Source organism: Colias philodice, chromosome 2 (genome assembly GCF_061535455.1).
Source record: "Colias philodice isolate Cphi_HAF_F1 chromosome 2, ilColPhil1 Martin Lab GWU primary, whole genome shotgun sequence".
Classification (NCBI taxonomy): domain Eukaryota; kingdom Metazoa; phylum Arthropoda; class Insecta; order Lepidoptera; family Pieridae; genus Colias; species Colias philodice.
The window spans coordinates 781637-1358352 of NC_143087.1; the positions used below are offsets into that span (position 1 = coordinate 781637).

The 576716-nt window shown below is 34.8% G+C and overlaps 19 protein-coding genes, 4 long non-coding RNA genes and 1 pseudogene across 31 annotated transcripts; 12 read left to right on the forward strand and 12 right to left on the reverse strand.

Annotated features, from left to right (window-relative positions):
- Positions 1-95144: 95144 nt before the first annotated feature.
- On the reverse strand, positions 95145-96501 carry LOC149490132 (SOX domain-containing protein dichaete-like). Its single transcript, XM_089710508.1, has one exon. The coding sequence runs from the start codon at positions 96431-96433 to the stop codon at positions 95699-95701; it is 735 nt and encodes a 244-aa protein (XP_089566634.1). The 5' UTR covers positions 96434-96501; the 3' UTR covers positions 95145-95698.
- A 27493-nt stretch (positions 96502-123994) lies between these two features.
- On the reverse strand, positions 123995-137175 carry LOC149490133 (transcription factor SOX-14-like). Its single transcript, XM_089700949.1, has 2 exons — positions 136330-137175; positions 123995-124144 (listed from the first exon to the last, which is right to left on the reverse strand). Exon 1 carries the CDS (start codon positions 136975-136977, stop codon positions 136348-136350), a length of 630 nt encoding a protein of 209 aa, XP_089557075.1. The 5' UTR covers positions 136978-137175; the 3' UTR covers positions 123995-124144; positions 136330-136347.
- On the forward strand, positions 124155-133990 carry LOC149490134 (uncharacterized). The gene is made up of 3 exons (XM_089709699.1): positions 124155-125925; positions 131908-133703; positions 133934-133990. Exons 1-3 carry the CDS (start codon positions 124533-124535, stop codon positions 133988-133990), a joined length of 3246 nt encoding a protein of 1081 aa, XP_089565825.1. The 5' UTR covers positions 124155-124532.
- A 10097-nt stretch (positions 137176-147272) lies between the features above and the next one.
- On the forward strand, positions 147273-156929 carry LOC149490135 (transcription factor SOX-14-like). Its single transcript, XM_089701772.1, has 3 exons — positions 147273-147528; positions 156317-156611; positions 156768-156929. The coding sequence occupies exons 1-3, from the start codon at positions 147275-147277 to the stop codon at positions 156927-156929; spliced, it is 711 nt and encodes a 236-aa protein (XP_089557898.1). The 5' UTR covers positions 147273-147274.
- Positions 156930-166220: 9291 nt separating this feature from the next.
- LOC149490136 (uncharacterized) lies at positions 166221-167079 on the reverse strand. Its single transcript, XR_016316294.1, has 2 exons — positions 166715-167079; positions 166221-166461 (listed from the first exon to the last, which is right to left on the reverse strand). It is a non-coding gene; the product is annotated as an uncharacterized LOC149490136 (long non-coding RNA).
- A 10944-nt stretch (positions 167080-178023) lies between these two features.
- Positions 178024-178693, forward strand: LOC149490137 (uncharacterized). Its single transcript, XR_016317597.1, has 2 exons — positions 178024-178184; positions 178539-178693. It is a non-coding gene; the product is annotated as an uncharacterized LOC149490137 (long non-coding RNA).
- Positions 178694-188241: 9548 nt separating this feature from the next.
- Positions 188242-234138, forward strand: LOC149490138 (uncharacterized). The gene is made up of 2 exons (XR_016316424.1): positions 188242-188576; positions 233973-234138. It is a non-coding gene; the product is annotated as an uncharacterized LOC149490138 (long non-coding RNA).
- Positions 188578-199731, reverse strand: Pex1 (peroxisomal biogenesis factor 1). The gene is made up of 13 exons (XM_089701313.1): positions 199519-199731; positions 198123-198341; positions 196126-197221; positions 195584-195824; positions 195033-195186; positions 194465-194630; positions 194001-194143; positions 192977-193161; positions 192355-192414; positions 191503-191689; positions 190743-190901; positions 190266-190384; positions 188578-189501 (listed from the first exon to the last, which is right to left on the reverse strand). Exons 1-13 carry the CDS (start codon positions 199609-199611, stop codon positions 189414-189416), a joined length of 2910 nt encoding a protein of 969 aa, XP_089557439.1. The 5' UTR covers positions 199612-199731; the 3' UTR covers positions 188578-189413.
- On the forward strand, positions 200157-207032 carry CycB3 (cyclin B3). Of its 2 annotated transcripts, XM_089701582.1 has the most exons (8): positions 200157-200316; positions 200517-200822; positions 201324-201592; positions 202576-202792; positions 204146-204400; positions 204772-204927; positions 205296-205470; positions 206596-207032. In XM_089701582.1, the coding sequence occupies exons 2-8, from the start codon at positions 200523-200525 to the stop codon at positions 206757-206759; spliced, it is 1536 nt and encodes a 511-aa protein (XP_089557708.1). In that variant the 5' UTR covers positions 200157-200316; positions 200517-200522; the 3' UTR covers positions 206760-207032. The 2 variants fall into 2 exon arrangements, with proteins under 2 accessions (XP_089557708.1, XP_089557699.1); XM_089701573.1 differs by lacking the exon at positions 206596-207032 and having other exon boundaries at positions 202579-202798; positions 205296-205618.
- LOC149490141 (uncharacterized) lies at positions 213163-219655 on the reverse strand. The gene is made up of 4 exons (XM_089701747.1): positions 219260-219655; positions 216036-216135; positions 214400-214593; positions 213163-213488 (listed from the first exon to the last, which is right to left on the reverse strand). Exons 1-4 carry the CDS (start codon positions 219385-219387, stop codon positions 213176-213178), a joined length of 735 nt encoding a protein of 244 aa, XP_089557873.1. The 5' UTR covers positions 219388-219655; the 3' UTR covers positions 213163-213175.
- Positions 220030-223056, forward strand: LOC149490142 (uncharacterized; annotated as a pseudogene). Its single transcript, XR_016316405.1, has 6 exons — positions 220030-220061; positions 220163-220375; positions 220565-220727; positions 220903-221145; positions 221416-221644; positions 221891-223056. The product of XR_016316405.1 is annotated as an uncharacterized LOC149490142 (transcript).
- On the forward strand, positions 225883-231817 carry LOC149490143 (metallophosphoesterase 1-like). 2 transcript variants are annotated; one of them, XM_089701670.1, is made up of 7 exons: positions 226329-226408; positions 226524-226532; positions 229117-229320; positions 229736-229898; positions 230229-230468; positions 230953-231181; positions 231581-231817. In XM_089701670.1, the coding sequence occupies exons 1-7, from the start codon at positions 226344-226346 to the stop codon at positions 231772-231774; spliced, it is 1104 nt and encodes a 367-aa protein (XP_089557796.1). In that variant the 5' UTR covers positions 226329-226343; the 3' UTR covers positions 231775-231817. The 2 variants fall into 2 exon arrangements, with proteins under 2 accessions (XP_089557806.1, XP_089557796.1); XM_089701680.1 differs by lacking the exon at positions 230953-231181 and having other exon boundaries at positions 225883-226408; positions 231581-231727.
- LOC149490144 (glucosaminyl-phosphatidylinositol-acyltransferase PIGW-like) lies at positions 231971-233404 on the reverse strand. The gene has a single exon (XM_089701639.1). It carries the CDS (start codon positions 233291-233293, stop codon positions 231986-231988), a length of 1308 nt encoding a protein of 435 aa, XP_089557765.1. The 5' UTR covers positions 233294-233404; the 3' UTR covers positions 231971-231985.
- A 2950-nt stretch (positions 234139-237088) lies between the features above and the next one.
- On the reverse strand, positions 237089-257330 carry LOC149490145 (uncharacterized). 2 transcript variants are annotated; one of them, XM_089701709.1, is made up of 6 exons: positions 257172-257330; positions 243482-243599; positions 238917-239126; positions 238195-238428; positions 237781-237984; positions 237089-237561 (listed from the first exon to the last, which is right to left on the reverse strand). In XM_089701709.1, the coding sequence occupies exons 1-6, from the start codon at positions 257180-257182 to the stop codon at positions 237403-237405; spliced, it is 936 nt and encodes a 311-aa protein (XP_089557835.1). In that variant the 5' UTR covers positions 257183-257330; the 3' UTR covers positions 237089-237402. The 2 variants fall into 2 exon arrangements, with proteins under 2 accessions (XP_089557835.1, XP_089557828.1); XM_089701702.1 differs by having other exon boundaries at positions 238195-238437.
- Positions 257331-259771: 2441 nt separating this feature from the next.
- Positions 259772-261358, reverse strand: LOC149490146 (uncharacterized). Its single transcript, XM_089701760.1, has one exon. It carries the CDS (start codon positions 261272-261274, stop codon positions 260552-260554), a length of 723 nt encoding a protein of 240 aa, XP_089557886.1. The 5' UTR covers positions 261275-261358; the 3' UTR covers positions 259772-260551.
- A 308-nt stretch (positions 261359-261666) lies between these two features.
- Positions 261667-272107, forward strand: LOC149490147 (TBC1 domain family member 20). Its single transcript, XM_089700965.1, has 8 exons — positions 261667-261914; positions 262086-262214; positions 262361-262467; positions 267411-267548; positions 268860-269062; positions 269381-269597; positions 270072-270181; positions 271052-272107. Exons 1-8 carry the CDS (start codon positions 261764-261766, stop codon positions 271242-271244), a joined length of 1248 nt encoding a protein of 415 aa, XP_089557091.1. The 5' UTR covers positions 261667-261763; the 3' UTR covers positions 271245-272107.
- Positions 272108-276876: 4769 nt separating this feature from the next.
- Positions 276877-283707, reverse strand: LOC149490148 (lysosomal phospholipase A and acyltransferase-like). Its single transcript, XM_089700976.1, has 6 exons — positions 283304-283707; positions 282793-283167; positions 282235-282462; positions 280338-280509; positions 279714-279836; positions 276877-279084 (listed from the first exon to the last, which is right to left on the reverse strand). Exons 1-6 carry the CDS (start codon positions 283389-283391, stop codon positions 278793-278795), a joined length of 1278 nt encoding a protein of 425 aa, XP_089557102.1. The 5' UTR covers positions 283392-283707; the 3' UTR covers positions 276877-278792.
- Positions 283708-284172: 465 nt separating this feature from the next.
- On the forward strand, positions 284173-287468 carry LOC149490149 (uncharacterized). Its single transcript, XM_089710524.1, has 6 exons — positions 284173-284383; positions 284459-284573; positions 284650-284735; positions 284934-285081; positions 285663-285787; positions 286980-287468. Exons 1-6 carry the CDS (start codon positions 284372-284374, stop codon positions 287109-287111), a joined length of 618 nt encoding a protein of 205 aa, XP_089566650.1. The 5' UTR covers positions 284173-284371; the 3' UTR covers positions 287112-287468.
- A 3698-nt stretch (positions 287469-291166) lies between these two features.
- LOC149490150 (cilia- and flagella-associated protein 43) lies at positions 291167-305653 on the reverse strand. 3 transcript variants are annotated; one of them, XM_089700988.1, is made up of 32 exons: positions 305620-305653; positions 305408-305505; positions 305122-305285; positions 304608-304706; positions 304185-304347; positions 303190-303400; positions 302836-302964; positions 302492-302676; positions 302167-302269; positions 301446-301694; positions 300976-301111; positions 300487-300650; positions 300139-300292; positions 299458-299682; positions 299030-299241; positions 298669-298815; positions 298397-298554; positions 297768-297987; positions 297432-297552; positions 297227-297345; positions 296919-297086; positions 296503-296676; positions 296192-296319; positions 295784-295978; positions 295389-295514; positions 294994-295099; positions 294546-294704; positions 293969-294082; positions 293306-293449; positions 292536-292688; positions 292075-292211; positions 291167-291650 (listed from the first exon to the last, which is right to left on the reverse strand). In XM_089700988.1, exons 2-32 carry the CDS (start codon positions 305470-305472, stop codon positions 291509-291511), a joined length of 4770 nt encoding a protein of 1589 aa, XP_089557114.1. In that variant the 5' UTR covers positions 305473-305505; positions 305620-305653; the 3' UTR covers positions 291167-291508. The 3 variants fall into 3 exon arrangements, with proteins under 3 accessions (XP_089557114.1, XP_089557123.1, XP_089557133.1); XM_089700997.1 differs by lacking the exon at positions 305620-305653 and having other exon boundaries at positions 305408-305616; XM_089701007.1 differs by lacking the exons at positions 304185-304347; positions 304608-304706; positions 305122-305285; positions 305408-305505; positions 305620-305653 and having other exon boundaries at positions 303169-303236.
- A 437-nt stretch (positions 305654-306090) lies between these two features.
- Positions 306091-362796, forward strand: tweek (transmembrane protein KIAA1109 homolog tweek). Its single transcript, XM_089701871.1, has 56 exons — positions 306091-306241; positions 306343-306566; positions 307614-307757; positions 308028-313169; positions 313243-313388; positions 313469-313953; positions 314583-314763; positions 315270-315431; positions 315654-315779; positions 316195-316300; positions 316976-317029; positions 317822-317914; positions 318340-318482; positions 318746-318932; positions 319650-319796; positions 320114-320325; positions 321117-321252; positions 321847-322050; positions 322453-322669; positions 322940-323071; positions 323921-324088; positions 324254-324431; positions 324502-324672; positions 325622-325768; positions 326279-326444; positions 330662-330792; positions 331117-331239; positions 331641-331784; positions 339018-339117; positions 339407-339624; positions 339931-340035; positions 340559-340850; positions 341351-341467; positions 341742-341821; positions 342195-342418; positions 342659-342769; positions 343180-343379; positions 343996-344128; positions 344471-344629; positions 344972-345245; positions 345504-345744; positions 349264-349492; positions 349797-350056; positions 350406-350547; positions 350864-350943; positions 351181-351286; positions 352155-352312; positions 352987-353161; positions 353618-353817; positions 355248-355373; positions 355831-355989; positions 356520-356759; positions 357446-357652; positions 357924-358054; positions 359989-360095; positions 360402-362796. Coding segments are annotated over exons 1-56 (14229 nt in total). The 5' UTR covers positions 306091-306239; the 3' UTR covers positions 360586-362796.
- Positions 362797-364410: 1614 nt separating this feature from the next.
- Atg3 (Autophagy-related protein 3) lies at positions 364411-400257 on the reverse strand. The gene is made up of 7 exons (XM_089701020.1): positions 400027-400257; positions 399563-399751; positions 398117-398230; positions 397333-397482; positions 393866-394018; positions 393162-393289; positions 364411-366112 (listed from the first exon to the last, which is right to left on the reverse strand). The coding sequence occupies exons 1-7, from the start codon at positions 400096-400098 to the stop codon at positions 365959-365961; spliced, it is 960 nt and encodes a 319-aa protein (XP_089557146.1). The 5' UTR covers positions 400099-400257; the 3' UTR covers positions 364411-365958.
- A 307-nt stretch (positions 400258-400564) lies between these two features.
- Fis1 (Mitochondrial fission 1 protein) lies at positions 400565-403894 on the forward strand. 3 transcript variants are annotated; one of them, XM_089701842.1, is made up of 5 exons: positions 400565-400789; positions 400865-400978; positions 401269-401439; positions 403108-403262; positions 403552-403894. In XM_089701842.1, the coding sequence occupies exons 1-4, from the start codon at positions 400745-400747 to the stop codon at positions 403225-403227; spliced, it is 450 nt and encodes a 149-aa protein (XP_089557968.1). In that variant the 5' UTR covers positions 400565-400744; the 3' UTR covers positions 403228-403262; positions 403552-403894. The 3 variants fall into 3 exon arrangements, with proteins under 3 accessions (XP_089557968.1, XP_089557961.1, XP_089557977.1); XM_089701835.1 differs by having other exon boundaries at positions 403108-403241; XM_089701851.1 differs by having other exon boundaries at positions 403108-403216.
- Positions 403895-403951: 57 nt separating this feature from the next.
- ab (BTB/POZ-zinc finger protein abrupt) lies at positions 403952-424954 on the reverse strand. The gene is made up of 14 exons (XM_089701397.1): positions 424864-424954; positions 424134-424332; positions 416505-416656; positions 415313-415428; positions 414794-414935; positions 413961-414121; positions 412235-412364; positions 411788-411947; positions 411612-411656; positions 408060-408201; positions 407783-407920; positions 407466-407662; positions 407196-407381; positions 403952-407113 (listed from the first exon to the last, which is right to left on the reverse strand). Exons 2-14 carry the CDS (start codon positions 424147-424149, stop codon positions 406695-406697), a joined length of 2004 nt encoding a protein of 667 aa, XP_089557523.1. The 5' UTR covers positions 424150-424332; positions 424864-424954; the 3' UTR covers positions 403952-406694.
- A 26325-nt stretch (positions 424955-451279) lies between these two features.
- Positions 451280-569358, forward strand: LOC149490155 (uncharacterized). Its single transcript, XR_016316420.1, has 3 exons — positions 451280-451587; positions 451915-452456; positions 569345-569358. It is a non-coding gene; the product is annotated as an uncharacterized LOC149490155 (long non-coding RNA).
- Positions 569359-576716: the final 7358 nt, after the last annotated feature.

Below are 576716 nucleotides of genomic sequence, written 5' to 3' on the forward strand. Positions count from 1 at the left end.
GTTTCTAGGGTTGTCATGACAACGGAGAGAAAGCGTGATCTTTTCCGGATCACCTTACCGGAGGGGGAAGGAGGAGTATTGATATGTATCCATGGTATGTATCCTTTTAAATGAAAATTATGGATATTATAGATGATTTCGCAATGACAACTTATTTTCGTTAAGAAACATCATAGCGGGTCTCTTTTAAAGACGGTGTTTTCATGATGAATGTTATTAAGGCAATTACACGGTTCAACGACCTTAATGATTCTGTCACTACATTTGAATTTGTTTTTTTAACCGCCCTCTATAAATATACATCGTTGTTGAAGTAAAAGTGACCAAAGATTATGGAATTGTATACTGTATCGTATTGTATCGTAATGTGTTAGTGGTTTCTACCTAATTTATGTTTTCTCTGAGAGGCAGTAACATATTACATTTATGAATAGTAAATATTGTGTACTATGTATGTTGTAAATGTAATGTAGGAAGACTCATCTTTCAACATTAACCGTTATAAGCAAAGTCTCTACTACATGACCCATTCTGGAGACCTTAAAATGACTAAGCAAGTAATTATAAGTTCTAGAGTGGGGAACAGTTAAGAAAACACCGATTTAGAAATTAATTTTATTCAACACGGACTCTACTATATTCTGGAGACCTGATGATGGCTAGGGTGGAGAACATCTCACCTACAGAGATATAAAAGATGGAGTACATTATTTGACGTAATTCTATAGAACGGCCTCTACCATGTCATGGTGTATCGAATGGTAATGGTGACCAGGCAAATGTATTTAGCGTTCTCTGTATATCTCTTCATACCTAGTAGGAATATATGCATGCAACCTACACACACCGAAAAAAATAGGGGAACGGACAAGAAATCACGTTTTTTTCGACTTGTTATGTATTTTGTAGTTAGTTCGGGGTTAATTTTTTAAATCCCTTACGTCTTTGAAATGATGACGAGAAATAAAATGTGTTTCGATTTTTAAACATTAAAATATTATACCCCTTTAAGAGTTTGGTGCCTATTTATCGACTATATAGCAGCTTCAAATCAAAAATATTATAACGTGTTTTAAACTGAGTTTTTTTTTCTACTGTTTATCTTTGAACACATTACAAAATGAGTGATTTTCCTGCGACTGAAGTTACCAGAGCCTATGACTATGACTGATATGGGTCATACCTTCCGTACAAAGAATACAGTGTTAGTTGTGTCGGTATCTATAAAAACTCGCATAGTTCCCGTTCCCGTGGAATTTCCGGGATAAAACCTATCCTATATTACTCGTGGATAATGTAGCTTTTGAATGGTGAACGGAATTTTTAAAATCGGTCCAGTAGTTTATGAGCCTATTCATTACAATCAAACAAACAAACAAACAAAGTTTTCCTCTTTATAATATTAGTGTAGAAGAAATCATCGGTTCACCCAGTTAAAAGTGCGGAGGTAACGGAACCAACAAAAAATTCAGTTGAATTGAGAATTTCGTCCTATAATGGCGTCGGCTAAAAATGTTGCTATACGTTTATGTCAGTTTTGACTTTCCTACGATTTTATACAATAATATAAAATTAAATGATTTTATACAATATAAAAAAAAATTGCTGATTTTCGGCGGTATGGCGACCATTTGGAACTGTCTGAAAAGTATGGCATGGCGATTTTCGTACATGGCTACTGGACGATGATTACCTGTGCAAAAATTAGCCTGGTACAAATGGTTGAATTTTTTTTTAAATCAACGCATTCACGTCGGTATTGTGGGCTGTAAATTACACCGGAAAAGTATGGCATGACACTACCGCCTACTTCTTTTTTATGGGCTATCGGTAAATCCTAAAATTTTTGTGTTACAAATCGTTTGCCTTCCGTAATTTATCCAACGAGTTCGACTAACGCGACTAGTATGCCGGTACCACTGTTCTGACCATGATTTTTCTTTTTGTCATTGCGTACTAAGACCACTGTAGAACCGCCATCCGGTTACAAATGACCCAAAATTTTGTGTCAGTATCTCCCGGCTTTGGATTGTTTTGGACCCTTAAAATATACGATAGAACAGCAATTAATCTTTTTTAAAAAATATTCAAGGCACAGGGAAAGTCTGGTTACTGTTTTATAGGTACCGTCATATCCTCCAACATTGCCCGCTTTTCACAGTGTTTTGATCATATACAAGAAAAAAACAAAATATGGACAGACTTGATGCTGTTATTTGAGTAGGGAATTGAATTTAGAATGAATAGATATACTTATAAATAATAGTTTCTCTAAAAATAAGGAAGAAAGAGGTGGGCGAAATAAGGTGGAAAAGTATACAACTTTGCCCACCTTTAATATTTCAGCCATTTTAAGACTTACGTAGCTGTTTTTAAGAGACAAATTACAAGACAAGGCGAAGATGCCGAATCTCTTACAAAATATGATCCAAAATAAGTAGATCTTCATTAAATTGTATGGGCAAAGTTAGGTGTAATTTTCTCACAATCTTCATACAAAAATCTTTAGGGTTTAGGGTTGTCACAAAAAAATAAACTAGGTAAAGGATGAAATAATTAAGTTTAATAAAATATGTAGGTGGGTAGCAAGTAATAGGTAGGTACACATGCAATAATATTGCGTTCGTACTGTTTCTAGGTATATCTTTAAAATGAAACTGAAATTATGAATATTTATGTTCATATACGTAACTTCTACTAAACATTTAAAAAGTACCTAGCTAGGCATACATACTCGTACAATCCTACCTAGGTACCTAAAAGAAAAAACATGCTGTGTACTTAATTTACACCTAAAAAAAATTACCTTGCTACCTATTTGAGAAGTCTGTTAAAAATGTGTCAGCCCTAGCACCTCAAAACGGTTGGGCAATGTTGGGATAGGTCATACTACGTTTATTAACCTAACATTGCCCAGCGACAAAACTCCTATAATACTACGTATTTTTGCTTGGAAATAACAAATAACCTCCTTTTTTATATTCTAGTTTAATAAATAATAAGAAATATTCACGTATTCTAATTGATTCCCAGTGATCGGAGACAAGTTTTTTTAGAAAAATTTGGCACCACCAAAACATCTCCTTCTTTGTCGACATGTAGCAGCAGACTGATTGACGTTATACATGTGCTATCTAATCAGTATTGCGAGAAAAGACTTTAATTTTCTACCAAAAAACAAAACAAGTCTTAAATGTCATGCTACTCCACATAAACACTCGGGAAAGTTAAAATTTCTATTTGGGCAAAGATAGGCTGGAAAGGCAATGTTGGAGGATATGACGGTATGTGTTTTCTGATAATATTTTACTGTCAAAAATTATCAACACTGGATATTATTCAATGACGCCTTTCAAAAACAAAACTAATTTACAAACAGATTTTTATATCTTTACATACCTATTTTTAACTTTCATTTCATGAACTGCTCATGTAAATACCTATTACAATCTGGTTTAATTTAACAAAACATTCAATTCGGTGAATTTTAGCGTTATTTTGCAAAAAAAACCGCACGTACAGTCCCCCGTCCGAGTCGAACTGACACCGTCAAATTTCGTCGAAAATATGCAATAGAGGTGAGGTTTTATGTGGGTTTTATTATAAATTCGATAATTTGATAATTTAACGATAATAATGAAAATTGAAAAAACAATCAATACAAATTGTTACAAATATCATAACATATTTTTTGGTATAAATTTCATGTATAAATATGTAGCCGTTTTCCTAACAAAATGCGTTTTATGTTCAAAAAGGGGTTGATTTGTATGTATTTTTTTTATGTTTAGGCCGTTCTAAACTGAAAAGTAAACAATACACTTTGTTAATCATATCCTTGAGTATCACATATATTTTTTTTAAGACAATCGTACCAACAGTTTCCTCAACAAAATTCAATATGTATAAGGTGTTTTCCGGTTTTGACCATAGTAATCCCCATATCGAACGCACAGTTTATGATTAAAAAATATTAATAACTGTTGGACCTTGGACCTTGGACCTTGAACCTTGAATTGGACCTTGTGCAGCTCATGCAGGTATTATTATAATTATAATGTATGAAGATATGAGGGTGGAAGAACAAAACAAAACAAAAAATAATTTGTCATAAAAAGCGAGCCCTTAGAGAAAAAGGACAGACAGACAAAGTTACTTTCTGCATAAAATTAGCAATAACCCAATTACTTTCCCCGCGCCATTTTGTCACTATAGTTCTTCATATTTCCTGTACAATACATAATCGCTAATTTCAACAATAACATAAAAACCATTCTCTGGCTATTGTCTGTAAAACGTTTAAAAAGCCATGTGCATAGCTTCAGGGCAAGTCAATAAGTCATAAGTCAAAGGTGATAGCGATATTGCAATTATGTACTATGTAGAGTGTAGACTAGATTGAAAGATTAGCTTATTATTGATAAACTTAGAATATTAACAAATATTTAAGTATAATATATATTCAGGAGGTTTCAAGTAAATGATAATGTTATTACACCATGATGTAGGTACCTACAATAAAATTTATGTACCACTTATTTAGGTGGGTCGAGTTTGGTACAGTATACTATTACTGGTAGATGATGTTTTACAACTATTAATTTATCCAGTGGTCAATAATAAGTCTCAGAAAGCAGAGGCACAAACATCTAGTTACTTTCACTGACTAAAAATTGCACAGTGAAATAGAACTCGAACATCTATCCGACAATGAAAACCGAGTGTAAACTTATTATTATGAAACACTCGTAGCAAGCTATAATTATTAGAAGCTATACAGAATTATAAGCTTACTCGGTTTCGACTAATTGACCTTTACTTACTAAAAACATTATACACAATCACTACACGCTTATAACTTAACTATAATTCAGTTTTACTGATTGTAATTTGCGAAGAATAATAAACAATAAATGTTTTGTTACTATTTGTTACGCCATATGTTTTCTTTGTGGACTTAATTTTCCCTTCAGGCTGCAACGCTTTTCAATCTCTAAAATTGCATTTTAATAATAAATTGTTAAATATAAACACTAGTTGCTTTGCGACTTCAGTTTTTAAAATATATCGTTTATTCGCATGATTGTTTGCGAAAATTGTTGAACGTCAAAAACGGCTCGACCAGTTTGAACCTAAAAAATGAAAGAGCAGAAATAAAGAAAATATTGAATTAGGGATTTCATTTTAAACATAAGTAATAATATGTACCTAATAGATACTCTCACTTTAAACGATTCTAACAGTAGGTGTAAGAAAAAAACAGTAGGTACTCATCATGAAAGTGTAAGAAAAATGTGTGCGTAAGAAGTGAAACTTCTTTATGACCTTATTTTTCAAAAAAAAAAATTACTACATATATGCAACTTTACAGAAATACGTCTAATCAGGCGTGGTAGGGATAAGAAAAAGATGGTGCGTAACGGAAAAATGTCACGCGTAACGAAAAAATGTTACACTAAATTTTTTTCCAACCCCGATAAAGAAGTTTCACTTCAAAAAAAGCTTTGCTAAAATGATTGCAAATCTAGGTAATACTTACTTACGAAAACTGGTACCAACACTATCAAGAAATAAATGTTTGACATTACCAAGTTTCCCCAATTAGGCACATTCCACGCGAAGCCGCGGGAGGCGCGTAAATCAGGATTATACTGGACCCATTTATGCGTTATTTATACAAGTATGCACGAAGGCTTTCATTTTATTGTACTTCTTGTGATATCGGCTATTTTTACACCATTATAGCTACGTTTTATTGAGTACGATAAATATGCCATCGTTATTTGTAAATAATTTGCAAAAAGTGAATTTATTGTGGGTAACTATTATACCAGATTTTTTTATAAAACTTGCTAATAAGATTTAGGAGGATTTTGAGTGTTTGATGAAACTTACTTTGAATCTTGGAGATTTCTATTCTAATTTTAATTAGCAACTTACTTGTAGTTTTATTTAGTAAGTACCTACAATTATTTTCTTTAGATACAAGTTACAACTTTTATCTTATTACTAGCTATTCCGCGCGGTTTCACTCGCATTGCTCCGCTCCTGTCGGTCTTAGCGTGATGATATATAGCCTATAGCCTTCCTCGATAAATGGGCTATCTAACACCGAAATAATTTTTCAAATCGGACCAATACTTTCTGAGATTAGCGCGTTCTAACAAACAAACTCTTCAGCTTTATAATATTAGTATAGATGATAGTGGTTTTATTGCCGTTGCATTTTTGGCTAGCTGTTTAGATTCTCTCTTAAACTTAGGTATATACAACACTCAAGATACAAAAGTATAAATTATGCTTCTTTACCTCTAGTTCTTATAAAGAGTATTTATAAAGAGTTCCTAAGCGCTAACTCATAAATTAAAAGCTGTGTAATTTAATTTTTCGCTCGACCAAATACATCGTGGACAACAAATCAACATCCATAATATACTCAAATTGTTATTGATTACGCATTGTGATGTTATTTAAGAGCTTGTGAATTATATATTTGTGATTTTATACATCGACTATTAATAATCCTGTATTGCCTTCATTGTAATTTAGTTAATTTATTTTGATTTGATTAGATTTTGGAGATTCCAAACTAAATTAAAGGGACTGTACGTACTAAAACAAGCAGATTTTGTAATTATTTTTATGAATGCAAATAGCAAACGCATCGCCTCTTTAACCTAACCTAACCTACTGGGTCGAATTTGACCTTTCTGTAATGGGCAAGTAAAACTCAAAGTTACACTATTGCCAAATAACTATCACCTAAAATCGACATTTACCATTAGTCCTAGATCTTTCCTTAAAAATGTACAAGTTTAAACCTTGATGCCTAAATTTCAACTTATTTTCCATAACCTAGCTCTTGGACTAAGACCATAAGTCAGTATTTCGAGTCGCTGGTTCTAAGCCGAGAGGCGTAAAGCCTAACATTGTTACACTAACTTGTTACCGCGACTTCGTTACCATTCAATATGTATTATAATATATAATATGGAGGATAAACAGCTGTTTGGGTATTTTTCAGACGAATAAATATCGTCTTATAACGTTGAACTATGTTATATTTTATGTACGTGTCTTAATCCTATCCTACTACTTATATTATAAATGCGAAAGTTTGTAATGATATAGATGATTAGATGGTAGGATTGATGGATGTCTGTTACTCTTTTACGTAAATATACTACTGAACCGATTACAACGAAATTTGGTAAGTAGGTAGGTGAAGACCTAGAATAAGACATATAAGTAGGTTACTTTTTTATCTATATTATTAGTATATTACTTTTTTTCTGAGAACCGATGTCGCAGTAGGTTTATCGTAAATTAAATTAAATGTAAATAATTAAAGAAATACCCACCACCATTCGACAGCTTTAATCTTTCAGGCGCTACATTTCAAATTCCGATAAAAGATAATAAACAACTAAGAACATTTTAAATATCTTTTATTATGGTCTTTAACACCAACTTTTATAAACATGGAAGCTATCATCCAGGAAGTAGGCGGCATTGGAACTCCCCCGTGCGTCTGAGCGTCAAGCACTCCAAGCGCATGATCTTGTTTTGCCGGTTTCTTCCTATCGGTGTATAATAATGAAATGGATGATACACTTGTATTATTGTGAAAAGATCAAAAGTTTATTATATTTGTAAGTACTCTGTAAAAATATCTCAATCATTCGTTTTATAACATAATATTTAAACAAATTACTGAACAATATCAAACCTTTTAACTTTTGCAGATAGCAAACAAATCCTTTATTTTTACCACTTTTATTAAAAGAAGAGTTTCTCTTAACATATCCTGTATTTTGTGTATCAATACTGATTATTCAAAATATGACAATTCAAAATGCTCTATAAAGTTTTCGACCAAATTATCAACAAACTGACCACAGACCATTCTAACGTATATTCCTCTTTAAATTTTCCCAAAAGCGCAATCATTGACCAAACCCACTTCAATGTTTACACAACACTTCCTCAAACAAATTGAATATAGAGAACTACAGAAGCCCTTTGAAGATATTCAAAAACGCGGTGGACACAAATTATACCCTTCAAGGATCACATCAAATCTCCATATCGCATAATTAGCTGGACAAATGTGGGATAAAGCCCTGTTTACATTGGCCATGAATGCATAAATAATTAAGATACATTGCATGAGAATTTTACGATCTAAACACTGCTTTATTACCTTCCGTTTGTTAGACACGCATTCGATTTGAATATCTTTAGAATGTGCATTTTATGACGTGAAATTAAAAAAGTCATTTTGAATTACATATTATTATTCTACGTGAATGGTATAAAGTAATGTGACCCTCTTCCTTTTTCTTACCTAAAAATATTAAAACTTAACTTTATCAAACATTGGTTCATGGGAAAACATTCGATCTTTCTTTCTGTTGTAGGTACTTATTCAGAAATCATGTCAAAAGACAATAACGTAGAAATCTCTGTATTTTCCTTACTTTTCATCCTCATTTCATCGGCATAAGTATTCACTTATAAAACATTATGTAAAGTAACACTCAAAATCGCATTTCTACATTTAAAAACTTCTTCGCCAAAATTTCCCACAAAATTCGAAACGCCTATTTTCTCAAACTTTCTTGTCTCCAATCATCTCAGCATGTAGGGCCCGGCCCATCGGGGCCCCGTGGCCTCCCGCTGTTACGTAAGACATTGTTACCCGTTACATGAATGGGTGTTTAATTTATTGATAAAGCGTGTTGTGTGAATATTTTATACACGAGTTTAGAGTTAAACGATTGCTACTAGAGAAGCTTATCTTATCCGTATGATTTCTACTCTTCTGCGAGCTCTTAAACGGTTAGTTACAGCTTTTTTTAATGTGTAAGGATACGCTTTATTATCTATGTGTATAGTGCTTATTAGAAACGTTTAAAATATAGCACCACTTAATAGTAATTTCACTTTCCTTTGCCTCCTTTGCCTGCTTTAAATTCAATAATTTTTTAGAACCACATTGTCTTTATCAATGTAAATTTAAATAGATGTTGATTTTGCTTAAATGTTAAAGATCAAATAATGAAATAAAGAATATGTATAGCAGAAGTAAATCTGTCAGTCAGTTACGTTGTCACAAGCTTTTTTATCACTACTTTCTGTGTCCCTACGTTTGTTTAAATCTTTAAAACTATAAGCAAAAGGTTTTGATGCGTTTTTTTAAATAGATAGAGAGATTCAAGAGGAAGGTTTTTATATACCTATCTATAATTTGTAAGGTTATTAGACAAAGCGGACAAAGCCAAGCGGTGCGGAAAGCTTTTTATTCAAATAAATATTAGAAATAAATATTCTTTATTATCCAGCTCATTTAAATAGTACGTCAACCACTATAATTAAACACTTCTATGACGTGAGAATACTTGAAAGTTGCGAATTCCTTCCTAAAGGGCGGGTTCACAGCGAGAGGCCCGCCCAGTCCTGCCCTGGCGAAAAAAGAGTGAACTAGTCAATGTTAATCGTGTTACAATATCGTTCATTTGTTTATTATTGTGAAATACCTGCTGTTTGAAGGTGTGATTCATTTAAATATTTGGTAGAGCAATAATAATAATTATTGTAACTGCTGAGCTTTTCTAATTTTTCTGGTGATTTTGCATCTGATTATTCTTCGTTTTAGATGTCAATTTTTCTTACATTAATAAATTATTTAAGTCTTAATTTAGGTAATAAGTAGGTATCTTTTATAATGCAGTAAGTATTTTTAGTCCATAATTGCAACATATTATGTTTACAAAACGAACATATCCATTAGCCATTTTAATACCCAGATTAATAAAAGTAAGGAAAACACACTAATCATAATTTTAACCATCATTCACATTTTAACACTTCCTTTTTAATCCATAAAACAAATGCAACATTACAAAATTATTTAAACAATTTCTTGTGAATTCTCCAAGTCGCACATTCCCTTACAGAGAGGGCGGGGCCTCACAGCAAGCAATCCGCCCAGCCGGCCCTGGAGGCCCTGCGGAGAAAGAGGGACATACTAACAAAACTGTGTTTAATTTTAATGTAACTATCGGTGTATGAGAAAATTAAAAAGGTGTGATTCCCATTGATGGAACGGCGTAATTTATTTTATTTGTAACTACTAATTCTTAGTTACTAGTTAGCAATATAAAAATTAAATTCATACAGTAAATACTACCTAAGTACATTTTAGTATTATGAATAAATCGATAATATTACCAAGATAAATAATTTAAGGCGTTACCCGGCAATTCCCGGCAATTTCGACTATGTTCAACCTCTATAAAGTCTGGTACAACATAAAGCACAATACCGAAAAAAATATATAAAATAGGATGGTCTTTGATCTTTAATTGCTCGCGAGGACTTTTTTCCAAAGTTAATAGATTTCTAGAAAAAAAATGTGCCGTGGTCATCGATTTTTCCGCAAATACTCTATAAACTTCGTAACCTGCTGACTTAGAGCTCTGAAAATTTTATGTTTAATAAATTATCAGTTACACAACAGTCCCTGACGAGGATTTTTTGTTTCACTGATTAGTATCTTTTTAAATACAAAATGCGAGGAAAAAAAAAGGTGCAGAGGGAGAGGTTTGAGATCCGTCCATATGCTCAAGGTTATTAGCGCATATAAAAGCCTTAATGCTAGACATTCGACTATTGTTTCTTTGAGAATTTTTTGAACACAGAAGCACCTACCGTCGAGTCGATTCAGCTCTACTCCATTTTAGCATAACGCTCGCCGAAGATTTTTATATGTAGATACTCAATGCACCTATTGATTATGTGTAGGTATATCTAATGCGAACACTTTCAATATTTTCTTAATGAAAAATCACACGACCCCTTTGCATGAGATAACTCGATGGGTTAGAAATGATATAAAAACACGCAACCGATTCCAACAAAGAAGCTTCCTGCGGAATTTATCTTCACAATAGGCCAAAATTGATCAGCCACTACTCCGTTCTTAGATTCAGGTGTCAAAAAATATATAAAAAATCAACAAAAGAGATCCGTCAGCGTATCAAATCACACAAAAAATGTATAAAAGTCAACAAAAAGTGTCACAAAGGAGCGCATACGCAATCGAATCCAATATCTTGGCACAAAAGCGGTGTTATTTTAGGCGCAGTGAGCTAAAGTCGATTAATTTTCTTTGAAATTGTATTAAGATTAGGTATTGTTATTTTAGCAAGCTTTGCATATTCTCGTGAACTAAAATCTCATTTTAATTTGGTATAAAAGCAAAATGTTTAAAGCCGATACAAGACGAATAAATGTAGGTTAACTATTTAGGTTCTCAGAATATACCGGAGAAGATATTATTTAAAATTTACAAACTGCTATTCACTCTTTTATTTATTAATCGATATATTTGTGTATTTATCTAATTTAAACAGATAAACTTAGGTATGGAAATATGTACTTTTATTTCAGGTAAAGAACTTACGAAAGATTCGATAAGGCGATGCTTTACTCGTTCAAAAATAAGCTGTAGAAATAAACATAAAGTAATAGATAGGTATATAAAATAATAAAATTACCCACCCAAAGCGAATAGCGAACATTTTTATTCCTTTTTCCCGATCGCCATTGGCCTGGTATAGCTGGCTGTGACACGGCTTTGTTCAGACAAAACAATCTTTTTCTTTCTTTTATCTTTCGTTCTTTATTCGAGATCACAATGGCCGACTGTGGTATTTAGTATTCGTTCAATTATTTTTATTGTATCAACTCTGCTTTACGAAATATTGATGAGATTTTTGAGGGCAATTTGTATCATGGATTTAGGTTATTTTTGTAAATCGTTTCTATTCCATAAATGAATCATCTTGTTTTATTAAAATCTACCAAATGAATTTTTACATTTGAGAAGTTTGTGAAATGCAGCAATGTCGAGTTGATTTAATAGACCGGGAGATACTGACACAAAATTTCGAGTCATTTGTAACAGGATGGCGGTTCCACAGGGGTCTTAGTACGCAATGACAAAAAGAAAAACGATGGTGTGAACACTGGTACTGGCGGCTTAGTCGCGTGGGCGTTAGTCGAACTCGTCGGAAAAATAGCGAAGTCAAACGATTTGTAACACAAAAATTTTAGAATTTACCGATAGCCCATAAAAAAGAAGTAGGCGGTAGTGTCATGCCATACTTTTCCGGTGTGACTTACAGCCCGCCATACCGACGCGAATGTGTTGATTAAAAAAAAACAATTCAACCATTTGTACCAGGCTAACTTTTGCACAGGTAACCATCGTTGTGCAGCCATTTACGAAAATCGCCATGCCATACTTTTCGGACGATTCCAAATGGTCGCCATACCGCCGAAAATCTGCAAATTTTTTTTTTCGCCGAACCATTTGTAACACCCTAAATTTTTTTTCAACAACTCCTGAATGATTATAAATAGAAGTGTGATAATGCCATACCTGTGGGAGGTGGCGAATGTGTATAAGATTTTTTTTTATTGTATGATTTTATTCGTATTTTGAACGATTTGTAACAGTATGGCATTAATCTTTCCTATAAGTTTGAGGTTCAACAAATATAAATACAAAATTTCAAAGATCTAGGTGGTAGAAATCTTCACTTCTATAAATTAATAATAAATTTATTTATGAAGTATGGCAGCACTTTTTCCCCCTACTAGAAGTATGGCAAATATAATAATGGTCACATTTTATCAAATACTCTCCAAAAATCCAAATGCAATACTGGTACAAAAAGTTTGGCGAAAAAAAAAATTTTTGCAGATTTTCGGCGGTATGGCGACCATTTGGAATCGTCCGAAAAGTATGGTATGGTGATTTTCGTAAATGGCTACACGACGATGGTTACCTGTGCAAAAGTTAGCCTGGTACAAATGGTTGAATTGTTTTTTTTTAAATCAACACATTTGCGTCGGTATGGCGGGCTGTAAGTCACACCGGAAAAGTATGGCATGACACTACCGCCTACTTCTTTTTTATGGGCTATCGGTAAATTCTAAAATTTTTGTGTTACAAATCGTTTGACTTTCGCTATTTTTACGACGAGTTCGACTAACGCCCACGCGACTAAGCCGCCGGTACCAGTGTTCACACCATCGTTTTTCTTTTTGTTATTGCGTACTAAGACCCCTGTGGAACCGCCATCCTGTTACAAATGACTCGAAATTTTGTGTCAGTATCTCCCGGTCTATAAGTTTTTCTTACCATTCCTTAAAATATTACATTTTAATATGGGCTTTATAAAATTAAAAGTATCATAGGCAAAGTAAATCTGTTCTAAAATATTTCGATTTTAAGTCGCATTATGACTAAAAATTGTAAAAATAAATACCTTATGTATCTGTTTCTTTAAACTTTCATGTTAAATCAAAGAATAACATACTAATTCCCAAATTGTACAAGCCCAAGGTTATGATTTGCGCACATTGTGCGTACACAATCGAATCTCGTATTATCCATTCATATCATAACGTTTATAAAAACGTTTCACGGTGGCATTGTTGGATCATTCCCCGAGGATGATAACAAAGGCAAATAATAGTCAGCTAAGCACAAAGATAACCCGTCATTTTGGCTATTGGCTATTTTTGACAATACCCCTTTGTTACCGAATTGTAAGGATGTGAATTCGCAAAACGGGAATTGTCTCAAGGCGCACGCTAACGAGGTGTCCCTCAAGGATCTGTACACGGTCAGCTGTCCGGTGTGGAATTATTATTCGGATAATAACTTTGATAATATCATCTGTAGATTACCAATTATCATGCAAAATGAATATGACTCGCTAAATTTGTTATTATCTGTAATTAGGGTCTGTTTTATATTGAAAAAATGTAAAGACACGTCCAAAAATTTGTTGATGAGTTTTGTCTTATAGTCAGTTATAATTAAGTTTCTTTGTGCACTCCATCTATTGTTGTAGGTATGTACGTACAATCGATTCATGAGAACTGTCCACGAGGTGACCAATATTTCATTCACTTCCATGAATGTTTGCGCCACAGTTAGTCAGACGGTGTGCGTGATAATATTTGGTTTCCTCGCAACCAGGTCTTTGTCATATCTGGTCGGTTCGCCCACTTGAAAGGCAACGCTTTTGTTTGCGGAGACAAGTAAAGATGCATTTCTAAGGTTTGTATTTTTAAATCTCTTTTCGGCTTCTGTGTGTTGAATGGCTCCTGTTATACAAACATCACCAATTATGAGCGTATCTGTTGTTGGACCATTTCTTAGTTCATGTGTACAATTGCTTTTAGCTTTACATAAATGATTTCCATGTTCACCGTTGTGCTGCCGAGTGCTGTTCTGTTCTCTCGCCGTACATTGTTGTTATTAAAAGGTTAATTTAGATATACTGGATAGTAAATAAAGATGGTGTCACAAAAACGTGAGAAGTCTGTATCAGATTGTCGCCCTTACAATTAAAACATATTCAATAAAGGCATTAGAATGGAAAAATTAACTCATGCGATATCTTGGATTTATTTCCCGACAAATATACGTACCTTTGTTTATAATACTTATGGAGCTTATTATAAGCTGATAAGAGTTATAATTGTTTGAATTTTTGTTAGTCAAAATTGGGTTGGTTGGCAAGATTATAAATACCACCCTTTGCTTTTTTAATATTATTGCCCCTTGTCTTTCGCGATTGTGGTCAGATAACAAAGAGAGATGAATTGGATTTTAATTCCTTTTAGAATACTTACTGTATTATATACGGTTACTGTTTTGAAAACAAAACAACTCTTTTAACATTTTTATCAATCAAATAGTACCTAGTTGAGACATTCCTTCATTTTAGGTAGTGGTATTGTTTCCTATGTAAACGCATTATTTTTTAGTCATGTTAATGCATTTTTAGAGAATGTTATTTAAAACATCTGTGTGACTTCTATACTGTAAGAGATATCAATTTCCTTCTGTGTTTAGGTACTTATTAATGTACGTACGTACTGTATTGATCATTCGCGTGCTTGGTTTCCTAGTTTATACAAGTAAGGACCCGTTAATTGGACACATTGCGCAATCATTTCATTCAATCTAAAATCAAATGCTTTTAAAAATGTTAGAACAATTTACCGCAATTATATTATTAAAATGGTTGTATTCAACGTTTTGTTAACAGCCATCCTTGACTTATTGAAGAAGCAATTAGAAAACCATGATTTCTTAAAGAATCTTGACTTCCAATTACTCGACTGTTTCAAGTGCCATTACACTAAGATTTGAGACATTAATTGTACAATTATTTCTTCGTCTTTTGTTACATTCGTACGGTAGTTTGTTTCTTTGTGCCCACATTTGGTCTGGCACGTGGTTGTATAAAGGACCACTTGATCGGTCACTCATTACGTTTTAATGGTCTCACTTTTGACTTGACGTTTTTCTTCATTTGTATCTACGATCTCATGGTGCTCGATTTTATCTTCTATGGCTTTGATTTTAAGGTCTATTAGGTTGGTTTTTTGTAAGTTTGTTATGGAGATGATGAAATAATCGTTATTTAAATTTGACGGTTGGAGTTTGTCAGATAAATTGTCGACCTCGAAGCATTTGTTCGGATTCATGCCAAGTAATTACATGGAAGATGTTTGTTTGCCTTTTATCTGTTTTAATTGGTCTGTTGTACTAGAAACGTGTTATTTAAATACATTTTTTTTAGTAATAAAATTGATGGAAAATTTTATACGAACTGTGCTCATAAATCATGCCAATGTAAAAATTTTGACACACAATTTTACATAAAACAATTGCATAGATACTTTTCTGTCCCCTTTCCTTATTATGCTAAAAAACTCAAAAAGTCTAATAAGCATCGTATACCTAATAACATTACAAGTATTGTTATTATAATGATCTCTGCATTGTCTAAGATGGAGATGAAAAAACAACACATGCTGTGAACAAGGGTTTATGGGATCCGGTTTTTATCTGTCCCGACCAGACAGACAGACGCCAAGCCCTTTTATTATTATAACTTTTATTCAGTAAGTATTGCGGGGATGTTTCTATGATTATCTTAATTAAAATTATTTATCTTTGGTGATATTTAATAAGTTTGAAATATTTATTTCAAAAGAGATCAATTAAAGCTTAGATATTGTAACTTTATTCAAAACTAAGGTTATATAATTTACTCCTAATCGTTTACTTGGAAAAAAACAGTGTAAAAAATAATAATGACAGAAAAATAGAGATACTACTCTATCTTAAGGTAAATTAATTTTTTAATTGGTAAAATTAACAAAAAAATAAGCTCTTCACAATTTTTTAAAGGTTTGAAAGGTATGCATTGACATAACTTTAACGGTTTTCTAAGAGTCAATTCCTACAATAATCTTCGTAATTTCTATGCAAATATAGAGGTTTTAGTTTCCTATTGACCTTACCTTTTAAAACATTATAATCGCTTTTCGACTATCAAACTATGGAATGCATTTAAGCATATAACAGGTGTATTCCTGTTTTTGAACGAAAAACAACTCTATCACTTTAGCATAGAGTTTAAATTACATTGTTTTCAAGATTCGGAATAGATTCGTTCGTGTCTACTTTTATAGTATTTTGTTTTTATTTTTCCAACTCTTTGATACACCGAATGATTAATAAGATAGATAATATTGTATCGATAAGAATGTTTAGGAATCTGTATGGACGATATTTATAACTAATTGAATCGTTTTGGAGTGTTTGTAAAATATGTTAATTGAAATTTTTAATATTTCATTCATGTAGACTATTTTAACTACATATTATGTTTTATCTCAAGTAGTATTTTCACTTTACTCCGAATTGTTTTTTATTAAAAAATAGTTCCTTAATTTAAATAAGCCCTTATCTAAATAAAATCGTTTTAATTCTTAAATCTTAGATAAAAACTTCTTCTGTGGTATGATTCCTTCTTCCCAGCAATCGGTATCTGCAACAAAATAATAATTATTAGTTTTAAGCGCTAATAATTTTTTAAGCTATTGCATAGCTTCTATCGCGGGCCTTACCAGACCGAATCCAGAAATTGCGTAACGAAAAACCTCACGCTCCCCACTCCGACGGGCGCGGAGGTGTGGCTTGAAGGCAAAAGCTTTACCGCGGCAGTCCCCGAGTGCCACACGTCTTTTTTTATAAAGTTTTGGTAATATTTTTCACCCAAAAATCAATATCAATTAATAATTATACCTACTTTGTGTTGTATTTGATCATTAATAAAATAAGTGAATCCATAAATTCACCTTAAATAACAAATGGAAAACAGTACCTAATGATATATCGCAAAAGTGCCGCTCTTTATTGTACTGAATTATTAAAATAAAAAATAGGAAGTATAATAAATTAAAAGATGCCGAAACGGAAATCCCATATCATATCCATAAACTATTATAAAATTCAATAACTCTAAATTATGCCACTTATGTGCGCATGATTTCAAGAGATCTATAGATCCGCCATATTTGGCAAAAAATCTAAAAATATGAAACGAGGTAAACGATTATAACAATATCGACATTGTCGTATGTGCCACTTAAAAAATAATCTAAATTGATTCTTATCATACAAGCTGTAGGGTTCAAATTCGTTTGTTGTTGTTTCTTCTAAGTCATTAGGCAGTGTTCACATGGGCATTTAATTCCGCCCCATTTGCCGTGTCCGATCGCAAGTTTGCACAACAATCGGCATTTACTCCAAACGATGGCTTTTCATATTATTATTTTTAACACCATTTATCTCTTTGTACGTATAATGTACCGTGTGTAATGTTTTTGTGCTCGTTCGCTCGGAAATTTCATTAGTTTTGTTAATAAATGTTTATAAATCATACGTTATGAACTCAGCTTTATTTTTTGTGACGTGAGCTTTAGACAATATGTGACTGACTGAAATCGGTTTAACGGTTACATAGGTATGTAAGAATAAACAAATTCATGTTGACACCCAGATTACCTACCGAGAATCTGTTATAGCATAATATTTCTGTTTAATTTTGACCCCCGATATTAGAAATCGTCGGTTAAAAATTAAAATTATAACTCTGCAGAGAATTATAACCTACAGTTATAATCGAAACCTAATTATTTACCGTAACATAAAACACAAACTAACCGAATGATGATATTATTATCATTGGAACATTATTTTCAAATACATCATTTAGTGAAGTCGGTTAAACCACACGGTAGCGGCTCACAATGTGTCATTAGAGATAGAGATCGCTTCAATTAAAATACCAGATCTTTGACGCGGCTGCTTGTATCTGATCGTGGTGGGAAAGCGATGGGATAGCCTACTATCCCACTTTTGAAAATATAAGTGGGATATCATACTATCCTACTTTTGATGTATGCTGATAAAATAGTATATAGACGATCATCCCACTTTTTAATCTTATTGACATATGGGGCAGCTAACTATCCCACTTTTAAAAAAATATGGGATTTGGGACTTCAATATTTATAGGAATGTAGTTATATTGGCAAATTAAAAATACTAATTCCGATAAACAGAAGAGAATCCGGATTGTAACGCACTATTGTACCTAGACCACCAATATTTAATTGAATACATGAGACACAAATAAAAAAATCTTACATCGAAATGAATTCAAAGGCTACATTTTTGACATAATTAATGAAATCATAAATAAATCCCGACACCTCTCCTATTTGCTAATAAATAATGAGTATTGCGGTTTCTTTACGAATCAAAATAAAATGAACAAATTAAATTAAAGAATTGCCGATAAAATTCGCCACTGGATTGGAAAAATAAATTTATTTTTATTTACCGATTTTCTAAAACCTACTTTATTTACATATAAATAAAGTTTATTGTACACTGACGTGGAAAATAAATAACTCAGAGTGTCATCGAAAGTCTTGTTTCTTAATTTTTTAAGGTAACAAGAAAATCTCCCGCGTATTTTATACAGTCATTTATCTATTTCGTGTGATATTCAAAGGATATTTAATTAGAAATAATATTATTTATTTTATTATATCAAATGAAAGGTTTAATAAAAAACAATACCTGACTCGTAATAAGCTACTAGTCGTATACCTACTTGTGATTGAAATGTAGTTAAAAAGAAAGTGAATGACTAATCTCTCGCACGTTTTCTGACTCTAATCTTGATAGAAATTGCTCTAATAATAATCCAGCTAACATAGACTAGAACAAAATAGATATCATAAGGACGATATTGGACAATTTAGGGACAGGGAAGGGTCCCTGACCAGCCTATGGCCCATACATAGGAGTCTGATAGCCTTGCAAATTGAAGAAAAAAGAGATGAAGATTGTTATGACAATATGTATCAAAAACAAGCTCCCTGCGGTTTTACCAGCGTAGCTCCACTCCTGTTGGTCGTAGCGTGATGAAATGTAACCTATAGCACAGTATTACCATCCTACAGTATGGCGACGAATGTACTTGTGCAGAGAAACGGAGGGGAACTGGCGGGGGGTCGGGCGACGCGGGCCGCTTAATGCAATCACGCTGAGTTTGCATTAACTATCGCGAAAGGATGACGCAGTCGTATTTTTTGTGTAATAATTTTATTATACATAGGTACTTACATATTCTATTATGACGCGCAAAAACTGTTCCGTTTACGGATGTAAATCTACATTGAAATCCCAGAAGGAAACAATATTTCAGAAAGATTGTATTAATTGTATCTGTTGAATTAAAATCAAAACTATGTATATGTTGTCCTCATTATTTTCTAATCAGATTGTACATCCCAATGCGAATGCATTACTTAGTTAAATGGTATAATATACAATTAAGAACATCCAAAAATAAAGTGTCCACGTAAATAATATTTAGCAGTGCAATATCTGTAATTATATATTTATGAACAAATAATTACATCAGATTTAATAATCGCAATTATTTTGAATGTACATATGAATAAATGATTTCATCATAATATTCATAATCAAAATTGTTTTATTTCCCATTTGTTGCAACCCTAGCGTATTTTCGTGTGGCAGCGTAAGTACCTACGCTGGCGGCGGCATCGCGCGACATCAAAGGCGATTCCTTACTGTAGGAAATAATATTGTAATACTGTGCCTATAGCCTTCCTCGATAAATGGGCTATCTAACACCGAAATAATTTTTCAAATAGGTACCAGTAGTTCCTGAGATTAGCGCGTTCAAACAAACAAACTCTTCAGCTTTATAATATCAATATATATATCAAAAATAGGAACAACTACGAGATCCTTAGTCTGTACTCTGTACCCATAAAACCGCAATTTTTCCTTCCAAACTAAAACAACATTAGAGCTTTTGAAAGGTCAGCCCGTCACAGCGGGGGCCTGATGCTGCAGTCCGAATAAATTCTACATTTGTCACGGCATTAACACTCAAAAAGGGTTCACGTATCCGGTAAGATATGGATTCTCTTTTGTTGGCCGCCGGTCACTTTAACGTGGTAAATAATCGATAAAAATAACAAAAAATCGATATTTTTACAAGGACAGATTGGAAACAAAACGATGTGCGTTGTAGGCAGCGGTAGCTTGTGTTGTGTAGCGACTGCAAAAAAGGTATAGGTAGTTTAGTTTTTTTGTAATGTGGTCGATTATGAAAAACATTTTATATTATATATCTACCATATCTACATATTAGCTTCACAGACACAAATGTTGAGAGAAAAACAATTTGCACAAAAAGGAATAATTTGCTAGTCACGTAATTTGAAACTGTATAAAAAATATCTACATTCCTAAAATATGTAGCTTTGGTAGATATTTTGGTACATATGTTGAACCTACGTTTTTAACGACATCTATTCAAGATATTGTACACTTTATATTTCGACATTCGCCCACTCCAATCAAACGGAAATCAATCTAATAAAACCAATATACGAAAAAATACTAAATACGATACAGAATTACATTTCCAAGTTTATAGCAGCTACCGCACTAAAGGATTGATATATAGCGGCCAATTATGTAGTGTCGTAAGTTTGCGCTCCCTAATGACGGGCTACTGGCTCGGTGGTGAAGAGTTATGGAGAATAGACGCGGCAATGATTTGAATTGACTCTGTCTGTTGTCTGATTGGCTTTTGAAAGGAGTCACTTGGTTTTATATTACACCTTAAAACCGTGAAATTTGTTTTAGGGAAAAATCTCTGTGAGACTCGTAGAGTGGACTATTTTAATCGAAAAAGGGAATAACATAAACTTACATTTGAGTACCTACTAGCTATCGAGAACAAAATAAAAAAAATCAGGTGTAAAATTTTCAATTTAACTAATTTTAACAAAAATGACAGTTAACTACGTTCTTCTAAAAAAATGATTTTATAGGTATTAATTTCATTAATTCATCAAACCATTATTGAGTAATAATATATAATTAAATGCGCTACAAACTTAGATCATTAAGTAACGATAAATAAAGTAAATAAAAGAATAAAAAAATAAATGTCTCTGTCTAAACATCCCTAGCTCTATACTCTCTTAGACACGTTTACAACATCATAAACGGTTTTTAATTAAGGCTCGAATCACATCATCGAATCGCCGCGAGAAATTTACGGCTGCCTTTCTTGTTCCAATTAGCACAAAGCGCTGTTAGACGCTGCATGCGGTTGTGGCCCTTATTTTCAGCGTTTATTGATACAAGTGTAAATTATGTATAATTGTTTTATTGCCTGAATGGTGCTACAGCGATTTATTGTGTGAAATTTGTTGGAAATAATGGCTGTACATCCTAATTTCAGTGCGATATTAAACCCATATTATTATAAATTGTATAGACATTATATTATAGAGAATTTTGTATTTAAATTATTCATTAAATAATTATTAGCTCGACTATTTATTTTTTAAGATTAAGGTCTTTTTTCACCGCTTGCAAAGACATTGATTTCACAGACATTTTTTTTACTTTTTTGATGTAAATTTTCATTACTTTTTTGTCATGTGTAGCTTACACAGAACATATTATTATCAGGAAGCTGTAAAACCAATACTATGATATTTTAATAATCATATTTTTGGCACTGGACAGCAAAAAATAAAAAGCATAGAAATTTTTGCATTTGAACTCACTGCGCACAGATACAAAAAGATAACATCCAGATCTATTACAGAGGCATTTAAATATTATCGTATATATCATCTACAGATGACTAATCTAAAGTTAAGAACAAAAAACGGATGCCCGAGCATTCCGGAGTGACACCTCGTCTTTAATATGCGTGTAAATATAATTTTTTGTGCCCCAAATGTTGCTACATTGTAAAATTTTGTGGCTTTTCGTGTTAGAAATAAAAATGGATGAATGTTTGGTATTTGACCGCATCCTTGATAAGATATATTATGTCATGTAATTAGGAGACACTTAATTATTTACAAAAAGGTTTGGATGTTGTGCATCTATTTGCATGCAGAAAATTTATAAGAAGTTGTACCTTCCCCATGTTATCCCAAGTCTAGGAGCCTTGGCTATACCTAATTAAAAAAACGACTTTGAATTTATTTTAGTTAAACGGTTTAAGGTAAAAGTTAGTAAATAAGGTAGGTATTTTATAAATGAAAATGCATAAATAGCTAGATAAAAACTGTAAGGGAATGCAATAGAATGACCTTAAGTTAATTTTCTCGAGATATTTTAGGTATGCAAATAAACCAAACTCAACTACGTTACACGCAAAAAAACATAAAAAATTACCCAATCATAATTTTACATCGCAATCTTGTGATTCATAAAAAATATTAAAGTTAAACTCCGAGAGGCGGTTTGTTTTCGTAACGGATTAACTGTGAAAAGGGTTCGTTAATGACACGCTTATTAATGTGGACTTAACCTTGCTTGCTTAAAATTAAGGGTTTAATAAATGTTGTTGTTTTTCTTCTTGTAGTCGGCTGACGTTTAGTTTTCTGGTCCGACTGGAAGGTTATGAGACGTAAGATAGTTTAATACTGAAGGAGGATATATTTTTTAAAATTTAAACTGTTTGTTATCTTGAGTATCTCTTCGTCTTTATAGAATGATTTCAAGTGAATATCATAAGGGGTATCAGAATTATTTTAAGAGGTGATTCTAATTAATATTTGGTTCTTTCAAGTCTGGATTTTCACTTTTTGTTTACACCATTTTTTTTCAATTCCTGCCTTAAAGTAATTTAAATTTTAACAATTATTATTGAAATTAAAGTTCACTCCCTTACGTAGAGACGTAACTTATCTAGAGAGTTAAGATGAAATTCATTTCATTATTCCCGTAACCCAAAAACACATCTCAATTGGAACCGCGTAATAAATAGCCCCTCCAATAATAACAAACATAATGCTACAACAATATTAATCGTATGATCTCCAAAACATGACGGCGGTCGCAGCCTCTTTTGTCAACATCAGTCTTATCAGCCTCATCTAAAGAGCTGGCTCGAACAATAAGTGATTCTTAAGTTATTCTTATCATTGGTTAAGGCGCAGTTGATACTTTTTGGTTGTGGGTTGTTGGGGATAGTAATATTTAGGGCCGATTTTTCAATCCTTGGTTAAAATTTATCCGTCCAATAAAGGATTACACGAAAATTTTAAAATGTCACCTGTAAACTGTCATATACGGACAATTAGAATACATTTTTGAAATGGAAGTTTAATACGTTATTCGATGAATAAGTTTTAACCAAGGATTGAAAAATCAGCCCTTAGGATAATTTTCGTTTGTGAGTTTAGGTATATGTTTTATGTAGGTTGCTTTTGCGGCAGTGATGGTCTTTACTCTCTTGTAAATAAAAAAAAACAAACACATTATTAAAAAACATAATTCAATTGATTTATTTAAGTAGTACAAAGAACTAATTTTCTACAAGAAATAAATACGTATCTGTAAATATTCCGTCAATTAAATTAAATCTAGTAATCAAAGTAAACTCGATAAATATTTTTAAAATATACGTTTGAGAGTTAAACCATTACACCATTTTTTTCCCTCAGTCGAGCAAGAACCATCGCCTTAACAACATCAAAAGCCGGCCCGCGGCCGCGGTGCGAGCCAGCACACCTTTGTAATAACTCTTGTAAATATTTCACGAATCGTGAGATGCGAGATAATGGACACAAAACAATGAGCACTAAGCTTTATTGACAAACTCGCGATAGTGAATAGATATCGAAATTTTAGTGCAATTTACTATTATCTGATGAATAAAAATATGACATTTTGATTATCCGTATTGTTATAAATCATCTGTTTTCTCGGTTTATTCTTTGTGTGTTCTTATACGGTTTTTTGTTTATATCGTTTTGATCGGGCGTTGTTAAATTAATACGCAAATCATTTATTTTAAATGCCATAGACTAAAAAATGGAAGATAATTTGTATAATGTATACTTTAATATCTTAGATAATAATATGTGGTACCTGCTATCCACTGTTTAAATAATTATTGCATGCATACCTATAGGTACATGAAATCTTGACATGTTGATAATGCCTTGTTAATTTCGTCTTCAGTGTCTGCATTTCCTTTAAATATTTGATAGTTTAATTATTATCTGAAAAGGTAGAGCTATCGAATAATTTGCTTTAAACAATACAATACAATAATAAATACAATACAATACAAAATTCTTTATTTAACACACACATACAGAAGAAAAGCGATTTCAAGCGATCTCTGCCTCCTGATCCTGCTTTAAAATCAATAATTACTTGCTATTTTATCTAATAAAAGACGCATTCATGAATATTCACGAGAGCAAATTGACAAATTATTATTATATCTACATGTTCAAATATAATCCTGAAAACCTTGTACCTAACAGTCATCACCGAAATATGTATTACAAAATGAAAACAAGAACACAATGTTCCAAATCACGCAAACAATTTATCAAAATCACAAAATTATCGTTTCCCTTTTTTCCCGTCTTACATTTTCAGTACCCTTGTGCGCATGTCACAATACTGTATGACTCACAATCAGAGCCGAAGAATATAATTGGAACCATTTCTCCTGTGACAGGATGTTATATAAATCTAAGGTGTTATAAGCGTTCGGTGCCTCATTGTACCCCTTTGAATGCTGATCAAACGACAAAGAACTTAAAAATATATTTTAATACACAACCTTATTGGTACTAACAGTATGAAAATGTGTCATATTTATTGTAGTGTACATAAGGGTTATATTCGCTTGTAGGGTCATTGATAATAGGTTGGAGGAAGGTTGTAAAAATGGACTCTATAATAATGTTATTGGAACCCAATGTGTGGGATGATCACAGCCTATTTTGTGTAAAGAAGTAAGCATAAAATTGTTTTCTTAGTTATATAAACTGTCAGGACCGAACTGTGTCTAATATGAAGTAATGTGTTTACATTAGTGTATGTGTGCGTAATCAATAAATGTTCAAATAGGTGATATTTTTTAATTCTTATGGTTCATGTATGTACAGCATTCTAGAAAGTTCTTACTTTGTATAAAAACGAAATCGATTCTATTAGAAATGAAACTGTATCATAAAATGTAAATAAATAAGACTTAAAAAAGCAGCTTTCGAAAAACCAAATAAAGTATTAAAACTATATTATACAGGTAAACAAAACCTTTAATATTAATAATGTATCTCTAATTAATCAAGCAATAATCAACTCACAAAATAGACGACTTATGCATAATATAACAACTTATTTGCAATGCTAGAAAAAAGCTTGGTGTCAGATACTCCATCTTGGATATTGCTCACAGCGAAAGATATGAGCTCTACATTTTCCAAGTGCGCAGCAAGATTGGTTACTGTTGAATTTCCTCCGATTCTTCCTTTCCGTTGTTATCGATGACATGATTCCTAAGATCATTTCATTTTTGTGTGCATTGTACAATAAAGTGTTTTTACTTTTTAACCGACTTCAAAAAATAGGATATATATATACAGGGTGTACCAAAAAGTAGTGATGAACGGAAGCTGAGAGGTAGAGGACCTAGAGGGCTATCCGAATCACCCCCATGTATGTTATGCGATTTTTCGTATTTTCGGAGTTATGACGATTTTTTCAATTTTTCACCTATCGCCGAGTACGATGATATTTTCACTCATGCTGACGTCAATGATTGCGGAAGATGCTTGATTTTTTTTGTGTGCTAAGCTGAAAGATAGGCCAATTCAGTATGGTAACATTTACTATCGTTAGATCTTTGAATGGAATAAAAAAAATAATTAAATGGCAAGAAAGATAAAATTACCCAGTATGTTCACCACTTCAAGGGCCCGTAAAAAAATAAAATCACATAAAAAAATTTTTCCGTTTGACTTTTAAAAACTTGCTCTATCTATCAGATAGCTACCCTGAAAATTTCATTTTATTATTCAGAAGGCTTCAATCGAATAATTTAAATCTAAATGTGGTAAGTGCAAAAATTGAATTAACATGATGATCATTAAAACCAATAAATAGGTGTTTAATTACCAGAAATTTTTAAAATAACCCCGCTGTTGCTCAATGCAAGTGCGACATCACCGTAAAAAGTAGTCTTTTAAATGTCTGAATGCCCTTTTATCATTTTTAATGGTTTCTTCTGTTACTATGAATTTCCGGGTTATTTCGTCTAAATTGTGGCATTCTCTCAAGTAGCCGAAGTCTTTTTAATATTCCCATTGAAACAAATCAATGGGGTTTAGGTCGAGGGACCGTGGAGGCCAGGCTTTAAGGCAGGCTTCACCGGCGCATGCGCAGGCTGCAACGACCAATCCATCTTTCAGGGTATCTTGGCCCTTTAGCCTGGCCTGCACGGTCCCCGGACATAAACCCTATTGATTATTTTCCGTGGGGATACTACAAAGACGAGAGACTGCCACAATTTGGACGAAATAACCCGGAAATTCATAGTAGCAGAAGAAACCATTAAAAATGATAAAAGGGCATTCAGACATTTAAAAGACTACTTTTTACGGTGATGTCGCACTTGCATTGAGCAACAGCGGGGTTATTTTAAAAATTTCTGGTAATTAAACACCTATTTATTGGTTTTAATGATCATCATGTTAATTCAATTTTTGCACTTACCACATTTAGATTCAAATTTTTCGATTGAAGCCTTCTGAATAATAAAATGAAATTTTCAGGGTAGCTATCTGATAGATAGAGCAAGTTTTTAAAAGTCAAACGGAAAACTTTTTTTATGTGATTTTATTTTTTTACGGACCCTTGAAGTGGTGAACATACTGGGTAATTTTTCTTTCTTGCCATTTCATTCTTTTTTTTATTCCATTCAAAGATCTAACGATAGTAAATGTTACCATACTGAATTGGCCTATCTTTCAGCTTAGCACACAAAAAAAATCAAGCATCTTCCGCAATCATTGACGTCAGCATGAGTGAAAATATCATCGTACTCGGCGATAGGTGAAAAATTGAAAAAATCGTCATAACTCCGAAAATACGAAAAATCGCATTACATACATGGGGGTGATTCGGATAGCCCTCTAGGTCCTCTACCTCTCAGCTTCCGTTCATCACTACTTTTTGGTACACCCTGTATATACTTTTATATCAATTCGACCGTATATATTTACTTACTTATTTTCAGTCTTTCCAATCGGTTATTATTATTTTAGGATTAAAATTTTAATGTTAAATAGAAAATACCCTTTAAAGTAGTCAAACATGCTAAATAAATATTAATAAAATCTTAGTAGTACATATCGTTTTTATTTGACCTTCATACCGAAATATTCTGCGTTTAAAATAGTTCTAAAGACATGAATTATTGTTATTCAATTATTGTTTATTCGTTTAGTCTTAATAAAAGTGATGAGATTGCGAAGCGATTGCTAAACTATGAATATTAATCTATTATAATTTGACAATAAATTATCGATCGCATATAAATTAATATTTGATTTTGAATCAGAAATATTATAATTATGTTATGATGTTTGAATAAATAATTCTCAAGTTGAAATTATACCGTTATTTGTTAATTTAATTGTAATCGGAATGAAACATAATTTACATTTCAACAATAAAAACTGTATTGGATAATGAATATTGTATCTCAAATTAAAATTGTAAATTCAAAATGTATTTTATTGCACTTTGAACGTCTATATTAAGGCTTTTAAAAATTTAAATACAAATTATCTAGGTTAGAATAATCTTATTTTATCTTATCTTATGAATATGTGTTTACACATTTTTCTTTTAAATAAGGAAGTAATTTAAAGTGTAGCAAAAACATCTGAATTCTGAACAGATCTATAGATCCATGTTTTTGCGTGAAAGAAAAGCATTCATACAACAAACTTTCCCTTTTATGATATTATTAATATAGGATAAAATAGAACTGTACAATTTTACGCATATTATTTAACAATAAGAAATACTCCTTAAACAATATAGTTCAATGATACAATTGATCCTAAATTCAAACAGGTATACATACCCCGTTCAAATACTTCACTTTCTTTTACGATTTCGTCTATAACGCTATTCATTGCGTACTCCCATTTATAGCTTTTGTTCTGATCCTATACAATGTCAGTAATGGATGTATTACTGGGTGAGCGGTATTTTAAAATGGTGCAATCAGGAGTGTATTGGTACCTGCCTGGACCGCATTCCACGCCGTTCGGAGCAGACGGGATGTCGCCGGGGATCGTCTTGTAACTTTATCGATTAACATTTAGAAACTTTATATTTTATTTATAACGTGAACTGAAAAGTCATGCAACTTCAAATTTATCAAAATTATTCCATAATTTGGAGTTAAATACACATACGCTTCCTGGTAATTATTTTGATTTATGAATACACGAAGATAAACTTTTTGTCTTAATCCTTTGAAGCGATAACTCATATCTATTCCATGGGAGTGGGAGTACATCAAAAGTTGTTTAACCAGAACATAAATATGCATTTACGTGCATAATTCGAATCTCAACACGACGACATTAAGCCCGCGATATGCATGCGATTCTGTTTAAAATAGATGCTTGAATTTATGCTTACGTATAAATCATACCTCGTATACCACAGACGCAAAAAGAAATAAGATTTCACGCTATAAATAAAAACATTAAACGTCTTTTATTTCTATTGAAACATTTCTTTTCTCTACTTATTAGACAAAAGTGTGAACAATATAAGAAAGAAACAATGTGTGACCAAAAATTGCGCCCGCAGGCACGCCCGCACTTTTCCGCTTTTTACCTCAATACAAAGACTTGTAACTTAGCAGAAGCCAACCATTTGTGTGTGACAATAGTTGAAAATGTGTTTCTACAAACTACAATGTACGAATTTAACCATATCCCAAAAGAGCCGTGAAACAATCAGTCGAAAGCCCCCCACGGATCGAGTAAAGGTGTTTTCTTTGCATCTACTGCCGCATAGCTGATTTTATTCGAACATCGTTTTATTTTAACTCTTATATCTCTGTCACAACTCATAAAAAATATTTACCGACTGGTAAAACAAGTTTGTTACTCGACAATTTGATTGCTGCATTTTTGATATCCGACTTCAGTTCACGCTTGTTTAGGTTCAGCTATAAGGTTCACAATCGTGTGGCAGAGGTGGAAATAACTTTGCATTATAATGTTTCACGTATTTATTTTTATTTTTGAACCGTGAAGGATCATTACTGTGTATTGTTGGATAATTTCACGCATTTGATGACACTGCGGGCGCTTCGGGAGAATTTAGCAGGAATTCAGGCTTGTAAAGGCGTCATGAATAAGGGTATGTATTGTTGGAAATTTTAGTGTTTTAAATGCATTGTGCGAGGAACATTTGTGGTGGACAATAAATTCACGTCTTTGTGGCTGTCCACTGTGCCTAATTGCGGTTCTTGGAATGTCTTGTTTTTTAATATTTGTGAATAGACAGATTATTACGGGGCCTGTTAAATCAATAAGACAGTTATGGTGAGTGCGCGTCTTTGTTTTAAGTAATTACCTTCGTTAATAATCCCACGACCTATTATAATTATTATACATACGGTCTACATTTTTCTTACAACATATCCATTACTTTGTTACAAAACATTGTAATGCCTACTTATTCATAAAGAATTTCTAACGGCAGGTGCGTGTTATGCCTCCCCTCGTAACATATTATCGACAATCAAAGCACTATGATTGCGCGGGCGCATGTCTAAGCCCGACTGAATAATGTATCGGTTACAAATAGTGTCGAGGAATGTATTTATCATCCATTCTATAAGTAAGGATTATTAAAATCGAACATATTTTGATCGTTTCAACTTACGATACTTATACTGTTTTTGTTTCTTTTATATTCTAATAATTGATATTGATCAGATGGAGAGATACATAAAATTATCGTCATTATTTTATAGTTCATTAGCTGTTGTTTTACATCTTAGCTTACTATCAGAAGAGATTACGGAAAAAAATTGTTCCTCCAAGTTCCGACTAAATACTTACTGAAAGATTTTTACAAATATCTATTGGATACTCATTCGTGAATATAAAGTAAACATTTTACCTTCTCTTTCATCTCACTTAGATAGTTTTACACATCGTAGAGCAAAACCTTCGGATATTCTTCTTCTATCTAAACTACATTTCAGTTATTTAACTTGTCTACAAGATCTACCATATTTAAACAAACGGTTCTCCATCAACGTCGTAAGTTAATACGACCTTTAATATTCTATTAAGTTCTAGTAGATGTAAATGTCCACCGAATCTAACTTCCAATATATCTGCATAAAAAATATTCACCACAATACCGACCTGAGACCTGACCTTTTCGGAACCGCGTAGGGCTTGAGTAAGGTTATTCTTATTTCTGACAATGTATTACATATTTTTGGGTGTGTTTTCTTAGGTTGGCTAAATTATATAATTTGAGTATGAAGTTTGAAAGGTCCGATGTGGAATTAATTGAGGTAGGATTAACAGTTTCACTTGAAGATTAAAGCGAAGTTATATTGTCTACATATGAGTAATGAGTAGATACTAATACTTCAATCCGAATTAATTTTGATGTCCTGCTTGAAACCGTATTTATGATATGTATAATGTAGTAACTTAACTTTTGTATAGCAAAACAAATATTAGTTCAAACAATGTCTACTGCACAAATCTTACCCTAAGTGCCGTTTTTCGAGTAGATTTTTGATAGAATCAACACGCGGCCTCCACGGAGTGCTGTCGCGATTTCGATAATGTTTTCCCCTCTTATAATAGACCGCATTTGAATACGAAGTAAAATTTAGTTTACCGAACTTCCCGACATCCATTCAACGTGGAAAAGTTATATATTGTTATTCCTTGAAAGGTTAGCTTTTCGATTCGTTCTATTGTGTCCTGGGTTTTATTTATTGAATTTATATTAAAACGAGATTTCGCTGAACTACAGAAATGTAATCCATCGGTCAGATTCGGGAAATTTATTTCTTGGCGGACGAACTTTGTTGTGTTTGTTGACTATTGTAGAGACTGTGTAGTTTTTAAATTAGAAATTTCTCAGAATAGGGGCCAGTTTTAGAAATAGCCAAAGTCTTTGATGGCCATCTGATTCGACGCATTTGGCCAGAAATGTTCATACATTATTGGCCATAGTGCTAAAAAGAACATAATATACAGAACTTTGAGAAACTGGTTGTATTTCTTTCCACTATGTGGTAGAAGTCCTTTTTCATGGAACCATAAAGAATAGATAAACGTTACAATATTTATTGTCCTCGCAACATTGTCTATATGCGCAAGATTCCCATTACATTAAATCATTTCTAATTGAACAAAACAGGTTCTCATTGTCTCATTACAACCTTTAACAGTACATAAAAATTTATTACATGAAGCACTTGACTTCGACCATTTTAAACAGTCTATGTTACCTTGATTTTATAAGACTCAAAAGTTCAAGATACGCTGGATGGTTGAAAATGTTATTTATAAGACAGTAATTGTTATCACGTAGGCCGAGACGTCGTTACGAATAATAAAATTATTTTTACGATAGCAACCCTTTTAGTTAATAAATTAGAAAGTTGAATGGGGTTAAACAATGCCACTTCACCCTATACTTTGATTTTTGACACCCCTACATGACTCTTAGGGTTGACGTTACTTACGATTTTACAGTTGAGCTATGCGGCTTCTATTTTCTCCAGTCTTTAATGTGTAATACGAATCACAGGATGGTAGAAGTAAGGATTTAAAGAAAGAAATCAATATCTATAGAATATACTTAATATTTCAAAACTCTTCATTTGAGCCCTTTTTGCCTTTTGCTTACGTAGGTTGCATTTTCTTACTTGGATTACCTTTGTTTTACGATTTATTTTTGTGACATTTTTGTAGACTGATTGGGATTCAAAAGTAGCTATTTTTCAATTATAAAGAAAGGTAAAGTGAAACCGTGAAACAGGCGTGACATCATAATATGAAAATTTAAAGCAATTTAAATGAATATATTAAAAATCAATTCAAGTCAAGCCAATAGTTTATTGGCTTATTTTAAGCCTCCAACATTAATTCAGATCATTCTCAACGCTTATACGCAAATAAATGTAATCTTAAATATTATTCACTCATTAAAAATACAATGTTCATCCCTATCGTTAGGGTTGCGTTATTGGGTGCGTACAGTTTTGTCGAGTACCCCAAATTAATTTTTGAGAACAAAATCCATTAGCGAATGAAGCTTTTTTCTATTGTCTAGGGTTGTCCCATAATTTACGCTAAACCAGACCAACTGAACGACGGGGCGGTGTTGTGACAACCTTATTTATAACATTTGATACCACGAATATCGACCTTATGGCTATTGTAATTAGAATCATGTTAGTACAGAATTGGCAGTATAGTGCTAGGGTTGTAAAAAATCAGTTTCTTGTCATCTATGATTTATCGGTTACAATTGTCTATACTTCAATGCGTGTAAAGTATTTTTTATTTATTTGATGTGCGGGTTTAACATTTAATTTGGTATTGTCCGCTTTTATGGCTGTGAGAGAAAGGGTGTAATTTTGTGGCGTTATGGGTTAACAAATATGAGAAAATTACAAATATTTGTATCAAACTAGACAAACTATAAATTAAAATTATCTCTAAATAAAAGCAATAAAACAAATCAATTTTTTTTTGGATTTAAAGAGAAAGAGTTATTTAAAAATATAAAATGATATTAATTTTATTTCAAGTTTAAAATTTTGAATTCTTAACCAGTAGATAACTATTATTTACCAACAAGCAACAAAGCTTAGGTACTAAAACAGAGGTCCACTAACATTTCCTACATCTAGACACCAAAATTATTCATCACCATCCCGTCAACTCATAAATCAAAACAAATGAACGAACAATGAACAAATAACAAAAGCCCATCAATTCCGCGATTTACAAGTTATAAATAAAAGCGTTCAGCGTTTTGCAATTCAGAACAATTGTTTGAATACAGCTGTACATAATACCTATTTTGTATTCATGTCGGATAATCTCCACAATGAACGTGTGTGCGATCAAAATAACTATAAAAATACAATAAGCAGCTTATTCGTGTGTGAGAGAGATGGCATGTGTATTGGATTCGGAAATTGCCCTTGAAACAAATATGTTATTTTATACCTTGTATGTTTTTAGAAAAAATGACTTATCGACTTATTAAGCTATGGAGCCGTAAGTAGTAAGAAGTAAAAAAAGTATTTTGGGAAAATTCTCTCCTAAAATGCCCGGGAAAAATAGTTTGACAACTACCTTTTTAAAAACAACTACCATCGAAGACATGGCTTACGTCTTGTCAAAATCGAATTTGGAACAAATCATTGCCAAAACAAGCGGTAAAAAAAGTAAAGGTGGATCTCTTAATTGCTCCGAGAGGTGGATACTTCCATCATCTGTATCCACAGACAATAAATATTCCACGTGTAAATTTTAAATATCGAACATTATAATCCAAAATGGCCGCCCTTTGTTACCAATTAAGCGACGAAGGTACAGCGGTTAATCCTCCACGTATTGTTAAACTTTTATAATAAAACGTTTGAATTTATTGTCCGGACATTATGAAATAAATTGGGTCATTTTTTTGTTCACTGAACACACGGCTTATAAATTTTAAAGGACTAAAAAATGAGTATTTTTCTTATGAATATAGGTACTTATGGGGCACGGGCGTAATATTTAATGTATAGGTACTTATCACGTTTTGGAAAATGGATAAAAGGAAACATGAAGCACATTTCTTTTAGTAGGTATAACATCTTCAATGTATTTGGAATTAAATACAATAATAAAAAAATATACATTGATTACCCCTTTCCGCTACCAAAACAGTTAGAAATGCTTTCTCTTATATTATATTCTACAATTATGTAACTATTTTAAGAATAAAGAGAAATATACCAACTAAGAAGTTCACGTTCATTTTGGGAATTTATTATACGAAGAAACAAACATATCTACAATCCCTGTGGGAAGATCTAAAACCTCAAATCTCGTTAAATTAACAAATTCGATTTTCCCTAAGAAACAAGAAATCGATGCGGCGGGTAAAAGATAGGCAATGAGACCTAAAACTTTCAATCACCACCGAGGGGATCTCACAAAAACTCAAATAAACCGGGATTACCTTCATATCAATGACGTCACTACAGCTGCCCCTTATCACTCGATCTAAAGCCGCCGTACACTTAGCAAAAATACTTATTTATCTTAAATACGATCAGAATCTTCCCTAATCTGTCCTTTGTGTTTGTATGTTTGTTTTGTAACAAACCGAGGGAGCTTTTTGTGCAATTAGTTCGACGAGATTAGGGTGTGAATCCAGATTGTTGGATGGGTTTTTTGATTTGATGACGATTCTGGTTAAATTATTTGGTGCAGAGCAACAATGGGTAGTCCAATTGCATAATATGCTTGTTAAGATTTGCAATTAATGGTACTCTTGTATGTACTTAAGCTTTTGGACAGTTAATTTTTTTTCTATACCGCACAGTTAAAAATGCCTTAATATTTTTCATTTCGAGACTAAAATCCACAAATTGTAGCGAAAGAAACACATTTTGTCTCACAACTTAATTCACAATGATTCACCCACTGCATTGCGTATCTTCATTACAGTGTAGACAATCATAAAAATCCAATTCAATATACTTGGCGCTAACAATTCACTTAATATTGACAATCGCTTCAAATAAAACTCCAACTTTATCCTGATTCCTTAAATAATCATTTCCTTGATGTTCCAGCTAATAGTTTACCATTGTCCGCATTGACCTATTATGAGTTTCATCGACACGGAGATGCCACATTTTCTTTTACATCTGTAAATGAGTCCAATGTACTACATGCTATCCAGGAACTTAAGTCGCAAGCAGTTGGAATTGATGATATTTCGTTGGAAATGTTCAAGCTTACAATCCCATCGACGCTATCAACTCTAACGTATATCATTAATCAATCATTTGCAACTGATACATTTCCCAGTTTGTGGCGAAACGCGCTTGTGCGTCCCATACCCAAAGTTAATAATCCACAAAATTTTAAAGATCTTAGACCGATTAGCATACTACCGTGTCTTTCAAAGGTAATAGAGAAGTTGGCGCACAAGCAGTTGATGAATTTTATTGAAAATCATAACATCCTACCCGATCGTCAGTCTGGTTTCAGAAAACGCAAAAGTACAACAACAGCTGTGGCCGATGTGCTGGATGACATTCTTAGTGCGCAAGATGAAGGAAAAGGGACAATCCTTGTGCTTTTGGATTATTCGAGAGCTTTTGATACATTAAATACATCACTACTATTATCTAAACTCGCATACTATGGTCTCAGTCATTCTACTATAAAATGGTTCAACAGTTATTTAAGTAATCGAACACAAAGGGTGTCAGTAGCAATGGAAGACGGTAGTAATAAGATGTCAGAGCGCAAACCTGTTACACAAGGAGTTCCTCAAGGCTCTATTTTAGGCCCTCTTTTATTTATATTATATACTGCTGATATTGTAAAACATATAAAATCGTGCCGATATCATATTTATGCTGACGATGTTCAGTTATTTATATCATTTCACCCGAATGAAGCACATTCTGCGATAGATAAGTTAAACTCAGATTTAGCTTCCATACTCGAATGGTCAAACCGTAACTCACTAGTTCTTAATCCAACTAAGTCCAAGTATATGGTTCTAGGCACACCGAAAGTAGTAAACTCAATTCAATGTCATCTTATTCCTGTATGTATAGGTAGTAAAGTTCTGGACCGTGTTGGTGAAGCAAAAAATTTGGGAATAATCTTTGATGAACACCTAAGATTTGAAAAATATATCGGTATTACTGCAGCTAACTGCTTCTATCGCATCAAAATCCTGTACCGTATTAGAAAGTACCTAAATCCGGAACTACGTGTTAGGCTTTGCGACAGTCTCGTATTATCAAAATTTAATTACATGGACGTGGTATACGGGAGGCGGATACTTGCTCGTACGAAACAGCTAATACAACGGGTACAAAATGCATGTGCCCGTTTCTGTTGGAACATTCCTCCACGGGAGCATATAACACCATTTATAAATAAAGCCTGTTGTTTAAATATGGAGAACCGTAGACGGCTCCACTTTGCCTCGTTCCTTTTTCAAATTATTAAGTCCGAAACTCCTCAGTACCTCTTTGAAAAGCTTGTCTGGATGGGTGACCAAAATCCAGTATATAAAACTAGACAAGCTGCAACTAAACTCACCATTCCCAAGCACCACTCTGCTAGTTTTCGAGGAAGTTTCAAATACAGTGCCACTAAGTGTTGGAACAACTTACCACCACCACTTCCCAGCCTTAGAACAGTTGAGAATTTTAGGAAAAAATACAAAATTGTATTACTAATGCAACAAATCCAACCTTAGTGGCAATATGTACACTTAAATATAGTATGTATGTAAATATATCTAATATTTTTACTTATTATTATTTATTTCTTTTAATATACCTAACTATTTTATGAAAATATTTTTGTCTGCCCATCTCTTCTATATGTATCGTGGTTATATTTATTCTATTTTTATTTCGTATTTTAATATTACTCACATATTGTTTCTCTAATCGTTACAATGTCTAGGGGCCACTGAAAACCAGCTCTGTGTATGCATAATATTGCAGCATAGATTACGCTGAGTTGGCTTCCCTTTTTCAAGGACACTGTTTTACAATTGTTTTTCTTTATTTTTAATTCTTTTACTTTTTCTCTTGTGTGTAATTTTTACGTAATTTTTTTTTTGTTGTTTAGTTAAGTTTTGTTTATTTTTTTTTTTTGTATTGTATTGATGTTCTTTATTGATGTCCTTGAAATAAATGTTTTTTCTTTCTTTCTTTCTTCTTTCAACCGCCCTAATCATTGCTTCCAAGATAATAAGGTAACTCTCCACTGCAAAGACGAGCTAAAGCTTTTAAAATTCGCCAATTATATTCTCCTTTTCAAGGAAATCAGTTCAAAGCAAATGACCCTACTTTCTCCCGGGTATATACAGGGTGTAATCGTTAAGTGTGCACAGGCGATTTTTCCGTAAGTATTACAGATAACAAAAAACTTTAAACTGATATCGAAAGTACTTAACCTAATGAGTAAAATGGCGGTAATAAATTTTTAAAAATAAATCGAGAAATATCAAAAAAATTATCTTTAAATCCTCCCATACATAAGTATGAAATATGAATATCCCATATACCTACATTTAATATGAAAGATTTTAGCTTTCTTTTTCTTTTTTTGGTTTTCTGCTTTAATTACTTCGCAAATTTGAAGTGAAATTTTCCACGTTTTTCTGGACATTTTCACGCATTTTCCGGATATTTTCCGCGTATTTTCCTGGCATTTTCCGGACATTTCCCTGACATAGCCTGTAAATGTCTGGAAAATCCCCGGGAAATGCTCGGAAAATCCCCGGAAAATGCCAGGGAAATGTCCGGAAAATGTCTGGAAAACATCCGGAAAATCCCCGGGAAATGCTCGGAAAATCCCCGGGAAATGCTCGGAAAATCCCCGGAAAAAGCCTGGGAAATTCCCGGAAAATAACCGGGAAATGCCTGGGAAATGCTCGGAAAATGCGTGGAAATTTCCGGAAAAACCGTGAAAAATCCCTGGAAAATACCCGAAAAATGCGTGAAAATGTCCGGAAAATATCCGGAAAATCCCCGGGAAATGCTCGGAAAATCCCCGGAAAAAGCCTGGAAAATATCCGGAAAATGCGTGAAAATGTCCGGAAAATATCCGGAAAATGCCCGGAAAATGCCTGGGAAATGCGTGGAAATTTCCGGAAAAACCGTGGAAAATGTCCGGAAAATATCCGGAAAATCCCCGGACAATGCCTGAGAAATGTCCGGAAAATGTCTGGGAAATGCGTGGAAAATCCCCGGAAAGTGCCAGGGAAATGTCCGGAAAATGTCTGGGAAACATCCGGAAAATCCCCGGAAAATGCCAGGGAAATGTCAGGAAAATATCCGGAAAATCCCCGGAAAATGCCTGGGAAAATGCGTGGAAATTTCCGGAAAAACCGTGGAAAATCCCTGGAAAATGCCTAGAAAATATCCGGAAAATGCGTGAAAATGTCCGGAAAATATCCGGAAAATCCCCGGGAAATGCTCGGAAAATCCCCGGAAAATGTCTGGAAAATATCCCGAAAATGCGTGGAAATGTCCGGAAAATGTCTGGAAAATATCCCGAAAATGCGTGGAAATGTCCGGAAAAAGCCTGGAAAATGACTGGAAAATGCTCGGAACATCCCCGGAAAATATCCGGAAAATGCGTGAAAATGTCCGGAAAAAGCGTGGAAAATGCCACTTCAAATTTGCGAAGTAATTAAAGCAGAAAACCAAAAAAGAAAAAGAAAGCTAAAATCTTTCATATTAAATGTATATATGGGATATTCATATTTCATACTTAATGTATGGGAGGGTTTAAAGATAATTTTTTTGATATTTCTCGATTTATTTTTAAAAATTTATTACCGCCATTTTACTCATTAGGTTAAGTACTTTCGATATCAGTTTAAAGTTTTTTGTTATCTGTAATACTTACGGAAAAATCGCCTGTGCACACTTAACGATTACACCCTGTATATGTTTTGATATCCTTAAACCTTAGCTTCCTTCATTGGAAAGAAACCCTTAGCGCATTTCGCCTGTCGTTGACAGCTCGTCTAATTGATTGTTTTTTATATTTCTCGGTTTAAAATCAACTCATCGAAGTTTCCCGAAGTTTTGATTGGTATCAACTGCTTCCATTGGGGCGACTCAATGCTAATTGAAGTTTTATTATAGTTCTGTAGTCTAGCTCTGCGGTTGTGAATTATACTTGGTCTGACGCTTCTAATTTGCTTATGAATTATGATGTTCAAGATTATTTTGATCGGTTATAGCAAATAAAGGGAATTGTAGAATTTTATAATGTTTTGCGAATGATTTTGTAACACCTTATATGTTCTTAAATACTTGAATTTTAATAAAGTCCTTGGAAATGATGTCGTATATCTGTTTTCTAGCTATACACTATAATAGAGAAAAACAAAAACAAAGAAATCATAGTATCATGTTAAACATAACAATAGAATAATTGAACGTTCCAAAAAGTTCTGTTATTCGAAACTGACAGTTTCTCGCTAAATAGCAATAATTATATTGATTTATTTCAAACAATACACTAAATAACATCTTTATTTCAAAACAATCCGCCTTTAACGGCTCTCATTAGTGCGGTTCCGAAACAGCAAGACACTTTAACATTAGTTAACAGAAAATCAATCTTGGAACAAAGAGCCCAAGATTTGAAATGAATCAGCAATTTCACACTCGATACCAACCTTGTGGTGTTCCCAACTGTTTCGCGTAAACAATTAAAATAACAGTTAAATAGCAAATCCAAAGAACTGTCTCCAAACACGCTTTGTGATGGAACAATGGAGGAAATAATATAGTTATAGCTCCGCCATAAAATCAAGCATGACCGTAAGAGATGGTGCACAATAGTGATTTTAACTGAAGGTCCTTAAAACAACAGTTAAGGAGGCACGCACAATAATAGAAGAAATAGAAACTATGGAATGTCTTTTCTTTATACTGCCTTTCTATTGTTGTTGAGATGTCATAAAAATTAACTTTGGACGCGCGGCGAAAGCTTTGATGGTAAGAGATATGACTTACACTACGACGGTACGACTACCAATGGTCTTTATAACCACTGATTTGTATTCAATTCGAAGCTCTATGCCCTTGGCTTAAGAGACAATATCGCAATTGTCATCCTTGACAGAGTGTATATCATTGTCAAATATAGAACCTTTAAACAATTAGAAGTATTGTAACACATTCATTTATGTGCCTTGTTCTATTCATCCAGGTTTTTGTTGCTGGGTGTTCGCGCCACATCATAAATCAAACTTGTCCATAATGATGTATGAAATTGAACCTTAAACGCGGCAAGTTCGGTTGAAAGGAATTGGCGATGGCTTGGTAGCTCACTCACGCTGCGCGTACGCAGCCAAATGACGCTCTTTACTATTGACGTGTCTATTGAATCGGTGATGTTTTTATAAACGATAAATTTCCTATTGTCAGTTGTTATTGTGAATTGGCGCGATTTTACTGTATCATTACGCTTCGCATTCACGTATTCAAGTTTCTGATCAATGCGAGGCTGAGTTGCCAACTCTGGACAATCAATTTGCATGCAACTTTACTCTATTTATAAGAGGAAATAACCACTGAAATGTTTAACAAATATTACTGATTTAACTATATATTATATACTATTCGAATATCTTAAAAGCAAAATAGATAATATATATTTCCGAAAAAATATATTTTGAATATACGTAGGTACATTCTGAACAAGGCTTGCGTCAAATGAACATGTAAAATGAAAATTATTTTAAAATTTAGAACTAGCAAACAACAAACTCAGAGATGTTTCAACAACATAAATTTTCAAGTTTTAAATTTTTCAAGAAACTATATTACATGACTTGGCTAAGTATAGGTAAAATTCAGATGTGTGAACCAAGAATTTAGCTGCGTCATCATCATACAGCTTCTTAAATTTCCCATTCTTTAATGTTTAACTCCATTGACAGACGGTATGATGTGATAAACAGTGGTTAATCAGCTATTATACTAAATTGACCACTTATTCATAAATATATACATTTACCGTCTATTGTATCATTATAAAGAGTGACCAAGCAAAGTGTGTAAAAATGGCGCAATGTTGTACAGAAAAACATGATAAAAAACGTTATTGTGATTATTAATCAACTCGCGACTTTCCAAACGATATAGGTTGAGAATCAAAGATAGTTTCGTTTTCCTACCTCTAAAATAAATCTAGAGAGATTCATCTTATATTTCAAAATTACGTACGAATTAAAAGAATCGATACACTTCTGATTCCGGTATTGAGATTATCAGGGACAAAACACTAGTTGCAGTAAAGTTATCTATACTAATATTATAAAGCTGAAGAGTTTGTTTGTTTGAACGCGCTAATCTCGGGAACTACTGGTCCGATTTGAAAAATTATTTCGCTATTAGATAGCCCATTTATCGAGGAAGGCTATGTATATATATCATCACGCTAATACCAACAGGAGCGGAGCAATGCGGGTGAAACCGCGGGGAACAGCTAGTTAGCAATATATCCAATTACTGTTTCATTCCTGTTGAGTGAGTTTATTAATTACGACTGCAATATTTCACCATCTGTTGTAATATCAAAGTTCAAACATTCTTTGTCCTAAACATTTCCAAGTGTGACAACAATGTTAAGTAATACTGAACTTTAGGCTTTCGCCTGTTTCTTGTTTTCACTTCTTTCGGTTATGTAACCGCCCTGGACATCCCGGAGTTTCCCAAGTTACGTATAATTTGTTTTCTTTTGTTCGTGTTTATTGTTTTATGCGTTATAATCTCTAATTGTAACAACTTTCCTGTCCATTGTTCAATTGAAATGGAAATTTCGTGTTATCAAAGTTTTCTCTTGTATTCGGACTTCTGCCAGGTTTTGTTTATTACAAAATATATCAGTAACTTCGCACAATAGAGTTACAAAATGTTTTAATTCTTACAAGAATGGTAAGTTTTAGGTTTCTTTTTTGTTGATAATACAAAGTATATCCTAGAAGTAATTAATAATATCTATAACGTTCTTTTCTATTAAATATGATTTGCAGTCTGATTTGGAAATGATATAATACTGAAGCCTATAAAGAAAAGTTTTAATTTTGCAACCATAAAATCCAAGGCATTTTCCCTAAACACATAACGCGACATTTATGGTGCTTACAGGCTTATTATTTTTCCTCTTGGCCCTCCGTTTCCTCCTTAACGCCTTAGCCGCTAATCGTCTTTGAGATCAATTGCCTTTTTGAGTTCCCATTGTTCCTCACTGACGATGCACTTGAGTTCAAAGTCCCTTGATGGGGTATCCATGATGTAGACGACTTTGTTACAAAATGGGAATCTAAGTTTTTGAAGTTGGTTAAAAGATATAAGCTTTTTCATGTTTGTTATAGAATGATTAAGTGTTTAATAGAAATTTTGCTAAGTGATATTGAAGCCAAGAAATTTTAGTTTTTCCAAACATTGAAAGGTGTGGAGATATAGGGCCATATTATGCTATGATCACGAATCACGTATAGAATCTATAGGAAATATTATACGCATATTTGAAAAATTACTAAGATGAGCAATAAAAATATATAAAGACTATGGAAACTACAATCAACGAAAACATAAATACACAAAACACTATCTGTATCAAAAACTCCGAACATTAGGTACCCCTAGTCAAAGGATCTCGCACCCACATAGTCTTACAATTATACCGATTCGTGCACACAATAATGCCTCTTATACCAAACGCAAACGCACCAGAATCCCGTGAGAGCCTTTGAGATAAACCGACGAAATGAGAAGTGCACAGTTTAATTAGAAGTTCTTCAATTGAAAGGTCTGTTTTAACTGTATAGGATGCTTTGCCAATTGGTTCATGGTAGTTTATACGATTTTAATGAGATCTCTCTTTTGAGGTGTTTTTGCGATGTAAGTGTTAGGGCTTTCATAATGTATTCCCGAGTTTTAATTAATGAAAAAAGAATGCTTCTGTTTACAGACAATTTCTTTTTGCGTCTCGTGTTATGGGTGCGGTATTTTTGTGGTACTTAACTACCACGGAAGAGTGTTTTCGTTCATTGTACAAACTACAAAGTTACCTATATGGAGAATATATATTTAAAAAAACGAATAGCCAAAAGATGCTGCCGTTGCTTACTGCAGCACTCAAAATCGAGATGTTAAATTCTATGAGTTGTGATAAAATCAATAGACAAAAAGATAAATTCAATGTTATTAGGAATATTTTTAAATCTTCTCTTATATATAAAAATGAATCGCAAAATGTGTTGGTAAGCGCATAACTCGAGAACGGCTGAACCGATTTCGATAATTCTTTTTTTATTATATTTCTTGAAGTACGAGGATGGTTCTTATGTAGAGAAAACGTAAACATGTACCACGGGCGAAGCCGGGGCGGACCGCTAGTTATTAATAAATATGTACTTATTATAATATCTGATCAATTTATAAAAGGTCAACAGTCACAAAGTTTGAATGGGAAAACTTAAAAAGTATCCACAGAAAGCGGACTTAAAATAACCGTTCATAAAACTGCAAGATGATTGTAATTATATTTTTAACTAGCTGTGCCCCGCAGATTCACTCGCGTGGCTCTTTTCCTGTTGGTCTTAGTGTGATGATATATAACCTATAGCTTTCCTCGATGAATTGGCTATCTAACACCAAAAGAATTTTTCAAATCAGACCAGCCCCCCTAGACAAGTGGCTTTCTATTAGCGTAAAGTTCAATAGAATAGATTATGAATGTATGAGATTGACGTTTGATTACGACGACGACGACGATTGCTTACGTCAATCTCATACATTCATATTCTATTCTATTGAACTTTAAGCTAATAGAAAGCCACTTGTCTAGGGGGGCTGTAGTTCCTGAGATTAGCGCGTTCAAACAAACAAACTCTTCAGCTTTATAATATTAATTAAGTATAGATAAACAATTCCCAATAAACTATAATTTCTGTATTTTGTAAAGTTAAATATAGTGTATTAATATTCACTCGTGTATCTATACTAATATTATAAAGAGGAAAGGTTTGTATGTATGTATGGTTTTCACGCATAAACTACTGGACCGATTTTGATGAAATTTGGCAGAGATAATCTTTAGACCCTGAGAAAGAACATAGGCTAACTTTTATTGCGTAATATGTACCACGGGCGAAGCCGGGGCGGACCGCTAGTTCATTATAATTTAATGCGATATAAAAAATTAGCGCGTATTTTCAGTAAACAAAATTTAATAAAACGTCAATACACTGCTTAATTAAAATATTTCACATACAAAATTTATTATAAAAGGCGCCAATTATAAATTTTAACTGTGTTAAGTGTATATTTTTGAAGTTAAATTATTGCGAAAGCCTGTGCGATTTAATACATGCTTTTTCACGTTACTTCGTTCGAAATTGTTCTTGTTATTCTTTCTCTTGTAAAATAATATAGAAATGTTTTTATGGGTTGGAAATATTCATTAATCTAATATTTGTTTTACAGGTCAAATTAATGGCTACCATAAGATAATAATATCATACTTGGTCATGCAGCTTATAGTGGAGAAAAGGAAAATCAATCAATGATAATAAATTTCATTTTCATTTGAAAGTTTATTAAAATCTGTGTTGTTGTTGGGCTTTCATAAGAATTTGAAAAAAGTTTTAATTTTATAAACAACCTTTACATAAATTTAAATTTCAATAATTTGTTATAAATTTTGTGTTTAATTGTGTAAACAGCTATAATTTATAATTTGTGTATAAATCTGTAGTTTACGAAATACAATGTTTTTATTTTTTTAATTGGTCTAAAAATAATATTTAAGTAATAAATATTTTAATGGAACCAATACAATGGCGATCACGGTCCAGCGATCAAAACGATTGCTAATTAATAATTAAATAAATTGCCACTAACCAAAGGTTAAACTCAACTGAGTAAAAAATTAAACGAGTGAAAAGCTTAATTAACACGAGCTTTATATCAATATTTAGTTTGAGTTAAGACACCCTCTAGTTACATGGATGTGGGAAGAATCGGCAGATTGGATGTGGCAAAAAATTATATGATTGTAGGAGAAATAAGGTTGAAGTTTTACAACATGTTTTATATTTCCCATGGTGGTCACAGGTGAAATGTTTTAAGACAATTGTTTAGGATTCTATATAGTAAACATTAAGAATTAATTACAGTTGAATACACTCATCTACAATGATATTTCAATACACTATTCATGTAGTTTATTTGCCGGTAACATAATTTATTATGATAATTAACGATTTTTTGCACAATCATTCACTATAATTTAAAGTTTACAATTAAAAGTAATGATACTATACAACAATTACCAGACATTTCATTTTATATCATAATCATAACATACTAACCAAGACCTATTGAGACTTAACCTCATAAACATAGTTTTTAACGTAATTAAACTACATATTATGTGCCCACTATATTTACTACATGGTAGCAACTCTATCACATCCAAATTTCGCACATCGCCCAACGAACTACTCGACGGCATAATTGCATAACGCGTAAGAGCAGGCGTCGGCGGAAACGTTAACTAATTGCCATTGAAAAAAGGCGAAAGCCCGGCTGAAAACATTTTCCTACAACCTTTGAAGTTTTTCAAAAACCCCAGCTTTGGCTTGATAAGCCACACTACATAGAAAGCTGTTAATAAGGCACTTTTCAGGTGTGACTTTGTACAGCAAGTGCCGCTTTGTGAGGTCGCTCCAAGGGTGAGAGATTGCTGCGTATTGATCTCTTGCATATGTTGTCATGTGTTTACTTGTGTTGGAGAGATGTTTTCTAAAAGAAACTTAAAAATTAGGTAAGCAGTATAATTAATGTGATTACTCATAAATTATTTTGAAGTAAAAAAAAATTGTTACACGTAGGAATAATAATCTACGCTTAAAATAAAAACGAAATGCCATATTAATAAATCTCTTTCAATCCATACTAATATTATAAATGCGAAAGTAACTCTGTCTGTCTGTCTGTTACTCAATCACGCCTTAACTACTGAACCAATTTGCATGAAATTTGGTATGGACTATGGAGATATTTTGATACCCGAGAAAGGACATAGGCTACCTTTTATTGCGAAATATGTACCACGGGCGAAGCCGGGGCGGACCTCTAGTATTAGATAATTTAGTCGTTTTATACCTATTTAAATAAATAAATAAATAAATACTCAAATTTTTGATGTTTTAAACTGTATACGAATACGTACTTTTGTTCTAGGAAACAGTAGCTGTCCAGTTTAAAAGAAAAAAAAAATTATTGAGAACTATAATATTACCCAGCTCTCCACAGTCTATGACAAAATTTTAAATTCAGTTAAAAACTTTTTAATTTTATATCTACATTTTTAGTAAAGATATTGAAGAAGTACATTCATGTAGATGTCATATGACACAGTTCATTACAATACATTGATGATTGAAGTGACCAAAAAACGTACGAACAATGTTCCTAACACCTGAGCACGGGGACGGATGCTGCGTCCCCGCCCCCCGATTGTCTGGTCACAATGATAAGTCGCCCACGGGATAATTACATATGCTTTGCTACCGATTCGTTTTTAGAGGGTGCGATTTGTCGTGTCGTGAAGAGATCGGAAGGTAGAACAGTTTGGTGTAAATTGTATCAATAAAAGAGTGTATTAAAGTGGAAAATATACCTACAGAAACAATTTCTGTATGAATCAATCTATCTACACACCAAATTTCATACAAATTACTTCTGTACTTTCAATAACAATTTAATCAACTCATATATTTTGTTCCTTAATTTTCCATAACTTCAACATGATAAAATACTCTAAAGTGAATAATATATGTATCTAGGTATCTAATTTCATCAGAATAGATAGATGCTCTACATGATATAAAAGTCTACAGATGTATTAAAAAATTGGTTGTCTGTAAAGTCGGTTTACTGACGATAGTTGAACGTGACAACGTCCGATTGTGCTTCTTTGTCGCTCGTTCCGCGCTCTCGCTTGCACTTCAAAGCCTTACCATGGAACGCCTCAGATGAGTCAGAGCGAGGTAACGCCGCATGAGTCATGTTTTTTCGTGCGTGCAGCCGGCTCAATCGAATTATAAGACGTTGTCACATCAAAAAATGTGTGCGTGTACTAGTGTACACACGTAAGAAGTGAAACTTCTTTATGACCTTATTTTTCAAAAAATAATTTACTTTAAGCAACTTTACAGAAATAGGTACGTCGAATCACGCGTGGTAGGTATAAGAAAAAGATGGCGCGTAACGGAAAAATGTCACGCGTAACGAAAAAATGTTACACTAAATTTTTTCCAACCCCGATAAACAAGTTTCACTTCAAAAATCTAATAACTTTAAATTATTTATGTAACAACACTATGCAAAGTTACTTCTGTTGAGTATTTATTGAAAACACATTAAAATATTATTATCGTCCAGTCGTATGATGTAAAGAAGCTTCCATACTTGTTCCATACAATAACTCATTGTCTTCAATACCGATTGTGTAACAGTAACGGTATAGTTATTTTATCGTTTTTTATAACAAATAACGAGAGTAGTTTAAATGAAAAAAAAAAATATTATAAAAGCCTTGGAAATATAAATAAAACAATCGCATTGTGACCTTTTTAATTTTGTATGAAGATTGCGCGAGTAAATGTTGTTTATTTATTTGCATAAAAGTATGGTTCATTCAATGAATTAAGCTTCATGAATAAAATAAAATGTTAATTTACTAATGGCAAGTTAAAACATGTTAGAAATAGAATTCGAAATAGGGATTATTACAAGAAATGAAAATAAGATTTATAAAAAACCACCAAAATGTAATAAACTTACGTATTAATTTTTCAGAACGAAGAAACAATATTGGAAAAGCGGCATTGGTTAGATTTCACGAGTAAATAATCAAAAGATTATACAATTAAACTCCGTTAAACATAAAATCAAAAACATTAACAGCAATAAAAATCATTCCAAATTTTAAATACAATCAATCACTGCCATTTGAAAGGAACATTAAAGCGAAGCCATTCTGAAAAAAAAGCAATGAGTTGCGTTCTGAAACCGCTTTGAGCGGCCGACGCGTTCCTATACTGGTATCATTGTTTTCAAACACCTTCCGCCACCGGAGCGGCGCATTAATTACACCTAATTGAATTTCGAATTGGAACGATGACATTTGAATTTTGGCGCGTTCGGTAGTGATGCGCCGCTACAATCGAGACCGCCCGTCGCTCGCCATAATGCCGCAGAATCGATCGACTACAACGAATAGAAGTGTGTGTAATTAGAATTATCTCGATTGCTCCTGTAGTAACGGCAGGCTATACCCTATTATTGTACCGTTAATAGCATTCTTAGCCCCCTCCATTCTTGATTATTTTGTATTGTGTCGATGAAAATAGTAATCAGTTAGTTTAATAAGTGCGTTACTTGCAAATACTTTTGTTCTACTCTAGACGTGAATGCTCACTGTTCGTGATTAAGCATTATGTTGTCTATGGTGTTTTAATGTTCAAAACAAAAGGCCCTTGATATGAAAGCGTCATGATTAATAATAAATGATACTAGTGAATGTTATTACTTATTAGGAGTAAGGAGACTATCACTGTCTTAAATTTATGCCTATTTATCCTAATTCTTGTGTAATTTCAATATTAATTATACAACGATTCGATCAGAAATGTTAAATAAAATGAAAACATTTCACATCCGTTATCTGTCAGTACAATAATTTGCATAACAGTTATCAAGTGTCAAATATACTCAATCCAAAAGGCGCGTTCATTAATTTCAAAGCTCCATTGTATGGAGGATCATAATTCATAACGATTTGTTGGTATTCGAAGTCTTGCGAGATGAGCCTCTTAAATTAAAAATTCAGTGAGCGTGCGCAATGAAACCGTATTAGCATCATAATTAGCGGAAAACTCGGGATCTCAGTTCGTTCATGCTCAAAACATTTACCATTTGAGAAGCTAAATGCAGCTTTATAGCTAGGGGTTAAGGTTGGTTTTAGTTTGGCGGTGTATTTGTTGTCAATCATTCGATTTTCTCGCGTCGCTGCTCGCCCCGGTAGTCACCGGCCACGTGGGACATCCCGCGGAGACAGTGATTGTCGACGAGCGCCGTTTCACGCTTGTACGGACATCACTAGTTCGATAATTCCATATTTAAAACTTGAAATTGATATTTTTAATTACGCGCCAGCACGTCTGGTTGTTTTGTTTGCAATGATTTGATTAATTTAATGTTTGAGTTTATTAACAATAAAAATATTATTTTTGCAGTTTGTAGATTTTTTTGTATTGTTTTAAAAAGTGTGATTATATAATGCAGTTTAAAAAAAATATATGTACCTACTTTCAAATGTCATAGTAGCGACTAATTACAATTTTAAAAAATGAAAAAAATAATAAAAACTATTTTCTAGGTAGGTGGTACCTTGGTAGTGGTACCTTGGTACTAACCTGTGATTCGTCCATATTAGTAGCATTAGCTAATATAAGTATTCTGTGATGTTAGTAAACTATATTAGATTTGAAATTTTCAACTGAAAGATACAGACACTTAGTTACCTAAACCCTTAATAAACGAACTACAAAAGCTCTTACTCTCCAAAAAATCTTCTACCCAATTCTTCTAACAATAATGTTCTTCTTTTTTACAGGTACCTTTCTCATGAAGAAACATCGATCAAAACCATTGAGATAATATTAATAATGGAGTCGATACCGCCTACATCACTTATGTTCCACTCAACATACGTCATCTGACGTAACTGCACTCAGTCGCTTGCTCGCTCATTGGCGCGAACGTCACGCTCATTTTTTATTTGTTTTAAAGTGAAACGCATCAAATATGCCTACGTGTGTGTTAAGATATTGCACAAATAATTCTAAGAATACGGAAAAGTGCAAAGGAATAACTTTTCATCAGTAAGTAACTAGATAATAATTTTTAAAACTTAGTTAGAGCAAAATTTTTGGCGGGCGACATTTTGTCATAGATTAAAAATTTAAGATATGACATTGGGCATGAAATAAGTGTTGTTAGAATGGTTGTTAGTAATATTTGCTGGCGTATATTTTTATAGTATAAAATAATAATTTTACATATTTAGAAAAGCATAGACTGGTTGTTAATTGAAAAAAGGTGAAATCATGAAATATGAAAATCAATTACTTAATCACCAATTTTTTTTTGTTAATTGATTTTAATCAAGTTTTTAATTGATATTGTATAAGCTACTGACTTGAACGTATAATTTAATTATTATTTATTAATCTGCACTAATATTATAAAGAGGAAAACTTTGTTTGTTTGTTTGATTGTAATGAATAGGCTCATAAACTACTGGACCGATTTTGATGAAATTTGGCACAGACAATCTTTAGACCCTGAGAAAGAACATAGGCTACTTTTTATTGCGAAATATGTACCACGGGCGAAGCCGGGGCGGATAAGTAATTAATATTTTTTCTATTCAAGGTTTCCATGTCTGGGCCGTGAAGAAAGGGAAAAGTGGATAAAATTTGTCCAAAACAACCGCAGTGAAGAAACCTGGTTACCATCCGATAGAACTTGCGTCTGTTCATTGCATTTTCGCGATGAGGATAAATATACCACAAAAACGGGAAGGCGTTTTCTAAAGAAGTCTGCTGTTCCTTGTATTGATGTTAGTAATCATAATAAAATTTTACGGATTTGAATAACAAATAAAATGTTATTTTAGCCATCACTAACATTATGTTATATTTATTTTAGCCGAAGGTGTGCTACAATAGTACTGGAACAATGCAAGCAATTTCTGAGTCTGTTAGCGAGTCTGAATCTATTTTCGATACACCAAGAAAAATTGTTCTGAAAAGAAAAATACATGATATAACTCTGGCAAAAAAAAAGTTGACAAATAAATTTAAGAAAGTTCAACGTCAAAACAGACATTTAAAGATGAAATGCGAATCTCTGACCCTTCTTGTTAAATCTCTTAAAGCTAAATTTTCACTCGATGGAATAGCCGAAAACAATTTGATGGATAAAGCAGAATTGGTGGAAATACAAAAAAAACTAATTGGAACAAATAAACAGAATAGAAATTCTTTAAAATATACACCTGCACTACGTAAGTTTGCATTGACTCTAAATTACTATTCGCCAGCGGCTTACAAATATGTGAGAAATGTTTACAATAACGTCCTTCCACATCCAAGGACTCTCTGTCGATGGTATGGTACGTTTGATGCTGAGCCAGGATTTACTAATGAAGCGTTCGAAGCTCTTAAACTGAAATTTAAATCAGGTGACAAATCTCTTGTGTGTAATTTAGTCTTCGACGAAATGGCTATCCGTAAACAAAAATTGTTTCACAACCAACAGACACTCGGTGCCGTCAATTTTGGAGCAGGCCCTCAAGAAGGTGACGTTGACGATAACGTAGCATCGCAGGCCTTAATATTTATGTTGGTATCGCTGACTGAAAATTGGAAGCTCCCTGTGGGCTACTTTTTAATAGCAGGCATAACTGCTGAAACAAAGGCAAATTTAATTACAACCTGCTTACGGAAATGTCATGACGCTGGAGTTACAGTACTAAGCGTTACATTTGATGGATGCTCCACAAATCTATCGACTGCTAACATTCTAGGTTGTGACTTAACCGACCCAAATAATTTTGTGACCCATTTTCCGCACCCGAGTACTCAAGAGAAGGTATGTATATTTCTTGATGCATGCCATGTTATTAAATTGATAAGAAATACTTTTGAAAGGAAGAGACTATTTATTGATGAAGATGGCAAGAAAATTAGATGGCAGCTATTGATCAATTTGAATAAACTTCAAACAAAAGAGGGTCTCAGATTTGGTAACAAACTAACACAACGCCACCTCCACTTTCGCAACCAGATAATGAAGGTTAAGCTTGCTACGCAATTATTGAGTATCAGTGTAGCAAAAGCGTTGCTACTATGCGATCAGGTATTGAAATCGTCGCAGTTCTTTGACTCGTCAGCAACTGTAAATTTTTTAGAAATAATGAATAACTTTTTTGACACAATGAATTCGAGAAAGTTTCACTTTTATGGATTCAAACGGCCAATTGATACACAAAATAAATCGGCAGTATTTGAATTTCTGGACATAGTAAAGAAGTACATCCTGAATTTGGAATTTCACATAAAATATAGAAGAGTGATTAAAAGAAAAAATTTTGCGCCTCGTATCACACTATCAATTTCAAAACAGAAAATTGTGGAATCAGCAAATAAAACAGGGTTTATTGGCGCCATCATTTGCATAGAATCTCTGAAAACATTGTATCAAAATGCAGTCGAGGACAAACAAATTATGAGTTATATTTCGACGTATCGACTCAGCCAGGACCACTTAGAATTGTATTTTGGTGTCATCAGACAACATGGTGGATACAACAATAACCCCAATATTTTGCAATTGCGAGCTGCTTATAAAAAGACATTAAATCACTTAGAACTTCGCTCATCTTTTACAGGCAATTGTATTCCATTAGACAATTTCAGTATTTTGCACAACTCTTCAACTGACGTAATAAATAGCACCACACACATGAACAGACACGATGACGAGGAATACGAAATTTTATCGGCTACTCGCTGCTTAGAGTCTGATATAGAAGCCGAGAACAACTGTAAAATTTTTGCAGATATACTCGATTGCCAACAAATTTCATTTAGTTCCCAATTGATAGTCGGATACATATCTGGCTACATTTCCAGGATTTTGACAAAGTCATTAAAATGCGAAGTTTGTGTGGATAGTTTGAGCACAACAGCAAGGTTGCCGCATCATAAGCTAATAAGTATCAAAGATATGGGTGGCTTGACATACTCAACAGATGACGTGTATAAAATATGTATCGCCACAGAAACAGTCATACGAAAAATTTCAAAGCAACAAATCAAACTCGCTTCTAAACACTATTTTAGCTATATTACTGTCAATACTTTAGAATATTTTATTGATAAGGAGGTATTTACATCTTTGGTACAACATTCGTTTCATCAACCAAGCACTTTAAACCACCGAGTGCATTTGATGCGGGCCATTATAAATAGATACACCATGATTCGCTTGAAACACGAAGCAACTCAGACTAATAATCATATAACAAAGCGACAAAAGTTAACAAAACTTATATTGTTTCAAGGTAACTAAATAAATAAATAAATATTTCAGAACAATTTTCATACGATCTTATCCCATACTAAGATTTCGCTTGTGTTATGGAAACCAGATGGCTGAAAAACTTACATATTATATAATTTTAAATAAATACTTATATACATAATTAACACCCAGACACAGACAAACATCTATGTTCATCACACAAATATAAATAACAACAGCAGGGATGGCTCAGTGGTGAGAATCTCGGACTCGATAAGTCGAGGGTTCGAGACCAGGCGAGCGCGCAGGAAATAAATAGATTTTTCAATTTATCTGCGCATGTTATAACATCATTACTGCTCGAAACGGTGAAGCAGAACATCGTGAGGAAACCGACATGTGAAAGAATCAAAGTTCCACGACATGTGGCATCCACCAACCCGCACTTGGCCAGCGTGGCGGATTATGGCCTGATTCCAGCAGTGGGAACATGTTCTAAGGATGATGAACTAAATAAACATTTTGTACAAAATTACACGACTTTTATTTTTTTTCTAAAAAAGGCTCAATTTGTAAGGAATGAAACTTCCCAAAGCCCTGACTGAACCTCCTCATCCTATATTATATGCCAGATATTGTTAGCCCCGCGTAGTAAAGTCAGTTTATATCTAAAATAAATATTTATTTAATTATTTATTTATTTATTTATTTAGAATTTCCAACAAAGGATACAGATTACATTTGTTACATCTAATTATTTAAGTACATGGTCTTCCGCACCTTTAATTACAGGAAATTACAGCGTTCAAAATATTTATTACAATTACAATTCGTCAATTTATTAAAAAATATTAGTTAAAAAAATTAAAAGAACTTAATAACATTGATTATATACCACGAAAAGTATTACAATAAATTACAAATTTAAAATTACAATTATATTCGTCAAATTATTAAAAATATAATAAAAATAAAATATAAAAATAAAATATAATATTAAAAATAAAATATAATATTAAGCAAGTACAAAGAAAATTTCAAGTCAACGTGCATGTAAGGAGTGGCACCCAATAAAATAGACAGAATGAAACAAAGTGTCGCCTCTAGAGCGGTGAGTCAGTGACATCGCATAATCTATGACTGTCTAGCCGTCATTCGCGCGCCCCGCGCCACCATCTTGGCGCACAGATTTTGTTCGTGGTGTCTACTCCATTATTAATATTATCTCAATGATCAAAGCCAAATGGTTGTATAATCTGCGTGAAATTATAAAATCGTTTAGCGCCTCCCAATTATGTTGAGTAACATGTCAAGACAATATCCTTGCTGACTCATTAGATACAAAGGTCTGCCGAAAGATGAAAATTAAAAATTTGCCTTAATTTTTTTAATTCGCAATTAGTTTGGATTGACTTTTCAAACGGTTTTTGACTGGATGTTTTTCTGTAACTTGTAATATTTTATTTACTTATGTACATTAAACGTTTATGTTTTTTATGTTAAACAGATTCTTTAAAGCGCGTCACACACGGTGAAGATACTATAATAGATTCTCTAATATAAAATATTACAGTATCTAAGGTATCCGGTATCAGCGTTCTGACCATCATTTTTCTTTTTGTCACTGCGTAATATTAGAGAATCGTAATATGCATTTTATTTTAGAGAATCTTAACATAAAATATTATAGTATCTTCACCGTGTGTGTGTCATGCGATTTTGACTTAATTAAAACTTTGTACACTCAACAAGATAATTATTATTTCAAGAGTTAAAGCGTATTTTTAACTAAGTAGGTGTCTTAATTATTTTATTGTAAATTTCTTGTAAATGTAGGAACATGAAGGTCTTTGAGGCAACACTGGTAATTTTAAAAGCCTAAAGCTTGAAAATTTCAGAAATAATTTATCCAACAAATAAGAAAAATCTACGTTCCGCTAGGTTGTATATATTTGTATTACTATCTGTAATAGAAAAATCTCTTCCAAATTTCAGCCTTGACGACTCTACATAGGTAAAGCTGGCCTCAGTTCACTTGTTCCTTTGAGTTACAACTATCACGACCGTAAAGTAATAACGCATACGAACTCATAAATCTCAGTCATAATTTTCTGCATATCATAAGAACTTCTCTTGTTATTATAAAAATATCAGCTGCAACTAAAACAAACATCTACGAAAACGACGCATAAATCCTGAAAACATCTATCGTAATTGTAAACGCATAGCCACAGTATAAAATACATACAGTATATAAACCGTAACATCTCAGTCCACATTTCAATCAATCAATCGAATGCGACTTCACGTGGCTCTGTTCATCTGTACGTTTATCGCAAAGCCCATGTGAAAAGACGATGGCCGAATATGGGATTGGAGGACGGTTTTATGTAGAAGTGTGACATTTATATTTTTAATTTGAAAAATGGTGTTTACTTTTAATATTTACTTAAACTTCTTGCCTAAATGTATTGTAATATCTTTAAAATTGTATAATTGTATAAAATTTAAACGCTCATTGCAAAATAATAGAGACTACCTACTATATTAAAAAATGTAAGAAATACGGACGAATACCTCCACACTGTGTTCGCAATGCTAAATAAATTGTATTATGTACATTTTGAATGTGTTTTACTTTCTTTATTGTTAAAGTATCCCATAGTTTAAGAATTCCTTCGGAATGTAGTACCTACATTTCTCGGAGTCCTACTTAAGGTAAGGTGAGTTTATTGCAATTACAATTCAAAAAAAATTAATGTTATCATTATTTCAACAAAACTATTCGCCTATTGAAAAAAATAGCATTCAACATAATTTATTTATTTATTTATTTATTTTGAAAACTACACAGCTTACAGTTTGACTTACTCTACTTATATCTATGATACAATACGCCAATTACGAGTTTTACAATTATTATCAACTAGCGGTCCGCCCCGGCTTCGCCCGTGGTACTCGAGTTATGCGCTTACCAACACATTTTGCGATTCATTTTTATATATAAGATATATATATATATATATATATATATATATATATATATATATATATATATATATATATATATATATATATATATAATATTATAATATCGATTTTCATTTTCACCACCACACATTTTGCATAACACCATCCAGCAGATACGAGGTACGCCATATTCAAACAGCCAAACCTAATTTCCTGTCTCAGATACGTCCATACTGGGCCTAAAGACAAATACATTGAACCTAGACCAGTCGCTTTGAGCCCTCCATTCGTCTATCGCTAGTATTCGAACAATACTATTAGAGAAATTCCATATATTTCAATGGGTCACATTAAATTGGTTGACCATAGTCGGTTTCAGAGTGATTTTGTGGAGACTGATATATAAGTATGTGGAGATATTGTGTAGTAAGATTTATTTTATAGGAGTGCAATATGCACATCTTCATGTAGTTTTCTAGACAGTATAGACAAATTAAATTGTATATATTCGAAAAGGTGTTCTTTGTTTTAGGACTGATGTTTTCGCATAGGTTTTGGTTTAGTTCTATCTAGTTTAAGTCAGTTTTTAAGGTTAAGTATTTAATCATGCTAATCTAACTAATCGCAAGTTCAGTTCAATAAAATAGTCTTGAAGCCCAATTAACTTTGAAAATATTAACAAGATTTACATTAAAGAAATACTGTACTGTATTACTAAGTTCTTACACAGTTTCAACAAAAAGTCAACGAATAAAATAATGTCCTCATGCAGTATTCCGGACCCCAACAGAAACTGTTAGCAACAGCCGTTTAGCTATCAAGACTTGGAAAAAAGCTAAAAAACGATAATCCTTAATTCACGTGCAAAACTTCAGTGCTAAAGTTTCGTACCTAGGACCGCAACGAGTTCGCAAAGTTTTTTCATCCGTTTCTCGTTTTGTTTCAGAATCTTTTTCTGTTAATTTTACCGAGCAAACATTGGCGCATTGGTTTCGCTTGATGAAGTTTGCTTCGTAATCTACAGTTGGAAGAAATACGTTACCTTTAAGAAGTGGAGTTGTTTGGCAATGTTTTACTTTTTCAGAATAAAATAGCTCATTCTAGAACGGGGTAAATGTTAGTTTTCTGTTTATTCTTATTTACATTTTAACTTCATTTTAATAAAAGACTCCTCGAATTAGAATCTATGATTGTAAAGTCACGTTAACGTGAAAGTCAGAAAATCTCTTAAAAAGTTTCATATCTGATGTTTCTAAAAATAATTATACCAAAGATAGTAATTATAGTATTAGGTATATACATTCCTATTCCTGCAGCGTACGAAATACTAATACCGAACTTACCTTTAAACCGTACAGTCCCATATCAACATACGAAATAATAATATCATCCAAATATACACATACTGAAACAAAGGTCAAAGTCCAAACAATATAGCAATTGAGAACAAAGGGCGAGCCCTAAAAAAAGCGATGCAATTTTTTGCACATCATGTAAATTAAAACTGCAATACAAGATCTCTGTTGAGAAATCGGGACAGTATCAAAGACGACAAAAGGCGAACTGACAAAGGTGCTTTTGTTTAGTCTTCAAGACTTGACATCGCCTATTCATGTCACAATGAAGATAGCGCAGACGGACCGACCTATGAACTGCGCTTTTCGCAACAATACCTAAATCTCTGTCAATCAACGTACCGCGTTTTTTGTATAACGGATTCTGGGAAAATTTTGAATCGCTATGATATGGTATCATGACTGCAGTATGTGCAAAATTTAGTTTTGTTTAACTGTATCAAAAGCTGAATGTGTTTTGAAAAATTTTAAATGCAATTCCAAATCTCAAATTTTTGTAGCCTCCACGTTCAGAAGCATCTGTTTCCACAATTTCTATAACGGATGCAATAAAATTATGCTTGACCAACGGTTTATCCTTGAGAATATGTCATGCCATAAATTTAATCCTTTTTCATGTACTTATTAAATCATTACGCGTCATAAATCTATTGCTATGGGTGTGACCCACAAATTTGGTGTTACAATGGGCCACTCCAAGTAGCATTAGCGTATGGTCACCATCTTTTCACCATTATAAAGTACCACAACGGAGCTTTGCATATAAATCTTCTAATTACAGCTATTCAAAGAGAGCTAATCTCGCCTAGGCTAGCCTATTTACATGCGCTGTGATTTTTCTATGACAATTAAATTTGATTTAGGGGACAGGTATGAGAGTTTAATGTGATGAGAGTACGGTCGGAAAAAACGGGAGCAGTTTTTTAAGACAGTTGTTTATGTAATATTATTTTTGTGTCTTGTAAGTAAAAAAATAGTTTAAGGAAATTGAGAAGTTAGAAAATGATAAGCTGTTTAAGACGAGATGATAATTTATATTTTTTTTATTTTAAAATACACAGAAAAGTATATTTCTAAATCTAGTAAATGAATATATTTTAGACTATCTGTATTTTATTGCCATATAAAATTTTTCCGTCTAAACAGACTATGTTGAAGCAACTTCAGACTATTAATAAAATGAACTTTTTTAACAACTGTACTTTATCGTGCCACAAAAAGCTACTCGTGACATGCAATAAAATGGATTAAAGCAATTGAAGGTTGCTTAAACATTGTATTCCAACGACAATATCTCTTGTCCCCGGACATTCCCTATTCACTCACGAATTTATTATATTAAATATAAATTAACATATTACAAGTTATAACTGAGGTGAGAGCGTTTGTTCTCATTGTTATTGTTCAAAGATTTATATGTATATGTAAACACGGGGTTACCCTAAGACCAATCCTTGGACCATCTTTATATATTATTCACACAATTGACGGTCTTAAGATCTAAGGTGTAGGGGCTGCTATTCCGTGCACAGTTTTACTTAAACTGTGATTGTGTCATTGTGCTCGTGTGTCTGTAAGTCAACGGAGAGTTAACGAAGTATTGTCATAGATGACTGATATTACGCAATTTTTTAAGTCCGAACTAGATGAACCGTTGATGAGAAGACATTTTCTGTTAATGCACAGCAATAATAGACTACTTGTGTGCGGTTACTCCATTGTCACCTGCTCGTTTGTTAAAAGTTCACACGTGACCCCATAAACTGTCGACGAAGTAAATTTCACAACGAAAACATCTCTAACAAATGCAAAAGAATATCAGTAAACAAAATTAATTAAAGCGATTTTCACAAAAAACAATCTCAACACTTACGTAATGAAAACAGAATTGCGAATCGTAAATCGAAATCTCATAATTTCGTATTCCAGTCATGCCAACATTATAATTTAATTAAACAAAGCTCTCTAGACCCTAACGCGAATCTCCCTGCAGATGACACTTGAGCATAAACCGGTCTATTTGAGCTGCAGTTTATTTGCTATACTCTACAGCACTGGACAATTAATTCACCAATAAAATTAAACAAGCACTTAGAGAGGGCGGATATCTCTTTCGTACGGGATTAGAGTCTACAATAGAATTTAAACGCAATATGTTTGGTACGGTTCAGTAATTTTACATAAGCTTTTCGATGAATGGAATTAGATGCGTGGAAACGATCTGTTGGGAATAATGGTGATAAATCTATTGGAGTGTGAATAAAGTAGTTTAAAGTTGTATTATTTCTACCTCTGTTTGTGGTTAAATTAAACGTTAGCGGCATTTATTGGCGGAGAAGTTTTGAGTTTCAATGATTGTTCTGGAAAAGTTTTACACTTTTTGAGTTCGTATTCATGAAATATTTGGAACTTTTTTATTACTTCCACAACATAATGTACTATTTGTGTAATAAAACGAAAGTCTCGCAATTTTGTTCGACCTAATGAATTTTTTCTTCTTCGAAGTATGCTAAGTTACTACTTTTAACTACGTCTACGTCTAAGTACGTATTTTAACGTCTAGTGAAAGTTTTATCTAGAGAAAATGTAGCTAAATTGCTCCATCCTAATAAGTTGTATGATTATGAGTAGCATCTTAACATTCTTCTGTATTTTTTTTAAACTAATTATATTCACAAATGGAACACTTAACCCAATATCATTTATATATTCAAGAAAATTATTAGCCTAAACAATCACAACATCAGCATCCTAAAGTTAACTTCAATTCATTATGCCCGTCTATCCAAACGAAATATAAACCAGTCATGAAATTAAAACGAGTGTTTCATCCCCATGGACTGTTAAACAAATACATGACCTAACAAATAAAAATCACTGAAGGGCCATCGAGACATCGGATTGAATTTTCACCCCCAAAATGGATTAGGTCCCACATGGGTTGAGTGTAATCGTCCCCGTACCGAGATAATATCTGTATTCCATCTTATTTATGTCAAAAATCGCTTTCCTATTTTTCCCTTTGTTGACTTTCTAGGGTTTCTTGTAAGTGATTATGTTAGAAGTATAATATTTTGAAGCCTTTGTGTGTGTTTCTTTCATTGAATTGTTGTAAAACTTTTTCAGTAAACCAATCACATTGGTAAGTTTACATTAAAAACACAGAGGTGAGTATTACAAACCTTTTGCAATATTTACTTCATAAAGTACCGCATACAATTTAATGAGAACGTCTGATAAAAGCTCTACAACCTACACTGTTACTGCGACAGTTTCAAAAGACAATTGCATGCCCACAAAATCGAACCGTCCATTACTAAACTGTCGTAAAGCGCGTATAATGATGTGTTTTAAACCGACAGCACGAGGGTTGGCATACATAGCAACTTGTATAAACAATACGGTTCAAGCTTCGTTAGGCCGCGCCGGGACGTCGAGGGTACGCGCTTGATTATTGCACCACTTTGCTTCGATTCATTGACATTTTTAAACACAGTTCGATGTTTGGAACGTTTTTGATTGATTCATTTAATACTTTTGGTTGCTAAATATGATTAACACAGATTGGTTTCATGAACAAGGGGTAAATATGACTTAAACAATAACTGTCTTACCACAAAAAACTATAGACATTTTAGGGTTTATCTTCTCTTTAATCAGGTTTTGTCGTTTCACATAGATAACTATTAAAGTGACAGATCCCTGGTTTAAAGTTATACTGTGTTCAAATTGTTTTGTGGTAATACCATAAATTTGTATTCATCCAAATAGATGTAAAATCATCGTTATTATTAACGGAAGCGTAACAGAACTGTTATTGAAACTTTTCATTTGAGCATGACAAATGATGATATCATAATATACTTACCTACCGAATATGATAAGACATGATTTTTCAATTAACTTAAATACCTTTATTAAAGCAGTAGTAGATAATGATAAACATAGCAATGACTTAGTAGAAATCTATGAAAACCTACTAAGTATATCAAGACCAACCGAACATGTGCGACGTTACTCCGCAAGAACCGGTACGGTACGGTTCTTCTCTGTAGATACTGCTTTCCCAATCGGTGGTAAATGTTAAAATATGTAATGACGATTCAAAAGTGCTTCTAGAAGAAGTCTAATTGAATAAATAAATGTTTGAGTTTGAGTTAGAGAAACCCAATCAAGCAGTAAACACCGCATAATACATAACCAATTATTCACTCGCGCCATTTCAATACATTTGTTGGAAGTCATTTCATAATAATTACCACCGTTTTAAAAAATCACGGCGTATTACTATTTTGTTCTAGCGTTCACAATAAGTGACAAATAGAAGTGGTCACGCATTTCGTCTCTTTGTGAACTGAAGTTTGGAACTACCGTGGCAGTAGTCTAACGTGTTTTGTTTTTGACAATGCGTCAGTATAATTGACATAAATGGGACATAAGATGGTTTAAATGTAAATTATTGTAGAACTAAAGAACGTAAATGGGAAAACCATGCAGTGATGTAGAGAATGGTAATGTAAATCATTTTGATGTGCGAACTAAACAACTTGTATGTGAAATTACCATATGTAGATGAAATCAAGAATCATTCAATTATATCAAATATGCGACGCGATACGCAGGAGTACAACATATTGTACAACCTATTGTACAACTTATTGCTTAACATGTGCAATAAGTTGTACAATAGGTAACTAAAAATAAGAAAATTCGAGATACACTCCACTTGCACTTATTTTTGAGTAGAAGTTAGTACAAAAAGATTAATATTAATAGGTTGAGTAATGACCTCTTTAGTGACAGTTATTAAAAATCAAACTTTCTTTCATCAAATTAACTAACTTTATGTCTTCATTCAAATATTTTGTTTTAAAATTTACATTTATATGATGTTCTTATAATACATGCAGAATAAGGTCAAGAGGTCGCCATTAGCCGCTATAAGAATTCTCTGAGAATCGTCATTTCAAATGTTATGATTTAGTCACTAAATTTGTTATTTATGAACCATTAAAATATTGACGAAGAAAGATCTTTATAGAAATAAACAGATATTAAAAAGTACAACGTTTATGCTCATTACTTTTTGGCAGTAGCAAAATTCATACCAAAATTACACTAACCGATTTTATTGACATTACAGTATTTTACCAGACGTTTCTTAAATTTACTATGTGACGTAAACATAGTATCTATCCACGCAAAATCAAACACATTTCCTACAAACTAATTCCAACAATTCAACAAAATAAAACAAATAACGCAACAAACAGTCAAAGGCTGTCTTTCAGTCGTCGCATTTCTTGACATACCGTGTCGATACAATTTGTATGACAATATAAGTGACATGGTGGTGACCATTGTGAACGCAAGAACTGGCCAGCCTTTGGAATCTTCTTTGTGAAAGAACACAAACAGAAAATTAATGAGAGTCTTTGTTCTAACGTCTTACTCCCGGCCGGAGCGTCTATTGTGTTGATGTCTTGGTTATATGAATTACCTTGCAACATTGTGGTGTTATTGTTTATATAGATAACAAGGTTATTATCATAATTAAAACGTTTTGTATATCCTACTAAATTTACTCACACGAAAGGTACCTATTTCCAATAATAGTTCATATTTCATGATACTAATTTTGACATATTTTGTGTAAAATTTCTACTGGAACTCTGATCGACATTTGGATTCCAAAGTTTCCCTTTTAGTCAGAAATACACTTATGATTCTCTATATCTTGTCTTCTTCTTCTTCTTATACAGGGTGTCCCAAAAAGTAGTGATGAACGGAAGCTGGGAGGTAGAGGACCAAGAGGGCTATCCGAATCACCCCCATGTGTGTTATGCGATTTTTCGTATTTTCGGAGTTATTACATTTTTTCAATTTTTCATCTATCGCCGAGTACGATGAGATTTTTATTTATGGTGACGTGAATTATTGCGCTAGATGCTTGTTTTTTTTGTGTGCTAAGCTGAAAGATAGGCCAATTCAGTATGGTAACATTTACTATCGTTAGATCTTCGAATGGAATAAAAAAAAGAATTAAATGCCAAGAAAGATAAAATTACCCAGTATGTTCATAACTTCAAGGGCCCATAAAAAAATAAAATCACATAAAAAAGGTTTTCCATTTGGCTTTTAAAAACTTGCTCTATCGATCAGGTAGCCACCATAAAAATTTCATTTTATTATTCTGAAGGCTTCAATCGAAAAATTGAAATCTAAATGTGGTAAGTGCAAAATTTTTATTAACATGATGATCATTAAAACCAATAAATAGGTGTTTAATTACCAGAATTTTTTTAAATAGCCCCGCTGTTGCTCAGTGCAAGTGCGACATCACCGTAAAAAGTTGTCTTTTAAATGTCTGAATGCTTTTTTATCATTTTTAATGGTTTCTTCTGCTACTATGAATTTCCGGGTTATTTCGTCCAAATTGGGGCATTCTCTCAAGTAGCCGAGGTCTTTTTAGTATCCCCATTGAAAAAAAATCAATGGGGTTTATTCGAGGGACCGTGGAGGCCAGGCTTTAAAGCAGGCGTCACCGGCGCATGCGCAGGCTGCAACGACCAATCCATCTTTCAGGGTATTTTTGCCCTTTAGCCTGGCCTCCACGGTCTCCGGACATAAACCCTAGGTATTGAATTTTTTCCGTGGGGATACTACAAAGACGAGAGACTGCCACAATTTGGACGAAATAACCCGGAAATTCATAGTAGCAGAAGAAACCATTAAAAATGATAAAAGAGCATTCAGACATTAAAAAGACAACTTTTTACGATGATGTCGCACTTGCATTGAGCAACAGCGGGGCTATTTAAAAAAAATTCATTTTTAAACACCTATTTATTGGTTTTAATAATCATCATGTTAATAAAAATTTTGCACTTACCACATTTAGATTTCAATTTTTCGATTGAAGCCTTCAGAATAATAAAATGAAATTTTTAAGGTAGCTACCTGATCGATAGAGCAAGTTTTTAAAAGCCAAATGGAAAACCTTTTTTATGTGATTTTATTTTTTTATGGGCCCTTGAAGTTATGAACATACTGGGTAATTTTATCTTTCATAGCATTTAATTCTTTTTTTTATTCCATTCGAAGATCTAACGATAGTAAATGTTACCATACTGAATTGGCCTATCTTTCAGCTTAGCACACAAAAAAAAACAAGCATCTAGCGCAATAATTCACGTCACCATAAATAAAAATCTCATCGTACTCGGCGATAGATGAAAAATTGAAAAAAATGTAATAACTCCGAAAATACGAAAAATCGCATAACACACATGGGGGTGATTCGGATAGCCCTCTAAGTCCTCTACCTCCCAGCTTCAGTATATCACTACTTTTTGGGACACCCTGTATATAAAAATGAATCGCAAAATGTGTTGGTAAGCGCATAACTCGAGAACGGCTGAACCGATTTCGATAATTCTTTTTTTATTATATTCCTTGAAGTACGAGGAAGGTTCTTATGTAGAGAAAACGTAAACATGTACCACGGGCGAAGCCGGGGCGGACCGCTAGTGTTTGAATATATTTAATTTTAATAAGGTATAGTTTTAAAATTGTCATTGTTTTACACAATGTTACTTGGTCCTTCGATAAATGAAATAAAACAAACTCCCTCACATTATTCGACCAGTTCTCTAGAGACATACCATATGCTTCAATTAACACTTTTAAACATCCATCGGAATTACGGCCCCTTTCCAATTACAGTATCTACTTACTCTTACTGAGATGTCACTCAAAGTTAGCAAGCACAAAGGAGATGGGTGGTGTTACAATAGCATATGAATAGCTTGGAGATAAGATAGCGTCAGAGTACTGTTGGCAAAATAGGAGCCAGTTCAGTAATTAATACACAATACACATAATAGAGTGTATATTCTATGACAGTAGTACGTTATTGTGCAGTTCTATATATTAGAATTTTTGTTATGTACATATAACATAATATATGAATTGCTGTATTTTGATGGACATATATGTTTTGTGTATCTTAGATTAAGGTTATCTTGAATTTTGGTGAGATAATAAATAAGTCAGATTTTTTATGAACGAAAAATTGAAAATAATGTGATAATACTATAGTCACTCAGTATTACCACATTATTTAAAAAAAATCTCCGTACATGTTCTATATGTTTTATAGCAAGCAAATCTCACTAAAACTAAAATTTATTTCAAACAAAATATGTAAATTACTTACAAAGAAAAAAGTTTGTGCATTTGTCCCAGCTGACCTCAGGAACGTTTTTGCGAACCATACATCAATGGAGAGGATTAGCGTGTGTGACGTCATGAATGTAAAATTAAATCCTTTTGAGACACTAACGCGGACCGACAGGCCAATTGTTGGGAACATATTAACTGAGACACAGAGTAGGGAAGCACAGAGGTTTTTATTATTTTCAAGAAGTTTTAACGAGTGTTTTGCTAATTTTTACGATGTAAGTTGTAAAAATAACTTGCATATCTTATGTTTCAGTTAATGCTTTTTAGTACTCAATCAAAAAAAAAATTGTTTTAATCTAAAATAAAAAAAAAGGATTATAACATGAGAAGATGGGCTGGCAAGGCTGTTAGTTAAAAATGCGTTCCACTCTGTGGTTCAACTGAACATAGCGCAACGAAACGAATCTACATTTTAATAAGAAAAAAACGTCGTTATCACAAAACTTAGCGAGAACACTCTACATACGTAATTAAAGATGACAATCGCCTTCTAATAAACTGCTACGATATACATATACACAGTACTGAAATGAAAAAATCGAAATCTATTCAAATTTTTATTTTAAACAGTCTCTACACCTCGCTTACTCTATGCATAATCAAAACTGACGGGCGTGTACAAAACGATTGTGTTTATTGTATTATTTTATACTGTGAAACAATTGTTAGCCCGTCCAGATTCCATGACCCCTGCTGGCTATAGTTTTGTACCAGCTTTGTTCGACTGGTCTGATACTAAGGGGTCAGGGATTGTGGTCGGTCTGATAAGCCAGAACATATCTGTTTTTGGATATTTTGGGGTGAGATTTGATAGGGATGAAGTGCTAATAATTTAGGGTTGGTGTCGTGTTTTTATGTGTCGCGTAGTTTAAAAATAATGAAGGCGATTTGATTGCAAAATAATTGTGGTTTATTTATTATTATGAGTAAAGGCTTATTATGATCCGTGTTAAATGGGTAAATAATAATTACTAATTAGGATTCATCTAGAATTTTGAACTATTGTAATAATATTATCAAAAGTGCATTTTTCGAAAAAATAACTAGGTACACCATACAATTTTTCATACACTCTACGCAGCTTTCTTAAAACTAAACTAAAAACTTGTAATCTGAATTTGAAATATCATCTTATACTTCACTCATCAAGACATGTAGAAAACGCATCCATTTCTAACAAAATAGAACAACAATAATTTTGACTAACATCTAAAAATATACTAACATGCCTAAGCAAACCCGTCGCATTCACCTAGTGAATCACATCACATTAAGCACAGCAGGTGTGTAGCTTGCAGCGGTGGCAAATTTACGTGTTTCTTGCGATATCTGCGATTTGCATGTGTTATAAATGTGTTTGGGACACGCATGTGCATTGTGCAAGGTTAAGCAACGCTGCCCTATTATACGTTGTGATGGGTTTTCAACGAATTATATACTCACAATGTTTTGTTGTTTATCTATTACTAGCTTTCCGCCCGCGGCTTCGCCCGCTTTGTCTAAATGATATACTAAAACCTTCCTCTTGAATCACTCTATCTATTAAAAAAAACCGCATCAAAATCCGTTGCGTAGTTTTAAAGATTTAAGCATGCATAGGGACAGAGAAAGCGACTTTGTTTTATGCTATGTAGTGATAATGTGTCGTTATTTTTAGGTAATTGATTTTTGTGAAATCACGATCTCTGTTTTGTTTAAACCAATAAGAAAAGGTTGCTCTTAAAATACATAGGTACCTACTCCTTTAGTTTAAGAAACAGTGAACATAATTATGTACGGTTTTGTGTGTGTGTGTGTAACACTTCTAAATGAACATTAATATAAAAAAAATCCATCTCCACCTTCTATATTCCAAGCTTCAAAATATTCCAATAATCTCGTGAAAAGCCCAATTAAGAAAGAAATATCGACAGTATTGAATTCTCAAAAAACAATGATTACTTTAATTAACGAGTGAAACTTCACTAGCACTTGTTTTCACAAAAGCCGAACAAAAATGCAATCCCGTGGTCTGTCGGTATAAATCCTGCGAAAAATACTAAGTTTAAGCTTTTACGAGCTTTACTTAACGTGCCTAAACGTCGTACAAACCAACATCACATCAAGCGAATTTTAATTCAACACCTTAGAGATAAGGTTTATATTTCCATGCAAGAATAATGCATTGTGAATTCACGATAAAAGTTTTAATAAATTCATAATTAATCACTAAAACGGTACGGCTGAATGTGTATCAAAGTTATGAAGCAAATAAATGCACAAAAGAGTTATTTAGAAACCGTTTGAATTTTAAATACTTGTCAAATTACAGCCAGAACAAGACATGCGGAGTATGGAAATATTCATGGGACATTCCCTTTCACAGTGTTTTCAGAGAGACCGATATTTAGTAACTTTCACTCCAAAGCGATACGGTACTAGTAAAACTCGATATTAAAAATAGGCCCACGTCAAGGGATCCTGCTTGGGTTCAAAAGTTAATAATTTTAATAACTTCTAAAATTTCCAATACAAATAAATATAACACTCCCACCATGACGCGCCAAACCACCTGATCCAGTAAATCATGGACACACCTATAAACCGAATCTTTGTTTTGCAGAACTGAGCGATCTCATTGCCTTGCGGTCGAAACGCTTTCAAAATCATCTCCCACAACAACTTATACTCTCTAACTTTTCAATCCAATCTCAGCATTTTAAACCTTATCTTGTTCGTTATAAGGATTGGAATACAGTTCCTGGATTGTAGGTGAAACTTTGCAAAACTATATCGAAGTCCGATAAATGAAGTCATACGTCAAACGTCGGTCGGTTAAGTTGAACGATTTGGCTCCAAGAAGATTTTTACGAGACAATATTTCAATATCCTTACGAGGTACCGTCCCGTTCCTCGTTTGTTTCGACATCACAATGGCAAAACGCGGTTTTCTCGTAAAAAGTCAAAAACAAGAAGACAATTAGTTGTGGCTCTCAGAGTGTTCTTTGTTGCATTGAAGTCCCTTCTTTTGTCAACGTCAAACTTGCTCCAAGCTATAACTTAGGATGTAAGGAACGTGAAGCTGAGGTTTCTCACGCGTGTCTTTTATCTCGGCATTACCTCAACATGCATGGATCGACTAAAAATTTATCATTTTACGAACTTAAATGGCAACTTCACGCATTGCTGTATGAACTTCCAGTTCCAATATTCAAAACAGACGTCTCAAACGGTTGGTGTTTAAGAAAAGATTTAGTTCCTGATTAACCGATTCAGTTGATCTATTATTCTCTCTAACTATATAAAAGCATTGAAGAAAATAATTCATACAAATACCCTAACCCGTAATTACCCAGAAACAGAATCATTACCAACGTCTACCAATACTTTTCCACTATTACTCTATTACCAATGGTTGATCTGTACCAACACGCCAAGTCCAAAGCAAAAGGACCAATAAAACTGACAATGAGGAGTGAAACCACTATTATATCTTCAAACAATCCCAGTATTCCAAACCGCATGGATATATTTTGTCGAACCTTCTAGATTTACGGCTGAGAAGATTATGAAATGTTTTAGCATTTGTATATAGTTTGCGGTAAACTACGGGTATTGGAAATGCGCTGTCTGTACTATCCAGACTACATTCGACATCTATTTAAGTATCTGAAAATATCTTTGTAGCAGTGAACTTGATTTACATATATAAATTGTGTAACACTAAACACAATGAGTAGTGAAACTGGTGCATTAATACTTGAGTGATAAATATATTGATGCGAATTAAAAAACTGAAATTTTATTGAATCTTGTCATCGACTACCTATTCATCCCAATATTTATCGAAACATTTATATATATGTATAGTATTACATTATCTGTGGTAACAACTGCATGCTGTTTGAATTGTCTTAAGCTTCTCAGACTGCACCTATATTGTGACGAAATCCACCCAACATAAAATATTGAGCCCTACAACCGTGCAAAGCCGCGGCAAAAGCCTAGCCAATTGTGCTCTCAGCTTTGCGAAAGCGTGCAAATTTCTATAAGATGTATTATTTATTCGCCATTGTCTTGGAATCGTAAAGATTGTGTGTTTATGGGAGAGGTATGTTTCCAAACAACTCTTTAGTGCTCAATAAATGTTAGGGATTTGGATATTAAGTTTTTTAAGTTTGCGGTTTTGTGAAGGGCCCGGTGATCTGTTATTTAATGTTCTATAGATGGTATGACAGTTATTTTTTTGAAATGTAGGAATAAATCTTTTAAGTTTTAACATTAAGGGCCGATTTTTCAATCCTTGGTTAAAATTTATCCGTCCAATAAAGTATTACACGAACATATTAAAATGTCACCTGTAAACTGTCAAATACGGACAATTAGAATACATTTTTGGTAGTTTAATACGTTATTCGATGAATAAGTTTTAACCAAGGATTGAAAAATCAGCTCTAAATGCAGAGAGATATGTATGAGGTAATGTACTTTCTGACGTAGGTAATATTTGTGTATTTCAAACTCAAACATTTATCCATGCAACTCGACTTCCTTCAGAAGCGAAGTTTTACAGAGGATAGCCTCTACAGGGATTTATATGAAAAATACTTAGGTAAGTCCGGTGGTAAATAATATTTACTTCAATATCTACAATAAACTTAACCTACAAAAGGTCCTACTGTAGGTATACTTAAATATAATTTTCTCAAAATATTATGATCCAATGTAACCATAAAATACACAATCCATATCTGTAGCTGTTAAACAGCTTGTTATATTTAACTGTTACGTTAATAGTAAGAATGACATAATATGTGACAGAAAAACATCGTGATTTCCTTTTTGAGAGCTAATACACAGAGATGAATACTCATTCACACTGTGGGGTAAAGGTGTGTTCATAAAGTAATAATACGCTACATTTTATTAAGTTTTCAGAGAGCTATTATAACCAAAATTTTATTTTGACAGTTTAAACCACTATTGAAGCCAAACGCTGGAGAAAATGAGTTTTACTTATGTGTTATTTTATGGACTATTTTAGACATATAAACATTACTTAAATCCTACTAACATAGATACACAATAATGCTGCTCGAGATTGCTCGAACTACTGCAGATTGAAGAATCTGGGGGAATTTCTAATGTTAAATTATTGTTTAAGATCTTTGTATTGTTTATTATCACGTATCAGTTTAAACTAATTGTGTTTTATATGATTTTTTCTCCACTGTATTTTGTATATTATTAAGTTTTGTAACCTTCTAATGTTGTGAGAAAGCCACAGAGTAGTAAGCCACATTATAAACACACCTTTACGCAATCGTTAAGAATGTAGCCACAGAATATCACAAGCACACGCGATGTGATCATACAATCATCTGGTTAGCTTCAAAGCCTTCCTGTCGAAATGCTCCCCATCATATATCATCTAGATTCTAATAAAAATAAGTAATAATGTTTATTTACTTCAATAACATAGTAATATACTAGCGGTCCGCCCCGGCTTCACCCGTGGTACCTACATGTTTAAACTATCCTATCTCTCAAGTTGGATCGAACTGCACATGGTGTGCGAATTTTATTATAATCGGTTAAGTGGTTTAGGAGTCCATTGAGGACAAACATTGTGACACGAGATTTATATATACATAATATTAAGATAAACAAAGATATAGGTAATACGATCTAAGGGCTAAGGATAATAAGGAAGATAGGAAAAGTTGAAATTAGATTATTCACGTTTGAAAAATATATTTATAAGCTGTTGAAATTAATATTTTTAAAACCAAATCGGGTTTCAATGTGTTTAATTGGTATATATTATAGCCTGTTCCTTATTTTTCTTATTTACACTATATCAGAATTATTATAATATGGAGTTTCTTGTCGGTTCCTCTCCAGCTACTGGCTTTTTGAATCAAAAATTGTAAAACTGACGACAGGTGCTTCTCGAGAAGAAGTGTAATTGAATAATTAAATATTTGAATTTCTTATTATTAAAAATCAGACACAAAAACGAATTAATGAATAATACAAAAGCTGTTTCATCATTGTAACAATAAGTTGTATATAATCATTCTAACGACAAATAATATAGCGACATACAAGTTCGTCCCGTGGGTTGCGCCCTCCGTGGGACGTGGGTGTAAAGTGGACGATGTACACACACCGGGATTTGTTTAAGTAATGGACTGTGCCAGGAACATTTCTTTGCGAACAGGGGATGGGGTGGAGGCGATTTTCAATTGTTAAAAAAAATCAGGTCTATTTTAGAATTGAAATAAATAGATAATATTCCATAGTGTGTTTAGTTTCTACTAAAATAAAGGTTTTACGAACGAATACGATACGAATCTTGATTTAGACCCAAATAGGTAATATTGATGATATTTATGATAAGAAGAAACATAGAACCAGATTATTATTCTATCAGTTATCAAATTACACTTCTAAGCTACACTTTTGCCTTTATATGATCGATGCATTGAAAATATTTTACAAATGAAATACCTACTTTTACAAATTTACTTTCCTAATCGTTTTATCCTTTAAAAAAGCTGCAATAAAATACAAATACAACTCCACCCCACTCCTGTTCCATGAGCGCGTACTACAGAAGTTCTATATTTTCATAAACAGAGCCCTTCTAAGAAGCGTCCCTCGCCCACTAAGTAGGTCCATGATCATTATTTGAGCAAATTAACACTTTTAACCGAAGCCCTCACAAATTCTTCGTATATACATGATTTTCTTAACAACCTTGTATGAAATGTCAAGTTTTTTCAATAAGATTTAATCTCTCTACAAATGCTCTACAACAGAAGTACCGCCATGTTTTTGATATAAAATCGACATTGTGCTGAATTTAATGTCTAAAATAGATAATAGTAATGTTATTTTTATTCTTTTCGTGTTTTTTTACCGACACTTAGTTTTTCATTGAACATTTTCATAAAAAGCTCTCCTTTTATGTATATTTTGTAGAAACTTATAGATATAGGTACATTCAGTTTATTTAATTGTTTACTTTAAAAGCAATATAGCAACAATTTTATAAATTAAATAATTTATATTAAGAATTTATTCTTTTTTTTTATTTAAATGTATACGTTGCCAAGATAACAAAATAAAAATAATTTATAAGCTATATATTTGTATCTAACTAACTAACCAACTAATAATCTACATTTGTAACTAACAAAGAATCCCATCAAACACGCTTTATCCCACCAATTATCACCAATCCCATCCTCGTTTACAGAAACCGCTAAACGAATCTCCAAGTAAACCATAACTTTGTCTTCCTAGAAACCACTGAACAAACAACGATGTTGTTTTGGGTAATTAAGTAGCTACGGAATTGTGTAGCGGACTTTTTTTGGAAATTAGTACGATTATCGAGTTCGGTTGAACTATTGGGAATTAACACATTCAAACTGACTGTAATTTACACTATAATTATGTATTGGATCATTTACAAATAATGTATGAATTTTCATTTCATCGTTTTAATATTTATTGGTGCTACGAAATTACGTCACCAATTTTGATAGAATTTTTGTATTATTTTGTTCATTTTATGGCAAAAGTGAGAAATAAGTTATAGTGTATAAAAAATAGGCTACTCATTTAGTAGCAAAAACTTCCATCGTTTTTCCTTTTATGTGGCAAGAGGTTCAGCTAAAATGTAGAGCTTTATATATATACTAGCCACGTCGCGCGGTTTCACCCGCGTGGCACCCCTCCTGTTGGTCAGCGTGATTATATATAGCCTATAGCCTTCCTCGATAAATGGGCTATCTAACACCGAAAGAATTTTCCAAATCGGACCAGTAGTTCCTGAGATTAGCGCGTTCAAACAAACAAACTAACTCTTCAGCTTTATAATATTAGTATAGATGATCATCATATAAAAGAGTTCAACACTAACTTAAATGATTCAAAAGCTTTTCCCTTTATTACACTTATTGAAGGCTATATAAGTGTAACCTAATGTTGTGTTTCAGTTTAATACAAATATAGAAGCATACATGAGTATGTTTATGTCCATAAGCTTACTTCGACCATACAATTAATAGTATAAGCTGATCTACCCAAACCGCTGTGAAAAATAAAACCTGCACTCATTATTCCCCAACAATACGTTAAATAAACATCGAGACAGACTAAACTTGTCAATCAACTGTAACAACACATGACGGGCTTGTCAAAAGTTGTCCCAAATCGCATCCCGAGCGATGACCCGAACTAACGACTGCAACCAAAATCCTTAGAACGCTTTGTGACGTCAACCCTTCCGCGATAAACCGAAAGAATGCCTTCTAAGACACAATGTCCAAAATAAACTATCATATAATATCAATAATGTGTATGGACACATGTATTTTAAATACGTATTATGTGAAACCAGTTAACGTCTCGAAGGGGAGGGTATTGTTGTAAGTTTCGGCTGATTGTAATTCCCATGGTTGGACAATATGTATCGATTTGTAGGGTTACTCCGATATTAAACAGTTATGACGTGTTTTTGATGTTTTTGACGGCACCGTGACATGTTGTATCATTGGGTTCTTTAAATAGATTTAAATTATCCAACTATGACTTAACATTACGTGAAATAAAGGAATGGAGAGTCATTTTGTCCATTACGTTATTCTCGTTTATAGTAAAACTTGAATTTATTGTTCTTCGAAGCACATAAAATAGTGTAAACGCATGGCTTCTAGGCATTAGAAGGTATGCGTAATTGAAATGTAGCGCACTATAGTAGTATAGTTTTTTTAATACAATGTTTTTATTATCCCAAAAATAATTTCCCCAAGTATTTCCTTAATGTAAACCACCTTTATTAGGCTTAAATCATAATAAAGTACACCCATAACACGTTTAGGGGCTAATAATATATTCCATTGTCGCAAAGTTATCAAACTGGACTTCAATCAACTTTTACGAGCGATCTGCCGTAAAAATATTTAACTGTTTGTTTGCACATAATATTAACGATATCCCATTATAGTTACAAGGATATTTGCGATAACCGCCTTTATCCCTTTAAAAATAAGATTCAAAAATATTGTCTGGTCATCATGGTCCCCTGCAGCATTATAAGTGTTAAATTAATTAAAGTGTTATGGCGAATTTTGTTCAATTTTTATTTGGGGTTTTTGGTGATTAAAATACAAAATAATGTAGATCCTTGGCTACTATAATAATTCTTCAAAGTTTAAGGTACCTAACTAAAAGTCAGGGTAATGTATCTGTTTATTTTTGAAAGAATGTTGTTAATCCATATCTACTAATATTATAAATGCGAAAGTAACTCTCTCTGTCCGTCTGTTACTCAATCACGCCTTAACTACTGAACCAATTTGCATAAAATTCGGTATAGAGATATTTTGATACCCGAGAAAGGACATAGGATAGGTTTTATCCCGGACATCCTACGGGAACGGGTTTTTCTTTGAAAACGCGGGCGAAGCCGCGGGCGGAAAGCTAGTGGAAAATAAAATTTAGACGTACACACATCTTTTTAGTGCTATATCCAAAAGCTTTCGCAACTTAGATGCCTTTGAAGAGCCGTAATAGGACATTTAATTTGTAATATTTTAATTGAAAAATAAACTATACTTACAGAAAATAATTATATAATAATCTGAATAATTCGGTCATGAGGCAGGATTCGAACCTGCGTCTTCGCCTTGCCGCGGCCGGACCGACGACTTAGTTCTTAGACTATACAATATTCATACTTTTATTTTCTAATACTATAATCATGTCTGTCTGTTTGTTCAAACTCCGACACGTCTAAAATTACTAACTCTATTGTAATAGATTTAAAACCTACACTCATAGTAACAACTTGAAACCTAATTTACAGCCTGTCCACTTTGAGACGTGTGAAAAATGTTTGAAACGGCTGTAATTATTCTTCACAATACACTTCAGGATTTCTTTTGAAATGTTTTGTTTGTTTTGAGAGGATTTGTTGCGAATAATTTACTGGTCGACATAGACTGAACATTTATTAGAAAGCTGACTGTGCCCCGCGGTTTTACCCGCGTTGTTCCGCTCCTGTTGGTCTTAGCGTGATAATATATTATAGCCTACAGATTTCCTCGATAAATGGGCTATCTAACACCGAAATAATTTTTCAAATCTGACCAAAGTATAGATGACACGTCACATAACACATAATTAAAGTATATTTTATTCATTAAACTTTTTATTTATATGCATATTATCTTGATCTACTTATAATAAATCCCTTTATATATTACTCGCTTTCCGCCCGCGGCTTCGCCCGCGTTTTCAAAGAAATCCCGTTTCCGTGGGATTTCCGGGATAAAACCTATTTCTCGGGTATCAAAATATCTCTATATACCAAATTTCATGCAAATTGGTTCAGTAGAGGCGTGATTGAGTAACAGACAGACAGACAGAGTTACTTTCGCATTTATAATATTAGTATGGATATGTGTTATGTGATTATACCATGTATTCAGGCAAATACTGAGTAGTTTATTTGATCAAGACAGGGCGAGGTTTATCTGAGTCGCTTGGTTGTTGAATTACTCTGTATGTTATTACCTTATCGACAACGCAAAAATTAGATTTTGCAAAAATTCATTGAACTTTTCAAAAATATTGAAGCTTTTTGTATATCGCATTATAAATCCAATTTATTATGTAAAGACGTTGCTTTTTCATGCAAAAAGTACGGAATGCATTTGGCTAAAATTTGGTTTGCGGTTAAATTATTAGATTTGTGAATTGCATAACATATTTTTCCCTTTATATCCTTATAACATGCTAACAATTCTGCAGACTTAAATTCATAAATTGTATGTAAATCTGAATACTTTTTTTTATATACTACTATTTATAAATACAGTTACGAGGTAGAGCTATCAAATATTGAATAGTATGGAATTGTTTGCACAGTATTCACAAATGGCGCCGGTTCTAGGCGCATAATGAGAAGAATTAACATCCTTGTGATGTATTTGCTAATCTCCTTAGATTATCTAGACTCGTCATATCCTCCTGTTTTTATAGAATGAAGTTTTCCTAATCTTCTCCTATTATTATTCGTATTCTAATCTTGAAATATAAAAAAAATGAGCAGCACACCTTTAAAACAATCTTGATTGTAGATACTTATTAAGCAAATAAAATATGATGCTTTGTTTATGAATCATATAGTAATATCCAAGTAATATCATAAATTATGATATTACATACTTGGATATTACTATATCAACTATCATTAATACCTTCATTATACGCCTAAACCTTGGCTTAAACAGTAAGTGATAGTCCGTCGATGTGATAGACTAAAAATACTTTGGAAACTGATAAGCAAAAAATACATAAGTACATTCAACTCAATTACAATTGAAATTCATTGAGGTTTTCGAATGCTAATCAAAGACATTGATAAAACCTTCTTTACAGAGAATCTCTATAAATTATGGTTAACAATGTTATTGTAAAATATAAAGAAGAAGCCGACAGACATACTAATCCATTATTTGCTTAATATTTAACGCGGAAAAATATGAGTTTTTAGTGTCATCATTTGCAATTAGACACATTGATGTTTTGGCTGGTGGGTAGTTGGGAAATGATAATCATGTGATAATAGATTGTTTTCAGCTTTTTGACAACCGTTACAAGTCATAGAAGGGTGCGAATTGTGTAAATTTTATGGAGCGTGTAAAACGTGCGTGTATTTGACTTTTTAATATAATTTAATCATAATGATTGTTTGAATGTTTTACTTTATTGTTAACTAGCTTTCCGCCCGCGGCTTCGCCCGCTTTGTCTAAAACATAATAAATTATATACCTTCCTCTTGAATCACTCTATCTATTAAAAAAACCGCATCAAAATCCGTTGCGTAGTTTTAAATAGGGACATAGGGATAGAGAAAGCGACTTTGTTTTATACTATGTACCTATAGTGATGAAGTTTATTGAGTAGTTAGAAATGATGAAAATGTCACTGCTTTAATATTTACGTTTCATTTTGCCTTGCACATGTTTTATTTTAAAGAACTGTTAATTACTTGTAATTATTAATTTTAGTCCTTTTTTTTCTAGGTTCTAGATTATATAGAGGAAATATTTGCACTAAACTATTTTTTTAACGAATAAACTCTTTGATCATGTTCAAAAATTATTTCATCAAGAAAAAGCTACAATATTGATGCGTGGCATATATGATTATTTACCTAGTTAAGTGATTTTTTTAAGCTATTGCATAGCTTCTATCACGGGCCTTGAGCGCGGGGACCGAATCCAGAAATTGCGTAACGAAAAACCTCACGCTCCCCACTCCGACGGGCACGGAGGTGTGGCTTGAAGGCATAGCATACAATAGCTTTACCGCGGCAGTCCCCGAGTGCCACACGTCTTTTTAGGGTTCCGTAGCCAAAATGGCAAAAACGGAACCCTTATAGTTTCGTCATGTCCGTCTGTCCGTCTGTCCGTCTGTCCGTCTGTCACAGCCGATTTACTCGGAAACTATAAGTACTACAGTGATGAAATTTGATGGGAATATGTGTTGTATGAACCGCTACAAAAATATGACACTAAATAGTAAAAAAAAGAATTGGGGGTGGGGCCCCCCATACATGTAACTGAGGGATGAAATTTTTTTTTTCGATGTACATACCCGTGTGGGGTATCAATGGAAAGGTCTTTTAAAATGATATAAAGTTTTCTAAAAAACATTTTTCTTAAAGTGAACGGTTTTTGAGATATCAGCTCTCAAAGTCGTAAAAAGTATGTCCCCCCCCCTCTATTTTTATAACTACGGGGTATAAAATTCTAAAAAAAATAGAGGTGATGCATGCTAATTAACTCTTTCAACGATTTTTGGTTTGATCAAAGTATCTCTTATAGTTTTTGAGATAGGTTGATTTAACTGTAATTTATTATATTTGCTGCTACGGAACCCTTTGTGCGCGAGCCCGACTCGCACTTGGCCGGTTTTATTTAATATCATGTCAACAGGAGCACAACCGGAACGCACCTATGCAGCAAGAATTAATCGCTAATCGCTTATAACTTCCAATCCCGCTCCGCTCATCCCTTACACCAGCCACATTTCGTGTCCACAACAGCCTTTACAGGCAATTTGTATTTGTTTGTCACAATGTTAGCAGACATGATTCTCAATGTCTATTACTTATATAACATGCAATTGACGTGCTTTTGTCGTATTGTGCGTGATTGTCGAATTGAATGATATTTGTGTCTGTAGTTTTTGGTATAGTGTCATCTAATGGCAAGTTAAGTTACAGATATGAGATTTAAAATCATTAGAAATCAGCTTTGACTCTTTCCAAACCAACAGAGATATGCCCATAACTGCCATGGATGTAAAATCAACATACTGATGAATTGAATAAAAAACAATGTGTGCGTACTAGAGTACACACGTAAGAAGTGAAACTTCTTTATGATCTTATTTTTCAAAAAATAATTTACTATATGCAACTTTACAGAAATACGTCGAATCATGCGTGGTAGGGATAAGAAAAAGATGGCGCGTAACGGAAAAATGTCACGCGTAATGAAAAAAATTTTTAATTTAATTTATTATTTATAATATTATTTATTTTTAATTTTTAAAATTTTTTTCCTACCCCGATAAAGAAGTTTCACTTCAAAATTATTTATTCTAAAAAAGTACCTATATTTTTAAACTTTCTGTTAAAATAAATCTTAAAGTTTGCTTTTAGAGTTATCTGGATGATTTTATCAATGAAATGACGTATGAAGCTTCTTTGTTTGTACATATTATTGTATCGAGTTGGCCTTTTGATAGTAAAGCTACTGTAAGTTGTAACTTAAAGTAAGATAGGCACAAAACATATCAATCCTCAATCAATTTAAAACATTCCACTGCCATTGTCCAAAAGTTTTATCAGATTGGGCACAGTCGTTACAGTGATACGAATAATGACCACCATTTACCATACACACATACAAACTCAAATTAATATGACATAGTTCCAACTTAACACATGTGAGAGCAAGTTAAAAATATGTGGAACCATGTCAAAATGAATGCTTTTGATACAATCTTGATTTTGATAAGAAAATGACGCTGACCATAAAGAGTGGCTCTTTGTCTGTCTGTCAATCATTTATCGGGACCGACACGACTCGAATGGATAATATTTTATGCTGGACAATAAGATAAAATTCTCGGTATGTCGCGGTTTGATGTTTATAAATGCGAAAGTTTACGTGTTTGTCACTCAATATTATCAAAACAGCTTTAAAGATTTAATTAAAACTAGTAAATCCTAATCGACGTTGAAGAAGATAATTTTTATGTAAATTTTTTGAGTACCTAGGTAATATTATGTATTTAGTATTTACCGTGAAAAAGAAAAATCTGTTCATTATATACCTATCTAGGTACAGCAAATATCACTCAAACAATAACTAACAGAGAAGTAATGTAATTAGTAAAAACAGACAGCTTTAAATCAATAGGTAATTATGTCAATAAAATAAAAATCAAACACCACACTACTAGGTGCATTAAAAACCAAAACACACATTTGTAATTTAATACAAAATTGGTTTTGATCGAATCAAACCCAGGCCCTCTCCCTTCGCTATTGTTGTCAACAACATACAGGAACGTATTATATTCCATCATCCATGTACCTATATGCTCAGTGGTTAATGCTTTTTGCTTTAGAATTTACCCGACTGCACGAAAGAGGTAATGTATTTCAACTTTGATTCTTGGACACGTTATAAATAGGCCATAGGTTCTATTAACTATTCTGAATTGTGAATGCTTTTCGAGAATCAATTTACCTGAATTCAACAATAGAGAGTAATGTTTTTAAAAAGTTGTTTTTGTTTGATGTTTTCAAATCCGACCAGTATCCTAAGATTAGCGCGTTCAAACAAATTCTTCAGCTTTATTATATTAGTATAGATATCGACCAAGGTAAGACAAGAAAAACTACACATATCTGCACATATGGTCAAGGAAAACATCGTTGTAAAGAACCAAAAAGATAAACCAACCTAGCAGTGGGAACAAAACATGATGATGAAATTTCCTTTATGATAAAAACTAGGTACTCATCCCTTTTAAAAAGAAAATAACTGGCCAAAGGCTACAGAATGTAGGTATGCTTTTACTAAATTTGCAAGGCGTGATACTTAAATAGCTCTTAAGTTATTCATAGCACACTGCGTAGTCAGTTAATCTTATGGATGGCCCTTTGCTTGAGGGTTGACTCATATAATATGGCTCAAGAGATTCATTTGCATGTATGTTTCTGTATCTCTGAAGACATAATTTCTTAACCTATAAATTTAGTTTAGATTTTATTATATATTATTTTAAAGTAAAATAGGTTTTCATTATTTCAACTTTACGTGGAACATGAAATTTTTCTTCTTTCAAAGCGTATTTTTGAGGGTTTTAATGTTGATATAATAATGGCATTTGAGTTAAAAAAGTAACATGTATTAATGCAAAGATACTTATCGTCTCTACTGCTAAAATTAGGTGTAAGAAAGCTCTATTTTTACTCGAGTTTTGAACCCAAGAACATGGCTTTTTCTCAAAATTATAAATTTTCTGTATTTTTACGTTTAAAAACCCCTTCTAAGGAAGTCCAGTTCAATAAATATACCTTTTAGTTTATGTGAAACATCCCTGAGGGTGTAAGAAGCAAGTCACTGGTCCAGTCTCAAGGGATGGAAGCGTTTAATGTATATTTAGGGGTTGTCGATTACGATGTATTGATGTGTTATACTGATGAATCACTGTAAATTGATTTATTTTCATGTAGAGCTTTTTAGTTTTTTTTTATCAAAAAGAAAAATACGATTTTTATATCTGTTTGCATTCATCCTGTTTGAAAATTATTATTAAAAAGTTAATTAATAATTATTTATACACAATATGTGTATAAAATAAAAAAAATCTCAACACAAAATAAAACATATTTTGAACACTACAGCGGAAATTATCAAAGGCAGTGCGTAACAATTCAATTGTATCAATATCTATTGCATCATTTTGGTAGGTCAAAAATATAACAACACTGAAACACCACTTATCCCTATTAATTTCATTATAAAATAAGATTACACAATGAATTATATTTAAAATACGTCCGCACTTCGGTATATCATTACCAAAACGGATACAGCCACTTATAACGTAAAAGACCTTTACAAAACAAACTATAATCATAATCAACTCTCTGTACTAAACATAAGGTCTAATTTCCCTTGGCTGGTCAGCACAAAGAAATGAATAGAGCACTTGAGAACCGGAACGCACCGCCAGTTTTCGCGCGAACGACTCCAATAAATAGCTCTTAATGTGCTCGGTATATCTTTTTAATATCATAACAATATGGATACCTGGGAACAATGGTATATGATACAAGGATAATTTTCAAGAGGACTGTAAGAGAGGAAGGGAAGCAAAGGAATCGTTGAAAAGGTGAGAGGGCTTGGACGTGAGGTTAAGTAAATTGCAATCAATGTATTTAAAAAATTGTTATTGTACATAAGAAGTAAGTACCCTCGCTTAGCTAACTACGACTTATCACGAAATCAATTGGCATGCATCTTCCAACTATGAGATGTTAGGTACTTGAAAATACAGTCTTCGTACAGCATCATATTGATCGGGAAAGCTCCTGAAATACAGCGAAAGCTGTATTAGGCATTAGCGGTCCATATATTTTATGTACCTAATGTATTCCTTGTTCCATAAAATATTTTTTATTAACAAATTCATTCTTCTTTTAAGTTTCTGGCACTTCCAAATTCCAATCAGTGAGATCACAAAGCAGCAAATCCTATATTTTTGAATATTGAGTTTTTACAGAGTAGAAGAAAACTACTTCCAAATAACAATTCCTATCATATAAAGTAGTGCAGGAATATAATATCCCAATACTGATCCATGTTTTAATCACCAATATCGCAAAGGAGCACGTCTCAAATCTCCCCATTTAATGAATGTTTCAGTGGCCCTCGGCGGCAAACCGCACGGAACAATTTGTCGTCGTTAAGCACAAACCAGTAAGAAAGAAAGAAAGAAAGAAAATACATTTATTTTAATGTCTTGCCACACAGGAAAAAAACAGAGAATAGTAAAATACAATAAAGTTTGGAGTGCGAAGAAAACAGAAAATTATATTCAATACTGATTTTAACATTAACACATAGGGTCTGTGCAGCATCAAACATTAAAAAAGGGAACCACTCGGTGATATTCTGTGATGCAGAGGCATCGCAGCACCGGTTTTCAGTGGGCCCTCCTCGACAGTCAAAGGAACAGTGTAAATTTTTAAATAATATATTTATATAGTTAAGAGAAAGCAATAGGTATACATAAATAATTAATATATTAAAAAAGAAAAACATATTACATAAATATATAATATACATAATTACATTATAATTTGTATGTTATAGAATTATAGAAACTTTACTACATATATATTGACTAGGTTGTAAGGGGAGCAAACAATGTGAAACATTTAGTTACGATGCAACTAAAGCTGGCCTACCTGCCTTATGATTAGATAATTTTTATATTTATTTTTAAAATTAGTCACAGATTGAATGTTACGATAAGGAGGAGGCAGGTTATTCCAACATTTAGTTGCATTGTACTTAAAACTGCCTCTGAATGCGTTTGTATGAAATTTTTGAAAATACATTATATACGGAGTTGCCCTAGTATTATACCTGCTGTTTATATTACGCCCCCATGTTATTTTATTATGGAGATACTCAGGTTTAGTAGACTTTACTATTCCAAATAGTAAGGTGGCAAAATGCATGTGCCTTCGATTTTCCATATTTAATATTACGTTTTATTTTATTTTATTTATTTTTATTATTTAAGTACACATTCGTCAATTAATATCGAACATTGCTGATAATGAGTGTTAGGTAAACGTTTAGGTTAAGGTGAATTGAACTATCATGACTTAAATCTCCACTGTTCTTCTAGGAAGAATAAGAAGCGACTTTTAAAATGCTTTTAAACAGGTACTTTTTTGTTTTATGTGTCAATGTACCTAAAACCTACAGTAAGGTGTATGAACATTTTTTCATTGAATTATGATGTCTTCGGTATATAATATAATATTATACAATAGTTGTAACATTTATACATACCTACATAAGTGATAGGGCCTAAAATCATGAGAATTATGAAGTAGAGAATATAGATTTGTTAGCGCGCATACTTCTCTTCTATAAAAATATATATCATATGCAGTTGCTTAGTCTCAATAACTAATTAGTAACTGCGAATAATAATAGCACAGGTGACAAGACATCTTTTATTAAACACACAGAACAACGAATTATAAAATTGCACATATTTATTAATAACTTAACTCAAAAACAATAAAACACAATTATTCTATAGAGACACAAGCCAATCCCCAGCGCAGAACCATATTGTAATGTTAAGCTTAAACCAAACGCAATTTGACAAATAAACAACAATTTACATATGGCTGAGGGTTCCAAATAATAGCTATGCAAATTAATATCTCAAACGGAGGGTGTTTTCTATAGAGTCGCGTTAAAATTGCAATAAATTTAACGATTATGCTATAAACGAGCACGTGGTCGGATTGTGATGTACAGATTAGGAGATGGTAAGTATTAAGTGATTGAGATGGACCCAAGCTCTTTCTTAGGTCTTATTAATAGCTGTTGTTTCTAAACGGAGTGATGGAAGTATGAACCCTGGGTAATCTTGATTAAATAGAGTACATAGTTTTTTATTTGTAGAGGTAGTATGGGTAGTCTTGATTGTAGAGCCAAGAAGGTTTTTTAATGCAGCAATCTTCGTATTGATATTCAAGTATTAGGTAGTCATTTTCGGTTATAGACATTGGACACAGATAATCTAAATAATAATCTTTAGTGAAAAATCACTTGGATATTACCTACTACAAAATATGAACAAGCGAACACAAAAAATATCGTTGTATACAATTAAAAATCATTAATGTTATTTAACCGCAGTTACATACAAAGGCGATCGGAACACGAGTGGTTTCATACATTACATCCATTGTAACCGATATCACAATAACTCCGTAAAAATATAATACATATTTCGCACACAAATGAAATAATACGAGCACTCGAAACACTTACATTGAAAAGAAAAACAAAATTAATGATTGCGACTAATTCGTAATAAAAATGCCACATGCGAGCAAATACGGGGGACAATTATAACAAATTAATAACGCATACTACCCTCAAAACTCCAGTTGAGATTTGCATTCAATGGTACTCACGCTTTTGTATGGCATTCTTGCACAATGCATTTGAATATGACCTTTATTTTTGCAACAAATTGGGGTGAGTATTCTCTAAAGACGCCTCTGTTACATACGTCTTTTTCACATGCACACCACATCAAGGGTCATCTTAAACAATCAAAACAATATAGACGTTACCCCGCACGACATAGAATCGCAATTGCTATATAAACGGAATCACTTGAATATTAAAAGTCTTCGTAATTATTCAGGAATCTATCCATCATTAATCACAGAGGGGAAACGCTGTAAAAATGATTGTTGTTAAGATAAATTGCCCAAGACACGGTTGACATTTATACGCGAAACCACGTGTGATGTTTTTTATTACGAAAACATTATTGTTACGCAAATTTATTGGATTGTAACATAATTGTAATGCGCGGGTGACTCTAAATAATTCGCTAATCCCCTTATTAGCGGTACTTTGAGTTAAAATAGTTCACACGTATAATAGGTATCATGGTAGGATTAGGGTGCTAAAATTAGGTAATAATGATCGAGCTGATAAACACCGCTGTTTAATTTACATGGTAAAAAAATTAACATTCTTAGTAAGTAACTAGAACAGTAACTTATTTCGTTATCTCAAGGGAATTGACTGTTCAATACTTTTATTTAATACGTAAATGTTTGTCTATCTACAAGGCATTAACGGCAACCATATTGGAATGTTCAACCACAGCTTCCTGATGATTACTGCTTGAGTTATGTGTGATTAAAAGTGTCAGTACTCAGTAGTCTATTAGGTACCATTATAGTAAGCAGTTCCACAGTAGGCTGCATTGGGCGAGTAGAGGCAATCACGATAGTGTAAAAGGCCTAAATGTCTATGATGGGCCGTCATTATGGATATTTTTTCATAACCGCCGTAACAGCGCAACCATCAACGATCATTTGTTGGGCCAACGCTGCCCGTTGTGAAGAGGCCCCAGTAGTATATTACAAGTCAAATTCACAAGTCCACTCTTAGATGGCACATGATCATTTATACCACAAAGCTATTGTTTCCCATCTCTATGAACTATCAAAGAACTTCGAGCAGTGTATTACAGTTCCATACAATCTGAAACACATTGAAACATTTCATCCTAAAAGGGTAAATAACCATTGAAACGCCGGAACACCATTAACCCAATGTTACTGACAGAACTTTAACAATTACGCGACATAATAATAGAAACAGTACAATGCTCGCCACTGCAAATTAATATATTCATACTTTGTTGAGGTCAGTACCTACCCGAAAAACTGATGATACGAACGAGATTGAAGCCAAAATAGATAGAGATAAGGTTTAATTTTGCTCTAGTGGTAAATTTAATGGAGTGGATGAAACTTGATTGAATTTAGATCGTAATTGGAATGCATATGGTCCGAATTTGCATGCTAGAACTATAGCGCTAATGCATACATTCGCGATTTTTATTGCCAGCTCTACAGATAATAGCAATAGCCTAATAGTTCTTTGTTGTTTGTCGGAATAACGGCTTTGTTGGCGTGAATTACCTTTTAATTATTCTAGTGTATCGGCTCGTTCATATATCTCTGTCAAAATTAATGGTCACGAAGTTTTTAAGACAACAATGTAGCGGATTAACATTATACGTGCTCATAAAGATATTATTATTCGAGTTAATTTTGTCTAATTCTTATTTGTAAGAACACTAATTTATTAATTTATACATCGATTTAAAAAAAATCATTTAAAAGTTAGACGTGAGGATTTAATACAAAGTTTGTCTAAGTTTTACTATAGCGACCTCCGTGCAAAAATGAAGCATACGATATTTACGTAAGTAGGTACCTACATCCCTACTAATATTATAAATGCGAAAGTAACTCTGTCTGTCTGTCTGTTACGCTTTCCCGCTTAAACCTCTCAACCGATTTTGATGAAATTTGGCACAGACAATCTTTAGAACCAGAAAGAACATAGGCAACCTTTTATCAAAACACCACGCGGGCGAAGCCGCGGGCGGAAGCTAGTTATTTATAATTATATTTTTTACATCCTACATTTTTTCCACAATTTAAATCAGTGCTACTTTTCTAATTGGTCTAAATCCAATTCTTTCTTTCAAGCTTTATATCTTTAAACTCGACTCTACCAATATTATTCACATTAAATAACATTCACATATCACCCACGCAAGTTTCAGCAACACAAAGTGCTTATAAAATCAATAGTATTACGTCGTAAGGGTATCCAATGCGAGAAAATACACAATAAAATGAATAAAACGTTATTTGTATATGTGTATAATAGATATGCCTTTCTTGTTACTGAAGGGTAGTAATCCCTCGTACAAAATAAATTACAATATGTTTTGCATTTGGAAATCTTTGAGGCTTATAGCGACTTCAATTTTTTAGATTGATGGTGACTGGTGACCTGGGAGTGGGATCGATTATATTATATCTGATCTCAGTATTTCTCGGTCAAATAGTTCCACAATTTGGGTCAGTATAGTAAGTTTGGAATCGAGTTTTGTGAATCACTAGGTATACATGGTTTATAACAAAGTTGTTTTCTCTGTCCCTATGTAGGTACCTGCTTGGTAATGCTTAAATCTTTAAAACTACGTAACAGATTTTGATGCGGATTTTTTAAATAGGTAGAGTGATTCAAGAGAATTGTTTTAGTATATAATTTATTAGGTTTTATACAAAGTGGGCGATGCCGAAATTTTTAAGAATATTTGAATGTTTGTTTCAGAGTGTTGTAGTTTGTTTTGTGTGTTCTTGTATGTATGTGAGTCTGGGTCTATTTCAGGAACCTATCACCGCGCTTCTCTCTATACAATATGAATTGTCTTTGATAAATTGTTTATGTTTGTAACCGCTAAGTTTTGATGTTAAAACAATGACTTCTATCTTTTTATCTTGCTTAACGTAATAGAATATCACAGCAAATGTTATTTTTAGCATACATTGATATGGATTTTAATGTATATCATGACTCTATTAAAGAATAAAATGTTAAAACTTGAAATATAAACAAGCGTGGGAGTTTGTGTGCAGTCGAGTTTTGCTTTTTCTCAAAACACCCACCTCTGCTACCGACATTAAATTGACAAACATCTCCTTTATGTCATTGTATTGAATGTTTGTAAATAGACTCCTCCGAAACGAATTGACAGATTTTTGTGTATGTATTAGCTGTTCTGTACATATAAAACTAGATGAACAATAATTATCCGATTTAGGTAGGGAATGTACGCACTTGGCCAGCGTGGTAGTCTTACGGGAGGCCCGTGTCCCAGCAGTGGGAACATAATGGACTGATGATGATGATGATGATGGTAGGTGATGAGCCGGTTTAAATATAAGAACCATAGTAGTTATCATTTTATATGTATTTATCATATCCAATGATGATATTTTTATTTGAAAGGTTAGATAAAGCAATGAATGGAGCTTATAATTTGAATACAACAAACAAAGGCTGAATTAGCGAATCAATAGTTTTGTAAGATGTCAATAGGTTTTACGTCTTTTGAAGGCTTCTGTGGCTAACTAACTATTTAGGGAACAGTGGTTTTAATTAATCTTGACAGGGTCTTTGTGGTCATTTTCTATCATTAATCATTGGGCTGGTATTGAGGCGGTAAATTGGAGGGGGGGTTGTTGATGTTGTGTTTTATTTTTGGTGTTTATGTGGAAATTGTATGATGTTGATTGTTATTGTAGTAATATACATGCTTACATGTTGATCATTGAGTTTTTATGTACATTGTTCACTGTTTGAAGAGCAAATCATATTCTCTTTTAAAAAATCTAAGGGCTTGAACTGAATTATAATAAATATACTTATAAGTTATACTGCCTCTAATTTATAAGGTACATGTAGTTATCTTTTAATTTTCTTCCACAAAGATCTTCAAGATTTATTTATCCAAATTCATCAAAAACCGTGACATGAATGAAGCGTAAAACAATCAAAAAGAGTTACTTACATTAAGAACAGTACATTACTAAATGGGGCCGTTCAAGTATTACGTAAGCACCAAGGGGGGGTGGGGGGGTCTCTGTTTTGCTTATTTTGGATGACATGGGGGGTGGGGGGGTCTAGATGATGATTACGTCATCGTTAGTTATTTAAGTTTTTTCGGGGATTCCTGCAAATAATACATATAATGCGTAGGCACTCGCTTTGAGAACTGGTTAGGGGAATTACCGCGCATTAGGGAAATTACCGTGCGCTATTCACTTGTCAAATCCAATTTATACCAAAAACTGTTCGAAAGTTTTAAAAAATCTCATACTGGGACGAAAGTGCAAAATGTACAAAAGTTAGTTAACGAAGTTTGGCGAAATTATAAATTACAAGCAAAGTCAGATAAGGAACTTTATATTATTGTATCTAAGAAGAATTGCAAGGGGCAACTAAAAATAAATCCAATCTGCTTCATTTTTTTTTCCAAGGTGAGTAAATATAAGTAGGTACAAAGTTTCTCTTTACGTTCCGTAACAATTAAAACGACTTATGAGAAAAAATATGATGGCCTATCTCAAAGTAAAAAGGTAAATGATTGATATTTTATTTCTTAAGATTGACTCCGGCAATTAGTCACAAAATACATTTGTAACAGGATGGCGGATCTACAGGGGTCTTAGTACGCAATGACAAAAAGAAAAATGATGGTCAGAACGCTGATACCGGATACCTTAAGATACTATAATATAAAATATTACCGTATCTTAAGATAAAATATTATAGTATCTTCACCGTGTGTGACGCGCTTTAGTTATGTTCTTTATTTATGACTAGCAATGCCCTGCGGTTTCACCCGCATAGATAGCGATATCGTTACAGTGAAAAGTCTACTATAGGTCGGACTATAGGTTTAATTTTTAATCACATGAAAATCACCTTTACCCCGTCCCGAACTACGGCCTTTTTTTTTTTTTTGTTTTAGTGGGGAAATCTTTCATAGATACCCACGGCCTCCGGGGGAGGGGCCGTGGGTTATGTCGGATTCCTACCGACCAAAACCCCACTGTGTTTTGAATGGAATATCCAATTCTTTTCATTTAAAAAGTATTTTGCTGGTATTGAAACAGTCTATAATAAAACATCATTTAATGGCATTAGGATTAATATATGTGTATGGATAACATGGTTTGATTACTGTCGGCACTTCTATTTACTTTGAAAACGTAAAAAAGTTGTTGTAGTAACATAACTACTGAAGATGGACATATGGTATCGCGGACTTTCTTGTAGATATTGATCCATTCTATAATACCGTAGAACATTTTTTTGTTCTATCTTCAATAGATTCCGCAGCGCACGCGATGACAGAAGTTTTATTGAGGATTTTTTTACACCTTGGGTTACATTATTGCATTTTTGCCTTTTGGTAAGGATCTCTAATTTTTTTGAAAATGCAATATAGCCTATGTTGCTCAGTAAAGATGCAGCTTTCTAATGGTGAAAGAATTTTTGAAATCGGTCCAGTAGTTTTTGCGTGAAAACCATACATACATACATACATACATACTTACAAACTTTTCCTCTTTATAATATTAGTACCTATAGATTATACTTTTTTGTCATTTACCTACTCTATGTGTATCAGTTAAACCTAATATTTTCATGTATTTTCCTATTTTAAAAATAACAATATAAAAAAACATTTATTACTAAAAAATAAAAATGTTTACGTAAGCATAGGGGGAGGGGGTAAGGGCTTTGCTTACTTTTGATGACAAGGGGGGCGGGGGGGTAAAAAATGGTAAGAAATCTGCTTACGTAATACTTGAACGGCCCCAATTAACTCGTCTTGAGTTACGTCTATTCTTTTAAATTCATACCGCGACCTCAAATGAATAAATATTAATGTTATTTACAACTTATCCCCAACTTTGCAGTCTCGTTGCAAGAACAATAGCTTAATTTTCAAAACAGACAAATCCACTCGGCAAATTGAAGAAATCGCCGAAAACCTTTCAAAGTCTAATTCCTAACAATGACCTAACGAACTAATGATTAATTCAAAAGTTGAGTTCCTTGGTGGGGCCACGAAATGAGCGTCCTACTTTCTATTTTTTTTTTTTCACTTATTTGTAAGGATTGTATTGCTTCCAAAACCAACATAATTTTTAGATATAAAGAAATAAAACTTATGTAGGTTGAATACGTCTTTAAGTAGAACAGTTTATGCAAAAAAATAAGGTAAAAATCAACATTGAAAAAATATTAAATAAGTAGGTAATACCTTCCTACGTGTTTATTCAGTATCAACCTTTATATTTATCATGAAAAAATCATCGTATTACGTAGGAAGACAATATAAGGAAGTAACAAAATTTAGAAATTAAAGACTTTTTAACGGATTTTAAACGCGATTTATTCATTCTATTATTTTCCCGACGTTTCGAACACTTTACAGCGAGCGTGGTCACGGGGAGACACGGTCTCCTAAATGTATAATACTCGCGTAAAATCAAACATCAGAAAATACTAAGTAACAAAATGTTTAATTAGGTAAGGTAATTATAGGTAAGGTAACAAATACAAAAGCAAAGTCCCATGTCCCCTAGTGGGTAAGAGCAAATGCATTATACATCTGTTTCACTGATCGATTTTCTTTAGATACAAGTAGCTGATCAGCCTTCTGTGTCCTGACCGAAACTTTTTTTCTTCGCCTCCACCGGGAATCGAACCCAGGAGTCAGGACCCCTCGGTTCTACGCTCATTCGTCAACCACTGTACCTAGGCGGTCAAATACAAATAGGTAGGTAATGGTTTGTTTAATTTTGTGAACCTGGCAGGCAGTTTGATTTTGTAGATACGGACGAAGGACATTTAAATAAAAGACAATAGTTTAAACAGTAGCTTGTAATTGAAAATTACCTTCTTAGATTAAATAAGATAAATACCTACTTATATTAATATTATCTTAAAGTAATCTGGTTTGTGTGTATTAAAGCTAAACGATTATTATAAAGATGTGTTATTATGATAACGAAAACAATAGAATTGAACATAAACAGCGTTATTATTAATTTTGTGTTTAGCATTTCACTCTAACCCGAACCTTGTGTTACTTATACGCTATTTTAAAGTGAAACTTTTATTACATCGTCTCAAACTTTTTGGTCTGTGAAGCGCATGTCGCGTGTATCGCGGCTGCCGACCGTCACGCGACATGCGCTACACAAAGCAGTGTTCGGAACCGTTCGAACAGTTTCACTTTTACCGTGGTTTCATAAAACCACACAACATTTTTTTTATTCGTTCCTGTTTTTTTTATATTCTTTACAAATTTCCGAATAAATATATAATTGCGCAATTTTTTAGATCAATTCTACGATAAACTATAAACTTTTTTTTTTGTAAACCTGGTAAGTAATTAATTTTTTTTTAAAGTGATATTGTTGTTTGGTATTTATTGTTTTATGGCATTCAAATTCTTTATGGTGAAGGTCGCGGGTAGGTACGAATCCTGCCTCGTGATCGAATTTTTCTATTCTTTATAAATTGATATTATATGACTTCGTAAAAAGCAAAATCGCGTATTCCCTAGCCACCAGTTTGAAGTACTAAAATAAAAGGCAACCCCCACCGGAAGAAAGGGGTCGTAATTATTAAATTGAATCCCGTGTCATGGCAGAGCCCCCGGCGACCGTCAACTAATCGACAGGGACCAGCTTTAGGTACCTATAGGTACTTTATGTTATAAATTTAATAATTATTATTAAACTGACTTTATCTGTACAGAGTAACTTGACTGGTTTATCATTTAAGTCCTACTAATATTATAAATGCGAAAATGTGAGGATGTGTGTGTGTTTGTTACTCTTTCACGCAAATACTTCTGAACCGATTACAATGAAATTTAGATTGAATTAGGATAGGTTTTATCCCGGAAATTCCACGGGAATGGGAACTATGCGGGTTTTCCTTTGAAAACGCGGGCGAAGCAGCGGGCGGAAAGCTAGTAATAAATAAGTTAGGTACCGTAGGTATATTGTTTGTTTGAACGCGTATATTTCAAGCTACTGCTCCGAATTGATTTTTTGTGTTGAATAAAAAATAATTTGACAAAATAAATGGTTGTTAGATTAGGTATGTAGGTATTTATAGTAGGTATACCTACATATTTTTGGGGGAAATATTTTTGTTTGTTGGCATTAAGCTATAAAACACTAGAACAATTTATGACATATCTTTACCGAATACCTACTCGAATAACTTTGGTAAAGCCAATTGTTATGTTTATTGTTTACTAGCTTACCGCCCGCGGCTTCGCTTTGTCTCAAACCTAATAAATTATATACTAAAGCCAAAATAGGAAATTGAATCACTACTACAAATCACAAATCACACATCCATCAAAAAAACCGCATCAAAATCCGTTGCGTAGTTTTAAAGATTGAAGCATACCTACAAAGGTTTTATACCTACTATGTAGGTACCTAGTGATAGTGCTTAGCCTATAAACAAAAAATACCAGATAAAAAAATGTATTTAACCGAGAATTTATTATTTTGACTGCAAACAAAAAAAAATAAATCATAAGAATAACTTTGTTAAAAGTTCATCATAAAATAAAAAGCTCCTGTATTTTATTCAGTCTTTCGCTACCTGTTTATTATCAATTTCTACATACAGTTACATACATAAAGGATGAGTCTCAATTAATAATAATAACTACATATATATGATTGTATAGCTAAAAAGAAATTACATAAATATATGAACTAGGTATATACCTAATGTTCAAAATATCTAAAGAAAAAGAATTTTTGTAGCAGCGCGTATTACAAGTAGGTATTTTGGCTTCACATCGCCCTCTACCAGTGAAATAAAACAAACAGCTATATAGATACATTACATTTTTTTAGTAAAATAATAATAAAATTATATACGTCCATGAGAATAATTTAAAAGAACCTTTATTATCTCGTATAATTTCAAGCAGCCAACTAAAAAATAAATGAAAATCTATGTCAAAATGTTATTACATTTCACTAGTTATTCTATACTTTGTTCAATTAGGTAATTTATCAGTAGAAGTAATTCATAATCATTCAATGAAGAAGTAGTAACTAATTTTGTTGAATAGGCGGCAAGTTCTCAATTTTATAATATAAAATAATGATCAGCTCTACTTAAGCTCTACTTAATAATAACTGATTAACTGAAGTAGTGAAAATTAATAAAAAGTTGTTGCTGGTCCGTCGGTCCTATTATAAAATAATTATAATTTAAACTAGTAGTAAAATCCATAATACCTACCTACTAGGTACCTATCATAAATTTATGAAAATATAAGACTAGCGTCTTGTCTCTAGGTATGAAAGAGTTAAATATCCTTAAATTACCTTTTAATTCCAAAGTTTTGCAAATGTTTCAAAATTATTTTGTTATTTAAATATACCTACAAATACACCTCATTGTATCTATTAAATTATTACCATTGTGTTGAAATGCAATTTATTTGCATCGGATAATCTGTATTTGATTAATTCCAACGAAAGAAAAATAACTCTTTTATTAGGAAGGTATTGAAATATTCTAAAATAAGTAAACCATGTTGTTCTATTACATGCTTCTGTTAATATTTTTAATAGATAAATAGTCTAGACTTTTATTATGGACATTAAAAATTAGATATTTATGCCTAGGTAGGTACTAACCCTTATTTTAAAACGTTTGGTTCATTAAACTAATTCAAAGATCTGTTTCATTCAATTATCATAAAGGCTTGTATGTTTAAGGTACCTATGTTGTTTTTCTAACTAGGTAGGTAGGTACAAACATTTCATTGTACCTATTACAGGTAGAGTATTGGCCCTAATTAAAGGCAACTCTCTCAAAAATAAATTGAATAAAAAGTGTAAAACAATTTCAAAAGTCCCAAATACTTTAAACACAATAGAACCTTTTTACGGTCGGGGAAAGAAAACAAAATGTGTAAAATAAAAACAATTTAGTTTATTTTATGGCGTTAACAAAGTTTTTTACTCTATAATACATCGTTGGTAATGACATCGATTTAGATTTAACACTAATATTTACAGACGGTATTCACTTATACAATCAACTATTATACAAATAAATTCTTCACAATTAAACTGGTCGCAATAAATAATGTACAGCTTATCCATTAGACCCCACTGAAGATCTTAAAACAATAAAACTTAACAAAGGAATGCTAGAGTGACAAGAAACTCCGTCGTCAGTCTTAAGGCTCACTATAGACACCTACAAGATTAATCTCTTTTTGGTACCGATCTCACTGAGCTGACGAAACTGTTACTAATCTAAGTACGAATGCGTCGAAACAAAAATCACAGCTACATAAATAAAACCGTTACCTCTAACGGGGCTACGATTCCAACGTATTTACAACACTTGATATGAGTCGCACTTGAACTAAGCTTAACTAGAAAACAATAAATAGTGTTCTCGAAAAGTCTATCGCGCTTCACTGATGACACTCGGTTCAGGGAAGATGCACCGGCCTTCAATAGATCACGGACACGGGCCGCCGCAGCTGGTCGTCGTGAGGGCTGTGCTGCGTCGGCGTGGCGGGCGACACGGGCGATCCCGGCGCGCCGTACTGCGGGAACAGCGGTGACGAGAACGGCTTCGGCGGGCCCGTCGGCGTCGTGTACAGCGACGAGTAGAACGAAGACACCACAGCCGCCGCTGACGACGCCGTCGGCATCTTCTCGGCGGACGGTGCCATCAATTTTGAGAACTGGAGGTGGTCCAATTGATGTGGGAAGTACGGTGGCACGGCGGAGTAAGATAGTGCATCGAGATGGCCCACGGACGGAGCTGGTCCCGCGAAGTAAGGCAAAGGAAAGCTCGGGAATGCGCCCGCGCCGGGTGCTCCGCCGGGTGTTGGCGGTTTTGGCTTCCTGCGCGGCCTGTATTTGTAGTCGGGGTGCTCCTTCATGTGCAGAGCGCGGAGACGTTTCGCTTCATCGATAAACGGTCTCTTCTGCATCTCTGTCAACAGCTTCCACTCGGCTCCTAGCCGTTTAGAAATTTCTGAGTTATGCATCTTGGGATTATCCTTTGCGATCTGCCGGCGCTGCAGTCTAGACCAGACCATGAAAGCGTTCATCGGTCGCTTGATGTGGCCTTCCGACTGTGGCGACGAAGCCGGCAGCGGCTGTGGAGCACTCGGGTACTCCGGGAGCATGCCCGGGTGCATCGAGAATGCGTACGGGTGATGGCTGAGTGTGGACATGTTGAGCACTATAGCATGGGCTGTATGGCACAAAGGTGAATGGGCACTGAGAAGGCGATTGTTTCGCGTCGAAGTCGAACGGTAGACTGACGAGAGAGCGCGGCGGCCGCGCGGGTATCGGCCGGCGGGCGCGGCCGGGGGCGGCACGCGGCCAATGGCGGCGGCGCCCCACCTCGCGCGCCGTCCCTCTCGCACGGGCCTCTCGCTCGCCGCCAGCTGGCGAGGTACATCGACGCGACTTTATGCATGAATATAACCGCTGGAATACAGCGAGCTTTGCTTCACACTTCTCGCCCGAAGTTTCTTTAGTGCTTCAATCGAAGACCTTTTTATTGCTACTTATTGAAGTTTATGAAACGCAATGGATGTTTTTAATGTAATACTTTATTTTTGGATTTGCTTTGCTCGTCGATAAATGGCGGCGTCTAACATGTTTACCTATTGTTGTATGGATTGCATTACGTATTATAATAATATAATGTTACGGGTGATTAAATGAGACTATTTATAGAGCTTTGGTTTACTCAACGATTGTATACAATAAAGCTTTAAAGTAAATGCTTTCAATTTATAGATAATAGCGAGATTATAAAACAAATATTTATATTGAATACTTCTAATTTATATATTTTTATTGCACCAATACTTGTTACCTAGCAACAACACAGTAGATAGGTAGATATTATTAAATTAAACAAACAGAAACATCAAACAATATTTTACAAGTTTGGCTTTATGTAAATAAGAAAGCTCGCAGAAGTCTTGAGAATTAAATTTGTTACGTTATCTTATCATTCACATATATTTTAATAATCGTAAATGAAATATAATGTTATTTCCCACTTCCCAACATATTTAAAAATGATTTTAAACAAATATTTTAATAATTTAAGGAATTTAAGTATAATTGAGATTGATTGTGCATTGACACAGAAACTCTACATTAATAACTTACGTCTTTTGATTAGAGGAGTTGATATAAGGTTTTAGGTTCATATGCCTAGGTACCTAGATATCTATTAATTAAAGAAAATGTATTTATGAAATAGTTAATAATTCTTCAGAGTTGTAGTGGCTGATTGGTTAAGGCTCCCGTACCTACTTAAGAAATTTCACGGATTCGAAACCAGTATGAAAATATCGATACCTAAATAATATTTTCTACATACCTATATATTTAGGAAAGTCACTACTATCCATTCCAGTTAGAAATTAATCTAATAAGACATTTTAAATATATTTCATCCGCGTAAAACATTGGACAAAAACTTTCATCCTCTTTTTCAACCCTTTAGGGATAAAACGGTAAGTAGGTAGGTAAAACCTGCATTTGTGATTTCTCCAAACTCAACTTATATTTACACCAAATAACAAATAATTTAGTTTAGTTCTTTAGGTGTGACAGACATAGGCAGACAGAATTTCATTCGCATTGTTGTAGAGCTTTTCTTTATAAAAGTAACGTTGTTACGTTACGTTACGTAAACTTACTTCTATAAGGGCTGATTTTTCAATGCCTGGTTAAAAATTATCCGTCCAATAAAGTATTACATGATAATATTAAAATGTCACGTAAACTGTCAAATACGGGAAATTAGAATACGTTTTTAAAATGGTCGTTTTATACATTATTCGACGAATAAGTTTTAACCAAGGAAAAATCAGCCCTAAGAAAATATTATAGAAGTAAGTATTGTATTCCAATCATTATTATGAGGCGCCTATCATACCTAACCTAACTGAAACTCAACTTTCTAAAACATACCTTCCAAATTCACGGTTCCAAAAAAGCTTTATAAAATAACTAGCGGTCCGCCCCGGCTTCGCCCGTGGTACATATGAAAAATAGATGTTGGCCGATTCTCAGACTTACCCGATATGCACAGAAAATTTCATGAGAATCGGTCCACCCGTTTCGGAGGAGTATGCAGACTAACATTGTGACACGAGAATTTTATATATAAGATATAGAGCCAGCACATACACAAAATCTATTAAATATAATTGAAATATGTACCTTCTTGAAAAGTAACAAATCCCGTTTAAAAGCTAACAGTGCTGTTATTTCTGCTGTTAAAACAATAACGGATCCAGGACCATAAAAATATTCGAAACTGTTTCCAAATCAAAACGTCGTAACTACCATGTCTTAAATATAGAACACTACATCTCTAAAAGGACTTAAGTACCACATCTTGTTATTTAAAATTGAGCTTTATGTGGTGGAAATAAGGTTTAAAAGGTAAGGGTTTTGCGAAACAGCATCCTAATCTATTGTTCGCTAAGCGTTCCACGAAGCGTGCTTTTAATAGTGCAATAAAATAATTATAAATCTAAGTTATATTTCTCATTCCATTTTATGGTACCTTTGTGCTAGCGTTCTTTGAATTATTTGACGCTCTCAAAGATTTTACCGTCTTATTTATATGGGAAATGGTAAATTGATATCATTTGTAGACATTTTCCTTGTGAGGCTTTATATTATTAATTTAAATATCCCTATCTACTAATATTATAAATGCGAAAGTAACTCTGTCTATCTGTCTGCCTGTTACGCGTTCCCGCTTAAACCTCACAACCGATTTAGATGAAATTTGGCACAGACAATCTTTAGACCTTGAGAAACAACATAGGCTACCTTTTATCAAAACACCACGCGGGCGAAGCCGCGCGCGGAAGCTAGTGGTAATAATTGTTGAACAGCTGATATTATTGCAAGTCGTAGAGAAATAAAACCGGCCAAGTGCGAGTCGGGCTCGCGCACAAAGGGTTCCGTAGCAGCAAATATAATAAATTACAGTTAAATCAACCTATCTCAAAAACTATAAGAGATACTTTGATCAAACCAAAAATCGTTGAAAGAGTTAATTAGCATGCATCACCTCTATTTTTTTTAGAATTTTATACCCCGTAGTTATAAAAATAGAGGGGGGGGGACATACTTTTTACGACTTTGAGAGCTGATATCTCAAAAACCGTTCACTTTAAGAAAAATGTTTTTTAGAAAACTTTATATCATTTTAAAAGACCTTTCCATTGATACCCCACACGGGTATGTACATCGAAAAAAAAAATTTCATCCCTCAGTTACATGTATGGGGGGCCCCACCCCCAATTCTTTTTTTTACTATTTAGTGTCATATTTTTGTAGCGGTTCATACAACACATATTCCCATCAAATTTCATCACTGTAGTACTTATAGTTTCCGAGTAAATCGGCTGTGACAGACGGACAGACGGACAGACGGACAGACGGACATGACGAAACTATAAGGGTTCCGTTTTTGCCATTTTGGCTACGGAACCCTAATAAAAATGGACCTCCGGTAATATACCTACACAGTCAACAGTCATGGGTAACCCGTAACATACGAGTTAAAAAATATGTTTCTTTAGGTACCTATTTCGCATTTTAATTTAAAAATAATATTTAGTCCATTTAAAACGCTATAATATTTTTAACACAATTTTTAACATGAAGGAAAGTACTTACTTTTAATACATCATGTTAAGATTATAAGAAGTAATCGGAACACAATTACATATAGGTACCTATTATACAGGGTGTCCCAAAAAGTAGTGATGAACGGAAGCTGGGAGGTAGAGGACCTTAAGGGCTATCCGAATCACCCCCATGTATGTTATGCGATTTTTCGTATTTTCGGAGTTATGACATTTTTTTCAATTTTTCACCTATCGCTGAGTACGATGAGATTTTTATTTATGGTGACGTGATTATTGATTATTGAGCTAGATGCTTGATTTTTGATGCATAATAATATGTAGGTATCTTATTTTTCATTTATAATACTAGTAGCGCCATCTAGAAATAAATTTATGTATTAAATATCAATGCTTTCTTTGGTAGAGTGAATTTAATAAAAGCGTTATTTATTTATTTTAAAGCGAAAATTGTTATTTTTTTTATTAAAAAAAAATTCCGACCAGTACGTCACGTATGAGCTTGATATTTTTTTTCTTTTTATTGTATTGGCGGGAAATATTGTAATCTACAATAACATTTGAAATTGGAATAAAAGCTTTTGGCATGTCAAATGTTTACAGATAAAAAATTTGAAACTCGAATTCTTTTCCACAGATTACAAAAAGTGTAAATCATTACGTGTAACAATTACGAAAGTTACAAAAAGTATCCTTGCCTAATAAGTTTCGTTGTATTGTCTAAAATGGCGGCACACGACAAAGCAATTTAAAGGTATTGTGATAATTGTTTTTGATTGTGCAAAATTTTTATGTTATGCAATAAAAAACTCATTGCTTGTTAGGTGTCATTTTGTTTTTCTTGTGAATAAAGTTAAATAGTCGTATTATTCCTCTTGTACAAAAAAGAGCGTGTGTGTCGAGCACACGTGTCAGAAGTGAAATTTCTTTAGATTTCAAGATACCTAAATCGTTGCCTCCATGACGTGACGGAAGGGCCATGACGCGACCTTGAAATTTTACTCTCAACGCGCCTAAAGAAGTTTCACTTCAAAAAATCCGTAAGCTTAGATAGGTACCTACTTAGTTGCTCTATTGAGAATATTTATTGAGCAGTTTTCTCTAAATTTTGCTATGCCGATAGATTATTATTGATTATTACATTATTATGATTCTTTTAAATAAATTTTTTATCATTACATTTCACGTGTTATTTTTGCCTCCGTCAAAAAAGTCGACAAATCTTGTACCTTAGTAGGTAACTAGTAACACAACTCCGTGAATTACAAACGAAATTTTATCAAATGAGCAAACCATAGGTTGCTTCAGAAAAAGTTTTCAAGGAAAAGAAGGAAAATTATTCATTAACATTTTTATTTAGGTTACCTATACCTAGTAGGTATACCTTACGAAAAAATAATCATATATCTACTATAGGTATAGGTACCTACCTATACTCACTCTACCAGTCATAATTATGTCATCGATCGATAATATTTTATTTTATTTTTCGTTCGATCTAATGATACATTAAAAATTAAATGACATTAAAAAAAACATTATTGAAACAAATATCTCTCAACCTAAAATAATAAAAAGCCATTTAAAAACTTTATAAAAGTCTTCAATACCTGAATGTCGCAAGCTCTTTGTGTGAAAAAATGAAAAAAAAAACAATAAAACATAATCACATAATTACTGAGTCGTGTGCCGCTAACTACAAATATCATAAAAATATTAATTTTATTTCAGTCTTAAATGAACAAAGAGCTTTAAAAGTATTATAAAAAGCTTTTGTTACTCTAGAAACAGTTAAATAGTAACTTTTAAGAAATATTCAAAGCAATTTTAACTCGATCAAAAAAACTTTTTCAAAAGTACTGAATAGTATAATTACACTATTATACCTAATATTAAATAATCATACGTACCAACAGCAACAATAATTTAAGTAACGTCTAAAAAATGATACAGCTTACGCCATCTACCGGAGTGCTTTGGAACTAGATCTTATGGATCGAGTATCTCTCGATCATTTTGAAAGCTACTCATAATCGGATTAATCTATTAATCATTTAATGGATCCTTTTTCTTTACGCAAGGATAAATTAATAATATGCTGTTTGTTTATATCCATCCAACATTCATGTAAATTCTAATTTTAAATAATACGAATTGGGAAATTTAGAAGAGACGATTCCAATGGATCAAATTAAATCACTATTCTCTTTTTATATTTACAATGAAATTAAAATATTATATTCAAATTAAATAGCCGTAAGACACAACTTATTTTCTAAAGCATATAAGTTTCAATTCACAGTACCTAGTCGCTAGTGTAGGTACTTTTTAATGTCTGAAGGTTTGTGGAGCTCTACCGGTGACACCGCGCCACCTGAGCCAAAACTTTTATCAGACGCTGTAAAGCTCTAATAAATGAACTTAATTTATTTTTAAATGTTTGATTTTTTGATATGTTATTAAAATAACTATTACAATGTTATATTTAATCAGTCAGACAAATTGCAATGACCAAACATCCCCTAAACACAAATGCTATGCCTATGCTCTCGCGCTCATAGGTACCTACTCATGGTTGAGTATGCTAAAACCACGCTTGAGTATGCTAGTATAGTACTATACCTAGAACGTCTGTGCTAGAACTAACAATATTCTAATATTAAAGGAATATCTGGTGCACTAATCACCTAAATATAATACCTATACCTACCTCTTTTTAAGGAATGAATATTTGCCTGTATGTCCTTTAGACCTCCTTATAATCGTAAACAAAGCATTTGTTCAAGTGACTTCATCAAAGTCTACGGATTCTGAGTTGGTACTATACCACAAGCGAAGCCATGATGCACTGCTAGTAGCTATAATATGAATGATTATAAGCATATACTATTCTATATACTCTAGAAGCCGCCCAGACCACTACAGCACATTTCCCACATCTGCATTAAGATAATTGGATAATATAAAAAATGCAGCGCAGACAATGCGACATTATTGAGATTACCCTACGACGTGTTATCATTGGAGCCACTGGAGCCATTCTAGCTGAAAAATAATGCGTGGGGCTGTTTGTGCTAAATGAAGGTTAGGTTGAGGTTTAACGGTCGTTTAAATTAAAAAATTCTTCAAGAATAATATGCTTTTTTTAAACTATACATGACGGGTTTTATCATTTTTAGCTTTAGGTAATAGGCAGCAACTAACACATATTGCGCAGAGCTTCCAATTATTAATATAAGAAAGTTTGTATGTAGTAGAGATAATTGTGTCTTGCGTCAGCGAAATCTAACGTGTGGCGATATATTGCTAACTTGATAAAAACATAGAAAAAGAGAAAAACTAAATAGGTTATTGAATATAGTATATAGGACATTGAATCGAGTTGGCTCTACCAAGTTAAAGAGTCTGTAGTACATCTGTATTTGATCTTCCTTGAACCTAATTTTTTTTTATCCTTAGTATAAATCGTAAGTACCAATAATCATTTAAAACCTACCTATCACTAAACTTGACTTTTATTTAAACCGCCAGTTAAACTGCAGTTACCGTCATGCCACTGTACCTACGCCGCGGCCGGGGGCTTGAAAAATACTTTAATGATATGTCGACTGAGGTGTCAAGGGAAATTTGAATAAATTAAAATAGGAAGATAGAGCGAATAAGGCTGCGACTTGCATTGTTCTCAACGCGAACTGAGCGAAAAACTAACTAGCTTTTCATTTTGCCTCTCGCTCACACACCATATAGTTGGAAAGAGAGGGGAATACATAATTGTGGTTCATAGACGCCCTCCAGCATTGTAGTGTAAGTAATTAGGTGCGGTGCTCATTTATATGAGATATAATGTTATTTTGTACGTTATGCTTTTACTATATTACTTGGGGGAACATTGTTTATGTTGTGGTTGATATTGGCTTTTAATTAATTTAAAAGTAAGTGTTAGAAGAACGAATGACAGACGGACATAAAGCTAAGTCGTAAGCATATTTTCTTAAGCTAAATGTAAATGTAAATGTAAATTTATTGACATTATTTTTAAAGAGCAACTATGGAGTTTCTTGCCGATTCTTCTCCATAGATACTGCTTTCCGAATCGGTGGTAAATGTTAAAAATACCTACTATGTAATGACGATTCGAAAGTGCTACTAAATAGTAGTCTAATTGAATAAATGAATGTTTGAGTTTGAGTTTGAGTTTGAGTATGGTAGTTCGCAGTCAGTAGCTTATATTGAATAACAGTTGAAGGAATATAAAAACCATTATTTCCTCCGATGACGTGTTTGGAGGCAATGTTTGAATGTCTATTTCGTGTAATAGGTGTAGGTAATCTATACCACAGATAACATATTATCTAATAATACCACACGCTCTTATTATTTTGCCAAAAGGTTTTTTTTAATTGTCCCAATGATAATAGGTAAATACGTAAAAGCATTTTCCTAAAAAAGTGACGTTTAAAACTGCGTAGGTAGGTATTTGAGCTTCGTCAAAAAACACCCTCATCAGAAAAATCCATAAAACTAAACAAATTACCAGAAACAATAGACGCTAGATGATTGTCCTTATAGAAACGTTCTATATTCAAAAACAATAGACGCTTATAACCGCAATAAATAATTGTTTGTGCGCCAAAAATAACGGTAACTATCAAAATGACAGTTCAGATTATTACTATTGTTTAAACCAAGTTTAAACAATTGGAAAGGTATTGTTTGTTAAAATCGATATTATAATCTGTTCTTTTAATTCATCTTGCCGCCTTTTTTTGGGATCTGTAAAATAATTGTTGTAAGTAATCGTAATAAATAGCATCTGAAGACAAATTAATGCAGGTAAGATTTTACCAGGCATTGTTATTAATATTGACTGAAAAACATGAATTATGCAGATTTGATTAGTGTTTATTTTCGAATGTTGGTCGCAAAAAATTGGAATAGAATCTATTGTGATAACATTTTTTAACCGAATTCAAAAAAGGAGGAGGTTCTCAATTCGGCCGGTGTTTTTCAGATACAATAATTGTCCTTATTATATCTATTTTAAACAAAAATTTAAATATTATCAAATATCTATGATTAAATCTGTTAAACATTCAAAATTGTCCTCGTTTAAATCCATACTAATATTATAAATGCGAAAGTAACTCTGTCTGTCTGTCTGTTACTCAATCACGCCTTAACTACTGAACCAATTTGCATGAAATTTGGTATAGAGATATTTTGATACCCGAGAAAGGACATAGGCCACTTTTTATTGCGAAATATGTACAATAATATTATGTAGTAGTTAATAATATCAAATATTTTTAATTTCTTACTTTTCCGTTTTTGAAGTCGGTTGTTTTTAACGCAGTTATTTTTATTTAATACTTTTTAGTGTATTTTTCAACACGAATCAAACGAGCCCAAACTCGATAAAGTTGAGTCAATATATTACTGAGTTCCTATGGCCACCTTCCAATTCCATCATCAAATCAGCTTCATGTCATGATAATGTTTCATCGCTATCAAATTTACATACGTATACAAAATTTCAGCTCAATCGGTTACCGGGAAGTGAATCAAAGTTACTTGCTACATATCAACTTAGTCATCGAGTACAGACAAAAAGGCTCATAAAATAAAAACTACTGGGCCTATCCGAAAAAAAAAATTTATGGGACCAATTCGACACCATCCCGCATCGAACAAAAAAAGAATCACGTAAATCGGTTCAGAAACCTCGGAGTAATCGGTGTTTAATAGCTTAATTTTCATTAAAGGCTCTAATCGCACGGAAAGCTAAATTTTCACAAAAAAGCTCTAATCGCATGGAGAGCTTAATTTTCATAAAAAGCTCTAATCGCACGGAAAGCTTTATATTCACAAAAAGCTCTATTCGCACGGAAAGCTTAATTTTCACAAAAAGCTCTAATCGCACGGAGAGCTTAATTTTCACAAAAAAGCTCTAATCGCATGGAGAGCTTAATTTTCACAAGAAGCTCTAATCACACGGAGAGCTTAATTTTCACAAGAAGCTCTAATCACACGGAGAGCTTAATTTTCATAAAAAGCTCTAATCGCACGGAAAGCTTAATATTCACTAAAAACTAATCGCATGGCGAGCTTAATTTTCATTAAAGGCTCTAATCGCACGGAGCTTAATTTTCACAAAAAGCTCTAATCGCACGGAGAGCTTAATTTTCACAAAAAGCTCTAATCGCACGGAAAGCTTTATATTCACAAAAAGCTCTATTCGCACGGAAAGCTTAATTTTCACAAAAAGCTCTAATCGCACGGAGAGCTTAATTTTCACAAAAAAGCTCTAATCGCATGGAGAGCTTAATTTTCACAAGAAGCTCTAATCACACGGAGAGCTTAATTTTCACAAGAAGCTCTAATCACACGGAGAGCTTAATTTTCATAAAAAGCTCTAATCGCACGGAAAGCTTAATATTCACTAAAAACTAATCGCATGGCGAGCTTAATTTTCATTAAAGGCTCTAATCGCACGGAGCTTAATTTTCACAAAAAGCTCTAATCGCACGGAGAGCTTAATTTTCACAAAAAGCTCTTATCGCATGGAGAGCTTACTTTTCACAAAAAGCTCTATTCGCACGGAAAGCTTAATTTTCACAAAAAAACGCTTATCGCACGGAGCTTTATTTTCACAAAAAACTCTCATCGCACGGAGAGCTTAATTTTTCTCATTAAGCTCTAATCGCATGGAGAGCTTAATTTTCACAAAAAGCTCAATTCGCACGGAAAGCTTAATTTTCACAAAAAAACGCTTATCGCACGGAGCTTTATTGACACAAAAAACTCTCATCGCACGGAGAGCTTAATTTTTCTCATTAAGCTCTAATCGCATGGAGAGCTTAATTTTCACAAAAAGCTCTTATCGCATGGAGAGCTTAATTTTCACAAAAAGCTCTAATCGCATGGAGAGCTTAATTTTCACAAAAACTCATCGCACGGAGAGCTTAATTTTCACAAAAAGCTCTCATCGCACGGAGAGCTTAATTAACACAAAAAACTAATCGCATGGAAAGCTTAATTTTCATAAAAAGCTCTAATCGCACGGAGAGCTTAATTTTCATAAAAAGCTCTAAACGCATGGAGAGCTTAATTTTCACAAAAAGCTCTAAACGCATGGAGAGCTTAATTTTAACAAAAAGCTCTAATCGCACGGAGAGCTTAATTTTCATTAAAAGCTCTAATCGAACGGAAAGCTTAATTTTCACAAAAAGCTGTAATCGCACGGAGAGCTTAATTTTCACAAAAATCTCTAATCGCACGCAGAGCTTAATTTTCATTAAAGGCTCTTATCGCACGGAGAGCTTAATTTTCACAAAAAGCTCTAATCGCACGGAAAGCTTAATATCCACTAATAAAAATAACTGCGTTAAAAACAACCGACTACAAAAACGGAAAAGTAAGAAATAAAAAAGATTTGACATTATTATTTACTACATATTATTTATATGTGCTATTTATTAAAAAGGTTTGATGTCGGTGCACGGGCTTAATACTAAGTGCTTAATGTTCGGCACCAACTTAAAACCTATTTAATAAATAGCATATCCATACTAATATTATAAATGCGAAAGTAACTCTGTCTGTCTGTCTGTTACTCAATCACGCCTTAACTACTGAACCAATTTGCATGAAATTTGGTATAGAGATATTTTGATACCCGAGAAAGGACATAGGCCACTTTTTATTGCGAAATATGTACCACGGGCGAAGCCGGGGCGGACCGCTAGTATACATATATGTATAGTATGATTCAGATGGTATCAATATTCTACGTCAAGGTATAGGTAGGTAAAAAACCAAGAATCTGCCTCGTGTGACGGCCAATAAAATTAAAAAGATCGCCACAGAAACAGCATAGAGAAAATACTCCGTCTATGGAATATAAGTCGTGAAACTACATTACCTCATTACAACTTATAAAAGTTCATTACAAACTTCACGCGAACTTGTGATTTTTGCAAACTAACTTTCTAATTAACTCGACTTTAAAACATACACATGTGGAGGGTGGCAAGATGACATTTCACCAATAAATAATGTATGCAAATTGCAACTTTAAAGTAACGAATTTACAACCCTAATTTGCGTAACTGCCTCTTATAAAACATAGTTTTGCATGTCCACGATACAAGTAACATTCGACCTTATCTCAATTCGAATAAGGTTCAATTTCAGTTGTACACTGTACAAGATAGGGTTGTCACAAACAAGTTCATTATGCACTTAGACAATTAGTGTACGCCCGCGGCCAGTTCAGTCATTGTCAGCCCTGAGCCCTTCCGTTCTCGCGCCTTCCTTGTCCCTTTTGATTATGCTCATTAGACACCAAGATTTTGTATACTTTTAAGTTTATTCTAGTTGGCGATACATTTCAGCCTTTTGAATTTCTCTCATTACTGCCATTTATATTGTGAAATATTATATCATCAAAGAAATGTTCTTTTTTTACGCATCTATATGCACATGGCCTGATTTCTAGTAACTCTATGTTTTATAAAATAACGAAAGTTTTAATAACAAAATAAAAAAAAGTAATAACAATGACAACTATAAACTATTCTGCTTTGGCTTCAATTTCTACACATTTTTTCCATCTGTGGTAAAGGCAGTTTTGAGCTTTCAAATTTTGTTTATTATTTAAAACGATCATTCAACCTAGTATCCATCACTTCTAAATTTAATAGTTTTTATGTCATTGCCAAATAAAATACATTTTCAATCTTCAAAACCCTTCCATTTGTTATGGTACTTAGCAAAGCATATATCAAATACATTATAGATCATAATATATCTGTTAAACAAAAACAAACAATAACCCAAAAACTAACCATTCTCTACAAAAAAGCTCAAACCATCACAACATTCACAACCCAGTAATTACAACGTGTGAAAATGGCCAATTTCGAGCCCCAAATACTTCCTAATAATACCTCATTGCTGTAGGCGTAAGCGAAAACATTTTCGGGAATAATGATTACTATAAACACCATTATTAGTTGTGGTTTTACAATTGGCCTGTCATAAACAGTGTACCTAGTTGGGATCAATTGGTTGGTGACCATTGCTTAATGGTCGTGGGATCAATTCCTTTTTTGTAGTGTAAAATAATTAAAAAAATTTTGCAAGGCGGTACAGGACGCTATCTATGTACTTCCAAACAAGCCGAAAAGCCCGGCTTGACCTAGTAAATCAAAATAATATAATTAAAAATCCATAATTTGTACATTGACAAATACGGAACCCTCGTGTGCGAGTCCAACTTAAACTTGGCCAGTTTTTCTAGTAGGAAAAAAACTATAATCATAGCTAGCTATTAGTTATTAATCTGTGCCCATGTGAAATACGGTTTCCTTAACTAGATTATTTATAGGTATATGTAGTTAGATATATAAATAATTATTTAGTTCTAAATTCTAAATCTATCTTGTGCACACAGATCACAGAAACTAAAGGCTTGTGCACATTTTTGAACTAAATTTATAAACCAAATTTTCATGTATTTTATTAGCGTTTGTTTAAATAAATCGAAATACATACTCGACACAGGCTTTTAACATAAACTAAGTTTCCAATTTAATTTCTAAGATAAATCAAACATATTCCAACATGGCGGATTTCGGGTATCCGGGTGTCAACTGACCGCATGGATAGATACGTCGCGGTCACAAATATGTCACCGTGAATTTCTGTTGCAAATTTCTGAATTTGGTCTTCGAGTCCAGAGGTCGTAATTGGTTTGCTAAACACGCTAATGTATTGATTAGTTTAATTTTGGTAGAATTGTAATACAGGATGAATATTGCTTTAAGGCATAAATGGAATGGAAAATATTCTATTCGCTTCTACCTTATTATATTGTACTTGTTTTCCTATATTGTTTTGTACAATAAAGTATTATAAATAAATAAATAATCTATCGATCGAGTTTTCAATCTTTGGAAACTAATTTAAAAGTAGTTACATTTTAAGAAGAGAAATAAAGATCTAACGTGTTTACTTATAATAGTTTAATTATTTCATGTATAAATATTGGATAGTGTAGAAGAAAAACAGTGCAACCTAACATAGTTGATGACTTTTGTAAAAAAATACTACGATTTCACTCACGACCATCAGCTTGCAATAAAATCGTATCAAAACTACCAAACTAAAACTACACTCTATTCCCCAAACAATAAGGCTCACATTCGTTCACTTACACAAAACAAAAGCTACCCTCAACGTCAAATAAAAATAACTTCATTTCACGATACTTGAAACAATAAAATTCGCTTATCTCGATCTTGAAGTTCAAGTCAAATGTTATCAGATGCGAACAGGGAACAACAAAAGGTAAGGAAACAAAGCCCTCAGCCCTTGAATCGAGTGAGCACTCGAGTAATCGTGTAATCGATATTATTATCGATTTTGTGATTCGCACTTTGTAGAGGCAAGAGGTATGCTTAGACAGATAAATGTTTTTGACGTTTATGATGTACATATTGTATAATACTGAAAGTAAAACTTATATGCTACGATGGCTACGGCGTAGCTTTAAAGATAATCTTCTTTGTTTTCAGTAGAGGTTGTAAGTTTGCCTCATTATGAGAATTATTGACGAAAACAAAAATGATAATTCCTAAAAAAATATTTCCCCATTGAATACAAAGGGGGACATAAAGTTTGTGCAAATTAATCTTTAATTATGTTGATAACTTCTGCTCATACCTAATTCTATTAACAAATTACCTATTAGTTTGTATCTAAATTAGGAGAGACCGACGTTTTAACTTTTAATTTATAGAAACTGTGTCCAACTTGATTTCCAACCAGCTATAGTCACTGTACCAAAGATAAATTGAGCAAAAATAGCACAGGCCAAATACTTTATTTGATATTTCCTAAAAACCTTTAAAGAATTAGACCTTAAAATTAGAAAGACCTAAATACAGAATCTCAAGTATAAAAAAAATCAAAGAACCACAAGTCCTTTTAAGAAGTTTTAGTAAGGTTAGGGTCAGTCGGGGTGCAAATCGAATTATTTCGGGCAATTGAACGATAATCAGCCATCACTAGCGCCGTGGGAGCGACGCCGCGGGCACAACACTAGTGGGGTGAGCATGATGTTTGAAGGATATAAATATTTTTAAATTGTTAATGAATTTGCGACTACACAAGTCATTGTTAGTAAGATATCATTGTTGCTAAATAAAAATGTGAAGAGAATTTAACGTTGTTTTAAAATGAAAAACTTTTAACAAAAAAAGAAAGACTAAGTACCTAACAACTATTTTATTTTGCGAAATGAATTCCTCCTCCAACAATATTTTATGGCTATCAGTATCAAATACCCTTATAACAGTGAATACATAATATTATCTTTGCAAAAATCACTCTTGTGAAAACTGTCTTAATTAACAAGATACTACAATCACCACAAAATTAACCACACCCAACTAAAAATCTAAAACATCACCTCAGAAATTCCCAAGCCCGCAACCTCTACCACCGGCTCCCTCCGGAGCGCGTACCAAAACAACACCCCATGAGAAACCACGACCACTCGACTCATCGAGATGCAATCACACCACTTTCGTTCAATACCTTCCATTGAGACCACAGCCCGCGTTTCGAGTGCCACCGATACTCGAATTGTAATCAAAACCAATTATGAACGTGACTTTACAAATCGTGTGAGTTTCGCTTTCGAGGTTCAATGGTAATTCATATTTTGAGACGTTATTAAATATGAAATAATGGACGTTTGGTAATAAGGTATACTTCGTGTATGTAAATGAAACAACGGTTTGAAGTAAATGCAATAATTATGACGTTTTTGAGAACGTATGTTTAACGTCCTTGATGTTATGAATGTGAAAGTGAATCTATTGAGTTGTGTTTAACCCCTTAACCGAAAAAGAAAGAAAGAAAAACCGATTCAGAAGATATTTTGATTACCTATGGATTAATAGAACAAAGGAGAAGATTTAAGACACTTTTTGGCTAACAAAAAGAAATAAGTTCTAAGCTATCTCAAAAGTCCTCTCTCATACATGATGTAATAAAAAACGTTTTCGTTCAAAAACAGAACATTAAAATTCATTAATTAAGTCGCAGACGGTGAAAATAAACAATTATTTTTGCCGTAAAATCGGATACAGGGTTTGACGTGACGCGTCGAAATGATCTGATGCGGATAAGCCCAACTTCGAAAAACTATCGCACGTTATGCAGACAGACGTTATCGCTATTGAGTTTTCATTATCCTTTAAAAGGTATAACAACGCTTTGCTAGTCCTGTGTTATGTGTAGTGTCTGTGTAGTTCCAACTTCCATAAATAAATTGTCCATTTGATATTATTTTTTTATAATGTCTATGGTAAAATGAAGCTGTTTTAAAGTTTTGTCCTGGTGTCCTTTTGTTTATTAAACTCAATATTCACTGATATAAATTTCTTGTTCGACATAAAGATAATAATTATAAATACTAACCAATTTGTTGTAAAAATAATCAAGTGAATGATTGTAGTTTTAACATCTGATGCTTTCTGATGTTAATCAAAAAATGGAAAACGATTACTAGTTATTCTATTACGCCTTAGATAAAAATTAGAGCAATGACGTATAAGAGCGTCTTGGAAACACAATAGATGCTAGAAAAATCTTAAAACTATTTACATACGATGCATATGTATGTTTAGTTTACTTTATATTTAATTGATAAAAGTACGAAAAAGATCACCAATATGTTCTTATGTGTTTCGAATTATTAAATATCTATTGTTTCCCCAGGTTTCCCCTATTACTTAGCATAGATAAGTCTATATTGTAATCTATCCTATGACATTTAATATATTTAAAACCACTATATCAATATAACATATTACATTGTTTTCGTTATATAATACAATTTATTCCAATGTACATAACGCGCAGTGAAACACGATGTCGTCAAGTTGTAAATTTTTTATCACTAAGCTATGCTCATTTTCTTAAAAATACTATAATATGATGAAAAGCTACCTGCAAATACCCGCTGTATGTTTTTATTTATCCCACAACAAATACGAAACAAAATGACAAAGAACCGCACCCGTATCCATATTTTAGCAACAAAACTTAAAAAGCCTTTCATCCATTATCTCATACAATATTTGTTTTACATCCACTTTATGCTATATTAACCCTTAGTCCAATGTAATAAGGGTGGTGGGTAAATAAAAAAATGTGGCAAATTCCACAAAGCCGTGTTCAGTAACGGATGCAGGTTTTTTGACAAATGACCAGCTATGATTTGTCTCGTGAAGGGCGGATTTGGCAAAGAGTAGTGAAATAGATACTCATTAAATGTTGCATTTGTTGTTTTATTAGGTACTTAATTATTTTATTTTCTAGAAATGTAAAACGATTGATATTTCTTTACAGTTTGCAAAAAAGATTAGGCAACCAAACAACATGGGCTTACAACTTACAAATTATTACCTAATACGAATAAATAATAGGAAGGTACTTATAACAATTATAAATTAATCAGTTTACATAGTAGAGTTTTAACCACATACCTATACCTAGACTGGTAAGTTTTCTCATTTTTAAATGCTTTGCGATGTAAACATGAATTACATATTAACCAATATCATTAAACTCCAAAAAAAGATTTGTATAAGTACATGCAAACGAATTCTATTAATATTCTGTAAATTATTTTTATAATTATATTAGATTTTACTCATTCCTTTCAATAATAATAGGTATCAGTCTTCCATAAACTGTAACCACTAGTTAAGTACCAGAGACAACTCTACAGTTACATAGTCTATGACAGCAGGGCGGGCCGGCCCTCTAGCGGTCATAAAGGATGTTATGACATTACGTCATTTTTCCCGCCACAATGCTGTGTACCATTTCCTGTCTCTAATGCCTTCCCCGATCCATTATGACTGCTGAAATAATCCCCAATTCCCATTATGGGTTTTCTTTTTCGCAACTAATTTATTAAGTTTTTTTGGTAGTTTATTTCCACCTAAAGAGAGAAATCTTAATTCAATTTGGGTTTTCAATTCGTTGTAGAGTTTAGTAAAATTATTTTTCAAGTTTTGTTTAAACTCTCATTTTTCCTAAGGGGTGATTTTTATCTTTTAAAAATCTCCGTTTAATATATTATTTTGCATAATATTACGAAGAACTGAAGCTTATAACCTCACTTTGGAAGTTGGAACGTTATATAGAACAAAAGCTTCACCCTTCTTAAATAGGTACTAATTTTAAGCAAAAAAACAACAAATTACAAAGAAAGACCGTGAAAGGTCGCTTGCGTAAGAATTCTGAATTTGGTTACAAAACTCAATACTTAAACACTGGATAATGGTCCAAGTAATTATGTCATAAGTTTTAAGTAAAGTTTGTTTGCAAAAACAATTAAGTATATATCGAAAAACATGATTTTGTTAACAATTTATAAAATGACACTTTGACATTAATATTTTAATCTGAATTTGAAGGTAAGGTAAGGTAATAAAGGTTAATTTTAATGGGTTGTTGCGCAAAATTATGGATTGAAAGTAAATAGTTAAGTCAACGCTAAATTTGATGTTTGATCTCTTTTATTAAGTAGGTAAACAAATTGTAGAGTAAAATTACATTTTTTGTTACTTTAGAGTTTAGACTCATAAAAATGTAAACATAAAAAGCCGTGTGCATCATATTGTACATATTTTACATGTCACAAAACGATGTATTCAATGCGTTTTGAATGTGAAAACTGAAAAGCTTTAGGCGGGAATATTTTTTAAACTGTGCTGTCTCTATGCTCTATACTCTATAGTCTATAGCTGTTAAGCTTGGATAGTCTGTGGTATAATTGAGATTTGTAAGAGTTGAAATGTTTGTTGAATAAGGATTTTCTATTCCTATATAATTTTTTTTTTATTTTTAAATCCTACTAATATTATAACTGCGAAAGTTTGAGAGGATGGATGGATGTTCGTTATTCTTTCACGCACCTACTGAACCGATTATAATGAAATTTGGTATGTAGGTAGCTGAAGAACCAGAATAAGACATAGGCTACATTTTATCCCGGAAATACCACAGGAACGGGAACTATGCGGGCTTTTCTCTGAAAACGCGGGTAAAGTCGCGGGCGGACATCTAGTAATGAAAATAAAGAGGCATAATATAGTTAATAGTCTGTAGGTAAGGAGTACACATTGAAAATAACATTTATGTATAACCTTCCAATAAAGAATCTAACTTCAAAATATACTCAAGATAAACATAATAAATTTCTATTCAGTTGTGAAATAAGTTCTAAAAGAAATTACGAATAAGATTGCAGAAAGTTGTGAATTGTTTCAAGTATTTCACAATTTGTTTCTATAAAGTAAAGTAAAAGAATTGTTGCATATTATGCTACCTATACATTTGAATTAATGTTTATTAGGGCTGATTTTTCAATCCTTGGTTAAAACTTATTCGTCGAATAATGTATAAAACTACCATTTTAAAAACGTATTCTGATTGCCCGTATTTGACAGTTTACGTGACATTTTAATATTATCGTGTAATACTTTATTGGACGGATAAGTTTTATCCAAGCATTGAAAAATCGGCCCTTAGATAAATTACGTCTGATACTGTGACAATGCTACCACCACGCTACTGTTTTCCTTATATAGGTAACTAGCTTTCCGCCCGCGGCTTCGCCCGCTTTGTCTAAAACATAATAAATTATACACTTACTAAAACCTTCCTCTTGAATCACTCTATCTATTAAAAAAACCGCATCAAAATCCGTTGCATACATAGGGACAGAGAAAGCGACTTTGTTTTATACTATGTAGTGATTAGGCATGTGCTCTTTGAGTCCGATTTTGAATATTACTTTTTAATTTTGACTTAGCTTTTTATCCTCTCAACCACCGAGAGGCCAGATCCGACCGCGACACAATAGATTTTCTATTGTGTCTGTGATTCCGGGGCCTGATGGATTATTTAGCTTGATAGAAGGATTTCAGGTGCGTAATTTTAAGTAAGCATCAGAGTTCAACTCTACAAATGTCGATAAAATATAGGTCAGTACATTTTGACCATATATCATCAAAGGCCAAAGGTAACACAGTGAAATACATTTTATAGGTACTTAACATGACTCCGTGTTTAGAGTTTAGATATTCAGTTCCAAATAGACTGTACTTACTATTTGTACTAACCCTACTAAAGTAATATTTTGTGTTTGAATTATAACATAAATTGACTAAAGCATTCATCTTATTTTGACCAAATCATTCCTATTTATGACCACTATTAGTGTATTTGTCAACAGCTTATGTACAAAATCCACTCGAAGCAAACAACAATAAATCCCAGTTTAACAGTCCGTGAAGTTAACGTCAATACGACCCTTATACCCCAGTCCCCAGGCCCTTGCCCCTTGGCCCACGCTAAGTCTAAACATACGTTCCATACCATTTGGTTTGTCAGTGTTGCTAATTCGTATCCGGATTGTAGGCAAAGAGATGGGTAATAAAATAATTATTATCATCATTATCAGCATAATAATAAATAAATAATAATAAATAAATATTATAGGACATTATTACACAAATCGACCTAGTCCCACAGTAAGCTCAATTAAGGCTTGTGTTGTGGGTACTAGGCGACGATAAATATATTATTTAATAAATACATATATAGATAATAACACCCAGACACAAGAACAAATAATTGAGTTCATCACACAAATATTTGCCCTGACCGGGGATCGAACCCGGGACCGTCGGCTCAGTAGGCAGTTACTTGACCACTGCGCCAACCGCGTCGTCAAATAGGTATGTAGGGGAGACCGGGGTTCGACGTTCCGATTTTGGAGTCGGAGGCAATATAAATGTAATAGGAATGTTTAAAATCAACGATTCCTATATAAAATGGTGCATAATTTATCCTTGTTTCAAATTGTAAACTTAAGTTCTTTGAAATAAGCATATATTATTGCTCAGGATATTTTTTCTGAAAAAAGTCGACAAGGAACAACTCGCCCCACAAAGGGGCTGGTTGTTCCTCAGCTGAGGTAAGTTGTTCCGCTTATCAACTCCAGTCCCTAATTATGTAGTATTAGTTGGAAAGGTATTATATAAAATAAATTAGGTGTATAATTGAATATTTATTACAGTTTTATTTAGAAAAGTACAAAATCTTAATGTTTTTTACAAACTTTTCAACAAAATTAAAAAAATGTAATGAACATAATTGCAAACATATAATAATAACAAGTGTAGTTGAACCTTATTAATAGATTTAAGAATAATAAACATTTTTGATATTACTCAACCAACTTTGACAAACGTTTGCTTGTAAAAAAAAAAACAAAATTATTTATTTTAATGAAAACACAAAAATAACAAAGTTTAACATTTCGATTTATAGTTTCTTAATTCAGTCTATAGCATATAGCAATGACTTTACTGAGATCAATAATCTAAACTTATAACCTACTCTGGAAAAACAGATCCATTTCAGTTACTTAACAATAATATTCAGAGTCGTCGTCAGAATTACAATTTTGACAAACATAAGAATGAACATCTTCAGATTTCAGGCATTTTGAATGAGCCCAATTCTTACACATGACGCATTCAATCCATTTTTCACCTGATCGTGAGTTGGAATATAAATTGCAATATATTAGACAATACCATTCCATGGTATCTTGTCTCTTCTTCACTATTACTTCCATGATTATCTTCTTGCAGTAGTTTCCTTTTCACATTTTCTTTAACATTTGCGGATTTACTTGCCACTTTATAATTTAGCTTGTTTTTACCAGTTACTTTATTCTTTCTGACTCTTTTTTCAACTTCGTTCGTCTTTATTTTACTATTGCTCTTTACTTTCTTTTCTTCAGCCAAAGCATTCTTTTCAGGCGTATCTGTCAGTATTGCTGATTTTCTTATTCGTCGCTTAGCACCGCCAAGATCGTGTGTACACACGATCTTGGCGGTGCTTTTGGTAAAGGTTTAATTGCTTCAGGCTCAAAAGCTCAAATTAAACCTTGCCCCGTTCGGTTTTTCGGTTATAGTTTCTCATCCTAAAAGAAAGTTTTAATTTTATTATTAACGTGTTCGTTACGGGGCAGGTTGTTCCGCGGAACAACTAGCCCCCCACCAGAGGAACTTAGAACCCCAAATTTCATTTTCTAAAGTAACATCCAATTATGATAGAATACCTTTGAAAAAGCCAAAAACGATATTAAAAAGTTAATCACTATAGTTTGCTCGACAGATAATAGCAAGTAACACACAAATAGCTAGAAAATTGATTGAAATAGACCAAAAAGTATGATGACGAAAAAATTTACTTACGTGATGTTTGAGTGTCACCAATCGACTACCACGCTAACACGCGTGCAGACCGTCACTAAAATGACTGACGAAAATGCGCGATGATAAGATGTTTCGCGATGCACTTCACACTTATTGCTATCTCTTTTCTTGGCGGAGCTATTTCAATCGGAACAACCTACCCCCGGCACTTTGAACCCCGGCCTCCCCTACATGTGCATATAAGATGAATATAGGAGATATATGAGAAACAAAATAATTATTATCAGCATAATAGGTATGTACGTATGCATATAATTCATCACTAGTTTAAATTTGTTCCCACTGAAGAGTCACAAAAATGATAAAAAACATAGTCGAACTGTTTCCTTCATCGATTGGATAGCTCTATTATTGTACAAAAACCTTCATTGAGCAAAAAATTGTTCACAAATGACGTTGTGGTCCTAGTAAATAATAGCAACTTCGATGGTTAGTTTTTGGATAAAATAAATAAAAGCTGATCTTTAAAACTCACCATAATTATAATGAATAACTGATGAAATAAAAGGGGCATTTAAGGAAAAGTAAAAGTTTTATTTTCTTGAATAACCAACTTCAAGTGCGAGTACAAAAAATGAACGATGATTATGTCATATCAATAACAAAACTCGTCATTCTCATAAGAGTAACAATAACGCAAAAAAAGCGCGTGTGTGCCGAGCACACGTGTCAGAAGTGAAACTTCTTTGGCAAGATTCAAAGATACCAAAATCGTCGCCATACTCCATGCCGCGTCCTTGAAATTCTACTCACAACGCACCTAAAGAAGTTTCACTTCAAAAAAATATCATTTTTACCTGTGATTTTTACAATACAGGGTTGTAAACCGACTCCTAAACTACACATCCGTTTCGCGTACATCGATTGTATAATCCATTAGCCATTATTTAGGGGATTGTCAATAGAACTTTATTTGGCCGTTATTCGCGACAAATTGTCCCCGATTATTGCGTTATGTTAATTTCTTAATGGACCCGACAGCACGAGCGATCTAGTAATGCTTTTATGAACCATAGCAAATTAGATGAGTTACAAATAATAAGCTGTTTATTTTTTAATTTGTTCTAGAGCAGTTTTAAAGTTGTAAAAACTCTATCAATTGGTGAAGAAAGAAGTAGGTATGGAAAATCCTATTAAAACTAAATGTAAAATGAATAACTTAAATTGTGAGCTGCAACATAAGTATTATTTGTCTACTGAGCTGAACTATCCGAAGTCCAGTCGACTTATTTTTCATGAAACAGAAATTAAAACAATCCTAACACACCTTAAACAGACAGCACCTTCTAGATACTAAAAAAAATATTTAATTAGTTTCATCCGATTCAAGTTTAACTCACATTCTCAAACTCAACACTCAGCATTCTATACAATACTTCAGTTGCAACGTCTAAATAAAACCTTATGCGATATTAAAAGTAGGAACATATATCTTGCTCATATTCCTACAATAAAACATTTTTACATTCGCGCCCCTTTCGTGACGTAAAAATACAATCGAATTCATTTTTCAAACCTGAAAACGTTTTATACTGAAACGCATACGATTCATCCATCATTCATTTTACGTGGAAGACGCTTGACGGGTTTAAAACGGTTAAATTATGCAGCTAATAACACCTTTAAGACAATGTGGTAAGGTACATTTTCGTCTGCGTCATGTGTAACGTGTTCCAATTTAAGCATACTTTCTATTCTTGTAAAATGCACCGTATGTTCTTTCACAAAAATAATGTAAAACAAACATTATTTGTCTGCAATAGGATTGAAATTCGCGTACGCTGTCTAGTAAGCTTACATCTCTATAAAACAAGGAAGTGCACCTAAGCTATAAACAATGCTAAGCATTTGATAAAACACTGTAATGAGTTTTTCGACCATATTCCCTTGGAATAGAGCCTAAAGTGGCGTGAAGTGTGTGCGCTTTGTTGGTGCCTGAATGCGAGATGATAACGATATAAGCTGACGCTGTCGTGACGCTCCCGTGACGTGTAAGTTGGATCTCGTCGAATGAAAGCAGTAACTAATGACATTTTGTTACATGTTTTTTGTACCTAAAGCGAAGACATAAGAAAAGCTAAACCAAGAGCTTATCAAATTGTACGAATGTACGGGGCCACGGGTATGGTGGAATTCGTCCGTGACCCCATCAGCGGATTCAAATGAGACCTAGATAATTTATTAAATGTTTGAGTTTGAAAGCTTTTAGTACGAATAATACGCTCATGTTTATGTCGTGGCCATATCGTAGATTTGCTCATTTCATGAAATGGCCAACATAGTTTGATCAGATCGTTAAATCGTCAACGTTTCACGATTTGGTCATCGACATTTGGCCAGATCGTATAAAATATCTTAGAGAGTCCATAAAACATTAAAAAATTCAGAATATTTTAAGAACTTGTTTATTGTCATTTAAGTTAGTGCCGCGGTAGCGCCGGCGAATGCCGAAGCGAATGGTTTTTTCAATAGAAAACAGTTAGGTTAGGTTAGGTTAGACTATAATAAACAACGCACGAGCCGAGCGAGCAAAGCGAGCGTGCCGCGGCAGCGGCCGGCGAGTGCCAGAAGCGAATCGCTTTTTAAAAAAGAAACAAAAATGGTCGCATTTCGTGAAATGGCCATCCACGTTTGGCCAGATCGACGATCTGGCCAAATGTGGATGACCAAATCGTGAAACGTTGACGATTTAACGATCTGGCCAAACTAAATTGGCCATTTCATGAAATGAGCAAATCTACGATATGGCCACGACATTTATATGACCTCGTCTATTATATTGAGAACATCAATCACAGAACAGAAGTCATATTCTTCATATTTATTTTAATAACTTTGGTATTCAAATAACTATTAAAATTTAAAATATAGTAAATACAATATCATTCACACAGTCGTCTAGTTTATAATAATATTATATAATTATATAATTTAAATTGACTTTCTTTAAACAAAATACAAAAATAACCAACCTAACACCAAATAACCTAAATACAAAATTAAAAACGTAAAACCAACAAAACTCAGCAAATAATCAAATCTGTACTTTATATAATATCCAATTTACTAACCCCACTTATAATTATTTACATTGAAGTTCAGAAATTGATATTTCTAATTCAGTCCGTTTACAATAACTTCAAACAAGAAGGGTTAAATTGTTGAACGACTGGCAATTTGCAAGAAACGTGAGGTTTCTTTAATTATAGCCAGCTTTCAGTGGGATATTGCAAGAGCTGTTCTGTCAGAATTCAGGTAATTTCTTTCAATAATTACTTAATTATTAATTATACCCGTATTTTGGAGTCCTCGATTTCATTTCAACGTAAACTACTGTGTCTGATACACAAGTAATTAATAATGTGTAAAAATCATTATAATTATTGTTGTGTGTGTTCGCGTGTAATTTGGGAGTGTGTTTCTGCAATTATTTAAATTTAATCGTATAAGATTTTTATTTAAGAATTTTAAATATCGTTTTATTAATTTTTGACGAGACCTGCAAACAAGCATAATCACATACTTAGTTGATTTTATTATATAGTGGAAAATGTTTTTACATAATAGATATATCCTTGTTGATTCTTCATCAGTTGAAATAAACATCACATTTTCAATTTTAAATTATTTTTTATATCTAATGGTATTAACAGCACCATATAAATATAACAAGCCGCAACGATGTTTACAAAAACGCCTGAATCTAACTGAAAGTAGTTACAAAGTTAATTGAAACCTCTTCGATGGCAATAGTTACTTGATTGATTGTTAATTACTGCTTTATGTAACGGGATTAATTTTAAGGGAGCATTTAGCGAATTTGTCGCTGTGGTACTGTGGTTGGATTTAGTGTATTGAAGATACTCTGTTCGATTCCTAGTGAAGGATTAAAAAATAATTGGAATAGATATTTCAGAATGCTGATGATGAGAGTGATTTCATGGATGGGTAATGTAAAAAAATACCATTTTTTTTGTGCTGCCTGTAATAATTAAAAATATATATATGTATTAATTTTAAAAGCTTTCACAGTTTAAAATTGTATACAAGCTACTACGAGCCACAATCCAATACTATTTTTTTAATTATTTAAGTTCAAGTAAGTCTAGCTGCTTGTCTGTCTATCGACTTATACGTAGCGGAAAATTAATTGAAGAACTAGTAAATATTTAGTGTCTGTTATCTGTATGAGTATTTCTATATTTTATCAAGATTTATCTAACTCTACTTTGGCTTACAATACGTTTGTTACTATAAACTAGCTGTGCCCCGCGGTTTTAACCGCATTGCTTCGCTGAGTTCGCTCCTGTTGGTCTTACCGTGATGATTATATATTATAGCCTATAACCTATAACGAATATATTATAGCCTATAACCTTCCTCGATAAATGGGCTATCTGACACAGAAATAAATTTTCTAATCGGACCAGTAGCTTCCTTCCTGAGTTTTGCTCGTTCAAACAAACAAACTCTTCAACTTTATAATATAAGTATAGATTCTACATAGCTACATTACAACTTTATATAAGACCCTATAGGACCTACCATAGATATAACGAAAGATACCAAATCCCACGCGATCCGCTCCCTAATGTAAACACACAATCAATTACCAGTCTGTCAATCTGTCCGTGCAAACCTTCGCGTCATCGTGATAGCATTATTTCTCAATCATTCGGGAAATGACAGGGTGAGATGTTTTCCAACCGTTCGCGGAAGTAACCATTTTTCTTGTAAACGACTGTTTTTATTCTGATTGATATATCTAGTTTAGGTAGTATACTAGCCAATCACCCGGGCTATGTATGCGTTGATTCAAGAAAATATCTACGACCATTATACATTAAGATTTTTTTGCGCTAAAATTTTGGATTTGGATATTTAAGGTACTCTATAGGGGAAAATTGTATATTACGACTCATTAATATTTACAAAATATTGAAAATTGTTATTATTAAATAGTATAGTCCGGGATCCATCGCCCATTTTTGCAAGTGATTACTATCAAGCTAATTTTTCGTGAGTAGCTTTATTTTGATGAGATGCCCAATAATTTCATGTACGAAACTTTTGATTGTGGTAGCTACCAGAGGAAACAAGGATAAAATATTTTGATTTGATGGTTCTCAAATATTAATTACTAACTGAATGTTTTTTTTTGTTCAATCTCAAGATAATTATCTAAATTATTCGAAAAAATATTTGTCCTACAAAATCTATAGTTTGATCAAAGAGTCCCCCTTTCCAATGTGTATCGATAACGAAGTCATCATAAATGATTACTAACCAGCTGATTTTTTTATTATCACTTATTTAATACTTATATAATTCAACAGACATATTGTCCTACAAATTGCGTAATAAATATTTGAGAACCGTCAAATCAAAAATTTTTATCCTTGTTACCTCTGTAAGCTACCACAATCGAGAGTTTCGTACATGAAATTATTGGGCATCTCATCAAAATAAAGCTACTCACGAAAAATTAGCTTGATAGTAATCACTTGCAAAAATGGGCGATGTATCCCGGACTAGTACCATTTGTACAAACAGTCAGTTTTAAAGAATGTATGATATTCTCATTTGTTTCTCTCAGTTTCCCATAAATATTGTTCATTGATACTGAAAAGGTACGAAATGACAAGCTGTTAATAAATAATAAGCAGTTTTAATGATACAATTTCCTAACGTTATTTCTATTTCTATGAGAATAAATAAGGAAGTAACTAGTTTTAAAACATCACAGAACTAATCAATACGTTAATAAATATACCTAATCTATTTCCTACAAATTATAATGTAGATTTGTCGTATGTATATCTCATAACGTAAGAAACGTCCATTTTCCGATTCTTAGACAAAATATACAGAACTTCTTGTTACAAATCTTAAAATCATACATAGTACATTATTTTCCATAGACAAGGTTTTCTGTTATTTATAATCTACCGCCTGACAACTTAACCTCCCCTCCAGTCGGTTAGTTGTCAGTCGATCGCTCACATTTTTTGAAGAAACGATCAGCTAGCAATTGATCCTGAACAGCCGACCAGTGCGGTCAACAAGTCAGTGCCTTAGCCGTGCCTCATGCTTGTTTTAGGGTTATTTAAATCTATTATTTAAGATTGTGAAAGATTGCGAATATTATAGTAAAAAAGTGAATGTAACAAGGAGGAATATTAAAATATCAATTGTGAAGAAGGCGTTTTATTCCACAACCCAACAGCTTCAGAAGTGGGATAACGATAACAAGATTGGTGATGGGCCGTGATTGGTCAAGGACTCCTTCACGCAGCCGAGACGGCAGTCGTGAGGGCAATGAACAGCGAAGCCGGCGTAGTAGAGAGCGCCGCAGTGAAAAGCGCTCAGACCGCCGCAGTCAGCGCCCAAGCCCGAACCGAAGTGCCAGTCACCGGAGCCGCCCTAACACTGAGCACCACCAAAGGAGTCCCGGTGAGCGACGTTCTAGGCGTAGTATTGAACGTCGCAGCCAACGATCAGGTGAACATCGAAGTCGTAGCCGCAGTCAGCTACGAAATCGCCACGATAGCAGAATTATGAATATTGATCGGGACCGTAGAAGTAGGAAACGTAGTAAGGACTGTTCTATTACAAGACCCCAAAAAGGTGATAAAAGCGATGTAACTAGTACTTTAATAGATTCATTTGTTGATGCGATTAAATCGATGAAATCTAGTTCTAGTGATAAATTTTCGTCTATTCACAATGTAATACCTGATTTTGATCCAATGGCAAAAGAACAGACTGTTAATGCGTGGTTATCGAAGGTTGAGGAATGTAAATTAATTTACGAATGGTCAGAAAAACAAGTCGTGCACTACGCTCTGCCTAAACTCTCGGGAATAGCTAAAACGTGGTACCAAAGTCTCCCCACTTTGCTGTATTCTTGGGAGGAATGGAAAGTTAAATTAATTGAAACTTTTCCATCTACCCAGAATTATGGTGAATTATTAACTGAAATGTTGAATAAAAAACTACGGTTTAGTGAATCTCCCGAATTATATTATTACACTAAAATTAACTTACTAAACCGTTGCAACATATATGGCAAAAATGCAGTTGATTGTCTAATTTATGGAATTGAAGATAGGGGTATTAGACTAGGAGCTCAAGCGGCACAATTTTCTGAACCTGAACAGTTACTCAAATTTTTTAAAACTGTTAAACCAGGCGTTTCTAGGGATACCGAAAGATCAATTCGAGATAGGGATAAACGGCCGGTACCAAATAATTCAAATAGGGTCTTGAATAAGCCGAATAGATTCGAACCGGGTCGGATAACTTGTTTCAATTGTAACGAAGTAGGTCACCCCAGCTATAAATGCAATAAACCGTTATTAAAGTGTAGTCGTTGTAATTTATTAGGTCATTTGTCTAATGCGTGTTCTAAAATGGAACCCGCTCAAAAGCTAGATAAGGAAAAAACCGTGTTGAAAATCTCTAGTCAACAATCGGCGAGTATTTACACTTTTCCTATACGTATTAACGGGGTAAATGTCCAATGTCATTTAGATTTAGGAAGCGAATGTACTCTAATTCGGTTGACGGACGCCCTAAATCTAGGGTTCAATTGGACCACAAATGATTTACCCTTACTAAAAGGCCTAGGCAATATACCGTACCAGCCTATCGGTAAGTCGTTAGTTATTAAACACTTGACCGTAATTTGAAGCTTACTTCATTGAGAAGGTACCTAGCTTTTTCCGCCTATTTTGCCCTCTCTTTCCGTTGTATATATGCTATCTCTCTCGCACACCTCTCCACCAGGTGGCGGGGCGCACGATAATGTGCGGGCGCTGGATGTTTTTTCATTGGCGTCTAGCTTCCGCCGCGAGAAGGTTGTCTACAAGACTACAACCTTGGTGCTATTAAGTATTGCTTAAAGCAAGTGCTAAAAGTGTTAAAAAGTGTATCCCGTCGGATCGGTACAGTGAGTTATTTTTACATCTATTCTAATAATATTTTACTTAAAAATGAGTAAAAATCTTTAAAGTCAACGGTATAATCGTTGGACTTTATTTAAAATGCTGAGGTTTTTAATGAATCCTTCAGCAATAGTTTATTTTTCAATATGCTTAAATACTTAATAGCATGAATAAAGATATTTAAAATTAACGATACAACCGTTACATTTTACTTGAAATAGTAACTTTTCTTTTGAAATATTTCATTATGCAATATGTACTAATTAATATTTGAATTTTTAATACTGTGAGTAAAGCTATTTTAACGGTGTTACCGTTCGGCTTTACTCGAATCGTTAATATTACTTTTGTGATTATTTGATATTACTAGATATATCAAATACCCTCTCTTGTATATAGATATTTTTAATTATTTATTTCATTTTTAATAATGTGTTTTTATTACAAGGTTACAAGTGAATTTTTCTTGGAAAAATTACAATTAATACCTACTTAGTATGGATATGAGCCAACTCAAAGCTTTACAGGCATACAATCCATTGCTACGACTTTATTACATTGTCGTTATCGCTAGGAACGGTTCGGAATTCCTATAATAGTTTATTACTAAAAATTATCGAACGAGATGAGTCAGCTCCAAGAAGTCACGACATGTCAGAACATGTTGTGATATTATTTTATAAATCGTACGGGAGTTACAGCTCAACTGAATAATGATGGAATTCGCTCATGTATAGTAGATACGTACCATGAATGTACCACACATTCAAAACTATCCGTAGTCTATACGTGTCCTTTTATGAGTATTATTCTGATCCGTTTTTATGTGAAAATATACATATTACACACGGCTAATTTGATTGAAAATTACGTTTCCTATGTTTCAAATGATGCAACTTTTTTGTTTAAACGAGTAAGTACCAAAATTTTACAATTAAATTCTTTGGTTTACTGAACTTGTGCTGAAAGGGTTATCGTATAATAATTATCGAGATACCTTAATATAAATTAGATTTAGATACATTTATTTCAAAGGATTTACAATTCACTTCTAACGTTTTAGAATAATATTAGAAACTTGTACACCTTGACAAAAAGTAAAAAATTGCGGGTGAGTGGAGATTATTTTGTTCAATTAAATATAACGTCCTACGACGGTATGGTTGCGTTCGTAAGGAATGTTAACGGATATAAAGCAACTAAATGTTACATCGATTGCATGAACAAAAATAAAAATGAATCGAAGTTCATTTTAAAATTTAGTGAATTGATTTGAATTATGAATTTATTAAATAGTTAGTTCTTTTTTATATAAACATAATAATTAATTACCATTGTCAAATCAATTCTTATTAATTCATCCTGGACAGTTGTCGCTAACATTGGAAAATAAGTTAAAGGACCTTGTTAATTGCTATATTATTTAAATGATTATTTACTGCTAATTTTATATTAGCACTAAGGTGTATTCTTGCTCGAAGCAGAATACATAAATGTGGCCACTACTCCTCGCAGGGGTTAGCCAGGTCAAATCCACCCTCGCAGGGTGTCTCTTAAGCATTTTTTGGCAGGCCCTACTTATTTCTAGTTACAAACATCCCTCGCGCAGCTGTCGCTCGCAGGGAAATGGTGCAAATATATATCGGCCCTCGCGGGGCTTTGATTACAACCGTCCCTCACGGAAAAGATGGTGCAAATATATATCAGCCCTCGCGGGGCTTTGATTACAACCGTCCCTCACGGAGAAATGGTGCAAATATATATCAGCCCTCGCGGGGCTTTGACTACAACAGTACCTCACGGAGACATGGTGCAAATATATATCAGCCCTCGCGGGGCTTTGATGGCGATTGGTGCAAATATACAAAGGATTGATCATTAAAATGATCATAGATATTTGCTTTCGTCAACGAGGACCCACGAAAGAAGTTTTGGATATGACCGTATCGGATCTTCACTCTTCTAAGGTAGGTAGAAAAAGGTTTTGAAATCTTCTTCACAGTGGGCAGTATAGTAATATGACCTAATAAATACAATAAAGGTTAGAGACGTCAAATAATGGGCGCATGAAATTGATACTTCGTATCCTAAAAGTTTACGCTTCAGGAATCAGGAAACCACCATTGGTTTACCAATTATGGAAATTGGAATTGAACAAATCGTATTTACCAATGTAAAGCCTATTCAGAACAAAGGAAGGCGAGTCGGATCAAATATCATCTCGCAGATGATTTGTGGCGGTGGTTTCGAGGATTGTCACCAAGCCTTGTGTCAACGGTATGTGTGGTATCGTCATTCAATGGCACTAGCCGACCAATTTTCATATAAAAACATCGGAAGAGATTTTTTAATCGCAAAGCGATTGAATGTAACAAATGACGATTGATTCAAAATCAAATTTCAAATTTCAAACGATTGATTACGTATATTTGACCTCTCATAGGCCTATTTTAGTTGCCCGGTCTTGTAGGCAATTTATTTGACTCGTTTTTCAACCCATTTGACCTCATTATTGCACCCATGAGATTTTTCTTCAGGGCTCAAACAATAAATCGCTGAGGGATTAGGATAATCGTTTGTTAGACAAGTTTCTTGTCATCCCACCAGGATTATTATATTGTATAATAAAGTTATATACAACTATTTACGTAAAACGTTTAAGTACTCAACGAATACTGAGAATACTGACTGTTGAGTTACATAGGATAGAGGATAAATAACGGAAAGTCAATCTATCCAAACAAAAGCCTCTTATTATTAGATATTACTTGGAACCCCTACCCTAACGAGAAAGCTCTGCCAAATGACTGTTCATTTCTTTGCTTTGAGGGGGGGGGGGCAATAAATGAAATGCAGTAGGTACAGACTATACGGCTTTTAAAATATAAGTCTGGTAAGCGAACTAAACTTTGCTAGTTTAGTTCTTGCTATATCGCTGTCCGTGGCTGCCTCGCGTGTTTACGGATGAATAAAGTAATGTCCTGTCTTCGCATCCACAGCTAACTGTCATATACTGTCATAATCTTAACACAGATTCATTGGACATAGCTCCCCACGAGCTCTGTTCTTCATTTTTGCACTCGCACAACTGTGGACAACACGAGAGCAATGCCTGCATTGGTAGCAGTTACAATCAAGGGCTAGCAAGGTAGGCTAGCCATATTACGGATGTTGGAACAACCGACTATATTTAGGGCAATTTTCTTTGTCCAGTGTAACGTTTAGACTGTCGTAGCATTCCTACGGAACAAAGATGGGATCAGATCTGCATCCTTAATGAAGTTAATCGAAAGGAGATACTTTCAGACGACGATAGTACTCAAAATCCACCATATTCCAGAGCATAATAATGCATAGTTAAGCTTATAATCTCTCTTGCCATTATCCTGCAGCAGAATTCCTTGGCGATAATTTGTTCTCGTAATGCTGGGGCCACACTAACGTCTAACGTCTAATGCCCTTTATCGCGATAATTATTCCGATAATTTTTAAGGCGTTAAGTGGGTGGCTACACTTGAACGGTCAACGTGAATGCCGATTGTTGGCGATAAAAACGGCGTTAATTTTACTAAAATTCTAGCAAGATGGACGTAGTGTGACCGCTTCATTGCGTTAATTCTCGCGATAAAGCTATCGCCTCGCCAAACGGCAATGTTAATGCCGTTGTTAAATCATACTGGCTACACCTAAAGTTAACGTCCATTATCGCGTTAATTAATGGCATTTCCCGTTAGTGTGGCCCCAGCATTAGAACGAGCGAGGTTGTTACGATAATATGAGAAATCCTGTCAGTTAGAGACCTGAACGATGCGATAGAGTACCGCTATTTCAGTAGTAGTAGCACCTAGAAGGGTGAAGGTATTCTGGAAAGCGGAACTGAAGGCCCGGTCAGCAGCACCAGCCACCTAATAGACAGTGTTCAGTGCTGCACCACTATAATCTGCAAAATGACTCTGACGGTATGAAAATGTGGAGTACATTTTCAAAATATCAAATGATATAGTTGGAATAAAAATCCTATTTGCCTCCGTCTACCCAAAAGACGTACGGAGTAGCTAGTAGTAGTTGGTTGAATTATAATAAGTATAGTTAAAATCCTTTATTACTGACTGGATAAATTTGGCTCTTTTCCTATCTGACGTTCATATAGCTGTTGACTGCCTAGTGTTATGCACAAACACTATTATAAATAAGTCACGTTATGTAGTCCCGAGACTTTCGGTATATAAGTTCTGATGTAAATCATAATTATATCTTAAAACTGAATTGATTAAAAGTAACGTACTTAGCTGTAGTAATTGCAGTTTTGGGACACAGATAAGCTCTTTATCATTTTAGTCTCTTGGGTTCAGTATATTTGTTTCCAGTACAGAGTTTATGACCTATCAGTTTTAAATAAATAATTCATGCATTGTACTGAAAGTACCAGCCATGTTTAGATTATGATTGCGACGTTGGCTCTAAACATTAAAAGATACCGCACGGTTTAGTTGGATGTTAAAAATCTGTTTTATAATTTAAACCATTTACCTGTTTTGTTATTTTAATGCCTTATTCAAGGGGTGACCTTTTAAATTTACTTCTGACCCCAAAAGTAAGGACCAAGGTCTCTTCTTGTCCGCTTGTAGCAGGTTGGGTTAAAACTGTGTGAGTTGAGACATTTGGTAATTCTATGTTAAGATGATTCAATGATGCTTCTGCAGAGTTCTAATTGAATAAATAAAGGTTTGAGTTTGAGGTATTTTTGCCTCGTCGGGATCAGCTGTTGCTTCATTTTGTAAGTAACATCTAAATGCGTAATTGAAAGTCGTTACTGGCGCTTTCGCAGATTTACGCTAAAGATAGTGGAAATTGTAGTAACTTTAACTTTTCAAAAAGGTTAACTAAGGTACGCTTGAACCAATCTCATAAGTTCTAATACTTTTAATCATTATGATTAACTTTTTGGTTCTTATTTGATTAACTTTTCATCTGGGATTGTTAATATATTATATAAAATAAAAATTTGTGTGATTTATTAGTAGGTATACTATCTGCACACCTTACTCTTTCAAATAAAGAAATAAGTAATTACTTATGTATTCAAATTCACATTGGCGTCACATTGTACACCAGGTGGGTAACAAACAGGTCTCAATGAAGTAAGCTTCAAATTACGGTCAAGTGTTTAATAGCTGTGTTTTACCTGAAAATAAAACACATATTAAATACTTACCTATATTTGAAGCTTACACTTAACGTCCACCTGTTGTGGATTTCGACTCAATGAAAAAACATCCAGCGCCCGCACATTATCGTGCGCCCCGCCACCTGGTGGAGAGGTGTGCGAGAGAGATAGCATATATACAACGGAAAGAGAGGGCAAAATAGGCGGAAAAAGCTAGGTACCTTCTCAATGAAGTAAGCTTCAAATATAGGTAAGTATTTAATATGTGTTTTATTTTCAGGTAAAACACAGCTAATATTGAGGTACAAGGAATTACTGAAAAGGATATAGAAATATTAGTTATTAATGATAACCTCATTAACTATCCAGTGCTTCTAGGGCATTCATTTTCAGAACGGCCGGGTATTAAAATTACTAAAACCGTAGATAAACTGGAGATTTGTAAGACCCAAAACGCTAAAATACACTTGTTATGTAGGGAGCAAACTTATATTAACCCTGAGGCAATACAAACTGTCGCAGTATTAGCAAAACCTGAACTTTCTTGTACTGTATATGTTAGAGGTGGTATGCGGGGACAAAATGGTTCTGAATTCTATTTGTTTCCGGGAGAATATGAATTAAAAGATGGATTAGGCTGTCTTCTTATCTTAAATCCTAGAACTAAGGGTTTAATTCTAGAACGTGAACAGTTGCTGATACGCAGTATGGTAATGAGTAATGATTGTAAATATGTAAATAACGTTAATTTCACTGACAGGAATGATATATCTGAGCCTGTTATAGGGGATAATCTTAGCGAATTAGAAAAACAAATGGTGAAGGACTTGCTCGCAAGATATAGCAGCTGTTTTTCTTCCTGTCTTAAGGATCTCGGATTTACAACTGTATTAGAAATGGATATACAATTAAAGAATGAAGAACCGGTAGTTTACAGGCCTTATAGACTCTCGTATGCAGAAAGAGAAGATGTCAGGCGCATGGTAGCAGAAATGTTAGATTGTGGCATAGTTAAGGAGTCTTCATCACCTTACGCGAGCCCCATTGTATTGGTAAGAAAGAAAAGTGGTGAGAGGCGAATGTGTGTTGACTACAGAGCCTTAAACAGCAGGACTAAGCGAGACCATTATCCTCTCCCTAGGGTAGAAGACCTTCTTGATCAATTAGCGGGCCATAAGATGTTCATATCGCTGGATTTGGCTTCAGGGTACTATCAGATTCCCATCTCGGAGAAGTCTCAAGAGAAGACCGCGTTTGTCACGCCAGATGGACAATATGAATACACCAGAATGCCATTTGGCTTAGCAAACGCTCCTTCGGTTTTCCAAAGAGCCATGCATAAGATTCTTAATAAAGCACGGTTAAGTTATGTAATTGTGTATATGGATGATGTTTTGATACCCGCGCGTTGCTTTGATGAAGCGCTGCAAAGACTAGAAGAAGTTTTGAACTTATTAAAAGAAGGAGGCTTAACACTGAAAATGCAGAAATGTAAATTTATGTTTGATAAATTAGACTTTTTAGGGTTTGAAATAAGTGGTAATGGTATCCAACCAGGCTCTGCAAAAACTGGAGCAGTCTCAAAATTTCCTACTCCCTTAAATCAGCATGACGTTAGACGATTTTTAGGTCTTGCCAGCTTCTTTAGAAGATTTGTCAAGGATTTTGCTCTGATAGTAAAACCATTGACGGGTCTTCTAAAGAAAAATGCGCCTTGGAAATGGGGGGAAGAAGAAGCAACTGCATTTACAGAGATTAAAAAACGATTGACCAGCAGACCAATTCTCGCACTATACGACAAAAATTTAGAAACTCAGTTACACACGGATGCGTGTAGATTCGGCATCGCGGGTATTCTTCTTCAGAAAGACGAGAAAGGTTTATGGAGAGTTGTAGCATACTACAGTCGTCAAACCACGGTAGAAGAGCAGAAACTTCACTCGTTTGAGTTAGAAACTCTAGCTGTGATAGCGTCATTAAACAAATTTAGGGTCTACTTGTTAGGCCTACGCTTCAAAATACTAACAGATTGTAATTCATTACGCACCACACTTACAAAACGAGATGTGATCCCGAAAATTGCAAGATGGTGGGTGCAGTTACAAGAATATGACTGTGAAATTGAGTATCGACCAGGAGATAAGATGTCACATGTGGATGCCCTGAGTCGAGCTCCATCAGACTCAAAAGTAGACGATTTGCACGTTATTGATATACTTAGTGTTACTGCTGAAGATTGGATTACTACTGTTCAATCTTCAGATGACGATATAAGGCGTATTAAAGAAATATTAAGTGATCCAGAATCCCCCAACATAGTAAGTACATTTCAAAATTACAAATTAAAAAAATGGACGTGTATACAGGATCATAGCTGATGATAATATCAAATGGGTAGTGCCTAGAGGCGCACGCTGGCAAATTGTTAAAGCCAATCACGATGACGTAGGCCATTTTGGGTTAGAAAAGACTTTAGATCGTATTCGGGCATTATATTGGTTTCCTAAAATGAGAACCTTTGTCACCAAATATGTTTCAGCATGTTTAGAATGTGCTCACCATAAGATGCCAGGTGGTGCTCGACAAGGTCACCTACATTCCATAGAAAAAGTAGAAATCCCCTTTCACACGGTCCACGTGGACCATGTTGGGCCTTTCATTAAGAGTAAGAAGGGGAACTCATATATCTTAGTAATCATCGATGCCTTTACTAAATTTGTTTCTTTGGCTGCCGTCAAAAGTACCAAAACGTCGGAAACTATAAAAGTAATTAAAAAAAAATCTTATTGGGTATTTTGGTACTCCAACACGCCTCATTTCTGATAGAGGTAGCTGTTTTACCAGCAAGAGGTTTAGGAAGTTTATACAGGCCTTAGGCATAAAGCATGTTATGAATGCAGTAGCCACGCCGCGAGCAAATGGTCAAGTAGAAAGGTCAAACCGAACTATATTGGCATCATTGGGAACCATGAACCATGGCAAAGATCCTAGAACATGGGATGATAATCTATCGGATATACAGTTAGGCATTAATACGACAATACACGACGTCACAAAAAAAACTCCTAGTGAATTATTATTTGGGCGTAGAGTTACAAATCCTTCGCAAGGTATATTAAGTGAAGTAATTTCGGATGTAGGACATGGAATAGTAGACGGTAAGATTGACGATATTAGATTAGATGCACGCTGCCTGATGCAACAGCAAGCGAAGGTCAGTGAAGAACGGTATAATAGAAAAAGAAAAGCGGCAAAAGTATATAAAGTAGGTGATCTAGTGCGAATTTTGAGAGCAGTTGCATCTGGTAGCGGGCAGTCTAAAAAGTTGGAACCCAAACTACAGGGACCGTACCGCGTAATTAAAGTTTTACCAAACGACCGTTATGTGGTAGAGGATACCCCTTTATCTCGAAAAGGTAGGCGGTACGAAGCTGTCGTGGCAGCCGACAAAATGCACCCTTGGTTAAATTTTAAATCGATGTCTGATAGCGATAATGACGGTGATGATAGTTGTTCTGATGCCATTGAGAATCAAAATAATTAAATTTTATACATACACATTAGGTAGTTTAAAGTTCTTTATGTATGTTGTAATACACATCCTTCTATAAATGACGAGTCAAGTCTACGTGTTTGTTATGAACGAAGAATGATCGACGTTTATAACAAACACATGGAATTTGAAATAGCTTGCATATTGTGGGCATGCCGGGCACAATATGCCGCCCAACGAGAACCAAAATGCAGTATATGTGTGAACAGTGAGTACCGAGTGATTTTGTATGATTATTATGGGTATGCCGGGCACAATGATGTGCCGCCCAAAACGAATAGCTTACATACTGTGGGCATGCCGGGCATGATGTGCCGCCCAAAGAGTAACAATATGCAGTCTATGTGCAAGCAATGAGTACTGAGTGATTTTTATTACTGTTGAGGGCATGCTGGGTACAGTGATGTGCCGCCCAAAGAGTAACAATATGCAGTCTATGTGCAAGCAGTGAGTTCTGAGTGATTTTGATTACTGTTGAGGGCATGCTGGGTACAATGGTGTGCCGCCCATAAGAAAGCAACAATTATTATTGTACATTGTTATTTTTGTGATCTAATTATTGTCAAATTTAAATGTATGAGATAGTATTATGTAATTTAAATATAACATTATGATTGTATTGCAATACCTGCATAAGGTCACTAATATGTAAAAATGTATTGGTGAGCAATAAATTATTTGAATTTGAATTAGTCCTAATCAAACGGATAGAGAAGTGAGTTTTTGTTATACAAATGTTTGTAGCGATTGTCGAAGTAGTTCCAATAGAGATATATATATATTTATTTATTTTCTTTTTTTTTTTTTTTCGAAATTTGTAAATCTTATTCTAGGCTTGTTTCCTTGTGTAATTTTGATTATTTGTAAAAGCTAATCATACCAATTCAAACTTCGGGAACTAGTTGTAAATACATATTATTATAAGTATTTGTTTCAATTTCATGTAAGTATGGTTGCATTTTGTTTTCCATATTTTAACATTTTATTTTTGTTTAAATTTAATTTAAGCCAACGAAGGCACTCGTTGAAGATCGGATGGCCGAGCTGTTACAAATCTTAAAATCATACATAGTACATTATTTTCCATAGACAAGGTTTTCTGTTATTTATAATCTACCGCCTGACAACTTAACCTCCCCTCCAGTCGGTTAGTTGTCAGTCGATCGCTCACATTTTTTGAAGAAACGATCAGCTAGCAATTGATCCTGAACAGCCGACCAGTGCGGTCAACAAGTCAGTGCCTTAGCCGTGCCTCATGCTTGTTTTAGGGTTATTTAAATCTATTATTTAAGATTGTGAAAGATTGCGAATATTATAGTAAAAAGTGAATGTAACAAGGAGGAATATTAAAATATCAATTGTGAAGAAGGCGTTTTATTCCACAACCCAACATTCTAATACCACTAAATCTATTGAACACTAAAGGGATAATACGAAATCCTAGCTACATCATCAGGCACATAATGCAGATTCTGGTACGCCTTCACCATCATCTGCTGGTTCACCACCGCGAAAGGCCTTGGGGAAATGCTCTCAATTGACGGCAGAGGTCGTACATCTATGGGTATTTCTTCCTTCCTCACTGGCACGAAAGATGGCTGGCTGATCGGCGAATAGATCATGTTATTGTACATGTATTGAGGATCTGAATAGCTTATTGGCATCTGGTAATCAGATCTCGGTTCCATCTCAACGAAGGAGTCTCGTGAGTAGATGGTCGTGCTGTACGTTGTCTCCAGTCGATTCTTCCGTCTTGGCCGATATTTATAGTCTGGATAATCGTGCATGTGCTTTAGCCTTAATCGCTTAGCTTCATCTATGTATGGCCGTTTCTCTGCTTCGTCCAGACTCTTCCATTCCAAGCCCAGACGCTTTGAAATCTCTGAGTTGTGAAGCTTCGGGTTCATCATCGATATTTTCTTTCTCTGCAACCTCGACCAGACCATGAAAGCGTTCATCGGTCGCTTGATGTGGTACGGATTGGAATTCTTCGCCAGCTTCTGTATCGGTTTGATCTGAGCGTCCAATGGATATGACATGTTTAACTATTACATGTTTTACATCTTCAAAATACGTACCAATGACTTAATGACCATTGTTTTGCAGATCTTTAATTCACGCCAAGATTTCACCAATTTTAGCTTGAGAGTCTGCATTTAGAAGAATCGAAAGCTATGACTATGTGCAATAACGTTTTATTCTCTCTGTTTGAACTGCCTGATGTTCCGAACCGATCGGATGGGCGTACAAATGTGAACTGATGACCGTTTTCGAAGCAAACTAAATCGGAGCGCAGTCATTAAAGCAACAAAAGCGCGGACACAATGGTCATGACAATTTTCATGTATTATCTGATGTTGAATAAAGAGCGGCGACAATGCCGTGATTGCTCGCAAATTGTCAAATGATACTGGTATGTTTTGTGTAAGGCGCGCCTGCGCAGTGATCTATTAAACAGTTAGCCTTATCAAGCGATTGCTTTCTGCGAGATAATCGGAGGAAGTCTGAATGGCAGGATCAGAGACAGAGGTTAGTAAAGCTGCGGATACATGGTGCTTTTATTTGTTATATTTTTGGTGGCAGTGACCTGGATGGTGCTGTGATACACGACCATTTACCTCACTTTATTACCTAATATCTCTGGGATTCTAAATTATATTGTATGTACTTGTATATTTTTTTTTATAAATAGGATATAAAAGTCAAATAGGTATATTTTTATATAAGCTGAATCAACTTGTTTTAAGAATGCTTGCTTTATTTTTTTTCGTAATTCCACATAAAATTGGAGTAGGTACCTAGGCCGATTCGTTAGCTCGCCGATTTTGATTTTGAAGCATTTTCAATAAATCTTATTGAATTAAATATTATCTTAATGATATCGATTTTATAGCTGTAGATTGTGCAAGTAACACATCCTAAATAAAATGGATAAATCCCAATACATTAGTTTCCATTCATTTCGCATTACAGAATATAGATTTAGATAAGTATTGTGACAGACCAAGGTACTATAGCACAGTATTATATTATCTGTGCAAGGTGTGCCCATAGACCACACCACAATACACCATTCATTCGATTGATCACAATATGTCTAGCTTTGTTGATAGGGATTGATAAATCGGAATAATTAAATTACTCTTTGATGGTATAGTACTGCTTCCTTGTTTGTTAATATTTTCGATGGACGATCGAAGTCTTGGTACAGTCATATGTTTCGTTTTATTGCATTCAGTAAATCAGTAGATATAGGTAAAAGAGATAAGAAGAGGCAAGAGCAACTATAATATATATAATTAATAAAAAACCAATCCAAGTCACAGATTAGATACTAGATATAGTCCAAGTGCATTTTGCATACTCATCCATTCATATATTTCATTCAGATACATTCGAACATAACTAAAAAGAAAAATTAGGAGGTAACATTACTCATGAAATTTAAAGCTAAAAATTTTATTTTATAAAAATGTGTGTTGTGTGTTGCAAATATTTTTTTTTTAATCTAATTCTAAGATTCAGTCTAAAATCTAAATATTCAAATATAATATTATATTTTTTACAGATATATTGCAACAACGGCTTTAAAATATTAAAAAAAAAAAAAAAAAAAAAAATTCAAAAAGACGTCGTCTGCATTTTCATAAAGCTTTGAAGTTTTAAAAAAATTCTTCTCCTTTTTTTATTTCAGCGACATCTATGAAAACATGATAGCATCACGTTTGGGCCTTTAAAGTTTCGGTTTCTAAATTTGAACTGTTGACATTTAGCTATCACTAGATGGCGCAATATATAAAATTGTATTTACACGTTTCTTAGTAGATGGCGCTACAGTGGTTAAAAATCACTAAAAATAAATTACGGAAAGTATTTTGTTTTTATTATGTCCTGATTTTAATTATTCTCATATTCAATAATACACTGGAGTATAAATAGTGTAAAAATATTTAAAAAATATAACACTTATTTTTTATAAATAGTTTTTATGCACAGTTTTTAAGTTTATTGTTAGACAATTACTTTTTTTAGTCTGTGATGATAATAAAATTTAATCATATAATGCGATACCATAATATTATGTGATACTTATACAATAATCTTAAAGCATGTTTAATGTAAATATCCAAAACCTAATCAAAACATAAACTTCCAAAAGTTTACGAAACCATAAGTCGCAACACAATAAAAACGGTATGAAAAACGCGGGAAAAGCTAAAAACCGGCAAATTTATGTGTACAATCGTAAACTCAGCGAGCCTAGCAACACTTTGTAAATCACGGCGGACATAAAGGGGGTATTTAAACCGCTATATTTATGAAAATAAGATCCTATAAAGCTATAATGTGAGATACAAAAAGCTCTCGTTTGGCCTGTCGTCGCGGAGACGATGCTTTTTATACCGTACGACACGACGGCACGACTTTTTGTTACCTTATAAATATTTTCAGACAATTTCACTACCTAAGCTGGTTCTTCATTTGTTTATTTAGCTAATAATAAACAAATGAAGAACCAAATATATATTTAACACAGACTAATAATAAAATGGCATACGTATACTCAGTAAGAATACCTATCAAATATTATTTTTTTAGGATATCACCATAGAAGGTATTTATAAAATAGGCATTCTAGGATATACTCTACATTTTACTTTCACTAATTGTATCTTAAGATATAGTGATTACTAATTATTAGTATCCTTCCATTATTCCTCGCTTGTATACGACTGATCATTGGCGAACTGCATCCTTTCTGGAACAGGAATCTTCTATAGGTACATAATAAATCTGTAGAAGGGTCAATTCTGTACATTGAATATATTGAAAAAATAAATAGCAGGGGGTGTTACTGGATCGATACCAAACCCAAATATGTGATTAAAAAAATTTTTGTCTGTCTGTCTGTCTGTCTGTCTGTCTGTCTGTATGTGAAGACATCACGTGAAAACTAACGGTTCGATTTCGATGAAACTTGGTATAATTATACCTTATTATCCTGGGCGTAAAATAGGATACTTTTTATCCTGAAAAAATACGAAGAAAAAAAATAATCTTAATTTTTCAGTTTTATCCATAGACGTTGTTCTGTAGAACAGCGAACACACGTTGGGTATTATAAAGGCCTACCCGTATTTGAGTCCAATAGATATTTATAAGATGTTATTGTCAGAGTTACTCAAAATGGAGAAATAAACCATCCACGCGAAGACCGACATCCGCGCGGACGGAGTCGCGGGCGGAAGCTAGTTGTATAATATTCAGATATCGCCATAATCATTAGAATTTAGAATCTCAACCGAATTACAATAACATTTTACAGAAATAAGCATAGGTACAATCACAACCTATGTAATTCACATTCCTTTATTAGGTACCTACATAGCATGAAATAAAATAGGTTAAGGTCATTGAGATATACATATGGAGACGACACCGCCTACATCACTTATGTTCCGCTCAACATACGCCATATGGCGTATGTTCAGCGGTTTTTTTTAATGGTTTTAAAGTGAAACGCATCAAATATGCCTTCGTGTGTGTTACGATATTGCACAAATAATACAAATAATACGGAAAAGTGCAAAGGAATAACTTTCATCGGTAAGTACCTAACTAGATAATATTTTTTAAAACTTAGTTAGAGCAAAAAAATGGCGCACAGATTATGTTCATGGTGTCTCCTCCATACGTAGTAATATTATCTCAATGGTTAAGGTACATGTAGGATCTTCAAGTTATAGTATAACGATGAAATAGTATAACCAACAATGTTAACAAAAGTCGTGAACACTAAAAGTCTCAATAAGCCGTAACTTATTGTTATTGCGAATTTTAAGCCTCCGTTTTATGCTTCAAATCGCGGTGAGTCACGACTCCCAACAATCTATGTGTATGTAGATTTATTTACAGGAACTTGCCAAGAAAAAACCTTTCATTTTATCTATAGGTAGGTGTTTTTTAAGAATATAACTGTTAACGAAAAACTGCTGAAGCAAAGTTGATCAATCAGTTTTGTGCATAAGATATTATCAATAATAATTAATTTACGAATCCTATACCTACTCTTGAATATAAAAATAAAACAGTGTGAATTTAAAAATATTTATTCTCATTATGAATGTTACCTAGTAAAGCACATTTCAACATTTGTACAAGAAACTTGTAAATAAATAAACCACTAAATAAATAAATAAAATAAACCTAAATTAAACATTTGCTTCTTGCTCCGGCACTACCGGCTAAATTTCTAGGCCGCGGCTGCTGAAAATCTTCACTTGCTGACAGCAAGCACGTTTTAGTTTGTGTTTTATACTTATTTTGATAGCCTATTTGAATTTAGTCTTCAATTTCTCGTACATAGGCAGGAAATAATATAATAACTAGAATTTAATCAATAAATCTTAATAAATTCCGCAAAACTAAACCCCGCAAATCAAACAACCAAACAAAGAAAAATATAATACTTAATACTTATATTAAATAAAGATATGAAAATAAGCGAACAAACAGCTATCCCTTTGAGTGAATAGAAAAGAATAAGTCCCGGCTCGTATAATAAAACCTCTTGTGTTGGATCCCATCCACGTGTGTACACATGATACGTCGTTGTCGGATATGTCCGGGGATTTTTGATTATTATTTTAAACTAGCTGTGCTCCGCGGTTTTACCCGCAGTGCTCCGCTCCTGTTGGTCTTTATAGCGGGATGATAATATATAGCCTATGGCCTTCCTCAAAAAATGGGCTATCTAACACCGAAAGAATTGTTCAAATCAGACTGGTAGTAAGTAGACCAACAGGAGCGGAGCACAGCTAGTAAAAAATATTTATGGGTAATTATTAACAAAAAAAATAGAAGAATCGAACAATATTTTAACAACATCTTTCAAGCTAAGAAGTAGAGTCCTCGACAGTTAGTAAAGGTTATGAGAAAGTATGTTACATTTTAAACTTATCTTTAGAAAAAAACTGAGAGAGCATGATAATAACTTTATTATACTATTAGATTAAAAAAATAATCATAAATTAATTTAAGTAGGTAAAATCTCCTTGCCCTCCTGAAAACGTCAATCTAAAATGCAATTTTTCAAACTTTAAACTGCGTCTACAAATTATTACATAAATATTTTAAGAACAATCTTCAATCACTTATACCGTGCATTTCGTGCTGTATTGATACAGCATTTTTATTTCCACCCGTTCAATACCGAGACATTGGCGAAGGCGCTTTGTCAAAACTCACTTATGTGAAAGCAACACAATATCTATAAATAGATTCTTAATATTTACTTATTTTCATTTAAAAATGTATTAAATTGTAATTTTATTAATTTTATAATATTTTGTATAAAAACTCTTTGGTCAACAATCTGTTTCTTTAGTTTTAAAAAATGGAAAAAAAAACAAAACGCATCGTTCGATTTTTGAACGCCCGCGCCGCGCCGCGCTAATCTAATTTCGATTAATATTTTTTTTAATAAATAACAAATGAATGTGCAATATTTCACAAAGCTGAATGTGGCTTAAGATACGTAGTTTTGAGTTGAATTTCAATTATTTTAATTCATTAGTTATTGATTCGAGGTGATTCTTCAACCATTCCAGATTTTCATAGAGTTTACAATTAATTACCTACAACATAATAGATATTATAGCGGTGAATATTGATGTAAGTATTTACCTATAGGTGCAATTTTCTATTTAACTACTTTTCCAAATTTGTTAAAGCAGTAAAATTTTGTAGTCACTATAATTATTAATGTATGTCACTTGTCAGTACCTACTTACTAAAACTTATTACTTAGATACTGTGAAAATATTTACCTACTGATTGATTTTATTTATTTATTTTTTTATATACATATTATCTTATATATATAAAATTCTCGTGTCACAATGTTAGTCTGCATACTTCTCCGAAACGGGTGGACCGATTCTCATGAAATTTTCTGTGCATATCGGTAAGTCTGAGAATCGGCCAACATCTATTTTTCATATGTACCACGGGCGAAGCCGGGGCGGGCCGCTAGTAATAATATGTTATTTGACGGACTGATTACCTAATCATTTCATTAGCGGCAAATTAGAGGTAAGTTAAAATATTCATAGAAAGACCTGCAGGAATTTAGGTAGGTTGTGTACAATAGGTACAGTCAGAAAAGTTTTGATAAGTAACTAATAATTGGGTTTGTATTCATATCGAAAAAGTTTTAACTTGACACTTGATACAGCGTATTTTCATATTTTCAGTCAAACTATTATTGCGTCATCCCATGGATTTCATTACAGCCGGCACCAACAACAATAGTGCGACAGAATCGCTGCAGGGCAAGTCAACATGCTACGTCACGTTCTGTGCCCAAGGGGGGAGGTTGGAATGGCCCAAGGTCATTCTAATAACGCTTGCAGTGACCTGCTAAGTCAAAATGGAGTAGACACAATATAGGTAGATGTACAATGATATAGTAAAAAGGCGTAGAAATATTATAAGCGCTAATGGAACGGAACGTTGAAAATGGCCAATTAGCCACAGTCACAATTTAATTAAGTTGACTTTTTTCGCTCACGATAATTGAATCATGCTACCTTACTTTGACGTGTGTCTTATTTATGCTTGTGCAATGGCTATTAATTATTACTTAGTTAGAACTTATTTCAGTTGTCTCTATTTTTCTGACGATGCAGATGGTTGAATTATGCGGCACACGCGGACGAACCTATAGGTATGGCATGATTGAAAATTGAATTATTGTGGCGTATTAGCCACATTTCAATATCCCGGGGCGCTTAAATCTACGATTTTGTCTTATAATGTCATTGTAAAAAGCAAATTAAAAGTGAAATGTGCAGAAATAATATGAACAATATGTCTTGATCATGACAAGAAGAGCATCCTGAATACAAGTTTGGTCGACCACCAATTATTAATATACCTACAAGTATTCTGATTGCCCTTCATTATAATATAATAAATAATTCAAAGACCATTTAAATTAGCATGCAATCATCGGCTTTGCTAACCTTGGTTGAAATATCTCAGTACAAAAAAATAATCAGATCCCTCTACCTAGTTTCTCATCATTTATAATTATTAATTTATTGTTGTAGTAACGAGCGGGAGTTTCACTGATATACTTAGTACTTACCTCATAAATAAGCTGAACCATATTCGAGCCCAATTTTACGTAATTCATAATAAAATCAAAAACACATCAACGAGGCTAACAGACCATTTTACATAACCGTGTAAATATAAAAGATGTATTCAATATACCTACATAATAGTCTACGAACTATTTCATCCATAAGGGTATAACTTCCCTCCGTAACAACGGAAAATCAACCTTATTCTATAGATATAGAGTATGTTTTCGATTGTAAGTGTATAGTAGCTAGGCGATTATTTCGCATTGGCGCGCAAAAACGCCCGCGGCGTGGCAGCGAAGCGCGAAAACGCTCCATAACATGATATTGTGCGGGCGTTGTAGCGACACAGAATTGTTTTACGTACGAACAGACACTGGTAAACCTGTTTGTATGAAACGGGCGGTGTTTACGGTATACACAGATATACATTTATACACTAGTATAATAGTTAGCAATTTGTATAAACCCTGTATAGACACTATATCTACTAATTACAATATACTATGGCTAACAAAAAGTTTGCTCTGTGTGCTGTGTGTCATTTTGCACGCCTCATAAGCGAAGCGTTGAGGTGGGTACTACTGTCACTTCGCGCAAAACATCTGATTTTTCAAACTTAAAATGTCTTTATGTATCATACATTGCACTTGTAAGATAATAAATACACACACATATTAAGAAAAAACACTATTTTTAACGTTCATGATATTTTTGATGTCATTTTTGTTATTTAAACTAGTTAAAAAACAGTTTAAAAATGTTCTGTCTTGGACGTCCGTGTGTCTGTATGTGCGGATCCTTTTTCTTGTTAACACGATAGCGACCGAAATACTTTACTAATCGAGTCTTTTTTTTTCTCTTACGCTTGAGTATGCTCAGGAATAGAACCCTTTCATTTTTCAGGGTCTGATTCGATGTGGTTTAATTGTTATTAAATAAACAAAAATAATAATTAATAAATATTTATTAAAAAAAAATTATGAGGCGTGCACTTTTGGATTTTCCAAATTATTTCTCTATTCCTTTTAATATTTTATAGAGTCAAAAGTTAATCTTTTAAAAAATGTCATATGTTTTTGAAAATTTTAGAGTGGAAATTTTATTAAGATTCATTATTTCATTTCATGAAAAACCGGTTCCGCACAAACCTGTTTTATTTTTTGATTTTGTTTATTTTTTTGGCATAAACCTATTTATTTATGTTTTTCGCAATTTTCCCGTTGCCAGAATATATACCTAGATAATAGTAAGACATACTACGTGACGTTGCTAGGACCCAAGATTCTGTTTTCACGGGAGTAGGTAGCCCATATGTTTTGATTCCCACATGCCGAAATTTGCAAATAATTGCAGCATTATTTTTTTTATTGTGTTGGCTTATAAGTTTGTTTTTCACAGCTTCAATGGACCGTAGACTTGTGGATAAAATATAAATTTCAGCTTGATATCTCCACGCGTTCCTTCGAAAAAGTGTATAATGACAAACAGACAGACAAACGGACAACAAGGTAATAAGGGTTGCGTTTTTTATCCTTTCGGGACACAGAACTCTAAAAATTAGCGATTTCGTTTTCCTTTATGGTTCATAAATCTCTCCTATCACCTGTTAAAATTAAATTAGCTCAGCCTCTTATTTACATTTTAGGTATGTACCTACTCCAAAACCATTAGATAGAGTGATATAGGTATACTTAAGTGAAATAGGTTTTTGAAAGAAAACTGTATCTCCTACTTTGGGATAGAGGATATTTTTTGTCATAAAAATAGAGCAAAAAAAAATGCACACAAGCGAAACCGTGGGCGGAAAACTAATATTTAAATTGATTCCGGGTAGGTACTTACTACTTAGGTACCTACTCATTTAAATGTCATCGTTGTCATAATAAAATACCTATTAAAACATAAGATTAAAACTATTTATTCCTTCCTAACCTATCCTGATTTTTGACCTACATAACGTTAATGAAAAAACAGCTGGTGTCGTTTCCTAACATTTAAATTTTAACTTACCAAAAAATTTATCGTGGTCTCCATTAGGTAGGTACGTATATAAGCTGCCATACATCGCGAAGGTCTAAATAAACTGGTTGTATCTGAGAGTGTAAGGTAAGTGCAGTTTCTTATTTAGTAGGTAGGTACCTACCTATAAGTACCTACTAAAACATAGATTATTATTATTTATTAACGTCTTCCTGTTATAAAATTAGATAACTCTACCTCACTCTACATTTTAAATTAGATTTAGGTACATTAGGTACCTGTTTAACAAAAGAGATAGGTACTAAGCTATGATTTTAATACCTATAAGAATACTTATGTTTATAATTTACAAATTACACTTTTTACATAGGTATACTAGGTACCTACTCATCCCGGTTCCACTCGGAAAGATCCAGGACAAAATGGAAAAAATGAAGTCGATATCATTCAGTTTGTTACGTTGCAGTTGTAAGCATTTTTAAAAACTATAATATTTTAAAGGTTTTGCTTATTTAATATTTCAATTTAATAATTTGTTTGGTCAATTAGCGACCAGATACCTATAGGTGCCTACATTAAATTATTAAGTTGCTATTTAGCTAGGTACCTACATGAAAAATTGGCAAATTATTATAATTTTAATTAGATCATTCCACTTTTAAATAAACTTAACTATTTTCCTTTATTTAATATACCTAGTTGTTATTATTACTTTAAAGTTTAAATCATACAAGTAATAAATCGTAATTTTAAAATTATTATTTTATTATATATATGAGAATTAAAATGTATAGCAGAAAGATACAGTGTGACACGACCCTTACAATAATAGTGTGCAACTATTATCCGCTACTAATGAACGACCTACAAGAATTCGCAACAACCGCAAACATTCAAAAATCGATTCGCCAAGATTAAAAAAAAGATGCGAACTAATAAACATGCTAACAAGCACGTCACCTGTTGCAAGTTGGAGACGGGCAGCGCCTCAGCCAATGCGGCACGAACGTCCGCCCACGACGGCCGCTCATTGGCCACTGCGCGCGGGGAGAGGGGGCACTATCAGCCCGCTAACGACAGCCAAGAAAAGCGCATTGAGCTTTCGGAAGCTTTTCACGAGCGCGCGGGAACCGGCACGTTCTCATTTCGAAAATTCGAATTCCAATTGACATTTAACTTTTTTTTAATTCGATAATGGCAGTGCATGGAATTTAGTTTGAAGTTTTTGCGCAGTTTAAAAAGTTTTTTATCAAACATGTCACTCGGAAAACAGCCCACAGATCATATAAAGAGGCCGATGAACGCTTTCATGGTGTGGTCTAGGGGACAAAGACGTAAGATGGCACAAGATAATCCAAAAATGCATAATTCAGAAATTTCCAAACGTTTGGGGGCGGAGTGGAAACTTCTCACGGAGATGGAGAAGCGGCCGTTCATAGATGAAGCGAAGAGATTAAGGTAAGTCACGTTTGTAATCATTTTCAAACATAACAAAGTACCTATTCAAATATTTTTTTTAAGTGATCCACCAAAATTACTTATAATCTTTTTAAATTAACTATACTTTTGAAAGTGCTTTAAAATAACTTATAAATTTTTAAAATTAGGTACTTATTCGTGATAATTCTCTACATAATTCTCTTTAAAGGTAGGTACCTAAAATAACTTTTACATAATCTAAATTAAATTATGTTTATTCCGTCTATATTTTTAGGTATGTAAGTATTAATGTAAATTTTTTTTAAGTTTTCAAATGAAACTCAAAAATGATAAAGTTATTATAATTTTCCAATTTTTATTTCTGCATACCAAAAGATAATACTAAAATAGATTTTCGTTCATATTGGACGAATTGGAAATTCTTATTTATCGAATTCAAAACGATAGGTAGGTAAATTATTTTTACTATGTCAAACTTAAAAAGAGTTTGAGCTGATGTTAAAAATATTTTCTCATTTGCATGCGGCGGATATTTTAAATAGCATAGGTACCTATTTTAATTATCTACCTATAAATTTCCTTATACATATTCATAAATCAATAATATTATGTAGGTAGACGTATTGTAGGAATTAAGTCAAATTAATATTAAAAAACAATGAAACGCTACATAAAGACGCTAATAGAGCAATCTCTACATTAAATTATTATTGAGTGTTTGGAATCACAAACTAATAAAATACCTCTTGCTACCTCTTTAATATCCTGTACAATGCTTTTTAGGGTTCCGTAGCCAAAATGGCAAAAACGGAACCCTTATAGTTTCGTCATGTCCGTCTGTCCGTCTGTCCGTCTGTCCGTCTGTCACAGCCGATTTACTCGGAAACTATAAGTACTACAGTGATGAAATTTGATGGGAATATGTGTTGTATGAACCGCTACAAAAATATGACACTAAATAGTAAAAAAAAGAATTGGGGGTGGGGCCCCCCATACATGTAACTGAGGGATGAAATTTTTTTTTTCGATGTACATACCCGTGTGGGGTATCAATGGAAAGGTCTTTTAAAATGATATAAAGTTTTCTAAAAAACATTTTTCTTAAAGTGAACGGTTTTTGAGATATCAGCTCTCAAAGTCGTAAAAAGTATGTCCCCCCCCCTCTATTTTTATAACTACGGGGTATAAAATTCTAAAAAAAATAGAGGTGATGCATGCTAATTAACTCTTTCAACGATTTTTGGTTTGATCAAAGTATCTCTTATAGTTTTTGAGATAGGTTGATTTAACTGTAATTTATTATATTTGCTGCTACGGAACCCTTTGTGCGCGAGCCCGACTCGCACTTGGCCGGTTTTATTCCTCTTTAATATTCAGTATACCCTTACTAATATAAGTGTTAGTAAGAACTCTTATTATTTATGATAAATAATAAGAGTTCCTACTAAATATCTTTGGATAATAAATAATTTATCCAAAGATAACTATGTGGAAAACGTTTCTTTGTTTAGTTATTGTCGTTTAGAATGAAATAGATTGATTTCATAAATACCTAACCATATAGCAATAGTATTTATAAATTAGGTAGGTATATTAAATAATTATTATACATAGTAATTATTATGGTATGTGATATTTTGAATTTTTGGTACGAGATGTTATATTTTTGAGTCGCCGCAAATGTTTTATGCATTATTTCAATGATTTCAATTTGTTTGGTTATTACTTATTATTATTTTAAACTAGATTTCCGCCCGCGGCTTCGCCCGCGTTTGCAAAGGAAAACCCGCATAGTTCCCGTTCCCGTGGGATTTCCGGGATAAAAACTATCCTATGTGTTAATCCAAGTTACCCTCTATATGTGTGCTAAATTTCATTGTTATCGGTTCAGTAGTTTTTACGTGAAAGAGTAACAAACATCCATACATCCATACATCCATACATCCTTACAAACTTTCGCCTTTATAATATGTATTAGATTAGATTAGAATTAATATACTCTCTATAGGTACCTTTTAAAAATTCAATGTTTCTAATAAATTTTAAGAAAATATTTCACAGAAACGTTCGTCTTTTAAAAAACTGTACGAAGAAAGGTAGATCTATTATTCAAATAGGTATACCTACCTAAATTTGTTAACAGACGGGATTTTAATACTTTATCAGAAAAGAGAAGAAATATTAAGTGGCGCTCCCCTATTTACTTACTTTTATCAATCATATTTGATATGATTTGACTGTAGGTACTTGTGTTCAACTATAATCTGTATTTAATAATATTAATTAGGTAATGCGTTTTTCACTTAAGTACTTCTTAGTCAATTGATCACGGTCAATAAAGAGATTTTACAAGCTTGCAGCTAGCAATGTTATTTTAAACAAATTGAAATCTATCTTAGAAAATTTTGTTGGTATTTATTTTCCTATGTATTCAATTGAAACAAAAAATTGCTTTATTTTAAGAAATATCCTTTCCTTGGGTTCTTTAAATTCGTTTTGCGAGTTTTGCATACCAATCCATATCTTTTAACACCTAGTAGGTATAATATGACAATAATTTTAGTGTTAAACCAGACATGTTCCCAAATTTTATAAAACTATGAATTCAAGGTCTAATTTTCATCCCTTTACTATGTCTGTTCTATTAACTATTCTGTGACTATGTCTTATGAAAAAATACCGAATCATGGTTATAATTAGGTCTAACATAAATTTTTTTGTCAATCTTTGTGTGCAATAAAGAGTAAATAAATAAATAAATATTCTAAAAAATTATAAACTACCCACAATTAGGTAAACTTTAACTATTCAAGGATCTTCTAAATTAATTTATTTACAAACCTAACAGGGCTATAAAGGTTGAACAAGGTCAACAAACAACGGTTTCCACTATTTAATTTAGGATAATTTTATCACTAGACAAAACGAACACCTGTTAGTTATCAAGGAAGACAAAAAGTGGTAGATAAGCCCTTAAATTAGTTAAACAGAGGGCCGAGGCTTTTGAATTTGTTGCCACTTGACGAACTTTGTTCTTGGATCTTTTTGTGAACAGATATCTATTTATCTATCTAAATTCAAATCATAGAAGTGAAGTCCCTTGTCCACTAGTGGGGTAAGGGGCAGATGTATTATTCATACATCTGTTTCACTGATCGATTATCTTTAGGGACAAGTAGGTGATCAGCCTTCTGTGTCCTGCCAGACCGAGACAATTTTTTTTTCTTCGTCTCCACCGGGAATCGAACCCAGGACCCCTTTACGCTCACGCGTCAACCACTGTACCAAGGAGGCGGTCAAATATTCAAATCATACTGAATATAATTTAGATAAACTGGCAATAATGTAGAGCCAAATTAATTTATCGCGACGTTATGTGACGATCATTAACAATTTTTCAATTAACAATTTTCTTTCGGGTTTAGGCAGTTTAGATTACAATGGAATATACATACTTTAAATGTGATATAAATGTCAGTTCAATTATTATTTTTTTTTAAATCGAAATAAGCCTGGTGCCTCTTATGTTTGTCACAATAATGTTTATTTTAGAGAATATTCAATATCAAATCATATTTTCTTATATATTCAATAGGTAAGTAATAGGTAGGTATGTTTCTTAATGTAGAGTTGTTCGTTTTATAATATTTTTACCCCATCCATGAGTTTAGGTACCTACACGAAATTGTATAGCGGTAAATGAAGCTTTTTTATGAGGTCAGAGATATGCATGATGTATAATTAGACGGTAGGTATATTAGATTTAGAGCTGATTTTTCAATCCTTGTTTAAAAACTTATTCATCGAATAACGTATTAAACTACCATTTCAAAAATGTATTGTAATTGTCCGTAGACCGTAACCAAGGATTGAAAAATCGGCTCTTAGATGTACAACTATTTTATCGAAAACTAGCAGTCCGCCCCGGCTTCGCCCGTGGTACATATTTACGTTTTCTCTACGTAAGAACCATCCTCGTACTTCAAGGAATATAATAAAAAAAGAATTAACGAAATCGGTTCAGCCGTTCTCAAGTTATGCGCTTACCAACACATTTTGGGATTCATTTTTATATTATAGATTTAGATTTTACAATGATAGTTCGAATTATAACCACTTTGTACACCATCATGTAGATCAGCTGAGTAGGTACATATTATCTAAGTTTAAATGAATACATACTTACATTAAAAGTAGATTATGTTGAAGAGTTGTTTCCTACTTGTAGGTACCTTATTGGCTTTTTTTTTCATAAGAAAAATAGAGGGTGTGCTATTGAAATGTAAATATACAGCATTTAATATACAGCATTATAACGATTTCGTGTAATAAGGTACCTACTCGGTTGGAATTCATTTGTAAATGTGAAACATATGCTAAAAAATATTATTTAGTGCACCTATAAGATTGTGTACAAGAGAATATTTATTTGGATACTTAAACTAATCTAGAAGCCACAATCAAAACGTACAAATCACCCATGTTTCTAACAAAAATCGTCCCTCCCAAACATCGCTCAGTTATCAAGGCCGGGCGAAGTCGCGGGCGGTCCCTAGTTAATCATATAAAAATATAAACCCACAATACAGTGGATGAACAAATAAGACACTACTCCGGATGTTTGTGTTCCTTATCCCACTCACTCTGTTTGAATTAGGGCCGATTGATAAATGTATTGTCACTTTTTTGCACTATCTTGGAGTGTTTGGTTTTTATATATACTTTTGATATTAAGAATTGTTATGAGATGTAAGGATGCTTTTTAAAGTTTTGAGATTCATGAAATGTACAGATTTTTATGTAGCCTAGAGCCTGCTCTAAAAAAATTACCCAAATATGACGTAGGTACGTACCTAACGACGATTACGAAACGAACACGAAATAAGAAAAACTTTGATACAGTTTCAATTTAAAACCTAAAACGTACATAAATTTAATTTATCTCTACATCCAAAACAATAGATACAATTACCGTACAAACTGCCACAAGATTTCATAAAAGTTGATTTTCCTAGAATAGGTACATGGCGCAAAGAACCAATTTCATAATATTAATAGTTTTCAAGTTATTATAATTCTCAGAAAATTAACGAGTTCATCTATTAACAGTATACCAGTTTTCAATAGAAGCTTTATTTTCCTTGCCGCCAGTTATACTTAGATACAACTAAGAATAGTCTATCAACTCCCATTCAACAAACGAACCCCACGCAATCTAATTGCATCCAGCTATCTATAGATCATAACAAATCAATTGCAAAAAGCGCCCCAAAGACAATTATCTAGTATTCACGGCTATAATATCTGGCATTGTTAGGGGTGGCACGTTATCACGGGCCGGCAGGGCTATAAAAACAAGCTTATGCTCCCGTCTGCGCTAGGGTTACGCCTTTGTTTTTCTCTACCTATCATATGTCGCGTCTTTTGCTACTAAAGGGTTTTAAAATGGATTTTATGTGCAGTTATAGCTTTGCTTGGATAGTCTGTGTGGATTTGTTCATGGGCGTAATAGCTGGCCTTCTTTGTCGAAGTTTTTTCAGACGTAGCGTTGATACGGAGACTCTATTACAAAAAAAATACAATAAAATACTTCGATATCATGATCATTTTGTGAACGTTCTTATTGGTGATGGTATTTTTTTACGGATACTTATTTATAAAAAAAAACAATAGGTACGTGTTTTTTTTCGGTGGAGTGCTCGTTTTTTTTAGAAAAATCAATCATAGCTGTGCAAAACCAAATTATACTATAAGTAATAGAGTACGTTAAATTATAGCTAAATCGTCATTTTTTAATTAATTGTGTATCAGTATATACTTATTAGTTTTCCATAAAGCTGACTTTTATAAATGAAAATGAGTTCAAATCTATAACATTATGTAATTCTATGATTATATTTATATGAGTGGTAACCCTAGAGTGTGAGTGTTCTGTAACTTCCCATAATGCAACTTTTCAATGAGTTTTGTAAGGAAATTGTACAGTAATTTACTGTCATCATATAAGGACACATAATGAATATGTAAACGATTAAAACATTGCTATTATTATTTAAAAAATAATAATTTTAAAACAATTTTATTAGCGCTTTTCACAACTCTACCTTCGGGTTTATGTAGAAACATAATATGTAAAATAAATTTCCGTTTTCGTTTTTTTTTATGATACCTACCTATTTAAATTTATATTTACTGTTACTCAACACCATTAATACCTAAGTACTTATTTATTAATAAAATAATCATTGAAATGGTGAAATGATAAGTTTGCATCAGAATCAAAATGTGGAAATGTGGCCGTCTGTGTCCGCTTACTGTAAATTGTAAAACGTCGCATGTGATCAAACAAAATAAAAACACATTTTGAGGATGATATAGTAATAGGTTTTTAATACAGATTATTATAACAACATAACAATATTAATGAGCTAAATATTAACTATTGCAACAAACATTTTTACAGAAACTAGAAGATGTCACGCGTCCTTCTTAACTTTACTAACATTTAGGTACCGTTTAAACATCAAGAAATTTTCCTTCTTAATACCCAGTTCTAAGACTCTATTCTTTACCTTTTATACAAATTTAAACACTGAATAACAAATTGGGAACCACGTGTCCCGCTATCGGTCACTATGGTCAAAGGCGCTCCCCTGTTTGCCTGCTTATCGGCCTGTTTGATCAGACACAATTCCAATACAGACAAACAACAATGTCTTAGCTTTTTATGTGTTTCATCGTTTGTCATATCAATTTTATCGCTAGTGTGTGGATATGGATTTACGCGTGAATTTTGTTGTTTAACTAAGACGAATGAGGGATACATGTAAGATTGTATTGAAGGTAGAATTTTATGATTGAACGTGAAATTTTTGAGTAGAGTTAGGTAACTAAGCTTTAATATTCAGTAGGTACTATGCAAAATTAATTACGATTTGTGATTAAAACTATACTTGTGGTACTAAGCTGTTTCTTTATGTATTGTTATTTTGTTGTTTGTGCATTGAAAATTGTTTTCATTATTATTACTGTTTCTCTATAAAATTATTTAAATTGTATATTAAATGCACAAAATAATGGTAGGATCACGGATAGTTATTTAGTTCAAATTCATTTGATGTTTTTGTTGATCAAGAAATTAGCATTATTTTTCTTAAACTGCAGAATTTTTCCATCTCCCATAATAAAACACAGTTCCAAGAAAGCAATAATACGAAGTCATAGCCACCGTGTCCACTGGTCCCAAAACTTGAGGTCAATGCACCGCACTATCAATTCCTTCATTACTTTGTTTGACAAACACGATAGCCAAGAAAAACACACGAATATCGATATAAAAAGAGATATCGTTTATCCGACAGTTTTTTGGCGGAGTTAATCGAATTGTGTAAACATTGATACGATTCTCGATATGAAAGACAATTTTTTCCTTGTGTCGAAATTGATACCACAGTTGTTGATACTGTAGGGCTTGTAGAGGTCAAGATGGAAGGTTATTGGTGACGAAGTATAGCTCTTATAACTTCTTGGTGACGAAGTAGGTATAGCTCTACTTTGGAATTAATGATGATAGATACACTTAAGAATAACTACTGATTAAAATTGCATTAAAATACACTTAGATAAGTCAACAAAATAAAATAAACGAAAAGCATTATTCTATAAAAGTTTTCTGGTACTCTAGGTACATTTCTTAAATTAAATAAATTTTCTGATTCCGTTTCTTTTTTTCAATAAAACTGTCTATAAAAAAAGCGCTTTGTAAAAATCTAAGTAAGTACAATATTTAAACGCTTCCATGAATCTTTTTTGTTTCTTTGATATACAAATGTGACCATGACAGAGCTGCAAAGTGCAAATTGGTACCTATATTATAGATTGAACATTCCCATTACTTTAAAGATCATTAAATTTGATGCGTTCCAAATACCCATGACCTTATAAAATTAGTCCTTTATTATTCAAGCAGTATTCAGCAAACAGTATTCGAAAACCTCAACTATCAACCCTCAGTACTCCATTCGAATAATTACAATCGACTAGCTGACAATCGCGATTCTATCACAAAGCTCGCATAATCGGACACTGTCGGCAATCCGGCCAGCACTAAACGTTCCAACTGCGAAACCATTCATACGAATGTATACTTTATTTCAACTAAATACTGTCGCGTTTACATTATACGCATTGAAGACATAGTGATGGGCGCTGAATAACATAGATTCTGACAGGACAATGCAATAATCCGAGTATTGTTCAATTGACATTGTTGTTTTAAGGGCGGCGGGCGACAATTGTACGCTTTATTGCATAAATAATAATGTTATTCTGCCCGGTGGCGTTTCATTGTGACGTTTTGTAAAACTTATGTATGAGTTATAAAGTTAAAACTCGATTGAATCGAGTTACAGCGTTGAATTGCTACAAATTGGATATGGAATACGCAGATAGGATCGACGGCGTTGCATGCTGATTACGATAAATAATGATTTGTTGTGTCGCTAAATTAGATGCTTATCAGTCAAATAGACTACTAGAAGAAAATCAGAACATTTTGTGCTTATGTTCTCATAATATTTACAAATTTTTGGAAACTGTGTTATTCTTCTCTTATTTTTAGGCCAAATATATTCATTATTCTGCAGCAACATTTCGTTATATTACTTTATATTAACTTATATTTATTTTCTCTTGGGAGTATTTTCGATTTATATGATTAAAGCTCCCATAATTAAATGAATCTCTCAACAAGGTTAATTCGGAAGTTTCATAAAAACAACGATATTTATTAAACCTTCCCTTCCAGAGCACTCCATATGAAAGAGCACCCCGACTACAAGTACCGGCCGAGACGGAAGCCCAAAGCCTTAGTCAAGAAAGAGCCCAAATTCGGCTTCAATATCTCCGGGCTGATGGCGCCAGTACCACGCCTGGTTACACCACTACCACAACCAGTCCCCCAGCTACCTGTACCACACCATTTACTGCAGGATAAACCAGATCTGGGAAGACTCTTTCCACCGTTACCATACCCGTTCTATCCGTTCGCCAAGATACCATCCGATGATGGAAAACTGGCGGCGGAGTTGGCGCATTTACAGGTGAGATCCCATTTTTTGAGACATTATTACAGATTTTATATGTAACTGTAACAAAACCATCCGAAGTACCGTCGCATAGACCTAGTCTTAGACTGTTAAACATTGAAATTCGATGCATGACCACACACAAGAAGACTCCACGGTGTAACCTTGCAGGCTCTATACGGCGGGGCTCTATACAGCAGTGCCCTGTACAACAGCGCGCTGTCCCCCTGCGGCTGTCCCCCGCGCCGCACCCCCTCCCCTCCCCCGGACGTCAAGCGGCCAGTGGCCTACATCCTCATGAAGGACGAAGAGCCCCCGCAGCACGTTATATGAAGGCCGGTCGCCCTCCCGGCGCGGCCCTACTCGCACTGGGAGCGGCCCTCTACATCCACGGAGAGGGATAGCAGCACTCCGGATAGCATTTAGATAGACTAGGTTACCAGGCGTTAGGACCTAGATTATAACCTAGTCTAGGTTACCAGACGTCTAGACAACAGAAGGCCGCGTTTCCACAAGGCAGCATTTGTCGCGATATGTTGCACAACATGACGTCCAAGATGTCGAAAGTTCGCCTGGAACTTTTGTTTAACAACATTCTCTATCTATCTAGTCAATCGTCGACATCCCTAGTCTCTACAGGAATTACTAGTATTTAATGCATCGGCCGCGGCAGTGGTAACAATAACAACAATCTATCATGTTGCGTGAAACTGGCAACGTCGCACTCTGTTGTGCAACGTTGTCGTACATGTTGCGAGCAAATGTTCCCTAGTGGAAACGCGGCTGTACTATGGTCAACAATTATGGCAATGGCAAATAATATTGGCTCATTTTTCCGGTCATCCGATATTATGATGGGACATCACGATAATTTCTAACTGACGCTTGATATGATGACATAGAATTAGATGTATCATGTAGTAAAGATGGCAAGACTTCAGGTTTACGAAGCTGTTTGTTTACAGCTATCATTTTTTTGACTGTTTGAGTGAACTTATAACAATGATTAAGAAATAAGGATGTACAGGATTCAGGAATAAGTAAGAATCGGAGATTTTCTTTTTAACTTCCTATTTTCAACATTATAGTAAATTAAAGCGAAATTTGATTACTTTAAAAGCTCTTTTGAAATATAAATAATTACAAACAAATGTATTTAAAAGAACACAAGATAAAAACGTGTAAAAACTAAAATTGTTAAATGGTTAAATGTGAACCGTAATGTTAAGGCCCAGTTTCATCAAGCTCTGTTAGTTAGTTTAACACGCTGTTAACTCTTTTAACGGGACATCAATGTAAGGGAGTGTCCCACCATGACCTAATCGAGGATTAGTTTCCTTAACACGGCATTATATTTAACCCGTGGCATAGAGGCTCTTTAAATTTTTAACAAGCGATTAGAAAAAATGATTTGAAGTTTTCTTGCTGTCAAGATGGACTCTGCATACTATTTTATTTTTGTAAATGAAGATGTGTTGGATGATTTGTATAATTTGGATTATATAGTGCGACCGCGACGGCCCAGAATTTATAAAGACGTCGTCATTGTTTCGAAGAATATGATGATGTTGATTTTAGTACAAGATTTCGTTTATCAAAACAATCGGTTTTGGAAGTATTGCAATTAATTGAAGATAAACTCGAATAACCGTCGGATCTGTAAGTAAAACTATCTCGTGAGGTAATATTTATATTTATGTGCATAAAAGGTTCCTTCCTACATACTGTATTATTTTCAATTAAACCATAATAATCCTGTGAGTCATGTCAAATCTAGTATTGAATACCAATATAGGTACTTAAAATGTAAACCTCACCACTACTCAGGTAAGGCTCAGGCCTCCTCATGATTATGAAATGTACTTATCTTAATTTTAAATTCTGTTTTAGGAATCTATCAGTTTCACCTACAGACCAACTGCTTATTGTAGTGCAGTGCAGTGATGGCTCAGTGGTGAAAAACATTGTGAGGAAACCGACATATCATAAGATAGCGTGGTGGATAATGACCTGATCCCTTACCGTGTTTAAGTTTAAGTTAGCACTACCAATCCCATGTCCCAGCAGTGAGAAAGTATATGGGCTGACGATGATGATGATCCTAATTTAATTTAAATGTGACATTGTTATAGAAATATGTAATTTTTCATGTTACCTAAATAAATAAAACTTGTGTTTTTATAAAACATTTTTATTGTACCCTTAGATTGTACCTATCAACATCATTCAATAAATAGGTTATAACAACTAGATACTAGGTTATTACAAACAAGAATTTACTATTAATTTACTTTAAATGTATCTTTATTTTTCTTGTTTTAATTGCTCTTCTAGTATGAGATCTCTCGCACTTTCCTTCGGACTCCGAATTTTTTTTCGTAATTTCACCCAGATCCAGTTTACCTTCGACCAAGTGAAATTGAACCGCGATTTTTCTTCAACATTATTGTATTTATTCAACTCAAAATAAAATTAAAATAACACAAGAAAAATCACAACAAAACAATCTCCAAATAACATCAAACATTTGTAACCATGGTAACGACCAAATCGTTTGACATATAAACCAGCAAACGTAAAAGTTTCTACATGATTATTAAATTGTATACTGTGTTAGAACATTTCAATTTAGTCGAATTACCAAACATGACAGTTATTCTTACAGTTATTATACAACTAGAACAAATAGCCCCAACGTGCGAAACTATGGCATTGTCAACTATGACATTTTGTTTCGGGCGGTTTAAAATACGAATGAATGATTCGTGAGTCGCTCAGTTAATGGTCGATTTGATAATCGGCTGTTAGATTTCCTTCTTGGGACCTGTAGAGTTGACAACGATGTTAAAATACATGTTTAATTTGAAGCTCGATTAATAAATGTCTGATTTAGAAAATATTGGTGAAATTGGGTCTAAGTATGTTTAGTAAGACTGAATGATAAATGACGTTTTAGACCCTTCATAAGTAATTTACTCGTATTATTGTTTAAATGTTAATAATTTAAATTTTCTTTTGAGACGTCTTTTGATATGTTTTAAACTTCCATATAATTTATATATTTTAATAAATTTTCAATTTATTTTTGAACGAAATATGTCTTCCCGATTTATATGAATGTTAATTTTAACGTTAAAAGGTTAATAGATATGAAAATGAATCATATATGTATATAGTAGCAAAATAGGTAGGTATCTATATTATTGTAGGTATATTAATTATAAGCATCCCACGCAATATTCATAAATTAGATAAATTAAATAGGTACTATGTACTGAAACTTTTACGATAACGTTTAAAATTAATAAAAATAACAGAGAAATGTTGAAATTTTAAATTTCATTTTGTTTAAAAAAATAAAACGCTTTTGTCTTATTTTTAGAAGGTACCTAATTGATTCCCATTTCATTTAAAAAAAGCTTTTTTTTCAATTGCATACCTTCCTGTTTATAAAATAGAATATTTTCTTTTTAGAAATCTGATAATTGTAATTCTCGAATAGAAAACATATCATGTAAGATAATAATTGTAAAGATTGTATGAATAAAAACATTATATTATTTTGTCCTTTTTTTCTAAGAAGACAAACATTTGTAGAGTCCGTGAATAAAAGGTGAGCACCTTGAATATTTTACTATTGAATATAATTCTTAAGTTTTTTATTTTATTGTAGTGCCACAATACTTTTATTATAATTGAAAATATTGTTTTTCTAAGCTTCCGTTATTTCAGTAGAATGTATTTTTGTAAATAATATGCGCATATAGAGAGCTATAAATGACAATGTAAATATTTAAAATTAATGGATTTCTGAGGTACATTCGAATTGTTATTTGCTTGTATATCGCATTGAATATTGTTTCCTCATCTACAGCGTTATTTTCAAAGAAGTATTAGAATCTTTATACGATGTACGTATATTTGATAAACAATAGTACTGCATAATGTTGCTTTTGAAATACATAGGTCATAGAGCCTCTTTTTTTGAAAAGTATCTTTTTCGCGTTCTTATCAGTTTTTTTTCCGCACAAAAGAGTGACATAGAATTAAAATAATACATCCATCTTCACGTATCTTGACGAATTATTTATGAACATGTAATATATCAGCAAATAGCATTCGATTTATCTTCGGAATCAAAATGAAAAATCAAAATGAATAGCGCCAGTAAATACTAGAATAATTGTTATGTATTAATTAAAGTTGATTTATTGTTGTGTTAAAATACTTCGACTGTTCGTAAACAGTTGTTTTTTAAACTTTTGTTGATTGAATTGTAAAAGATTATGTTTAAGTTTTATACTTTTTGTATCGTCCTTGTTTGAGTTATGAATAAAACTGCAATAATGAACAATTTGTTTAATTTATGCACCTAACCTACATAAATAAAAAAACATATAAATAGTTGCTTTTATTTTCAAGTTTACCAAAAATGTATTGAGTAGTAGAGTCCTACTGAAACCTATATATATAAAAGAAAATATATATCGAGGTTAGAATGAATGATTTATCTATGAGTATATGTCATTTAACTCGATTATTAAACAATATCTCATACATATAAAGTCAAATAAATCGTTTTGTCTAACGAACTCCACATTTGCAAAGTAATGTAGAGTCCGAAACAGAAACTTTTCTCAAAATTTCCTTACTTCATAAATTCTCAATTTTAAACAAAAACATTTTGAAAAATAATTACTGCATACATAGTAACATTAATCCCAACAAGTTTGGTGAAAATTGAAACTAATAGAAAACGACATGTGTGCAAGAAGCTGCGAACCACTCTTCGTGTACTTGAAAGTCATTCAGAAATAGGGTTGACCATTTTACTTTTTTAATTTTTTCCTTTACGATCAGTGAGTATTAATAAAATATGGATGTTACAGTTACGGGCTGTATGAAGTTACATAAATGGGCGGGATATAATGATGACCAAAAATTATGTAGAATATAAATGATTTTAAATTTTATTTTAAGCTATTGCATAGCTTTTATCTCAGACTATGAGCGCGGCGACCGAATTTAAAAATTCCGTAACGATAAATCCTAACACCCCCCCATTCCAACCGGCCGCGGCACAGCGGTGAGCTGCTATGCAATAGCTTTACCGCGGCAGTCCTCGAGTGCCGCACGTATTTTTTTTTCTTGCTAAGTACGTACATAAAAGCAATTTACTGTTCGAAAAGTTATTCTATGTTATCTGCTATGATAATAATCTATAATTAACCCAATAACTATTTAAATTGGAGAAAAAGTTATAGGTAATAGATACGCCCATAAGAATATTTACGTAATAAATAAGGATTTTTTGTTAACGAAAATAGGAAATGGTGTTCACCGTACCACACTTTTCTATAACTACTTGTGTTTTTCCTTGTGAACAACCTTTGACTTCGTTCTTATGAGAATACTATTTTTTCGTTATAAAAATAGTGAGTAATTTAGAAGAGTGACAGCCCTAAGTTAGAGGCACTCCAAAGTCACCCGTCTGAAAACAACAGGGGACTAATCCGATCCTCAATTATAAGCGAATAAATACTGAACAATGAACATGTGTCGGTAACAAAAGATTATTGTCCGACTGTGCGCGGAAAGGGTCGTGTTTTTCACTTTATTTTCACTAAATCCAGATACTGAATCGATTTAAACAGGAATATTTTTACTTTAAAGAAATCTAATGATATTAGAATACACCAACAGATGGATTTTTCACGGATTCATGGATGAACCGAAGGTAAATTGTTATTTAAAATATCTACTTAATTTTTGTCGCTCTAGGTCTAAGTACCATTATAAAAAGTAGTAAGGAGACATAAGTTCATATCTAAGTAATTGTACTAGATAAAAATTACAAGGAACCTATCTTATTTTTAAATAGATTTGTTATTATCTAAAGTTGCTAAGACTGAAGGCTAGTGCCTATTATTGTAAAGAACCTGCGAAACTGATCACCAACCACTTCCCCGTCTAAAGTTAAATCACAAAAAAATATAGAAAAAATGATAAAAGGTTAAGTTGCAGCAAGATTTTCATTGCTGAAAAAGTCTATCTTTAACCATTTCAATACTTGATGAACGTTTACTTCGTGTAAAGATCTACTTTACTGCATTTAAGTCGTTATCTCGATAATAAAGTAATACCAAACAAAATATATATAACGGAACGTCGGAAGGCTCGGCGGTATGATCTCCGTTATCAGACATAGCGGTGGTTTAATAGTGATGGGAACACCGAAATAAACTCACTATTTTCTCAAACGCCAATCAGATAGTTTATTAAAGTTTACAGTACTTCACAATTTTGCGTAACAATCAAGATGGAAACAGATTAAGAGCCAATAGGTTAGTACGCGTGCGCCTCTGTGCACAACTGACAGTAGAATGTCAGCTGTCACCATCGTGCCAACCCACTACCCTATTCGGGACTACCCGCTCTTATTTTTATCAAGTCATGTGTCTACCTTACTTCACAATATTTTCATTACTGGCAACACAACATAATACTTTGACATTGACAATCAAAACAAACAATTTAACTACGTGAAATCAACTATGCTAGATAATTATTATTTAGTACAGTAATTATCGGCGCGCCGTCACGGCCGTCCTGCATATTCACACGTCCTCGTGTGTGGAGTCATTTCGCTCATCTTCATCATCTGTAAACAGGCAAACGAGAATGGTTTACATCAAGCACCGCTTGGGCATCCTGACCAAAGTGGGTCACACTCAAAACTAGGCACACAGTTCAAAAGCGCAATATAAGTCCAATTACGTCACATAAGCTTAATTACAAACTACGCAATATTTTGAGTGTCACACAGACTATAAATCGTCATAAGTTATCACACACAGCCTACAAACTGCCACACAGGCTCCAAGCAGCCACACAGGCTCCTAACTATCACACAGGCTCCTAACTGCCACACAGGCCCCTTACTGCCACACAGGCTCCTAACTGCCACACAGGCTCCTAACTGCCACACAGGCCCCTTACTGCCACACAGGCTCCTAACTGCCACACAGGCCCCTTACTACCACACAGGCTCCTAACTGCCACACAGGCTTCTAACAATGCCACACAGGCTCTTATCTGCCACACAGGCTCCTATTTGCCACACAGGCTTCTAACACTGCCACACAGGCTTTTAAAATACCACACAGGCTCTTAAAATACCACACAGGCTCTTAAAATACCACACAGGCTTGCAACTGCCACACAGGCTACGCATCGCATAATTATGAAAAACCACACGGGCTTGTATTCGCCACTTAGGCTAACTGGTACTACCAAAATAGTAATAAACTCTAAAGATGACTAATTAACTCACCATTGCCGTCACTGGCGCATTCTGACTCGGCCTGGTTGACAGGGACTTCTAGCCCAGCGCTAAACTCCAAGGAAACATAACACTCAGGCATAGCACGAGTAGATCTCTACTTACCATTATGTCATGCGAAATACTACTATCCGGCACTATATGAAACAACAACTTTACCGTATAGGCTTGAATCGAGACCGTTGATAAAATTTGGGTGTTACAATGTATACTAGCGTTACCTAGCCACAGCAATGTCACTGCAACATAATATGATCTTTTACCAGAAAGTCGTTCTGCTAAGCTCTGCCTTATCAAAGAACATTCGACACCAGAATCGAAACAAAATGAAAACTTCTCACCGGTTTCGTCCGAAAGATGATCAGTAGCTGGTTTGATGGCGCAGATATCCACACGACGTTCCACTCGAGTCTCGTTGGATTTCGCCTCCTTGCCGGGGCACCGCGTTGCGATATGGCCCTGTTCACCGCAGTTAAAGCAGGTTGGAGTGATGGTTTTCTTCGGTGCACTGCCCTCCTTTGAAGCATGAGTTACAGAGTTGCTTGAAGTTTCGGTTTGTGCTTTAGTGTCATCACGATTACCAATCCATCGACATTCAGTAGCCACGTGTCCGGACTTGTTGCAATTGTAACACCTACGAGAGTTTTCGGGACGCGGCTTCTTTGCTTCTACAGCTGATGTCGCCTGCTCTTGAGCTGGAGGTCCTCTTTTTCTAAACGTAAATGCCATAAGTTCTTGTTGTAATTTTATACGGTTGTCTATTTCCGTTGTAAAAGCCAATCTCTGCAATCTTGGGTCGATTTTTGCAGCGTGTGCTAGTGTAACAGCAATGGCAATTTGTTCCGTTGATAAAGATTTCCATCTTGCCATTATTGCACTCATAAATCGGCAGGCATAAGAGGATAAGCATTCACCTTCCTTTGGATTTCCATTAAACAATCGCCATAAGTTTGCTGCAGGAGTTTCAACGAAATCGAATCTAGCTAAAAATAGATCCTTTAATTGGGCCCATGTTATTCCAGGATAACTAGACTGTGCTAGCCATGATGCCGCAGTTCCTTTGAGTGCTTTACTCATGGTTATTATCAGGTCTCCACCGGAAAGTGGTTTTTTTTTGCAAGCATAGGTCAACTGTTTCGCACCAAGCACGAGCATCGCTACCCTGAAGGTCAGGATTAAATTCGGGTAAAGCTATTTTTGATACAGATAGCCGAGGTTCTTGAATTGCCCGTATCAAATCTGTCAAACTTCGTTGCTGCAATTCAAACAGTGTTTTCCAACGGTCGCACTCTTTTTCTAAAGAAGGTTGTTCATTCTGACCTGAGTGGGCTGCATGCTGCTCCTGAGATGCACGGAGTAATCCCACTTCTGATAACGGAACGTCGGAAGGCTCGGCGGTATGATCTCCGTTATCAGACATAGCGGTGGTTTAATAGTGATGGGAACACCGAAATAAACTCACTATTTTCTCAAACGCCAATCAGATAGTTTATTAAAGTTTACAGTACTTCACAATTTTGCGTAACAATCAAGATGGAAACAGATTAAGAGCCAATCGTAGACAGAGAATCCAATAGACACCGGCAATGCGTGTCGCAGAAAGAGATAAAAAAGAATACGTCACAATATTTAGGGTAACCATGTGAGGGAAAATTTACCCCGCAATTTGTAAGATACAAATCTCCCAATATCATTATTCACATAACATAAGTGGATAATAATGAGATATCCACATTACATTCTTACATGTTTATACTAATATTATAAAGAGAAAATGTTTGTAATTATGTATGTACATATGTATGTATGGTTTTCGGAGCGCAGCTAGTATATAATAAACATATTACTTTTAGATGGGTAATACATATTATGTATATACACATACCTATATATTATATAATCCATACTATATAATATTATAAATGCGAAAGTAACTCTGTCTGTCTGTCTGTTACTCAATCACGCCTAAACTACTAAAACAATTTGCATGAAATTTGGTATGTAGATATTTTGATACCTGAGAAAGGACATAGGCTACCTTTTATTGCGAAATATGTACCACGGGCGAAGCCGGGGTGGACCACTAGTATGTATAATATATATCATTATCATAATCCCATATAAATATGTGTATGTAATGATAATGTAGATGAAAACTCGATTGTTCATTATTTTTTATAAAATAAAATAAAAAAAATAAAAGAATGTTTATTTTCGTAAGTATTAACAGATACACACGTTAATTATATTGACCGACCCGCGAACGCGCAAAAAAAACGAAATTTACTTAATAATAATTTATTGTAATAAAAAAATTACATTTAAATTATCTCTAACTTAATTAACTACGTCCCTCCGGTTCAATGTTGGAAGTTGGAACCAAGAGTGTCCATTGTCTTCGGCGGGGCAGCGTCGCGGTGGTGGTGATTGCCGTAATACTTTCTAACCTTCGGTTTTGGTTTCCAATCTGTTCATCCTGTAGCTACAATCCAAATTTGTCGTAAATTATCCGGTTCAGGAAAACTGGAACAAGCCATTGAATATTTCAGATATTTAATTAAATACACACTGCAGAATATATATTATTATTTCCCATAATAGTGGGTAACAATTTGTAGAAAAGTTGGCAACACAAAATTTTTTAGGTTAAAATTTATAATTGTTATTTTTGTGGTTTTTAAACAATGTATTCAAGTCAACAGCACGTGATACACAATATATTAACACGCTGAAATATCATGAAGGCCTATAAACTGATAAAGAGTTGTATGCTTACGAGTGAAAAGACAATCCAGGCATTTTCGTTCCACTATCACTTTAACACCCTTTAACGCTACACCGCACCATGGTATTATTTTATAAGGTATTAACAGTAAGTCTAAATCATTAAAAACCAAACATACCATGAATTACGTAACTTAGAACATGTAAAAACTATATTTTTAGGGAAGACGATAGTTAGCTGTCAAACTTTGTTTAGCAAAGTAGGTTTCTTTTCTTGAAAAAAGTGGCACGCTGGGTGAAACAAAAAATTTTATCGTTCTCTCTCATTTCTTTACACAACACCGGCATAAGTTGCTCTTTTTCTTGTGTGAATGCGACATAAACTATCAATTTGTCTATTGGTTTCTCTGTCTACGGAGCCAATAGGTTAGTACGCGTGCGCCTCTGTGCACAACTGACAGTAGAATGTCAGCTGTCACCATCGTGCCAACCCACTACCCTATTCGGGACTACCCGCTCTTATTTTTATCAAGTCATGTGTCTACCTTACTTCACAATATTTTCATTACTGGCAACACAACATAATACTTTGACATTGACAATCAAAACAAACAATTTAACTACGTGAAATCAACTATGCTAGATAATTATTATTTAGTACAGTAATTATCGGCGCGCCGTCATATACTTACTTACTTATACTTCGGGTCAGCCAGTAAACTCAAAGGAATCACAGCAAACCCTCCATAATACAGCGAGTCCCCACAGCGGTTTGGAAAGTGACAATTTTACTGTCTCACAATAAAAAAACAATAATGCGAGTTTATGTACGAAATCGGTTAAACGATTAGGGAGCCTGGGGCTCTTCACACCCTGTGTAGGGTGTATATTGTACAGTGCAGTGGGGAATGTGGGACAAATAAATAATCTTATTAATGCCTTTGCCCAGTGCCCTGATATCCATCGGAATTGATGTACTTTAAAAGCTAACTTTCGTTTTTCGACAATATTTTGACTTTCCTTTTTTCTGTATACCTAGTTTGGTGCATATTATAGAGCTTTGATGTGAAAAAGGTCAACTGATTGAGAAAAAAAATATCAAGATCACAGTTGCTTGCACACTAAACATTGGAATGTAAAATATAAACAATAATTGAAAATAACTGAACCAACAAAAGAGACAATATAATTTTCAAAAGTCCCACAAGTTCCATACAAATGGTGCTCCTACAAAGTTCCCTCTAAATAAACACCCTTTAGCTACTAATTGCGGAGGTGGCAACCGATCGCCGTTTATTGAGCCCATAACTCCGCGGATTTCATCGCTTTATCCGAGAAAATGTTAAAATTATCAATACTTATTTAATACTGTATACTCACATTACGGCGAAATATCAGCCGGACCCATAATAACGACATTATTTCTAAATAATAACTTTACAATAATTACGATTTTCGAAATTTCTGCGACATAAGCATGTCAAAAAGCGCGTACGTCGCGTCGCGTCAGTTCAAAGAAAATAATTATATATGTATTTTGCTATGCGTAACATACGTATACCTAACGCATGTGGGAGGTGACGATCGTCACCTATAATCATGTGCCTGCTCTTTTATTGATATTGTGATAACAAATGCAGAAGAATAATTAATTTTAAATTATCTATTACGTAGGTATCAAAATGGACTTTGAAAATCGTTAATAAATTAGAGATAAGGTATAAAAAATGTTTACTGCTTTTTCACGCAAATCCTTCCGAATTTGGGTGGTTTATTTTTTATTTACATGTGATGGCAATGTCGTAAGGTAGAGCTCTGTGGTAGAGCTAGTTTCGCTTCCTTACAATTCATCACATTAGGTACATTATTCAATTCAATCAAAATTTTAAATTAGTTTTATCGTATAATACGTAAACACGGCAAGTAATTACACAAAGCTCTTACAGTGAAATTGTGAAATAATTTTAAAAACATCTTCAACGACATTATTGCTGTGTAAATTTCAATCTGTCTGTCTGTGACCGCAAGCGAATTTCAATTAGAGCCCGCCTCAGTCAAACGGGTGATGTTTTATTTTTTATTTTTAATCTGTGGCTTAGTGAGATTTGGAATGTCATTATTTTAAGCAGGTTTTTACGCTCGCAATTTCATCAAATATTTATTTTTGTATCTGATTTTGAGGATATTTTGTACCATAAATTCATAAGTTTTAATAATAATTTCAAATGTTTAACTAAATTAAAGAATTTAATACACGTGTTTGACTTTTAAACAAATATCAGAAGTTTTGTACTTACAAGATAATATATTCTGCACTACGATATACCTATTTATCATGCTGACAAATTCTAAAAGTTTTACACGAATAGTTTTTTTAGTAAAACCTCTTTCCAACATAAAGATTTCCAGACCGCTTAAATTTCAAGAACGCAAAAAAAGAATAAAACCTGTGATAAAGCGTCAAAATCGTTCGAATCCTTCTAGAACTTTCGAGAACCAGTATCGAAATCTCAAATCATGAATACGTCAATTTCATGTAAATGTACGAAGACATACGTATCGTACAATTCAGCCTGCAATTTACCGGACCTCTCCTTGATGTAGCGTAACAATTTCATGTCATACATATTTCAGAGGTCTATCAAATACCTTCCTGAAGGCAAAATGGTGCCGTCGAATCTAGAGGCAGGTAGGTTAGATACTTTAAAGATTTTTAAAAATCGATGGTTTTAAAAAAATTATATTCAATTTACATAATTGTAAATTGTATTATCTCTTTATGTATTCATTTATACATAAATAGGTACCTACCTACTTTCCTTAATTTAACAAAAACATATATTTGTAGATTACACGTAAGAACTTACAAAGTATCACGGACTCTTTAGAATTCATAAAGGACAGCATTTTTTGTGAACTCTTAGTGAAAATTATGTTCGTTTCCCTTAGCGAAACGTTTACACTTTAGGCAAAGCATAACATCTCATGCTATATTCTTTGACTTGATTTACATATACATTTCTCGTTATTTTCTGTTCAATAATAATAATTAAATGTAGATAGCCTATGTTAGTCCTGAATAGTGTAACTTACTGTTGGTGAAAGAATTTTCTTAATCAGATTATTACCTACCTACTTCCGAAGATTACCCCCTACAATGAAACATACATACAAAGTACAAACTAAGAAATTATAACTCTTTATACCTAATAAGGATGAAAATTACTTACTTAAACATACATAGGTACATACAAACAATGTTAAAAACTAGGGTTGTAACGGAACTCCGCCTCCGCCTCCGTTACTGCGGAACTTCCGCAAAGAATTTAACCTCCGCCTCCGCATCCGCCTCCGCAAAATTTATGCGGAGTCATATCGGAAGTTCATTTACGATCAAAAACAACGCGCAAGGAGCGACGCGGCCACGGCTGCGTGTTTTCAAGTGAAATGGTCGAGAGTTTGCTTAAGCCGCGGGAACACGGCCAAGCGGGTGGTGGGAGTGTGAATCATATAACATTAAATGTAAAGTTTTTGCTCCCATAGTTCGCATTTATTTTTATTTATCGGCGCCACCAAGTTCAGTGCCAAGCGAACAGTTATTTAGTGCTGCTGGTTTAATTTACGAACCCTTGAGAAACCGCTTAGAAGGCGAAAAAGCCGCAAAGCTTTTGTTCGTAAAATATAATTTGCCTCTTGTCAATTTTGATTACTAAGATGAATCATGAACATGTATGTATAATTGTACACATTATATACAGGGTGCACTAGCAACGGTATACTAAGCCCCAAAGAGGTTATAGTTTTGCATACGCTGAGTACGTAAAAAATACTTATAAAATTCCAGACGAATTTTTTTGACAAATAGACGAATTCTCAAAACTCTATGTGTATACCCCTAACAAGCAACCTGCTCAACTTTTCCACCCACACGTGAGCTATCGTTTAAGATTTTGTTTTCATAGATAAAATGCTCACATTAGCGAAGCGGTATATGCCGGCTGTGCGAAGCTAGAGACGAAAACATGGATTTTAAGGAAAAATTAAGCAAAAAAATTTTGGCGTAATTTTGTCGTTTAAGTATTTTTTACGTGATCAGTGTATGCAAAACTACAAATCCCTTCGCGCTTAGTATACCATTAGTGGGACACCCTGTATACTATAAATAAATGTTGCTGACTCTATTAATCATAAATTTATTTATATTTTCCCAACAAATTTCACCTCCGCCTCCGCTTCCGTTAACCTCCGCATCCGCGGAGGCGAACCTCTTCACCTCCGCATCCGCCTCCGCCTCCGCTAAGTAGGCCTCCGATACAACCCTGTTAAAAACTATCTCTTCATAATGCAACAGTAAAAATAAACTAAAATTGCCAAAATAATCGGCCATAATATTGACGGCAGTGAAAATAACTGGCCATAAAATAGGATAGTACATTGTGGAAGGGTTGGCCATTGATTTCTTGGAAAAGGCAAACAAATAGCGCTCAAAGTGATCACGATCACATGAGTAAATGGAAAAGGGATATATTGGGCTCTATTCTTCTTTCATTCTTCTTAATGTTCTATTTTAGTACAGTTTTTTACCTTAGTGATAATTCTTATGTTTATGTTCTTGTCTGTAGTGTACTTTTTTCTATTTTACTAACATAATTAAAGTTCTGTTTTGGTTTGATTGTATGATGCAAGTCGAGAAATTTGTGTAGAATGAACATCACGCTTTTTGGAATTAACCTAAGCAGTCATAAGGTCTGCCGAATGCCGATAGAAGTTAAACGTAGCTTAATATAACTTAGAATGTCAGTCAATTTAAAATTTCGGTGGTGATGCGAACCCGTAACATTTTCTCCTACCAAAAAGTGCTCAATGTGGCTTAAGAAGTTTTCACTTCTAAAATTAGCTGCTTAATCGACAATTTTACAAATCACACTGCACACATGATAATACTTATTATTTACATGATAATTAAACTTCTCAAGAAGTACTTGCTATTACAACAACCCAACTCAAAACTGGGCCTCAAAACAAACCCATCGATACAGTCTATCAAATATTCACAGTATCCAAATACATAGCCATCAAAGTCCATAATAAGCTACTATCTGATTCGCATCACGTGCGCGCACAAAGGCAGCAAATTTGCAGGACGGGCGCCGTTTACCAGGCATCTCGCATTCAGTGCCGTGTGTATAAAAATTGCCATTATAATCCGCCATGACACCTACGCATTGTTGATTTATTATTGTAATTTCTATTGGAAACTGGAGTTGTTGTTTAGAAAGTTTAGAAATTACTGTACAGGTGGAGCAAAGATAGAGTTTTGAACGTTAGATAAAAGGAAAACATTGAAAAAGAAACAGATTTTCGATTAGGTTATAAACATTTTCATGGACGAAAAACCCCCTTTGAACACTATGTATTATTATAGACAAGGTGAGGCCAGGAGTTAGTTACATATAGATCGAAAAGTAGAGTTTTTGATAGCAGATGTATTTTTCAGCAATTAGCTACAAAACTGCTTTTCATCGAATAAGTTGTTTTGGCGTACTTGTATAACAATCAGTGTAAAACGATAGTAACATTCCTGCTTAATAATAACATGTCCTTATCGATTAACAGAGATCTTTATTTCCAAGAGGAACTCGAAAGATCGAGTTAAATATGTTTGTAAGTGACTGCACAGTGGTATTTGACAAAGTTCTTCTGTACCCGTGATGTGTAGTTATCGCATGCCATGAAACATAAGACTTAAGTCAAATAAAATATTTAGTTGAAAAAAGGCAGGTTCATGATAAACATTTTCATCACACCCAAAATAGTGCATAAATTATATCATACAAGAAGCACCCTTGCAAAACAAGGTAATTGGAGCCACCTCGACCCCACATTAAAACTGATAAAGTCAAGTCATAGTCAGGTCAAAAAGGCGATAGCTTTTATTTGCACTACAATAATCTGTAGAAAGGAAATTCTCGATGATTCGATACGATAGTGTCACAAAGAAGCTTATTTCCGCCCGACTCCGGCATAAAGGACATTATATTTTCTTCACAAACAAAATCGATACAAAACTCGACCTTATGGGCTTAATAGAAAGGCTAAATTGGTTATTTATCAACGAAACGAAATAAAAACTGTACAAATGTCGCGATAAGTTTTTGTAAGGGCGCGAGGTTGCCAATGATGTTTCAATAATTTAATTATGCGGTGTCGCATAGATTAATACAACATTTAATGTAACCTCTGAGAGCTCTTGATAATCTTGACAATCACTAATTGTTTCTTGGTAAATATATGTACCTTATATATCTAATATAAACTTTCGTGAACAAGGTATTTTAAATATCTAGTTTACGAATTGTGAAATAAAACGAATTATCAATTTTTACCTATATTTTTACAAAATGCCGCAAGAGGCATAAAGCTGCCACTCTGAAATTGCAATTTGATTTATTTTACATTTCATTACGTTAATAATTGAATACAACTAAAATATACAACGGTATAGTTATTCCAACGGCACAGTAATTTAAACCATTTAGCATTAGTGGTACAGAATAATTTCTTTAAATGTATTGACACTTTGACAGTGTTTACTTTTTACCTCCCGCCAGTTCTGCGCTGCACATCTTTGCAAAACGAAAGAGTGCGAGCAAAAAGTGAGGTAGGGCGATAACAACAGACAATGGTAGCTAGTGTAGTTAACAATGCTTCGTTTGTGACGATTCTTCGCATAATAGCGGGGCGCAAAACGTCGTAATTCGATAAAGGACGCCTTTATGAGCTGTGGGCGTGACTTACTTACAGATTATCGCTTCTGTTTGGTGCTTTATCTTTGTAATGTTTTTATTTTTTTTTTAAGAAAATGTAAGTGTGAACTTTAATTATTTTTCCAACTTACTTCCCTATTTTTTAAATAATTTTAGTTCCTTAAAAATCACTCAACTCATTTATTTCGCATCACAGTGTTTTAAGTTTTTTACATACATTTTTCTACAAAGAGACAGATTTGTTATTAAAAATAATTTTTATTTAGGCCTCTCAACACTAACAGGTTAGCGTAGCATAATAATATAGAGAATTTGGGAGAAAATATAGTTGCAAGAGACTTGTACTTGAAATAGGTAGACTAAATAGTAAATATTAAGGAATCTGTGGTAGTCTGAGACACCGATCGACCGCCTTCTATCTTCAGTATACTTTTTATAACGATATACTGAAAATATTAACCGATACATTTTCTCCAAAAATTCCCAAACAAAACGCTAACTAAAGTGTCCGCACAAAGAAATCCCGCGATCTCTTTAGACGCTAATATAAAATCGATAGCCACAATGCAAAAGCCAGATTACTGAGAGCCTAGTCGGATAACGTGCTTGTATAAAAGTCGCGCATACTCTTCTACAGATTTAGGGACGAAGATATAGAGAAATGGTACGGTACTAACTTTTAATTTTATAGGCCGAAATGTTATTAAATGAAAAACAAGAATGTATTTCATTTGGAATAGGACGACAAAAATATGATAATAAGAAAAGAAAAAACCGGCCAAGTGCGAGTCGGGCTCGCGCACAAAGGGTTCCGTAGCAGCAAATATAATAAATTACAGTTAAATCAACCTATCTCAAAAACTATAAGAGATACTTTGATCAAACCAAAAATCGTTGAAAGAGTTAATTAGCATGCATCACCTCTATTTTTTTTAGAATTTTATACCCCGTAGTTATAAAAATAGAGGGGGGGGACATACTTTTTACGACTTTGAGAGCTGATATCTCAAAAACCGTTCACTTTAAGAAAAATGTTTTTTAGAAAACTTTATATCATTTTAAAAGACCTTTCCATTGATACCCCACACGGGTATGTACATCGAAAAAAAAAATTTCATCCCTCAGTTACATGTATGGGGGGCCCCACCCCCAATTCTTTTTTTTACTATTTAGTGTCATATTTTTGTAGCGGTTCATACAACACATATTCCCATCAAATTTCATCACTGTAGTACTTATAGTTTCCGAGTAAATCGGCTGTGACAGACGGACAGACGGACAGACGGACAGACGGACATGACGAAACTATAAGGGTTCCGTTTTTGCCATTTTGGCTACGGAACCCTAAAAATCGCAAAGGTTTGCTGCTGAACGCAGATTCGCTCAGTGCTGGTTTGCAGTGCGATCCGGTATTTATAGGGTATTTTTATTAGTGAGTCTGTGGCTAGACACTGACTTTACTGTAGAAAAAGAAGATGCCATTCTTTCTGTTTCTCTTACCTTATAAATTTCGTTTTTTTCAAGTAACATAACATTAGCCAAATTTAACAAAACTGCATTTTTTTTTAAATTATATAATTCTCTAGCTCCCACATATTTTCTTCTCGTTATATTTCTGTATCTGCATTATTTTTAAACACTCCTGTGTACTATCACCAGCTCACTAAAGCCTCATTATGCCCATTTAGCCACAAAACCGCGAAAATCACAGCTCAAACCGCTACCAGTACCCATTCAGACAATACAATAACCGCTAATTCGCACTAAATAATGAACAATTGTCACACTGATTATATGCATTTTGTTGCACTAGGTATATATCTATGGTGAAGTATGTAGGTACCCACTTCTTTAAATAATCCTCCAAAAACAAAAATGTTTGGTTTCTATCTCAACCAATTCATTATTCAACTGAAATGTTTTTAAGTAATTTATATAATTGACTTGTAGAACCTGCCTCTAAGATTTTCAAATACCTTTGGCTGGTTCCAATAGGAGCTGCTGGCTGCTTGCCGGGATCGCAGCCCATATTGTGTGTTAATATTTGTAGGATTTTCTTTTACCTTTTTACTTCCATATAATATCTTAGTAACAAAAACTCTACTAATACGACTAGAGTAAGATACATTTGCATCTCAATGATAATATGTAAAATGTAAAAACTAAATTCAATCGGAAAGTTCTTGAAAGTTTACGGATTTGAAAATTTACCTACAGTCAGAGCCACTTATTACTACCATATACCCATAACAATCTATACTTATTACTTTCTAATACTTTTTGTAAAAGTTAGTTATATGTTATTACTTTTTACCTAGTATTAAATAAATACACAGTATGTCTCATCCAGTCCACTTTCCAGCGAATGATGATTCACAAAGTGACCACTACGGCTTGGTGAACGCGAAAGAGTCGATTTGAATAGCTTCCCGGTTGCCTTTCAAGCTGCATTGTAATGTTATAATCGTCTCTCAAAGCCTGAGTCCAATGCAAATGTCTATAACGCTGTTTGTAAATTTGGAGAAACGTTTTTTTTTTATATTGGTACGTAACTGTTTTGATAAGGGGGCATCTCATATGTGTTTTGGAATGTTGTCTGCACGTATGGCGATGATACGTAGAATGTTGTTTTCACCGGGATCTCATCATCATCTATGTATTTAAATTCTTGTAAGCTTATATTGCGTATACCTACTACCTAGGTAGGTAAGTATATTTTCTTACAAACTAAGTACTTAATTGTCGAAAGTGTGTCGCTATTTCTGATAAAATATGCTTTTAGAATAGTCTCTATTCTAGAGGTACTGCGATGAATTCAATACTGCGATCTATTCAATAAAGATTAACATGAAGCGGAGGTGTAAATATGTACCTAATTAGGTTATTCTATTATTTATGTTCAAAACTCAAGCGGAACCTCAGGCTCTACAATGTAGAAAATAATTGTTTGGTTTACAAAATTGAAAATAGTTGTAAGATATCAATAACGCTCTTCAAGAAGAATGCTACGCATAAATAATAGCTGTAAATCAATGTGAAAATATTGAAAACTGTCATGGTGGGTAGAAAGGCGCGAAGTGAATATCCTCGCGTTTCCGGTCGCCAAAATGGCGGAGCGGATATTCGCGTATAGCTTATGAAATAAAAGAATATAAAAGATTGGTAAAGTCTTCACAAAAGACAATTATTAAGTATTTCCTACATACATTGTAAATAAAGAGTTAAAAATTAAGTCGATGTTCTAAAAATCTAATGTTATAAAAGGTAGAGTCATCTCAATTCTCACAGCTGAATACTATGGCAGAGACAGTAAAATTGAATGATAATAATTATTTATTTTAACTAACATAAACAAAGACATTAGACATTATGTTTAAAACAAAACACTATTATCTATGGCCCGTACTGGCCGCAGCGAGGGAGCGCGCGATTTGAAATTGGAAGCAAATAGGCGTTAAATAGCGGCGTGCGCTGTCATAACGTCATTTCGCGTTCATCAGTGAGCGAGACAGCATCGCTGCAGGTTTTATTAGCGTAAGGAATGGCGGGGCATTTGACTCAGAAATTGGGATTTGCATCGGGGTATATAGCGGTGATTGCATTTTCTTAGCACTGCAGCGTCGTTAAATTTCGCTTCAAGACTGAAGCGAATTTTCGCTAGAGACACGTCTGGTTATGACCTGCGGAAATTCAATTATCTGGCCGCTGCTAGTGGACGCTCAAATGAAAAGCTAATAGTTTTAGGGAAAACACCCTTATTAATGTCTATTGTTATATCATACCTTTTGAATTAATATTTGTAAGGAGCGATATACATAATTGACAGTGCGTTTTGCAAATTGCAATATTGCAGTTTAAATTTCGTTCCCTATGTAAATTTATGTCAAGTCCATGTAATAAAAATATGCATGCTAACATTAAACAAAATCAGTAGGTAGAGCCATGTAATAATAACTCATATGTATGGACACATTTTTTTCTCTAATTTTCGTACGTAGCCGTGGCAGTAGTAGAGGTAGAGATTGAAATTAAGATTAGATCAACCAGTATTATCCTTGCAAAGTAAAGAAGATTACTCCTTTACTCAATCAGACGGTATAATATTTATATTTTGAAATCGATTATCGTAAATGGGTAAAACCGCGAAAAATTGTACATGAATTATTTTTTTAATGTTCCCATTTTATTTCTCATATGGCATCAACGTTTTTTGACAACAAGTGTTTTGTTAGATATGTAATAAAAGGTATGCTTGTGTTCTTTTAGATTATTTCATAAAACTCAATCTATCTCTTGCAGAAATATTTTATTTTATATTTTTTTTACTGGCTCCACTTTTCTGTCCATATAAAAAATATTTGTCCACCTAACACCCTTGTGACAAAAACTGATAACCCCTACGAAATGGTATGACTGACTCGCATTTTTATGAAAAATTTAAGTTATTCGGTTCTTATTCAACATGTACATAAAAATCTTTTAATGCACAAGGCCTTAATCGATTTTTTATTATTATTTAAAAAACTGTCCACTTTTTTTATACGTGTGTAACGTCACGTATGTAACGTCTCTACCTGCCATACTATAAGAATTATCAGAATCCTTCTCTTATTTTGTTGAGTGGCAACACTATTTGGCATGCTGGCAACATTTAAAAAACAAAAGCAGGCATTTTTTCTTTGAGAGAAATGGTGTTTTGTGTTGATGTGAGATTTGTCGCTCGAAAAAAGGGTATTTAAAGTGTTCGATTGCGAGGTAAGTATATATATTCTGTCTTATTATTATAAATCTTTACGTAGGTTTACTATAAAACTAAAGAATCAGACTACTTCGTGGTTCTCAGCATTCACAATCGAGTAGTAATTTTAATTTAAGGTTATGTCGCCCGCATTTTTTGTCATGATTGTAACGATGTGTAACGAAATGTGTTACGTTACAGTCATGACATATTGTTAGGCTTAGAACACATAGGTCTATTAAAAAATTGCGCGAAAAAAGGACGATAATATTTTCAAATCTAAACGGCTGAACGGATTTTGATGTGCAAGATAACATTGGATTGGTCTTTATCTATAGTTTTCCATTACCTTAATATGTTTTAAATTACAGATGGCGTTGACGAATGCCGAAAGGCAAAAAAAATATCGAGAGAAGTTACAAGTTCAAAATCCCGAGAAATATAAAGAACTACAAACGAAAAATGCAGAAAGGAATAAAAAGCGGAAAAAATATCAATTTTTTTCAATACAATTTTGATTTATGCATCTTTTTGTTTTAATTCATTATTTTATGATATGAATTGGTTTTACCTACCTATATCTCCATTTTTTCCTGTCGTGTGAGTGTAAGACACCGTGTCGACGTTAACTTTTTAATGCTAGGAAGAAAAGATAACTGATATATGTACTAAGCTTTATAATGGTCATGTAAGTAACATTCAGTCATGTATGTAACGTTTGTTATGATGTCATGAATGTAACGGTACAATTTTTCGCGGTTATACCCAAATAGAATTCGGGATCATAAAGCATCACACGTCGTTCTCATAAAACTCGATATTTTCTTATAAATTTGATTCCGATTGAATCGAGTATTCGCTTCAATCCCTGGCTATAAGTCACCCTGCAATTCATTCATTTCAATGTAAATAAATCAATTTATTCATGAAATTGTCTGATTTTTTATAAATTTAGAGCCGGTGTGATAAAAATAGAATCAAGAAGAAAATACCTACAACAATTGTCCGTATTTAAGCAAAAAGGAACCACCCAGCAAAAACGCACTTCTGAGATATCAAAGGATTTACAAAAACATTTGCAGCTCTGTTAGATGAAGTAAAATTAAAATTTATTTTATTTAAATTCATTGATAAATTACTTATTTAAGTATGTGTATATAAATTTGCTCTGAATATTCTTAAACTTTCTAGATAATTAAGAAAATGTGCATGTGGTTCCTTTTAACATTTATCAATTGATAGGTTTTCTCTTATACAAAAAGGAACCACATCCCAGGGATTTCATGATATAAATGAAACTATGTATTTATAATATCGTAATTAAAGCTTTAATTAATAAAATACATAAAATAATACTTATATAGGACGTTTATTCGACGTTATCATCAAATTGGATTTCGAAATCCACCGTGTCAAGTCCATCTATGTGGTCTTCTATTGCATCATCACTAATGAGACCGTTATAAAAACTGTGCATCTTGTGAAATGAGATGTAATATGCACTGAATATCGCTAGAAGGTGAAGAAAGCTTCTCCAGAGGCAGCGACGTATAAGGTTCTTCGTTATCTTCTGTAATAAAAAGAAAAAAGCTTTAAATCAAAATAATAAAGCCGCGTGGCTTTTATACGTAGGTAGGTATATGGCGACAGCAAAATATTATTAGTTCTTATAAAGCCGTGTCCCTACTAGACGACTAAGTATGTTGTATGTACATGCGCCATGTACAAAAAACTGGCTAAGTGCGAGTCGGACTCGCGCAATAAAGAGTTCCGTACCATTATCTATAAAAACGCCAAAAAAATCACGGCTTACTGTATGGGAGCTTCTTAAATATTTATGAAGCTATTGCATAGCTTCTATCGCGGGCCTTGAGCGCGGGGACCGAATCGAGAAATTCCGTTACGAAAAAACCTCACTCCGACGGGCTCGAAGGTGTGGCTTGAAGGCATGCTATGCAATAGCTTTACCGCGGCAGTCCCCGAGTGCCACACGTCTTTTTTTATTCTGTTTTTTAGTATTTGTTGTTACAGCGGCATCAGAAATACATCTAAACGTATTTTACCAAAATAGTAGGTAGGTACCTAGATCATCGACAGTTATTTTTAAAACAGGGTTTAGACTTTAGTAGTTTCATCTCACAATGACAGATGAATCGTAACAAAATGACTCTTAATTCGACTCGCCTTCGTGAACAACGACATTGTCGTTAAAATACGTAAATCCACAGAGGATTCCTCTTGTACTTACTTAATGAACTATCTTCTTAAAATCACACCACAATCGGGAATGAATCAAAAGTGGATAAAGCGTAGGTACCTGCATCTCAGATTCAATAAGTACTTATATGCATTAAATAAAACTACTTACCCGTTGTATCTTCATTATTATCTTCGGTGTTCGTCTCCAATGCTTTTCTTACCCATTGCTTGCTTATTTATTTATAACTAAACATTTTCACATTTAATTTTAAAGGTAATTAACAAAAACAATAGAACTTACTTCGCGGAGGAAAAAAACACCGTCGCGTATTCGAACTACTTCGCTGAATGTCACCTATATTGACAGATGTTCGACGTTTTACTTAAAAAATCGGAGTTTTGCACTTAAGTAATTAAATACGTTGTTTAAAGATGAGAAGCATTGTAACAAGTCAAGGCATTTGGTTCCATATAGCGATGATGGTTTTCAGAATGTTTTACAATATTTATTTATGCATAATAGAACCGAATGCTTGTGGTTTTATTTTGCAATAAAAAATTACAATTAAATTATGTATTTATTTTACGCATAACCATACCACAGAAATCTGGTTCCATTTTGTGTATTAAAAATAATTGTTATTAATAGAAATATGTGTAATGTATAATGGTACCAAGTAGGTGTGGATCTGTTTTGTATAAAATGACATGATAGTAATATCGTTTATTTGTTTGAACAAAGCAGTCCCGTGGTGCTGTGGTTCGGTTTTGCTTAATATGGTATTATTCGTTGTTGCTGGTGGTTCCTTTCTGCTTTTAGTATACCTTGTTTCCAACGTAAAAATCATGTGGTTCTTGTTTGTATAAGAATTTAGACCACTTTTGGATGAGTATTCTTCAATAAAAGCAAAAAACGAAATTTGTCGAGTGGTTCCATTTTGCATAAATACGGACAATTCATCTTACATATTGTTAAGGCAAATCGATATCGATATCATCTTTCTTGGAGCTGTATAGTGGTGTGGAAATTATGACAAGAAGCTTTTAATTTGTGCCGGCTCCTGTATTTTCAATTCACTTTTTGACTGGAATCTAGCATCCTTAAACTATTGACGAATTCTATTATGTATTTTCTAACGAATTCTATAAAGGTAAGATTATGAAAAGATAGTAGGTAGAGATTTTAAGCACACTTAATATGAAAAAAATCATTAAGCTAATGAATGATGAAAAGCTCTATATGTAATATGATGGCTCTACGGCAACATACAGGTAACTATAGAGTAACCTACACTACCCTATATTGAGAAATGCAAATTAACATGAAAAAATAGTGTAAATACTGTGACTCTCTATGTTTTTGTTATTTTTTCACGCCTTGAAATTTTCGAGAACGCGAAAGTTAAAAATCTTTATTCATTTCAAACTTTTCCGAAAAACTTAAATATTTCTAAAGTTTAGTTTTTCAATACCTATACCTAGGTATGGTTAATTATAATTTAGAACGACGAAGAACTCTACCTTTAATAATTCAAATAAAAAATTATAGAGGACAATAATTAAAGTCGGAAAAATCAGACAGTCGCAAAACAAATGTGTAGTGTTTTAATGTTAATGTAAAGTTAACCCGGCATTATAGAAATAAATAAAATTTATTTCTGTCCACGTTTATTCACATCGCATAATTATTAACTACCCACTTACTCAAACACAATCAATATACCTATTACCTTGCCTATTACAATTCCTTGACTCCAAATAACCTTCAGCCAACCGAACCATAGACTAAATATATTTTCTTCAAGCAGCTAGCGAAGTAAACGAATTAAAACGTTAAGTATTTATTTATCGGTGTTTAATCTGTGATCGCGGTTATACAAACAAATGGAGGAAATTATACTCTTTGTTGTGGGAATTAAAGGGGCGTTCAGTTATTTAGCTTATATTGTTAGGTTTAATTGTGCATTAACAAATTGTATACGTTGTTACTTGTTGGTATTTTATTGTACTGTAAATTTTCCAAATTATCTTCGAGTTTATTGATGGATTGTTAGGAGATGGTTTGTAAAAGTGTTTATAAATTGCTTTTTTAATGAATTGTGCCTAAAGCTGATTCAGTGTTGTTAGTAGGACCTAGATAGTAAAAGTCTACTTACGTAATTTTTTACTAGGTACCTAGATTTGTTTTTAATCTATTGCATAGCTTTTATCTCAGACATTGAGCGCGGCGACCGAATGTAAAAATTCCGTAACGAAAAAACCTAACACCCCCCACTCCAACCGGCACAGCGATGCGATGCTATTGATGCAATAGTTTTACCGCGGCAGTCCTCAAGTGCCACACGTATTTATTTTTTTCGTGTGTACCTAATTGCAATTATATTATACATATCCGAATAGGTACCATCCGTAATGTAGTACACACTCTTCAGCACAATTTATTAAGATAACCCAGTAAATATATCTACAAAATTAGTTCCAATATTATTATAAAATTCCACGATTCATTTACTTGATATCTTCATTCAGTTTATAATAGGCAAGAGTTGAACCGAGCGCCGTTTCCCCGCTCCCAACCTCCATTTTCACTATAAAACGCTCACAAACGCTTCCAAGAATAAGAGGACGTAATAAGCAGTTTTCTTTCGCGCCAAAATTGTCTTCCATAATAACGTCGCAGAGATACCGCGCCCGCCATAAAAAGAGATAAACGACCTCGCTCTATTATTTTTGCTCTTTAACAAAAGCAATGTGTGCATGTACCGTCGTCTCTCTCTGTTGCACGAAACACACAGTTCACCGTTTCGCGCGCAAGAGAAAAACAAAAATTTGTCGTACGCCCCCACCTCCCCCGCTAATGTTCGGGGAGACAAGGAAAACCGCTCCCCCGCTTTTGTAATTTACTCGAAAAACTTAATATGTGTCAATTAAAATTTTATTAAAGCATCAAATTGAGAGCACTTCAACGTGTAATAACATCGTTAATATTTTAATAATGTTTAAGCAGTTTATTTTGGACGCGTGTAAGCTAATTTGTTTTTAATACATTCGCTCATAAAATAGAATGTGGAGGTGAATAGAGTATGAAGAATTTATTGCCGTCGAATATGAGTGCGACCCACATTGTTGGCTTTGTCAGCTTTGTGTTGGTATTCTCGGGCGACAATGGCGCGATGTTTTGGCGCGCGAAAAAGGCGGGAACGTTATCAGCGAGCGCCATTATGGCAGCTTATCAGAAGAGCCCGCTTCCGCAAGACTTCGTCCGTTTTTCTTTTACGGTCACGTCTGGGCGGCTCAGGTGAAGATAGCGAATTACATGGCTTATTTTAACTTTTAACTTTGTTTCACTTTTCAATAAAATTCATTCTTAAACTCTTAAATTTTTCGTAATCTTTACGATGGTAACATTACCTTCTTGGCATTTTATAGATCGATAAAAGAGAAAATATTTGATATTTATTTTAACCTATAAATACGGGGTTCAGAGGTCTCTAAGAACATTATAAAATTGAGAATAAAAACTTGTTTTATTACATTGAGTGAGGGCGGGAGGCGATGAATGAGCTAATTAGGACGCCAAACGAAAGAAAACGGGAAGAAAAGCTGAGAAAACTCAAAGAAAACAAGAATACTTCACGGTACAGAGACGGATTCACACATATGTATTTTTTTTTTTGTAATTTACATCTTGAAATCATTTTAGTATTAATGAAGTATTGCTGTTAAATACAAAATTATAGTAGTATCTAATATTAGGTATATTCTTAAGAAAATTTAACTTTTCTAAAAGCTTCGCAAGTATTTATGAAAAAAATATACATACTCTCACATAAAATAAACGTTGTTCCCTTATGTTTCTTTTTGTAATAAATGCTGTTTTAATTTTTTTTATTTTCATTGCTTCCACTCCGGCCCTGAAGAGAATCGTCCGTGTCCTCGATCTTGAATGGTCCGCTAACAAACTCTTTCACAAAAATATAATAATTACTTTAAGTCGAATAAAAACCGCTTTCTTTGCTCACAATGTGCCTAATTTCACCTTTGCACTCTCCCTCCCTCCGTCCTTTAAAGGAGTACCTACTCGTTTAACATTTATTTTTAGATGTTAGATACATAACGTACCTATATAGTGTTGTTAACTGTGTTAGAAATAGAGCTATGTTTTTCTACGTATAGCTTATACAGGGTGTCCCACTATTGGTATACTAAGCGCGAAGGGACTTGTAGTTTTGCATACACTGATCACGTAAAAAATACTTAAACAACAAAATTACGTCAAAAATTTTTTGCTAAATTTTTCCTGAAAATCCATGTTTTCTTCTCTAGCTTCCCGCAGCTGCCATATATCGCTTCTCTAATGAGAGCATTTTGTCTATGAAAACATAATCCTAAACGATAGCTCACGTGTTGGTGGCAAAGTTGGGCGGGTTGCTTGTTATGGGTGTACACATAGAGTTTTAAGAATTTCTCTTATTAAAAAAAATGCGTCTGGAATTTTATAAGTATTTTTTACGAACTCAGCGTATGCAAAACTATAACCTCCTTTGAGCTTAGTATACCAACAGTGGGACACCCTGTATATTGTGTCTTAAGAGCTTTGGAATCATCAATCAATGACTGCACTTTAATGCCATATAATAGATACTTACCGCAGGTAAGGTCAATTTTTCTTTTATTAATGCAAAAATGCTTCAATGTTTAAATTACGGTAAAGTTTATGAAATTCTAGACCATTACTTTGTGTTTATTAATTTTCACAGAAGCATGCGACATATTATGAACTAATCACCAATAGTTTGAATTCCTAAAGACATTTTTTCTCAAACTCTTAGATAAATAAGTACTTATCTAAGAAAGTTTAAAGATATAAATTCAAATAGCCATTTCAATGCAACTCATTACAGTGTTTTCATTGCTCTAGTCAAAGTTTCGAGTGTTACAACCAAAATATCTGCAATATGTTGAATTTGTTTATTTTATTATATATATATTTAGTTAGTTATACAAAAGAAAAATCGCTGTTGTTGAAATCTTTACGAATAGGTAATATTTTAAATGCGATAGTAAGTAGCATGCTATACTCATTTATATCTTTATGACATCTTATTTAATATATAAAAACGTTATTATAGATTTTTTTTTATTTTAAGAGTAAGTAGTTTGTTCTTGGTAGTACCTAATTAAGGCACATAAGTGGTTTAGTACATTTGTGCATCGTTACGGTTACTTACTTTAATATTATCTGGTTGTAAAAGATTGCCTAATAAGAATTGAATTAAAAACAATCTAAATCCTAATTGAATAATACTATATCAAATACAGTCATTACATCTCCGTATTAGATAGTATCGCTATTCAATCTCCTGTGAATCCGAACTTGGCTAATTACGCTAAAACTTCCATCGTCAGCGTCTGATATACCTAATTACCAAGCTGTATGACTGTATTAAGCTATAGGTAGTAGAAATACAATTTTGGCTTTATTTTATATGAATTTAAATAATAAATTGTGCCAATGATGTAGGAAAATGGTATTTTTACTGCCCTGCATTTTCTTGGCCAAAATACCTAATTAAATGGAGTACATTGTAACAAATTACAAAACTATAAAGTTGAGCATACTTTTTATACTTAGTAAAATTTCCAAAGAGTATAGGTGTGACCTATTATTGAGTTAGTCTTCAGCCCATGCACACCTACCTAGGTACTTACTTTATACGACTGCATAATATGAAATGATTTTTACCTACCACGTTTTCATAAAGATGCCACGCATTATGAATATTTTTTCCCGCTTTTTCAATATCATTCAATGCTGATCCCCACCTATTGGTCAACGTTTTCGATAAATTGACTATCGAATATAAAAAGAATTATTCAATTCGAAACAGTAGTTGAGATTAGTTCAACCAATCAAACAAACTCATCAGTAGTAGTAGTATTTCTACCTACCTATAGATAGCTATGCCCTGTGGCCTAAGTCCTAACCTAACTTATAGTTTATACCTACATACAGAATTAAGAATGTAACACTATAAATCAGCACGCCCTAACATTTAATTAAAATAATATTAACGAACGTTAACTAATTCAACGCTGAGACGTAATTATTAAGAGATAATGATGTTTTATTGAAAAACTTTGCGCTCGACTGATTAAGATTAGTTCGAAACTTACATAATTATTCAGATGGAGCGATTTCACACAACATGCTAGGCGCGAGTCGCGGGTGTGGAGTTATGTTGCCTGGATACGACATTTAATAAACGAGTACCTAAGTTTATAAAATAATGCGTATTAGGTACGTAAAGAAAAGCGCCAAGAATCCGTCATTTTTACATAACCGATAGGTATAAAAAGCTTGATTTGAAAAACCTACAAATCCGTTACAATAAACATAAATATATGTAGGTATTTTAAGGTCCCCTGATAAAATGCACTTGATCTGCCGAAACCAATATAGACTCTTATTTTATAATATTTAAAAACTTGAATACTTTCCGATAAGTGATTAAACATAAGTGTTACGTACAACATATTGTGCTCAACACAAGTAGGTATTAAACCGTGAAGTGTCACATCCAGTGAACTCTTTAAACCGCGAACATCTCTGTTTCTTAGCGTTTGTAACAAGTTGTAATGAATTGGATGAATTTACAAGTTAATGTTTAACGCTTGTGGCGGCCTGATAGCTGGTTATAAGTTAATTTAACTTAGATCTGCATTAAGTTACCTCCTATATGTTAATAAGCGTGGGGTTTTACGCATTATTATTAGTATAATATATTTCATGATCATTTGTAGAGCGGTAATAATAAATATGCCAGTAGAGAAATTAGAAAATAAATGTAAATAGCTATGAAGAAAGCAGGCTAAGTTTCAATCCAAGATTATTTTTTTTCCTTCGAATTGCATATAATGTTTTTTATATCAACGCTTGATCGGCCTATCTGTCTTCATAAAAAACATGTATTTCTCAACTTACTTTGTTCCTATGCATTTTGGAATGATATGCCCATGCATTTATTACCCAATTACAGAGATATTTAAAATCATCTGTAATTCTTTATAGTTATATATATAGTTATGCTCTCGTTTTAAACACTAGTTATGAATAAACTAAATTTAGAAGACACAAGTGTTATTTATGTGGGGTCACAATAAAACAAAATATATCATTCAATCCCAATATATTTCACAACGATAAAATAACAATCCAATACAAAAATAGCAACAAAATATACAATTAAGTCAACAAGCCTAGATATTATTTAGCACCTACAATCCATCACAATACTTAATATTATTAAGACAACATTATTGCATACAGAAAAATAAAGACACAGAATTTTAGATCATTTTATACATTAAGCGAAGCTTTCGCAATGGAATGAAATGGTTCGCCTTAAAATTCAATTTGTTGTTTTTCCAATATCTATTTATGTGCTAGTAAATACCTAATTACATTTAAAACAAAGCATTTCATTTACATTTCCTTTTACTGGTGTCTTTTATGTGCATGATATATTAAAAATAATTGTAAACCACAATTATTGCGATCATATTGCTTTATACACGTAGTATATTATTATTAGTCTGTGTTTATACTAAACGTAATAAGATGTTTAAAATTAACTCTTAATTATTATTCATTTCATAAATATTTTGTGAGTATTATCAGCAATGTGTAGGTTATACAAGTAAGCGTGCGTGTATATTGCAATAAAAACAAAAAAAAAATAATTTGGAAAATCCAAAAGTGCACGCCTCATAATTTTTTTTAATAAATATTTATTAATTATTATTTTTGTTTATTTAATAACAATTAAACCACATCGAATCAGACCCTGAAAAATGAAAGGGTTCTATTCCTGAGCATACTCAAGCGTAAGAGAAAAAAAAAGACTCGATTAGTAAAGTATTTCGGTCGCTATCGTGTTAACAAGAAAAAGGATCCGCACATACAGACACACGGACGTCCAAGACATAACTTTTTTAAACTGTTTTTTAACTAGTTTAAATAACAAAAATGACATCAAAAATATCATGAACGTTAAAAATAGTGTTTTTTCTTAATATGTGTGTGTATGTATTATCTTACAAGTGCAATGTATGATACATAAAGACATTTTAAGTTTGAAAAATCAGATGTTTTGCGCGAAGTGACAGTAGTACCCACCTCAACGCTTCGCTTATGAGGCGTGCAAAACGTACTTTAACAGCGCCATCTTGTAAAAAATCTACGCAACTTTTGAACTGTGATTTTCAACAATCAAACATTATGCAAAAATAAAACTGGATAAAGAAAACCAATACACCTTTATAGCCTACCAATACCCAATTTGATAAGCAATTTCATTTTAAAACTCTCACTAACCGTAAGATATATGCGTATCTAATTTATTTTCTTCACAGACACTATACAGTGTATACCACATTATATTATGACATAAAAACATTTTTTTAAACATATTATTCCTATTATTTTTAAAACACATTAGTTATGAATATAAATATTAAAATTTTTAGATCTTTAAAAATTAGAAAGACGAAAGTAGCTTCAGTCAAGCATTGAGCGCTTTATTTCAATCAATTTTTAAAACATAGTTTGTCGAATAAAATAAATAGGAACTAATTTAAAATCTAAAAGTGATGTATTTTATTATTTTCTTTGCTCAACTTTTTTTATTAAATTTTGATATATCTTATACATATACATATACATACATATACAACATCACTGAAATATGGAATGGTTATAAGTTAAGTCCAATACATAATATTTTAATTGCTTTTGTTAATTAAATGAGAGATATTCAAACTACATGTTTTATTTTATTTATCTAATTAAAATTTTATTGCATTAAGCGATGATTTTTTGTATATAAATTACATAATAATATTGCTATTTCATACCAGTCAAAGCAAGAAGAGACTATTTGCTATCTACAAAATTTTACATAACGAAAAAGTCAGTCAAAAAAGCCTTTCACACTATCCGATAAATTTATATCGTATCGGATAATATGAAAAGGACTTAAATTTTTTCAAGCAAGAGTGACTCTTTGCTTGAACATTTGTTGCGCTATTGCATTCTGGTCTGAAGATAGTGGTTCGCCCCGGAACCTCTTGTATCTGAAAAAATATATAATATTAAGTTTTATAGCATTCAAATGCTTTATAAAAGGGGAGCTTATAAATAATAGAATAAATGCGATCACAAGGCGGGATCCCGTTCTTAATTTTTCATTGAGAAAATGTTTATTTAATACTAGCGGTCCGCCCCGGCTTCGCCCGTGGTACATATTTCGCAATAAAATGTTCGCCTATGCTCTTTCTCAGGGTCTAAACATTATCTGTGCCAAATTTCATCAAAATCGGTCCAGTAGTTTATGAGCCTATTCATTACAATCAAACAAACAAAGTTTTCCTCTTTATAATATTAGTGTAGATGACAAAAATTAATCATAAACATTAATTTAAGGAGGAATAAGAAAGAAAAACTGATGGTTCGCTTTTTTAGAACTTGTTAATCAACTAAACAAATTACTTCTCATTGAAGATTTATGTTATTGTTAAGGATGAGGATGAAGATGACGAAAAGGATGATGATGATACGAATGAGGATAGAGATGAAGATGTTTTAAATAATAAAAAAAAGACGTGTGGCACTCGGGGACTGCCGCGGTAAAGCTATTGCATGCTATGCCTTCAAGCCACACCTCCGCGCCCGTCGGAGTGGGGAGCGTGAGGTTTTTCGTTACTAAATTTCTGGATTCGGTCCCCGCGCTCAAGGCCCGCGATAGAAGCTATGCAATAGCTTAAAAAGGTTCTTCCATTTATTCACCATCAAGATGAGGATTAAAATGGGGATGAGGATGAAGATAAACAATACTTACATGGCATCATAGTATGCCCTTTGTTCTGGTGATAAAGATGGCTTAGTTTCAGTCAGCGCACTCTCTATATCCTCTGTAGATACTACGATGGATTCCATCCTACCATTGTCACTATTTACCTAGAATTACAGATTTTTAATTTTAGACATCGATTTGCGAAGATAAAAAGGTAAGACGCAAAAAAGGGAAGATAGGACAAAATACATCGCCGTAAAAATTATACGCTTTTTTAATGTGATACTGGAATGATATTCTGTCCCTAAGTATTAAACGAAAACACAGACTCAATATTGAATCGAAAAGACCATCGTTATAAGTATAGATAATTTCCTGTCTCAAACTGAAACCGCTTTTTTACGATATACAAGTACCCAGAATAACTAGGTACCATAAAATATATAGGACTGTCGGAAATCAATATCATGTTAAATGCTAAAAAATAACTTGAGAACCAAAACACCTAAAACACAGACTCACCAATTGGCTCTCAAGCCTTCCAAGTTGCGCTGTGACCAACAACGACTTCAGGTCAGCTGGCGAGAAGCCCTCCGTCCTCTCCGCGAGGGTCCGTAAGTCCACGCCAGTATTGAGGGTCACCTCTTGTGATAGTGTCTTTAGGACCTCGTGCCGACCGTCCTGTGATATAGCAGTAAGTTTAGTGTCTCATTAATACATAACGATTAAGGAATTTTCTGTAAGTACATAATCTTCAGAAAAACATTTGTAATGTAGGCTTTATAAGGAGAAAAATAGAAAAATCAATCAATAAGAACTAAAGTGATTTATTCGGTGACTAGCGAGTACAGCTCATACGAATGAACGATTAGATTAATTAGTCATACATCAAATGTCCAAGCTCGACAAACGTCACCTTTGGCAGATTATTCAATATTGAGTTAAGTTTACACTTGAATTTGATATTTTTGGTTTTATGGCATTCAAATGCTTTACAAATATAAATATATAAAGAACTAGGTTTCCGCCAGCGGCTTCGCCCGCGCAGTCAAAGAAAAACCCGCATAGTTCCCGTTCCCGTGGTATTTCCGGGATTGCGTCATTTTCCCGGGATAAAAAGTAGCCTATGTCCTTTCTCGGGCATCAAAATATCTCCATACCAAATTTCATGAAAATTGGTTCAGTAGTTTAGGCGTGATTGAGTAACAGACAGACAGACAGAGTTACTTTCGCATTTATAATATTAGTATGGATTTTTACGTTTACACTTTCCAACACTCACCACATCAGGCAGTGCACAGTACACATGCCTATCAATCCGTCCGGGCCGCAGCAGCGCCGGGTCGAGCAGGTCGGGCCGCGACGTGGCCACCAGCACCGCGCCCCGCGACCCGCCCTCCGCGCCGTCCAACCGGGCTAGGAGCTGGTTCACTACGCGATCGGTTACTCCGGTGGAATCGTGCCCACGTCTAGAGAAGGCAAGATGGGGAAATATTGGAGCTATCGATAATTAGGACATCTATTAAGCCATGCTCACGCCTAAACAAACAGAAGCATGAAGAAAGATGCGATAAGGTTGCAATTATGTGTACGTGGCCACCATAACACCACAACATAGGATTTACTAGTAGACGAGAGGAAAAAATATAGACTCGATTTAGAGGAAAAACAAAGGAAGCGAAAGGATCGAAGTGACTAACAATCAGAACGCATGACTCAACGTCATGCGTCTACATAGACACTTTACTAATGAACAAAAAGAGCAGTAGGAGAGGAAAAGATCGGAGTTATCTAAGTGGCCACCAGTTCGGGTCCACGAGAGTTTTTTTTTTTTAATATTCTATTTACTTACATTAAACATTGACACACTATAAACAACTACCGACATCGCCTATTTAAAATTCGTCAAAATATGGCCGAGCAATGCTGTATTAACATCTTATTTTATGATATTAATGTTCAATTTTTTATTTTATTTTCCTCATTAGAAAACTCTGCATAGTAGCGCGTAGGAATAGTTTTGCTTCGGACAATTATTTACGTGTACTTATAGTTGTTTGTAGTACGTCCATACTCCATAACTTACATTATTATAAAAATATTTAAGCTTTTAAAAATACTAAATATAACTCACCTAGGTGCAAGACTGTCGAATTCATCGAAGAATAGGATACAAGGATGTTGCATATCCGCCCTGAAATAATATTATCTAATAAAGTAAGTATATTGAATAAGTAGCAGTAAAAAAATAATGTTCAAATCTTAAATATTTACACTTAGCATCTGTAACCACTACGTGTGTGTTACTAGTTTTTATGGGCGGTAGTGACCACTTAACCCACCCTGCCCCTTTTCTTGTTTTGCCATAATAAATTGTGTTGCATTTATAGAGAGGACACCGCGAACAAAATCTGTGCAACAAGCGCGACGGCGCGGAGCGGCTAGTGAGTCATACACTTTGTAGATATTCTGCCTCTTATTACTTAAAAATTAAAACCAATCAATGTAACAAATAAATATTGTTTATCTTATTAAAAAAATATGAATAAACTTTTCAATTAAAACCAATCAATGTAACAAAAAAAAATAGTTTGAGACGATTGACTCTAACTAGTGTTACAAATAGTGTAGTATCGATGGCCTCTCTAGTACGTAGTACATAGTAACTCAATGGTTGCATGCAAAGTGCATGCGCCAACCAAACTAGGCACTGGCAACTGTGTCCAATACGACCACCCCCTCAACTAAAAACTTACCTATCGAATATATCCCGTACCGCTGCTTCACTCTGCCCTATATACTTGGACAGCAGCTCTGGGCCCTTCACAGCGAGCAGTGCGTGCGGTAACCGCGCTAGACACGAACCGATGTGGGACTTGCCAGAACCTGGCGGTCCGTATAGGAGGATCCCACAACGTGCTGATGGGAATAGTGCTGGGTACTGTGGATAAAGGAAATCTATAATAATATTATAAAGCTGAAGAGTTTGTTTGTTTGAACGAGCTAATCTCGAGATTAGCGCGTCTTTCGGTGTTAGATAGCCCATTTATCGAGGACGGCTATCTATACTAATATTATAAAGAGAAAAGGAACTGGACCGATTTTAATGAAATTTGGCACAAACAATCTTTAGACCCTGAGAAAGAACATAGGCTACCTTTTATTGCACCACGAAATATGTACCACGGGCGAAGCCGGGGCGGACCGCTAGTAATATTATAAAGCTGAATAATTTTTTTGTTTGTTTTGACGCGCTAATCTCAGGAATTACTGGTTCGATTTGAAAAATTCTTTCGGTGTTAGCCCATTTATCGAGGAAGGCTATATATAATTAGGCTAAGAGCTGCAGCACAGTTAAACTGCGTAGCACAGCTAGTATTATATAACTTTGGATATTTCATACAATAGTAGTCGCAAAACATCTCGAAAGAATATTACATACCTATAACCGTATTATAATGCTAACAAGTACAGTATATCAAATTACTTGGATATTTCATGCATATTGCTAGAAACAATAAATTCGGGCCTTATTACAAAACAATAAATTTCACATAACGCTATTAATAAGTTCAAAACCATAGTGTAAATCATCCACCAACAATATAGGACACAAAACATAGAGCACGAATATTTGACAAAATGTAAATCTAGTCCGCTTGACTACATTGCGGGATTTTGCGAGTGTAGGTATATGGATACATATTCTTTAGTATTCATAATTTTAATATTATTATTCACTTATTATCACAAGTTTTCAAAAGAACAAAAATATCTTACCATAATAGGCCAAAACAAGCACTCAGTGAGCTGCTGCTTTACATCGTCCATGCCTCCCAGAGGGCCCCAAATATCAAAATCTTTCGCTGTTTCACTATCTTTCGTTATATCTTCTACGAGTCGTGGCCGTGGGGTAGACGTTTCTGAAATAATAAATAAAATTTATTCATTCCATACAGTTTAGATTTTTGTTACAATATTTTTTTAAGACTTAAGGGTAAGAGCCTCTGAAATAATAGGGCATATAATTTTATTCAGTCTACAAACTGTGACATCAATACATCTCATAAAACAAAGTCCTCCGCGGCGTCTGTTTGTCTGTCTGTTCGTAAAATTCAAAAATACCGCACCGATTCTTCTCGAAAACAGTTATAGTACATTATTTGTAAAGAAATAGATAATGCAGGCGAAGCCGCGCGCGGGTAGCTAGTTTAAAAATAATACGCATTTTGATTACAACTTACTTTTCTTAACAGCTTTAAATATCTTCTTATTCAAATAATCGACAATATCTCGAACACTGGATCCCGCCGTGTCCATCGCCATCTTGATGACGTCATCGTCCTCTATCGTGAACGCTTCCCGTATTTTGTTGTTGAGCAAATGCTTGAATAGTTCGGATCTTTCATCCTAAAAATATATAAAAAAAACAGTGTGTAAATTATTGTTTGTTAAGTAAAAAAACTCTACTTATAACATGTAAAAGGTTTTTATTAAATTTAAACATTCAAAATTTGTTATATTTTATAATTCGACTGAATGAATTACAAAATTTTACTATTTATCAACCACGCAAAATTAAGACCATGTATTTATATGTATATTGCGTTTAAAAAGCACAATTTATTAACCGGGATTAAAAATACCCTAAAATGTATTTTTAATTCAATCATTTTAATCTTTCTTAGCGCGCGTTCACACTATGTTGTGACGACAGAATATTATCGTGTCATCTGATGATAGATTGTCAGTAGAATTAAAAAGCCTTTATTTTTTAAACACAATAAAATCGTATGAAACATTTACACTTACTTGATCCAACATAGGAATATCAAAATGCGCAGTAAACAATGGTTTCCCGCCAAATTCTCTCAACACGGGGTGGAGTGACTTCATCGAAAGTGACGTCATCAGCACACACACCCCTGAGCACGATTGGAGTAATTGCTTGATGGTTACTGCTAAACTGAAATAATATTATGGTAAAATAATATGCATACTACTTTTTATGGTAGTTGTTTGAATATTTTCCACTGAAATTGGTTTAGATTTTCGAAATTTGTAGTTTTTGATATGTTTATTTCACCTCACATAAATTATACTTTTTTTTATTGATTCGCAGATCTTGAACACAATTATTAAAAGTTAATCTACTATTGGACTTTTTAATTTTAATTTGAGATTACATCTCCAATTCATTCATGATAAAAACAACTATAGTAACTATGGAACACTTATAATGACTTTATAAATTAAATCAAAACAACTGACAACAGATAAGATAAAAATTCCACAGATACAAACAAACAATTAGAAAATTATTCATTCATTCATTCATACAAAAAATTCCAAAAATCCCTTACCGTTGGTAATACGCAATATCCTGGGGCGAAGCACCCTCCATATTCGGGAGTACCAACGCATCCACGTCATCACAAATCAACACCGCTGGACTATGTTCCTGACACATTAGTATAGCTTTAGCTAACACTTCTGGTATATCCTTTCTGCCTTTTAGAGATCTGCAGTGCAGTATGTGAGACCATAGAGTCAGGTCCTTTTGGACCATGTGACATATTGACGTTTTGCCGCGCCCATTGAGACCTGGAAAGTTTAATTTTAGATTTGGTTTTATAGGAATGAAATATTTTATGTCAAAATATTTACAATTTTTCTTATTACAGAAAAATACGTTTTCAATACGAACAAGCAGTTTTAAGAATGTTAAGTTTTATATGAATTGAACGCGGTATTTTGTGATCAGAAACTGTCAAGCGATGCAACTAGAAGTCGGTTTAGATTATAGCAAAAATCGATTTGCCGATGTTAATTAGTAGGTACCTACATGTTTTTTTATAATTTATTTCAAGAAAAATACAAATAAAATAACAGACTATAAACTCACCAGTAACTAAAACATTACTCTTAATATCCGATGCACCTTTAAAACTCGCTTCTCTATGTATTTCAAAATATACATGATCCAGCACTTTTTCCACTAAATCCTGCATACATTTTATGGACCTACAATAGTTCCTATCATCATATTCCAATGTTGTTAATGCCAATTTAGGTGCTTCAAAATCCGTATCTTTTAAAAATTTAGCAGACACCGAACACTGTCTGAACGACTCCGAATTCAACATTGTATACTTTAACTTCTCTGGTTTTAATTTGAACTTCAAAAACCCACTCGATATATGCGTGTTTTGTTTCACCATGTCGTCGTTGATTAAAAACTTCTTGCCGTAATGCGTGTTTTCTACGACACACTTCTTAAATCGTTCTATGACTTCCATTTCTGTCTGTGGTTTGTCCGAATACGTTATTATATCAATATGGTCTGGTTGTTCGGCTGAATCACCAACAATTGTGAAAATTATCTTTGATCCATTCTCTATATTTATAATAGTGTTTAAGGACTTGGGAATTAATACTGTTGGTATATTTCTGTTATACACTTCATGTGAGAGGCTTCGAAACACAACATTATCAATTGGAACTATTTCCACACACAAATCTATTAAATTCACCTCACTTTCATTATCATTCTGTATAATCAAAGGTATATTTTGCATTGTAGCCAATATAACAGTCCATTCTTTGTACGAATCACCAATTAAATCTTCATGTATAAATACTGTGTATGGGTGTATTAAATTCTTAACATTTTTTGCATCACTGTCCAACGGGAGTGCTCTTAAAACTAGTTTCTTTGGTACATTGAGATAGGGCTTTAATAAAGCTTGATTGATTACACCTATGTTAGTGAATGTCTTCTTTTCCTGTGGCAAAGTGTCCATGGTATCTCTACGAGTATGCAAGGTGTTAAAGGCATCTATTTTGACTACAATTCTGCTGTGGTTCACAAGCAAGCCAGTTTGTCTCGGCACAAATATAATAGGTAGTGATGTTGAGACCCACACAACTGATTTTTGGTTCGCTACAACAAGCCTCACTTGGTCTAGTATTCTTAATTGTAAGACATCAGCATTATGCTCCTGAAAAAATTAAAAAAAAAGTTTGAAATAAAAATATCAGCTAGGTTTTTATCTTTCAAGCAGGTCAGCAGGCATTTTTTTATTTACAATATTAAAGTGACAAACATTTTTAAAAAACAATTATTATTAAGAGCTTATTAATGTTCAAAATAAAATTAATGAATGCAGGATCTGAATTTCAAGTTAGATTTGTACTTAGGTAAATTTATATGTTACTAGTGGTCCGCCCCGGCTTCGCCCGTGGTACATGTTTACGTTTTCTCTATACATATAAGAACCATCCTCGTACTTCAAGGTATATAATAAAAAAAGAATTATCGAAATCGGTTCAGCCGTTCTCGAGTTATGCGCTTACCAACACATTTTGCGATTCATTTTTATATATAAGAATAGCTATTGTTAACTGTTGTTGTGATAAACTGACATTCACCAATTTCACCATAGAAATCTAAATAACAAGGCAATAGAAGTGGTAAGCGCGCGTGACATTGTCACCGCTCAGGTGGTTACCATGCCACATGACCATGACCATACTTATTATCACATTTAACACAAATTTCAACCTTATTTCTATGAGTTTATGTTCAAAGTTTATGTATATAGTTTAAGTATTGGAGCAAAAATAAGCAAAACGTCTCATATGCTTAGGGATGTTATTCTAAAATAAACCGTAATTAAAAAGCTTAATTTAATATTTAAGTTAGTTTTCACTAAAATCAAGCTGTCCAATAAAGGCATAGTTTACTTGTGTGTACTGTTTAGCTATCGGTTTAAATGTGTTGATTTTGGCGACAGCGGTTTTCATACGAATTATGACATTATAGCACTTCTATGTGTCTTGTTATTTAGATTTCTATGAATTTCACTTATTAAATGCTTAAATAAATTCACACAATCTCACCAATATTTCCTGATCATCCGGACTATCAGTATCAATATACAGCTCGTCCAGCACCTTCACATCCCCATACGGAGACACAAACACCACTGCACCCTCGTCCAACCCCAGCAGCTTGCAATGTAAAGGATTACAGGATATGTAACCCTCTGGGGTGTTGCTGTTAAACACCACCCATAGTAAGAGCTGCTTGTCTTTATACAATACTTGTATACATTGTGACTGGAAAAAAAATTTAATAGGTTAAAGAATGCTCTTGAAACAAAGAATATAATAACAAAATTGTTACTTAGCTACAATTTACAGGGTTTATATTAACAGTGTTTATATAACTTCAAAATTAATAGAAATAATTTAAACAGACAAGACATTGGATTTAAACTACACATTAAAATTAGTATTTGAAAATTAGAAAAATACACATAATGTACTGATATTAAACTGCAAATCTACTAAAATTAAATTACCTATAAATTATTAAACTACAAATAGATACTTATAAATTTTTTCTCAAAACTTCTTTATAATAAACTGAATATTAAAAGAAAAATACACAAAACAATCACCAAAGTAGTATCAGAGATTTATAATTATAATAAAATTCATGAATTATTTATACTTTAATTGCTTGCATTATCTATGGATAGATAAGAGTTATCTTAGATGAAGGATACCAATCATTATCAAATTCAATGAACTCTAGAATACAATTATATTTCAGTTAAACATAGTTATTTACAAAGTTTTGATACAAAGTTCAATTTTGAAAAAATATGCAATTTTTAACACAGAACATAACATTTAAAATCTTAATCTTAATATCTTAATCTTATCTTAATCTTAATACTATTATAAAGGCGAAAGTTTGTATGGATGTATGGATGTATGGATGTATGGATGTATGGATGTTTGTTACTCTTTCACGTAAAAACTACTGAACCGATTACAATGAAATTTAGCACACATATAGAGGGTAACTTGGATTAACACATAGGATAGGTTTTATCCCGGAAATCCCACGGGAACGGGAACTATGCGGGTTTTCCTTTGAAAACGCGGGCGAAGCCGCGGGCGGAAATCTAGTATAATATAAAATTTTGTTCATGTAATATAGACATCTACATTAAATAATAAAACTCACAGATATCAGTTGAAGGAAATGAGAACAAAAAATGGGTAATAAAAAAGATTATAAACAAAACAAACGATACGCTTATAGTGAACAGCCTTGACCTGTATTTTATTATCATTCAAATCGAAATAAAGGAAAACTAACCTCAAAAATTGCATTACAAGTAAAATACTTTGTTAGGGATAAATGTGGAAAAATATTTGAGAGAATTATAGAAATTGACATCAAATATAAAATTGCACATAAATATTTCTTGAGTATACTTACTTGCTCATTGTTACTGCTATATTTTGGACTTATGTATGCAAAACAAGATCTTTCATGGGTAAATGATACTTTTAATCTTACACCACCTAGCATTTTATGTAAAGTATAGCCAATTTTCTACCATTAATGCAGCCAACCACTAAATAATTAATTTATAAATATTTGTATATTTATTTATTTTCAGAATTATTATCACTTATCAGCTGTCATTGACAGCCGCAGGACATTGACATTTTTTAATTTTATATCAAATTAAACCATTACACGCATGAAAATTATTAAATAAAAACATATTATTTATGTTCTAAAAGTCGCAAAATATATTTTACTAACATTTAACTCGTAAAAATTAATTATATTATAAAAGTATATTATAATCTTTGAGTTTGGAAGATTATGTAATAAATTATGCACGATTTCACAGGCTTTCTATAATATTTAACGACAATTTACAATAATTATGAAATATAATAATCATTTTTTTATTATAATGATACGTTTTGGTTTGTTTCACAAAAAATCGAAACTTACACTCAGATGTATCTTCACCCCGAACGTGTACAAAGGAACGTAATCTAGTGTCTTGTTTATCATTGGCTCATCCGTTTGCCAATAGACATTCAAAGCAACGGTTTTTGTAAATTGCTCTATTCGGTTGCGAGTTGAAGTAACGTAAATGTAGACTCAAGAGTTACAGAATTCAAGATTGAGTTTTTGTGGTTTAAACTTTTTAAAGTGCTGTGTAATTTCATAAAACCTTTAAAATATTCATAAAACGGCCGCTGCCGTTTTTCAATTGTAAGTATTCCTTAAAATTATAGGACGCTGTGGACATGATTGAAACTTCATTTGTTTTGCCTCCATTTTTGACCGTTAGACGTTAGATGATTATTGAATTTTATTTCATTAGGAGGTTCGTTTAGATGTGAAATTAAATATAAATAACGCAAGACGGCGCCAACGAAATTGTACACGTGATAAGTTTTGGTTATTTTCAGTTAATAATGGCGCCAACAAGGTTGGCATCAAAACCTATCGGCGTCAACGAAAACTTAAATGGCCTCGTAAGCCATGGAATCACGACGAGGAGTAAGCAATTGGCTTCTCTAAAGACCTACAAAGACAACCTCAAGGCGCCAAATAAGAGGAAAGCTGATAGTCCCCTGAAAGACATGACGGCAAAAAGGGCGGCTTTTGGCGACATCACAAACGCTTTCAACAAATCGTGTGCTAATAATGATAAAGACAAAAGCATGGCACTGAAAAAAGTCACAGTGGAAAGCAAAATGCTTCCATCTGTAAAGGTTAATATTTTTTTTATTTTTCATGTGTGGGTAATTCAAGAATATTTATCAGCTTCCGCATCTAATTGTCTACGATTAACTAGTAAAATCTTTGTAAATCAGGTCATTTAACTTTTTTGTTGATAATATAGGTCATTGATCTTTCCCTCCAAAATTGTATTGTGTAATATCAACACATGTTTACTCATATTATGAGTATTTAACTTACCTTTATATGTTTAATACAATTGAAAATTATTTCTGACTAAATTGCATGTGAATATTTAAAATAATATTAGTTGTTAGTACCTATTCAATGGTGTAACTAAAATGATCACATAAGTTCATTTACCTACCTAACTTAACTATTACCTATTCTATTATGTGTATGTTTATTATTATATTATAAGTTTAGAAAAACAGACTACCTACTTCACAGCATCAGTATCCATATTTTATTGTTATTAAATTTATTACTCAATGAAAAAAATCTTAGAAATTTACATAATTAAAAAATTGCAGACCATTAAACCACAAACAGTTGTCAATGGAAAGACTTCAAAAGCGAGACAGCTACAGAAAGTTGCAACAAATGTGGTGGAAACTGTTCAGAAACACTTCACTAAGGATCCACCGAAGCCTGTGGCTACTCGCGCTCAGAACGGCATACTTAAGAACATTATTAGGAAATCACTTGACAAAGAAAACCAGAATCAAAGTCAGAGCTCTGCCAAATCAGCCAAGAGTGACGTCTCTGAACCTTCCCTGTATACGACTGCTTTGGAAAATAAGTAAGTATATGTATAAGGTGCAAATGTGTTAAGAAATTTAATGTAATCAAGGTATTTTTTACACTATACCTCTTTATTATGAACTTATAAAACTTATAAATTGAAAATACATACTTACTTTATTTAAAAATTTGATGTTTTATGGGGGGGGGGGGGGTTCTTTTTAAATATAATTATATTACATTTCAATTAGGGCCGATTTTTCAATGCTTGGATAAAACTTATCCGTCCAATAAAGTATTACACGATAATATAAAAATGTCACGTAAATTGTCAAGTACGGGCAATAAGAATACGTTTCAAAAATGGTAGTTTTATACATTATTCGACTAATAAGTTTTATCCAAGCATTGAAAAATCAGCCCTTTATCAAATAAAATTATATTTGTAGATGTATTATTTCAACTACATCTACAAGATCTTACTTGCAGAACATTGAAATATGTACTTGTTTAATCTCAATTCTCAAGTATAAAAGTTTTGTGGATCTGAAATAATATATATAATATTTTTTTAAATCACAGAATTTACAAATAAAAGTTATTAGTGGTTGTTGATCAATCTTTGTTGTACATCTTTTGTGATTAATTTATATTTTAAATTTAATAAGAGCTAGCGCGCACGAGCAACTTTGTCTCCGCAACTATTTTGTCACCACAACTATTTTGTCTCTCCACCCATGGGCTAGTATGAAAGTGCGCGCACGTAGCGACGCAACTCCCCATACAATTGATGGGAGAGACAAAATAGTTGCGGAGACAAAGTTGCTTGTGCGCGCTAGCTCTAATTGATTGGGGTCTTTCACTCACCCACTTATATTTTAAGTCATATTTAAATTATAGTCATAAATTTTAACAAAAATTATGTTTAAATAATTTGGTTGCAAAATGTTGCAACAACAACTTGTGTTTGCAATTCAAATACTTTATTAAGACAATCACTTAATTGTTATCAGTACCTAAACCCATTATTACAATCTCAAGTAGCCCAAACGAAACAAAAGAAGAATACAAGACGATCAGCGAAAAACTCGACAAGGTGAACTTAGACGACACAGACACAAAGTCCCTAGACGATGAGACAGAATCTCCCCACAAGACACCCGAGGGCGTGGCTGACTTTGACCTGGAGAACTGGAACGATCACTACCAGGTCTCACACTATGCTATGGACATATTTAACTACTTGAAGAGTAGAGAGGTGAGTGTGAGTGTATTTTTTGTTTTTAGTTACCTCTTTTTGTTTTAGGTTACCTCTTTTTGTTTTAGAAACATATTAAAAGTATATTATGTATTGTGTTTGTCTTAATTTTAGATTTATCATAATAATTGACGTAAAATTACATACTTACTAACTACGAAGTACGCATCTTTGCATTCATTATGAGTGCAAAGACGCGGGAAATGTTACACCAATGTCGGATTTCAGAGTTAATGTCAAGTGAAAACTGAAAACTTGTAATAAAACAATGTTGTTTTTTCAATTTCTAGTTCAGTGAGATCTTAGCTATTTTGATGTATGTTGGTTAGGTAGGCAAACGAGTCTGTTTTTTGAATTGAATAAATTCAAGAAATTGAGTTCCTGCAATTTCATTATCTATCATTGGAAAGACAAGTATCAACATTATTTCTCTGAGGTTTTAAATGTTACTCTTATATTGAAATTGTTACAATAGTTTCAAATTTAAACTGCTTGTGACTCTTTCTCAGGACGCGGACAAAGTAGATAATGAACAAATAAGACTATTCAAATATTCAAAAAAATGTTTTATAATTTGCATGTCACTGATTAAAATCACTATCATATCTATATACAAGTCGCTTCCCGATTTCTCTCTGTTCCCATTTATGCTGAGGTCTTTTAAACTAAGCAATATTTTTGTTGCGGTTTTTTTAAATAGATAAGACAGACTGTGAGAGCTAATTTTTAGATAATAACCTTATTACCGCGGTTTCATCCACCTTATATCCACCTGGATATAAGGTGGATGAAACCGCGGGCGCAAAAGTAGTACATATAATAAAAGGTTTATTTTGAGCTCACACCACAGTACATCTAATTCATATGGAAATCGATAGATATACATCATAGCGATAGACAGTACGTAGCGTAGCGCGTAAACGCATGTTTTAACGTTGATTGTATATAAAACATGCACAGTCCAAGATACTGAAAGCATATTTAGTAGTAGAGTAGGTATTTCTCGTGTGCAATTGGTTTTAGGTGCGTACAATTGTTTTATTCGTAAACGCATACCTTCGCTACGCTGTGTGGTGCGTGGTGCGGTGCAGTGTAAAAAGTGAAGTCCCATGTCCCCTAGTGGGGTAAGGGGCAGATGCATTATACACCTGTTTCACTGATCGATTTTCTTTAGGGACAAGAAGGTGATCAACCTTCTGTGTCCTGCCAGACCGAGACATTTTTTTTGTTTCTTCTCCACCGGGAATCGAACCCAGGACCCCTCGGTGTTACGCTCACGCGTCAACCACTGTACCAAGGAGACGGTCAAAAAAAAGTCGTTAACTACCTGCTAACTAAACAACCCATCCACAGCCTATCTTCATAATCGACGACTACCTCGGTCGCATGAAGGGCATTACCGCGTGGATGCGAGCCCTCCTCGTGGACTGGATGGTGGAGGTCCAGGAGAGCTTCGAGCTGAACCACGAGACGCTGTACCTGGCGGTGAAGCTCGTGGACCTGTTCCTCACGAGGTCCAGCAGGACCTTGCCTGAGAGGGAGCATCTCAGTAAGGAGGAGCTCCAGCTGCTGGGCGCTTCGTCGCTGTTTATTGCGTCTAAGTTTGATGTGAGTTACAAGTGTTTATTTAATGTAGGGTGTTTTGTGTTTTTCCTGGTATCAGACAGATCGGGTGGTCTTTACAATATTCACTATTAATACCACAAAAATTCCATGCCTTTCCAAAATCGTGCTTGAAAATTGTCGTAATCTAAATTATGATGTTTCTAATTAGCGATGCACAATAGACTTTGAACATTACTGCGGCGAAATAAGAGGTGTTTTTCTATGAATGCTTTATACAACGCCACTTGGATATTATTTGATTGTGTTTAGTTACTAATAAATACAAATAGTACGGCAAAGTGTAATTTCAGACTTCATTATTTTAGTAGTATTTATTAGTAAAAGTTATACAGAAATGTTTATAAATATTACAGGAAAGGATCCCGCCACTAGTAGACGACTTCCTGTATATCTGCGATGGCGCATACACGCTCAACCAACTGCTCAGGATGGAGATCAATATACTGAAAGTTATCGACTTTGATCTCGGCATTCCACTATCGTACAGGTTCCTCAGGAGATATGCTAGGGTGAGTATACTGTTCAAGTGATATTTATTATGATTGTCAATTCCATTATTTTAGGAGATTAAGTCACTGCCACGCATAACGCAGCGTAGCGCGTTAATGCATGTTTTACAACGGTAACAAGAAACGTCTTGTGTGTATCTCCGTTTGTAGAGAAAACAAGCACAGTCTTTGTGCGTGCGTAAAAAAGTAAAAACCCGAACGATGATGCCGATCTTTACCCGCAAATACGCGCGTAGGTGCGTTAACACCCAACTTGCAGCGTATATTATCTGTCAGTCTTTAATTTCGGCAATTAATCTACTGTTTGTGAATTAAATTGAAAACGGACAATTTGAACATCAGTTTAACAATTGTCCGTTCCCCGACAGTGTGCCCGCGTGTCGATGCCGACGCTGACGCTGGCGCGGTTCGTGCTGGAGCAGGCGCTGCTGGAGTACGGGCTGGCGGGCGCGTCCGACAGCCGCCTGGCCGCCGCCGCGCTCTACCTCGCGCTGCGCATGAAGGGCCTCTCGCACTGGACGCCCGCGCTGCGCCACTACACCGGTACGTGTCGCCCGCCAGCGCTGACTGTCAGCGGCCGGCCGACAGCCGCCTGGCCGCCGCCGCGCTCTACCTCGCGCTGCGCATGAAGGGCCTCTCGCACTGGACGCCCGCGCTGCGCCACTACACCGGTACGTGTCGCCCGCCAGCGCTGACTGTCAGCGGCCGGCCGACAGCCGCCTGGCCGCCGCCGCGCTCTACCTCGCGCTGCGCATGAAGGGCCTCTCGCACTGGACGCCCGCGCTGCGCCACTACACCGGTACGTGTCGCCCGCCAGCGCTGACTGTCAGCGGCCGGCCGACAGCCGCCTGGCCGCCGCCGCGCTCTACCTCGCGCTGCGCATGAAGGGCCTCTCGCACTGGACGCCCGCGCTGCGCCACTACACCGGTACGTGTCGCCCGCCAGCGCTGACTGTCAGCGGCCGGCCGACAGCCGCCTGGCCGCCGCCGCGCTCTACCTCGCGCTGCGCATGAAGGGCCTCTCGCACTGGACGCCCGCGCTGCGCCACTACACCGGTACGTGTCGCCCGCCAGCGCTGACTGTCAGCGGCCGGCCGACAGCCGCCTGGCCCTCTACATCTTGTCAGCAAACGTCAGCGCTGACCACTGCACGAGCGCCTGCACATGACGTAGCGATGTGCACAACGTTAAGTACGCGTTCTATCTGACAAAGCTGTAAAACACAACGTAAGTACGCGTTCTATCTGACAAAGCTGTAAAACACAACGTAAGTACGCGTTCTATCTGACAAAGCTGTAAAACACAACGTAAGTACGCGTTCTATCTGACAAAGCTGTAAAACACAACGTAAGTACGCGTTCTATCTGACAAAGCTGTAAAACACAACGTAAGTACGCGTTCTATCTGACAAAGCTGTAAAACACAACGTAAGTACGCGTTCTATCTGACAAAGCTGTAAAACACAACGTAAGTACGCGTTCTATCTGACAAAGCTGTAAAACACAACGTAAGTACGCATTCTATCTGACAAAGCTGTAAAACACAACGTAAGTACGCGTTCTATCTGACAAAGCTGTAAAACACAACGTGAAATACACGTTCTGTTTGACGAAGCCTGTAAATGTCTTTGTTTCAATCACTTCTCTAACACACCGATTTCCACTTGCAGGTTACGAGCTCAAAGACATAATCCCCCTATCGCTGCAACTCAACGCAACACTACATAAGAAGCCCAAATCAGCGATCAGCACGGTTAGGAACAAGTATTCGCACACGATATTCTTTGAAGTGGCCAAAGTGCCACTCGTTGAAGATTCAGTACTAACAAGCTGAGGACAAACCGGCACCTTGCTTACTGACTTACTTAGGTGGGTATTGACTCGGGGAATCTCACTCAACTAACCAAAAACCAACTTAAGCTGGGTTGCATCACTTTAGCAATAATAAACGAAGTTAGGGAAATATGAGTTGCACAGTTTGACAAATTTATAGATGATCATAATTTTAACACTAAACATAATCGTTTATTTACCGGTTAAAAATATTGCTAACGTTAAATATCTATCAGATGTGTCAAATCCATACTAATATTATAAATGCGAAAGTAACTCTGTCTGTCTGTCTGTCTGTTACTCAATCACGCCTTAACTACTGAACCAATTTGCATGAAATTTGGTATAGAGATATTTTGATACTCGAGAAAGGACATAGGATAGGTTTTATCCCGGAAATCCTACGGGAACGGGTTTTTCCTTGAAAACGCAGGCGAAGCCGCGGGCGGAAAGCTAGTACAAAATAAGAGAAGAAAATATGTTGGTGCAACACATTTTGCAGTCACTTTAAAAGTTAGTGTTATTGTTAATTTTGACTATAACTAAATTATGGTGCAACCAAGCCTCAGTTGGGGCAAAAATGGTTGTTTCAGTTAATTTTGTCAAAGCCCTATTGGCTTATAATCTGATTAGAGAAAATTTGGACTCAATAAAGTAATTTCAAATGAACTATGGCTTTGTTACCTCACATTTAACATTTTATTGTATGAAAGTTGAGTTTGATTCAACGGGCAGTTTATTTGATTTATTGAAATGACATATCATTGTAAGGGTTGCCATGTTTTGGGGAGCGTTTATTTTTAATAACGTGGCCGTTTTAGAAGATGTTATTTTTTCAAATTGTAAATTTAAATCGCAATGTGCTATGAAATTGTTGAAAATTTAAAAACAGTAATGTTTCGTAGGTACCAATAATCGCAGATACACTTCGAAACATTGACAACCCTGTTAGAGAAATAGAAATTTAAGTTGTAATTGTCGTAGTTAGCTCACAATGCGATGAATTATTGTTAAACAGTGTAAGGTGCCAAGTGGCTAAATTAGGCGATTTATGCACGGGCGAGGATACATGGCGGTAAAAATAAGTTTATAAAATAGTTAAAAATTATAATACCCAACCAAAAAAGTTGATTATTGGTCTTCGCAATCCGTTTTATAGATAATGATAACCTTTTAAAAACAACGTAGTTTTACTTTTTAGTTATTTTTTTTTTCATCTTTTTTTGTGTAATATTAATTAAATATTCAAATTCTTATTAAATACCGTAACATTATCCTCTCCCGTGCGCGTGTGTATGACGATGTTTAGGTTATTTCCAATCTATATAATATAATGTTAAAAGACTTCAAATAACGTGCAACGTTTCGCGTTCCTTTTGGATTAAATCTAGATACAAAAGTACTTAGTTTTCAAAATTAACTTTTATTTTTAATTTACTAAAATTTAACATCGAGTTACAAATCCATTGTAACGTTTATACAAGCGGAAATTAGTTCTACACGGGAGCTTTAAACTCGACGAAGTCTTATATAATTATTATATTGTTTTAGTCGATAATTGTGGGTATTTTCTTTAGAAAATGTTAGTTTAACTCATAATTTAGGGATTTGCGCCAGTTGCATTTATACGTAAGACTGATACAATATGACGTGGTGTTGCCATCGCCTAGCTGTCACTGGAATAAATAAGTGCGAAATTATTTTTTATTTATTGTTCATCTCTTTTTTCTTCATTCTATATAGGTCATGCTGATTCGACAATAAAATATAGCATGCGTATATATAATTTATTCTTATTCGCTCGACGTTAACACGTAACATTTTCATTACGATTTACGAATAACCCAAAGAGACGTCTTATTTATTTTAGTGATATCGATATCCACACTGTATTGTTTGTGCCATATTCGGTTATGGCCATTTTCGACCACCGTTTTAGACTTGAGATCGCCAACGAAACTAAGTTTCATTGCCCCCGATCTCTGTGTTTTGTTTGGAAGAAAAATAAAACCAAAATCGCGCCAAAAGCAACCACAGTGTTATTTCATTACCGATACGTTTGAAAATGCTTTTAAGATGCTGTCTTCCTATAGGAAATTATAGGTAATAAGCGGCTTCGTGTGTAATATTTTAGTATTAATTAGTATCCAATAAATATATATCTATTTGTCTATTTAATTTAGTGTTATGCTAATTTTTATTCGAAATTTTAAGCTATTAGCAATTGATTGAGGAAATTAAGTTTAATTGGAATCGTAAAACAGTGTAATGTCTAAGCTGGGATAAAAATTAGTGTCTAAAAAGTAATGACACGATATGGTTCAAATGCAAGCATTTTCAAAACCCGGGAATCAAAACGACTTGGACCATTTTTATATGAATTGAATGAATGCCACAGTCAAAACGATTTTTAATATATATATTTATTTTGTACAGAATTGTCGTATGATAGTTTTAGACCAATTTTGGAATGTTCCCATTTGTCGTATGATTATTTCAACTTGCTTCCGAGAGCAATAAATTTTTATACACGGTATGTATTGTATGCGGCAGACTTTGCTAGTACTATTTTAATTATAATGGATTTTGTAATGTTTTAATTGTAATTTACATAGTAATTATTGTGAGATTATTTGCAACGATGTCATATGTTTTGTAATTTATCACATTTTAAAGAGTACAAAATATTGGAATGTTATTAATAATGTTGTTCATTAATGGTAAGTTTTAGAATAGTTCGTTTTAAAGCTGTTTTTCTTATTTTAATTTCTCAATTTAATTATACAAGTTAATAATAATGTAAACTGTGACATGTAAATAAAAGTGATTTTGGTTTGAATTTCTGTGTTTGTATTTTTTATCCATCATCCCTATTCCTAATACACAAATACATAAAATACTGAAATGAGAATGCAAGCATATTAAAGCGATTGTTCATTAAAAGTTGTAGTATTTGTATTAGAACTACTAATGACCACCTTGATCACATTTTGAAAAATTATATTCTGCTGACACAAAACTAAATTCCATAGTGCGATGTGACTTGAGTCCCGCTAGGCATATCTCGCACCGGCGGCAATCTTGCCGTACCGAGCTTTCTGCCGGTGCGGGAACTTCTTAATTCCATCTTGCCACCACTAAAGAGACACAATCATTATATCATCAATATTCTATACTAATAAAGATGTAGTTTCTTGTTTGCGTGACCGCGCTAATCTCGGAATTACTGGTCCGATTTGAAAAATTATTTGAGTATTAGCCCATTTATCGAGACAATATGCATAAAAACAAAATGTCATTTCCCAAAAGTGTAACAAATATGAAATAACCTACTTACTAAAACATTAGTTCACTATAAATATTAGTCCCAATAATTAAGGTCCCAATCGATCATTTTATTCGTAATTCGCGAATGTACACTGTATCTCAAAATTGCAAAACGAATGACGATGAGTGTGTCGAGTAAGAGCAGTCTAGCGCATGCCCGCACATCAGCACGCGTACTCGCAAAGATTCGCGCGTCCGCGCGGGTAGCGGTAGGGTCCGCATGTATCGCGGGAATGCGCTGCGCTTCGCTATATCTGCGCCAGCCCTTAGTAATAAAGGTATCATTTATCTTTTACGGGAACTCATGCTGATGGAATTGCATTGTGAATATACTCGATGACCTTTTAATTATGTATTATGAGAGTGTACGAGCAAGCACGTACAAAGTGCAATAAGGCGCTTTGCTTGCATATTTCGTAACCCAAATTGTATCCAATATTTCACACTTTATCACTACATAGTATAAAACAAAGTCGCTTTCTCTGTCCCTATGTCCCTTTGTACTTTTATTTCTTATTGTATTAATAATTAATTATACACAAGTACGGGTTAGGCCCGTACATTCTGGTCCTTCGAGCCATACGAGCTTTTAAAGCGTCTGTTAAGCAATATGGCCCACGGGAAGTGTCTGGGAGTACTGACATAATGTTATTTATAACTGTATATTCTAAAACACATGTGAAAATCAGCCATGAGAAAATACGTGAACTAAGTAATGTTTTTAATTTTTATGTACCTTGATGTCTGGAAATTTAATATAAAAATTTTAATTTTTAATCATGGAGAATAAAATCAAATACAAGATAGTAACTAAAGGCACGATGTAATTTTTTTTTCGTAATTAACGACCTGTAAAAGTTATAGGACAACAGGCAGGCAGATTTATTATTGTTTATCAATAATATGGTTGAAAAATAAAACGACACAGTTATAGTTCATACTGTGATTTAATCACATTCGAATGAGATGATACATTTGAAGTCATGAGACTGTAGTTACAAAAAGTACAAAACACACCTACGTAGTTATACATACAGAGCGGGGTGGGTTCCTGATATGAAATACTCTGGGAAACTAACATAACAACTGGTAGACCATCACATTATGAAGTTTTTAAATTATAACGATTATACACCCAAATGTTAACGGAAACGATTACATACAATCACGAAAATGAATTTGTATTATAGGAACAGTACTGGTTCCTGTTAAAGTATTAACGATCTTATACCCAAAAGTTATAGAAAACATTTTCATAAAATTCAGAAATGTAATTAAATCAGTGTTATACAACTACCTATTTCAAATGAGTTATTGTTGAATGTATGGTTTACTTACGGACTGTTTCTTTTCTAGAGACTTCACTCTTTCAAGATCACTATTTGTTTGAGATTAATCCGAATATAGAAATAAATTAGTTATAAAATTTTTACAATTATTTAATGTGATGGCCTGTATCCAGTCGCACAGTTAGTAATTTTGCAATTTTTAATAAATATTGCCATTTAGTTCCAATGGATAGGTTATGACCTAAATAATTAAGGGTATTAAATATAAATGAAAATTCATCAGAAATATTATATGAATCTAAAGAATGACTTCGCAATGTTAAATTGATACCTTACTACTAAAATATACAGATTACAAATGCACATTATAACAGCTCATACTTCTATCTGAGGTTATGAGGTAATCTCTGTACATCAAGTACGAGACATTGGCATATTATACAAAAATAATTCAAATATCTATCACAATAATATATTTTCTATTGAATGTTGTTATATTAAATAAAAAAATTTTTAATTGATGAAAATACATTTTTTGACGTGACAACGTCTTATAATTCGATAGAGCCGGCTGCACGCATGAAAAAACATGACTCATGCGGCGTTACCTCGCTCTGAGGCGTTCCATGTAGGCTTGAAGTGCAAGCGAGAGCGCGGAACGAGCGACAAAGAAGCACAATCGTTGTCACGTTCAACTATCGTCAGTAAACCGACTTTACAGACAGCCAATTTTTGTGTATCATTTTTATATATCAACATTCAATAGAATTTACCAATATGGTACAATCAAAACAATATTTATTCCAAGTGAATAATGAACACAACGAAACAAACCAAACAAAAATAATTATTTTATTAACAGAATTGATTACAAATATTACATATTATTACATTACATTGGCGCTCTAATGTTACCTAAAGTATGAAGATTATATCGTAATTAATTGTATGTAAATAATAAAAATTGCAATCGAAAATACTACTTTTTTATTCATAATTAATTTCTGAAACAAATGTAGTACATATCCCCTTAAAAAAGTGGGAATATGTGCAATGTACGAAAAAAAACAACTGACGTTAGACTCAAGGTAAAAGCGCGCCAAAATTTCTCTACAATAAATGAAAAGGCGGGATGAATGGAGTTTTACGACTCCCTAACTAATAAATTTAATATAATGGCTATATTCCTTAGACCTACAGCTATATACAGCGCTCTTAATATATATTTACAATAAAGTTTGATGCTTTGGCTAAAAAAGGGCACTCGCGTCCATTTGCTACAACGTTATTAGGAACTAAACGTTCAAAATAGGGGTTGTGTAGGAGTTTCTCTACCCTTACTGGCTTTTGATTGTACATTTAAGCCAGAATTCATTTACCGTCCAACTTGTATGATGTCTAAGCTTGAAGCCGGGGCCAAATTTATAAGTATATAAATCATATCAATCAATCTGTTATATCACTCGTACGTTATAGTCTTGAAAATATATCGTATATTAAACATTTATAATTACCAATTTTACGAATGAAAAACGACGTCGAGTTACAAGAAAATTGGTTTTATATTTGTAATTCTGACAAAAAGTCGTATAAATCACTTAAAAACACACTAAACTTCAAGCACAACAAATTGGCTGATAAAACACCTACAACTCCTTTAAACCAGACCGATAGCGAATGCATCAACAGTTGGACCAGTTCACCAGACCAACCAGATGCCAGACCAACCAGATGCCAGACCGAAACGTGTGAGCGTACTGCACCAGGCCGAAGACAACACCAGTATCGTTCCCTGTATCTATTAGCTGGGGTTCGCTTTGTGGTTCTGAGTGTCTGGCGAGTCGGACTCGTTCATCGGTTGCGGTCTGGGGGAGACGGGTCGGAAGGTGCAATCTAGGGAGTCTGAGTCTGGCGTTCCGGGGGTGGTTGGTGTCCGTCTGTCTGTGCACATGCGTTTGGAGAGCGACATCTCTGTGTCATCACATCGCCGCTTGCCGACCAGAACGTTGGGTCGGCTGATCGGGCTAAAGCTTGATGCTCGCAGCGGGTTGGGGGAGAGACTCCGCCGCGTTGTGAATTTGCGTGGGGGGGATGGGGATACCACTGTCGCAAACCTGAAATTTTTCAATTAATTGTTATTGTAGTGAAATATTATATAATTAAGAATCGGACATAAATAAGAACGTTTTGCATAAATTAGTAACAAAAGATGGATATAAACTATATATCCCATAATATGATATAAATATTTGTATGCCTATTTGTTGGCGAATCGTGAAAGAAATTTTATAAAACCTTTTAAATTACTACAATTCTGCTAAATAAATTTTCATTTCATTTCCTATTGTGACAACATTTTCACTCAAGTCAAAATTTCAGAAACACAATTTAAGGTGTAATATTTTGAAGTGAAAATTCTTTATGTTGAGACTAAAATTTCAAGGTCGCGTCATGGCAATACCGTCACGTAATGGAGTAAGGCGACGATTTTAGCATCTTTGATTCTTAATAATAAATATATTTCAAGCCAATTTTCACACACGGCACGATCTGACCCCATACTAAGTTTTCGCTTGTGTTATGGAAACCAGATGGCTAATAAACATTTTATTTTATGATGGCTAATTAACAATTTTAAATAAATACTTATATAGATAATTAATTATCTTGCCAAAGAAGTGTCACTTCTGACACGTGTGCTCGGCACATACGCTCTTTTTACACGTTTTTTATTAGCTTCACCTGTATGTTTGTATGTATTGTTTGTAACCGACTTCTTTGGGCGCGATTTTGACCCACTTTAAACGGCCAGATTTCGTTCAAACTTTGTAGATTTATTGAGGGCCGATGACAATACACTAATTTGATACAATTATTCCATTTTTCAATTTGCATAGCTTTTTTAAACTATTATTTATTTTATTTAACAAAATAGTATGCAGAGCTGGTATCCTCTATCTCCATACATATTTTTAACTATTATTAGTGAAAAGAGGTGAGAGCAAGAAACTTATTACACACATACCTGGGCACCCTTGTGGGCGAGTTGGCCAAACCGGCCACGAGCGTGAGGTCCTCGCACGACTGGCCCATCGCCATGGCGCTGTGCACCTCGCGCTCGTGCGCCAGCTCGCGCGTGTTGCTCACGTCCGCGCACTCCTCCGCGCGCAGCTGGTTCACGCGCGGGGTCAGGCGGCGCCCGCACGCCGCTTGGAGCACCTGATCGATAATACGATACGTATAGAGTCTGGCCAGCCAAAGCTGAACCCAGTGTTTTTGTAGCACTCAAACTCAAACATTTATTTATTCAATTAGACTTCTTTTAGAAGCACTTTCGAATCGTCATTACATATTTTTAACATTTACCACCGATTCGGAAAGCAGTATCTATGCAGAAGAACCGGCAAGAAACTCCATAGTATAGAAAAGCGCCTTGTAACAGCTTATACAGAAGCGAAGCGGCTTGTAGGTGTTACAAGCCGCTTCGCTTATCGATAATACAATACGTATTATAGCAAAGCGCCTTGCAACACCTGATAGCTATGTGTTACAATAAGCGACGCGGGTTGTAACACTTGATCGATCATAATATAATATGCATAAAACAGAAAAGCGCCTTGTAACAGCTCATACATGATACAATAAGCGGCGCGGCCTGTAACACCTGATCGATAATACAATGCGTAGAAGAGCGCCTTGTAAAAGCTCATACAATAAGCGACGCTGCTTGTAACACCTAATAGATGTATAAGTGACGTAACACCGATAGATGTGTTACAATAAGTGACGTAAAACCCTATAGATGTGTTACAATAAGTAACGCGGCTTGTAACAGCTCATACAATAAGCTAATCGGCTTATTACATCGTATGGATATTGGATTGTTTACACACGACGGGGTTTGTAACAGCGATAAAATACAAAAAGTTTTTTACGCGATATAATTAGAAACGCGCCTAGTAACACCTTAAAAATATGTTAGCTATACAATATAGCTATAAGCTAAGCAGCTTGTAACACCATATCGCGATCGTGGTAATACAACAAGCGAGGTTTATGATACAACCTGCTTAATAGAAAAAAAAATGAGAGTCTTAGTTACATAAAGATTTTGTATTAATATCAGACCATGCGATATCAATGTTGATCTCTTTCCCCATTGTTGTAATTTAATTCATATCAATCTACAGTTTCAGTTTCACTATCATCGTGATTTTGCGTCACATTATAATAACGAATGATAAATCATCAAAATCGACGACCTAATTGACTAGGTATTGAATCATGCATACAAGCATGATATGCATTATGCATATTTTATTTTAGTGTAAAAAAAATATTAAAGATTGACTTTGATCATTAATAACAATTAGATAACACAATAAGAGACACAAAAATACAAAATTAACAAATGTACACTCCGAGTGGTGCATTGTAAAACCGATTTTAACTCATTGAAATAGAATTGAATAAATGTATCGACCTCCATTACATATAATAATGTTCTAAGGCTTGTTGTTTATTATTAACGTTTGTTTCCTTCAACTAAAATTTAGTCCAACATATTTGAGGGTAGTTTTAAATTTGTGTATATGGGATTGGGATTTGGGTATTTATTTATTTTAATGATCGAAGATAATAAGTGACTAAACAACACTTACAGGTATATTAATAGCGGCTGAGAGTGGACTGCAGCTGATGCTGTTACTTCGTGTCCGCGGCAGACTGCTGTTGGAGAACATGCCGAAGAAAGAAGTACTCCTAGAACAATAAATTACTTATTAATAAAATACACATATTGAATGATATCGATCCTTATTTTACGCCAAACCCACTATACTACTTGCCTACTTATCTGTCTAAAAAGTTGTAAAGTATATCCTACTGATATTATATCCTACTCCTACTAATCCTACTAATATTATAAATGCGAAAGTTTGTGAGGATGTGTATGTGTGTGTTTGTTACTCTTTCACGCAAATACTACTGAACCGATTACAATGAAATTTAGCACACATATATGATATAGAGGGTAACTTGGATTAACACAGGATAGGTTTTATCCCGGAAATCCCACGGGAACGGGAACTATGCGGATTTTTCTTTGAAAACGCGGGCGAAGCCGCGGGCGGAAAGTTCTAGATCGTATAAAATATTTTTATAAAACTACCTAGAAAGAGTCTGATGCCGGATCGTCTCTATAGAACAATTATTTATACTACGTGTCGTAAGTATTCAAAAACAAAACAGTTAATAAATTAACAGAATCGAAGTCTAGTTATTAATTTATGACAACTTTACGGCACTCCGTAACTTGGATTAACACAGGATTATAAAAAATACCACTGTATCGGCAATTTTTTTTTCTCTTTCTGTTCCGACATACGACGTCTTTTTTATCTCATATAAGCTAAACGTACCTATAAAGTTTAAATTCTAAATAGTTAATATCCGCCATGGCGACCCTAATTTCCCAGGTTAATAATGTAAAATGATTCATTCAGTAGATGGGCGGTCGACATAAGTCCAATAAGATAAATTAAGTCTATGAACAAAATAATTTATTTTCTAATGTTTTATAGCTATAGATGTCGCAGTCATCTACTGTTTGATGGAATGACTAGCACGTTCATTAAGAATGACAACATTTAATTGAATTACTAGGCCGAAAGTCGATTTAGCAAGTGTCACTCAACATCCAACTAGGTAGCAGATTGTAACATATTGTTGAATAACTAGCGCGAAACAACAGAAATTACTTTTTCCAAACGTCGAATGAGACGTGTAGCGACGCTTCGCGGGCCTATTTCTGAAACTTAAAAAATACAATGAACTCTTTTTTTTTTCAAGTGGGGAAATCGACTAAAACCCCAACGTATAGGTACCAACGCGCTGCTTAAGACGGGAATAAAATACAACGAACCTAACCTAACCCACCCCCTTATCCAAACCAAGAACTATGCTTTATGATATTCAGTCAAGATGTTAAACATTACATTCGAAAACTTGTAAGTTTTATTGACAAGTAACTGTTGTCATTCAATGAACACGCTAGTCATTTAATCAAATAGCAGATTCAAACAGGTGACTACTACATCTATCTAAACTACATTTTAAAAACATATTAGAAAAAAAAAGGCATTTTGTTAAAAGATTTATTTTTCTTATTGGACTTATGAACATTTTCAAGATTGAGGAAGGCAACACAGTGCTGCCAGACGATTACAATTAGCGCTGATAATTAAGTCACCTTATTATTACATAATTCTAATGGAATTCAGTATTTAATAAAAACAGGGATTATTATCACTTTTCATATGAAATTGTATAATCTAATGAATAAATCTGAAATCAATCACAAGAAAATACAATGGATGTTAAGATAAAATATACGAGCAAAAACATGTTGTTGTTTTAAAGTTTCCAAGAATAAAGGTCTGCGAAAAATCAGGATTTGCAAATCATAGAATATGGATAGTTTATAACTACAAATTATGGTGTACTAGCTTTCCACCCGCATTTTGAAAAAGCCCGCATAGTTCCCGTTCCCGTGGGATTTCCGGGATGAAACCTATCCATGTGTTAATCCAAGTAACTCTCTATATGTGTGCTAAATTTCATTGTAATCAGTTCAGTAGTATTTACATGAAAGAGTAACTTAAACACACACACATCCTCACAAACTTTCGCATTTGTAATATTAGTAGGATATTCCAGAATTACCCATACTACAGCTATTTAAAATCAAATGTTTTTTTTACGATATTACATAAGTTGTTTTCTTTCAAAATAATTACCTTAAGTTAAAACTAACATAAATTATGATAAGATAGTGTGAAATCAATCATCGTTAAACATAACAGTATTAAAAGTATTTAACTTTTATCCTCTTTGAATAATTAAACTGTGATAATATCTCTGCTATCTTTAAATATTAAAAATAACAATTGCACTTTTCTAAAGATATTAAAAATCATTAAATTTATTATATTTTCTATTGCGATTGTGTGAACTGAATGTCTCAAGTATTAATGGATTCTTTCAAAAGCGCTAATGCAAGTTTATTTAAATATTAATTTTAAAATAAAACAAATAGGTACCTAAGTAAATTTAAATCACTAAATATTTTAATAAGCTACAATCCACCACAAATCTCATCATATTATATTAATCCGTCAGTCCTCGGATCACAGACACAATAGAAAATCTATTGTGACTCGGCCCGATCGGGCCGCTCGGTGGTCAATGGGTTAAGCAGATAAACTCAGGCTTTGAATTACAATTATGTAGTTTAAAAAATAATAATAATCCACACATTGAAATATTGAGCAAAACTGAATTAAAACTAAAATAGAATTTAAATATCTTACAAAAATTTGTTTTAACAAATAACTCTACCAAATAAATAACGAAAGGACTTTTATAAAAAAATGTATAATAAAAATTGGTCAATATTAATAAACAAGGCATGCTTTTAATAATGATTGCATAGAATGTTTTGTATAAATCATCGCAGTGCTTAAAATAAAACATTAAAATAATTGAACTTGAGTGCATAGCAACAAATATAACTATTTTTGATTATTATAATATGCCATATGTGAGAGAAAAGAAAATATCTTCACATATCAACAATGTTTATCTTTCCACTGAACCACACAGAGAGCAGTTTGAATTGTGATTACTTATCACAAACATTTAAATATTTTTATCTAGCCTCACTTTACACAACTAACTAGATTTTTGCATGGGGCGTGCAGCATTTAATTACACGGCTAAATTCGTACATGTCACCTACTAGCACGCTTAGCAGGTGTCAAAAATAGGCAGGTACTAACTAACGAAAACATCTTAGATCGTGGGAGGCGTGTCGGTTACAAATTACCTGGGCGCAGTTGTCGTCGTAGGCGATGTAGCTGCCGTCGATGCAGTCTCATTGATTAGAGGCGCACTGCTACACCGTTTCAATATGTTAGGTGTATCCACATCCATTATCTTACAGCCAACATTCATTCACTGACGTATCGTGATTCGTGTTGTTATATCCTATATGCATGAATTGCCGACACTATTACCACTCTACTGTTTATGTAACACTGCTAGTGCACTAGGTATTGACTAAAATACAATATACTCTAATTCTACTGCGTAATACATGTTACTTTTGATGCTTAGACAAAAAGTTTAAACAAAATAAATTATACGCTACTTGGAAATCCACAAAGAGGCACGAAGCTGACCTGTCAAACCGCCGCAATTGCAAATGAAACGTTCTATTTTGTATCGGTCTATTTACAAAAAGCGTTCAAGATAAATACTTCAAAGTCAACACAAAAATGGTAATGTTGATAGTAAAAAAATGTATTAGAATAATCATAAATCAAATAAATAATCCTTAATTTAAAATTAATATGTAGGGGGTATTTTATAATATAATATTATTTAATAATTTATTCGTCAAAACTATTATTTATGTATATCTGTGGCTTTGTCAACTGTCAAGCTGTATGAAGCAATTTTGACATTTTATTTATCAAAATTGTAATGTAAATTGTAAACATTTAAAACGTAAATATAAAGTTATAAACAGTAATATTATAATATTGTAAATTCTTTAGCAAATCAGTGGACGAAGTGTATTTATTGTGTAATTGTGCAACCGTTATACACATGTATTTACGAAGAAGGTATAAACGAAGCTAGATATTCTTAATTAAATTAGGTCAATTATATCAAAAGTTTCACTAATTCCGACTTAAACTCTACTCTCTTCTATACAATATTTCAGTGTCTTTTGGAAATACCTTATAACGGTGTCGCTCGGAGCTGTTCTGTATAGTGAATGGCTTGTTTATAATATTCAGCCATTTTTCTGGAAAAGTATAGAATGCCAAGACGAGCAGTCGTGTATGAAAATATTATTTGTTGCGGACCCGCAAATACAAGGTGATGTGGGGGTTCCTCCACCATGAAGCCATCTGTACAACTGGGACAGCGATAGGTAAATAATAAATATTATATTTTTCATAAGTTGGTCAGGTCTCACTTTCTAATTATTTCTGGCACAGATAACATACAAAATATATATAACATATTCGTTAAATTAACTTAAATTGAAATTAACAGAGGTTATCTTTCCTATATTTTAATACAGATATAGTAATTATCTCATACATTTAACATCCCACAGATATTTAAAATCTACATATACTATAGTTGAAAAACACTTTAAGCCTGATGTAGTGGTGTTCTTAGGAGACCTTATGGACGAAGGTAGTATATCCACGAGGGCACAGTTTCGTAGTTATGTTAAAAGATTGGCAAATATATTTGAATCTCATAATCCTGTTGTGGTGAGTGGTTTTTAATTTATAGAATAATTTTAATACTGTTTTAATCATTAATTAAAAGTTAAGACACTAAAGCACAGACTATATTTTCATTACCAAGGACAATAGCTAATCTAAATTTTAATAAAGTAGAATAGATGATCTTATCCCTAAAATAAAATGCAATACGAAATTTCAGAAAATATGGATACCAGGTGACAACGATATTGGTGGTGAAAATGAACCAATCAAACGTAACAAACTGATTGAGTTCAACACAGCGTTTTCGCAGCCCTCCGTGGTAGCATACCATAATGTCTCGTTCTACAAGGTCAGCACCATTACATACGCTGTCCCACAACCTTTAGATGAAGGTGATCTGAACTATAAGATTGCGATATCACACTTCCCAGTGCTGCATAGGCATGTTTATGCTAAACAGGTAAGTGTAAATTTAAAAAAAACTGAGCTCATAGGTTGGGTATCAGAAAAGTGTTATAAAGGTTGTAGCCAAATAAAAATATTAATTTTCATGTGCACAGGGACATTTTTAAAATAAATGTTTTCACTATTAATATAATATTTTTTCTTTTTTTTGTATCAGTATGTGCGAGTCGAGCTTGATCAATTACATTTGCAGAGGCCTCACTAATGTACGCTTTCCAAAAAAAAATATAAAGATTAATTTTAAAACTTAATTCTTTTATTATAGGTCATAAATTCAATACACCCAGACATATTCTTCTGTGCTCACGAACACAAATCAAAGTATGTGAAGCAAACACGTGACTTTGGGTACAAAGAGATGTATCTACTGCAATACAATGATCCTGTTTTGACAATATCGTTAGAGGATAATGTGGAATTGTATGAGATTTATGTACCAACATGTTCATACAGAATGGGGACCAGCGAAATTGGTTTTGGAGCCGCTATATTGGGTATGTATCTTTTATATATTTTTCATTTACCTTGGGCTAAAAAGAGATACACATTAAAAGAAACAAAAAACGTATACAATAAAGTTCACAAATGCGACCAACAATATTATCCACATATAAAAAGTTAAATTTTACAACTATCGACCCGAAAGAAATAAAGTCCAAGCAAGCAGTAGAGTTTTCGATTTAGTTCATATTATTTAAAAAGTAATGAATAGAAAATTTCAACTGCAACATTATTTTCAGAAAAAAGCCATCAGCGCCTGAAGTACACTGTGTTTTGGTCCCCGGGGAGATTTCGGTGTTTACTTATTTATTTACCAATTGTTATTATTTTAATTATTTACACATTCTATGCCTGCTTTTTGAGGGTATTATCAAAATTCTCGCGAGTTGTAAAGACTGACGATATGCATCATTTATTACAACGAATGTAGGGTAATTTTTTATATTATTTGTGATGTAGTTACTTAACTATAAACTTATTGCGTTTTTTTGGCAATATCAGTAAAATATATTTAAAATATTTCAGTGGTTATCGCTATTTTATCATTATCTGTACGATACAATATAATTTGTTAAAAACGACGCAAATTTTTTATTAATACAGATTAATAATTATGAGCATGCTATATTATACGTTATTAGGTACTTACTACATAGTTAACGTTATTACTTATTATTTGTTATTAATTTTAACAAATGTTACTCTCACCAATGCTATAATCACATTGTTTTATTTCATAATAATAATTATGCAATTATATTATTTAAACGATAATATAACAATACATACTTTAATTATAAATAAGTACTTACTTACCAAAAAATTGTACACTGTACTTTGACTGAGATAAAGAAACATTCCCATTTATTTAGAAATTCTTTAAAGATTTAGATTATATAGACTCTCACAATCACATATGAAAAAGTTCGTATTTAAATACCGGAGCGGCAGTTTCTTTTCATACAAATAAAATGTTAATTCAAACTAAAGCCGTATTTCCTGGCACTAATGTTCAAAGTCCATTGTATGAAAACTTATAAACTCTGCCTTACAGAAGCAAAACTCTGCTTACCTGTAGGCAGAGTTTTGCTTTGGACAATATTTGGACGTGATTGTGAGTGTAGTTTAGTACGTAGTAGTTGTAGGTACGTCAAAGGTTAATCCATACTAATATTATATATGCGAAAGTAACTCTGTCTGTCTGTTACTCAATCACGCCTAAACTACTGAACCAATTTTCGTGAAATTTGGTATGGAAATATTTTGATACACGAGAAAGGACATAGGCTACTTTTTATCCCGGGAAATGACGCAATCCCGGAAATCCCACGGGAACGGGAACTATGCGGGTTTTTCTTTGACTGCGCGGGCGAAGCCGCGGGCGGAAACCTAGTAAAGTATATACAGGGTGTCCCAAAAAGTAGTGATGAACGGAAGTTGGGAGGTAGAGGACCTAGAGGGCTATCCGAATCACCCCCATGTATGTTATGCGATTTTTCGTATTTTCGGAGTTATGACGTTTTTTTTTCAATTTTTCTGCTATCGCCGAGTACGATGATATTTTCACTCATGGTGACGTGAATTATTGCGCTAGATGCTTGATTTTTTTTGTGTGCTAAGCTGAAAGATAGGTCAATTCAGTATGGTAACATTTATTATCGTTAGATCTTCGAATGGAATAAAAAAAAAGAGTTAAATGCCAAGAAAGATAAAATTATCCAGTATGTTCAAAACTTCAAGGGCCCCTAAAAAAATAAAATCACATAAAAAAAGTTTTCCATTTGGCTTTTAAAAACTTGCTCTATCTATCAGGTAGCTACCCTAAAAATTTAATTTTATTATTCAGAAGGCTTCAATCGAAAAATTGAAATCTAATGTGGTAAGTGCAAAAATTTTATTAATATGATGATCATTAAAACCAATAAATAGGTGTTTAATTACCAGAAATTTTTAAAATAACCCCTCTGTTGCTCAATGCAAGTGCGACATCACCTTAAAAAGTTGTCTTTTAAACGTCTGAATGCCCTTTTATCATTTTTAATGGTTTCTTCTGCTACTATGAATTTCGGGGTTATTTCGTCCAAATTGTGGCCTTCTTTCAAGTAGCCGAGGTCTTTTTAGTATCCCCATTGAAACAATTCAATGGGGTTTAGGTCGAGGGACCGTGGAGGCAAGGATTTAAGGCAGGCGTCACCGGTGCATGCGCAGGCTGCAACGACCAATCCATCTTTCAGGGTATCTTTGCCCTTTAGCCTAGCCTCCATGGTCCCCGGACATAAACCCTATTAATTTTTTTCCGTGGGGATACTACATAGACGAGAGACTGCCACAATTTGGACGAAATAACCCCGAAATTCATAGTAGCAGAAGAAACCATTAAAAATGATAAAAGGGCATTCAGACATTTAAAAGACAACTTTTTACGGTGATGTCGCACTTGCACTGAGCAACAGCGGGGTTATTTTAAAAATTTCTGGTAATTAAACACCTTGTTATTGGTTTTAATTTGTTTTTATTAATCATCATGTTAATTCAATTTTTTCACTTACCTCATTTAGATTTCAATTTTTCGATTGAAGCCTTCTGAATAATAAAATGAAATTTTCAGGGTAGCTACCTGATAGATAGAGCAAGTTTTTAAAAGCCAAACGGAAAACTTTTTTTATGTGATTTTATTTTTTTACGGGCCCTTGAAGTGGTGAACATACTGGGTAATTTTATCTTTCTTGGCATTTAATTATTTTTTTATTCCATTCAAAGATCTAACGATAGTAAATGTTACCATACTGAACTGGCCTATCTTTCAGCTTAGCACAAAAAAAAAATCAAGCATATTCCGCAATAATTGACGTCACCATGAGTGAAAATATCATCGTACTTGGCGATAGCAGAAAAATTGAAAAAAACGTCATAACTCCGAAAATACGAAAAATCGCATAACATACATGGGGGTGATTCGGATAGCCCTCTAGGTCCTCTACCTCCCAACTTCCGTTCATCACTACTTTTTGGGACACCCTGTATATTTTGTTAAACTAATATTTCTGCAAATTGTGCAATATATATTTCTCTAGTCTTTTCCAAGTAATCTCACTAGCCTTCTCATTTATTAAATTATTTTATTCGTAACGAACGGAATCAAAATAAGCTTTAAAAATGTTATATTTATTTAAAGACCCGTCAAGGATGAATGTATTGGAATCTGAATATGTAGAGTAGGTAGTTATTAGGAACTAGCAAAATTTACACAATCTTAAGGTCCAAGTTCTTGTTATTTATATTTATTTCGAAATTATTTTGATTGAAGTGATAAACTAAAGAGGCTAATCGGCACCATTTTTATTATTAGAATACTGAAATGATAATTTAATATTTTGTAAACTACTATTAAGTTGAATTGCCTACGTGGGTAACAAATGTTTTGATAATATAAAATATTTTTGGTAAGAAATCAGCGCCGGTTAAATGTTATAGTTAAATAAAAAAATATTATTGATATTATAATCATGGACGTATAAAAAAAGACGGACGGTATAATTATATCGCCTAAACATTGAGTGAAGCCTAGTAATGGCGGCGAAACATCCATGTGTGTGTGCCATGTTGCCATGGCAACAGCTGTCCTGATGACAATGGCGGCTGTATTTTTTTCTATAAATTTTGCCGTAATAATTTTGTCATTAAAACATAAAAGAAATAACTTGCTTCCCTGTGGAATGTAATCCCTTTTGTTTTGTTATGTAAAATTGTAAAGACGGCATTTTAAATATTTTTGTGAAAATGGCACTTGATTGATTAGCTGCATTATCAAGATAATATATTTTATGTATTTGGTAAGCAATCTTTATTTTTAGATAATCTTTATTTTTTTATCAATTTAGATTACAATAGTACTCGGTTAATCACTTTGAGTTATTGATATTATTTCTCAATACCTGCTAGTGCAATATGTCAAAAGGTTTTTTATCTGTATTTTATATGTTGTGTAATATTTATTATTAAAATAAATCATAAATTAAATTTATATTTCTATTATTGATGTTATTAATTTCATATACATGTATTGTATATGTTACCGTTTTACCTATTTTTGTTACAACTGCAACGCGTTTTCCTTAGCTACTGCTTGTAATTTCATGACTTTATTACAACTATTCCATAACTAGGCAAAACGCGATAAGTCTACTTTCACGAAACAGTTGAAATTTTTTCGTAAGCTCTTAAGGTAAGCTCTATAACTTTGAAAAAGTGGTCGGGTTGTAAATATCATAATCAAAATAGGTGTAGTATTCACAAGTTACGGACAAAACCATATTTGCTAACCACACTCGCCCGGAAGGTACTGATAAGATGTATAAGCAACCAGGGGCGTAGTTACCCTATGGAGCTAAGTGAGGCAATACCCTAGGGCCCTCGAGCCTCGAGTCTTTACAGAAATTCTTGATCAAACTGAACTTTCCCAAATTTCCCCCATTTTCAAATCAAATATGACAGACTTAACTAGTCATGGAATTTCTTTCGTAATTCGTTGAGAGGCCCTATTTTATTATTTTCCTCAGGGGCCGGGGCCCTCAGTTACCTACCTACGCCACTGTCAGCGACTAGGTATGTGAATGTGATAAGCTTTTTTTATATATTTATCGTCAGTATACAGTCAGTGAAGTGTCAGTATGCACCATAAAATGATTATACATGTATATTGACAAATATAATAAAATTGTACGTAATAACGTTTTACAAATGTTTTTACGCAGAAGGTATATTCTTAAGACAATTTTATTCAAAGATTTGACCTCATTAACTTGAGCAATTAGCCAATTAGCCTGGTTAGTCTAATTTTGGCGAAGACAATGATATTCGAAAATATTTTAGTGTTGCATGGAAATATCGGCTAAACTGTACATTATAGGGCGTGGAGTTGAGAGTCGTAATTTTTTTTGTGGTTAGCTATTGTCCTATGGAACCTAAATCTGAAATTTCACAGCGCGAAAACTTTTTGTTTTTGAGTCACGAATTTTTGAAAATCGGAAAATTTTACTCCATTTTATCTTTGAAACGCGAACTTACTGTTATGACAGTGTCAAATTGACCTACAGCGATTGTCAAACGCGTTTCATTTCAGGTAAAACATTTCTATCTAACAAAAAAAATATTATAATTTAAATTTTATTTATGAAATTTGTATATTTTTTAACAACAACATTAAAAATAATTATTATTAAGTATAGTTTTTGTAAAATAGATTAAATAAAATAAAATTATTAATATTCGCAATTTATAATTTAACAAAAATATTAATCGAAGTGTCTAGTCGTCCGCTAAACGGATGAATAAAATAAATTAGTCGTCCGATTACCGGATGAATAAAATAATTTAATCGTCCGATTATTCGGATTACTAGATAACCTTTTAACACTAAAGCTAGTTGGGTTGGACTAAAGCAAAGGGGGCGCAGGACTTTTGATGGAGTTGGTGTCATTTTAACACCTATTTATTATTGTTTTATCGTAAAGATAACGCTAATATAAGCATGTTTTATAGGAACAACTTTTCTCTAAAATCAAAAATGGCGGAGATATTCACCCTCAATTCGTTAGGTTAGGTTTAGGTTAGGTTAGCCTTTAGGTTAGGTTAGGTTAGGTTAGGTTTCTTAAAAAAAAACTACACAGAAATAGGAGCCCCGCGAAGCGGGGCTCCGTCGACGCGCAAAAAAAAATCAAGTTAGGTTAGGTTAGCCGTTAGGTTAGGTTAGGTTAGGTTTCTTAAAAAAAAAAAAACTACACAGAAATAGGAGCCCCGCGAAGCGGGGCTCCGTCGACGCGCAAAAAAAAATCTAGTTTAGGTTAGGTTAGCCGTTAGGTTAGGTTAGGTTAGGTTTCTTTAAAAAAAAAACTACACAGAAATAGGAGCCCCGCGAAGCGGGGCTCCGTCGACGCGCAAAAAAAAATCAAATACCTACGTGTGCCCTCCTCCCCCCACAAAAAACCTATAATACGTGCGGCAGTTCTCTAAAGAAACCCCGATAACCTAACTATATAGATAAATAGATGTTATCGGACGATTAAATTATTTTATTCATCCGGTAATCGGACGACTAATTTATTTTATTCATCCGTTTAGCGGACGACTAGCGCTGTCCAATATTAATTGTACGCTTTGTACCGTGGAACAAAACAATAACGACGTCATTTTCAGTTACCGTTCGTTTGCTGCCTTTCAGTCGAGATCGTTTCGTGCGTACTCCTGTTAAGCCCTAAAACTGTACAAAACTATTAAACTTTTACTTTTAGCATACAAATAGGTAGCGAGGAGCGAAGCGAAGGTGCCGCGGCAGCGGCCGGCGAGTGCCAGAAGCGACTTTAGGGCGATTCCCACTCAAACAAAAAAAAACTACAGGTCATACTAATGTCTATTACATTAAATCTGTCATATTTCAAATCAAAGAGCTAATGCAATATTACTAGTATTGAAAACTATTATTGTAAAGTAATAATTAATATTAATTGCTTCAGATCAATGTGGAACTGGAAAAAAATACCTAAAGCAAAGGGGGCGCAGGACTTAGAAAATTTTTGATGGAGTTGGTATCATTATAACACCTATTTATTATTGTTTTATCGTAAAGATTACGCTAATAAAAGCATGTTTTGTTGGGGCAACTTTTCTCTAAACTTGATAATTACCAAGATACATGACGGATTGTAAAATGTAAATTTTTTCAATGATGGAATATTATGTATTCAATATTAAGCTGCGAAAGTCCGAATCTAGCTAAAAAACGTTACGCTAAAATAAGCATTGCATTATCAAGACTTGCCACAGAACCGAAGCTGTCAACCCCGAATTCCACGTGGTCTTGTCTGCCCTACCCCTAGAGTGTATGTAAAAAGCCGGAGGCGCGGAGGGAGAGCAGCCCTCGCCCGCCGTGACAAAGCTCGGGAGCCGTGCGGAGCGGAGCGGCTGAGGCTGGTCGCCGAAGGCGACCAATAAGCTGAAGCTGCGAAGTGGAGTACGGGCGACCGTGCTTTGTCACGCAAGGGCGGAAGGGCTGCACTTCCCGTAGCGCCGGAGCTAAGGCAGTGTCTGAGACAATATAAAAAAAGACATGAGGAGATAGGGAAAGGGTTAGGTTAGGTTTTATCATCAATCTTTGAGGGCGAATATCTCGGCCATTTTTTATTTTAGAGAAAAAGTTTTTTTTATAAAACATGCTTATTTTAGCGTTTTGAATAAAAATTATGTATTTTATGATTCCTATACAATTTTCACTTTAGATCAAAAATTTTCTAAGTCCTTACTTTGCGCCCCCTTTGCTTTAGGCGGACCAAAACTTAATTTGTAAATATCTCGAAAACTATTAATTTTCGCGCCCCCCCCTTTACAGGGGAAGTTCCTAGTACCCACCCCCCCTCTCTCCACCCCCCACTACCCCCAAATTCCACGCCCTATAATGTACAGTTTTACCGAAATATCTCATCGCGGTGTTTCTCGGAGTTGTTATTTACAGTGAATGGTTCGTTTATGTTGTTCAACCACTTTTCTGGAACACGATAGAATGTGAAGTGAAGCAGAATTGCATTAAAATACTATTTGTTGCGGACCCGCAAATACAGGGTGATGAGGCGGTAGCTCCTCCGTTTAGCCATCTGTTCAATTGGGACAGTGACAGGTAATAAATAATAATAATTATTATACATATATGGCTTGAAGACATTGTGTAAACACGGTCCTGCTGGAGGAACGCATAATATGTTTAGTATTTACACATACCTGCAAAGCCTGCAATCTACATAATATTAGTTATTATTGCCATTGTGTTGGATAAAATTAGTCTTTTAATTCTTCGAGATGTCGGTTTCCTTACGACGTTTTCCTTCGCCGTCTGATTGGAAAGGTAATGAGGATAAGGAGCCGATAAATTGAAAAATAAATTTAATTCTTGCATGGTCGCCTGATGTTGAACACCTGACTTTTTTATTGAAGTAGGTCCTACCTTTTAAGCCTCACTTTTATGCAGTACGTAAAGTCATTTTTTTTTAGTAAATTGATTATATTCATAACTTGCATCTTCACATTCGTTTCAGATATTTGAGATCTACCTATTCAGTAGTTGAGAAGCACTTCAAACCGGATGTAGTGGTGTTTCTAGGAGACCTTATGGATGAAGGCAGTATATCTACCACGACTCAGTTTAATAGTTACGTTAAAAGATTAGCAAATATATTTGACCCATATTATCCTGTCGTTGTGAGTATATGAATTATTATAATTATTGATTTTTTGAAGTGAAACTACTTGAGAGTAAAATTTCAAGATCGCGTCATGGCAATACTGTCACGTCATAACGTCATGCCACAGAAGTTTCACTTCTGACATGTGTGCTCGGCATAAACCACGGACACAAACGCTCTTTTTTTATGTCCTTTGTAGTAAAATTTTATTTTTGGACATTCCAAATTGATTTTATGTTTATTTTTTTATACAGAGCGGAAAAAATCCGTCCGTCCCTGTTTTTCTCTCTCTATATTAGCGCTAAGAAATTTCAAATACAACAAACAAAAAATTATTATTTTTCAGCACATCTGGATACCAGGTGACAACGATATAGGTGGTGAAAACGAGCCCATCAAACATGACAAGATGGCGGAATTCAACAGGGTATACTCGCAGCCCTCTGTCATAGCGTACCACAATGTCTCGTTCTACAAAGTCAGCTCCATTACAAACGCTGTCCCAGAACCTGTAAATGAAGATCTGAACTACAAGATCGCAATATCACATTACCCTGTGCTAAAGAACTCGTTTTATGCGAAACAGGTATATTATTCTATAGGTTTAAATAATACGAATAGAATTTATTTTATTGGTGAAAATTATTTTTTGGGAACCGCTGACCTACTTAATCAATTTTAAAAATTCGTTACTATTTGAAAGTGGAGGCCAATTTGCCTCCAGTTTAAGTTTCCTCATGTTAAAAAACCGTTATAATTTGAAATGACGGGAATTTAGATGGAATGGTCATTTTCGTTAAACCTGTTAAAAAACATAATGCATCTACCTACTTATATAAATAACTTAGCTAACTTTAATCAAGTAAAGGAGGTGTCTTTAAGTTTTTTTCGAAGTGTTTTATCTCGTATCGAGATAAAGACTTGCAGTCGGACTTAGATCATTACTTAATGATCTAAGAGTCAGACGAGTGGACATGACGAATCTATGGGTTCCTAATTTTACTACGGAACCATAAAAATTAAGTTCCCATTCAGTTAAAAATTCATGATTTTAATTATTATGGTTTCAGGTGATAAACTCAATACATCCAGACGTATTCTTCTGTGCTCATGAACACAAATCAAAATATGTGAAACAAGGACGTGACTTTCGAAATATGCAGACACATCTACTGCAATACTATGATGCTGTTCTAACCATCCCACTAAAAGATAGTGAAGAAATGTACGAGATTTATGTACCAACATGTTCATACAGAATGGGCACCAATCAGATTGGTTTTGGAGCAGCTATCGTAGGTATGAAGTACCTTAATGCATAGATAGATATTTAGTTGTAGATTTGGTATAAATATAAAAAATACACGACTCAGGATTAAATTAAACAGGACATAATTATAATCGACTGGGCAGTCATCGCGTCTTTTTTTTTTTTCAAAAAATCATCACAAAGTGTCTAAAATTCGTTAGTCTTTAATTTCCAAATTTCTGCCATTTTAATAATGCAATTAAACAGCCCCTGCCAGGAGCTTGCAAAATCAGAATTGGATTGCCAGTGTCTGAAAGTGTTTTGGCAAAGCTACAAAGTTTCGTTGTAGTCTCCAGTTTTGATGCTCAAAATAAAAATGGTCATATCATTCGCGACTCATGACTATCAGAATTTATTAAGTTTATAACTAAAAATACGTATTTTTTCAGATAAAAGTCAGCAGCATCTGAAGTACACAGTGTTTTGGTCCCCGGGGAGATTTCCGTATTTAAAGATTTATTTATTTTTTCTTATCATCATACTCATTTATACATTGTTGAGTTGTTCTTTGAGGGTATTAGCGAAATTCTCTCGTGTTGTTGTTAAGACGGAAGATATGAAACACTTACTAGAAAGGGCTTAGATTATTCTGTTTCATATATATGTACAAAGTCAATAAAAAATACAGAAAATACATGCAGTGTTTTTTTTACTACCTCTAAAAAGAATACAATGTCTATCACTATTCAACTGAAATCAGTAGATCTTTATTATTGGACTTTTATAGTTAGAGTGATGTGATATGACCAAATAATAATACTATTATACAAATAAAATATTTAATTCTCAAGTCTTCATATTTTTATCCCTCTCCTTGTCAAATAAAATATTACGATCAGTGTTACAATCATATAAATATTAAGAATAACAAAAGTAATACTGGACTGTAGAAGCATTGTTTGAAAAAATATATTTACAAAACCGGTTGATAAATTGCATATTAAAAAATATAATAAACCGTTTTCATTTATTGCTGATAATGTGAGAGGTGTTTGAAATATCATTTTATTATCTTTGCACAAAGAGAATTCTATAACAAACATAATTGTTAATATTACTAATAAAATTGATATTAAAAAGGCACAATAACCAGTATTTGCTAAAGTTCTTGAAGTCGGTCTAAATGAATTAACTACAAAAGACAATGTAACAAATATTATACTGAAACTAATTAACTTTAGTAACACTTGTTTCTTATTTCTATCTGCTAACATTGCTTTTAAATGCACAGCAAATAAATAAAGGGAAACATAGCCTAGGTTAGATGAAATCCCTTCTCTGTTAGCATCTATTAGAGTTAAACGAGGTGCACTGCTGAACACCCATGCTTCTAAGCCACTATAAAGTAAAAACTCATGAAATATCATTACACAGACACTTAGTGTCAATGTTTTATCAGAAATGAATAGAAAAATAGTAGATAACAATTTGCACACAGCCAAAGTGATGAAGAAATTCCAATGAACTCCATATTCAGTTACATGCTCATGATAATCAAGCTGTTTAATAGATACATATCTACTTACTCCAAGTACTACAAGGATTGATACAAATTTGAAGTTACTCTTTACTACTTTTGAAAAATTACTATTCATGTCTTTATGTACAAGACCACTTATTAAAACAAATAAACCAACACCAGTGTCCATCAGACTGTATCCATATCGCTCTGTTTTTGCTAAAGAACGTGGAAAATCTTTAAAATCTACAGCTAATATACATAAGCTCGTAATTAAATACGTAAGGCCTCTGATACATGATATTGAATGGAGTCTTTTACGACTAGTATGTTCTAAATTGTAAAATTTAACAAAATTTATCTGTTTTCTTTTATTTATAATAGTACAAAGTAATAGAACTCCTACAAGAGCGTTTAACAAGTAAATATACTCGGGCAAAACAGTGTGTGCTAGTATTAAAGGAAGCACTATTATTATGTATTCACACATAAGTTTTACGTCTTTTCTTTCGTTTTCTTGAATAGCACATATTAAAGTACACTGCACTGTGAAGAAAATACACAAAAACGTATGCACTGCGTTAGAACCATGATTGTTTCTCATAAAAGATTCGTGATACGCTTTGTAGTCTGAATTGTTCATTTTAATATCTTTTCACATACAAACACAATCCAATTATACTTTCATTATTTTTTTTAATAAATAGGTAAACATAATAATAATATGTTATCATTTTTAAAGTACTGATAAAAACGACTGTCAATTCTGTCATAGCTTCGTATGACAATTTGTTATTGATAGCTGTCAGATGTCAGAGGACTGTCAGTCACAACGAGAAACTCTATAAAGATAGAGAGCTCAGATAGAGAGCGTATGCGTATAGAGCACAGAACCACAATATACAGATACATACAGTAAGGAAACTTCATACAAAATGTTCGAAATGGCTCCCCCCCCATCAAGCGTGTTTACAAGGGTATTGAGGGGGATCGATAGTAGCGGGTGACACATCCACAGATTTTGAATATAGTATGGAAAAAAGTTTAAAGTGATGTCAATTCACATTAAATAAATATCGATTGTTTCAGATTGTAGCCCTTTCATTTTTCAATAAATATATTTGTAAATAGCATATCTGACTACAAGTTAAAAAGAGACTATTTTTTAATTTCTATAGATATGGCAGTATGAGTTTTATATTATGTTGACATATTTTCTATCAAAATGATAGCTACAAATAGTACCTATTAGGAGTCCAGTCTGTTTAAAGATCGCATCTATTTTTTACGCAATCTAGAAGAGCACGAAAATATAAAAAAAGGAAACCTTAAAAAAATCTTGTTTAAATTTATGTGCATAATTACGTAAATATTAGGGAAGAAAAAGATAGATATTATAATTATTGTATTTTTATCGATACGTGGCGTCTCCACTTTGTCAAGCACTAAGCCTGTCAAACTATTTTCTTTTTCTTCCTAAAACAAAAAGGTAGAGGTTCTATGCTCGTATAATAATAATTTTAATTTATTTTTGCTAAGATTTTTGCATATTTTGTGTTTTTTAATTTAATTTAATTTATCGTTTTAAAAATAATTTAGTAGGTATACCTACATACAAGTATTGTAAATTCTGGTTTAAAATAATTATTGAATATATGTATAACCTCCTAAGGACCAATGGCCTCATATAAGTACATAAACACCATCACCATTACAACCCAAAGCACCAAAAAGTTTTAACTAAATTACCAACCACCGTCCTCATCCGATGACAAAATCGAAAATTCGAAATAACTTAAAAAATACCGCGCTTTTCTGCCTATGATCACTGTGTAACGCGATTGGCTGAATTGAACTATTATGTTTGGTAGGTAAATGGGTTATCCAATCACAGAATTTTAAAATACTTTAGTTAAAGTTTTTAAAATGGCTGGTCAACGTAACAGAGGTAAGTTAAATCGTTAATTATCATATTAATCTCTTACTTGATTTTCATTTGGTATTGAAAAATGAATAGTAAAAACAGTACAGGAACGTATTTTAATTAAATTTAACGAAACAATTCATATTGTATTTTTTAAATTCACGGATAATATTTATGTGATCATGTGAGAACATTGGTCGTTACTTACAACATTATTTTCATTTTTTTTGTACTCAGTTGAAGACATTGGTAGTCAATGACTATAAAACATTTAATTAGTTAATAATTTATTTTGTTGTTTTACAGTAATTTTCAGTATAATTGTCCTGTTTTATGATTATAATTTATTTAAACTGTCAACAAGAATTACTATTGCAATCAAAATATATAGTTATCTTCCTTATTTTTTCAGTTATTCGTGACGATAATATCATCGATTTCCTAGCCGACTGACGGAGATTTTATTCCTAGTGATGAAGACTTAGGAGACCCACCATTTGTTTCCGAATCGATTTTTAGTTAGCTCATTGATATTTCAAGTTCCTAATATTGTACTTCCAATGTTTTATTTCTTTTTTTAACATAATATGTTCAGATAGTTTAGATATTTTATTACCTAATATGTTAACTTACACATTTAGAATTTAAGAAAAACTGTTTTTAATTATTTTGTATACTTTGTAGAGGTTATTGTATGATCTCATATGTTATAACATAAGTAAATAAAAAAATCTACAAGTAAAACCTTATTTTAATAAAAAAATTTTTGGATTCACTTAGGTCTGATGTGATCACATGGGAACAAAATAAATCGAGTTTTTTTTTTCAGAAATGTATTCTATAAGCTATATTTTACACAGATAAAAAATCCCACAAGTAAATTTTAACTCTAACAATAAAAAAAACAAAAAAATACCATTGGGTGGCAGGGCTGTTGTATTTTTATGTACTCAGGTGAGAACAATGGGTGGTAATGCAGATTAGGATTTTTTTAGCTTGGTCCTTAGGAGGTTAATACAAATATCAAGCATTATAAATAATTTAGGTACATTAACCCTTAGCTGGTATCGGGGGTCAAAAATCACCCCAGTGCAACGAAATTTTGGTCATAACTTTTTAGTGTTATAACTTATACTCTTGTTCATCTAGCTAATCTCATAACATCTCGGGCGTGAGACGGACAACATACAAGTGTTATTTTTCTGTTACAAGGAGCCGAGGTACGTACACTGCTGGGGTCAAAAATCACCCCCGATACCACTTGTGTAAGTTTGTCTGAATTTATTCTAAAATTATTTTCTTTATTTTTTGAGTTATTAACGATCATTATGGAGAGTTTTTTGACTGACGATCAAATAGCTGAATTATTAGATGATGAAAAAGAAGAAAATGAACCGTAAGCCTTCAACAGACCAGCTGCTTCTGTAAGTGATGATGAACAAATAAGTGATTGTGAGGAAGCAGAGATAGCTACTTGTTCTGAAGAGAGTGTATTAGAATCTGACTCCTCAACTTCAAGTTCTGATAGTAGCAGCGAAGGAGATGATGATGAAGAAGAAGCAGCTAGTCATACCTCTGGCGAACAGCGATCATATGTTCTAAATGTTAGAAATTTTACTAAGAATTTTTTACTGGTACATATAAGTTGTCATTTTTTTTGTTTTCTATGTTTTTTGATAAAAGTTTATTTTTTTATTATTTAGACTATATAAGAAAACTAAAGTTAGAATATTTTTTATGTTAATTTTTAGTTTTTGTTGAATTTATGGATCTCAAAGCGAACATCACTAAAATTAAACCAAAAACAAGATATAATTTGATTTGAAAAAATAGTATGGTTAATTACTTTATAGAGCACTATATTGTCGTTAAATGCTTACTTTTAGAGTTACTTAATTAATAAAAGAGTATTAAAAAGTAAAAAAACTTGTTTTTATAACAATTTTTTTTAATTTTCTTATGGGGTCTTTTTTTACCCCCGATACCAGTTAAGTTGGCCAAGTTTAGCGATACCAGCTAAGGGTTAAATAGCCTTCGGCGTCCATAACAAAACTAGATTTCGAAATATAGCACTGATAAAAACGTATTTACTTTTACAAGCTGTATTAATTCGGATTGTTTCTTCTTGTAAATTCATATTTAGGCTACACCATTTTTGTATTTTAACGGGTTTTAATCTCCAAATTACCACAAAATCAACTGTGAAAAAAAGCAAACAGAAATATACAGGCCGAATTGATAACCTTCTCCTTTATTTTTCAAGTCGGTTAAATATCAAAAAGTAACAGCCCTATAGCTATACGTCATAATTTCATGGGGGGGGCTTAGTTTCCTAACTGTATGTACGTAGTATATATCTGTCAACTGTGACAGAACGTATAGAGATCCGTGGTTTTTCATATAGGAAAAGTACAAAAAAAGAAACATGTTTTTCCTACATGAATCGAAAAGAATCTAATACTAACAACATTTAATGTTGGATGGTAATACAATTAAAATAAAAAGACCAATATGTTTTAATTTATTTTTATTTCCTTAGCACTAGCAGACTAGCTTACAACTAATTTGTAAATTACAAATATCATTACAAAAATACTTTATTGTACAGTGTCATAAATAAGTTTATTTAAACTTAAACTATACCAAGTATTACACATTAAAAAGTATCAACAAATTATGTGAGATGTAGCACCAAGAGCATGAAAGGTTTTTAATATTGTTTGTTTGATTGAAAGTCAACAATCAAATAACTTAGAGCCACACTTATAATGTTATTGTTACTTCTAATTTCGGAAACATCTGGCAAATAGAATGTCCCTATTTAGTATTTATGGTTCAAAATCGTAAGGGCGCGGTTGAGGACGTCTTTGGATAAGAGGTATATTTACTTCTTCAGCTGATCTGAAGACTTGTGGTTGGTATTGTTGTTGTTGTCTTTGAGATGGCCTCTCTTGTATTTGGGGACCTTGTCTGCGAGGGTCTGCTTCCTAAAAAAATTAAAAAGAAACGCGTGAGGAAGTTATAAAAAATGTTGCCAGTATGATACAAAATGTTATAAGTATCAATTATGAATTATCGTCTCTAGAACGTGGCAGATAGCTGATTTAATCTAGGTGTAACTTTTGCTAATTATTCTGATATTACCCCTTTGGAATAAAAGGATAATTAATTTATGAAACCGCGAGATTTAAGTTAATTCAAATTACCTCTTCTTCATCCTCCCTTTCATATCGGTCATCAGTGTAGACCTCAGAGGGGTAGTACCTCTCGGAGTATCTGATTGGCGCGTTAGGTTTCCTCTGAACCTCCTCATCATTAATTTGTTTGTAAAGGTATTCATTCACGAAGTGGTACTTCGAAGACTTCTGACAGATGTTGTCGTGAGTGGGCGGCATGCAGATGAGGTGAACCTAAAAAATATTAATAAAAACATCGTTCAAAACAAATTGTTATTTCAAACCTAAACGAAGGAAAAGATTAATAATGTCAATTCAATTCAGTGCTATTGTATTTTCAAACGGATCTGTTGATTTGACTTAAATGTTTTATTGAAAGCATTTTTGTATCATTATTTAAAGAGCAGATAAATTATTAAGCCTATAATATTGAAAATTACGTACTTGATGGAAAGTAAATCCATCAGGGCAGATCCAGGAATGCTTGACATTGTCTTGACAGTAGTGGAAGACTTCGCAGTTCAGGTCTTCATCAGCGTAGTATCCAGACTTCCTGGTGGCACAGTCGAATTTGGATTGCTGGAGCAGGTTGGAGAGACGATCGGGTTCTTCTTTCTCTTCTAACTCTTCTTCTTCAGATGATTGTTGTTGGAGTTTGGCTGGACGTTGCTGCTGATGCTCTTGTGGCTAGAGGGAACACGATAATAGGTTTACGTTGGTATAATAAATTAATAACTTTATCAGTTCAGATGAATATATTATTTTCTATCGGTTTTTTAAGTGAAACTTTCGAAAATGTACGCTACATAATCTATATTCTATACTAATATTATAAAGCTGAAGAGTTTGTTTGTTTGTTTGAACGCGCTAATCTCAGGAACCACGGGTCCGATTTGAAATATTCTTTCGGTGTTAGATAGCCCATTTATCGAGGAAGGCTATAGGCTATATATCATCACGCTAAGACTAACAGGAGCAGAGCAATGCGGGTGAAACCGCGGGGAACAGCTAGTTTATCATAATAACATGTAATAGTAGGTTTACCATTTAAAGTAAGTCAAATTTTTAAAAACAGCTTTAAAACATTCCTGATAAAAGTAATTCTAAGTGCCCAAAAAATTTTGCGACTGAATCAAAACATAAATAAAAACATGAAATGAATTTACCTTCCTATGAGGAGCGCGGGCAGGTTGCCTCTGTTCCTCAATATAAATCTGCTGTTGCTGTGGTCTTGTTGGCACGACGTACTCCTGCTGTTCCTGCTGGCGTTGGTAGCCCGCCAGCTCGGCCAGCGATGGTGTGGGGCGGAAACCAGTTGGTAATGTGTTCGGATACGCGACAGGGGTGTAAGCACGTGGCCGGAGGTTGCGGGATTCCTGTAAATTCATACATTATGTTGAGCAGAGTAATGTTGAGTATTATGTCAGTTTTATGAATTGCCTAAACAATTTTCCGCATGTCTGAACGGAAATAAATGTAACATTTGATTGCATGTTTATGAAATGTTCAGTCATATAACACATAATGCGAAATGCATCTTTGTTAGTTGTGCTATTAAAATTATAAATAGCACAGCATAACTTAAACTGTGTAATGGCGCGTCTATTTTTCGCGCCTTAATAAAACAATGAAATTGGACGGTGTTTATTCGTGCGTCACGACGTTCGGCGACATTGTTGTACCAATAACTATTTACTATCTAATTGAAATTATATCACACGTATAATAGCTCCGGTGAATGGTACAGGTTAATGCCTTAACCCTTATTCAAACGCGAGCCTGTGGAGGAGCTAACAAAAAAGTAATATACGTTCCTGGGTAATTTTGGGTCGTAGATTTCAAAAATACACACAAAAAAGGGGTTAGTGGGGGGGAAGTACCCTTTTTTCGGTGGGAAGTATATATCCCGTCATCTGTTCTCTCTTGTAAAAAGTTCGGAAAGGTGGGAACTATAGCTCCCAGTGTCCACTCCAGACATCAATATTTTAAAACACTAGTTAGTTGCCCTGACTCCACTTGTGAATTTAATGTTATCGTAAAAAAATATAAAGATCAAGTTTTTTAATAAAGGAGGTGAAAGTACTCATCAATGCAAGTTTCTTTTACTGAGGGAAGAATTCGGGAATTGAAAAATGAATGACTTCAACATAAAAATGGCATTTTTCTAAAACAAAATAAAAACAATAGGTAAATACTAATGTATTGAGTTAAGATTTCTAATTATCTGATCAGGAAATAACGAATAACAATAAATAAGTTGCTTATACCAACTAAAAAAGATTTTTTAGACACACAGATTTTATATATAGAATTTCCGAATGTCGTGTGCAGTGACGAACACTGGGATGATATCTTCCCACTTAAAGACTTAATTTCAATCGACTCTACCAAGGTATATACGAAAGATTCTGGGCATATTTTTACGTTTCACGCAACCGTAATATAGTCTAGTTTACATAGCTAGAACTCAAATCTACTTATCTAATTTTTTTTTAGCACTACACCAAAAACTAAAAAATAACGGTCGTTTTCGGCTGCAAAATCACGTCACCTAACTTTGACGTGTGTTTACCATGACATGTAATAATTCTCTGAAAAGTGTTTCCATGAAAAAAAGTTCTCTAAAATTTTAAGATTGCGTAGATAAATATTACACTGCATTAGGTTTAAGCATATAAAAATAAAACACGATTTACTTCAATCTGAGACGTGGGAAGTATAGCTCCCAGCGTTTTAATAAGGGTTAATACTTTCCTTCGATTCCGCAAACTGGTTTGTGTAGACATGCCATAAGTGTGTATCAGATATCGATAGCTCTACATCTTTGGTAGAGTGTGTGTTACTGGGTATTGCTAGATGTTACGGAGAGATTTTATGAAATAAGCCGAGGGAAATATAGAATAAAAACTTACATAACAGTAGGTGTATGAAATGGTTACAGGAAATATTCCATCTCGGTTATCGCTATGCTCAAAAATATAACGTTCTGACGGTACCTTAAGAGCCCATTATACTGAAAGTTTAGGCATTTTAGGCACTGAGACGGCTCGCGCCCGCGTTGCGCAGGAGCCGGCGCGGCATGAACTCCGGTGACCTATGAAGGCGGGCGAATACGCCACAGTATAAATAAATCAGTAGTTCGATTTTATTTGCTATCGTAGGAATGTATTTGATAAATAAATTTACTACTTATCCTATACCATTAAACGAGCAATATTTGCATATTTATATATATTTGTTTGTATATTATATACAGTGTGGAAGTTTTCGATGTGCCCTGAATGGAAAGTACTTGAAATACTAGGGATAGCAAATTTTTCTGAAAGGTAACATTCCTTTTTCAAATTTTACTTTATTATTCAAATCGATAGAAACAATATAAAAGATAATTTATTGTTAATTTCTCGTAAAAATATTTGCTCTTAGAAATAAAAATATCATGGAATCTAACATTTTTATTGTAGAATCAACATCATCTCAACATAAAGAACGCTTCTGGTTTATTGGTCTATTTTATACATACATTTAAAGTTTAAAATTAAACTCTCGTTCTGGATACATTAATTTATTTTCTTCTGAAAATATTGGTAATAATAATTAAAAGTAAAACAAATAAAAAAGGCAAAATAATATGTAATTGAATATAAGTATGTAATAAGTATGTTAGTGTATTCAACCAACTTAAAAAACCATCCAAACCATCAAATCAAAATATTTTATCCTTATTTCCTCTGGTAGCTACCACAATCGAGAGTTTTGTACATGAAATTATTGGGCATCTCATCAAAATAAAGCTACTCACGAAAAATTAGCTTGATAGTAATCACTTGCAAAAATGGGCGATGTATCCCGGACTATACCTACTAGTACTTCAAAACTTTGCCTCTATTCCTATTCAACAACCCATATAAAAGAGGATCTCAGGCAAGGTAATTTTTAAAACATTTTACAAGGTAATTTTTTTAAATCACTACATAGTATAAAACAAAGTCGCTTTCACTGTCCCTATGTCTCTATGTCCCTTTGTACGCTTAAATCTTTGAAACTACGCAACGGATTTTATAGTTCTTTCGATTCCCGGTCGAAGAAAATGAATTTTTGAAAATCTTTGAATGCAGTTCTATTTCTTTTTAAAAATAAAAGAGATTTGCTATCTCCAGTATTTCTAGTACTTTCACCCAGGGCCCATCGAAAATTTCCACACTGTATTTACAAACAAATATATTAATATGCAAATATTGCTCGTTTAATAGTATAGAATAAGAAGTTAATTTATATTTACAACAATAATCCTAGGATAACAAACAAAATCAAACTACTGATTTATTTATACCGTGACGTGCTCGCCGTTTTACTCGCCGCTCGGTTCTAATACGCGAGCGGCGACTACAACGTGGTCGGGAGCAAAACTAGTACAGGTCCTCCTTCGATGACGTCCGGCTGGACTCTGGCGGCACTGACGTGGTGCGCGCGAGTCGCATTTTACGTATTATATTTTATATAGAAAAAAATAAGGGCTAAATTATAAATCTATCCAAAAATTTCCCTGTAAAACCTGATTAGTAAATGAAATGTAAAATTTTCATAAACATAGCGTTCCCCTAATTCTCATAAAACTGATTATGCTTTCAAAATCGATGTTACTTCTGATTTTTTTTTGATCGAGTTAAATGTTTAATATTGTGTTTTTATCCAAAAAAGTCACTAGATCAAACGTTTATCTGTGCTATATATTTTTTTAGGATTTTAAATATGATGATTTCTATCCAAAAACCATGATTTAGAAACATACATTTTGAACAAGGGCCCCTTAAGTAGATGCCGATTTCTAATAATTGAAGTATGTAACCCGGAATCGATTGCGTTTATGAACAATTAAAGTACACATTTAATCAACCTAAATAATAGCATAATAATTATTACTACATATTATTGCAATTAATAGAAAATATTAGTATATACATGTATGCTTGCCACATTTGTTGTACGCATTTCACAATTATTATTTTTTTAAATTGTGTTATAATTATAGTAGGATATGTAAAAAATTTAAAATAACTCAATTACCCAATAATTAACATTATTTAGTAGGCTTGCTGTAATTTCCCACGCGATCTCATATGATTAGGTTTACCTACTTCATTACATATTTTATAACATCACTGTTTACATTAAACAGCTGCATTTACATAACGAGTACAGATAACATCTAATAACAATATTTATAAACTACATTATCTATATTAAGACAGCACAGCTTATAAATAATTTAAAAAGCAATCATAGTTCTAAATTTAAATAAAGCGTTATCGCGAGAGCACTTTCAAATGGTTTCGCTTTTCAAACATGCATATTACGGACTACCGTTCCAAAATAAGTAAAAACAAAACAATTGTATTGTCTGTTGTAATGAGTACTTTCTCTGTGTAATTAAGACCGCTATTTTATTAGAATAAAAAATGCCGCGTAAATTCTCATTATCCTATGGTTACCAGTATTAGAGTATAATGTCATTAATTATAATCCTTTTCAGATTTTTATTAAAATACGCGTGTTCTTTTTCTTTAAATCGTTTAAATCTGTATAGGTAAGTACCTAAATTCCCATTGTCATGAAAATGCTTTTGTTGGAAAAGCCCTTTTAAAAACTTAGTAAATAAATACAGTTGCAGCTGATATTTGGATGATTTTATTGGAACATATTATTAAGAGACATCAAAAATTATCTTTACCTCTCGATCTAGTGGAGAATCTTCATCTTCATCTTCAACTTCAGCATCAGGGATGCTGTCATCTTCCTCAGACGCCAGCGCTGTGCCAATGAGCATTAATGCTATTAAAACGTTCCACCTGTAACAAGAAAAAATACAATTAGAAATACATATTTTAAGCCTCAAATATTAGATTGTCTTGATTTTGTCATTTGAGGAAAAATGTAGCAGAAAATTAGTATTGTTCCGCCATGATGTAACAATTTGCTGTAGATCCAGTTTTGACGAAGAAAGTTCCGTCTTTTAATTTGTTGTATATATTTCATTCTTGTACAATTAACAGTTTTAATTATTATTAACTTATTGTGTACATCGTACGTGATAGTTAAAACGTGGTTAAAAATATTTGATGTCTGTACTAAGATGCAAAGTTTGATTGTTTGTTTGAACGCGCTAATCTCAGGAACTACTGGTCCGATTTGAAAAATTCTTTCGGTGTTAATAGCCCATTTATCGAGGACAGTTATAGGCTATATATCATCACGCTACGACCAACAGGAGTGGAGCACTGCGGGTAAAACCGCAAAGCACAGCTAGTCTGAGAATATAACAAAGACCGAAGTGCGGAAGAGAGATTGTTAGAACTTTTGCATAATTAAAGTTTTTTATTATTTTCTAATTAAAGTTAATGGGCGCATTCAAGCGTTTGATTGGATTTGCGTCAAAGCTCGGTTTCGTATGCATTCCGGTCTAACCACAAAACACAATAGCGCAGCTTCGCAACTTAACCACCTATAGGCCTGATGATATTTCTAAGAATAAAATTGGTATCAAAAGAATTACATTCCATTGAAAATTATGTTTTAAGCACCAATTTAAATCTTGGCAAGATGGGATAACTATCTAAATCTACCGGTTAATGAATTTTACGATTTAAAAGCGAAACCGGTTTTTTTATTTTTATTCAAAGTAACTACTATTGACCGTAGACAATTTTTGATTCAACCAGAATCCAGAATGTCACTGAATCGACTGCAGGTGTACATTTCTATAGTTTGGAATGTGATAAAATCGAGCAGAAGGGTGTGGTCAGTATACTTCATTATCTGACTGTAATCGATCTGTTAACATCCGAAGACGGTAAGTATGCCAGGTTGAGGTGCGGTCTCTGATGTAATTAGCACTGTGAACGATACTTTAGAGTCTACGTTATGTAATTGTGGGGCACAGTGACTTAGTTAAAACAGGATATCAGATATTGAAGAACTTGGTAAAAGGCTCTTTCTGTACTGAGATGTAAACAGTTATGAGAATAAGATAAATAACCGTAAGTATTAATGTTTATATGTATATCTGTGGTCGAAACTTATATGATTATATTTTTTTTATCTATTCAGTTAGACTGTTAGAGCATAGAGCTTAAGTTACCTAAGATATTTTTTCTAAACTGTGTGTGACTTGGCACAGGTTGTGGTAATAAGTTCTGTTGCTAATTTTTATTGGTAAACACATTAGCTGATCCGGTACCATAGTGCATGCACATCCAACCCGCGTTATTGTACCGGACAATAACGCGGGTTGTAACTTGTAAGCGTTCTTCTGCCTGACTCTATATTTTATGAAACATAGTTCTCAAAATATTATACTCAGTTCAATATTGATTCATGCAGAGTAATGTGATCTAATTGATAATAATAATTGCAGAACTATAAAATTGAATACAGTCGAGTAATAGTTACCTTTATCGATTCGGTATTTTATATCATGCTTTGATCACAGTTATGTAAGTGACAGTAATGCTTTCGTCTTTCTGTAGATACAAATCGATGGATACAAAGTTGTTTATCTGCAATGCGAGATTAGAGCTTTTTCGCTTTGAATGTTAATTAAATTTTAATATTAGTTGAATTCTGGTAGAGAATTTTTAATAGAAAAAAATCTTATATGAACTTGTGTACAAACAATAAAGATGTTAAAACCATGACAAATGAAAGTTATTATCTAAGAAGTTAATATCTCTAAAGATTTAAACATTAAAGGAAGTGAAAGTAATTCCGGTGTTCACATGAATTATACTTTATTATTTCAAGTTTTTTCTTTTATTCGTTGAGGTAGGTAACGACTTTTCTACGTAAATAAAAAATTCCATCGAGTCAAAGGGCGTCATAGGTCTAAAGGCAACTACATAATATTATGTAAATCTTACCCAATAATCTTTTCATTTTTTGTTTATCATCGTATTCATCGTAAACAAGCTTAGTAACCAAGCAAATATTTATAAGGTAATAATTTTACATATCTAAGCTTAGTAACTACTCTCACCGTGTACTTTTATAAAAATAAAAGCATGAATGTCATTATAATAATAATATAATAATAATATTATAAAAAAAAATAAATAAAAAATAAAAATCTTTATTTACCAAAAAAGCAGTACATTACAGTATTATAGTAGATCCAAACTAGGCTGTTGCCTGTGTCTTGGATCTAAGAAATGTTATACAGGTCTCTAAAAAGTCTAAAGTTTAGTTACATAGGAACACTTGGACATTAAAATAGAAATAATATTTATTTAACAAAAAGTGTGATTGTGTATAAGAGGGTCGTGTGTGATTGTGTATAAGAGGGTCGTGTGTGATGTGTGTGTGAGTGTGTTTGTGAGTGTGTGTGTGTGTGGTTGAGTGTGAGTTTATACTTCTGTGTGAGTATTTGAACTATCAATGCTTTATATTTTTGTTCCAAAAACGGACGAGAAGAAAATTTATTAATTGCTTTGTTTTCATTCTTACGTTTAAACCAGGTCTTCTGTGTCGCTATACGTTAATTCGTGAAGCCAGGATTTCATTATCTTGTTGCATTTGTGCAAGTTACAATTCTTCAGTGATTTAGTTTTGCAGACATTATTGTAAGTGTGGATGAGTGAGTAAGATGGACTTCGTCTAGCTATTTTTGAGTTGTATGCAGGAAGTGGGATACGATATTTTCTTTTCCTTAGTAGTTCCTCGTAATCGGGGCGTGAAGCAACAGATTTGTGGGTTAGGGTAACTGCTGATAGTATGTATAGTTGGCGGACGCGATGAACATTGAACTCCCGATACAGTTCGTTTGTCGGAAAGCGGAAAGGCTTTTTTAGAGTTACTTTGATTAATGCACGTTGTGCTCTCTCCAATTGCAGAAGGTGTGATTTAGCGGCACTTCCCCAAACGGAGATGCTGTAATTCATTACGGATTGACAGAGAGATATGTATACTTGTCGTAAAATATTAATGGGGGTACAGTTGCGGAGCTTCTTCATTATGAAGATGAGTTTTCTTATTTTAACTGAAACTTCTGTTATATGTTGATTGTAGTTTAGGTTGCTATCTAAAGTAACTCCTAAGTATTTTATAAACGGAGTGGTTTCGATGTGATTACAGTCGCATGTTGAGTGAGTGATGTTGGGGTTGGTACAAGTATGAAGTTTAATAGTCTGATTTGGCAAAAGCTTTTGATGTGCGGATTTTGAGAAAGACAAGAATTTCGTTTTCCTAGGATTTAAGGTGAGTAGGTTTTTGTTGAGAGCTTCTAGTATGGTTAATAATCCTAGTTCTGTAACCTTTTGAGCATGTTTCCAATCTTTACCGTGAAACAGAACAGCAGTATCATCGGCGTAAGCAATTGTGTGGGAGTTTTCTATAGTCAGTTTGAGTATATCATTAATATAAATGGTGAAGAGAGTGGGGCCGAGAACACTTCCCTGTGGAACACCGAATTCTATTTTTTGTTTAGAGCTAAGGTTACTGTCAATTTTTATGCACTGAGTGCGGTCCGTTAAGTAGCTCTTAAACCAATTTAACGCTGTGTCTCTAACTCCCATTACCTCCAGTTTTTTTGCGAGTAGTCCGAGTGATATTGTGTCGAATGCTTTAGCCAGGTCTAAAAATACGGCTATGCAACATTCTTTATTTTCTATATGTGAAGATATTAAGTTGGTAAGTAGGGAGATAGCATGTTCTGTTGATTTGTTTTTTCTAAATCCGAATTGATTATCTGAAATTAATTGATATTTGTCTAAGTAAGATGTTAGTCGATAATTCACAATTTTTTCAAGTACTTTTCCTAGGATGTTTAATAAAGCTATGGGTCTGTAGTTTTCCGGTTGATTTTTCATTCCACTTTTATAAATAGGTATCACAACTGCTGTTTTCCAGCAGTTTGGGAACACTCCCGTCTCTAAGCTTAGGTTGTATATGTGAGTTACAGGTTTGATGATTTCAGGAAGAATGGCTTTTATCGTTCGGACTGTGAGATTATCTATGCCGGGGGAGCTATCATTATTTATACTGTTTATGAATTTGCGTACTTCAGTTTCGTCGGTGGGGGAGAGGAAGAAGGATTGAGATGCTGTGTTATCTGTTTTATAAGAGTTGATTAGAGCTCCTTGAGATATATTTAGTTTTGTTAGGATCTTGTCGGACAGAGTTTTCCCGACTGAAGTGAAATATTTGTTACAATTGTTAAGAGAGCTGTTTATATCATTATTGATATGTAGAAGTTCTATCGAAGAATTAGTATGATTAGAGGGATAGCTTATGTTTTTAATGGTTTGCCATAGCATTTTTGTATTAGATTTATTTTGATCTATTAGAGTGCTGTTGTATTGTATTTTCACATTTCTGAGAATTTTATTACAGAAGTTTCTATATCTTTTATATATATGTTGGCGGATTTGATCGTAAGGAAATGCCTTGGCATCTTTATGCAGTTTGTCGCGGTGTTTAATGCATCGAATTAAGCCTGGGGTGATCCAGGGCTTTATGTTTGTGCATCTGCGACTTACTTTCATTTTAACGGAGTGTTTTTCTATGTTCTTGGATAATATTTCATAAAAATAGGAGGAAGCCTCGTCAACTTTTGAAGAAGAGAGAGTTTCATTCCAATCTATCGCTTTTAGTGAATGTATGAGAGCGTCTGTGTCAGTTTTTATTCGCCATCGAGGCTTATTTTGTGATTGCTTTGACTTCACGACTAGGCCAATAACAATGTCATGATCCGTTATAGACGATTGGCAAACGAGCTACTTACATAGCTATACATACATACTATGAATATTTAAATATATACATTATCAAATTGTCTATTTGTGCATCTGTCTTATCATCCTAATATCTTATTATGTCTATAAAGTATAACGGTTGGATTGTTTCAGGAAACTTTCGCTCGGATATCTGCTGATATTACTAGTACGAAGTTACTTTCGCTTCTTTTTAAATAATACCTATAATTAATTGGACGAGTTTTTAACGAATTCGAGTTTTGGAAGTCAATGATATAGGTATTTGATATTTTGGTTAAAGAGCAGTCGAATGCTTTATAAAATAAATTTTTAAAGAATAGAAAAAAATCGATCCATCGACAAATCGAATCCCGCCTCGGGAATATTTTTTTTTCATAAGGAATAACTTTATGAATTTATAGTTAAAGAAGTAGCTAGAACATTTCCTTTTGTAGAAGTCTGGCCAGCCAAAGCTGAACCCAGTAAAGGGCGGCAAATTTAAAAAATATGGACCTGGTAACATCGGCTTTAGTAGGAAAAAAACATTTTGATACTTTTGATATGATACAGGTGATCATAGTATATAGGTACATTAGGTACACAACACAGCAGGATTTAAACATTATTATATCAAATGATTTTTTACCGTTTTCAACAAAACTGACAACTAACTACGCAGAAACGCCATGATGACATTCCATAGTGTGGCCGCTACAAAAAACACTGGGTTCAGCTTTGGCTGGCCAGACTTTATCTATGTAGGTAATAGGTATGTACCTGGTAGAGTACTTACAGTATCCTTTCACGTGTAAGCAATATCAACTGATTATTATTTAACTTTTTATTTATTGGTTTCAAATTGCTCCAATAATGTTACATCTCTGACATCTGGACCGCGACGGCATTGGTGTTCGTAGTCACTTACACACTTTATAAATGATGTAATTTTGCGTTAAATTGATGTTGAAATTAAGTAAAAATTACGTAAAATTATTCCATCGTAACAAATTTTTCAGTGCAACAGTTATTGAGCGGCGCTATCAATAGAGAGCAATGAGCGTGATTCAATATCTTAGATATTAATTACGAGTTATAATGGACCACTTTAAATTTTTGTTACAATTGGTTTTGAATATTTAAGAGTAGCAATATATTATAACGTTTGTTTAAAAATAAGAAAAGCATCAATTTATAAGCTAGTAATTAATATTATTTTTTTATTACTACTCCTCTGTAGTTTGCTTTTCTACTCTAGTCACCGCGGTCCGCGACCGTAACTAATTTTATAGCGTACGCGTACGCATTATAATGTTTAGTTTATATCGCCTAAATCTATTATTATTTTTCACTGTCTGATCATAACCGTAACAAACAAATTGTATTGTTAATGAAACAATCTTTCTTTTCCTAAATATTTATGCAAGTAATGTGAAGTTTTATACGCACATTTGTATTGCAGTGTTTTTAATAATTTATTTAAGAAAATAACTTATAATACTTAATTTATTTACGATGTATTTTCGACTCTAGTAAAGTTCTAGTTACTAGTATATTATATTTTCGTGCTTTAGGTCTTCACTCCTTCAGTGGTGTCGGTCTTTCGTACAGTTCCGGTCTCCTGTTCCATCAGAATTCAGATTATGATTTATGATGGCAGTGATAACGTCCGTAATGTAGTGTGTCTGCTCATCGTGCACGTCTCATTGGAGTTGGATTGCCAAAATATGTAATACCGGAGTTAAATTTTTTGGTATTTGTTAAATGCGTAGGTAAGCTTAGAATTGAGGAAACCAACCAATAACATTATAAATAGCTATTCTTCGTCCATACGAATGGATGTAAATTATGTAGCATTTGTCCCAAGGGGACATCGGAAATTGTTAGATTATTTTTGTTTTTTCCTTATTATTTACTTAATGTCAATGTCAAACCTTTTTCAACGAAAAGAGGTAGGTAATAAAACTTTCAAATACCTAGGTACACCATAAGCGTGCCAAAACATTATAGGGTAGGAAATCCTTGTCTTATTATAGATGATGTGCATATTTGGTATACCTAATCCATGCAAGAAATAACAACCAGAAGTGGCAACTAGCAAATCGTCGCATGTTGGCGCGAAATTATTATGATTTCACTTTCATTGCGTAATGATCCCGGCTCGCGTCACTCAGCGGAAAAACGATTCCACTGACATTTTAAATTAACCTCTGATTAAAATTAATTGATTTTGTGCGTTTCATTTTTTTTAGATTATTTAGTTGATGTTTTATTTATAACTTGGCAATTTTGCAAGGAAGGTAATTATTGAGTTGTCTAATGGAAAATCATTTTTATGCTTCGAAAATGTCGTTTTTTTTCAGTAAAAAGTACTTAGTTAATTGGGTTGAATTTTGAATTGTATATTGCCTATTTATTTTTTAATCGCTGCTTAATATTTTATAAATAAGTACTTACTTTATTTTTAAGCGTATTAAATTATAGTAATGAGGTATTTTTATTGACAGTAATAATGTATTATGGCCTTGATAACCATTATCTCGGGATATCTCAACAGCTGTACTATTAGATACCGACTTGAAAAATAACGACATTTTTTACGTAATATATTTTATTACTAAGTAACTATGTAACATTTTGATTTTGAGAAAGTTGGACTATAATTAAGCAATAATAATGTTTTAATTATTATCGTTCACTCAATTAAAATGTTACACAGATAAGACATGAATGTAACTTCATACGTTAAATACTAAAGATAAATCAATTTGTTATTTACACATAATATTATGTCCCTCATGGCTTGAGGCACTCCTGCAATACGAGACACTCCCGCGTTCATAAAACCAGTATTTATAAATGAAATGTTTTTATAAAACACGTGCTACTTGCAAGGACTACATTCGGTTGTTGCATAACATAAGTTTTTAAACATGTATGAAAAATAATGGACTATTTTATATTATGTAAGGGTTTTCACTGTGCCCTTTAAATGTCGCTTAAATACTCTGTAATGTTTATTCATTGGTTAATTTTCTCTTTAGTGTTTTATCGTAATAGGCTCGAAGAATATTAAAATGTAAAGTTCCGTCCACATAGACGCATAATTATTTATTACGTATTTCAACAGATGTTTTTTTGCAAACTTATTAACGAGATCTTTTATGTACATCGTTTATATCGTTTATATACCTACATTATATTTTGTTATTGATTTATGTGTTTAAATTGTATATTAAAAGAAGTTACGACATACTTTTGAAGCAAAAAAACGCATAATATGCGTCAACCGTATCGTATGCGTTTTTTATTTAGGTCATGCATATTAAATCAGCTTGAATTAACTTCTCTATTGTTTGTAATTGATCGTAAGGTTCTATAAACACGTGCATCGAACTATTTCATTCACCCTCCTAATGATATCACATTGATCTTATAAGCTGACCATAAATCACGGTGTAGTAACTTCGTGACAACTGACACACAATGTGTCCATAGACAATAGCCTCTCGGACCTGATCCAATCATTTAACGATTTGACATGCAACACGACCTTCGCTGAAACGATTTCGTGGTACTCACAAAAAATAACCCACTGAAAAATGTCCTAATTTTATTTATTGAAAATATTTAATATCGATGCCGTTGGACAGTGTGCTGACAATGAATAAATACTATAATAACTAAAATGAATTAATTTTTAAATCAAAATAACACTTTTTTAAGAAGATAGGTTGCCGATATCATAACAATTTTGTTAAGGTCCAAATCTGTTACTTTATTTATAGTCTTGGTTGGAAAAAGTATTACAAGTAACTACAAAAAACCTCATATCACGTTGCGGTCACAAGTCCGTGTGTAAATAAATAAAATTGGTCAATGTACTATAACTTGATTATCTTCGAGGGAATAAAATTATCGCCCACACGCGAATGCCACCTAACTTATTGTCTAGGTTAAATTGCATAATTTCCAATGTATTGTGTTTCTGTACTCGGCAATAATACATTGACATTCGAAGGTTATCTGTTTTAACGAGTGTAACTTAATACACCTTTATTAGATTATTTTATTTATTTTTACGATGTCGCGGATCTTAGGCCTTATTTGCAATTCTTTAACGACGGCAGAATATATTAAAAGCACCCATTTAGTTATCATCCGTCACGATATATAAAGAACGGTACGAAATTATTTAAAACTAGCGGTCCGCCCCGGCTTCGCCCGTGGTACATGTTTACGTTTTCTCTACATAAGAACCATCCTCGTACTTCAAGGAATATAATAAAAAAAGAATTATCGAAATCAGTTCAGCCGTTCTCGAGTTATGCACTTACCAACACATTTTGCGATTCATTTTTATATATAAGAAGATAAGCAGTGTTGTGGTTGCAGTATGAAGCTTTTATTACTTGTACATAATATTATGTGCAAAAAACCTGTCCAATTTGTAAATAAAATGTACCTTAGATGGAAATATAAATTTGTTTACATAATACAGATCAGAATTCATTTCTGAGTAATAAAAGAGTTATTACGTCCGCACTTATCTTGTACATATAAAAATATAAGTGAAAATATATGCTAATAAATCTACACGTAATCCTATAATAATCGTTTCAAATTACTTCACATCTTGTTATATGTAGGACGTAACATGTTATTAGTTAGGAAGTCTGTTTACATCAGTTGTTTCCATGTAGGATATTAGAAATCATACAGAAAATTCACATGCACAGATATTCACTTTTTTAAACTAAAAAGATTTATTTCGAATTCACTTCAAAAGTTACAACAATAACAATTATTCGCAATGCTTAAGTGGTAACAAATTATCTCTTATGTTTTTCATTGTCTCGTAATGAAATTAATAAAGGTAATCAGCATTATATAAGAAGTCATTTAATAGTCATTTAATAGATACTTAATTTACTCAAAAAGATCAATTAGTTAGGTCTTGCTATATAAATTACAGGCAGTAAGTAATTACAGGCATTTTGATACGTCACGTCAATGAATTATGTTTATCAAATGATTTTGTTACAAGCTATATTCCTTATCTAAGTGCTATTAATTATTACGCGTGTGAACGTAATAATTGATTCATTAATTATCGAGAAACAAAACGCAACGTGCAAGGAAATAATTTTGTTTATTGACGATTAACCGAAGAATGCTGATCGCGTGAGACGTAACAGTTTCCTTCCCAACGTTTCTCAGGATGCATATAACATTAATAACAATGTGACTTTCACGAAATACATTTTATTAAGTTATTAGTTTTCTAGACATGTCTTCACTTGCGTGTAGGTAATTTACACCCGTGACGGTTTCCCATATACATATCCATTACAAGTCGCATCAAAATCTATGATACCTTACAAAATTAATCTAGCGAACCTATATTCTGCTATGCCCCGACTTAAGTCCACTCTATATGGTTTAATGGTTTATGGTAAAATTCTAAATTTTATTGTAAAAACTTAACATGCACCCATTCAAATAAACACTATGCACATGCGACGCATGCAATTTCACGATTTAATGCGTTAACGCAGTTCTCATATTGTTAGCCGTGCGTTACGCAATTTCTATAACAGAGTACGAGCGTGTGAACTATTATAACATTGAATATCGTACTTATTTATATACCAACATACCGTTTCAGAGCCTAAATTGTTGTTTAAAATTCCATATAAATACTAACATGGCAATCACTGACATTAAAAATACGCCAATAAAATGAAGGTCTAGTTTCTGCTTACCTATTTGTAACATTTGCTGGTATTAAAAATGTGTAATAGAAGATTTATCAATTTGGTTCCTCTACGATAGTTATAGCTTACGCGTTTATCACTTGGATATATTTTGAATAATTGCATTAACCAAACTGATGGTATCGTCCTTGGCATATAACAGATCGTCAGATGAATCATCATGTCTAAATGTTTTGTTTTAATGGCTAATATATCCTGTAATTAATTGATACTACGGAAGCTTGTTTAATAGGTGTAAAATTAATGTGTCGCTATAATCGTTAATTATAACAAATCAAATTTCAAAAACAAATGCCAACCAGAGACATTTTAACTGACATAAAGTAATGGAATTACCATAGATAATTAATTGTTCCATTTTTAAATAACCGACTCCTACTGTCCTACATGACGCATATAAATGTTACCAGCATCTTTAACACGTGAATGTGGATTACAAAAGCTTGAGATTATCACACCCACATAACAAAGAGACCAGACAATAGACAAACAAAACTTACCATAACCAACGCATAAGTTGTAAGTAGGCTGTGCATACATGTTATGAATTTATTATACAGTTGCATAATACATACCGAGAAATGGTAAGTTAAATGAGACTTTAAAGGCAGTATCTCAAAGTGGCCCATTTTCAGGCCATTAATTTATTTCAACATTTTTTTAATACCATTTACCAATACAAATATGTTTTCTCAAACGGTGGACATATTAGGTAGGTACTTATTTGTAAAAGAAATATTATACTTACAGATCGTAATAAAAAACAATTAAAATTAACATACACGCTACATAATATATATCTACAATCTATGTACATAGTAAATTTCATTTATAATGATAATTAAATGCAAAGTTCAATAACATTGAAAGAGGCAACAAAGGGCAAGGTTCTTAGAATACATAAAATAAAAACTTTCTGAGAAACATAAGCTCGTGAAATAAATTATATTTTGAAACGGTTTTTATGTCCCATACATTCCTACAGAATTTGTAGGTATTCATAATAAGAAATAACAGTTACTACAACTCCATGTTCATTATATTATCCCAAATTTGGAGCAGTTAATTAAATCTACCTTAAGGCTCGAGAATTTGAGCAATATTATTATGTTTTACCGTACTAATTGTCCTTTCTCCGTCCGAATACAATTTTTTGTCTTTTTTTTGTAAAATAATCCGAACATAGACAATTAATTCGTTGAACCGTTCTTCATTTTTAAGATAGGGAACTAAACCGAGTCAGGACTCAGGACTCTCCTTTCTACTCAAAACATTACCATTACAATGCTATTAGTCAGTTCAATAAAGAAACGAATCTTCAATGGCGGCCAAAGCTGACTTTGACAGATGGTAGGATCAGCAAAAAAGAAAATAAAAATAACGTAAATTGATAATTATTTTATTAATTATTTCAAATTGTTTGTTGGCAAACTTTTTTGTTATTGTATTTGTGTATTTATATGAATTATCATATTTACGTATAAAGAATGTAATACAATCCCCATAATACTTGTAATAAGCCCATAAAACTGAACAACTTTTCCCAAAGAACATATTTTGTCAAATTCCAATAAAACATTATTTACTTTCGCAAATGCATAATTGTCATTGTAAATTTATGATAAAAACTATTATAGGGAAAATCAAATACATTTTAGTGATATTATTTTTCCATTTTTTTTTGCATACCGTACGCCCGTGTGTGAGCGAGAGGGAATGATAAGCGCCGCCATTGAAGATTCGTTTCTTTAAAGAACTGATTAATACAAAAAAAATCATCAGTTTTTTATTTTTAAATATTTTTAAATTTAGAATACACATACTTTTTTTTTGTTGAAATGACAGGGGCCATCGCAGAATAAATAATTGCTAATAACCTAAGCTAATAAGTAATAACATTGCTGCGGTGCACAATAACCTACTAGGTATTACTAGTTACTACTATTATAACAAGTTCTTCGAGCCATTCATCAATGCTTTTTACTAGAAGGTGTATGAACTGCGTATGACATCATTACGTTTCTTGTTCATACATAATACTAAGTATGGGAAAAGAGTTTATCCAGTAATTTTATACAAATTGCACTACAAAATACAAACGCGAATGACCGAGTGAAAGTGATTGATTCTCATAGACATTAGAAATTAACTCGGATGACATGCCAAATGTTTAGAAATTCAGCAAACGACTTTTTGTTTGTTTACAAAAATTGTGATGTAATTTTATCGTGCAACTGTCTCTCTATTTGCTATTTAAATATATTCGACCAAGAGGAACTGACAATTGATGTACATATTGTTATGGAACAACGAGTAGATACCTAAATAAACTTACATTTTTTTATTAAACTGTACATTATCTGCATTCTGAAGAAAGCTTGATTTTTGTCAGATGGAGCATAACTACATATTTATAAAGTCGGTTAAAAAGTAATTAACATATTTTAAAATTTTCCATGAATTTTTAATTTCAGATATAACTTGGAAGACTGGTAAATTGTTTATTGCTAATCCTTCTGAAAGCAATCAGATTTTTCTATTCGCTAATAATAATAGTTATGTATATAAATTTACTTAGAGTTTATTAAATTGTTATTCTAATATTCTACATTTGTTCTACATATTAACAACGACTGCTTCCATATTTGACGGTAATAATTTACCGGCTACATTGATTAAAAAGTTATATCTATTCAACAAGAACTCATTTTTTAATTTTTTTGTAAAGGTAGACAATCATCATGCAATCATCTATGGTTTTAATCTTTAAATGTAGAAAAGGAGAAGCCTAATATTATCATGATAAAACTAGGAAGAATCTGGCTTGAAAAATAGGTAATTAAATACATTACACTCATTATATAAAATTAGTAACCGAAAAAATAAAATAATGGATATTTACCTCATTTTCATGTTTATGCACTAAGAGTATCCGATTTAATTACACTTGTCAAAATGCGCGCGAAACAGGACGCAAAGGCCGCGCTAAAAGACTGCGCGGTCGGCGTGCTTTCTCCCGCTTTATAACTTGCATCAACTGCGTCCGACGGGGGAACCAAGAAAAGCAACCATTTGGCAATGCTACGCGAATCGAACGAATTCGATAAAACTTAAAATTTAAACAGATGAAATTAATCGATCTCGGATGTCATTGAAGTGTGAAGATCGGGTGTTGTTCGGTTAGTTTATGACTGCTTTCAAATTTCAATCGATTTATATTGAAAGTTAATTTAACTGTGTCAAACTATTAATCAATGGGTCACATAATATCAACCGAGTTATAATTTGCAAATCTATTATTAATAATAATGTATTGGAACAAATCCGGCTCGTGTGTCTTGTAGATTGGTAGTAACTGGGTCATTTATTATGAATTAATAAATTATTTTATTTTAAATCATGTGAGTGTTTTAACTGACATTGAAAGAATGCGTGCTTATAAGTTATATAGTTAGAAATACATATATGAGTTTCTATACAGAGTTCAATAACTTTGATAGGTCACCTCTAAAAAGGTGGACACCCAAATCCAAGACCGTGTAAATTATCTGATTCCATTACATTATACCTTTAAGATTTACACGATATTGGGTTCAAAAGTATTCAATATTTTATGAATAAAATATGGAAATGTGACAAAAAAAAAACAAAACAGATAAGGGCGCAAAACCACTTGACACTTGCCTAATTTTTTTTAAATAATTTTGAGAGGAGATAAAAATTGTGTTTTCAAATATTGCTTGATAAATTCGATACAAACTTGAAGTTGTTATATTTTAAGAGCGCAAAAAAAAAATGGTAATAAATACCTTATACGTGCTTATACTTAATTTAAAACTTACGACACGGACGCACTGATGCACCTAAAATAAATTTCGTTTGATCATGCAAAAAAACAAATGCATGTAAACCATGAAATAATCAGACAAGTTATAAACATTTATAAAATTCTATGATATGTTTATTTAAGCGTACCTATAACACAGGATATCCAAGAATTTCGAAAAAAAAACGACCTTTAGGCTAATGGCTACATGATCATAAAATAATTTTTAGTTATAGGTACAGAATATTTAAATCTATAATTGATTAGGGTCATTTTATGTCCTTAAGATGATTTATGTTTATTTTTTATCTCAAAATTTATCTGGACCAAAATTTTGTTACTTACACGTATTTGAATATACCTACGTGCTAAAGCATCTCAAATAAAAATACCTTCAATTTTTACCTTATCAACATCATATATAACTCTGATTAATAGGGACATGTTTACTTTGTGATGTTCCTAAAGTTCGTTGACGTTAGAAAATTAAAAATCGGTAACGATTACGAAAGGGCCGCCCCTAGCGACCCGCTGCCACGGCACGTGCTTCCTGCCCCCTAGAGTAGGTACCTAGGTACCTTACATTATTCTAGTCACCTTTTGTAAAACAAAAGTGAAGCTACAACAAAGTTATGTTATATTACAAATAATAAAATACTATACTAACTAGCTGATACACAGCGTAATAGATATTGTAATACTGTGGTAACTGGTAATAGCGAGATAAAATAGTCTATGGGCGTATTCAGAAAGAAAGCTTGAAACTTATAAGCGCTTTTATGCGCTTATCGGCGCTTGTCAGCGCTAGTAACCCGCGCAGGAAAATATATGAACATGACAAGCGCCGATAAGCGCTTATAAGTTTCAAGCTTTCTTTATGAATACGCCCTATGTTGCGAGGATGACGCTTTCTGCTAGTGAAACAATTTTTAAAATGAGTCCAGTATTTTTAGTGTGAAAATATTACGAGTTACGACCATACATACAAAAATACAATTGTTTTCACTATAAATAGTTTAGATTATGTCGTCAAAAAGTACACAACAAAGAAGCTGCAATCTATAGTAATATATGCACAGCTTGTACCTACTATGTATAATAGGTAGCATAGCAGCCCTCATATTTAAATACAATACGTTTTGGGGTGGAAATTTTTAAATTTTAAAAAAATCGCATTATTTGCAATGATCCAAAATCAAAGCTTATTCAAATACACGTTCTATAAAAAAAAACATAATATAGGAAGCACTTAAAATCTATGATTGAGGAGCGAAACCTGAGTTTCTAGTATCCGTAATTTCACAATTAAATTACATATTTCCTGTTTAGTTTTGAAGATAATATTTTGGCACCACTTGAACCTATAGCTTGTATTATTCACGTAATTTAAATGCTGTAATTGTGGTGTAATTAATCTGTTTTGTTGAAAAATATTTACAGCGGCGGCCGGCGATTAAGTACAAATTATTTTGATTTCAGGCCAATTTTAAATATAATTTTTTTTCAGTATACTTTAAGGGTTGTGCCATCGTTAGGTACATACGTACCTACATACTCATATCAAAATATTTTTTGTTTAATTTTCATTCATATTTTGTTTATGCAGTTTTTATTCTTATGCAGCATAAAAACCGACCAAGTGCGAGTCGGACTCGCGCACGAAGGGTTCCGTACTATCATCTTTAGAAGTTTATTGTTTGGGGAGTGGGAATATTTTATTTTTAGTCTTTGTTTTTATACCGACAACGGAAATACATCATTTGTGAAAATTTCAGCTATCACGGTTTATGACACAGACAACGGGGAGGCTCAGTAATAGGGTCCCGTTTTACCTTTTGGGTACGGAACACTAATAAAAAGGAAAGTTCAATTCATGAAACTGGTTCATTTAAGAGATTGTACTGAAGATATGTAAGACATTATTTTGTTGAAATATTTTTGGTTGACGTATTAATTAAAAAATTGTCTCCGTAATAAACCTAAGGTAATTTTTAATGAAAAAAATTCAAAGTCAAAGGATGTGTCTTGTAAATACTATTATCAATTATGAAATATAAATACTTAAAAATGACTTGGAAGGATAGAGCCCTTATAGGGCCGCACTCCGTAGATAATACGCATTATGAAGGCAGCCTTTACTTGTAGACATTGTGATGAAGTTAAAAAATAAATCTAAAATTATTATGTTATGAACAGGATAAGTACTTTTTGTTATGATAATAATATATCCTCATAATGTATAGGTAACTGACTTATAATATTACACAAGAACTAATTTGATAATGATAATTAACAACGGATAATACATACAGTTAATTACGTTGCTACGGAACGATTAAAACTACGTTATGAAAGTATGGAAATTGCCAATGTTTATTCACAGGCGTTTTTGTTTAACATAAAGCATCTGATATACAATAACATTTTTACAATTTTTTGTTTACAATTAAACGTGTTCACTTCGATTTCTTTGTGAAATACGCGGATGGCTCCTCTCGCATTTTCTCCATATTGTACAGACATGAACAACAAGGGCAAAAGTAAAGACGAAAAAATCTCGCTACTTTAGATTTTGCGTCGAGATCGGTACAATCACTCGCCTTTGAAAAAGCTTTATTGTTATACTGACTACAAGCAGCATGAAGTACTGCATTGTTGTACGAGTATTTTGGGGATTTCTCCTTGGTTTCGATCTTCGTTTCCAATTCAGAGCCTTCCCAAGAAGACAAAGGGAATAACATTTCTTCGAAAATGCTGTGCTTCGAAGGTTGCGGTGATTGCAACATTAGTGTTGCCAGATTAATCATTGACGAACTATTAGGTTGATGGAGACCATCTCCAGGAATTGTAACGTTTTCTTTCAAATTATTGTTGAGACATAATTTCATTCTTAACACTGTTATATCTGAGTCACTTGGCCAAGAAACCGCGTCTGGTAATAACGTTCGGCAAGCACTAATTTTTCTTTGGGACTTTTTAGCATGTTTGCGAAGTTCTGATTTGATTTTCGACAGACCGGTATCTAAACTTCTCGTCAAGTTATCTGAAACGCCTTCCGAGTCGCTTGGAATTTGGAAAAGGACTTGTCGTGCATTTATTTTCCCAGACGCTTTCTGGAGTTCTATAATATCTTCAATTTTCCTCACTTTAGTATCATCCGAAATAACGTTCAAATCCATTTTAAATTTTTACAAAAATTCATAGTTTTGTGCTTTTTTTTAACTAATTTATCTAGTTGGTTTGTTTGACTGACGAAGGACTGACGTTTATGTTTAGTGATAAACAATTTTACAGTGATTTTACATTTTATGACGAATTTGATACCCACATTTCATAATTTTAGAATTAGGTCACAACTCACAACTCATAAGGCACGAGGTGAGCATATTTTAAATCAGTATATTTATTATGGTCCCATGTTTTGCTTACATAACTTATCGATCTCCCAGGACAATTTTACCTATTTAATAATAGTATTATAAATATCAAAAATTACTGAAGTCGGTTAACACTACAAATTAAAAATGTTGAATGACGTTTATCTGACATTTGAAAGATATTTTTCATGACAGACCTACTGTCAAATTTGAAACGTCACAAACTGTCATCGAATTCATACGAGAAAGGCAGGTGTAATGTTTTCGCTCGATTAATTGCATTTTTCCACAATGGATCCCAATAATGCCGATGCAGACAGTGGAGATAAATGTAACATAAACGGAGACTGTTCCCCCTTCTTGGAAAAACTGCCAAGCGAGATAAACCATACCCAAAATATTGATGACATAGCTACGCCTTCCGAGTTAAACTTCGATCAAGGTATTGTAAACAATATTTGTCAGCATATGATCAATTTCCTTATAATATACATCACATTTCCTTTGGAACATTCGCGGCTCTGGAGAAATTTATCATATAGATGTTTTTTGGTTTGCGTAATAATACTTGAAAAGTGAAAGCTATGATTTCATCTAATTTACATATTTTCAGACTTTGAATTCGAGGACCCATTCATAACAGAGAAGAGAAAAGAAATAGAGAAATGTCTCGATAATCCGGATGTTGTTAATGTGGATCAGTGGCAATGTTTTGCTAGAAGTAAAGGAGGCTTGATATGTGGTGAGTTATATTTTCATGTCTGTAATCTTGAGTGGTATAACAACACTCACATATTATATCAATTGATATAAACACATATTATAGAATATGATTTAATATTAACTTCTATTTTTCCTTGTATTAAAGTGCAATTTTCATTGTTTAAGATGAATACAGAAGAAAGATATGGCCACTACTGGTTGGTGTGACTCAGGATGAAATGACAGAACCACCATCATTGGACGAGCTCTCTACACATCCTGAATATAATCAGGTACCTTATATTTATCAGATTCTTTGTAAACCAGATTTATTCTATTGTATCCATATTTTTAACAGCCTGCCTCGGGGTAGCCTTATTCCCTAGAGGCCGCGTCCCCAGGTGGCGGATAGGGGAACGCCCTGTGGATGGACAAATTGGTTCATGCATTGGGTAGAGGAGAATCCTCCGCGGACCACAAGGCCGGAGAAGGTTAACTCCGTTATAAAAACCTAGGTTGGAGAGCTGAAATAAATACTCCTGAGAGTGGTATGTGAGCAGTGCTCTCAGTACTTGGCTGGGGACGATAAGGACGACGTGCGCCAAAAGGGCCCAGTACAAGATAGTGGCTGGCGGGACTAACCGGCAGGCATTCTGCAAACTTAGTGGAGAGGCGAGAAGGAAGATGGAGGCAAAATTAAAAAACAAACTACCCCAGGAGGGTACCGGTACTTCCGGAGAATCCCTCCCCGAGCAATCCTCGGGCAGCCCCTCGTATTCTGGGGGGGGCACAATTTTGCCAGCACCTTTGATTGATAACTGCACAGGAATGGGCCACCAGGTTCCTGCGACAGCAAATGCTACTGGTAACAAGAAACTCGTGCAACAGGCCTTTCATCCGAGCCTTTTTATTCAGAGACCACGCAGTAATTCGGTAGGTAATGTGCCTATTGCAAAACAATCAATTGACTTAACTAATCAGAATCTGCCTCTTGATGATAATTTAAGTGTTGAACAAAATTATCCAGTGGAAAACACGGAAACAATATTACCACCACCCTGGCAAAGAATACCTCAAGCACGTAACCCTAAAAGAAAAAAGCTATCAAATTCACCATCCCCAGAAATTAAGACATATAACCGATTCAGTGTTCTCCCCCTGGATTTGGCAGAAGAAAATGATTCAGACAATAATTACAGGAAACCCAGCAAACCACCACCTATTATACTGTACGGAATTGATGATGTTAACCGATTAACAGAACTCCTTGAAAGTGTTGCTGAAAAAAATCAATTTTCTCTTAAAAATATTAGCAGAAATCAGTTAAGAATTAACTGCATAAATGTTGAAATTTATAAAAAAATAATAACACTAATAAGAGAAAATGGAATAATTGGTCATACTTTTAATAGAAAAGATCAAAGAAACTTTAGAGTAGTCATTAGAAATTTACATCCCACAACACCAATTATTGCAATTAAAGAGGAAATAGAATCTACTGGAAACACAGTTGTAGGCGAGATAATTAACGCAAAATATGGACCTGAAAAAAAACCAACCTCAACATTTTTCGTAAACATTGCTCCTGGACCTAATAATAAAATTGTTAAAGAGTTAAAATTTATATATCACCAGTCCGTTGTTATAGAAGACCCAAGGAAAAGACGATCGATTGTACAGTGCCACAGATGCCAGCAATACGGACACTCTAAAAATTACTGCATGCGCCCGTACAGGTGTGTTAAATGTGGAGAACCACACAAAACATCCGAGTGTAAAAAACACGATAGAAATATGCCGGCAACGTGCGCTCTCTGCAACGGACCACATCCAGCTAATTATAAAGGATGTGAAATCTACAAAGAGATCCTTGCCAGAAGAACCAATAACAAACTAAACTCGAATTACAAAAAAGATTTTAAAACTCCATCTGAAAATAATATAATCATAGATCATAATAACACTAATAGAGAAACGAAAAATCCGAAGAAATATACTCTCTACTCAGATATACTAAGACAGAAGAATAATGAACAGAAGACTGAAACAAAACAAGCAGATAACTCTCTACTTGAACAAATAGTTATAAAACAAAACGAAAAGTTCGATCAAATCTTACAACAAATGAGTAATCTAATGGTACTCATAACAAAGCTAGTCGACAAAATGTCAAAATGACAGCTCTGAAGCTAGCCACCTGGAACACAAATGGTTTAGCGCCTAATAGAAATGAAATCGAACTGATTCTTAACGAACATAACTTAGACTTACTACTGGTATCTGAAGCACACTGTACCTCAGCTTCAAACATAAAATTTAATAAATATCAATGCTATGTAACACTCCACCCAGACGGAACTGGCCACGCTGGATCTGCAATTATTGTGAGAAAGACAGTTAAACATCATATCTTACCAGAATTTAAAACCGACTACATCCAAGCTACTACAATAGCTATAGAAGATAGGACCGGCTATATCAAAGTCTCGGCGGTCTATTGCCCTCCAAGACATAAAATTAGCTGTGAAATGTTCTCCGAATTCTTCAGCAGTCTAGGAAGTCGCTTTATTACAGGAGGCGATTGGAATGCGAAGAACACTCACTGGGGATCACGGTTAACAACTACAAGGGGCAGGCAACTAAAAACTTGTATAGACAATAATAACATGCGTGTCATTACAACTTGCGAGCCAACGTATTGGCCTTCAGATAAGAATAAAATCCCGGATCTACTCGACTTTTTCATTACAAAGGGTATGTCAACATATTACTTTAAAATAGAATCTTGCTACGATGGTTCTTCTGATCACACTCCAGTTCTACTAACAGCTAGCACCCTACTAATAGAAGAAGAAAACATAAAGACACTTCATAATAAATCAACAGATTGGGATTCCGTTAGAGAATATCTGAATAATAATATTGACCTAAAAGTTTCCCTGAAGACACCCGATGACATAGAAGAATCCACAAAATATGTAACATCGCTTATTCAAAAAGCCTGTATCCTAAACACTCTGGAAAGTAGGACTTTAAAAATACCTGATAATTATCCTCACCATATAAAAAGGGCTATAGTAAATAAAAGAAGAGCAAGGCGCATCTGGCACGACAGCAGGTTGAGTACAGATAAAACAAAATTCAACAGAGAGGCAAGAAAACTGATAGATATGCTTCATAATTGGCGAAATAAAACTCTCGAAACACAACTCCAATCGCTGACTGCAAATGCCTCGACGAATTACTCGCTCTGGAAGTTTACAAAAAATTATGATCGTCCACAGAATGCTAAACCACCAATAAAAGGAACGCAAGGCTGGGCGAGGACACCAGAGGAAAAAGCAACCTGCTTTGCCGAACATCTAGAAAAAGTTTTCCGTCCCAACAAAGAGACATTCACTGGACACGACGATGAAATCATTAATGCCCTTAAAGAGGATATGCAAATGTCTCTCCCACCAAAACCAGTAACTACCGCCGAAGTATGGAGGAAGATAAAAGATCTTAAAGATAAAAAAGCGCCTGGTATAGATCTTATAACCAAGGAAATTTTAAAGCGGATGCCCCGTAAGGTTATAGTATTCCCGACCATCCTTTATAATGGAATTATAAGGGTTCAACATTTTCCTAATCTCTGGAAATTATCAAACATTCAGATGATACATAAGCCTGGCAAACCGGCTAATGAGGTATCATCATATAGACCCATTAGCCTATTACCGATACTGTCTAAAGTATTCGAAAAGATTTTGTTATCCAGAATGCTTACCTGCCTCGCAGTGAACAATGCTATTCCAGATCATCAATTTGGCTTCAGACAGGAACATTCCACTATTGAACAGGTTCATAGAGTAGTTGAAAGAGTCCGGAAGTCACTAGAAGAAAAGGAATACTGTTCATCGGTGTTTTTGGATATCCAGCAAGCTTTTGACAAAGTGTGGCACGAAGGTTTGCTATACAAATTAAGGCAAAATCTACCTCACAGCTTTTATCCACTTATAAAATCCTATCTTAGTGAACGTCGCTTTCAAATTCTGGAAAGTGGAAAGACATCAAACATCTACAACATCAGAGCAGGTGTGCCACAAGGTTCAGTGCTTGGACCAGTACTATACACACTTTTTACAGCTGACTTACCGCTTACTGAAAACGTTACTACAGCAACATTCGCTGATGACACAGCAATACTAGCAAGTAGTAAGGATCCGGCAATTGCATCAAAAAATTTACAAAAAGGTCTCAACGCGATCACGGACTGGATGGAGAGGTGGAAAATTAAAGCGAGCTCCTCAAAATCGGTACACGTCACCTTTACGCTTCGAAAAGAAGATTGCCCGCCTGTAAAGCTTAAAGATTCTACACTACCACACACTGACAGAGTCCGCTACCTCGGGCTACACTTGGATCGACGTTTGACCTGGAACCACCACATCAAAGCAAAAAGAGAAGAAATAAACATTCGCTACCGCAGCTTGTACTGGATACTGGGCCGGAAAAGTCGCCTGTCACTGGACAACAAACTACTGATATACAAAAGTGTAATTAAACCTATATGGACATACGGCATTCAACTATGGGGTAGTGCCAGTAATTCATCGATCTCGCTACTGCAAAGACAGCAAAATACTATACTGCGAACTCTCAGCAATGCCCCCTGGTTTACTACTAATGCTGAAATTCAAAGCCACACTAACATATGCTCCATAAAAGATGAAATTAACACGCATACAAAATCTTATGTTGCTAGACTGGAGAAACATCCCAACAAATTGGCTAGCCAACTGATAAAAAGGTCCTACCACAAACGTCTTAAAAGAAAAGATGTAATCTAGCTTTTTTTCTTGAAGAGCAGTTGTCCTCACTGGAGGGCTCGCTCTACATGCCAAACTTTGCCTGACAACACATCCGCTTATAGCGAAAACCGCTGATTGCAGATGAAACAAAAGAAAAAAAAAAAAAAATATTTTTAACAAATTTAATAATATAATATCTATTTTCAGAAAAAAATTAAGTGTCTAAACAAGTAATTGTCTTATCGTATAAGTATTTCATTAATCAAATAACTTGTTATGGCATCTGATTATAAATTAAAAATAAATGAGTATTCAAAATAATAATTTAATAACTGGGGGGAACAATGATCTTATCATTAAAAATTACTTTATTCACAAAATCACTTATGTGTTTTTTGTGTGTCTGTTGCACTTCATAACATAACTTTATTTTTACTTTACAGGTAGTACTAGATGTGAATAGGTCACTGAAAAGGTTTCCGCCGGGCATTCCTTATGAGCAGAGAGTGGCGCTGCAGGACCAACTAACTGTGCTCATACTGCGAGTGATCATCAAATACCCACATTTGAAGTATTATCAGGTATTCAAGATCCTCATTTAAATATTGCAGCAAATGAAGTATAGATATAGATATTGAAAAATTTATTTGTGTTAGGACATAAAAATGATTGCCATTTTGCTCAGTCATACCATGATTTTAGAACAATTACCAGTTTTATTTATGTACGTACATAAATTATATAAAGATCATAATATCAAGTGTTAAATAAAATAAAAATAATAATTAAAACACTTTGTCCATTTTTGCGACAAGTCGAAATTTTAAACCCATCATCAGTTAACATGACTATGAGCATTTTTCTGTGGGATTATAGCTCCCTATTTAAAGAAACAATTTGGATCCTACCTTCCTACCTTCCTACCTACCTTCACTTTGACTAATAAAGATAAAATCAATACAATTTCACAAAAAATTTGATGACTAATAACTTAATAAAAAATTATAAGCCAGTTATTATCAATAAACTAAAATTATCAATATCAAGTAGTAATCAATAGAAGTACTTATTGTGAACTAGATTTCCGCCTGCGGCTTCGTCCACGGCTTCGCCCTCGTTTTCAAAGGAAAATCCGCATTGTTCTCATTCACTTGGGATTTCCGGAATAAAATCTATCCTATGTGTTAATCCAAGTCACCCTCTATATGTGTGCTAAATTTCGATGTAATCGGTTCAGTACATAGTTTATGCGTGAATACCATACATACATACATACAATATACATACATAATTACAAACCTTTCCTCTTTATAATATTAGTATAGATAATGTACCAAAAAAGCAATGTATCATATAATATTTATAAACATTCTGTTCCACAATCAGAAATATGAATTGTCATAACAATGCTATTGTTCATGCGCTTTTTACGACTTCAGAATATAGGTTTATGTGCACTGGTTTTTATCTAGATAAGGTTTTAACGGTAAAAATAATGTGTGCGGTCTTTCATTGTGGTATTTTATGAATTAGATATTAGGAGGCATATACTTTTTAGATAGCAATGTTATTTTTATTTATTTATTTTTTTATTTTTACATACATAGATTCCTTACAGCTATTTGAATTACAATTTTGTTTGTTATTTTATAAATTGTCATTTGACTTACATGCAAATAACTCAAGAAGTTATTAATGCAACAATATTTGTTGTTTGTTATAAATCTTATTCCATCTTTTAAATAATAGATAAATTGTACTATTTTCTTAAATTATAGAATGTGTAAGCAAATAAAAATGGTTCAATCTTATCAAAAGTTTCAGAGAAAGAATCATTATTTACTTTAATAGGAGTAATTTGTTAGTCTTAAACTATTTTTTCTTATTATTAGGGTTACCACGACGTAGCAATCACGTTGCTACTCGTCTGTGGGGACAAAGCGTCGTTCCCGTTACTATGCCGCCTGTCGTACGGCCCCAAGGCCCCGCTGGCCCCGTTCATGCAAGCCACGATGCAACCGACACAGCATTTACTGAATTACATGCTGCCTGTTGTGAGGAGAGCAGATGATAGGTTGGCTGAGTGTTTGGAGAAGTGAGTTGTTGCTTTTATTATTAGATAAATATTTTCACTACTATCTCTTATTTTTTTTTCTCGGAAGAAGTGATTTTCACTGATTATTCTGCCGAGATTTTTGATTTACACCAATTTTTCATGGTTATTTAAATTTTTTTTTTGAGAAGTAATATATTGCTTTGTAATTGCATTCATCAAAATTACCTAGCTTTAATTTTAGAAATTACCTGTTGCTCGGATTACGAAGATATTATGTATTGTAAATTTGCGGTTCATTGTGACTTTTGCACTTAAACTTGACGATTTGGCATCATTTCAATGCATACGGTGTACCAGATCGGGCGTGGGCACGATGTTCGCGCTGCCGTGGTACCTGACGTGGTTCGGGCACAGCCTGAACCGGTACAGCGACGTGGTGCGGCTGTACGACTACTTCCTGTGCGCCGCGCCGCTGTTCCCCGTGTACGTGACGGCCGCGCTCGTGCTGCACCGCGCGCCGCACGTGCTCGCCTGCGACGCCGACATGGCCATGATGCACTGCCTGCTCTCCCGGGTGAGTGCCGCTCTACCAGCTCTACCAGCTCTACCGACCTCTCTACTAGCTCTTCCGGCCGCTCTACTAACTCTACCGTCTCTACCGGCCACTCTACTAGCTCTATCGGACATTTTACCAGCTCTACTAGCTCTACCGGCCGCTCTACTAACTCTACCGTCTCTCCCGGCCACTCTACTAGCTCTACCGGACATTTTACCAGCTCTACCGGTCGCTCTATCAGCTATACTGGCCGCTCTATCAGTTCTACCAACCGCACTGGCTGCTCTTCCCGGTAAGTGACTACCGACGCCCTACTATATCTCAGTGAATTTACCGTGCTGTACAAACTGGCTCTCCGATGCGAGTACCACTATCAGGAACTATGTCTCTGCAGGGGACTTACCTGTAACTATAATAAATGTAAGAAACTGTTCGCTCTCTTTAAGAAAAAATGCGATAACATTTAATTAATATATTTTCCATAACTCGCAGCTACCAGATGACTTGCCGTTCGAAGACATCCTGGTGGTCGCCAAGAAGCTGTACGACGAGAACGATCCGACCGACCTCGAGGGGGAAGTCGCTGCGCTTGAGAGGCGAGAGTGAGTAGATTATGATTTATTTTCATTATATTATAAAAGTTATTTTAATGAGTAGTGTAGTTTACACAGTGTGGAAATTTTCGATGGTCCCTGGAGGGAAAGTACTTAGTAGTACTTAGATAGCAAATTTTGTTGAAAATAGAACTGCATTCAAATATTTTCAAAATTGACTTTTTTCAAGCAAAATTGAAAAAAAAAATTGTTATTTCATTCTTAAAATTCTAAGTTGAGAGTAACCGACTGAACGCAACCCGGCTAATTAGCTGACTTCAAATGGAAAGTGTTATTACGCGTATGCCGCTTATACCTCAGTTTATTTATGTATTGTGTCTCTGTATTAATAAAGTGAAACTTCATTAGGTGGATTGAGAATAAAATTTCAGGGTCGCGTCATGGCAATACCGTCACGTTATTGGAGTAAGGCGATGATTTTGGTATCTTTGAATCTTGCCAAAGAAGTTTTGCATTGCTGACACGCGTCCTAGGCACACATGCTCCTTTTTTATTGAAGTGAAACTTCTTTATTGAGGTTGGAAAAAAATTGGTTGTCTGTAAAGTCGGTTTACTGACGATAGTTGAACGTGACAACGTCCGATTGCGCTTTTTTGTCGCTCGTTCCGCGCTCTCGCTTGCATTTCAAGCCTTACATGGAACGCCTCAGAGCGAGGTAACGCCGCATGAGTCATGTTTTTTCGTGCGTGCATTTGGCTCTATCGAATTATAAGACGTTGTCACGTCAAAAATTTAGTGTAACATTTTTTCGTTACGCGCACCATCTTTTTCTTATCCCTACCACGCGTGATTCGACGTATTTCTGTAAAGTCGCTTATTCCTGTGTATGTATAACATGAATGCAATAATTGTTCACAGAGAGGAGCAGCGCAAGCTAGACGAGGAGCGCATGCGGCGGCGCCGCGCGGCCCGCGCCCCCGCGCGCCCCTCGCCCCTCGCGCGCTACATCCCCGCGGCGCTCCGCCGAGCCGCCCCCAGACGCACCCTACTCGCTCTCACCGCCGCTCTATTAGCGGTGTACGTGTACTATAGACCCGAGTTGTGGAGGTAGCGCCACGCCTATCAGTTTGTTCTGTTCGCGGTGTAAGCATGTGGGGAGTCCCGTCTGTGTCTCGTTAATATGGTAACATAATAATTGTTCGAACTACCTGCGGCGCTCCCGCGCCCTCTTACAAATACAGTTTTGTAACTGTGCGGTTGCTATGGCAACGCATTTGCTCGAACTCTACAATAGGACGGCGCTCACGCGCCTCAGCTTATTTTTTTGCTACGGTAATGTTGTTTATATAGTTACATGTGAACTTTAATGGTGAACTTGAACTTTTTCCTTTTCTAAATGATCCGTTCTCTTCTAAAGAATTCCACTGGTTTATGAATGAACTGTACCTAATGTCTTCTCAATATACTCTAAAAGTTTAATAATTTTGACCTAGTCCTTCCCCTTTTATCCCAACAAATTCTTGCTTCATCTAAATCTATATCACTACCCTTCACTTCATTTAAATTCTTTATGCCCTAATCTCTAAAATTTTCAACGATAAAAGCAATCTTAATGGAATACTATTACTTTTTGCCTTCTCCTACCCTACCTTCCTACCTAACCTACCTATTTCTATCATTCAGTTCAACAAACAAACAGACGGGACAAGTATGATCATTCATATATACATTAGGCGCTTCATCATTGCCTATAATGGTGCTTAATCGTACGTGCTTGAACGAACAAACTGATTGAATTCGCATGCGAATGTTGATCTTATTATGTTAGGATTAAGGTATGTTATTGCGTAACGATTTACCGTCTTATTGCAAAACTTGGTTTAAACCTAATCTATAAATTCTTGGTTTAACTTTATTAGTACAGAGGTTTAAACTTGTCATTATTTATTGCTTTTCTCTATGGTTTAACGGTTCCCGTTTAACGGAAAAATACGGACAAACTAAGAACTGGGTTAAAAACTAATTAAAACCATGATCTAAGTGAAAGTCGTATTACAAAACATGTTTTAGCGTTAAACAATATCAAGGACAATAGATAAGGACTACTTTAAACCTCTGTACTGAAGTTAAACGAATATTTTATAATCTGGGTTTAAACAAAGTCTATTTAACTTTTTGAAATAAGACGGTTAAAAGTTTAGAATCATCTAAATCGAGAATAGTGTGACAATGCGCTAAATTGGAAAGTTTTGGAAGAAAATTATTAAAGTTTTGGTTAAATTTAAATTGGTTTTAGTTATTTTCGTTCAAAGTGTTATTGAATATAATTCATTTATAATGGACTAACATACTGAGTTAACACTCGAAAAATAAAATTTAATTATTTGAAAAAAGAGTAATTATAAATAGTATAAGCGAGATGGAATGATCCTTAAATTGTAAATTATGTTATTTCTTTATGTAACGGTTAATGGATACAAATTAATGATTTTGTTTAAGTTATTTTGCTTTTTCAATAATATTATATTTATATAAATTATTACGTGAATGCAATGGTATCTAGTATCTACATAATTACAAAATTATTATAAGTCCAGCGTAAGATGGCTTTTTAGATGCTAAAAGAGAAGACAAAAATGTAAAATGTTCTCAAAATTTTTATAAATAAATGTTTTCACATTTGTAGAGAAAACTTAGTCATTATAAAAGCCTTAATATTATATCGGTCTATATTATGTTGAAGCGATTTTCCTTACGAGTGGTTAAATTTTGAAATAACTTCAATAAAGCAGGGTACTCTCTAGCGAGCTGTATTCGTAACATGCGTGATACATAGTATTTTGTAGTGTTTTATTTTACGCGAGTATTAAACATTTAGAAATTAAAGATTTTTAACGGATTTTAAACGCGATATATTCATATGTCTCCCTGTGACCACGCTCGCAAGTGTGCGAAACGTCGGGAAAATAATGAATAAATAGTATTTAAAATCCGTTGAAAATCTTTAATTTCTGAATGCGTGATACAGTAACTACTAACTAGGTTCTAGTGTGTACGCGTGTTACAGTTACGGCTAGCTAGTGAGTACCCGGCTTAAGAAAAACGTTAAAATATAACAATCCGAGAGGAAAATTATCGTTTTGAGTAAAATAACATGGGATATTAATAAGAATTAGTGTATATTGGCTTAAGAGATATTTACTAAAATTTTAAAATTGAATATAATCAAGGAAAGTTAGTTTTTAGACGTGAATTAAAGTGTTTCTCTATATAAATAATCAAATTATTTATTTTCAATTAAGGCATGTCAATATTGTTTATGATTTTCAAAATGAATTCTGTATATTTGCTACAGTCAAAAACCTTATTGACCGGTAAAATTAGTCAATAAGGTTACCATATAAGGGTGTGGGTTAGGTTAGGTTCGTGTTTTTTTAACTACACAAAAATAGGGGCTCCGTCGCTCTGTCGCCTACACGAACCTAACCAAACCCACAACCACCTTTATATGTTACCAAACACTCACCCTTATGTTACCTATTAATTAGTCAAAAACCTTATTGACTAATTTTACCGGTCAATAAGGTTTTTGACTGTAACATATGCAATGTTAAAAGAGTGCAATATAAAAACGTCTCATTTTCAAAAAATGTATGCGTGTACTAGAGTACACACGTAAGAAGTAAAACTTCTTTATGACCTTAAAATTGTCATGAGTATGGCGTAACGCAAAAATGTCACGCGTACGGCGTAACGCAAAAATGTTACACTAAATTTTTGTCCAACCCCGATAAAGAAGTTTCACTTCAAAAAAAAAATCCAAATATTTTAAATATAATTTACAGCTCCTTATTGCAATTTTATTATTAAAATTGTGATATCAAATTAAGAACGAGAGAAATTAGGACGAAAACGAGAATTGTTCGTTTTTATTTTGCAAGTTGGATAATATTCAGCATTTATAAATAATTGGTGAAGTTCGTAGAATGTTTGTTTTCACAAAATAGGAAGAAATTTGTAGCTACCAATATATGGTAGTATTATAAGTTTGTGCTAAGTCATACTGTATATGGGCATGTAATTGTTTTTTCAAATATATACATATATAAAATAATAGCTGTTGAGCTGTTTGTATGTTATTTTGTGAATACTTAAAAATGTAACTATTAAAAATCCTAAACAAAAATGCACTGTTATGTAGTTCCTTAAGCGGTTGGTTAAGGGTAGTCAATATAGATTTACCGATTGTATATTTTCCGAATCGTTTTTCTTATACGGTTGAAAAAAAAAGTGTGAAGTCCCATGTCCCCTGGTAGGGGGGCAGATGCATTATACATCTGTTTCACTGATCGATTTTCTTTAGGGACAAGTAGGTGATCAGCCTTCTGTGTCCTACCAGACCGAGACATTTTTTTTCTTCGTCTCCACCGGGAATCGAACCCAGGACCCTCGGTGTTACGCTCACGCGTCAACCACTGTACCAAGGAGGCGGTATGTACGGTTAGATTTTGGTATAATTTATGTCAAAATTTACTTGTACATAAGAAAAACGAATCGTAAAATATAGAATCGGGAATATTTGTTATACTCACGCGTTGGTAATGTCTAAATAGTTGTTGTATTCGAATATTTGGTATTATATTTAACCAAAAATTAATTTTTCTTGTAATTAATTTAGGGCTGATTTTTCAATCCTTGGTTAAAACTTATTCATCGAATAACGTATTAAACTACCATTTCAAAAATGTATTCTAATTGTCCGTATTTGACAATTTTCAGGTGACATTTTAAAATGTTCGTGTAATACTTTATTGGACGGATAAATTTTAACCAAGGATTGAAAAATAGGCCCTTATTGGTATTTATTATAAGCACTATTCTGTCAATTTAATGTCAAATGATTTAAAGAAAGAGGCAACATTATTTTACAAAATATAAAAGCCTGGTTTGAAAGCACATGTATATTAATTTAAAATGTGATATTATTTTGTTACTTAGATGTAAGTCGTTTCGTTAGTTGCGTTTAGATTCATTTGATTCTCATTTCACGGAAATTTTGTTGTAAATATTCTTATCTGTATTTTGTATTGGTGTTAAGTTAAATACAGTATATTATGCAATGGATTTTTATTTTGTTTTACACCCTCAGCTTAAAATTTAATCAACACTTATAAAGAGGAAAACTTTGTTTGTTTGATTGTAATGAATAGGCTCATAAACCACTGGACCGATTTTAGAAATTCTTACGCCATTCGAAAGCTACATTATCCACGAGTAACATAGGCTAGGTTTTATCCCGGAAATCCCACGGGAACGGGAACTATGCGGGTTTTTCTTTGAAAACGCGGGCGAAGCCGCAGGCGGAATGCTAGTCAAATATATTTTAAACTAGCTGCGCTTCACAGTTTCATCCGCGTGGCTCCGCTCCTGTTGGTCTTAGCGTAAGTAACAGTAACATATACTATATAGCCTTCCTTGATAAATAGGCTCGATCTTCAAAATAAAAGGGGCTCGATTAATCTAACATCTTAAGAATTTTCAAATCGGACCAGTATTCCTGAGATTAGCGCGTTCAAACAAACAAACTCTTCAGCTTTACAATATTAGTATAGATAAGATGACCTGAAGGCGTCATGTGAGAGAAAAAATGGATAAAAATTGAGCTTCCTGATAATTTTCTTGCATTTGGTGATATTTTTATTCATTATGGTCAGAATCTCGGTACCAAATTTCATAGATATCCGATAAGGTGTATTTGCATGAAAAAATAAGTAACATCAATGTAAAAAAGTGTTTGAATGAACGCGCAGAGTTAGATGCGATTTGCATATAAACTATCCGTAGGCCACTTGCATTAAAATAAGTACAGTGACTTCTAAAATAAGATACTTTCACTAACATCGAGCAACGCGCAAATCAGCGTATCACTACAGATTACTTAAAATTTACTTGTTATTTTTTATATACATAATATATTAATATAGTGTTATATATAGTAGACCGCCTCCTGGGTTCGATTCCCGGTGGAGACGAAGAAGAAAAAAAATGGACACAGAAGGCTGATCACCTTCTTGTCCCTAAAGAAAATCGATCAGTGAAACAGATGTATAATGCATCTGCCCCTTACCCTACTACACGGGACATGGGACTTCACTTTTATACAATATGTGGTATTACTATGTTTATTTTCCGATGACCATCATCGTTATTCAGTTCTGCCATCACACTAGGTACTAGGTAAGTTTGAAACCATTCTAATATATCCAATTGAAAATGTATATATTATAGAGGATTCAAAGTGGGACTAGATAAGGAAGAAAAACAATTCTATTAATAGGTCTCTAAATTACTTCAACCAAACAAAATAGTTTCAACAATACGCCACACGAAACATGTTCAGTAAAAGCGATGATTTTCAGTAATCAGTAAAAGTATTTTTCTTTCACCATTTCCCACTTCGAAAACCACAAACTTATTCCCTTTAGTAGTATTATATAAAAATGAAACCCGTTCCGCGTTGTCACGGCATCACGTGTGAACGGCTGAACCGATTTCGGTTATACTTTTTTTTAAATGTTTGTGGAAGTCCAAGGATGGTTCTTATGTAGAGAAAACGTAAATATGTACCACGGGAGACCGGCGAAGCCGGGGCGGACCGCTAGTTATATTATGTATTTTAATGCTTGCTGAAGGAAAGCTGGTAAATTTTGAGGATGGGAATAGGTGCAATGAATAAAACAAAATAATATTTAACTATACTTTTATTTCGTAAAGTATTTGGCTTTCATGTTCTTATCAATCCTAACTACACATGCTAAATAATTTTGTGATTAATATAACCAAAATATTCATTCGTGTCAGACTGTATCCACTACCCGTTTTTCAAATAAAGATACAATAATTTTTACAACTTTACATAGATATGGAAGTCCAAAGATGAATGTCTATTAACTACTTCACACTAAATGTGCAAGTCAAAGTGCACAATTTTAAGGGTTCATCTTTTAGTAAATTAAATCAAATGGAAGCTTTCTACACAAAATTAAGATAAAAATAACTCCTTTCATAAATAAAATTTAGCAAATGCATAATACGCTAATATTGCATTATTTTACAAATCGTAGATAAAAAATAAAAATAATGTGTGCCTGTACTAGTGTAGACACCTAAGAAGTGAAACTTCTTTATGACCTTATTATTTTTTGAGAAATAAGGCATAAAGCATTATTTTTTTGCATAATTGCAACTTTACAGAAATACGTCGAATCAGGCGTGGTAGGGATAAAAAAAAGATGGCGCGTAACGGAAAAATGTCACGCGTAACGAAAAAATGTTACACTAAATTTTTTTCCAACCCCGATAAAGAAGTTTCACTTCAATTAGGATACAGATAAATATAAAATACTCTTCGTAAATAGATAGTGTCATTTAAATGAGCATTTAGATTGCTATCACAGCAAAGTTCACTAATGATATTAAATTCAAAAGAAATGAGTTCTGTTAGCACTTAGAGAGATCAACTTTAACATTTTTATTAACAAATAACATAACAATTAAATTGTGGTAACACTTTAAATTAAAATTGGATAATAAACGTACAGATAAACTGGCAAATAAACGAAATATAAAAATCAGAGAGCAAACTTAAGAGAGATTTTACGGAAAAACACATTCTCTAAATAAACAAATAATAAATTGTTAATTGAGTACTGAGATATTCACATAATAAATAACACCAACTTCATTTGGTATGAGCTATTATTAAAAATTAGTCTTATTCACAAAAATCATGAATCATTAATAAATCACAAGAAAACGATGCACAGCAAACTTGATTAAAAACAAATAAATTTTAGCTAATTTTTACATTTATACGCGCGCTTTGCGTTACGTATTTTATTTTTCTAATCGACACTATAATCTTCAAATACACTTTACTGTACATTAATCAGATTTCACAGTAATCTTAATTACTTATTATAATAGTTTTCCTCACGGAATCTCGGTTATAGCTTGATAAAGACTAGCCAAATGCACAGGAAATACAAATTATTAAGAAGAAAACCATTGAGATACGAGAGACATATGGAGACGACACCGCCTACATCACTTATGTTCCGCTCAACATAAGCCGGCTTAACTGCACGCTCATTTTTCATTTGTTTTAAAGTGAAACGCATCAAATATGCCTTCGTGTGTGTTACGATATTGCACAAACAATACGGAAAAGTGACTAACATAACTTTTCATCGGTAAGTACCTAACTAGATAATAATTTTTAAAACTTAGTTAGACCAAAAAAATTTTGACTTGCCACAGATTTTGTTCGTGGTGTCTCCTCCATACGTAGTAATATTATCTCAATGAAGAAAACACTGTTTTTCCATCAGTAATATGGTTTTTTACAAAATTCAATAGCACCCTAGTTATCGGTAGAGTTATAAGTTACATATAATACTGCCTGATTAATCCACAAATTTCAGTAAACTCCAAAAAGCTGTGATGGTAGAATAGTAAGTAAACTATCACACTCGAAACTGCGCATTTGGCCAACCTTTTGACCATCACCAACTGTCCCACAGGATTGGTCACCATCCCAAAACTTAGAAAACCTATCACCTCTCAAGAGCACCACATTCAAAATTTTCACTATAAGTCATCAGTTCCCGTCATTCCCCAGCACAGTCGTCACGTATTCGATCACGCGAGGATCGTGGAGTATCTTTAAATGTTCTGCCTTTAACAAAGGCAGGGTTTTGACGGGTTTCCCATTGAGATTCGTATTTAGTGGCAGGGTATTGACAGATTTGCCAATGAGATTATTTTTAACGGTGCGTCGTTTGGCCCAGTGAGTGCAAGCGGCGAGAGAACGCAAGTTGACTGTACCGTCTCCGTCCCCTGTGAGTAAAGTGGGGTATCCGTCTAGCCAGGTGCCTGGTTTGTATACTAGCCTGGAAATAATGGTTACTTTTAGGGCCGATTTTTCAATGCTTGGATAAAACTTATCCGTCCAATAAAGTATTACACGAAAATATTAAAATGTCACGTAAACTGTCAAATACGTGCAATTGGAATACTTTTTTGAAATGGTAGTTTTATACATTATTCGACGAATAAGTTTTATCCAAGCATTGAAAAATCGGCTCTTAATATTCAATTATAATATACTGGTAAGTGAATTCAAATATTAAGCAATATGGTAAAATTTATGTACTCTGGTCTGTATCATCGGAGAAAATTTGTTATGCAATTTGTAATAAAAAAAAAATAAGCGACTAATTTTAGAAACAATTTTGACAACATTATTTTAGGTCTTCTAAATTACCCGCATCAAAGCGGCTCGACGGAACACAGTGGGGTTTTAGTCGGTAAGAATCCGACATAGCCCACGGCTCCTTCCCCGGGGTCCGTGGGTATCTTTGGAAGATTTCCCCACTTAAAAAAAAGGTCTTCCAAATTAAAATATGTAACATGTAGCTTAATTTCTTATCATTATTTTGCATCACAACCTCACTTATACATTTTAAGGTTATTAGTCTACGAGCTTCAAATGACATTGGCCATAATTTGAAACACTTACCGTTCAACAGTGGAGATATTATACCCATAAACGCAGTGCAATTCAACACCAGGCGCTGAGAAGTCCCGCGACAAATGCTCTGTGTCCTTGCGCATCTCCCACGCGTTCGGCACGTCCATGTCCCTGGACATAAAAATAAAAAAATAAATAAATAAAAATCATTTATTGAACCAAAACACATTACAAAAAAAAAAGAGGACCTCAGACTCCTGATATAGCTTTCGCTGTGTTTCAGGAGCCTGATAAGGACCGTTTGTTATCAGATCATTGGATATAGCATATTATTTCCAGCATTTAATCATATTATGTTAGGCATTTATTTATTGAACTTTCAAGCCCTTAGAATCAAATTCAGATGTATAATTCAACTAGACTTTAGAAGTGGTTTGGATCGTCATATTTCAGAGAAATTCGGAAGGCAAAAAGAACGAAACTAGCAACTGAATACGTATGAATTAATTACGGAACGATCTAAACATTGAGGGGTGTGAGGGTGAGGTGTGTATACGTACAACATTGAAATAAAACACTACCTACAAAACACTTCTAATTTAAGACCAGTTGAGTCACCAATCCTTAAACAAATATGAGAAATAAGGTTAGATTATGGGAAATTATACTCACATGAAAAGCCTCTGCAGGTCATTAATCGTATAATTAAACTTGTCGGTCTGCACCAGCACTTCCCCTGGCTTCCAGAAGTTGGGGGAAGGCAGAAGCCACGCGAGCGAGGGACAAGTGATCTGTTCTGTGCGCATCGTGCTCTCGCGCAGTATTAGAGAACCGAGGTCGTCGCCTGGATGGACATTTGTTTTATGGAATTTGTATGATTGGGTTGCTATAATAAAAAAGAGCGTGTGCCGACCACAGGTGTCAAAAGTGAAACTTCTTTAGGCGCGTTGAGAGTAAAATTTCAAGGTCGCGTCGTGGCAAAACCGTCACGGCATGGAGTAAGGCGACAATTTTGATATCTTTGAATCTTTCCAAAGAAGTTTCAGTTCTGACACGTGTGCTGGGAACAGACGCTCCTTTTTATTATAAAATTCATAACAGTATTTATATTGTATACGAATATAATTTATGGCACATATTGTATACAATGCTGTAGTAAATAGTAGTCTAATTGAATAAATGAATGTTTGAGTTTGAGTACCTACGTATTTATAAAATTCACCACCCATCCACTTATTAGGTTAGCCTATAGTCTATAGGTATACTAAATGTAGTTTAATCACCTATGTGCATACGCAATCATAACATGATACAGCAAAGTCATTGTTTACAAACACTCAGACATTGGTTTTCCTTTTCAATGGATCAACGATTACAAGTCCATTGAGAAGGAAAATGTAGGGCATGTGCATGACGAAGCAATAGTTACATAGAAATTATTCCGTGCAAAATATAAGGACGTAATTATGTATAGGTAATAGGTATGTATTGCATACAACTGTATGATGTATGATTTTTTATAACTATTTCTTACTAGGTACAATTTATTTATTATTATGGAATACATTTTACTTGTCGAATCTAGGACAAAATTCTAAATAAAACGTTTTCTGCCTTGAAGTCAGGAAAAACCTAGTAGTTATGTATAAAATATTTGTCAAAATGTATTGGAATATTGGCAAAAGTAGAATTTAGCATCTCTGTATTACTTTTTTTCGATGAGTGAGAGCGTCAAATGCAAAGCAGCGCAGGTACCTAATTAAAATATTAAGAAGCGCAAGGGCGGGTCATTATTATAATACATGTGTACTTTATATACAATGTAATCGCTACTAATTGAGTCCATTTTCCTACGTCAATTTATAGGGTCAGGGTCGTGTTTTATCAAAACGCGTAAGACCGCGACTTAGATTGGCGTAAAATACATAGTAAACAAATATATACACTTTACTATTTCCAACCCATCAAATATCAATAGGATGTTTACTTATTTTTCAGGGAAAAATAATACTGTTATGAAATAAAAATAAGCAAATAAAGAAACCTTTCAACTTGGTTACATTACGTAATTGCCACCTTAGTAACAAAACACGCAGTCTGAGTTACATATTCTTAAGACTCGACCTGTTTTTTCGTCTCACATAACATAATGTTTAGTTAGCTATCATTTTATTGAATTTTATTTTAGAATTATAAATACCAGCGGTTTTTTCCTCGAAAGCGTACATTTCAGTTAATTATTTTCCCTTGTAAAGGACATATTGACCCAACTGTGGACCTTACATAAATGTGTTTGACAAATATATATAATTGTAAAACCTACTACACTACCATGAAACAACAAAGTAATTGATCAGAGAACACTTTTCCTCGTTTATACAATGTAATTGTAAATGATTCATTATCAAAAAGCACTAAAAACAAAGCATTTGAATATTACAATTGAGCATATTTAACATTTGTTAACATTTAATTTCATATATTATTCTCTTTTTTATTAACAGAATATTTAATGCTGCAAAACAAATCTCCAAATCGCAGGACATAATAGAATGTCTCCATAACTTACCAATAGCAAATACTTTTAACGCCTTCATAGCGCCTCCCCAGGGTGTGGACAGCGATAGCATTCTCCGAATATACTGATCCTTCCAGGCTTGCGTCTGTAATCGTAAGAAGTGCAGTGCCATCGCTCCACCCATACTATGAGTTAGTAGCGTCACAGATGACTTGTTGTTCATAGTGTATGTCTCTTCAACCAGCGTTTTTAACTTGACGAAAAATTCTGCATTTTCATCTAAAAATGAAGAATATTATAATTTTATAGGGACTTTATTTATAAGGGAATTTATTTGTGAAGATTGAAGATTAAGCTTTGTGCATTACATATGAACTCACAATTTGTTCTTAATTATTTATATTGTTTAACAGGTAAAAAGTATGTTATGCTCTGGTTAGCACTGCCATTGTTTACATACTGAATATAAATTTAAATATTCAGTTGTGCACACAAAAATTTTGGGTTCAATCACCTTTAATAAGAATGATAAGACATTTTTACGGTTTTTCTGTTTAATATTTAGGTGGAACTAATACAGAGAAATTAATTAAACAAATGGGTACTTACTTGGTGCTTTTCTGAAATCATATGGAGCTCCTCTCAGCGACACATTTCTCACATAACCAATTTTCACAAGAGCATCACCTATAGTATTAAAATATGCACCCGGTGATTCATGTGAGGGGTCCAACCACTCCACGGGTTCAGGGTTACCCCACCCCGGCACCCTTATATCAACCCCCGGGGGATTATTTGTTGTTCTCGTCACATTATCATAATCTAATCGTAAATTGTCCACCCAACAATCAATCACAAACGGCACTAAAAGTTCCAAGTTTAACCAAATATTAAAATAATCATTGGATGTCTTCGCACACATGTAATGCACGACATTTGTTTTATTCAATTTAGCCTCCAATTGACTGCCTCCATCGCCAGGTACTGTAAAAAATATTAAAATAAGACATCATATAAATGTGTGATGACAAAGAAGTAAACAATGTTGTGAATATCAGTTATAAAACATTCTAGACTATACAAGAAATTGCATGCTTGAGAGATAATGAAATAAACTTACTTAAAATAACCGGCGATAAACCAAATGATTTCTGCGTCAATAAGCAAAACACTGTAACTATGAAATAAAACAAATATGAACACCGCATATTTTTTAATTTAAATATTACGGGTTCAATGTACTCATCGAGTAAACAGTAAACTTGAATTATAATTTCCTCGTATAGTTTACGCAATTTATATGACGCTGAGTGATCGGCGAGACGAAGTCCGAGGATTCACAATAACTTGTGACGCTATATCGTCCGATAGTTGACACCGAGGGGGTAATATAATTGATAACACAGACGAATCAGACAATCAGCTGTGATATATGTTTACAACAACAAATGACTTGTTTGCTTTATTTAGTAATTGAAGCCGCTTACGAAAACGAAATCAAATTACGTTCAACATGACATATCAACTAAGCGAATATTCCAATTTGCGCGCGTGTTTGTGTTAAATTAATTTATAGATATAATATTTTAATATTGCATTAAATATGACAAAAAAATAAACTAAAACTAAATAAAAAGGACATTGTATTTATTTTTGTTTAGATAGTTTAATAAATAACTAAAAATTGTTTCATGAAGTTAGAAATAAAATAATAAAATTGCTTGATATGGAACGCATATTGACATATATATTAACGTTTATAAACTGGGGATCTTAAATTATTTTAAAATTACGTCTGTAATAGAATATGCCACTTGAAGCAATGGTCTGATAATAAGACTTTGCGATTAACGATTTGTAAATAAAGCAACTTGATTAATCGATAAAATATTTTTTATCTGTTTGAACATATCGTGAAATACCTCAAAGAATGTGAGTTGTGACATTACCACACATTACTGAACGAATCTTGGTATGAGTTGGAAACCGCGCAGTCGCAAAATATTTAAAAAAGACAATGAAGAAAAACAATATGCAAGTGCAGGAATAGCTTTTAGGAATTTTATTATAGGTTTTTTGTATAATTTTTCTTAGGTTTAAGTAAGGAAAACAAGATTTAAAATGTTGTGGAAACATTTTAAAAAGGGATCAAAAAGAAGCGTTAATCGCTTTTGGTATAATAATTGAAATGTTTCAGCAGGTACGAATGCACTGAAAAATCAATATTTTTTTAAATCATAGCAGTTGATGCATTACGCTGCATCTTTGTTTGCAGGGTCGCGTTATAATTGTTTGGTTATCTTGGCTTATCGGAGGAATTTGCGGTGTTATTATTTTGTTAATTATTATATGTTACTGCCGCCTAATGCCGCGACATCAGAAATCGTTTGGTATGTTAAATAGTCCAATAATGAAATGAGATGAGATGGGAAGCTTTTATACAACATGAATTTTATTGATTTTTAGATGAACAATATTTAAAAGAGAACTACACAATAAAAGAGGGACATAGCTACACATGTCAAGATAGTTACAGAATAAAACACACAGAGGTATGTATTATTTATTAAGTCTATAAACATATAAAAATGTCAATTTCTATTTAAATTATATCTAAATATTGACCTAATTTAAATTAAAAATCTATACATTTTACTACTACATACTAGTTACTTATGCTGCCATATTATTATGTATGTTTATGGCCTATGCATATTATACATAATTTCACGAAATAAATACATGAACAGGTGCAAGTACAAAGGCACACGAGGCCAGCGAGTTACGCAGGGGACGCAGAATGTAGGCACCAGCGGGAGGCTCGGCCACAGGCACATTGCTATGTGAATAGAGTCCCTGATACTCCCCGAGAGGCTGCACAATATGCTTCTAGTGGGAGTGAGTGTATATATTAGTAATGTATAGTTATTTATTTACACTTTATTGTGTGTAAAGAAACTGGTCCGTAATATATATTAAACAGTGCAGAACAAGTCAAAACAAGCCATTATGTATAGTAATATGGAGTTTTTAGGGGTATAATGAAATGTCTTAATCACAATTTTTTATTAATGCTGCCAATGAATGCTATAAAACTTAAAATTAAAAAGAACATAATTTCAGATATTTTATGGCAACACTTAAAAATAATATATTAAACAAAAAAAATAAATCTTTATTTGCTCAAATGTGGTTCACAAGTTATTACTATAAGGAAACAGCACATTCGCCAGTTATACTGGCATGCAAACATAATTTCACAGCTCCGCATAATCAGAAAAAAAAAAACAATTTTATTACATAAACATTATTAAAGTTAAGTTCAAATACTTATTTATACATGTCAATATTTATGTTTATTTGGTAATTCTATTTTTTATGTTACGTAAATGCCATAAACCCCATAAGGCACAATTGTCATTATAAAATTATTACTTATTTATGTTTAGATAGGAAACTTAGCTTTCAAATATTTTTAGTGCTTGATGAAATAGAGGGTGCGGCAAGTATAGACGCTCTGAAAACTCGCTCACTGCCCGCCTTCCTCAGACCCAAGCAGAGACCACTCTCTACTGAAGATGATTTGCACCAACTGTATGCTAAGGTAGGGAGAAATATTTATTTTACTTTTTAAAATATGTCATAAGTATAATTAATACTTTGTATGCCTCTTGATGAAACTGCATTCTATACTTAGTTAAGATTTTTTAAAGAAACGCAATTACTTGTGAATTGTGTTTTTTTTTAAAATCTAAACTAAATATATTACTGTTATTTTGTTTTGATCTTCACCGGTGACATTTAAATAAAAATGAATGTATGTCTGTGTGTCCTTTATATTTCAACGATTATCCGGCTCGAAGGATCATTTCTTATTGAGAATATTTTATGATTTTATTTTGAATCGAAAACTATGTATTTGATCATGTTATCTTCAGCAAAGTATTTTAAATGAGCCCACAAAGCTTTTAAAGTTCGTATGACCAATTTTTGCCATAGGAGAAGCCAGGTGTACAGTTAGTATAAAATAAAATGTAATTTATGAATATATCACGCACACATTAATGATAAATCTTATATATAAAAATGAATCGCAAAATGTGTTGGTAAGCGCATAACTCGAGAACGGCTGAACCGATTTCGATAATTCTTTTTTTATTATATTCCTTGAAGTACGAGGATGGTTCTTATGTAGAGAAAACGTAAACATGTACCACGGGCGAAGCCGGGGCGGACCGCTAGTAATAATATAAAAATGCGGATGTGGACTGATAGTTCGATCACGCTATCGACCCGAAATCAGTATCTAGGTAATCAGTACAATAAAATTTATATTGATAATAAGATAATTTTTATTAAATATTGAGTTCTGTCTGCTCATATTCAAGGTAGGGGGAAGATGCATTTTCCATTTGTTCCTTTAATCGATTTCCTGGACCCTTCCATCATGTCATTATTTTTTTGTTATAATGGGAATCGAACCCAGAATCTCTCGGTTTTACGTTCACGCGTTAAACATTACCTAAAAGTGTGAATAAACGTATGAATGCATGAAAAGTATGTTAAATTTAAATTTTTGTTGGAAAACGTTTAAATTAGTTATATCCGGCTCGAAGGACCATAACTGGTATACAATATTTTTGTATTAATTTGGAATATTATTAAAAAAAATATTTTAAATTTCAATTTTATTTCATTGGCAATTTTCACCAGGTTATTTTGAAACCTATTTCAGGCACCAGTCTCTAATAAATTACAAGTAGACAATACAATGTACATATTATTATTTATTCCAGGTGAATTTAAGCAAAAAGTACAAGAACCGAATGCGCAGCGAGCACGCGGCGATCATAGCGCTGAGCAAGTCGCACAGTCAGTTCCTCGACGCAGACGCCGTTATTGTGTACGATCAGAGGACTGCACTGTAATACCAAAGATATCCCATACTTATCCCATGGCTATCCCATATGGGCTATCAGATAGCTATCCCATATGGGCAACTCATAGCTATCCAATAAATATCCCATAGCTATCACATGGTATCCCATAGAAATCCCATAGAAATCCCATATGGGATATCACACATTATGGGATTGATTGATATGACGGGTCCAATAGTCTCGAGTCTCGACAGAAGAAATGATGAGTGAGAAAGAAAAGATGAAAATTGGTATCCCATCCCATCAAGAAAACATATTTTAGTAAAACACATTTTGGTTTTTTGGACGGAAAGGTAATATGTATACGTTATAGCGCGTTCCATCTCAGACCACATCTCAGTTTAACATCAGCCCCCCTAGTCAAGTGGCTTTCTGTTAGCGTAGCGTTCAATAGAATAGACTACGAATGTATGAGATTGACGTAGGCTGTAGATAAACGTATCTACAGCTTACGTCAATCTCATACATTCGTAGTCTATTCTATTGAACGCTACGCTAACAGAAAGCCACTTGACTAGGGGGGCAGGCGAGATTATGTTCAAGCGCTTCCCTATTACCAATAAAAAAAAAACGTAGGTACAAAATGTAACATAAACAGAAACCAAATATATAAATAATAATTGTTGAACTTTATACCTTCTATGTATCATTCTAGTAAATTAGTTTCTACTTCAATTAATAGAATATCTATAAATATAGCCCGCGACTTTAACATAACTTAACTTTAACTTATGTTAAAGTCGCGGGTTATATTTATATATAGCCCATGACATTAATAGTTTCATGCAAATATATATATATATACGTATTTCATGAAATCCATACATTTTTAGCCCTCTTGTAAGTCCCTTATCGCTCTTTACATATCAATAAATACATAACAGTATTAAAGTTAGGATAGACTCAGTAAGGTAATACTGCTTCTATAGTAGAGCCAATTTAATAGGCAACATTTGACGTCTATCAATTTTATCTTCATAGGGTGGTAACCTGCTTAAAAACATCGATTAAAGTGAATTAATCGATACGGACTTGAAACATTTGTCAATCGAACTTGAAACACATGTCAATAATTTATGATTTTATTCCCAAGTAATCAATGCATTCGATTCTAGATGTCAGATTTCGATTTTTAGAGTAACGTCTCTGGTATTTAAAAAGAAAAAAGGTTTATTGGCACAAAATTGTAGCGACGTCAGTTCTTTAAATCAGAAATTGTTCATTATGTTTAGAATGGTTTATCAGTAAAATCAAGTCCTAAAATTACTTCTATCGGTCATTATTATTATAAATATGTAATCGTAATTGAAAAAAGTTAAACAAATGTGCAGTTCTAACAAAACGAAATATCATGTTATTCTATGTCGTGGTTACTAGGTTACGTTGTTGAATTTTGTTGAACTGTCAAATGTTGCCTATTAAAATGGCTCTACAATAATATCTAACCATCCTACGCAATATTAATTTGAAAATAGATTTGACATTTTTAATAGTTAACAACTGACTAACTGACTAACAAACTGAATATGAACTTGTCTGTTTATTGTATGGTATAAATCATCATAATATTTATTTTGCTTTAGATGTAACAATTATGTTTGAGACTTTGGAAAAATATTAAATGTGATTAAAATTCGTGTGATAGATGTATCAAATTGTTGCCTAATGTCGCGCGTTATATTCTGTGGTGTTCTCATGAAGTTTTATCTGTTAATTTTAAATTCATAATTGCACGACTCATGATGCGAAGCATCAGAGAGTGCTTTTTTCACTCTTCTGGTCAAAATTTATACCGAAGTTTTCAAAAAAAGCCTAGTTAAATATGCCAAGACACAAACATGCCATATTTTTTAATTTAAATCAGTCAAATATCACCTTTTTGTATCATTTTAATTGGAATTAACAAAACGTTCCGCCCCGGATTCGTCCGTGGTACGTATTTACGTTTTCTCTCCATATGAACACTCCTCGTACTTCAAGGAATATTATAGAAAAAGAATTAACGAAATCGGTCCAGCCATTCACGCGTAATGTCGTGACCAAGGGAAATAGGCATTCATTTTTATATTTATAGGTTTTATCCTATTTATTAACAGAGAAAATCTTCATGAGAACACTACAGAAGAAATGAATAAGGTTATTGATTGAATAATGTATAAACTTGTTGTTAGCTATAAGTAGCATTTGTACGCAAATTTTATAACACGAAACGAATTTTGAATGTAGTTGTCTATTTACGTGTTTTGGGATAATTGAGGATAGTAAATAAAAATGCAATTATTTCTTTGAGGCATCATGCATATGGCCTTTATCTTATAGGTATATATAACTTCAAATCAAATTCATTTTCAAATTGAGACTGAAAATGGCAGATTCACAAAGAGACTGCCAGAAATAGTTCAAATTTGAATAATAGGCAAAAATTTGAGCGGGTCAATCCTTTGTAAATCGCAGAAAATGTAGTATGTCAAGTTGGTAATTTTGCCATTGCAATAATATAAGTTCAAATTATTGAATACCACACATACCTATCTTAAATATTTGAGAAAGAAAGGAAAGACAGAAAAAAACATTTATTTTGTTTTAGTTAGCGAAATTATAGCCAATTTGTTATAATCATTATAATTTGGATGTTATTGAGAGTTTTAATACATAGAAAGAAATCTAAATAACTGCTGAAACACACCAACACACACATACGTCTCGAGAGCAACTGAACAGCGACGAACGCAATGGTGGCTTGGAAGTCACCTGAGTTAAGGTGAGTCAAGGTCAAGGTCACGCGCGCTTACGACTTCTAAGTTCTAGTGTCTTGTTATTTAGATTTCTATGGTTTTAATAGTTCAATTAAAGTCTTATTAATTTAAAGTTAAGTTTATTTAAATTTTATTTGGAAATTATATATTTTTGAGTACTTATTTTGATGATAATTTAAGAGTTTATAATAGTTACTAGCGAATAGTATTAATAGTTTAGTTAAAGGGCTCAACTATATCGAATGTTTAGCGTTTTGAATTGTTTACACGCCATTTTGTAGGCTTGAGGTTGTATATTTTATACGCATTGTCATTATCTTCCGAAGTATTATGTATGTGATAGATATTCAGCTGTTTATGAATTACATGTTTTAAACGCATTTATTTGTTTTATTTCTAACCTTAAAATTAGGTACATATATAGTTTTATGTGGTTTTATTTCTTCCTCTTGCTCTGGGGCCTAGACACATTAAAACTCAAACATTTATTTATTCAATTAGACTTCTTTTAGAAGCACTTTGGAATCGTCATTACATATTTTTAATAATTACCATTATACACAATATTTGAGTTTATAATCCCAAGCGAGGATAAAGAACTATTTTGACTATAATTTCCTAAGCACATGAGCTGAGAAGTAATTACCTACGTATAAGCAGATAGTATAGTTTAATTTCGAAAAAAACATCTATACCAATAATAAAATAGAAGTGTCTTTGAAATAACCGATTTTTACTAAATGCATAACTAATAATATTAGTTACATAATATACCAAAATAGTAATTTTTACAATTATTGTCCGTGTGTCTGTTTGTTCCGGCTAATCTCAGGAACTGCTGAACCGAATTTGACGGGACCTTCACTAACATATAGCTGTTGTTATAAGGAACATTATGATTAAAAGGAAAAACTCATTCAAGCGTGCGGGTGAAACCGCGGGGTGAAGCTAGTGTCCTCAATAAAATAAGTATTGGCTATGGTTTGGTGGCCCGACTAGAAAAATGGGGCCTCCAATCTCCATTATATGTGTACAGTTGTAACACATAACCATACAAAACTAAATAGGTACGTAAGTAAGATAGTAATATTAATTTTACCTTATTCATGATGATTTCTAAGTAAGCATTAAGTACCTACAACAAGGAAAATAAAACAACCGTCGAACGTAATAATTTATATTTATTAAAATTAAGAATACTTAAATTAAATTAAACACATTCAATTCTTAAATTAAAACACTTTCTTGAAAACTTAGTTCTTGTTTCAAAATGATAACGCACACTCTCTATAAATTCCAAAATTCACATGAACACAGTTTATTGAAGTGAAACTTCTTTAAGCGATTTGAGAGTAAAATTTCAAGTTCGTGTCAAGGCAATACCGTCACGTCATGGTTTAAGGCAACGATTTTGGTATCTTTGAATATTGACAAAGAAGTTTCACTTCTGACACGTGTGCACACACGCTTTTTTTTAGGCTACATTTACTTTTAGCGAGATCGGAATTCTTCCATTTTCATTTTATACGAACATATTTGCTTTTGATAAGAGCATCTCCATCTATTCCAAAACTTCTGCCATTATTTCCTCCCCATATCCTCCAACCCTTGGTCGTAAATCCCCTCCATCTACTCCAGGGTTCTGAAGCTGGCCAGCGTGGGGAAGGTCTTGAGCCGCAGCAGTTCCAGCTGGGTCTGCAGCAGCACCACGTTGGTGTGGTTCGCTTGCACGTCGCGGATCAGCTTACTGCGCATTACTAGGGTTTCCATGCTGAGAAAAAAATGAGGGGCAAATTTTAAGGCATACTGAAAATGGGTTTATTTATTTATTCTTCATTGTATACACATCAAGGAAATACAAAAATGAAAAAAAAAAACACAATAAAAGATATACAATGGGCGGCCTTATGGCTATAAGCCATTTCTATGATTTCTATTCTTCATTCTGAAAATGGGTTGACGAATATCAAAAAAAAGTTGACACGCAATTTTTTAACAAATTCTGTAAATGGGTTGGCGAATATCGAAAAGTTAAATAATGACGTTTAAAGATATAATATATAATGAATAATGAAGTTTAAAGAAGTCGTTTCTTGTGCTGTAGGTACTAATATTTACTGCTATATGTCCGGTTCATCAAGATTTTAATACCAATCTACATGATAAGATTCTGATTTTTCATCACAAATTCTTACCGTTTCTTAAAGATACGTCGTATACGGATCGGTTCTAGCGGATCTTCGTGCAGTCGCTTCTCCGACACCTTCACGTTCAAGCTGACGATCAGCTTCTCTAGGTCTTGCGCTTGCGCCTCTAATGCGTTGATTTTTATCTATAGAATTAATAAGTTGTAGGAATTTTGCTATAACGTTATATTTGGTCACATTTATTTGGTCCTTTATGGAAGTATCATCTACCTCTACTTAATATTGGACGTGATATTATTGTCTAATATTAATAGCGAAGTTAGAAGTAGAGAAAGAGATAAAGATGACAGTTGAGTCTACACTGATCTATCTAAGTAAAATTTGGTATTTGCAAGAAAACTGCATTAAATAAAAACGAGGGTACAATCTGGCAATAATTTTATGTGATTTATGATTTTACCCTCAAACGAATTTCAAGCCCTAAATTTGTTACCCTGAAAAGTTCATACCTCAAGTTCCTCCACCCTCCGTATAAGTTGCGCAAGCACTTTATTAACGGAAACTTTAGACGCCTCCATCTCTTTCTCCATGCGAAGGTAGTCCTGTTCGTCTGTGTAGCCCAATTCCTTGTTCTTCAGATACAGTTGCAGTTCTTTTGGGACCTGTACACAAATACTAAAAATTACAACATTCTAAAAATTCGATACTGTATAACGATTTCCGCACCAATAATACCAACTTCTTCTATCCTGATCAATCATTTATTTTACCACTATATCTAAAGTCACTGGACTGGTTCAGCTTCTGCTCCAAGTTTCGTATTTGCATCTAACGTCTGATACATTTCTATAAGTGCGATGCTGTATCATTATAGCTATACCGAGTATAAAAAGTGCGTTCTCCAAGTTCTTTACTTCTGTATTAGTGCAGAAGAATTGACTAAACCTATTTTTCATTTTTCAGGGAGTTTACCTCCTTAAACTCTTTTAAGGCACACTTTTCCACTTTGCCACTACGTCTTTTTTCCGCTAGCGAATTTTCTAGGTAATCTACCAGATTAGCTGCTGAGGGAGTCACGGACGAATACTACCTATACCCTTGGCCCCGTCGTTGATGCGGCTTGACGGAATACAGTGGGGTTTTGGTCGGTAGGAATCCGACATAACCTACGGCCCTTTCCCCGGAGGCCGTGGAATGGACTTTAATATAGCTAAACTTCCATTTTCCATTCCTTACTTTTACCATTTATTTTTCTTCCCATTTATTATAATCAGTATACCTTAAGGCGCTGGTAGGAGTAGAGCTCCTGCTGCATGTGCCGCAGCTTCATGGCGACCTGCGCGTGTTCCCACTCCTTGGCGAGGATGCCCTTGCGGAAGTCCATCTGTTTGCGCATCATGCGTAACTTCCAGTCACCCACTTTCTGTGGATTTTGGGAGTCATTTGTTAATTTTTGGCTTTGGGTTCTGGTTAGGTTAATTTGCTAAGTGATTGTTATAATAGTTCGGATATAATAGGAGATAATAGGAGGGAATGATAAAATATGGTATAGAGGGAATATCGTTGAAGAGCAAAATCCAAAAACATCCATACTAATATTATAAATGCGAAAGTAACTCTGTCTGTCTGTCTGTTACTCAATCACGCCTAAACTACTGAACCAATTTGCAAGAAATTTGGTATGGAGATATTTTGATACCCGAGAAAGGACATAGGCTACCTTTTAATGCGAAATATGTACCACGGGCGAAGCCGGGGCGGGCCACTAGTAAAGAAATAAATGGTAACTTTGCAACTGATAATCAAAATCAAATTATATATTATTATTATTTTATACATGGTATACAAAATGTATAGAAAAACAATATGCTCATCTTGTATTTTTTATGAAATTGATTTTTAATAAAAAAAAATTGGCCATGGTAGAAGACAACTTTTTTACCAAAATAAGATTATTGATTTGTTCGATGTCTTCACGGAGAATGAGCGTGGCGTCTTCAAAGTCTTCCATGTGGCCAGTTGTTATTATTTCTACTTGCCCCGCTGGTAGAACTAGCTAGAATGGAAAATATAATTTTATTAGCACTATAAACTGTATTTATCGTGTGTAATTTAGTTTATGTATTGGACAATTTTGTTTTTATCTTATAACTGGAGACGAATCTGACGCAAATCTACACTGTAATGCATGATTGATAGAATTTTCAGTTCTTATCTATCATATTTGTTTGTTTAGGTAACGGTGCTATTTGGTAGATGTCCTCATATTCATAATCGAAGTAAAGTGGATGCAGTGTTGAAGTAAGAGCTCCCAATACAGACCAAATGGACAATACAGTCCACCATGGTTGCAGAGTAGCCACTGCATTACAGTATATATTACACCTTTGTATTGGCTTCCAACCCTCTCCTACCTACGAGATGGTTACAGGTTACCACCAAATGTGTAAACGACCTGCAGTGCCTCGTTCCTGGCTACCTATAGAGAACTACTTCAACTCGTGTACCTATACCCTTACCTGCAGAGTCTTATTCCTAGCAGCAAATTCCACTTGCTCTCTATGGTGTTTCACAGTATCAGCTAGTCGAGCGAGCCGGACTCGTCGCGCATGTGCTGCTCCACGCCAAGCTGTACTTGCGCTCTCTACGTAACCCATCTCTTGGCATATTGCGCGCATCTAATAGATATAGCAAGGAATAGGGTTATTTTAGTAGATAGATACAAAAAAGTAGAGTTAGACGTACACGATGAAGAAGAAGTAGTAGTAGACGTGCAATTCGAATTAGTAGAAGAAACAGTAGAAGTAGTCGATGTAAAAGTAGGAGTAGTAAAAGAAGAAGAAGTAGGAGTAGAAATGGAAATAGTGAAAGAAATTAAATTAGACTGGATAGATTCTAAATAAGTTCTTTTTTCTGAATAACGTCTATGTACAGTTAATGTACGTACAGTACCTAATTTAGCATTACCCGTATTTCATTCTCAATCTTGACGCGGCGCAGCTTGCACATGGTAGCCCACAGCCCTTCGTCCATCACGGGTGGCATGTTGCTGATTTGGTCCAATTGTTCCACGCTGCATGATAAATTTGATTATGAAGACTAATCAGTCTTGTCATATTTTGTATAACATGTATTTTCAACAACTATTCAGAAAGAGAGAGAAAGAAAATGTTAACTTTGCTATATCTGTTATAGACATGTAGTATGAATTAATTTATATATTATTTCGTATCACTCGAATAACAGAACACTTGAAGCACTTACAAGGCACGCACAAAAAGTGCAAATTAAATATTTTTGCTGGAAATGAAAAAAAAATATAACACTTTTGACCCATTTTAAGGTACAGCAGACGATCTAACCCTTTGAAGAAATCACCACAATCAACATGCAGTAGCGGCGGGCGAACACCGCTGAGCACGGCACCTGCAAGCTCGTATAACACTGCTGGCGTCATGCTCGCGCGCTGGTGCCATTTGGGGCGCTTTCTGTAATATTTTACTATAAACTTTTATCCGTACAATGTAAAATATAAAGTGTAAACTGGAAACTTTAAGCTGTAAACTATAAATTGTACATAACTATAAATTCAAAAGCATAAGTTGTGAATAGTAAATCTGAACTTAAAGTTGACAAATAATGTGAAAGAAGTGTTAGTAAAGTTCAGAAGAAAAGGACAATAAATTAAATATTTATTAATCGCCTTAAAACTTCACATCTATAGAAAACACATCAATCACAACCCAATATTTCTTACTTGAAAAATTTATAACACTGGTCGACAATAATAGGCGACAGATCGGCAAAGTGATTTTTGAACGTCTTGTCCAAATGTCTATCTTTTTGCGACAGACTCTCGTATGTGGCTTGACAGTCCTCGCTCTCTTGTTGTATCTTGTGCAACTCTTGTTGGAGCACTTCCACTTCTGCTTCTGTTTTGCTTATGTCATTTCTGAAAAGACAATTTATGGGCAGTTTTCAAAGGTGTCAAGCTCTGGACAAGCCAAGCCCAAACATTCGAATTGCCGAATGTTTCTATGATTTTATCCTATTCAAAATTTTTTACTTTTCTTCTATGTATTTGATATGTCTTTTTTCGTAAAGAACTTTCGTAAAGTCTGTATGCCATGTAGTCAATGCGTAAATTGCATTGTTTACCAATTACCTTATGTCTTCCAATTTTTCAGCCATTTCAGTTCTGTCTAAGTTTATTCTCCGTAGTCGCATCAGATTAAGATTTTCTTGGCCAATAACAGAATCGACTCGTAGTTTTGTCAACCACATCTCTTTTACCTGAAATAGTATTTTATGAACAATCCCATGTCTTCTTTCGTGATACTCGCATAAAAAGTAAAGAAACCTATGTACAAAAATATAAATTACAATCCGTATGTGTTTCAATAATTTTCTTTGAGTTCAGATCAGACTAATTTGAAAAAGGAATAAGATATTTTTTATTTCAATACAAATTTTCACCTTTTGATTAAATTTAACAATTCCCTCATTCAGAACTTGTGAAAGCTTCGCGTATTCAGCGTGCAACATCTTCCTATACTTTTCCCTTTCTTCATTTCTAAACGCGACTTTTGCTTCGTAATCGAAAACAAGGCGGAGATCATCTTCATTGAAATGTTCTGGGTCTTTATCAAGCTGTGAGCATTTGTTAGGTTAGATAAGTTCAAAAATAATAACTACTTTATTGATATTGATTATATTAACAGAAGAACAAAGAGCGTATGTGCCGAGCTCACGTGTCACAAGTGAAACTTCTTTGGCAATATTCAAAGATACCAAAATAATAGCCTTACTCATGACATGACGGTATTGCCATGACGATACCTTGAAATTTTACTCTCAACGCGCCTAAGGATAAGAAAGAATAAATATTTTACCATACACTGCGGCATCGGAATAGGTTTCTTTATCTCTTCATGCCACAGTTTTTCAAGAACTCCATCCATCATTTCTATGAGAGCTCGTTCACGGAAATCATCCTTTGGTCCAGGGTCTGGAGGTGGAATTACTATTTGGCTTGGGCTTATGTAAGGTTCAATGCTGCACTGTAAACAGTTAATAAATATTAAGTACCAGTTTCAAAATATAATAGTTTATATTATTTCGTTTAACTGACAGATAAGCTAAACATAACTGTCAGGAAGCTGTGAAACCGTAGTTCAGTGATAAATAAAATGAAAGTCACCTCTTCTGGTTCGACTTTTATTAACTTAAGTGGCTGTTCTTCTTGTTTCCATTCAGGGTCTTGAATAAGTATTGTTAAATGATGAAAGCTACCACGGAGGTCTGATAACTTGTTTAGTTCTGAAATATTGATATTATTTTCATAATCCATAAATTTATTATTAAATCTTTGGGTTGTTCTTCTTGAATGTTGCGAAGTTTATTACCATCTATAATAAAACGCAGTCTCGCATTCCTTTCTTCGACGAGACCAACTTCACGTTTCTTCTGATTCATTAAATCATCGAATTGCTTGTTGAACCACAATCGCATATTTTGCACATTCAACTGCAACATTATCAAAAATATTTTAAATTGAGGGTATTTCAATAATCACTCACTAAATTAATTTTTATTTTTTATTGTGAATCCAGTATGGATTACAATTTGTTTCTACACCTACTTTTTCCACCATCACATTAATTCCTTAATTGGAACTACGTTACGGATATCACCAAATAGCCATGACACCTATTCTATCATAATTGATAGAACAACCATACCTTGACGATATGCTGCAACCAGTTCATTTGCAGGAAGCTAAATGCCACAGTCTGCGGTATCATGAATGTGGGTATTTCCACAAATAGGTGTGCGTTAGATCCCGCTAGCACGTATGGGGAACCTTCTAGAGATTCCTCTGATACAAGCGCTTCTGCTATCATTTGGCTCTCCATGCTTTTGTGAGCGGATTTCATTGATAGCACAGATTCGGGACCGGCTCTGGAGAATTGTTAAATGTGTGAATATGTTTCAAATAAATGAAAAAAGATTTTAGCATAGGATATTCATAGAATAGTCATATTAAACTAACCATACACGGAAAAAAAATGTTGTGTGGTTTTATGAAACCACGGTAAAAGTGAAACTGTTCGAACGGTTCCGAACACTGCTTTGTGTAGCGCATGTCGCGTGACGGTCGGCTGCCGAGTAGGTATACCTACTCGGCAGCCGCGATACACGCGACATGCGCTACACAGACCAAAAAGTTTGAGACGATGTAATAAAAGTTTCACTTTAAAAATATTGGTTATACTGGATGTGAGAAATAAACTTCCTGAGAGAAATAAACTACGATGAAACTTAATAAATAAAAATTAGGAGACCGATATTATTTATCTATTATCATTACGGTATAGAAACATCTTCAACGCTTGGTTTTTCCACAAATTCTTCCCAAGGTCGAAACAAATCAGTATCGTTCTCCATTTCCACTCCTCTGAGTGCTTCGATCTGTTGCAGTTCTGGCCAATTGTCTCTCTGTGTTGGTAGTACTGCGTAGTTTTCTACCTATAATATTATACAAAATTGTTGTAAACACAACATTTTCAACACAACACAGTACAGTCTATGACAACTTTACATTTTTTTCAAATTAAAAATATTTTAAACAAAGTCTTTTACCTGATAATGACTAAAAATAGCGAACAGTTTAACTCGCGGAGTGAGCATAGTGTCCCAACAGTTGGCTTTAATCCAAGCGGTCACTTTATCTTGTGCCTGGATACGCGCTTCCGTGTCTAGTCTGATTTGCTCGCGCTCTTTCTCTGCCTAGAATGTGTAATTTTTATGCACATTACATATTTAATTATTTCAGTTTTCTCTTTGAAATGATTTTGATTGTTTTTAAAAGTAAATATTTTTATCATAAAGATTAAAATATTGAATAAATTCATGTTATTTAAATTATGTTTTACGTCGATTGATTCTGAATGTTACTTCTCAGGTAAGACATTTTTATCTACTACCCTCAAACGCATAATACCTGTTTTAGCCTTTCCTTCTTATGCTCCAAATGTAAGTTGAACTCTGACAACGACAACTGATGTAATGGTATCTCCGCTATATTTTCCTCTAATAAAGCTACGACTCGAGACTGAACCGACTCGAAGGACCTGACGACTTCCTCGCGCTGTTTCTTGTAATCCATCGCTTCTTCTCGAACTTTTTTGTCTTCTTGCAGATCGAGGTAGTTTTCTATTGCAGAAGAGAATTGCTTTTATTTTAATTTTAAAGAAATGATATTTTGATAACATCATTTAATAGAGAATAAAAAAAAATGTCGTATTGTAAGCAGTGCAACAAATTTATCAATAGAAGCTATTAAATTTTTTATAAAAATAACATTATTGCCACAACTTTGAATGTTAAAATATACATATTTGAATCGGATAGATCAAGAAAGGTACTTACTATCCCGTTCCCCAATAATAGTGATCGTATTATTAGCTTCTTCAAACATCTCCAAGGGCGGTGGTTCATGATGCAACTCTGTTTGTAAGTCAAGTCGCAGGCCATGCAAGTACTGCACTACAACAGTGCCGTTACCCGCGAGGTGCGCTATGTGCGTGTTGTGCGCGTCTATGAGCGCCTCGCGTATGCCGCTCTCGTAGCGGTGGGTGGCTGATAGCTTTAAATCTGGGAGTATATTGATGTGTTAGTCTTGTCTTGTATGATAAGTTTGTATTTAGAAAGTCTCGTTATAAGTGGTATAAGTCAAGTCGCAAGACACGCAAATTGCAAGTACTGCACTACAACAGTGCTATTACCAGGAAGATACGCTATGTGTGTGTTGTGCGCGTCTATAAGCGCCTCGCCTATGCCGCTCTCGTAGCGGTGGGTGGCCCTTAGTTTTAGTTCTGGAGTATATTGATTTTTTAGTCTTGTCTTATATCATAAGTTTGTCTTACTCGTATTGTTAAGATCGTGGTTAGTTTGTATTAGGCAAAAGGGCTGTTTATATTTAAGGTTTTATTGTTTTTAGTTTTAACATTGTCATGAACTAGATTTACAATTGTATATATTTTTTAAAGATAATTTAAGAGAGAAGTTCTGCTAAGTTATTATTGTAGATTGAACGACTAGAATGCATACCATATTCTTGCGGTCCATGTGCCTGTCGCATGACAATAGTACCGTCATATCCAAAGGTCAGAAGAGCTCCCGAGTTAAAGAACCCATCGTAATATTTGAGCTCATGACCAGTTTCTATTATAGGTGCCATTTTCACAGATACCGTCACTCCTTTCTACAATTTTTTTTCAAAATAACGATAAGTACACTACTATGAACAATAAAATCACAATCTTTTTCCACAAGTAGGTACCTACTGGATTTTCATCTCCTACCACTTTTTGATAGAAAATCAATAAGCATCATAGCATTTTTTTTAATCACGGTTTACAATCCTTATAAATTTAATAAATTAATAACATAACTTACATCCCCCGATAGTTTCAGCACATGAGCCTTCGTAGACAAATGCGGTATGGCTATAGCCATGTCCTTCCCGCTCAGTGGTAATAGGCGCGAGTACGGGCCGGCCATTTTACCGGCGAACTTGTTGTCCTTACCTGAGTCTGCGTTTATGCAAATAATTCTCTCACCTAAAAAGGTATTTTAATTAAAATAATAATTTATTTCAATTAAAAAGTTAAGATAAGTGTGGTAATTTCAACATTGAAGAAAAATTATTCTTGTAATAAATTATCGAGCATACTTTGTCAAACAGATTGAATTGATTGAAAGATATTGAAGAAGCCAGAATTTCAAGGGCCCATATTATGCCGTAAAAGTGCAGATTTAGAAGTCTTGGCTGAAAATCATAGGAAACTCATGTTGGTGGAAAAGATAATACCTGCCTACTTGTAGAATTCAAAACATTTTTTTGGTGTAGAAAAAGCGACTAGTAAAAAAATTAAAATTTCTTACCAATTGGATATTTATCAGAGAATAGCACTAGGCTGAACGCCCGCATCGCCTCTCCAACTTGCATGAGGAAACAGTCCGCCAAACCTCGACCCAGTTCCGTATAACGGACAAGGGTTAGTTTGTAATCTTCAGATAACTGAAGGAATATAATTTTTATGATCAATAGGGAATGTGTAATCATTTAAAAGGCTGTATATCACCTTGTAGAAGAAAACATAAAACGATTTGTAATCGGTTCGATCTTAATAATGGATTCAATCACATACTCATCACGTATCAACACTATTTAAAACGAATGTAGACGACTATCTCTAAATAGCGAAAAAAAACCGATGTTGATGATATATTATCACTTCATAAATATTTAACAAGAAAAACAGAAGACTTTCTTTGCAATCGAGAAGCAAAGAAAGAACAAGTTCTTATGTGGATGATATGATAACTCGAAACAACACAAAGCCGCAAATCACCTTATAAATGAATATATGGCCAGCTGACATAGCTGCTGCCACCAATTCCCTTCCCCCCGGCGAGAACACAACCCTGGACACAATCTGGTGCGTCAGACACACGCTGCCGACCTTCCGAAGGTCTGGTGGAAGGAACTGGTATAGGGCCATACCGTAGTTGTTGGCCACTTCACCAAAAATAATGAGCAGTGGGTCCACGGGACTCGCTTGGAAAGATATGTCGTTGCCTTCCACGTATTTTACTAGGACCTAGAGCAAGTATTGTTTGTAGAGGTTTAACTGCGTATTTGGAACTGGTAAAAAGTAAAACTACGTAGAAAAAAAAATATAATTTTATCCGTTATTCAATATTTGGATAACATCTCTATTAAACGTTAGGTGGGGTGGAGTTCAAATATATGTATACTTGTTGTTCAAATATGTTAACTTATATAAAAAAAACATTCATCAAATAATTTATGCAGAAATTGCATTTCACCTACTTTTAAAATGAGAACTATGTGCTTTACTTATAATCTCACATCTTTATGATCATGACTGACAGTAAACTGAGGAATAAAAAATTAACGATTTATTACGTAATTTTAAGTAAAGATGGCCTTCTTAACCATTTTTCATATACAAACTATTTAACTTGTGTCGTAATTGAATAACATTTTTAGTTTCATTTAATGAATATAATATATTTTCAACATTTATTAATATAAGACCTGTAACTTACGAGTTTTCCAGTGAACACCTCATAAATGCAGAGTACGCCATCCTTATTCATGGTGGCGATATGATTGTAATCAGGCGCTATGAGCTGAATTTTTATTATATATCTGAAATCATTTATTTCAGGATGAGCAGCGATGCCAATCTTGGAGGTGTTTTTTTAAAGTTTGTTTATTAAATTTACCTTTATTAGGGAACATATTACAAGGAGAAAAAGTGGGATGTTTCTAAATTTTGTCTTGAGTCAATGTAAGGTGACTACCATGGCCCAGCAAATCTGATTCAGCAAGATACATTCATTTTTCCAATAAATAGCTACCAATGCAAACCTCTGCTTAAAACAAAACAGCTTAACATCAACGCTATCCCCGTCCTCCACGAGTTTGAACACGAAGCCCCTCTCCGTCCACATGACCGCGAGGTCTGCGCTTGCGTTCGATACCAGTCGCGCTATTGTATCGATCGGCGTGTACTGCCAGGTGATGTGCCAGTGCTGGTCGGTTTTCTTCAAGTACTATAAAATATTAATTCCTATCATTGAGATATACATATGGAGACGACACCGCCTACATCACTTATGTTCCGCTCAACATAAGCCATATGGCTTAACTGCACGCTCATTTTTTATTTACACATACATGTATTTTTTTATCTTTTGATGAAGAAAACTTACCCGAAGATGTTTATCAGGTCCATACATAAGAATTCCATGGCCAAAAGTGCACATGCAAGGTTTTCTTGATCCTTTAAGGTCACCAGACCAATCCAGGTTTGTGACCATCGCGATACCGTCAGATAGCAGCTAAAATATGATGTCAAATTACATAATACTTAAAGTTTATTTTCATGCAGCTGTATACAATTACAATACAATGAAATTTTGTTTCACAGTGTAATTACACATTTATTGTAGTTTACCTTCAAAAATCTTTAATGCAAATATACCCTCAAACCTCTATAGAAAAAGAAATAACTACCCTCAAAAATTCATAAATGAAATACCCACACAAATCTACCCCAAACTCACGCTATACAAATTGGCCCTCTCATCGATAGCGTACAGTTGCCCCTCGGTGCTCCAACAGACACCAACTAGTGGCGGTTCAGCCACTTCCCAGCCGGTGCTCTGTGGCTTACTGCGTCGCATCACTAAACAGCGCTTGTAGCACTGTGCTACCTCCCATACTGTGAGACCCTCCCCCCAGCATTCGCAGAGGAGCATGTGTGATCGACTCGCCCTGGGGGCAATTGATAACTTAAATTTGCCGATGATTGATTGTGAGTTTATAGGAAAATTTTTGTGCATGATTGTGAGCGTAGTTGTGTAAACTAGACTCACAATAATGCACAAAAAATTTCCGAAGTAAACTCTATCTACGCTGATATTAGGCAGAGTTTTATAACTAGGGATACAATGGACTTCTGCCACGAAAGAAGGTGTTAAATTCAATGAATGTTTTATATTTATACAATAAAGCTCGGACATTTTTTTTACGACATTTTAATAGGCCATTATGAATCTGGTTCAGTCTGGTTTATTACGGCAATGATTGATGGGGATAGCATTTTAATTATTATCTGTTATTATTGGAGTGTTTTCTGATTATCAGAATTAGGAATTAAAAAAATAATAATTGGTTTAATAATGTTCGATATTCGATACTAAACGAACGAACGATTTCGAACTAAGGTTTTCCTAAGAATATGAACTCCTGAAGGTTTAATTAATAGAGTAACTGTATAACATAATCTTTTGATAAATATTACAAACTAGCGGTCCGCCCCGGCTTCGCCCGTGGTACATATTTACGTTTTCTCTACATAAGAACCATCCTCGTACTTCAAGGAATATAATAAAAAAAGAATTATCGAAATCGGTTCAACCGTTCTCGAGTTATGCGCTTACCAACACATTTTGCGATTCATTTTTATATTACAAATTATTTTGATGACAATAAAGTTCAAACAGGAGTATTTTTTTTTCATTTTTACGAAATAAAAACTCAAGCCAAAAAAACTGACATATAGATCTGCTGCCGCCTCACCACCCCCGTGGGTACGTTGATCAGCCGCTGGTGGGTCCGCCAGCTCCACACCGTGAGGATGTAGTTGGGGAAGCCGCTGAAGCCGGCCACCAGGTCGCACTCCATCATGCACAGACCCTTGTAGCGGTTTACGTCTGTATCTGTGTTGAGGTCTTTTTTAGTGATGAGCAATTGAATTGGAATAAATTTTACACAAATATCTATAAGTGTTTTTATTTTGATCCTATTCAAGCTACAAATTATTGGGTTTGGATGGTTTTCCATTGACAAACTTTTTGACTGATAATAATAATGAAACAGCAAAAGGATAGATATTATAGGAACATTATAAATAGGAGTATGCAATGATGCGAGCAACGCGACGCCAAATTCAAAGTACTAACCCAATAGTTTTGCCTACCTTTTAGCTCTGCTAATATATGAAATGACGGATATTGAACTATGAACATCCGAGGGTTTTTCACCTTTTCAGCAAACGCAAATATATTTGATCTATGTCCTGTAAATAAAGAAAATTTAAAAAAAGACGTATGGCACTCGGGGACTGTCGCAGTAAAGCTATTGCATGCTATGCCTTCAAGCCACACCTCCGCGCCCGTCGGAGTGGGGAGCGTGAGGTTTTTTTGTTACGGAATTTCTGGATTCGGTCCCCGCGCTCAACGCACGCGATCGAAGCTATGCAATAGCTTAACATTTCTAAGGCCGAGCACACACGTTCGATTTTCTGATAAGGAATTCATATTCGGAAACCTGAATGCTCTGCTAACATAAAAAAAAGTAGCTTTTTCTCCGGGAATGGAGAGAATTCTTTGGAATAGGTAACTATTTAAAACATAAAAAAAACAATTCGTATCTTTCGAAATCGAAAATACTTGTGTACCTACTGAAAATAAATATAATATATTACCAGTTACCTGCAATAACATCCACTCCATCACCTTTCTCTTGACTGTTCGCTACATACACGAACTCTGTTTGCGTTTTGAAGTTAAAAAATATAATGTTTACATCATGCGCCACTGCAAATACTTCGTGGCCAACGAAAGTCATGAAATCTAAGCGTTGAGGTATTGCCCATCTAGAAACACGATAGCAGATATTAAAATTTCGGAATATGTATACAAAATATAAAAAAGATTTTTATTTGTAACGTATTTATGAAAATCAATAAAATCTTATGCACAATTATTATTTTTTTACCTTGGCTTGGGTTTTAATTCCAGATTTCCTTCACTATCAGTATCTCCAAGACTACCCTCCACCATGATACACTGTATTACTTAGGCTCTTCTTAAACTCTATAGAATAATTATTATATTAATAGCACTAACAAATCTTAACAAATATGTAGCTCTTTGTGAAATAAAAAAGTACATTACTTCATAATAATTACTCAATTTAAAATTACATACACAGATTACATGAATTTGTTTTTGTTGCTAGGCAAACAATAATAGATGCCATTAATAAATAAAAGATTAATCAATTCATACAGATTACCAATTAGACAGCTACATATTATAATAAATTACGTAGCTATATAAAATTGCACCTTCTTCATCTTTTTAATTTTTATTAATTTGAAAAGCAACGGCCAACGATATTTCGCGCGCTTTTTTGTTAGTTTGTGAACGGAACATACATGAAAAATATAAAGTTTAATAATTCATATTAATAATAATAAAATATGAATTAATTTTATTTGTAGGTCTTACAAGTACATTAAAATCTATATTCTTAAAAAATCAATAGAAATTTATTTCATTTTAAATCCCGAGCAAATAATAAATTATTGAATGCGTCTATTTAAATGTCAAGATGATAGGCTAAATGTCAATTTCAACTAACTTGTCATTTGTCAAAAGTAAGAATTATGATGGCCGATGGGGAACGATGGGAAGTAATCATAAACGAAAAATAAATTAGCGAAGTAAATATTCATGTGAAGAGAAATGTTTCCCTCTATCAAATCTGTGTTTATTTCGTATAGTGTTTTAAAATGAAAACAAATTAGTGAAGCAACGCAATCAACATGTAAGTTCAAATAATTGCGTTTTTATGAACGATGTTTATCAAATTTGTGACACACAAAGGGCTTGTTATTGTATTGAATGTAATGCTTTTCATGTTTATAGGGAGAACTTTACCGGGTCATTCGATCCGGTAGCAGAAAGATGGAATGCAACGATAGATTTCGGCAAGATTACCATGGATAGGAACTTTGCCCTTTTGATCGTTTCCCTAATATCGAGTATACTATGGATAGTCTATATAACTTACTACAATAGCCGAGTTCTGGGATTCATATTAACGAGGTTGATCAATAGATTTTACTTTCAAGACGAAAATTTCAAGATTGGTAAGTTTTTTTTTCAAATTAGTCTTAATTTGTGAAATCAAGTGTGTCTAGAATATAAAAATCAATGTCAAGGATAAAGGTGAGTAAATGAGTATTAGAGATAATTTAACAATTCGTTAAAATCATTGTGAATATACTCTTATGTAGAAAAAAAGGTCATAAGTTTAATTATGATCTTGGGCAGAAATTATGTTTTTGTGTATTTGTTTATTAAATATCTACATTATTTTTTGTTAGGTATTTATGAAAATTTCTTGATGTTTTGCTTTTTGCTTGACTTTTGTTTTAAGTAAATACTTTTATTGAATTGGTGTTATTCATATAATATTGAAAGAAAATACTACTTAAATAAAAAAATATTAGAATGGATAATTCCATAGCCTTTATTGCTAGCCTTTGAAACAGTGCAAATTATTTTAAATTTTCATATTTATATAAGAATCTCAATAAATCATTGATATGCTTAAATACTGCACTGAATTATTTCTATAATCAATATCAAAATGAAGAGGGAAGCCATAGGATTTGAGGCTCATGTTTTAAAATAAATTAATGAATATTGTGTTTATAACGCAAAACAGTTTAAGACAAAACTTTATATGTGGCTATTAAGCAAAAATTTTTATAATGTAAGGGACTTTTTGGATTATAAAAATTACATAGTAACATACATATAATAATAACTAAACTATAATAATTAATGTTTATATAATATACATTTTTTTTCTGATTATGCGGAGCTGTGAAATTATGTTTGCATGCCAGTATAACTGGCGAATGTGCTGTACTTTCCTTATAGTAATAACTTGACACATTTGAGCAAATAAAGATATTTTTATTTATTTATTTATAATATGCAAAACAACTTTTTATTTTTATTTTGGGGCAGATTATCTCATCAAGGTCAAAAACTTATGAGAGTAAATGTCTTTAGCAATCTATCTTGTGATCAACATGGAATACAATAATATATTAGATTCTATTTTATACATATTTCATTATAGTATTGTTTACGCATTAGTCATTAGTTCTGTTATTTCATTTCAGGTTCCTTTACTCTTAATGCTCTCTCTGGAAAAATAATGTTCCGTGATATTGTGTATATTAATTACGACTACACTCTAAGAATTCAAGATGGTTACCTAATATTTAGATGGTGGCGATCATATGTACCTAAAGATGTTTCTGAAGGTGAGATTTTAATCTTTATATCGTTTTAAACAAAATGTTTTTCCTGTGTCATTATTTTCAAAATAATGTTTTACTACTGCTTACAAAAGTATTATTAAAATAAATAAGTTACTCATATTATTTTGATGTTTGGACTTTGTCCCCGGTACAGTAGTTAACGAGTTTGATTCCCGGTGGAGACCTAAAGATGTGCTCTGGCAGGACAGAAGGAGCTGATCAGCAACTTTCCTGTACATACATTTGTTATGAATGCAATATTTTTGTTCACAGATTTGTCACATTCTGATACTCGCCTGTCGATAATGTTAAATGGTTTTGAATTACACTTCTACAATCGGTGCGAACTTTATCACGAACTTGAAAAAATTTTCGGCTTAGATCCCGTTATAAAACAGCCACATGACGATGACTCGACTGACCAAGACAAAGCTATGAATGATGCAAATGAAAAGAGAAGACGCGCTCAGGATACCGTCAGATCGGAGGCTGCAATGGCTAGAACTTGGCGAGATCTCATCCCAGTCATTAAAATCGATGTTTGCGCAGGCCGAGTGGTTTTCGGCAATCGCTTAGTTCCCACAACATTATCTATCAGTGTGGAAGAAGCTCATCTAATGTACAGTACCAAACCACCTGCATCCAGCTTGGATCATCTCATGCATTTCGTAAAAGTTAAAGCTGAAAATTGTAAAGTTATTTTAGCCCCTAGTCCCAATTACACAGCAATGGTTGATGAACCCCCACGTTACATGGGAGAAGGTTTTGTTGTGATGAGCTCAAACTACATCGAAGTCTATTTCTATATGGACGAACCAGGTCTAGTTCCTGAAGAACCAGTTTTGCTCCAATTAGCTAATGGTGATATTGTGGAGTCCGCTCCGCCTATATGGGGTGTCGATATCAAATGCGGTAAAGGAACCGACTTTAGCTACGGCCCATGGGCTGATCGGCAGAGAGACCATCTATTCAAATTCTTTTTCCCACCGAATTATAAAAGCTTAGAAGTCACTCCACAGCCAAAACCCGGCGATAGAAGACAAATGCAGTCTTTCGACATTCGCCTATCAACACTCAACGAAGCCACAATCGATATTTTGTTTACCAAAAACAAAGAGACAAATGCAGTTCATATCAATGTTGGTGCTGGGTCATACTTAGAGGTGACATTGCCGTGGATTGTTCTTCAAGATGGCTATACAACGAAAATTACGGGTCAATTGCTACACTTGGAAGCAACAACGAGTCTTCAATATAGAAGCTTAGCTGAGAGCGAAACTCTTGAATATACTGTAAAATGTCACTATCCACTAGTTTGGAACCACCACCAGTGTTGGCAACTTTCCCTTACTGGATGTAAAGCAACTGCCCATTTTGTGTACACACATATAGATTTTTTCCAAGATCTCACCAATGACTGGGCCAGTAAAGCGCGCCCAGATATTCTGCACTTTGTGCCATACACATGGAAAATATCATTACTGCTTAAAGAATGTGAAGTTGTCACAGTTAGTAATCAGTACAACTGGATTGACTGCAGCTCGACGAATCAAGAAAATAATCACGTCGCTTTTTGTGGCGATCTCTTAGATGTCTCTTTCGATTTACCATTCGTTGATTTCCTACCTGATGTAATTCCACTTAAGATCTGGGTACAAGGAGAAGCAGTGGATATGAGTTTATACTTGCCCGAAGTCAATACTTCAAGATTACTGCTTTTATCAATTGACAAGAACATGAAATTAGTGCCGAGCAGATTAAGGGCATCAAAATGGCGAAGAAAATGTGTTAAATCACAAGGATGGGTTGATTGTTGGTCTGTTCCGATAGTCGCTTTGAGTGTTCGGTACAATTACCACCCTATCCCACCACTTGGACCAGAACCTCAAGCAGATATAACAACGCCTGAGAAGGAAGAAATTTTACTATCTCCCATGAGGATACCTAGAATGCGAAAACAACCGCAAATGAATTGGGGCATAGATGGCAATAACTTTGACAGAACAACACTTCCACCCGACAAAGTAAGCGTAGAGCTTGAAGTGGGTCCATCAGTTCTTCTGGCATATGGAACCATCATCACAAGTTTCATGAACTTGTTGGAAAATATTTTTGGTGAAGATCAAACATTTACAGATATGCAAAAAGCGCCCACAACAGGAACATATTATTGGGCCAGTGAAAACACCACAAAACTAAATGACAGAAGCAGTATTAATCAACATTCTGAAATTTCAATGGATGATTCGACAGATTCAAGTAAAGGTCCATTCGATCCGCGTAAATGTAGACCGCTCGATGTAAGCGTTTCTATCATAATCCATGACATTCAAGCTCATATGGTAAAAAATTGTAGTGAAAACGAACCTACCTGTCCAGTTATTTTAATTGAAAGATTTGGGTTTGAAATGGATAAAAGATTTAGAGAAACAAAACTTCAACTTCTTTTGAGCCCTTCGATACTCATATCGGCAAATAATATGTCACGACCAGTCGTCAACGGAAGCACTAATTCGAGTGTGCTTCAACAAGGACATTTAATGCTTTCATCGTTTCAATTAAGAGGCAATGGATTTTTCAGTGACACCAACCGCTCCGTTGAAGAGGAAACTGTCGAATATGCCTGGATGATGGAGTTGCAATTAGGTCAGTTGACTGGACGAATGACACTACCTCAGCTATACCAAGTCGTTTCGTCGTTAGAAACATTCCTATTACTAATTTGTGACAACGAAAATGAATTAATTCCACCAAATTCCGTTAAACAATGTCACCACGGTTTAAATAAGGCTTTATGTCCCGAAACAGACATTGCATTGAAATACAGGTGTCCCACAGCAAACGAGATAAAATACCGAATGATACGAGTAGCTATCGACCTCGTTGATTTGTACATCGCAGATTCCAATACTACACTCCAGTCTTGGATATCTCCCATACGACTCTCATTTTGCAATCTACACGGATCTGGCTGCGGAACTGGTATTACCGCTCTATTGCCTAACATTAAACTTGCTCTTTTCACACAAACAAATATGCAAACAAACAGCTACCACAATTCAAATGGTAGTGGAACAAGTAACAATGTACCACCACAGACTAAACTGCCAGAGAGTGAAAATTGGGTTGGTGTTGGATCTGTTGCCTTGGGTCCGGTATTGATTGAAGCAGCGTCATCGCTACCACAAAGCCCCAAAAATGTTCACCTCGTACAACAGAAATTCTTGAAAACACATGATGATAAATTCAAAAGGTTATGGTTTCTCTGGCCAAATGAAGGTAAAGGTTCGCAATGCGGCTGTAACGGCGGATGTGCCTTTTTTGGTTCAAATAGAAATGGTGCAAACTTTTTCAAACCGTGCCCAACTGACATTCAAGAGGGTGTCAATATAGCCATGTTTAATGTTATAGAAACATCGCCCGGAGAATATGGCTATGGACAAAGCTTGTTACATCCTGGCCAGCTGGTGTTCCACACCCCACCCTATAATAGCCTGAATGTTTGCTTGCAACCTACTAACGTTTCAACACTCATACCTTCGCCATTGCCACAAAATCTGAACAAATCACCGCAAGCAACGGACAGAAGAAGTTTGACGAGGCGATTTTCCTATACAAGTGTGAATAAAGCAAGCAATAACATATTGGTGTCGAGCACAAAGAGTGACGTTCCGTACGCTCGCTTGGTAGATTCCACAGCCCCCTTGGGTAGTTCGAAAATTGATAGTGATTCAAAACTAAACAAAACAATTTTAAATGTACCTCAAATGGAGAGTAGCGTTTCAGATTCGAAGCTAGCTTTGAGCTGTGGGATAGTAAAGGACAGTCCGAATATTACAGGCAGGCGACATATTCAAGTTGATAATGAACCATTTGCAGTGCCTAAAGTACCTCCAAGAAGTGTGGCTGTGTCAGAATCTCACTATTCTTTGAATTCCCAACATCCACACGAAGAAGTGACGCCACATCAAGTTCAAAGAACTATGTCTATAACGAGCGAGAATCAGTCAGAAGCATTCTTCTCTGCCGACGAGGACATGTTTCCCAGTCGTTCGTCTAGCTTGAAGCATTCCTTCGGCAGTCGCCATAGTAATCCCAGAGACAAACACGCATATGCCATTAATGATATTAGCAATGAAAAGTGGACTGCATCTATTCCGAGGTCCGAAGTTAGGGATGGACCTGATAATATAAGCAATATAAGTGGAGTGCAACCAGATTCTGAAAGCGGTTCGGTATCTTCAACTTCATTCATATCTGCGATTTCCTCTCAAGAAGACATGACTTTAGTCAATTTGCATATGCAGACGAATAAACCTATAGTAGACTCCCCACTACTTATGTCAAGTTACATGCATAATTTACCCCAGTATAAATGCGGTAATTGGTCTACATGTTCTTTGCCTACTGGAAATGATTTATTCACACTTCCACTTTTTAGAAGAGCAGAGGATGGTACGCTAGTTTACGTGGGCCAGAAATATCTACCAAACTTTGAAGCGTTTGGAAAAGTGAACGTTTTAAAACTGATCTCAAAGAGTACACAGAACAATCAAAGTTTACACGGCACATACGCGAACTTACCACCTAATTTTAATTCCCAAATCAAAACTCATCCATACCCATTAGCTTGGTGGGATTTACAACAAAATCTACAAGATAATCAAGAAACCAATACTGAGAAAAGCACAACATCAACATTAACTACTACAAGTGATACCAAAAATGGCTTATTCATAAGGCTTCGTGGTGAAATTGATATTATGCTTACTCCTCTCGTATTAGAAAGCACTCAAAAATTCGTTGAATCTATTACACCCGTACTAGCCAATGTACATCCGATCACTGTTATCAATCATTTGAGACTCTTATGCATTTCGTCTGTGGAATCGTCAAACGTTTTGAAGCAAAAACAACATGTACTAAATTGGTTGCCGCAAATGCAAGCTCGAAACGAATCCAGTATCATTATAGATAAAGACGATAAATGCAAACTGGCCATCATTCCTCAATCAAATATTTATGAAGAAACAATTTACACCCAAATCCAAGCTACAATGACTGTACCTAAAGTAAATATTATTTTCATTCAGTCATCTGTCGTTGAGGATATGATATCTTTTTCTGCTTTGGACAACATACAAGATCTCACATGCGTGTCACTGTTTGGTGTATCAATGGAAAATATTGTGGCCAAGTATGTTAGCTCAAGAAAGACGTTAGAATCAATCCAGTTGTACTATAGACCTACATTACGAACTCTTGGAAGTAAGAAATCTTTTGGTATAATGAAGGGACCGAGAGCATTAATATCTCAGGCTTCAGGGCGAAAACGAGGGCCAGAAAAAGGAGAACCAGTCTTTATTGAAAGTTCACAACAACAATGTGAAGACACCAATGTTACATTGACAGTCGGTACGTAAACTTCTTACAATATAAATGCGACTATTTTGTTATGAAACAAATGTAATAAATATTCTTTTTGTAGGTAAAGTACATGGCCAGCTGCGACGAATTCGTAACGAATCATCTCAGTTAAAAGACGCGACAATAACGGGTATTCCATGCCAACATTCTAAAGTTGCATTTAAATTCGTAAGAATCGATTCTAATGCTAGAGGATGTGAATCTGTGGTAAGTGATATTCTTTATCTTATAATCGACAGGTATATTATATTATGTGTGTTATACTACTTAAAATATTTATACTCTAGAGTGGTGCTACGGAGGGTCAAAAAGAAAATTCAATTGGCTATATCATGTTCGAATGTGGCCTCGAAGGTGTCTCGGTGAAGGTGTCCAACCACTCTACGTCACACAAACCAAACGAGGAGAAGAAACCCGTAGTCGCTGACAACGAGAGCTGCCGGGAATCGGTTAAATCAGCAGAAGAGATAAAGCCAGAGAAAGAAAAGAAAGGCATACGAACTTCCGGCTTCGAGGATCTGTTCAAGAAACGGGAGTCGAGTTCTAAGCCGAGTACACCGAATTTGAGCAGTTCCCAACCTCCGCCAGTTCCTCCCCCACCAGAGCCAACGACTCCAGGGCCTGACGAACCTTCGAACGACAGCTGCACTACCCTAGTACCGGCTAAAGACAACGGGAATACGACTTCGTGCTCGATAGATCTGAAAGTGGTTTGGTTTAACTTCGCAGCACCGCCGCGCACGCCGATTACTAAAAAGATTGATTACACTCGGTAAGTCTTTCAGTTAAAAACTTAAATGAAACTTCACTATCAGGAAAATAAGATAATTTTTATTTATTAACTTAAATTCCAACATTGAATATGTTTCAGTGTTACTAAATTTTGATATGGTGTAACTCTGTCGCTCCTGCGTAAAAAAATGCGTCACGTTCGTACGGATCGCATATTATTCCTCACGTGTGAACGGGATGCATTTTATGCGTTTATATTGCATTTTTTATGTGACAAAGTAATAATACATCTGGCACCGATTTAGAAAATTTTTGAAAAATGAAAATGAAAAAATTATTTATTTCAGTAAAAAACACAATAACAATACAAATATAAACAAGATTAGAATTTGCCGTAGCTTATTACACATTATAAGTATTAAGTGCTCCCACAATAAGAGAACTTGTGTCCCACCTAAGAGACTGATTTTACTGATTTATTTTTCCAATATCCCAAGGTTGCCTGGAAGAAATCGCTTTTAAGCGATAAGGCCGCCAAATTGTACATTTATTTTAAGTTACATATTGTTTCTGTAAATTTTGTTTTTGTGTGCATTGTACAATAAAGTGTTTTCTATTCTATTCTATTCGAAGAGAGTTCTGCATTGGTTTTTTCACATAAATCCCTAGACTCGACTGGAACCTGCTCAGTACAGCATCCCCAGCCATAAACGCGTGGATGAACCCGTGCAACCGGCTGGGCATCCGCGTGGTGGGCATGTACCGCGCGCGGGCCCGGCGCCTGGCCGCCACGGCCGCCAGCCTCATGGCCTCCGCGCTCGACCGCGCGCCGCAACACACTCTGCCCAAGGTGAGTGTTGCGGGTGATCTACAAGCGTGGATGAACCCGGCTCGGCGTTAAATCGATCGCCACACCACATTTTGGCCAAAGTAGAGCTACATGATGGTTAACGAAATACAAGAGGTCGAGAATTCGATAGAAATGTGTCTTTGTAGCGACTCCTCGCTCTGAATTACGCAAGCGAAATGTTTTCGCTACAGACACATCATTCATTGGGGCTATAACGGTTAGCCAGTCAATAAGACTGACTGACTGACTGATTCCCTATTTGCCTGGAACCAATTTACATTGATATCTCATGTGGCATTGACATACAATAAACAACTAACACACAATCATGTGTAAACTTGTCCGAAGCAAAACTCTGCCTATGTGTGTATTAGAAGGCAGAGTTTTCTAATGAACGATACAATCGACTTGCAATGTTACTGCAACAAATGTTTCAAATAACGCCGATCGGACATTTTTTAAACAGTAAAGTTTTTGTAGTCTAAACGTAACAATTCATATTCCAGAGTCGCTACGGGCGTCATACCCCCATGGCGAAACAGCTACGCGAAGAGCCATCACTACAGTTATGTGCTGTACTATTGAGATACGCGTTACAAGCCGATGCGGCTGCTGTGCAAGCGGATCTGGCTGAAAGACATCTACCCTCATTGTCTACGTTGCGACAGGTAAATATAAACTAAAAAAAATATGGTTAAAAAAACCCTAAATTACTTAAATTTTCTTGGTAACAGTATAGTATATTAGAATTTTCATTATAACAGATTGATTTTTGAAAGGTGGTTTATGATTGTTTAATGATTATTTTTCTAAGAAACTGAATCCTTATTTATACAACCCTAATTATGACGTATACTTTGTTATAAATAAATAATTTTATTGTTTTCTAGGGTGTGATCGTGTTGACGCGGCAATGGAAGAACATCCTGTACACACCGCTGCTATTGGAGCACAGCTACAAGAGCAAAGTGATGAAACCTGTCGCTGTCACGTTCGCCTTGCCGGATTTAATTGAGGTATGAAAGGGATAGATATAGATGATAGAGATAGATAGAGATGACTACCCGTAATTTTTTTAATTTTAATTTTATTTGTTTCATAAATATTAAATTTTTATGGTGTAATTTTGTAAATTAGCGAATACAATATACACTTCAAGCGATAAATATTGAACTTACAAAAGTAAATTCGTTGTGACCGATAATTAGACGATGTGTCTGCTTCTGTTGTTAAATTGTGTACAAAGTTAATCACTTTATTTTGAACCTTATTCCAAATGCTTAAGATTTATATTACTACATTTTTACATGTATGGTTCAGGATACTGTTTTTTATTACATTTTCACATGAGCAATAATGTTTTTTGAGTGAAAAATTGGAATCTAAATAGACACGAAAGAAAATATTCATGCCTTTCTAAAAATTTTGCAGGATTCAGTAGAAGGATGGCAAGAATATCAATTCGATAATGAAGGACTCGACGAAAACTGTCTTTTGTTAAATATGGAACCAGATAAATTAGCTACTACATTGCCTGGTATGTACTCAATGCTGAAAATATTTATTTTCTCACAATTATTAGATTATAAAATTATATTTTAACATTGCATTAATATAATTGGCGCATAGTAAACAAAAAAATATTAAATAACTTTAGAATTAATATATTTTATTTCATTAACATCTAAACCTGTTATATACTGGTCATACTTATTGGAAAACGATTCTTAATGCAGTATATTTAAGGTTTAAATTGCTTCATTAACTTGTGACGTCGATATGATAAACTATTTATTTATAATATTTTATATTAAAATAATTTTGCAGTGTTCCATACCACTTTATGTACTAACAATTTAGTCTAATTGTTGATTTTAAAAGTCTTTGTTTAAGTGGGTGGAAATGATGTATTTTTTTAAGTGGGGAAATGGATAGCTTGCATAGTTATCGGATATGGGTTATCTATGTATGTATCGGAACTTCGGATATTAATTATTAAAAATGCATTTTGGAAAGCATCACAGTACAGCTAAAAGTAACAGAATCACGAATACGCGGCTCTATTTATCCAATTTCACGTTCTATTAAGTTAAACTATAAAAAAAACCTTTTTAATAAAATAAAAAAAAATATATTTAAAATATCGTGGTATGAAGCATTGCAATCAAGTGACGTAATCGCAAATCACTAACATGTGGGTTGTGTTGTCAAGCGGCGGTGCGGTCGGCTTGTCGCCCGCACTCCTACCCCTCCACGCCGCCCTCCGGTGCGTACGAGTATACGTTTTGTGATCGTTTTCTGTTCTATGTTCTTTATTTTACTGTTTTTATGGGTAGATATGGCAATTTTAGGGGTATAAGTTGTAAAAGTTACTATAATTATGTACTTTAAAGTTGTAATAACTGGTAACAGTTATCTATGATGGTAAAGTAAGACGTAAAACGAAAGTTTTATTCACTTTATCTGGCAACATGTTTTTTGGACAAAGTTTAATTTACAAATTCAAGTTGATTGAAGAAAGAATTGAAACAAAAGATTTTCACAAAATATATTTAAATTGCGTTTTATTTTTCTTGTGGCTAATAAGCGTGGCGCACATCATCTGCTTTGCAACATTATAACCTAATCATATTATAATAAAGTATATTATTGGAATCTGTCATTGCTTTTACCTTGTGCTTTATATTTGTAGTACTTGGGTCGCTAAGGTTCTCTCTTACTTTTCAGCTTACCTCATAATATTCATATCTTCATAAGCTTCACAAAGCACTTCTAACTACACATTTTTTGTAAAATTTGTTACCCTCTATATATTATTGTTTTGATTGGTTTATTATAAATACTCATAAAATAATCAAACAGTCATACATGGACTCAATGAGATATAACTGTTTACTGTATAAATTGTGACAATTTCTCAATTTTCCTTTAAAAAAAAATACACACAATATACAGAGACATTGTTTTGAAACAGTAAATTGACATATCATTATTATTTGTCTGGTTTATCACCTTTCTATACGACACATATTATATTTAAATGTATGTATGGATACAGTCCGCGCAGCGCAAAGCAGTCGTGCGAGCCTCGTATTCCCGTCGTTGCCATTCTCCACGAGGAAGACGCCATTCCAGGACGACTCGATTGCTAGTGAGTCGCTTTCATACATATAATATATTTCTTTACATATAATATATTTTATATATTGTCTTTGGTGGAAATAGCTTAGGCCATAGGTGATAGCAAAACATAACGTCACTTGGGAGTTAGGTATCAGTTCATTGGAAGATCGTCACATTTCAATGTTGACTCTATCATTCAGAATTACTGAACACAAGCAGAACAACCTAAATTGAAAGAAATATAGCTCAATTTGTCATATAACATAAACACCTGCTGGGACGAGAAGCATCGTAATAATCCTAATTAAAATAATATTTTCAGTTAGATCTATAATATGGGCTAAATGGGATTATGCATCTGCTGAATGCATTATTATTACATTACTACATTTATAGGCATGCCTTACTTTAAGATCACATGATCTTAAATTATGAAATTTCAAATCTGTACAGATTATGGGACATTGAAAGAAGATCTGCCAACCGTAGGTTCGAACCCATCCCTGTACTCTCAAGGCAGTCAGGATAACATAACATCTGACCGCGCAAGAGAGGACCTCTACCAGTGGATGGCGAAGCAGGAACCTATTAAAGTTGTACGTATAAAAACTTTTTTAGTCCCATATTAATTTATCGAAAAAAAAAATTGATATCTTTCTGGGACTTGATTTTGATGTGCTCTTTCGGTTTTTCAACTTTTCCAACTCTTTATCTTTTATCCTTTAATTCCGCACGAATTATCCAGTTTTTAGTCAATATTATAAAAATTGTGATCGACAAATAACACAGTATCGTTAAAGATTTGTTAAAAACATGCAAAATATTTACTAAAAATTTGAAATACATTCACAATTTGCAGGAGCCAAAGAGTAAGAAGCCAATGATCCCGGCGTCCAAAATGAACCCACGCGTGGTAGCCCAATCTCTGCCGGCGTGCAGTCTGTATCCGCTACAAGGGTCCCTCATGTTGCTGGACGCTCACCTCGTGTTCCAACCGTTCCTGGCTGCTTTGGGGGTGTCGCCGCACCAGGTTGCGCACGGAAAGGGTGAGTTTGATTGTGAATATATAAAAAAATCTTTAAATGTCGTATGAAGTACATTGTATTATTGAGTGAATTCATTTGATATTATCAAAAATGTATTTTTTGAGGTTTTTTATTCGGTTTTAATAAATGATGTTTTTTTTTTGTTCAATTTTTAAAACTTTATATTTGTATGTGCATTGAGTTCTCTATACAATGAATGGAAGTCAGTCTTGTGTGTGAAACAAACTGTTTTATTTTTATTATTAATTTATTTACTTTACGGGCTAGCCGTACATTCTGAGTCAGCGCTTTACACGAGCCGCGAACGCAGACTGACTCCGTAAAGATATTGTTTTTACGGTAATGTAATAGGATCGTGTAAAGTAGCAGATCACCTCAGCAGCCCAAACATTAATACAGCGAGTCCAAATACAGCAGCGGCAGCAGAGGCAACGCGGGAAAGTTAATTATCCAGTTCAAAGACCATTTGGTCCTTCGAGCTGGATTTGATTTTTTTGACGTGACAACGTCTTATAATTCGATAGAGCCGACCGCGGCTGCACGCACGAAAAAACATGACTCATGCGGCGTTACCTCGCTCTGAGGCGTTCCATGTAAGGCTTGAAGTGCAAGCGAGAGCGCGGAACGAGCGACAAAGAAACACAATCGGACGTTGTCACGTTCAACTATCGTCAGTAAACCTACTTTACAAACAACCAATTTTTTTTTACTTTCCAGGCGAGTCCAAGGACAGCAGCGGCAGCGGGGGTAACGCGGGGCTCGAGGCGCTGGGCTGCTCCGTGTCGCTGGCGGGCTGGCTCGACGCGCTGCGCGTGCACATCGTAGTCAGCGAGCTGGGCAGGCACGGCAAGGGGAAGGGGAAAGGTGGGTTAGCGATGGTTTTTTTTTCATACAGAGACCGATAGATGTATATAAATAAAAAAAAAAATATCATGTAAAAATCTTCTAAATAAAAATGAATAGTCGAAATGTTAGAACGCAAATAACTTCCGAACGACTGCATCGAAGTCCTAATAAGCATTCCTCACTGCTAATTCTAGCTTAAGGTTTGAATGAAAAATATAAAAAAATTGAAATTTTTGAAATAAAAAAAATGTTTCCGCGGGCGGAGCACGGCAGGCATCTATTTATAAAAAAATACTAAGTACGTAAATAAATAACATAATTTTCTATTCTTGCAGCATCACAAAGCCAGCCGGACATGGCGGCCGAGAGCCCCGCGTTCCTCTGCGAGAAGATATCCATCGACGTTCTCGTTAAGAAAGTAGCCGACATGGCCGTGGACGAGCTGGTGCAGAAGCAGAACGTCGTCTACATCTCCAGGGGACAGCTGAAGAAACATATAAGCACCATGATCAACTGTAACCTGAGCATACGGTTTATTTCGCAACAGGCAAGGAAATTTATTTATCAAAAAAAAATCTTTATAAAAAAAAAACCTTTGTCTTCTCAATGAAATAGACTTATTACTTGTTGACTTTGCCAATTACATTTCTGATTTTTTCAGACCTTAATGTTTGTGTGTTTGTTTACGTGTTTTTATGCAGGTTATAAATTTGCCTTACCATTTTCAAAGTTAATCTATACATATTATAATACTATTAATTAATACTATTATAAAGGCGAAAGTTTGTAAGGATGTATGGATGTATGGATGTATGGATGTATGGATGTATGGATGTTTGTTACTCTTTCACGTAAAAACTACTGAACCGATTACAATGAAATTTAGCACACATATAGAGGGTAACTTGGATTAACACATAGGATAGGTTTTATCCCGGAAATCCCACGGGAACGGGAACTATGCGGGTTTTCCTTTGAAAACGCGGGCGAAGCCGCGGGCGGAAATCTAGTATTATATATTATAATAAAATCGTAGGAAAGTCAAAACTGTACATTGAATATTTTTTTAAAAGAATACTTTATAGGTGATCTGTATTAGATACCGAAGCCAAAAATATAATTTTTAGAATTTTTGTCTGTATGTATGTTCGGGCTAATCTCAAAAAGTACTGCATGGATTTACTTCAAATTTGGTACAGAGATAGCTTGAGACCTGAGGAAGGACATAGGATAGGTTTTATCCCGGAAATCCCACGGGAACGGGAACTATGCGGGTTTTTCTTTGACTACGCGGGCAATGCCTCGGAAAGCTAATAAAATAATGTGTTGCTCTTACAGGTGAACATGCCGCTGCTGCGCCTGCTGCACCAGATCAGCAACATGTACCAGAACGTGAAGGACACGCACAGTGAGCTGCGCGCGCGCGCCGCCCGCCCGCGCCCGCGCGCGCGCTCGCATTCGCACCGCGTCTCGGGTGAGTGCGGGCTTGTGTCAAAGAGGGCCCGATTCTTTCCCTATGCACCAGGGCCCTTGTCCCCGTCTGCGGACGCGGTTCTACCGAATACCCGCGGCCCCGTCAATAAAGCGGCACGGCGGAACACAGTGGAGTTTAGTCGGTAGGACCATGCACTCAGCAGGGTGAGTCCGACATAACCCAGGGCTCTTCCCCCGAGTGCCCTGGGTATACCTAAATGCATTCTCCACTATAAAAATAAAAAAGGGCCCTTGTCTCCCTAGCTACGCCACTGCTTGTGTGCTGCTGCACCAGTCACCAACATGTACCAGGACGTGAAGGACACGTGTACAAATTCATTTCTGACTCGAAGGACCAAAATATATGGTCTTACCACAAAATAATTCTAACTTTAAACCAGGAATCTGTCACTTTAATATGTAGTTGTCCATGTGAAATACGACAATACCACCCTTAAACCCCGTCTAAAGTTTTTCGTGGTAAGACAGATAATGTTTGTTGAAAGTGTGAGAATGGAAACGATTTTAGAATTTAACAATGCTGTTTGCGTGATTCATAGGGACTTAACTAATTATACTTATTCATATCTTACAGTGGAATATCGCGAGAACCTAGTGAGCGTGACGTCACTAGACAAGGACAGTCAATACGCAGGACTAGACTCCAAATGGGACCTACCCGCCACAATCGGACCAGAAACTAGCTCGGAGAAGGACATGAGCCCTCCGCCGCGGCCGAGACCGCAGTCCTTTGCGCAGAAGTTGCGCTCAACTGGCAAGAGCGTGAAGGGAAAACTAGGTAAGAATTATTGACTCAAGTATCTTTCGTGAAGTGAAATTTCTATAGGAGCGTTGAGAGTAAAATTTCAAGGTCGCGCCATGGCAATACCGTCACGTCATAGATTAAGGCGACGATTTTGGTATCTTTGAATCTTGTCAAAAAAGTTTCACTTCTGACACGTTTGCTCTTTTTTATACCGATGTCTTGAATCCCATTTATTGTGTAGTCGTGTGTTGGAATAAAAAAAAATTGAAATAAAATAAATTTATTGCAAAAAACACAGCCAACAACATTACAAAATTTATCCTAAGATTAGCAAACGGATACAGCCTCAGCAAAATGCTGCACAAAAACAGCGCTGATAAATAAATAATTTCTTCCTTTCTTTAGTCCTTTTGCTCATCATGTATGTGTTTGCAGGCTACAGCTCGCTGAACGAGGGCGCGCACACGCCGCTGTACGGCGCGGTGCGGGAGGGCGGGGCGGAGGGCGCGGTGCGGGAGGGGGGCGCCCTCCCCCCGCCCTCCCCCGCGCCCGCCGGCCCCGCCCACCAGCTGGCGCCGCGCTGCTGGCGCACGCTGTACCTGCTGCTCGATCTGTACGCGAACATGCCCGACGCGGACACCATCACGCACAGGTTTTACATAACAGCCGTTTTAACACAGTTTAGCCGAGTCAAATCGAGGGACTTCGCTATTCAATTAATTATTATTCATCAGGTGGCTCAGCTGCCCCTTTGCTTGCTGTGACATAAAAAAAAATCATTACCTGTAGAAATTTTTATGCATCGATTTTTATAATATCACAATATTGCGATTCTAAGAAAAAATTGCTGCTGTATGCTGCCCTTGGTGCCGCGAGTCCGACTTGCACTTAAATTTTTTTATAAATTTTGGTACATTTACAGATTCTCTGTATCAACGGAGTTACCAGAGGCATACCGAACGAAAAGCGCTCGACCTAGTTCCCGTGAACAAAATAATAGTAATTCGTCATCCACTGCCACGGGGACTGGTATCGTCGTTGTCGGTGCTGCTAAGTGAGTATTATTTCTAATAACTAAACAGGTTCTATATTTTCTAAAATTGTGTTTACTGAAACGTACGGATGCAGATGTTATAATTTTTATAATTTTCCGCCACAGATCGATAAAATTAACTGGCATTTTAATTATATTATGATGATATATTATATGCCGATTCACACAATTATAATTATTTATGTTTGGTAAATCATTAATATAAACTAGAAAGAGCAATGGTCCCAACATGCATCCTTGTAGCACACCACATGTTTTATATTTGTAAAACGATTTAAACAGGTTAATTCCGATTTAATATTAAAATTTGTTATTTCAACATTCTGGTTTCTTCATGAAACTCGATTTAGTAATGCGCATTGACATATTTTTCACACTTATTCATTAAAATGTCATGGTTAACGAAATCAAACGATTTTATCAAATCAAAAAATATTGAGTATGTAGCCTAATATTATGAGGATTTTCGCTGAGAAATTTATCATTTCCCAATCTCAAACCTTAACTCAAAAAATTATTCATTCAGTTAGACTTAACTTTGAAGCATTATTAATCGTCAAAATACATAATTTGATACTTATCATCAGTTCGGAAAGCAATTTTTCGGATAAAATTTCTGGGAATGTCTTGAAAAGAATTCCTCGTCTATAAACAATATCTTTTATATTACTTTTCTATGTAATATTGTGTTTTATTGACATTTTGTTAGTAATTTAGTAAGTTCTTTTCTGTGAATTAATGTTAGTCTATCTAAAATGACATGCTTATAAGTTTGTGAATGTTGCGTTCAAGAATCGATCGAAATTGCAATTTTAACTGGTAATTGGAGCTTTATTATGTCGTGTGCAGGATCCACCGCACCCGTCTCCTAGCGTCGTTGTCTGGGTTGAAGCTGGAGGCCGAGATCACGTCGCTGCAGGGCTCGCTGTCGGCGTCCCGCGCGCGGCAGTGGGCGCTCAGCGGGAACCTCGGCCGCACCGCCATCGTGCTGCTCGAGGGCAACGCGCCCAACCACCAGTCAGTGTGATATACACGTCTAGATACGCAATACTCAAGAATAAAGGCTATGTTGACTGATCAACATAGACCGAAATAAATTCAACCTTATTCCGATGTGTTAAAGTCGAATTTATATCAAATTTTATTAGTGTGGGTATTATAAGTGTGTCATGTATTTGTCAGGACGGTTGTGCGCGTGAGCGTGGGCAAGTCGCAGGCGCTGTACTCGTGGGAGGGCGGGCGGCTGGGCGCCACCGCCCTCGCGTCGGTGGGCGGCGTGCGGGTCGACTTGCCGCAGCACCCCGTGGCGCTGCACGGCGTCATGACGCGCTCGAGCCGCCAGCTGTCCAGCACGCTGCAGGTATGTACTCGTGCGGGTCGACCTGCCGCAGCACCCGTGGGCACTATATAACTGTATCTCTGTTGCACAGGAGCTGGGTGTCACTCGCACGGCGTCCCGGCTGTCCCGCGGCGGGCCGGGGGCGGAGGGCTCGGAGGAGGAGGGCAGCCCGCCGGCCGCCCCGCCCCCCCCGCGCCGCGCCCCGCCCGCGCCCGACGCGCTGCTGCACCCGCTGCACCTGCAGTTCTCGATTGTGCTACAGGTATACCACTACTATGTTTAGTACCGTATTCAAACTCAAACTGAATCATTCATTGAATCAACTAGACTTCGTTTAGAATCGTCAAAATACAGTAAAATAATAATTTTATTGTAGTTATTGTGTTCTGGGGGAACTTTACCTGAATCTATCCTTTAATAAAAAATAAATATTTTTATTTTGCATAGATTTTCAAACTTCTCAATTCTGTATTATTAATATTAATACTTCAGAAAATCTTCTTAACCTACATTTTGTCAAAAAATAGATACATCCATGAAATTCCACTATGTAGCTGTAGTTGTACGGGCTAGCCGTACATCCTGAGTCAACTCTTTACACGATCCTATTTCATTACGGTAAAAAGAATATCTTTACCGAGTCTGTCGGCATTCGCGGCTAGTGTAAAGTGCTCGGGGTGTATGCGCTATAATATCATCATCAACTATCAATTACTATCAAATATCCATAAATCAAATCATCATATCATATTATCATTTGTTTACAGTATTCAACAAATAAAGTGATCAAAAGCAATATAATAACTAGTTCTCTATCAATATCAAACTATCAACTTATTAACTAAGGAGTGTATGGGATATCACATCAGCAGCCCATACAGTAGAGTTACCTGATTATAAAACTAGCGGTCCGCCCCGGATTCGCCCGTAGTACATATTTTGCAATAAAAGGTAGCCTATGTTCTTTCTCAGGGTCTAAAGATTATCTGTGCCAAATTTCATCAAAATTGGTCCAGTAGTTTATGCGTGAAAACCATACATACATAATTACAAACCTTTCCTCTACATAATATTAGTATAGATAAATTACAAAGTACCTATTGAATTTAATAACTAAAAATTTGGTTTAACTAAAGCTACCTTTCATCCTTCCAATTTAAATTACCTAACCAAAAATTAACCATCAAAAAACCATTTCACCGTACTTCCAGAGCCTCAGTATAACAGCAGCCCTCCTACCGTCGCTACAAGCGCAATACAAGATGGAGCGCGTGCACAGCTCCGGCGTGACGGCCGGCAAGGCGCACTTCACGGTCGAACTGCCGCACCACTCGCTCAGCTTCGTCACCAAGCTGCAGGTGAGGGTATCTTGTGAAAGAAAGAAAGATAAAAGATAAAAAACACAAAAAAATTACAAATAAAAATGAAAAATACAATAAAAATGAGACGTAACTATTTATATAGTAAAGTACGTACGTAAGATAGAGTACGTAAGATCTAAGGAAGATTCACTTCCAAGAATCTGTATGATTGATGATGACACATTTTACATTTATGTCACTCACAAAAATTGTTGCTAAAACATTTTACGTTTGTGATACTTAAAAAAATATTGACAAAACATGTGACATTTATGCCACTTAAAAAAATATTTATTGACAAATTTACTGTCCAAAAATTTTACATTCGTGTCACTCAAAAAAAACATTACAAAAAATTTGATATTTGTGACATTAAAAATATTCACAAAAAATTTGATATTTGTGACATTTAATTGTGACACTCAAGAAAATTTTATTAACAAAACTTTTAACATGACACTTAACGCATGTGGTCGACTAAAGTTTTTTTAAAATATTCCACCCCAGGTGACAGAAGCGAACATTCCCGCGGCCGCGTCAGTAGCACTACCCGCAGTATCGTGCCGAGCGCGCGTGCTCGACTGTGCACCAGCTGACACGCGCCCGCAGAAACCACGCGCTGATGCGGACGCGACTAGCGCCACTGACGCTACTGACGCTACTGATGCGCAACGTGAGTATGCGCTGATAACTATACTTATAGTCGAGCCAATTTCATAGGCAACATTTGACGTCTATCAATTTTATCTTCGAAGAGAGGTAACCTGCTTAAAAACATCGATTAACAATTAATCGATACGGACTTGTAACATTTGTCAATCGAACTTGAAACACATGTCAATTTTAAAATACATCAGGCGAATCCCTGTCCCAGTAATATACTTTCTTTCGTAAATTTAAGGAGCAAAATAAGACAAGTAATTACATAATAAAAAAAAAAAACACAACGCATAATTATTACAGGTAAATTAGCTTGGAGAAATTTTTGCATATGTAGTGGTGTGTATATTATAGCATCTACAGACGCTCCGATTTGGTTGGTGCCAACCATCCGACCACGACCAAATCGGAAAGTGTAGAGAGCGGTCGGTCCGACATAATTATTATTAATATTGGTTTGACGTGGTCGGATGCGCCGGCGATACCGACCAAACCAACTTCCTATCCGATCCAACCAAATTGGAACGTTTGGAAGCTTTGTTCCGACCAAATCGGCTCATTCCATAGATTAATATAGATAATTGCGGCTCATTCACATTCGCAACGCCGCCGGTGTAGGACGTCAACATGAACGCCGAGGGAGTTAAGGTCACCGAACGTGACATAATAATAAAATTACTGGAACTATATAAAGACTTTCCCTGTTTGTGGGACTTAAGTAACAAAGATTACGCAAATAGAGATGCCAGAAATCAAGCGTATTTTATTATGTTAGAAGTATTAAAAAAAATTGACAGTGCGGCTACATTAAAAACTTAATATTTAATATTTCATCGAATGATTCTGGAGTCATTCGAAGATATGTTCGGAAATCTTCATCATCCAATTCCTAAAGGAGCCGCATATGACTGTAATTTTCTCTATTTCTATAGTAGAATTTAGCCCATTCTCTTCGTTTTTTCCTTTGTTCCTTTTGTAGCGGTACTGTAGCAACAATGGTTGCTGCAACCAACGCTATTTTAGCATTTTTCGATAATACCGGTGTCATGAGGCAAGACGTCCGTTCACTACTTCATATCAAAGTCAACTGCATATATTATATTGCCATATATTATATTATATTATATTTGCCTTATAGATCAATATTAAATGAACAATGTATTCAAAGTATTTAATTGGTTAAGGATTAATGCTGTATTGGTTAAAATCGCTTCGAAAATTAACCATTATTTGTCGTAAAACGTAAATGACAAAAAAAAGTTATTGTGGGTTATCCATAAGAGATAGATATATACCATCGCGGACTTTTCTATAGACCTTTTCAATGTTTACAATACTTAGTACATTATTTTGATAAAACTCGTAGGGTTCAGCCTGCGTTTGCAATGTAAGCGGAAAAAATGTAATTATTTACGACATCACATTAGAAACCTCAAAAATAACAGTACTTCTCCACTATTTAATGGATTTTATTATACATGTGAACTTTCCTCTTGAATCACTCTATCTATTAAAAAAAACCGCATCAAAATCCGTTGCGTAGTTTCAAAGATTTAAGCGTACAAAGGGACATAGGGACATAGGGACAGAGAAAGCGACTTTGTTTTATACTATGTAGTGATGGTCAACTGACAGCTGGAAGGCCAACCGTCGGACAATCTGTAGCAATGTTGGAATGGTTGCCATGTCGGTTCCAATATGGTTGGCACCAACCAAATCGGAGCGTCTGTAGATGCTTTTACTCAGATCTTAGAGCGCGTTTCCACTATATCGTTCTGGCCTATACAAAAATGTTTCGATATCCTAACATTACTATTTAATTTTATACTTATTCCTAGCAACACTTTTGTTTTCAATAAAAACAAGTTTTTATTTGAAAGAAAATGGTTTTGACTTTATAAAAAAAAATATATCATTCAATTTTACGTCCTTGAGCAAACGACAAGGCGACTACCGTGAAACAATAAAATATCGTGTCCATAATAATTTGTTTCATAATTAATATTTGACCATAATAATTACGAAACAAAACAAATAAATAAATCGTCACTTGATAGTGGAAAGTGGAAACACGCACAAAACCAGAATAAACCAGTTTACGCTGTCCGCAGGTGCCACGTGCAGTCGTTTGGTACCGTTAGAACATAAAGCACATTTCATTCAAAAATTATAATTATTATGTACGTAGTTTAATTGATAAATTTTGTATTTGTTGATTGTTGTTATTATTTGTTATTATTGTTATAATATTTGTTGAAGTGAATTACATGTCCCGCAGCCGGAGGCCCCAAATGAAAACTCAGATGTACTTAAAAACTACATTTAATAGCTAAAATGAGACTTTTACACCCATGTCTGCACGATGCATACCGGAGTTAAAGAATGAATTTATACTTTTTAATAATTATAAAGACGTAAGCTTGGATGCTAACTAAGGGAAATCGCATCCACATTCTATTCCCGTGCGAACGGCGTATTCAGCAGTTTTGTATGAAGGCAGGGCCATAACTAGTGTTTAATTTGTGTGTAAGTGTTGTAACTTTATATTGTTAATTCAATATGGCTCCAGTGTTAAAACATGGTCGAGGCAAGCCTTTGACTTCTCAAACTAAAGAATTAAACTTTAAATGTCGTTTCTTTTTCAGGTTAGTAAATTTTTCATTTTAGTAACATTGTTAATGTAAAAGTTATATGTATGTTAAATGTGCAAATATTAAAATAAAGTCTCATCTTTTTCAGAGGAGAAACACATATAGTTTAATTTAAAATCCCTTATATATATATAAAATAAAAACTAAAAATAAAATGTTGTTTTATTTTATTTGCTGACCATACACTACTACAAACGCAAAAATTTCTCCAAGCTAATTTACCTGTAAATGCTTATAAACAAACAAAGTGTCAAAGTGTCGTTCTTAGACAGCTTCGAAATTTCGCCACTAGAGGCGTGCGGATAATCTTTGCATCGCCAATAAAGTCAAAACCATTTTCTTTCAAATAAAAACTTGTTTTTATTGAAAACAAAAGTGTTGCTAGGAATAAGTATAAAATTAAATAGTAATATTAGGATATCGAAACATTTTTGTATAGGCCAGAACGATATAGTGGAAACGCGCTCTAAGATCTGAGTAATATACACACCACTACATATGCAAAAATTTCTCCAAGCTAATTTACCTGTAATTTATGATGATTTTTATTCACAAGTAATCAATACATTCGATTCTAGATGTCAGATTTCGATTTTTATAGTAACGTCTCTGGTATTTAAAAAGAAAAAAGGTTTATTGAGGTTACGTTTTTGAATTTTGTTGAACTGTCAAATGTTGCCTATTAAAATGGCTTTACTATAACGTTGATGTAAACTATGGTTCAATAACTTTAAGAAACATCACTCTTTTGGGCATAAATACAAGCAATTATATTCTGGCGTAAGCATAACATGCGCATAATTCAAAATATATCATTTCAATTAAATATGAAAAAAAAGTTGCCAAATGTGTAGGTGAATACACCAGAAAATTTGTCAAAATTGTTTCAACTTTGTCGGATAGATAATCGAATTTGGAAAATTCTTCCGTTCCAGTCTATAACCAAATTTTTATGAAAGTGTTTTTATTATATTCTATTAGAAAGAATTTTTAACAACTTTATTACCTTCCGTAACATGACAAAACCACGTACAAAATATAATTAATAATAAATAATTGTGTATCGACCCCTTTTTGGGTAAAGGCCTCCTCCATCCTTTTCCATAACTTTCTGTCTTTGCCTAACTACTTTTTAAGTAACTACTTACTAACAAAATTGTATATTATATAATACTAGCTTTCCGCCCGCGGCTTCCCCCGCTTTATCTAAAACCTAATAAATTATATACTAAAGCCTTCCTCTTGAATCACTCTATCTATTACAAAAAAAATGTGTGCGTGTACTAGTGTACACACGTAAGAAGTGAAACTTCTTTATGACCTTATTTTTCAAAAAATAATTTACCATATGCAATTTTACAGAAATACGTCGAATCAAGATGGCGCGTAACGGAAAAATGTCACGCGTAACGATAAAATGTTACACTAAATTTTTTTCCAACCCCGATAAAGAAGTTTCACTTCAAAAACCGCGTCAAAATCCGTTGCGTAGTTTTAAAGATTTAAGCATACATAGGGACAGAAAAAGCGACTTTGTTTTATACTATGTAGTGATTATTATTTAATAATTGTGTGCCAGCGAGTGCGGAGGGCGCGGTGCTGATGGCGGGCCGCTACCTGGCGGCGACGGCCGACATCGGCCTGTTCGAGCACACGCTCTCCACCGACCTGCTCAACCATCTCGTGTTCGTGCAGAAGGTCTTCATGAAGGTATATTTATTTGTATTCACGAGTATTTTCTTTTGAAAACTGTTAAAGAACTGTTAGTAGAAGTCTATTTTGTAGGGACTTAAGCAGATTTGCGGAAAGGAAATGTTGGAAAAATTAAACATGTATTTTGAAAATTTATGTTTGATGTGATATTTTTTTTATGGTCAGGAAACATATTGTCTATCTTTTCAGGTAGTACATAGTAGCAGATAGTGACAACCGATCAGATCGATCGAACTGACAAAACTTTATTTAAATTCCGAGGGTTTTTCCACGATTTAAAAATGTACACATTATTTTATAAAAACAATATTTTAATTGCAGGAAGTGAACGAAGTAGTGCAGAAAGTTTATGGTGGTGAAAAGCCCGTGCCGTTGTGGAATGAAGAAGAAGCGTCATCTTCTGCACTGAGCAGAATATTGTTCTCCTTACTTATTAGAATCAAGGTGAGTGAAAAGCCTTCGTGTTATACTAGTATTAATGGTACTTTTACTAACTTATCCACCTGCATATTATAAATTTTGCTACAGATTAGCATTTAATAATGTATTATGTACGAATGACCCCTATAACACAGGTTAAACCTAGCATAGTGGACTCTGTATGTAAAAAAATGTATATACCTTCAAATTAGATCTGTATATTCCTTGTGTTTTTTTATTGAGTTTCTTGAGTCAAATAAACTTTATTTTATTTTTTATTTAATAATGAGTTTAAACACTAACTTTTTACTTTATCTGAAACGAATTGGCATGTCATATTTTCCTTTTACTTGATCTGAAACGAATTGAACGAACTGTCACAATATTATCTCCTCGACTATAAAGTATCCCCTTTATTTCCACAGCGTATCCAATTAACAGCAACAACGCCCAGCAACAGCGCGGTGCGGCTGGAGACGGGAGCAGTGGAGCTGGAGCTGTCCAACCGCGTGCAGAACGTCACGCAGCCCGCGCAGTCGCACGGCTTGCGGCTCTTCGCTAGGGCACAGGTATACCCACAGCGCATCCAGCTGACAGCAACGACGCCCAGCAACAGCGCGGTGCGGCTGGAGACGGGAGCAGTGGAGCTGGAGCTGTCCAACCGCGTGCAGAACGTCACGCAGCCCGCGCAGTCGCACGGCTTGCGGCTCTTCGCTAGGGCACAGGTATACCCACAGCGCATCCAGCTGACAGCAACGACGCCCAGCAACAGCGCGGTGCGGCTGGAGACGGGAGCAGTGGAGCTGGAGCTGTCCAACCGCGTGCAGAACGTCACGCAGCCCGCGCAGTCGCACGGCTTGCGGCTCTTCGCTAGGGCACAGGTATACCCACAGCGCATCCAGCTGACAGCAACGACGCCCAGCAACAGCGCGGTGCGGCTGGAGACGGGAGCAGTGGAGCTGGAGCTGTCCAACCGCGTGCAGAACGTCACGCAGCCCGCGCAGTCGCACGGCTTGCGGCTCTTCGCTAGGGCACAGGTATACCCACAGCGCATCCAGCTGACAGCAACGACGCCCAGCAACAGCGCGGTGCGGCTGGAGACGGGAGCAGTGGAGCTGGAGCTGTCCAACCGCGTGCAGAACGTCACGCAGCCCGCGCAGTCGCACGGCTTGCGGCTCTTCGCTAGGGCACAGGTATACCCACAGCGCATCCAGCTGACAGCAACGACGCCCAGCAACAGCGCGGTGCGGCTGGAGACGGGAGCAGTGGAGCTGGAGCTGTCCAACCGCGTGCAGAACGTCACGCAGCCCGCGCAGTCGCACGGCTTGCGGCTCTTCGCTAGGGCACAGGTATACCCACAGCGCATCCAGCTGACAGCAACGACGCCCAGCAACAGCGCGGTGCGGCTGGAGACGGGAGCAGTGGAGCTGGAGCTGTCCAACCGCGTGCAGAACGTCACGCAGCCCGCGCAGTCGCACGGCTTGCGGCTCTTCGCTAGGGCACAGGTATACCCACAGCGCATCCAGCTGACAGCAACGACGCCCAGCAACAGCGCGGTGCGGCTGGAGACGGGAGCAGTGGAGCTGGAGCTGTCCAACCGCGTGCAGAACGTCACGCAGCCCGCGCAGTCGCACGGCTTGCGGCTCTTCGCTAGGGCACAGGTATACCCACAGCGCATCCAGCTGACAGCAACGACGCCCAGCAACAGCGCGGTGCGGCTGGAGACGGGAGCAGTGGAGCTGGAGCTGTCCAACCGCGTGCAGAACGTCACGCAGCCCGCGCAGTCGCACGGCTTGCGGCTCTTCGCTAGGGCACAGGTATACCCACAGCGCATCCAGCTGACAGCAACGACGCCCAGCAACAGCGCGGTGCGGCTGGAGACGGGAGCAGTGGAGCTGGAGCTGTCCAACCGCGTGCAGAACGTCACGCAGCCCGCGCAGTCGCACGGCTTGCGGCTCTTCGCTAGGGCACAGGTATACCCACAGCGCATCCAGCTGACAGCAACGACGCCCAGCAACAGCGCGGTGCGGCTGGAGACGGGAGCAGTGGAGCTGGAGCTGTCCAACCGCGTGCAGAACGTCACGCAGCCCGCGCAGTCGCACGGCTTGCGGCTCTTCGCTAGGGCACAGGTATACCCACAGCGCATCCAGCTGACAGCAACGACGCCCAGCAACAGCGCGGTGCGGCTGGAGACGGGAGCAGTGGAGCTGGAGCTGTCCAACCGCGTGCAGAACGTCACGCAGCCCGCGCAGTCGCACGGCTTGCGGCTCTTCGCTAGGGCACAGGTATACCCACAGCGCATCCAGCTGACAGCAACGACGCCCAGCAACAGCGCGGTGCGGCTGGAGACGGGAGCAGTGGAGCTGGAGCTGTCCAACCGCGTGCAGAACGTCACGCAGCCCGCGCAGTCGCACGGCTTGCGGCTCTTCGCTAGGGCACAGGTATACCCACAGCGCATCCAGCTGACAGCAACGACGCCCAGCAACAGCGCGGTGCGGCTGGAGACGGGAGCAGTGGAGCTGGAGCTGTCCAACCGCGTGCAGAACGTCACGCAGCCCGCGCAGTCGCACGGCTTGCGGCTCTTCGCTAGGGCACAGGTATACCCACAGCGCATCCAGCTGACAGCAACGACGCCCAGCAACAGCGCGGTGCGGCTGGAGACGGGAGCAGTGGAGCTGGAGCTGTCCAACCGCGTGCAGAACGTCACGCAGCCCGCGCAGTCGCACGGCTTGCGGCTCTTCGCTAGGGCACAGGTATACCCACAGCGCATCCAGCTGACAGCAACGACGCCCAGCAACAGCGCGGTGCGGCTGGAGACGGGAGCAGTGGAGCTGGAGCTGTCCAACCGCGTGCAGAACGTCACGCAGCCCGCGCAGTCGCACGGCTTGCGGCTCTTCGCTAGGGCACAGGTATACCCACAGCGCATCCAGCTGACAGCAACGACGCCCAGCAACAGCGCGGTGCGGCTGGAGACGGGAGCAGTGGAGCTGGAGCTGTCCAACCGCGTGCAGAACGTCACGCAGCCCGCGCAGTCGCACGGCTTGCGGCTCTTCGCTAGGGCACAGGTATACCCACAGCGCATCCAGCTGACAGCAACGACGCCCAGCAACAGCGCGGTGCGGCTGGAGACGGGAGCAGTGGAGCTGGAGCTGTCCAACCGCGTGCAGAACGTCACGCAGCCCGCGCAGTCGCACGGCTTGCGGCTCTTCGCTAGGGCACAGGTATACCCACAGCGCATCCAGCTGACAGCAACGACGCCCAGCAACAGCGCGGTGCGGCTGGAGACGGGAGCAGTGGAGCTGGAGCTGTCCAACCGCGTGCAGAACGTCACGCAGCCCGCGCAGTCGCACGGCTTGCGGCTCTTCGCTAGGGCACAGGTATACCCACAGCGCATCCAGCTGACAGCAACGACGCCCAGCAACAGCGCGGTGCGGCTGGAGACGGGAGCAGTGGAGCTGGAGCTGTCCAACCGCGTGCAGAACGTCACGCAGCCCGCGCAGTCGCACGGCTTGCGGCTCTTCGCTAGGGCACAGGTATACCCACAGCGCATCCAGCTGACAGCAACGACGCCCAGCAACAGCGCGGTGCGGCTGGAGACGGGAGCAGTGGAGCTGGAGCTGTCCAACCGCGTGCAGAACGTCACGCAGCCCGCGCAGTCGCACGGCTTGCGGCTCTTCGCTAGGGCACAGGTATACCCACAGCGCATCCAGCTGACAGCAACGACGCCCAGCAACAGCGCGGTGCGGCTGGAGACGGGAGCAGTGGAGCTGGAGCTGTCCAACCGCGTGCAGAACGTCACGCAGCCCGCGCAGTCGCACGGCTTGCGGCTCTTCGCTAGGGCACAGGTATACCCACAGCGCATCCAGCTGACAGCAACGACGCCCAGCAACAGCGCGGTGCGGCTGGAGACGGGAGCAGTGGAGCTGGAGCTGTCCAACCGCGTGCAGAACGTCACGCAGCCCGCGCAGTCGCACGGCTTGCGGCTCTTCGCTAGGGCACAGGTATACCCACAGCGCATCCAGCTGACAGCAACGACGCCCAGCAACAGCGCGGTGCGGCTGGAGACGGGAGCAGTGGAGCTGGAGCTGTCCAACCGCGTGCAGAACGTCACGCAGCCCGCGCAGTCGCACGGCTTGCGGCTCTTCGCTAGGGCACAGGTATACCCACAGCGCATCCAGCTGACAGCAACGACGCCCAGCAACAGCGCGGTGCGGCTGGAGACGGGAGCAGTGGAGCTGGAGCTGTCCAACCGCGTGCAGAACGTCACGCAGCCCGCGCAGTCGCACGGCTTGCGGCTCTTCGCTAGGGCACAGGTATACCCACAGCGCATCCAGCTGACAGCAACGACGCCCAGCAACAGCGCGGTGCGGCTGGAGACGGGAGCAGTGGAGCTGGAGCTGTCCAACCGCGTGCAGAACGTCACGCAGCCCGCGCAGTCGCACGGCTTGCGGCTCTTCGCTAGGGCACAGGTATACCCACAGCGCATCCAGCTGACAGCAACGACGCCCAGCAACAGCGCGGTGCGGCTGGAGACGGGAGCAGTGGAGCTGGAGCTGTCCAACCGCGTGCAGAACGTCACGCAGCCCGCGCAGTCGCACGGCTTGCGGCTCTTCGCTAGGGCACAGGTATACCCACAGCGCATCCAGCTGACAGCAACGACGCCCAGCAACAGCGCGGTGCGGCTGGAGACGGGAGCAGTGGAGCTGGAGCTGTCCAACCGCGTGCAGAACGTCACGCAGCCCGCGCAGTCGCACGGCTTGCGGCTCTTCGCTAGGGCACAGGTATACCCACAGCGCATCCAGCTGACAGCAACGACGCCCAGCAACAGCGCGGTGCGGCTGGAGACGGGAGCAGTGGAGCTGGAGCTGTCCAACCGCGTGCAGAACGTCACGCAGCCCGCGCAGTCGCACGGCTTGCGGCTCTTCGCTAGGGCACAGGTATACCCACAGCGCATCCAGCTGACAGCAACGACGCCCAGCAACAGCGCGGTGCGGCTGGAGACGGGAGCAGTGGAGCTGGAGCTGTCCAACCGCGTGCAGAACGTCACGCAGCCCGCGCAGTCGCACGGCTTGCGGCTCTTCGCTAGGGCACAGGTATACCCACAGCGCATCCAGCTGACAGCAACGACGCCCAGCAACAGCGCGGTGCGGCTGGAGACGGGAGCAGTGGAGCTGGAGCTGTCCAACCGCGTGCAGAACGTCACGCAGCCCGCGCAGTCGCACGGCTTGCGGCTCTTCGCTAGGGCACAGGTATACCCACAGCGCATCCAGCTGACAGCAACGACGCCCAGCAACAGCGCGGTGCGGCTGGAGACGGGAGCAGTGGAGCTGGAGCTGTCCAACCGCGTGCAGAACGTCACGCAGCCCGCGCAGTCGCACGGCTTGCGGCTCTTCGCTAGGGCACAGGTATACCCACAGCGCATCCAGCTGACAGCAACGACGCCCAGCAACAGCGCGGTGCGGCTGGAGACGGGAGCAGTGGAGCTGGAGCTGTCCAACCGCGTGCAGAACGTCACGCAGCCCGCGCAGTCGCACGGCTTGCGGCTCTTCGCTAGGGCACAGGTATACCCACAGCGCATCCAGCTGACAGCAACGACGCCCAGCAACAGCGCGGTGCGGCTGGAGACGGGAGCAGTGGAGCTGGAGCTGTCCAACCGCGTGCAGAACGTCACGCAGCCCGCGCAGTCGCACGGCTTGCGGCTCTTCGCTAGGGCACAGGTATACCCACAGCGCATCCAGCTGACAGCAACGACGCCCAGCAACAGCGCGGTGCGGCTGGAGACGGGAGCAGTGGAGCTGGAGCTGTCCAACCGCGTGCAGAACGTCACGCAGCCCGCGCAGTCGCACGGCTTGCGGCTCTTCGCTAGGGCACAGGTATACCCACAGCGCATCCAGCTGACAGCAACGACGCCCAGCAACAGCGCGGTGCGGCTGGAGACGGGAGCAGTGGAGCTGGAGCTGTCCAACCGCGTGCAGAACGTCACGCAGCCCGCGCAGTCGCACGGCTTGCGGCTCTTCGCTAGGGCACAGGTATACCCACAGCGCATCCAGCTGACAGCAACGACGCCCAGCAACAGCGCGGTGCGGCTGGAGACGGGAGCAGTGGAGCTGGAGCTGTCCAACCGCGTGCAGAACGTCACGCAGCCCGCGCAGTCGCACGGCTTGCGGCTCTTCGCTAGGGCACAGGTATACCCACAGCGCATCCAGCTGACAGCAACGACGCCCAGCAACAGCGCGGTGCGGCTGGAGACGGGAGCAGTGGAGCTGGAGCTGTCCAACCGCGTGCAGAACGTCACGCAGCCCGCGCAGTCGCACGGCTTGCGGCTCTTCGCTAGGGCACAGGTATACCCACAGCGCATCCAGCTGACAGCAACGACGCCCAGCAACAGCGCGGTGCGGCTGGAGACGGGAGCAGTGGAGCTGGAGCTGTCCAACCGCGTGCAGAACGTCACGCAGCCCGCGCAGTCGCACGGCTTGCGGCTCTTCGCTAGGGCACAGGTATACCCACAGCGCATCCAGCTGACAGCAACGACGCCCAGCAACAGCGCGGTGCGGCTGGAGACGGGAGCAGTGGAGCTGGAGCTGTCCAACCGCGTGCAGAACGTCACGCAGCCCGCGCAGTCGCACGGCTTGCGGCTCTTCGCTAGGGCACAGGTATACCAAAAAAAAAAATAACCTTGTCTTGCAAAGGCTTCAAAAAATTGAATGAATGAAAAATGAAAATACTTTCACACAAAAAAAAACTTACAAAAAAGCGGCCTTATCGCTAAAACAGCGATCTCTTCCAGGCAGAGATTTGAGGATCATGAACAGTACGTTTTATGATGAGAAAATTAAAAAAAAGACGGGTTGCACTCCGGGAGTGCCGGCAGAAGTGAAAACTTAATTATTAACGTTCAGCATGTTTGATATTTTGGAATGGTATCCGTCTTACGCATGGAATATAAGGGCTAAAAAAAAATCCGTCTTACGCTTTTTCGATCAGGTCACGTGTCCTGACGCGAGTTTAAGATTTTATAACCAACGCCGCTAAAGAAGTTCTCACTTCAAAAAAAAAAACCTTGTCTTGCAAAGGCCTCAAAAAATTGTAGAAAATACTTTAACACAAAAAAAAACCTACAAAAGAGCGGCCTTATCGCTAAAACAACGATCTCTTACAGGCAGAGAGTCGAGGATCATGAACATTACGTTTTATGATGATTATTTTTCCGACCCAAATATCGACCAATAGAATTGCACCATTCGACGTCACGTGGTACAACCTACATGGTATTATACTGATAATTTTTTGAAAATTTTCTCTGGTCGTTGACGTCAAACTGACAGGTTCAATTCAATTGTGAAATTATTGGCCGACATTTGGGACGGAAAAATATTCTCCCGAATACCACACGAGCTTCAAAATTATCTGGCATTTCCCTCAAGGTTTCCTGCAAACAAATAAAGTCGTCAAGTTTTTCAGGAAAAATCACTCGCGCTTCGCGCTCGTGATTTTTTAACCTTGACTAAAAACTTGACTCCTTCATTTGTTTGCAACGAACCTATCGGAAAATACCCGATAATTTTGAATCTCTTGTGGTATTATAAGTGAAAAACTTTAAAAAAATGATTCAATCCCACTTGCGATCAATTTGAAATATGATATGTAGTACATATTATGAAAAAAAAATGGCGGTTGAACTGAGAACCTTCTCTTTTTTTTGAAGTTGGTTAATCAATCACTTCACTTGACTAAATGCGAACATAAAATTGTGAACTATTATTAAACTGTATAAAAGTGTGATAAGTAAAAATGTTTTGCAGGTTGACATTAATCTCAGTTTGGGTCAACTTATACGAAACGCGATGTTCGAAGAAGCCGAGCCGGAGTTCCAACAGTATGCCTTTTTCAACACGAGGATTTGTAAGTGCACTAATACCTTCTTTTAAATGTTTATTTACACTGACAAATAATAATTTGCAATCAAATAATTTTGCGACTATAAACTAAAATGTATCCTATCTTTCAAGTTAGACCAAACTGCACACGGGTACAAATCAAATTTAAAATAGGTTCAGTAGTTTTGGAGTCCATCGCGGATAAACAAATTGACACGTATTTTTTATATATGAAAATGAAAAATGAAATTAAATGTTTATTCCCTATATTTAAACCTGCCAACCGTAACAAAAACTTATTTACCTCCCTGTAGCAATGCGCAACGCATTCCAAGAGGAAATAGTATGCGGTGAAGACAAGGAAGTAGTCCTGATCACCCTAAAGCGGCCCCTCGTATACATACAACCCGTGGCCGTGGACCGAGCTATATTAGTGTGGCTGAATTATAAGAATGCGTATGAGTACTGGAATGAAAAACGTATGACGTTGAATAAGGAGGTGCTAACGGCCACGCAGCAGGTGTTTGAGAAGGTGGGTTAAAAGTACAGTCCCTTTTTTTGTGGGGAAATCTATCTGCCACGGCCCCGGGGCCTTCCCGGGAGTCTTGTACATTTAGTATACTTAATTATTTTTCACTGAGTGCGTAAGTGGCGTATATTGATCATACGAGTCGATGTAATGATTTCTGTGATGATTTTTAGAAGATAACTCTGACTGCCAAACTTCACAAAATTTTCAGTTGAAGTGATCTCTTGTTTCAGTCATCAAAATAATTGATATTGAAGAAACAGAAATTTATTGTCTGATGAAAATAAAGACTGTTTTGTTTATGTGTAGGTGCAACTTACGTCACAAATCGGCACGCCGCACCTGAGTACGCTGTTCCTGCAACTGAATGTGGACGATATAGGCATTTGCTTGCCGCTCAATCAACCGCCTGTTGTAAGTTGTTCTGTATTTCTATTTACATTTATTTTGTTATTATATTCGAAAAAAAAATAAACATACGAAATTTCTATGATCTTGAATAATTTGACATGATCAAATAACACTAAATTAAAAAAAATGAATGTTTACATTAAATGTTATTATTGTTTTTTTTTTTAATCAAATGAAATGATAATAATGAAATGTTAGTCGTCCTCTTTAATATTGCGAATATTTAAAATATACCCGTGTATCTTTTAAATATACATTATATGTAACTCATAGTCAAAGTGGTGTGGCTGGGGCTTGGTCGAACGATAGTATATCTACTATATAAAAATAAGTCGGGTTTTCCTTCCTGACGCTATAACTCCAGAACGCACGAACCGATTTCCACGGTTTTGCATTCGTTGGAAAGGTCTCGGGCTCCATGAGGTTTATAGCAAAGAAAAGGTGTCTCTGGTGGCGAAACGGAGTTCGCCGGGTTTGCTAGTTAAATATGTATATTGTTTCTACTGTCTACTTGGGTGTGTTCCAGTCGAAGTGGTGCGGCTGGGGCTGGGGCTGGGGCGGGGGCGAAGGCCCGCTGGGGGACGGGGAGCGCGGGGCTGTGGTGGTGACGCTCGAGAGCACCAGCATCTCTGCCGTCAGCTCGGGGGCGCTGGTCAGCAAGGGCCGATTCGTGGGGCTCTGTCTGCGGTTCGCGAGGGACTTTGAGGCCTCGCTCGATGATTGGAAGCCCGAACCCAGCGAGGCCTGTGTGAACGTGTGCTGTGTGTCCGAGGGCACGTATGAGGTGTGCAGTCGCACGGCGGCGGCGAGGCATAATGGTGAGTTGATTGGTGATGGTTTGAAGGAAGTGTAGGAATAAAGTCTGTGATAAATAAAAATAACTATGTTAAAAACAACCGACTTCAAAAACGGAAAAGTATCTAAATAATATGTAGTAATTAATAATATCAAATCTTTTTGTAGTGATGTAATTGAGACCTTAACAATAGAAATAAATGATAAATAATTAATAATAAAAAAAGAGCGTGTGTGCTGAGCACAATAATTTTAATACGTATGATACATCAGAAGTATGTAATGTACATTACTTTCAATCTATACTTAGATTGTTTTTAAATTACGTGTGAAAATAATAATTATACTGCACTCTTATATGAATAATTTGTCAATCTCAGCAACATACAAATACGTCAATTAAAACAGACATTTCCTATATCTTTTGGCTGATACAAATCAAACAGATTTGGTAGAGATGTATAACTGTACACTTCTTATTCTAAATTTGATTCAAGTTTTAACAATATTATTATTTTTAAAGAAAACGCGAAATGGTTCCTGAACGTCTCATGGCAAATGGAAGGCGTGGACATACATTTGGATACCAATGTTGGCAAACAACTCTCCGCTTTGGGACATACTCTAACAATGTTAACTGGTAAATATCTATCTATACTAATATTATAAAGAGGAAAAGTTTGTAATTATGTAATTATGTATGTATGTATTGTTTTCACGCATAAACCTCTTAACCGATTTTGATGAAATTTGGCACAGACAATCTTTAGACCCTGAGAAAGAACATAGGCTACCTTTTATTGCGAAATATATACCACGGGCGAAGCCGGGGCGGACCGCTAGTTTAATATAATTTTAATTTATTTGCTACAAATTAGGCTCAATAATTATAACATTGAATTAAAAAATTACAGGTTTTGAAGAAGAGGATCCTTTGAAAATGGATTATGAAAGTGACTTGGATGATGAAGCTGATAACAGCAAAGATTCACAAGTAAGTGCTAACTGTATACTTTTGTTGTGTAGGTTTTTGTAGTGTTTAAAATTTACTTAGTGTGATTTAATTTGCTGATTTGTAAATGGCCGTTTTAATCGCGAATGTCATACATTATTTATACATATAAAATTTTGTATTTAAGATATTTAACGTATATTTTTCATGTAATCTACCTTCTGCCATTCAATAAAAACTTAATTTAGCTAGGGCATTTGTACTGATGTTTTCCATATTCCGTTTGCTTCTCGTTATTTTACATGATTTTTTTTTATATACAGCCAAAACCTTACAGAATTTTTTAGGGCGTAACAACATAAGCTTTAGAACGTGATCTTAACTTCTTTTAACAAAATTATGGTTATTCGCACAGGAGAGCATAGTCCTCCGGCGCAAGTATACAGACCACTTACCAGCGTTCGTGTTCGACACGTCCCTGGACGCTAAGAAGCGATCCAAGTTAATAGAGAAAGAGATGACTGAGCAGGCGAAGATCATCAGCGACCTGCGAGCTCTTGGCGCCAGCCACAGCACTGTGGAGTATGAGCTGAGGAGGCTGCAGGATCTGGAGGCACTGGTGTTTAAGGACTTTCGCAGGTGAGGGGAAAAAAACATACGACATTTATTAACATAGACGAGTTGTGGTTTATACGGTATATACTCTGGTAAGTAGGAGAGATGGGCAGGTTACCCACACAATTATAAAAAAATTGCTAAAAATGTGAACATTAAAATTACTATTGTGATTTTCGATGTTAATCCTAGTTTCAATTATATTCAAAGCACTTATGATCTTCAACAATATAGATGGAAATTAAAGCGTCTATATTTCCGCAGAGACATGCTGCAGAAGCTGCGTCGTCAGAGCGTGCGCGCGAGCTCCATCACGAAGGGCAAGCTCGGGCTCGGCTCCAGCCGCCCGCCGCCGCTGCCGCACGACACCGATAGGTATTGTTTATTTATTTTATATTTATTGTATGTTAAGGAAGGGGAATTTGAAATATCCGGCTTAAAGGACCATTATTTAGACGCCAGGTGTAAAAAAATACTAACTTATTGGATAACGTAGTAGTGTCAAAACGTTACTCGTAAGTTGTAATGGTAGTTATTGAACTTCAATTTCAACTGTTAAAAATATTGAGAATGTCGGCTGTAGTGTAGACCTTGCACATGTTCTTAAAATCTAGAAAATTATTTGAGTGGCAGTAAAAGCAGTGTTTCGATTTAGGATTTGTGTTATTTTCCTCTTTCCAGTTTCTATAATGGGTGTTGTCATATATATTCAATTGATTTTTATTTTAACAGCTTCACAATCGTAAAAAGATCGCTCATAGACCCTTTAAAATTATCTTTCCTAGCATTGGCGAGCCATCCATCGGCCTCCTACCTTCAAGCACAGTGGGTCAGGGCATGGGGCTGGGCAGCCTGCCCAGCGCGGGCAGCCTCACAAGTGTGGGCGACTCGGGCGAGACGCTGCTACTGGCGGAGGACGACACACGCTTGGCCGATATCATAGAGGGCGCTTCGTGGAGCTCTATGGATAGTGAGACGCTTACTGGTAAGTAATTTATAGCATTATGTCAAACACACACACACACACACAAAGATAAACACCTGTTCTGTTCCTTATAGTATATCTGAATAGTTTTTACATATTTATCTTTATATCACTTTTTACTTTATTGAAGAAAATGTTATTTGTGTAACAATAAATGGTAATAGGAAGAGCGAGATGTTCTAACACAAGCATTTAAATGCTTAAAAGGATTTCTCAATGACTGATATAATTGTAAACATATTTGTTACTGAATAAATATTTTTGATTTTAATTTTGATTTTGATTTTTTATTTTGATGTCAGCGTACATGCGATATATTATAGTTCCTTTCTTTGTAGATACAAAGAGAATATACTAGACTAGCCAGATGCTGCATTAATATGGCCACCAAATTGATAATAAGAGTACCAATCTTAAAAAAAACCCGTAATGCTCTCTTCGCTGTTCTCAATTCTATAGCCCTCTAGTAATAATTGTTAAAATATGAACTCTACCAAAACTTACCTTTGTAAATAATATTGAAAATGTGATACACGTTGAAATTAGTGTATCAAAATAATATTCGTGTGATTATAAATCCAAACAAAACACTAATATAATAAATATTGTATCCCAGGTCCAGGTCCATCCCGCTGCGGGTCACTACGCGGTGCGAGCGGGACAGTGGGCGCATCGCGTTCTGTCTCTTTCCAACCGCGACAAACTTGGCCCGACTCGCTCGACCTGCCCAGGAAGAATACGGACACTAGGTAAATCCCACTTCTGAGATTATAACTGGGGATGTGTGTAGTTGAATGTAAATGGAAAAGTTGTTGATAGTGCGTGAAAAGTGTTTTTGTGATGTACATGAGTTTTGAGTAATATTTTCTTCACATATTGCACAGGATGAATTGCGATGTATCGAGAGAACATCTGATTGTTTACTCTTTCACACTAAAATTGCTAAACAAAGTTTATTAAACTTGGCGTGCAAGTTAAATATTACGGGATTATTAAAATGTGTAACCTGGCAGGTGAAACCGCATGCTAACTTATATAATTTGTGCTTATTTGATTGCTTAAAATCTTAAAACATGTAGTTTTTCTTACAGTACAACCTCAGAAGGCGCAAGTCAGTCAGAAGGCAAACAAAGCAAGGCGAAAACAGCAGAACCGAACATCGACTTTGAGTTAGACGTTAAAGTGCACATAAACAGTGGAAAGTGCGTGCTACACACCAAGGAACCTAATAAGGACGATGATTTGAAAATGTAAGTAATTCACTATTATTTTTGGTCCTTCGAGGTAGGTATTGTGTTTCTAATAAAAGTGGTTAGCTTATAAAAAAAATGTGTGCGTGTACTAGTGTACACACGTAAGAAGTGAAACTTATGACCTTATTTTTCAAAAAATGATTTACTATATGCAACTTTACAGAAATACGTCGAATCACGCGTGGTAGGGATAAGAAAAAGATGGCGCGTAACGGAAAAATGTCACGCGTAACGAAAAAATGTTACACTAAAGTTATATTTATCAGAGATAATAATTACGAATTTTATAAGTGAAATATGGAATGCATAATATGAAAATTAACACAAACTCATTTCTAGTGGCAGATCACGCGTAGGACGTTCAGCATCCGGTGGTTTATCTGGTGCGGGCGCAAGCGCAGGTTCAGGGCTCGAAATGGGAGGCACCAGCGTGCCCTCCGCGACACCATCTGGTCCCGCGGGCCCTGGGCCCCTGGGCCCCGGTGTGCCCTTGGGGGCCAGTGGGAATCTGGGCCCTGGAGGTTTGGGAGGCTCGCCTAATGCGCGTCGTAAGCCACGACTACCGCCGCCACCTGATGTTACCGTGTTTAGAGTCCCGGGATTGCAGCTAAAAGTAATTATTGTGACCATTCAATTGTTACAATTAAAACTGACGTAAATTAGAAAAAGAAAAATAGTCTGCTTAAACCATAAAAAAAAATAATGTAGTATCGTCTGTTAAAAAAATTTTTACCTTTGTCGAACCTTTTGCTGTCTGCTGCTTTCACACACACACATACACAACTGAATTATTTTTCAAACAATTATATTTAAAATTCAAATATGCACATAGACTTAACTACATATAAACGTGTTTAACATAATTTAACAGGTACACTACGAATCGAAAACACTGCCAGAAGAATCCGCGTCCCCGCAATCAATACCCAACATCCCCCCTCCTAACGTGGTGGGAGCCCGTAAGATGGGCACCAAAAAAGCGGCCCTATTTGCCTGGATAACACTGCAGAGTATACCAGAGGAGACCATCATCAGCCCGCATATATTGGAGTTCTTGGAACAGACTTTGGAACCGATTCCGACAAAGGCGTCCTTCTCTATGCCTACACCAGGTATTTTTCTTTGCATTTATATGTAGAATGAAATGTACATTATTTATGGATATATTTAGTTTCTACTTTCTACGTAAGAAAATTACGTCACTCAGCCTGCTCGAGCTGCCCGTGTACGGCCGCTCTTAGAGCCTATGTTCATCTATACTGTACTAATATTATAAAGTTGAAGAGTTTGTTTGTTTGTTTGAACGCGCTAATCTCAGGAACTACTGGTCCGAAATTTTTATATATTTTTGAATGTATAAAACTCAATGTCAATTTTCGTTTCTTATCAAATGTTGTGTGTTTTTACATAATATAGGCGGCCAGAATTTATTCACTCGAACAATTTATGTATCTGTTCCACCCAACCGGCTCGAAGGACCAAAACAATTTACAAAAACGTTAATTTAATTAATAATTAATTACAAGAGTTAATTTTGAAATATTCTTCATGTTCGAGTAGATACTTGATGCCATCAAACCTGTGCCAGGTGACAGGCCTAGCATACCTGATAATTTTACATTAATTTAAGCCTATAAGAATAGTAATGTCAATGACCATTATGTGTCAAATGCCAATACTCATTTGAACAATGCGATTTGTTTGTAAAAAAAGAATGTGTGTGACGTGTCAGAAGTGAAACTTCTTGATGTTTGTTTTATCCTGACGCTTACAAACGTTATCGCTTAAATTATGACTTGTTAAGTCGTTATGAAATAACAGTTATAACGCGAACGTCACAAAATAGATCTAAGTTAAACATACTTTTGTTGGCATAATTACTTAAGACTCGAAGGACCATTCCCATAGGCATTAAATTTTAAGCCTATGCAACTATCTAGTTTTTTGGATTGCGCTTCATTTCCCTTTCCTTCCAGCGGAAGGGACCTTTGTATTACGTAAAGGTCAACCACTCTCTAGTCCCCAAACTGCCACCAGACAAAAAACGAGAGAACAAGCAGCACTCTTGCGTAGCTGCGTGATCGTAATTATACGTATACAATCTTAGGAGGGGTTTTCTCGCTTTACTCATTTATAGTCCATTGAATGAGTCCCTCCAAGGGGGGTCTAGAGTGCGTGAGTTAGTAACGTAAGATGTTTCTTCGGAAACATCTCAAGAGTCCCTAGGTTATAAACGTACTAAAACCCCGGGCCACTAGGAGGAGCCCCGGAGTGGGGGGAGGGGGGAAATGGGTCCATTTTTTCATTTTTCGCTTAAATCTCAAAAACGGTACATGTTAGAGAAAAACTTTCAAGGAAAAGTTGAAAGGCCATAAAATTATCTACAAGTTGTACTTAAATCATTTTTTCCTATATCCTACCGTTTCTGAGTTATACGCAGTAAAACATGATTTTGGCTCAAACAATTTCCACATCAATCGATCAAAAAATATTTCTTTCTTCCAAAAAACTCAAATGTGCAACTTGTGACCAGTACTGATAGATTGCTCTTAAATAGGTCTATAATTGGTAAAATAAACACATTCCTCCATGGAAGCCTTTAGGAGGAATCTATTGTCAAAATATTATATTAGGGCAGTTTGAGTTACTGAACTTGATCTTTTTAATTTTTTCTTCCAAAAAACTCAAAAGTGCAACTTATGACCGGTACAGATAGATTGCTCATAATTAGGTCTATCATTGCTAAAAATACCAGATTCCACCACGGAGGCGTTTACGGGGAATTGAATTTTATCAGGGTAGTTACGATACATGAACTTTTTATTTTTTTTCTTCCAAAAAGCTCAAAAGTGCAACTTGTGACCGATACTGATAGATTGCTCTTAATTAGGTCTATCATTGATAAAAATACCAGATTCCACCATGGAGGCGTTTACGGGGAATTGAATTTTATTAGGGAAGTTAGTTAAAAAGTTCATGTATCGTAACTACCCTAATAAAATTCAATACCTCCTAAACGCCTCCATGGTGGAATCTGGTTTTTTTATCAATGATAGACCTAATTATGAGCAATCTATCGGTACCGGTCACAAGTTGCACTTTTGAGTTTTTTTGGAAGAAAAAAAATAAAAAGTTAAATATCGTATCTACCCTAATAAAATTCGATTCCCCGTAAACGCCTCCGTGTTGGAATCTAGTATTTTTATCAATGATAGACCTTATTATGAGCAATCTATCTGTACCGGTCACAAGTTGCACTTTTGAGTTTTTTGGAAGAAAAAAATAAAAAGATCAAGTTCAGTAACTCAAACTACCCTAATATAGTATTTTGACAATCGATTCCTCCTAAAGGCTTCCATGGAGGAATGTGTTTATTTTACCAATTATAGACCTAATTAAGAGCAATCTAACAGTAGCGGTCACAAGTTGCACTTTTGAGTTTTTTGGAAGAAAAAAATAAAAAGATCAAGTTCAGTAACTCAAACTACCCTAATATAGTATTTTGACAATCGATTCCTCCTAAAGGCTTCCATGGAGGAATGTGTTTATTTTACCAATTATAGACCTAATTAAGAGCAATCTATCAGTATCGGTCACAAGTTGCACTTTTGAGTTTTTTTGGAGAAAAAAAAAAAAGTTCAAGTATCGTAACTACCCTAATAAAATTCAATTCCCCGTAAACGCCTCCGTGGTGGAATCTGGTATTTTTATCAATGATAGACCCAATTATGAGCAATCTATCTGTACCGGTCACAAGTTGCACTTTTGAGTTTTTTGGAAGAAAAAAATAAAAAGATCAAGTTCAGTAACTCAAACTACCATAATATAATATTTTGACAATCGATTCCTCCTAAAGGCTTCCATGGAGGAATGTGTTTATTTTACCAATTATAGACCTAATTAAGAGCAATCTAACAGTAGCGGTCACAAGTTGCACTTTTGAGTTTTTTGGAAGAAAAAAATAAAAAGATCAAGTTCAGTAACTCAAACTACCCTAATATAGTATTTTGACAATCGATTCCTCCTAAAGGCTTCCATGGAGGAATGTGTTTATTTTACCAATTATAGACCTAATTAAGAGCAATCTATCAGTACCGGTCGCAAGTTGCACATTTGAGTTTTTTGGAAGAAAGAAATATTTTTTGATCGATTGATGTGGAAATTGTTTGAGCCAAAATCATGTTTTACTGCGTATAACTCAGAAACGGTAGGATATAGGAAAACATGATTCAGGTACAACTTGTAGATAATTTTATGGCCTTTCAACTTTTCCTTGAAAGTTTTTCTCTAACATGTACCGTTTTTGAGATTTAAGCGAAAAATGAAAAAAATAGACCCATTTCCCCCCTCCCCCCACTCCGGGGCTCCTCCTAGTGGCCCGGGGTTTTAGTATGTTTATTACCTAGGGACTCTTGACATGTTTCCGAAGAAACATCTTACGTTACTAACTCACGCACTCTAGAACTTTTTATTCAATGGACTAGGGAAATGGTGACAAAATAAAATATTTACTTTCATTACAAAATTACACTAGATTTGGAGTACCGAGTTGTCTCTTTCATTTTGAAGGATAGTCTCTTACAGTTGAAGGGATATTTGACTGGTGACCCTGTATATTATTGGTATCGCAGAAACGGAGACAGCGCGTCGCGGGTCGGGCGAGGGGGGGTCGGGCGCGGAGGAGGCGGGCGGCTCGTACGGGCAGTACGTGTACGCGTCGTTCCCCGTCGACGTCATCGTGCACTTCCACACGCGGCCCTCCGCCTTCCGCTTCAGCTGCCTGCCCGCCTCGCGCGTCGAGTGCCTGCTGCAGCTGCCCAGCCTGCAGATCGTGTTCAGCTCCAAGCGCGCGAGCGACGAGTGAGTGTGCCCCAGTACTGCAGATCGTGTTCACCTGCAGAACGTGTTCATATTCAGCACGAGTGAGTGTGTGTGTACAGGTTCACCTGCCAGGAGATAACGGCGAGATTCGGCGATTTCATACAGATATTTCGTTTTATATAATTCAGGAATGAATTAGTTCATTTGCCAAATCGAGCGTCCTTTAAATTTATTTAGCAGGTTGGGTACAATTAAGCTATCTTGTACCTTATATTCGTCCAAACTTCGATTTATGTAGTCTCCGTTTGTGTACATACAAGTAAAAAAAAAATTCCATCCGCAGAGAAATGGCGGAAGCGGCGATCGCAATGGGTGGGCTGAGCGTCACGGGATGCCTAGCAGACTTCTCTGTATACATCTTCCATCCCTACGGCGGCAAGAAGTCGAGCCTTAAAGAAGCCCAATGGTCGCCGCTCGCGGACACAGAGCGGAAGGATTCGCTCAGCATCAATGTGGAATTCGTCAAGTTCCACTTGTCAAGGTTCAGGAAATTGGACTTTCAGACCGACCAGGATCAGTCGAAAGCTACTGTTCGGTTCTCAAGTAAGTGTGGCAGGGAGATTGTTATTGTAATTTTGGAACGTGAGAGTTCTACAGTTTACACTTTTATACCTTGATCTTTTGCATCATTATAAAGTTTAGAAGCTTTTTTTTTAGAACTTAAATTCAGTTTAAACTTTTTCATACCTCATCGTTTGAGCAAAAAATAATGTAGGATTAATGTTGGTCAATTCATTCCATCACACGGGGTATTTGGATAAGACATATTTTATTCCAATCCTTAGTCAATCACACTGATTTACAAATAAATGTTCACTAAATCTAGCTTACACTAAATTACAACGCCAACTTCACTCAGCTGCTTTATACTAAAGCACAAATTCGTTCACAGCGATAGTAGACGTCGGTTCAGCTTCGTTCAAGTACGACATGCGGCGGCTCGGCGAGATCCTCGCGTTCCCGCGCGCCTGGTACCGACGGTCCATTGTGAGGAGGCTGTTCTTGGGTGATGTCAGTTTGGACGTGGATCAGCCGTGAGTGGATATTTCGAAAATGGTCCTCTAATTGTAGAACAATTAATTTGGAAATTTCACAACACTAAAACTTGTCAGGGAACTTTTTTTTACCTTTCACATTATCCCACTAAATCTGTGAGCGACTGTCACCTGACATGCAACACAGACGAAAAGTTTGAAACGATGGCGATGTAATAAAAGTTTCTCTTTAGAAAAGAAAAATCACAAACTTTTGTTCTAAAAGTGTGCCTGTAACTAGTAGTTGAAACCGGACATCATCTTTCGTAAACAACACTTATACATTTATAAATAGTTAAAATAAAAAAAATTATAGGACGTCAAGCAACAATACACCGGTGTCGCCAGTTCTGCCACAACGCGAAAAGGCAAAACTTGATCCACAAAAGTCTAAAGGTGAGCCATATTGATTATTTTTTCTTTTATAAATTTGAAATCAATTTCTAGTGTTTATAAAAAAAACCTTTTCATTTGTATTTGCAGATGAATGAAATGGAATATTTTTTCTTCACATTATTTTGCTAAAGATAGACAGAAAAAAGAAATAGACAAAACTAAAATATTTATTTTTCTCTTATTTATCTCATTTATGAAATACTACAGAACACAATGTAATTATTGTTTGTCTCTCAGAGAGTAAACAGTGGGGCGCTGCGTGGGAGACCTTGGTGCTGTTCGCGGTGAACTTCACGCGGCTTAACATTCACATGAACATGGGCAACGTTATGGGGAACGTCAGGTAACATTTCAATGTGGCATTTTTACGTGAAAATAATTTTCAATTTAGAATTTTATGAAATTTGGTGATAGGTTAATTGTTCAAAAGAAGAATGTTATATTAATGTTCAATACTCACACTAAACAGCAAAGGGTCCTGTCTTCAATAGGCCTCTTGTACCTTGGAAATGTACAAGCTGTTTCTCGCGTTTGTTTGCATTGTTACTATCGTCTTATACGGCAAAATCTAGCAGGATATCTCACAGAAACATAAAAAAACAGTTATAAATCAATTCTTTAATATGCTTTACTAAGCGACTAGAAGAACTATATTTTATATTTTTTCACTGCTTTTTATTTATTTATTTCATAATAACAAGTAATTAACAGGTTTAACCCAAAGCAAAGTTTAAAATAAAATATAATTTTCATTAATTATCGACTTAAGAATTTAAAAACATTCGATTTATACGTATTTAAGGACGTATTAAATAAATCTGTCTCGGGTAAAAGAGCGAGTAAGTCGTTTACCAATTTTACCGAACGCACCAAGGGGGCGTTACGGCCAGACACAGTTCTTACTCCTTGCTGCACAGCAAGGAAATCACGACCCCGACGTAGTCCACTTTTACCCATTATCCAACTACTATTATAAAGGCGAAAGTTTGTAAGTATGGATGTATGGATGTTTGTTACTCTTTCACGTAAAAACTACTGAACCGATTACAATGAAATTAAGCACACATATAGAGGGTTACTTGGATTAACACATAGGATAGGTTTTATCCCGGAAATCTCACGGGAACGGGAACTATGCGGGTTTTTCGTTGAAAACGCGGGCGAAGCCGCAGGCGGAAAGCTAGTATCACCATATTATTTTGTGTTGCCAGTTGGCAGAGCCGCTCGCTAGGCGCATCCGGTCGACTGAGCATCGGCAGCACGCGGCGGCGCCACATGGTGGTGCGCGTGGCGCTGGGCGGCTCAGCACTGGATGCTCGTGCTGGTATCGTGGGCGGTGCTATCAGCCTCGCGCAGCTGCATGCGCATGGTAAGTGTGTGATAAAAATAGTAAAATATCCCGCATCCTATAAAATTAAAATATTAATTTCAACAAAAAAGGTCGCGTTCCATCGTTACAATGTTGTATTCACTGAAAAGTGTTTCATATTAGTTGAGATGGTTGTTTATCACCTCAATAGATGGCGCGCGGTGTGTTCCTTAGACACATAAAACTGAAAGAATAGAATAAATTAGATTGCTCTGGCGGGTCACGAGTGACTGAATTGGTCAGGCATCCGCCCCGGAATGGCGCGATAGGATGCGGGTTCGAGTCCCGCCTCGTGATCGAATTTTTTCTATTCTTTATAAATTCATATTTATAAAGCATTTGAATGCCATAAAACCAAAAATATCAGTAAAATATCTATAATATTGACTTAATAAATAATGAATTAGTTAAAAAATCCGGCTCGAAGGATCATTGTGTAAAGGCCGTGGTCTGGATCGAAGAATCTTTGTATAGATGATGTGATAGGGCTCAAAGAATCGTTGTGTAGAGGCTGTGATCCACCTCGTGGGATTGTCGAGTAGAGCAATGATCCGGCTCGAAGGATCAAATTGTGTTGAATTTGTTTTAGCAATTTTATTTCTCTTCATTCTTTAGCTTGGAAGTCTATATTGAATAATTCGTGACTTATTATTGGCTTATATTTTTCTATTTAGTGCACGTGGAAGAAGAGCCTGGCAGTAGTCCAGCACACGTGTGCGGAGTACGTCTATCAGCACTAGAGCTGCGGCTCGAGTACATGGGCACGCCGGTTCTACTCGCGAGGTTGTCGCGCCCGCGGGCTGCGCTGAGGGACCAGTGGCAGGCGCGACGACACCGACCGGCGGCCAGGTGACTATTGTGACTATGAATGACTATGGGTGACTATAGCTGACTATAAGTGACTATGGGTGACTATAAGTGACTAGGGGTGACTATTTGGAACTATTAATACGAGTATTGACTGTTTGTGACTAATTTTGACTATTTGAAACTATGTTTACGAGTGACTGCTTGTGACTTATGTTCAAAATTTGCTGTATCTAACTAACGCGTGAATAGAGATGTTTACACTGACTTCATTTGGGATTAAGTATGTTGACTTACTTATTTATCTAGATATAATCAACCAGTAACGAGCCCTTGGCATTGATGGGATACAATTATGCTTTTAAATTTTAATATAATATTACTCTCAAATCTGCAATACAAAGTTTGAAAGATTTAAACACACATGGGGTCAGACAGCGAGTACCGACTTCGTTTTATATCATGAATAATGTGATATGACGTTATCGCTATCCCCAGCCGTCCAGCCACAATCCTGACGCACTGCACGCTCAGCTGGCACCAGCTGCAGATCCTGATGAGCCGCAGCACGACACCCGACCTGCTGAAGATGCAGCTCAAGCTCGAGGAGTTCTTCACGCAGCAGTTCAAGTCGAGCAAGCGCGTGTTCAGCTCGCTGCACCCGAGCTATGGCACGATACGACGGGATCGGAAGGAACGTGAGTATTTGGGACTTAACCCGTGACACGTTCTACGCACAATATTTGTGTCGTAACGCAAATTGTACTGTAGCGTTCTGCGCACAAACTCTGTGCCTAACGCGGCCCGTGACATTGAAGGTCATCAGTAGAGACTTACAAGTGAATGTTTCCAGTATAAAAAATATTTCTCTATGCCTTAAACATTTATAATTCGAATCGACACGACTCCGAGACAGGCAATAGAGACCAAAACCACAAAATAAAAAAAAAAAGTGAATCATTGATTGAGTTGCGTCATCGGCCATAGTTTGTGACATTTGTCTTGTTCAACGAATATTTGGATTGTGAATTATGCCGAGAGGAATAATTAGATGAGTGATAATTGAGACGTATATTACTGGAAATTGTACGTAGAATACGTTTATGATATTGGTTTTAGGGATATTTGAAGAATACTCAGTGAAAAAGTGTCTCAACTTTTCAGTGCGGAAGACGCAAAATGGCACTTTTTTTCTTGTTTGTGAATAATGGAGATTTGTTATTATTTATAGTGAAATACGTTGTGTTAAATGTGTGAAAACATAAGTGAATGTATTTGGCAATCGTGTAGTGATATGAAAACGTGAATATGATCATTTGATAACTCAGAATTATCATGTAAGTGTTAGTATGTAAGCAATTAAAATTAAAACAAAATTAAATCAATTTCTATAATTATATAGAAAAAATATATCGTCATGATTACATTTTTATGCTATAACTAGTTTCTTCTTCTTTCCAAAAATATATCATACATGGCATATAATTATAGAACAATAGGGTAAATAAAATTTTCAAACTCGGTAGTCATAAAAAAGCTAGATTTCGTGAACTCCCTTGACACTATCGGGATCGGTGCCGGCTGTGCGCCAGACGCGTGATAGGTTAATTGGCACATGCGTTGTTTTGATTAATGGGTATTTTTGTATGGTTTGTAATATTGGCGTCTCACCTGTGGTCTCCCCGCTTTACCCTCTACTACCCGCTAACAGTGGGTCTACCTGGTCTGTTGTGTTATCGTATAATGTTGAAATCTGGCAACTATATTGTTATGGCAACTTAATTGGCAACTTAGTTTCTATGGTACTTGTAAATTAGATAATAATCAATTCTTCTGAAGGCCGAGCTGGCTGAACTAAACATGAAATACATTTATAGTGAAGACAAGTGCGAAGCCCTACAAGACGTTGTGGACAGCTTCCAGCAGTGCTCTAGTGACCATGAGAAAGCTCTCAGCCGTATCGCTGAGTTGGAATGTAGCTTAATGGAAGTGCAAGATGAAAATCCCAAGCGTTGCCTGTCATTTGCTATATAATATATTTCTATTTCATTCTCATCGTACTAGCTCAATCTGAAACTTACTTCCCCATTTTGTCGACCATTTCGTGCTAACACCACAAATGTTGCAGCAACAGCAACAGCGGGCGGCAGCCAGCCGCCGCAGCAAGTGTTGCGGCACCACCGCCACTGGCAGAAGGTGCTGCACTTTGTGGCCGGCGTGCCGCTTGCTAGCGACCCCAGTTCTAATCAACAAGGTGAGATAAAATAATTTTTGAAGATGCCATTGTTTTACTCGTGCTTATATAGTCAATTTTACTATTTTATTATAAAAAAAACTGGTTGCACTCCGGGAGTGCCGGTAGAAGTGAAAACTTGATTATTAACGTTGAGCATGTTTGATATTTTGGAATGGTATCCGTCTTACGCTTTTTCGATCAGGTCACGTGTCCTGACGAGAGTTTAAGATTTTATACCCATTACAGAAAAAGTGCTCAACGCCGCTAAAGAAGTTTTCACTTCAAAAATCTCAGAAATTCCATAATCACAATTATGACAATTAATACTAATAATGTAGATAGGATTTGTAGGCAAAATCTTTGTCTTTCTCGCACCCAACTAAAAAGTTGTGTTATTAGCCTACATACGGATTCTTAGCATGTAAATATTTACTGGGTGAAAACCCCAGTTACTAAATAATATTTAATTGTACAGGGTGTGTGCTCGGAGGAAGCATGGAGCTGCTGGGGTCCAACATCTCTCTGGCGTGTTTCCATGGCAACAGCCTTAAGGCCAAGTCGTGGGCGCTGTTCAGCCTGAAGGACGTCTGCATCAGCTTTGCCACCGAGGCGCAGAATCTCCACAATGAAATTGGTAATGTTTTTATATTGGGTGATTTTTTTGATGGCATTTTGAAAGTTGCTATTAATTTTTATTATCAGGTGATATTTTTAATCATAGTTTAATTAACGTACCTTCGTATTGCAAACGCTATTTTCATGTTAGGTGATATATAAATATTTATCTTTTGATTGAATTATGGTTATGATGATTGAATTATGAAAAAATTGGATAGAATAAAAATAAGAGACATTTGAAATCGTTACATGAATGGAATTTCATTCGTCACATAAAGGAAAAGCTTAAGTTTTGTGCATCGGTTAGTTTGTAGTTTGTATCTTCATTTTTGACGTGACAACGTCTTATAATTCGATAGCCGGCTGCACGCACGAATAAGCATGACTTATGCGGCGTTACCTCGCTCTGAGGCGTTCCATGTAAGGCTTGAAGTGCAAGCGAGAGTGCGGAACGAGCGACAAAGAAGCACAATCGGCCGTTGTCACGTTCAACTATCGTCAGTAAACCGACTTTACATACAACCAAATTTTTGTTATAACCAACAGGTGAGGTGGAAGTGCACGCGGTGCAAACGCTGACGGCGAGCCTGGGGGGCGCGGGCGGGGCCCCGGGGGCGGGGCGCGCGGGGCCCGGCGCGGGGCCCCCGGGGGCCGCGGGGCCCTCGCCCGGGGGCCACCAGTCGCTCGCCACCGTGTGCCGCATGTCGCGCACGGTGCTCTTCCCGCCGCAGTTCAAGACGCTCCGCGAGTGGTTCCAGTACGCGTTCGCTGATAGCGAGATTGACGGTCAGTGTGAATTGTGCCTTAGGGTATAGAGTAGTCTGTTTGATGATTATGTCAGAATTTGTTGAGTAAAGTTATTGAGATATATGCACTATTTACCTTTATCGATGATTAATTTGAGTTGTTTTTATTAATTTTGAAGTGCACTTTTCGAATTTCCACTTTGCCACATCGGTACTTTTTCACACGCAGTGTGAAATTGGAAAAATTGCCTTGTCAACATTACCTTGACAATTCAGATTTCTCAGTCATTGTATGAGGAAATCATCTAAATATACAAAACTAGCTGCTCCGCGCGGTTTCACCCCCGTGGCTCCACTCCTGTTGCCCGTAGCGTGATGAAATATAGCCTATAACCTTCCTCGATAAATGGGCTATCTAACACCGAAAGAATTTTTCAAATCGGATCAGTAGTTCCCGAGATTAGTGCGTTCAAACAAACAAACAAACAAACAAACTCTTCAGCTTTATAATATTAGTATAGATTAACTTAATGAATAAATTAATTTTTCCAAGATTTATATTCTAACGATATTTTTTATAAAACCTATAGTTTCGGCATGTTGATCGCCACAAATTGACATTTAATACACATTTTCATATAATCCTTTGCAAAATATACACAAGACTAGGTGAATACTATGTGATGGTAGGATGGTCGTAGATCTAACGATGCAAATCATCCACAGCGATTGAATTATTCCCGTCGCTCGAGCGAGAGGGGGGCATAGCTAGTGCGGCACCTGCCCCGGGTGCTCCGGGCAGTTCCGGGGGCACGTCGGGCAGTACCAGCAGCAAGCCGGGGCACGTTCGTGAGGTGATCTTCGCATTGCCCGCGCTGCAACTGCACTTGCGCACGAGTCACAGACAGCCGCAGGAGGTGCCCACGGAAAACGGTAGGTCCTTTGAATTAATATGCATAATCTTAAAAATAATTCTAAGCATGCGTGGTCTTTGTATTATTTTCCGATTTTTTTTAATGCATGAGACGATATTTTTTTTGTCTAAAATGAAGGCATATTGATTAAAAACTAATGACTATAAAATTGATTGTATAGTTTTGACATATCTTACTTACCCATAAAGTGTATTTGGATGATTTTTAGTCAATTTTCATAACAGAGTTTAACCAGCAACAATATAAACCGCAAATATATTATTGTATAGATCCAAAGCCAGTAGTGGAGTGCAGCTTCATCACGGAGTTCGAGGACCACATCTTTGTGTCGGTTGACGCGGAGGCGTTCCTGTTCCTGCACGATCTCATATCGTCTTATATTAAGGAAAAGGAGCGAGTGGTATGGTTTTTTTCTTGATAACTTAACTTGGTATTAATGCATTTACATGAAATTTAAAGTTAAAATTATTTTCAAATAATGATCGTTACAAGCAAAGTTTTCCTGGTTTTTATTTTTAAGTTAATGCTCATTATGACAAAAGGAAGAGTCGATCTTTTTGTTAATGTTTAGGTTTGTATCCTTTTTTACAGGAGGCACAACACGAATTTGATGTTTATTTTTAAGCTTTTATCAATATTGGAATGTTGGAATAAACCTTGATCTTTATCTTTATTCTAATGCCCATTTTGAACTGGTGCACTAAATTTGGATATTAAGATGGCTTTAAAGTAGTGTCCGACCGAACTTTCGGTTTCGGTTTCGGTTTCGGCCGAGTTTCGGCCAAAAATCAAGTTTCGGCCGCAGTTTCGGTTTCGGCCAAAATCGGCCGAAACTTTTGCCGAAACCGAAACTTATTTCGCAAGTTCAGTGAACGTCGTTCACACACGTTCACGCTCGCCTAACTTCGTTTTCCTCGGCAACGCTTTGACGGACGCTGTCAAAGCGTTGGTTGACCCACGCTGGTGGAAACAATTTTTGATTATCTATGTTGAGATTGGAACTGGGTGTAATAGTAATTAATAATTATTATTTTTATACTATAAGAGGTACCTAAAAGAGATTATTCTTCTAAGTACAAATACCAATCCAAAGTATTAAAGACTCTATTAATAAAGAAAAAGATCTCAAAATACCAATACTTAGTATTTAAAGTAACAGTTACAATTACTGATTTGATTTAGATGACTGATTTTACTGAGAACTTAATTTGAAAAAATAATAAAAATTATAACGCGTTTCATTAAAGAAACGAATCTTCAATGGCGGCCAAAGCTGACACTGACATATGGTAGGGTATTTTATTAATTATTTCAAATTGTTTATTGACAAACTTTTTTGTTATGGTATTTGTGTATTTATATGAATTATCATATTTACGTATACAGAATGCAACAAAATCCCCATAATACTTGTAATGAGCCCATAAAACTGAGCAACTTTTCCCAAAGAAAATATTTTGTCAAATTCCAAAAAAAACATTATTTAAGTACTATCGCAAATACATAATTGTCATTGTTAATTTATGATAAAAACTATTATAGGGAAAATCAAATACATTTTAGTGATTTTACTTTTCCCAATTTTTTTTGCATGCCGTACGGCCGTGTGTAAGCAAGAGGGAATGATAAGCGCCGCCATTTAAGATTCGTTTCTTTAATGACATGCGTTATAATTATTATAAAATTGTTATCTACACTAATATTATAAAGAGGAAAACTTTGTTTGTTTGTTTGTTTGATTGTAATGAATAGGCTCATAAACTACTGGACCGATTTTGATTAAATTTGGCACAGATAATCTTTAGACCCTGAGAAAGAACATAGGCTACCTTTTATTGCGAAATATGTACCACGGGCGAAGCCGGGGCGGACCGTTAGTTATTAATATTTTAAAAATATTATTTTTTTATCTTATATTAAATAAATGATTACAACAAATTTAATATACTGTGTTTTCATTTTATGCCCTAATTAAGGCAAAATAATAGGTAAAATCCCCCAAAGTTCAGTATTTTTAGAAATTTCATACTTGACCACGTGAGTTTCGGTTTCGGTTTCGGTTTCGGCCGAAACTGAAGCCACGGCCGAACATTCGGTTTCGGTTTCGGTTTCGGCCTGGAAACCAGTTTCGGTCGGACACTACTTTAAAGCCATCTCTTCACAGCAGATTTTTACAATCCTTTTTCTATTACATCAAATTTTATGATCCAAGTGTTAATTAGTGTCTATAAAGTGCTAATTTATATTTATTTATTGGTATAATTTGTAGTCTGTCATGTAATGGTGTCTGTTTTGTACATTGTCGTAAACAGACAAATAAATGTGTGTACACAGATGCCAGTAGGTCGGTCGGGAGTGAGTGAGGTGTGTGAAGCTGTTGGCGCGGCGCTCGACTACCGCGACTACCACTGCCTCACCTGGCATCTGGAGCCCACTGTGCGGTGAGATATTTAATATTATTTGTTTTTTCATATTATGTTGACAAATTATAGGTACCTTCTATGGATAAAGGGTAAATATAGGAATAGGAATTTCATAGTTTTTTTTTCCAGGATATGAAGTTTGTCTTAAGAGCTTCTGGATCATGTTTCAGATTTTAGTTCAAACATGTGGAACACAGAACATTATTATAAATTTGCTTTTCACTAAAATTTCTTCTCCTTCATCTTGCTCTCTTTTTCCTGCTTCTACTAGAAGTAAAGTTATTTTTCTATTTCTACTTCTAAAATTGTCCATTATCCCCACAGATTGCTATCCTGGGCGGGCAAGTCCATCGAACCTTACGGGGTAGATTACATCCTGCAGAAACTGGGCTTCAGTCATGCAAGGACCACCATACCGAAGTGGCTCCAACGTGGAGCCCTAGATCCTCTCGACAAACTGCTGGCGCTCCTACTACTTAGACTGCTAAGACTGCTGCATCAAAAGTGAGACCAGAACTGACCAAACTTTTATGTCCTGCTGAGTTTATTGAGAGCAGAAAAGACCAATAAGTGACTGACCACATTCTTCTAAGTGAGCAGACCAAGTGTCATATACTGCTAAGTCATGACAATACCGACACCCATCTAAAATGACCAAACATCACGACAACACGTTAGAAGCAGCCAGGAAAAGACCAATCTGATGAGACCACACCATATCCTGCCGGTTTTGACAGACCTGAAGGTCCTATAGAACTGCGGGCTGCTGCATCATTAGTGAACATAAAGACCAAACTGACGTGACCATGACCTGCAAAGTTTACGGAATTGCAGGTCTACCCTTAATTACACTAAGAAGAAAGTACTCAAGTATTACCCTTAATCAAAACTAAGAAGGAAGTACTCAAGTATACCTTATCCTGTCAAGTCTTGACAGATCAGATTATTCTGCTGAATTACGGATCTACTATTAATATTTAGAAAGTAAAGGCTCCCCAAATGCGAATATAATTTGATGCGAATGAATGAAGCTGGTTTAACAGGTGCAAAGAATAAATCACTACAACTATCCTACAATTAACGATAACAAGCGAGGACTCACCGAAAAATGATATTTCTTAGACATAATTTATTGCTTAAGCTATGGAATGGTTACAAGTCGTCTTATGATGAAAATTAAACCATAATAAAATAACAGAGATCAAAATACAATCTTCTGACTAGAAATATCAAATTATTACGACGTGACATTTCATCTACTTCGTCAATTTATAGAAAAAAAATCGAAACTGAAACTTCAAGAATATAAGGAAGAGATAAAAAATATGATTGAGTAATCTAAAATTGTGTACCTATTAATATTGTAGCATCACATTGAAAGTTTTATATTATTAATTAGTAAAATGAATAGACAAATTTAATGTTTTTTCAATCAGGTAAGTATCGATGTTTAGGATTTTTGTAATACCTTAGATATGTGCTTTGTTGTGACCCAACGATGTAGAAAATATCAAAATAATCAATATAAGATATTTAAAATGACACTATCGGCCATTTGTTTTTGGTCACTCTGTTAGTAAATTTAGACTGAACTTTGATATACGTTTTGGTAGCTTGTAAATTATAAAATGTATCTATTCTTATTTATAGCGGCATTAAATCTATGAAGGTTTAGCGTAGAGGGTGTTAGGGATTAACGCCTTCGATCAACTGTACAATATATCTTAGAAAATGTGAACAAATTGGTGCTATATATCTCACATTTAACAAACTTCTGAGAATGATATGAATTTCATTAGAGAATCTATGTATCCCAGTGGAATTATAAATTTCGTAATATTACAATTAACATTTTTTTCTATTTTTTACCTCGGTTCTTTCTAAAAGTCGATTCTAATTTGCCCCGTTGATCGAAGGTCTTAAAACTGATTTAAAGTACAAGGGATGAATGTACTTTTCTTAAACAATACTACTCCGTTTTATAATAATTGTGAAATCTATCGAAAATGTATTCAATTAATGAAATAATTGATAATGAGATGAAGTATACGCATTGCTAGTCACATTTTGTTTTTGCGTTGTAGATTGAAATATTTCATTTCAATATAAATAAGATCACACGACTCACCCTCCAAGAAATTTTTGATGTACTAGAAAAGCATGTAGCTCTCAAAAGCATTCTCATTTTTATAGCAATGATTATTTATTATTAATCGGTTTTTGGGATTGAGGGTTTTTCAATTATTGGGCTTGAAAATTAAAGGGGTTAAAAATAAATTATTTTATTCAATAATTCGCGGTTAATGTATCGATACAGAGATTTTACATTATAATTCATTCCAATTTATGTTTAAAATAGGATATTTATTGTATTGTTAATGTTTTCATGTTGTGCTAAAATATGTGAAATAGGATTTCATGGTCAATTTTTATAATTTTAAATACAATTTGGATAAATTGTTTAAATTGTTTGTCTATATGATTAAATAACCCAAAAATTGTAATTCAAATAGGTAAGGTTTTATAGAAGCTTCATTTTGATACATTGTGTATAATTTAGTAAAGACATTAGCAATACTAGCACTTTAAGTTGGCAGTTGTATTATTTTGTATAGAATATTTTGTTTGTAATAATTATGCTTCTTACGTACTGAATATATTTTATTACGGAACATTATTTGTACATAATGAATGTGATATCAATAAATAATTGAATAAATCTTTTTTGTTTTATTTTTTGGTACCTATTGTTATTGTAACTACCTCGAATTAAAACACACCTTACATAGTAATGACCGCCTCCTTGGTACAGTGGTTGGCGCTTGAGCGTAGAACCGAGGGGTCCTGCCCCCCTATGCAAGTGGCTTTCTGTTAGCGTAGCGTTCAATAGAATAGACTACGAATGTATGAGATTGACGTAAGACGTATCTACAGCTTACGTCAATCTCATACATTCGTAGTCTATTCTATTGAACGCTACGCTAACAGAAAGCCACTTGCATAGGGGGGCTGGGTTCGATTCCCGGTGGAGACGAAGAAAAAAAAAATGTCTCGGTCTGGCAGGACACAGAAGGCTGATCACCTACTTGTCCCTAAAGAAAATCGATCAGTGAAACAGATGTATGAATAATGCATCTGCCCCTTACCCCACTACGGGGACACGGGACTTCACTTTTTACATAGTAATAGTAAAAGTAATTACAGATTAAATTTGTTGGAAAATTAAATTAAATTCGGATCAGGGTCTCATACTATATTTCGATAATTAATTTCTTACCATTATACCTATCACGGAATCATTAAAATAGGTTAGCGTACCAAACCAAAACGACTAAAATTATCATCCAGCCGAAAGGTAAAATTACTCAAAATACAATTAAAAATAAAATATTAAAATTTCCCGTGACATTCCGTTAATTGGTGAAAAAAGGTGTCAATGGTTAAAAAATAAAGTTTTCGAAAAAACGGTGGCTCCTAAAAAACAATGTATGGAACGTTTTTTTATAAACAATTATAATAATATGGTCTAATAGCACCAAGTACCGGAGTAACGGGAAATTTTAATATTTTATTTTGAACAAAATATGTCGGTTGGATTGGAATTTTGGTTGTTGTCGTCGTCGTCGTTGCGGGTACCCGTCCGGCTGACCGCAAGCACAATAATTATGTACGGAATATTCATTTCTATGCGCACTGCGATGCGGCTACCGCAGACCGCACAGTGCGCATAGAAATGAATATTCCGTACATAATTGTGCTTGCGGTCAGCCGGCGTATACGCTCTTAGGGTGACCGAAAGATTAGCAAAACATGGAAGCCTATGTCATTTGACCCTGTCCAGAGGCCCTCATATCCAGATTTTTTTGTATTTTCTTTAAATGACGACCTTGGTAACATGGATCCATAAGCATTTTGAAGTCAATAACTGAATTTTTTTATCCATTTATGTGAAAAAAATTGCATTATAAGAATTTCCATTTGTGATGTTTCAGTTTGCGCATCTCACTTGGTAGAAAATATTTTTTGAGTATCTTTACTGCACAGACTTCCTGTAATATATTCTTCCTTCATAATATTAAAATTCCACCTGTTATATTTTTATTTGATGATTGAACTTTATTGGGACGTAAATCCATCCACATAATGTACCAATTGATTTTCCAGCAGTGAGAATCGAACCCACCTATGTACATTAACCAATGCGTCATTGAGTCATGTATCAGGATGAATACCTGCTCTTAGAACTTTGCTACACTTTTGTTGCTAACTTGGATTAAATAGATGAAAAATTGGAGAGGTTAGGCTAGGTTTTTAGTACAATGAAACACAAAAGTCGCAAAATAATTATTTATTTAAATAACAAAATCAAGCTTTACATTATACATACACTTTAATTACAAAAAGCTTGATAATTCATAATGAGATCCGTATATAGAGCAAAATCGAAACAATTTCTTCAAAATAATGGCATCGAATAATTTTATGAGAAAATATTAAAACTACAGTAAAATACCAGATGTTTTATCAGTTTTCATAGCTCTGTCAAGTGAGTTGGTAAAAAACAGTTTACTAAATATTTGTACTGATTTTTCATAAAAATCGTGAATTTGCTTCTTTCGCAAAACTCCAACAATTTATCCAACCAATAAATACAGATTTTTTAAAGACGTTCTTGCAAGATTTCCGTAGTACTTATGAACTCATTAAAACTTATGATAACATGTTTTTAATAATTTTAATTTGTTCCACATCTTACAATTTCAAATTATTTGACATTAAATAGAAATAAGTAGGGTTTTAATAATTATTCAAAAGCATATACATATAAAGAAAGCTTAGTTTAATAAAAGATAATTGGTGGTAATTATTGCTGTGTATAGGTGTATCGAACTTATCAACTAAAATATAAAACTACATAATAAACAAAGAAAGAGTGTATTTGTACGAATTATAGCTTACTTATAAACAATATTGGGCAATCATTTCATAAGTATATTTATCTTGATATCCAACGCCTTGGTGTTCTAAACCTACTTGCTATTCTAAAAATGCAGAAAAATCTTTGAAAAGGAAGCTAAAAATATATAAAAGATTTCAAGTATGCATTTTATTTATTTCAACCGTTTGTGATTATTAGCAGCATAGAATTGATAAATGCATTCAGCTGCAAACGAGTCCTACAATATCACATTTCTTAGCACATTTGACGTATGTACCTATATTTAACAAACCTTAATATTTTTTCAAAACGACGTTATAGTATAGAAATATTATATCGCCCGAACAGCAGAATAGCAGACGTTACTTGCCGAATGTTTTAATTGTCGACAAATTAATAAATCCACTTACAAGACATCATTTTATTTGATATGCCCATTGCCCAACCATAACTAACTTGCGGTTATGGAAAATACAACCTTAGTTAAATTCCGATTGATAATCAAATATTCTTTACATTCATCATTATTTTGTAGCAAAAATGTCTACTTTTTTCCTTTCTCACCACATAAGACCCATAACGTTAACTAACATTTAATTGTGCCTTAAAATAAAGAAAATATTATGCTTTTAGCGACACAAGCGCTACACTGGCACTTAAGCGAGTTTTTATTCGATAAAATTTAAATATTTTGAGTTATATAAAAATCCATTCCTTACTTTATTTTAAGAATTTTCTGCTTGAGAAGGGATGAAAGAATTATGACCTCAAAATGATTAAATTTAATTGATTTTTTTTTGTTTTGAATGTTCAAAATTTTATATTACATCATTAGTACATTCAAAGCATTTTTACATGGTAGTTCATGGTAGGTTGTGGTAGGAAATTGTACGCAGTGGTTGGATATAGTAGAAATTGTAGGTGATGGTAGAAATTCGTAGTTTAATGTATAGTAAAGTTCTGCGTAAAGTCGTACTCTACGGTGGGTATGACGGTTTGCACGAATTTCAGGAAAACTATGAGATAGCTGTGCACTCCGAGCGATCCTCCACTCTCTGTCACTGTTTCTATGATTTTCTTCATTACTTCTGCGTGCCTGGAAATAAATAAACGTGACTTGTTTTGAAAGCACTTCTCATTTTTCATACACATAAGTACTTTAACCATAATTAAATATGTTTGGAAAAGAAACCTGGATAAATAGAAACTAACGGTTAAGAGCTCAAGCAAGTAAACTACTATTCAATCCGTTAAAATTATATTTTATCAACCTAGCCCATTGCATTTTCAATTTCAACCTAGTCCGTTTCATTTTGTAACCCTATCCCGTTACATTCTCAGGTTAGGGAGCTAAAACAGATGCTTTAACAGGTCAGGGAGCTTTTAGAGGTGCTTTAACAGGTCAGGGAGCTTTTACCGGTGCTTTAACAGGTCAGGAAGCTGTTACAGGTGCTTTAACAGGGCCGGCAGCTGCAACAGGTGCTTTAACAGTTCAGGGAGATTTAACCGGTACTTTAACAGGTCCGGGAGCTTTAACAGGTGCTTAAACAGGCCAGGGAGCTGTAACAGGTGAATTATCAAGTCAGAGAGCTACAACAGATGCTTAAACAGGTCCAGTAGGTTTTACAGGTGCTTTAGCAGGTCAGGAAGCTGTTACAGGTGCTTTAACAGGGCCGGCAGCTGTAACAGGTGCTTAAACAGTTCAGGGAGCTTTTACCGGTACTTTAACAGGTCCGGGAGCTTTAACAGGTGCTTAAACAGGCCAGGGAGCTGTAACAGGTGAATTATCAAGTCAGAGAGCTACAACAGATGCTTAAACAGGTCCGGTAGGTTTATCAGGTGCTTTAACAGGTCAGAGAGCTTTAACAGGTGCTTTAACATGTAAGGGAGCTTTAACAGAAGCTTTTACAGGTCAGGGAGCTTTAACAGGTGCTTCAAAATGTTAGGGAGCTTTAACCGGTGCTTTAACAGGTCAGGGAGCTTTAACCGGTGCTTTAACAGGTCAAGGAGCTTTAACAGGTGCTTTTACAGGTCAGGGAGCTTTAACAGGTGCTTTTACAGGTCAGGGAGCTGTATCACCTGCTTTAACAGGTCAGTGAGCTTTTACAGGTGCTTTAACAAGTCAGGGAGCTTTAACAGGTGATTTAACAGGTCAAGGAGCTTTCAACGGTGCTTTAACAGGTCAGAGAGCTGTTACAGGTGCTATAACAGGTCCGGCAGCTGTAACAGGTGCTTAAACAGGTCAGGGAGCTTTTACCGGTGCTTTAACAGGTCAGGGAGCTTTGCCAGGAGTAAAAACAGGTCTGGGAGCTTAAACAGGTGCTTGAACAGATCATGAGCTTTAACAGGTGCTTCAACAGGTCAGGGAGCTTTAACAGGTGCTTCAACAGGTCAGGGATCTTTAACAGGTGCTTTAACAGGTCCGGGAGCTTGAACAGGTGCTTAAACAGGCCAGGGAGCTGTAACAGGTGAATTATCAAGTCAGAGAGCTACAACAGATGCTAAAACAGGTCCGGTAGGTTGATCAGGTGCTTTAACAGGTCAGGGAGCTTTCACAGGTGCTTTAACAGGTCAGGGAGCTTTAACAGGTGCTTTCACAGGTCAGGGAGCTTTAACAGGTGCTTTTACAGGTCAGGGAGCTTTAACAGGTGCTTTTACAGGTCAGGGAGCTTTAACAGGTGCTTCAAAATGAAAGGGAGCTTTTACAGGTGATTTCACAGGTCAAGGAGCTTTTAACGGTGCTTTAACAGGTCAGGGAGCTGTTACAGGTGCTATAACAGGTCCGGCAGCTGTAACAGGTGCTTAAACAGGTCAGGGAGCTTTTACCGGTGCTTTAACAGGTCAGGGAGCTTTTACCGGTGCTTTAACAGGTCAGGGAGCTTTGCCAGGAGTAAAAACAGGTCAGGGAGCTTAAACAGGTGCTTGAACAGGTCAGGGAGCTTTAACAGGTGCTTCAACAGGTCAGGGAGCTTTAACAGGTGCTTTAACAGGTCCGGGAGTTTTAACAGGTGCTTAAACAGGCCAGGGAGCTGTAACAGGTGAATTATCAAGTCAGAGAGCTACAACAGATGCTTAAACAGGGCCGGTAGGTTTATCAGGTGCTGTGATAGGTCAGGAAGCTGTTACAGGTGCTTTAACAGGTCAGGGAGCTATAACAGGTATTTAATTAGGTTAGGGAGCTATAACAGATGCTTGAACAGGTCAGGGAGCTGTATCACCTGCTTTAACAGGTCAGTGAGCTTTTACAGGTGCTTCAACAGGTCAGCAAGCTGTAACAGGTATTTTATCAGGTTAGGAAGCTATAACAGATACTGTGACAGGTCAGGAAGCTGTAACAGGTGCTTCGACAGGTCAGGAAGCTGTTACAGGTGCTTTAACAGGTCAGGGAGCTGTAACAGGTATTTTGTCAGGTTAGGGAGCTATAACAGATGCTTTAACAGGTCAGGGAGCTGTATCACCTGCTTTAACAGGTCAGGGAGCTTTAACAGGTGCTTAAACAGGTCAGCAAGCTGTAATAGGTATTTTATCAGGTTAGGAAGCTATAACAGATACTGTGACAGGTCAGGAAGCTGTTACAGGTGCTTCGACAGGTCAGGTAGCTGTTACAGGTGCTTTAACAGGTCAGGGAGCTTAAACAGGTATTTTGTCAGGTTAGGGAGCTATAACAGATACTGTGACAGGTCAGGAAGCTGTAACAGGTGCTTCGGCAGGTCAGGAAGCTGTTACAGGTGCTTTAACAGGTCAGAGAGCTGTAACAGGTATTTTGTCAGGTTAGGGAGCTATAACAGATGCTTTAACAGGTCAGGGAGCTGTATCACCTGCTTTAACAGGTCAGGGAGCTTTAACAGGTGCTTTAACAGGTCAGGGAGCTTTAACAGGTATTTTGTCAGGTTAGGGAGCTATAACAGATACTGTGACAGGATAGGAAGCTGTAACAGGTGCTTCGACAGGTCAGGGAGCTGTTATAGGTGCTTTAACAGGTCAGGGAGCTGTAACAGGTATTTTGTCAGGTTAGGGAGCTATAACAGATGCTTTAACAGGTCAGGGAGCTGTATCACCTGCTTTAACAGGTTAGGGAGCTGTAACAGGTGCTTTAACAGGTCAGGGAGCTGTATCACCTGCTTTAACAGGTAAGGGAGCTTTAACAGGTGCTTTAACAGGTCAGGGAGCTTTAACAGGTATTTTGTCAGGTTAGGGAGCTATAACAGATACTGTGACAGGTCAGGAAGCTGTAACAGGTGCTTCGACAGGTCAGGAAGCTGTTACAGGTGCTTTAACAGGTCAGGGAGCTGCAACAGGTGCTTTTGCAAGTCAGGGAGCTGTAACAGGTGCTTTAACAGGTCAGTGAGCTGTAACAGGTATTTTATCAGGTTAGGGAGCTATAACGGATGCTTTAACAGGTCAGGGAGCTTTAACAGGTATTTTGTCAGGTTAGGGAGCTATAACAGATACTGTGACAGGTCAGGAAGCTGAAACAGGTGCTTCGACAGGTCAGGAAGCTGTTACAGGTGCTTTAACAGGTCAGGGAGCTTTTACAGGTTCTTTAACAGGTCAGGGAGCTTTTACAGGTGCATTAACAGGTCAGGGAACTTTCACATGTGCTTTAACAGGTCAGGGAGCTTTAACAGGTGCTTTAACAGGTCAGGGAGCTTTAACAGGTGCTTCAACAGGTCAGCAAGCTGTAACAGGTATTTTATCAGGTTAGGAAGCGATAACAGATACTGTGACAGGTCAGGAAGCTGTTACAGGTGCTTTAACAGGTCAGGGAGCTGTATCACCTGCTTTAACAGGTTAGGGAGCTGTAACAGGTGCTTTAACAGGTCAGGGGCCTTAGACAAAGTAACAATTAAAAAACGATAACGAAGTTAGAAAAGGCAAAAATGTATGGGATTGACATACGCCGCGTTAGATCACGTGGTCTGTCTAATGTCAATCCCATACATTTTCCTTTTCTAACTTCGTTATCGTTTTTTAATTGTTACTTTGTCTACGGGCCCAGGGAGCTGTATCACCTGCTTTAACAGGTTAGGGAGCTTTAACAGGTGCTTTAACAGGTCAGGGAGCTTTAACAGGTATTTTGTCAGGTTAGGGAGCTATAACAGATACTGAGACAGGTCAGGAAGCTGTAACAGGTGCTTCGACAGGTCAGGAAGCTGTTACAGGTGCTTTAACAGGTCAGGGAGCTGTAACAGGTATTTTATCAGGTTAGGGAGCTATAACGGATGCTTTAGCTGGTCAGGGAGCTGTATCACCTGCTTTAACAGGCCAGGGAGCTGCAGCAGGTGCTGTGATAGGTCAGGAAGCAGTTACAGGTGCTTTAACAGGTCAGGGAGCTATAACAGGTATTTAATTAGGTTAGGGAGCTATAACAGATGCTTTAACAGGTCAGGGAGCTGTATCACCTGCTTAAACAGGTCAGTGAGCTTTTACAGGTGCTTTAACAGGTCAGGGAGCTTTAACAGGTGCTTCAACAGGTCAGCAAGCTGTAACAGGTATTTTATCAGGTTAGGAAGCTATAACAGATACTGTGACAGGTCAGGAAGCTGTTACAGGTGCTTTAACAGGTCAGGGAGCTTTTACAGGTGCTTTAACAGGTCAGGGAGCTTTAACAGGTGCTTCAACAGGTCAGCAAGCTGTAACAGGTATTTTATCAGGTTAGGAAGCTATAACGGATACTGTGACAGGTCAGGAAGCTGTTACAGGTGCTTTAACAGGTCAGGGAGCTTTTACAGGTGCTTTAACAGGTCAGAGAGCTGTAACAGGTGCTTTAACGGGTCAGGGAGCTTTTACCGGTACTTTAACAGGTCCGGGAGCTTTAACAGGTGCTTAAACAGGCCAGGGAGCTGTAACAGGTGAATTATCAAGTCAGATAGCTACAACAGATGCTTTAACAGGTCAGGGAGCTGTATCACCTGCTTTAACAGGCCAGGGAGCTGCAGCAGGTGCTGTGATAGGTCAGGAAGCTGTTACAGGTGCTTTAACAGGTCAGGGAGCTATAACAGGTATTTAATTAGGTTAGGGAGCTATAACAGATGCTTTAACAGGTCAGGGAGCTGTATCACCTGCTTAAACAGGCCACGGAGCTGTAACAGGTGAATTATCAAGTCAGAGAGCTACAACAGATGCTTAAACAGGTCCAGTAGGTTTTACAGGTGCTTTAACAGGTCAGGGAGCTTTTACAGGTGCTCTAACAGGTCAGGGAGCTATAACAGGTATTTAATTAGGTTAGGGAGCTATAACAGATGCTTGAAACGGTCAGGGAGCTGTATCACCTGCTTTAACAGGTCAGTGAGCTTTTACAGGTGCTTTAACAGGTCAGGGAGCTTTAACAGGTGCTTCAACAGGTCAGCAAGCTGTAACAGGTATTTTATCAGGTTAGGAAGCTATAACAGATACTGTGACAGGTCAGGAAGCTGTTACAGGTGCTTTAACAGGTCAGAGAGCTTTAACAGGTGCTTTAACATGTAAGGGAGCTTTAACAGGTGCTTTTACAGGTCAGGGAGCTTTAACAGGTGCTTCAAAATGTTAGGGAGCTTTTACCGGTGCTTTAACAGGTCAGGGAGCTTTTACCGGTGCTTTAACAGGTCAGGGAGCTTTAACAGGTGCTTTTACAGGTCAGGGAGCTTTAACAGGTGCTTTTACAGGTCAGGGAGCTGTATCACCTGCTTTAACAGGCCAGGGAGCTGCAGCAGGTGCTGTGATAGGTCAGGAAGCTGTTACAGGTGCTTTAACAGGTCAGGGAGCTATAACAGGTATTTAATTAGGTTAGGGAGCTATAACAGATGCTTTAACAGGTCAGGGAGCTGTATCACCTGCTTAAACAGGCCACGGAGCTGTAACAGGTGAATTATCAAGTCAGAGAGCTACAACAGATGCTTAAACAGGTCCAGTAGGTTTTACAGGTGCTTTAACAGGTCAGGGAGCTTTTACAGGTGCTCTAACAGGTCAGGGAGCTACAACAGGTATTTAATTAGGTTAGGGAGCTATAACAGATGCTTGAAACGGTCAGGGAGCTGTATCACCTGCTTTAACAGGTCAGTGAGCTTTTACAGGTGCTTTAACAGGTCAGGGAGCTTTAACAGGTGCTTCAACAGGTCAGCAAGCTGTAACAGGTATTTTATCAGGTTAGGAAGCTATAACAGATACTGTGACAGGTCAGGAAGCTGTAACAGGTGCTTCGACAGGTCAGGAAGCTGTTATAGGTGCTTTAACAGGTCAGGGAGCTGTAACAGGTATTTTGTCAGGTTAGGAAGCTATAACAGATACTGTGACAGGTCAGGAAGCTGTTATAGGTGCTTTAACAGGTCAGGGAGCTGTAACAGGTATTTTGTCAGGTTAGGAAGCTATAACAGATACTGTGACAGGTCAGGAAGCTGTAACAGGTGCTTCGACAGGTCAGGAAGCTGTTATAGGTGCTTTAACAGGTCAGGGAGCTGTAACAGGTATTTTGTCAGGTTAGGGAGCTATAACAGATGCTTTAACAGGTCAGGGAGCTGTATCACCTGCTTTAACAGGTCAGGGAGCTTTAACAGGTGCTTCAACAGGTCAGCAAGCTGTAATAGGTATTTTATCAGGTTAGGAAGCTATAACAGATACTGTGACAGGTCAGGAAGATGTTACAGGTGCTTCGACAGGTCAGGTAGCTGTTACAGGTGCTTAAACAGGTCAGGGAGCTTAAACAGGTATTTTGTCAGGTTAGGGAGCTATAACAGATACTGTGACAGGTCAGGAAGCTGTAACAGGTGCTTCGGCAGGTCAGGAAGCTGTTACAGGTGCTTTAACAGGTCAGAGAGCTGTAACAGGTATTTTGTCAGGTTAGGGAGCTATAACAGATGCTTTAACAGGTCAGGGAGCTGTATCACCTGCTTTAACAGGTCAGGGAGCTGTATCACCTGCTTTAACAGGTCAGGGAGCTTTAACAGGTGCTTCAACAGGTCAGCAAGCTGTAACAGGTATTTTATCAGGTTAGGAAGCTATAACAGATACTGTGACAGGTCAGGAAGCTGTTACAGGTGCTTTAACAGGTCAGGTAGCTGTTACAGGTGCTTTAACAGGTCAGGGAGCTTAAACAGGTATTTTGTCAGGTTAGGGAGCTATAACAGATACTGTGACAGGTCAGGAAGCTGTTACAGGTGCTTTAACAGGTCAGGTAGCTGTTACAGGTGCTTTAACAGGTCAGGTAACTGTTACAGGTGCTTTAACAGGTCAGGGAGCTTTAACAGGTGCTTTAACAGGTCAGGGAGCTTTAACAGGTATTTTGTCAGGTTAGGGAGCTATAACAGATACTGTGACAGGTCAGGAAGCTGAAACAGGTGCTTCGACAGGTCAGGAAGCTGTTACAGGTGCTTTAACAGGTCAGGGAGCTTTAACAGGTGCTTCAACAGGTCAGCAAGCTGAAACAGGTATTTTATCAGGTTAGGAAGCTATAACAGATACTGTGACAGGTCAGGAAGCTGTTACAGGTGCTTTAACAGGTCAGGGAGCTTTAACAGGTGCTTTAACAGGTCAAGGAGCTTTAACAGGTACGGGAGCTTTAACAGGTGCTTAAACAGGACAGGGAGCTGTAACAGGTGAATTATCAAGTCAGAGAGCTACAACAGATGCTTAAACAGGTCCAGTAGGTTTTACAGGTGCTTTAACAGGTCAGGGAGCTTTTACAGGTGCTCTTACAGGTCAGGGAGCTATAACAGGTATTTAATTAGGTTAGGGAGCTATAACAGATGCTTAAACAGGTCAGGGAGCTGTATCACCTGCTTTAACAGGTCAGTGAGCTTTTACAGGTGCTTTAACAGGTCAGGGAGCTTTAACAGGTGCTTCAACAGGTCAGCAAGCTGTAACAGGTATTTTATCAGGTTAGGAAGCTATAACGGATACTGTGACAGGTCAGGAAGCTGTTACAGGTGCTTTAACAGGTCAGGGAGCTTTTACAGGTGCTTTAACAGGTCAGAGAGCTTTAACAGATGCTTTAACATGTCAGGGAGCTTTAACAGGTGCTTTTACAGGTCAGGGAGCTTTAACAGGTGCTTCAAAATGTTAGGGAGCTTTAACCGGTGCTTTAACAGGTCAGGGAGCTTTTACCGGTGCTTTAACAGGTCAGGGAGCTTTTACCGGTGCTTTTACAGGTCAGGGAGCTGTATCACCTGCTTTAACAGGTCAGTGAGCTTTTACAGGTGCTTTAACAGGTCAGGGAGCTTTTACAGGTGATTTAACAGGTCAAGGAGCTTTCAACGGTGCTTTAACAGGTCAGGGAGCTGTTACAGGTGCTGTGATAGGTCAGGAAGCTGTAACAGGTGCTTAAACAGGTCAGGGAGCTTTTACCGGTGCTTTAACAGGTCAGGGAGCTTTGCCAGGAGTAAAAACAGGTCTGGGAGCTTAAACAGGTGCTTGAACAGGTCAGGGAGCTTTAACAGGTGCTTGAACAGGTCAGGGAGCTTTAACAGGTGCTTCAACAGGTCAGGGATCTTTAACAGGTGCTTTAACAGGTCCGGGAGCTTGAACAGGTGCTTAAACAGGCCAGGGAGCTGTAACAGGTATTTTATCAGGTTAGGAAGCTATAACAGATACTGTGACAGGTCAGGAAGCTGTTACAGCTGCTTTAACAGGTCAGGGAGCTTTTACAGGTGCTTTAACAGGTCAAGGAGCTTTTACCGGTACTTAAACAGGCCAGGGAGCTGTAACAGGTGAATTATCAAGTCAGAGAGCTACAACAGAAGCTTAAACAGGTCCAGTAGGTTTTACAGGTGCTTTAACAGGTCAGGGAGCTTTTACAGGTGCTTTAACAGGTCAGTGAGCTGTAACAGGTATTTTATCAGGTTAGGGAGCTATAACGGATGCTTTAACAGGTCAGGGAGCTGTATCACCTGCTTTAACAGGCCAGGGAGCTGCAGCAGGTGCTGTGATAGGTCAGGAAGCTGTTACAGGTGCTTTAACAGGTCAGGGAGCTATAACAGATGCTTTAACAGGTCAGGGAGCTGTATCACCTGCTTTAACAGGTCAGTGAGCTTTTACAGGTGCTTTAACAGGTCAGGGAGCTTTAACAGGTGCTTCAACAGGTCAGCAAGCTGTAACAGGTATTTTATCAGGTTAGGAAGCTATAACGGATACTGTGACAGGTCAGGAAGCTGTTACAGGTGCTTTAACAGGTCAGGGAGCTTTTACAGGTGCTTTAACAGGTCAGAGAGCTGTAACAGGTGCTTTAACGGGTCAGGGAGCTTTTACCGGTACTTTAACAGGTCCGGGAGCTTTAACAGGTGCTTAAACAGGCCAGGGAGCTGTAACAGGTGAATTATCAAGTCAGATAGCTACAACAGATGCTTAAACAGGTCCAGTAGGTTTTACAGGTGCTTTAACAGGTATTTTATCAGGTTAGGGAGCTATAACGGATGCTTAAACAGGTCAGGGAGCTGTATCACCTGCTTTAACAGGCCAGGGAGCTGCAGCAGGTGCTGTGATAGGTCAGGAAGCTGTTACAGGTGCTTTAACAGGTCAGGGAGCTATAACAGGTATTTAATTAGGTTAGGGAGCTATAACAGATGCTTTAACAGGTCAGGGAGCTGTATCACCTGCTTTAACAGGTCAGTGAGCTTTTACAGGTTCTTTAACAGGTCAGGGAGCTTTAACAGGTGCTTCAACAGGTCAGCAAGCTGTAACAGGTATTTTAACAGGTTAGGAAGCTATAACGGATACTGTGACAGGTCAGGAAGCTGTTACAGGTGCTTTAACAGGTCAGGGAGCTTTTACAGGTGCTTTAACAGGTCAGAGAGCTTTAACAGGTGCTTTAACATGTCAGGGACGCTTTAACAGGTGCTTTTACAGGTCAGGGAGCTTTAACAGGTGCTTCAAAATGTTAGGGAGCTTTTACCGGTGCTTTAACAGGTCAGGGAGCTTTTACCGGTGCTTTAACAGGTCAGGGAGCTTTTACCGGTGCTTTAACAGGTCAGGGAGCTTTAACAGGTGCTTTTACAGGTCAGGGAGCTGTATCACCTGCTTTAACAGGTCAGTGAGCTTTTACAGGTGCTTTAACAGGTCAGGGAGCTTTTACAGGTGATTTAACAGGTCAAGGAGCTTTCAACGGTGCTTTAACAGGTCAGGGAGCTGTTACAGGTGCTATAACAGGTCCGGAAGCTGTAACAGGTGCTTAAACAGGTCAGGGAGCTTTTACCGGTGCTTTAACAGGACAGGGAGCTTTGCCAGGAGTAAAAACAGGTCTGGGAGCCTAAACAGGTGCTTGAACAGGTCAGGGAGCTTTAACAGGTGCTTCAACAGGTCAGGGAGCTTTAACAGGTGCTTCAACAGGTCAGGGATCTTTAACAGGTGCTTTAACAGGTCCGGGAGCTTGAACAGGTGCTTAAACAGGCCAGGGAGCTGTAACAGGTATTTTATCAGGTTAGGAAGCTATAACAGATACTGTGACAGGTCAGGAAGCTGTTACAGCTGCTTTAACAGGTCAGGGAGCTTTTACAGGTGCTTTAACAGGTCAAGGAGCTTTTACCGGTACTTAAACAGGCCAGGGAGCTGTAACAGGTGAATTATCAAGTCAGAGAGCTACAACAGAAGCTTAAACAGGTCCAGTAGGTTTTACAGGTGCTTTAACAGGTCAGGGAGCTTTAACAGGTGCTTTAACAGGTCAGGGAGCTTTTACAGGTGATTTAACAGGTCAAGGAGCTTTCAACGGTGCTTTAACAGGTCAGGGAGCTGTTACAGGTGCTATAACAGGTCCGGAAGCTGTAACAGGTGCTTAAACAGGTCAGGGAGCTTTTACCGGTGCTTTAACAGGTCAGGGAGCTTTGCCAGGAGTAAAAACAGGTCTGGGAGCCTAAACAGGTGCTTGAACAGGTCAGGGAGCTTTAACAGGTGCTTCAACAGGTCAGGGAGCTTTAACAGGTGCTTCAACAGGTCAGGGATCTTTAACAGGTGCTTTAACAGGTCCGGGAGCTTGAACAGGTGCTTAAACAGGCCAGGGAGCTGTAACAGGTATTTTATCAGGTTAGGAAGCTATAACAGATACTGTGACAGGTCAGGAAGCTGTTACAGCTGCTTTAACAGGTCAGGGAGCTTTTACAGGTGCTTTAACAGGTCAAGGAGCTTTTACCGGTACTTAAACAGGCCAGGGAGCTGTAACAGGTGAATTATCAAGTCAGAGAGCTACAACAGAAGCTTAAACAGGTCCAGTAGGTTTTACAGGTGCTTTAACAGGTCAGGGAGCTTTTACAGGTGCTTTAACAGGTCAGTGAGCTGTAACAGGTATTTTATCAGGTTAGGGAGCTATAACGGATGCTTTAACAGGTCAGGGAGCTGTATCACCTGCTTTAACAGGCCAGGGAGCTGCAGCAGGTGCTGTGATAGGTCAGGAAGCTGTTACAGGTGCTTTAACAGGTCAGGGAGCTATAACAGATGCTTTAACAGGTCAGGGAGCTGTATCACCTGCTTTAACAGGTCAGTGAGCTTTTACAGGTGCTTTAACAGGTCAGGGAGCTTTAACAGGTGCTTCAACAGGTCAGCAAGCTGTAACAGGTATTTTATCAGGTTAGGAAGCTATAACGGATACTGTGACAGGTCAGGAAGCTGTTACAGGTGCTTTAACAGGTCAGGGAGCTTTTACAGGTGCTTTAACAGGTCAGAGAGCTTTAACAGGTGCTTTAACATGTCAGGGAGCTTTAACAGGTGCTTTTACAGGTCAGGGAGCTTTAACAGGTGCTTCAAAATGTTAGGGAGCTTTAACCGGTGCTTTAACAGGTCAGGGAGCTTTTACAGGTGCTTTAACAGGTCAGGGAGCTTTAACAGGTGCTTCAACAGGTCAGCAAGCTGTAACAGGTATTTTATCAGGTTAGGAAGCTATAACAGATACTGTGACAGGTCAGGAAGCTGTAACAGGTGCTTCGACAGGTCAGGAAGCTGTTATAGGTGCTTTAACAGGTCAGGGAGCTGAAACAGGTATTTTGTCAGGTTAGGGAGCTATAACAGATGCTTTACCAGGTCAGGGAGCTGTATCACCTGCTTTAACAGGTCAGGGAGCTTTAACAGGTGCTTCAACAGGTCAGCAAGCTGTTACAGGTATTTTATCAGGTTAGGAAGCTATAACAGATACTGTGACAGGTCAGGAAGCTGTTACAGGTGCTTTAACAGGTCAGGTAGCTGTAACAGGTGCTTTAACAGGTCAGGGAGCTTAAACAGGTATTTTGTCAGGTTAGGGAGCTATAACAGATACTGTGACAGGTCAGGAAGCTGTAACAGGTGCTTCGACAGGTCAGGAAGCTGTTACAGGTGCTTTAACAGGTCAGGGAGCTGTAACAGGTATTTTGTCAGGTTAGGGAGCTATAACAGATGCTTTAACAGGTCAGGGAGCTGTATCACCTGCTTTAACAGGTCAGGGAGCTTTAACAGGTGCTTCAACAGGTCAGCAAGCTATAACAGGTATTTTATCAGGTTAGGAAGCTATAACAGATACTGTGACAGGTCAGGAAGCTGTTACAGGTGCTTTAACAGGTCAGGTAGCTGTTACAGGTGCTTTAACAGGTCAGGGAGCTTTAACAGGTATTTTGTCAGGTTAGGGAGCTATAACAGATACTGTGACAGGTCAGGAAGCTGTAACAGGTGCTTCGACAGGTCAGGAAGCTGTTACAGGTGATTTAACAGGTCAGGGAGCTGTAACAGGTATTTTGTCAGGTTAGGGAGCTATAACAGATGCTTTAACAGGTCAGGGAGCTGTATCACCTGCTTTAACAGGTTAGGGAGCTGTAACAGGTGCTTTAACAGGTCAGGGAGCTTTTACAGGTTCTTTAACAGGTCAGGGAGCTTTTACAGGTGCTTTAACAGGTCAGGGAGCTTTCACATGTGCTTTAACAGGTCAGGGAGCTTTAACAGGTGCTTTAACAGGTCAGGGAGCTTTAACAGGTGCTTCAACAGGTCAGCAAGCTGTAACAGGTATTTTATCAGGTTAGGAAGCGATAACAGATACTGTGACAGGTCAGGAAGCTGTTACAGGTGCTTTAACAGGTCAGGGAGCTTTAACAGGTGCTTTAACAGGTCAGGGAGCTTTAACAGGTATTTTGTCAGGTTAGGGAGCTATAACAGATACTGTGACAGGTCAGGAAGCTGTAACAGGTGCTTCGACAGGTCAGGAAGCTGTTACAGGTGCTTTAACAGGTCAGGGAGCTGTAACAGGTATTTTGTCAGGTTAGGGAGCTATAACAGATGCTTTAACAGGTCAGGGAGCTGTATCACCTGCTTTAACAGGTCAGGGAGCTTTAACAGGTGCTTCAACAGGTCAGCAAGCTGTAACAGGTATTTTATCAGGTTAGGAAGCTATAACAGATACTGTGACAGGTCAGGAAGCTGTTACAGGTGCTTTAACAGGTCAGGTAGCTGTTACAGGTGCTTTAACAGGTCAGGGAGCTTTAACAGGTATTTTGTCAGGTTAGGGGGCTATAACAGATACTGTGACAGGTCAGGAAGCTGTAACAGGTGCTTCGACAGGTCAGGAAGCTGTTACAGGTGATTTAACAGGTCAGGGAGCTGTAACAGGTATTTTGTCAGGTTAGGGAGCTATAACAGATGCTTTAACAGGTCAGGGAGCTGTATCACCTGCTTTAACAGGCCAGGGAGCTGTAACAGGTGAATTATCAAGTCAGAGAGCTACAACAGATGCTTAAACAGGTCCAGTAGGTTTTACAGGTGCTTTAGCAGGTCAGGAAGCTGTTACAGGTGCTTTAACAGGGCCGGCAGCTGTAACAGGTGCTTAAACAGTTCAGGGAGCTTTTACCGGTACTTTAACAGGTCCGGGAGCTTTAACAGGTGCTTAAACAGGCCAGGGAGCTGTAACAGGTGAATTATCAAGTCAGAGAGCTACAACAGATGCTTAAACAGGTCCGGTAGGTTTATCAGGTGCTTTAACAGGTCAGAGAGCTTTAACAGGTGCTTTAACATGTAAGGGAGCTTTAACAGAAGCTTTTACAGGTCAGGGAGCTTTAACAGGTGCTTCAAAATGTTAGGGAGCTTTAACCGGTGCTTTAACAGGTCAGGGAGCTTTAACCGGTGCTTTAACAGGTCAAGGAGCTTTAACAGGTGCTTTTACAGGTCAGGGAGCTTTAACAGGTGCTTTTACAGGTCAGGGAGCTGTATCACCTGCTTTAACAGGTCAGTGAGCTTTTACAGGTGCTTTAACAAGTCAGGGAGCTTTAACAGGTGATTTAACAGGTCAAGGAGCTTTCAACGGTGCTTTAACAGGTCAGAGAGCTGTTACAGGTGCTATAACAGGTCCGGCAGCTGTAACAGGTGCTTAAACAGGTCAGGGAGCTTTTACCGGTGCTTTAACAGGTCAGGGAGCTTTGCCAGGAGTAAAAACAGGTCTGGGAGCTTAAACAGGTGCTTGAACAGATCATGAGCTTTAACAGGTGCTTCAACAGGTCAGGGAGCTTTAACAGGTGCTTCAACAGGTCAGGGATCTTTAACAGGTGCTTTAACAGGTCCGGGAGCTTGAACAGGTGCTTAAACAGGCCAGGGAGCTGTAACAGGTGAATTATCAAGTCAGAGAGCTACAACAGATGCTAAAACAGGTCCGGTAGGTTGATCAGGTGCTTTAACAGGTCAGGGAGCTTTCACAGGTGCTTTAACAGGTCAGGGAGCTTTAACAGGTGCTTTCACAGGTCAGGGAGCTTTAACAGGTGCTTTTACAGGTCAGGGAGCTTTAACAGGTGCTTTTACAGGTCAGGGAGCTTTAACAGGTGCTTCAAAATGAAAGGGAGCTTTTACAGGTGATTTCACAGGTCAAGGAGCTTTTAACGGTGCTTTAACAGGTCAGGGAGCTGTTACAGGTGCTATAACAGGTCCGGCAGCTGTAACAGGTGCTTAAACAGGTCAGGGAGCTTTTACCGGTGCTTTAACAGGTCAGGGAGCTTTTACCGGTGCTTTAACAGGTCAGGGAGCTTTGCCAGGAGTAAAAACAGGTCAGGGAGCTTAAACAGGTGCTTGAACAGGTCAGGGAGCTTTAACAGGTGCTTCAACAGGTCAGGGAGCTTTAACAGGTGCTTTAACAGGTCCGGGAGTTTTAACAGGTGCTTAAACAGGCCAGGGAGCTGTAACAGGTGAATTATCAAGTCAGAGAGCTACAACAGATGCTTAAACAGGGCCGGTAGGTTTATCAGGTGCTGTGATAGGTCAGGAAGCTGTTACAGGTGCTTTAACAGGTCAGGGAGCTATAACAGGTATTTAATTAGGTTAGGGAGCTATAACAGATGCTTGAACAGGTCAGGGAGCTGTATCACCTGCTTTAACAGGTCAGTGAGCTTTTACAGGTGCTTCAACAGGTCAGCAAGCTGTAACAGGTATTTTATCAGGTTAGGAAGCTATAACAGATACTGTGACAGGTCAGGAAGCTGTAACAGGTGCTTCGACAGGTCAGGAAGCTGTTACAGGTGCTTTAACAGGTCAGGGAGCTGTAACAGGTATTTTGTCAGGTTAGGGAGCTATAACAGATGCTTTAACAGGTCAGGGAGCTGTATCACCTGCTTTAACAGGTCAGGGAGCTTTAACAGGTGCTTAAACAGGTCAGCAAGCTGTAATAGGTATTTTATCAGGTTAGGAAGCTATAACAGATACTGTGACAGGTCAGGAAGCTGTTACAGGTGCTTCGACAGGTCAGGTAGCTGTTACAGGTGCTTTAACAGGTCAGGGAGCTTAAACAGGTATTTTGTCAGGTTAGGGAGCTATAACAGATACTGTGACAGGTCAGGAAGCTGTAACAGGTGCTTCGGCAGGTCAGGAAGCTGTTACAGGTGCTTTAACAGGTCAGAGAGCTGTAACAGGTATTTTGTCAGGTTAGGGAGCTATAACAGATGCTTTAACAGGTCAGGGAGCTGTATCACCTGCTTTAACAGGTCAGGGAGCTTTAACAGGTGCTTTAACAGGTCAGGGAGCTTTAACAGGTATTTTGTCAGGTTAGGGAGCTATAACAGATACTGTGACAGGATAGGAAGCTGTAACAGGTGCTTCGACAGGTCAGGGAGCTGTTATAGGTGCTTTAACAGGTCAGGGAGCTGTAACAGGTATTTTGTCAGGTTAGGGAGCTATAACAGATGCTTTAACAGGTCAGGGAGCTGTATCACCTGCTTTAACAGGTTAGGGAGCTGTAACAGGTGCTTTAACAGGTCAGGGAGCTGTATCACCTGCTTTAACAGGTAAGGGAGCTTTAACAGGTGCTTTAACAGGTCAGGGAGCTTTAACAGGTATTTTGTCAGGTTAGGGAGCTATAACAGATACTGTGACAGGTCAGGAAGCTGTAACAGGTGCTTCGACAGGTCAGGAAGCTGTTACAGGTGCTTTAACAGGTCAGGGAGCTGCAACAGGTGCTTTTGCAAGTCAGGGAGCTGTAACAGGTGCTTTAACAGGTCAGTGAGCTGTAACAGGTATTTTATCAGGTTAGGGAGCTATAACGGATGCTTTAACAGGTCAGGGAGCTTTAACAGGTATTTTGTCAGGTTAGGGAGCTATAACAGATACTGTGACAGGTCAGGAAGCTGAAACAGGTGCTTCGACAGGTCAGGAAGCTGTTACAGGTGCTTTAACAGGTCAGGGAGCTTTTACAGGTTCTTTAACAGGTCAGGGAGCTTTTACAGGTGCATTAACAGGTCAGGGAACTTTCACATGTGCTTTAACAGGTCAGGGAGCTTTAACAGGTGCTTTAACAGGTCAGGGAGCTTTAACAGGTGCTTCAACAGGTCAGCAAGCTGTAACAGGTATTTTATCAGGTTAGGAAGCGATAACAGATACTGTGACAGGTCAGGAAGCTGTTACAGGTGCTTTAACAGGTCAGGGAGCTGTATCACCTGCTTTAACAGGTTAGGGAGCTGTAACAGGTGCTTTAACAGGTCAGGGGCCTTAGACAAAGTAACAATTAAAAAACGATAACGAAGTTAGAAAAGGCAAAAATGTATGGGATTGACATACGCCGCGTTAGATCACGTGGTCTGTCTAATGTCAATCCCATACATTTTCCTTTTCTAACTTCGTTATCGTTTTTTAATTGTTACTTTGTCTACGGGCCCAGGGAGCTGTATCACCTGCTTTAACAGGTTAGGGAGCTTTAACAGGTGCTTTAACAGGTCAGGGAGCTTTAACAGGTATTTTGTCAGGTTAGGGAGCTATAACAGATACTGAGACAGGTCAGGAAGCTGTAACAGGTGCTTCGACAGGTCAGGAAGCTGTTACAGGTGCTTTAACAGGTCAGGGAGCTGTAACAGGTATTTTATCAGGTTAGGGAGCTATAACGGATGCTTTAGCTGGTCAGGGAGCTGTATCACCTGCTTTAACAGGCCAGGGAGCTGCAGCAGGTGCTGTGATAGGTCAGGAAGCAGTTACAGGTGCTTTAACAGGTCAGGGAGCTATAACAGGTATTTAATTAGGTTAGGGAGCTATAACAGATGCTTTAACAGGTCAGGGAGCTGTATCACCTGCTTAAACAGGTCAGTGAGCTTTTACAGGTGCTTTAACAGGTCAGGGAGCTTTAACAGGTGCTTCAACAGGTCAGCAAGCTGTAACAGGTATTTTATCAGGTTAGGAAGCTATAACAGATACTGTGACAGGTCAGGAAGCTGTTACAGGTGCTTTAACAGGTCAGGGAGCTTTTACAGGTGCTTTAACAGGTCAGGGAGCTTTAACAGGTGCTTCAACAGGTCAGCAAGCTGTAACAGGTATTTTATCAGGTTAGGAAGCTATAACGGATACTGTGACAGGTCAGGAAGCTGTTACAGGTGCTTTAACAGGTCAGGGAGCTTTTACAGGTGCTTTAACAGGTCAGAGAGCTGTAACAGGTGCTTTAACGGGTCAGGGAGCTTTTACCGGTACTTTAACAGGTCCGGGAGCTTTAACAGGTGCTTAAACAGGCCAGGGAGCTGTAACAGGTGAATTATCAAGTCAGATAGCTACAACAGATGCTTTAACAGGTCAGGGAGCTGTATCACCTGCTTTAACAGGCCAGGGAGCTGCAGCAGGTGCTGTGATAGGTCAGGAAGCTGTTACAGGTGCTTTAACAGGTCAGGGAGCTATAACAGGTATTTAATTAGGTTAGGGAGCTATAACAGATGCTTTAACAGGTCAGGGAGCTGTATCACCTGCTTAAACAGGCCACGGAGCTGTAACAGGTGAATTATCAAGTCAGAGAGCTACAACAGATGCTTAAACAGGTCCAGTAGGTTTTACAGGTGCTTTAACAGGTCAGGGAGCTTTTACAGGTGCTCTAACAGGTCAGGGAGCTATAACAGGTATTTAATTAGGTTAGGGAGCTATAACAGATGCTTGAAACGGTCAGGGAGCTGTATCACCTGCTTTAACAGGTCAGTGAGCTTTTACAGGTGCTTTAACAGGTCAGGGAGCTTTAACAGGTGCTTCAACAGGTCAGCAAGCTGTAACAGGTATTTTATCAGGTTAGGAAGCTATAACAGATACTGTGACAGGTCAGGAAGCTGTTACAGGTGCTTTAACAGGTCAGAGAGCTTTAACAGGTGCTTTAACATGTAAGGGAGCTTTAACAGGTGCTTTTACAGGTCAGGGAGCTTTAACAGGTGCTTCAAAATGTTAGGGAGCTTTTACCGGTGCTTTAACAGGTCAGGGAGCTTTTACCGGTGCTTTAACAGGTCAGGGAGCTTTAACAGGTGCTTTTACAGGTCAGGGAGCTTTAACAGGTGCTTTTACAGGTCAGGGAGCTGTATCACCTGCTTTAACAGGCCAGGGAGCTGCAGCAGGTGCTGTGATAGGTCAGGAAGCTGTTACAGGTGCTTTAACAGGTCAGGGAGCTATAACAGGTATTTAATTAGGTTAGGGAGCTATAACAGATGCTTTAACAGGTCAGGGAGCTGTATCACCTGCTTAAACAGGCCACGGAGCTGTAACAGGTGAATTATCAAGTCAGAGAGCTACAACAGATGCTTAAACAGGTCCAGTAGGTTTTACAGGTGCTTTAACAGGTCAGGGAGCTTTTACAGGTGCTCTAACAGGTCAGGGAGCTACAACAGGTATTTAATTAGGTTAGGGAGCTATAACAGATGCTTGAAACGGTCAGGGAGCTGTATCACCTGCTTTAACAGGTCAGTGAGCTTTTACAGGTGCTTTAACAGGTCAGGGAGCTTTAACAGGTGCTTCAACAGGTCAGCAAGCTGTAACAGGTATTTTATCAGGTTAGGAAGCTATAACAGATACTGTGACAGGTCAGGAAGCTGTAACAGGTGCTTCGACAGGTCAGGAAGCTGTTATAGGTGCTTTAACAGGTCAGGGAGCTGTAACAGGTATTTTGTCAGGTTAGGAAGCTATAACAGATACTGTGACAGGTCAGGAAGCTGTTATAGGTGCTTTAACAGGTCAGGGAGCTGTAACAGGTATTTTGTCAGGTTAGGAAGCTATAACAGATACTGTGACAGGTCAGGAAGCTGTAACAGGTGCTTCGACAGGTCAGGAAGCTGTTATAGGTGCTTTAACAGGTCAGGGAGCTGTAACAGGTATTTTGTCAGGTTAGGGAGCTATAACAGATGCTTTAACAGGTCAGGGAGCTGTATCACCTGCTTTAACAGGTCAGGGAGCTTTAACAGGTGCTTCAACAGGTCAGCAAGCTGTAATAGGTATTTTATCAGGTTAGGAAGCTATAACAGATACTGTGACAGGTCAGGAAGATGTTACAGGTGCTTCGACAGGTCAGGTAGCTGTTACAGGTGCTTAAACAGGTCAGGGAGCTTAAACAGGTATTTTGTCAGGTTAGGGAGCTATAACAGATACTGTGACAGGTCAGGAAGCTGTAACAGGTGCTTCGGCAGGTCAGGAAGCTGTTACAGGTGCTTTAACAGGTCAGAGAGCTGTAACAGGTATTTTGTCAGGTTAGGGAGCTATAACAGATGCTTTAACAGGTCAGGGAGCTGTATCACCTGCTTTAACAGGTCAGGGAGCTGTATCACCTGCTTTAACAGGTCAGGGAGCTTTAACAGGTGCTTCAACAGGTCAGCAAGCTGTAACAGGTATTTTATCAGGTTAGGAAGCTATAACAGATACTGTGACAGGTCAGGAAGCTGTTACAGGTGCTTTAACAGGTCAGGTAGCTGTTACAGGTGCTTTAACAGGTCAGGGAGCTTAAACAGGTATTTTGTCAGGTTAGGGAGCTATAACAGATACTGTGACAGGTCAGGAAGCTGTTACAGGTGCTTTAACAGGTCAGGTAGCTGTTACAGGTGCTTTAACAGGTCAGGTAACTGTTACAGGTGCTTTAACAGGTCAGGGAGCTTTAACAGGTGCTTTAACAGGTCAGGGAGCTTTAACAGGTATTTTGTCAGGTTAGGGAGCTATAACAGATACTGTGACAGGTCAGGAAGCTGAAACAGGTGCTTCGACAGGTCAGGAAGCTGTTACAGGTGCTTTAACAGGTCAGGGAGCTTTAACAGGTGCTTCAACAGGTCAGCAAGCTGAAACAGGTATTTTATCAGGTTAGGAAGCTATAACAGATACTGTGACAGGTCAGGAAGCTGTTACAGGTGCTTTAACAGGTCAGGGAGCTTTAACAGGTGCTTTAACAGGTCAAGGAGCTTTAACAGGTACGGGAGCTTTAACAGGTGCTTAAACAGGACAGGGAGCTGTAACAGGTGAATTATCAAGTCAGAGAGCTACAACAGATGCTTAAACAGGTCCAGTAGGTTTTACAGGTGCTTTAACAGGTCAGGGAGCTTTTACAGGTGCTCTTACAGGTCAGGGAGCTATAACAGGTATTTAATTAGGTTAGGGAGCTATAACAGATGCTTAAACAGGTCAGGGAGCTGTATCACCTGCTTTAACAGGTCAGTGAGCTTTTACAGGTGCTTTAACAGGTCAGGGAGCTTTAACAGGTGCTTCAACAGGTCAGCAAGCTGTAACAGGTATTTTATCAGGTTAGGAAGCTATAACGGATACTGTGACAGGTCAGGAAGCTGTTACAGGTGCTTTAACAGGTCAGGGAGCTTTTACAGGTGCTTTAACAGGTCAGAGAGCTTTAACAGGTGCTTTAACATGTCAGGGAGCTTTAACAGGTGCTTTTACAGGTCAGGGAGCTTTAACAGGTGCTTCAAAATGTTAGGGAGCTTTAACCGGTGCTTTAACAGGTCAGGGAGCTTTTACCGGTGCTTTAACAGGTCAGGGAGCTTTTACCGGTGCTTTTACAGGTCAGGGAGCTGTATCACCTGCTTTAACAGGTCAGTGAGCTTTTACAGGTGCTTTAACAGGTCAGGGAGCTTTTACAGGTGATTTAACAGGTCAAGGAGCTTTCAACGGTGCTTTAACAGGTCAGGGAGCTGTTACAGGTGCTGTGATAGGTCAGGAAGCTGTAACAGGTGCTTAAACAGGTCAGGGAGCTTTTACCGGTGCTTTAACAGGTCAGGGAGCTTTGCCAGGAGTAAAAACAGGTCTGGGAGCTTAAACAGGTGCTTGAACAGGTCAGGGAGCTTTAACAGGTGCTTGAACAGGTCAGGGAGCTTTAACAGGTGCTTCAACAGGTCAGGGATCTTTAACAGGTGCTTTAACAGGTCCGGGAGCTTGAACAGGTGCTTAAACAGGCCAGGGAGCTGTAACAGGTATTTTATCAGGTTAGGAAGCTATAACAGATACTGTGACAGGTCAGGAAGCTGTTACAGCTGCTTTAACAGGTCAGGGAGCTTTTACAGGTGCTTTAACAGGTCAAGGAGCTTTTACCGGTACTTAAACAGGCCAGGGAGCTGTAACAGGTGAATTATCAAGTCAGAGAGCTACAACAGAAGCTTAAACAGGTCCAGTAGGTTTTACAGGTGCTTTAACAGGTCAGGGAGCTTTTACAGGTGCTTTAACAGGTCAGTGAGCTGTAACAGGTATTTTATCAGGTTAGGGAGCTATAACGGATGCTTTAACAGGTCAGGGAGCTGTATCACCTGCTTTAACAGGCCAGGGAGCTGCAGCAGGTGCTGTGATAGGTCAGGAAGCTGTTACAGGTGCTTTAACAGGTCAGGGAGCTATAACAGATGCTTTAACAGGTCAGGGAGCTGTATCACCTGCTTTAACAGGTCAGTGAGCTTTTACAGGTGCTTTAACAGGTCAGGGAGCTTTAACAGGTGCTTCAACAGGTCAGCAAGCTGTAACAGGTATTTTATCAGGTTAGGAAGCTATAACGGATACTGTGACAGGTCAGGAAGCTGTTACAGGTGCTTTAACAGGTCAGGGAGCTTTTACAGGTGCTTTAACAGGTCAGAGAGCTGTAACAGGTGCTTTAACGGGTCAGGGAGCTTTTACCGGTACTTTAACAGGTCCGGGAGCTTTAACAGGTGCTTAAACAGGCCAGGGAGCTGTAACAGGTGAATTATCAAGTCAGATAGCTACAACAGATGCTTAAACAGGTCCAGTAGGTTTTACAGGTGCTTTAACAGGTATTTTATCAGGTTAGGGAGCTATAACGGATGCTTAAACAGGTCAGGGAGCTGTATCACCTGCTTTAACAGGCCAGGGAGCTGCAGCAGGTGCTGTGATAGGTCAGGAAGCTGTTACAGGTGCTTTAACAGGTCAGGGAGCTATAACAGGTATTTAATTAGGTTAGGGAGCTATAACAGATGCTTTAACAGGTCAGGGAGCTGTATCACCTGCTTTAACAGGTCAGTGAGCTTTTACAGGTTCTTTAACAGGTCAGGGAGCTTTAACAGGTGCTTCAACAGGTCAGCAAGCTGTAACAGGTATTTTAACAGGTTAGGAAGCTATAACGGATACTGTGACAGGTCAGGAAGCTGTTACAGGTGCTTTAACAGGTCAGGGAGCTTTTACAGGTGCTTTAACAGGTCAGAGAGCTTTAACAGGTGCTTTAACATGTCAGGGACGCTTTAACAGGTGCTTTTACAGGTCAGGGAGCTTTAACAGGTGCTTCAAAATGTTAGGGAGCTTTTACCGGTGCTTTAACAGGTCAGGGAGCTTTTACCGGTGCTTTAACAGGTCAGGGAGCTTTTACCGGTGCTTTAACAGGTCAGGGAGCTTTAACAGGTGCTTTTACAGGTCAGGGAGCTGTATCACCTGCTTTAACAGGTCAGTGAGCTTTTACAGGTGCTTTAACAGGTCAGGGAGCTTTTACAGGTGATTTAACAGGTCAAGGAGCTTTCAACGGTGCTTTAACAGGTCAGGGAGCTGTTACAGGTGCTATAACAGGTCCGGAAGCTGTAACAGGTGCTTAAACAGGTCAGGGAGCTTTTACCGGTGCTTTAACAGGACAGGGAGCTTTGCCAGGAGTAAAAACAGGTCTGGGAGCCTAAACAGGTGCTTGAACAGGTCAGGGAGCTTTAACAGGTGCTTCAACAGGTCAGGGAGCTTTAACAGGTGCTTCAACAGGTCAGGGATCTTTAACAGGTGCTTTAACAGGTCCGGGAGCTTGAACAGGTGCTTAAACAGGCCAGGGAGCTGTAACAGGTATTTTATCAGGTTAGGAAGCTATAACAGATACTGTGACAGGTCAGGAAGCTGTTACAGCTGCTTTAACAGGTCAGGGAGCTTTTACAGGTGCTTTAACAGGTCAAGGAGCTTTTACCGGTACTTAAACAGGCCAGGGAGCTGTAACAGGTGAATTATCAAGTCAGAGAGCTACAACAGAAGCTTAAACAGGTCCAGTAGGTTTTACAGGTGCTTTAACAGGTCAGGGAGCTTTAACAGGTGCTTTAACAGGTCAGGGAGCTTTTACAGGTGATTTAACAGGTCAAGGAGCTTTCAACGGTGCTTTAACAGGTCAGGGAGCTGTTACAGGTGCTATAACAGGTCCGGAAGCTGTAACAGGTGCTTAAACAGGTCAGGGAGCTTTTACCGGTGCTTTAACAGGTCAGGGAGCTTTGCCAGGAGTAAAAACAGGTCTGGGAGCCTAAACAGGTGCTTGAACAGGTCAGGGAGCTTTAACAGGTGCTTCAACAGGTCAGGGAGCTTTAACAGGTGCTTCAACAGGTCAGGGATCTTTAACAGGTGCTTTAACAGGTCCGGGAGCTTGAACAGGTGCTTAAACAGGCCAGGGAGCTGTAACAGGTATTTTATCAGGTTAGGAAGCTATAACAGATACTGTGACAGGTCAGGAAGCTGTTACAGCTGCTTTAACAGGTCAGGGAGCTTTTACAGGTGCTTTAACAGGTCAAGGAGCTTTTACCGGTACTTAAACAGGCCAGGGAGCTGTAACAGGTGAATTATCAAGTCAGAGAGCTACAACAGAAGCTTAAACAGGTCCAGTAGGTTTTACAGGTGCTTTAACAGGTCAGGGAGCTTTTACAGGTGCTTTAACAGGTCAGTGAGCTGTAACAGGTATTTTATCAGGTTAGGGAGCTATAACGGATGCTTTAACAGGTCAGGGAGCTGTATCACCTGCTTTAACAGGCCAGGGAGCTGCAGCAGGTGCTGTGATAGGTCAGGAAGCTGTTACAGGTGCTTTAACAGGTCAGGGAGCTATAACAGATGCTTTAACAGGTCAGGGAGCTGTATCACCTGCTTTAACAGGTCAGTGAGCTTTTACAGGTGCTTTAACAGGTCAGGGAGCTTTAACAGGTGCTTCAACAGGTCAGCAAGCTGTAACAGGTATTTTATCAGGTTAGGAAGCTATAACGGATACTGTGACAGGTCAGGAAGCTGTTACAGGTGCTTTAACAGGTCAGGGAGCTTTTACAGGTGCTTTAACAGGTCAGAGAGCTTTAACAGGTGCTTTAACATGTCAGGGAGCTTTAACAGGTGCTTTTACAGGTCAGGGAGCTTTAACAGGTGCTTCAAAATGTTAGGGAGCTTTAACCGGTGCTTTAACAGGTCAGGGAGCTTTTACAGGTGCTTTAACAGGTCAGGGAGCTTTAACAGGTGCTTCAACAGGTCAGCAAGCTGTAACAGGTATTTTATCAGGTTAGGAAGCTATAACAGATACTGTGACAGGTCAGGAAGCTGTAACAGGTGCTTCGACAGGTCAGGAAGCTGTTATAGGTGCTTTAACAGGTCAGGGAGCTGAAACAGGTATTTTGTCAGGTTAGGGAGCTATAACAGATGCTTTACCAGGTCAGGGAGCTGTATCACCTGCTTTAACAGGTCAGGGAGCTTTAACAGGTGCTTCAACAGGTCAGCAAGCTGTTACAGGTATTTTATCAGGTTAGGAAGCTATAACAGATACTGTGACAGGTCAGGAAGCTGTTACAGGTGCTTTAACAGGTCAGGTAGCTGTTACAGGTGCTTTAACAGGTCAGGGAGCTTAAACAGGTATTTTGTCAGGTTAGGGAGCTATAACAGATACTGTGACAGGTCAGGAAGCTGTAACAGGTGCTTCGACAGGTCAGGAAGCTGTTACAGGTGCTTTAACAGGTCAGGGAGCTGTAACAGGTATTTTGTCAGGTTAGGGAGCTATAACAGATGCTTTAACAGGTCAGGGAGCTGTATCACCTGCTTTAACAGGTCAGGGAGCTTTAACAGGTGCTTCAACAGGTCAGCAAGCTATAACAGGTATTTTATCAGGTTAGGAAGCTATAACAGATACTGTGACAGGTCAGGAAGCTGTTACAGGTGCTTTAACAGGTCAGGTAGCTGTTACAGGTGCTTTAACAGGTCAGGGAGCTTTAACAGGTATTTTGTCAGGTTAGGGAGCTATAACAGATACTGTGACAGGTCAGGAAGCTGTAACAGGTGCTTCGACAGGTCAGGAAGCTGTTACAGGTGATTTAACAGGTCAGGGAGCTGTAACAGGTATTTTGTCAGGTTAGGGAGCTATAACAGATGCTTTAACAGGTCAGGGAGCTGTATCACCTGCTTTAACAGGTTAGGGAGCTGTAACAGGTGCTTTAACAGGTCAGGGAGCTTTTACAGGTTCTTTAACAGGTCAGGGAGCTTTTACAGGTGCTTTAACAGGTCAGGGAGCTTTCACATGTGCTTTAACAGGTCAGGGAGCTTTAACAGGTGCTTTAACAGGTCAGGGAGCTTTAACAGGTGCTTCAACAGGTCAGCAAGCTGTAACAGGTATTTTATCAGGTTAGGAAGCGATAACAGATACTGTGACAGGTCAGGAAGCTGTTACAGGTGCTTTAACAGGTCAGGGAGCTTTAACAGGTGCTTTAACAGGTCAGGGAGCTTTAACAGGTATTTTGTCAGGTTAGGGAGCTATAACAGATACTGTGACAGGTCAGGAAGCTGTAACAGGTGCTTCGACAGGTCAGGAAGCTGTTACAGGTGCTTTAACAGGTCAGGGAGCTGTAACAGGTATTTTGTCAGGTTAGGGAGCTATAACAGATGCTTTAACAGGTCAGGGAGCTGTATCACCTGCTTTAACAGGTCAGGGAGCTTTAACAGGTGCTTCAACAGGTCAGCAAGCTGTAACAGGTATTTTATCAGGTTAGGAAGCTATAACAGATACTGTGACAGGTCAGGAAGCTGTTACAGGTGCTTTAACAGGTCAGGTAGCTGTTACAGGTGCTTTAACAGGTCAGGGAGCTTTAACAGGTATTTTGTCAGGTTAGGGAGCTATAACAGATACTGTGACAGGTCAGGAAGCTGTAACAGGTGCTTCGACAGGTCAGGAAGCTGTTACAGGTGATTTAACAGGTCAGGGAGCTGTAACAGGTATTTTGTCAGGTTAGGGAGCTATAACAGATGCTTTAACAGGTCAGGGAGCTGTATCACCTGCTTTAACAGGTTAGGGAGCTGTAACAGGTGCTTTAAGTCAACCTAACCCGTTACATTTTATCAAATCATCCCGTTACATCTTATCAACCTTTCCGTTACATTCTGTAACCCTATCCCGTTACATTCTGTCAAAATAGCCATGTCCATTTTATCAACCTATCTTGTTACATTTTTTACAATCTCACCTGAACCACACTTACATTAAACTAACTATCCACTCTAGCTAAAATCCGATGAAAAAAAAAACACGGAAAACAATAAAAAAGTCATCATCAACTCCACCAACACGACTCTACAAAGGCCATAGCATGCCCATGGAAAGAAAAAAAAAGTCGGGTTGCACTCCGGGAGTGCCGGCAGAAGTGAAAACTTGATTATTAACGTTGAGCATGTTTGATATTTTGGAATGGTATCCGTCTTACGCTTTTTCGATCAGGCCACGTGTCCTGACGCGAGTTTAAGATTTTATACCCAACGCCGCTAAAGAAGTTTCACTTCAATAACGACATTATCACCTGCACGGGTGCACGGAGGCCATGGAGGGCCCGGAGAGGTGCGGGTGGTGCTCCATGGTGACCGTCTTCTTGGCGTGGTCCTGCGACACGTCCTCGTACATCTGCGACACGCTCAGCAGCTTGCGCTCCTGAGAAATGACAACATATGTAATTAAATGATGTATAATGTAGTTCCTCGGATTGAATACTTTATCATTAATATACACAATGCTGTACTAAAACTCTTCCAACTTTTAATCGAAAAATTATTAATAATAAAATCATCTTAATTCAAATGCAGATAACAAAATTAATAATACAGAAAATACCTTAGGGGATATACCTCTGTGAGACTGGAGTCAGTGTTCAATTTCATCATCATCATGATATTTTTTAAACTAGGTTTAATTAATGTCACAGTTGGCCACTGTTCAGATGTATAGCTTGATCGATGGCGACTCACTTTAAAATTTGCAGAGGTATGGATTATGCATTGCCTATTTTTAAACGTTTTAAGATATAATGGATGAAGGATTTTATCAAAGAACTTGCCTCTTCAGCCTTCTGTTCAATAATATTGAAAATTAATTAATTCATCGTCACAATATAATATTATCTTATTTATGGCAGTGTGAAGTTGTGTGTGTGTTTAAAAATGCGGGTACTTATATGAATATTCCCAAAAAACAAGTCTAAAATGTGATTAAAAATGTAATATTGCCCACCTCATCATACCCAATCAGCCAGAGCCGTGGAGTCTGGTAGTACTTGTCGTACGTGATGTGCAGGTCGTACGTGCGCGTGCGCACGATCTCGTCACCGCCACGTGCGCGGGACGTAGTGGCTGGCTTGGTGGCGCGAGTGCTTAGCGCTACTGACTGATGACACAATAACATAAATACAGGGGCTCATTTCTATAGTTCATTTGACACTTTTGAGTGTAAAAAACAAAAAAAACACACCCATTTCATGCTATATTTCGGTGTGCGTTACCCAGGCAAAATGTTTTGCTTTAGAGAGATGAGACTTAAACAAATAATTAGTGTATCATGAGGAGCAATTTGTTTACTAATAGCAAAATTTGTTTGAATTGTAGTTTTTAAGTTATTTAAGAAAAACAAATTTTGCTGGAGTAACGTTTGAAACGTTACCCAGGCAAAATCGTCTTTCAAAAATTAGTTTCAGCACGGAACCAAATACATGAATAGATAGCTTTTGTTGCGTAGTAAATGTTTATAAATAGCAAAATTTGTGTGTGGTATAGTTCTTTAGTTATTTAAGATTTTGCTGCGGTAACGTTTTTGGATTTCCCAGATCTCGAAAACGGCTCAACGCAGAAGTTTGAAAAAAATACTAATAAAAGACCTCAATTTGTTTAAATTTGTTTAATCATTAATTTTTGATTTGGTTGACGTAAACCAATGTAATTAAATGGTTTCAAAAATCAGAAGAAACGGGTTTGCAAGTAAACCAATACACTTATAACCAAATAAACAGCTGTAAAAAATACCCGTGGTTCGACGCTTGTTTACATCAGAAATATTAGATTTCATACTTTACACATTAAGAAGATAAAAACAAATTTGATTTATTTTAGACTGGTCGTACTTTAGCGATCAAATACGCAGTTCCCATAACATTAAGAAACATGGCATACTTTAAACAAATTAAAATGATTCCTGAAAATTCCTTCCTGTTAATTGCAGCTTTGAATTACGGCTCTAATGAAAGTTATCTCAAAAACAAGATTATGTCAGCAATTCTCTAATGAGCCGACCAAATTGAAAAGGTCACATAAAAGCGACCGCACCATACATAAGCGCAACCATCTGAAATGAACAGGATAATATAGATGTTTTGTTAGTACAGTTGAATACAAAAGTTTTCTGGTCAGGTTAGTTAAAATAATAAAATGGTTAAGATTCATTATTTTTATTTAAAAAATCAGTCTCATACAAATTATATGTATTGCTTTGCCTTAGCATCAACATTTTTGAGTTTTGTTACGTGTTACTTAGAGTGAATATTTTAACATTACATGTGACTGCCACAGGTGGATAACCCGTGAACCAATCATTGTCAAAGCGTCGTAACCTTCTTTTAACTTAATGTTGAAATATCCACTCTAAGTAACACGACATAAAGCTCATATTTCAATACCACAGTGTGACTTGAGTTGGAATTGAGTCGGCGTTGTGTGTGTAATGTGCAAAGCACATTTAATGTTTTTTTTTACAAAATATGTATTATCGGCTTAAATATGTATTAAGAGTAAGTAAGACAAGGCATATAGCTGTTGCGTTGCATTGCACACAGCGATGCGCGCTGCTCTGACTAGCATCAAGAACGTTAAAACGTTTTTAGCGTGGCTTTGCGTTGTGGTATCAAAATAAAACATTTGGTTTAACAGAAACAACAAATTAAGTACTAAAAATATAGCTACATGTATATATGTTTGTATTGTTTTAAATCACACTATAAATTATACACTATGATATTACACTTTTATTAACTAGTAAAAATTGTGTAATATGGTACTGCACTTAAAAAATATTAAAAAATCGGCTTCACGAATAACGTTTTTCTGCTTAACTGTACAAAACATCGGTTACCAAGCTGCTAATTTGCGAAGATTACCCGTACGTACGGTGCAGTCGCTTTTACGTGACCTTTTCAATTTGGTCGGCTTATTAGAGAATTGCTGACATATTCTTGTTTTTGAGATAACTTTCATTAGAGCCGTAATTCAAGGCTGAAATTAACAGGAAAGAATTTTCATGAATCATTTTAATTTGTTTAAAGTATGCCATGTTTCTTAATGTTATGGGAACTGCGTATTCGATCGCTAAAGTACGACCAGTCTAAAATAAATCAAATTTGTTTTTATCTTCTTAACGTGTAAAGTATGAAATCTAAAATGTCTGCTGTAAACAAGCGTCGAACCACGGGTATTTTTTACAGCTGTTTATTTGGTTATAAGTGTATTGGTTTACATGTAAACCCGCTTCTTCTGATTTTTGAAACCATTTAATTACATTGGTTTACGTCAACCAAATCAAAAACTAATGATTAAACAAATTTAAACAAATTAAGGTCTTTTATTGGTATTTTTTTCAAACTTCTGCGTTGAGCCGTTTTCGAGATCTGGGAAATCCCAAAACGTTACCGCAGCAAAATCTTAAATAACTAAAGAACTATACCACACACAAATTTTGCTATTTATAAACATTTACTACTCAACAAAAGCTATCTATTCATGTATTTGGTTCCGTGCTGAAACTAATTTTTGAAAGACGATTTTGCCTGGGTAACGTTTCAAACGTTACTCCAGCAAAATTTGTTTTTCTTAAATAACTTAAAAACTACAATTCAAACAAATTTTGCTATTAGTAAACAAATTGCTCCTCATGATACACTAATTATTTGTTTAAGTCTCATCTCTCTAAAGCAAAACATTTTGCCTGGGTAACGCACACTATATTTCGTCATAGATATCACATAACAAATAGGCTAAGGATAAGTTGTGAATCTAGTGCAATTTAGTTGAAATATTTTGGCACATACACTTTCACGTTTTTTGTTTAGTCTTTAGCCTATTGATGTTTTACTGATCGTATTTAGGTTTGAAATATTGCACATGTTATATTGTAACAGTAGTATAAACTGACATATTTATTAGGTAAAAGCATTTAATGGTAAATTCAATCAACACAAGCACCACCAAAATTTTCCAGGTGTAGTGATATAATGCAAAATAATTGATTAAAAAATTCCAAAAAAGTATAATATCATACATTTTCGATTCTTAAAGAACTGTGAAAATGATTATATCATATTTTATTTCAACTATATTTAAAACTAGCTTCCGCCCGCGAAGAAAAATGAAGATTTATTTTTTCTACGTATTTTCCAGGATAAAAAGTATCCCAATTTATGTCCAGGGTAATAAGGTATAATCATACCAAGTTTCATCGAAATCAAACCGTTTTTTCACGTGATGCCTGAACATATAGACAGACAAAAATTTTTTAATCACATATTTGGTATACATCCAGTAACACCCCCTGCTATTAATTTTTTCAATATTTTCAATGTACAGAATTGACCCTTCTACAGATTTATTATATCTATAGAATAGATGTAGATTTATGCATTATATTTTATTTAATATCACATCATATGTGCAACATACCGGATCAACTTCATCCAGCAGTCCAGATTCCTGGAAGTGTTCCATATCCTCAGCCTCCCCTTCATCCCCATCATCATCATCCTCGCCATCCCCATCCCCATCTCCATCGCTGTCACCTGTCTCCGCCGCGTCTAATGTCATCTCGCACACCTGAGTTTGTAAACAAACTTATATGAGAACTAGAAGTCCGCCCCAGCTTCGCCCGTGGTACATATTTCGCAATAAATGGCAGCCATGTCCATCATGTTTCTCGGGTATCAAAATATCTCCATACCAAATTTCATGCAAATTGGTTCAGTAGTTTAGGCGTGATTGAGTAACAGACAGACCGACAGAGTTACTTTCGCATTTATAATATTAGTATGGATTTTTTAAAGTAAGGATAAAACAAAACAGAAGTAAAGAATTTCCAGACCAAAAGATTAATTATGTACTGCTGAAAATATTTTTAGTTAGTGTAAGTTTATCTTATGAACTTGAAGGTTAGGTGTGAATTGAACAAGGAATTTATTTACAAGGAATTTATTATTATATTTGTGTTAGTAAGCCCATTAATTATTATCCAACCAATAGGTATGTGTTTTGAGCATTTTCATTAAAGTCACATTTAATATTTATTTAACAGCAATAAACATTGATGTTCATTGATATATTCATTGCTTTAATAAACATTCACATTTGATTATCTGAACTAATAACTGACAACAAATTAGTACGGAGCAGAAGATTCCTATTGCATTTAGCCATTTACGATTTCCTTAAGATTAGCATGGAAAATTTTTACTTTTTCTTCAACAGTTGGTGATCCTGCAGAGTCATAGTGGTGTGTGTCAACCCAGCCGCCCTCCCCATCATTTTCATCCTCGATAATTTTCTCATGATCCTCGCAGTATTCTATCTGTAAAGAAATAATTATTTTGTTTTAACCATTTATTAATTTACTATTAAAATTGTACAAATTGTAACAAGAAAGCTGAGGTAATTTCTATCATTCAAGCAAGGCTGTTTCACACCAATTCAATGTTTATAATCTTAATTATAGAAACAAAGTAACAGATATATATATAATAAAAAGAGCTGAAGTCAATTTTCATGTTACAATCACTACATAGTATAAAACAAAGTCGCTTTCCCTGTCCCTATGTCCCTATGTCCCTTTGTACGCTTAAATCTTTGAAACTACGCAACGGATTTTGATGCGGTTTTTTTTAATAGATAGAGTGTTTCAAGAGGAAGGTTTATATGTATAATAACATCCATTAAATAGTGGAGAAGTACTGTTATTTTTGAGGTTTCTAATGTGAAGTCGTAAAAAATTACATTTTTTCCGCTTACATTGCAAACGCAGGCTGAACCCTACGAGTTTTATCAAAATAATGTACTAAGTATTATACACATTGAAAAGGTCTATAGAAAAGTCCGCGATGGTATATGTCTATCTCTTATGGATAACCCACAATAACTTTTTTTTGTCATTTACTTTTTACGACAAATAATGGCTAATTTTCGATGCGATTTTAACCAATACAGCATTAATCCTTAACCAATTAAATACCTTCAATACATTGTTCATTTAATATAGATCTATATGGGCCTTTACACCGTATGATTTAAGTGAATATTTTCGAAGATATTACAGATTTAAAAATTGCGGGACGTAGCATTTGCGGCGGTACCGGCCGCCGGCCGCCCGGCTATATACCTATTTTATACCCGTGTGCGAAGACGGAGCGGGCCGCTATGTTTTTTTAAACAACGTTCACAGTTTTCCTGTAGTTTATTTAGTATCAGCATTGCACCCGTGCGAAGCCGGGGCGGGTCGCTAGTACATACAATAATTTATTATACTACTTCAATTTACTTATAGAATTTACTAGACAGAAGTTACATTGTGATTATTAACCGACTTCAAAAAAAAGGAGGAGGTTATCAATTCGGCCGGTATGTTTTTTTTTTTTTATGTATGTACACCGATTACTCCGTGGTTTCTGAACCGATTTACGTGATTCTTTTTTTGTTCGATGCGGGATGGTGTCGAATTGGTCCCATAAAAATTTTATTCGGATAGGCCCAGTAGTTTTTATTTTATGAGCATTTTTGTCTGTATTTGTATATGTTGCAAGTGCAAGTTTGAAGTCGGTTGTTTTTAACGCAGTTATTGACTTGTGATAGGTAAAATATTAACAATGGAATACAGCTTAATGTAAAAAAAATATCTGTCACAAGGTACCTGCTTACACCTCCGGTAGCATGGCACATTCCTCGTAATTAGAAATTGTTTATCAGCTGGTAGATATGGCTTGATTTTCGACTCCTCTCCCTTCGCCCACTGCCAGGTGGGACAGTGGTGCACCAGGTGGTCACCAGCAGCTACAAACTCTTCCGGAGTTAACACACCAGTTTCTTGGAATTTGGATTCCTGCATTCGAAAATTAAGTAATATTTATTTTAGTTAAGTTTATTGCAGAAACATATGAATACATACACAAGTATCTATACTGAATACAAAGAGCTACAAGACGTGTAGGAATAAAATTTACTAATAAGAAACCAATATGATAATTATTACTCTGCTGTTATCGACAGAACATACAAGTTTATTTATTACCAAATCGTATTCACATCCGGTGCTCTTGACATTTATTCATTACTTTGTTAGCAACGATAACAATATGCGAGATAAAATGAACCCACCTTCAAAACTGGTGTCAAGTAACCGGCGACCCCAAGAGCTGTGCCCTTTACTGTATTTATAACACTCTGCATTCTTGATTCTTATTTATGCCAAGAATGCAGATTCTTCATAAAAAAAACCCTATATGTTTTGATTTTTTCCAAACGCCGGACAAAGCTAATACGCTGTAATAAATCTACAGCAAAACGACAATTCTTCAATTCTTTTAACTTTTGACTGTGCTTTTGAGTTTTGACGTAAATGATAAACAGTTCGTCTATGGTTCGCCTGTTCATTTCTGTCAAAATATGTCATGTCAGCCTTGTGCACAGAAGAACAAAATATTTGTATAAAATGAATAAGAATAAAAAAACACATAATCACAGCTCATAATATAATGGGATATTTAAATTGTTCTTGGATTCCGTTTGATAATATATATTGTATCATGAGATACTTTATGATACTGCTTTTAGCTTTACACGCTTTTCACAATTCACTACATCTTGAATATATTTTATCTATATTCCATATTTTTTAAGTTGTCAAAATATTGTCTCTGCTGTCTTTGGTGATTACAATTGAATCTCGGAATTGAATTGAACGAAAGTCGAAAAGAAAAGTCAATTTTTATCAATACTGCCGCTGTGTCGTCGTCTCTTGAATTTATTCGTACCTACCTTTTGATATTATGATATTTTAATACTGAAAATTAAAACGCAGTTCTAATATTTCAATATGGATGATGTTTTAGATGAAGTTGTTTCGTCCGAAGATTTGCAAGTAAGAATGTTTATTTCATAATGCAATTTTGTAATGAGTCATAAATCGCTTATTGTTGTACTGTTTTTGTCTCAGAAATTCGAGAAGGTCTACCATGAGCAGCTCCATCAAGGTACAGTAACGCACAAAGCACAATTTGAGTATGCGTGGTGCCTGGTTAGAAGCAAATACGCGACGGATATCAGAAAGGTAATTTAAAATTGTATCGATTAAAAAAAACATAGTGAACTTTGAAACGCATTTGAAAAATATATCGAGTACTTTAATATATATATTTATAGGTATACATACTACAGAAATTAGAATAACTTGCATTGTGTAACTGTCAGAAGTTGGTTTGATAACATTGTAGATAACAAATGCTTAGACAATGGTTGCTGCTAAACTAGATTCGTTAATAACTAGTTTTGTTTTGAGAGTGGTTGCTTACCATTATTTTTTTTATATTCATGTTTTAATAGCAAATTATGTAATTTCAGGGCATACTGTTGTTGAAAGATTTGTTCAACTCGCATGCTGAGGGCAAACGCGACTACCTGTTCTACCTTGCTATTGGCAACGCTAGAATTAAGGAGTACAATAAGGCCCTCCACTATGTCAAAGCATTCCTTGAAATTGAGCCCGCCAACCAGCAGGTTCTAGCTTTAGAGGTAAGATGATAGAATTCAAATTTCATAAGTATATTGTATATATGTATATTGCAATCCAGAAGTTTTGTCAACTGCAAACTTACTGATACTGTTACTGAAATTTTTGACTGACCAAATTGTTTTTTTTTTTCATATTCATACATACATACAAGTTTTTTAAAATATTTACGGTCTTACTAATAAAATGTAACTTGTTTGCTATGCAATGGATTAACTATTGCAATAACCTGTCTTCTTTTTATGATTGACGTTTCATGTGAGCAAGAGCAGGACAAAGCTGCTAGAAAATGGTAGAAATTTATCCATTGTTTAACTTTTTATTAGTAAGGCCGTTAGTTTATATTTGATTGAAGAAATTTAGAATGATCCACATACTATATTACTACATAATACTTATATTATAAGTGCTTCCATAATAAATACCGTATCCAGGATGTCTAATGGCCATCTTGCAATATAACAAAGACTTTCAGATTTTCTGATTTCATACTACCTAATAACATTATTAACAAGCCTACCTCTGCTTACTCAATAAAGTCAATAGAGATTCTTTGAGATGTCAATAGAGAGATTTGGATAACTACAAAGATATAGTATTCAATCTTTGTAGTTATCCAAATTCAATTTTTCTGTAAATATTGAATCTTTAAAACGGCACATTAAATATCATAAAAAATTGTTATTCAAATAACATGAACAGCTGATCAGCTAAATCCAATAACAAGGCTAGTAACAAGTTGTAATAACCCATATGTTTATATTAATTTTATTATAATTAATAGTTTAATAGCATTGAACTTGCATTTACAAATATTTTAAGATGTCTTATCTCCCTGTCATTGATAAAAAAGTCATCCTTTGTTACAAGATTATGTTTTGTTTGACACCAAGTGCAATAACCTTGTTCCAAGTAAACAATATCTATTTTAGGAGTTGTTTTTGTAATGTTTAAATGCCAAAAATATTGAGCTTTTTATAGGCATTCAATTGCCTTTTGTCTTTGTGATAGCTACCTACTTTATTTTTGGTGGGTTATTAATCAAATGTAGGTATTTCTGGGTTTATGGTCCTAACTCTGGCTTTGTGCGCATTTACAGTTAATCACTAAAACACAGTTAATCGTTTAAAACAAATAAACTTAATTTGCCATAAATTACTTCTTGTTTACACAAATTTTCCCTCTGATTGAATACAAAGAATTTTATCCCAATAAGATTTCAGTGGAAGGTAACAATCCATACTATCCATACTAATATTATAAATGCGAAAGTAACTCTGTCTGTCTGTCTAATACTCAATCACGCCTAAACTACTGAACCAATTTGCATGAAATTTGGTATGGAGATATTTTGATACCCGAGAAAGGACATAGGCTACCTTTTATTGCAAAATATGTACCACGGGCGAAGCCGGGGCGGACCTCTAGTATGTACCTACATTAACAAATTTATAGTTTATACTAATATTATAAGCTGAAGAGTTTGGAGGTGCTAATCTCAAGGACTACTGGTCCGATTTGAAAAATTCTTTGGTGTTGGATAGCCCATTTATCGAGGAAGGCTATAGGCTATATATCATCACGCTAAGCCCAACAGTAGCGGAGCCGCGGGTGAAACCGCGGAGCTAGTCAAATTATAAACACATCAACACATTTGAATAAAATTCCAGCGTCAAATCAACAAGCGAATGGAGAAAGAAGGCATGATCGGTATTGCAGTGGCGAGCGGGGCGGTGCTGGCTATCGGCGGGCTCGTCGGCCTCGGCATCGCGCTCGCTAGTAAGAAATAGCATTTGGCCTTCTTGTGAGTCCTTTCTTGTTATCTGTAAGCTTACTATGTCTTATTCTATTTATGTTTTGATTTAAAATTTGGTTCTGATCATATTATGGCTGGTCAGATTGATGTGCAAAACTACATTTTTTTGATTGACTATGATATTGCGTCATAAAAAGGTTTTTGTTATTGACTATATATTTAGTTTTGCTTAATAGGAACAATATTCTATGTATAATATTATTTCGTTGTATATATTCAAGTATATTTGTTCAGAAATTTATTGTGAGATATAATATTTTTCTTATGTTTAAATAATGTGTGGTTTGTATTGTTGCAGAATGAACGCTTTAGTCGGCGTTCATTATCTTCTCTCTAAAAAGAAACCAAAAGAAGAATAAAGGAGACATCTGCAATTCACTGAACACCAAAAATTTATCCAAAACTTCACCCTAACCGTAGTTCATATTTGTACAAATTTGAAATGCTTAGCCACTTTACAAAAATGTTTAGATCAAATGAATTTACTTCGGTTTTGTTTAAGAAATTAAATATTTAATTATTTATTTTGTGTAATATGTGTAATTTATTTTTTAGTGTTAGGCTTCAATGTAGTTAAGGTTAAAATATTATATATCAATGTATGTGATTCCATTAAATAAATATGATTTGTTTTTATATAAGTTTTAGTGTTATTTTCGCATTACATGTATTAGGTGTATAGGTAAATGTAAACAACGTTCTTCAAAACAATTATTTTTATTTTGTTTATATAATAATGTAGAGAAGCGGCATACAACTAGTACACTAATGAAGATGGCGTAAAACATGGCAACCAACCGAATAAACATAAATATTATCATCTAAAAATAATTTGCTAATCATAAAGTAATCGAAACAAGGCAACACTGAAGAAGATAGTTAATTTTCTGAATAATTCTTAGTATAATTTTCTTTTTATAACTGTAGTTTTGTACCTATTTTGGAATTTTCTAATAGCTTATTTATTACAACCATAAAAGTAAACGTAGTTTGTGCTTTATATAAGAGAATATAGACAAGCTTGATAACATACAAAAACAATATATTTTGTCGCATTATAAAGACAAAATTAATAAACATGCACAAAAAAAATTAATATAGTGCACAAAAATTATAAAAAACACTAATGTTCATGGAACATCGAGTAAACAAGAAAATCTTAAAGGAAACTAATGAGGTATTAAGATAAAAAAGATGTCGAACTTTCAAAGTTCACAAGGTAACTAAAAATACTTTATACACAATACTAAGAGCATAATGATTGACTTAGAGTCCTAATTATTATAATATCTCCACTGGTATATATAATATAAGTATTCATAATTCAACAACTGTTAGACGCGTGGTATTATATCGATTTACATTTCCTTGATGATCGCATCACCAATCATGTGACGATCGAACTTTCTATTGAAATAATCACCTAAAAATAAATTTCGCTTTTATTTTTAATAGCCTCATGTATCTGTAATTTCCCAAAAATCGATATAATACCAACGAAATCTAAGAATATTTAATCTGTGGTATGCAAAACTGTGTTCAGAAAAATATATATTTTCATGATCACATTCTGGTAACTATTGCTTATGTACCGTGCTTTAACAACTATTTCATGAACTGTATTTGTGGTAAATATATTCTAAAAAATTACTATAACATCGTGTCAATTAAGCACACTTCTCTAAACAATCAAAAATTTTATGTACAGTCGAAATAATTACTCACTATGGCAACACTGATAACTGTCAACAAGGTTAATGTATACGCAAACACAAACCGACTTATTTCTTAAATCTCACTAACACGCTAAACATAATGTTCAATCAACCCGTAGCACTTAATTCTAATTGTGAATTTGTCGCAGCTCCCACGAACCGCACCGCGGAGTTCCCCGTTGCCGCCAAAAGTGACAGCTGACAGTTGCAGTGTGGCAACTCGACATATTCCAAAATCTCCCATATAAAAGATTAAATGCTCCATCTATTGCTCTAAGTTCTCTTAACGTGAATTCTAAAGTTCGGGAAGTAAATATATTTTGTGACTCGCTTACGAATATACTTACACTAAATAACTATAACATTGTACTCTAAAAAATATGTATAATTATTGAAGGCTAATATGAGATTGTAATCACAGTATTTGTTAAGTAACCAGCCCACATTATTACTACAAAATAAACACTCATGCGCCTCGGTATCGATTCGGTATCGGTTATCCGGACAGCCACAGACCAACACATTTTGGAACTACCCGCATCCTATTTACATACATTAGAAGGCAACATCAAGGTATACTTTATTTATTGCTTTTTGTTTCTATTTCTCTATATCCATATAATTTACATATCACCAAATATTATTTACAACGCATTACCTCAATATATTTTATGTATCATCATATTTGAACTTGTCGCGAATCGCTCGAAAAACTTGAAAAATATTCAGTCTCAAGACAAAAGATGTTACAATTTAGAATCTGCTCGTAAAGAACTCTATAAACATATATTTATTATCTTCTCGACTCGTATAAGCGACTCTTTATACGAAAATTGTATAGTATAGTTAAGCTCTGTTATGTTTGTTCGTATACAAAGATATTTGTTCTCTAAATATAAAGTGTGCTCGTTCAATATAAGGTAATGTATTACTCGCTACTATTGTGACACAGTCTAATGTTTCTCTAGTGAGTGCATTCACTATTTTAAATAAACGTTTAGTATACACGTATCTACGGGTAGCACTAATAACCACCTAATGACTTGCATAATATTTTACCTACAATATACTCTATATAGTATATATATAAATGCAATCTGCAAAATGCATAAAACAACAGTTATTATATCTATAAATTGTATAAAATATTAAATAAAATCTATTGAAGTGAGGTAGATGGATGGAATTTCACAATTTGTGTGGATATATATTTTATAATCGTCGCCGCATTGGCCCGAACGTTGAGGTAGTTGGATGGAATAACTATGTAAGAGGCCCTACTACTTGACAGGGACCTTACATACAATACAAAGTCACTACTCACTAGATTAGTATACTACTGAAACAATCTCACAAGTGGCGAGTCGACTCGAACTAACGTGTTCAGGTTACACTAGTGACATATGGCATCTCGGTCGGGTAAGGTATACTTTCTAACTGTTGCTACGGTTTCTTATCCGACTCCAAAAGAACGAGGGTTGAAAGTTGACAGCGTATTGACTCAGATAGCCATATTATCACGTCAACTTTGTGCAAGACCATTCCATAACCTAACTTAATTTACATTACATCGGTAATGGCACCAATGACATTCCACGGGTCAACAATAAAACCGTTTCAACATCAGCTAATGACGTAACATAACACTCAAGCACCGTTTGAAACCATCAACAAAAACATTGTTCTCAGTTTACATGCACTAATACGGAAAGTCGCAAAGGACATTTCATGAAGCCGCGGCCTTGTTGTGTTCCTCTTCGGAAAAGTCGCCGTCATCGTGAACCGTCATATTATCTCCGTCCTGCTCCGAACTATGTATTCTATTTCTGTCTTCGTCGTTATAGGTCTTGGTGTAATAATCTTTATTTAGATCCTTTTCCATGTCATGTCTGTCGGTGTCGGCTTCGCTGATGCTGTCGTTCCTTTGTCTTTCTTTGCCCAAATCGAGCGGTTCCTCTGAGTCTCGCATGATATCAGGCTTTCCCATGTTCTCAGTGTATTGTCTTTGCATTTGTTTTAAAAAACGTTGATGAGCAAGAGTGGTCGGCGGTGGTGGTAGTGAGCCCATCTGTGGCGAGGGTTCGTCATAAGTTTTTCTTTCCATGTGCATTGCGTTCATTTGAGCAAATTTCGCCGGGTTCATTCCTAGAATAACAATTGTAATTTAGTTTAAGTTTTATCAACATTTTAAAAAGATTCCAGAATACTAATCTTTGATTAATCTTACCAAAAACGTTTTCTCCGATGTACTGCAGGTAAGTGTCCAATATAGCAGATCCACCCCCGAATCCTGGCGGATAGTCGTCGTGCTTCATGCCCGTCAGACCGTGTGGAAGATTTTCCACGGTTTTCGCTGTTACTGCTCGAACTGCCGGAACTTTTGTTATTGTCGTGTTAGTCAGGTTATTAATATCTGCAATGAAAGGTCTAATTCAGTGAGAATTCTATTAAAATGTTGTATTTCAATCGTAGTTAATAATTGTAAAGGATGACTTACGTGGTGGCGATACAGGGATGCTGTCTTGATACTTCGACTGGCTGAGATCATCGTGGTCGTTATCTCCACAAATGGAGCTGCTCTCGGATGCTGCAGACTTGGCGTCCAATTTAATGTCAGATCGTCTCGGTCCGGTCGGGGAAGCGCGAGCTCGTAACTGTTCTGGGGATACCTTTACTCCAGCTTTGGCTAGTAATCTGAAAATAAATGGAAGTTTTACATACTGATGGATTTACCTCTTTTTGTAACAAATTGTTTGCTTGACAAAATCTTTTCTGTTATATTATTTAGGACAATTATTTTGCGAGATAACTTACTGGCTTGCAAGTTCTGGATCAAAACGGGTTGGCATTTGCAGCACGGGCAGGTCCTTGGTCGATATACCGCGGTGTTGTCGGGACATGTGTGAGTGCAGTGAGTTCCGGGACTTTGCAACTGTGCCGCAGAGCACGCATCTATAGAAAAACAAATGTTTTAGTACCTTCATTCTGTTGTCTTTCAAATAGAGCAAAATTATGGTCTGAAAAGCTTTTTCTTCCGTTTTTTAATAAGTTCATCACAGAAATTATGGTTTAAACGAGTTCTTTTATTTACCTGTAACCAGGGCAGACGGTATGTTTGTCTTCAAGATGAGTCCGTAGAGTGTGAGCCGATCGATATATTTTTCCGCATTTTGGACAAGGCCTGGGATCCGTAGCTCTCACGCGCAACAGGTCTTGAGTGCGACGACAACCACCTAAAGAAATCATTGAATCATTACTTCAAGAAGTTTTCTAATCTACCCTACAGAACGTAGCTAGCTTACCTGTTAATTGGATTCGAATAGAAATATTTAATTAAAAATGCGCTGTGTCTACTTCGTAGTTTTATTCTTGTGTTTCATATAAGCAGACAATTTTCGTTGGGTAAAAATTAAATTATTACGTATATACGATATCACTAATACAATCGCAACTAGAATCGTTACTCACATTGAACATTTGGTTATTGGGACTAATTTATAATATTGTACGCTTAAAATATTTATATTCCTTACGATATACAAGATTGCCTCAAAGGCGTCAGGAACAATTTTATCTACTCGCTAAATTTTACCGATTTTTATATATCTTCGGATCTATGCATTTGATTCCTATCGCATATATTTAATAGTTGAAACAACGCGGGTGATTGTTCTTATAATATTGTATATTGCTGTAAATAAGGTACTTATCAACTTTTTATAGGTTAATCTTCTAGTATGTTGCATATTATTATGCTTAAAGCCACTATTGTTATTGTAAATATGTAGTATAATTGTGAATTAATATATCAGGAATCCATGCAGTGTACGCCCATTTCAGGCATCAAAATTTTGTAAAATATTGAATGTATTGTCAGTCATACTCTAAGTGTATGAAAATCCAGAAAAATACCTCCAAATCGAAACAATCACCCGAGTTATCCGTCACAAAACGTCCGGTATGCAATCTCTATTGAAAAATATGTAAACTCTCTATAAACTGAATCCGTATAATATTAAGCTCTAATATAATATGTCAGAAAATATATGCGAACGGAAAGCACTTATTTATATACAGGTTTCATAAATCATTCGAGTTTTTCCTACGTTGACTAGATATGTTTTTAATTGTGCACGTCGCCTACAAGGCTCTAAACGGACTTTAAAAAATAAATCCTATGTTGTTGAACATATACTTATCTATTGCTTTAAAAGGCATTTGATTTCCATAATTCTATTTCGTATTGTCTTATCTATGGTCAAAAATATAGAAGCTTAGTTATATGATAATAGCAACTGCAGTGCAACAATCCCTTGGAACTATATAATATTGCAGGCACTTTTGTATGTAAATTCTTGTAGTAGTAAAAGAAAGGTAGGCCAGGAAATACATTTATAACGAAAAACTGTGAATACATTGCGTCGAAAGAAACTGTTGCACCGTAATTTAAATAGTCGACATGGAAGAGATGTTAGAAAAACTTACAATTAAAATAGATACGTTTACAACACAAGTTCATTTTTACAACCAGAAACCACCACGAATTATATATACATAAAACGAGTTTTCCGAAGACTTAGTTCAGAAGTATAATAATACACGATATATGAACTATCTTAGGAACTTAAATACAAAGAAAAGTCTACGTGAAATCGAAGCAACAATGGAAGTTAGAGACATTTGGAAGGAAAAAGAATCTCTTAGTTGCTCTTCGTAAACTATCAATGGCACCGATCATCACAAGTCATAATGCGCTTTACAACTAACCCTTAGACGGCACTGAAACAATCTTCACTTTTAGAATATTCCAGAATCTACACATCGTTTCCTTTTTCCGCGTTATAACCGTAGGTACTACTTTAGCAATTGTTTCAGTGCTCATCTAAGTTTTACTTAAAAGTATCAGTCTATTCTACTACAAAAATAATTTCAGTCAATTTACTCTACAGTTTTATACAATGTTTACATACGAACAAGTACTGCAAAATATGAAAATGCATCGTGGAGATCAATATTGGGTTCCTCTGTAACATATAAAGCCCCTACTCTCAGTTCCCTTTCACAGCCGTTTAGCAAGAATAGCTCCAATAGCTACACCGTATCATTTTTCGTATATCGAGTCTTTCTATCCAATTAGCACGTGTTAGCCCATCCGCAGCTCCATTTTAGCGTTTTCATCTTTTCCCACTGTCTCCTATGTTTTATCCGCATATGATTGCGTACCGAGTTGGGATGCGCGAAATATCTCGAACAAGACGCGACGGGACAGACGGGGCTGTCGCGCGGGTAATGCGCCTCTATGTGTCTTCGTGCTATCACCAAGGAGTCCAGATTCATGTAACACAACGGACACTGCAGACGATCGTCTCCGTACGATGCGCTCTTGGCGCTATCTCCTTCCAAGTACTTTAGCAACTCGCTTCCTCGCTCGCCCCCTTCGCAATCTCTTATCGCCGGCTTTGCCAACGCGTCCCTCGCCGCGGCATCTGCAATGCCGACAGCACTATATTACTGAATGTCGAACGGTTGGCAAATCCGACGATAAACCCTACGCACCCTAACGACGTTTATAAACGGTCTAAAAATATGAATATATATGGAATACAGTAAAATATCGGTTAAAAGTCCCAATCGTTAAATCGTTCCGTCAGTCCGTTGGCACAAGCGGGGCGGGCGCCGGGCGCCGGCTCTAAGAGTTCTGTCGCTGGCGGATGCCGTGCGCTTGGAGCTGGTGGTTGATGAGATAGTGCTTCGTTTTGCACTTCTTGCCGCAGTGCTGGCATGGGAACCACTGGTCGCGGTCGGTCTGCGAGTGCACATTGAGCATATGCTGGCGCAGGTTGGACGTGGAGGAGTAGACCCGGCCGCAGAGCGGACACTGCGGCCGGTAGCCCATCGCCGCCCCGCCCGCGAGAGCCGCCCCTGTAACACAGAGGCGGCGGTTAAAAATCCGAAAGTACATTTATACGCTATTGTGAGTGTATCGATCGAGATCTGCGGACGGGGCGGGATCGCGCCTCCTCTGTTTGACGCCGTGTATGGAGTTCATGTGTATCTGCATGTACTGGCGCGTCTTGAAGCCCTTGCCGCAGACGGGGCACGGGTGCGAGAGCTCGCGCGCGGCGTGCACGTTCAGAATGTGCTGCTTGAGGTTGCTATTGTTGCTGTACAGCTTGCCGCACTCGGGGCAGGCGGGCTTGCTCGGCTCACCGTTAGCGAAGTTGGCGCCGTACGCGAAGCGCTCGTCCGCCTTGGGCTTGCCGTCGCCGCCGCCCGGCCAGGTCGCTCCTGGGGCAGACGGACCACGCTTCAGTTCTCTCGCCCTACCATGTCTAACGTAAGGTTCGGCTCTAACTTCCATTGTCGCTAATCCCTATCTCTCGCTTTTAGAATATCTAAGTTATTGAATCGAGACGGCTAGCTGACCTACTTATTGTTTTGATTGTTAGTGCTATTTAACGTGCAGTACATGACTCAGTAATGTATAATTAATGACGATTAATTGTCTAATGTTGGTCGCTATCGGAACGTGTAAATGGAAGTATTTCTGGTGGGATCTAATTGCATTTATATCGAGGTGTCATTATCATTACTGCGTCATTATTATATTAGGTATATTAGTGCAATAAGGTTGTCAACTCACCGAAATTATCTGGTATTCCTGATGGGCCCGGCAGTCCGGGAAAACCTAGCAGCAAGAAATTTTAGCTGATTACATAATTTAATGAACATAATAAAACATCTGTTCAAAACAACAAACATTTTAGTCCTAATTGTTCAACAGTGTTTTACCATCTTTAATTTTCATATAGTAATTACCGGGTAAATTTAGCAATCCAGGGAAGTTGTGTGGCAGTGCTCCGTTGGTGTTGGCCATGGTCGCTGGGTCGTCGTAGTCTACTGGCTCCTGCTTGGTCCTGTTGTCCCCTTCAGTGTCACTCGCTCCGGCATCTGATGATGATTCCTCGCCATCTCCTGACTGAAGGACCAATGTTAAAATACAGTGTTGTTAAGTTTGTAAAAACTGGCTTATCTGGTATAAAAAATATTTTTCAGTAAGTATAATATTTTTACAGTTTATCTAGTTGAGCAAATCCAACTGTAGAAAATGCAAAACTTCTTTACTGCGACATCCTTGTTCAATTCTATACATCGCTTATGATTAGGTTCTCAAAGTGACATATAAAAAAAAATTATATTAACTATGAAATGGACACTTAATTAAAACATATCAGAAGTATATCACCAAAATAAAAGCATACTGACCATGTTATTAGAAACGTTAGACAAGTGTGGGTTCTGCACGTTCTCCAGGGCGTGACTGAAGAGGGCCAGGTCGTGGCCGTTGGTGCCCATCCGCTCGGGACTGCCCTGCGAAGCCAGCAGCTGTTCCGTCCTACACCGATAAATTGAACTGCCTATAGTACGACCTTTGTAGTTTGAGGGTAGTTGAACCGAGAGTTCTTATCGAGTGGAAAATTTTATTAGAAATTTTTTTAAGTTAACTGAAGCCGAAAAATAATTCAAAACATCGTCGTAGCTTTTCATAAAATTTTAAATAAAAAAATCATTGTTAGGTGTCAATTGATTTTCTCAAAAGTTATGCAATATTGTGATAATTAAGATATTTGGTAAAACTAGAATAATTAATAATCTGTGCAATTCGTTATTCGCTTGAATCATCATCTAGAAATAAAGAGAGCTTACAAAACCGGAAACTGTTGCATTCCATAATACACAATGCTCGCGCAAAAAGAACACAAAATGTGGCATCATATAGGTATAAATAAATAAAAGTCGTAGGTAGTGATGGTACATTGGTACATCACTAGTAGATTAGGCCCGACATGACAACGCTTCAAGCTGTAACACAATAAGTCAATAGATACCACGCTAAAACCGAACGCATAGTGGGAGGGAAATTTTGCCATCAATATGGTAACACTAATTTGAATATAAATTTCTAGACCCCCCATATGGTCATTAACAATTACTATACCGTTGTGGCGACGTTACTATTGGAATTAAATTCGACGGATTTTTATGGTTTTCCTATTTAAATGTAAACGATTGTATATAGCGGAAATTATGGCTTCGCTTGTCATCGTGAAACTAATGTTCGTAATATGGTTCTTATTTATAATTATTGCTTAGAGAAAGTAGGGCGTCGGTTGGTATTCGTGAATAAGTTAGCCACTTTACGGAAGATGTACGTTCGATATCGTTCATATATTTTAAATGAATATCAATTAAATCTGTCACATTTATGGATATTATTTAGATACGTAACGATTACCTACATTGGTCTGCTATTTTAGGATGGTTTGGTAATTTAAATTTAACAAACTAGTTCGCAATGAGAATGAGATACTTATCTACGCTTATTTAGATGGTGAATAATAATGTAAACGACTTGTAATGAAATGTTTAATGGTGGTCATTTGCTTCTCATTATTATATGGATTTTAAAGTGGTTTAAGTATAGTACTTATAGTATTTAGGTATTCGTTATCATGGATGTTTTAAATTTGACTATATTTTATAGATACATATTGAATTAATCCGAATCATATCATCACTAGGTCGTAGATACTATAAGTTTACAAAATTATTGAAATAAATATGTTCTATTTAACTTGCAAAATAAACTTTGCAGCCAGAGAAGGTAAAACATTTTAATTTTTCGATAAATACTGAAACAACCCCTGCATTTTTATTTACCGCAAGTTTAAAATTGCAGCCAGAGAAGCTAAAACATTTTAATTTTTCGATAAATACTGAAACAACCTATGCCCCTGCATTTTTATTTAAAATTTAGGAGTTAAATACTTTTCTGATTGACCCTCAATATGCCCAAACAAATTACGTATGAAATATTTTCTTCCAATTACGACGGACAAACATTCGTAGATTAGAAGAGGTAAAATGTACATGATTTTTTATCTCACAAAAATAGAATTACAAAACAATGAAACTCCAAAACTATATTCACCTGGTCTTCATCTGCGCCTGGTACAAATCAGAGGATCTAGCCCGCTTCGGCGGCGGCGTGCTGGCAGCTTCGTCTGGGCGGCGCGCGCGGCGGCCCTCGCGCTGCGAGTCGCGGCCTTCGCGGGACGCCGCACTGCCCGTCTCTGTCCACGATGACGCGGACTGCGGGATAATGGACCTTATTGTAATGTGATTAGGGTTGAATTTGGAAAAGTGGATTCGTAAAAATTCTGGCCAGGGTGACGCGGACTGCGGGATAATGGATCTTATTGTTATGTATTTAGGGTTGAATTTGTAAAAGTGGATTCGTAAAAATTCTATCTAGCATAATGCGGACTAGGGGATAGTGGATCTTGTTATAAAGGGGTTAGGGTCGAATTTGCAAAAGTTCGTGAGATTATCAGTTCGTCCAGAATGACGCGGTCGATTTGGGATAGTGGGTCTTGTTATGTAGTTGTTGGGGGTTGAATTTGCTTGCGTAATAATAATTGATGATGATGATTAACAATGATTAGCTAAATTATAGTTTTCGTAACTTTTTAAATTATTTTTTTTTCTGTAAAGTCTAAACATTTCTAGTGTTCCCGGATATTAATGTAAAAATTTCATACCGATATATAGTTACTTACGTAAATTGTGTAATGTAGATTAGCAAGTTACACAATTTTAATTATGACCTTATAGTAAGTGTAATATAAAATATGCGTACCTACGTCTTTCATTTTAATAAAGATAATTATTTGATATTTACATTATTACACAACATTTACATTTAATTAATTATTATTTCACAATCAATAACAATACAAACAATAAACAATCTCAATTACTCACTGGCGAGGCCTTCTGCTCCAATGTAGTGAGGGGCGCGGGGGGAGGGACATCAGTGAGCCCTCTCACTTGCAGCAGCTGAGCGGCGCGGAGGAACTCCTTGAGTTGCTCCTGTCCGATGTGCACCTCGCCTTGGTACATGAACCTGTATGAAGCAATGTGTGAGCGGTGTGGTAGGGCCTTAACAGTTGGGTGATGCGTATTGGGGCTGTGTGGTGCAGCCTTTACTGTGTGACTGTGTTCATAATTATTTTTTTTTATTCGGAACCAATGCTTATTGTAAATTGATGTTTAGAATTTAGAACTATTTTAACATTTAAAATACAGTTAAATTTGAAATAATATGCTTTACTACGTTAATAAGCGTTAAGTGTGATGACAACTATTTTTTTTCATACCATGGCCATAAAAAAAGAAACATTTTTTCAAAATTTTTTATAGCATACATTTTTTTCTTTATAAAAAAGAACCTAATCACGTAATAGTGCAATAGCACAGATAAAATAGTTCGCAAGCACTCACCTCAGCAGACTCTCCATGTCTTTGTCGTGCACATCTCGCAGTATAACAATGGGGTGTTGACACGGATTCGCCTTCAATAATCTGCGGAAGTACGGGCTGCACGCTGATAGTACCACCTGTGTTCAATTAAGGGTAGCTTTTTCATAATGTAATCACAGTATTACCATCCTACAGTATGGCGACGAATGTACTTGTGCAGAGAAACGGAGGGGAACTGGCGGGGGGTCGGGCGACGCGGGCCGCTTAATGCAATCACGCTGAGTTTGCATTAACTATCGCGAAAGGACGACGCAATTTTTTTTTTGTGTAATAATTTTATTATACATAGGTACTTACATATTCTATTATGACGCGCAAAAACTGTTCCGTTTACGGATGTAAATCTACATTGAAATCCCAGAAGGAAACAATATTTCAGAAAGATTGTATTAATTGTATCTGTTGAATTAAAATCAAAGCTATGTATATGTTGTCCTCATTATTTTCTAATCAGATTGTACATCCCAATGCGAATGCATTACTTAGTTAAATGGTATAATATACAATTAAGAACATCCAAAAATAAAGTGTCCACGTAAATAATATTTAGCAGTGCAATATCTGTAATTATATATTTATGAACAAATAATTACATCAGATTTAATAATCGCAATTATTTTGAATGTACATATGAATAAATGATTTCATCATAATATTAATAATCAAAATTGTTTTATTTCCCATTTGTTGCAACCCTAGCGTATTTTCGTGTGGCAGCGTAAGTACCTACGCTGGCGGCGGCATCGCGCGACATCAAAGGCGATTCCTTACTGTAGGAAATAATATTGTAATACTGTGATGTAATAGTGTGTTATAGAGGGATAATTTATTTTTTTAATTATTTTTCAAAATGTCAAAATCAGTGACAACAATTTGATTATTTAATAAATCGATGTTAATACTAACATCAGTAAAATCAATCACACAAATCAATAGAATAAATATAGTTCATTTTTTTGTGCATTCAGACCGGGATTCGTCGATTTTTTATTAGGTTTTTATAGCATTAAAATGCATTATAATGTATGAAAAAAATTTAAACAATTGAAAAAAATATTAGAAGAGATGCGAGATAAAAAAATTAAATGTGCAATAAGCTACAATATGTTTTCAGTACTTTCAATAAAAAACACACACAAGAAATAAAACCCACCTTATGAGCTGTGAAAGTAGCGCCCGCACACGCGAGCGTCACATCAACGAAGTCCTCTTCATCCCTCAGCCGCCTGAACGAGGAAACTATCGCCGAATGAAAGTCGTTCCACCGCAGGGAGTATTGCTGCTCGCCACCGGCCGCGGCGCCGCCTGGGTGCCACACTAGTGTTACAGGGCAGAGTGTGTATTGGCAAACGAAAAATAATAACACAATAAAAACAATAAAGAACGAAAAAAAATCATAAAAAGCTGGCACGTTTGATGAGAAAAAAAAATTCAAAAAAGGAACGAGAAAAAAAAGTTAAGTAGCTGGCATGTTTGACGAAAAAATAACAGCGCATATGCAATTAGAAATGATGTAAATTCAATAAAAAATAAAAATAAGTAATAAGCAATTACAAATTTATAAACACACATTTAAATATCAAAGACAATGGTTTTTCTTTTATCAAGTAAATAAGGAAAGGTTACATAGTGTTACTTAATTTTATACAGGTATAACAATAATTTAAACTTGAGCTTATGCAAGTGGGAATTAACGGTTTTGGTCGAAACTGACTCATAAATTTCAATGAAAAAGGCTCTACATTAAAGTGTGATTCATTATTTTAATTATCATTTCAACTCATTTGTCATAAAGAGTGCGAAGTCATTTTTATGTAATACCAGCTTTCCGCCCGCGGCTTCGCCCGCTTTTTCAAAGAAAACTCCCCATAGTTCCCGTTCCCGTGGGATTTCCGGGATAAAACCTGTCCTATGTGTTAATCCAAGTTACCCTCTATATGTGTGCTTAATTTCATTGTAATCGGTTCAGTAGTATTTGCGTGAAGGAGTAACAAACACACACAAATCCTCACAAACTTTCGCATTTATAATATTAAGTAGGATAGGATTAGTAAAGCGCAGCGTGAAACAGTTTTTAGAGGAGAGTTATTGATTTTTGATTCGACAATAAACTTCTTTGACTTTAAAATAAAACACAACCGGCCAGCTGTGCAATTATGTATGTGATTTTATTCATGACCATGCGAAATGTCGAATAAAATTGTGAAACTGACTTTAAAATTGTCAACTTCGCGAGCTGCGGGAGGCGGGAAGCGGAATTACCTACAGACATTGTTATTGCCATGTTTTACAAATTAAATACCTAAAAGATTTGGCTAAAGACATATATTGAATTAAAAAATACGCGTACTACTACTATATCAAAAGATTGCCATGGTCCGAAATAGTTCTTAACTTGAAAAGATTTAGAAATTTCATAATAGATATTATAAATATAAGAAAAACCCGAAAAAAATGGAATCAATTGTTCAGTTTTGAGGCAAAATAAACTTCCTCATCTCACAACGGAAAAACTAAGTAAGATGGAGAAACGAAGAAATTTATCTACTTTGCAATATTATTAACGGGAAAAATACCGCAGTTTATGAAAAATTCTAATTTACGATAGTATTAATTAAAATTAAATATTTAATCTACGATAGTATTAATTTTAACAACTTTACAAAGTAATCATAATAATTTGCGTAAAACATTCTAGTTTACATTTAATTATGCGAAAATATTCAAAACAATGTGGTTGAATACATTTTACTGTCCGACCGTTCACCTTTAATCCTAGAGGATTTTAAAGGACACAGGGCGAAATGACACGCCTTGCAAGTTGCAAGTTGCATTATCACTACATAGTATAAAACAAAGTCGCTTTCTCTGTCCCTATGTCTATGTATGCTTAAATCTTTAAAACTACGCAACGGATTTTGATGCGGTTTTTTAAATAGATAGAGTGATTCAAGAGGAAGGTTTTAGTATATAATTTATTATCTATGTTTTAGACAAAGCGGGCGAAACCGCGGGCGGAAAGCTAGTTCACTAATATATTGGGTTTTTACAGACAAATAATCATTCGTAATAACTTATACTGTATATTGTTTATCGACCAATTATTAAAATTGTAGTTTCGCTTAACTTTTCCGAGAATTGTAAAGAATTTTGATTTCATTCAAATTTCATGCGAAATTAATTACAATAATTAAGCGAAATACTTCAGATATCTAGTTTGTTAATGTTTACCGTTATCTAATTGAATAATTGGTATTGCTAGATTTTATTGATGCAGTTTATTTTGAATAATGTATGTTGTAAACATTTAATTCAGCATATTGCTACAACAAAAAATAGGAGGATAATAATTAAAATTGCAATTGCTGTCAGAAGTAATTAAATAAATTGGATGCCATCATACATATAGCATCATCTCATTTGTTAAAAGAATACTGACGAATAAGATTTTTTTCTTTTTTTATATTGAGAATAGGGAAGCGCTTGACCCCAATCTCGTCTGATGTTAAGCTGAGATGTGGTCTAAGATGGAACGCGCTTCCCTAGAAGGCACCTGTTCACTCTACGCTTGAATATTGAAAAATTAATAATTAATGACCACATACAAGTCAATAACTGCGTTAAAAACAACCGACTTCAAACTTGCACTTGCAACATTTACAAATACAGACAAAAATGCTCATAAAATAAAAACTACTGGGCCTATCCGAATAAAATTTTTATGGGACCAATTCGACACCATCCCGCATCGAACAAAAAAAGAATCACGTAAATCGGTTCAGAAACCACGGAGTAATCGGTGTACATACATAAAAAAAAACATACCGGCCGAATTGATAACCTCCTCCTTTTTTTTGAAGTCGGTTAAAAACTTATTTAAATAAGCATAATTATAATCATAACGCTTTCACACACAATTACCGAAACAAATATGATAATTTATTTATTTTATTTATATTTATATTTGGGAAACAAACAATACAATATATCATATAAACAAGAGATAACAAATCATACACATATCAGTAAAGTTTCCACTAAAAATTTAAATTCTTAAAAACAAATACACATTCAGTCACAAACAGTCTACTTGTGGATACAAATAATTATAGAAATAACAAGCATGAATACAATTCAAATATCTCAGTTAGTTACTATTGCATTTATTTCGAACTTTGGTTTTGTACGATTTGAATTTTTCGTTAAATAAATCAAGGTCACTAAAATTATTATTATAATTATGACAAACACGGTATAAATATGTATTTCTAGCAAATTTGGATTTAAATTTAGGTAATGCAAATAGGGCTTTGTCACGAGAGCATAAACGGGGACATCGTAAAAGTAAATTGTTCAAAAGAAAGGAAGAATCTACGTCATTATTAAATATCTTGTATAAGTATACCTGATCTCGTTCATGTCGACGGTTTATTAAAGGGATAATCTCGGGAGTGGGACCTCTCTGATTAGCACTTTTATAATTTAAATGTTTGATAAATTTATTTTGGACATATTCAATATTATTTATATAGATATTGTATTGCGGATTCCAGACTGTAGATGCATACTCCAATATAGACCGAACGAACGAATTATACAGAAGAATCAAAGTTGAACACTTTTTAAATTCCCTACCAATTCTTAAAACAAAACCAAGCATTTGATATGCTTTGGCTGTAATGTAATTAATATGGGCAGCAAAAGTTAATTTGTGATCCAAAAAGACACCCAAATCTCTGACTTCATTCAATCTAGTCAACGAAGTTCCGTTCAGAGAGTAATTAAATAATATTGGCTTAATTTTCCTAGTAAATGATATGACGTTACATTTATTCACGTTTAAGTGCAAGGAGTTCATAGCACAGTAACGACACAAGTTTTGAAGATCCTCCTGTAGGAAGGAGCAATCACGTTGATCTTTGATTACTCTAAATATTTTCATGTCATCTGCATAAAGTAGGAAATTACAGTGACTAAAATGACCAATAACGTCATTTATAAAGATATTGAACAGCAGTGGTCCAAGGTGAGAACCCTGCGGCACTCCAGAGGTAACTGGAATAAAAGAAGAGCAATGACCTTTTATATTAACAGCTTGGCTACGTTCTCTGAGGTATGATTCCAGCCACCGTAAGAGATCACCATGTATACCGGCTACCCGTAATTTGTGAATTAACAACTGATGGGAGATTTTATCAAACGCCTTAGAGAAGTCGGTGTAAACCACATCCAACTGTCCACCACAGTCCATAGCACAAGCCACATTATGAAGAAACTCACACAGATTAGACTCTGTCGATCGCCGATCAATAAAGCCATGCTGCTGTTCTATAATTAAAGGTCGGATATGAGGAAAAATAGCATCATAGACGATTTTCTCGAATAACTTTGCAATGGTATTTAATTTTGAAATAGGTCGATAATTTTTGATATTATGTTTGTTTCCGGATTTATGGATAGGGATGACATGGGACTGCTTCCATATTTTTGGCATTGTGCCTGTATTTAGAGATAACTGAAATAAATGACAAATGGGCGACGCTAGATTGTGATAGCAGGACTTATAAAACACGGGAGGAATTCCATCAGGTCCACACCCTTTGCTAATATCCAACTTCTTTAGGTAATTAGCTACTTTTTTCTCACAAACTTGAACTGATCCTAAACCCAAAAAGTGACCATTAGCGAAACCATCCACAGGACCAGAAACGAACGAGAAATTACCATTGTTTGGCTCGTAAACAGATTGAAAATAATGGTTAAAAGAATTACATATATCACGACCATTACTTACAGATTTACTATCCAGAAACATTGTGGCAGGTAATTCGGGACAAGCTTTTTTAGATTTAACAAACGTCCAAAAATACTGACTATTCAATCTCAACTTAGTTTCAGCATTACTTATATACCGATTATAACAAATCTGATAAGTGTGTTTTTCGCGGCCACGTAAAATTTTAAAAGTATTGTAATCGCTTATCCTTCCGTATATTTTCCACTTTTTATGAAATTTTAACTTTTCTTTGTTTATTTTTATTAATGATAATTAATGTAAACAATGATTTAGTCTACAAAAATAGCCAAATACTATATTATACATGGTCTGTGTGGAAAGGGGTTGCCACCTCCTGTGGGGTCCTGTAGGGAGGCTCATATCAAGTCATACATTCCGTGATATTGTTGGTAAACAACTATAGTCCTTTTCACCTATGATGATTCCTGTGACACTTCATCCTGTTCCGAATTACGTATTTTATGTTTAAAAAGTCAAAATAATTTTAGTGCATAATATTTTTATTTTATGGCGGCATTATTACCAAAAATATAAAAATGAAACATCTTAAGCTTATAAATCAAAAACAGTATTGTTTAGTTTAATATAATGAAAAATAAAATAAAATAACACAAAAATATAATACCTACGCAATTCGTGTACATGAAATGGATCGTTGAAAAATCATAGAGTTGGATAATCATATAATCGGCGCCCATCTTGTGATCGTTTGTCAATCGAGTCAATCGTCTGTACGAGTACGTCAGCCTTGTATACAAGTCGCATTTTTATATTGACACTTTACGTGGTACCTATTCTGTTATTTTTACTAATTGTTATTGTTGACTTTTTGTTGCTGTTGTTTACTAAGTTTCCTTAGTTAATTGTTGGCGAAATGCCGAAAAAACTAATTTTGGTACTTTATTCAAATCGATTTCATTTTCATATTAGATTATTATCGATTATCGGAAACAATTGATACGATTTCAGTAACCGACATCTCTACTCGTGTCAAAAATCGATGTGTCACAGAAATCATCTTAGGTGGAAAGGACTATAACTTGCGTAGATATTTTATTATCAAGGCTTTATCGCGGAGTAATTTTAAAGGTTTGATTGAAGTCATTTTAATAGGATTAAAATGTTTGGCTGTTTTTGCGTTTGAATGTTCTATTTTCTTGTTGTAATTAGTTAATTAATGCTTTAATGTTTCTTGTTATTTTTTGTAACTATATTATGTAGAGTAGGTAGGTATAATGCAGCGATGATACCTACTTGAAATTCTATGAAAGATGTTAAATTGTATAAACGTAAAAATTTCGTTAAAAAATCAAATTAACTAAAAAATACAAATTGTAATAAAAGTGTAAGTACCTTAATTATTAAGAGTGGGTGATTATATTTACACTTTTTTTAAAATATTGTGTTCAATTAATCTCTACTAAATTAATAAAATGGCCAAACAACATTATGTTATTAATGAAGATTTGCAAATTGCGCAATTCCTTAATCTTGTTTTGTTATAAGCTCTCGTATTAGCGATCAACAAAAATGTGAGCGTGACTCAGCGTAGCATCGCACCGAATTTTGTAGCATAGCGTAGGTAATTACTAGGCATTTTACTAAAACCATTGGTACAATTTCAAGGAAAACATTGTTCGTTGTTTATTCATCTAAATAAATATATTTGTTTTATTATAAGCTATTTTAGAAAGGAACACTACAAGATCCTTATTGGTTCTACGTACATATATATTACTAGCGGTCCGCCCCGGCTTCGCCCGTGGTACATATGAAAAATAGATGTTGGCCGATTCTCAGACTTACCCGATATGCACAGAAAATTTCATGAGAATCGGTCCACCCGTTTCGGAGGAGTAGGTATGCAGACTAACATTGTGACACGAGAATTTTATATACATATATAAGATAAGATTAAATTGGACAATGTTCAAAATTATGAAAAAAATATGGAATGGCATAAAATGCCGTGTTTGTATAGAATTTGTAAGTACCTCCCTATGTTATTAAAAGTTGGATTAATTTTAAGTTTGTCTCGTCTATTATCTAAATTCTAATTTATGTTTTTAATTAGAGATGATAAAATTTTCCAAATAAAAAATTCAGTCTTTTAAATTGGTAATCCACGATTTCTAAGCAAAATCGGTGAGCTAAAAATAAGATTGCGCATTAGAATTTTTGGACACATTAAAATTTATTACAGTTGTTCAAAAAAGGTTGTGGAAACTTATAAGCGTTCCTAAGTAAATTTTAAAATAATTATTGACTGAATCTCAAATAAGAATTGAAGATACTAATGTGATTTACGATTTAGATTCCAATAAAAAAATGATGCTTTTTTCTTATTTTGTTCAAAACTTATTTTTTATACCTTTTAATAAATTCTATTCATAAAATTAATGATTTTTTTTAATATTGAGATATATAGCAAAAATATTGTGCATTTTTTGATTAAATTATTTTTAAAATTTTATCTAAGATAACATTACAATAAAATTGCTACGCACGAAAAATCTCGTAGTTCAAATTAACTGGTATTATTCTGTGACGTACCTGTACTACATTATACATTATATACAGCGCTTTCAAAATAAACACAGACATAAGATTAATAGAAAGGGCGTAACGTTTATTTTCAGTTAACTAGAAGTGTGAAATACACTCAGTGACGGAATTGTAGGTACCTACGTGAAATAATTCGTATCAAAATAATGCGGTGATCTTTGGATTACGTCGCGCGAACATTACTGTTTGTTACAATTTTACGGCCAAACTACAGTTGCGGAATTTAAGAGGATAATCTTGGAGATTTGCTATTTTTTAAGTGTTTTCGGATAATTTATGAGTTAAGAGAAAAATTGACTAGATTATAGTATATCATAGATTAATGAAAAAATAGAGTAATTCACAGATGAAAAAATATAAGTAGAGTAATAATAAAATGGTATGTAATTATTTTTTAATTATAAAATTGCATGTACTCACCGGTTTCGGTCGCCATGGCCGGGTGTTCCGAAGGAGACACGGCGGAGTCTGTGCGTGGCCGCGAATTAAATAAATCCACTCCTGCGCATTCCACGCGCGCGCCCAACGTCGCCACTTTAATGCCTTTTTCTCACTTCTCGCCGAAAATCAGGTGCGTGAAACACGCTTAAAGCTCCAGTTGCCGAGTATTGTTAACGTCCTGCAAAATATCTGTGGTCAGAGCGCGCTCGGAACGGCAAAAGCGACGGTATTATTTACTAACTAATATTTACGTATGCACTTTACGATTAAATACAAAATTGTAACGTTGCGTCATTTATATAATCGTCCAGTAATTTAGATAATTGTTCGAGTTTAATAGTCGAAACGATCAATTAATACATAATTGTGTCGATCATTTACGCATGTACCTCCGCTCACGTGAGGTTAATGACAATTAACACAACACTATTACTCGTCTGAACGTCGGGGGTGATTGCGAGCGCGACCGCGGGGTGTTAATTTAGGGCCGGTGCAACGATCGATGTCTGGCCCTGCATCGCGACAATAAGGGAGGAGCGGGCAGATAGAAATCAATACGATGTCCATCATCGCTTGCACCCTCCCCGCCCGCTCTATCGCCTGCGCTTTGCACCCGGGAAATGCATTTTCCGCAATACCGTCGCTTTTGAGCCGACAAGTGATTTTGACGCGATTAAATTGGTGTATATAAATAATTTGGGGTTCGTACAATTTTTTTGTTCGGTGTCCGGTATTGAATGCACCGTTCGCCGTGCTTGTTCGTGATGTACGCGCGTGCGATCCGTAGCGCGTCACGCGGGCGACTGTCTCCCCGCCACTGGGCCGAGAATAAACAGGGGGGGGTAGTGCGGGGGTGTCGGGGGGGAGCGGGGGCGGTGCAGCCTGCACGCCCACACGCCCCGCGAGCCGGACACATGCACGGAAGCTTGCGGCGGCAGGGTGTCAGACTTGACGCGGCTATGCAAAAAGCCCTGACGCACGCTTGCATAGAAATCGATTGCGTTGTATGACGCGAACTGTGAACGTCTACGATTGATATACAACGGTTGCATGCGATGGATTGCTCGATACGCGCCCATTCTGTAGCGCTTTGTAGAGATAATGAAATAAAATTCTATTGAATTGCGAAATGGGAAACGATTTTATGATAGTTCTTTCAATTTTGCATATTTTTTTAGAAAATAAACATAAGAGTGAGTAAGATGCACTCTATCTAGAGTTTGTCTTATAAAATATCTAATTATTACTATTTATGGTGAGACATACCTACCCAATGAATCATCGTGCATTATTATTCAGTAGATACTTACTTTAATATTTCTTGATCTCTTTCTCTAAACCCATACAGCCGCGTAAATTAAAAAAAAAATACTCATTTCATTTACTGAATAAATACTGCAAATTGCCAAAGGGATTTTCACGTAAAAATTATTCGTAGATGACCCGATAGGTACTTATAATAAATGAGAGACAATTATTAATTTATTAGTGTGTTAATCTTATGATTTTTCTATCTATTTCATAAATGAATCAATTTCTTCTAAATTGAATATTTTGCTATCATGTAAATAAATATTTTGATTATTTTTTAGAATTGTTCCAATATTTTTTTTTCATTTAATCATCTTACATTTATTTAGTGACGTTTCACATCGTAGCGTGAGCATACAGTCGTAGACGCACCTATTAGATAGGACGTAACGTTCAGAAATGCGACGTGCGTCGTCTATATTGTAATTTTATTGCGTCTTATATTTTGTATGTGATTTGTGAGAGTTTTATATTCGATATAACTTGTTGCTATCATTTCTTGTAAACACGTTTTAAATTTGAAATATTTTAATGTGGAATATACCTAACATTCTAATTTAATGATTACTGTTTAGTTTTAACGGTAACTGCTTACCTATATGAAAATGATGTTTATACATATATAGAGAGGATTTAAATGGCAAGTAATTCGTTTAATTTGAACCTAAGTACCTAATTCTGATTTTAAGAACAGATAAAACCGTTGTCGTTATAATAAAACAACGGCAGAAATAAATGTGTTTTTGCACGAAGATGGTTAGGTAGATAGAGATAGAGACTGCCATAAAAAATAGTTCATAAATAATCAAAATTCAGATTTTATTTTGAGTGAAAATTAATAAAACGCATTTCTGCTATATTTATCTTTTAATGTCACATCAATTACAATTCTATAGTCTATATCCAAAAACAGTGCAATCTAAAAATAAATCCAACAGCCCACACCCAAGCACAGATTAAAGAAAACAGAGCCGCCGTGGCACAGAGTAACAAAATAGAGGCTTTACGTCCGATCATTCGTCAAGCGGGCGACTCCACTGGGGCAACTGGGGAGGGTTGCGTAAGCGGAAGTGCGGATTAGGAATCAATAGTGGGGTAATGATAGTTGTATTGTAATGTAATGCGCTGTTTGGTGCGCGAACGTTTATTTATGTGCTATGTACTTTTTGGCGGGAGTTTTTTTTTTTCGTTGGTGATTGAGAAGTTGCCAGTTGTAGTTGATTAGTGTTAGGTTGTAGGACGGTTAATTTTACTTATATTTTGGTTAAATTTGAGAGTTGTATTTACCTACCTACGTTATAGGTGCATTCAATTTTCGCGATATGCATAATATATTTCCAATTTATGCACTTATTTGTATAATTAATTTAAATATAGAAATACATATACATAAGTAGACCGTAGGTACGCCGTAGGTACTTGCGAAACGGCCTCTTCCCCGGAGGTATCTATGCAAGATTTCCCCACTTAAAAAAAAGGGTAGGTACTTGCGAAAAAATGCGTTATACAAAATAACTATTCTATAAGTAGAGCTTTTTTCAGTCTTCAATAGCGCTTGATCTAGTGCAATTTGACTTCATTTTGAGCTCACACATTCAACTATTTAGAATCAAATTGCAATACACTATATCTATAAGATATTGAAATATTTCCCGACGCAAAATAAGCGAGATTTCCACCCCATCCCTCTTAGCGGTCATCCCTTCTCCCTTTATTTAGTAATCATAAACTGAATAAACAGCTGTGGATTTCTCTTATACTTGTATATTGTGTATTCGGTCAAGAAAGTAGATTTGCTTTGGAAATATAATAGTTAAAGTAAAATGTTAGGTTTTCATTTTTTGAAAAGGTCACCACAATCGGTCATTTCGTCAAATTATGATGATATTTCGACCAAAAATAACAACTTTAAGAATATTCTAATGCATAATTAAATATTCTATATCAATTCTCCAAAGAAAATATCTAGGAAACCTTTACGGCACTTACCTATAGGTATTAATAGTTAGTATATTATTACCTATTATCATTACATTTAAACATTTCCAATTTTTATTCAAAAATATCGACCTTAAAAATTACGTTGGGTTTAAAACATAAAAACGTCTCAAAACAGACGATAATATGATTTTTGATATTTATGCCATATTGCATATTGGATGGATGGATTGGATTACCTAATTACACTCCCATGATCGATATGAAGTTATTCTTCGTCTTTTCCAGTACGCGGAAGCGAATAATTTTCCGCACTTAGGCCGGCCACATACATCAGTTTTCCTGATACGATTTCCTGATCCGTTTTCCGAATCAGGAAAACTGATGTATGTGGCCGGCCTTAGGGCTGATTTTTCAATTCGTGGTTAAAAATTATTCGTCGAATAACATATTAAACTACCATTTCAAAAGTGTATTATTTTCCTATATTTGACAGTTTACGGGTGACATTTTCATGTTATCGTGTAATACTTTATTGGGCGAATAAGTTTTAACAATGGATTGAAAAATCGGCCCTTAATCTACTATTACAAAAGGATAATCCGTTCACATGTAAGTATAAAAAACACGTATAAGAAGCACAAATATAGCCACTGTCGATCTATTTTGTGTTAGAACGGTCCTATTGTGTTGCGGTTTGATTCCGACAATTGCGCCCTCCCTCCCCCCCGGGGGGTGAGGGTGCAAATATTATCGATGCCATAGATAATGGTAGGGTTTTATGCCGTTTTAGCGTACGGTGTTTTGAAGGTGAGGGCGATTTATTGCGTTTTTATTAAGTGGAATAGATATTAGTATTCGATAGGTAGATTAGAACTTTCCTTACTAAAGTAAGGTAAATAAAATAGCTCTTATTATGTATTTTAAGTTTTCAAGGAATTATTATAGTCATTCATATTTAAATGATTTACATCTAACGGTAAATTACTTTTGACTAATAAACACCAATGTTTCATACTTTATTCGTTGTTTACACAGATCTGAATATTAATAAAACCATCCCTAATTATTATAAACAGATAAAAAAGGCATGAACCCCAACAGATAAAAAATAGTTAATTATCTATGGGCTAATATTGCATAATCTGTGGCCTTTATTATCTATGTATTTTAATAAAGATTGACAGTTATTATCCCGGACATAAAATGGTGGCCGGATATTGTGCAAATTTTTACGGTCACAATTAATCGCTTTGTTTACGAAACGAGACAACGTAAACAACTAAACAAATAAAAAGCAACATGAATTTGTTTTTTGATTTTCAATAAACATAATATAAATAATGCATTTCCTAAAATCGACTGTGGCGAAAATCAGTCACAGTTAGGTATCTACCTACTACTAAAATGCAGCGTTTTCTAGTGTTATATTTTTATTAATAAATAGTTTAATATAAGTTTATTTGTGGCTCAGTCATATTTATAACTGAGAGTTCATGTACTGCGTTGAATCGACAAAGATGAAAAAAGCTCATTCTTGCAAGGAACGCCATCACTTTTCCATTAAGAAATACGAAAACTGAAAGATATTTGCAATACATCTGCTAGATACTCTATAAGAACAAGTTTTAAATTCTACTCTACTTAAAGATTTTCTTTGGAATCTCAATCACACTAATAAGGTAGATATTTCAGGGTAGGGAGCTTTAAATGGCAAATGGACTTCTAGTAAGTACTTTGAGATGAGGGGGTGGTAATTAATTGTGAAATGCAAACTTACTTTGCCAATATCAAATGGAAAGAAGTATTTATACTTAGTACTTTTGTATAATAAATGGATGGAATAAAGAAACAAGTGTTTTATTCCTCCTGTTTTTTATGTTCGTTGAACTTTAAAAATAAATATCTATCCAACGATTATTTTTTATCTGAGTTAAAGAGCGTTTACCCGAAATTTGTACTTACATGTGTTTATTTATTTTCTGAAATCCTCATTAATATTTAGGTGAGTAACATTAGAAAAAAATCATATAGTAAGTTTTGCAACATTCAAAAAATGATCCACTTTATTTTCCCACATTTAACATTTGCCGTAAAATTCATTCCTACTTTTTCAATACTGATAACATTTCCAAATAGAGCCTTTTCCCTAAAAGACATTACATCACCTAGCCCAGTCATATTAGGGGTTTCACCTCGGAATGAAAGATAATAAGCTGGAAATTGGTAAAAACCTTTGTTTTGGTACCCTAAATATTGTCTCAAAAGTCACAAATGCTATCGTGTCCGCGTCTTAAGATATTGAAGGTCAAAGGTCACAAAAAACGATTTTTCGCGAATATCTCGGTTCCTATTGCTTAAATGATATTTTCACCTATTATGAAAGTTGTAGAGTATAAAATTCTCTACAACTTTTGTCTAAACTTTTTTTTATACGATCAACCGTTTTTGAAGTAGAGCGCGAAGAGTGCGCAGCGTACAGTCATATATGAGCTAATGCAGGGTCAAGCGTGAGTTACGGTTATCAGTACGTTGTATAAAGTCAATTATTGACAAAAAAATTATAATTATTAAGCAATTATTCAATTATAGTATATTATTAATTCTGGATTATCTATTTTAGTTATATTTTAAAATAAAACGACATTATATATGTTTCCTTTAAAACGTGTAAATTTTTAAATACTTATATAACTGGAAATACTTGTCCCTACCCTATGATCATTTCTATTTATAGCCGATTTAAAAAAAGAAAAAAAAGTGTTACTAGAGCATTGGAGAAAATTACCAATTTGGATAAACTGGTGGAAGTATCTCAACAAGAAAACTGCCCCGTACAAACTTTATTTTAAAATGGAGTGCGCATCTTTTTGGCATTATATAATGCTCCAGAATCTGAGGACAACCTTGATTATTTCCGCTACACGCAATTCATCAAATTAACAAAACTAAATAAACCTGTACACTTGTCAACACTTCCACCAACAAGTGTAGCAGCCCGTCAACATATCAATCTCATAATATTATAAATGCGAAAGTAACTCTGTCTGTCTGTCTGTTACTCAATCACGCCTAAACTACTGAACCAATTTACATGAAATTTGGTATGGAGATATTTTGATACCCGAGAAAGGACATAGGCTACTTTTTATTGCGAAATATGTACCACGGGCGAAGCCGGGGCGGCCCGCTAGTGAAAAATAAAGATATTTCTAAAATATATTTCCTTACTGTCTTTTTATTTTAAAATATAACTAAAATAGATAATCCAGAATTAATAATATACTATAGTTGAATAATTAAATATAATAATTAAGAATAAGTACAGAAATAATGGGCATTGCTTAATAATTATAATTTTTTTAATTATAACCGTAACTCACGCTTGACCCTGCATTAGCTCATATATGACTGTACGCTGCGCACTCTTCGCGCTCTACCGCAAAAACGGTTGATCGTATAAAAAAAAAGTTTAGACAAAAGTTGTAGAGAATTTTATACTCTCCAACTTTCATAATAGGTGAAAATATCATTTAAGCAATAGGAACCGAGATATTCGCGAAAAATCGTTTTTTGTGACCTTTGACCTTCAATATCTTAAGACGCGGACACGATAGCATTTGTGACTTTTGAGACAATATTTAGGGTAACAAAACAAAGGTTTTTACCAATTTCCAGCTTATTATCTTTAATTCCGAGGTTGACCCCTTTTTTTACCTAATTTCACTGGGCTAACCGATCATTTTAGTGGAAGCGGAGACTTCCTGCGCTAAATATAGCCGGGGGGGCAGTGGGGCAAGGGGAAGGGCGGGGAGGGGGGTTGGACACACTTGTACACCTGTGCATTGAGTTTGGACCATTGTAATTGTAAGTATCTGCTTATGTAAGGAATGAATTGCGAATGTGGAAGAGTATTCTGAAATTTATAAGTAAGCGAAAATTTTCATTCAGTATGTTATACTTATTGAGGCGGGACCATATTCATAATTCATAATTCATTTATTCAGCAAAATAACACATAAAGTTAATATCATAAACTTATTTGAAAAATTATACAATAAAAATAGGAGGAACTCCGGTATCTGTGTTAGTAAAAACTGTGCTACAGACACCTGCGCCCACCCCTCAAATTAACTAGAAATGACTATGTTATTTCTAAAATTAAATATTAAAATTAATATTAAAATTAAAATTAAAATTAAAATTACAGTATATATTATAATTTCATTACATTGGAGATAAAATTACATTACATTACAATAAACATGAGTATGTAAGAGAGTATGTATGGGTGTGTGAATGTGTGTATACGTTTGTGTAGAGTGTGTGTGTGTGTGTGTGTGTTTTTTTTTTATGATCTTTACAATAATAAAGCTTCAGTGTCCTCATATGATAGTTTTAATAGATATTCCTTTAAAATCGGTTTTATTTTATTACAGGTTAGAGAGTAAATATTGAGAGACTTATTTATTTTGTTATATAAAAATGAGCTACCAACATTAAAGTGACGTTTGGCCAAATCCGTTCTTACTGCTGCAGTCATGCAGACAATATAATTCCTCCGATGCAACAATATATTAGGATCAAATGTAATTGTTTTGTGTTTTTTTAACATTGCATTGAAAATAAAAAGTTTGCGCACAGATAAGAGTTGGCAATCATTATACAAGGAAGAGGTGGAGTAATAGTAGGGCTTACACAACATAACTTTCAACAAGGCTCTTTGCGTTCTTTCGAGTGGAAGTAGTTTTGTTTTGTGTGTGTTGCCCCATACTGTAATACAATACGTGATTAGCGATTGACCTAGAGAGTAATAAACGATTTTTAATAATTTTGTGTCACTAACTAGTCTGAGTTTTCTAATAGGGTACATGACTTTTCTAAGTCTAGTTGAGACCATTTGAATGTGACTACTCCAACGCAGTGTCGAATCTATTATTACTCCCAGATATTTAATCTCAGAGACTCTCTCAATTGAGTTACAATCACAGGTATCTGATTGCTGCAAGCAATTATGAGCCGTAATTGAAAATTCGTCATCAGGTATTTGTGACAGATTGCTAGCAAAAGTAACGAATTTAGTTTTATTGACATTAAGGGTTAATAAGTTTCTTTTCAACCACAACATTACTGTTTGTAGCGCGGCTTCTGCATTTTTGTGGCAGCTATTCCAAGAACTACCGTGAACGATCAAGACTGTGTCATCTGCATAAGAAAGTATTTTAGCGTTCGTAATGGGCAACTCACATAATTCATTGACATATATTTGAAACAGTGTCGGTCCTAGAACACTTCCCTGTGGGACGCCATAAGAAAGAGATTCTTCAGTGCTAATATACTCGTCAACTTTAACCAATTGAGACCTATTCTGTAGATAGTCCTTAAATACTTCCAATGCTCCTCCTCTAATTCCAACAGATTCCATTTTGTTAATAAGTATGGGAATAGACACAGTGTCAAACGCTTTGGCGAGATCAAGAAATATAGCTATAGTTTTGTCTCTGTTTTCTATATTTCTTGTGATAACATTAGTTAACTCAAGTACAGCATCTTCCGTCGATCGACCTCTGCGAAAGCCGTATTGATTGTTAGAGATGATTTATGTATTTGTTCAAATAGTTGACGAGACGTTTGTGTAAAAGTTTCTCAAAGATTTTAGATAATGACGAAAGAATAGATATTGGTCTATAATTTAGAATGCTGTCTCTGCTTCCACCTTTATGTATAGGTCGGACAATCGCCTTTTTGAATACTGAGGGAAAGGTCCCTTTATCCAAGCACAGATTAATAATGTGCACTATGGGAGAAATTAGGGCTTTCCTAGCTCTTTGGATAATATTGGCTGGAATGTTATCCCAACCAGGAGCACTTTTACATTTAAGGCTGAGTATTGCAGCTTCGACTTCACAGAGATCCACATACAGAAGTGCCATCGAGTTTAACTGTGTTACTTGAGAATTATTCTGAGCATTATCATTATTATTAGTAGGCTTGTCAAAACTATTCACCAGTATTTTAGTTGCCAATTCCTTTCCAATGCTCACAAAATGGTGGTTAATTTTATTAACTGCCATATTTGGGTCTTCGTCAATAGCCAGAATGTCTCTATTATAATTAGATATTCCACCAGTACTAGTTATCTTTTTTATAGCATTCCACGTTGCTCTTGGATTACCCTCAGCCTTCTCGAGCAAGTTTTCTTCATATTTACGTTTAAGATCTTATATATATATATTGGTTATAAAATCTACAATGGTAAAGATGAGTACAGTATACAGTACCTTGGTCCTTGGATAAAAAGCCTCTATATTAGACATGTAATTGCTCTTGCTGTGTGTATGAATTCTGATAAAATACCTACTACATCAATCTTGATTACATACTATACTAGCTGTGCTTCGCAGTTTTACCCGCAGTGCTTCGCTCCTGTTGGTCTTAGCGAGATGATATATAGCCTTCCTCGATAAATGGGCTATCTAACACCGAAGGAATTTTTCAAATCGGAACAGTAGTTCCCGAGATTACTACGTTCAAACAAACAAACAAAAAATATGTGTAAAACAAGTAGCTATATAGTAATTAGTCATGAACAATTACCCTACCATTACCTACGATGTAGAATACATTCCCTTAAAGGCAATTACGATCATGCGTACTATGTTACAATTCGTAATAAATTTAGCTTCCTGTACGCGTAATTGGGAACCAAATAAGGCATTAAGCCGTGCAAGTTCTTGTAATTTAGACGCGGAAGCGAGCGAAGCCACGCCGCGAAGCAATGTCACGCGACACGCGTGCTATGGAGTTTTGTGGGTTCTGTAGGATAATAAGGTATTTATAACTTTCATCTGTCTTTATGTCTGAAATTTAGAAGTAACAGTGAATCAATTGTTGGCTGAAAATCCTTTCCCGTTCAGCTCTACAATTTAGGACAAAGCTGTCACAGACAAAAATTAAAAGTAGACACATACAATACAATAGTGTGTGTTGAAGTATTTAGTTATGTGATTTCAAGGTGTAAGTAATCATCGGTGGAAGGATGTTATGGAATATAGGTATGATCGAAATCGTCTTTTTTGCTCCGAAGATTTGATTGAAGGTTGTTTCAGATTTCAGTGAATGAATTTTATACTTTAGAAAAACTTAATATAATCTTATATATAAAAATGAATCGCAAAATGTGTTGGTAAGCGCATAACTCGAGAACCGCTGAACCGATTTCGATAATTCTTTTTTTATTATATTCCTTGAAGTACGAGGATGGTTTTTATGTAGAGAAAACGTAAATATGTACCACGGACGAAGCCGGGGCGGACCGCTAGTCTTATATATAAAAATGAATCGCAAAATGTGTTGGTAAGCGCATAACTCGAGAACGGCTGAACCGATTTCGATAATTCTTTTTTTATTATATTCCTTGAAGTACGAGGATGGCTCTTATGTAGAGAAAACGTAAATATTATGTACCACGGGCGAAGCCGGGGCGGACCGCTAGTTTAGAATAAAAATATATGACATATCCTAGCTTAAATTGTAGCCACGCTACTTCCTTTCAATAATGTTTTTCTTCTTGATTTCAGTGGTTTTTTCTTACATCTCTACGGAACCCCAACCTACCCTTACGCGAGTACGCACGCCACAACTCTCATTATTGGCCCGTAAATGTAATTACCCTGCGTGACCCTGCGATGCCTGCAATTACCTCTAATCACAAATTATCAAAATTGTGCCTGTTTTCGATTTAATGGCAATCGCATTGTTTTATATGGATAGTTAGAGCTAGGTTGTTTGTGTTTTACTGGTTATGTAAATAAATATGGTGATTGCGTATTTAATTCGTATCGTAGTAAATAATCTAAAATTGATACGATGTTGATTTTTGTACATTATACCTACCTATATGAGTACTATATAGCAATTATCAATTAATTTTCATATTTTCATCATAATATGTAGGTATATGATATAACGTCTTATCTTTTTCATCTAAGTCCAACGCAGGCCTGTAGTAGTATTTCCAGTTTTTCGAAATAATTTGTACTTAACCTATTAGCAATAAGCACTATTATTGCAAATACGTAGCATGTCACTCAAGACAACAATTCTCTAGTAGAATCAACTATTGCTCTTCGGCAAAATAAGCTCAAAATGCACTTTGCTGAAACACAAAAAACTTGCAATTTATTCCGGTCTATCTATTGGTGTCGTAGCATGACCCAATTCGTGGCAAAGTGTACTAGATTCAAAGAAAAAACAAGGAAAATCCATCGTAGGTTAGTATTAGATTTATTTTTTGAGAAGATGTCTATTTTGATCCAGGTTGGAAACGGGATACAAAGCGTTTCATGAAAGTTTACAATACATAAAACATATCTATAAATAATCTGATATATCAAGGAACTAGTAATCTATAATTGCTATAAATTAATTCGTATTTAATTTTAAAATGGAAAAATTGTCGAACTAATTAAGTACATTCAATCAATATTAATTACAAGTAATTTATACAATTATTAGCTTTCCTCGCTACTTTATAGCAATATTTTTAATCGCAAAATAAACCAAACTTCAAAGACCAAACGACCTACGCGTAACCACACATTCGAAACTATAAAGTTCGGTACATACAATCGCGTAGCGTATCCATTTGTGTTTGTGTACTCGACTGTACAAGTACACTCGAGTAGAGAGGTGTCGGGATGAGCTATGATTAGTGACGGTCAGGTGGGCCCGGTCGATACCTCCCCAACTAACCCCTGCAATAAACAGGGGGGTTCAAGTATTGATTCGCGCGAAACGTGATTTGTACGCACTCATCAACATTCACTGGACAGTTGATACTATTTCCCTGTTCGGATACATTGCTGGCTTTCAAACGTGCTACCAAAAATGCCTCATATAGTTTGGCAGTGTATTGCGTGCAGCGCAATCGTTACAGACAAGCCAAGATTTCGATGTACATTGCGTGCAATGTTTGATAGCGTTTGTTTTGTATAGAACCGGTGCAGTAATGTATATGTTGAGTTTCGGGATTTTCGTCTGTAGAGAAGATAGTGTTTACGAGTAAACCGCGGTCAATAGGCCTTCGCCGCGCCTTCGCTGTCTTAAACCAATGTGTTTATATCACGACATCTAGATTCTTAAGGTCGGAATACACAGTGTTGAAGAAACATGAATAAACGTAGTATAATTATTTATATGCTACAAAAATTGTAAGATACAAGTATAATCCAATCTTGAGGTACTCTACATTTTTACTCTACAAGTCTTTTAATCTTTCGCTTAAATAATAGTAGATGTATTTCAAATTTAGGTAAAACTGATTTGGAGAGGAAACCTGTAGTTCTGAATAAAATATTCAAAAGGAAATTAAAGTGAAGCGGAAAATATAATGAAAAGCTCTAAGTTAAGGTAAGATAGAGAAAAAAAAACGTTTTATTAACTTGTTTTATTAATTTTTAACAAAAATGAAACACAGACGCCGACGCAAAAATAAAACACTCAAATAGACACAATTCGCAATTGAAACAATCGTCAAAATCGAAAATTAAAAAAGACGTGTGGCACTCGGGGACTGCCGCTGTAAAGCTATTGCATGCTATGCCTTCAAGCCACACCTCCGCGCCCGTCGGAGTGGGGAGCGTGAGGTTTTTCGTTACGCAATTTCTGGATTCGGTCCCCGCGCTCAAGGTCCGCGATAGAAGCTATGCAATAGCTTAAAAATCAAAGTTAGACGCGAAATAGATGAATGAAAAATGATTTTCTATAATTTTATTTACAAAACCTACATATTTATGCATTATTCTTTCATCACTACATACTATAAAACAAAGTCGCTTTCTCTGTCCCTATGTCATGCTTAAATCTTTAAAACTACGCAACGGATTTTGATGCGGTTTTTTTTAATAGATAGAGTGATTCAAGAGGAAGGTTTTAGTATATAATTTATTATGTTTTAGACAAAGCGGGCGAAGCCGTGGGCGGAAAGCTAGTTCTTTCATATTTCAGTTATAATAATTAATCACATTAAAGTGTACCCCAGGCCTTAATCTTGTTTTATTTACTAAGTGGTTGGGTTTGGTCTTAATTGACGAACGATATTATTGTAATGAACATTATCAGCCGTACAAATAAAAACTTGCTTATTCAAACCTTATGCAATGCATAGATATGATAAGAATAAATAAAGAATAAGGATGTCATAATTTCTTACAAATAAATTTGGAATAACGTCGAGGTTACTATGCTCACGCTATGCAATAGGCGCGAAGCGGCAACGTCGCAATTCATTCACAAAATTATGAAAAACATTGAAATTGTCTACGGTTAAGCCTTGGTGCTGTCATTTTGCTGACGCTCGTTTGACTTCGTCGAATTTGTTGTGAAGTTTCATCATACGATGTTCTGTTTATTTATTTTTTAAATATTTATTGGAAATAATTTAAATATATCATTAAATATGCAAGCAAATGATAGGTAACGCTATCCAATATCTGGAGAAAAGAAGATAAACCCACCTTGAGATAGAGAGTTGCCAAATAACTGGTACTCAAAACATACAACTCCAGGCTTAGAAGATTTATATTTTCAACGAAAGTGTATATTATTGTGATAAGTTTAGAAATAAGTGTTTTATGTATGTATGGTTTGGCGCATTTTGTAAATAAATAAATCATTATAAATATCAAAAGGGTTTTTCATAATTTCGTATATTTTGACATTTCATACAAAATTTTCCATTTCAATAGGTACGTAATGAAATTATTAATTTGCTCAACTTTTTCTACTTCTCTTATTACTCTCATTGCTATTATCTCAAATTTAGATTGAAAATTGCTTCTAAAACTTGTAAAACACAGCACAATGTACTAAAAGATATGTTATAACTCGGTTATGTCAGACTTATACTAGGGTGGTAGCCGTAATAAGGACGGAATAGGATTAGTATGAATACTTATTACGAAGTTATACTAGGTTACATTTATTTCGTGTTTATTTGTATGATTTTTCCTTATTCTTAGTTTATTCTTTGCATAAAATGTTATAACTCGTTTATTTGTACGGCTGTATGTGATTTATCGTATTACACTCGTGATTTTGTTCATTTTCCCTTATTTATTATATACCATAAAATTTATTGTCAACTATGTAAAATGGTGAATAATAATATTTTTTGTGTTGTGTTTAATTTAATGATTTGATTTATTAACTATCTTCTAAGTAGAAAAGAAAAACCTTCATGTTAAGACAATAAATTATAAACAATAATTTATTACAGAAAGATAAAATATGTTAGCATTTATAAGATGGATATAGTTAGCTAAAATATATAAAACAGTAGGCACAATTTTACAGTTTAATCCATACTAATATTATAAGTGCGAAAGTAACTCTGTCTGTCTGTCTGTTACTCAATCACGCCTAAACTACTGAACCAATTTGCATGAAATTTGGTATGGAGATATTTTGATACCCGAGAAAGGACATAGGCTACCTTTTATTGCGAAATATGTTCCACGGGTGAAGCCGGGGCGGACCTCTAGTATAATATAAAACAAATATAGGTACATACACGTGTATTTAATAAATATTACCACCGGTTTTGTAATGCGTGAACTATGTATTCATTAATAATCTACTTGATCTAAATAACTCTAAAAATACAGATAACGAACGTTTTTATTGATGGCGAAATTATTTATGCGGTAGAAAATACTATAAAAGTGGCATAATGAATAACGGGCCTTTGGCATTATGGAGTCAATTAGAAAAAAAAAAACGTAAAAGAGACTTTTTCAATTAATAATACGCGCGTATTTGATGAGTTCGAATTCGAAGAACCATAGAGTACCAGAAATGTATCAAGAATAATTTTAAACCAGTTGTGATTAAATAAAAATGTATATTTTTTAATGAGCTGGCCGTTATGTTTAGAACTGTTCCAAATTTAAATTTGTTTTTTTTTTATAGAACTTGACCAAAGATACATACCTACGTAATATTAGTTCGTTTTGTTGATATTTAATAGTATTATCATGTAGATTGGGTTTTAAATTTATTTCGGAACTGTATAAGAATGATTAGGTACTGTAAATTATTTCTGAAGCTAGAATTAAATTTTATGATACACATAAAACGTATATTTAGTTAATCGATACCTAGGTTAAAATGTGGACAAAATAAATGTCTGAGGTGTCCTTTTAAAAATATAAGTATGTATTATAGGAGGTATAATTAAATAAATTAACAATATTTAAGATGTCAATGATAAATGAAATAAGTGAAGGAATGCTATTATACTTTTGCTATAGTGCGTAGCGCTATGATGAAAGTTATTTAGCTACTTAGAGATATAGTATGAAATTATGTATATTATTATGAAAATTTTTCACGATAATGAAACTATAATTTATTATCTTCATTACCTTGTATATTTTTTGGTTGTAGTCATCAAACTTTTTGCTCTTAGAGAGTTTTAACGCGATATTTTCCTTCACTTATTAGAGCAGTGGTCGAGTATGTGTAAGTCATTTTTTTATTGCAACCCCGGCGATGGAGCAGGCGACCCACTTGATGGTAGCCGTAGGTGATGGTCGCCGCCCATGACAATTCACTGCGAACGTATTGCTTTGAGGTGGATGAAGGCTTTTGTGGTGGGTGTAGGCTGTTTTCTTGAAGTTTCCCATGTCATACTGGTTGGGGAACACGGAAGGTGGTGATAAATTAATGTATTACTTTTTATTGCGTACGAAGAAAACAAGAGTTTTTGCATTAAATATACATAAAATAATATGTAATATACAGAAAATAAGCGTTAATTTGTAGGCAGTTTGTATTTTTTGTCAAATTACAATTATACGATGAAATGTAAGTACATATCTAAGCTCATTTTTAATCCTAGATGTTGATTTTGATATCGAAAGCTCTGATTCACTGTTCTGTATCTATAAATTATTATAATGTTTTGTGAAAGGCAGACACATAGGCAGACAGGTTATTAGTAGGATTTGAAAGGCATTATAATTATTCAAATTAGCAATAGAGATGCGATATGGTTAGTTCTCGTTTTGATTTACAATTCCGCTTTGTATTTTAATTAAAAATTAGATTAATTTCATAACTATATATTAGTATGCGTTTTATGTGTCAGGTTATACTGTTTTATGTTTTTTAATAAATTCACTAGTATATTTTAGCTTCACTAGTTTATGATGATTGCTTTTGTTTTATAATAAAATAAATAATTGAAGTGTATGTGTTTTTATTTCACCAAAAAGCCTAAAAGTGTCACTGCAAAATTGTAAAGACCGTACGATTACAATTATTAGATGAAAATAATGGGTTAAATTACAAGCCACTAGTCACTTATCGACAACTTGCAATATACGAATCTGACGGTTTTTGCAATTTTTCAGTAACATAGACAAGTCGAGACGTCATCACAACTAGGTACTATAGTTGTACAGATCAAGTTAAATAGTATCGATTTATTACGAATTTCCAATAATTATTTGTGTAATACTTCTATCTTAAAAGTACCCTTTTACCCATCAACGTATAAACTGTGACGTATATCAGAAACAAAGTATCGCTAACATTCCTGTATACAATAGCGGAGAATGTCATCGGCTATTAAAAGGAAGTATGGATGTGATTTTTACGTAGCGCGGGCGTGATGTCCACCCACTACACTGTGTTCATATTAGCACACTGGAAACAAATGCATTTTTATTTTTTTGGTAGAACATGCTCATATTTCTTAGAATTCTAATAGAAAAAATATTACAGTACTTACCTATCAGTGAATGGAGAAGGAGTTACATTTACATCCTATTTTTTAATTATTTGTGCACTCTTAAATATTATGTTGGATTGAAACATTAGCTTCAGTAATTAATATTATAATTAATCTATACATATAATAAAATCGTAGGAAAGTCAAAACTGTACATTGAATATTTTTTTAAAAGAATACATAATCCATGATCTATAATCGATATAGAAGCCAAAAATATAGTTTTTAGAATTTTTGTCTGTTTGTCTGTTTGTCTGTTTGTCTGTTTGTCTGTATGTTTGTCCGAGCTAATCTCGAAAAGTACTGCATAGATTGACTTCAAATTTTGCATGAATATTACTAACAGGTCATGTGAGGTTTTTTTAAACATATTATCATGCTATCACCTCCGGGGGAGGAGCTGTGAACCTTTACTTTTCTTACGTATTCCGTGTACTACGACAGCGTACAATCTAAAGACTCATGTTTAAATGTTGTTTTTGAGTAAGCCATGCTATTATCTAGCTTTACACTATAAAAACTACGTCATTTACGTAATTTGGGCAGAGAAACTGTTTAATGAATCTTAGTACTATAAAGACAAATTTGATTCAGCGCCATCTATGAGATTTCGTAAAAATCAAATCAATTTACATGTTAACACTACTGAACACAATGTTAAAAATTAATAATTTAAATATAATTATGTTATTTATTTATTTAACTCTTTAACCCATAATAAATCTTCCCTTCCCTATAAGGTGCGCTTATATAATTCGTGTGAATATACTACATTTTTAAAAGTGAGGGTAGATGTATATTATTTTAAGTCAAACTAGACACCATTACAGTTAATCTAAAATTGATTGTGTTCATTGGTTACATTTTTAAAAATCTTCGTGTTTTAATAATTCGATCACGAGGCGGGACTCTAATACAAAAAGGTTAGTTCGTTGATAATTATTATTCCTTCATCATTTACATGTTGTTAGTAAAAATATACTTTGACTGTTAATACTTTTGTTCAGTATTTATCTGTATGATTATTGCTTGGTAATTAATATATTTTCATGTCGTATACCTAATTATAAACATAAGTGTGATGTGAAACTAGCTGGATTTATTTTTACACACTCACAGTCTTATATTTTGTGTTAATGTTAAAATAGTATTAATAGTGTAAATCATAATATTTTTTCAACGTTAAAAATATTTCCTTTTTTCTGATGGTGTTGCCATCGAATTAAACCGCGCTGTCGTTTCGTTCACAAAAAGTCATGTTATTAGGACCGAATATGTAGCCGCCTCAACTTACGGAAACGAGAGTAACCTGCGTTGTCTGTTAGTTATTATATAGTCGAATTTAACGTTACATGGAAATTGGAATCTAAATATATGTATACCTACTTATATTAAATCTGTAGAGGTCAATTCTGCACATGAAATATATTTCCTAAATAACTATCACGAGGTGATTAGAGATCGACATCGACGTCAAAAATGTTTGTCCGTCTGTCTGTCTGTATAACCGTTATAGAAACAAAAACTACTCGACGGATTTAAACGAAACTTGGTACAATTATTTTTCATATTCGTGAGCAGAGCAGCAACTCCATTTTTAAGCTTTCGTCGCGTGTGCGTTCTTAATGCGTGTATCTTAATGGTTAAAGCTACACAGAAATCAAGTATGAAAGAAATGTTCTCCATATTATATAAAAAATATCTCCCGACATCATAAATGTCTATCTTTTATGGTTGAGCTTAGGAGTTCAAAGCTTTCTGATTATATTTGTCTACTAGCTGTCCCCGCGACTTCGTTCGCGTGGAATAGTGACTATGGGACCTATGACAATGGGCTCAGGGTGGGGCAACAATAAAAAATCATTTTTATTTTCATGCTCCCACTCCCGCGCCCACTCGCACTCCCACGCCATATGCCACGTTCAGTCCCAATCCCACGCCCACGCCCACTCCCCTTCACAATTAGTACCTACCAGATCAAAGCCAGGGTAAGCGCCCCACCCAGCCCCACCGTGGCTACGCCCATGCTGAATTACTACTTAACATACAATTATTGAGTAAATACGTACAACCATACTGTACTGTTGTACTACCATAAATAATTAAAAGAATTGTTATTAAAATTTCTTACTAAACTGAGCTAAAAAACTTACGTACCAAATTATTAAAGAAAATCAAGAAATGAAATACCTAACCTATACCAAATAGCTACTACATATTGTAATTAAAAATTATGATTAGTATATAATATCGAAAATCAAAAAAGTAATGCCTAACTAATTCTACGTAAAATTTCTTTTAAATTATGTCATATTATTTTTTAGGAACCAGGGGGGGGGAGAGGAGCAAATTCTATTTCCTTCCTTTCTTAAACGGATGTTTTTAATAATCTATGGTGTAGCCAGTAGCCACTGATCAGCTTAATCGATACTCAGTTTTTATCAAATCCAGAAACAAATCCAAATTAGATCTTTCCTGTCTCACGCACGTAACTAAAGGCTGAAGAGAGAGAGAGCACGTAACTAAACCGTTTAGACGAAGAAAAGTGTATAGAAAAAGGAATAAATAATTTCATACACTTCCCGACGATCTTTAAAAATAAATTATAACTTTCATTTTTTTCATTCCCACTTTTACCCCTATGTAGGTATAATAAGTGGATGAACCAATTTTGATACACTTTATCTAAGAACCAGCGTCGGAAAATATTCTGCCTAACAAAAAAAACCGCATCTAATTCGGTTTACCTGTTAGCCAGCTACGGTGCCATAGACAGACACACACACACACACAGAAATACATAGCGGTCAAACACATAACACCAGTCTTTTTGCGTCGGGGGTTAAAAATATAATACGACATAATTTAAAGGACATTTTATGTGGAAAATTTACCTATACACCAGGGTAGATAATTTTTGAAACAAAAAAAAATCGCAGTAGGATGAAACCCATTAGAAAAGGATATGATAAAAATGTAAGGAAAAATAAATTACGGTCAATCGGAGTTCGGGAAGTGGGAGGGGGGGGGAGCTTTTAAGAGAAAAAAATGGTTTCTCTCGATTTCTCGATAATAATAACACCTGCTAATTTTTTTCTACATATTTTAATTGTACAGACATCACTTTTCCACAATTTTATTATATGTATGTATTGATGATGATGATTGAGATTATAACACTCTTAGTCCGTTTTAATTTTTATTCACCCGCATCAGTGCCACCTAAAAAATCTTTATATATCGAAATTCGAGCAAAGTTAAGAAAATGAGAAATAAGAGTTCTCAAGGATCGTTAGAGATAAGAGGCTTACTATTGACCGAAAACAACATGTGTTATGCCGAACCTGAAACCGCTTCACAACGAGAATTGCGGCTCACAGCTGACCGCGAACGGCATGTACTATCCTGTGAGACCGAAACCTTCACTGAGGGTATATATAACGTCTCACAGCTGATCGCAAATGGCATATTGTACTATCCCGTGAGACCGAAACCCTCACTGAGAGGGAATTACGTCTCACAGCTGATCACGATCGTCATATTTTATCTCGAGAATTCTGAAACTTTTACTCAATATGAAGACCGTTTGACAAATAATAGGGTGCACCATAATATTATTCGATCTCTCGAAGATGAACATGAGCATAAGCAATGACTAGAGTAGGGACGCGAATATTACCATTATTTGAGACAAGAACGATTAATAAGTTTGTTTAATGAAAGATTAAGAATTGAAACTATTGGTCTCTTTAAACGGACGAATAGCGAGAGGCCCGTCTTATTGCAGACAGATTTCGACATACTTAGTCTTAATGACTTAGAGGTAAACATAGAAGATCAATCTACAAATTCGGTGGTGTGGTCCGACAAAATAATATAAAAGTGGGTTTGCTTATAACCTCACAATTGATTACAGATCATCTTCTGTATAGGCGATATTAACGTAGTATGTTCTTTTTGTAATGCTTTAAAGTGGAGTAAGGAGTCGGCTTTCGTTTGAAGATACGCCGGAACCTTTGAAATCACTACTTTTAAGTTTTAGAGGAACATGTGCAATCTAAACAGTTCTTAGACAATATTAGCTCTTATAGTATTGCGTTTTAAATGATCCTTTGGTGCTCAACAATTATCAGATGCTCCTTTCATTCTTACTTTTAAGATACAAGGTCAAGTTTATCATTTGATAGGATCCCTTTTGCCTGAAGGCCAACCTAAGTTTCTTTAAATATATTTTGTATTCGACTACGACGAATAATCGAATACAAGAAATCAATATTTCTCGAATTTAAAACTGAACTCATTTCACAATTTTAGAACATGTTAATTCATCAGGTTAATCCGTATATATGCGTTTTAAATCGACATTAGAAGCTTTTCCTCAAGATGGTGATATTAATATAAAATTGGTATAAATTCCGATAGACGGAAGTCTATCAGCACTCAGGAATTCCCTGAGCGTGTTATAACGCCCAGGCCGCAGTATTACAATTTTTCCTACAGTAGGGCGACGAATGTATTTTCGCATAGCAACGGAGGGGAACTCGTGGGGGGTAAAGTGACGCGGGCCACGTACCACAAACATGTTTAGTTTGTGGTACCGAGCGCGAAAGAAAGTCATCGTGTTTTTAGTAAAGTTACTATGTAAACTAACGTAATTTATTACTTAGGTACATATTCTATAATGGTGCGCTCAAACTGTTAATCTACATTTAATTTAGATTATTATTTTAATTACTAAGAAATGTAGAATTTAAATCACATTCATTCATGTTTTCCTCAGATATTCGATGTCTATGATTTTCGATGATTTTAAGATTTTCTTATCAGAGTATTCAATTTTAATGTAGTTAAATTTTATAAGAGACAATTAAGAACATTCAAAAATAAAGTGTCACGTATTTTTTTTAAACGACGAATGACGAAAAACGACCGAATCGCGGACGAAGTCGCGGGCAACAGCTAGTATTAATTAATAGTATAAGTGTTCGTTGATAATGCTATTTTTTATTTTAAGTTAGGTACCTAATCTTTTACTTGTGCGGGTGTTTAAGAATAAATATTTTTACTTAATTTTATATTATATATATAAATAGCATTTTATATTAACCCCTAATTACTAACCAAGGTAGTCACTATCGAACACGCTTGCTAGCCCTCTGACGAAGGGACGGGAATGAAAAATGGCACAATTAGCCGCTCAGACAGTGAAAAACAAGTGCACTCTATCTGCCCACGACCACCGCTCATCAATAAGGGGACAGTATCTGCTGACGGTACTGCTAATTATACAGGCGCTGCTTTGGGGTTAAAAGAAATGTCGTTGCTGACGGTACTTATTATATAATAGTGTAACCAGGTCATAGGAGCAAGTTTGTACCTAAATCTATTAAAATCTTCCCAGTGCCACCGCTCATCAATAAGGGGACAGTATCTGCTGACGGTACTGCTAATTATACAGACTTTGCTTTGGGGTTAAAAGAAATGTCGTTGCTGACGGTACTTGTTAGTTGTTATATAATAGTGTAAACAGGTTATAGGAGCCTACTATTACTTTAAGCTATTAAATACGTTTTTAAGGTAAAAGGGCTAGAAATAAGAAACAATTATTAAAACGGATACACGTAGAAAAGATAAAGAACAAGATTCGAGAAATGAAAATGAAAATGGCAATGAAAACTATAATGAAAAGAAAAATTAAAATGTGCTACGTCAAGGAAAGTGCATTTTCATTAAAATAGTATAATAATAACACGAGACTAAAGTCTATTGACCTCCACGGGTCCCCCTTGACCTGAGAGGGTATGTCAAAACTAATAGTCAAACAATTAGCGATATACATTTTAATTTCCTTATTAGTCCAGGATCCTTCGCCCATTTTTGCAAGTGATTACTATATCAAGCTAATTTTCAGATTATAATCTCACGGTAAAATAAGTAAGCTGTAAGAGTGAGTGGCATTATCACTACATAGTATAAAACAAAGTTACTGTTGCTGCTACGCAACAACAGTAAATGTACTAGTAACTAACAGTTTATTTTAATAGATATGTAGTGTGGTTCTCCAGGATAAAACGAACGAAGTCGCAGGCGGAAAACTAGTACATATCTGTATCTGAAAATTAATATATGTATGTATTCATTTCAATCAGTTATCAGTTATTCTGGTAATCTTGATTGAAAGAATACCATTTAAATAAAAGACAGAAATCTTCTCAGCCTTTCCTGTATTATAAATCAACAAATTCATTCTTTGTTTTTATTTAAAGTTATTTATCAGTTTAATATTTGAATGTGTAGAGCGGTAGAGCAATAAGATAAAAACAATAAAAATATAATTAATCATACACATCTACTTTGAAATACATCTAATCCTGTAAACAGCGCCATCTATATTCTAATCCTAAACTTAGACAGATTTTAGAGCTTTATAAGTGACAAATAAAGTTAGAACTTTAAACATTTTTTATTAGATTTTTCAATGCTTGGATAAAACTTATCCGTCCAATATTAAAATGTCACGTAAACCGTCAAATACGGGCAATTAGAATACGTTTTAAAATGGAAGTTTTATACATTATTCGACGAATAAGTTTTAACCAAGGATTGAAAAATCGGCCCTAAAAATAAATGGATTTGCGTCACATTTGCGTCCTTTCAAATATTCGAAAACACTATAGTGTTATAACTTATAAGATATTTTGATAGTAGCATTCAAACGTGATTTTAGGTATCATATTGTGTTTCATAATACAAGAACTAGGTAGCATAATATAGGAAAACCGACCTAAACTTATTTAGGTTAGCTAGCTTAGCATTTATTAGCACACAGCTAACCCAATCAGGTCATCGGGTCGCTAATTTATCAAGCAGTTCAGTGAGTACGCGCTAATAATAACACTTTCGCATTTTTTATCAACACTGACAAGGTGACAGCTCTGATGGATCCTAACGAAAAAGGGCAGTCTAATCAATCATTAACTTCGCTTGCAATAAATCAATAAAACCTCCATTAATTTCACGAAGAGTTCGCTAAATAATAGACACCAATGAGGTATCATTAACGCCGCGAGGGGGCGCCACCGGCGGCCGGCGGCCGGGCGCCGAGCGCGCAAATCAATACCACAGAATCGCGATTCTCAACGGAACCCCACGAAAGTTACGTGTAGCCACTGCCTCTAGTGTTCACGGAAACTGCCGAAGCGAGCCGATTGGCCGCACATGACAACTGTCAGATAGACCCAGTGTTTTCAGGCCCGGTGGAAATCCAGTAAAAAAAGTGCATACCGATTATAGTGCAGTGTTCTGCAGTGACGTGACTTATTTTTGTTTGTGGCAACATTTTGTGTGATTCGTGTAAGTATTTTATCGAGATTTTCTTGTGTTTACTGTATTTGAAGGGATTTTACAGTTTTTCAGTGTTCAGATCCTTGTATGGGTTACAAAGAAGTGTATTAAACATAGAGCCCCTTTTGGTATCATAGAGTCATAACATTAATCAATGTTTTTGGTGCAATGCTGCGTTTATTTTGAACTTAAGATTCTTTGGTATTCTCTTTAAGATAACGTCATTTATTTATATTTTTATATGAACAAGAAAAGAGTGCAAATTTTATCGATTGCAGCATGAAATATGATTCTATTTATATTTATTCAAAAATTAAAGTTTTAGTGCCCGTACAGGTAAGGCCTCTCCTCTCTGCGCATGCCTGAAACTAACGTCATACTGCTTATTTAGAATTTAGGTTATTTATAATTAATAATAAATCAATAATGTATTTTAAACTCCCCTTAAATAAACTCTAGTGCTTTAGTGCTCTATATAGCAATAGTCTAGACTAGATCTTATTATTGTTTATCTAAACGTCGTTAACATTAAACCAATTCCATAAAATTTGTTTACTACATAAAATTATTAAAATGTTTGCAAATTAAGGTACACCGTTACTTTTTAAAATCAATACGTGCATCTCATTTAAGCTCCGTTTATTCAGCGAGAGCGCTTGACCTTGACCGATTTGTATGAAAGCCTTACCCAGATGCAGCAAAGCTAACACCAGTATACGTTGAGCTCTGACATTCTGTGACAATCGCCCGTATTAATCTGGTTTGAAGCGAGCGGAAGGGGCGCGGGAGGTCTCGTGAAACTGGCGGTTTCAATATCAGTGACAGCTTGTCAATAAAGACGAAAGAGATGGGGATAGGACTTAAAAATATTATGATGCAATTTGCATATTTGCATGCCGTTGCGTGTTTTTTATTTGAAATTTGAATTTGAAATTGGAGTGTTGGATAATTTTATGAACGTTTAAGAGGTTTAAAACGGTTTCAGAACGTTTGAACGGGTATTAGCATTGAATATGTTACTCTAAACTAGATTTTTAATTGTTTATGCATGTAATTAATTAATTTGTTAATGTATGCAAGATTATCTTAATTTAATTAGAAATAAGATGGAATGTAGAGCTATGAAGAATATAGAGCTGTATATTTTTATACGAGCAATAAATTCAGATGTTTAGTGATCAGCTGTGTTTTCTGTGGAATAAAAAAAATGTTTCGACGCGAAATGCTTTGAATAATTTTAACAAGAATATAATGATATGATAGATCGTTTACATTATTAATGATTAATAATTAAAAAATATTGAATGTAAATTAATATTTCGCGCGAATTTTTTACGCACAAACCTATTTATAATATTTTTATTGACTTATGTATCTGCCAATGTATTAATTTGGAGATTAATAATATTTCTATGTTATATTATGTACAGTTGTTTCGTATTTGACCTGCGAATGTTGACACGTTGACATCTACTTGTATAAACAACTTTCAAATATTATGTCGCAGTTCAATATGGAATATGTCATTTTGAATAAAATCTAAATGGAATAACTTTAACCTATGTAGGGTTGAAGTAAGAATTTAGTATACCTACGTTTTCATATTATGTATTCTTTATCTAGAGATTAAAAAAAAGAAAGAAGTTTTTTTTCAGAGAAATAATTAGGGACAAAGTTAGTAACAAACTCGCTACGAATACCGAGAAAACTATAATGACGATGTGTTAACTAATAACTGTGATGGTAAAATAAATAAACTTAGATGCACTCTATGAAATTTCATATAATCTATAACGAACGCTCATTTGGCCATCAAATTAAACTCATAACAAGTGCGCCATTATGCCATATCAATTAATAATCACGTATTTTTAACTTACTATTATATATCTTTATAAATAGACATATCGTAAACAGCCAATTTTCCCATATTCCCGCGACACACATTTATTTGGACGCCATTAACCTCTAGCCCGGGACCACGTGAATTACCGGTATAAATTATTTTTAACGCGTTTACATTTAACGACAATCTATCGTATTGTGTGAAAGTTGCTTTACGACACTCCCGGTATGTTAATTATTCAAACTTTTGTACACAGATTATACCTACATGTTTTTTTTTGTGAGGGATTTATGTTGTAGCTAATGCAAGAAAAAAGTGCGTTTAAAAATGGATCTTAGTTTATTTTTAATACGAATGTATCGCTTTACAAATACTTAATAGTTTATACGATGTCCAATAAGAGCTTACTTCAATCATTATGTACTAAATTATTGAATTAATCATAACAATATACCTAATTTAAATGAAATTATTGAAATAACATTTGAATAATAAACTTAGTTCTGACTAAAAACTCTTCTTATATAAAACGTTTATTTAAAAAAATTCTGAATTAATGATCGCCAATTTATTAATAGAAGTCATATTGAATTCAATTCTCAGAAATACTAATTCGAATGTTCTAGAATTTGAATCGAGTTACAGTTTTCGAAAGAATGATTAAATTCGCAACTTTTATCAATCGTTGAACTCTACTTTAAATAAATGTGTCACAGAATAAGCAAATAGCTTTATTTAGGTATTAAATACTTCATTTAATACATGTTAGACAATTTGGAATAAGTAAGAATATAAATAATAACTAATAAGTAAAACACATCTAAAAATCTAAAAATAAAACACATTTAAATTATTTAATATATATATATTAATCAAGAGAAACGAACGTATAGTACGACATAAAAGAGATGAAATTAATTATTTTGGAACTAATTCGTTTTTCATTACCTGGCAACCCTGAATTGGCAATGTAGCTGTCAAGTTGAATAAAAATTTGTTGTTTTTTTCGTGAATTGAGATAAAATTGTTATTTAGAACAAGAAATTTAAATAAAAAAGGAGACATCATGAAAAAGGTTAAACGTAGCGGTGTCCGTGATGTGGTGTATAAAGTTTTTATTCGGTGTTTGTCCGAATTTCAAGCTGGAAATTTATTGACTGATTTGGAAAACGTTTACAAACGTACAGCAGAATATACCGGTGAGATTCCATTTATTTTTGCTCAGTACTACGTAAAATAGAATATTCCATTAGTGACGAGTGTTTAATGTATGTATTTATGGCGATTATTACGTTTTCGCAATTTAATTTGAGGTTATTTGTATGTAAACAAAAACTAGTTTTTATAGTGCGACCAGCACAATTTGAGTCAAGAAGTTATATCCAATCCAACCAGCCTCAAATAAAGTACCTAGTTTAGATTTTACTACATAGTATAGTGATAACTGTTTTCATACAGCTATCTATCTATTAATCAATCAAACCATAAGAAAAAAAATCATATTTACTGTATCATAATATTTACAGATACTGAAGATGCCCCGTACCCTCTTGCCAGTACTTCGAAACAGAGTGATGATCAGTCCTTTGAAGGAGTAGAATATTTAGATTTTGATGAATTATATTAATGTACAAAATTTATCTACAAAAAAAATAAAAATATGTGGTTTTCAAATCGCCTTGTTTTTTTCTACCCGACGGACCCAGAAAGAGGGTAATGTGTTTGAGCTGCATGTATGCTTGTTTGTTTGTATGTTTGATTCTATGTGCGCCTCTGCAGTCTAAACACTTGACCGATTTTTATAAAATAACTAATTCCAAATACATTTAAGTAAAATTTGACCTAGGTAGGTCAATTAAAATACTAATGTATTTTTGTCTTAAATTTACACTATTGCTACAATGAAACAATTATAACGGTTTAAATCGCGGTATTTATTTTAGATTATATTATATAGATTTTTGGATTTTTATTCTATAGTATCAAGATCGCTTGCGTCGCAGTATCAGTGTTGCTATATGAGCGACGGTGGCGCCCTCATTTATTTTCATCTCTTTTGTGTCGCACTGTAACATGTATTTTTATTTAGACCTGTGTCATAACGAGAGTAAAATAACAGAGTAGAGACAGTAAGTAGATGTAAACAAATTGAGTACATATACAATTGAATATGAACTATTATTTTCTATAGTCTACGACTTAGATTGGCAGCAAGGGTTTCAACCTGTTTTTATGGGATAGTTTGTTATATGTTCAAAAAAAATTAAGTAGGTAACAAGTACGTATATTTCCGCAGGCAATAAACATTATGAGGCGGCAATCTATATTCATTTTTACATGTTCTTTCTATTACATCTAAACATACTAATTACTAATCTATGTACTATGTTTATGTTTTCACTACATATACTGCTAATTATGTTTTAATGAAAGGTTTTGTTTATAGCGCGTGATCGCGGCTCGGGCATGTCCCCCTGCGTAGCATGAGCGGTGCGCGCTCGCACGAGCCACGCGACGCGCCGCGCCACCGCTCGCAACCTCACCCTCAGGTAACCATGGCAACGTGCTGGCTTGCTGGCTAGCTGGCTGGCTGGCTGGCTGGCTGGCTGGCTGGCTGGCTGGCTGGCTGGCTGGATCTTAGGGCTAAGATATACTACTGGGTAGTGTAATCAGATTAAGAAGCAGGGTTAAGATACCTTACCAGATAGAGTAAGCAGATATGTATGTATAGACTAAAGAGCTACCAGCTACAGCCTTGCTGGCTGGCTTAGGGTTGATCTTACCACTAGTAAGCAGATTTGTATGTATACAAAGAGATAAATAAAGAGATAGTAACCATGGAAACTTACTAGCCACAGCCTAGCTGGCTGGCTGGAGCTTAGGGTTTATCTTACCAGCTAGAGTAAGCAGATTTATAAGTATAGAGTTTAGATATAGAGGTGTTAAGAGCAGTGAGGCCACTGTTTAACAATGTCCATGTTGCTAATCCAATTGTAATAATAGTATAAGTAATAAACAGTAGAAAAGCCAAGCTAACAGCAACTTGCGCAGGCTTCATCAGCCACAGTCGGCAGTTAAATCGCAGAAATTTATAATTAATATGTATAAAGTCATAATTAACAGAAACTTAATAGGGGTAGAGGAAGAAGAGAGCAAGAAAACCAGACTGTTAAGCTGATTCACAGGACAGTAGCTAAAGCTTGCGAACAAGGCTTTTGTAGAGCAGGAAAGACAGACAAACTAATGCTCATTGTGTTCTACCTGTAACACTATAGAAAATATACGTTCTATCGTTACATAGTAATGCAATAATCATAAAGCTAATGAAGTGAAAATTAAATGAAAAAAGATTATAAAGTTTTTAGAAAAAAGTTTTAAGTTACATTGAGCTTTTTTATCTACTGATTACAAAGATCTATCATAATAATAATATCTTCCTTACTTTCAAAAGGACATAATTTTATATTATCTTCATTATTATTTACCTTTTTTTTCGAATTAAATAATTGACGATATCGATGAAAAATAATAAAACTTACATACATTCTTATAAAATTTGTATAGCCATCAATAATTTCTAAGTTCAAAACCAAACTTTCAAACCGTTATAGCTCTTTTTTGGTATAAAAAATGTTTATTGTTCGCTATGGCGTGCAATTTTACAACAATTAAATGAAATAAAGCAATCTATGTTTGCAACAACAATTAGTGAAATGGTACTGAATAGAGCTCGAACATTTTGAGTTAATTTAGCGCCACCCACACTTGTTAAGGGGAAGCTTATCCATTCTTAAAAAATACGTACGTTAGATTATATGTAAGAATTAATCGTATCGGAACGAAAACTGTTTTTTTACCGGTTGAGAATACTTTGATTGAATAAAATATATCTACTTTTTGTGTGAATTAATGCTCAATTTTAAATTTTACATCCAAACGAGTAAACCGTTTGATAAAAAGGATTTGGTTTAGAATGACAATATAGTTTGAGTAACTAACATTCAAATAATGTCAATGTGTAATGACATTCAGTCACATGAACTGTCTTGTAATATAAGTTAATAGAAACAATACAGAAATTCTGAAAATTTCACATTTTAGTGACGATTGACATCGTACTTTAAACGTAGATAATATCGAGTCGATTTTTAGTAAGATATGCGCCTTAAACACACGTTAACACTGTGGTTCACCAATTAAAATGTATATTCGCGAATTTTACGCAATTATATCAAATTATAACGCGTATAGGTAACCGACCTTACATATTTGGTAATACGAATGGGCATAGACAATTTTATTATCTTTTATTCAACGTGTGATGTCATTTCTTTGTTTTTTTGGTCATGAGATAGAATAGCGCACGTTCACTGAATTTATGATTGATCATACACAATTATTTTTCGTATTTGCCTAATTAGTTTTAAACTTTTAAAAACAAAATTATTTTAAAGAAGCCCGGCATGGCAGATGCACAATCTTTCTAGAAATAGGTACTAAGGACTTTTAAATCAATGTGCCTTAAAAATAAAAATTATAAAACTTTTTATGATCAATACCTTTTCGTTTTCCTTATTTAGGTTGAGCCCACAAAAGATACCTACTCCCTACTTTATTAATAAGAAGACATATAACACCTAACCAGATATTCTTAATTTGCAATTTCTAAGCATTCAATTTTCAAATATTTCCTATACTTACCTAAATCAAATAGGTATTTGTATCATTTCCATTGATTGGTGTCGATATTATAAAGCAGAGTTGTATCAGTTGTATACCAGTAGTCAGTTTATGAATGAAACGAGATTGACTCATCTCACACCGGCTTTGACCTTTACATTTGAACTCTTAATGGTCCGAAAACAACGGATTATTGGGATGACAAGCAAAATTAGATAGTTGAGATTTAGTCCCATTGACCACCGAGCGCCCCGATCGGGGCGCGACACAATAGATTATCTATTGTGTCTGTGATTCCGGGGACTGATGGATTAATTGTAATGGTGTAGTGTAAATATAGTAATTGGCTTGATATGTCAATCCTATGCCTTTTACTAAATAAGAGTAAGTACTCTTTTTACTATAAACTAGCTGCGCCCCGTGTTTTTACCTATATGAATCCGCTCCTGTTGATCTTAACCTGATGATATATTATAGCCTTCCACGATAAGGCCGGTTGCAGAGCTTTACCGACCATCAGTGCGTACGTCAGTCGCGCTTGTCATATGTATGGAAATTCATAAAACCGTTCATAGCTAGACCGACCATACGCACGCGTATTTCCATACATATGACAAGCGCGACTGACGTACGCACTGATGGTCGGTGAAGCTCTGCAACCGGCCTTAATGGGCTATCTAACACCAAATGATTTTTCAAATCGGACCAGTAGTTCCTGAGATAAGCGCGTTCAAACAAACAAACAATAGAAATGTATCTACAGTACATTTATATTTTCTGCAAGGAAGAGCCAATAAGAAACTCTATAGATGTTATCTTCGTATTTATACAAAGTATAATAAAAAAAGGCTTTTAAAATTACATTATTTAAAAATAAAATACAAGTTACATAATAGAACAAGAAAATAAGTGATAATTACCAGATTTTAATCGCAATTTATCTAATGAGTTAATAAACTTTAAGTGGTCGTATCCGGGATATAATACTTTATACTATAAAAATGTAATTTCCCTTTAAAATATGCTAATTATTTATAACATTTTCCTCTTTAATGTTGAAAATAATTACCAATGTGTGACTCACGGCTCTTCTTCATTATTAACATGTTTTGACAATTACGATTAAAAATAAATAAACTGGTCAGAGCTGTTTTAAGCGCCATTTTGTCAATTGAAAATGTTTGTTTTTTTAGATGTTCTAGAATAATTTGAATTTTGAATTGAACAAATAAATATTTGAATCTTGGATTTATGAAATTAAAGTGTAAATTAAAATTAAAATGTTAATGTGTAAATTAAAATGTTTGTTGCACCTTCTAGATCTTCATATACCTACAGGTACCTTATATTTTAATATAATGAGTAGGTAGTTTTTCAGAACATCGCCAACAACATAAAGTACATTTAGTATCTTAGACTATTTTTAATAACGTAAAACGTATTGATAGTTTTGAATGAAGTTAAATAGGCACAGGATAAATAATTAATTTATTATCTAATTCATACAATATACATACTTACTCCTATTTATTTAAAGACTATAATTTAACACACAAGCTTTTAAAGCACAAGTATATCTACTGCTCTACATTTTCGGCTTTTCAAAGTAATTTCGTACCAAATATTAAAACACGTGTAAAAATTACCATACTTCATATATTTCCCTGAGCAATAACAATAATAGTTAACACAGATGCATTTATATTTAATTCTATACCAATCTATAAAACTGATAAGCATCAGATAAAAATCTCATCAAACTAGGTATAAACGATTGAATGATTGTAATCTTTAGCTATTTTATAGAAATCATTAAAAAATTCTGAACAACGTAGTACTTTAAACTGTAAGGAATATTTACAATATAAACATACTAGCTTTCCGCCCGCGGCTTCGCCCGCATTTTCAAAGAAAAACCCGCGTAGTTCCCGTTCCCGTAGGATTTCCGGGATAAAACCTATCCTCTGGGCTCTGTGTTAATCCTATAGTTACCCTCTATATGTGTGCTTAATTTCATTGTAATCGGTTCAGTAGTATTTGCGTGAAATAGTAACAAACACACACACACACACATCCTCACAAACTTTCGCATTTATAATATTACCTAGTAAGATTTTGGTCACAAGTAAAAGAAATTCTTAGAAAATTAATTGTGACGCTCTAGATACAACGTTAAACTGTAAGGAAAATTCACGAAAACATACGTATTTTCGTACAAGTGTTGATGTAATTATTACGAACGTGTACGCCCCCCCCCCTCCCCAGACCCCCGGGTGGGCGGGGCGAGCGCAAGGTCGTCTGCGCGTGCGCAACCGTGTACCTACTGTTTGCCACTGGGAATGTAAACATAGTGTGATTGGACATTCATATAATATAATAATAAGATGATTAAATTGTCAATATGCATGTAACCGTGTAAGCTTAGGAAAAATGTAGAGCTTTAATGATATTATTTAATAATTTTCCATTCTGCCAAAATTTTGCCAATAAGAAGGAATTTAAAGATGAATCGATGACCTATCTCTATGGTATACCTACTATTCATAATGTTTAAATTCTAGCTGAGCAAGCAATCTTCATAACGATATGAACCAATAATCTTACTTTCTAACCAAGAGCTACACAAGTGACAAGGATTAGACTAAAAAGGCATATACAAACACACATATACAAGCAATTTGATATTTCAGTTTTATAGCATTCAAATCTATACTTAGAGTTTGTTTGTTTGAATGCGCTAATCTCGGGAACTCTGGTCTGATTTGAAAAATTCTTTCAGTGTTAGTTAGCCCATTTATCGAGGCTATATCATATATCATTACGCTAAGACCAAGCGGAGCGGAGCATTGCGGGTTGAACCGCGGAGCACAGCTAGTGCTTTATAAATGTTTATCTTCGTGATTGAATTTCTATTCTTTAAAAAATTTCCTTAAACAATTACAATTACAAGAAAAAGGGTAACAATTTAATCCCACTCCTGGTGCAAATCCCGATCCCATAGTTATATTAGAAACGGCTCGACTAATAACGGTAAAGCATTTGAATTATCCGACCCGCTCGCCAGGGTCACATTTAATTGACTAAGAAATATGTCCGCTATAAACGTTTGGGGGTTTATTTTGTGTAGTTCCTATGGGAGTTGAATTGGTTCCGTACTTTTATAGTTTTATAGGAAGTTCAAAGATTGGAACAAAACAGCGCTTGATAGCGCCTTTAGTTTTCCCTCGATTGATGATATTCCTCTATTTAGGTAGTTATTAGTTTTGCAAAAAGTAAAGTCTAAACATCCGTCAGTCCTCGGATCACAGACACAATAGAAAATCTATTGTGTCTCGGCCCGATCGGGCCGCTCAGTGGTCAATGGGTTAACACAAATAAAACAATTGACAAATTTCTATTGGAAAAAAGACGATCTCCTGATATCTCTTGTTATCCCATTCACACCCTCATTTCAAGGCCAGCAAAATACATGTTAACCCCCATTTGTTTTTTCCTGTACCATAATATGTTAACGTAGCGCAAATTGTATTATATTATTATGCACAAATTGTAACGTAGCAAGCAGTTATAATTTGTGCATAAACAGTCAGTAAAATGAGCTTTTTTGCTGATTATACAGCTTATTAATAATAATTGTAACCCAAACCTTTACACGCGTCCTGAATAAAAAAGTGGACGAATCATTTAAATTTCGCAAACCGCCGCCGATACCTTCAAACCGTTTCACTTTTAGAACAATAGCGCTCGTGGCACTTTTTATTGGTAACTGTAAGCTCGGAATGTAGGCTGTACGGCATAATGAGCACAATTTATTATACACCCGAAATCTTTCTTAGAAACTACTGAATATAGTCGAGAGGTATGCGCCGGGTTCCCGCGGCACAGTTATGTTCGGTATTCTTACGTAAGGGACACACAAAAAGTTTGTTTGTTGTGGTAACGGAGCTTTGTATCGACTGAATTAATACATCAGTAGTGGACGTGGATGTGTGCGGGCTGTATACAGGAAAATTGTGAGGGAAAATATTTTTATATACAGAATGTGTGTCATAAATAGTGCTTTACATGCATTTTTTTCGATTCATGGAGGAGACGCTACCATGAAGATTCTAGTAATACCTCCTATTTGAATCTAATTATCAAGTATTCCCTTATGGAATAGATTCACCACTTTGCCCTTGTCCTTTGTATTCACAATCAAGTTGATTCCAAAAACCAAAATAAAGAGAACCTTTGCCACGCCTGTAGGATCAATAGATAAATTTCATACCAATATTATAAATGCAAAAATCTGTGCCTTTCCTCGGTTGAACTATTCAATAGTGTAGAACTGTACCGCAACCGCAGGAGAAGACTAGCCATACATTTTTTTATTATCGAAAGGAGACATTAAACATACAAGCCATAAATTTATACAGTTTATTTTAATGCTGATTAGAATCTGCATAAGCAAGTATATCACATATTTTAATTAACAAAATTGCTATGAGTCGCAAATTTTCCATGATCGAGTGTTATTGACCCTGGTGCTATATGTGTTAAGTCATTCACAACAATCCAGTTCTAGAATTTTTATTATGTATTTACACGTAGATTTCTTATTATTCGCGGACTTGTAGTACTCCATTGAAATGTTACATTTTTTAGGCCTAACCTTGCATTTTTTAGAGGACGCAATTTTATGTTTTTGATGTGTAGGGGGGGTCAGTGAGTAGCTAAAACCAAGTTTGTGGGGTTGCCACCCTTGTCCCACGGCCGCCATCTTGAAAATAGCGGTTGAAATGGTTTTTACGATATATCTCTTAAACTATTTATCTGATAAAAAAAAATTGTTAACATTATTTGTTGCAAATTAAATTTTCTACAACTTTTGTCCAGTAACTTTTTGTCGTAGAACTATAAATAAAAAAGTTATAAGCGAAAACGTTCAGAAATTAGAGCTTTTTATATTTTTCAATAAAACTTTTTTTTATCATTTTACGAAGAAATGATATCAGACCATTTTTGTAGATTGTTTTTCGGGGAACAACTTTTATATACAACATTTTTTCATTACGTCAATAGCTAAGGTTTTACAGCGCTCTGAAGTGAGTACTATTTTTCAGTACTCCTAACTATACATATAATGGCTATTGGCTCTTTTCCCAGACTCCAGAACAATGGAAGCACACTGCAGAACATTTCAGCCCTGCTTTTCGACGTAAAAAAAACGCGCTTCCAGACTTCAAGTCAGTTCAGTCAATAATTAATTATTAATAATATTACAAAATTAATTATTAATTATTAAAAATATTAAAAACAATTACTGATGACAAATTATTATTAGTACACACAAAATATATGTATACTGTATAGTTAAGAGTACTGAAAAATAGTACTCACTTCGGAGCGCTGTAAAATCTTAGCTATTTACTTAATGAAAAAATGTTGTATATAAAAGTTGTTCCTCAAAAAACAATCTACAATAATGGTCTAATATCATTTCTTCGTAAAATGATAAAAAAAAGTTTTATTGAAAAATATAAATATCTCTAATTTCTGAACATTTTCGCTTATAACTTTTTTATTTATAGTTCTACGACAAAAAGTTACTGGACCAAAGTTGTAGAGAATTTAATTTGCAACAAACAATGTTAACAATTTTTTTATCAAATAAATAGTTAAAGAGATATATTGTAAAAACCATATCAACCGCAATTTTCAAGATGGCGGCCGTGGGACAAGGGTGTCGACCCCACAAACTTGGTGATAGCTTCACACTGAACCCCCCTACACATCAAATAAATAAAATTGCGTCCTCTAAAAAATGCAACCCCAAATGTAACTTTTCAATGGAATATAGTGTTTATGTTGTAACGCCTCTCATTTTAAAGTGACTGTCAGAGGTTATGGATTGAAATATTTATAGTTACTGAAAATTGCACACATGGTCATCAAAGTCTAGGGACCAAATATCCCTAGACTTTGTTGATGTGTGCAATTTTCAGTATTGCATGAAATATCTCAAAATCTATGGAGAATTTTGTGATATTGTAAATGGAAGAATTTAAGCTTATTTTAATTAAAGAATTAAAGCTCATTTTATGGTCTTTAATAAAAAATAAAAATATTTCATGTTTTTTTTTTCAATTTTCATCAAAAATGTTAATTTTTCTCACCAAGGTGGAAACTTTAATAACAAGGATCTTCATTTTTTGTCAGAAAACTATAAATTTTGACTAAAACTGTTATTTTTAAGCTATTGCATAGCTTCTATCGCGGGCCTTGAGCGCGGGGACCGAATCCAGAAATTCCGTAACGAAAAACCTCACGCTCCCCACTCCGACGGGCACGGAGGTGTGACTTGAAGGCATAGCATAGAATAGCTTTAACGCGGCAGTCCCCGAGTACCACACGTCTTTTTTTTGTTTCGTAAGTGTAAACGAGAACACACAACGATTGAAGTGATTTTAATGAACCTTTAATTATTGTAACGGAGACAATATTGATATATACCTACCCAATATGTTCAGACATCAACATTTTATAAAACTAATAATTAAAAGTGGAATTGAATATTATGCTAATGCCGAAAGATTCTTCTGCATTTATTTCAAAGTAAAGAAAACAAAATATATCGCAGTAATAACGACGCCTCAATTTCACTCAGCTGTACATTGCTGCCCCAGTACTGCATTCCGATAGACCACACGCTTGCAAAACCGCAATGTATACGAAAACAATCGTAAAACACACACTTAAAGCTTGTACAATGGAGATTCAAACGGTACGTCTAGACGCTTTTTTATAGACGCGTAAATTATTCCCATATTGAAAACCTTAATTGGAAGTACTGGATAAAAATAATTAGTAATATTTTGGATGCTTTATGACCAATATTTTATTTTAATGCATATTTATTAACGTTTTGTGTTCTTGGAAAGGTTTCGTAATGAACGATTGGAGTAAGTAACTTCTACACTATATTATTAAAGAGTAGAGTATTCATATTTGAAATGTTATTATGCTATTGCATAGCTTTTATCTCAGACTTTGAGTGCGGCGACCGAATGTAAAAATTCCGTAACGAAAAAACCTAACACCCCCCACTCCAACCGGCACAGCGATGCGATGCTATGCAATAGGTTTACCGCGGCAGTCCTCGAGTGCGACACGTATTTTTTTTACAAATTGGATACTTTAGCTAATTCATTGTTCGCTATCGTGACTGAAAAATAATTAACAACCATATTAGTGTTTAGACGAAGTCCTCTTACGACAAATTAATAAATTTTATTGAATATAATATCGTCGTCAATGAAACGAACAGAAACTGTATTTAATGGAGCTTTAATCTCAACTCTCGTAAAATATTTTTCTCCTCTGAATAAACAAAGCATAGATTGAAAGTCGAATACAAATGAACTAGCAATTTTTGTACATTTAAATGGCTTAATTACTTCTGTAATAATGCAGTAGTATAATAAAAGATACACCATCAAAATATTAGTAACTAGCGGTCCGCCCCGGCTTCGCCCGTGGTACATATTTCGCAATAAAAGGTAGCCTATGTTCTTTCTCAGGGTCTAAAGATTATCTGTGCCAAATTTCATCAAAATCGGTCCAGTAGTTTATACGTCAAAACCATACATACATACATACATACAAACCTTTCCTCTGTATAATATTAGTATATATAATATTGTATGCAACTTTGTTAATGTCAGTATTTTCAATGTCGCATATAAATATACACCCTTGCTGCACTATAATTAATATAATTGAATAAACAATAAAACAATAAGCATTCGCAACACTTAGTTGATTAGCATTTATACACATTTATAACAGACTTCAAAGGGAAGGGCTTAATGTTCCGCACGGTGCACAGCGCATGCTAAAATAGATGTAAACTTGTTCATTACACATGTTATTGTATGGTTCTATATATCTAATATTTACAATGAAATTTAGCACACATATAGAGGGTAACTTGGATTAACACATAGGATAGTTTTTATCCCGGAAATCCCACGGGATCGGGAACTATATGCGGGTTTTCCTTTGCAAACGCGGGCGAAGCCGCGGGCGGAAATCTAGTGTGTCTATATTATATTGTGGACGTAGGAACATGGAGAGGATAGAGTGAATATTCTGTGTTAGAAGCGTAGTCTATCGTAAAGATATCTTTCAGATCAATTATTGCAATAGAGTCTACATTTACGAACTGTATGAGATCTACAAAACATCCATACTATAATATTATAAATGCGAAAGTAACTCTGTCTGTCTGTCTGTCTGTTACTCAATCACGCCTAAACTACTGAACCAATTTGCATGAAATTTGGTATGGAGATATTTTGATATCCGAGAAAGGACATAGGCTACCTTTTATTGCGAAATATATACCACGGGCGAAGCCGGGGCGGACCTCTAGTCTCTAATATATACAAAAAGGAATCCTTATAATATCCTTCTTAATACATAGTTTCAAGAAAATAAAAGTGTGTAATATGGATGTATATACACGCATGCAAAATTGTGCAGAAGTTTTCCCATGCCCATGACCCCGCATCTTATCCGCGAGACGAATACCAACGTTCAATCGTTATATTAGACTAGGTAAATTGTACTAAATATTATTTGTTACTTATGGAACGGAAATACCGAGTTGATAAAAAATACGTTCCTCTTAGTATCTTTAAAAATACGTAATGCATGGTATATCTAGTTTATAAAAAGAGCTTAAAAGCACAGTAAAAGCTTCTTATGTTCCTTTATCGTAAATGATTATATTTTTCGCAGAAAATAATTTATGAGTATGCTCTATGAATCATTTTTGGATGGATTCGATCAATATAAAACATATTATTTTTTTAACTAGCTGTTAACAGTTAAAATAACGCCTGAATTTGACGTTATTTTGTGCTAAAATGTTCTAACTTTATACATTTAACAAAAACAAATTATTTCAACATAACAAACAGATTTGATGTTATTTATCTGTATAGATAAGATGCTATTGCATACAAAACAGTGTTATTTATTACACAAAACGCAAATAAAATTGTACCGTTATGCACAACAATAACAGGTATCTATAGTTACTTATAAAATAGGCGTAGATAGATAAATCTGTGGAAATAAAATAAAAATAAATTCAACTGAGTGTCGCGTTACTTCGCCATGAATAATTCATAGATTGGAATCAATTCTCCGGCTATCGGACGACTTTCTGCAACCAAGTGTATGTGAAAAGCGTTATGTAATCGTAGTTTTGATGAATTATAAAGTTTTTTTTTAATTACGTTTACTTGAATAAAAGGTAAATTTCTATGTCAAGTACCTGTACATAAAGGATGTGGTCAAAGAAAGAATGTCGGAGTGTATTGAAGTGTTTTGGTAGAGAAATTGTGTTCACCCACAGACATGGTGGGTTCACCATTAGAAATAGTGCGACAAAGCATCTGGGGACATTTTGTGAATGTCCTACTATCTGAAATTCAGTTAGGATAACAACTACTTTACTATTTGCTACAAACTAAAACGTACGGGCGTAAAATCCGAGCCTCTAAAAATATTTGAATTACAAATGCTATATTTAATAAACATGAATATTGACATAAAAAGTTCCTCAAAAACTAAAAAATAACTAATCTAAGTTTAAAGTGTTACGAGAAACACTCCTTTTTTAATTCCCATAATATCTTAATTTCAACAATTTGTATATAAATTATAACAATAAAATCGATAACTTTAAAGCGGTGGCTTCAAAAATGCCGCGGACGGAACTCGTATGACGGTACAATGGTACTAATAAAATAATTTAAAATTTTATCGCATCTTATAGAGTAAACGCCTCTCACTAAGGATTAGCCACGTCTCACTATAATATGGAAGTCCATGTTGAATTTTATCGTTTATCCATGAATGAATAAGTATTCAGAATAAAGTAATACATATAAAAATACCTAGTTTGGTAATAGGAGTAAATGATTAGCAGATGTTTTCTAGTATCACAGATAATAATTATATATAATACTATTTAGTAGACTATATTTCGCATCTTCCTATTAATTATGGACTCTAGTCCAATCTATATAATAGGAAGTAGCGAAATGAGTCTGTCAAGCACGTTATTTCATTAAATTAGGATGCATTTGGATAAAAACAAAACATTGATAAGAAATATCAAATATATTTTTATTTTTATAAACTTAACCGTGAAGGACTTTACGAAAGGCTTTGATTTACAAGCATTGAACATATTATTAACCCATTGAGCAGTGGCGTGCATTCCATAAAGACATAAAGACACTGCCTACCCTACCATTTACCAAACTCTAATCAATATTTATTATGCATAAATGAAATTCACAGCGTCATTAAATTTTATTAATTGCGCAATGTAGTTATGAAATAAAAATATATTTCAAATATATTTTAGATCCATCTATCGGTATTTTGGTAGCATTATTATCTAATTTCTACAACACCGGCTCGGCTCAAGTCACTATTCATGCGCTGCACTAGCGCCGCCACAGGACCCAGTACGTCACGGGACGGCAAAGACACAAACTATCCGTGTCTAAGTTTTTATATGTGTGCTCTGCGTGTCTACGCATATTTTATGTGTGTGCGTGCCTATAAACACGGCACACTGATGTTATAAAACCACGCACACAAACACACAAGGTAGGCAGTGTCTTTTTACGAAGATATACGAATTAGGTACGAACCGAATTCGGAACTACATCGAAAGTCGAAACTGAAGTTGACTATGCGACCAATTTAAGAAGTATGATAATGTATACAAATTTGTAGCGGTAAAGACCATCTGCAAATAGTATCATTATTCGTTTGTTTTGTTTTGGAAATACAAACGTTTAATTTGAGGTTAAATTTGTTTTTTGAGAAAATTAATAATGTTTACTACGACAATTTGCAAGTGAAGTGTTTTGAGAGTAACTAAATAGATTATGTATATCATCAGTGTATTTTGTAAGATAATAAGGCATACCTAATTTAACGAAAAATTCTTATTTTTGTTTTATGAATAAACTTTTATCAAACAGAGAGTGATAGGAAAAAGGCCGATCTATAAATGGATCTATACCGGAATTTGTAATACACAAAGGTAAAGTTAATCATTAATTTCATAATATAGAATACTAGTTAGGATATCATACCTAACTACCTACTTTGACAATTATTTTATAGATATACTAGCTTTCCGCCTGCGGCTTCGCCCGCGTTTTCAAAAAAAAAACCCGCATAGTTCCCGTTCCCGTGGGATTTCCGGGATAAAACCTAGCCTATGTCACTCAGAAATGATGTAGCTTTCCAACAGTGAAAGAATTTTTCAAATCTACCAAGTAGTTTCGGAGCCTATTCAATTCATACAAACAAACAAACAAACAAAAAATCAAACCTTTCCTCTTTATAATATTTGTATAGAAATATGACCTATGTTCGTGATAATATGTTTTTCGTTATTTTGCGGAATACTATGTATCTCCAATCAAGATGAAATATTATTAGTTTTTATGACTTAATATTATTACAATATTTCTGCCTACCCTGTCCAAAAACTCTGTGCACGCCCCTGCCATTGAGCCCCGAACGGCCAGATCCGGCCGCGACACAATAGATTTTCTATTGTGTCTGTGATTCCGGGGCCTGATGGATAATAATGTAATTTTTTCGCCAGTAAGTAATTTTTTTTTAAATTTCTACATAGGTATTTGTTATGTAGCTGGATAAAACCATTTGACACAAAGCTGATGAGAACATTACACTTATAAAGCGGAAAATTACAACGTGTAAAGGAAAAATAAAACGCAAAGGTAGAGTCTATTAAATCAACTTTTATTGATAACAATGTTTTTCGAGTGTTCCTTATCAGACAGGAGATATAATGAATCAATTGGTCTAATCAAAATAAAATTTGATTTTTGTAATGATTACTGACATTATTGGTGATTGTATTGACGCACCGTTAAGAAGCCCTTATTTTATGGAGTGGGTATGGGTTCGAATCATGTTTGATAGGTATACCCAAAGAAGGAGTGAAGAGAAATATTTTACAGCACTTCTATCAATTTACATTAAAGCTTTCCTACTCTTTATATTTATGTTGATTTACCTGGATAAAAAGTTTATTATTTATATGAACTTTAATTACTAGGGTAATTACTTTAAATTATATAAAAGTTTCGTTTAAGTATAGTTACCTGGAAGAAATGGCATTATAGACATCCCTATGTCGATGCTTTTTAAAGTTTGTGTATACATACATAAATTCCTCAACAATTTCCCTCTCAATAAAAATGAAGCAAACAAAATTAGGTTCTGTATGGCTACAAAATGGAAAGTGAATCAATCATGTGTCCCGCACGTGTTGTCTCGCTGAAGGCTCGACGGGAAGTGACCCAGTTCAGTGGAGTGTGCCCTTGACAGTGACTTGGCTGCGCGCGCGCGGCCTTCGTGCCGGTGTTGCTAGATCCGGGATGCCAGGAGGTGCCTGGTTTTGGGGAAATTGGATGTTTCGAAGTTAGGAAAAATTTAGATTTAGGGCAAATTTTAAGAAATATTAGGAAAATTTGATAGATTGTTTCGTTGTTACTTAAATTTTAGATTTAGAACGAAATTAAATAAGGTTATAAGTTTATAGAGATAATGAAATAGGGAATATTTATAAAAAAAATTCAGTTATTTTAAATATTTTTACAAGATAGAGTCGGTGTCGCCAGGCTGTGATGGTAGTTTTCATTCAAAGAGAAGACTATGTTTTTAGAACTCTTATACTTATCGAAAGGGTCAGATTATTATGTTATAATAACGTTTGCAACTTTTTAGGATGATTGTATTATAATAATGAGTAATTTGTTTAAAATGCATTTAAAATCATCATTAAATAATAGTCCTCTAAACGTATTTCCCACGATAAATAAAGTACTGATCAATTATCCTTATTTCAAATGCTTTCAAAGTTTTTTTCACCTAAATAAATGGATCCAAATACTTAATAGCTATTCTTTTGGAAGTACTGCCGTTATCTTCCGATATTATGAGGACTATTAAGTATATTTGGCGCAAAAAGTTAATTTTTTGTCGTGTTGGGTGTTACGTGGGTGATTAATGATGTTGAGGCATGACCATTTAGATTGTCATTTAATAATGGATCATGCTGACATTTTATAAAAAAATATTTTAACGAAAATTCTTTTAATTATTGAAAACAATTTTAAGTTGTAGTCAAAATTATTTATCAAGAATAGGGGAATATTTCATTTTTCACATTACAATTATTATTGTTTCGAGCCTTCTAACGTGAGGTCCTGATTTCAATTCCTGTTGCGCGTTGGTACGAAAAATAATAAACAACCTAACATTATAAAGAACATTTTAACTAATTAAAACAATTAATCAAGATTTTAAACAATAAATTAACTTAAACAATACCAAATGTTTTACGTATGCATGGATTTGTGTATTTAAAATAGAAAGAATCGGTAACCTTAATAATAATAAAATTATAATAAGTATATACTTTTCTCTTATAGTAAATTAAAACACTTGTAACACTACACCGCTATAATGTGGCAACACCGGCGGGGTCACCTTCCGGCGCGGGCGCAGGTTGCGAATTGTTATCATTATGACTGCGCCAGCTGCTCGTGCAATTTATAGCGATTTTGTATAGGTTTTAGATAATTTGACCATTTATTTGGAAGAATTATTGTAGCTTGTTATATTTATTAGACAAAAAAAGTTTTTTTCAACATGGTATTGGAACTAATTTCTATGCCTCTAAAGAAAATCGATTAGTGTAACCAATGTAAATTGCATCAATACAAATTTTATAATATTTTAATTTTTCCCTCGATATCAGGCTAAAAAGTGTCCTGTTTTGTTAGTTATCGTTTCTCTATAGATACATATTATAATACATATTTTTAAGAGGCTTTCCAAATAGATTGAGACAAGGAAAACAGAACGTGTAAAAAAGTTTCTTAAATTATGTTTCTTTTAAATAAACAAAGAAATTGATTTAGGTACATAATACGACTTAGGTACCTAATTCACATTACCACCCATCATAAAATAATATCACAATGACAGAAAATTTCAATGTTGTTGTTAAATTATTCGAGTAGGTATTCCGTAAAGGTATTGTAATTCACAATAAATGGGTACATGACGTGAATAAACGACGCTATATGTATCCCATTCGGATGCAAATACTACTTATTAATCATGTAATGTTTTTATTATTATATTTCACATGTTTTATTTTGGTTTGCGACCGCCTGCGCAGACGCGTGAACGAGTTTCATAATGAAGCCTTTAAGCTAGTTTCACATTGTGGCTTTGAATGGATTTAAATTAATTTTATAGACACTGAAATCAACCTGCATTTTAGTTTACATATTTTACCCCAATTCGTTCAATTGTTTATCAATAATTAAACAATAAACATACGAAATGACCGTACTTATGCATTCATGATTCTAATGAGGCTACGTTTCAAAAATTAAAAACACTTAAAAATATAAGAGCTTAAATTAATAATTAAGTATACTGTTTTTTTCTTATTTTATTACCTTTATTACAATAAAAATTCACTCTTGAAACGCAAAACCGAACTGGTTTAATGTCACTCGAATAAGCTCTTATAATCCTAACTACCATTTGTTTTTGCATAAAGACATCAAGGCGCCATCTTTGTTTCAAAACTAAAAAACTCGACTGGGCTTTAATAAGTTAATCAGCTAATGAAATATCACGCAGCGAATGATTTGTTTTTGGACAATTTTCATGGCTTTTATCCCCTTGTAATAAAGGTCAATATTGTTTGTCCATTGTTTGGAGGAAATAAATAATTTGAGTGGAAAGATGGTGCGATAAAGTGTACCTGAGATTTGAGTACGGGCTAGGGTTGGCACTTGGCCAGTTTTTAATAATAATTAATAATCTTATTAATATTTGTGTTTATATAAAATGGAAGATTACTCGATAGAATAGATTTTAAAGGGTTTTATTATAAAACGCGATAAATATTTTGTGAACAAGACACGGGATTATTTGAAATGAAGTTCTGCTGAATGCTTTACGTTTAAGCTAATGCAATATTTTAAACATATTTTAATATGCGATTGTTTTAGAACTTCATAGAATGAACATGCCTCTAGACTCTATTAAGAGTAAAATTTAGTAATAATTTAATTATGTATTTTAATAATAAAAACTTACAACTGACAACCCTAGCATGATAAATGCAAAAAAAACGTAAGGGTCGCGGTATTAAAATTCTGTGCACTTGCCGTCACCCGACCCCACAAGAGTTGTTAATGTTTTCATTTACTGTACCTACCTATATTGTTTTAACATTTTATAACGTTTTATGAATTGCAAACGATTTCATTTTTTCGTATGAATTTTCCTCAAATGTTTTTGGTTATTCAAATATTATGCAGGCACTTACTCGCTATATCATTATCTGGTTTAAAATAGCATCAAAATAAAATATACGTATTGATTTTAAACTCATAAAAGTATCAAATTCATTGTATTATTGTTAAGACTTACGACTATGTTAGTCAGATAGACGGGCTAGTTTTAGGCATGAGATTATGATGGTAAATAATAAATACCGACCTAAGTACAATACCCAATACCTAAGTAAAAATTGCAAAGTGCAATCAAAAGGTTTAGAAGTTAGAACCTCTTTCCAGTGCAGACTTTTCGAAGTATACACATAATATTTTTATCATTTCAGACTGACTCTTAGGCATTTAGGCTCTAAGAAGATTATAAAATAAGTAATGCCGGTTTCCAGCGGCAAATTACGTCTTAATAATTCTAGCTCAGATCACTAAAAGCTTCGAAATTTACGCAATCAAAATGTTTTATGTTAAATGCGGATCGCCTTTGCAACACTAACTAGACCTGTACGATGAGCTAGTTACATAAACAATTATGTAACAACACACAGAATTACATCTTTCGCGAATTTCTCACGTCTTTTCATAAATTACTCACGTCTATTGGCCTGGAGATATGGTTTAGGGAATGTATACTCTAAGTACAGGGAATAAGGTCGTGTTTGGATTGTGATGTGTCTTGCACCTGACTGCTTTACCCCCGCACGAGGTCTCCACAAAAAATAATATCATATCTCGTAACTGAATCTATCTTTTGTTACGGTAGAGACGGGATGAGGTGATATTGGATGTGGCATTTTTATTGATATAATAATATGCGTATTACATTTTTTTTGCGGTTTGACAACGATAGCACTATATTTTAAAAGCTTCTATTAATTACAGTGAATTGCAGCTTTAAATAAGAAGTTACAAAGAATAATAGGTAGTAGGTAAAATCAACAATGTACGATTTTTATAATTTTTTTATCGAATCTTATTTTAAACATTTTATGGCTATTACATGGTTGTAAGCACATAAACTATTAGAAAAGAAATGACAACATCTTCGTTTACGACTTCCTTAATCAGAAATAAACGAAAAATCTGTACCAAAGCAAACATAAATATTGAAAAATAATGCCGCATCAAATGTTTCCCACATCCGCACTTATCTCAATGCACTTTCGTTTTTATGCACCTGAGTCAGACCCGACCGCAACCTACGATCCTTTTATACAAATTCAATTTATCCTCCGGTCACTGTGCATTGTGTACACACGTAAAAAACACAAAAACGACGACTTTGAAGTCACGTTTGTTAATGCGCTTATCGTTTTATTGTGCATTATGCCGAGTAAAAAAATGCGCGCTTGGATGTGGCATGTGGGAAAATATTCGGCGACAATTTTTGGACATATTTGCGACACAACTGCTGCTGGCACTAAAATGTTTAAAGTGATTACAAAAAAAATAAAAGTTAATAAATTATATCCACATAAAAATTGTTTCGGGAAAACCGGCGGTCAATTAATAACAATTCGATTGATTAAAGTAGGCAAAGGTCCATAAATTGGACAGGCTTCAGAGAAAGTACGGAACCGTGCACGTCTAATCGCGTGTAAATATAGAAGTCGTTATGCAAATGTCGGGTGAATTATTTGTGTGGAACGCCTTATCTCAGCTTACGTGTTGAGATAGACTATATATGATGCTGTTGCGATTTAAGGATGGTTTACATTATATCTTATCTTATCTTAATACTATATAAAGGCGAAAGTTTGTTTGGATGTATGGATGTATGGATGTATGGATGTTTGTTACTCTTTCACGTAAAAACTACTGAACCGATTACAATGAAATTTAGCACACATATAGAGGGTAACTTGGATTAACACATAGGATAGGTTTTATCCCGGAAATCCCACGGGAACGGGAACTATGCGGGTTTTCCTTTGAAAACGCGGGCGAAGCCGCGGGCGGAAATCTAGTAACAACTAAACATGTAATTCTTATGAGTAAATCCTGTTAATGACTTGAAAACTGTACATTGAATATTTTTTAAAAGAAACTTTAATACCTACTTGGGGCTCTATCACACATACTATCACACATACTATGCCTACTAATCTCTATCGATACCGAAGCCAAAAATATAGTTTTTAGAATTTTTGTCTGTTTGTCTGTAGGTATGTCTGGGCTAAGTTCAAAAAGTGGAATGGATTTACTTCAAATTTTGAATGAATATTACAAATAGGACGGGTCACACATAGGCTATATATTTAATCACGTTAAAACCAATAGGAGCTGAGCAATGAAGGGAAAACCGTGGGGCACAGCATTTATGCTTCTGCAATCAAAACATTATAATAATGGAAAACATCATAAAACTATCGCATACCGTTTTTTAATTTAAATGAAAAACCAATTACGATTCTTACGGGTCACATACTCTCTGATTAATTATATTATACTAGTAAAAAGATAAGTAAAGGCCCATTAACATGCGAAATGACGCCCAATAAATTCCACAGATATCATAAAGGTAGAAATTCTACTAGTTTTGGACACTTTCTTTGGAATGCGATGTAAATCGGTATTACTTATTAATCGTTTAGTTTTATGTCTTAGTTGAAGCAGGTTACGATGTATCTTGTGGCAAATATGTAGTTTAATTTTAGATCATGTTATCTGTGATTTCTTGAGATTAGATAAATGATACTTTATTGCACAAATAATTTGCATAAATTTATCAGAATACATTTTGCAAAAAAGAATTAGAATTAGCGCGAGCTGCGGATTTATTAATTTATTTTTGGAAGTTTTAATTACTATATAATCTATACTAATATTATAAAGCTGAAGAGTTTGTTTGTTTGAACGCGCTAATTTCGGGAACTACTGGTTTCTTTCGGTGTTAGATAGACCATTTATCGAAGAAGGCTATAGGCTATATTATATCATCACGCTAAGACCAACAGGAGCGAAGCAATGCGGGTGAAACCGCGGGGAACAGCTATTACAAAATATTGTAGTATCCATAATATTTACAAGAGTCTTGAAGTCGACTGAAAACTGAACAAACCTTTGGATGACCATAAAACCAACTTTATCCACAATGTTTATTTCCATTGATATTCTAACTTACGATGAACAATATCCAATTCAACTAATAATATCGCTTGCCCAATCTTCGCCTACAAACTTAACGCGCCCTCTTCACAATGGGCAGCATTGGGCGAGTAGAGGCAATCACTATAGCGTAGAGTGCCTAGATGTCTATCATCGGTCATCACTGTAGATGTCAAACATCGACGATCATTTGTTGGGCCAACGCTGCCCATTGTGAAGAGGGCCCATAAAAACAATAAAACACACGAACATAGGTAGCTACGTATGTACAGATTTCACACGTTCACATAATGACTAATGTATGCGAACATTAACACACATAGTTCAAGTAGAGATGATACCAGTATGTCGCGCTATAAATTTCGGTTATTCAAATCTGATACCTATCCGTACCGAAACTAATCACGACTGGTTTGCGTAGTGGTGTGCGGGTGTCGATAGTTTTGTAATTAAACAGAAATAATGTAACACTGGCAGCTGCGTGTCGATAATGTTATTTTTAATGAAAGTGAAGTGGGGTCATATTTTGCTCTAGTACTTTTTGGTCCCTTAAAATGATAGACTCTCGCAAGAGATTGTCCAATTTCGTGAGTGTATTCAAATAATATGAATAAGTAAAGTTATTCTACTGTGTGTCTGTCTGTGTGTAATTTGTTAAAAACGATATTTTAATCGGCTTTACTTGTATATCAAAAAAAACCTCATGAGTTTTCGATAAACACCCATGATCTAAACGTGACATTAAACCAATAAAAAAACCCTCCCAAATTGGTTTTCAACGAATTAAAAAATATAATTTTCTTAATAAAATAGCACGACATTGAACACTGATGTCTGGGTATTTATGTATTCTTTAAATTATTCTATACGTGCAATTCTATCCTGTAGCATGTATGTATGTATGTGTATACTTAGTGTAATATAAATAAATACTGTTTATCGACACAAGCACAGCACTAGTAGCAAACAAATATGGTTTTATTGGATATCTAGCCAATAATGTGTAATGAATCTCGTAAGTACCAATGGAATGAGATAACCAATTCGCCTAAGTGTGGGTATGGTCCGCTTTTTATTTTATATTATACCGGTTTTATTCCGTGTCACCGCACTCTCATCCGATTGTCACTACTGAGACTATACTTGTTTATGGAAATTCGAACAATATCGTTTAAATTTAGAACGCCCGCGTGGATTCGAATTAAATAGTTCCGTCAAAATTCGACGAATTATCGAAATTGTTTTTAGTCATTACATCACTATTTTGTATATTTGCGATATTAATATTATGTAAATTTTTGTTCATAACATTCTGGTAATTTATTTTAATGTGAAATGTTTTTAATATTTTTTTTTTAATTAAGTTAATTAGCTGTTTGTACAATTAATTTGGTCTTCTATCACCGAGATTTATCTTAATATGTAAAGTCTATTAAAATGCTCCTTATAAGGCGTTGGATAATCTTGCTTCATTTATTTTTAAAATAAATAATAATAATAATAATAAATAAATATTATAGGACATTATTACACAAATCGACCTAGTCCCACAGTAAGCTCAATTAAGGCTTGTGTTGTGGGTACTAGGCGACGATAAATATAATATTTTAATAAATACATATATAGATAATAACACCCAGACCCAAGAACAAATAATTGAGTTCATCACACAAATATTTGCCCTGACCGGGGATCGAACCCGGGACCGTCGGCTCAGTAGGCAGTTACTTTACCACTGCGCCAACTGCGTCGTCAAGTAAATAATTGTCGACTTGAGATCCTTGTATTTTTAATTGCGTGTTTCAATTTAGAGTTTTGTTTTTAATTTTTATCTTTTATTTCTTATTCTTCGAGTGATGATAGACTAGGCTATATCTTACTCATCAAGTGTTTATTTTATTTACAAGTGAAGTCCCATGTTCCCTAGTGGGGAAGGGGGCAGATGCATTATACATCTGTTTCACTGATCGATTTTTTTAGGGACAAATAGGTGATCAGCCTTCTATGTCCTGCCAGACCGAGACATTTTTTTTTCTTCGTCTCCACCGGGAATCGAACCCAGGAACTCGGTTCTACGCTCACGCGTCAACCACTGTACCAAGGAGGCGGTCAGGGGTCAGGGGTCAAGGGTTTATTTACCATGTCATAAATAATACGTGCAATTTATTTATATCTAGACTTCATATTCTATCTGTACTCGTTAAAGGGATAAAGACATACATACATAGGTTCTTTTACAGATGTTTTTAATATACATAAATGCATTGACAATTTTAAAAATAATAGAATTAAATCTTAAATTACCAGTTACAAAAAATATAAGTAGTAATAAAAATAAATGTATCGATGTACTTATAAAAACTTGAATAGAACTAGTATCATATATTACCTATTTTGTGTACGTGATCGCTAATTAGTTATTAGGAAAACATTGTAATCCCAATAAATTACAATTAAAAAAAAACATTGACGTTTATGATCTGTGGACTGGTAGATCACTCATAGATCTTCACTAGCTTTAAATTTGGCCGTGATTGCCGCGCCCACGCTACGTACTCTACCGGAAATATATTTTAAACATATATAATTCGTAAATCAGTCTGTCTGTACGTTATTTTATGTCGTTAATCTATTTTTATGTTTGTTGGTACTAATCGCAGGTTCGCATATTAAATATTTTATATATTTATAATCTGTATTGCATACAAAAACAGAAAATACAAATTTTACATAAAGACAGCACATTTGATACAAGGCTATTATATTGCTTCAAGCAATATCTTGCAAGCAACCCGAGCACCCAATGTAGTATAGAAAAGAATTAGGGAAGAAAATATACTAAAGTGTAGGTATCTGTTACAATAGGATTAAATCCAATCTATTCAGTCTCTACATAGAAAAAAAAATGTTTGCGACGTGCGTGTACTAGTGTACACACGTAAGAAGTGAAACTTCTTTATGACCTTATTTTTCAAGAAATAATTTACTATATGCAACTTTACAGAAATACGTCGAATCACGCGTGGTAGGGAAAAGAAAAAGATGGCGCGTAACGGAAAAATGTCACGCGTAACGAAAAAATGTTACACTAAATTTTTTTCCAACCCCGATAAAGAAGTTTCACTTAAGGATAGTCAGAAATTATTGGAATCTAATTGTTGATGATATTTGATAGGATTGCTATGTAGGTAACTATTTTATATTCAAATTGTAATGGTGCTCAAAATAAATCGCAGGAAGAATTTATATTTATGTGCGAGTTCCTAATTGAATATTTAAATTAATTACATCAATATTATCTATACATGAAAATATATTTCTTACTATATAATATATATACTATAATAGTTGCTTATTATTATGGTCGTATTGCTCAATTACTTAATATATAAAATTATTTTTAAAGTGAGAAATGAGACAATTTTTTAACGGTTAAATAGGTAGTCTTACCTATGACCTGTGTATAAACTTAAACATTAAAATATTTTTATTAATTTTAAAAAGATCTTAAGTCTATGGTTTCAGTGATTGAGCAATATGCCCCTTAGGGAGTGTGACACAGCTTTACGTAGTTGCTAGATACATAGCTATAAAGTAAGCGATTTAATGGCGATTGTAGCAGCGTTTTATATCCAAAATATTCTATAATTACAATATACTTGATCTTTTATATAGTTTCAGTTGTAAAAACTGCAATTATTTTCAAAACTACTAGTAACTAGTATTTTTCCGCAGCAAAGTAAATTTCAAGCATCTTTTCACAAAAATATTTTCAGTTTACCTACTATGATAAATAGTCAGACTATATTAGCTTAATTTAATCAGTCAGAAATATTCATATTTATGGTGTCATAAACAGATAAACCACTATATTATATGTTAACGATTTTGTAAGACTATCAAATACATAGATAGTCGTGAAGTTGTTCCAATACAATCATATCAGTTTAATAGTATAACATGCAGTCAAAACTAGGCACCCGCTGCTACGATCGTTAGCTTCATCACCTAGCCGTAGTATCCCCCAGGGTGGTGAGAGGCGCGGGCGCGGCAAGCGGCCCTCCGGCAGCTCGGCGTCCTCCCTCGGCCGCGGGGCCCTCTCCGACCCGGACCTGCAGAGCCGCCTGCAGCCGAACCTCACGGCCTTCTGGGTTCGTACTGTTTTACACAACCCACGCCAATATTGGAACGAATTGCTTTACGCTACACCGTGGAACGAATTGAGTATGGTTTACGCTAAGCCGTGGAACGAGTTAAGCATGACTTACGCTACACCGTGGAACGAATTAAGCATGAGTACCTACGCTACACCGTGTCGCGTACGGGCTCTATCAAAGATTATTTTATGAAGTGATACTTGCCTGACCGTGGCCCGGCTGTACACGGACGGGCCACGGCGTATGGATATTGTTTCATTTGTTTCCCGGTTCCGGCACGGTTCGTTCACGGCACGGTGTGGCGTAAATCATGCATTACCAAAATTTTCGATTATTTATTGGCGCGGTAATATGGAAGACTTTTGATGTTGTTTTCTTCCATCAGTTTTTTAGTTAGATGCACATAGTCACACTCCCTTTGTATTTAATGTAGGTTAAGAGAAGTAGCTTTGGTATTTTTGGTGTAGAATAGAATATCATCATTGTAAAAGCAGATAATGTTTAACTTCAATTCTTCGATGTTTGAAAACTATATGAGAAAAATAAGAATCTGAAAATAAAGAAGAAGAAATGAACAACATCAAGTTACTAGGCAATTTGTTTAAATTATGCAGTTTGTTTATTTAAAATTTAAATGTATGGAGGTTAGTAATTGTTTGAATTAAGAAAAAGTAATAACATTCCTATAGGTATGCATGCATTGAATCTTTTTAATTGCACTGCACATTTTTTTTAAAGCATGAGGTATATTTTACTGTTAAGTAGGTAAAATATGTAAAAATATACAATTGTACAGAAAATATACGTCAGTAACTCAGTAGTATAATATTTTAGTCAGTATTATTAATAGTCAGTAGTATATATAGACTAGAGTAGATAATTTTTGAAACAAAAAAAAATCGCAGTCGGATGAAACCCATTAGAAAAGGAGGGGAATATGATAAAAATGTAAGGAAAAATAAATTACGGTCAATCCGAGTTCGGGAAGCGGGAGGGGGGAGCTTTTAAGAGAAAAAAATGGTTTCTCTCGATTTCCGACAAAACTACAAGTCCTATAGAAAAAAGTTCAATGGCAAAGTTGTAGGTAATCAAAAGTTCTACAACTTTTGTATTCACAATTTTTTCACATAACCTAAAAATTTAGGTGAAAAATTCAAAAAACCAAGTTTTTGGTCTTTTATTGCTATCTACTTCAAAATTTATTTTTTTTCTACGAAATTTGGTGGAAACTTACTTTATTATGTCCCAAATACACTGTAATTTATTTGATTGAAAATATTTATTTTTTCGCCTTATTTTGAATTAATACCAAAAAAACAACCTAATTTTCAATCGAAAAGTCACCCGTCAAAATATCAGCTTTTTTCAAAAACTGGGGGTGCCTTTTATTCATTGAAATCTCTACTTTCATATGGTGTAAAAAAAATAAACACCACCCATAGTAAATGTTCTCAGGAAATGCATACAAACAGTCTGAAAATTAGCTTTTACTAAATCAGGCACACTTCTCGAACTACCTGAAATGTTTTTATCGACATCATTTTGCTTTTGAATATGCTGTAAAATATTAACCTTAGAACAGATAATTATTTTTCTTTTGAAATATTACCGAAAAGCCGATACAAGAGAAGATATAGAGTTCAAGAAGTGTGCCTGATTTAGTAAAAGCTCATTATCACACTGTTTGTATGCATTTCCTGAGAAAATTTACTATGGTGGTGTTTATTTTTTTTAGACCATATGAAAGTAGAGATTTCAATGAATAAAAGGCACCCCCAGTTTTGAAAAAAAGCTGATATTTTGACGGGTGACTTTTCGATTGAAAATTAGGTTGTTTTTTTGGTATTAATTCAAAATAAGGCGAAAAAATAAATATTTTCAATCAAATAAATTACAGTGTATTTGGGACATAATAAAGTAAGTTTCCACCAAATTTCGTAGAAAAAAAATAAATTTTGAAGTAGATAGAAATAAAAGACCAAAAACTTGGTTTTTTGAAATTTTCACCTAAATTTTTAGGTTATGTGAAAAAATTGTGAATACAAAAGTTGTAGAACTTTTAATTACCTACAACTTTGCCATTGAACTTTTTTCTATAGGACTTGTAGTTTTGTCGGAAATCGAGAGAAACCATTTTTTTCTCTTAAAAGCTCCCCCCTCCCGCTTCCCGAACTCGGATTGACCGTAATTTATTTTTCCTTACATTTTTATCATATTCCCCTCCTTTTCTAATGGGTTTCATCCGACTGCGATTTTTTTTATCTTTTCATTATTTTCAAAGGCTTCTACCCCAGTCTAATATGTATAAGCATTTTTATAAATGTAATGAAAATATGATAAAACTTTTTTAAATGTGGGTTCATTCATCCCAACTCTCTATGCAAGTGGGGAAAAGATGTAGCGCGCACATTCTTTGAATTTATAAACATTAAAATTAAGTAAATATGTAATTTAATAATATTTTTTTGATGTGGAGGAAATAAGTAATGATCGGACGTAATAGATTTTTCTTTTCTTGATTCCATATTTTTTGTAAACAATCTACATAATATGTACCTACACATTAGGTATAAAATCAACAATAATTAAAGGATTCGCCTTTTTTAAATCACTCGATTACCTAAGATAACAGTTTATAGTTATAACTACGAATAAACACTTTTTTATGAGTAATTAAAAAGATAAGTAACACTCTTCATATATTCGAATGAGCATTAATCTATATATATAAAACTCAAAGGTGACTGATATAGTGATCTATCAACGCACAGCCCAAACCACTGGACGTATCGGGCTGAAATTTGGCATGCAGGTAGATGTTATGACGTAGGCATCCGCTAAGAAAGGATTTCCCGAAGTTCTTGCGGGAACGGGGAAAAACGGGGATGCACGTACAAAGTCGTGGGCGGAAGCTAGTTATTCATAAAAAGTAAATCTTTAATAGTAAATAGTAAATCTTTCACTAGTTACTGCATCTGTTTTAAATTTAATCACAAATACCACCTATAGTACCAATAATAATAGTAGTACTATTATTTTTCCTGTTTTGAACTGTGACGTCAGCGGCGAGCTAAAATAAAAATAATAACAGAGGTGTTTTATTACAATTAAAACATAAATCTGTCGCTTATTTTATTAATGCTTATTGCTCATGGTTGTTTACCTTCAAAATAGTTTAATAACTATATAATCATCTTCACATCTAACGAACAAATCATATTGAGCAATAGTAAAGAAAACCTTGAGATATATAATGCACTAGCTGCTCCGCGCGGTTTCACCCCCGTGGCTCCACTCCTGTTGGTCGTAGCGTGATGATAAATAGCCTATAACCTTCCTCGATAAATGGGCTATCTAACACCGAAAGAATTTATTAAATCGGACCAGTAGTTCCCGAGATTTGCGCGTTCAAACAAACAAACTCTTCAGCTTTATAATATTAGTATAGATAAAAAATCGCGTATGAATTAAATTGTTACACATCCAATTACTAGTAACATTGAATTTATCTGACCTGTTTCTAATTAATGCATCTTCGTGTATGTGTTTTTTTTTCACTCACACAAAAAGTTCAAAAAAGTAATTCTAGAATCATCAGATATTCAAATATACAATAAAATAATTTATATTCGATTCAAGATTAATCAAATAATCGAATTGTTTATTAAAATAAAACGAGTGCTATTTTTCCTTATTATTTTCCTTGAAAATTATAGTAACTCTACATTTGCTAACAACCAAACCCGCGTCATATCGTTAGTCAAAACGTCCTTAAACTTTTAAACAAAGACTTACCGAAATTATTTTTTTACTATCGACACTTACAAATAGTTATGCCAAAGCAATATGACCTCTATCGCCTAAAACATAAGAACGTTAAGCTCATTACCGTCCGACGCCTCAGTAATTTATTGCACATTGCGTAGAAATCGTTCCCAGACGTTATTCTAATATGATTCGTATATCGAAATGCCGAATGGTTTTAATAGAAATCATTGACATTGTTTATGTTAGAGTACCGTCTTCTTCGCGGTTCTCAAACTTTGGTAATAAATAATTGTGATAGTTTTTTGATCAAATGACTTTCAAGTATTGCTTTACAGAAGTACTGTTTGTTATTGTAAAACCTTTATTAATTTTCATGTTTTCCCTAAATATTTTTTTCAGCATTAAATTTGAAGTAACTACATTACTTCTTAAATTCGTAAATTTTTGTGGCACTTTAATATTTTTATTGAAAATTATACTCACAAAACGTTCCTCATAAGTCATAACCAGTCGCCCGCTACGCGCGTAGGCGTGCTACGATGAGTCTACAAACTACATTCATTGCTTCGGCTACAGTTTAAGAACCGCTGACCCCGCTCCGAGATTCTCGTGTTTTATGGCGTATTATGCTATAATAATATTTTTTACTTAGCACATTTGTTTACCTGTATTCGCTGCGCGTGTGTGCGTAAAGCGCGCGGTGGTGTGCGTTGCGCAGGCGCGGGCCACTTACTTGTAGAATATAAAAATGTCGTTTGCTACAAACGGATCTAATAGCCAACTCGGTTTTATGTTCTTTCGCGGTAGAGATGAGGTTGCCACACGTCTTGTGTATTACAGATATTTTGAACTTTAAATATGTGGGGTTTGATGAAAAATATCTAAGTATTTATTTCAAGACAAGACGATAGGTTGATCTTTCAATATAAAATACTTGTCTAGTATTATATTGGAGGAAATGTTAACAATGAATTATGTCTCCATGAGAAAAGAATTATTATTTTACTTATAATATACGTGTTGGCCAACTTTATAATATAAAAAAGTCTATAATAAGAGTGGGAACATCTTGAAATGATGGCGATCCTAATTACAATATACTGTTACACAGTGGGCTTTAGTTTTCGGTTTTTGACGAAATTGGTTATGGTATTTTCAATATGGCGACGATCCAATTAGACGATGTACCGCGAGCCTTTTGTTGTTCTTGATTTATGGCAATGGATTCCGGTGAAATGGTAGTTATATTAATATCTGTGTCTTTCAAAACAAGGAATTGTTATTACAAATACATATAATATGTATGTGTATAACAAGTAATTGGTAATTTTGATGATATTTACCAAGGAGTTGATATTATGTGACTAATAGCAGTAAGTTCAAACCGGACTAAGTTTTGGGCAACTTTTTAATACATTTATAAACTCTTTCCATATTAATTATGTCGACTATTAATCAATAGAGCTATCTATAACGATACGTACTAAGTATTTAAGATTATAAAAATAATTAAGACATAAAACCAGTCAACGAAATGTCCACGTAAATCTTGTCACAAGACAAATGGCTGCGAAATCAATACATTAATAACAAAATTGAATCTCTAATCTTCGTGTAATACAAAAATACCTTACAGAGAAAGCTTAATTAATGAGTATGATTCCATCGCATTGGTAAATAATTTTTAGATGCCGCGCGTGTGGTCCCGATTACTCTAGCGGGTTAATTTATATCGACTGGTACTGTTCTTTAAATTGATATGGCCTTTTTTAATTTTATCATTTTGGTTAATTAACTTGAGATTCGGAGATTGGTGGACGTTAAAATTTTAGTCCGGAGGCATACAAGTACCTGCCTAATACATTGAAATAAGCTTTTGAAAAACTTATAAATATCTTTAATTTTAGTGATGGTATATTATAGATTTGGAAAGTTATACCTATTGTTACATTTAAATTTATTATAAGCTGTTAAACATATGCATGTGTAGAATGCCTGAATACAATAAATACATAACTTTCAAATTACGATTTTACATGAGATCATACATTTAATTTCATACTAATTATGAATTTGAATTTAAATTAAACAACTGAACAATACAAGAAATACAATGGGATTTGGAATAAGTTAAGCCGGCTACAGCTCACGTACCTGCCGCAGGGGCAATATTGGAACAATCTCGGTTGGTCGGCGGTCGGAACAATTTCAGCTATTCTCTAAATTGCCCTCGCTTGCGTATACACATCACAATTAAGGAGCCAATTAAGGGCGCAATTTCAATATTGCCCCTGCTGCAGGTATGTGAGTATCCGGCTTTAAATATAAGGTATCTATGAATGTAGAGTATTCTAGAATAGACATATATTAAGCTTTAACAGTTTTCCCTTGTCGTTTCTTTTATAATACAATTAAATAGTTTTCTACCCTCCTCGCCATAAAAAACGTGACCTTACACGCATAACATTAAAACTCGAATCGAAGTTTTTACACAGCAACTTGTAATTGTAGGTACCTTTTAATATATAGTACCAGATTTATTTTTACGGCTCCTCGCTAGTTTTATAGAAGTATTTAACGATTCACTATTTTATTATAATCGTTTTACAAGTGAGTTAATTAGTTGGGTTGTTAAGTGCTCTTATATCTGTACGATATTGTAAAGAGATTGATGGGTTTAGAATTTTGAGGTTTCCTTTGAAGATTTATTTTCGTAGTTTATCAAGCATAGGATGTATGATAGGACTAGCATACATGATAGAATATAATATGATAGGACTACGTAGCATAATGTAGATTGAAGTGAATAATACTAGTATATAGTAGAAAAAAAAAATAATACTGCTTTTTTATAAGAATGCCCCTTAAAAATCAGAAAGGTTTATAAAAATAATTTCATTTATTTAATATTTACATATCTCCTTATATATAAAAATGAATCGCAAAATGTGTTGGTAAGCGCATAACTCGAGAACGGCTGAACCGATTTCGATAATTCTTTTTTTATTATATTCCTTGAAGTACGAGGATGGTTTTTATGTAGAGAAAACGTAAATATGTACCACGGGCGAAGCCGGGGCGGACCGCTAGTAGACAATAAATATCTTATAAATAGCGATATAGTTTTTGATACATAGAAGTAAATACTTAATACATATAACTAACAAGCTGCCCTCCGCGGTTTCACCCGCGTTGCTCCGGTTCTGTTGGTCTTAGCGTGTTGATATATAGCCTATAGCCTTCCTCGATAAATGGGCTATCTAACACCGAAATAATTTTTCAAATCGGACCTGTAGTAGTTCCTGAGATAAGCGCGTTCAAACAAACAAACAAACTCTTCAGCTTTATAATATTAGTATAGATTTGTACTTAAACTGATTCCCAGTAGGATAACAAAACAATATACATTGCCAACAGTGTTCTAAACGAAAATTATGATAGCTCATTAATCCGTAATATCAAGACGGATCGGTAAACAATTTTTATTTGAGTTTCAGTAATAGTAACGTTATTATCTGATTGTCTTGCTGTAAACAGATGCCGCGTTTATTGTGTATAATAACTCGATGAGTGCGTTTTTATTTGATTCCGATGTTTATCTTTGATCGGGAATAGTTTTATCGCTAGCGATGCTGCTTTTATTGGCGTTCTTGAGGTACTGGTATCATGTTAAGTGGGTGCTTGTAACGTAGATTGTGATGTTATAGCATAACTAGCTGCACTCCGCGGTTTCACCCGCCTGGCTCCGCTCCTGTTGGTCTTAGCGTGATATATAGCATATAGCCTTCTTCGGTGAATGGGCTATCTAACACCGAAATAATTTTTCAAATCGGACCCGAGATTAGCGCGTTCAAACAAACAAACTCTTCAGCTTTATAATATTAGTATAGATATAGATGTATACCTAGTGGACAATTAATGTTCCTAATATAATAATATAGTACCTTCGCGTAACCAAGTGCATCGTTGGTGGTTGTTGGTATGATCTTAGGGTTCCTAGTTAAAGACATGGGAAAATAAAGAATTGGATGGAATAAAGGATCAGGTATTTTAGTAAGAAAAATGTTTGCCTTTCTTATATTATATTATTTTTTTCATTATGGAATAAGATTAGCAAAAACCTTGCTTGTCAACACTAAATGAACTTACTTCGCGCAACAATTGAGAGGCTGCTCACTCTGTGGGTACCCACATAAAGAAATATATAAACGTCGGCAATTTAAACCAACGCTTTTCATTACTATTCAAAACAGTAGTCAACGATGTTGATCCTTTTATAGCTGATATTTACATATTTTTAAATAATGTTAAGATTATTGTTGTAAACACATACTATTTAATTATTTAAAGACTATTGTTCAAAGGTAAAAATTGTAGATCTATATTTCATTTTATTTCAAAACATAACCGTTCTATAGAGCTTTTATAAGGTATATGATAAATTTTCCTTAAACACTGAGAAAATTTTGCTTTAGCAAAGTACCAATTTAGCTCGGTTAAATTTTTTTCTGCTGCATTCAATCAAGACATATTTAAAATGTGCATTAAAGCTTTGCTAGTATTATACAAGCAAGTATTGCTAAATATTCTTAGCTATTATTAAAAAAGTACTTATTTATTTCAAAATTACCGACTCGGTCAATATTACCTTTACCGAATTAGGTTAAAAATAGACAAACTTACGTTATTATTTAATGATAAGTAAGTTATTTAATTTTAGACTTAACCATAGTTGGTTACTATTTGCACAGAGTTCGGTTAAAAATAAACAAGCTTATATTATCATTGAATGACAAGTAAATCATTTAAATTTAGACATAGTATTATTTGGCTAGAATTAAATAACTTGCTATGATGCATATATAACCGTGTTTCTTATTTAAAAACAAACAAGTAACTTATCTATTGGTAGATACGCACAGCTCGGCAATTAACACTGGAGCGAACACTATTTTTGACCGAGTAACTTGATAAAAATTAAACAAGGAATTGGCTGCGTAACCCGCAAGGTCAGCCATTTCTATCAAATCATAGTCGAGTGACGAACGTGTCTGTTGAAGCGCCGCCTCAGCACCTACAAGGCAGATTCAAATTTACATTAAAAACAATAACTTTTCATCATCATTATGAATTTTAATCAAACTATTATAGAAGAGCAAGATGCAGAAGACAAACTATTATGGCTCAAAAACTCCTCTGAGCCATCAGGACAGCCGTAGAACTAAAGTGGCAAGAAACTACAGAGACGAGGCTAATTGCTGCAAAAGAGTTACCCATAGCTCCAATACCTCAATACAATGAATATGCGGCTCGTAAAAAACCCAAAGGATATCTTCTGGTGAGTTCAGTTTTTTTTTAATTTTTTGTCTGCTTTAGTTTAATTACTTTTGTATTCTTACTTACGTTTTTTTTATTTGTTTACAGCTAGAAAAAGATTTTGAAAACCAAAGGACAATATAACGAAATCACTGAAAGCTTTCCCACAATCAAGCCAAAAATATTTGAATTAGTAAGTTACTTCATATCAAGCAAGATATTGTCATATACCTATTACTTTAATATATAAATTACACTAGATACGATATAGTTCCGATATAATATCTTCACATCAAACATGTCTATGATCTTAGATGTTGACAATTTTTTGGATAAAAATCATTTCCTGGAATCAGTTGCTGGAATACTTAAAATGGCCTTGGGTGAAGACACATTTCATCTTATCTAAAAAGTGTTTTGGGTGTGGTTTTTTCACATTTTGTAACGAGGTTCAACCAGAACATTTTATTATAGAAAACGAACAATATGTAAATATATGTAAAGAGTATTACCTACTTTAATTTTTTTTGGTGCAAAAAATGTTTAAGTTTTAGGTCATTTATGATCATTTTCCCGACGACGAATGTGAATTATGATTCAATGAGATTAAATTCAAATGTTTAAAAAAATGACGGTTTTACTTGTTGGGTTGTAATAAAATTATTAGATCAAAAAGATTACTTATTCTATAGTTTTTGCCTAAACTTTTGACTTATTGTGAAAATTAAAACACAGAACACCAGTATCGTTTCTTGACATTGTAAATTGTGTACTATTTTTAAAAGTAGTATTTAAGTGTAAGTAGTAGATATATGTTACTTGAAATGATTGTATCGTGTACTGAATAAAGCTAATTTCATTAATGTGCATGATTTTATTTCAGTTTCTTCTAAGTTTTTGGTGTGTCGGCAAAACGAGTGTTGTTTTCCTACATGAACGTTTCATTAGCTTTTTTTCCGACATGCCAAAATTTTGCCCTCTGCACTAATAATGGTACAAATGGCAACATATCGAACTAGGTAAATATTTTCAGTATGAGCTGACCTCACATTGTATACAGGGTGTAACAGAAAGGGGTACACATCTAAGCAGGGCGTGATGTACTGATGAAACTGAACAACTTTTCCCAAAGAACATAAGGTCAAAAGATGAAAATAATGGAGAGGTTTAATTTTTTTTTTTCATCTTTCGACCCATTTTCCTTGGGAAAAGTTTTTCAGTTTAATCAGTACATCACGCCCTGTTCGTATGTGTATATCCCCTTTCTGTTACACCTTGTATAGGTTTTACGAACATTCACAGGTCAGCTTATACTGAAAATACATATATAGCTTAATATGTGTCGTTTGAATTAGTACTTGCAACAAAGTATTTTAGCTATGGTTACCTAATAAACCCGCCTAAGAATACAACGTAACTTGGCTAAATATACCAATCTTAATTGACTAGAAAGAGTATATTTAGTTATAGTTACCCAATGAACACGATTGACAGTACCCAGTAACTTGGCTACGTATACAAATTTTTAATTGAGTAGAAGTAACAAAGTAGATTGGCTGTCCCTACCCAATAAATATGATTAACATTATCGTGTTACTTAGCTAGTTTTACAAAGTAAAATATTTGAACTCACTGAATTACTTTGCTAAAAACAGCAGAGCACGTTGGGTATTGTTAACAGAGTAACACGATTCATTATAGTAAACAGGTTAGTTAAGTTTACTGAGTGAATAGGTTAAAAGCAACAAACCTTTAATACGTATTTTTTGACAACTTTAGTGGGTTTATATTACCAACATACGTTAACAAAGTTGACTTGTATAATTTTAGCAACAAACTTTGCAGGCTCCCTCCGAAGCAAGTTACTCGGTTTTAAATAGCAGCAACTTGTTTATTTATAGCCGTTACGTTTTCTCAGTGAACTCGAATAAGATAATTTTGCTACTGAATTACGTGAAATATATACAAAATTGAATAATATCACTAATACATAAATACCTGATCAACGCGTGCGAAGCCAGGGCGGGCGGCTAAACTATTAAACTTAAAATTAAACACATCAAATATGCCAACGTGTGGTTGCGCTAGAACGAGTTCATTCGTGCCTTATTCGATCCATCTCGTTTTGGTCCACATCTCGTTATTTCTGTTTTATTGTATGAATATATAATGTTATGGCCGATGCCGAGTTGCGACATCGCCAATTGCCGAACATACTTAGTACGGTAAATTGGCATAGATTAGGGAATGTAGATGTGTAAGTTGATTGAAAATAAAAGTTCATGCCTATTTTGTTGGTTGTGGTCTGTGGATTGATAAACTAAAATATCACATTCGTTAATTCAGAATGGTTGTATATTTCAACTTTGCATTATTATTAGAATTCTGAAATTTCTTTAAAAGTAGATATGTTTTGTTATTCTACACATTTAAATGAAATTAACAAAAAGATGACCAACAATTATGGATTTGAAACGTAAGTATCCACGAGTACAGTGCACAGTCATGAGCTTTATAAAATACCTAGTAACATTTTATACACGAATTTAGGGTGAAGCTTAAATAATAAACACAGATTAACTAGCTTGCTTGCCAATATACACGAGGAATATGTATTTTTAACTCGATTTATGCGCTGCACAGCACTTTACGTGAACTGAAAAATGTTTTCATTATACTTTCATAAGTTATTAAGCTTGTTAATAACACTAGAAGTGAGGTCGCCGTTGAGGTGTGAATATATTATGATGCCTAATACAACGTGTGCAAAAATTTGCATTATAAATATGTATTTAATATTTTATAATAATGAACACAATATGGAAAAATTGTACAGCATAATTATGGTGTTAAATTAATGTTTTAATTAATAAAGATTAATCATATCATAGCTTTCCATTCGTGGCTTCGCCAGCTTTGTTTAAAACCTAATAAATTACATACTAAAACCTTCGTCGCGAATCACTCTATCCATTAAAAAACTACATCAAATGCGTAGTTTAAAAGATTTAAGAATCCAAAGGGACATAGGGACAGAGAAACCGACTTTGTTTTATACTATGGAGTGATTAGTGTCGTACGTATTTCCTTTATCCAAAGAAAGCTTTCAGTTAAATTCTGAGGCTGGCTTTTAACTCGCTCGAAGGCACAAAATACGTCTCACATCTTTTACTAACATAATCTTTGGCTCAACTAGAAATAAATTTGATAAGTAGGTATGTGACATATGCTTTTTTATTACCCTATATCTTTATTATTTAAATTCGTCTGACCGGTTGGTGTAATTATGTTGGCGTAGTACATCTTCGTACCACAGATTAAAAATCTTACGTAAAATTTTATGTATTATTATATTATATTTTATGATATGTTTGCGTGGATTATGTTATTTTTGTGATATTTTAAATGTTTGACTCGCTTAGGTGCGAAGAAAATGTATGGGATTCAAACCTTATATTACTGTTAAGAAACAGAGCTAAATCAAATCGAATATCTTTTTCTTTAGGTAATACAGAAAATAATGAATGAATCGATGATAAATGTTTTATTGTACACCTTATAGAATACAATTTACAAACTTAACATTATAATATAACAAATGGCCATATCGCTAGCAGCGATCTCTACCAGGCAACCCAGAAAATACTATGAAAACAAATGAAAATAATGTTAATGTATAAAATTCATGGAACATAACACTTATTTCTAAATTATTTATTTACGTGGGTATGATAAATATAATTCTCACGTTAATTAGTTACAAAACACAAGTCTTGGTAATTGGGTATATTTACATGTATGTAAATTTATGATAGTATCATCATTTATTGATGAGCTTCCGCATCATTTCGTTAGTTCAAAATATTTCACTATCTAAATTATAGAGTCTTATCAATATTGGTATAATGTGAAAATGGGAATTGTGAAAAATAAGGAATAAAAAATACTAGCGGTGTCACGCGGTTTTACCCGCATTGCTCCGTTCATATTGTCTTAGCATGATAATATATCTTTCCTCGATAAAGATAAACTGTTTACAGTACATAGTCCATGTACTGTAAACAGTGAAATAATTTTTCAAATCGGACCCCTGAGTTTAGCGAGTTCAAGCAAACAAACAAACAAACTCTTCAGCTTTATAATATTAGTGTATATTAAAACACATCAATTCTAGTGTTGAAAATTAAAGCCTAAGGAGAAAGTAGATCATATATTTAAACAAAGATTTAAGAATTTGAAATGAATATAAAAATAGCTACATATGTAAATTAAATATCTTAATGTGATGAAGGCGACGTAATTTGGCTAAATATTAAATCTGTTTTCTTAATCAATTAATGTGTAATTTTTTCTTGGTGGGAATTGTTTTTATCATTTATCAAAACCGTGACATTTATATTCTTTCCTGTATGTTACATTGGTGACTTTTTTTAAATACATACTTATGTAATACTATTTTTTAATTAATAAATACTCTGTCTGGCTCGCTCTGAGCGATAAGACCGCCTATTGTATTTAGTGTAAGTTATATTTAAGTGATTGTATTTCTTATTTTGTTATCTTTAAGTGAAATGAAGTATTTTTTTTTTATATTATATACAATATATAAAACTCAAAGGTGACTGATATAGTGATCTATCAACGCACAGCTCAAACCACTGGACGTATCGGGCTGATATTTGGCATGCAGGTAGATGTTAGGACGTAGGTCACGTAGGCATCCGCTAAGATCCGCATCCGGATTTCCCGAAATTCTTGCGGGAACGGGGAAAAACGGGGATGCACGTACAAAGTCGTGGGCGGAAGCTAGTTTATAAATATAAATATAAATACTCTTTAAATTGAATCGTACTCATTGCCTTCAACCAATCTGACCTCCCATTAAAAAAAATGATATTAATATTCAAAACTAATCTAATTACATAAATGTTTTGCAATCGCAATAAAACGAACAAGTTTGGAGCAATTATTCGACACGGATGTTACTGGAGTGAGGAGTCGTGCGAAATTGTGCCCATCCATTTCCTAGAGCAATAATTGATTTGTTATGTTTGTTAAATACGTGTGCTGGTTTCCGCAGTCTATTGCACCAGTGCAAAGGCAAATGTTTGGAACCTGTTTATTTTTAATTGTTGTACGAATCCGGGAAATGTGACGTGGAATTTGCCGCCAAAACTAGTATTTTTTTTAATTTGTTAAGTTGCCGCCAAAACTGATGTTTTTTTGGAATATTGATTTATAACGCAATGCCACGCTTGTGTGATGTTGCAGTGTGACAAAAAACAACTTACTGGACGTATACCTACACTTGAAAAACAGTATCGTCTGTACGACGTCAATGTTGCGTAAATCAATAGTCGTCTTTGAAAAATAAGACCATAATAAGACGACGTATTTTTGAATTTGATTATTAAGCTATTGCATAGCTTTTATCTCAGACTTTGATCGCGGCGACCGAATGTAGAAATTCCGTAACGAAAAATCCTAACACCCCCCACTCCAACCGGCACAGCGATGCGATGCTATGCAATAGCTTTACCGCGGCAGTCCTCGAGTGCCACACGTATTTTAAGCTATTGCATAGCTTCTATCGCGGGCCTTGAGCGCGGGGACCGAATCCAGAAATTGCTTAACGAAAAACCTCACGCTCCCCACTCCGACGGAAGCGGAGGTGTGGCTTGAAGGCATAGCATGCAATAGCTTTACCGCGGCAGTCCCCGAGTGCCACACGTATTTTTTTTTATACCAAGTCCATAAAATATACCAAATGCATCTTTATTTCCAACTACGCACAAACTATAAATTCTATAATAATCTCTCATTATCTAAGATTTCATTAAATAAGACGGTTTTATTGCTGTTTTTCACAGTCCTTATCTTGCAAGTGAAAGACATTTTGATGAGATTTTAATTAGTGATAGTGGTCGTAAATACCGAAGAGAGCTTATTGGTTTAAATAAATAAATTATTTATGGTGTAGATTACCCCGTGATTGATGGATGGAATAAGAATAAGAATTCTTATGGCTTTTTTATGTTTGGTAATGATTGCGGGTAGCTTAAGAAGAAATAGACGTTTTAGATACAGATTTAGGGCGTATTCAGAAAGAAAGCTTGAAACTTATAAGCGCGTATAAGCGCTTATCGGCGCTTGTCAGCGCTGGTAACCCGCGCAGGAAAATATATGCACATGACAAGCGCCGATAAGCTCAAGCTTTCTTTCTGAATACGCCCTTAGGACATCACTCTACTTATTTTAAAAGTTTGTTTTAAATGGAAAATTATAGAGCACTAGCTGCTCCGCGCGGTTTCACCCCCGTGGCTCCACTCCTGTTGCCCGTAGCGTGATGAAAATATATAGCCTATAACCTTCGTCGATAAATGGGCTATCTAACACCGAAAGAATTTTTCAAATCGGACCAGTAGTTCCCGAGATTAGTGCGTTCAAACAAACAAACAAACAAACAAACAAACTCTTCAGCTTTATAATATTAGTATAGATAAAAAGCTCAATATTACCTCCCTCTTGATGTTGGATAAATTCAGACAACTAACGTAGAGGGAAATCTGGGATGAACGTATCCTACGCGATATCCATGTTGATTTTAGTACCTAATTTTGTCTTGCTATAAAAACTTTCTATAATTGCATTCAATAAATAACTATAAAAATTCAGATCAATACAGGTTGCTTGTGCCTATTCTTATTGTATTTGTATATCATCATCATCTTTTGCATTTTTAAAATAATCATATTTAATATACATACTTATAACGCTACTAACTTTGCCCGTGGGTTTACCCGCGTTGATCCACTCCTGTTGGTCTTAGCGTGATGATATATTGCCTATAGTCTACCTCAATAAATGGGCTATCAAACATCGAAAGAATTTTCCAAATAGGACCAGTAGTTCCTGAGATTAGCGCGTTTAAACAAACAAAAAAGCTCTTCAGCAGCAAGCTTTATAATTAGTATAGATTTAGTATGTATTGCACAATTAGCTTGCACGACCATACAATCCAAAGCCATATAAATATTCTATACATACCATATACAAAATTGGTGGGATGATTTTATTACACATTCTAATGTATAATGAACCATGTATCATCTTATGAAATGGACTGTGTTAAAACTGGGTTATTTTGTTATTGAATTCGTGTTTACCGGATGCTCGTACCTAAAATGTAAAATTGGTTTTTACTAAATAGTGTAGTAGGTATTGAAGAAAGTCTAGATTTTGGACACCTACGTCATGATATTTTTTGTAATATTGGATACAGATATTCTATTTATATTAATGGTAAAGAAGTCAATAAATATTTGTGAACTTTTTTCAAGAGCTTTTCTCTTACTTTTAAAGCTAGTCCACTGCTATCTTAGTCATATTTGGTAATACATAGTTACATCACTACATAGTATAAAACAAAGTCGCTTTCTCTGTCCCTATGTCCCTTTGTATGCTTAAATCTTTAAAATTACGCAACGGATTTTGATGCGGTTTTTTTTAATAGATAGAGTGATTCAAGAGGAAGGTTTTAGTATATAATTTATTAGGTTTTAGACAAAGCGGGCGAAGCCGCGGGCGGTAAGCTAGTAATAATATATTCAAGAGAATACTTTCCAGACTTTAGAAAAAAATTGTAGTTATCAAATCTTCATAGACACACTATATAACTTTGTTAAACCATAAGCTCTATACGGCTACCTTTGAAAGTAATTCCTTAAAAATTAACGCATTTTCTTCATGATATTATTAATGAATGTACATTACTTCCCCGGAAATACATAATCACAAAATTAGCTGCGACTTATGCTATAAAAATATCAAACGGCGTGCGATAAAGCCCAAAAGCACTTAGTTATGTAAATAGATTGATAATGCCGCAAGCAATGAGCGAAGTTGACAAATCTCGGCAATATATTGTGGATGTACAGTTAGATCGTAAATATACATTCAAATAGGTTGTTGCATTGGTTTATGGATATTACGATACACGCGTATGGCACCTACTTAGAATATGTTGTTTGATTTTACGTGTGTTCTACGTAGTTGTTCGAATGTTTTGGAACTTTAAATTTTGCTTTGCGAAGTGAAATAATAAAATTCTTTAATATCCAAATGTAGTTTGTTGTCGTTGCTGATTTTACGTAAGTATTTGTTACCATCCTTAAAGTTGGAAAAATTCAGTAGGATAGGAAATGCAGGAGATTTCTGTACTTCTTACTAATTAATATATTAAAATAATGCTAAAAAATATAATGCTGTTCGCCTCCGCTATAATTGTGATTTCAGTTTCATATACGGCAATGGCTTTTAACCCTGAATAAAAAAAAGCGAAAAGAGATGAACCTGATTCGTAATATCGATAAATAAAACACATATAATGGCCAGGTTGCCTGGAAGAGATTGCTGTGAAGCAATAAGGCCGCCTTTTGTGCAAAATTGTTGTACCTTATTAGTTTGTACTACATTTCTTAAATTGTTTTGTACAATAAAGTGTTATAAAAAATGTGTGCGTGTCTAGTGTACACACGTAAGAAGTGAAACTTCTTTATGACCTTATTTTTCAAAAAATAATTTACTATATGCAACTTTACAGAAATACGTGGAATCACGCGTGGTAGGGATAAGAAAAAGATGGCGCGTAACGAAAAAATGTTACATTAATTTTTTTTCCAACCCCGATAAAGAAGTTTCACTTCAATAAATAAATATAATACTAAGTATACCACAGAAAACTAACTGGTTACCATACGCTACACAGGAATTTAAAAACTCATATAGGTAATATAATGATGATAAGACTGTGGTAACCCAGATTAAATCCAATAAATTCTGGAATTATTTACATTCTCTAGTTTTCTGAATGAGTTCGCCAGCTTGTGAAACTTGAATCAGAATTGAGGATTTCCATAAAAATGTTGTGAATGATCAATGAATTAATTGAATGAATCGATGGGTCGATGAATGAATGAATGTGTTATTTATTTATAGTGTAAATATTAACATTGGGTGTTAATTATCTATATTTAAGTATTTATTTAAAACTAGCTTCCACCCGCGACTCCGTCCGCGCGGATGTCGGTCTTCGCGTGGATGGTTTATTGAGTAACTTTTGAGTAACTCTGACAATACCATCTTATAAATATCTATTGGACTCAAATACGGCTAGGCCTATAATAATACCCAACGTGTGTTCGCTGTTCTACAGAACAACGTCTATGGATAAAACTGAAAAATAAGATTATTTTTTTTCTTCGTATTTTTTCAGGATAAAAAGTTCTAATCCTATTTTACGCTTAGGATAATAAGGTATAATTATACCAAGTTTCATCGAAATCGAACCGTTAGTTTTCACGTGATGTCGTCACATACAGACAGACAGACAGACAGACAGACAGACAAAAATTTTTTTAATCACATATTTGGGTTTGGTATCGATCCAGTAACACCCCCTGCTATTTATTTTTTCAATATTTTCAATGTACAGAATTGACCCTTCTACAGATTTATTATATGTATAGATTATATACACGCATTTCTATCAGCCATCTGGTTTCCATAGCACAAGCGAAAGCTAAGTATGGGATCAGATCGTGCCGTGTGTGAAAATTGTCCTGAAATATTTATTTATTTTCTGTCTAGTCCTGAAATATTTATTTATGTTCTAGTCACACGATACAAATAGTTGTCCACAATCAGCTTTTCTTCCATATTTTTTTCCATTATTCTTGCTTCTTACTCCTTCAAATTATCATATTGTTCTAACATTGCAAATAGTAACTTCAATTTTATTTATTCGTATAAATAGTGCACATATCGTCGCCTCTATAATAGAGCTTAATGTTAGAAGCACACATTTAATTAACAGCTATTTCACGAAAAGATATCTAAATATTAATTATTATTCATCTAAATCATTTACTACATTAAAAATAGAGACGAGGATCTCTTCATACTGATATGCTATAAAATATTAAACACGTATCATAAGGAAACTAAAGTTTATTACATTTTATTGAGGTCTTAAAATAGAGTGTCTGTAATTTGCAAAATACTTATCACTACATAGTATAAAACAAAGTCGCTTTTTCTATCACTATGAATGCTTAAATCTTTAAAAGTACGCAACGGATTTTGATGCGGTTTTTTTTTGATAGATAGAGGAATTCATGAGGAAGGTTTTAGTATAATTTATAAGGTTTTTGAAAAAACGGGCGGAAAGAAAGAAGAAAGAAGCACGTACAACCAAGTAGATATCGGATTAATCGAAAAATCGTTTTGCGCAATTATAAAACTATTCGATGTTTTATTACTCGCTTGGCATTTTGCCAATTCGATTGAACGGGATGTATTGTCTGTTATTCGCAATTGATAATATTCTTATTGTTTTTATTGTACTTTCACCTGGGTATATAAAAGTATTAAGGTGATTTGTTAATTGGACTTTCTGACTTCTGTAGAAATGTATAATCTAGTATTGTTTTTAGAACTGCGTCCCGCAGTTTCATCCGTGTAAATGAGATTTTCCTGTAGGAATAAAAGTATGAAAATAAAAATCAATAAATCAGAATTTTAAATTTAAAATGGTTCTATTCAGTTTCTTATTAAATAATCTTATTAATATTTGCCTTAAATTGGCATGATTCAAATTATTTTTTACTAGATTTCCGCCCGCGGCTTCGCCCGCGTTTGCAAAGGAAAACCCGCATAGTTCCCGTTCCCGTGGGATTTCCGGGATAAAAACTATCCTATGTGTTAATCCAAGTTACCCTCTATATGTGTGCTAAATTTCATTGTAATCGGTGCAGTAGTTTTTACGTGAAAGAGTAACAAACATCCATACATCCATACATCCATACATCCATACATCCATACATCCTTACAAACTTTCGCCTTTATAATATATATTAGATAGATTTGCAAATATTTCTAGAAGTATATTTTTAATAAAAATAATACCTATATTATTAGTGCTTTGCCCGCGGCTTCACTTGCTTCATAGTTCAGTTAATGTCTCATTACGTTTAATAATGCCTTTGGCTAGGATTGACCAACAATAATTTCAACTAACAGAACATAAGATATTTTTAAAATGTAAATTAAAGAGAGATACAGCTACTACATTATGTAATTTTTTTGGTTTTGTTTTTCACTGGGAATCGAACCAATGACCTCTTAAAGCGCTTATGAGTTTAAACACAACTACAGGAAACGTTTATGAACTCAACACATCAAACTATCTATTTTATTAATTAAAGAATTTCTTAATCATTTGATGTACCGCGTATCTCGGTAGTTATACCGCTCTCATACTGTACTTTCCAATTTTATTACAAACGGCTCATCGTAAAAGCCATCTTCGTGTTTTTCTATTTTACCCATTCAAGCAATTTTAATACTTATTTCTTAATAGATAAGAGCTATAATCTTTTGAATATATTATGGATATGATACCAATTGTGTTGAATGGTGAACATTTAATTTTAAAATTCTGATTTGGTCGATATCATTTCTCTTGGCGGAAACACTTGGTGATTATGACCCTGTTATTGGTATAGAATGTGTCCAAATGTGGAAACATACGGGCCGGTATTGTGTTTTGAAACGCGGATGCTTTATGTATTGTTTTGTTTTTGTTACTGTATTTTTTTCCATTCAGGTTTTACATACTTTTAACTTTAAAACAAATTGATTTGATTGGATATCATTTATACTAACAAAGTCACTAATTAATATGCATATAAAAGACTAGATGTAAGAATAAAATATTATGTATTTACAGTATCTATTTCAAATTAGTTTTTCTTAGCACAAATAATAATAATAAATATTACATTATACTTTTTTTCTCTTTCAAAAGCTCGTAAATCTTACTAGTTTCACTTTTAAATACATGATAATACTCTGCTAATAAGCATCCCAACTTCGACAGTACTTCTGCCCAGTGCCCATAAATTACAAAACGCCGCGTCTCAACGCTCGATTCTAAACAAGATTGTTACCCGTACATTCCACCTCGTGGCTTATTGGATCCGATAGATAATGTATTTAGATTGCAGATCAAATGATTTTAATTAAGCACATTTATTTACATCACACGACTCATGTGACCCCGCATAACGGTAATGTTGAGATTATTTAGAAAAGCAATAGTTATAATTATCGGCTCTATGTTATTTATGCTATCTTGTAGGTTTTGGTTGAGTTTTGATCATATCTTTGTATAAATAATTGCTCATACTTATTATGTGTGTAAGATATCTGTTGGTTTATTATTTCTTGGTCAGCAATTTGCCATTGAACTCACGTTGTTTTTGTTTTAGTAGGTAGTGTCTCCTACTGTTCCTAGGCGTGTAGTATATATACCTAAATGAAACCCGTTTCGCGTTGTCACGACATCACGTGTGAACGGCTGAACCGATTTCAATAATTCTTTTTTAGGGTTCCGTACCTCAAAAGGAAAAAACGGAACCCTTATAGGATCACTTTGTTGTCCGTCTGTCCGTCCGTCCGTCCGTCCGTCCGTCTGTCAAGACCCTTTTTCTCAGGAACGCGTGGAGGTATTAAGCTAAAATTTATATCAATTACTCAGGTCTACTGTCCCTTGAAGCTGTGAAAAAATCAAACTTCTAAGCCAACGCAATCAAAAGATACAGCCGTTTATGCCGCAAATTTTCGACACTTGCAAGGGAATCAAAACCTACAGGGTGCTTCCCGTGAACTCAGAATCTTGAAATTTGGTACGAAGCAACGTCTTATAGCATAGATAAAGGAAAAATTACGAACACCATAAATTGTACTTTGTAAACCTTGCAGGAACCCTCGGTGCGCGAGTCCGACTCGCACTTGGCCGGTTTTTTTATTATATTCCTTGAAGTACGAGGATGGTTCTTATGTAGAGAAAACGTAAATATGTACCACGGGCGAAGCCGGGGCGGACCGCTATATTGTTCGATTTTTGTCTATGAGATTCATTTAATGTAAGTGATAAGACAAAACCGGGGCAGCAGTCTAGTTCAAACCTATTTTTGCTTAGCTTAAATTGTCTCCGTCTGTACACTAAAGTTAGACCTTCCTAATAACCTAGATTTGGAATGTAGAAGTACTTAATTTTAAAACATATTATGATCCCAAACCTTATTTATTTATTTTTTATTTATAACACTTCATTGTACAAAACAATATAGGAAATGTGGTACAAATTAGTGAGGTACAAAAATTTTGCACAATAGGCGGCCTTATTGCTACACAGCACTCCCTACCTTACTCCTAATCCTACTAATATTCATAAATGCGAAAGTTTGTAAGGATGGATGTGTATGTGTATGTTTTTACTCTTTCACGCAAATACTACTGAACCGATTACTATGAAATTTAGCACACATATAGATAGTAACTTAGATTAGCACACAGGGTAGGTTTTAACCCGGAAATTCCACGGGAACGGGAACTATGCGTGTTTTCCTTTGAAAACGCGGGCGAAGCCGCGGGCGGAAAGCTAGTTAGAAATATAATAATAATACGATCATCATCACCATCATCCATTACATCATCTGAGCATTCACTTTTTTCCAATGTCTCATCACCATCCTCTACTCATACTCTCTTTCGTTCCTCTACTTCCTCCCCCTCTTCCGATTATTCCTTACATTCTACAAGGACAACAACTGTTGTGCAGGAGGCATTAGCCATCGACCCTGCACCCACTGTTGGCCAAATACGTGCGCGAAAAAAATGGACTGAAGATATGAACCGATTCATATGGCGCACATACCTTATAATAACTAAATGTGAGACTACACAAATGAATAACTATCTAGAACCTCTTCATCTACAATTTCATAGTAAATACCCAAACATGCAGGCGACTCGACAAAGAATAGGCGATCAAAAAAGAGCGATTTTACGAAATAAGCTACTGCCACAAGAAACACTAGAACAAATTTATAATGAAGTTACAAAACAAATACAAACTACACAGAACAGTTATAGAACACTCCACAACACAAATGAATCCACACAACAAACACCCATAAATTCCACACAAAATACAAGAATGAAGTGGACAGACGAAATGAATGAAGAAATTATCAGAAGCTACTTAACCGTAACTGAATTAGAATCCGATTTGACAGCCTACCGAAGTAAGGTACATGCTATGTTTATAGAAAAACTACCACATTTATCACACATCTCAGAACAAAGAATTGCAGATCAAAGACGAATAATATTCAGAAATAAGTTATTTGCACATAAAATCTGTGAACTTAGAAAAGAGGTTGAACAAAATTTATCGGAATCAAATACTAACCTATCGTGCAACATACAACCGGCAATAACTAACAATACTAATAATTGTAGTTTAAATGAAGAAGTAATAGACACTTTAAACACACTTACATGCCAAGATTCAGGAATTCAATCACCCATCGATACATCTATCCCAAATATTTCACACGATAGTCACTTATATAGTAAAATTGAAACTGAATTTAATAATGCAATAGAACGCTTTAAGAATGTTAACCCAGAAACAAGACCATACATACCAAAGCAAAAGCCATCACGAAAACTCTCTCAAATTATAAGTCACCTTAACACAACGGTTATCCCGAAAACTTTAAATCATGAGTTAGATTTTTGTTCACTTCACACTATCATTTATTCGGCTGCTTATACTGCAGCACTTTGTAATGGAACAAAGTTTTATAGTAATCAAAATAGAGATAATACCAGCAAAAACAGAAAACCCACTTGGCAAAGAAGAATCGAAAACAAAATAAAAAAATATAGACTAGAAATAGGCAGATTAACACAATTCATAGCAGGAAATAGAAACAATAAAATCATTAAAACTGTTAACGAAATAAAAATAAAATACCGCTCACATTCCCAACACGAGGAGCCAAACACAGAACCGCATCATTTTCTTGACACTTTAAAGCAAAAGTTAAATGTAGCCTCATGTAGATTAAAAAGATACACCAATTGTACAAAACGTAAACAACAAAATTTTACCTTTGTAAATAATGAGAAGCTTTTCTATAGAACCCTTAGCGACAATCGTTCTGAAACTATTCAGACTTTTGACGCACCATCATCGCAAGAATTTCATAAATTTTGGGCCGATTTATGGGAGAATCCGGTGGAACATAACACTGGCGCCGCATGGTTGACAAAAACTGCTGATACAACTCACTTCACATCGATGGAGTTTGATAACCTTCCGATAGACACTTTCCTTCAAGTAATCAATCGCACTCACAACTGGAAAGCCCCTGGCACTGACAACATCCACAACTACTGGTACAAGAAACTCACATGCACACAACCATTCATTCACGCCCACATAAACAAATTTATACATTCACCAGACATGTTACCTGAATTTATTCTACATGGAGTAACATACATGATACCAAAAGGTGGAGACCCCCAAAACCCTGCAAATTACCGACCAATAACGTGTTTACAGACTATATACAAAATAATAACAGGATGTATTAGTCACCTAATTTACCACCATCTTGATACCCATCACATACTCGCGGAACAACAAAAGGGTTGTAGGAAAAATAGACAGGGTTGTAAGGAACAGTTAACTATAGACGCAATCGTAATGAAACAGGCACACACCAAAAATAGAAACATTCACACTATGTACATTGATTACAAGAAGGCGTTTGATTCTATTCCTCACAGTTGGTTACTTCAAATTCTAGAACACTATAAAATCCATCCTATGCTTCAATCATTTCTAGGTACAGCCATGCTTCATTGGCAAACAAAGCTTAAATTACAATATCAAAATGTATCATTAACTACAGAATCGATTAAAATCCAAAGGGGTATCTTCCAGGGAGATGCCCTCAGTCCACTGTGGTTTTGCATTGCCCTTAATCCATTGTCAGAATTACTAAATAACACTAATTTAGGTTTTAAATTAAAACATAATGGTTCATACTTTACTCTTTCACATTTACTATATATGGACGATATCAAAATATACGCCACAAATAGCCAGGAACTAAAAAAACTTGCAGACATTACACAGACATTCTCTACAGATATTAAAATGCAGTTTGGGGTGGACAAGTGCAAAATACATTCAGTTATTAAAGGAAAATCACAATATAATACATATTTACTTGATAGCGGTGAGCAAATTGAACCCATGGACGAATACAGTACATATAAATATTTAGGTTTCCATCAGTCAAGGCAAATTCATCAAAAACGGGCGAAATTAGATTTAATAAAAAAATTTAAAATAAGACTTAACCAAATATTACGAACACAACTTCATTCACGCAACACTGTTAAAGCTATAAACTCCTACGCGATACCAGTTCTTACCTACTCTTTTGGGATTATAAATTGGTCCCAAACAGATTTATTAAAATTACAACGTATAATCAACACACACATGACAGTACACAGAAAACACCATCCCAGGACATGCATACAACGCCTTACATTGCCACGCTGCGATGGAGGACGCGGTTTAATTGACATTCAGAATTTGCACAATAATCTAATAGTAAAACTAAGAACATACTTTCAAACCATGTCAGAACATTCACAATTACATAAATACGTTACAGAAATAGACACTAAACTAACCCCACTAAATTTAAGTAATAAAAACTTTCAGCCCAAACTATGCAATAAACAACAGAAACTGAATTCGTGGTCACAGAAATCTCTACATGGGAGACATCATGCCGACCTTGGTCAACAACACGTGGATAGAGATGCATCGAACGAATGGCTGAAGCGTGGCGAACTGTTCCCGGAGACTGAAGCTTTCATGATCGCCATTCAGGATCAAGTCATAGAAACCCGCAATTATCAAAAACATATCATCCGCATTCCTAACTTGCCAACTGATTTGTGCAGAAGATGTCATAGTAGCTCGGAAACTATCCAACATATCACCGGTGCTTGCAAATCCATAGTACAAACGGACTACAAACATAGACACGATCAGGTGGCAGCGATCATACATCAAAATCTGGCTCACAAACATTCCTTTGTTTCCAAAAAAATCGCCTACTACAAATATAAGCCTAACACAATCCTCGAAAATGACTCTATTAAAATTTACTGGGATAGAACAATCATTACAGATAAGACTATACATTTTAACAGGCCAGACATAACAATATTTGACAAAACTAAAAACACAGTATTACTAATTGATATAGCAGTATGTAACACACACAATCTTCTTAACACATACACTGAAAAAATGTCAAAATATATTGAGCTCGCTACTGAAATCAAACGACAATGGCAAGTACACACTGTTAACATCATCCCCATTGTAATATCTACAACCGGTGTCACCCCAAAGTCACTCATTTCAAATCTGAAAATACTCCAAATGCCGTTATCTACACTTTCACTAATACAAAAAGCAGTCATTCTTAACACCTGTCGTCTCACAAGAAAATTTCTTAGCAATACACCCACATCTACATAAGTATCATTTAAACCAATGCACTTGGCTCAGGCCCGTGTGTTGGTTTTAATTTGACCCTCGAAAGAGGAGAAAAATAAATATAAATATAATAATAATAATATAATAATAAACACATTTATTGTCAGAATCACATCACCATGATAAACATTTACAAAGGAAAAACAAATAAAAGAAAAATAATAAGAACTAGCTTTCTAGCTTATGTAGTTATACCATATCTAACGATGTGTCTTTTCATCTCAACACACTTCACTGCGTAGAACAAAAAATGCAATATTCATCAGTATTGATTACTGGAACAAGTAGCGTTTTTTGTCCACCAGATGAATGTCCGTATGCGCCGGATGCAGCGTGCCAAATGTCAACCACGTGCGTTGCAAGTGCATTTGGTTGTTACTATTTACTAATAATAATCTTACGTTTTTGGGGCCAGTAGTTTGTTGGTTGCGTTAATTGACTAGCAGTAGAATAGTCAAATACATATTAAATAAAAGTGTGAATTATATGTTTGAAGCCTGTTGCAATAAAAAAAAAGAAATTCTGAACAGAAAGGTACCAGGATTGATTTATGGGTAGGATTGTCGATGTTGTTTATGTATAAGGAAGTTGAATATAATATTATAATCTATTAATAATGATATAATTTAATTTATATTATAATCACTAGAGCCCGCGTGCCGTGCGCTGTCTGTGCTAATTCAAGCTATTATAACTAGCTGTGCTCCGCGGTTTTACCCGCAGTACTCCGCTCCTGTTGGTCTCAGCGAGATTAGCTTGTAAATTTAGCCTTCCTCGATAAATGGGCTTTCTAACACCGAAAGAATTTTTCAAATCGGACAAGGAGTTCCCGAGATTAGCGCGTTCAAACAAACAAACAAACATACAACATATATGGAGACAAACAGATATACATATATGGAGACGACACCGCCTACATCACTTATGTTCCGCTCAACATACGCCACATGACGTATGTTGAGCGGTTTTTTTTAATGGTTTTAAAGTGAAACGCATCAAATATGCCTTCGTGTGTGTTACGATATTGCACAAATAATACAAATAATACGGAAATGTGCAAAGGAATAACTTTCATCGGTAAGAACCTAACTAGATAATAATTTTTAAAACTTAGTTAGAGCAAAAAAATGGCGCACAGATTTTGTTCGTGGTGTCTCCTCCATACGTATAGTAATATTATCTCAATGTATAGATATACCAACTTTATAGAAATCAGATCATTTTGCATGTAATAGAACAAATATTACCATTTATATCGTATAGAAAATAGCATAATTCATTTCTAAAACGATATAATTACTACGGAACCATAGCCAATCTGAACATACTGCATACATCTCAGAATAAACACAAACATAATGACGCTCAGTTTTTGCGGCACTCCTCGGAAGTAGTGACATCTGTGCGGCTCGGGTTACAGTGACCTGGCTAGACCCTCTGTACCCATGCTGACATACTGGGCTTCTAGAAGCATCTATTTGTTATTTCATTATTTAGCTTTGACAAAATTTTATTTAAGGGTTATTTTTGAAGTGAAACTTCTTCAGGCGCGTTGAGAGTAACATTTCAAGGTCGCGTCATGGAGTAAAGCGACGATTTTGCTATCTTGCCAAAGAAGTTTCACTTCTGTCACGTGTGCTCGGCACACACATTCTTTTTTGTGCTTCTTCTATTTGATATTTAATTTTTTATCTTTTGAATATAATGAAAACAGTAACTTTAACTTACACAGTAACGTAAACAAGGAAGGGGAAAAGGGCATAGGTAGGGAAGAGGAAATTATTGAGCGGTCTTATCACTTTGTAGGGCAGAAAATGAAACAGATTATATTTATAGAATTTTAATAAGTTTGAACAATTCCCTGATTGCACTTGGAAGTATATAAGTCTCTCCTTTTCATAGATCGTAGAATCTGAAGAAGATAACGTAGACCTGAAAAAGAAAAACAAGTTCTTAGAAAGATTAAAATGGTTATAAAATTTGTATACTGAGCGACTTTATGTATTTATTTCGTCAAGGATTATGTTAGGAATTTTCTATTCTTACAACTTCATATCATATCTATAGTTCCTATACACTCACTACCTACATAATATAAAACAAAGTCGCTTTCTCTGTCCCTATGTCCCTATGTATGCTTAAATCTTTAAAACTACGCAACGGATTTTGATGCGGTTTTTTTTACCTAATAGATAGAGTGATTCAAGAGGAAGGTTTTAGTATATAATTTATTATGTTTTAGACAAAGCGGGCGAAGCCGCGGGCGGAAAGCTAATTTCGTATATAATAAAACATTGCAACTACCGCTATTAAGTGCGTTTACAGTAGTCCTTTACTTGAGTACAAAGACATTATCAATTCACAGAGGCTTATGGGTAATATAAGACGTGTTATCGCTAACAATACAACGTGCAATTAGATAAAAATACTTATATTGTGTTGTATCGAATCACGGATCTCGATGCTCTTGTAAGGGTGCTTGTAGACGTGCGACTAAAAAATTAGGTATACAAGAAAGTTTAAATTTAATCGCATTACGAATTGTCTCTAAATGGAAACATTTTTGTTTAATCAACTCGATAATAAATTTTATTTTAATTTTATGATTCAGGTTTCTTATTTCTCTCAAACTCAAAATTAACGATTTTTACGTTTAATCTCATTTTAATAAAGTTGTAATGTAAGTACTACAAGTTATTATTATATTTTAAAACATGTTATAAACATTGGAAAACAGTTCAATAAAATAACACAATTAAACCAGTGGTCAATGTACCTATATCTAACCGCTGTGTAATATTGCTTTGAAAAATTTGTTTCAAAAGTCGTCATCGTCCGTGCGTACACAGCCTAATAGAAAAAAAAGCAATAAAATCCGATGTAAGTAAAAAAGAGCCATTAAATATCGAAGTACGATTATAACGAACACATGTTAATTATGAGTAAACCTCTCGGTATAAAATTTTACAATCGCATAGACAAATTGTAAATTTTTACAATGGTTTGTAATTACGCCAATAAAGTACGTTGTATTGAGGATATTTTTTACTCGATAATTGAGGTGTGGATACATGAACTTTTAAGGTCGTAGTAAGACAAAAGAGTAGGCATTTAGTGGTACTACACATGATTCAGGGATATAATATGTATGAATAGCTGTGCTACGTTTTGCCGTGTCCCTTCGTCCAGCATACTCACCACAACTCACCATGGAATCCTGATATTTCATGAATGTCAAAAAACTGTTCTGAAATAGTGCTAAATAGTGCCCAAAGGAAAAAAATAGTGCTCTTGTACTTGCGAAGTTATAGCCATAGTTCGATGAGTATGCTGGACGAAGGTTTCGCCCAGCATACTCACCTCCGTCCGGAGAATCTGTATACGCTTCAAACATAATTCATACTTCAAAAAATAGTTCCCAAATAGTGCCAAACGGTGCCCAAAAAGAAAAAACAGTGCTCGAATAACTTCGGAGTTATAGGCTTCGTTCAGTGAGTATGCTGGGCGTAGGTTCTACGCCCAGCATACTCACCTCAGTGCGCGAATATCGAACGAGCTATAGGAACAATTTACGTCTCAAAAAATTGTGCTTGAAATAGTGCCCAATATCAGTCCAATTTTTGCTTGACTTTTGACCTAGAAAACCATTAAATTTGATTGTAAACTTCTACATACATTACATTGAGTACAGTCGAATACAATATTATTAACTTTCTTTCTAACAATTTTTGTCTTGTGTAAATTATTTGTTTTGTTATATTGTCTATGTAAGGGAGTATTTACTTTAGAATCGCAATATTATTAATTACACATTATTTTAATAATACTTTTTAATAATATGATTAAGCCTTCGCGCGTCGCATGGGACCCCGGTAGCTAGGAACAATGATTTTATATATTTATCTAGATCACGGCGCTTGAAGGATTAAGATATCAAATGAAGTAAATCATGCATGAAAAATAAAGTTGCTGTTATTAATGCTTACATTACAACTGACAAAATTATTCAAAATAATCATTTTCCGGATCAAGGACGGTACCACAACGTTTACGGAATTGACCTGTATTCCTCATGTGATAAAGTTCAATATAGATTGATTATATTATGAATGTTAACAAAAGCTGTGAACTAGTTAACTAGAATTCTGATTACTTTGGCCCTTTAAATAGTAATAAATAACGTAAGTAATTAAAAATGATTTTTATTGCTAAATCTTTCATTGATGAAACTATTGGAAAGAGTTTTAAAAATTTGTATAACTATGTCACAGTACTAGTTTTGACTGGTTATAAGTTTTGCCTGCAACATATATACAAAAAGAAACTGTATAAATTCCTTTTTACAATTTTTCAAGATATTAATTTTATTGGCTGCAAATGACTGTTTTTATTCAGACAAACACACAATGCATTGAAGTAATAGACTTCATTTACGCTTAAAGTTTCATTCATTTATTAGGGTTCCGTAGCCAAAATGGCAAAAACGGAACCCTTATAGTTTCGTCATGTCCGTCTGTCCGTCTGTCCGTCTGTCCGTCTGTCACAGCCGATTTACTCGGAAACTATAAGTACTACAGTGATGAAATTTGATGGGAATATGTGTTGTATGAACCGCTACAAAAATATGACACTAAATAGTAAAAAAAAGAATTGGGGGTGGGGCCCCCCATACATGTAACTGAGGGATGAAATTTTTTTTTTCGATGTACATACCCGTGTGGGGTATCAATGGAAAGGTCTTTTAAAATGATATAAAGTTTTCTAAAAAACATTTTTCTTAAAGTGAACGGTTTTTGAGATATCAGCTCTCAAAGTCGTAAAAAGTATGTCCCCCCCCCTCTATTTTTATAACTACGGGGTATAAAATTCTAAAAAAAATAGAGGTGATGCATGCTAATTAACTCTTTCAACGATTTTTGGTTTGATCAAAGTATCTCTTATAGTTTTTGAGATAGGTTGATTTAACTGTAATTTATTATATTTGCTGCTACGGAACCCTTTGTGCGCGAGCCCGACTCGCACTTGGCCGGTTTTATTATTATTTATAAATATATAATAATGCATTTAATCGAAAGTTTTTGACATGTGAGAAAATACCATAATTATTTCCAATAACATGAAGTCTACAATTAGAAAGTTTAATATTTTTGTCCAAAAACATGTGTCGACGACTGTACCCCATTTTACGTTAGTATGTAGAAGTTTACATTAAAATTTAATGGTTTTCTAAGTCAAAAGTCAAGCAAAAATTGGACTGATATTGGGCACTATTTCAAGTACAATTTTTTGAGACGTAAATTATACCTATAGCTCGTTCGATATTCGCGCACTGAGGTGAGTATGCTGGGCGTAGAACCTACGCCCAGCATACTCACTGAACGAAGCCTATAACTCCGAAGTTATTCGAGCACTGTTTTTTCTTTTTGGGCACCGTTTGGCACTATTTGGGAACTATTTTTTGAAGTATGAATTATGTTTGAAGCGTATACAGATTCTCCGGACGGAGGTGAGTATGCTGGGCGAAACCTTCGTCCAGCATACTCATCGAACTATGGCTATAACTTCGCAAGTACAAGAGCACTATTTTTTTCCTTTGGGCACTATTTAGCACTATTTCAGAACAGTTTTTTGACATTCATGAAATATCAGGATTCCATGGTGAGTTGTGGTGAGTATGCTGGACGAAGGGACACGTTTTGCCCGCGTTGCTCCGATCCTTTTGGTCTTAGCGTGATGATATTATATAGCCTTCCTTGATCAATAAATTCTTCTGTTAATTAATTAAACAAATATATGATGTATCAAAATTACAATTGCTAGTTATAAACATGACAGACCAATTAAAATTCTAATGTTATTTTTATTGCTGTTGTTTTTAGTTAGCTATTGATTAAGAGGAGAAAAAAATATGTTTATCTCTATGTAGAGAATTAGTTCATAATTTATAATTATTTAATTATATGTATCATATAGTTTAACTATGCTAAACCACAGATTAAATCTATACTTAATATTATAAAGCTGAAGAGTTTGTTTGTTTGAACGCGCTAATCTCGAGAACTACTGGTCCGATTTGAAAAATTATTTCGGTGTTAGATAGCCCATTCATCGAGGAAGGCTTATAGGCTATAATATCATCTCGCTAAGACCAACGGGAGCGGAGGACTGCGGATAAAACGTGTATATAGGTTAAACTCTGCGTTAAACTATAATTTCAAGATATTTATTTTTTGATTAGTAAGTTATTTAGTATTAATGTATAGAAAATGTACACTATGAAACTTTTCAAAAATATCCTCTTGTGCGTTATGGTCGACTGCATTTCGCGTCTATAGGTAACACAAAAAGAGACTATAGTTTTTAAGGCATTTGTTGACGTGACAACGTCTTATAATTCGATAGAGCCGGCTGCACGCACGAAAAAAACATGACTCATGCGGCGTTACCTCGCCTCAGAAGGCGTTCCATGTAAGGCTTAAAGTGCAAGCGAGAGTGCGGAACGAGCGACAAAGAAGCACAATCGGACGTTGTCACGTTCAACTATTGCCAGTAAACCGACTTTACAGACAACCAATTTTTTTTTTAGTTTTAACCAGTCATCTAATGCAGGACATTCAGTAATAAACGTATAATAATAATATAATCACATAAACAAACACGTCACAGTTTTGCCAAAGACAGATCTGATCTCATGTCTATAATATGTAATATCAAACTATTCTCAATCCTAATTCAAGGTATTAAGATACTAATTTGCATGATAAGTAATTACAGCATGTGTACTAACATAAGGTGCATCTAACGTTGGCATTAATATTGCATGGTATAAAAAAGGATACTGTATACAAGCGTGACATAAGAGTGTCAGACTGGGGTCATTTATCCGCTTGATTAACTTATTATACGATGTTATTTGCTAATAACTCCTTGTTTTTAAAAGGATGGTAGAGCTAGAGGTAGAGAAGGACAATAATAGTACGAGAAAATAAATGGAAATAATTCGTGTACTTTTGAAAATCGCTACAGTTATTCCTTGATAATTATGTCCAGATGATCATATCGAAAGTCCTCAAGGTAAAAGACGTTAGTAGAAAATGAAATTATAAGCTTTTTTATTCCGTTTTGACGTTTTTTTTTTAATCTTTGACATTTAAACAAAGTTTCCTGATACCTAGAGTTGTTATAACACCCCCCCCCCCCCCATTACTTTTTTTTTTTTTACTTAACCTAATCTCGCCTGATGGAAAGCTAAGATGCGGTCTAAGATGGTACGCGCTTCCCTAGTAGGTACTTACCGGTTCACTCTTTTCTTTGAATTACTAAACTAAATTCTTTACTTTTCTCTTATAGGACTGATTTAAAGATACCATAACAAACATAGCAATTGCTACAACAAACTCTGATCTTCTACATTTAAAATTACCTTCCTATAAGAAATGCCACCTACACATTGATATATTTACTATCGTTTACCTAAAATAAAACTATTGAAGAACCTCACAAGCATGAAAAAAGCGTAGCGCAATACATTTATGTGCGTATAAAATGATTTTCAATACGCATGACCGTCTGTTTATACTTTATACTGAGTTCTCACGATCAAAAATGACATTATATCTTCGAAATTTATTATTACGAAGCACAATGTTTTTTAAAATCGCCACTTTGCCAAGTACCTGGCTTGAGGACTGATTTGAACCTCCATTAATCATATTTTTTGTAACTCAGGTAGGTACTAGCAATGTTTTTAACTCGGCCAAATAGCAAAGGATCGTGAAAAAATATGGCGTCGGATCATGGTTTTATCGACTTATGCATTGTTTATCGTATTATTTGTGATGTAATGTTGATTCGATAATTCTTTTTGAGGTTTTATATCCACTAAGACAACCGCGCTAGCAGGCTAGGTTTTCTTTCAGGAAATCAGAAAATAGTAGGCTTAGATAGTAGGCATCTGCTAAGGACATAAGGTAATTTTTTGTGCTAAAATTTAAGTTTGAGTTTAGGTCATATTAAACGTACTCTATTGTTCTATTATCACTTTACTTTAGCTTTTACCATATAAGGCAAAAAGGTTGCATAATTTTATTCATCATTTTCCACGAACTATTTTCAACATACGGTATCAATTTTTAATAATACAATATCACAACAAACGCTTGAATACACAACGCAACAGTTTACGCAATCCTTAAATAAAAAAGGGCAGGTATTGTCTAACGGTTTTTATAAGAAACTGGCTGACTATCGTATTACAGACAACCTGTCGTTTCTATAAAAGCTCTGAAATTGAACCCATTATAATATGGCTACAAAATATAATAAATCGTGTGCAAATTCCGTTAATATATTCTAAAAATATATTTACAAAATCTCAAAATATCGGTTATACAAAAATGATTTTACATATAAGTAACATGATTCCGATTCGATCTGTATCGATTGTTGCGAATTAATTTAATTTGCTTCCTTGAATTTGGATTTGTTAGGCGTTGTTTACAATGTATGGCGAATAGAACGACTTTATAAAAATCGATTATGATTGTAATTTGTTGTTTGATGATGATGTAGTTAGGTAATGTTATTTTTTCATTGTCGCAAAGCAATATCTTTAGTGATTTTGAATACTTATCAAGAATAATAGTCATTTTGGCGATAAATAATGAATTAAACCGTGCTAATTTGGAACACGTCTGCCTATAAGAAACCTATTTACTGTAGAGTGGAAGAGTCCAATTCATAAAGATGTTTTCGAGCTTTTTCTTGGTTATTTAAAAGTTTGTAAATGTCACGTCATGTTTCAGTATATAAGTGGAATAATGGGTAATTTATCTTTCAACCAATAATTAAACACGATGAATTCAATCGCTAGTTTTAGTAATACGCTACCAAATCTCAGTCGCAAAGCTTCGTGCTCCATGTGACCAAAGGTTTATCTAAATTGAATTAATATATCTGTCTGTACGACAGATTTATATTATTTCCAGTATGGGATTATTTGCATAGCTTTCTATTTCTTATGCAACATACATATTTACTCCGTTGTAGAATTTACTACAGAATTACAGATTCATCTCCATTGTGAAATATTGTTTTGTTTTTATAAACACTGTTTTGTGGGTTGATTTATAATAATGATTTTGTTTTCTAGTAATAGTAATAAGGTCAGGAGGTAATTTTTAGAATTATAAATAGTTGCGACGAATGAGGAAAAAATACCAATATGATTAAATTGTTGTGTTATCCTATATAGTTTAGAATAAAATATATATGTGTCCAAAAATCTTAAGTTACAGAATCTCAGAACCAACTTCTATAAATTATTATGATGTAAGTGACTTATAACTAATAAGCGATCTCTTCCAGAAAAAAAATACTTATTTTTATTCAATTATCGTTGAAAAAAAAGTTTAATTCGTTTTGGTATGAAATTCGTCACACGCCCATAAAACACAGATTTTCATATTTATCTTAAACTAATGTTTTATTATCATCAATTTAGTTTTTTTTACCTATTTTATTAATTCAATAGTTCTAGTAGCCATTTATATTCAATATTATCCATTCTAGTCATTGTGATAGTTTTAAAATATCCCAAATTGTAAATCTTGTTCCGATGGTCGATTATGTTTTAACTTGTGAAAAGCGAGGTCATGTTTATGATAAAAATTCAAAATTTGTAGTTCATTGCTCCGTTTGCTCAACGCGAATTATCACTGAGTTCACAGGTTCAATAATCTATTTTGAATATTTTATTTTACTGCAATACACTTTCAAATATGTCGATGTATAGGATGATGTTTACGAACATGATAAAGTAGATAATTTTTATTGAAAAAAATTGTATTTAAATTGAACTGCACTATAGATCTATTTACTATTATATTCTATAGGCGCGTTGAGAGTAATATTTCAAGGTCATGGCAATACCGTCACGTCACGTAAGACGACAATTTTGGTATAGTTGAATCTTGCCACAGAAGTTTCACTTCTGACAAATATGCTCGACACACGTGCTCTTTTTTAAATATATAAAGTAAACGTATATAAAATGATTGTATTGATTATTAGGGAAGTTACACAAGTCAAAACTGTCTAGAGTCTGAAATTTTGTATAAAGCTTTCATATACGACGTGACTAAGAAGAAAGTTTGTACAAAAGATCCTTGAGTGACGCAAGTGAAGTCAGTACATATAATATGTATTTTATTATTACCACTAGCTTTCCGTCCCGCCTTCTGTCGTACCTATGAAGTGCACACGAGAGAAGGTCTACATATTTTTTTTAGTATTTAATATTTATCATGTTAAAAGACCATGGGCAAAAATGTATGGGATTGACATACGCCGCGTTAGATCACGTGGTCTATCTAATGTCAATCTCATACATTTTTCCTTTTCTAACTTCGTTATCGTTTTTTAATTGTTTCTCTGTCTAAGGCCCCTTTTCCAAGATTTTTCTGTCTATCACAGAGTGACGATAAATCTAACTCGAGTTTACTGTCGTGTCTCGATATCATAATAAACTCACGAACGTTCGTTGTCTTACAAATATTGAAGTTTTTGTTTGTAGAGGAAGCTTAAAGCTATTAATTGCTCATTTAAAAACACGCTGTATCTAAAATTATCTTCCTCTTTGCATTCTCATCATCTGCATTTAAAAATATAAACTGCAATATGTTTTTAGTGAAATTTGTGGAATATTACAGAATTGGTTTTAATTGATATAATTTACTCATCTGACATAGATTTGTTATTTGTATCATAAATGAAATTTTTAATCGTCGGTTTTTAGTGCAAATTTAGCATAAATAAAACCTATTGTTTGATACCGTTATATCGACAAATAACGGTAGATCTTACTCTAAATATGTTAAATTTTCTTATTTATAACAAGTTTATTTGTGAATATACACAAATTTTATGTCCGGTTTCTTTTAAGTATTTTTGAATAGGTACATTGAAGATATATTTTTAGATTATATTTTGGAGCGGTAGGCAGTTTATTCCTGAATAGAAATATCACTTATAAACACGAGTAAGTACCTAGTAGAAAGGAAATTTTTATTATTCTATTGCTGATTGTCCAGTCCTATCCTACTGTTGTTATAAAATTGGTGATTATAGGTGAAGGGGTTCAAGTCTAATTACTTCACGTGAAACGGCCGATTAGTTGTCCATGAAATTAGGCACGGAAGTCGGTGGATAAAATCACAGATAACACAAAGTTGAGCCTAACCTTATTGTCACAAATTTATTCAAGTTATTGATCAATATTTAAACTAAACGAATGCAATAATTACGACTAAAATTCCGTCTCTACCTCAACACTACCTGAACATTACAAAACGTTCATTGATAGCGCCATTAGTAATGTATAAAGAAACTAATCTCAAGTTTATCGCTTATAATGCAATTGAATCTCATCAATTTCGTAACATTCGTTCGCGCGAGTTCGTGTTTTATTGCCTTGTATAAATTATAATCTACATATTAGTGGTATTGCCGGTAATTTACAATTTTAATGGGTATTAGTGTATATTTTGAGAACGGGTTAGATTTTGGATACTTACTCGTCTTTATAAGTGATACTTTCATTTCGTTTATATAAAATGTAACGGTTTTTTTGTGGTATGTGATGTGGACAAGATGCTTATTAAATATTTAATCGAACTATATCTGCTCGTGATTTGAAATTTTTCCTCGATATTAGGCGATGGTACAGATATCATTCCATCTAATTAGATTGATCAAACATACTTCAATTTCTACTTTATTAAAATACTAGCTTTCCGCTCGCGGCTTCGCCCGCGTTTTCAAAGAAAACCCCGCATAGTTCCCGTTCCCGTGGGATTTCCGGGATAAAACCTATCCTATGTGTTAATCCAAGTTTCCCTCTACATGTGTGCTTAATTTCATTGTAATCGGTTCAGTAGTATTTGCGTGAAAGAGTAACAAACACACACATACACATCCTCACAAACTTTCGCATTTATAATATTAAGTAGGATACGTATACCTACTTCTTGAATACAGGCGGGTCCAGAACCTCTTATAAATAAATAAACAATACCAATAAATAAAGCAACGAGCATAAAGGTCAAAACTATTAAAAAAACTTTATTACAGCCAGTGTTATTTCAGCCTAAACTTGCAATTACACATGCGACAAAAAAATCGCAGCGCTCACACGTGCACCACGGCACACGCATTCACGTAACGACTGTGAACGTGATTTATCACTGCGACCCGTTGTGAATCTGTGGACTAGAGCTGGAGCACCATCGTTATGGATTGCGCATTCAATGCTGAGAGTGTGCTAGCGAAATAGTTCAAGGAAACACGATATGGATGTGTTTGCGTTTTTTGATTGGTGCATGGACGGGCTTGTTTGCTTGGCAGTGTTTTAGATCAATTGGTGTAGGTAATTAAGAAATAAAGGATAGGATTACTAACATGTTTTCATAGGTTCAAAATTGAAATGTTGAAATTGTTAATGGACATTAAATAAAAATGTATTTACATACATTTTGATATGATATGATGATACCATCATACTAATATTATAAATGCGAAAGTTTGTGATGTTGTGTGTGTGTTTGTTACTCTTTCACGCAAATACTACTGAACCGGTTACAATAAAATTAAGCACACATATAGAGGGTAACTTGGATTAACACATAGGGTAGGTTTTATCCCGGAAATCCCACGGGAACGGGAACTATGCGGGATTTTCTTTGAAAACGCCGGCGAAGCCGCGAGCGGAAAGCTAGTTTATAATTCAAGGATTGAAAATAAAACAACTGATTTACTTACTAAAATACTTTTCTATAATTTGTCATATACCTAGTATTTAATTCTACCTAGTACCTACTTGTAGACTTGTACCTAGTTACCAAATACTAAATTACTTTAATTATTTAAAGAAAAAGCACGATATCAAATACATTGTCCTTACAAGGAATAGCCCGATTCCACCCTCACGTTTGCTATTTTTCTTGAAAAAAAAAACGTAATACAAAAGTAATCCATTTTACACGATTCACTACACAGTGCTAGTTTCACGGCATTTGGGTCTTTACCGGTTGGAAAATAATGGTTAAACTCGCGTACACTTTTGCTCAAAAGATTAACGTAGTTTAAGAAATTGTAGTTACAGAAAAAAGAAAAAATTCTCACTTTTTTATACAACAGTATGGTCAATAAAGTTAATGCGTTAAGTTATTTTTACGGTTGAATAAAACCTGCACTTATTCATAAATAGTTTTGCAATAAATATGTAATTTACAATAATGTTATAGATGTTTAAATATTTTGTTTAGTAAGATTTAAATTGAATGTAATGCTATTACAATAAATTCGTACATGTAGTGACATTAAATATATTTAAAATTTCATCAATCCATCTTAACTTTAATGATCGTAACAAACTCCGCTTATGTGTTTGTATCTATATGCTCATTCTTTGCATTCCAATATCTCCTATATATAGAGACTAGCGGTCCGCCCCGGCTTCGCCCGTGGTTACATATTTCGCAATAAAAAGTAGCCTATGTCCTTTCTCGGGTATCAAAATATCTCCATACCAAATTTCATGCAAATTGGTTCAGTAGTTTAGGCGTGATTGAGTAACAGACAGACAGACAGAGTTACTTTCGCATTTATAATATTAGTATGTAATCACTATATATACCTATTTTCATGGGGTCAATCAGATCCTATTCCTGAGGTCAGATACAAGGCTTTATATACCTAATACCCTCTATTGGACGTGCTTAACCCTAAATTGTTCTTAAACCTCAATAATAAATGTCATTCCTGTACAAAAAATAAGCGCATCGAAATACTAAGCTATAGATTGCGTTAAACGTTCGTATTTATTCGGGCTTAATAAAAACAAGTGCAAGATTTACCTGCATATAATAAATGTAACATCCACCCGCGAGTGAGAAGGCCTAATGGCTTTTGTGGTTCCGTAGAAATGAATCGAGATCATTTTAATGATTGTAGATTATGATTTTGTACTTGATAACCAAAAAGTCGAATTTGAAAATTTTCCAGCAATATTAATGACTTCTTAGTACTATAGATAAAACTATTATGCACTAGCTTTCCACCCGCAGCTTCGCCCGCGCAGTCAAAGAAAAACCCGCATAGTTCCCGTTCCCGTGGGATTTCCGGGATAAAAACCTATCCTAATTCCCGGGGTAAAAAGTAGCCTATGTCCTTTCTCGGGTATCAAAATATCTCTATACCAAATTTCATGCAAATTGGTTCAGTAGTTAAGGCGTGATTGAGTAACAGACAGACAGACAGACAGAGTTACTTTCGCATATATAATATTAGTATGGATTTGGGTCGATGTGGCGAGCTGCTGCTTTCGAGCCAACACCAAACTATTCCATACTTAATGATATAATTCCTTCTGGATTTCCAGTTGTTTCCAAAAATATATTTAATCTTGGATTGTCTGGTGACTGTAAAATCCATACTAATATTATAAATGCGAAAGTAACTCTGTTTGTCTGTCTGTTACTCAATCACGCCTTAACTACTGAACCAATTTGCATGAAATTTGGTATAGAGATATTTTGATACCCGAGAAAGGACATAGGCTACCTTTTATTGCGAAATATGTACCACGGGCGAAGCCGGGGCGGACAACTAGTATTTTATAAGTCTAGAGATTCATATAGGTACCGAGTCAGAAATCTGAAGAAATGTCACATGAGGAACCCTAAAAGTACCCCAATACATTGCAATACGGATATAATTGGGGTAAATATAAGATTGGCAGCGACGTCCTAAACAAACAGACACGACGCACACTTGTGTGCATATTGTTACTATTTTTTGTCGCGTCTCATTGTAAATTCCATCGGATATTATAAAAACTAGTGTTAAATGATAAAATTGTACCCGAGTAAATAATGAAAGGTACCCGCCAATTTTAATTTGTTAGGGACGAAAATATGCGTGATTTGGGCATAGTATAGTGAATTTAGATGAAAAACATAAGGATATGTGTAGATTTTGTCCAATAATCCTTATTTTAATTTAGTTCATTTTCTTTCCTACCACTTTTCCCCAATATTTCGCGACCTGGGTAATATTTCATGCACGTCTTATCATATTTGCAAATGCACCTCACATAACCATTTGGTAATATGACGTAACTATGTCATATCTTAAAATTTTCCGCCCTACACCACACAAACTCAACCCAGTATATAAGACAATTCCGCATTCCCAAGTGCAAATAAGAGTCGCATATCTCAATCAGCAGTGCACAGCTCGAGTTGAGAGCGACCCAGTTCCAGAGAACTTACCACTGTACAATAGAAATAGAAATGAACATGTCTTTGTGCTTGCACTCGACACGACTCGAGATTTCATATTTCTTCACGTGGCCATGAGATTTGATCGTTGAGTTGTGCCTATGTAAGCTATGTTTTAGGATGCAGTTTATGTTGCAAGATGCAGGAACTTGGAGAAAAGTAAGGACTTGTCAGTTTCAGTCATGTAGTCGAAAAAAAAGTTAAACATTTGTAAAAGTTACATTAAACATTGTATGCTATTATTTATGCTTGTTATAAATCATCATTCTATACGATGATGATGAGATGCATGGGCATTATTTGTGGGAGATGAAAAATAAGGTCACCTGGGTAAAAATTGACAATTGCCAGTCGGTCATAAGACAGTTTTAAATATAGAAAAACGTATGACAACTTCCATGTACTTTAACAAGAGTCTCGTTGATACGCAAAAATTGTCAGCCAAAAGTAACGTATTTTCCCTAGCAACAAATTCTGGAAGTGATTCCTTCACATATATTATACAATGACCTGCGTTTGAATCGCAAATACAGTTGGCCGAAGCTTGAGGTAAACGTACGGGAAGTTACAGTGGATATACAGTTTAAATTTACACAGATAAATAATAAGTACTTGATTCAATAATAAGTATTACAAATAATACCCGTATGTCGTATCTGTAACGATGTTTGTCGTTTGAAATTTTAAATTTTGTTTGTAAATCAACATAATGATATACTTTTTGGAAAAGGTCACTGACTTTTAGCTAAGACTAATAATTTTTGCAAACTTTAAGTTTTCTGATGGTCTAAGATCCAGTGGGGGATCGACCTTTATCCATCTGATAACCAGATGAGATGTATTTTTATCAAATATAAATTATGAACAAATATGCCTATGATCAATTGCCTATCAAAAAGTGCTCATGGCTATTTTGTCAATTTCGGCATGGCTGCATTGCTAATTGATTTGATTTATAATATTTAATTTGGTTCGTCAAATGTGAACAATAAGCTGTACAAATATGGGATTAACATAAAACATATGGATATTAATTAAAACATTACAATACGTAGATCAAAGCGGTGCAATCCTTTAATGTGCAGTCTCAATGCATTCCCTCAGAACCAAGGCAGGCTTCAATCGAGCGAAATCGCTCAGAAAATCCCGCCTTAGACCTTAGCAACGCGTTAGACACTGTTCACTGGTTCTAGACCAGTGTTCGGTTTCATTAGGGTTTGTTTTTATGCACAGGCACTGTCTAGATGGCTACACAAATATATTATACATTGTATTAGCTACTAGATGTGCTCTGGTTTCACCTGTGAATAGAATCACTTGGAAAGTTTAGACTGATCCTATTTGCTTTTGAGACAAAATATTATTTGTACATAGCTGTGTATGCAGCGTATGTAAGGGAAGCTCTAAAAAAGGATTGTTTTTCTCGCTTCTGCAATATTTTTCATCGCTGCTGTGCTCCTACTGGTGGTAGAGAGATCTTGTGTCATGGAAAATAAATCATTTCAATTGTGGACGAAGTTGCGTGTATCAGCTACATCCATGTTTATAGCTAAAGTGAAAAGTTTCCCTGATTGCTATTTAAACAAGACGATTTTAAGATAAAATGCAAGTCATATTCTCTTTGCATGACTGGCATTCATAGAAAATATCATAATTCTAAAAATTCTCCTTGAATTTATTTAGTCCATTTTTAATTCTACAAAAAAAGGTTTAAGCAAGTGCATGGTAACTGTGTTTATCTGATTTCTCTTCTGATTAGAACCATCTACTAGAGTACTAGACCATTCCGTCTTATTCCTCGTCTAGTAAAAGGATAAAATGTGGTCAACAGAGGTAAAAAGTATCATAATTTCACGTGACGTCATCTTTCATTCACATAAAATTATTTTGTGTGAGAATTTTCCTCCTACGAAGAAAGCTTATTAACCAATCGAATCTTGCTTACGGAAAATCGTATTTATTCCAACATAAAACGGCATATAATTGTTTAATACTATAAGCTACTTACGACGATATTTTATAAAGAAACAGTTGTGAGGATTCTCAGTAGTCGATGATTTTGATCCAGTAAAGTATGAGTAAGTGAAAGTTTGGTAAGTTTTATGTGAATCATGTGAACTTGATGATTTCAGAGATATACTTAATGAGGTTTTTAATGCAATATATCATTTTTGAAGTGAAAACTTCTTTAGCGGCGTTGAGCACTTTTTCTGTAATGGGTATAAAATCTTAAACTCGCGTTAAAACAAATACTTAACCACGTGACCTGATCGAAAAAGCGTAAGACGGATGGAGAGTAGACAGCTATCCCCTCTCTACTACGCGCGTTTTTACTTCTGCCGGCACTCCCGGAGTGCAACCCGTCTTTTTTACATTTTTTTGCGTGACGCATTGAAGTTGCGTAAATCATCTAGTACTATTGAAGAAGTATAAGGATTAGATTAAGTTACAACTAACAACGTTAATGAAAAAAAATCCAAAAAATATTAATTTAACGTGGGTAATCTTTATATTGTACTTACCTAGTTATGTTATTATCAGTAAAAACGTAAAAAAATCTAAAAAATGTGCTTACCCTTGTGCTTACCTCAAAAGTGGTTTATAAATCGATTTCGTTTCATAAACGATCTCCCAAAAACAACTCAAACATTTACAAGCGTGTTATAACCCAGTTTATTTAGCTTTAAAACAAAATGACCCGTCGGTACCCTCTTCAAACACTATTGCTCTTAATCGCTCGATTTAGTTTATACTTAGACAAGGAACGCCATATGTAAATGCATCGGGTCCTTCCGAGAACGCGCCATCTTGCTGCCTAATTATTTTTAATTGCCGCGCACAGACTCGTACGGCCTTCGAAATTTAAACATTTCATTTTTTGCGTCTAGTCGTGTTGCCAGTATGAAAGTATGTATTCATACTTGGACGATTTGTTTTTTTTTTTGGAACATGTGGGCTAAGGAATAAAACAAAGAGTAGTGAGAAACATGTTACCTACATTAGATTTTAATGAATATTAGTTTTCAGATTAAAATGAAAATGTAACTGCATGCTCATTGCACATACCTAATTAATTAAACAATTAATTACAAAAGAAAAAAATTGTAAAAGTAAATTGTCACAACATAAAAACTAGTGCTCTTCTTCTTCACTTTATTAATGACAAAGAAGTATTTTTTATTAAATTAAAAGATTATTACAGATAATAAATCTGGCATCACACACACTAATATCAATTACTCTATGAGTCAGGCGGCGCGCAACAAAGCAGTCTTAAAACAAGTAAAGTTGCCTTCGTAGAAATAACAGGGCGCTCGTAAATCAGTAATGGCGCCTATTATTGTGGGTTTCGCATAAATTTCGGGATGGTAATTGCGATTCCGGAGCACCGCCGCGGGTGGTAACATTACTATTTTAAAATTACTGTAATGTGTACGATAGCTTCTTTCTTTCTTTGTTACTTTTAATGTGCAAAAAAGAGGTCAATTTGAGAAGTATTTATTTGATGTTAGTGTCCAATAGTTATAAATTAGGCAATTAGGGGTTTCAAATGCAAATTTCAAAATTTAGGCTTAGGCATGACTCTCCGTTTATAATTTTTGTTTGACTATGCATTTTTTTTTTGAACTAACGCTAGAGCGTCAGTTTAGCCGCTCATTTATCAATGGGAACGATCAACCGAGAAGATTTTGAGTAGTTAAAATATGAGATAATTTGAACAGAGCAATCATTAGCTACTCTCTTTATCTCTTTACTATGTCCAATAGCTTGATTGACTAAGAAATTATATAAATTATTTATACTTATTCGTATTAACTTTTAAACACGAGATAATGTACCACTTTATTATCTATGTCAAGGTCATAAAGAACGATGTATTGTACATTTTTTATCTGTACTTATATCCTTGCGTGGGTTGCTCTATATAAAAATTATTAATCTTGACTGAAATTTTATAATGGCGTTATAAATCACTTAATTCAATTTTCATAGTTGCTTTCAGCTTGCAAATTGCAAATTTAATAACATTGCATTGACTCTCCATTAATCCTTCGTTTTGTAGATAGATATAAATTATTTTTCATTGTTATAATGACCTTACAATTTGCAAGTATTTTAATGGATTATCTCTTCTTTTTGTTTCTACTTTCTAGAACATGTTCTTCTTCATAAACTCCACTGAAATTAATAGAGTTAGTGTCTTGGAAGATTAAAGTAAAGATTCTTCTTTAAAGACTTCTGGAAATGAAATTTATCCTGATTTTTTTAAATATTCTTATACATACATGAATGCATCATGAATATAATTTATTTGCCTAAGTTTATAAGCTGTCTTCAAGAGTAGAAGATTTATACAATCTTCTTTATAATTTTTAATCCGAATAATGAACATTTTTCAAAACATGCATTCTTCACTACAAAAAATCAAAGAAATGGCACTATGGTATTAACGTGTAAAAAATGTATTAGATCGAACTGAGAATAAATTCTAAAAGTCCATTAAAAGAAAACGATTTATCACCGAAACCTTCCGCTCGCCCTTGCGTTTGCGCAAATCACACTAACACAACCTCAATTTGCAATACATTGCTGGCTCAACAAACGCTCCTACTCCAACTAGTCTTGTTAAAGGAGCAATGTATAGTGCATGTGTAGAATCTATCATATATGTACAGGGTGTATATGTGTGCGTGTCTCAGGTACTAAATTTAATTGGTATCGTATGTTCAATACTCATATACAGTTTCTACCTGTGTAAGTGTGGACAGGTTACTTTTAAGTTTTGGAATAATAAAATGGCTCTGGCACGATGGTTGCACGTGTCTCGGTATGGGAGGTCATGGGTTCAATTTTTAGTAATAGTTGTTAGTGTTTATCGTATTTTATAGGATTTTTAACTGGACCGGACTGACTCTGAAAGATTACCAAAAGTGCTTATTGAAACATTGAAGATTTGTAATACTTCTTTAATTTCAGCATAGAAAGTAATGATTGAAAATTATAATCATAAAAATTATTTCCTACTTGTGAAGAATTTATTATGTCGAATTCTTAACAGTGATTTTTTTGTGGAAGAAATTATCTTTTACTTACCTATTGTTTTTCACACTTACCTTAATGAAATTTTATTTATGACTTTTATTTATGGGTTGAAAATTGAAACGCAGAGTTCATTAAGACAATGTAGGTACCTAACTACCTATCTATAATTTGATAATTCAAGATCATGAATTATAAATAATTATAACACTCCTCATTTAGAGCTAGGCTTATAAATCAGTATTTAGATTTAACTAGCGGTCCGCCCCGGCTTCGCCCGTGGTACATATTTACGTTTTCTCTACATAAAAACCATCCTCGTACTTCAAGGAATATAATAAAAAAAGAATTATCGAAATCGGTTCAGCCGTTCTCGAGTTATGCGCTTACCAACATATTTTGCGATTCATTTTTATATATAAGAAGATTACAGTCATAATCTAGTGTTATAAACAGACAAGATACACAGCGTGGTCACAGATATAAATAAAAAACTCAAAAATTAGTAGATAATCTAAAGTCCAATCACAAAATCGATAATAAATAATAATACTCATTATAACTGCATATTTTACATTTAACCTATAACCTTTATTTGTAATAATTGTATTAAAAATGTTAAAAAAATATCCGAGAATCTTATTACAAAAACAAGATATACGCTTTCGGCTTTACATTTAAATACCAAATGTATTTGTGACAAAATTTATTGTTTATATCCAGTCTTATATATTTCAATTACTAATTAACATAATATATTGAATGTATAGACAAAATACCGGTTGCGTTTAACAATTATTAGGTAATGGAAATCTTTTGGGTATCGTTGTTTGGTTAAGTATCGCTACGACAATAAGTTTCGAGTATTATAAGACTAGCTTTCCGCCCGCGGCTTCGCTCGCGTTTTCAGAGAAAAACCCGCATACGCATAGTTCCCGTTCCGGTGTAATTTCCGGGATAAACCTATCCTATGTGTTAATCCCTACCCTCTATATGTGTGCTAAATTTCATTGTAATAGGTTAAGTAGTATTTACGTGAGAGAGCCGAGAGTATTCTGATAGAAAAGAAATAATTCGTAAACAGTCTGACTGTCTGTCGAAGCTTCAAAACGAAAATACCTTTTTCAGTAGCTTTTTTGTATAATCTGTTTACGCTTGTGTACCTATAAGTTAATTATTAGAATTTAATGTATTACTTACTTATTAGGATATTAGACTGATGTATTTTACGTCTAATTCAACGATCAAAGTTACTTTCTACTCTGTTATTATCTTCTAATATTACAACACTTGTTTTTCCATTTTCACTAAGAATACAATCGAGAACCATTCTACTAACCTTGAATTCTGATAAAGGAGTACCTAGGTAATCCACCCCTTTACCAATTCCTCCTAAAATAATTTGGATACATTACATATAGCATACTAAATATATTAGTCCTATATACGTACCCACTCCTACAAGCCGCTACATAAACATGCAGAACAAATAAAATCTCAATTATTTTTATCAAATATCCTTGAATACGTAAGATGCCTGGTGGAACAATTTAAATGCCAATGTTATCTTTAAATAAGGTAAGACAAAAAAAGAGTTACTCTAATCTCATTTGACTTACGAGTACGGGTACCTGGGACCCTCGGTAAATTTAATTGACAAAAAAACAGCCCCGACCCGACTTTATACAAAGAATTTATTTTATTACACGTATTAGTTACTTGGTATGTGTTAGGAAGCTTAGAATGTTGGAGTCGTTTATGTATTTTTGGATGTTGAGTGATTTTTAGGTTATATGTTCATAGAATAGAAAGGGGATTATGTAGATCTGACGATTATGTTATTAGTAGGTATGTAGTAGACTTTTCGAATGAAATAAATTGTTGAAATTTAACATTTTTGTTCTTTTAAAATTTCAAAGCAGCAAAACTTATGCAAAACTTTTAATTTATAAAGATCATTGTTTATTCTAAAATCAAATAAACATAAATTGTAATTCATAAATTCTTCTGATCAAGTAAATAAATAACAATAAAACAAAACCTGTTTATTGAGTTCATAAACAAAATAATAGATTCAATGACACGAAACTTTTATACTGTAAATAACAAAAATTGGCGGCAAGCAATTGTAAAAATAAGGGATGAACAATAAGTGTGAGATTTCCATCATGGCGGGTGACGTTCATCCGATAGCACAGGTAGACGCGCCCGAACAATACCCGCCCGAGATCTGACGCAAAAACACAAAAAACGCGGTAATGAGCGCACTGTCCGGGATAATAGTGCCCATTGTCTATGCGGCCAGCGCTTGCTTCTGAAAAAAAAAACTTTCGAATTACATTTTTAAATATTGCAACGTAATGGTCATGAACTTAAAAAAAACAGATGGGCGCCAATTGTGTTTCGTTTATAATTATTAGTGGCATCTTGACATGTTGTTGATGGTGATTTGAGAACTGACAGTGAAATAGATTAAGTTAGTTTAGGTTTGTTCAACGAACATCGCTTTATAAGCAATGCCTCTTTCGAACTCAAGCCTGTGAACGAAGAAACTGTACTAAAGGCATTAAAGAGTCTCAAGTCGCAAGCTGTAGGTACTGATGACTTATCTCTAGATATGATTAATCTCACAATATCACAGACACTACCTATCTTGACGCACATTATTAATCTATCTATAAAAAATAGTACATTTCCGGCGATGTGGCAGAGTGCATTGGTGCGACCACTCCCAAAGAAAAATAATCCTACATCTGTTAAAGACTTACGGCCTATCAGCATCTTGCCATGTTGCTCCAAAATTCTTGAAAAGATTGTACACAACCAACTTATGGGATATCTTGAATCCAATAACATACTGCCCGACCTTCAATCTGGTTTCAGAAAGCGAAGAGGTACTGTAACGGCATTGACGGATGTGCTGGATAATATTTTATGCGAACAAGATTGTGGTAAGGGAACGCTTTTGGTCCTTTTAGACTTTTCACGTGCTTTTGACACCATAGATACTAACCTACTTTTGTCAAAATTGGTCTATTATGGCTTTAGCCCAGAATCTGTTGCTTGGTTTAAGAGTTATCTAGGTGAACGTAGGCAGACTGTAGTGGTCCCTAATAGTGATGGTACTACTTCTCTTTCTCACTGTAGCCCAGTGAAAAGAGGAGTACCTCAGGGTTCTATTTTGGGACCTGTATTGTTTGTCTTGTACACTGCTGATATAATTTCTGAAATTAAGTACAGCCATTACCATATTTACGCTGATGATGTCCAATTATATACCTCCTTTAAACCTGACAAAACTCACGACTTCATACAAAAATTGAACGACGATCTCGACAGTATTTCAAAATGGTCAGCGAATAATGCATTAGTACTTAATGCAGAAAAAACAAAATTTATGATACTGGGTACTCCTCAAGTTATTAAAAAGGTTGAGCAACAAACGTCGCTGTTGCATATAAACGGAGTCCCGTTAGAACGTGTGCGTGAAGCTCGGAATCTAGGTGTTATTTTCGATGAAGCACTAAGATTCGAAAAATTCATAAATGCAACAATCGCAAACTGCTTCTACCGATTAAAACTATTATACCGAATAAGAAGCTATCTTAATCCTCGTCTGCGTCTGAGACTGTGTGAGTCTTTGGTTCTGTCAAAGCTTAACTATGCGGATGTAATGTACGGTCCTCGTCTCCTGTCTCGTACAAAAAGAGCCATACAACGAGTGCAAAACGCCTGCGCTAGGTTCTGTTGGGATATTCCTGCTCGAACACACATTTCACCTTACTTGAAAAATGCAAATATCCTCAACATGGACCACCGTAGGCGTTTACATCTTGCATCTCTTCTCTTTGATGTGATCAGTACCAAAGCCCCAGCGTATCTTTATAGTAAGCTGACATGGATGGGAAGTGCGAAGGGCATGACTACTAGGGCAACCCTCATCAAACTGGCAGTACCGAAACACCATTCATCCATTTTTAAAGGTAGTTTTAAATATAATGCGACTAAGTGCTGGAATAATTTACCACCTCCATTACGAAATTCGAGGACCTTATCGAGTTTTAAATATGGTTTCAAAAAACAGTTACTTACCGAGTTTCGTAACCAGCCTTAGTCGCATTGTTATTACAGCCGTACCGTAGTTGTTGTATTTATTGTTTACTTACTGTCTATTCTATATGGTATTTTTTATTTTTATTTTTTTTTTCTTTTTTTTATATTATGTATAATTGTGTTATTATAATATTGCATTTAAATTATTATTATTATTAATTCCTATGTATTGTATTTATTAGTGGATATATTTATATATTATACAATATATATTTAAGTACACAAAAATTATAGTATACCTACTGTATTATATTATATTTAAGTATTATTGATTCACATCTTTTGACTGGCACTCCAACAAGGGACTACTGAAAATCAGCGCTTCACAACATAACGTGTAGCACATGCTGAGTAGCTACCCTTTTTGGCACCACACTGATCAGCCGTAAGTACCTACCTTTTTTAATGTATTTTCTTTCTTTTTTTCCGTTTATTTTTGTTATTTTTTTTCTGTTTGTACTTTGTGGTGCTAAATAAACATTATTTCTTTCTTTCTTCTTTCTTTCTATTTGGGGATTTTAATCTCGTTATATTTTTGTTAGTACATAGTATTCATGGCCTTCCATTTTTTACGATTAAAAAAAATCTAGAATTTTGCCGCCAATCGAACTACTTTCAATACAGATGCAATATGGACATTGATGATGATTTAAAAGTTGACATTTACGTTTCTAATTATAATAACTATGATTCTTTTACAAACGATTGACCAATCCGATTATTATTTATATTGTTGCAAAACCAATCAGCATCGTGGACACAGCTGTTTTATGAAAAATTGAATCTTTCTGTGAATGAAGCGAATTACAATATTAAATGAATATTTATCTTGTAAATTGTGCAATAATGTCACGAACGATCTAGATTTGTAATTAATATGTTTTTAACATTGAGTTACTATGTACTACGTACTAGAGAGGGCATCGCTACTACACTATTTGTAACAATAGATAGAGCCAAGCGTCTCAAACATCGCTTATATCTATCTATGACTCTAGTGGTTAGGGAGCCAGGTGCAAATTTGGTTAACTATTTCCTCTCAAGAGATAATTCGTCAGACGCATGAGAGTATAGTATTATAAAGCCTCGTGAACGTCAGCTGGCGCTCGGTTGGGGGGGTGAGCGGTTGTAGCCTCCCACGCACATAGGAAAAAAAATACATTCATTCATTCATTTCCTCTCAGCTAAAAATTTGTCAAATTGTAGCTAACCCAATATCTCAACGAAAAAAAATAGTCAACTGGTTACAACATGGTGTATTATACGTCAGCTGGTGTCTCGAACATGAAAGTTAAATTTAAAGAAAAATTTATTTTCCGTTATTTCCTCTCAAACAAAAATTTACCTGATGATAGCTTATATGTAACTGTGGATAAATATATATGTCAGCTGGCTGTATCTTGGTGGAAAAACCGTCAGCTGATACGGGAGGCTACAACCGCTCTTTCCCCCAACCGAGCTCCAGCTGACGTTCACGAGGCTTCATAATACTATACTTTGATGCATTTTACTAATTACCGCATGAGAGGAACTTGGTCATAAAATCTGCTGCTGGCTCCCGGACCATAGCCACCCCAAGCGCGCCTCGCACCGCCGCGATTGTCGCACAGATTTTGTTCGTGGTGTCCTCTCTATACGTAGTAATAATACCTCAATTGGTTTCTAAATGTTTGATTGTATAATACGACCTTTAACTTGCGAATTAAACGCAGATGATATATTTAATGGATACGTATTGCCAAGGGCAAGACTAGTACCTCTTTCAATTTATCAAAAATAATTATAGTAGATTACTTATTTATGTATTTATATTGATGCACGAATTCAATATTAGATACACTAGATTTCCGCCCGCGGCTTCGCCCGCGTTTTCAAAGGAAAACCCGCATAGTTCCCGTTCCCGTGGGATTTCCGGGATAAAACCTACCCTATGTGTTAATCTAAGTTACCTTCTATATGTGTGCTAAATTTCATTGTAATCGGTTCAGTAGGTTTTACATGAAAGAGTAACAAACATCCATACAAACTTTCGCCTTTATTAGGTAATAGGATTAAAAGGTAGGTCGGCTCTTCTATCATACAAATTATTGAAACTTGACTAGAGTAAGGGGTGACGCGACGTAATAAATACTTCACTAGGTACATATTATTATGAAAATATGTATAATATGTAACGTAATCACAGAACATAGCGTGATTTAAGGTAAAAGTTTCACTTAAGAGCTTAAAGCTTAACCTTCAAAATCATCCTTAAACGTAATAGAGGTTTTGTAGGAAATTGCAATTTTTATATGGTAAGTGCTGAAATTAAAAAGCAATATATTGCCATATACTTACAAAATAACAATTATGATAAAAGTCTATTAGAGTATGTATAAATATGTACCTATCACTACATAGTATAAAACAAAGTCGCTTTCTCTGTCCGTATGTCCCTAATCTTTAAAACTATTCAACGCATTTTGATGCGTTTTTTTAGGGTTCCGTAGCCAAAATGGCAAAAACGGAACCCTTATAGTTTCGTCATGTCCGTCTGTCCGTCTGTACGTCTGTCCGTCTGTCACAGCCGATTTACTCGGAAACTATAAGTACTACAGTGATGAAATTTGATGGGAATATGTGTTGTATGAACCGCTACAAAAATATGACACTAAATAGTAAAAAAAAGAATTGGGGGTGGGGCCCCCCATACATGTAACTGAGGGATGAAATTTTTTTTTTCGATGTACATACCCGTGTGGGGTATCAATGGAAAGGTCTTTTAAAATGATATAAAGTTTTCTAAAAAACATTTTTCTTAAAGTGAACGGTTTTTGAGATATCAGCTCTCAAAGTCGTAAAAAGTATGTCCCCCCCCCTCTATTTTTATAACTACGGGGTATAAAATTCTAAAAAAAATAGAGGTGATGCATGCTAATTAACTCTTTCAACGATTTTTGGTTTGATCAAAGTATCTCTTATAGTTTTTGAGATAGGTTGATTTAACTGTAATTTATTATATTTGCTGCTACGGAACCCTTTGTGCGCGAGCCCGACTCGCACTTGGCCGGTTTTATTTAATAGATAGAGTGATTCAAGAGGAAGGATTTAGTATATAATTTAAATAAATTATATACTAAATCCTAAAACCAAATGGTTTTAGACAAAGCGGGCGAAGCCGTGGGCGGAAAGCTAGTACCTACAGTACCTATAAATACGTTTTCGAATAAAGCGTGCCAAAATATCTAGTGATACTTGAATGGAGCCTAGGGCTGAATATCAAACGTCCGGATATCTTAATTTATTATAGATCTAAACCAGTATCGTATTGTACATCGGGTATGCAAATATGTAATATACCAGCTCAAATAATATCTCACCGGAAATGAAGATGAACGAATCCACAGATTTATTACGGAATATTTTATAGACATCTAATTATAATTTATGTTTATTATCACTCTAATTGCAATCGTTTTAACACGTTCGCTGCATTACGAGATCTATCAGATCCCTTGCAGGACTTTCGTTTTGTGCGTTGAATATAATCGTGTTCTTTCACTCCTTGCGGGAGGATCTAACTTGTAAAGTTCTTTAAGTATGAGTAGGACAAATATACATATTTGCTTCCTACTTAAAGCTGAGTTCAATAACATTAAAAAATGAATTAGAGATGGATTAGGTCCCTAACGCACAGTACTGTAATTATATTCATTCCTTGCGTCAGGAGATATGTCGGTACTCTTGGAATCGTAGGCCTCGTAGACGCAAGAGAGGGAGGGTAGGCGGCGCGGGCGCTGCGTGATTCGGTTTAGTGTTGTCCTAGCATCGATGTGGGAGCTCGCTCGTTTTGGAAATAATACTCGCGTATCTAGGTGTTGATTATTTTTTATAAACTAATGAGTTCTTTTAAAAGAAAAAAGTGTAAAAAATCTATTTATTTTGGTGAGATTTGAGACTTGACGACGCGGTTGGCGCAGTGGTAAAGTAACTGCCTACTGAACCGACGGTCCCGGGTTCGATCCCCGGTCAGGGCAAATATTTGTGTGATGAACTCAATTATTTGTTCTTGGGTCTGGGTGTTATTATCTATATATGTATTTATAATATTATATTTATCGTCGCCTAGTACCCACAACACAAGCCTTAATTGAGCTTACTGTGGGACTAGGTCGATTTGTGTAATAATGTCCTATAATATTTATTTATATTTATTTATTTTATTTCTAACAAACTCAAACTCAAACATTTATTTATTCAATTAGACTTCTTATACAAGCACTTTTGAAAAGTCATTACATATTTTTAACATTTACCACCGATTCGGAAAGCAGTATCTACGGAGAAGAACAAAAAATCAAAGCCGGATTATACGTCCACGATGCAGCAGTATAATAAAAAATTTTGAAAATGTTCGGAAAACGAATTGTTACCATATGCGCGCAATGTAAGCAATCAATGTGCTTACCATGTTTTAATGAAAAACACTTTGCATAATTAATAAAACTATTTCAATCGACAACTGGTATATTATTTTATTCCCATCACTACTTACTACACATATTGAACTATCTTCGGTTGCGGTACGAGATACAATCGATATCTAATTTTTTTTTGGTATTTGTAGTTTATTCAAATGTCATAACTGCGTGCGAACCTAGCAAAATATAAAACAATAGACTATCTTTCATCCACAAAAACTTCAAAGTATATGTCATTGTTTTCTGGAAGATATAAATTATTTTCAAAACTGTATCTTTAGGAGACTGATTAGGTCTCAAACGCACCAAAGGGTTGGTAAGTTTCGAGATCTTTTAGGTCTCCAAAGCACCAGCTGAAAGTTCTTTGATAATGATGGCGCAGTGAACGTGTTAAAACGATCTCAAAAGGAGGTTATCTTTTCGTATGTAATATGGGAGTTTATTTACGTAATTATTAATTAGGTAGTTATGTTTTAAAGGGTTTATAATTAATAATTATATATGCTAATGTAAAAAATAGAGATTATATTGCATAGTTTTATGTTTGTCTTTTTAAAATTGTGATTTCCACTTCAAAATGTGTCTACATCTGATCATTGTTTATGTTGAATATTATTGCTGTAACGGGTCGTTTGATTTTTTGTATTATAATACAAGTAAGACAGTTTTACATCATTTTAAAATCATTAGTAATGTACAATTACCAACGAAATGTTTAAAGTCATGTGCAATTACTTCAAACCATCTCCTATTATCCTATATTTATCCTTACTTACGACGCGAACTGGTGTAAGCATTTTAATTATTATTGTTATAACATTATAGGGATCTCCAAAAGTTAAAAAGTGAAGTCCCGTGTCCCCATGTGGGGTAAGGGGCAGATGCATTATGCATTCTCAAACTCAAACTCAAACTCAAACATTCAAACTCAAATTTGTTTCAAGTTTGAGTTTGAGTTTGAGTTTAAAAAGTGTAGTCCCGTGTCCCCATGTGGGGTAAGGGGCAGATGCATTATGCATTCATCTGTTTCACTGATTGATTTTATTGACAAGTAGGTGATCAGCCTTCTGTGTCCTGTCAGACCGACATATTTTTTTTTCTTTGTCTCCACCAGGAATCGAACCCAAGACCCTCGGTTCAGTGTTAACCACTATAATATACCAAGGAATCCAAAAGTTACTTGAATAATTTCATCATCTTAATAATAACATACCTACTTATTCGCCATTCAGAACGATATTTATTACTTGAAATGATTTCGAAGTATTCCTAAACATGATTTATATAATGTCTTCTTGCTTTATGTATAAATATGTTATATTCAAATTAATTTTAATATTTACATAGTGACTTACATCTATAATGTATTAACTAATAATAATCATTAACACAGTGTGTCTTCTCACATAAATAATATTTTAATTTCACTTAATAAATTTTGAGGAAATATTGGTTATATATCGATACCAAAGTTACCATCTGTTTTCTACATAGATATGGTCATAGAGCTGATAGAGCATTGATTATTTAAAGAATATTTAATATCTACTTCTTCTATGTTCTTATGTTTTCCTTTTTGATGATACTTTATTTCTATCTGCTATTCTATGCTGCTTTTATAGGTATATATTATAAAAAATATCACCCTCAAAAAATAGCCTGGAAATTCTATTGTCTACAGAGGCTCTGTGTCAAGAGACTAAAAAGACTAAAAGGACAGCTATTAATGAAAAAATAAAAACACCATAATATAAATATTCAATATCCCGCATAGCAATGCGGGTAAAACCGCGAGGCAAAGCTAGTACCTATAAAATAAAAGGAATATGATAATTACATAATTCGATGACACAAAAGTGCTCGTTTACATTTACCAAAACAAGTTCTAAACAATTATCTTTTTTTAGAATCGAAGCAAATAAAAATCGTATATTAATTATTCGTAAATATTATTCGTAATTGTAAAAAATATAAATTATTCATTAAAGTATTAATGAATAACAAGTAGTACAGATGCAAACTTGATTAGAAGTGCTTAACAGAAATATCACTTATATGATTTTTTAGGGTTCCGTAATCCGTACCCAAAGGGTACCTAAACGGGACCCTATTACTGAGACTTCGTTGTCTGTCTGTCTATCTGTCTCCAGGCTGTATCTCATAAGCCGTGATAGCTAGAAAGCTGAAATTTTCACAAATGATGTACTACCGTTGCCGCTATAACAACAAATACTAAAAATTAAAAATGGACAATAGTACCTAACCCTTCTTGCATGAGTCCGACTCGCACTTGGCCTGTTTTATTTAATTTCAATTATTGAATCACTGATCAATAAGATTGCATCCGCAAGCGTGGGAATTATAATAATCTGGTAATACATTTATTTTTATAGTTTGTAAAAGTTGTAACGTTATGAGAGTAAAAGTTCATTAGCGCTCTTGATAGACTAATATACTTACACAATAGAATAGTGTTACAATAATAAATCACAAATTATAATTCCGCCCGCGGCTTCGCCCGCGTTTTCAAAGGAAAACCCGCATAGTTCCCGTTCCCGTGGGATTTCCGGGATAAAACCTATCCTATGTGTTAATCCAAGTTACCCTCTATATGTGTGCTGAATTTCATTGTAATCGGTTTAGTAGTTTTTACGTGAAAGAGTAACAAACATCCATACATCCATACATCCATACTTACAAACTTTCGCCTTTATAATAGTACTAGATTTCCGCCCGCGGCTTCGCCCGCGTTTGCAAAGGAAAACCCGCATAGTTCCCGTTCCCGTGGGATTTCCGGGATAAAACCTATCCTATGTGTTAATCCAAGTTACCCTCCATATGTGTGCTAAATTTCATTGTAATCGGTTCAGTAGTTTTTACGTGAAAGAGTAACAAACATCCATACATCCATACATCCATACATCCTTACAAACTTTCGCCTTTATAATATATATATGTAAATATATGTAATATATGTAATATATGTATTAGATTTAAACAAGCTGAGCCATGCAACTTCGTCCCCTATAAAAGCAATACTTTTACCCGATTTTGCAATATTTATTGTCGCTCCTTTTGGTTGTAGCATGATGCTATAGCCTATAACATATATATGCTATAATATTTGGTATATAGCCTGTAATATAAATACTAACACAAAAGTAACTTTTCAATTCGAACTTGTAGTTCCTGAGATTAGCGCGTTCAAACAAACAAACAAGAAAACACTCTTCACATCTCTATTGTATGTAGGTATTTAATGTATAGAAAATTCTATCATGAGAAAGATATTTATTGATCTCGATTGATAAAAAAAACTCCATTCAGATATTCCCAGGTGATGCATATTCTAATTTAATATTATCAATTTTTCCTTATCGATAGGTATCTATGTTTAATAAAACCGGCCAAGTGCGAGTCGGGCTCGCGCACAAAGGGTTCCGTAGCAGCAAATATAATAAATTACAGTTAAATCAACCTATCTCAAAAACTATAAGAGATACTTTGATCAAACCAAAAATCGTTGAAAGAGTTAATTAGCATGCATCACCTCTATTTTTTTTAGAATTTTATACCCCGTAGTTATAAAAATAGAGGGGGGGGGACATACTTTTTACGACTTTGAGAGCTGATATCTCAAAAACCGTTCACTTTAAGAAAAATGTTTTTTAGAAAACTTTATATCATTTTAAAAGACCTTTCCATTGATACCCCACACGGGTATGTACATCGAAAAAAAAAATTTCATCCCTCAGTTACATGTATGGGGGGCCCCACCCCCAATTCTTTTTTTTACTATTTAGTGTCATATTTTTGTAGCGGTTCATACAACACATATTCCCATCAAATTTCATCACTGTAGTACTTATAGTTTCCGAGTAAATCGGCTGTGACAGACGGACAGACGGACAGACGGACAGACGGACATGACGAAACTATAAGGGTTCCGTTTTTGCCATTTTGGCTACGGAACCCTAAAAACCGTCTTATCGTTCAATTATTTCATAGCTATACAAGAATAATTTAATGTGTCTGCGCTTAATGTGTTTACGGCGACGCAGCTAATTATAGTTTGAATATAAACAAGCATTTAGCGGGATAACATCTTATTAAAAATTCAGCGTTACTCGCTGGTTGACCTGGGTCCGTCACACGGATTATGAGCACGCACGTGTTCTATGGTCATGCTCGTCTCTTACCGGCTTTAAAAGTAGGTTATTTATTATATATTTTAATAGTTTTTATTTTTTATAAATTCAAGCCGCAAGCATTTCCTGAAAGATTACACCATAATAAAAGGAAACCGCCAAGACAGAAGCGACATTCCGAATTCGTAGTAGTTACAAAAAACATATATATATGTATATATGCACTTTTAAAAGTTCACTATATGAAAAAAGTTTTTGCTTTACAGTGTATTTGGAATCAATTTATAATCTAATAAGAATAATATACGTTTAGTAAATGGCTAGTTCTGAAAAAATTGATATACCCTCCCATTTCTACAGGAAAATTTTAATTGCCAAAATTACATAGAACATCCAAGTTTTTGCGCCAAAAATACAGAAGTAGGCACGTTATTTTGCCAATATCTTAAAATCCATACTAATATTATAAATGCGAAAGTAACTCTGTCTGTCTGTCTGTTACTCAATCACGCCTAAACAACTGAACCAATTTTCATGAAATTTGGTATGGAGGTATTTTGATACCCGAGAAAGGACATAGGCTACTTTTTATCCCGGGAAAATGACGCAATCCCGGAAATCCCACGGGAACGGGAACTATGCGGGTTTTTCTTTGACTGCGCGGGCGAAGCCGCGGGCGGAAACCTAGTAATACATAAATAGAATCAAATTATAATCATGTATAATATTATCTATCTATAATATTTTAATTTCCGAAAACTTGTAAAGCTGACATTCACAGATAATAAAACGAGCCATGTAAGTATTAATGACAATACCCAGTTATATTTAAATATTAATAAGCAATGTCGAAATGTTACAAAATTTCCATTTGGTTATTTTGACCGTCGCAATTGTAGCATTATGGTCATTTTATGTAAATCTGTACGTCTTCGGCCATTAACTGAACGTCGAGATAAATTATAATATGTGCGGGCGCAAATTTAGTATTATTTCTAAGTTTGGGGGTCCGTGGTGGAATTTGTTTTAAGCTATTGCATAGCTTCTATCGCGGGCCTTGAGCGCAGGGACCGAATCCAGAAATTCCGTAACGAAAAAACCTCACGCTCCCCACTCCGACGGACACGGAGGTGTGGCTTGAAGGCATGCTATGCAATAGCTTTACCGCGGCAATCCCCAAGTGCCACACGTCTTTTATTTTATTATATTATGTAGGTTTCGTAGGTGGCTGGGATGGTTCAAGAAAGTAGGGGGGTGAAGAAACTACTTTGGGAAAATGTTATTTGAATGTATTGTAATTTAAGTTTATGTTTACAATAATATCAGTGGATAAAGTAAACATAGGTTTTGATTTTAAGTAATAGGAATAAGTAGTACCTAATGTATACCTAATTAAAAAATTAATGTAAAAAAGTATAGATTATATTTTTTTTAATAATTCTTTGTTTTGCTTTATTTTATTAACTCTTCTTCTCCAACTACTTAATCGTTAAAAAGTAAGATAGCATAAGTTTTTTTATTGTATCCAAAACATATGCGGAACCATTTCGTCTATTATTTTTCATGCTTACCTCTCCAAATACATGTAACGGTTGTACCATGTATCAAGTTTATTGTTTTTAAAGAAAGTATGTTGACATTCAAATTCTTTGAATTCCCCTTTTGAAATATAAACGTGGCGGCGATTGTCACCGTTATTTACTTACGTGAATCTAAATATACAATTTCATAAAAATATGTACCGGTCGCTTAGGTGTATTTTTAGAGGAACTTTATGTATTTTAAGAAGATTTACAAAAATCCTACCCTATCCAGCCTATTAAATGTTTAAACGAAAAACATGACTATAAAAATAGAAGACAAAACTTTTTTTAACAATAAAAAAAACATCGCTCAATACATAGACGCGAAAATATTCAGTTCTATTCAGCTGAATAGTCCGTTTCCAATTTAAAAATCCGCGGCGAAGACAACGGGCCGTGCCTCATCTGTCAAAACGGTTCAATGTTTTTAAAAAGGTTTCAAGATCAACCTGACTTATCCGATTTGCCGGGACCCTTGCCTTCGCACTTGAGAAAAAAAAACAATTATCTCCCGCGCTTTTGATACTTATCGTGATCGAGTGTAGGTCGAATTTTGAGCGTGGCAACATTTGTGTATAAAGGTATGGAATGTGGGATTGCGCGACTCATTCGTGGACTTGGGGAGCAATCTATTAATATTTAATAATTGTCTGTTATATTATTTCGGTTCACTTGAAAATTAAGTTTATGATAAATTATTAGAATTGGAAGTGATCGAATTACTAAACCTTCTCCGACTTACAAAAAAGAGCGTGTGCTGAGCACACGTGTCAGAAGTGAAACTTCTTTACGAAATCAAAGATACCAAAACCGTTACCTTACTCCATGACGTGACGGTATTGCCATGACGCGACCTTGAAGTTTTACTCTCAACGCCTAAAGAAGTTTCACTTCAAAAATACCTACTTATCGATAAAAATAAATACGTTTTTTTCAGTGGGATATTAACTTCACGGTTTATATGGAATGCGCTTGAGTGCAACTCGTGTAGGTACACGTTTTTTGTGTGTGTGCGAGTGAGAGATAGACAAGCCGGGTCGTTTGCAAAGTGCACTAATGGCAGTTATAATATTACTGAGCTTTTTTCGATCGGATTTAATAGATTACTTTTTAAGATAAATTGATTTTGAGTAAATTTTTTTTGACTTTGAAGGAATTTGAGTTACTTTTTGGTTACGGTTTATTTTGCAAAATTAGGTAATTTATCCTTTGTACGAAATATTATTACGTTTTCAGTATGGTCAGGATATGCCAAAATATGGAAATGATTTATTTATACATACCTAAACAATACAAACAAACAATTTAAACAATTTAAACAATTTATTTATTAGAAAAGAAACTAAAATTTAGATTCATTAGGAATTAGGATATGAATTTTCTTCAGCTCTTACTCTTTTCAGTAATTACAGATGGAACTTACCTGCCCTACATCTTATCTTAGTAGGTATTAATAAATTTACAATATAGGGTGAATAATAATTTGTTTACACCACACACATAGCCTAGACCTAGACCTAGAGCATAAATTATTTACGGTACGTCAAATTCTATAACATTCTTAATTATTCCATATATTCCAATATGTTTCAGGAAAATAGACGTACTAAAATCAATATTCAAATTACACGCATGAAATCTCAACCTTTATTACAATTATAATATTATTAAAAGATCTTACAATTCCAATAAGTATTGAATGAATATGTGAGTCAGCTAATAAGAATTCACAATTTGATGATACAGGTATGAGCACAGATACATGTCTGTGGGTATGAGAAACCGAACAAAACAAAATGTTTATGTAACTACAGAGGTAACTACACAATTTTATACTAAAGAAAAGGCTAATTATTCAGCTCGATTCAATAAAATGAACAAATTCCCATAAGCAGGTAACAATTCTAATCCTCATAATACAATAATATTTCTGTAAAAATTACAAAATTAATTGAACCACAAAAAAAGCGTCGGCAATCCTACATCTTCATTTATGTGGCTACCAAAGAGCACTGCCAATTTCTGCCGCCATAAAAAAGTAAGACCATAGCCCGGCCGAATAAAAAAAAAGCAAAACCGAATGTTAACGGCATTTCTAAGAACAATTGTAATTTGGCGCGCTAATCCAGACGGGATGTAGTGCATTAGGTCACTTTCAGACCGGGCGTCCTTGAGGCCTGCATGTAGCCTACTTTGATACTCGCATTGTAAAGGCTTATGGTGAGACGGTTATACGCGATATTGGTGAGAGGAAAGGAGATGGAAGTAACGCGTTCCTGCACAACAAATGTATCGGGGTTAGAAGCACAGACTATAAACAAGGAACTATTGCTTTTTTTGTAGGGTTGTGCTGTCTGTGTTATTAAAGTGAAACTTTTATTACATGGTCTCAAACTTTTTGATCTGTGTAGCGCATGTCGCGTGTATCGCGGCTGCCGAGTAGGTATACCTACTCGGCAGCCGACCGTCACGCGACATGCGCTACACAAAGCAGTGTTCGGAACCGTTCGAACAGTTTCACTTTTACCGTGGTTTCATAAAACCACACAACATTTTTTTAGCTATAAGGAAAATTTGATGTCTTTTCTTATTGGAATATGAAGGTGAAATTACTATGTAAGTTTTCTTAATAGGGATATTAATATTGGCCAATAAGATCGTAAAAGGATGAGATACAGCAATATAAAAAGAGTAAAAATAATAAATAAATATTCAGGACGTTTATGCAATTTTTTCAACATGTGTGTGCGTTTATCCAGTTTAAATTTCTTCGAAATTTTTATCAAATTATTGTAGTTTTTTCCCGAGTTCATAGCACCTAATTTGTAAATTCAAATTATCGGGCTATAAATTCATAAGTTTACCTTTTAATTGTTTTAAACAATGTAAAACATAAGTTTATCAAAGTTATTTAATTGTTTTATTCAATGTAAAACAAAAATTTAATTCTTATTTACAAACTAAACTATACGTTGTTATTTCAATGTACAATTTTTTGCGTATGATCTATGGGCGGCAAGCGAAACATGATACAGAACTAGTATTTAAACTATAAGGTTACAAACATCAGTTTGACCTCAGACAGACAAAAAGAGCTAATAACTTATAATTACATATGACCTTTATTCAGTGGAATGTATAATCTTCCAATACATTACACAACTAGTACAATGAAACGATTTACATAATGTAATGTTGTTTTATTAATATGTTTAGACCTATAACCATTAATAATTACTTAGTTATCTCACATGATATATTTAAAAAAACAAATTATGCCTAAATAGGATTGGAATTTCAGCTTCAGTTGCAATTTCAATTATTAGTCCATTCTTGATAGACCGGGAGATACTGACACAAAATTTCGAGTCATTTGTAACAAGGATGGCGGTTCTACAGGGGTCTTAGTACGCAATGACAAAAAGGAAAATGATGGTGTGAACGCTGGTACCGGTGGCTTAGTCGCGTGGGCGTTTGTCGAACTGGTCGGAAAAATAGCGAAAGTCAAACGATTTGTAACACAAAAATTTTAGAATTTACCGATAGCCCATAAAAAAGTAGTAGGCGGTAGTGTCATGCCATACTTTTCCGGTGTGACTTACAGCCCGCCATACCGATGCGAATGTGTTGATTTAAATAAAACAATCATTCAACCATTTGTACCAGGCTAACTTTTGCACAGGTAACTATCGTCGTGCAGCCATTTACGAAAATCGCCATGCCATACTTTTCGGACGATTCCAAATGGTCGCCATACCGCCGAAAATCTGCAAAAATTTTTTATTTCGCCAAACTTTTTGTACCAGTATTGCATTTGGATTTTTGGAGAGTATTTGATAAAATGTGACCATTATTATATTTGCCATACTTCTAGTAGGGGGAAAAAGTGCTGTCATACTTGAAAACTTAATTTATTATTAATTTATATAAGTGAAGATTTCCAACACATAGATCTTTGAAATTTTGTATTTATATTTGTTGATCCTCAAACTTACAGGAAAAATAAGTGCCATACTGTTACAAATCGTTTGACTTTCGCTATTTTCCGACGAGTTCGACTAACGCCCACGCGACTAAGCCACCGGTACCAGCGTTCACACCATCATTTTCCTTTTTGTCATTGCGTACTAAGACCCCTGTAGAACCGCCATCCTTGTTACAAATGACTCGAAATTTTGTGTCAGTATCTCCCGGTCTATGACATGTTTAGCCGAAGATGTTAATGATGTATTTTTCTTTAAAAAAACAATAAATTATTATACCTAAATGCCAAAAGTTTGTCTAATTTTTCAAGAAATAATTAATTAATATTATTAACTTTTTTTAAATTTTGAAAAGCATGTACATAATTCCTTATTATTTCGGAATTCCAATTGGAATTTGATCTAAATAGTTTTTAGCCAACTAGATTACATATATCTTACGATTAACATCCAGCGATGCCTTAGATATTAGACCACTTAAGTAACAAATAAAATCATCTTTACCTCAGGAAAATAAAGGAAATAACTCCATAATTAGGACCGAAATCTGCACATGTCGCAGGTGCGCACGCGCCGCTAAATGCGCCTGTTTGCAACCTTTAGACGTTATTGTGTTTTATAAAACAACTGTTCATAAATTTTGAATTTTGATAATAAACCATAAAATTCTGAAATGTGTTAATTTTGGAACCATATAATTTGAAGTCGGTAAAAAGCTCTACCTGTGTCAGGAGTGTATATTACGTACTACTTACTACATCGGTAGAAAATGTCGTAGTGAAATACTAATAGTTAATAAAAAGTTAAATATTATTCAACTAACAAACAGAAGCATATAAACATACTAAAATAGAGAAAAAAAACCGGCCAAGTGCGAGTCGGGCTCGCGCACAAAGGGTTCCGTAGCAGCAAATATAATAAATTACAGTTAAATCAACCTATCTCAAAAACTATAAGAGATACTTTGATCAAACCAAAAATCGTTGAAAGAGTTAATTAGCATGCATCACCTCTATTTTTTTTAGAATTTTATACCCCGTAGTTATAAAAATAGAGGGGGGGGGACATACTTTTTACGACTTTGAGAGCTGATATCTCAAAAACCGTTCACTTTAAGAAAAATGTTTTTTAGAAAACTTTATATCATTTTAAAAGACCTTTCCATTGATACCCCACACGGGTATGTACATCGAAAAAAAAAATTTCATCCCTCAGTTACATGTATGGGGGGCCCCACCCCCAATTCTTTTTTTTACTATTTAGTGTCATATTTTTGTAGCGGTTCATACAACACATATTCCCATCAAATTTCATCACTGTAGTACTTATAGTTTCCGAGTAAATCGGCTGTGACAGACGGACAGACGGACAGACGGACAGACGGACATGACGAAACTATAAGGGTTCCGTTTTTGCCATTTTGGCTACGGAACCCTAAAAAAGGAGAGTTTGACTTTATCAACTTAACAACCATATCTTTCACTGTGCTTTCTGATTTTCAGGAAAACTCTTTTTAATCTACAGTATTTGATAACCTGAAATAAAAAACAAATAAAAAAGACGTGTGGCACTCGGGGACTGCCGCGATAAAGCTATTGCATAGCGTGCCTTCAAGCCACACCTCCGAGCCCGACGGAGTGGGGAGCGTGAGGTTTTTCGTTACGGAATTTCTGGAGTCGGTCCCCGCGCTCAAGGCCCGCGATAGAAGCTATGCAATAGCTTAAAAATACGTAAAAAAGTTTATCATAGCCACAACAAAGCTGAATTGTACACTCCACAGCAGTACAAACTAAAAGAATTCTCATTAAAATCCACAAAAATAGTTTAAAAATTAATTATCAGTTAAAACGCGGTTAAATGAAGCGCACTGTAATTAAGAGAGACTTTCAGGTGACGCTCGCTGACGGTTGGTGACGGTTTGTGACCCAGTTAAGTCGCTTTCTTTTCTCTCAATAAGGTGAATACGGAAAATTATTTTCACGCGGTTTTTAAGTGGGTTTGAAGTCTAGAAACTTCTGTGTAGTAATTATACTATTGATATCCATAAACTTTATTGATAACTAGCAATGCCCTGCGGTTTCACCCGCATAGATAGCGATATCGTTACAGTGAAAAGTCTACTATAGGTCGGACTATAGGTTTAATTTTTAATCACATGAAAATCACCTTTACCCCGTCCCGTGGGGCCGTGGGTTATGTCGGATTCCTACCGACCAAAACCCCACTGTGTTCCGTCAAGACGCATATTGGTAGAATTCCTCCGTGACCCCCGCACTACGGCCTGCTCGAACAGTATACCTACTATTTTCTGTAGATTGACACTTTTAAAAATTCGTTATATCTTTTGAATGGAATATCCAATTCTTTTCATTTAAAAAGTATTTTGCTGGTATTGAAACAGTCTATAATAAAACATCATTTAATGGGATAAGGATTAATATATGTGTATGGATAACATGGTTTGATTACTGTCGGCACTTTTATTTACTTTGAAAACGTAAAAAAGTTGTTGTAGTAACATAACTACTGAAGATGGACATATGGTATCGCGGACTTTCTTGTAGATATTGATCCATTCTATAATACCGTAGAACATTTTTTTGTTCTATCTTCAATAGATTCCGCAGCGCACGCGATGACAGAAGTTTTATTGAGGATTTTTTTACACCTTGGGTTACATTATTGCATTTTTGGTAAGGATCTCTAATTTTTTTGAAAATGCAATATAGCCTATGTTGCTCAGTAAAGATGCAGCTTTCTAATGGTGAAAGAATTTTTGAAATCGGTCCAGTAGTTTTTGCGTGAAAACCATACATACATACATACATACATACATACATACTTACAAACTTTTCCTCTTTATAATATTAGTATAGATTAGTATTTTCTGGCATTTCGATATTTAAGTTGATTAAATAACACCACACACTAAAATAAGTTACAAATAATAGGATTCATACTTTAATACCTATGCATATTATTGTTGATTTGTTACAATAGTATAAAGACTTTATTTATTGAAAAATTAACGATATTATCATTCATCAAATCAAAAATAATCAACATAAAGTAATCAAATCACATCAATATACGTTAATCAATAATAAGATAATTTTACAGGGCAACTTTAAAACAACTGCGGTGGTCTAAAACGCTGTCATACTTTTTGCTTCAAAAACCTTCACACGGACACATGTACCTTGTATATGTAATGGAATAAATAATTACAATTAGGTACAATCAAATTGAGCAATTTGTGTAGGTATTCAGGATAAGTTGTGTATTTACCTGGAACCTAACTTTCGCTTTTTTTAATGAAGAAAAATATTACCTAATGGCACATCTACAATTTGACCGCCTCCTTGGTACAGTGGCTGACGCGTGAGCGTAGAACCGAGGGGTCCTGGGTTCGATTCCCGGTGGAGACGAAGAAAAAAAAAATGTCTCGGTCTGGCAGGACACAGAAGGCTGATCACCTACTTGTTCCTAAAGAAAATCGATCAGTGAAACAGATGTATGAATAATGCATCTGCCCCTTACCCCACTACGGGGACACGGGACTTCACTTACACATCTACAATTTGCTTCACACACAGCATTGTAACTCGAATAATAAAATGCTCAAAGCATTTACAAAATCATCTACATGCACGAAGACAAAAAACGTCAGCAATTACGTCCGAATATCAATGAAATAGCTTCAAGTAATGCCAATTATATCGCGAGCTTTGAAACGATAATGGTCGAATGTAATATTAAGTCGTCTTTACACGATCATGCAGCATGACATGCATAAGTGTCATGCATGCATGTTTAGATCGATGATTGAAATGAATGTCATGCTAACTACGTGCTGACTCATTGATGAAGCTTCCTATTTTCTATCCTGCAAGTTAGACTGATATTGCATGCACTGACTGACACTGACATGACTGATACAGCATGATCATTAGGTCGGTTGCTATTACTAGGCTAGGCTGACTAGCTGTGCCTCGCGGTTTTACCCGCATTGCTCTGCTCCTGTTGGTCTTAGCGTGATGATAAACACCCTATAGCCTTCCTCGATAAATGAGCTATCTAACACTAAAAGTATTTTTCAAATCGGACCAGTAGTTCCTGAGATTAGCGCGTTTAAACAAACTCTGCAGCTTTATAATATTAGTTTAGATTTGATATTTTTAGATGCTCATGCAGTATGACGATAAATACATGTCATGCTTGCTTTACTGTCTAGCGGCCATTTTATGTTATCTGTGGTTGAATGTAAATGAGTAACGTTTACTTTACAAAAAATGTGAATCATGTTGGGTGCGCTTTTTGCGAAATAAGAATCGTTAATCTGTACACGGTTTTTTATTATGTTATATGAATATTGGATAAATACAGGAAGTGTTTGTTTGCATATTAAAAATTCCTTTTTTATTTTGGATAACATGTTTATCGTCTGTCTTTTTTATTTAAATACTCTTTTTAGGGTTTTTTCCGCCAAATAACAAATATACCTAATATAATGTTGTTATTATAGACATTTTTAGAAATGTACGTTACTAATAATCTATTAAATTTGTTTAATTAATTTAAAGTATTTCATAATAACTGTCGATATAAATACTTACTAAAGTCGGCAAATATTAGCACCTGTCCTTGTACATTGTTGTCTGAGATGATTTTTGGCTTAAGGCATTGTATAGGGATGTGCACGTCGATAATATTTTATCGATAGATCTTAAATTCTTTATTTAGTATTGTAAATAAGAAATGTTACTGCATAATAAAATATGCCGAATCAAAGAAGTTTAGTGACAGTAAACATAAATTCAGTAAATCATTTAATGTCATGTCTGTAGTACAAAACACAGTACTTTAATATTTTTGTAAATTACGTATATGCAGTAAATAACAAATATAATTAAATATCTACCGAATTTTTTTTAATAAGTACAATCACGATATCAACTTCTTTTAAGCAGTCAAATTAATTATTGATTGAAATATACTATACGATCACAGACATGTATCAAGAATTATGTCTGTGTATACGATACTATGTATACGATAAATAATTCTTAAGGAATTTCAAATGCATTTTTATCGACAAGTGCCAACCCTACAACAAAGCTGGTCATTTAAAGCGAACAATACATGCGAATACGAGCAAGGATTGAGACAGTTCGCGGGGCGGGGGTGCGCAAGGGCAGCCTCGTGCCCTTCGTGGGTCACCTTGCGCAGGTACATGCGTCTATTGTGCAACCTGACACTATGCTAGGGCTGGCAGCGCGCAATTATGTGCACATAGATTAACAAATATATATTTGTATTATAATAAAGTGTTATAGGATGACTAAAATAGTGTCGTAATTGTAGTTCGATCTCTGTTCAACTAACGCAATACAAAAATTTACACCTAGCTTTATTATTTCATTTTAAAATTTGGAGTTTATATTTGCTTAAAATCTAGGTATTTTTTAATGAGAGACTTTTATGTTGAGTTCCAAAATTCCAATTCTCAATACATAAAATTAAATAATGTATAACGTTTTAAATTGAAATGAAAATGAAAGGACATTGACAGTTTTTGTATGGGAGGTGGACCAAGTGCTGCCCAGAATGAAGACATGGTACATTTTGTTCCTCAGGCCAATACTAACATGTAAACCAAAGCGCATCAAAATCTATCCCAGGAGTCAAGAGAAAAAAAATGTTTTGTTTTGAATTATTTATTTAAAAAAAAATGATTTTAAGAAAAACATGTAATAAATACACATTTTTTATGTGTAACAGGTACAGAATACGATAAAAAATATAAAATACTGCATATTGGTACAGAATACAATAATTATACTAATCATCATCGTCGTCGTCATCGATAATAATTCTATCTAAGAATAAAGCAGGGCACCTTATCACGTCCTGGTGCCTAGCCCACCCTAAAAACCATACTAAGCACATGGTGTGCGCACAACAGGCAACAGCCGATAGTCCTCCGACCCGTAAAACATGTGCAACAATAGTTCCTTATGGCTGCCAGTCCGGTATTGCTGGAATCGACTAATATATAGGAATGGTAGACTTTAGACGATGTATGTCTACTTCTTAAGTTAAATCTGAAGAGGTGGACATTTTCAGACGGCATATTAAATGTTGATAGATCGCTTAAATCTCCGTTATATTGTTGGATAACAAATGTTTCTACATTTCGTATATGCTCGCTATAGTAACTCGGAGCGAGTTTTATTTGGTATGTACCAACTGCGAATAAAGTCAATTCCTCAGCGGTGAGAACTGGAAATACATTGTTCTGAACAACATTAATGTTATCAAAAGCGACTCTGTTTCGGTTTAGCCTTTTGGAATAGACGTAATCAGCCAAATCATTATTAGAGTCCATCCCCTCTCTAACTATATTGATGAAATCACGGCAATGAGGATTATCTAATAAATCCACATGAAATGCATTAGTGAGCTCAGCGGCGATTTTAAGATCGGAAAAAAAGTGAGGCAAGGATATGTTGCAGTATTCCTGGCGAAATAACTTGAAATCCCGTTTCAATCTGCCGTTTACCACCTCCACGGGCCATCGACATATGGTACACATTCGTGATTTTTTTATATGTTTTCCAGGGGGGGATATTTTTTTTAATATTTTTTCTTTATGTATATTAATGCTAGGATCCCATTGCAATTACATTCATTCCTGGGCAGCACTTGGTCCGAACACTGGCAATGTCCTTTATTACCACAAAAATACCAGAATTTTATGCAATATTTAACTTACGATTGACAGCCCTATAGCACCCACCACCCTACCGCACCCTATTCCGATACCAATAAGAATCACATTGCAACACCACGACACCGATATTCTAACGAGTTTGAATTTTTTCAGACGCCAATTGCATTTCATAGTTGACCCTGACAGGATAATTTAAGAAAGGCCTTAGCGCATGCGATTTATATTTTTTGTCGGTCGCGTTTTTTCCTTTTGTTATGTAATTACTAACGAAGGCTATTCGATAAGTTTGGTTATTTATAGGGTGGCTCTGTGCTTGAGAAGAATATTATTAAAAACTTTGGTGTAAATGTTATGTACCTTTGTGGAGGCGCAAAAAATCTGAACGTAGAATCGCATATTGACTTCCTTATTGTTTTGAAAGAATTTAGGATGACGAGGCAAATATAATAATAAATAAACGTTACAGAATGTACATAGAAGTTCAGGATTTGCACTGAATTTATTTTTGAGTAGAGCTCAGGCAAGTATATAATCTATTATTGATTATTCAGGAGGAAATCTCGTAAACAATTGATTATTTAAGAATACAATGGTGCGTGGTGGAAAACACTGAGGGAGGCCTTTGTCCAGCAGTGGACGTCCCAAGGCTGACACGACGATCGGAATCATTATTGCAAAATATGACATATTGAATGAGTAATGCTAGAAAATTTAATAAACCGGGTTTTTAACACTAACTAAAAAGCTCCCGAAAAAGCTTCAGTTCATTATCTTCCGTTATACGTACGTACGTAGTTCGTACCTTTTAATAAACCTACGAACAATACAAGACGATTATCTTCCCTTTTAACCTAAATATTCGTAACATCAATTTATTTATCTAAATATCCTCAGCCATGAGGTCCACACAAATATATAATATTTAATAAAAAACGGTATAAAGATTGATTGCGTTTTTGACAAATTCATAAAAATTAAAATACAAATCCTATCTCAATACATAATTGATTTGTAGGTAGATTTATATTATTATATTTATATGCAAAGCTTAAGCATACCTACATATAATTATTATAGATCGAAAAATCCTAATCAAACACGCTCGGTCATAACACATGCATACAAAAAATAATAGTAATAGTAAACAACATGGTCTAACCGTGTAATAATTTCGATATTGTTTTTCTGTTTTTATTCGTGCAATATGTTATTATATCTTTGAGGAAACGTTGGCGCACGATTAATTTATGGCGTCTAATTAACGTTACTTGGTATTTAGATTTTGTGAATCATAATTCAATGGTTATTGTTGAAATGACCTTTGTAATATAACTAACTAGCTTACCGCCCGCTTTGTCTAAAACCTAATAAATTATATACTAAAACCTTCCTCTTGAATCACTCGTTCTATTAAAAAAAACCGCATCAAAATCCGTTGCGTAGTTTTAAAGATAAGAGACAGAGAAAGCGACTTTGTTTTATAATATGTAGTGATTTGTTTAGAATTTAGATGGTGTGATAGTTACCGTGATTGACAAGATAAAGAGGCTTTTGTTTTAAAGTATCGCGGGTAGGAATTAATGTAAGTGGAATTTTCAGAGTCAGGAAGTTGAAACACGCTCTTGTTGTGAAAAACTAGATGATGTTTAGAAGTCGGTCTTGCATTTCATCTCTGGGGTATTTCCATCAGACCATGAGACTAATATTTGTATCAGTATAATTATGTAACTAAATTAGATATTTAGGTAGCCGATTTATCATGCCTCTCCTGTAATTTCGAATATCTCGAAAAACATTTTATTCAACATGCCTCCATGAAATGGTTACGTTTCACACATTGATTTACACTACATAAAATAACAACAAGAACAATAATACTTTTTATCTTTAGTAATACAAATGTATACCAATTATCTCTGAAATCAGACCGCAAACCCTCATTCATGTACCTCATGTACATTAATGACGTGTCCCTACATTTTCCTCCTGGATCCACCAATACGTGGAATTGCGCATCTAGACATTGACTCACTCTTTACTCGATACAGAAGTATGTGATAATTGTTCCTCTTAAAAAAGCGTGCGAAATTGTATTCATGCGATTACTAGGTATAAAACGCGGATTTGTTGATTTGTAATCGGATTACATTACTATGTTTGTCTAAATCTATCGAAATTTGTTACTATTTGCATTTTTTAAGTACGTGGGGTCCCGGTCGTTACATAGGTACTAGCTGTTGCCCGCGACTTCGTCCGCGATTACGTCGTTTTAGGTCATTCGTCGTTTAAAAAAAATACGTGACACTTTATTTTTGAATGTTCTTAATTGTCTCTTATAAAATTTAACTACATTAAAATTGAACACTCTGAAAATCTTAAAATCGGAGAAAATTGAAAATCTGAGGAAAACATGAAGGAATGTGATTAAAATTCTACATTACTTAGTATTTCAAATAATAATCTAAATTAAATGTAGATTAACAGTTTGAGAGCACCGTTATAGAATATGTACCTAAGTATGTACGTTAGTTTACATAGTAACAAAACAAAAACACGATGACTTTCTTTCGCGCTCGGTACCACAAACTAAGCATGTTAATGGTACGTGGCCCGCGTCACTTGACCCCCCGCGAGTTCCCCTCCTTTGCTATGCGAAAATACATTCGTCGCCCTGCTGTAGGAAAAATTGTAATACTGTGGCCTGGGCGTTATACACGCCCAGGGAGTTCCTGAGTGCCGATAGATGTCCGTCTATCGGCATTTATAACAATCTTATATTAATATCACCATCTTGAGGAAAAGCTTCTAATGTCGATTTAAAACTGCATACATACGAATTAACCTGATGAAACATGTTCTAAAATTGTGAAATGAGTTCAGTTTTAAATTCGAGAAATATTGATAATTCTTGTATTCGACTATTCGTTGTAGTCGAATACAAAATATATTTAAAGAAACTTAGGTTGGCCTTCAGGCAAAAGGGATCCTATCAAATGGTAAACTTGACCTTGTATCTTAAAAGTAAGCATGAAAGGACCTTCTGATAATTGTTGAGCACCAAAGGATCATTTGAAACGCACTACTATAAGAGCGAATATTGTCTAAGAACTGTTTAGATTGCACGTCATGTTCCTCTAAAAGTAGTGATTTCAAAGGTTCCGGTGTATCTTCAAACGAAAGCCGACTCCTTACTCCACTTTAAAGCATTACAAAAATAACATACTACGTTAATATCGCCTATACAGAAGATGATCTGTAATCAATTGTGAGGTTATAAGAAAACCCACTTTTATATTTGTCGGACCCCACCACCGAATTCGTAGATTGATCTTCTATGTTTACCTCTAAGTCATTAAGACTATGCGAAATCTGTCTGCAGTAAGAGGGGCCTCTCGCTATTCGTCCGTTTCCAGAGACCGAATAGTTTCAATTCTTAATCTTTTCGTTTTTGTTTCTATACCGGTTATACGGACAAAAATTTTACTGTTTGCTTCTTTGGCATCAGTGTCGATCCCTAATCACCCCGTGATAGTTATTTAGGAAATATATTTCATGTACAGATTTAATATACCTAAGTATACATAATATATTTAGATTCCAATTTCCATGTAACGTTAAATTCGACTATACAATAACTAACAGACAACGCAGGTTACTCTCGTTTCCGTAAGTTGAGGCGGCTACATATTCGGTCCTCATAACATCACTTTTAGTGAACGAAACGACAGCGCGGTTTAATTCGATGCCAACACCATCAGAAAAAAGGATATATTTTTAATTGTGAAAAAATATTATGATTTACACTATTTTAATATAAAATATATGGCTGTGAGTGTGTAAAAATAAATCCAGCTAGTTTCACATCACACTTATGTTTATAATTAGCTATACGACATGAAAATATACATATTAATTACCAAGCAATAATCATACAGGTAAATACTGAACAAAAGTATTAACAGTCAAAGTTTATTTTTACTAACATTTAACAACACCCATGTAAATGATGAAGAAATGATAATTATCAACGAACTAACCTTTTCTATAATACTTAACACAGCACATTTTTTAAATTATCTTGCTCAACTCTGCTCAAAAATTTGAGGGTTTTGTTGGAACTGTAATGTGTCAAAACTATGATATATCTAAACTACGATACAACTTGCATGCGGAAATGCTCATTACAATCAGTGAATTTAAAGAATAACTAACAACAACTATTCAATTTTATTGAGCTGATGAATATCTTTTGCCTGGAAGAGATCACCGCCGCCTAATAAATATACTGTGTTTTCTTATAAAATCGTAACATAATTTCTTTTATCTACTAAATTTTAATAAATAAGTTCTTTTTGTTATTTTTATCTAAAAATGATCTTGAGCTTATATTAGGCAAAAGTATACATTAACTTTTATAATTTCAGGACCGCACCTTAAATGGGGTGCTCGGAAAATATGCCTACGGATTATTAATAGAGAAATGATACCTACACAACAAAGTTATGTTGGTTCCATTTTATTTATAAAATATAATGAAAATGGGCAAATATAAAACATATTATGTAAAATGATTAAAAATAAATAAATGAAGCAACTACGATTCAAAGAAAACATCTTTTTCAGTGTGAAAATGCTCTAAGCAATCCTGGATGATGAGTAGGTATAATATCATGTACTCTCATCCCAGTACGGTCGGTACCTCGATAGCCATAACGATAAATATTATAATCAGATAACATCAAAGTCAGAATAAAAATCATAACTTGTACAGTTGTGAGTGCAAAATTTATGTTTCATTTGGCAATAACATTTTTTTCGGTACTAAAACGTAGTAGTTTGATATGTGGTTGGCTGCCCCTCCTCTCCTTCCTGAAAAATATCCTCCAAAATTACCCGAGATACTTCCAATGATTGAACCATACGTTGGACATTAACTTCAGTCAAAAATTGACGAAGCGGATGATTACTAATTTCCACTTAATCCTTGCTGCCACTATCTTCATCATCAAATCATCAATTTTCAAGTGGTGTTGTAAAATTGTCAGCAGAAATAGTCTTCCAAAGGCGATATAATTTTATGAACATTGAATCTGTAAATAAAAAATCAAACGTTAATAATTGTAAATCAATAAAAAAAGCTACTTACAAATAAAATTTTATCAACAAACTACTGTTCCCAACGCACCTCAAAATCTTGTAAAAGTCAAAAAGAATTCATCATTTTATTATTTCATTCTAAAAGTGTAATATAAAACCATTATAAAACCAATAAAAAACATGAATTGCTATCATTATAAAAAAAATACCTATAAAAGTAACAACTTACCTTTTGTGGGAACGCATGATGAAAATTCACAAAACACGAAGATTGAATTTGATATTTTTGGTTTTATGACATTTATTTTAATTTTATTTATTTATTTATTTATTTATTCAAATGCTTTATAAATATAAATTTATAAATAATAAATTTATAAAGAATAGAAACATTCGATCACGAAATTATGTGGGTTCGAGTCCCGCCTCGTGATCGAATTTTTTCTATTCTTTATAAATTTATAAAACACGAAGATTAAAAATGTAACCAATGAACACAATCAATATTAGATTAATTGTAATGGTGTCTAGTTTGACTTAAAATAATAAACATCTACCCTCACTTTTAAAAATGTAGTACATATATTCACACGAAATATAAGCGCACCTTATAGGGAAGGGAAGATATGGGTTAAAGAGTTAAATAAATAACATGATTATATTTAAATTATTAATTTTCAACAGTTGTTCAGTAGTGATAACATGTAAATTGATTTGATTTTTACGAAATCTCATAGATGGCGCTGTTTCAAATTTGTCTTTATACTACTAAATTCATTAAACTGTTTCTCTGCCCAAATTACGTAAATGACATAGTTTTTATTTTGTAAAGCTAGATAATAGCATGGCTTACTCGAAACCAACATTTAAACATGAGTCTTTAGATTGCACGCTGTCGTAGTACACGGAATATGTAAGAAAAATAAAGGTTCACAGCTCCTCCCGCGAAGGTGATATCATGATAATATGTTTAAACTATCCTCACCCGACCTCTTAGGAATATTCATGCAAAATTTGAAGTAAATCTATGCAGTACTTTCTGAGATTAGCCCGGAAATACATACAGACAAACAGACAAACAGACAAACCGACAAACAGACAAAAATTCTAAAAACTATATTTTTGGCTTCTATATCGATTATAGATCATGGATCAAGTATTCTTTTAAAAAAATATTCAATGTACAGTTTTGACTTTCCTACGATTTTATTATATGTATAGATAGATTGTGTATAATGAATTTTGTGTCATAGTTAATTTATGTTATGATATATCGTAGTATCGTACATTGTAGCTTTTTATCTCTTAAACATTTTTGCATTTATTGTTTAGATTATTCTAATTTTAATTTACTATTTCTATTGATGTTTCAAACTGGCGATCGATTAAATAAAATTTTCATAGATAATAGAGTAAATATTATCAATTATCTCCAACCAAAGAATAGATAGATCTTAGATAGATATTGAATTTAAATAAATAAATAAATAATTATTTATCAGACTTACTTAGTAGTTTCAACATTTTGAGGGATGTTTTTAAAATGCTCCGAGTTTCATTTATAAATCTAGATCTTTAGCAAAAAGTTTTAATTTTAAAAGAAGTAATGTTAGTCAAATATTTTACGTAACGGTTTTGAAATTATGTAAAGACATTTTCCTAAATTACTATTATTGTTATAAAGAAATAAATTCGTTACTTTTAATTTAGCAACATTGAGTAATTTATAGTGAAATGTTATTTTCTGGATAGTACGTCCCATTTCCCTGTTAATAATAAATTAAACAAAAGACAACTAAAGCAGGCCTTCTGTCTTTGTTCCACAGGAGTCTTCGCCCACATTGACGCTTATATCTTCGAAGGTAAGTCGAAAAAATAACAAAATTTGTCGCGGCTGTAAGAATCGCCATTTTGAACATCTTTTTTTATCATTCTTTTCTTTTTCAATTTCATTCAGAAATTATTAATGTTATGTAATTTTTTATTAAATTATTTCTATTTGTTTTGAGAAAATAAAGTTTTTTGACATAATGTTTAAACATGGCCACACTTGCACACATTATTTCTAAATGAAATTATTTACATTTTAATTACTTCAGTCATTTTACAATCTTTTATTTTTAATACATATATGAATAATTTCATTAGCTTTTTTTTCACCTAAATCCTAGATAAATCCTAAAATCCTAAAAAAGGCACCTTTGTGTCAAATTATTTTTTTTATTCTATTGATGTATCAAACTGGCGATACCATTTTGTCGATCATGGCGCGTACATTGGCATGCATATCATTGCTTAGAAACCATTAAACAAAGACAGAACGCCTGTGAACCTATTTGTATAGCTTGAAAATCCTTAAAGCAGTTAGTTGCAGAAATAATATCATATATGAGCGCTTTGTTATTTATCATTAGGCATATGTGTTGCTATTTTAGGATAAACCATTGCTAGGAGTAAATAGGATTAAGCTAGTTTTCAATTTTTATTGGAAGGAGTTCTCTAGGCACCAAATGGAAAATGGCGCTAAAATGCACATGGAAAAAAAATGTCAAATTATATCATCATTGATTGAAGAAGACGACTTTGTGTATTGTAAGAATAGTTATGAAAAAAAACTGTGTGCGTGTCATTGAGATAATATTAATAGGAGACGACACCGCCTACATCACTTAAATTCCACTCAACATACGTCATGTGACGTATGTTGAGCGGTATTTTTTAATGGTTTTAAAGTGAAACGCATTAAACATGCCTTCGTGTGTGTTACGATATTGCACAAATAATACAAATAATACGGAAAAGTGCAAAGAAATAACTTTCATCGTTAAGTACCTAACTAAATAATAATTTTTAAAACTTAGTTAGAGCAAAAAAATGGCGCACAGATTTTGTTCGTGGTGTCTCCTCCATACGTAGTAATATTATCTCAATGGTGCGTGACTAGTGTAGACTGTAGACACGTGAAGTAAGTACAGAAGTGAAACTTCTTTATGACCTTATTTTCAAAAAATAATTTACTTTATGCAACTTTACAGAAATACGTCGAATCACGCGTGGTAGGGATAAGAAAAAGATGGCGCGCAACGGAAAAATGTCACGCGTAACGAAAAAATGTTACACTAAATTTTTTTCCAGCCCCGATAAAGCCCAAAAATATTTAAATTATTAACTATCAGCAATTTTTTAAGACGGTAATCCATTAATAAATGTAAATCATTAAATGAAAATGCAATGAAAGTGTTATGAGAACAAAGACTAATGGCTCTATCAATGAATCTATGATATTTGTAATCTTTGATAACTAAAAAACTTTTTATGGGAATATTTCTTTATTCTTGTCTTGTTATTTGTTATTACCAAGTTATTACAAATGGAAATTGTATTCCTCAGATTAGTTTTGTTAAGTTTGGACTTTGTACTTCAGTTGTTACTTGTTACGTACTTTATTTTGGGACAGTTATTTAAAGATTCGGTGTAAACTAGAGCTTAGAAGATATATATTATATTATATATTATTATATCTCTGATCATAGAGATATAAGAAATGATATATTTTTATAAATTTCAAATAAGAAACGTAAGAAACAAACAAAAAATGTGTGTCTTCGATAACAATCTAGACGACTGAGAAATGATTTTTTTAAAACACATTAACTTTCTATGCCTTTAATGGGCTTTAGGCAATATATTAATGTAAATAGAGCAATATTAGGCGCATGTTAAACAAGTCAAGAGCGAGTCGACATCGCATATTTAAGGTTCCGTAAAAACTGAATTTAATTTAGCATTTCTGCTGGAAAACTATTGTCACCAATAAATGATGACGGTGATGTTACTAAACAAACCTGTTTTCTAGGATAGCTATATGATATGTGCCAAAAAAAACATATTTAAACCTATTAAGCGTCATTTTAAGGCATATTTCGTTTTCAAAAATTTCACACACTAACACACATGACTCATGAGTATTTTTATAGTAATAAAAACACATACTCATGTGTATGTGTGTACCAAATTCGAAAGGCTCACACATCTCTCAGAGACTGTCCTATAACATAATTATAGTACAGTCGCTATATACTCATATGAATCATTTTTATGTTTGATCTACGGAACTCTAAAAACTACGAATTGTGTAAAGCACACTAAACCTAAAATTTATTCATACATTTCTCCCATAATCTATCAATCGTAAAACAACGCATATATCCGCCATTAACGCAAAATGTCACTAATGAGTATTTATCATCAAAAAGGCCGATAATTACCATTTTAAATGTAGGCTTCATTTAAATGATTGGTTCTTTATTTTAAATGTTTCTGACTCGCTAAAACTGCTGTACCAAGATTGATTATAATAGATTTTGTGTATTTTAGTGAACTATCGTTATTGGTAAATTGATATTTGGTAGCACGTTTATTCAAACTCCTTACGATATTAAAATAATTCGAAACGGAAAATTAAACATTATAAATGTTAGTTATTTCAAATAGCATTCCATTATTTTTTAACTATATTCTAAATAGAGAACGTATTGTTAAGTATTTAAAATAACTTCTGAATAATCTATTAACACACAAATTGACTAAACGAACAATGAATACTAATCCTACTTGTGCTAACACATAGCAAAATAGTTAAAGACCCATGGTCAAGCATGGTCAAACTATACATATAAATTAACACACCAACACATTCACGACATACGACACGACAAAACGTCGTTACGATATCATATAAACCGTTAGCTTTTCGGTGTCGAAGCGGACGTTAGAATAATTAATTTTAATTAAACTAGCCGATGTAGCCCGCGTGGGTGGTGCCTTATGGCTCCCACTGATATATTGCACTGAGATTTAATTAGACGAATTATTTAATTACTACTAACTGGTATGTACAAAGTAAGATTGTTTGGAACAGGTGAAGAGGTCAATGACTACAGTTACTATAAATCGAACATAATTGCTCGATGGCTAAGTATCGTTGGTAATAAAACAAATACTTTTTATCGTGTTTCCCCAAAATGCAATACCCTAAGATGTATATCGATCAAATATCCTAAACTTCCCCAGAAGTAGATATTGCAAACAATATAGAGATATTTTCTATTATTGGGGATGCGCACATACTTAGAAGATATGACGTGTAAATACCTAGTTTGTAATACTAATCTTCTTCTTTATATATAAAAATGAATCGCAAAATGTGTTGGTAAGCGCATAACTCGAGAACGGCTGAACCGATTTCGATAATTCTTTTTTTAATATATTCCTTGAAGTACGAGGATGGTTCTTATGTAGAGAAAACGTAAACATGTACCACGGGCGAAGCCGGGGCGGACCGCTAGTGATAAATACAATTGACACGAAGTTTCTTAATACCAAAATGACGTCAGTGAAAGCTAGCGAATCTCAAGTTTAATTGCATTACTCATATGTAGTTACCCAGTAATGTATGTAATGACTCTTTAACTGGTTTGTGACTCAGAATATTACTTAATATAATGCTTAATATATGCTTTGGAAAATACGTGTGAATATTATGTAAATTTGTGAAATAGTTGTATGCTATTGTGGTTTAAGGATAAAATGGAAAATAAATAATTTTCTTACTTAATCTGTTAAGTAAGAAAATCTCTACTTTAATATTATAAAGCTGAAGAATTTGTTTGTTTGCTTGTTTGAACGCGCTAATCTCGGGAACTACTGGTCCGATTTGAAAAATTATTTCGGTGTTAGATAGCCCATTCCTCGGGGAAGGCTTATAGGCTATCATGTCGCTAAGACCAACAGGAGCGGAGCACTGCGGGTAAAACCGCGGAGCTTAGCTAGGAAGCTATAAACAAGTTTTGACTCAGTATTATAATTAAGGAACAGGCCCGCTATAGGTAACCGAATACTGAATAGCCTCTATTCTAGGTCAAACTTTACACAACAATGGACTTAAGTAAATTATTTATTTACATATAGCTTGGCTTATTGTACCCAAGCCTTATCAAACTGCATTTATTAAATCTTTTTAGAACTAATTTTATATATATATATATATATATATAAATATACTAGTTAGAGAAACATTAATACGGAACTCTGAATTCCATGAAAATACAGGACAGTTCTAAAGCATCATTATTACATTAACCAAAAATAAATCACTGGTTAAAACCTTAAAAAGGTTTTAAAAGAGCAGCTACAGCGATTTTGCCAGATTTGTAGAAACTTCGCGAAGTGATATCTAAACGCTTCGCCCGCGCCACTTTAAAGGAATCTTTCATTGAATATTTATTTTGTTTCAGATTATAGTTTAGATAGATTATTTTTCCGACCCAAATATCGACCAATAGAATTGCACCATTCGACGTCACGTGGTACAACCTACATGGTATTATACTGATAATTTTTTGAAAATTTTCTCTGGTCGTTGACGTCAAACTGACAGGTTCAATTCAATTGTGAAATTATTGGCCGACATTTGGGACGGAAAAATAATCTCCCGAATACCACACGAGCTTCAAAATTATCTGGCATTTCCCTCAAGGTTCCCTGCAAACAAATAAAGTCGTCAAGTTTTTCAGGAAAAATCACTCGCGCTTCGTGCTCGTGATTTTTTAACCTTGACTAAAAACTTGACTCCTTCATTTGTTTGCAACGAACCTATCGGAACATACCCGATAATTTTGAAGCTCTTGTGGTATTATAAGTGATAAACATCTAACATTATTTAAAAACAAACATATACACAGTCTTGCAACCAGATATCGATGCCCAGTTTAAACAATAAATTATTGTCGTAACATTAAGAAATAAAATGCCACCGACGAAGATAGTTCATGGTATTATTTTCAAGTGTCGTGTGATACCGTTAGTTCGTTTATATTGATTTGTTACCTCAGGAACGGTATGTTATGGTAATGTTTTAATTATTTTTATTTCGTATTAAAAATGGTATTGGAACGCTGTGTGAATTGAGGAATTTTTGAGTGAAATTGTAACTTCTCTAGGCGGAATAATATAATAAAAACTATATGATGAGAATTTATAAAACTTAAACGTCGCGTCATGCAATTCCTGCACGTGACACGTCATGGAGTATGGCGACGAGTTTGGTATCTTTGAATATTGCCAAAGAAGTTTCACTTCTGACTCGTGTGTTCAGCACACACGCTCTATTTTTATCAAAAATATTTTTTTGCTTTTTTCATATGATTGCAAATTCCTAAGTTAGCAAGTGTTTAAGTGTATCAAGTTATTGAAGCATATTTATACAATAAGTAATTACAATGAGTCAGAGTTACAGTTGTTTCGTGCGGCTCTACGCCGGATGCGGCGACTCTCGCGCATGCCACCGTGTAGAGCTTAGAATGGACAGATCTGCCACTATATTTATTGAAATAAAATATTTATTAAGTCAAATTCGAAAAACATATTTTTTTTAACCTTGAAATTATAATAATTATAACGAGATGATTATGTAAAACATGAAAATTGACGATGCTTTGTAATAAATGCAAATGTATAATGGGTCAATCTAATTTATTTTAAGAATCATACAGAAAGGCTGAGAGCAAAATACTTAGTAGTTAGAACTATGAAGTCGGTTAAAAATAAGAGAGGTTTTATAAAAGCTACAAAATACAAATTAATACCCTAAAATGTGAACTCTACAAAAATACTTATAGAAAGCGAACAGCTTTACCTATTACATAAGGAGTATCAAAATATATAAGAAAACGGAAGTCAGAAACAAACTTTTTCCAACAATCATTAAAATTTTAATCCTGTTATTAATGGAAGTAAATAATATAACAAGAATAAATAATTATACAGACCAATCTAAAGGTTGCTGACTCTATGGTCAGACCAAATCTACACAAATAAAGTGCGTAGTGTCTCCGATTTAGAAATAGCCGGTGCACTAAGATACGAGGGGTGAGGGGGGAGTGAGGGGGAGGGGCCAGTGACAATGTGCTTCCGTCGCGTGGCACGTGAATGACTAGCTATTTGCCGCTGTTTTACTTGTATTTTGATTTTTGAATATACCTAAATAGTATACTAGCCAATCGTCTCGGCTCCGCCCGGAATAAAAAATAATTTTAAATATATAGGTACAGCTTATGTGATTCAGGAAAAATTCAATAAAACTTCCTAATAATAATTGTGTAAACCAGAAAATAGTTTTTGTGTTTTTCACACCTTATGTTACAAACATACATACAGAAACAATCCTTTTTCTTCATAATATTAATTTCCGCAATATGCATTTTATACTGATTAGTTAATGTTTTTGGTGTGGAAAGGCGTATACTATACCTACTAATATTTCGCTCATTTTTTCCAAATGGTAATGCATATACTTTTACTCATTAAATGTAAGATAAATTTTAAAATCGACCTATCCAATATTTTTTGAGTTAAATCGTAATATGAAATATTAATTCCTCGCCAAAACCCTAGATTACTAACATCTGTGCCAATCAGGTCAATAGATAGAAATGTATTTTCTATTTTCTCTAATGCACTCTCGTTATTTATTAATTTAATTCCTCGCGGAAACATTGCAAATCAAATAATGTGATTAAACTAATAATAAACAAAGCTGGCAACTTTGTAAGCAAAGCGAATGGCTACGAAAATAATTTCATGTGATATTTAGATTGGTACGAGTGGATAATAGTGTCATTTTATACTAAAGACTAGCTGTGCTCCGCGGTTTCACCCACATTGCTCCGCTCCGTGTCCGCTCCTGTTGGTCTTAGCGTGATGATATATAGCCTATCCTATCCTTCCTCGATAAATCCATACTTATAAATGCGAAAGTAACTCTGTCTGTCTGTCTGTTACTCAATCACACCTTAACATTCGCATGAAATTTGGTATAGAGATATTTTGATACCCGAGAAAGGACATAGGATAGGTTTTATCCCGGAAATCTAACGGGAACGGGTTTTTCTTTGAAAACGCGGGCGAAGCCGCGGGCGGAAAGCTAGTGGGCTATATAACACCGAAAGAATTTTTCAAATCGGACTAATAAGTTCCTGAGATTAGCGCGTTCAAACAAACTCTTCAGCTTTATAATCTCTATATATATAAAATTCTCGTGTCACAATGTTAGTCTGCATACTCCTCCGAAACGGGTGGACCGATTCTCATGAAATTTTCTGTGCATATCGGGTAAGTCTGAGAATCGGCCAACATCTATTTTTCATATGTACCACGGGCGAAGCCGGGGCGGGCCGCTAGTATTAGTATAGATTTAAATAAAGTGGATTCTATTTTTCAAATAAGTATATTAAAAGCGAAATTGCTTATTGCGTAGCGAAGTAGCTAAAAGCTAGGGAAAGTTTAGAATTAAAACATGATCAAAAAAAGTATAAAGTTTATCCAAGGATCGCAATATGTCTCATTTCCTTTAAATATGCAGACAAAGCCGCAGGCCGTAATCTATTTTATAACGATTCGTAATTCCAAATATTTGTCATTACCACGTGGGTATCACATACAGACGACAGACGTGTCAAAAGTTTTATTTCGGCTTCCGTAATCTGCCGCGGGGAGGCTGAATCACGTTTACCGCTAAATATTATGTGCTCACTATTTTTGATTTGTGAGCTCTCGTTACGATTTACAGATGGATATGTTATTCATGATCTTAATAGTTGAACTTACTAGGTTCGGTTATGATCTAAAATCTTAATAATGCTACTTAAGTCTAATTGAACAGATAATAAATGATTTTGACTCTGTTGTGGTTCGGACTTATCAGGATGTATCATTATATTTTGTTACATTCTTACTTATTAATTGGCATTTTAAAATATAAATAATGGATATGGTATATGTAGCATGGCGATATGTAGTTTAAAATATCTAAATTATCTAAAAAAATGACCACAACTTGCTTATTGAAAGATTGCTTTGACTAAGAATACTAGTACATCTTCTTATATATAAAAATGAATCGCAAAATGTGTTGGTAAGCGCATAACTCGAGAACGGCCGAACCGATTTCGATAATTCTTTTTTTATTATATTCCTTGAAGTACGAGGATGGTTTTTATGTAGAGAAAACGTAAATATGTACCACGGGCGAAGCCGGGGCGGACCGCTAGTACTTCTATAAAATTTATATCACACGACGCGATATCGTCGATCCGACAAACAGTCGTCACCACTAAAAAAGCAATAATTCTAATCAATACAGAGGTTAACACTTGTGCGTGGTACAGTGGTGGCCGGGGTGGCGACGTCGGCGCCTCGCGTGACGATCTTTAATTGCTCAACTTTGTTTGTACCTCTGTGCTTTATTTGGTGTAGGTTGTACTGGCGCTAGTTACTGGATAGTTGAGTTAGCGATGGCCAATGAGGGGAGGTTATAGGTAAAACTGATTGATAACAGATAGTAAAGGAGGTTTCGTTTCTAAAGAAGTGTAAGATGTAAGTTGATGGTGTACGTTATGTGACTTGATTGATTTGTCATGACACCTAGATTTTAAAAGAACATAGGTATAATAATATCCCTTTAAATTTTAATATTATGGGAAATAAGTACCTTTGTCGAAAGTGCATCAGATATCTCTATCAAAATACCGAACTATGACTGTAGTCGTAATATCCGAGGATATCCATCCAGTACGAACCAGCTAAGAAATTACTGACCGATCAAATGATCGGTCAGTAATTTCTTAGCAAGTAAATACTTGCTAAAGTAATGCGAATATAATTAGCAAAATTTCCAAGCTAGTAACTGGCGCGTTCAAATAAGCAGCCAGTGCGTGTCAGTCAGCTAAGTTACAACTTCATGAAGTGCGTGAAATAGATATCCCGTCCGACCACCTCGCACCGATTTATGGGGTATTGTTTATAAGTTTGTGTGTTAACTAGGATTGTGGTTACATGCTAGTTGGTACCCGTGACACTGTCTAGTGTCTGTGTTTATATAAAAAAACTAGCGGTTCGCCCCGGCTTCGCCCGTGGTACCTACATGTTTAAACTATCCTATCTCTCAAGTTGGATCGAACTGCACATGGTGTGCGAATTTTATTATAATCGGTTAAGTGGTTTAGGAGTCCATTGAGGACAAACATTGTGACACGAGATTTATATATATTAAGATATGGAATTATGAAGAAGAAAATCGTCTTTATTTTGCTTCCGCATCACTACATAGGTATACTTATAGTAGTATACAAGTGATAACTGCGTTAAAAACAACCGACTTCAAACTTGCACTTGCAACATTTACAAATACAGACAAAAATGCTCATAAAATAAAAACTACTGGGCCTATCCTAATAAAATTTTTATGGGACCAATTCGACACCATCCCGCATCGACCAAAAAAAGAATCACGTAAATCGGTTGAGAAACCTCGGAGTAATCGTTGTACATACATTTAAAAAAAAAAAAACATACCGGCCGAATTGATAACCTCCTCCTTTTTTTGAAGTCGGTTAAAAACAAAGTCGCCTTTCAGATAAGAATCTGTCCCTATAATCTTAGATACCTATGCTTAAATCTTTAAAACTAGCAATGCATTTCAATGTGGTTATTTTAATAGACAGAGTGATTCAAGAGGAAAGTTTTTGTACGTATAATTAATTAGGTTTTAGAGGAAGCGTGCGAAGCAGCGGGCGGAAAGCTAGTAGCAAATACATGCTGCCTCATTGTATTAACTATATTTCTTTTTAGCCGAGCTCTCTGAAAACGACGGAGGCTCTCAATTCTCAGCGTACTTTTTTCTCCACAATTTGAAGAAAAACTCATTCATTTCACTCAATCGAATACAAACCAATCATGAGCTAAAAGAAGAAATAGTTTACAAAACCAGATCCCTTGGAAATGGGTGCATCATACTAGCACATACCGAAGTTATGATTGTAACAAAAATACATTAATTTTAATACAAGACAGGATAGAACATGACTCATTTGCCCCGCGTTATATTATGCTTTCCAATTATTTGGAGGAAATAAGTTGAAATAACTTCTCAGGTACTATTTGCGTGACCTCGTACTATGATGTATATTATTGAAGCTTGTTCGTTGTACATTAACGTGTTTCAGAATTGTTTTGACGTCTTGACTCATCTTGTGGTAATACAGTCTAGATTATACTTACTTTTTGCCCGCCACCTCACTCGTGTAGCTTGGTAGCCTTTTCCTAAAATATTACTGTATTAGCAAAAAAGTATTAGTATCCGTCCTCAAGATCTGGTCTTATTGGTGCAAAAATAATTATTTTCTCTCTGTGCTTATAAACATTTATATATATATAAAACTTAAAGGTGACTGATATAGTGATCTATCAACGCACAGCCCAAACCACTGGACGTATCGGGCTGAAATTTGGCATGCAGGTAGATGTTAGGACGTAGGCATCCGCTAAGAAAGGATTTCCCGAAATTCTTGCGGGAACGGGGAAAAACGGGGATGCACGTACAAAGTCGTGGGCGGAAGCTAGTCATATATAAACGCGGTAATGCGAAATTTAAGTCTTACTGAAATGAAACCAACCTATACCGTTTTTATATCTTTATATGGTTTTCTACAGAAATTACTTCACAATTTTCTTCAACCATCAATGTATGAGCAGCAATCGAAAGCTTTCGCGCCCTATTGGGGGCTGTAAAACTTTTGACAGCAAGACAGGTGTTATATTTATGTTCAGGGGTGTAACATTGCGTGAACACATAGTTATTTGAATGATTCGTGGCATTAATAACCATTATTGTTGTATATTTTAGTGTACAATAGTTTTCTTGCGGTTGTGTTACAGTAAGTTCGACTTGGCGGTAGATACTTTAAATCAGCCTGCCTTCACTCGTATGTAACGATTGTTTTAAAGGTTATACATATTTGTCTTTACAAGGTATAAATGGCAAATTAATAATTAATTGGTTAAATATTCATATTATGTATTGTAAAGCCTTAAGAAAAAAACAAATCATATTATTTGACTGAGATTTGGTTTCCACATCGGTAATTAACAAATCTTCTATGCTATGGGTTTCCATATAGATTACTTTTTGTGCCGCGTCTCGACTGTAATGCAATAAATGTTAAGCACTTTTTGTGTTGAATTTACTACAATACAAAAATCACAAAATATCGCTCATCCACCAAAATTGATTTATGTGAGACACGCACTTTTCCATTTATCGAAAGAAACGAAAAGATAAACAGCATCTTAATTAGTCTAATCTCAAAATACCCGATACCCTTCTACGTCCAAGTGACACGGAAGCGTCCCTATTTCCCGAAAGGCACTTTATTTTAAATATTCTGTAAGAGGTGAATGCACTCTCATTAAAAACACCAATGTCTATTCCTTGTGGTGTACATTGATGTTTTAGTTAAGGAAGATTTGGAAGAGTGCGTGGAGCGCGCGCAATGGATGTGTAGATTGTGAAGTATGGAGGAGTTAGGGATGTAGCGGCTGTCGATTGTTTTAGATAATTTTACGATGATTTTGGTTTGTGTTATGATGTCTATAGGGTTAATTGCTTGGAGAAAATATAAGAAATAATTTTATGCATTCCTTACAACGTATCTTGTTATTGTTATCAGAGAGTAGTACCTGTTAGAGTTTATATTCTATAAAAATTTATAGTGTGTAACTCGAAAAGTTTTTTTACACTCGTAGCCTTACAATTACCGTAGCATTGCACTAAAGCTTTAATAAGAAATTGCAATTTAAACAACTGTTTTGAACTGAATCGTACACATGATGAACAACAAATGTAGGTAATGTACTTCAGCTAAAAACGATCCTCAAATCAAATCTTCAAATGAAGAAACTATCGATAAATCGCCGCACATCCCTAGCGCCGTGTCACATTACGGGCACGCGTGGCTCTTATTTTTATTTTGTCAAATTGTAACTGAAATAAAACGGTCGCCAGTAATAAAAATACCATGGTACTGTTATTGCAGCCACGGAAATAGCAGCGTGTTCCCGCCACTTCTTACATGGAGTGGCTAAACCATAGATTAGAAATTGCGCCACAGATTATGTTATTCAAACGGTGTTCTGATTTTAAACTTTATGTGGTGATTTTGTTAATTGCCGTAAACACATGCCGTGTGTATGAATTTTGGTTGTATTTTGATTTAGATGTTTTAAAATATAGTCGCGTATAGAGCTTGCTAATTACAAAAGCGTTTATTAAATTTCGTATTTATTTATATGTATATGTAGAGGCTAGAGCTTTTAAGATTCGCTATCTTCTTATCTTGCATATAATACGTTACATAGGTACAAAATCGATGTTTTTTCGGATAGTGTTTTTACATTAATTTATCTTAAGGTTCTAACAGGCATTACATTACGTAGCCCATAATTATAAAATATGTCTAATGGAAGACAACCAAGAAGCTTATATCTATACCTAACTAACTACCTAGGTGTGAAAGGGATAAAAAAACATACAGGCGTCATTCAACGTCATATTTTCTTGTTACAAGTTAATGTTCATACTGAAATCTCCAGTGTATTAGATATAAGCTTCTTGGAAGACAACTAACAATTGCGGTTGTCATCAAGTTCACAGCTAAACATTTTTTGCAAAATATCAATTGCCTTATAAATAATTTTCAAATTAAAACACAATCAACATACAGTCCAAAGATGCGAGACTACACTTGCAGTAATTGTAAAATTACTGTGGAATACAAAATGGATCGTGCCAATCCTGCATCTATCAGTATTCTTCTTTTATCACTATGTATTTATTTATGTTATTTATTTATTAATGTTATGTTATTATGTTATTATTTATGTTAGCTATTTATTTATTAAGGGCGTATTGAACTTCTTTAAAAACTGTTCTTCCTGAATCCTGGCAATTATTTTCGGGAAAAGCCATTTTACCGTAAAGCTACAACTCTCAAGGTTTTACCTAAAAGCCATATCTTCCCATAAAGTCATAAGAAGTTAGGTTTGAACTTAAATTAAATGTAAAGCAAAATCTTAAATCAACGACACAGACGCCACACAGTAAATCCTAGATGTTAATAATCTCATTAAAACGGACTTTCTTTTGCGTTTAACGTAATGACACTCCGAAAATATTTTCCATCCGTTTATGCATTACCTATCTCATCTATTTTCAATCGTATTTAATTGTATTAAAGTCCAAATTGGTTCAACAATTATTTCTTTGACTCGTAGTGCACAGTAGGGAGATATCAAAAGTAAGTGTTTATATCGCAGTCGGATATAGAAATTGTCGCAGGGTGAACGACACAGATCTATTTCAGGAGTCATTATATGCAAGTGGGCTTCTAACGGTGTATTTAGAAAAGTTCTTTTTATTAAGTGTCGAGTTTACAAACTGCTTTTCAGATGGTTTCGATTTTACGGTTTTTGCGCTATAAATTCGTGAATATACCTAGCATGAAACACGACGTCATATTGTGACAGACATACCTATTACTTAAACAACATAATATAGTCGAGAGCACGTATGCTCTAAAATTATAACATATTTAGGTACCTAGATTTCAAAAATCCTTCCGTGTAGCTTAGAACAACATACCTATGTTTCATGATTGATGAGCGAGGATAATGAATTGGCTAATTTATTAACTGAACCCTGTAGTCCCCCTGTGTCCTTCTGTTACACTTAGGGTATTTAATAATTTAATATTAAACTTCCTGGTTGATTGTTTTAAATGTTAGATTATTTGCCTTACAGTTATCCTTCTAATGCAAACATGAAACAAGCTGATAATAAATATCTAGCTACATTGTAGAAGATTCCATAAGCGCATTATTGTCGTCTATTATTATGCTGATCTAGAATGTGAAATTATTTGAAAATTAATTTAATCGAATACAAAAGCTCTAATTCGTTTAAAGTTTATTGGATAAAGTATATCTTATACAGGGTGTACCAAAAAGTAGTGATGAACGGAAGCTGAGAGGTAGAGGACCTAGAGGGCTATCCGAATCACCCCCATGTATGTAATGCGATTTTTCGTATTTTCGGAGTTATGACGATTTTTTCAATTTTTCACCTATCGCCGAGTACGATGATATTTTCACTCATGCTGACGTCAATGATTGCGGAAGATGCTTGATTTTTTTTGTGTGCTAAGCTGAAAGATAGGCCAATTCAGTATGGTAACATTTACTATCGTTAGATCTTTGAATGGAATAAAAAAAAGAATGAAATGGCAAGAAAGATAAAATTACCCAGTATGTTCACCACTTCAAGGGCCCGTAAAAAAATAAAATCACATAAAAAAAGTTTTCCGTTTGACTTTTAAAAACTTGCTCTATCTATCAGATAGCTACCCTGAAAATTTCATTTTATTATTCAGAAGGCTTCAATCGAAAAATTTGAATCTAAATGTGGTAAGTGCAAAAATTGAATTAACATGATGATCATTAAAACCAATAAATAGGTGTTTAATTACCAGAAATTTTTAAAATAACCCCGCTGTTGCTCAATGCAAGTGCGACATCACCGTAAAAAGTAGTCTTTTAAATGTCTGAATGCCCTTTTATCATTTTTAATGGTTTCTTCTGCTACTATGAATTTCCGGGTTATTTCGTCCAAATTGTGGCAGTCTCTCGTCTTTGTAGTATCCCCACGGAAAATAATCAATAGGGTTTATGTCCGGGGACCGTGCAGGCCAGGCTAAAGGGCCAAGATACCCTGAAAGATGGATTGGTCGTTGCAGCCTGCGCATGCGCCGGTGAAGCCTGCCTTAAAGCCTGGCCTCCACGGTCCCTCGACCTAAACCCCATTGATTTGTTTCAATGGGAATATTAAAAAGACTTCGGCTACTTGAGAGAATGCCACAATTTAGACGAAATAACCCGGAAATTCATAGTAACAGAAGAAACCATTAAAAATGATAAAAGGGCATTCAGACATTTAAAAGACAACTTTTTACGGTGATGTCGCACTTGCATTGAGCAACAGCGGGGTTATTTTAAAAATTTCTGGTAATTAAACACCTATTTATTGGTTTTAATGATCATCATGTTAATTCAATTTTTGCACTTACCACATTTAGATTTAAATTTTTCGATTGAAGCCTTCTGAATAATAAAATGAAATTTTCAGGGTAGCTATCTGATAGATAGAGCAAGTTTTTAAAAGTCAAACGGAAATTTTTTTTTATGTGATTTTATTTTTTTACGGGCCCTTGAAGTGGTGAACATACTGGGTAATTTTATCTTTCTTGCCATTTAATTATTTTTTTTATTCCATTCAAAGATCTAACGATAGTAAATGTTACCATACTGAATTGGCCTATCTTTCAGCTTAGCACACAAAAAAAATCAAGCATCTTCCGCAATCATTGACGTCAGCATGAGTGAAAATATCATCGTACTCGGCGATCGGTGAAAAATTGAAAAAATCGTCATAACTCCGAAAATACGAAAAATCGCATAACATACATGGGGGTGATTCGGATAGCCCTCTAGGTCCTCTACCTCTCAGCTTCCGTTCATCACTACTTTTTGGTACACCCTGTATATAAAATTCTCGTGTCACAATGTTAGTCTGCATACTCCTCCGAAACGGGTGGACCGATTCTCATGAAATTTTCTGTGCATATCGGGTAAGTTTGAGAATCGGCTAACATCTATTTTTCATATGTACCACGGGCGAAGCCGGGGCGGACCGCTAGTAAGGTATAATATTATATTATCTATGGTATTAACTATTAGTAATAGGGTAGGTAGGTACATTCATTAATTGTAATTCAAGACTTTGTGCAACCATAGAGCCTCTAGTCTTAAAACACTCGAATTAATGACATAAACAAGTTCGAAAAAAATACCAAGACATTCTGCAGTTCGGGCTATTACCTTTTTGCGACATTTTATCCGAGAAAGAAAGCCAAATAATGTCCCCTTTTGTAGATAATTAAAAAAATCCAATTTATTTTTTATTATTATTAAAGTGAAACTTTTATTACATCGTCTCAAACTGTTTGGTCTGTGTAGCGCATGTCGCGTGTATCGCGGCTGCCGAGTAGGTACTTATACCTACTCGGCAGCCGACCGTCACGCGACATGCGCTACACAAAGCAGTGTTCGGAACCGTTCGAACAGTTTCACTTTTACCGTGGTTTCATAAAACCACACAACATTTTTTTTATTTAGATATCCTTTTCCTTTTTGAAAAGCCGCAGCGGAGCGTATTTTGGAATTAGTTACAATCATCTACCTACTACTACAGCTACTCTACCTTCAGATCGAACGTAGAGTTACGGAGTAATTAAGTATTTAATTTTATCCGTGGTACACCGTCTCTTTGAGCCGAACAGGAAAATTCCTATTATTTTCGTAAAACAATTTTGTCACGTAGGTATAAAATATATCAACAAACATAATCCAGAATACCAGTAACATTTGTATAAAATTAGGTAAACGAAATAACAGAGCACATAGATTTGGACACTGGCCAAAGTTTGCCGGCCCCTTGTTATATACGAGAGGTATTTCATTCATAACTGTCGCCAGGATTTGTAAGAACGATTATTTTTATACTACAAAATCGTGTTACATGGCGAGGTAATAAAAGTCGTAAATGATTGTTGAATAATGGAATTGATGTAGTTTTATATTTAATATCTAGTTAATTAAATAATAAATAGCTTTAATAATATTTTATTGTATTCACAATTATTACCTACTATGCATAAAAGCCGCTAAGTTAAATAAAAACATTACCGCCCGACTCTACATATTACAGATTTTCATCGTTTTAATTTTACCCCATCAATAATTAGATCATATGAAAATAGAAAACCCCAAAATACATTATGGCGTTACCCGGCAATTTCGACTATGTTCAACCTCTATAAAGTCTGGTACAACATAAAGCACAATACCGAAAAAAATATATAAAATAGGATGGTCTTTGATCTTTAATTGCTCGCGAGGACTTTTTTCCAAAGTTAATAGATTTCTAGAAAAAAAATGTGCCGTGGTCATCGATTTTTCCGCAAATACTCTATAAACTTCGTAACCTGCTGACTTAGAGCTCTGAAAATTTTATGTTTAATAAATTATCAGTTACACAACAGTCCCTGACGAGGATTTTTTGTTTCGCTGATTGGTATCTTTTTAAATACAAAATGCGAGGAAAAAAGAAGGTGCAGCGGGAGAGGTTTGAGATCCGTCAAGTATGGTCAAGGTTATTAGCGCATGTATAAGCCTTAATCCCTAGTAATTTAAACATTTTGTTCAATATTTTATCATTTTTTTTTTTATATAAAAAGCTTTATTCAAATCCGTTTAACAATTATTTAGCGTGAAAAATGAAAATGTTACATATAAGCAAATAGGCACACGTATAAGCTCGTTAAAAACCGACGGACAGTTTAAACTACCGAGATTTAAGAAGTACATTAATAAGATAATTTATTGTAATGTGATCGTCATTGTAGACTTTAAAAACAAAGTTATTATTTATAATCTCCTACGCAATAACAAAGTGGACAGGTGACTATGTAAGTACACAATATAAATCATAAAATTACATACGAATATATCTCCTGACGCAATAGAAGATTTGATAAATTTTTGTGATTAAAAACATCTTATTGTGTACGTATGATAATCATCAGTTTCTTGCACAGAACAATAAAAACAAATAGAAGTGCGATAATGTCATAATTAGTATGAAAACCAGTGTCGCCAAACCCACACATTTAAACCGATAGTTATACAGTACACTACAAGTAAACTATGCCTTTGATTGGACAGCTTAATTTGAGTAAAAACTGACTTAGGTTATAAATTCAGCATTTCAATATGTACCCTAACGCACCATGTTACGGTTTATTTTAGTATAACATCTCTAGGTATATTAGCTGTTTTGTTTCTCATTGCACAGAAATTCCAAATTCGAAAAACATTCAGCTACTCCACAACAGAGGGCGTTAGTTTTCGATAGATATAACTTTGAACCTCAACACATAGAGATAAGGTTGAAATTTGTGTCACTCAACATTAATGACATTAACTTGATATTTATCTGATGCTATGCCCTGAGGGATGTCAGCCTTGTTATCGATATCGAGATATCGATAATTCAAAAATAAATATTTTTTGTGTATTTTTTTTTTCTTTCTATTATACGAGTATAGTATAATGTGTCACATTTTGGAGTATGTTTATTACTACTAAGTACGTCTTTTTATATTATTATTATTAAATAAAAACGGAATAGAATAGTATTAATCTATATTTACAAAATACAAACAGAAAATTATATACATTATTTTAAATCTTGGAACTGCCGTAGGTTTGCTGTATCGATGGCCTTTGTTAGACTGCTTAGTGCTGTTCGGCATTCAGTTAACTCGTCACGTTGCATTTATCCATTTCTCTTTTAAATTAGCCTCTTTGGGAAATCTGTAAATAAATTGGACAAATGAAAGCTAAGGAAAAATAAAATAAAATGTAATATTTATAATGTTTGTCTTTTCTAAAGTATCGATACTGTCGATATGCGCCACAAGCATCACTAAAGCGACATTCGTTTGTTTATTGCAATAATATTCCAGAAATTCTTGTTTGCTGTTCAATCTATAATAGTACTAATTTCTTACGGATTAAGGTTCATTTTGACTAGATATTTGTATACAATTTTGACATATTACAAGCGAAGATATAACATAAAATATTATATGTAAAATAAATAAAAATAAGACTTACCGATGGTATGAAATGCCTCCATTGCTGATATTATTTCGTCTGCTATCATTTTTGCACTCTTATACCGAACAACACGTCCTAATTAATGAATAAATACGGAAAAAAGGTTTGACAGCTGACAACCGACTCGAATATTTTTCTGCGCCCATCTGAGAGCAAGTTAGGTGATCTTACCTTACAAGTGACACGTGGGCCACGCCCACATCACACTTCTATCTACTTTACTGTTCTGTGGTTTCTTGCAACATGAATTTCTTAAAAAAAATAAACAATAGCAAACACTAATGACATCTATTTCATATAATGGAACTAACTGTTTTATTCCAGCGCCATCTAGCGCCATCTCATATAACCAAAACCACCACCTTATTATAAAAATTCTATAGGCTACCGCAAAGTTTGTATAGATGGCGCGCACATAAACTTCTATACGAACTTGTGTCATTACTAATAATTTAACTAATTAATAATTATTCCGTGCTGGATCAACTTATTATAATTTACTTCTGTTGACACTCCTCGTTTTCTTTATGAATTTAAGGCAAATATTATTAATTTATTAGATTATTTAACTTACGCCTTATTAGGTGGGCATTTTCACAAAAATGTATACCCCCCTGATTTTCAACTGTCCCTCGAATTCATTAAATTCTATATAATGAAGTAGTTGCCAGAATTATTTATATATGTTATCAAAGTGATTATACGTATACAATATTTTGTTTTTTTAACAAAAACTATGACAAAATCTAAAATAAAGTTAAGTTAATTATAAATAACAATCGAAAAATGGGTAATTTTACGCTGTCCCCTGCTTACTCTTACGCGTTTATTACATTATTTCTTAACTTTTTTGTAAGAAAGGTACCATCTTTTAAGGTTTTATTTGGTCCAGGATAATCAGTTACTGTGATAATAGTTAAAATATAATAACCTTATATAACAAAATAAAAGATAAAAAAATAAAAAAGAAAATCAAAAAAATTGTCCTTCCCGGAACATTCAGTTGTGTCACCGATTTTCTAAAAAGAAAATTACTGTGGTTCAATTAATTTTGCATTACTGTCAACACCATAGCTACTGCTATGCAACTTATCAGGTTAGAAGCCGTCAGGGTCAAAAAACTGCTTAGAAGGAGTGCACGCGTGTTTGCAAGCCGCAGGGACCAAATTCTTCATTCAG

Bases quoted from the DNA above. Each gene is read 5' to 3' on its own strand.
- LOC149490141 (XM_089701747.1), bottom strand. From the start codon at position 219,387: ATGAATGTTGGCTGTAAGATAATGGATGTGGATACACCTAACATATTG. The intron at 214,594-216,035 runs GTAAGTGTTGTT...ATTATCGATCAG, and splicing joins CAGCCGCTATTAATATACCT to GTGCTCCAAGCGGCGTGCGG. The intron at 213,489-214,399 runs GTATGTGTGTAA...GAAAAATTTCAG, and splicing joins TCGCCCACAAGGGTGCCCAG to GTTTGCGACAGTGGTATCCC.
- ab (XM_089701397.1), bottom strand. The intron at 414,936-415,312 runs GTGAGTGCTTGC...TGCTTCATACAG, and splicing joins GACATGGAGAGTCTGCTGAG to GTTCATGTACCAAGGCGAGG. The intron at 407,663-407,782 runs GTAAGTTATCTC...ATTTATTTTCAG, and splicing joins GATCCAGAACTTGCAAGCCA to ATTACTAGCCAAAGCTGGAG.
- Pex1 (XM_089701313.1), bottom strand. From the start codon at position 199,611: ATGCTAGGTGGTGTAAGATTAAAAGTATCATTTACCCATGAAAGATCT. The intron at 195,187-195,583 runs GTAAGGGATTTT...ATATTATTTCAG, and splicing joins GATATTGCGTATTACCAACG to TTTAGCAGTAACCATCAAGC. The intron at 190,902-191,502 runs GTGAGTGTTGGA...GCTATATCACAG, and splicing joins ACTGTGCACTGCCTGATGTG to GACGGTCGGCACGAGGTCCT.
- LOC149490135 (XM_089701772.1), top strand. From the start codon at position 147,275: ATGGAATTTAGTTTGAAGTTTTTGCGCAGTTTAAAAAGTTTTTTATCA. The intron at 147,529-156,316 runs GTAAGTCACGTT...CTTCCCTTCCAG, and splicing joins GATGAAGCGAAGAGATTAAG to AGCACTCCATATGAAAGAGC. The intron at 156,612-156,767 runs GTGAGATCCCAT...GTAACCTTGCAG, and splicing joins CGGAGTTGGCGCATTTACAG to GCTCTATACGGCGGGGCTCT.
- tweek (XM_089701871.1), top strand. The intron at 322,670-322,939 runs GTTTTACATAAC...GTACATTTACAG, and splicing joins GCGGACACCATCACGCACAG to ATTCTCTGTATCAACGGAGT. The intron at 349,493-349,796 runs GTGAGTGTGCCC...TTCCATCCGCAG, and splicing joins TCCAAGCGCGCGAGCGACGA to AGAAATGGCGGAAGCGGCGA.
- LOC149490147 (XM_089700965.1), top strand. From the start codon at position 261,764: ATGGATCCCAATAATGCCGATGCAGACAGTGGAGATAAATGTAACATA. The intron at 267,549-268,859 runs GTATTCAAGATC...TCTTATTATTAG, and splicing joins CACATTTGAAGTATTATCAG to GGTTACCACGACGTAGCAAT. The intron at 270,182-271,051 runs GTGAGTAGATTA...AATTGTTCACAG, and splicing joins GCTGCGCTTGAGAGGCGAGA to AGAGGAGCAGCGCAAGCTAG.
- LOC149490132 (XM_089710508.1), bottom strand. From the start codon at position 96,433: ATGTCCACACTCAGCCATCACCCGTACGCATTCTCGATGCACCCGGGC.
- LOC149490150 (XM_089700988.1), bottom strand. From the start codon at position 305,472: ATGGTGGAGGGTAGTCTTGGAGATACTGATAGTGAAGGAAATCTGGAA. The intron at 304,707-305,121 runs GTAACTGGTAAT...CTTTATTTACAG, and splicing joins TGGAGTGGATGTTATTGCAG to GACATAGATCAAATATATTT. The intron at 295,979-296,191 runs GTAATTGGTAAA...TTGTCTTTTCAG, and splicing joins GAAAAATTGGAAGACATAAG to AAATGACATAAGCAAAACAG.
- CycB3 (XM_089701582.1), top strand. From the start codon at position 200,523: ATGGCGCCAACAAGGTTGGCATCAAAACCTATCGGCGTCAACGAAAAC. The intron at 204,401-204,771 runs GTGAGTTACAAG...TAAATATTACAG, and splicing joins TTATTGCGTCTAAGTTTGAT to GAAAGGATCCCGCCACTAGT. The intron at 205,471-206,595 runs GTACGTGTCGCC...TTCCACTTGCAG, and splicing joins CGCGCTGCGCCACTACACCG to GTTACGAGCTCAAAGACATA.
- LOC149490146 (XM_089701760.1), bottom strand. From the start codon at position 261,274: ATGGATTTGAACGTTATTTCGGATGATACTAAAGTGAGGAAAATTGAA.
- Atg3 (XM_089701020.1), bottom strand. From the start codon at position 400,098: ATGCAGAGTGTTATAAATACAGTAAAGGGCACAGCTCTTGGGGTCGCC. The intron at 398,231-399,562 runs GTACCTTGTGAC...ATTTCTTTACAG, and splicing joins GCTACCGGAGGTGTAAGCAG to ATAGAATACTGCGAGGATCA. The intron at 393,290-393,865 runs GTGGGCAATATT...GTCATTTCTCAG, and splicing joins GGCTGATTGGGTATGATGAG to GAGCGCAAGCTGCTGAGCGT.
- LOC149490148 (XM_089700976.1), bottom strand. From the start codon at position 283,391: ATGCGGTGTTCATATTTGTTTTATTTCATAGTTACAGTGTTTTGCTTA. The intron at 282,463-282,792 runs GTAAGTACCCAT...CTTCATTTTTAG, and splicing joins TGATTTCAGAAAAGCACCAA to ATGAAAATGCAGAATTTTTC. The intron at 279,085-279,713 runs GTAAGTGTTTCA...CATTATTTCCAG, and splicing joins AATATCTCCACTGTTGAACG to GCTAGTATACAAACCAGGCA.
- LOC149490143 (XM_089701670.1), top strand. From the start codon at position 226,344: ATGTATATTGACAAATATAATAAAATTGTACGTAATAACGTTTTACAA. The intron at 229,321-229,735 runs GTAATAAATAAT...CATTCGTTTCAG, and splicing joins TTCAATTGGGACAGTGACAG to ATATTTGAGATCTACCTATT. The intron at 229,899-230,228 runs GTGAGTATATGA...ATTATTTTTCAG, and splicing joins ACCCATATTATCCTGTCGTT to CACATCTGGATACCAGGTGA.
- LOC149490134 (XM_089709699.1), top strand. From the start codon at position 124,533: ATGGGCCGTGATTGGTCAAGGACTCCTTCACGCAGCCGAGACGGCAGT. The intron at 125,926-131,907 runs GTAAGTCGTTAG...AAACTGTCGCAG, and splicing joins TATACCGTACCAGCCTATCG to TATTAGCAAAACCTGAACTT. The intron at 133,704-133,933 runs GTAAGTACATTT...CAGCATGTTTAG, and splicing joins ATCCAGAATCCCCCAACATA to AATGTGCTCACCATAAGATG.
- LOC149490145 (XM_089701702.1), bottom strand. The intron at 237,985-238,194 runs GTACGTAATTTT...AATATTTTTTAG, and splicing joins ATGGATTTACTTTCCATCAA to GTTCACCTCATCTGCATGCC. The intron at 237,562-237,780 runs GTAATTTGAATT...TAATTTTTTTAG, and splicing joins AAAGGGAGGATGAAGAAGAG to GAAGCAGACCCTCGCAGACA.
- Fis1 (XM_089701842.1), top strand. From the start codon at position 400,745: ATGGATGATGTTTTAGATGAAGTTGTTTCGTCCGAAGATTTGCAA. The intron at 400,790-400,864 runs GTAAGAATGTTT...TTTTTGTCTCAG, and splicing joins TTTCGTCCGAAGATTTGCAA to AAATTCGAGAAGGTCTACCA. The intron at 401,440-403,107 runs GTAAGATGATAG...ATAAAATTCCAG, and splicing joins AGCAGGTTCTAGCTTTAGAG to CGTCAAATCAACAAGCGAAT.
- LOC149490133 (XM_089700949.1), bottom strand. From the start codon at position 136,977: ATGTCATATCCATTGGACGCTCAGATCAAACCGATACAGAAGCTGGCG.
- LOC149490149 (XM_089710524.1), top strand. The intron at 284,736-284,933 runs GTATGTATTATT...ATACATGAACAG, and splicing joins ACAGAATAAAACACACAGAG to GTGCAAGTACAAAGGCACAC. The intron at 285,082-285,662 runs GTGAGTGTATAT...AAATATTTTTAG, and splicing joins ACAATATGCTTCTAGTGGGA to TGCTTGATGAAATAGAGGGT.
- LOC149490144 (XM_089701639.1), bottom strand. From the start codon at position 233,293: ATGAACAATTCAGACTACAAAGCGTATCACGAATCTTTTATGAGAAAC.